At 37.6% G+C, this 556,295-nt stretch overlaps 7 protein-coding genes across 14 annotated transcripts; 2 read left to right on the top strand and 5 right to left on the bottom strand.

The window, feature by feature from the left end:
• Positions 1 to 80,566: 80,566 nt before the first annotated feature.
• Positions 80,567 to 133,026, bottom strand: ATP6AP2 (ATPase H(+)-transporting accessory protein 2). Its single transcript, XM_089254380.1, has 8 exons — positions 132,921 to 133,026; positions 129,117 to 129,259; positions 122,727 to 122,858; positions 116,409 to 116,510; positions 112,312 to 112,503; positions 109,159 to 109,308; positions 108,040 to 108,156; positions 80,567 to 83,012 (listed from the first exon to the last, which is right to left on the bottom strand). The coding sequence occupies exons 1-8, from the start codon at positions 132,958 to 132,960 to the stop codon at positions 82,818 to 82,820; spliced, it is 1,071 nt and encodes a 356-aa protein (XP_089110506.1). The 5' UTR covers positions 132,961 to 133,026; the 3' UTR covers positions 80,567 to 82,817.
• A 21,101-nt stretch (positions 133,027 to 154,127) lies between these two features.
• faf (ubiquitin carboxyl-terminal hydrolase-like faf) lies at positions 154,128 to 343,695 on the bottom strand. Of its 2 annotated transcripts, XM_089254411.1 has the most exons (55): positions 343,572 to 343,695; positions 332,175 to 332,388; positions 326,358 to 326,553; positions 325,459 to 325,571; positions 322,765 to 322,877; positions 321,974 to 322,079; positions 321,572 to 321,687; positions 320,020 to 320,271; positions 310,496 to 310,634; positions 308,082 to 308,144; positions 303,806 to 304,000; positions 300,954 to 301,052; positions 300,176 to 300,283; positions 299,727 to 299,994; positions 297,507 to 297,594; positions 287,909 to 287,960; positions 287,744 to 287,815; positions 285,861 to 285,887; positions 281,649 to 281,752; positions 277,352 to 277,466; positions 272,400 to 272,707; positions 265,773 to 265,901; positions 259,793 to 259,904; positions 257,541 to 257,678; positions 256,537 to 256,657; positions 256,273 to 256,403; positions 252,691 to 252,845; positions 247,565 to 247,820; positions 244,838 to 244,963; positions 241,349 to 241,509; positions 239,958 to 240,066; positions 239,678 to 239,824; positions 230,835 to 230,987; positions 227,504 to 227,714; positions 226,801 to 226,922; positions 226,596 to 226,697; positions 221,708 to 221,880; positions 221,430 to 221,603; positions 217,102 to 217,243; positions 212,953 to 213,130; positions 212,696 to 212,822; positions 210,778 to 210,853; positions 206,907 to 207,078; positions 202,484 to 202,662; positions 191,737 to 191,828; positions 184,520 to 184,661; positions 184,065 to 184,155; positions 177,244 to 177,392; positions 168,805 to 168,978; positions 164,976 to 165,079; positions 163,422 to 163,482; positions 158,561 to 158,729; positions 158,261 to 158,463; positions 156,028 to 156,174; positions 154,128 to 155,936 (listed from the first exon to the last, which is right to left on the bottom strand). In XM_089254411.1, exons 2-55 carry the CDS (start codon positions 332,298 to 332,300, stop codon positions 155,304 to 155,306), a joined length of 8,019 nt encoding a protein of 2,672 aa, XP_089110537.1. In that variant the 5' UTR covers positions 332,301 to 332,388; positions 343,572 to 343,695; the 3' UTR covers positions 154,128 to 155,303. The 2 variants fall into 2 exon arrangements, with proteins under 2 accessions (XP_089110537.1, XP_089110538.1); XM_089254412.1 differs by lacking the exon at positions 285,861 to 285,887.
• A 249-nt stretch (positions 343,696 to 343,944) lies between these two features.
• On the top strand, positions 343,945 to 412,415 carry LOC149065034 (propionyl-CoA carboxylase alpha chain, mitochondrial-like). Its single transcript, XM_089254470.1, has 23 exons — positions 343,945 to 344,133; positions 348,274 to 348,357; positions 348,488 to 348,604; positions 352,936 to 353,049; positions 361,401 to 361,454; positions 364,596 to 364,727; positions 364,884 to 364,920; positions 368,323 to 368,401; positions 369,446 to 369,548; positions 372,969 to 373,063; positions 376,343 to 376,425; positions 381,893 to 381,960; positions 388,089 to 388,158; positions 390,444 to 390,592; positions 390,701 to 390,769; positions 391,744 to 391,819; positions 391,924 to 392,034; positions 392,609 to 392,711; positions 401,973 to 402,075; positions 403,151 to 403,303; positions 404,731 to 404,796; positions 408,178 to 408,252; positions 408,361 to 412,415. The coding sequence occupies exons 1-23, from the start codon at positions 344,023 to 344,025 to the stop codon at positions 408,505 to 408,507; spliced, it is 2,199 nt and encodes a 732-aa protein (XP_089110596.1). The 5' UTR covers positions 343,945 to 344,022; the 3' UTR covers positions 408,508 to 412,415.
• A 7,997-nt stretch (positions 412,416 to 420,412) lies between these two features.
• Det (baculoviral IAP repeat containing deterin) lies at positions 420,413 to 435,772 on the bottom strand. Its single transcript, XM_089254429.1, has 5 exons — positions 435,535 to 435,772; positions 431,448 to 431,557; positions 426,785 to 426,902; positions 422,681 to 422,778; positions 420,413 to 420,745 (listed from the first exon to the last, which is right to left on the bottom strand). The coding sequence occupies exons 1-4, from the start codon at positions 435,655 to 435,657 to the stop codon at positions 422,698 to 422,700; spliced, it is 432 nt and encodes a 143-aa protein (XP_089110555.1). The 5' UTR covers positions 435,658 to 435,772; the 3' UTR covers positions 420,413 to 420,745; positions 422,681 to 422,697.
• Positions 435,773 to 435,949: 177 nt separating this feature from the next.
• LOC149065032 (JNK1/MAPK8-associated membrane protein) lies at positions 435,950 to 439,475 on the top strand. The gene has a single exon (XM_089254428.1). It carries the CDS (start codon positions 436,128 to 436,130, stop codon positions 437,037 to 437,039), a length of 912 nt encoding a protein of 303 aa, XP_089110554.1. The 5' UTR covers positions 435,950 to 436,127; the 3' UTR covers positions 437,040 to 439,475.
• Positions 439,476 to 446,145: 6,670 nt separating this feature from the next.
• On the bottom strand, positions 446,146 to 448,627 carry LOC149065031 (NADH dehydrogenase [ubiquinone] iron-sulfur protein 3, mitochondrial-like). The gene has a single exon (XM_089254382.1). It carries the CDS (start codon positions 448,492 to 448,494, stop codon positions 447,676 to 447,678), a length of 819 nt encoding a protein of 272 aa, XP_089110508.1. The 5' UTR covers positions 448,495 to 448,627; the 3' UTR covers positions 446,146 to 447,675.
• Positions 448,628 to 468,003: 19,376 nt separating this feature from the next.
• Positions 468,004 to 543,032, bottom strand: LOC149065030 (CCR4-NOT transcription complex subunit 3-like). 7 transcript variants are annotated; one of them, XM_089254546.1, is made up of 17 exons: positions 542,662 to 543,028; positions 531,199 to 531,266; positions 527,969 to 528,031; positions 527,431 to 527,505; positions 521,363 to 521,452; positions 518,938 to 519,066; positions 517,899 to 517,994; positions 512,652 to 512,901; positions 507,989 to 508,152; positions 503,595 to 503,695; positions 495,126 to 495,259; positions 493,135 to 493,556; positions 490,882 to 491,011; positions 485,222 to 485,498; positions 478,289 to 478,418; positions 473,022 to 473,147; positions 468,004 to 469,779 (listed from the first exon to the last, which is right to left on the bottom strand). In XM_089254546.1, exons 1-17 carry the CDS (start codon positions 542,684 to 542,686, stop codon positions 469,681 to 469,683), a joined length of 2,379 nt encoding a protein of 792 aa, XP_089110672.1. In that variant the 5' UTR covers positions 542,687 to 543,028; the 3' UTR covers positions 468,004 to 469,680. The 7 variants fall into 7 exon arrangements, with proteins under 7 accessions (XP_089110672.1, XP_089110674.1, XP_089110677.1 ...); XM_089254548.1 differs by having other exon boundaries at positions 490,897 to 491,011; positions 542,662 to 543,027; XM_089254547.1 differs by having other exon boundaries at positions 469,472 to 469,779; positions 478,280 to 478,418; positions 490,897 to 491,011; positions 542,662 to 542,994.
• Between the last annotated feature and the right edge of the window lie 13,263 nt (positions 543,033 to 556,295).

The raw sequence follows: 556,295 nt of genomic DNA, 5'->3' as shown, positions 1-556,295 counted from the left end.
AGGCAGATGAAAATTTTCTGAAACCTGAGATCTGGTGCCGTGGAGCTCATACATAAGCACCAAGCCTTCGACAATCTCGAGGATGGCTCAAATGGTCAAGTCGGTGTAATAATGTATTTAAAAGGAGAAAGATAATGATTATTATCCATTTATGAAGTTCAAAAACAGCTTGACGGCTTTACGATGGTCCCTTGAACTATCGAGGTTCCCAGCTATTATCCAGATAGATAGATGGCGCTGGCGAAGAGACGAATGAAACTTCCACCCTGTACGATAACCAGCTGAAAGATGGGGAGAGATTTGATTCCATATCGATTAAGTTAGTTCGGGAACAGCTATGCGGCTTTATGATGGTCTGCGGAACGATCGAGGTTCCTAAATTGACTACGTTCGGAAACAGCTGGACGGCTTTCTGATGGGCTTCGGAACGATTGGGGTTCCCAACTCCCCTCGAGGTGGATAGATGGCGCTGGAAGAGACGAATGAAAACCTCAAGCCTGTATGATAACCAGCTGAAAGATGCGATAGATTGATTTTGTATCGGTTAAAGTTAGTTTGAAAACAGCTATAAGGCTTTATGATGGTCTCTGGAGCGATTGAGGTACCTAACTCCCATTGAAAAAGATAGATGGCGCCAGAAGACTTGAAAAATACCCATCTGGTTGGTTTTATAACCAGCTGAAAGATGAGAAAGATTTGTTATCCTTCGGTTAAGTAAGTCAGGAAACAGCTACACAGCTTTATGACGGTCCAATAACGATCGAGAGATTTCTAATTCTCACCAATGAAGATAGGTGGCGCTAAAAAGAAGGGACAATCGTAGAGTCATCAAATTACTAATCAGAAACACTTGGCTACCTCATTCAATTTCGTTGTGATGAAAGTTTCAGTAATTCATCTGGTCACCAGGGGAAGCTGAAGCAGTCGCACTTCCATTTCGCTTTTGAGCGCTGACCTTATGCGTACATGTGAATGGTCGTCTCCATACTTAACGGACACCCTGTATAAACGCATAGTGACTATACAATGTGAGAAGAAAACCCGCATTTCTCCGTTCTAAGCATGACGAAACGGGGGTCGGCGCATGTTGAACGTGATTCTTTGTTTTATGTACTTGCTGGTGGTGCTAACGAACTCCTTTTAACGATTTCGATTGACCAGTGAATGTTTCGTGTTTAGTTTAAATAATTGAGCAATTGTATATATGAGTACGGAAGCTGCGTATCGATGTAAAAAATGTAGTTCGATTAAAACAAGAAATCGATGTTTATGTTATAAAACGTGTCTTGATTCATTTACATTCACCATCAACATGTTCTGATACTCGAGTTATCATACGATGTACCTCTTCGATGCAGTGGTCACGAGAAAACATGTTCATCCGCCCTGATTTTAGGCACACCCAGTACAAAAGGCGCCTTATTTAATCCCAGTGACCATAAAGAATTCGTTGCCTGAAATCAATTTTCCTGTTGTTCCGAATTCGAGTCAGCTTCACTGTTAAATAAAATTCACCTAAATTCAGAGCAGACACGCGCATGCCATTCCAAAAATACGCTCTTACATGCTTATTTGAAAGATAGATGGCAGCATATACTGATACGCGTCTTTAAGCTTAGCGTGCACATTATTTCTTGCCAAATAGAAAGCTTATAACGTGACTTCAGGATTAAAATGTATTCATATATCGGCGAATCCTCTCTTCAACTCCCTTTTTCACTCTTACCTGCTCTGATCACGCTCTCGCCATTCTGATCGCTGTTATCTCTGGATCTGTGGTCTTCCTTGCATAAAACATTCTGTGATTGCTCTTCACCCCACTTGGATCACTCAACATACTCCATTCTCTCTCTCAGATCTCTTTTAAAAATTCTATTCGCTCTTTCACCGGTCTCATCACTCTCTCGCACCACTCTGGTCCCACCCCGCTCTGACCGCTCACCACATACCACTCTGATGTCTTTAAAGAACATTTTTGTTTTCTCATACCGCTCTGAACTCTCTTGAACCACTTTGGTTACACTGATCACTCTTATACTGTTCCGATCGTTCTTTGCCCAGCTCTGATCACTCTCATCCTGCTCTGACAACATATCTATAGCAGAAGCCATCCGCGCAAAGCTCGTGACTTCACCGAAGAAACTCATCTCAACTTTAGCCATTGGATATAGCAGGCAGACGCATGCGCCATCTTTACTTTTTTTTATTGTAGTATACTCAGACTGTTAGGTGCACACACATACTTACACTTCTGGCACAACTCACCAGGCAGTAAATTGCCCATGGTGCAATAGACCTGAGCTGTGCTCGGCTCGAAGAAAGAAAAGAAGTGACGTCACGAGCTTCACGTGGAGGCCTTCTGTTATAGATTGTGTAGGCTCTGATCACTCGCATCCTGCTCCGATTGCTCTCATTCTGCTCCGATCGCTCGCATCCTGCTTTGATTGCTATGATACTGCTCCGATTGCTATGATACTGCTCCGATTGCTCTCATCCTGCTCTGATTGCTCTCATTCGGCTCCGATCGCTCTCGTCCCGCTTCGATGCCGATCACTCGCATCCTGCTCTGATTGCTCTCATACTGCTCCGATTGCTCTCATACTGCTCCGATTGCTCTCGTCACGCTCCGATTCCAATCACTCGCATCCCGCTCTGATTGCTCTCATTCTGCTCCGATCACTCGCATCCTGCTCCGATCGCTCTCGTCCCGCTTCGATTCCGATCACTCGCATCCTGCTCCGATCGCTCTCGCCCCGCTTCGATTCCGATCACTCGCATCCTGCTCCGATCGCTCTCGTCCCGCTTCGATTCCGATCACTCACATCCTGCTCCGATCGCTCTCGTCCCGCTTCGATTCCGATCACTCGCATCCTGCTCCGATCGCTCTTGTCCCGCTTCTATTCCGATCACTCGCATCCCGCTCCGATTGCTCTCGTCCCGCTTCGATTCCGATCACTCGCATCCCGCTCCGATTGCTCTCATACTGCTCCGATCGCTCTCGTCCCGCTTCGATTCCGATCACTCGCATCCCGCTCCGATTGCTCTCATACTGCTCCGATCGCTCTCGTCCCGCTCCGATGCCGATAACTCGCATCCTGCACTGATTGCTCTCATACTGCTCCGATCGGTCTCGTCCCGCTTCGATTCCGATCACTCGCATCCTGCTCCGATTGCTCTCGTTCCGCTTCGATTCTGATCACTCGCATCCTGCTCCGATTGCTCTCATACTGCTCCGATTGCTCTCGTCCCGCTCCGATTCCAATCACTCGCATCCCGCTCTGATTGCTCTCATTCTGCTCCGATCACTCGCATCCTGCTCCGATCGCTCTCGTCCCGCTTCGATTCCGATCACTCGCATCCTGCTCCGATCGCTCTCGTCCCGCTTCGATTCCGATCACTCGCATCCCGCTCCGATTGCTCTCATACTGCTCCGATCGCTCTCGTCCCGCTCCGATGCCGATCACTCGCATCCTGCTCTGATTGCTCTCATACTGCTCCGATCGGTCTCGTCCCGCTTCGATGCCGATCACTCGCGTCCTGCTCCGATCGGTCTCGTCCCGCTTCGATTCCGATCACTCGCATCCTGCTCCGATCGGTCTCGTCCCGCTTCGATTCCGATCACTCGCATCCTGCTCCGATTGCTCTCGTTCCGCTTCGATTCTGATCACTCGCATCCTGCTCCGATTGCTCTCATACTGCTCCGATTGCTCTCATACTGCTCCGATTGCTCTCATACTGCTCCGATTGCTCTCGTCCCGCTCCGATTCCAATCACTCGCATCCCGCTCTGATTGCTCTCATTCTGCTCCGATCACTCGCATCCTGCTCCGATCGCTCTCGTCCCGCTTCGATTCCGATCACTCGCATCCTGCTCCGATCGCTCTCGTCCCGCTTCGATGCCGATCACTAGCATCCTGCTCTGATTGCTCTCATACTGCTCCGATTGCTCTCATACTGCTCCGATTGCTCTCGTCCCGCTCCGATTCCAATCACTCGCATCCCGCTCTGATTGCTCTCATTCTGCTCCGATCACTCGCATCCTGCTCCGATCGCTCTCGTCCCGCTTCGATTCCGATCACTCGCATCCTGCTCCGATCGCTCTCGTCCCGCTTCGATTCCGATCACTCGCATCCTGCTCCGATCGCTCTCGTCCCGCTTCGATTCCGATCACTCGCATCCTGCTCCGATCGCTCTTGTCCCGCTTCTATTCCGATCACTCGCATCCCGCTCCGATTGCTCTCGTCCCGCTTCGATTCCGATCACTCGCATCCCGCTCCGATTGCTCTCATACTGCTCCGATCGCTCTCGTCCCGCTCCGATGCCGATAACTCGCATCCTGCACTGATTGCTCTCATACTGCTCCGATCGGTCTCGTCCCGCTTCGATTCCGATCACTCGCATCCTGCTCCGATTGCTCTCGTTCCGCTTCGATTCTGATCACTCGCATCCTGCTCCGATTGCTCTCATACTGCTCCGATTGCTCTCATACTGCTCCGATTGCTCTCGTCCCGCTCCGATTCCAATCACTCGCATCCCGCCCTGATTGCTCTCATTCTGCTCCGATCACTCGCATCCTGCTCCGATCGCTCTCGTCCCGCTTCGATTCCGATCACTCGCATCCTGCTCCGATCGCTCTCGTCCCGCTTCGATTCCGATCACTCGCATCCCGCTCCGATTGCTCTCATACTGCTCCGATCGCTCTCGTCCCGCTCCGATGCCGATCACTCGCATCCTGCTCTGATTGCTCTCATACTGCTCCGATCGCTCTCGTCCCGCTCCGATGCCGATCACTCGCATCCTGCTCTGATTGCTCTCATACTTCTCCGATCGGTCTCGTCCCGCTTCGATGCCGATCACTCGCGTCCTGCTCCGATCGGTCTCGTCCCACTTCGATTCCGATCACTCGCATCCCGCCCCGATTGCTCTCGTCCCGCTTCGATTCCGATCACTCGCATCCCGCTCCGATTGCTCTCATACTGCTCCGATCGCTCTCGTCCCGCTCCGATGCCGATAACTCGCATCCTGCACTGATTGCTCTCATACTGCTCCGATCGGTCTCGTCCCGCTTCGATTCCGATCACTCGCATCCTGCTCCGATTGCTCTCGTTCCGCTTCGATTCTGATCACTCGCATCCTGCTCCGATTGCTCTCATACTGCTCCGATTGCTCTCGTCCCGCTCCGATTCCAATCACTCGCATCCCGCTCTGATTGCTCTCATTCTGCTCCGATCACTCGCATCCTGCTCCGATCGCTCTCGTCCCGCTTCGATTCCGATCACTCGCATCCTGCTCCGATCGCTCTCGTCCCGCTTCGATTCCGATCACTCGCATCCCGCTCCGATTGCTCTCATACTGCTCCGATCGCTCTCGTCCCGCTCCGATGCCGATCACTCGCATCCTGCTCTGATTGCTCTCATACTGCTCCGATCGGTCTCGTCCCGCTTCGATGCCGATCACTCGCGTCCTGCTCCGATCGGTCTCGTCCCGCTTCGATTCCGATCACTCGCATCCTGCTCCGATCGGTCTCGTCCCGCTTCGATTCCGATCACTCGCATCCTGCTCCGATTGCTCTCGTTCCGCTTCGATTCTGATCACTCGCATCCTGCTCCGATTGCTCTCATACTGCTCCGATTGCTCTCATACTGCTCCGATTGCTCTCATACTGCTCCGATTGCTCTCATACTGCTCCGATTGCTCTCATACTGCTCCAATTGCTCTCGTCCCGCTCCGATTCCAATCACTCGCATCCCGCTCTAATTGCTCTCATTCTGCTCCGATCACTCGCATCCTGCTCCGATCGCTCTCGTCCCGCTTCGATTCCGATCACTCGCATCCCGCTCCGATTGCTCTCGTCCCGCTTCGATTCCGATCACTCGCATCCTGCTCTGATTGCTCTCATACTGCTCCGATCGGTCTCGTCCCGCTTCGATGCCGATCACTCGCATCCTGCTCCGATCGCTCTCGCCCCGCTTCGATTCCGATCACTCGCATCCCGCTCCGATTGCTCTCGTCCCGCTTCGATTCCGATCACTCGCATCCCGCTCCGATTGCTCTCATACTGCTCCGATCGGTCTCGTCCCACTTCGATGCCGATCACTCGCATCCTGCTCCGATCGGTCTCGTCCCGCTTCGATTCCGATCACTCGCATCCTGCTCCGATTGCTCTCGTTCCGCTTCGATTCTGATCACTCGCATCCTGCTCCGATTGCTCTCATACTGCTCCGATCGCTCTCGTCCCGCTTCGATTCCGATCACTCCACTCTCATCCTTCTCTGATAACTCTAATCACTCCCAAAACATTCGTATCGTTCTTTGCCTAGCTCTGATGGCACTGTCTACCGTCCCACCTGGGATGGGGCATGTGCTAAAATAAACCACTTCAAGCTTGCGGCAACAAATTTGGATTATCTCTATTTCGCGAATCGGCGATAAATCTTGTCCTAACCTAACCACACGTTAGAAAATGGAGAAATTAGGGGAGAAAAATAGAAAAAAATAAACAGAAAAGGAAAAACAGTATATATATATATATAATAGATATATAAGAAGATAAGCGATTAGGTCCAAAGTAGATTTCTCTTTTCACCCTCACCTACCTGCTCTGTTTTACTCTTACACGAAAAAAAAAGTAGAAAGATGCATTGTGTATGTGATGAGGAAAAAATCACTAACAGGGATATAGAAGAAAACGGGGAATAAAAAAAACAGCCTCGGTTCATAGGGTTACAATAAAGCTTCGCGATGGTGAAGGCATAGGAAAGATAACACAGAGAACTGGGTTGAATTTATTTCACTTTAAAGCCAGACATGACCCAGGCTCTGTCCCGTGCGGGGATATAAGCACATTATTCCGAGGAGTTGGGCCATACTGGGGAGAACTGAGTGCGTCGGGTCGCGCCAGAAGGCTCGAATGCCTAGTCTTCCGTTCCGGTGCCAAATTTATTCCATTGGCGGTTGGACGAAATATTTCGTCCATGATCGCAAAGGAAGACTACTAATGCCTCTACTTCACCACCTCGCGCCTCAGTGTGGGAAATAAGAAAATCGAGATGGGGGTCGTGTCCCTAATTAGGTTACATCAGGGGTGCGCCAACAGCTGGCCCGCAAAATGATTCTGTGCGGAGACCCCCCTCCCCCCGACCAGATAAAAATACTGTGTATTAAAATAAAATTTGCGATCATAATTCGAGCAGTTCCGACAGCAGATTTCTTGATGTTGCCTTTTATAGAACTCTCACAAATTGTTCATAACCCTTCACGATCACGGACGTAATATTGCGTTCATACGTGTTCTCTGTGTTTTCTTTCCTCCCCATTCACCATAGCGAAATTTTATGGTAACCCCATCAACTGCAGTTCCTTTTTTTCCCCTCCTTTCTTTCTATGTCCCTGTTAATGATTTTTTTACCCACATATATACAGTAAAACCCCTCTTTTACGGACACCGGCTGGACAAAAAATTTCACCCGTAAAAGAGGGGTGACCGTTAATGAGGGGTTTGAAATACATACTTTTATTACATAAGGGGAAATTATTATTTGGGCCGTAAAAGAGGGGTTTTACTGTAATATATATTTCTACTGCATGCATGTAAAAGTGAAAGAGAACACGTAGGGTGAGAGTAAAAAGAGACTTAAAAAAAAGCCCATGTTTCTTTTATATTTTTTCCCTTTCCTCTTCCTTTTCTAACGTGTGGTTATATTACGATGGGGTTACCATATTTATCGCCGATTAGTCAAATAGAGATAATCCCAATTTGTTGCCAAAAGTTTGAAGGATTTAAAAGTTTTCTATAGGCATTTTTTCCCTATATTTCGCATTTTTTACAAATTGCCTGTTGTAGCTACTGTACTTCTGTGTGTATACCTATTCCGTGTTGTAACTACCTGCTCACCGTGACGAAACTTTCTCAAAGTGGATGACGACTCACATTAAAGCATCTCAAAAAACTTCAACCGAAACAGGCTACGCAGACCCTAATACCGAGGTCTTCAACCTTTCTCCACTCGCGAGCACTGCCCTGCCTGTACCCATCATTAAAATATGAGCACCCTTACGGCAAGTGTAACGTACGAATGCGTGAAATAACGATGATTCCAATCTTTGAATGCAATGCCACAGGGTGTTTAATTGCTACGTTGATCAAGTGCTCTCGAGCACCTATTCGGACACGAGCATCGAGCATTCTGGGTACTTCGGGGAGCACCGGGTTGAGGATACCTGCAGTAACAATTCCAAAGAGCAAAAAATTTGTCAAATTTGATAAATATTTAATTGAATAATAATTAAAATAATAATAGTTAATCTCTGATAAACAGATTTTGTGCGCCTTTGCGTGTGCCTATTTTGTTACACACTGCATTTTCACTCTCAAAACTGCTACAAGGTAATTTTTGAACGTCTGTGGAGCATTTTTTACCATACCTCTCCGACGGACGGTTGATGAAATATAGAGGCCGTGCTATAGCACTTACAGGACACACTGTGTATATCCTCCATAGAGCTGAAGAAGAGAACCACCTGACGCCCCAGCCCTATTGAAGACAGCACAAAACAAAGATTCTTGTGAATTACAAATACAAATCCAACGCCACAACAAGGTGGCTGATAAAAAGATGCCCATAAAAATATGGATGTCATATATTTCAAAAATACAGCAACCCAATTAAAAATGCAATTAACACAAGTTATAAACACTATATACACGTGATAAAATATAACACAATGTCCATAAAGAATACTTATCGTTGTCTTATTTTAAGTATAGATAGAGCTTCTCGATTTACCCCAACATGTTTATCGTATTTCTTTTTAAACGTGTCAATTGGTAACAATTTACTACCTCCGGGGGTAAGCTATTCCATTTATTAACAACCCCATTAGAGAAAAATTCCCTGCGACACCATAACCTTGCATTGTCCCTTACCAATCGATACCGGTGTCCCCTTGTAAAAGCAGTCGATTGGCGGTGTACTAAAAGTTCATGGTGGATCCTATCGATCCCATTGAAAATTTTGAACACTTCGATCACATCTCCTCGACACCTGTGTTCATCCAATGTAAGCATATTCAAAAAATGAAGTCTCTCTTCATAACTCAAGCCCTGTGTGCCAATAAGGACAAGCGTAACTCTTCTCTGCACCCCTTCAACCAAGTCTATGTCCCTCTGTAGGTATGGTCTCCAAAACCTTACAGCATACTCCAGTCCAGGACGAAGTCGCTCGTCAATGAGAATTCCCAAATCGGTGACCCTAGTTGCATCCGGGATAGTGACACCATTCAACTCGTAAGAGAACCGTGGGTTGTTCGAACCAAAATGAGCGGCCATGCACTTATCAACGCTAAACGTCATGCTCCATCCATTTGCCCATGCTGCAATCCTGTTTAAGTTGGTCTGGAGCAACTCCCTATCGCTTTCATTCCCGATTACCCCCATTAGCTTCACATCATCTGCGAATTTGCTAGTAATCCCATCGATACCCTGATCGAGTATATCGATAAAAAGTGAAAAAAGTATGGGGCCAAGGACCCTTCCCTGAGGAACTCCGCTTGTGACGTCTGTCCAACCAGAGAATTCCCCGTTCACCATAACTCGTTGAGACCTATCTCTTAACCACGATTCTATCCAATTCAGCAAGTTGCCCCCTATCCGGTAAGGTAAACGACATCTACATTTTTGCTCTTACCCAAAGCCTTAGTCACGTGATCATAGAAGCAAAGGAGGTTAGTTACACATGACTTCCCCTTCCTGAACCCATGCTGATTATCCGACAATACATTATTCTCATCTATCCACTTCACAAACTGCCTTTTGATGATAATTTCCAAAATTTTCGACAGGGAGCTCGTCAAACACACTGGACGATAATTGGACACCGCTTCTCTACTACCCTTCTTAAATATCGGAACAACATTAGCAAGTTTCCAATCTCTTGAGACGATACCCTCAGCAACACTACTCCTGTATATCTGTGCGACTGGCTCAAACAATTCATTAGCACATTCCCTGAGGACCCTGGGATAGATATCATCTGGTCCTGGTGCTTTGCGTGCACATACATTTCTTAGAAGATTTAGGACCTCCACGTCTTCTACTCGAATATCGTTGAGGGTTTTATTACCCCATGCAACACCTGTATATCGAATATCATTATCTCCATTAAAAACCGACGCGAAAAAGTCATTGAAAGCACTACACATGTCTACATTGCTCTCTACCCTAGAGCCTCCTATCGAGAGGGGGCCAACTGTCCCCTTACATCCATTATTGACGTATCGAAAAAATGATTTTGGGTCAGAGCCAATGTTATCTGCCAACCTAGATTCAACTTCCTTTTTACTATCCCTTATCGCTTTCTTCAACAGTCTTCTTTTATCAGTAAACAATGATAGGTCACCTCGTCCACTTTTATACTCTCTGAATGCTCTTTTTCTTTTCAAGATAAAGGTTTCGCACGGTGAACCATGGGGGTGCGATGTACAAACACGCTTTTTTCGAACAAAGGGTACGACGTCGTGCAAAACAGTAGACAGCTTCCTACTAAATTCTTCCCATTGATTTACCACCCCTACTGATTCCAACCAGTCTTTAAAAACTTCCCCTAACCTTACTCTCAAAACATCAAAGTTAGTTCGCCGAAAACAAGGAACCAGTCTTTCGTTATCAACCTTACCCGAGGAAAAGTTAGTGAAATCTGACGATACGATGATCACTGGAAGAAAACTCTTCTCCCACCGAAACATGTTCAACTAGATCCTCAGAACTAGTAAGAACTAAATCCAAAATAGCAGTACCCCTAGTGGCTTCTGATACATGCTGATACAAAAAATTTTCGAGCACCAACTTAAGAAAATCTTTTTCATACTGATTTCCAGATGAAAGGTTCTCCCAATCAATACCTGGGTAATTGAAATCCCCCAGTATGAGAACCCTCTTTCGCTTACACATGTAGGAAATTTCATCATGCAATTTGGCGATGTAGTTTTGATCCCTATTCGGTGGATTGTAACAAACCTCAACAATAAGTTTATGACGTCTTTTGTTCTCAAGTTCAACCCATCTGGTTTCAATATCACTTCTCTGCACGTTACAATCTATAGCCTTCAAACAGGATTTCACGTATATATCAACACTCCACCTCCTTTCCTACCAGATCTACTTCTCAAAAAAGTATCGTATCCTGAGGTGTGTAAGAAAGATTCATCCCCATTCGTTTGTCCAAGATTCTGTAATGGCTATACGATCCAAGCCCTCCACAACTATCATAGTTTCTAGAAAATCTTTCTTATTACCCAAGCTCCTGGCATTTATTAACACACATTTTAATTTGCCCGGTGATTTAGTGTCAATCGAGAAGCCATCCAAGTCAGATGGGGGTAATTAACCGTCAGTACTGTTGTGATTATCTCTAACTAACTCGCATTCCCGACTACGTGGTCTGGGATTAAAAAACCTAACCTAAGACTATCGTAAACCTCCCAGACCCCCCTCTTATTTAGATGGATCCCATCCGAACGAAGCCACCCATCGGTAAATGCGGGAAGCTCCAAGAACGTGACCCCAAGTGAAGAGCAAATGTCCTTCAGGCCTATATTGAATTGGTGGATCCTACTCCTATATCCCCTACTACCCCTTGGCAGCACTGGAATCACTGCCACATCTGAACCCCCCTCCCTAGCGGATAATAGTAAATCCCGGTACTCTGACAGAGACTCACTAATATTCGCTCCGACCTGATTTGTTCCCACCCACAGAATCACCCGCAAGGGCAACTTTCGGCGATGAAAAACGTCTCGAACGTTGCCAATCTTCCCCCCAGGAAGACAACAGCGCTCGAAACCCCGAAAATCCCTACACACTCGGTTCCCAAGTTCCCTAACCATAGAATCGCCGATGATTAAACCCCTATCACTATCCCCCTCTACCTCATCCACGACCACCCATTCGCCCTCTAAACTGTCGTTGTTCGTGGAGATTGCTTCTTCATCAACAGGTGGCTCGACGACCAGAGGCTCCGTTATAACCGGGCCCTCTAGCACGCTAACTTTTTCCCGTAAAGCTTCGACCTCGAGTTCCAGCCTTTTCCTATCCAAGCACCCCTTACAGTTGAAACTATCAGCTACCATACCCCTAGACCAGGGAAACCTCCCGTCGCAAGCTCTACACAACACTAGTCGAGGTCGAGGCATACTAACACTATTGCTAAAGCTAGATAATAATAATACTTAAAAATAGGAAAATGAAAAACGTTAACAGGAAATTAAAATAATGTGAAATACATTACTATGCGAAAGATTGTACGAAAAAATTACGTAAAATAGAATATACGAAAAAATTACGTAAAATAGAATATACGAAAAAATTACGTAAAATAGAATATACGAAAAATTACGTAAAATAGAATATACGAAAAAATTACGTAAAATAGAATATACGAAAAAATTACGTAAAATAGAATATACGAAAAATTACGTAAAATAGAATATACGAAAAAATTACGTAAAATGAAATATACGAAAAATTACGTAAAATAGAATATACGAAAAAATTACGTAAAATAGAATATACGAAAAAATTACGTAAAATAGAATATACGAAAAATTACGTAAAATAGAATATACGAAAAAATTACGTAAAATGAAATATACGAAAAATTACGTAAAATAGAATATACGAAAAAATTACGTAAAATAGAATATACGAAAAAATTACGTAAAATAGAATATACGAAAAAATTACGTAAAATAGAATATACGAAAAAATTACGTAAAATAGAATATACGAAAAATTACGTAAAATAGAATATACGAAAAAATTACGTAAAATAGAATATACGAAAAAATTACGTAAAATAGAATATACGAAAAATTACGTAAAATAGAATATACGAAAAAATTACGTAAAATGAAATATACGAAAAATTACGTAAAATAGAATATACGAAAAAATTACGTAAAATAGAATATACGAAAAAATTACGTAAAATAGAATATACGAAAAATTACGTAAAATAGAATATACGAAAAAATTACGTAAAATGAAATATACGAAAAATTACGTAAAATAGAATATACGAAAAAATTACGTAAAATAGAATATACGAAAAAATTACGTAAAATAAAATATACGAAAAATTACGTAAAATAGAATATACGAAAAAATTACGCAAAATAAAATATACGAAAAATTACGTAAAATAGAATGCTGAACACTAAATCACGAAGAATAAAATAAATATGTATATAAAGAATAGAACACACTCTAAAAAAAGTATTAAGCTAGGAAGTACGATTTTTACTTATTAGAATTAGCTAACTATCTCAAATCACACTAACACTGCAACTATAGGCCCAAGTGGAAGGAAAAACAAAGTTATTGAGAGAACCTGGGAAAAAGTATACACTGTTTGCTAACCCTAACGTCCAAAACACCTACGAATTTATATCAGAGAAGCGAGAAAACACAAACCTGGCGAAAATTCAATGAAAATGAAATGCGAACGAGGAAAAATAAATTTAAGTCGATCGAAAATACACAACGAAAATTGAAAAAAAATTGAGAGCAATGTAATAACAAAAAACCACTTATCTCGCAAACCAGCGTGTGCTGGGGGAAAAAAGAGAACACCGCAGAATATGTCCCAAAAATAAACAACACGCTAAGAAAAACACAAAGAAAGACACAAAATGGCGCACTGACGTGGCGGATAAATATTGGTGGGGGGGGATGTTTATTCAAATTTAGGGGCCGTTCAAGTATTACGTCATCATCGATGTGGTGTGGTGTGGTGTGGTGGGGGGGGGGGCTCCGATTTCCTGACTTTTGATGACAAGGGGGAGAGGTGGGGTTTGGATAATGCTTACGTCATCAACCACCCTTTATGAAAATATGAAATATTTTTAATGGCATCTTACTCGGTGCACCAAAAACGAGAAAAACCTTTCGATGGTTTGTGGGCACTTGAAGCAACATTCCCCTCCCCACTATTCAGAAGTGCCCTACAGAGCCACTTTAGTGATCTCTAAATGTTTCGCGGATCCAAGTGATCTGGAAATGTGTCCGGGCCGTTTAAGTGCTCTGGAACTGTGCCACGCATCACTCAAGTGATTCGTAATTATATGCCGCGGATCACTTAAATAATCTGAGAATGTGCCGCGGGTAACTTGAGTGATGTAGAACCGCACTGGGGCCCACTTAAGTGCTCTAAAACTACGTCACATGTCACTCAAGGGATCCCCAAATGTGTCACGGATCGCTTAAGTGTTCTGGAACTGTGTCCCGGATCATTTAAGTGATCTGAAATGTGCCACGGGCCGCTAAATATAAATTTTGAGTTCATAGCCTTCAAATAACATTGAAATTAACAGAAATTGGTTATAATAACATATGAAGGTATTTTCTACCGAAATTTCAATTAAAAAATAAATTTTTGATCTTGGGAGGGGGGCACGAGCCCCCTATGCCCCCCCCCCCCCGTGTACGTCTCTGATCCCACCAATATGCGTTAGGATTCAGAGGGGCAGAGCTGATGACGAAAGTTTGATACCAGTATAAAATTATACTCTTCAAAGACACAACGAGGAAGATTGTGTCGAAACAACCGCCACAGTCGACCACTGTTGAGCCAGCAATTTGGTCCCGATATGAGCGCACCGTACATGACGAGGCCAGCACAAATAGTTATGTAGAAGCAGCTCATGGGCGCTTGCTGCAAGCCGAATTCGGTGCTGACCACACAACCTTGTGGAAATTCATAGACATTTTTCTTTTAATGTTATTAAATAGTAAATGATTGATTGTAATGATCCCCACCCATTGTCCGTCGTTCAAACGGCACAAGTCCAATGAGCTGCGTCAAAACATCCTGCTCTGATTTCAGCTCGGTAAGTACTAGTATTTGGTAGTCTGGCCGGAAAGAAATACAGAAGATTCCCCAACATTCATTTGCTACAAATTGGTCCTGAAAGGTGTGCCCGAACACTCGCAGCTGAAATTCACGGTTTCCTTACGCAAATGTAAATGGTGATCTCTTGTTTCACTGCAGAAAATCTACTCGTAGCTTCTACGAGTGGGATCCGGATGGGATTACATATCAATGCATGAAGCAAGAAGGTTTGATGTCTTGGCTTGTCAATGGTGTCAATGGTGATGACCGTTGAAAAGCGACACGTTCCACCTTTTGTTACAATAGCGTAGAGCTGGCCCCCAGCGCTATTGGGGAAATCACCTCATCAGTGAAGATGGCCGACTGTTTCAGAAACCTGTGGACCAGTGAAGAGAACGCAGCCTGTGTCATTTCCGTGGGTGCAGTGCATATCCCTGTTTATTCCCTCATCCTTGGTGCGCGTTTGAAAGTTATTTGCTGCTTCGATGTTCACACACGATACGCTGGGGAGAAAGAAAGCACTCAACGCGTGGAAGTGACCGACTTCACACGAAAGACACCACGGACTGCTTCTTGGAATTCGTCTCTACGCCGGGAGCGTAGGCTATGTGGATACTGACCTCGCGCTTGAACTTCTACGAACCAGTGACAAATATGAGATTAGCGACCTGAAATCGTACTGCTGCGATCATCTGATGTCCACTCTGAATGACGACACGTTTGTGAAGTCCTCGCGGGTGCGGACTTTAATAACGCCCAGAGACTTCGCACTCACGAACACTGTATCACACGTAGAAAGAAAACTGAGTCCAGTTCATTGGTTGAAGATCCAATGGATTAGAATTTCGAAAAAGATCGCCTTTACACTCTTCTGCATAAAGAAACATTGAATGATGACGTGGTATTTTCTGTGCTTAACCTATGACCAACAAAGGCTGGTAGACCATCATCCCTTGCGAACGTTCAAGTTTTAATACGCGTTATATCAGCACCTCCTAGAGATAGAAGGCCTCCGCAGCGTTTGCCATAAACGTCATTCAGACTGCCTAGCAAGTTTGCCACATCTTGAAACACAAGATCCTATTTCGTTTCTTCTTATTTTGGCGTAGAATCTTCCTGGTGTTGGTTCACAAATACCGCATAGTGATTGGATGTGAGGCATAGAAATCGCCAATTCTGAGCCTGATCATTTCTTTGCCTCACAACGATGATACTTGCACGAGCAGGGGATTTTTTCCCCGAGTATTCTGCGGGAAAATGGACTACTTACTGACGTCACAAGAAGACTGCGAAAGCCGTCTATCTATAGGAGGTGCTGGTTGTATCCACGAAGGAGACCGGTTACAGAAGCGAAGGAGAAGTGCATGATGGACCTTTTGGAACACATTCCAATAGTGAAACATGATCCCCGCCCCCCCCACACGACTTGAACGTGGAGCGACACCACCTGACGATCCTGTCCATTCGAAATTGTGGAAACTGCGGATTTAGAGTCAAGAAGATAACAATAAATGAATATGTGTTCAGTCTTTGATTTTTTGCCCATTTGTGATCACAACCACTCATTTTTGATACGAATAATATCTTTCTTTGAGGTTCTCGTGTTTGTTTTATGACTGCTTTGTTGACAAATACACTGGTGTAAGTCATTGGCTTTGTTAATACAGTAGAACCTCGTTTATCCGAACAACTCGGTCAACCCGAACTCATTTTCAGTTTTCTACAGTCAATGATACCCAACAGTTGGTATTTTCTTGAAACTTGAACCCTCTTATCTCCCAACTATAGTTTTTCCTTCTGTTGTACAATAGCCCACTTTTTCAAAAAAATTGTATATACTGTACCTGTGAGTTATAGATGTAAGTAGGGGCGGATCCGGGCAGGGCTGGAACTAGAGTGGGTGGAGGGCAACTGCCCAGCACCTCCTAGAGATAGAAGGCCCTCGCACTCAGCTTGTGACGCGAGTAAGTAGTCCATTTTCCCTCAGAATATTCAGAGAAAAAAAATTCCCTGCTCGTGCCAGTATCATCGTTGTGAGGAAAATAAATGATCTCTCGGGCTCAGAATTGGCGATTTCTATGCCCCACATCCAATCACTATGCGGTATTTATGAGCCAATCAGGAAGATTCCACGCCAAAATAAGAAGAAACGAAATAGGATGCTGCGTTTCAAAATGCGGCAAACTTGCTAGGTAGTCTGAATGACGTTCACGGCAAACAGTGCAGAGGCCTTCTATCTCTAGGAGGTGCTGAACTGCCCCGAGCAGCAGCAGAATTTAAGGGACGACCATTTTAGGTGGAAACAAAGAAAACCCATCATAAAAATTGTAGAATTTTAAGGTTGTGGAACGGCAAAATCATGTTTGCTCCGGGCGACAAAAATCCTAGTTACGGCCCTGGATCCGGGGAAGAGTGCGTTTTCTTGACAACAAAACAGTTCTTATCACGGTTTTGCCTGGGGAGGGGGGGGGCGGGAGGAGGAGGTTATCATTCATTGGTGAATTTCAGTTTTTTTCCTTTTCGTTATCGAATTGGTTTCGAAATCGTTTTTCCGAACTTTCCACTTTTCCGAACACCCTTCGGTCCCGATGTGTTCGGATAATCGAGGGTTCTACTGTATATAGTGGTGTAAGTCATTTCCGTCATCAATAAAATTGCAACCATCGTACAAATTCAGTTCAATTCAAACCTCTGCGTTAAAGCAGAGTGACATCCCTTGATATGATAACACTGCAACACTTTAGTTCTTGAGGTTTATTACAGGCCCTTCCACGTTATGTCAATTTCTGGGAAACTAAGAAAATGTGACTTACGTCGCTGTAACTTCAACCAAATGTCGATACGACGGGAATGTGTCCCATAAAACACGGGTCATATGAACACACTATAAGGAGAGGCCCGCCTCAGACATCTATCCTATCGATCCCCGGATCTAACGTATCCCATCGTTCCACCCTTGGAAAAATTTACGACTGAGCGACGTGCTCTTTTATTGGCCTATTAAAGCGAATTAGAGCAAAGTTCTGCCAAAGAACGGCGGTTTGCCGTCAAGTTTTGAAATTTTAATGTGACGATTTGATTGCGGATACACATTGGAGAGAGAGAGAGAGAGCTCTTCTCCTCTCCCTTTTCCCAGTTAAGAAAAATTATTCGCGAGAGTTTTATTGGAAAATCAGGGTTCCAGGACTCTTTTCCCCCCAGAAGTAAATCGAATTTATTCGCTGAGAAGTTTCTCGAAACGAGCAAAATCACCAATTTGTCATCTTGAAGTCATCTTACGATTTGTTTTCTGTTATCTTATCTCTCATGTGAAGCCAATAGATCGGAAATTATAAGGGCATCTAGTGCAGGGGTTCTTAACCTGTTTCAGTCCACGACCCAAACTCAACAACAATATCAGCTTTTGCGACCCATGTTATTGTATTATACAATAGCCACCACTTATATAAGAATCACTGGTGATAAGAATCAACCTCTTACAAGAATCAAATCGGCAAAACGAAAACCAAACGTTATTTGAACGTAGGAAAATCATCGGTTATAAGAATCAGACTTCCCTTATAAGAATCAAAGAAAGTTTTTTTCTCCAAAACTCCCACCGCTTATCTCAGTTGTGGGACCTTGTAAAACATTTTTATTAGCCACAAAATTATTTTTGAGGACCGCTTATTGCCACTCTTACCTTTGTAATAGTCATTCTATATTGACTGCCCACCCAAAGGGCCGTCTTTAGAACGTCATGTGTCCCCCCCACGGGCCAAGCAAGTTTTCTGAGGACCTATCTGGCTAAAAATGGCTGCCTAAAAATTTGCATGCTTACTTTCGAAAGTTTTAATCGGATCTCATTTTTGTTGGACCTATTCATCTCTTCGTGCTCCTCGGGCCGTGCCCGAGTAGGTCCAGTGTTAAGACGGCACTGCGCCCCCCCCCCCTCCCCCCAAACAGTGAGGATTACAGCTTTGAAGTAAAGTGAGCTTCCATGAATGACAGACAGGGTCTGAAATTGGGGGCAGCAGACGGGTCTGGTGCAACACCTCCTAGAGATAGAAGGCCTCATCACGCTGCTTGTGACGTCAAGTAAGTAGTCCATTTTCCCTCAGAATATTCAGGGAAAAAAATTCCCTGCTCGTGCCAGTGCCCATCGTTGTGAGGGGAAAAAAATGATCCGGCTCAGAATTGGCGATTTCTATGCCCCACATCCAATCACTATGCGGTATTTGTGAGCCAACCAGGAAGATTCAACGCCAAAATAAAAAGGAACGAAATAGGATGCCGTGTTTCAAAATGTGCCAAACGTGCTAGGTAGTCTGAATGACGTTTATGGCAAACATTGCAGAGGCCTTCTATCTCTGGGAGGTGTTGTCTGGTGCCCCAGGTCCTGGACTAGAGGGGGGGGAGGCCAGAATTCAGTATTTTACTGCTCCTTGTACATTGAACATTTGCTCCTTGAACATTATACAAATACAACGCCACAACAAGCAAAATGCCCAACGAGGTGGCTGAGAAAAAGATGTCCATTACAAATATGGATGTCATATGTAGTCGAATCCCGTTATAACGAACGCCAAGAGACCGGAGGAATCACTTCGTTAAAACGAAATTTCGTTACAAAGGAATTCCATGTTACCTAGCATTGTTCCTATGTAAACTTATTTGGGGAATTGTAAGCCGGTCTCTTGGGGAGAAAAGTGTTCGTTAAAACGAGATTTTCGCTATAACGGTATTCGTTAAAACGGGATTCAACTGTATTTCAAAAATACAGCAACCCAATTGAAAGCTCTAATTAAATAAGGGCAAAAGCTGTTCCTTATAGGCAACAGTCGCGAGGCAGCTCCCTTAAAACCATGCCAGTTGGGCAACTGCTTTAAAGGCGGCTGGACTTTGAGGGCTGGGCGGCAACTGGTCAAATGTCAGACAGTTGAATGTATTTTATGTAATGTACACTTAGTGTACAATCGCTTTCGCGACCCGGGGGGATTTGAGGGGGGGACACACTCATACTTCTGACACAACTCAATCGGTAGTAAATTGCCTATAGCGATAGACCGGAGTTGTGCTCGGTTTGAACGAATGAAAGAATGAATAAATCCAATTAAAAAAATTCAATTACAAACAATATATATATACATGATAAAATGCCATAACTCATGCCGCGAGGACACGCGTAGCTCTTCTCTGCACCCTGTTCAACCAAGTCTATGTCTCTCCGTGGGTATGTATGTACAGTCATACCAGGTGACGATTGCACAGACATTTGTAAATGGTGACATATTCAACGCATGTGACGTTAACGCCTTCAAACGCAAGAGTGAAAAAAAAAAGACATTGAATTAAGAACTGGAAGTCACTGGAAAATGGAAACAGAAACAGTGTTTGAATTCAAGACCCAGTTTTAAAAGATATTTGTTTCACCGCAATGTGAAAAATATTGCAGAAAAGCCGGAATTAAGATGTGATGTCCGAGGTATCTGTGGGTAAAAAAAAAATTCCCGTCATTCTTTGGTTTCAACTCCGAGAGAGAGATTATGTAAACGAGGTTTACAGTAACTTTCGTTTTCAATGTGACTTTCCAAGCAAGTCCCAGAAGAATGACTAAATCAACAATATCTGAAGCAAGGCTGAATTGTATCGGTAATAAAATTGGTTGTCGAACTGGTCTGGTCTGTCTGTAGCAGTTGCGGCGGGTAGTTATGGTCAGCTAAATGATCTTGAGAGGCTTTGGACCAGGAATATCAAATATTCAAGTCAGCGGACCACGCGTGGCTTCAATCAAATATTAATGTGGCTCAACAAGGACTTCTTTCAAACTTACAAATATACAAATACAAATACAACGCCACAACAGGGAAAATGTCCAACGCGGTGACTGAGAAAAAGATGCCCATAACAAATATGGATGTCATATATTTCAAAAATACAGCAACCCAATTAAAAACTACAGGTTACGAAACGACAGAGGAACTCGAAACAGTTGCCCACTTTAAAATTCGTCATTGGCAACCGAGACACTTGCAAATAGCTTCCCTCTTTATAATTCACTGTTAGCGACAGAGCGCGATAAAAACCGATAAGTTGCCGATTCCGCACGGCTTAGAAGCGATGAGTAGTTAATTCAATACAGCTTAGAAGCGATGAGTTGCCAATTCAGTACAGCTTAGAAGAGATGAATTGCCAATTCAGTACAGCTTAGAAGCGATGAGTTGCAAATTCAGTACAGCTTGGAAGAGATGAGTTGCCAATTCAGTACAGCTTAGAAGCGATGAGTTGCCAATTCAGTACAGCTTAGAAGAGATGAGTTGCCAATTCAGTACAGCTTAGAAGCGATGAGTTGCAAATTCAGTACAGCTTGGAAGAGATGAGTTGCCAATTCAGTACAGCTTAGAAGCGATGAGTTGCGAATTCAGTACAGCTTGGAAGAGATGAGTTGCCAATTCAGTACAGCTTAGAAGCGATGAGTTGCCAATTCCGTACAGCTTAGAAGAGATGAGTTGCCAATTCAGTACAGCTTAGAAGCGATGAGTTGCCAATTCAGTACAGCTTAGAAGTGATGAGCTCCCGAATAATGGCTGTATTTGGTAACTCGCTAGGTTGAAGGATTAGAGATCGACACAATTGATTAAAATCTCGAATTTAACCAATCCGTTTCGATCTCTAATCCTATAGCATGCGATTGCGGTTAAACTCTGCGGGTAAGTACATCTCATAAACAATTAGTTGCAGAATCAGCACAGATAAGAAGCGATAAGTTGCCGAATCTGTAGTTAAAAAGCTATAAGTTGCGCGAATTCTCACAGCTTAATACTTAAGTCACAGACGTGAATCAAAGATGGTAGACATGGGCCCTATTCATGTATAAGTATGTTAGAAGTTTGTGGAAACCGTCCACCTGAACCCATGCAAATGTTGACCATGCTCAACAGGTTTCGGTTTCGAATCTCGGTGAATAAGACTGCACAGCCACTGTGGCTAGAAACCCGGTCTAATTAGCCCGTACAAAAATGATCTAATGACTGCAGAAAGCTTAATGATTCAAACGGGACTTGGATGAACGAGACAAGACGAGAAAACCGAGGGATTCCCACCAGCACATTTCTTGATGCTTCCCGGAAAATGTTAAGTGCTTAAGTGGGAAGGTTCAAATCCGTGCATAATACATGTAAGTAAAGGAATGGACGAATGTGAAGGAAAGAGATTGTGGCATTATACCCATATACCCAGTATGTACTTCGCGCGGGGCCATAAAATATGGCCACCCAACATGTACCGAGACTCACGTTTCCTCGCCTGATACGTGTCTCTCGTTGCTGCGGCTATAAATGATCATTTTCCAACAAATTAGGGGGGAGAAGACACCCCCCCCCCCCCACTCCTCCTTGCAAACACACACACACACACAAGTTCGAATCGAGCCTTTTCGGTCCTCATCTCTTATGACACGTCCATACGCCGAGAGCTAAATTCTCATTCATAACAATTACGGGTAACACACACAAAACCGAAAAGTAGGGAAAACTTTTCCCACGAAATTTTCCCTACTTGTCTCTTTATCGGTAGGGATTTGCGGGGGGGGGGGGGAAACGGAGAGGAGGGCGAGACGGGTAACCGCAACCGCCGCCATTTTTCCCGCCACAAAATGAGGCGGATGAATATCTCATGATGCCAAAAGCGTCCGGCTAAATTGGTGTATCGTTTCTTTATTAATAATTCACCTATCTCCTTCTCCCACACACACACACACACACCCTCATAACCCTCCCGTCTCTATCTAACGTGCGTCGCTATTGGTTGATTCGTTACGCCGCAGAGGGTAGAAAGAAAGAAAGAAGGGGAAAAAAAGCAGACGAGAGAGAGATGATTTAGTTCAATTTAAGCGCGAGATTCCCGCGAATTGGCGGGACAATTTCGTTGATAGGGGAAAGTTTTTCCGTTCTTTCACTTCTTTTTTTTTCATCTCCTTTTACCTCCTTATTATATTTTTATTTATAAACGTATGTGATTTTTTTTCCCTCCCTTCGTCGTAGGTAGAGCTAAATTGTGAAAACTACATACATCCGAAGAGTAATTTCGTTGTCGGATGATATCGTAATTCGATTAAAGCCCATAGAGGGAAAAAAGAATATTCGGAAAAGTATGGTTGGGGGGGGGAGGAGTGTTGGCAGGTGATTTAACGGAAGCCGAACCTTCTGAGAGCATTTTTCCATATCATTTTTTTTTTCACTTCCCTGCTTCATCAGAAATTGGTGTGTGTACGTTATAAGGTAATCTTTGTTAAAGTGTAAATAAGTAAAGTGTTTGGATGGATGAGTGAAGATAAAAACTGTTATGCGTGGGTTTCTTTTTCTGTTCTTACTTTTCTCATTCTTTTCATTACAATTTGATTACGGTTATCTTTTTCCATCGCATAGATGATTTCTATTTAGTCTGTCGTCTGCTTTTGTATGAAAATTCGTAGTATGTTTTAGTAGTTAATGTTTAGGTTAGCGCGTGGATTCTCTTTGGCATTTGTGCCACTTGTGTCCGTAGGTTCGAGTGCATGGGCGTTAGTGTTGTATATTTCATGGCGCATATTATTAGTTTAGTTCAGTCACTGCTAAAGAAGTTGAGGGAAACTTATACAGACTCTATTTGTGACGCGTCACGGAATCAGCGATTCTTTATATGAGACAACCGCAATTTACAGCCACATAACATGAACTTCGTGCAACTTTCCTCTCCGGAATTTCTAACGAATTGGTGGATGCCCGAACGTGTGTTCTGAGTGTACGTACGGCTCTAATGGCATAATATATCTTAATGAATAGATATTTAATGGTTTTCTACGTTTTTATAACTTCAAGGCGCGAATGCGAGCCGGTCTCCAATTCGTAAAAGTCTCTCCCCAGAGTCTCCCTGCAGAGAGCAAGCAGACATTCAATGTGATAGTTCTATAACATGAAAATTCAAGCATTTACCATCTCAACTTCAAAATATAGAAGAAAGATGGCCGAACGTGGTGACCTATCATTGTTTACTGATAAAAGAAGACTGTTGAAGAAAGCGATAAGGGATAGTAAAAAGGAAGTTGAATCTAGGTTGGCAGATAACATTGGCTCTGACCCAAAATCATTTTTTCGATACGTCAATAATGGATGTAAGGGGACAGTTGGCCCCCTCTCGATAGGAGGCTCTAAGGTAGAGAGCAATGTAGGCATGTGTAGTGCTTTCAATGACTTTTTCGCGTCGGTTTTTAATGGAGATAATGATATTCGATATACGGGTGTTGCATGGGGTAATAAAACCCTCAACGTTATTCAAGTAGAAGACGTGGAGGTCCTAAATCTTCTAAGAAATGTATGTGCAAGCAAAGCTCCAGGACCAGATGATATCTATCCCAGGGTTCTCAGGGAAGGTGCTAATGAATTGTTGGGGCCAGTCCCACAGATATACAAGAGTAGTGTTGCTGAGGGTATCGTCCCGAGAGATTGGAAACTGGCTAACGTTGTTCCGATATTTAAGAAGGGTAGTAGAGAGGTGGTGTCTAATTATCGTCCAGTGAGTTTGACGAGCTCCCTCTCGAAAATTTTGGAAATTATCATCAAAAGGCAGTTTGTGAAGTGGATAGACGAGAATAATGTATTGTCGGATAATCAGCATGGGTTCAGGAAGGGGAAGTCATGTGTAACTAACCTCCTTTGCTTCTATGATTACGTGACTAAGGCTTTGGGTAAGAGCAAAAATGTCGACGTTGTTTACCTTGATTTCCAGAAGGCATTCGATCGGGTCCAACATGGCAAACTCTTGAAGCGTTTACACGAGATTGGAATAGGGGGCAACTTGCTGAATTGGATAGAATCGTGGTTAAGAGATAGGTCGCAACGAGTTATGGTGAACGGGGAATTCTCTGGTTGGACAGACGTCACAAGTGGAGTTCCTCAAGGAAGTGTCCTTGGCCCCATACTTTTTTCACTTTTTATCGACAAACTCGATCAGGGTATCGATGGAATTACTAGCAAATTCGCAGTTGATGTGAAGCTAATGGGGGTAATCGGAAATGAAAGCGATAGGGAGTTGCTCCAGACCAACTTAAACAAGATTGCAGCATGGGCAAATGAATGGGGCATGACGTTTAGCGTAGATAAGTGCATGGTCGCTCATTTTGGTTCGAACAACCCATGGTTATCTTGCGAGTTGAATGGTGTCACTATCCCGGATGCAACTAGAGTCACCGATTTGGGAATTCTCATTGACGAGCGACTTAAGTTTTCTGAACATTGTTCAGCGGTTGTCAAAAAAGCGAATAGAATGCTTGGTCTCATTTTCAAAAAGGTCTCTTCGCGTTCTCCTAAAGTCATTCTTCCGCTTTTTCGAGGTTTAGTTCGTCCTGGACTGGAGTATGCTGTAAGGTTTTGGAGACCATACCTACAGAGGGACATAGACTTGATTGAAGGGGTGCAGAGAAGAGCTACGCGTGTCCTTATTGGCACACAGGGCTTGAGTTATGAAGAGAGACTTCATTTTTTGAATATGTTTACATTGGATGAACGCAGGTGTCGAGGAGATATGATCGAAGTGTTCAAAATTTTCAATGGGATGGATAGGATGGACCATGAACTTTTAGTACACCGCCAATCGACTGCTTTTACAAGGGGACACCAGTTTCGATTGGTGAGGGACAATGCAAGGTTATGGTGTCGCAGGGAATTTTTCTCTAATAGGGTTGTTAATAAATGGAATAGCTTACCCCCGGAGGTAGTAAATTGTAACACAATTGACACGTTTAAAAAGAAATACGATAAACATGTTGGGGTAAATCGAGAAGCTATCCATTCTTAGAATAAGACAACCATAAGTATTCTTTATGGGCATTGTATAATATTTTATCATGTGTATATATTGTTTATAATTTGTGTTAATTGCATTTTTAATGGGGTTGCTGTATTTTTGAAACATATGACATCCATATTTTTATGGGCATCTTTTTATCAGCCACCTCGTTGGGCATTTTGCCTGTTGTGGCGTTGTATTTGTATTTGTATTTGTATTTGTATTGGTAATTACTGTGCTGTAAACAGATTTTCCGAATTTTATATAATGCGCTTCCTCAACATCTGAATATTTTTCATTCGTCTGTTACCGACTTTAGAAGATTTTTGCTGTGATTGCGTTGTATATATCTTTGTATAGAATTTTTGTATTTGGCGTAATTCTTTGTTACTTTTTATTTGTCTTTTGTGTACTTTATCATGTCGTTTTTTCTATTCTGTGGAAATTTTTATTTTTACTGCAAGCTGTAATTGGGTTTAAAACCTGTAGCTTTGTATTATAAAATAAATAAATTTCCTGGACGTGATCAAATCTAACCGTAGGTATTTCTTGGGGAAACGCCACTGAAACGGAAACAAAAGTGACGAAAAGTTTATCAGCCATTATATCCGAAGAAGTTGCTTTTCATTGACGTTCTAAGCAAGGTTAATTGACGTTTTTCTCTACATGGGGATCAGTCCAGATTGCCAATTATTGATGTTACAGCCGAAGCTTCATTAAAACCGAAGTTGGTATAACCTCCTCCTCCTAACCAGATCATGGTCCGCCGCTCTATCTCAATGAAGAGATTTTAGCAGGTGGTCGAAGAAAACCTTGGCCATGCCGGAAGCTGTCCATGCATGTGTTGTGAACCTGACGTGAAATTTGTTTCTGTTTAATGCTTGTTATGTGTAGTGTGCTGCTGCTGCTATCTGCCGTCAATTTTTCTAACTATGAGTGAAGTGTAATGATTGAATAATTGTATCGTTGTAGGATTTTAGAGCATGTTGCTCTCGGTGGCGAGACTTTACTACGGAGACATCGGCTAGCACCGCCTAGAGATAGGCCTCCGCACGGGTTGCCAAGTTCATCTGTAACGTCATTAAGACTACCTGGCAAGTTTGCCACATTTTGAACTATAGCATCCTATTTCTTTTCTTCTGATTTTGGCGTAGAATCTTACTGGTTGGCTCACAAATACCGCATGGTGATTGGATATGAGGCATAAAAATCGCCAATTCTGGGCCAGATAATTTCTTTTCCGCACAACGATCATACTGGCGCGAGAAGAGAATTTGTTTTCCCTGAATATTCTGAGGGAAAATGGACTACTTTCTGACGCCACGTGCAGCGTGCGAAGGCCTTCTGTCGGCTCGCATTCGCTCCTCCAAGTTGGGAATAACAGAAAACCAACTTCAGCCGACCACCACTGCTGCAACGGTTGGGTTTGAACCCGGGTCCTCGACCACCGCAGCGGCAAGTCGTTATAACCGAGTTTAACGGTATACTTTTGTCAGGACTCGAAAATTATGATATTTTTACCTAGGTTCAAGTAACTATTACAGAATTTTACCTCGGGCATGAGAAGGCAAGTCTTGGAAAATTGGACTAAAGGAGCCAAAGATCGAACGATTTGGTACCAAAATCAGTTTTTCGAAACACGGATTTCGATCTAAGAATAAACCTTTAACCAAATAGGTATGCAATTGATAACATAAAAGAGAGAGAGAGAGCAACACCCACCTCATGTTCCTAAAATCGCTCTCATTCACAGCAAAATGGCTGCCAAATCTGTCGCCAGATATCGCCCCCAAGGGAACCAAACAATAAAAAAAGACGGTTGGAGTAAAAACTGGATAAGTAAAAAAAAAAAAAAAAACGGGAAAGAGACGGTCGTAGTATTCTCCCCTTTCCCCCAATAACATTACCGTTTTCCCGGATATTTCTCGTGGAAATTTCTAACAAATTAGGTCGCCATCCCATGGGAGCCATGGATTCGCCAAAGCAAGGATTCCGCTCGTTGTTGTGGCAGCGTTTGCCCTTTGTGATTCGCCGCTTGTAAAATACTTTAAGCGAGCAATGAATTCACGCTTCTCTTCTACAAAAGTTCCGCATCATGAAATTTTTCCCGAAAATTCTCCTTTTATAAATTTTTTTTTTTTTTTGTTCCGGAACATTCTAGAACTTGGAATGAAGGGGGGAAAAAACGGGATTTTTTGTGGTTTTTTTTTTTCCTGTTTTTGTTTTTTTTAAATAAATGGAATTCTCGGGAGACGAGTTGTGAACGCAATGACTCGAAATGTGAGTCTCGAGACTCGGAAATATTTGTTCATAATGAAAATTGTTCCGATAAAGTCTTGCCGTTGTTTTTCAATGTTATCAAATTTTCTGTAAAATCACTTTTTGGTGCGTTTTTATGTGATTTTATTTTTGTTTTTCTTTCTCCTCTTCTTCTTTGTCACTTTTTGTTTTTAAGCAAATAATTTGTGCAGTTGAGTTTCCAGAAAGTTTCTGGGAAAAAAGCTGGATTTGGGTGGGAATTTGCCGCTAGGATTCGGCCGAGAGACGAGGAATTGGTCATCTTGGGGGCCCAATGGATACCTGATCTCGTACAATCGTAAATATTTCCCACATCTCGCCGATGCAAGGCTTACATTGATAGCGGTAACGTCCCGATGGAGCATTGATTTCAAGAGATGTCTCATATTTGACCTCGGACACGTTCGATAGTAGTTCGTGATTTGCACGTTATGGTTCTGAAACAGTGTTTCTCAACCACCGGGCCGCGGCTCGGTAGCGGTCCCTGACATCATTCACATCGGGCCGCGAGTGATTAGCCGTTTCAATTTTCCTCATTCATTTTCCGCTGGTCGTGTGCTTGATCAGGCCTTTGCCCACAAAAATAAATGAAACTGGGCCTTGGGCTCGCAAACGTTGAGAACCGCTGTTCTAAATGATATATTGTTCCCAACTGTAGCAAATATTTGACTTAGTTTTTTTTCAAGTCTGGACCGAATTTGAGTCATCCTTATTGACGCTTGACCGTATGTGAATTACAATTGTCAAATTGAGACCGAATATGACTGATTTTTCTCAAGTCTTGACCGAATTTGAATTTGAGTCGTCGCTCTTGATGCTTATCGTGATATGAATTGTCGTTGTCAGTCTACTCCGTGTATGAGTCATCGCTGCTGATTCTAGACCTAATCTGAATCATTGTTCCCAACTGCATAGATAATATTTTCTTTCTTTTTTCTTAAGTCTAGGTTAAATTTGAGTCATCCTTTTTGACGCTAGGCAGGATATGAATTACTGTTGTCAAGTCGAGACTGAACACAACTGATTTTTCCCAGGTATTGACCGAATGTCGTTCTTGATGTTTGTCGTGATATGAATTGTCGTTGTCAAGTCTAGATCGAATTTGTGTCGCCACTCTTGATGCTTGTCCTGATTTGAATTGTTGTTGTCAAGTCTGGACCGAATTTGAGTCATTGCTCTTGATGCTGCACATAATCTGAACTATCGTTGTCGAGTCTACCTGGAATATGAGTCATCGCTGGTGATTCTTGATCTAATCTGAGTTATTGGTCCCAACTGTAGAAAATATATTACAGTAGTTATTTTTCTCAAGTCTAGACCGAATTTTAGTCATTCTTCTTGATGACGTGATATGAATTACTATTGTCAAGTCTAGACTGAACATGACTGATCTTTTTTTCTCAATGTTAGACACCTCTGATTTGAATTATGAAGTCTGTATACTAAATCTGAATCTTCTTTTTCCCTCAATTCTAGACGGATTTTGAATCATCATTCAAGTCTAGACTCAATATGAATATTTTCTCAGAAATCAAAAAAGAAGATGAATATGACTGATTTTTTCAAGTATATAATATATACCAAATTAGAGTCATCGTTCTTAATGAAGATATGAACTACTGTTGTTAAGTCTCTAGACTGAGGTTTTTTTTTCAAATAAGTTCGAATTTGAGTCATTGTTTTCTGGATGCTAGACCTGATCACAATTTTTGATGTGCACTTTATGCTTAATTTGAATAATTGCGCTTGATGCTTGTCCTCATCTAAATTGTTTTTGTCATTCTAGTTATAATTGGAGTCATCGCTTTCGATATAGGGCCTTATCTGAACATTGTTGTCAAGCATAGATCGAATATGAGTCATAGTTGTTAATGAGATGAATCTGAATTATTTTATTGTTAATTCTATAGACTAAATTCGAATTTTTTTTCCCCCGTCTAGACTTTTTGAGTCATCGTTCTTCATGCTAGACATGGTAGGCATTGCTGTTGTGCAAGTTCAGACTGGATATGAGTTTTTTTTCAAGTTAGATTGGGTTTGAGTCATTGTTCTTGGTGCTAGACCTCCTGATCGGAATGTTTGTTTTCCAGTCTATACCGAATTTCAGTCTCTTGAATACACTCTTCATGCTTGTCCTGATCTGAATTGTTTTCGTCATTTTAGACAGAATTGATGTCATAGCATTTGATGCAAAATTAACTGTGATCACACGGTACTTTATTCCCATTTCTTAAAGAGCGGCTGATTTCCCGTCTAAAAGACATCAGGGGAGCTCCAGGAGTGGATCCAGAGCGATGTAAAAAAGAGGGGTGACTGTGGAAAAATGTCCCGTATTTTATGTGACGCAACCATTATTTTCCCATATTACCTTTATACTCTCAGGTGTTAACGATCCGCATCTGATGGGCTCAAGCCATACAGACAGACATGACTGCTGACCGCCCAGAGAAACCATCTTGGGATGGTTTGCGCTCTTTTCCAAAGGGATGAACGGTCTCGGAGAGCCTCAAGCCATACAGCAAATTTCGGTCTTTGGTGAGCGAAACGACAACGAAGTAGGCTCGCCGGTCAAGTTTGGTTGCCGATTCCAGATCTAGAACAGTGTTTCCCAAAGTGGGCAATATCGCTTCCCAGTGGGTTATGGAATGGTCCGGGGAGGGGGTAATAGAAGCTACGGTTATAACATATGATTCTATGGGTTCTCTTGAGTTGGGGGGGGGGGCGATGAGATGGAAAACTTTCTGAAGAAGGGGGCGAGATGGAACAAAAAGTTTCGGAAACTATGATCTAGACCAGTGATTCCCAACGTGGGCGTTAGCGCCCCCTGGGGGGCGATGGAATGTTCCGGAGAGGCGGTAGAAGCTACGGATATAACATAGGATCCTACGGGTTAGATTGCGTTGGGGGCGATGGGAGAAAAAAATTTCTGAAGAAGGGGGCGATGGGATAAATAAGGTTGGGAAACTATGATCTAGACCAGTTTCCCAACCTTTTTTGTCCCAACGCCCCCTTCTTCAGAATTTTTTTTTCTCCCACCGCAATCTAACCCATACAATCCTATGTTATACCCGTTTCTACCGCCTCCCTGGAACATTCCGTTAACGCCCACGTTGGGAATCACTGATCTAGACCGATGCCAATATTCGAATTATCAATTTTTGTAGCTCTTCTGAAATGCGATGTCTTTCCTGAACCCCTAAAACCGACAACATACCCATAAAAAATCCTCGTACTCCACAAGAACGAATAAGCAAGCGCATCAGGCCTAAAATGCATAACCCAAATATACACGTCACATTGATAAATTTACAGTCGCGGGACATATTACCAGAACGGGGTCCTCCCGCGATTCCAGCCGCAAATCCAATTCCAAACGGCATGAATCTCCGATTCACAACAACACAAAAAACTTCATACGTACAAAAAATATGACAACAGATATTTCTTTCCGCCAGAGGGCGTACCGAATCTAATCCGATTCCCAGATCGAGTCATATTATACCGAAGAGCATGTTTTATACATAAGTTCCAACCCACCCTTAAAAGAAAAATTACCAACAGTGTCCAGTTGCGGGAATCGGCACAGAAAAACCACAACCGGGACATATCCTTTCGTAACGAGATGTGACAGGTCGAATTCGAAAAGAGTTCGGGTTTTATTATCAGTGTTATTGTTATCATTTTTTGTTTTTAGAGAGAGTATACGGACGAGAAACGAGGTTGAAAGTGACAAGGGGAAAGGGGGGGTGTACTAACAATCATGGATGGCATATCTTGTGGCAGGAGTTTAAACATCGAAAGGGACGAGGACAACTTGTCTGCCTCTCCTCCGATGCCATCCGCGGCCACCCACGGATCCCGGAATCATTCTGGATAGAGATGATTTTTTTTTTAACGTTATTACACTCCCGTTTTTGGATGGACGGCCGGGAGTTATGTGGATGGATCGGTCCCTTTATCTTGGTCACATATTACGGGACTCCCGCCAGTTGCGGGAGGGGATTGACGGATAGTTAAAATGAACGACGTGACAGCGAGTCTTTTGTTTCCCGATTCTGGATGGTTCATCAAGAATATTATGAATATAAACTGCATTTTTTTGGGAAAAAAAAAATGGCACGTGGAGCATTGCATTTCGGGAAACGAGAGAGCAGTGTCTTTTTTAACCTTTCTCTCTATCTCACTTATACTTTTATAAGACGCCGCTGAGGGTAAAGTTCGGTCGTAATGGGGGGAGCAATCAAGCACTTTACGATCAAGGACGTAATATTGCGTCCAAACACCAGTGGAATGAATCATCACGCCTTAGAGATAGAAGGCTAGAAGGCCTCCGCACGCTGCTCGTGACGTCAGTAAGTAGTTTTCCCCCCTCAGAATATTCAGGGGAAAAAAATTCCCTGCTCGTGCAAGTACCCATCGTTGTGAGGGAAAAAAATGATCCGGCTCAGAATTGGCGATTTCCATGCCCCACATCCAATCACTATGCGGTATTTGTGAGCCAACCAGGAAGATTCAACGCCAAAATAAAAAAGAAACGAAACAGGATGCCGTGTTTCAAAATGTGCCAAACGTGCTAGGTAGGTAGTCTGAAAATGACGTTTATGGCAAACATTGCAGAGGCCTTCTATCTCTAGGAGGTGCTAGTTAGGCCTTCCTCACGCGGGGGAAACTAAAGTCCGCCAACTGATAACAGAAACCGTTTCCAGAAGGCGAACACGTATATCAGCTATGCAAGCCGTCACACGAGGAAATTGGCGTATTGGCGACGAAATATCTAACCCGACTCGGTCACTTGAGGACTAGCATGCTAGTCACCGCCAACTTTTTGTTGCGGAAACCGCCTCTAGCACTCCTTCACATTTTCGTCATTCGAATTTGGACAATGGGTGATCCAGCGTTGAATTTAAAATTCGTTTCGGAAATTCAAAAGCCAATGTGGCAAACTTGCTAGGTAGTCTGAATGACGTTTATGGCAACCCGTGCGGAGGCTCTTCTATCTCTAGGAGGTTCTGAATGAATTCAAACAAGTTTGCCCTGTTTTCTTTCCTCTCTCTCCCCATCCTCGCGAAGATTTGTTGCAACCCTATAAGTTTTTTTCTTATCGGCTTTGTTTGTATATCCTACTAGTGATTTTTTTTCACGTTTATCTTTCTAATAAGGGAGTGAAACGGAACAGGTTGGATGAGGGTGAAAAGAGAAATCTAACTTTGTGTGTACCTACATTCTTATCAACTTGCCTATTATACTGTTTTATTCTTTCATTCTAACGTGTGGTTAAGTTGGGACAAGGTTGCCATTTTTATTGCCGATTTCGTCAAATAAGGAGCATCCGAATTTCTTGCCAATCGCTTGTAAAACGGGTGAAGAGGATAAAAAGAGGTTAAATCACGATTGCTCAAGCTTTTGGGGAGTGCGGGCTGCTTCATTGGTTTGTAAATGTGCCGCGAGTCACTTGAGGGATCTAAAAATGCTAGCGGGCCACCTGAGTCATCTGTAAAGGGGTCATTCAAGTATTACGTCAGAATCGATTGGGGGGGGGGTTAACGATTTGCTGACTTTTGACGAAAGGGGGTTTGGATAATGCTTACGTCATCAACCTCCCTTTCATGAAAATATGAAATATTCTTAATGGCATCTTATTCGGTTCCGCCAAAAACGGGGAAAAAACCTTTCGATAGTTATTGGGCACCTGAACTGAAATTCTCCCTATTGATAAGTCCCCTACAGAGCCACTTTAGTGATCTCTAAATATTTCTCTAAATGTTCAAATGATCCTTTTAAGTGCTCTGGAAATGTGTCCGGACCGCTCAAGTGCTCTGCAACTGTGCCACGTATCACTCAAGTGATCCGTAGTTATGCCACGGATCACTTAAGTAATCTGGGAATGTACCGCGGGTAACTTGAGTGATGTAGAACCACACAGGGGGGCCGCTTAAGTGCTCAAAATCTGTGTCACATGTCACCCAAATGATCTCTAAATGTGCCACGGATCGTGTAAGTGTTCTGGAACTGTGTCGCGGGTTACTTAAGTGACCTTTAAATGTGAAAGTGATCTTTAAGGCCTACTTCAGTGATCTGAAAATATGCCACGGGCCCGACTTAAATGCTCTGGAATAGTGCCACGGGTCATTTAAGCGATTTGTAAATGCGCCGCTTAGTTCATTTTCACAAAATTACGTTTGAGGGGGCAAGCCACATCAGATAACCTTCAGGGCCACATTTGGTCCGCGGGTCAAGGGTTTACCATATATGGCTTGAAGGGTGAGCCGCAATGAATTTCTCTAAAGAGAGATTTTGAGTCCTTCTCCTTCAAATAGCATTGAAATTGCCGCTGTGGTGGTCGAGTGGTTATAGTGACGGACTCGCGATGCGAAGATCCGGGTTCGAACCCCACGGTGGTGGTCGGCTGAAGTTGGTTTTCTGTGGTTCCCAACTTCGAAGCGCAAATGCGAGCCGATCTCCCCGTTAAAAAGTCTCGCCACAGAGAGCAACAGTCCTACAACGATAAATCATTCAATCATAACACTTCACTCATAGTTAGAAAAACTGGTGGCAGATGGCAGCACTACACATAACAAGCATTACAGAGAAACAAAAAAAACTTCACGTCAGGTTTCACTACACGTACACGCACATTCCCGCATGTTCCGATTCGTTGGGGGGTTCCGCAGGGGGGGTGTGGGCGGGGTGCATGTGTGGTGTACTAGTAGTAGTAGGTAGGGCCTCCAAAAAATGGCTCGGGGATCCATGATGTTCTTAAGTCAGCCACCTCGTTGGGCAATTTGTCTGTTGTGGCGTTGTATTTGTATTGTATAAATTAAGAGAAATTGTGATAACATGTAAAGGGTCATTCAAGTATTGCGTAAGCAGATTTTCAGCCATTTTTGACCCTCCCCCCCCCCCGTCAGCAGCTTAGAATATTTCACATCTTCGAAAAGGGGTGGTTGATGACGTAAGCAACCTTCAAACCCCCCCCCCACGGCATCAAAAGTCAGCAAATCCGGAACCCCCCCCCCCCCCCGATGCTGACGAAATACTTGAATGACCCCTAATTTCGAAATTTCAATGGTTTTTTTTTTTAATTTTTCGCATTAAAATTTTTTTTTCATCTGGGGTGGGGGGGACGCACGGGTCCCCCTCCCGCGTACGTCTCTGACCCCACCAATGTGCGTTAAGGGTTAGAAGGCAGTGCTGACGAAATTTCGCTGACGTAGGGGAAGAGAGCGTCAGAAATGGCCAAATTTTTTCTGACGTAGGGGAAGAGAGCGTCAGAAATGACCAAAATTTTGCTGACGTAGGGGAAGAGATCGTCAAAAATGGCCAAAGTTTTGCTGACGTAATACTTGAACGGCCCCCAATTAAAAAGAAAAATGATTAATCGATCGAATATAATTGACAATCGACGAGCTCGTCAATCGACAAAAATTCACAGATTCGTTCGTTCTGGAAAAAAATCCCAGTCCAATTCTATCCATTCTTCTCCACCAAAACACCCAAGTAACCCAATCAAAACGTTCTCCGCCGAGTTCCTACACAGAGAATCGGTCTCTTTTTCACCAGACTCTACTAAGAACAAACGTGGGGGGAAGGAGGCCTAATAGAATTGCAATAGAGCCTAATGGCCAGCAGCCAAGCCTATCACAGGTTGTATAAACCTTCTCAAATAGTACATTTCGAATCTTCCGGGAAAGAGTTTTTCATTGGGGAAAAACGGGAAAGATACTTTTTTTCTCCCGTTTTTCCTCCTCCTCCCCGAGATATATATAAATAAAACTCAAAAGAAAAGAACTTAAATAAAACACATTCTCTTCTTCGGCGGGAGAAAAAGTAAGGATTCTTTTCTTAAAGCAGCCATCTTGAGATAGAGATAAGAGAGGAAGGGTATTCTTATTTTGTAGTTGTTGTTGTTGCTTCGTGATCTCACTCATCTGGATGGAATCAATCCCATTTATAGAATGAACTCGGAGATCGTTAGAATCCAGTTAGGAATTTATTTCTACTATCAACGGGAAGCTCACGTCTTGATGCGATTTCTGGATTTCCCCCGCCCCCCTCCCTTGCTCTTTTATCCCGTTTTTTTTTCCTGTTTTTTTTCCCCCTTCCCTTCAAAGAAATCGGGGAGAACTCGAGAAATTGCCAAGATTTCTCACCTTCGTTAAATTTTCAAGCAATTTCTTTTTCCCGGTGTTGTTGTTTTTTTGCGCTTGTTTTTCTTATTGTTTTTAGTTTTTTTTTTTTTTGTGATCTGGATATTATTATCATTCTATGTTTCTTTCCTCCTGGATTAGCGTTTCTTCAATGGCCCCCACATCCTGAAGCAGGGCCCCTAGGCTGGGATCTTTTACGGGCCCCCCGACCAGACTTTCACGGCCCCCCCCCCTTTATGATGAATTTATAGCGTGAAAAAACAAAAAAATTATTAAAATCCTCCCGGGCCCCAGGGCTGGAGCCTTGTCAGCCCACCCCTTGTGGGGGCCATGGTCGTGCTCTGTGCGGCCGAGATGGATATCGTCGTGCTCTAAGCCAGTGGTTCCCTACCTAGTGGTACTGGGAAACTTCAAGGGGGCCGAAGAAGAAAATGGAGAAAGGGGGCATGGCAGGTGGTTTGGTGGGCTGCGGAGAGCCGAGAAAGAAAAATTAAGGTGAGAAGAAATAAAGCTTTTATATCAGTGACGATACACTTAAGGAATCCAACAAAACCACCACATAAAGCCAGGGCCGTCTTAGGGCATGGACCCACCCGGGACTCACCGCCTACATTTTACAGCCGGTTACCTACAATGGGATCTTTCGCAGCCCCCCCCCCCCGGTTACATTTTTAACAGATCCCTCCTCTATATTAAATTATAGAGTGAAAGAACAAAAAAAATGATGAAAACCGTATCAGGGCCCCCGGGCTGCATCTCTGTCAGTCCCACTCTTGTGAGGGGTCATGCCCGGGGGCCTCATCTCCATAAGTGACCCCACCTTGTGATATTTTGTATAGTACAATAAATTTTGAAAATAAGTAGGAAATATGCAGGCTGTTTATTTTTAGCTAAGTATCGGACTACCATAGCATCATTTTGCCTAGGGGGTCCATGATGTTGAGACGGCCCTGAATAGAACTCGGACTAGCGGGGAGCTCAATAAATTCTAGGCCAGTGGTCTGGAGGCCAATCTTATTTGCAAAATTTTCGTTCAGTATAAATTCACTGAAAAAAATCAATTCAATACGTATTAAAGGACCTTGCTTCTAGATGAGGGTCGAAAACTCTGGGTAACACAGGGGAGCCACGAGAAAAAAAAATATGGTTCAAAGCGGGCCACGGGCAAAAAAAGGTTAAGAAACACTGCTCTAAGCGACCAAATCCTTCCCAATTTTTTACTTAGGGGATCATTCAAGTATTACGTCAGCATCGGGAGGGGGGGTTCGGATTTGCTGACTTTTGATGACAGGGGGGGCAAGGGTTTGAAGGTTGCTTACATCATCAACCACCCCTTTTTGAAGATATGAAATATTCTAAGCTGCTGACGAAATTTTACTGACAAGGGGGGGGGGGAAGGGGGGTCAGTGTTTTCGAATATCTACTTTATGGGACCTTAACATTTGCACGACGTTTGGCTTCGGTCACAATCAGTGCTCGCAAATACATTTTTTTTCTTTTGATGCGTGATCCAGCACCTCCTAGAGATCGAAGGCCTCCGCACAGGTTCCCATAAACGTCATTCAGACCTACCTAGCAAGTTTGCCCCGTTTTGAAACACAACATACTATTTCGTTTCTTCTTATTTTGGCGTACAATCTTCCTGGTTGGCTCACAAATACCGCATAATGATTGGATGTGGGGCATAGAAATCGCCAATTCTGAGCCCGATCATTTCTTTTTCCTCACAACGATGATACTGGCACGAGCAGGGAATTTTTTTGCCCCTGAATATTCTGAGGGGAAAATGGACTACTCACTGACGACATCACGAGCAGCGTGCGGTGGCCTTCTATCTCTAGGAGGTGCTGGATTCACGCATCAAAATTCAATTTAACTCCTGGAAATTTCGTTGAGGAGTGAAAATACTTCTTCAAATTTTTTTAGGTTATTTTTTTATATATAGAGGTATATTTTTCTCTGTTTTTAATTTACCTTAACGATGCGATGTGTCCCGAGTTTTAAATATTGCGTTCTATACAGAAAACTTTTTGGTGTCAAAAAATCCGAAGTTATTAAAAGAACATCTGACGAAGTTGCCAGCAACACTTTTCATACTACAGATTCACTACAGATCGACGGGCTCATCCGAGTCACCCAGCCAGAATTGGGACTGTGAGTTGCGGCCCAACACCTGGACTGACCACACAGATCGACGGGCTCACCTAAGCATCACATTATCAACGACATGTTGTAGATATTCTAAAGATAAATAAAAGCACCCAGGGGATTTTTGGGATCGGTTCTCGGGGGGGTCTGGGTGGGGGCCTTTTGGCCGTTGCTTGGGTTTGTGGGTACGTGCCCGGGGTGGGCGGCGGCTGCTGCCACTGCCCCTTGAGAAGACCCTAAAAGACCAGACTTCGCGCTTGCAGCTAGGACTTAGATAGAGGGTCGGAGGTGCCGGGAGAGAAAATCCAGAATTGATGAAAGAAATGCAAACTTCCAGAATTGATTAAAGGAAATGCAAACTTCCAGAATTGATGAAAGAAATGCAAACTTCCAGAATTGATTAAAGGAAATGCAAACTTCCAGAATTGATTAAAGGAAATGCAAACTTCCAGAATTGATTAAAGGGAATGCAAACTTCCAGAATTGATTAAAGGAAATGCAAACTTCCAGAATTGATGAAAGAAATGCAAACTTCCAGAATTGATGAAAGAAATGCAAACTTCCAGAATTGATTAAAGGAATGCAAACTTCCAGAATTGATGAAAGGAAATGCAAACTTCCAGAATTGATGAAAGGAAATGCAAACTTCCAGAACTGATTAAAGGAAATGCAAACTTCTAGAATTGATGAAAGGAAATGCAAACTTCCAGAATTGATGAAAGGAAATGCAAACTTCCAGAATTGATGAAAGGAAATGCAAACTTCCAGAATTGATTAAAGGAAATGCAAACTTCCAGAACTGATGAAAGGAAATGCAAACTTCCAGAATTGATTAAAGGAAATGCAAACTTCCAGAACTGATTAAAGGAAATGCAAACTTCCAGAACTGATTAAAGGAAATGCAAACTTCTAGAATTGATGAAAAGAAATGCAAACTTCCAGAATTGATTAAAGGAAATGCAAACTTCCAGAATTGATTAAAGGAAATGCAAACTTCCAGAACTGATTAAAGGAAATGCAAACTTCCAGAGCTGATTAAAGGAAATGCAAACTTCTAGAATTGATGAAAGGAAATGCAAACTTCTAGAATTGATGAAAGGAAATGCAAACTTCCAGAACTGATTAAAGGAAATGCAAACTTCCAGAATTGATTAAAGGAAATGCAAACTTCCAGAACTGATTAAAGGAAATGCAAACTTCCAGAACTGATTAAAGGAAATGCAAACTTCTAGAATTGATGAAAGGAAATGCAAACTTCCAGAATTGATTAAAGGAAATGCAAACTTCCAGAACTGATTAAAGGAAATGCAAACTTCCAGAGCTGATTAAAGGAAATGCAAACTTCTAGAATTGATGAAAGGAAATGCAAACTTCCAGAACTGATTAAAGGAAATGCAAACTTCCAGAATTGATTAAAGGAAATGCAAACTTCCAGAATTGATTAAAGGAAATGCAAACTTCCAGAACTGATTAAAGGAAATGCAAACTTCCAGAATTGATTAAAGGAAATGCAAACTTCCAGAATTGATTAAAGGAAATGCAAACTTCCAGAATTGATTAAAGGAAATGCAAACTTCCAGAACTGATTAAAGGAAATGCAAACTTCCAGAACTGATTAAAGGAAATGCAAACTTCCAGAGCTGATTAAAGGAAATGCAAACTTCTAGAATTGATGAAAGGAAATGCAAACTTCTAGAATTGATGAAAGGAAATGCAAACTTCCAAAAGAACTGATGAAAGAAATGAAAACCCCCAGAACTTATGAAAGAAATTATTAATGCTAGATGATATTGGAAACGTAAAAGTAGAAATGTAGTAAATGTAGACCTGAAATCTTCTCTTGAGTGCCAATTTCAGGGTAATTTTTGCAAAAAAAAAAAAATTGACAAATGAGAATGATGGAATTGATGAAGAGTATATCATTATGCTGACGGTACGGTAGCAGAGGAAAAAATTTAATAAATTAGGGAGGGTAAAAGTTTGATAAAAAATATTTTATAAAATTTGAAAAGGGGGAAATAAACCAATAACCGAATTTGTTACGTTCGAGCGAATGTAAGCGATACAGTTACGGTTGTTAAAATTTTTCAAGTTTTATAAAAGATCTTTATCAAACTTTCATAGCGTGATTCCGGCCTTAGTGTTTATATTTTTTATTTAAACTTAAAATAAAGAAATTTTATCATTTTCAGAAACACGAATTTATTATTAGAAAGCGCAAAGGCGTCGTTTTTCAGTTTTGGAAATTGTTTTTGTCTGTGTGAACAAATGCAAAAACTTTTGATTTCTTTTGCCAATAAATGCGAAATTTCTAATTTTTAAAATAATTTTTTATGAAACTTACGCGTATTCATGGTGCATATAAACAGCTTAGTAGGAGTCCCCGGATGGGGGAAAACGTTAATCAACCAATGAGGGGCCTTCAAATTTCCCGCTCTTGTTCATAAACGAGACAGCAGACGAGCTGATCCTTCTACTCGCTTTCTGGCAACTATAAACAAATTAGGGAGAGTTCCCGCATGCGCGAAAGCCAATTCACCAATGAGAGATCTTCTTCGAAGTCCCCGCCAAGTTTGAGAGAGAGCTGGCAATAGAGCAATTACTATTGAGCAGTTGCACTCGGGATTATCATCAATGAGGTTATTGCACTCCGCGTTACCATTTTTCGAATGCGTAATCAGGGGTCATTCAAGTACAGTAAAACCCCTCTTTTGCGGACAACCGCTGGACGTAAATATTCCTCCGTGAAAGTCGGGGTCTAGGAATAAGGCACGTATTACCGAAAATATAAAAGGAGTTTTATATTTTCGTCATATTTGTCTCATTCTTTGATGATTCCAGAGCATTCTCTGAGTATTTTCAGGGGCAAAGTTCATCCACTCTTCCAATAAACCAATCGCGGACACAAATGCGTCAAGTCGTTCTATACGGAGGTTTTCAACAACTGGCTGTTGCGGAGAATCGAGCCCACGTCCTTTCACTTTCAGGGTGAACGCACTTGACCAGTGTTTCTTAACCTTTTTCAGCTCATGGCCCCCATTGGATCACGTTTTTTTTCTCGTGCCCCTCCCCCCCTATCCTATCCAGGGGCCGCTGTGGTGGTCGAGTGGTTATAGTGACGGACTCGCGATGCGAGGATCCGGGTTCGAACCCCACAGTAGTGGTCGGCTGAAGTTGGTTTTCTGTGGTTAAATCTCCCCGTTAAAAAGTCTGGCCACAGAGAGCAACAGGCCTACAGCGTTACAAATATTCAATCATTACACTTCACTCACAATTTGAAGTATAGATGGCAGCACTGAAATATCATACACAACACTAGCTACACACTCAGACTGTTAGGTGTACACACTCACTTTGTTCCAGACTCTGCCACGAAGATGGACTGGAAGAGATCTCGGCAACGGGATAAGTCCGGTGGCAGAGACCCTGGCGTTCATTCATTCATTGTCCTATCCAGGGCCCCTTTTTCCTTTATCCAAGAGTGAGATACTTTCTATTTCTTTTATTATGAATATAAAATTTTAATAAATCAGATCAATCTCTGGGATCCTGGCTAGGCACGGATTCAAATGATGGATTATCATCTCTCCCAGGAGTAAAATTATATGGTAAAAAACGGTCTGTGTAAAAAAAACGGGACGATCCAACGGACATGCACGATAAATCGACCCTCCCAACACACCAACCGTTGCTCTGGCGGCACTCTATACTTAGCTGGAAGTAACAGATTACATATGAAAATCATATATAGTACCAGATCCCATATAGTGCAGTTCCTCTCCCTCCATTATAGATATGAAGACCCGGGTCATGCCCACATAGACCCAAGGGTTAAGATGCCCCTGGTTCTATGGACGGATCTGATGGATTCTGAAAGTAGTGTAATACAACCATGTTTCTCTTTTAAAGCTTTTGATGACCCTCTTTCAACATGACCCTCTTTCATGTTGGCAGATACGCTGCTATAAATTCCAAACATTTTGTGCTGTTTTCAGCCTGTAATTTATGGTAACTACACAAAGAAAATTTTAGGCGCCAATACCAATTTTTTTAGTAGGCCACGACGACCTGGCACCTGTGATTTGTCAAGCCCCTTGTCTATATTATTAAATAAATAACTTTTTCTGTCAAATTTATCTCTTTTTTTTTCTTGTTACATTGAGCCAATATAAAGATACTAGCTACAATACCCGGCGCTGCCCGGGTTTTCTTCAATGAAGCTTTTTGGATCATACGATATCTCCCTTTTTCTTTGAGGGACATGCAAACCGTGTCTAAGTTAACCAATATGGCGACGTCCTGCGCGACTCATGAAAGAAACAAATCTAAATTTAAAGAAACGTAGAAATGAATAGTCCCCCCCTTTTTTTTTATGGGTGTTAGGTATTTCGATTCCCTCCCCCTGAACTTCAAGTTATCTATTTCTGCCTGTTTGAGCTTTCAAAAATGCTTAATTAAAGCTGTGGAATTTTTTCGATGCACTTTACGGGGCCCATAACTAATTTTAGAAACATCCTAAACTATATGAATTTATGCAAATAAATATCAAAAGACAATACGGAGACATTAATTTTCATGCTTGAGAAGATATAAATAAAAAGTTAAAATCAATGTTATTACATGGATATCCAACTCAAAAGTAGATCCGGCAAATTATTCATATTTTTAATTTTCTGGGCTTCGTATCTCCAAGTGAATTCAATATTTCAAAAATCGAGAATTCAATTTAATTTTTAAAATTATTGATGTGGCAGGGAACCCCCCCCCCCCAACTAAATTTCCGTATTTATGCAGTTAAATCGGCAATTTTAATACTGATTTCTATGAGGATCACCCTTTTCCTGACCCTCAAAGCGATGATGGTGATGATTATGACGTCTATTCAAAAAGCCTCATTACTGAGAGTATTGAAAATGTGGCAAACCATTATAAAGGCATAAACTATTATATATAACTGACAGCATTAAAGAAGTGACAAACCATTGTAAAGACATAAACACGTCTGAAACTCATCGCTAGGGAACCACGGTAACCAAAGTAAACGTTCGGAAAGTGATTGTTGAGACCCAAAAACCATTGTTGCTGGACAGTTTTTTGCCCATTTGGGGCATTCGCCCTGGGCTGACGAAATTTTAAAGTAGCCTATCGTTCAAGTCGGGTCACATTTGGTATATATGCAAAATTTGGCGACGATCGATCTAAAATTGTAGATTTGTATAGAGAACATACACACACACACACACACACACACACACAGAAAATCAATTTTATATATATAGATTATATATAGCCATGCATTTGGCGATGGAAAAAAAATGGATTTGTGGTGCCTATCGAACTGTCCTACATCAGCACATCGAACATCGGCCAGGAATCTCCAGCCAATTCACGAATCGGCCACACAAAGCCCGAATCATTTTTTGCAAATCTGACTTCGGCCCAAATTCTCTTTCCGAATGTTTCGGCTCTGGCAGTAACCATATATATACACACAGCATTAGTTAAAATATCCCTACTTTGATCCTCCGTAGCCTATATATATTTTTTAACCCCTATTCCCAATTCAATTTGTCAAAAAGACGGGAAGAATCTGTTACTCCCAACAAAAAGCTGGCCGTTCATTGGACGGCGGCGAATCCTCCTCCGCATTCCTCCCCCGCGTTTTCATCCCTACGTTTTTTTCCCCCCGCAACCTTACTAACAAAAAACTCAATCAGGTCTATTTTAAAAGTAGGGGAGGGAAGCGAACGATTAGGGATTAAGAAGTCCCTTTAGGGATTTTTTTTTTCCTTTTTCGTCTCTTAAAGTAAAACAGGGGGTGAGTTGAATATACGACTTGTAGTCGATAACGACTTTCTGAACGACTTATATATACCCAAGGATTTAAAATTTTTACTTATTTATTTATTTACTAGACACACTTTATTCCCCGTTTCACAAAATTTTAGGGATTTTTTTTTCCCCCTCCTCGTCGTCTAGTGACGGACGATTTTTTAGCAAAGACAACAATAAAGTTTGGATACAGTTACAAGAAAAAATTGGGCTGGAGGAATAAGAAAACAAAGCAATTTAGTGAATTGGACGGTTTTTGTTTTGCTTCATTTCTATTGGTCGGATATAAATTCGGGGGATTTTTTTTGTCTCCTGCCAGGATAATTCCTTTACGTTCCATAAGAAATTGGTGAGAAGATACTTTAAGGGGGAAAAAAACACTAATAATCGATAATTTTTTTCCCTCTCTTTAAATTTTATAGTTAGGTTTCCATCGATTTAATTGATGAAATCAATCTGTTTGGGGATTTACCCTCTTAATAGGAATTCTAGACATTGGTGTTGAGGGTACTAAATCAAGTCGGAGGTCGAGAGAAGGACTGTAAGTTATTGAGTTTGGTGAAAAGGACCTTCGGAAATTATCGATGATGGCTGTGGAAATTTCAAGTTTAGACCGAAAGCTTTCCTAACTTAAACCTATTGTCCATCAACTTCTCAGAAAAAAATTATGGGGCAGTGGGCCGGACACACTGCCGCAGTTAGTTTCTCGAAAACGTCAATCGGGTATAGCAGGGGTTCTCAACCTTTTCGAGCCGTGACCAACGGCAAGATCAACTTCGCCACCCATGGGACTAGATGTGAAAGCAGTGTCACAATAAGTGCATTTATTTGTCATACCTCAGGGCTGAATGTGGATTTGTACGACTCATCTAGATAGCCCCTGCGAATCAAGTTTGGGTCATTACACATAGTTCAAGAATCCCTGACTGTAAGTGGAGCTGTGCGACTCGTCTAGGAAGTTCCTGACTGTAAGTGGAGCTGTGCGACTCGTCTAGGAAGTTCCTGACTGTAAGTGGAGCTGTGCGACTCGTCTAGGAAGTTCCTGACTGTAAGTGGAGCTGTGCGACTCGTCTAGGAAGTTCCTGACTATAAGTGGAGCTGTGCGACTCGTCTAGGAAGTTCCTGACTATAAGTGGAAGGGAAGACTCGTCTAATAAGTCCCTGACTATGAGTGGAGTTGTACGACTCGTCTAGAAACCACCTGCGATTCAAGTTTGGGTCATGACCCATTGCTCAAGAATCTGTGACTGTAAGTGAAGTTGTACGACTCGTCTAGAAACCACCTGCGATTCAAGTTTGGGTCATGACCCATTGCTCAAGAATCTCTGACTGTAAGTGAAGTTGTACGACTCGTCTAGAAACCACCTGCGATTCAAGTTTGGGTCATGACCCATTGCTCAAGAATCTCTGACTGTAAGTGAAGTTGTACGACTCGTCTAGAAACCACCTGCGATTCAAGTTTGGGTCATGACCCATTGCTCAAGAATCTCTGACTGTAAGTGAAGTTGTACGACTCGTCTAGAAACCACCTGCGATTCAAGTTTGGGTCATGACCCATTGCTCAAGAATCTCTGACTGTAAGTGAAGTTGTACGACTCGTCTAGAAACCACCTGCGATTCAAGTTTGGGTCATGACCCATTGCTCAAGAATCTGTGACTGTAAGTGAAGTTGTACGACTCGTCTAGAAACCACCTGCGATTCAAGTTTGGGTCATGACCCATTGCTCAAGAATCTCTGACTGTAAGTGAAGTTGTACGACTCGTCTAGAAACCACCTGCGATTCAAGTTTGGGTCATGACCCATTGCTCAAGAATCTCTGACTGTAAGTGAAGTTGTACGACTCGTCTAGAAACCACCTGCGATTCAAGTTTGGGTCATGACCCATTGCTCAAGAATCTCTGACTGTAAGTGAAGTTGTACGACTCGTCTAGGAAATACCTGACTATAAGTAAAGTTGTATGACTCGTCTAATAAGTCCCTGCCTGTAAGTGAAGTTGTACGACTCGTCTAGGAAGTACCTGACTATAAGTAGAGCTGTACGAATCGTCTATAGGAAGCCCCATGTAATCAAATCCTTGACTGTAAGTGGATTAGTGCGGCCCAAATCGGAAGCCCCTATGACCTATAGGTTAAGAACCCCTGGTGAATAGTAAATTGAAAATTAAGTGTAATTAAATTCTTCGTAATATAAAATACTGTGATGGCAATCTTAGCTTATGTTTGGATACGTCAGCAATGCAAAAAAAAAAAATTGTAATTCGCATCCATCCTTTACCCAGGCTCGTTAGATGGTGCCTGAGTTGCCCGAACGTGCTTACGTTGCCTACAGTAGATTGACGGAATACTTGATTCCGTAAGTCGCTAGGCCGTAAATCACTGACAAACCGTTGATCCTAGAGGCATACTTCCAGTTAGAAAAATTATCCAAATAACGTGTAGATTTAAAATACTCCATCCATAATGAAAGGGGTTGTATAGCTATTGAAAAAAAAGATTCCCTTTTTATTTGGCCACCCTGTCCTAAAAACACTCAATTACAGAAAATTGTTGACTTGTCACTCCTGAGGTTACAAAAGAAAAAAAGGATTCGTGTTTCTAAGCGCAATATTTCCCGGAATATTAAAAAATATAAAACGGCAAATCTCATTGTGCTGTTCTTTCCCACCTTTTCAGTGATTTTAATTTTTGAATTCTAATATCTCAGCGAATATTGCACTTAGAACTATGAATTTTTTTTATTGGTCTCAGAAGAGACAGAGCAACGACTTTCTAATTAGGGTTTTCAAGGACAGGGAGTCCGTAAAAAAAGTTATTTTTTCCATTTGGTGGTCGAGTGGTTATAGTGACGGACTCGCGATGCGAGGATCCGGATTCGAACCCCACAGTGGTGGTCGGCTGAAGTTGGTTTTCTGTGGTTCCCAACTTCAAGGAGCAAATGCGAGCCGATCTCCCCGTTAAAAAGTCTCGCCACAGAGAGCAACAGTCCTACAACGATAAATCATTCAATCATAACCCTTCACTCATAGTTAGAAAAACTGGTGACAGATGGCAGCACTACACATAACAATCATTACAGAGAAACAAAAAACTTCACGTCAGGTTTCAATACACGTACACGCACATTCCCACATGTACCGATTCGTTGAGGGTTCCGCGGGGGGGGGGGTGCATGTGTGGTGTAGCAGTAGTAGGTAGGGCCTCCAAAAAATTTCTCGGGGATCCATGATGTTCTTAAGAAGTCAGCCACCTCGTTGGGCAGTTTGCCTGTTGTGGCGTTGTATTTGTATTTGTATTTTAATAAATACACAGCCCCTTGCAATATGAACGACGTATCTGAGGTCTACGCGTTATTTGGGTACGTTTTCTGGTATGCCAAGAGACTTGAGGCACCACCCTGCGCATTCGCGACAGTAGGGGAGACAAGGGCTTTTTACCACATGGGTAGGTTGTCACGGTTTTATAGACAGATCCGCACGGTGTACATTTCCGCACATAGGGACTTTGGTGGCATTGAAGAACACCCAAGCTCTTTCTCTTAATTTTTTTCTTTCTTTCTACCCCCTACAATCTTCTTCTTCCCTTCCTTAAGTAGATAGGAGCTGTATAAGGGGCTGTATCCACATTACATTGTTAAGTTCAACTACTTTTTTTTTATCATTAGAATATCGAATGCTTTTGATCGGCATTACACTATAAAAGTTTTGTAAAAGCTCTTTTATAAAACTTGAAAAATTCAACCAATAAGCGTCTCGGTTACGTTTGAGCAAACGTAACCGAGACGCTTTTTGGTTGAATTTTTGAAATTTTATAAAAGAAATTTTATCAAATTTTTATAGTGTAATCCCAGCCTTTGGAATATTTCACTCCAAACAATTTTTCTTTGCTAAATGTTACGGGAAAAAGTGATAAATCAGTGGTTATGAATAATCACCGATCGGCTCGGGAAATTCGATGGCCTCCACACGCTATTCGTGATGTCCGCAAATAGTCCATCCTCACTCAGAATATTCAGAGAAAAAAATTCCACTGCACATGCCAATATCATTGTTGCGCGGAAGAGAAACGATCGGGCTCAGAATTGGTGATTTCTATACCCCCCCCCCCCATATCCAATCACCATATGGTATTTGTGTTATGATCGAAGTCATAACACATGCTTTATGTAAATTATATTATTGTTTTAGATGGCTATATATTGTACATAAAGTATAGGTGCTTTTCATTTTCTTCTCGGCTGGTGAATTTTCTCACGGATCGTGGGAACGGAAGTTTGACCACATGGCCCCCCTCGGACATTCCTTAGATGGACGAGGTCCACTTTCACTTGGAAAGGGGTCGGGTGGACTGAGTTCCTGGAAACTTTCCGTGACGTAGATCTCATCCAGCACGCTGGTTGGCTCAAAGTCCCACTCCAGGAGTACTATCTTGTAAGTTTCGCTTCTCTCGGGGCGATTCTTGATGAGTATGTCGAGGTGTTAAGACGTAGTACATTAATACTTGAGCACGACCTCGATTTCCGTGCTTGTGGTCTGTGTGAATAGTAATGAAGTATTCAAAGGCACGCCGAAAAAATGGGTATCGTTGTAATCTAATTTTGTTTATATCATATATATATATATATATTTGTGATTATGTGGTCGGCTGAAGTTCTTGTGGGCGGCTGAAGTTGGTTTTCTGTGGTTCCCAACTTCAAGGCGCAAATGCGAGCCGATCTCTCCGTTAAAAAGTCTCGCCACAGAGAGCAACAGTCCTACAACGGTAAATCATTCAACCATAACACTTCACTCATAGTTAGAAAAACTGGGGGGCAGATGACAGCACTACACATAACAAGCATTACACAGAAACAAACTTTACGTCAGGTTGCACTACACGTACACGCACATTCCCGCATGTACCGATTCGTTGGGGTTTCGTTGGGGGGTTCCGCGGGGGCGGGGTGCATGTGTGGTGTAGCAGTATTAGGTAGGGCCTCCAAAAAATGGCTCGGGGATCCATGATGTTCTTAAGTCAGCCACCTCGTTGGGCAATTTGCCTGTTGTGGCGTTGTATTTGTATGTAACCAAGGAGGAGTCAAGTAATTCTTTTTTCCCCACAACGCAAATGTCCTATTCATGAAGTAAATGTAAAACTTTAAAAATTCGAATCGACTCGAATCCTTTCTTGAAGTTTTGTTTAAGTCTTTTGATATTTTTAGTAACGAGTGAATATAACATAATAAAATTGGTGCCGTTTGACCAGTGGCACCTGCAAAATATCATGAGTGCTTTGATAACGTTCCTGGTCAAAAAATTTTGGATTTACTTTAATTTAATTTCATGTTTCATTATAATTGATAATCAAATTTAATTTGTTTTTTCCCCCGGAAAAATAATTACAGGGCTCCTTGAGTTGGCAATGTTCGGTCATATGTTTGTTTTTTTAACATCGTAAATGAGATTTGATTTAGGTTTTACGCAATTTTCGTTTGATCATTTTATATTTTCTTATGAGAGTTATTATTTGAAGAGTTCTGGTTCTTTTCTGATATGAAGCATTTTAAATATCAGTAGAGCAGGATGTTGTCTTGAATATACACTGCTCAAAACAATTAGGGGAGCAAGCAAAAAGGTGAAGAAAACCGTGCGAGACAGCCACGTATTGGCATACAATGGATAGTACACGCGTATCAATGCGCAATACAGAAAAAAGACGTAAAAAAATTTGGAATTAAGCTTTAATTCTTTGAAAATATGGAAAAAACATGAAAAGATGATTTAGGGCAACAGTTTGGTTACATGTAAACGATAAAAAAAGTACTGTTTAGACATGATGCATGAGTTTTAATAGGGCGTGTGGTCTCCTCGAACAGCTAAGACTGCTGCACACCTGTTTGCCATGGATGCGATGAGGTTATCGATCAGACTTTGGGGAATACTGTTCAACTCCTCAAGAAGTGCAATCTGCAAGTCTCGGGCAGTAACAGGCGGCCTTGGTCGCGCAGCAATGCGTGGATTCAGGTCAGGAGAGCACGCTAGCCATCCATACGCTGTATTGTTTCAGCTTCAAGCATGTTCTACACCAGACGAGCTCTATGCGGTCGAGCATCATCATCCTGGAAAACAAAGGAATCTCCAATGGCTCCAGCGTAAGGGATGACATGAGGTCGCAGTATCTCGTCTGCATACCTTCGGGCCGTCAAAGTGCCATTCCGAACGATATGCAGCTCCGTACGTCCGCCTATGCTGATTCCACCCCATACCATCCAACCAGCTCGTCTGTATTGTGACCTTTCACGAACGAATGCGGGGTTATTTCGAGTGCCCCTGTCCCTCCATACCAGAACACGTCGGGTGTCACACTCCAGAATGAATCGGGACTCGTCTGTAAACAGCACTTGGCTCCAATCATGTTGCTCCCAATCCAGATGTTCAGCAGCCCATCTTCTTCGGGCCGCACGGTGGCGTGGGGTCAACGGAATGCAGACCATTGGCCTACGTGCATAGAGCCCTCCCTCATGAAGCCGATTACGTACTGTTTAGCTGGACACCCTTCGTCCTGTTGCCAAGAGCAACCGTCTTTGCAGCTGCGTAGCATTCTCTGTTCTGTTTCGACGGGCTGTTAACCGTACATACCGGTCATCAGCTACTGTGCCGACCTTGCCCTGGTCGACGTCTAACATTTCCTATTTCTTGGAATCGATTCCACAGCCTTGCAACAACACTTCTAGCGACTCCAACAGCGTCCGCGACACTACGTTGTGTTTGCCCGGATTCCAGTCTGCCTATAACACGCCATGCCATGGATTCCGGTAAATCACGTTGTTGAGACATCCTCAAGTCACCTTGTCTCAAAAAACAATACTGGGCAATCGAATTTCACAGTTACGGCAGTAAAACAGACGTTTCTGCAACATCCAGATTTCTGCCCTTATCTCCTTTTTGACGTCATGAACTTTGATTTGCATATGAAATTTTCTTCTTCCGTTTCCTGCTAGGCTTTAAATTATGGATGATTCATTTTATGTTACTTATCGGTATACATCTTTGGGTAATTTTGTTAAAACCATGTGCTCCCCTAATTGTTTTGAGCAGTGTAGTTATTGGTCTCAGATGTTCAGAAAGGGAACTCAATGTGGAACATATTTAATTAATATTTTTATTGCTGGTGTATTTTACGTAACTTTGCGGCAGGTAGATAGAAGAGATGATTTTATCGCACTAAGAATTAATTAATATTGATGATCATTGTGTATAAATAGAATGCGTAGGATGTATTTTGGTAAAGTTATACATCATGGTTCATGAGAATTTGTGTCGAGCAATAAGAGAGAGAGAGAATGTTTTTGAATTATATGCTTGTTTTAGAATTATGTTTGTGCGAAATTAAGAGATAGAGTGCTCTAGATTCATATGCCTAAACGGAAAGTGAGACCAGCAACTAAAAACAAAATGAATCCCCAGAATAATAATACGAGTATGTCAAGTTTATGGCCAGTCTTGATTGGATCCTATAACAACATTCCGAGCTTTTCAGGTCCAACCTCGGACATTTCAGCTCCAACATTATTTGAGCAAATAGAGAGAGCTGCTCAATTGGCTCAGTGGCCAGATGAAATTAAAAAGGAAATAGCTCTCCAAAAATGTACCGAGCAAGTGGCAGTACACCTACAAATGAATAGCCACAATATACGTGACATGACGTATGTTCAATTCAAAGCCCACATAATAGAAAGGTTCAGCTCTGAGGAAAAGCCCGAAACATTTTTAGGGTTGTTGACTACCGCCAGTCAACAAGATTCGGAATCTGTCAGAGATTTTGGTGATAAGTTGCAATCGCTAGCAAGACGTGCGATTCCCATAATCCCGAATGAACCCCCACAAATTACTACTTACCGAGAATCACTCGTTTTGTCGAGGTTCAAACAAGGCATATCGCCTTATATGCAACAGGTTATGGCTGCACATAATCCGGAGACCCTCCAACAAGCAGTCGATTTAGCTCATCGTAACGAGCAGTCTTCTAAACATAAGTCTGTGTGGGCCGGATCAGTTACTCCTTCTCCATCCTCAATAGCGAGCGCTTCAGCTTTTGCCACTGGCTCATCAGCTCAGGATCCTATTGTCCCGGTTCTTTTGGAAAAATTACTCAATATTGAGAAGGATTTTCAAGAGTTGCGTATCTCCTACCGCCACTCAACTAATGACCAAAACTCACGGGAACACAATTCTGTCTCAGCTAGACCCACAGTCACGTGTTTTTATTGCAACCGGCGAGAACACATGGCTCGAGAATGTCGATTCAGACAAAATCAAACATCTCAATTCTCCAGACCACGAGGGCGTATGAACGATCGCTCTTTTCAAACTTCAGGTAACCGTTTTAATTCACGGTCAAGAGAACATAATAGGCGTGGAGCTAACGGAAATTCGAGCCCAAGGGCTCAGTCACCAAATCAGGGAGAGTGCGTGAATTTAAGTCAGAGTGAAGACACACAAGTCAAAAGAGTGACATTTGCCGATCATGTAACGTATATTGATAGAGAGCACGATAAATCTTTGCCAGTCATACAAGTTAAAGTGCAGGATTCAGGGTTAGCTTGTCTTATAGATACAGGTGCTTCCGTGTCCCTAATTTCAAAAAGATGGTGTGACCAACATGGTTTTCAAAATAACTTTGAGGTAATAGACCAAATTCAAATCAAAGGTGTCTCGGGAATTCCCATTTTCATTAGTCAAAAAATAAATGTAACATTCGACATGGTAAATCACACTCACACCTTTTATGTCATACCCGAAAGTTCTTCACACATGTATGAGGCTATATTGGCAATAGATTTTTTGGTTGCCAGCAAAGCGCAAATTCAGTTTTCCGATGGGGGTCTCACACTCAAAATGCCCAATGGATCAGCAGAACACACAAATGAAAATAGTAGAAGAGATAACTTCGTTTATGGGAGAACTATGTACAAGTCAGTTTTGCCCCCATGTCAGAAAAATTTATACCAGTTAGGCTGACAAACAAAATGTCATCCGAGTGCATATTATTTGAAGGAAACCGAACCTTGGTTCAAGTGTTCCATGTTGCAAATGTATTGCACTCCCCAATTGACGGAAACATATATTTTATGAAAGTTATTAATCCCTCAGATAAAGAAACTATTTTGGAACCAGGGACCAAATAAGTGAGAGCTGAACCAGTGACAGTTACTAGTTCAGAAAGAACTGAAGTCTTGCATGATGACAGTATAAGGTTTGATGAAACTTCTATGAAGTTTGATACTAGTCATTTGCAAAGGGAACACAAAAGACAACTTTCATCGTTATTGATGCAGTACAAAGATGTATTTGCGAGTTCAGTCAGTGACTTAGGGTCCTGTGATACCTTACTCCATAGGGTCAATTTAAAAGACGATAGACCAGTGAGACAGAGCAGAAATAATTCAGCCGAGTGAATCGCCATATGCAGCACCGGTATTATTGGTTAGAAAAGCAGATGGTACATACCGTTTGGGCTGTGATATGAGAAAATTGAATTTGAAAACAGTTCCTGATTCCTATCCACTACCATGCATGATCGAAATGATAGATAATTTGTCAGGCTCTTATTATTTTTCTTGTCTGGATCTTTGTAGTGGATTTTACCAAATGAAAATACACCCAGATGACACGTGCAAAACTGCATTCATTACTGATAATGGCCTGTACGAGTGGACTCGTGTTCCGTTCGGTATGCGAAATTCCCCTAATAGTTTCCAAAGGCTCGTGGACATTGTATTATCAGGTCTCAAACCATTGCAAATCGCCACTTACATAGATGACATAGTAGTTCCTAGTAAAACAGTAGAAGAGAATTTGGAAAAATTGAAAAGATTGTTTTTGATAGATTAAGACAACACAATCTTAAGTTGAAGCCACAAAAGTGCAAATTTTTACAGACTTCTGTGACATATTTGGGTTTTGTAGTATCCCAGGGCAAGGTTACTCCCGATCCCCGTGAAGTAGAAGTAGTGCGAAATGCCAAAGTGCCCGTAAACAGAAAACTGACTAGGGCTTTTCTCGGCCTGACCGGCTTTTATAGGCGTTTTAGTCCAAATTATGCCAATATAGCTTTGCCATTAATAAACTTGACAAAAGCTACTAATGAATTTGTGTGGTCAGAAGAGGCTCAAAAGTCTTTCGAAGTGCTCATTAAGGCTATTGTTTCCAAACCTTGTTTGAATCTACCGAATCTTGATAAGCCATGGTATTTGTATACTGATGCGTCTAATTATGCACTTGTAGCTGTGTTAGCTCAAGATGATGACCAAAATATTCGTCATCCTATAGCTTTTGCCTCTCGAAAGTTAAAATCCCAAGAGACAAAGTATAGTACTGTAGAGGGAGAACTTCTAGCTCTAGTATATGCCATAAATCATTTTAAGCAGTATTTATATAGTCAAAAGTTTACTTTATATTGTGACCAAGCATCATTGTCAAATGTATTGAAATTGAAAGATCCACATTCTCGTATAGCCAGGTGGGTCATGCACCTACAACAATTTGATTTTGTAGTAATACATAAACCAGGTTCAACAAATATCACTGCAGATTATTTGTCGCGACATGTTTTGCCTGTTACTTATGTGCAAGTTGAGTCTGTGCCTAATTATTCGTCGGCAGAAATTGCTGACGCTCAAAAGAAAGATCCTTTCTGTTGTAAAGTGTTTGAATATTTAAATTCTAAGTGTGAAAATGGTAACATTCCTAAGCGTTATAAAACTCTTAAATTTTTTGTGCACGATTCTATATTATATGTGCGCTCGACTCAGTCGGAGCAAATAAACAAAAAATGGAAATTAGTTGTACGAGAGTCCTTGATTCCAAAGGTGTTAACCCTTGCCCATGATGTACCATCATCCTCACATCAAGGAGTATCTAGAACTTTGTCGAAAGTAAAGATGTCATATTGGTTTCCCCGAGTATCGTTTCTCACCAAACGTTTTGTCAGGTCGTGTATTTCGTGTATGCAAAAGAGAGCACATTGTAAACAGCCGAAGAGTCCCTTTCTCAGAGTCCCTGTGACTGAACGTCCAGGTCAAAGAATCGCTATGGACTGCATAGGTCCATTACCTGAAACCACCGCAGGAAATGCTTATATTGTGGTTATATCGGACTATTTTACGAGATGGCCCGAGGCATACGCAGTTCCTCATATCCGGGCAGAAGTAATCTCCCAAGTGCTCGTAAAATACATCTCTCAACACGGTATCCCAGAGCAAGTGATTACAGATCGTGGGCCGAACTTTGTTTCAAAACTTATGACAGAATTGTACAATACGTTAGGGATAAAGAAAATAACCACTCATTCGTATCACCCTCAATGAGACGGTATGTTGGAGCGCCTGAATGCAACAATAATCCAATCACTCAGCCATTTGGTCTCCGAAACATATGTTGACTGGGATTTACATTTGCCGTGGGCCCTATTAGCTCACCGGTCAGCGATTCACGCAGCAACGGGTTATTCTCCGGCATTCCTCCAGTATGGTCGTGAATTGGTCCTTCCTATAAACATGCTCGGACCAATCCCACGAACAAAGTTTGATTCCCATCATGTTTTTGTGAAAGAACTGGAACGTACTTTGGAAAGGACATTCCGGATTGTGAATTCGAACCTACTGAAATCAGCTGAAATGCAAGAACATGGCGGAGGCAGTCTTGTGACATCCTTGCTGTGTGTGGCCTAGCATTGTCTTGTTGAAAAATGGCTCCTGGGAGCCCTGCCATGAGTGGCAACACATGTGGCTGAAGGATGTTATGGACGTACCGCTGGGCTGTCGTTGTGCCATGGATCAATATTAGGGGTGACCGTGTATCGTAAGCAATGGCACCCCATACCATGACACCAGCTGTGGGAGCGGTGTGTCGCTGTAAAGCGAAGGCAGGATTGAAGCGTTCACCACGGGGCCTCCACACACGAACACGATTGTGATCACTGCTCAAGTTGAATCTCGATCCGTCGCTGAAGACGACCTGGTTCCATTCCGTTGCAGTCCAATCCCGTCGTGCTCGACACCACTCCAAACGGAGGCGTTGGTGGGTGGGTGTCATTGGCAGCACACGTAATGGGCGCCGCGATACCAGATGTCCTTCAGCCAGGCGCCTTGCGATGGTTCGGGAAGACACAGGGGCCCGTAGTGAAGCTGCTGCCTGTGTCTGGATAGCGGCCAATGAGGCAGTTGGCTCTACGCGTGCGTTTCGGATGATGTGACGGTCTTCTCGACGACTGGTCTGTCGAGGGCGTCCTGAACCTGGTCGCCGTGTAAATGACGTCTCTTCTGTCCACTGGTCCCAACACCTCCTCACAGTAAAATCAGAACGGCCTAGTTGACGAGCTACTCGCCGAGCTGACCACCCAGCTTTCATCATCCCGATGATTCTTCCCCCTATCGAACTCTGACAACTGCTGATATGGTCTTCGACGGCGGCGTAACGGCATGTCTACCTCAGCATTTCCTTTGCAAACGATTAAATACACTCCAGCAAGCTCTGCTTACCTGTTTTATACTCCAAGGAGAACGAAGTTCAACGCCCTCTAGTGGCATTACGCAATGCGCAATCACGCTGCATTTCTAATCATTTGCATATCTGCCCGACATGTACCTCCAGGCCAACTTTCGTTTCGATCCCACAATTATTTCTTGGTGCGCAAATTTTTATGGCAATGAGTGTATATCCGGATGGCAGTGCATCACCACAGCTACTACTCAAGTGAACATTTGTTTCGTTTTTGATCAAAATGTTTGTTTCGTGATGTAAAATTATCTAAATTTTGATTGCTAAGGTTGCTACCCAGCTTTAGATTTTTTTTTTAATGTGTCTCTTTGAATACCACATTATGTTAGCACACGCAATTTGTGCACTTTTATACAAATACAAATACAAATACAACGCCACAACAGGCAAAATGCCCAACGAGGTGGCTGATAAAAAGATGCCCATAAAAATATGGTTGTCATATGTTTCAAAAATACAGCAACCCAATTAAAAATGCAATTAACACAAATTACAAACAATATATACACATGATAAAATATTATACAATGCCCATAAAGAATACTTATGGTTGTCTTATTCTAAGAATGGATAGCTTCTCGATTTACCCCAACATGTTTATCGTATTTCTTTTTAAACGTGTCAATTGTGTTACAATTTACTACCTCCGGGGGTAAGCTATTCCATTTATTAACAACCCTATTGGAGAAAAATTCCCTGCGACACCATAACCTTGCATTGTCCCTCACCAATCGATACTGGTGTCCCCTTGTAAAAGCAGTCGATTGGCGGTGTACTAAAAGTTCATGGTCCATCCTATCCATCCCATTGAAAATTTTGAACACTTCGATCATATCTCCTCGACACCTGCGTTCATCCAATGTAAACATATTAAACATACTTTTGCTTGTAGATACTTTAATTTAATGTTTAAAATGTGTGAGAGAATGTGGTTCTTTCGTTAATTAATGACAGAGCATTGGCAAATTACCATTTGTACATAAATTTTATAGTTTTCGTATTTAGCTACTCGTAATATAAAATGTAGATACCCAGTGCCGAAATGTGTCGTAGTTTCGTTTTATGAGTTTAGACGTCTGATTGTCTCAGCTTGTTTCCTCAGTCATCCTGGTTGCTTTGGTACTATTATTTTGTTTATTTCATTTGTCATATTGCATACACAACACATTCTAGTTACGGCAATGATTTTTGGATTTCAGCTTAGTCCGAAAATGTAACGTGTGTGTGTGTGCTTTCCTTTTTTATTCCCTTTCTCCCTGTCGACATATTCTTTCCCTATCAACATGTCTTCATTATTTCCCGCTGTGGTGGTCGAGTGGTTATAGTGACGGACTCGCGATGCGAGGATCCGGGTTCGAACCCCACAGTGGTGGTCGGCTGAAGTTGGTTTTCTGTGGTTCCCAACTTCAAGGCGCAAATGCGAGCCGATCTCCCCGTTAAAAAGTCTCGCCACACAGAGAGCAACAGTCCTACAACGATAAATCATTCAATCATAACACTTCACTCATGGTTAGAAAAACTGGTGGCAGATGGCAGCTCTACACATAACAAGCATTACAGAGAAACAAAAAACTTCACGTCAGGTTTCACTACACGTACACGCACATTCCCGCATGTACCGATTCGTTGGGGGTTCCGCGGTAGTAGGTAGGGCCTCCAAAAAAAATGGCTCGGGGATCCATGATGTTCTTAAGTCAGCCACCTCGTTGGGCAATTTGCCTGTTGTGGCGTGGTATTTGTATTATTGCACGGATACATTCGTAATTTTGCAACAACTTGTATGATTTGCGATTGCAGCTATGATACTTGTGCATAATGTACTATGTGATCATGCATAGGATCAATTTTATAATCTTCTAACAATAGAATGAGTAGTATGATGTGTTGGAGGTGAGACGAAGTTAAAATATGAAAATATGGTTCAGTTCTGCGTTATAAGTATGGGATTTTGTTTGTTTTGATATGCGTATTATGGTTTAATTTTATTATGTTATATTCACTCGTTACTAAAAATGTCAAAAGACTTAAACAAAACTTCAAGAAAGGATTCGAGTCGATTCGAATTTTTAAAGTTTTACATTTACTTCATGAATAGGACATTTGCGTTGTGGGGAAAAAAGAATTACATGACTCCTTAGTTACATAATCACAATATATATAATATAAATAACAAAAGATTACAACGATACCCATCTTTTAGACGTGCCTTTCCATACACCCTTACTATATTCACACACCACAAGCACGGAAATCGAGGTCGTGCTCAAGTTATTACATCTTAACACCTCGACATACTCATCAAGAATCGCCCCGAGAGAAGCGAAGCTTACAAGATAGTACTCCTGGAGTGGGACTTTGAACCAATCAGCGTGCTGGATGAGATCTACGTCACGGAAAGTTTCCAGGAACTCAGACCACCCGACCCCTTTCCAAGTGAAAGTGGACCTCGTCCATCTGAGGAATGTCCGAGGGGGCCATGTGGTCAAACTTCCGTTCCCACGATCCGTGAGAAAATTCCCCTTCACCAGCCGAGAAGAAAAAGAAAAGCACCTACACTTTATGTACAGTATATAGCCATCTAAAACAATAATATAATTTACATAAAGCATGTGTTATGACTTCGATCATAACATTTGTGAGCCAACCAGAAAGATTCTACGCCAAAATAAGAAGAAACGGAATAGGATGCTGTGGTTCAAAATGTAGCAGACTTGCTAGGTAGTCTTAATGGCGTTCCAGGTAAATATTTGCAACCACTGCGGTGGCCTTCTATCTCTAGGAGGTGCTGATACAGCCCCTCTTATCTTCCGGCCATTTTTGGTAGAGAAGAAAAGGAAGGACAAGAAGAAAAACAGAAAAAGAAAGGCAAGAAGAACCCATGTCTTGCTCGAAGTGTCACCAAATTTCTTATGCATGGAAATGTATCGTGCGGATCTGCCACCAAACCGGTTGTCACGCGCATTATTTCTCTGACGCGCATTTCAATGACATGCCTTTATTAATAAATTTTATCGTGTATATAAAGTAATGTATAAGCTATTAATTTGCATAGTTGCAAATTTCCTTGTAACAAAAAAAATTGTTGTTGGATGAAGTTTTTTAGCGATACGGATCTGGGGTTAGTTGTCCCAGTGTGTTAGTTTGCCTTCACTTGGTTGATTTCTTTCAATATGTATGTACAGGGTGGGCAAAAGTCGGCAGAAACTTTAAAAATTCATAAAAACCGAAATAAAAAATGGTTTGCAAGGTTAGCATCGCTAGGTCACGGGAATTTTCTTAAGAGAGGAAAAAAAATTACTAAAAAAACAGCCGATAGGTGGCGCTAACGTACACGAGTCAAAGAAAAGATACGCGAATAACGAACAGATGCCTCCAAATCATTTATTACAGCAGTACGCGTTCCACGTGACCACCACCACAGGGTATAACACATTGCAGGCGAGTCACAAATCCAGCAACGGCAGAGTGCAGCAGGTCCACATAACATACACGGTTTGCAACGGTGAACATGATTGTGGATTAGGAGCGCAGGTTCTTATAACCGCCTCAACCAGTGCCACCTATCGGCTGTTTTTTTTAGGTTTTTTTTTTCACTCCGTGCGGTATAGGACCCGGCCCGAGTGGCGTTGTGGTAAGATGCTAGTCTACCACCGTGAAGGTTGCCGTCACTGTCCTAGGTTCAAACCCGAGGGAGGATATAGATAAGATATTTTTCCCAAACGAACTTGAGGCAACCACCGATCCAACCCATCTCATTGATAGTAGTAAATTGCAATACAGCGGTATGGTTGGTGTTTGGTGAAGTAAGGTCAAGGATCCGTTGTACGTTGTTTTCGGTTCGGGCCCGAAGTTTCCGATGCCATTCTCTACGGAATAAACGACGGTGATCCAGTGGTTCTGCCGGACAATTTCTTTTCGTTCCAATTTACCATCAAGATCCCCACGACTCGGTGGATTTTCTGATTTTCCTTAGACAATTTCTCTTCGTCCCAATATGCCTTCAAGGTCGACAATCCTTTGGACATCTTGCAATTGTCACAATTTTTCTTCAAGGTCTACAAGACGGTGGATTCAATGACTCTCTAGGAGAAAACTCCCCCCCTCGTCCCGATACGCGATCAACGTCCACACGACGATACATTCAATGATTCTCTCTGACAATCTCTCTCCTTTCCAATATGCCATCAATATCCACACGACAGTGGATTCGGCGATTCTCACGGACAGTTTCCTCTTTATCCCAGAGACATAGGACTGAGATCAACCGCAGCTGCATCTCAAGCTTATAGTAGAAGGTAAGACTGTTTTTTGTCCCTCCACGTCTCCGGGAATTCCCCCCCCCCTACCATCCTGGAATATGTCCTCGGGCATCCAGGGCTCACAATACAAGGAAAAGACAAAAAAAAGGGAATATATATTTTTTTTACGTCTTCGTCATTTTCCCGGACCGACTGTCGAAAAACCGGGAGTCTCTCTCTCTCTCTTTGTCGGTCTCCGACTGCATACCTAATCGAGTTACATCGGATTTTTCCCTAAAACACACAGTTACCAGGAAACAAATAAAGTAATAAAATAAAAAACACAATCCCTTACAAGCCAGGACAGTCTCACTTTATCATGTCCTGCGGTGATTAAATTAGAGGGAGGTACGCGGGGGCAGAAAAGGAAGGAAGGACAGGGGTTGGGGGGGGCCTTGTGGCTTAACGTGATTGCGGGCCGCATTCCCTCCATAACGGAAAGGGAAAATAAAAGAAAATGCAAAAAAGGAATGGCCGTTTGTGGCCGGGATCGTGACGGAAAAGCGAAATGTGTTATATGGGAATATTCTCGAACACACACACACACACCGGGTTCTATTTGTATATCCATCAAGATTTCTCGTCCCTATTCGTGCAAAACGTGGCCCGGTGATACTCTTTTCACATTTGGACTTCATATTCAGCACGTGCGTGCATTGTCACGCTGTTGCCACCTGAGGAAATATGTGTGGGGGCCTGTTCTATCAATGTTTTTCGCATACGTATAGCCGGATTTGCATGATGTGTGCTATTGAATGTCGTGGAATCAAAGGCGAATTTATGGTTTTTCTGCCTGTGGGGGCTACATAATTTTGTCGCCCTTCTCCCATTCTGGTACAATTTTCTTGACTATGCTTTCCTCGGATTCGCCGCCCTGTGCATTAAGCCGCTTGCCCCTGTACCCCCCCCCCCGCAAGTACACCTGTGTCTTTAGGTCACACTTTTTGTCACTCCCAAGCCTGCTCACTCTCTAAGCCACTCTTTCAGTCACTCCCATAACTTGCACACTGTTTTAGGCACTCACATGCGTGCACACGGTTATGGTCACTCACATAACTCGCGTTTTGTTTTGGTCACTCACAAACTTGCATTTTGTTTTGGTCGCACACATACTTGCACACGTTTTTGGTCGCACACATGCTCGCGTTCTGTTTTGGTCATTCACATGCTTGCACACTGCTTTGATCATTCAGATGCCTGTACACTCTTTCGGTCATTGCTTGCACACTCTTTCGGTCATTGCTTGCACACTCTTTCGGTCATTGCTTGCACACTGTTTCGGTCATTGCTTGCACACTGTTTCGGTCATTGCTTGCACACTGTTTCGGTCATTGCTTGCACACTGTTTCGGTCATTGCTTGCGCACTGTTTCGGTCATTGCTTGCTCACTCCGTTTCGGTCATTACTTGCACACTTTGTTTCGGTCATAGTTCACTCACATAGTAGAATACTCTCTAGGTGACTCACTCTGACCTGATCCCTCGCTCTGTAGGTCACTCATTTGGTTATTCACACGCTTGCTCATGATCTAAGTCACTCCTTTGCTCACTCATGTACTTGCAAACTCTATAGGTCACTCTTTGACCTAGTCCCTTGCTGTCCGAGGCGGATTTAATGAGGGTACGGTCCCTATAAGAGTGGGGCTGAAAGGGTCCAGGAAAATTACCATCATTTTTTGTGTTTTTGATGCGATAAACTCACTACAAATGTTCCCGTGAAAAGTCTGGCTCCAGGACCCACCAAAGGTACCGGCCTAGGGGCCCCGATCCAGTATGTGGGGGGAGGATGATTAAATGATGATAAAAATTCTCCCAAATTCTCCCATTTAACTAATTTTCTTGGCCGCTAGTTCCTCAAATTCCAGCAGTTGGGCCTGCTAAGCCCCCCCCCCCCTCCCGTAAATACGTTACTGCGTGGGATACCGTAACGTAAATGTTGCTTTACTTCACTGCCGAAAGGTACCTGCTGCAAACAAGCCAACGTGCAGAAAGTAGCTGAATTAACCCCTTGAGGGTTGGAAAATCTTTCTTCCCTCGGTCGGATGGTGGTTTAGGGGTGGTTGATTTAGAAAAATATGTCGTCTAAGATTGTCAGTATAGCTAATAGATGGCAGCACAAAATTATTATTTTTTTTATCGACTTATACAGGGTGGATACTATCGACCGCCCAATAATCGCACGCGTGATTCCTTGTGAAAAACTAATACAGGAAAGTTTTTTTTCATTTTTTTTGTATTTGACCCATGATTAATGGGATATAAATAGCTTTAAGAATTGATGACGTCACTTTCGAATCCTGCCAAATTCAACCAAACGGTGCCAGACGTGTAGCTTGGCGTTTTGGGGTCATTCAAGTATTACGTCAACATCGATTGGGGGTTGACTTTTGATGACAAGGGGGGGGGAGGGAGTTTTTGGATGATGCTTACGTCATCAACCACCCTTTATGAAAATAAAAATTATTCTTAATGGAATCTTATTTGGAGCACCAAAAACTATAAAAATCTTTCACTAGTTTGTGGGCTCCCTAATGATAAATCCCTTACAGAGCCACTTCAGCGATCTCTAAATGCTTTCACGGGTCCTTCGAGTACTCAGAAAATGTGTCCGGGCTGCTTAAGTGCTATGGAAATGTTTCCGGGCCGCTTAAGTGCTCTGGAACTGTGCAACGCATCACTTAAATTATCTGGGAATGTTCCGCGGGTAACTTGAGTGATTTAGAACCGCACTGGGGGGGGGGGGGGGGGGGGGGCGCCGCTTAAGTGCTCTAAAATTGTTCGCCATGTCACTGAAGGGATCTCTATATGTGCCACGGATCATTTAAGTGTTCTGTAACTGTGTCGCGGGTTACTTAAGTGATCTTTGAATGTGCCACGGGCCTACTCCAGTGATCGGAAATGCTCCACGGGCCACTTAAATGCTCTGGAATTGTGCCACAGGTCATTTATGCGATCCGTAAATATGCCGCTTAGTTCATTTTTACAAAATTGGGTTTGGGGGGGAAACCAGATCAGATAACCTTCAGGGCCACATTTGGTCCGCGGGCCAAGGGTTTACCATATATGGCTTAAAGGGTGGGTCGCAATCAATTTCTTAAAGAGAAATTTTGAGTTACCCTTCAAATAGCAATGAAATTAACAGAAATCGATTATAACAACATATAAAGGTATTTTCTTTCGAAATTTCAATTTTTTTTAAATGTTTTGACGTTTGACAGTGATGACGAAATTTTGATGACGGGGGGGGGGGGGGTTAGAGTTTGCTTACTTTTGCTGAGAAGGGTGAAAATGGGTAAAAATGTGCTGACGTAATACTTGAACGGCCCCTTTCAAGCTGATAGCAATGATACTCCCCCTGAGAGTAATCAAGAAATCCTTGCTCTTTCTCTCAGAAAAAATTATCACATTTTGCCAAAAAATTGTTGATTTCAGGTAAACAATTTTTCAAATACATCTCGTTTAGCAAACACTTTACAAATGTGGTGATAAATTTGCTAATATAATGGGACGAAGGCAACACGTAATAACAAGGTTAACATCACTCTACGCAAAGAGGGAAAAAGCGCCAATCGTGAAATAAAATAAGTGAACTTGGCTTCTAACGGGATTGAATATTTCAGTTCGTTGTTGAGAAGTAGCAACTGTTGGCGGAGAAATTTACTTTCGTTGGGTGTTTGGCGCGTAACTGATCGTTACGAAACTGACACGTCACAAAATTTCAAAACGCTATAACTCTCTTAATATTCATCCGATCCTAAAAAGTAAAACACTTTTCCGTATTAGTTTTTCACAAGGAATAACGTATGTAATTATTGGAGGAGCCGATAAAATTTACCAATGACGCTTGGGTATTATGCATAATCGCTGCTAAAAGTGATAATTTTTTCAAAATTGATAAAGTTATTACGAAATTTCGTAATTTTAAAGTTACCAATGATGCTTTGGTATTGTGCACAAACGCTGGTAAAAGTGATGGTTTTTCAGTGCTTATCAAATTTACCAATGACACTTGGGTATTATGCATAATCGCTGTGAAAAGTGTGTAATTTTCTAGTGCTTATCGAATTTATCAATGACACTTGGGTATTGTGTATAATCGCTGGTAAATATGATAATTTTTCCGTTCATCAAATTTACAAATGACGCTTGGGTATTACGCATAATCACAGGTAAAAATGATAGTTTTTTAGTGTTTATAAAATTTACGAATGACGCTTGGGTATTACGCATAATCGCTGGTAAAAGTGATAATTTTTAGTGTTTATCAAATTTACCAATGACGCTTGGGTATTACGCATAATCGCTAGTAAAATAGATAATTTTTAGTGTTTATAAAATTTACGAATGACGCTTGGGTATTACGCATAATCGCTGGTAAAATAGATAATTTTTAGTGTTTATCAAATTTACGAATGACGCTTGGGCATTACGCATCGCTGGTAAAATAGATAATTTTTAGTGTTTATCAAATTTACGAATGACGCTTGGGCATTACGCATAATCGCTGGTAAAAGTGATAATTTTTTAGTGTTTATCAAATTTACGAATGACGCTTGGGTATTACGCATAATCGCTGGTAAAATAGATAATTTTTAGTGTTTATCAAATTTACCAATGACGCTTGGGTATTACGCATAATCGCTGGTAAAAGTGACAATTTTTTAGTGTTTATCAAATTTACGAATGACGCTTGGGTATTACGCATAATAGCCAGTAAAAATGATAAATTTATCAAACTTTCTGACATGGTTGGCCATTATGCATAATAACCAATTCATCACATTCACCTTAACATAATACTATTCATGTGAGAAAAAAAAACGTGCTTAGAGTTTTGTAAATGAGACAAAAGCTCGTCTTTTAACTTAATTTTTGGAAATCGATTGAATTAGAATTAATTAATGTTAATGGTAATTATCTCTTCTATTCAAATGCTCGCCATAATGTAAAAATTATAAATATATAACAAATGCGTGCAAAAAGTTCTATTGAGAATTTGTTACGATGGGAAAACAACATACGTTTCCAGAAAATTCTTTTCCCACAAAAATTCTCCCGGAAATAAAAACAGGAGAAAATAAATCCGGAATAAAATAATTTAAAAGAGTGTTGAAAAGAATTCTTTTGCATTTCTTTTGTTGGAGTAGCTGGCGGGGGCGGAATGCGCCCCGTCGTATCTCGATGGCCGCAAGGGACCATGGGAAAACGGGACGTGGGCGGGGGGGGGGGGGGGAAAGCAGCTTTTTATTAGTCTAATGAGGTATGGTGAAGAGGGCTTTTGCGTCTCTATTCCGTACCCTTTTTTTTTTTGTCCCGTTTTTTTTTGTCGATATTATTATTCACCGCCGCCCCCTCCTAAAAACCTTCTCTCGCCCCCCCCCCCAACAGATGGCAGGAACAGCATTACCCCATTATCTTGATGAAGGCGTCGATCAGGACGCCGTTTTTCAAACTGCAACGACGAATGGAATGCCGATAGATCGAGGGGGCGCCCTCCCTTTCCTCCCGCCCTTCTTTAACAGTGAGCCCGTTCAAATAAAATAACTATGAGGGGGGTCATGAACAAAATTTATAGCTGTTTATTTTTGTTATAAATGCCCGGCTGTGGGGCTGAGGGTTTCTTTCTACAGCAAGGATGCACAACTTTTTCAGACCGCGGGCCAGACAGATATGCGGTGATTCTGTCACTCGCGGGCCGAGAACATGGCCCCCACATGGGGGGGGGGCGGGACGGTTCTCGTCATTTTTGCTTTTTCACGCTATAAATTAACTGCAGAAGGTTGCCCAAGTCTGACCGAGGAGCCCGCAAATGATCCCAGCCTAGGGACCCCGCTACAGGATGTGGGGGCGAGAAAAGGAAATGAGTATTACAGACAAATAAAAATTAAAAATGTTCAATTTAAGCAAAATTCCAACTTTAAAAGTTTTTAGAGCATCTGGTGGAAAAAGGTTTGCAAAAAAAGGGTAATGAACATTTTCATTGTCTCTTCGACGCAGTTTTGAATCCTATGAATGGCATAACATGTGCAAAAACTAACGTATAACGGTTCAAAAACGAATTACAATCTAAGTTCTGATGAAGCAATGGAGAGTTTAATGTGTTAAAAACCAAAAAAAAAAAACCTTCGTATGATAGCGGAGAGTGACGTCATCCTTGTGTAAGTCGCCATCTGGTGGCAGCGTCAGCAGTTGTGAGCTTGGCCTGAGTCTGGTCCGGCCGCCCATGTACGGTCCCTTTCAGTGCACACGAGCTCCAAGGAAAGATTGAGAGATTCGGCCGTGCCTCTGTAGTCTAGTGGTCTAGGGCGTTCACCCGGAAAGTGAAAGGACGTGGGTTCGATTCGCCGCAGGGGCAGTTGAATTTTCTCTCTTTCCAAAATATATCTTCGCAACATCCAGTTGCTAAAAAACCTTCGTAGTTTAATGTGTGTCTATTGTAAAGGAAATGAGAAAATACCTTGTATAAAAAGATGAAAATAAACTTCCTAAAAAGAAGAGCCACTTATAGGGAAGAATGGTTATTCGTGAAAGAACTATGTTACACAAATATAAAGGAATGAAAATGACAGAATTTCGCAAATATATCAGTGGCAAGGTGTGATAACCAGTCTTTTATGTATCCGGAATATAGAAAGTTGAGCGTAATTTTGCCTTTTTCAACAGCATCATGTGGTTTTGCGACATTAAATCGTATAAAATCAAAAAAGAGGGCTCAACTTGATGACCATCCGGACACCCTAATACGGTTATCATGTGTGAAGACCTTCCTTTCACTGTCACTGATGAAGGCGTTCACTGTGATATGAATTTTGAACTGGCTGTTAGGATGCGGAAACAAAAGTCATATATTTTTTTCATGTATTTGTATCAAATCAATATTTAATATAAGTGTTTCGATTAAATATTTTCCAAAGTCTGAATGTTTTGACTTCTGTTTTCATTTATGTATCATGCATCTTATATATAGACTAAAGCTGCTAACTTTCTTTGCTTTTCTCGCATAACAGTGTCTCGAGTCTTCAAAAGAATGGCAGCTGAGCAAAAAAATTCCGAGCGGATAGCGGAATAGTGGGCGGAAATCGCTCGTGAACGAAAGAGGTGCCAGGCTACTGACGCGTATTGTGTGCAGCAACAGAAGAACTAAAACGCAACAAATTGCGTCGCAAAACAACACAAAATCATCGCAAAGCATATCCGTACGCTCTACAAGACAGATCTTAAAACGAATTGGTTTTAATAGCCGGTGACCAACAAGAGTCCCTTTGGTTTTGTTGCAAAACCAAAAAGGCTGCTCGTCTGACGAGCGAAGATTTCTTCTCCATAACGTTGATGGCAGGATGCTTGTTTGGCGCAAACAGCACAAAGCCATGGATCCACCATGCCACATGACAACTGTTCAAGCGGGGGCAGCGGAATCACGGTCAAGGGAGCATTTTTCTGGTATACTCTTGCTCCCTTATTTCCATTGGAAATATTCGTCAATGTTAGCACCTACCTCCATATCGTTGCTGACCACGTGAGCCGGTATATTTATGGCCATAATGTTTCCTGATAATGATAATGGCTATTTTTCAGCAGGACAATGCACCCTCCCAAGGGGGCTGGAATTATCTCATATTGGTTTTAGGAACATGATTCAGAGTTTCAATCGCTTCAACGTCCCCGTCAGTCACCCGATCTCAACCCGATTGAGCATTTGTTGGACGAGGTTGAAAGGTCTGTTAAAAAGCTCCGAAACAACACCTTCTGGTCTGAGCAAATTAAGAGCTGCGATTTCGTTAGCCTGGACTAATATTCCTCCTCAACGGTTTCACAGCAACTTGTAGAATCCATGAATCCATGCCTAGAAAAAAATCAGCTCGCATCAAAGCCAGAGGAGGTTCCACACGATATTAGTGCTAAGTAGCAGGGTTATCCTAATTTTTTTGGCCACCGGGTGTATTATCCTTGTGGTGAGGAATGATCTGGGCATGTTCAGTGGCAGTGAAAGGCCCTGAAAAGGAATTTAAACGGCGCGTTGAGGTGAAAATTTTGCATCCCAGTAAAGCATGTATATTGATCGAGAAATCTTTTTGGTTTATTAACAATGGAAATCGATTGTTTGCACCCACTTCGGAATTTTTAAGGGGGGGGGGATTAAGAATTGAGAAGTTGAAGAATTAAAACTATAGATAAAAAAGTTCTCTATCGATTCCCTTACATATATTGCTTATTTCAACCCTTAATCTTAAATTAATGAAGTTACCAAGAGTTTGATATTCAAGCTCATTTTGCTGGGAGTAGCTCAAGCTTGAAAAGTTATCTCGAGTTATAACCTTTTACATTTCAAGCTTGAGCCATTGAGAATGAAAACAGGAAATGAAGTTGGCTTGAGAATTCCTCAAACTCTTAATAATTCCACAGAATCGGGAAATCCTTAGTGAAAAAAAGAATTTTGGAAACCTATCAAAGTCTTAATTTAATTTTTTTTTTTCTGTATGAGGGGGACTTTTGATCTATTCCTTGAATCTGATCGATGCATCGATTTATAATAAGCCACCGATGTAAGGTCCCAACTCGATTTAAATCGTTAAATCGATGCCTCGATTTTGAACACCGCGATGTATCGATGCATTGTTAATTCCGATGTCTAATGATTCAGCAAACGCGCTTGCGTGATGTATCAGGGAAATCCAAAATTCTTACATCGATTTAAAACTGGCGATGTTGATTTAATTTAACTCCCTCCCCCCCCCCCCTCGCTTACAAGCTATTGGCAAGAAATTCGGATGATTTCTCTTTGACGAATCGGCGATAAATATGGTAACCTTGTCCTAACCTAACAGCGTGTTAGAAAAAGGAAAAGAAGGAGAGGGTGAAAGTAGAATAGAAAAGGAAGAAAAAAAAACCAAATGAAGGGGAACAGTATAACAGCTAAGTAGATAACTGACTAGGTACGAAGTAGATTTCTCTTTTCACTCTCACCCTACCTGTTCCCTTTCGCTCTTATATGTACAGTGGATCCCGCTTATAGCGTTTTCAAAAAACCGTCATAAAAAAACTTTGTAAGCGGGAAAAACTAGGAGATCCTAATGAGCATTCGTTAGAGTTGAGACAGCTAATACGAGTCGTACTATGCGAGAAAACGGTATAAGTGTGATCGACTGTATAGTAGAAAGTTACATCATATGTGGGGGGAAAAAAGATCACTAATAGGCGTATAGACATAAACGAAGGTAAGAAAAAGAACAAATTTGTTTCGTAGGGTCACAACAAAGCTTTGCGATGATCAAAGATTGAAGAAGTCAAAGAGAACTTGTTTCAATTTATTCCACTGATGTTTGGATGCAATATAACGTCCTTGATAGTAAAGGGGTTGAAGCATTCATCCATTCTATAGAATGAATGAAACTACTTATTTTCCCATAAGGCAAGAAAAACTTCTTAAGGGGATTGGTGCGCGCAAATTTTCCAAGAGAAAACACATTTTCGAATGTTTCAATTTTCAAATACTACTATGAAATCCCAGGGTCATATCTATCCCAGGGTTCTCAAGGAATGCGCTAATGAATTGTTGGGGCCAGTCGTACAGATATACAGGAGTAGTGTTGCTAAGGGTACCGTCCCAAGGAATTGTAAACTTGCTAATGTTATTCCGATATTTAAGAAGGGTAGTAGAGAAGCTGTACCCAATTATCGTCCAGTGAGTTTGACGAGCTCCCTGTCGAAAGTTTTGGAAATTATTATCAAAAGGCAGTTTGGGAAGTGGATAGACGAGAATAATGTATTGTCGGATAATCAGCATGGGTTCAGGAAGGGGAAGTCATGTGTAACTAGCCTCCTTTGCTTCTATGATCACGTGACTAAGGCTTTGGGTAAGAACAAAAATGTAGATGTTGTTTACCTTGATTTCCAGAAGGCATTCGATCGTGTCCAACATGGTAAACTCTTGAAGCGTTTACACGAGATTGGAATTGGGGGCAACATGCTGAATTGGATAGAACCGTGGTTAAGAGATAGGTCACAACGAGTTATGGTGAACGGGAAATTCTCTAATTCGACAGGCGTCACAAGTGGAGTTCCTCAAGGAAGTGTCCTTGGCCCCATACTTTTTTAACTTTTTATCGATAAATTCGATCGGGGTATCGATGGGATTATTACCAAATTCGCAGATGACGTGAAGGTAATGGGGGTAATCGGGAATCGAAGCCATAGGGAATTGCTCTAGACTAACTTAAACAGGATTGCAGCATGGGCAAATGAATGGAGCATGACGTTTAGCGTTGACAAGTGCATGGCCGCTCATTTTGGTTCGAACAACCCACGGCTCTCTTACGAGTTGAATGGTGCCACTCTCCCGGATGCAGCTAGCGCCACCGATTTGGGAATTCTCATTGACGAGCGGCTTAGGTTTTCTGAACATTGTTCAGCGGTGGTCAAAAAATCGAATAGAATACTTGGTTTGATTTTCAAAAAAGTCTCTTCGCGTTCTGAAGAGACTTCGTTTTTTAAATATGTTTACATTGGATGAACGCAGGTGTCAGAAAGATATGATCAAAGTGTGTAAAATTTTCAACGGGATGGATAGGATGGACCACGAACTTTTAGTACACCGCCAATCGACTGCTTTTACAAGTAGACACCAGTATCGATTGATAAGAGACAATGCGAGGTTATGGTGTCGCAGGGAATTTTTCTCCAATAGGGTTGTTAATAAATGGAATAGCTTACCCCCGGAGGTAGTAAATTGTAACACAATTGACACGTTTAAAAAGAAATACCATAAACATGTTGGGGTAAATCGAGAAGCTCTATCCATACTTAGAATAAGGCAACCATAAGTATTCTTTATGAGCATTGTATAGAATATTTCATCATGTATATATAGCCTATATATTGTTTGTAATTGCAGTTTTAATTGGTTGCTGTATTTTTGAAATATATGACATCCATATTTGTTATGGGCATCTTTTTCTCAGTCACCTCATTAGGCATTTCGCCTGTTGTGGCCTTGTATTTGTATTTGAAATTTTCTGCGTTTAACTGTGTTCAAGTTTTTCTTCTACCTGTACTAGAGATTTTTCAAAATACTTTAATATAAACTGTTGGCAGGCAGTATATATGCTACTGTTTTCCACTAAAACTCTACTACTACAGTAGAGCATCGATTATCTGAAACGATTGGAGACTGGGGGTGTTCGGATAACTGATCATCCACGGAAAAAAATTGTACCAATGTCATAGGAGCAATATGAAACAAAGAAACAGTGATATTAATCATAAAGCTGTACATATTTTGTATCAAAGGTCTTACAAATAACACAGAGAACTGACTAGCCTAGTTTTACAAGTTCAAAATGACCATTAAAGTAGACCTACAGTTTAGGGAATGAAGTCCAAATCTTGCAAACGCGATTGCACAGAATCACATTCTTCTAGTTGTCCTAACCACTTCATAACCATCTCAAGGCAGTGAATTGACCGACTAGTGGTCAATTTCTAGAACGCTTTCGGTTAAGCGGTGTTTTCGGTTGATCGGTATTCGGATAATCGATGCTCTACTATACTATACTACTAAACAACACGTGTAACTCCTCCATATTCCTCTGAGGAACTTATAACGAATTGGTACATGCTAGAATGTGTGTAGCCGTGTTGGGAACCTGACGCGCATTGCCGTTTTAATGCATGGGCCTACCCAGGCACGGCCCGGGGGCCTCACAACAATGAGTACGAGGTGAAATTTCCTAGAATTTGCTATGCAAGGGCTTCAGAGAAATCACTTGGCCCGGCGGCCCACGTTGCTCATCAGAGACGGCTCTGCTGACACGAAGTTAGTTTTCTGTGTGTAATGCTTGTTGTAGTGCTGCCATCTATTTCTCGAACTGTGAGTGAAGTGTAATGATTGAAGATTTTACCGTTGTAAGCCTGTGTTGGTCTCTGTGTCGAGACTTTTTAACGAGGAGAGTATGGTGTTATATACCTACATACTTTAACACGAGAATTTTGTTATTAAAATTATTTATAGAAAACTTTTATGGCACCAAACATGGGTAAATATTGGCGATTTTTGAAAAAGTTGCAGCATGCCATTTTTGTTCAAAAATCGTTTCTCTTTGTGCACCAACCCCTCCCCACCTTAAGTCAACAGTACAGTTATTTCGTGGAAAAAATATATAATTTACATAAATTACGATCCATTCAAACAATTCAGGTGGAAGAGAACGACTCTTTTTCCTCTCTTTGAATTCTATTTATTACTTAAATATGGGGCGGGGAGGGGGGGGGTTACTTTGATATTTAAAGAGTCATTATACGGGGGGCGGGGAAACGAGCAAGAGAGCAACTGCTGCTCTTTCTACTCAATAATCGCTGATATCCAGTCACGGTTACTTAGCCCCCATTTATTGAATGCAAAGAAGAAAGTGCATTCCACAGAATCTTTCGGAGTAAAAAGAAGGTAGAAAATGAATTCAAAAACTAATAATAATACCGGGACAGGAGAATTTATGATCCAGAGAATTCAAGGGAGAGAGAAAATGGAGAAGAAACCACGGTAATTCAATTTAGCAATTCTTAATTCCCCTTATTTACTGCCTAAAAAAATTAGGTTGCAAATTTTTTTTTTTTTTTTTTTTTTTTTTTTTGTGTGGAAAACGAGGTCGAAATTTTTTTTTTTTTTTTTTTTTTGTAAGGATCAGCGGATTCAATTCATGTCGTTTTTGTATGTGCAATATCTTAGAAATTTTTATTTCAATTTTTCCCTGAAAAATGTAAAAACTCAATTCAAATTCATTATTGAATTTAATTTTTTTTTTTTTTTTTCTGCTCTCATTGATGGCATATGAAGATTAATTGCGGGTCCCGGATTCAATTTCCTCTCTCGAAGAATAGGAAATAATCTTCCGAATTTTAAAAATACATTTCAACGTTGACGTCAAAACGAAACCGCCCTCGATATAACGACACGTTATTGAGATGATGATTTTTTCTCTCTTTCTTTGCATTATAAGTGCTTTCTCAAGGAATTCTTATATGTAATTTGTGCGCCACGAATTCACGTTCGGTACGCTTTCCCCCCCCCCTCCCCCTCCCCCCAACGATGATCATGGCAGGATTTTTTTTTGCATGATCACCGTTTTCAGTTCCTATTCATTCGTCCTGGACTGGAGTATGCTGTAAGGTTTTGGAGACCATACCTACAGAGGGACATAGACTTGGTTGAAGGTGTGCAGAGAAGAGCTACGCGTGTCCTTATTGGCACGCGGGACTTGAGTTATGAAGAGAGACTTCATTTTTTGAATATGTTTACATTGGATGAACGCAGGTGTCGAGGAGATATGATCGAAGTGTTCAAAATTTTAAACGGGATGGATAGAATGGATCACGAACTTTTAGTACACCGTCAATAGACTGCTTTTACAGGGGGACACCAGTATCGATTGGTGAGGGACAATGCAAATCAATGGTGTCGCAGGGAATTTTTCTCTAATAGGGTTGTTAATAAATGGAATAGCTTACCCCCGGAGGTAGTAAATTGTAACACAATTGACACGTTTAAAAAGAAATACGATAAACATGTTGGGGTAAATCGAGAAGCTCCATCCATTCTCAGAATAAGACAAACATAAGTATTCTTTATGGGCATTGTATAATATTCTATCATGTGTATATATTGTTTATAATTTGTGTTAATTGCATTTTTAATTGGGTTGCTGTATTTTTGAAATATACGACAACCATATTTTTATGGGCATCTTTTTCTCAGCCACCTCGTTGGGCATTTTGCCTGTTGTGGCGTTGCATTTGTATTTGTATTACTTGACTCATGTGCCACAGGATGAAAAAACTATCTTGAAAATTACACTGCTCAACACTGATTTTGCTATCAAAATTGATTTTAGGGTGATATTGGGGGCTGTTGGTTCCGAATCTGTGGCATTGATTTTCGTCATTTAGTTCTCTAGTTTTTGAGATAACGTGAAATTTTAATTTCAATGGTAATACCATAAGCAGCATACAAATCACATTGAAACTGCGCATTATAAATAAACACAGTGAATCATTGGTAAAGATATTTCAGTGATTTTAGAGTCATTTTGGGGCGCTGGTTCCAAATCTGGCATTAGTTTTGTCAGATTGGCTCTAGTTTTTCCAGATAACGTGAAAATTTAATTTCAATGGTGATACCGTAAGCAGCATACAGATCACGTTGAAACTGTGCGTTATAAACAAATATAGTTCATAATTTCCAAAGATAAATTCAGTGATCGGGGAGCCAATTCTGAATCTAGCATTGGTTTTGCCGAATTGGCTCTGGTTTTTGGGATAATGCATATTCTCAACAATGTGTTTTATACGCTTGGTGCTTATGGCATTGATATCGAAACTTAATTTGCTATTTTTCGCTCACAGAGTAGAATCAATATGACAAAACTAATGCCAGATTCGGAATCAGCGCCCCGAAATGACTCTTAAATCACTGAAATATCTTTGCCAATGATTTACTGTGTTTATTTATAATGCAGTTTCAATGTGATTTGTATGCTACTTATGAATATGATTTTTAATTGATACTACAATTGAAATATGATTTTTAATTGAATTGAATTGCCAAAAAGTCGGGAAAAAAACCGGGACTATCCCCGGAAATACGGGACGTATGGCCACTCTAGTCATATTGCTCTTACTTCTTTTCTTTTTAAAGATAAATAGCTATTGTTGTATCCTTAAGCGGGAAACTGAAAAAATTATTTGTACGTATTGTGACTGCGATTTGATATGTTGCCATTGTTAACGACATAATTATCACGAAAAAAAAGCACAAACTTTAATCGTATTTTTCATTATCGAACTTTGGCCAGGGATCTCTTGCCACTTCACGAACTAGCTGGCCAGAAAAGCACGCCCCCCCCCCCCCCACCCCCATAGATGAAATGCATTAAAAGCAATTGTAATTGCGAATCATACCATCAAATACATTCATAGTCTAAATTTTAGACATTTTTTGACATTTTTCTGCAGTTACTTTTTCCCTTCACCCCCCCCCCCCTCATTTTCCACCCCTGCTATAGCGGCGCCTCCTACAGCCACATGAGTAGCACAGGCCTAGCTTTCTGCTAAGCCACCGTAATAAATTCATTGTCAGATGTGTATTACACGGAAAGACAGACCTTAAGACTAACACGAAAATTCGGGCATCCGCTACTTCCGGTATGGAAGACAGATAACGGCACTGACTTGCAAACGGTTTCCGGGTTATTAGGCCATGGTCTAGGAGATTTTCTTCCTGACGTTTCGCCACATCTCCTAGACCATGGCCTAATAACCCGGAAACCGTTTGCAAGTCCTTTAACGCCTGCCATGAAAGCCTCACACAATATTTCCGATAACAGCACTTTTCAAGTACGAAGCACGCATGATACGGACATCATTGATGAGTTAAGGACACACATAGCCCGCGCATGCACTTCCCGGCATGCACCAATTCATCAGAAATTCTCCAAATAAAATGTTTTCTAACTACGTGTACTGGGTTTAATAGGTAGCAGTCGTTGAAATAAGTAGATGCTTCTCAAAGTCACCATGGGAACGAATCGTTGAATAACTATTCTTTAATAACTGTTGTAAAATACCTATTGTTAGATGAATATGCTTTACAAAATCATCATAAGAGCCCATTGTTAGATGAGCATGCTTTAATAAGTAATCATAAGAACCCATCGTTGGATGAGTAGGCTAGAGTTAACTGTCGTAAAGTACCCATTGTTAGATGAAAATGCTTCACAGAAACATCATATGAAACCATTGTTAGATGAACATGCTTCAAAGAAACATCATTTGAAAACCATTATTAGATGAACCTGCTTCAAAAATCATCATAAGGACTCATCGTTGGATGAGTAGGCTAGAGTTAACTATCGTAAAGTACCCCTTGTTAGATGAACATGCTTCAAAAAAACATCATATGAGCCCATTGTTAGATGAACATGCTTCAAAGAAACATCATTTGAGAACCATTGTTAGATGAACATGCTTCAAAGAAACATCATTTGAATACCGTTGTTAGATGAACATGCTTCAAAGAAACATCATTTGAGAACCATTGTTAGATGAACATGCTTCAAAGAAACATCATTTGAAAACCATTGTTAGATGAACATGCTTCAAAGAAACATCATTTGAAAACCATTGTTAGATGAACATGCTTCAAAGAAACATCATTTGAAAACCATTGTTAGATGAACATGCTTCAAAGAAACATCATTTAAAAACCATTGTTAGATGAACATGCTTCAAAGAAACATCATTTAAAAACCATTGTTAGATGAACATGCTTTAATAAAGCATCATAAGAGCCCATCGTTGGATGAGTAGGCTAGAGTTAACTGTCGTAAAATCTTATCTTCCCAAAGATGATGCTCTCCAATCTTCGAGATTCATCGCGAATCGAAAAATTAAAACAAAAATCCCCTCTTGAAATTCAATCCGAATCAACAAACAAAAAGAAACAAATTGGGAAGAATCTTTGAAAAGAAAATCCCAAATTACAAAAAAAACACAACAAACCTTATTCAATAAACAAATTAATCCGAGAGAAAATAATCATAATTAGAAAATGATCGATAAAAAAGGGCATTTTCCTTTTAAAAAAACGCAGTTTTTTTCAATCAGCAGCGCGGCCGAGATTTAATTTAAGCTGTAACGTTAATTACAATCTAACAACAAAAGAGAAGAGAAATAGGGAAACTCTAATCAGTCGTCTAATTAATAAAACAGCCTCGAAACCAATCAAAAAAAAAAAAAAAACCCATTAGATAATAATAATAATAATAATCCTGAACAAAGTGTCGGTGAATTTAAAGTTAATTAAAATCTAATGAGTTCCCGTTTCAAATAGATTATCACTTTATTAGTTTTTCATCTCAAGGAAGCAAAAACAACAAAACGAGAAATTACTCGCTTTGATTGGTCAAGATTATATTTCCCAGACTCCCCTGTCCCCCACTCAATTCAAATGACGTAATAACGAATCGATGACGGCGAGGGTGTAAGGAGCGATTCTGATTGGGCCGTGGGCTGTAGACAGTAGAGGGGGGGGGGATTTTTTTTTTTTACATATATATTCTGTTTGAAGGGGCTACTCAGTGATTGGTTCTAATTGAAAAAAGCTCTGTTTGGTGGAATGTGTGGGGGAGGGGGATTGGTGGTTTTTGAAAGCGGGGGGGGGGGAGAGGGGGAAGCTATTTGTGAGTGGCGAATGGCAAAAGTGTTTCCCCGTGTTGAAGGGGGGGAATCGTGAAAAATGATTGAAGTGATTTTTATTTCTCTTTCTCTACTCGGCATTGATACGGGATGGCGGGGAGAGGGGGACCGATGTACAAATGGAGATTTCGTTCTTGCCTGATCTGATTGGCTTATTCCTCGCGAAATAAAGTACGGATGAAGAAATGGATTTTTTTTTTCATACCATGAGGGGCTACTCATGGCAGAGCCGCTCTTAGGGATGTGCGACAGGTGCTCCGAAATTATGGTAAATATAATATTTGGGGCTTTCACCAATTCTTAAATTATTTTTGCATTAATTCTGAAAAACATTTTCATCTATATGTTCTAGAAATATTTCTTCTGAATTTATTATTCCTGAATTTTCACCCATTCTGTAATTATCACTTGCACCAATTCTGAATTTACATCCAATTCTGAAATTTCTCCTACCATTGATTATGAATTCACATCAATTCCCTCCCTCCCTTTTTTTTTAAATAAACTCCCAAGAATAGCCCTCAGAAATCCCATTACCCTTCCATTTGTGCTTTTCAGCCATTACGCAGGATCGGTCAATCATCATTACTGCACATTCTTCATCAATCATGATTTTTTTTAAACAATTGTACTGTATTTTCAACCGTCATTTTTTATCCTCTATCAAATTTTTTTTGATTTTTATCATTCCAAAAACATATGTACTATATATATTATATGTGAACAAAACAAGATATGAATATTTGAAGTAATTAGTTTCTTCCCATTCAAAATAATAATTGTCAAAACTTAGAAATATATACATTCCTTATACTGCATATGATAAAAACGTTTACCTTACAATTCTAAATACATTTTATTTCTTATAAAATCATACATCAAAGCAATATTCCGAAAATTCCTAAATGCTATTTACAAAATGTGATTACATATTCAGATAATCTTCAACTGATATCTATACTACATACAATCTGTCTCTGAATACTTACTTCTATTCTAGAAGCTATCAGAATTCCTTCCTATATTGAGTCATCAATATATTTTTAGGTCAAGGTGACTCAGTATCTCATATTCATTATACATTACTATTTCACTAAGATGTGGCAAATTTGAGTTTTCCAGTCTATCGTAGAAATTTTTTGAAGTCCTCTTTACAAATTTGAAGATTGACTCAATTCCAAGTTTTTTATGAAGATCAGATGATTCAAAAAATTTTTGAGCTCCACTGATTCTAGGTTAAGACAAGGTCAGGGCCGCGTAAATGGGATTTTTGCCGCCGCCATAACTTTAAAATTCGACAATTTTATAACGGTGTTCTTTTTTTGTAACGGCCCTGGACAAGGTTACCATATTTATCGCCGATTCGCAAATACAGATCCTAATTTCTTGCCAATAGCTTGCAAGCGAAGGGGTTAAAATTCTGGACGCTATGTGTATTGTTTAATTTCATAAAAGTGTTTGATTCAGCCAGTCGGGTTTTTCTTTCTAGTTTTAAGCATTCCTCCTGGAGGTTAGAACGCAAAGGGGGCTTCTAACCTCCCCCTCAAGCAGAAATTAGTGTTATTTTACAGGGGAAAAACGTAAACCTCCTTCCCGAGAAAATTCTGCGTACGCCTGTTTTTTCCAAGTATTGCTTCACTAACAGCCGTCGTAGAAACCCTCGCGAGTTTCTAAGAACCTCTTTAAATCGGGGTGTCTTCTCTCATTGGGTCGTTCTATGCCCATCATTGATAGAAGAGAGAATGCAGGGACATACATGTTACAGGATGAAAACTTTGTCCGTTTCAGCTCAAATAACTCTGTTCTACCGAGATAATATAAATACGGTCCCTGTCCTCTCAATTCCAAATAAAAAGTTGTACCCGGTTTCTCTTGACACCCATTCCTCCTCCCCCCCCCCCACCAACCAACAACAAAATAACTGTTTCTAAGTGCAATACTAGCCGAGATACAGTATTTGAGTTCATAACTCGCCGAAAATGGGGGAAAGAACAGCGTAGAGCAAGTTTATCCCTTGCGCTGTTCTTTCTCGTGTTTACAGCGGTTTTTGAATTAAAATATCTGAGATAATCTTGCGGCTTTTTTTTTTTTTTTTTGCTGCCGTAGTAGAGACGGGGGACCGTATACAAAATTACATTTTTCATCGCTGCACATATACGACCCTCGGTAGCGAAAATGGCATTTTTGGAAACTTTCTTTTTTCTAATTGAAAGTATTTTTTCTAGAATCAACGGGTCACGGGTAATTTGAGCTGAAATGGACTTGTGATTTCCACCCCGTATAGCCAAACTAGCGAAATAACGTCATAAAAAGGCAGACGTTTCGGCCGATTCACATAAAAAACGATGAATTGCTTTTAGAAAAAATTTCACACAATTCAAGAATGGAATTTATTGAACCGAAATCAACAAAAAAATTTACATGATTCCAAACAAACTATACACATATATATATAAAAACAAACATAATCCATGTACATTATGTACAAGTAACTAATTATAATAATTACAACAACGATCCTAGGTTAACATGCAAATTATTTTACTTCTCTTGAGTAATTATCCATCTTTCCCGACACAAAATAATACGCTAAAATTCTGAGACTAGGGGGTGCGTGTGTGTATACATGTATTCATGATTTCCTAACGCCATAAATACGAGTTAATGAAATTGACGATGACGTTTCAAGCACAATAGTGGGGGCAAGATTCCTCCAAAGACTGGTTTTTATTTGGAGATGACGATTATAGGGAGAAAATCCAACTCTGTCTTCACGGGGGACTCGAACCCCGGTTTCTCGTTTGCTGGACGAGTGCTCTACCCTTAAGCTATGGAAACAGATAGAATGTTTCTTCCTCGGAGCGTATATATATTGCATAAATTCGCATTGCCTAAATCGCGACAAAAACTTGGCCCCTTGATGGTCGAATCGACTATTTGACGCAAGTTGTTTTGGAATTCGCATTTTATGACTCGTCAATTTGGCTAAGGTTCTCTCTCATTTGGCTACAACTTTTTTGTATCTGATTAGCCAAATTGCTAGAATTGATAAAAAGTCAGTGGACACCCTGCATTCAACATATATATACGCTCCATGGAAGAAAAATTCTGTTTCCATAGCTTAAGGGGTAGAGCACACGTCCGCCAAACCAGAGACCGGGGTTCGAGTTGAATTTTCTTCCCAAAATCTTCACCTCCAAATATAGATAGTCTTTCGAGGAATCTTGTATTAACAAGTGGAGGGGACATATTTCTCTACAATACTGGGAGTTCAAAAAAATCGATAAAACGCTTGAAATTTTTAACGCAGCGCCATCTGTTGCCGAGCCAAATACCTATCATTCCTCAACCAAATTACCAAGAAAGGGCAATACGAACATTTTAGTCCATTCCGAGCGTTACCTACTTAAGAACAATTAAGACAGCGCAGTTTACGGGGTGCCATGGAAATGGGTTGTTCGATGCATTATGTTGATGCACCACTGATGTCGGCGCCTAGGAGAACTTTGTCAGATGGAGCTTCAAAATTAGTTGCAAAATTCTGCAACAGATGTCAATGCAGTCTAGAAGAAAACTACAATGCTGTTTTCAAAGATATATCCACCGTTTGCAAATGTAGTTTCAGAACGAGACGAAAATACCGTATTTTAATTTTCCTTAATAACTATATATTTAAAATTAAATTTATTTTTTAACTTTCTTTAAATGATTTTTTTACACTACCGCGCCATCTGTTAACGAATTTCGAAGCTAATTTTGGAATTATGTCTGGATTCGGTTCAGGTCAGTGTTATCGGAATACATAATGTGTTGGAGAGTAATTTCACTCCTGTCCAAAATTTTAAGGGGTATTTTTTTCATAGGTCTATTAAAAAAATTACCTTAAATTTGGAGTATTTTCAGTCCCCAACGAAATTTGGAGTGAAATTGAATTCAGATGCCTACTGGCGAACACTGGTTCAGGCCATCCCGGCTAAAGCTTTCAGCGAGTTGCTGCGAATTTGGTTCTCAGACTACACCATCTAGCGGGACTCTCGTACGTAATTACTGCTAAGTTGTAGATATTTTGAAAATATATTTTTTTTTAGTTTTTAAGACTGCAGCGCTATCTGTTGCAGAAATTTGCAATTAATTTGGAAAATCTGCCCGACTGAAAATTTACAGTTTTATATCGCTCCTTTTTTTTTTTTTTTTGTGGGGGCGTCAATTCTGGGAGAACCCGTACAATAAGGAGTATAAAAAAAAAACCCACGTCTTTGATCGAAAAATTTGCAATCGCAAGCGGAGCCCGCGCCATCTATGGTCAAGCAATAACCTAAAATACTTACAGTTCCGTAACGCGATTTAACTGCAAGGGAAGAATACACTTTAATCGATTGTGTGCCCCCTACCACTGGAAATATGAAGTTTTACACACGTTTTCAAAACGATGCTACCAGTTTTCCGACATTTTTTTTCCAAGCATGTAAACACAATACAATAAATTATGACAGTTTACGGACAACGTTTGACACAGTGAACTGAAATGAGCACACAAGACATTCACCGACACGAATTAACTCTTGTAATTAAAAAAAAAGAACTTAGTCCTCTATTGGAACCTGGACTATGCGCACGATTCTCTCTCTCAGTCCTTCTTCATCCTTTTACTGGACCGGTATATGATGGAGTCCTTGCCGGGATCCATGAACCACATGGCGATGCTGATGCCGAGTATAGCGAGAAACATGGTTATCACGACGAAAGCCAGGATGGCGAAAGTCACCGGAAAGGCGGGGTCCCACACGACTGCCAAATTGTACTTGAGCTCAGAGGTTATATCCTGCAAAATGTAAAATAAAATGTCTTTACTTTCAGAACAATCGCTTAACGCAGAAACGAAAGATAACGTGAAGTCTACACAAGTGCGGATAAAGAGGGGGCGATCGCCCTACCCAAGAACCGAATAAATACGTAGGAAATTTATCTGTCCCGTAAAATACAGAATGATCCGATGCAGCTACATAATAAGTCGCTTTTCCCACACATCACCCTGGATCAGCACCCCTGTAGATAAGATATATACAGTATACAGCCTATAGATAGATCTTATCTATGGGGGGTGTCTGGATGCGCCTGCCTCCGCTCTATTCGCAGCTGGAGATGTTTGCCCCGGCTTCATTCACAGCTGAAGATGCCTACCTTCGCCCTATTCGCAGCTGAAGATTTCTACTACTACACCAACTCCATATCGCTATAGTACAATTTACTGCCATTAATGAGATAGGTTGCGCGCTGTCTATCGGTGGTCGCCTCAAGCTCGTTAGGGGAAACATCTTATCCATATCCTCCCTCGGATTTGGACCTAGGACCGTGACAGCGACATTCACGGTAGTAGACAAGCATCTTACCACCACGCCGGTACTCTGGCGCAGCGAGTCTGTCTGCTGAAGATGTCTGTCTCCACTCTATTCAAATCTGAAGATGTCTGTCTCCACTCCATTCGCAGCTGGAGATGTCTGCCTCCACTCAGTTCGAGGCTGCAAATCGGCTTTATTCGCAGCTGACGGTATCTGCTTCAGCTTCATTCGCAGCTGAAGATGACTGCCTTTACTCCCTTCGAAGCTGAAAATTGGCTTCTTTCGCTGAAATCGGCTTCCTTCGTAGTTGTCCGGCTCTGCTCCACTGAAGATGTCTGCCTTCGCTCAGGCACGGATCCAGAATAGGGGGGAGATGGGAACGACCGCCTCTCCCAAAAGCTGAATAATATGTGAAAATTTGTCTGCCCAGTGAAACACGGGCCGATTAAACGAACTTACGCAATTCGCCACTCCCGACGCATTGTCCTGGATCCGCGTCGACACTAGACGAGATCCGGAATGAGACGTGGGAAATCAACACCGAAAGTCGCAGAGGAAAGACATTCCACGCCGTAAATCTGGACCAGCACAATGACATTCGTAAGACATTAAGATCCGTTTCGCCCTCGATTTATCTCGTCTCCTGGCATTGCGTGTGTGTCCCGTCAAACCCGACGACCTATTTCTTTCGTAGCTGTTAGGTGATGGCTTCCTCGTTTAAGCGATGAGGTCAGACATAATCGCAACACTGTCTGCAGCCCCCCCACTCCCCACCATCGACATGATCATGACGACAAGTGCCGTTAACAGATTGTGCGACGTGGGCCCGCGAGATTCATTTCTAAGAGCGAATACGATCCGGGACGCGGGGTGACACATGCCATTCCTCACTCTTCCCGCGGAGACTTAAGTCGAAGGAACTACAGAGACGATCACTTATTTTCCGAGATAAAATTTCATCTTCTGAGACATGGGGAAAAAGCAAACTCCCGGAATCTACTCGGAATAGTTCTAGGCGACCCCCCCCCCCCCACTCCGTTTACAAAGGCGTCTGCACTGCCAAAATAAAAGTCGCCCTGCTTCAATCTTTAGTTCGAAAACTGGAGAACGCCTCTCAAAAATATTTGTCCCTTTTTTTCTCCCAAGCATCTCAAAAGGGAAGGGGCATCCAAGTACTTTATTACGACCATCCATATACAGGGTGCTCCGTAAGTCCTAATTCGGCCATCGTGTCATCAACCGTAGGTCGAAGAGGTTAGAAAAAAAATGCTCAAAATGTATTCGGAAATCACACTTACAATTTCGAGAGCGAAAATTCAGTGTGTCGCAAAATCTCAATTTCTATACGGTCCCCTTAGCCTCTAATTTCCAATCACAAAGTTGTTGCCCTGTCTCTTTTGAGGCTAAAAAAAATGCGTTTTCAAGTGCAATATTCGCTAAGATATTTGAATTCAAAAAATCGGTTAAGACTTGGGCGAGAATACGAAAAACTAATGGACAACGCTCCTTTCCCCTCACACATTTACACTGTTTTTCCCCCCAACTTCTCTCCGATTTTTCAATCCCAATATCTCAGAGAATATTGCACTTAAAAACGTTGACTTTTTTGGGGCCTCAGGAGAGACACGGAAACACCTTTTCTAATTGGAAGTTAGAGGACGGGGGCCGTAAAAAAATGATTTTTTTTTAATTTCATGACACCGTATTTCAGCGTCAAAACTAGTACGATGTGATTTCTGAACACTTTTCTTTGAGCATTTTTTGAATTAAAACCATACCTCTATGGAGAACGGTTGAATTAGGACTTACAGGACACGCGGTATATGAAATTCATTTTCTGTCTTGAGTGATCCGTACAATTTTACACCGATCTTCGCCAAATTTTGCATGTACAGGGTGAATACTATCGACCGTCCAATTGTTACACACCTGATTCCTTGTGAAAAATTAAATAATATGGGTGTTTTCAGTTTCTTGATTTGACCATAATTATGGAGTTATAAAACATTAAAAATTGTTGACGTCACTTTCGAATCCTGCCAAATTCACCGAACGTGCAGCAAACGTATAACTTAGCGTTTTTAAGCTGATAGCAATGTCACAACCCTGAGAGTAATCAAGAAAGCTAAAGCTGTCCAAAAAAATTTTTTTTTAATTTCCCCTCGCTCTCGAAAAATTTGACTCAACAATGAAGGGAAAAAAATTACCACAGTTTGGCAAAAAAATTATAGATTTTGGGAAAACAATTTTTCCCAATAGATCTCGCTTGGCTAACACTTTAGAAATGTGGTGATAAATTTGCCAATATAATAGTGGGGCGCAGGTAACACGTAATAACAAGGTTAACATCACTCTACACGAAGAGGAGAAAGCTGCAATCGCGAAAGAAAATAACTGAACTTGGCTTCTAACGTGGTTGAATATTTCAGTTCATTTTCAATTAACGGCAACCCGCGGCATGGGGAAAAATTTTTTACTTCCGTTGGGTGTTTGGCGCGTAACTGACCGTTACAAAACTGACACGTCACAAAATTTCAAACGTTATAACTCCCTTAATATTCATCCGATCCTAAAACGGAAAACACTTTTCAGTATTAGATTTTTTTACAAGGAATCACGTGTATAACTATTGGGCAGTCGCTAGTATCCACCCTGCACACCAAACCTGACCCGTATAGAACGATAGGCTACTTTAAAAGTTAGTCTGGGGCAAACGCCCGAAACGGTCAAAAAAACTGTCGGGCAACAATGGTTCTTGGATCTCAACAATAACTTTCGGAATGCCTGCTTTGGTTACCCCTTCGTTCCTTAACGATGCGTTTGACATGTTTATCCTTTTGAAATGCCACTTCACTAAATGTTTGTCACTTCTTCAATGCTTTCAATATATGGAGGGCAGCGTCGGGTATTTTTGGTCAATATAATCATATGAATATAAACTGTATCGATCTCACGTATGTGTCATGTTAACCCTCGGGTCGTCTGAAGGTTACGGATCTGTATATTCAACAAAAGCTGAACGAGGGAAATCAAGAGAAAGGGAACCACTAAACCCTAGCACTCGATTCGGGGTTATGTCAGCTCTACTAAGGGCCAAATTATATGGGAAGAAGTTGGTCTGTTTCGTAAAATACGGGAACTATACACATACAAATACAACGCCACAACAGGCAAACTGCCCAACGAGGTGGCTGACTTAAGAACATCATGGATCCCCGAGCCATTTTTTTTGGAGGCCCTACCTACTACTGCTACACCACACATGCACCCCGCCCCCCCCCCCCGCAGAACCCCCCAACGAATCGGTACATGCGGGAATGTGCGTGTAGTGCAACCTGACGTAAAGTTTGTTTCGGTGTAATGCTTGTTATGTGTAGTGCTGTCATCTGCCCCCAGTTTTATGAGTGAAGTGTTATGGTTGAATGATTTACCGTTGTAGGACTGTTGCTCTCTGTGGCGAGACTTGTTAACGGGGAGATCGGCTCGCATTTGCGCCTTGAAGTTGCGAACCACACAAAACCAACTTCAGCCGACCACCACTGGGGGTTCGAACCCGGATCCTCGCATCGCGAGTCCGGCACTATAACTACTCGACCACCACAGCGGCTATGGTTCGACCACTACAACGAATCTACAGAATAAATCATCCATCCCTACATATCCTGGATCCGCGCCCACTCTGAGCGAGAGTCCAGTGAGCTTTTTTTGTGTGTGTGTGTGGGGGGGGGGGGTTCCCCATGCTGCGCCGTCTCACCGTCAGGGGACCCGATATTTAACTTGAAGTAGCAGTTAATATAGATGATATTATCAGGTCTCATCATGTAGACCTTCTATGAGCATGAGGCCCCAGGGGTCATCCACGAGTTTGGATAGTCCGAGTTCTATGGGGCAACTCTGCTAGATTCCGAAGGTAATGTTACACACTTTCCCCACTTCATATTTCATTCAAAAAAGCTTAATTTCTTTTAACAGCTCTTTGTGCCCCCTCCCCTTAATTACCTAGCGTAGCTCCCCTTTTATATAGTTTTCACCAGTGTTTTTCTCTCCTCGCAGGACAGCAGTTCAAGAAATCAAGAGTTCGAAACCTGACGAGTGATGTGGAAGTCTCCTGCACAATCAACATAAAACGAGGCTACACTTGTGACCAACCTCACCCCAATACTTTCCAAAATTGGTCACAACATGCGTTCGCATATTGAGAGTATGGCCCTAACTTTAACAATTGTAGAATGAATGGAACTTTCTTTTTGGAAAAGTCGCGATTGGCTATTTGCAAAAATTTAAGGTATCCCATCATTCCTAGTCTTTGTCACCTTCCGTCTTTCGCAATACCGGCGGGGCGATTCGCCACTGCTTCTCTACATAATAATAATCACCACCCCCGGGGGCGATTTTCGCAATTATTTCGTCGACGAGTTTCCGTTCGTCAACTTCATTACCACCTTTTCGGAGGATCGTTTCATTTGTGCGCCTCTTAAAACGGTTTATCGGCAGTTCGTCGCCGCCGCCGCCCCACCCCCCCAGTTCCGAAGTCTCGCGAATTAACGGCACTTTCTACGGAACAGACCCCCGTAGGGCTCTCGTCCACGACCCCAGCAACTACTACTCACGTGAATCCGTTCATTAAGTAGTACTATATAATATACTGCCCCCCCCCCTCCCCTATAGTCTTCTTTCCTCCACCCTCCACATGATAGTCAATAACAGAATAGGATAAACGATCTTTAATTGGGTGAAATTCCGTTTCGATAATGTTTTATTAAATTCCTGCATTTTTTTTCCCCTCCTCCCTCGATCCCAAAATTTCCCGGGGAGGGGGAAAAAAATTTTCCCTTTTCAAATGCATTTTTTTTTTCTCCTCCTCCCAAATAACCATTTGCCTGATCCTTTTATTAAATAACTCCCGTTTTTTTTTACCCCTCCTGTTTAGCATAGGATTTTTTGCCCCTCCATTCTTCTTCGAACGTAGTAGGCTGTGAGTTACCTATCCTCCCCCCAACCCCCTTATATATAGCATAAGAACCTTTTCTTACTCGTAAGGGAGGGGAAGGAAAAAAATGGGAATTAAGTTGTTTTTTCATTCCTTTTGCCGTTTTGATTCGATTAAGCGTTGTTAACTTCTTTGATGTTGTCGTTTCGTGTTGGTTTGCAGCAGCTTCCCGAAGATGAGAACGAATTACTTATTTTATTACGCATTATGTTATTTATTTTTGTTCTTTGCGCACGGAGAACAGAGGGGATTAGGTTTTTCCTCCTCTTTTCTTAAGAGTCCTGGAATATGAGCGAGGCAGATACGCTTTTATTTAATTGCGAAGAAATGGATAAAAGCGTTTAAGAGGCTTATTGTATTAACCCTCTCCCCTTCCTCCCCCACGTCCGTATGTTTCACTAATTTGTCTTTTATTTTCGTCGTGGACCCCCGGCTCTCTCCGCGCATCCCCCTCTCTGGGATCTGTGCGTTGGCAGAATTTGGCAAAGGGGGATCGCTGATTCCAAAAGTTCGAATACGAATTCATTGTGTGGTGCTGTGTTTCTCAATTTTTCTTTTTTTTCGCTCGTGCCCCCACCCCCTTTGTCTTATCCAGGACCACTTCCCTCATCCAGGTGAGAGACCCTTTTTTCAGGGCCCGTCATTAGGGGGAGGTAAGGAGGGGGCCGTTGCTTCCCCCCCCCCGGCTTTTGAAAATACACTAAAAATTGTGTATATATATACATACATTGAGTACATGTTCTTCGCCCCCCCCCCGGAAAAAGTTGAAATGACGGCCCTGCCTTTTTTCTACTTATTGAATTTCGTTAAAACTAAATTTATAATGAAAAAACAAATTATAAGGTCGATCTAGACCAGCGGTTCTCAACCGGGGCTCCCTTCTCCAGGGGCTCCGCGGCCGCTCGAAGAAACTAAAAAGAATCAATAAAATTTAAAAAACATAGTTGTAAATATTTTTAAATAGTAAAAATAAGTCAGTAACTTTGATGAATAATTAAAAAAATTGGTCTACGGGGCTCCGCCATAGAATTTTTTTTACTTGATATTGCGTCGCAGGGAATTTTTCTCTAATAGGGTTGTCAATAAATGGAATAGCTTACCCCCGGAGGTAGTAAATTGTAACACAATTGACACGTTTAAAAAGAAGTACGATAAACATGTTGGGGTAAATCGAGAAGCTCGATCCATACTTAGAATAAGACAACCATAAGTATTCTTTATGGTTATTGTATAATATTTTATCATGTGTATATATTGTTTGTAATTGCATTTTTAATTGGGTTGCTGTATTTTGAAATATAAGACATCCATATTTTTATGGGCATCTTTTTCTCAGCCACCTCGCTGGGCATTTTGCCTATTGTGGTGTTGTATTTGTATTTGAAAGGGCTCCCGAGTCAAAAAAAAGTTGAGAACCGCTGATTTAGAACACTGTTTCTTAGGGAGGGAAATATCGGCCCATGGGGGCAATGAAAATATTCAGGGGACGGTAGAAACTATGGGTTTATAATAGGATCCTATGGGTGGGCTTGAATTGGGGGAGGGGGGCGATGGAACAAAAAGCTAGCATCGCTAGTTCATTTATAATCACGCGACAATTGACAGTACCTTCCGTGTGCCCGAGTGGCACGGTACTAAGATGTTCGTCTACCATCGTGAAGGTTGTTTTCAGGGTCCCGGGTTCGAACCCAAGGGAGGATATAGATAAGATATTTTCCCTACCCAACTCGAGGCGACCACCGATAGACAGCGCCTTCACTTCCAACCCATCACTAATGGCAGTAAATTGCAATATAGCGATATGGCCAGAGTTGGTGTTTGGTGAAGTAGTAGTACCTTCTGAATCTAGGTCGCAAAAGGAGCAATGGAGCAACGCGCCAACATTAAGTTTTGTTTAATATTAGGCAAAAGTGCCACAGAAACTTTTAAAATGATGCAGACTGTTCATGGTGATGAATCAATGAGTCGAAAGAACGTTTTCAAATGGTATGCAAGATTTCGTGATGGGAGAGAGAATACTGGAGGTGACCCTAGGCCAGGACCATCATTGACTGTTTGAATTGAAGAAAATGTTCAAAAAGTGGCAGAAATTCTTCGAAATGGCCGCTGTGCGTCTACCAGGCTGATTGAGGAGCTCTCAGAAATTCCTAAATCCACCGTTCATCTGATTTTAACGGAAAATTTGGACAAACGGAAGGTCTGTTCCCGCTTAGCACCACCACACACACTGACGGACAATCAAAAAAATTGCAAAATGGAACACAGCAGAGATTTGCAAAGAGCTCCTAATACGAATCCAGACTTCATGCCAACCATTGCAACAGGTGATGAGACATGGTGCTTTCAATATGAGGCACTTACAAACCGCCAAAGCTCGGAATGGAAGGGTCCAAGATCTCCGATATCGAAAAAAGCGTGCTTGCAGAAGAGCCGAATCAAGACGCTGCTCACTGATTTCTTTGATTCTATAAAGGAATTATCCATAAGGAATTCTTACCAGAAGGGCGAACTGTGAATGGTGATTATTACGTCTGTGTTTTAAATCGTTTATGGGCAAAAATTGTTCGGGTTTGACTCCAATATCGGGAACAAAGGACACGGTCGTTGTTACCCAAGATATACTAATCCCTGATACCACCCGTTATATAGATTATATTCTGCTAAGGGGTCACCCAAGACCTGCCTGGGAAGGGGGGGGGCACTTTTTCCTCAATTGATTTTTAAAAAAAATTATCGCAACATTTTTTGGATCGGGTCCGCGGTACCCTGCTCGCGAGAATCTCCGGATTTCTGGATACCAAAAGTTGGAACGTCTGTGTGTAGGTCGGAGGACTTCAACCTTTTTCTAATCGCGAGCACTGCCTTTACCCATCATCAAAAGAAGAGCACCCTTACTCCAAGTTTGATCACATGCATGCATGGGAATCAGGATGGTTTCAATCCTTTAATGCAATTTGTGACAGGTGCATAATTGGGAAGTTGATCAAGTGCTCGCGAGCACCAAATCGGACACGAGCATCGAGCACTCTGGGTGCTACAGGGAGCACCGTAGTGCTCGCGAGCAACGGGTTGAAGATGTCTGGTGTAGGTTCTCCTCATGACAATAAAATGACAAATATATAACATGCAAAAGTACGTTTGCCGGATTTCTATGAGCGAATTGCAGGATTTTTACCTTGTGAAGGTTGGCAGGTCTGACAGTAGTTATACCGTTTGGTCTCGTTTCAATGTGCTGGTGGATTAAACAGTGGGGCCCTTCGATTGTAACTTCTACCATGAATTCAAAGAGCCCGAAGTCAAAAATTTTACTACTATTTAACCTGGAGATAGGTACCATTTGAAAACATTAAGTTGGTTTCGGTTTAATTTTTCACTGTGCAATGTAAAATGTAAAAAAACATTCACTCGCGATTCCATTCTCTTTGATTGCGGCCCGCATCCGTTTATCGAAACCCAGCGTGAAAAGATCACCAAATCATTCAAGTGGTCCGCGACAGAGGTTTTCAAATCACTCAAGTGGGCCCCGCACTCTTCGGAAAGGTTGAGCCCATCCCTGGTCTGTGCAATTCGAACCAAAAAAAAAAAAACACTATTTTTCGCCTATTCCGTTCCAATCTGAGGAAACACACAACCCCAGTGATCTTCCATAAGAATCACTTATGTCTTAGTGATATCATAACAGTTTTCCCGTGATTTCTCGAGAGAGAAGGGAGGGAGGGGAAAAGATGGCGCTAAAGGAGAAAAGAAAAAGGACTAGGAGACATTGTGGAAATGCTCGGGAAAAAAGGCTCCCATCATATCTCCTCTAATCGTTTTGCCGTTTAGTGACAAGCGCGCTTACAAGATGCGTTTAAATCCCGATGCGGCCGAGCGATTCGGAGCATTCTATCTCTCTCTCTCTCTATCTCTCTCTGAATTTCCAGCACCGAGGGGGCCCCCACCGTTCTAGGGCTTTTTGCCCAATAGTGTGAGAGAGCGGGGATGGTGCGGACTGTTGCGTTCCATATTGCGCCGGGTGACTTATGTTCCACTCGATGCCGTGACACCTCGTATGACTTCGCAGATTAGATGATTTCCCCCGGGTCGTTGGTAGGTAAAAGGGTATCTCTCGCTCTCTCTCACTTACGATTCGGAGCCGCCCGTGATGGCAAGTCGTCCGCGAAATATCGCGTCGCATTGTCACTAAAAGCATCTGCCTTTCACCACCACCCCCTCGTCCGCTCCTTCCTCCCTTCCCATCCACCGGCGACGACGTTTAGTCACGTCCGCGAGCGGACGCATCTATCTTGTTGGCTCCTGGTAATAACCCCCACCCCTGCTACAAACGCTCCCGTATTGCGCCCTCTCCCGGGAGGGAGAAGAGAAAATCTGCGGGAAAAAAATGTGTAAAAAGCGATGGCCGAAACAAATTTTGCTTTATTTCTGGGAGGGAATGTGAAAAAAAAAAAAATTGTCACTTGGCGTCATTTTGAAAGTTTGCTTCATCCCCGCACCTCCCACCATCGCGAGATTGGCGTGCATGGAAATTGAAGAAACTGCGCCAAATAGCACAAAAACTACCTTATTATAACTATAAGGCGGCGGTTTCCAGCGTTTTTCGTTTTTCACGGAACAGAAACAAAGATGAACGTTTCTCTAAAGCCGGGATTACACTATAAAAGTTTGATAAAATACCGTTTACGAAACGTGAAAAAAACAACCGATAAGAGCATCGGTTACGTTCATTCCAATGTGCCCAACGCACTTATTGGCTGCATTTTTCAAGCTTTATAAAAGTTTTATAAAAGATCTTTTACAAAACTCTGAAAAAACCCACCAATATTAATATTGGTTACACTAGCTCAAATGTAACTGATTACCTTATTGGTTGAATTTTTCAAGTTTTATAAATGACCTTTTATCAAACTTTTATAGTGTAATCGCGGCCTAAAAAAGCCGCATTACACTATAAAAGTTGTACAAAAAAATTTCAAAAATTCAACCAATAAGTGCATTGGTTCCATTGTTTGTTTTTTTTTTCAAATTTCGTGAAAGATCTTTTATCAAACTTTAATAATATAATGAAGGCCTAATATAATCGGTCGAAACCCGTTTTAACGAATACCGTTATAGCGAAAATCTTATTTTAACGAACACCTTCTATTTCCCCAAATAAGTTTACATAGGAACAATGCTAGGTAACCTGGAATTCCTTTATAACGAAGTGATTCTTCCGGTCTCTTGGCGTTCGTTATAACGGGATTCGACTGTATATCTTCCATTACAGAAAAATTATACATCTTTCAGTTCCGCGAAACCTTCCCCCTCCCCCACAAGAAAAAAGCTCTCATGGAATCCTAGGTTTCTGCGGAACATCAGATGAAAACTCAGTTTAGAGAGTGCGGGCCACTTCATGGGCGGAGATACGGTGGGCATTGCCCTTCTCAGCGTCAAAGGTAGAGTCGACTGATCTAATGTATATATGAATTGACATCACCACCATCGTGCCTCCCCCCCCCCCCAAACTTCCGAGTCTATCTCACTTCATTCGCTTGAAAACAAGTCGCGGGCCACTTAAGTGATCTGGAAATGTGCCACTTCGTTCATTGTAGCAATATCAGGTTTGAGGTCACGGGCAACATCAAATGATTCCCAGGGCCACGTTGGAGTAAAGCAAATCTCCAAAAGTCAGCAAATCATACTTTTTAAAGGGGAATGATGGGCTCGCATTTGCGCCTCTAAGTTACGAGCCACATAAAACTAACTTCAGCCGACCACTAGTGGGGTTCGAACCCAGTTCCTGACGTTGCGATTCCGCCACTATGACCACTCGACCACCACAGCGGCGGTTCACAAAGCGTGACACACCACTGGCACAAACGAAACCGCCGTTTCACAGAGTTAGTTCCCTTCATTCAAAGCGGGTTCTTGGGAATGAACAGAACCAGCGTTGTCTATAACTGTGAGATCACCATTCCAGCCATAGACGACGCTGACAGGACACACCCCCATAGCCTTTCCCGGAAGAGTACAGAACGTGAGTACAGAAGTACTTCACGTTCGGACTTTGTTTCTGAGAGAGAATTTCTGATTTCCATAAATCTTAATTCTATGGAAAAAATTACATTTTCTTGCAGAAAACTTCCGTTACATTCGACATTCGTAAACATGTCAATTCGTTAAAAGCGATATTTTGGCGCTGTAGGTTCACTAGGACGGGAAAAAAAAATTCGTTATAGGTCTAACTGATACTTCGTAGTGTCCAATTTCGTTATAAGCGGATATTCGTTATAAGGGGACTGTATAACGCATGGGCCCACGTGTCCGCAAATGTTAGTTCGGTTTCGGAGATAGACGCCATCGCCATACGATTTGATTTCGCCGAATCAAACAGAGAGATGCTAACAACACACTCCTTTCTCTCTCCCTTTCTTTATTCCATCACCAGAGATCACGTGACCACTCGGAATCATCGCGGGAGATCCTCTCGATCGAATCAATCAATTCATTAAGTCCTTTCCATGGCGGGACCATTTACACGCGCGTTCGGAAACACCGCATTAATGGATAGATTCGGGGGGGGGGGGGAGGCGTTTTATATCTATTACGAACCACCGCCCATCAATCATGGCTCGTCATGATGAGTGGGAGTAAAGGGTGGCTCATAGTCCCCAAAGTGATATTCGCTAATGCCGACACTGATAACTCGTGGCGGCCACCTTGCCGCCGGGAACGAGGCACCTGCGTGATGTCCGTTCGAATGGAATTCCGTATTAGATTCATTCAGTTTCGTGTGTGGTGCTGACTCCTCTTCCATTCCAATATGCGGTGGGCGATTGTCAATCAATCAATCAATGACATTCTTTTTTGAGTTGGGTATGGGGATTAAGTGATACGTCTCCTTCATCCACTGCTATCAATTTGTCCCTCCCACGATAATGGTAAAATCGGTTTGAGGTTGATTCAAGGGTTTCGTATGAAAGGTGCGAAAATATGAATAATTTATACGTTGGGAAAATAATCTGTGTCCTTGACTTCAGTAAAGAAAAAATCCAAGCAAAATGCTTTGAAAACAAGGGAACGACTGGCCATTTCCGTGTACAAAAGTCGGGACAGACAAAAATACAAGCAGCCTCATACAATGCAGGTCATATGTTCATCCTTATACATAGGCGTATCGCGTATGCAAAAAATGGAGTTTCGGGTTAAACCTGCTCCCCTTGAACCAAGATTATGGTGTATTTTTGCAATAAAATCGACCACCCCCCCCCCCCAGAAAATCTTGCGTGCGCTATTGCCCCAGTATTTACTACCAGTTTTTGGCCCAAGAGCGGTAGGAACAACGCTAATCTGGCCGCAAACTGAAAAAGTGGTAGAGCAGGGGTGGCCAACTTTTTGTTTCTGGGCCAACCAACAAAATGGTCAGATGCAGCGTATAAGCCACACCCGGAAAAATCTCAGGTTAGTATACCCCCTCCCCCCCCCCCCCCATGAGAAATTTCATTTTTTGAATATGTTTACACTGGATAAACAGTCGGGGGAGAGGATATGATCGAAGTGTTCAAAATTTTTAATGGGATGGATAGACCATGAATTATTAATTCACCGTAAATCGATTGCTTTTACAAGGGAACGCCAGTATCGTTTGGTAAGGGATAATTCCAGGTTATGGTGTCGCAGGGAATTTTTCTTTAATAGGGTTGTTAATAAATGGAATAGCTTACCCCCGGAGGTAGTAAATTGTAACACAATTGGCACGTTTAAAAAGAAATACGATAAACATGTTGGGGTAAATCGAGAAGCTCTATATCCATACTCAGATTAAGACAACCATAAGTATTCTTTATGGGCATTGTATAATATTTTATCACATGTATATATTGTTTATAATTTTTATTAACTGCATTTTTAAATGGGTTCCTGTATTTTAGAAATATGACGTCCATACTTGTTATGGGCAACTTTTTTGTCAGCCAGCTCGTTTGGCATTTTGCCTGTTGTGGTGTTGTATTTGTATAAAAAATATCTGCTGTTGGCCTACAGAGTTAATTTCGGAGCTACCTCCTTTTTCCCCCTACAGAATTAAAATGAACCCTTTCACCACCATTATTTTTTCAGAGAAAAAAATAAAATAGGTTCCGCAATAAATCTATTTTATTTCAGTATGGATATTTTTACTACCTGTCCATGGCCTTATACCACATAACATGATTTGTTGTGTTTATGAATCGATAAAGGAAGGTTAGGGGAAAGAACTATCTTCCAAAAGAGGACAGAGTCAGAGTTGAAATATGGTTTCCGCTCTGCAAGGGTGTGTTTTAAAAGGTGCACATAGTAAAATACAGACGTTTCATATTTGTCTGGTTATCTTGTGAAATAATTGGAGATCCCACCAACATTTAGTGAAGGGGGATTGATTTTTTTCACCATTTTTTCTAAAAAAAATTGTTTAGCTCCAGAGAAATTTTGATTGGTACCTAAATTATTTTTTTTATTTGTCAAGGCCTGGTAGTCCAGTGCACGTCCCTTAATGTGATCACATAAGAACCACAGGTTTCTGATAAAAATAATCGATTGATAACTATATCCAAAAAGTCCTGATTTTAAGAATGATGTCGTTTCGTCAAATGGAACATATAGAAATGGAACAACTCCATTTTTTCCCCCACATAACAAGTTTCAAAATGTTAAATCGAGAATTTTTTCTAATTGTTCTAAAATGGGATTCCCCCCCCCCCTTTTTTAAGTTAGAATCCTTTTTCCATTTTCATTCATAAATTGTGAAGAGTTTGAATGGAACTGTCTAATGTGCATCATGATACTTTTTAAAACGCATGGTTCCATAGATCCCCTTATAAAACTCTTCCAGCTAAGGAACTGTGAATGCGGTCAGTTCAAAGAAACTGACTGTTAAACTGCAGTTTTTTTGTTTTTTTAACTTACACAAGCCTTCACTACAGGAAAGAAATTGCAAGCAAAACGTTACACGTCCATGGATCATAGCAGCTATTGCAATCTGATTAGGACATTGTGAACGTTTCTTTTCTTTCAAACCAAGCACAACTCAGGTCTATCACCATCTATAGGGGATTTACTACCTAGTGAGTTGTGTCGGAAGTGTAACTGTGTGTGTGTGTGCCTAACAGTCTGAGTGTTGTGTTTGATTTTTCAGTGCTGTCATCTATATTTCAGTGAGTGATGTGTTACGATTGAATTACATTTGTACTGTTTGTAGGTCTGTTGCTCTGTGGCGAGACTTTTTAAAGGGGAGATCGGCTCGCATTCGCGCCTGGAAGTTGGGAACTACAGAAAACCAGCCTCAGCCAACCACCACTGTGGCGACAGTGGAGTTCGAACCCAGGACCTCGCGACGCGAGTCCATCATTATGACCACTCGACCACCACAGCGGCTGACATCGTGAACTGAGTATGGGAAAGGAATCTTCTGACCTACTACATAGTCTTGCAAATTAATAATAACTTATGGAGAAAAGGCCTGGTTCAACCTTACGATTACAAATATGCGAAATAAAACTTTCAGTGAAAAAAAATTGATAGCATAAACAAAATTCTTGATAATTATAAACAATTTTTTTTCTCACGTTATGATATTGGTCCATTTTATACTACTTTACAGAAGTGATAACAATACCCAAATGATAATATTACTCCTGCTAGTAATAAATGGCATCTACTGTGTGTTTATAATTTTGAGGAAATAATTTTCTTTTTTTTTTTGCTTTCGATCAGACAAAAATTGCAATGATTTGGACCATTTTCCCTGATTTCCCCTGAGTTTTCCTTTCTTTTTTAGTAAATTTTTTTTCCCCTGACAGTTCCCTGTTTTCCCCGACCCGTGCGAACCTTGACTATAGATGTAGTAAATATGCATATGATACAGAATAAGTAACTTTCCATAACCTCACTGACAAAAAAAATTGCCTATAACGAGGAGTCTGTTACAACGGCAATTTCTCCTACTATCGTCAGTCCTAGTTGTAACAGAGTTTTTATTTACTGTATAGAACAAATAAAACACATGTACACATTTGCACAGACAAAAAATAATGAAGCAGTTTCAGATCTATTTTGAATGAGCGAATTCATTTCATGTCATGAAATATCGAATCTGTCATTTCAAAAAAACAAAAAAAGAACTTTTCCTAGTATAAAAAAAGGAAAAAATGCCATATGAATATTTTGTTTTTAAATTTCACACATAGGTGCCAATTCACAGACTTGAAAAATCTGTAGATGACACATTCCCATCAAAGAAAACATGTCAAACAAATACACTGGTGTACGAAATTAAGAGAATTTGCAGACTTGGTCGATTATCTCTAGAACTACTGTACCGATTTTAATGTAATTTGATATGTACATACATTATACAAATACAAATACAAATACAACGCCACAACAGGCAAAATGCCCAACGAGGTGGCTGATAAAAAGATGCCCATAAAAATATGGTTGTCATATGTTTCAAAAATACAGCAACCCAATTAAAAATGCAATTAACACAAATTACAAACAATATATACACATGATAAAATATTATACAATGCCCATAAAGAATACTTATGGTTGTCTTATTCTAAGAATGGATAGCTTCTCGATTTACCCCAACATGTTTATCGTATTTCTTTTTAAACGTGTCAATTGTGTTACAATTTACTACCTCCGGGGGTAAGCTATTCCATTTATTAACAACCCTATTGGAGAAAAATTCCCTGCGACACCATAACCTTGCATTGTCCCTCACCAATCGATACTGGTGTCCCCTTGTAAAAGCAGTCGATTGGCGGTGTACTAAAAGTTCATGGTCCATCCTATCCATCCCATTGAAAATTTTGAACACTTCGATCATATCTCCTCGACACCTGCGTTCATCCAATGTAAACATATTCAAAAAATGAAGTCTTTCTTCATAACTCAAGCCCTGTGTGCCAATAAGGACACGCGTAGTTCTTCTCTGCACCCCTTCAACCAAGTCTATGTCCCTCTGTAGGTATGGTCTCCAAAACCTTACAGCATACTCCAGTCCAGGACGAACTAAGCCTCGAAAAAGCGGAAGAATGACTTTAGGAGAACGCGAAGAGACCTTTTTGAAAATGAGACCAAGCATTCTATTCGATTTTTTGACAACCGCTGAACAATGTTCAGAAAACTTAAGTCGCTCGTCAATGAGAATTCCCAAATCGGTGACTCTAGTTGCATCCGGGATAGTGACACCATTCAACTCGTAAGAGAACCGTGGGTTGTTCGAACCAAAATGAGCGACCATGCACTTATCTACACTAAACGTCATGCTCCATTCATTTGCCCATGCTGCAATCTTGTTTAAGTTGGTCTGGAGCAACTCCTTATCGCTTTCATTCCCGATTACCCCCATTAGCTTCACATCATCTGCGAATTTGCTAGTAATTCCATCGATACCCTGATCGAGTTTATCGATAAAAAGTGAAAAAAGTATGGGGCCAAGGACACTTCCCTGAGGAACTCCACTTGTGACGTCTGTTCAACCAGAGAATTCCCCGTTCACCATAACTCGTTGCGACCTATCTCTTAACCACGATTCTATCCAATTCAGCAAGTTGCCCCCTATTCCAATCTCGTGTAAACGCTTCAAGAGTTTGCCATGTTGGACCCGATCGAATGCCTTCTGGAAATCAAGGTAAACAACGTCGACATTTTTGCTCTTACCCAAAGCCTTAGTCACGTAATCATAGAAGCAAAGGAGGTTAGTTACACATGACTTCCCCTTCCTGAACCCATGCTGATTATCCGACAATACATTATTCTCGTCTATCCACTTCACAAACTGCCTTTTGATGATAATTTCCAAAATTTTCGAGAGGGAGCTCGTCAAACTCACTGGACGATAATTAGACACCACTTCTCTACTACCCTTCTTAAATATCGGAACAACGTTAGCCAGTTTCCAATCTCTCGGGACGATACCCTCAGCAACACTACTCCTGTATATCTGTGCGACTGGCCCCAACAATTCATTAGCACCTTCCCTGAGAACCCTGGGATAGATATCATCTGGTCCTGGTGCTTTGCTTGCACATACATTTCTTAGAAGATTTAGGACCTCCACGTCTTCCACTTGAATATCGTTGAGCGTTTTATTACCCCATGCAACACCCGTATATCGAATATCATTATCTCCATTAAAAACCGACGCGAAAAAGTCATTGAAAGCACTACACATGCCTACATTGCTCTCTACTTTTGAGCCTCCTATCGAGAGGGGGCCAACTGTCCCCTTACATCCATTATTGACGTATCGAAAAAATGATTTTGGGTCAGAGCCAATGTTATCTGCCAACCTAGATTCAACTTGCTTTTTACTATCCCTTATCGCTTTCTTCAACAGTCTTCTTTTATCAGTAAACAATGATAGGTCACCTCGTCCACTTTTATACTCTCTGAATGCTCTTTTCTTTTCAAGATAAAGGTTCCGCACGCTATCCGTGAACCATAGAGGGTGTGATGTACAAACACGCTTTTTTCGAACAAAGGGTATGACGTCGTGCAAAACAGAGGACAGCTTCGTACTAAATTCTTCCCATTGACTTACCACCCCTACTGATTCCAACCGGTCTTTGAAAACTTCCGCTAACCTTCTTCGCAAAACATCAAAGTTAGTTCTCCGAAAACAAGGAACCAGTCTTTTGTTACCACATTGATACAACACAAAACAAATAACCATTCAATAATTGTAATACACACACATGATCGTGCGTAACACTTGTTGGAGTCAGAAGGTATGAAACAGCAGTTGAAAATAAACAAAAAAATTGGTTAATAGATGGGTTAATAGGGGGTATGGTCCCCTCTTACAGATATACAGGTCTCGCAGCGTGATTTCATACTTGAAATAAGGCAGTTTATCATTTCCTGTGGCAATTGGTCCCACTCGTTCAGCAACGCTGTTTTCATTCCCTGGATGGTTCCCGGAGGGAGGTTGCGAGTTACAATTGCCCTCCCCAGAGCGTCCCAGACATGCTCAATAGGGTTAAGGTCTGGAGATCTGGCTGGCAATCCATCCGGCGAATATCCTCACTCTCTAGAAAATCGTCGAGCAGAAGAGCTCTATGCAGCCTCACGTTACCGTCCATTAAAATGAACTCAGGGCCAACTGCACCCCTGACAAGGCGAACATAGGGCTCCAAGACCTCATCCCTATACCTCACACCAGTCACAGTGCCTCTTTCAAAGACATGGAGAGGTGTGCGGCCAAACAACATGATGCCTGCCCAGTCCATTAAACCTCCTCAGTCATAATGGTCGATTTCGCTGACATTGGAGGGTAGGTAGCGGGTCCCTGGCTCTCTCCATATGAAGGTACAGCAAGAATCGGTGCTTAGGCTGAACCGGGACTCATCAGTGAAGAGAACGGTCGAACATTGATCCATACTCCAATCTCTATGCTCTCTGCACCATGATAAATGGATTCTCCTGTCCATAGAAGTGAGCGGGACGCAAACAGCAGGTCTTCTTGCAAACAACACTCTCTCATTAAGTCTTTTGGAAACAGTCACCCTTGATACACGGGTTCTCTGAGCGTCATGGCTCTTGGACGACCTTGCCCAGGATTTCTCTCGATGGATCCGATATCCTGGAACTGTTTCCATAAGTTACACACGACGCTGGGCCTCAAATTGAACTCTACAAATCTGGACTTGAGATTGGCCTGCTTCTAGCCTCCCAATAATTCGCCACCTCATTCCATCATCTAAACGTTGGTGGTTACTCATTTTTACTGTTACAATTTGAAATTAACCGATTGCAAAAAATAACAAGAAATTCGCCGAGGTGTGCTAGCGAACGAAATGCATCTTAACTTACGCGCGCTTATAAAGCCTGTTTCTCTACTGGCTCCGCCTACACACACGTGTACGCTTACCTATTTGACGTAGGCTACAAGATTTGCATTTTTGTCTAGAAGCAGTGGTTTTACATTCAGTTCAGTTCTTTTCATGAAATTTGACAAAATATGCAAATTCTCTTAATTTATTTCACCAGTGCAAAAGGGAAAATCCGGGACCTTTTTTTTCGGAAAAAATATGGTCCCGGATAATGGGACTATATAATGGATGACTATATATAAGTCCCATTTTTCCGGGAGGTATTTTTCGCTGTCCCGATATTTTTTAGCTGTAATTAGCCACTTCACTTGCTCTTGCTCAACGGCTGAAACAGTATTTTCTTCAGGGATTTTCCATTCAAAGCTGCATTTGAAGACTTTTAGGGATTTTTCTGAATTTGAAAGTCAGATGGCAGCACTTCTTGCACACACAAATAACCAAACATTGCTCAGAAACAAACTTCAAATTAGATGCAGAACACACATGGTGGATTTGTTAGAAATTCCATAGAGGAATGTTATAAGGTGCCTGCACACATACACTACTTCAGTAATAGTAGTAGTTTGTAGAACAAAATACAGTAAAACATGTCTTTAACGGAACCTGTATTAAGTGGAAACCTGTCAATGGAAAAAAATCTTAGTCCCGTGATTTCCATGCCAAAATACACATTAAAAAACCTGGATTGAACAGAACCTGCTTAACGTGGAAACGGAAAGAAAAATTGTATGCTTTTAACGGAAAATTTCACACAAACACTACAAGTGTCCCCAAACCAATAGACCTCCTCCTGCTAACCTGGTCCTGAAACCAATAGACCAAAGGAATTGCACAAAATATTAAATAACCAAATTTTTTTTACGCAATCTCTGCTTGCCAATGTGGGTTCTGCATCATCAACCTCTACATTAGAGAAAACCGCTTCCATATCTAATGCTGTCATTTTAATAAGCCATATGTAGAAATACCACTGCTTCCTGAAATTTTTAATTCCCCCCCCCCCCCAAAAAAAGCAGGCCTTTCTACGGGAGAAATCGGTGCAGGGGATGGAATTTCCAAATGATACGCAAGATGTACAAAATTGCATACAAGCTGTTTTCCATGATCGCAGAGCTGAGGATTACATGAACATAGATGACAATGTACAAACTGAACCTGACATCAACAGACATAGAAAATTTTAGAGAAAGTCCCTTTTCTTTAAAAAAATTTAAAGAAAAAAAGATGAAAAAATGATACGTCATTTTATAAAAAATGAGATAAATGTTACAAGATTTTAAAAAAGCAGTGTAGGGTGGAGTTTTATACAGATGCTGTCAAAACCTTGAAAGAACTGCAGCAATTTTGCTTTGCGACATTAATGACTTTTTTGTGTATGGTTTCTGAAACAAAACTGTTTACTGAAAGTCAGGCAGCAAAAGGACGTGAACTGCATACAGAAAACTTTAATTGAACACTCGAAAAAATAAAAAATTTATTTGCACTGCTGTTTTTAATTTTTTACTTACTATTCGGCGATACGAAGAGTTAATGTATGTAATGGTCTGAATATAGCTTAATGTTAAAGTACAGAGTGTTTCACAAAGGACCCCTAACTTTGAAATTAAATAGCTTGGAAACTGTGATAGATAGATGCATGAAACTAGTGGTATGTTTATTTTAAAAAAATGTAAGAATCTGATACAGGAACCTCATAATTTTAGTAACAAAGTGCGGTGATAGATGGCCGAAGGTGGCATAATTAGGCTGTACATAGTGGGTAATGCAAGCAGCCCTTGTTGCATTCACATCAAAATCGATTCAAGGTGTGCACCTTTCACACAACACACGTCGCAAACAAAGAATGAAACTGTCAGTGACTCTCTGTGGTGTGTCACCGGAAATCGACACACAAGTTTGACAAATAGTCTCCTCCAGCTGGTCGAGTGTTAAAGGATTGTTGCGGTAAACAATGTCCTTCAGTGTGCCCAGCACCAAGTAGTCGCAGGGGGTGAGGTCGGGTGAATACGGAGGCCAGTCCATGCCTTTTCCTTTAATTGTCGAATAGTTCAATGCAATAACTCGACAGTAGGGCTGTGATTTAATCGGTGGTACTCCAACACAATAAGCACATGTTCCTCTATGGAATACATCACTTCCGGAATTTATTTCACTATACACTAATAGCGGTCATGTTTGAACAGTGAAATCTTCTATGACTGATCATCTCAGCGTGTCTGAGCTCTCTTTATACGGAACCTGTAATGCCGCATGCGGCACCATTTAGTGTGTGTGTGTGTGTATGTGTGTGTATGTGTGTGTGTGTGTGTGCGCGCGCGCGCATTTACTGCATTTTTCAATTAATTTATTTTTATATGAGATCTTTTCATTATTTTAGACATTATGAACCTCTATTAACCTGTGTTCAATGGGAAAAAAAAATCTTGGTCTCTTGCGATTCCGTTGAAGACAGGTTTTACTGTATAACCATAAAGAATGTCAGCTTCATAAAAGTTACGTTATTGTAGGATCGAAGTGGCAATAACAGATAATGTTTTTGACAGAATGACCAAGGTGTATAATGCTATGCATGATACTTTGTCAATGTATAGACACTGCTCAAGGAAATAGATATTTTTTAGATTTTTATGCTGAGGTGAATTCGGAAAGAAAAGTCATTTGGTCTTTGCCGGGACCAGATGACTTTTCTTTCTGAGTTGACCTCAGCATAAAATCCAGAAAATATCTGTTTCCTTGATATATTGGACTGAGGAAAAAGTCGTCTATCTCTATCTTTCGACACTGCTCTTTTTTCAGATTGACAGTAAGTGAGTGAATGCAATTTTAAAATAATTTTTTTTATGTCATGGGTCTGGCACTCATTGGGGTTTTTTGCCAGTAAAGCCAAGTAAGTCACATTTGCAGCTCGAAGTGAGCAATTTGATTACTCGCCCCCTCACAACCAAAGTGGAGACAACAATCAGCATAACAGTTTTCTCAATTCGTTAAAGTCTGGTAATTGGCTGCTGTGGTGGTCGAGTAGTCATAGTGACTGACGGACGCACATCACAAGGACCCAGGTATGAATCCCACTAGCACCACAGAGGTTGTCGTCATCATCATCCTTTGGTTTCCGATATGGGAAAAGCTTAGGCAAATTTTGCCCATTACTCAAACACCAAATAATGTAGCATGAGTTGTGGATCATGTAGGTATGAAGAAATATTATTCTGTGGAAAATTCGCAGAGTTTTGCAACCACTCTAGGAACGAAAGTCATAGTATCTGTTACCATTTTACTGAATCCCTGTATGTGGGAAATTATGAAAACTGCAACCGATAAGGCCATATCAAAAATATATGAGGCTGCGATACCCTTTTTAAGAGAAGGAGCAGAGGAGGTCTCCGAAGGATATGGCAGGAACTCAACATGAAGTTATTGAAAAATAACACACGAGAGTTCAAGTTAGAGCAGAGAATTGATACTCACCATGAATTCAGGTGGTTAGTGTAATTAAGAAAATTTACCAGGTTGTAAATGCTGGCTGCATTTACAACTTCAATTAGTGTCACCTGATGACCACCAAAGTAGATCCTTCGTGGGATAAAGGCGGGAAATTGTTCCACATAGTGGAGTAGTTTCATCTTATTCTCCACACACAAGACAAATAACTGAACCTGCATAGCCACAGTTGTGTAGGTGTTTCGCTAGGTTAGCATGGCCAGTGATGATCTGTGTATAACCTGTCAAATTTGTTTCCTGTTCAGTGAGATAAGTTTTTTGGCAATATTCGGGTGGGTTTCCAAGGCCAGTTTGGAATGTCTGCAGTCCTGTGTGTGTCTTGAGTTCCATTGCCGCAAATGTTTATTTTTTATCCATTGTTTGACATCTTTAATGGTTGACATTGAAACAGGATATAAAACAGAGGTGGTCAGTTGAAATTTGTTGTCTGTGGTTCCCCATTTTGAGGCGCGAATGCAAGCTAATCTCCCCTGTTGAAGAGTCTCTCCACAGATAGCAACTGTCCTACAACAGGCATTATGGGCATCTTTTTCTCAGCCACCTCGATGGGCATTTTACCCATTATGGCCTTGTATCGTATAATGGTACAAATATTCAATCATTGCACTTCACTCACAATTCAAAATGTTGACGGCAGCAATGAAGGATCAGACGCAACACCAAATACACACTCGGACTGTTAAATACACTACTCATACTTCTGGCACAACTCACTCAGTAGTACATCACCTATGGCGATAAGACTGGACTTGTGCTCGGTTTGAAAGTAAAAGGGTCTGGTAATTCCTACGTCTCACAAGCCACCCACATCTCTGAGATCTGTGCTCAGATGACTTTTCAAAATTTCGCGATGACAAATTTGTAAGCAATATTTGCCAAAATGTGATGTTGTAGCTTTTTGAATTATTATAATTCGCCTCTGTTGTTTCCTCACGAACTGAAATTTTGCCACCTTCCAAAATTTTGACGAACGAGACTCTGGTATACGAACTCAATACAAATATTTAATCATTATACTTCACTCACAATTTGAAACATAGATGGCAGCAATGAAAAATCAAACACAACACTAGATACGCACGCAGACTGTCAGGTACACACAATTTGTTCCAGACTCTGCCATGAAGCTGGGTTGGAAGAGATCTCAGCAACGGAATAAGTCTGGTGGCCAAGTAATAGCATTCACTCATTCAGCCAGCAGTTTTATAATGAATACATGACCTATGCATGCAAATCAACATTGGTGACACGTCTTTTTGTTCTGCAGCACCAATTAAGATATCTCAGATTTTTCACACAGGTCGACCATCTATCTCATCAATCAATTTTTTATACCACTATATTTTTTTAGCCCAAGGGCTAATTAATTACACCCCATGACCTCTAGTTTGGTACTGATTCTAAAAGGCAGCTGTTACATTTTTCTTTCACACAGGATAGTGTAACACTGTCTGCAGCTCGCAATGTTACATTGGAGGGAGAACGAGGTAAGACCTTGTGGTGAAGTGAACGAACAGAGCTGAGATGGATCCAAAAGATGGATAATTGGTGGAGAATGCCGTATTATCAATTTGGTCGAAATTATCTCTTTCAATTCAAGAATTCCTAATCATTTATCACTTATCGAGATACTTCGAGATTAATATTCGACATGTCAAGACGATATATTCTCAATAGTAATATAATATGTTGAATGTGGATCTCCTCTTTCAATAATCCTTTTTTTTATTTGATAATTTAATAAAATAATTTGTTATTGTTAACCCTTCTGTGTGAATTATATTAATTTTTGTTGGTCGTTTTCTTTGTTGACTGATGCTAATACACAACCCAAAATGATTATTTCATAATCGTAAATTTAATTGGTTTCCCTTTTTATGCCCATTCACCAATCAACTCAGTCACAACAGGTTATTTTTTTACACGTTTTACACATATTGTGCACAGAAACAGAATTTAAAAGAACCAGCTTCATTGTTTTCTTCTTTTTCTAGTGATTAAACGATACACTTCTATAGATAGATTATATAAGAATCAAAAAATAATAAAAAATACTGGGGGAAAAATATAAAACAGAAAAATACATTTACAGTTGCTTGTTCAACTTTGGTGGGAGGATGCAATTTGAAATTAACACAAACACCAAAAAAAAGAACTTACCTCAACAATTTCTAACAGTTTCCGGTTCTTATATCCAAGTAATGGTGGAACTTCATCTACTTTCATGATGGCAACGATGACTTTGTCATCATAAACTTTTCTCATGACAGTTTCTACCTAACAATGAAAAAAAAAAGGAATTTTACATCAAAGAAATGAAAAAAAGTGAAAAAACGTAATGTATAAGTCTAATAGTTTCAATGTCCTCTCCATTGCATTTTAAGTTTAGGGAATGTGTTTTGCCCGTTTCGCTTCAAAAGGGTGTGATGCAGTAGTGTAGGGATGGCTCGCAAAGTTCTCCCTCCAGTTTCTCTATAGCTCAGTGGTATAGTCCCATCTTTCATTCGATAAGACATTTTGCTCATTCATAATAAATTTTTTCTCAGTTGGGATCTGGGGGGGGGGGGGACGCAGATAAAGATTATTGATAAGGTAATCTTTTACTCTTGTATTGAAGAAAGTGAAGATCAACCACCAAAATGTGAATTTATACCCTTTTAATTTCTTTCCCCCTTCAGATTTCCCCTGAATTTTGACTATTTCACGTTTTCCCAGACCATTTTCTGATTCCCTGACTTTGCAGGTAATTGGGGTATCTGTTATTGCATGTATTTCATAAATTATAAATAAATATGCATATCTCTACCAATCATCATCAACCAGTGGGTTAAATTACTACTAGGTTAATTCCAATTCTGAAATCAAATCTCGCCAATTTTGGATGTCAAAAGGCTGAATTCATGCAGGCTGTTTGACAAAGTTTGTCTTTCCCCCCCCCCCCCCTGAAAATGAAATTTTTCATTGATCTGATACACAGAAAATTTGCATTACACTTGTGTCGTCATTTTAGGGATAAAGAACAGAAGCAACTGTTTTTTCCAGAGTAAATTCTCTTTGAGAGGTAATTTTTCCCCTTTAAATGTAGGGATTTTTCCTCAATCAAAAAACAAAATCAAAATTCAGGAGACATAAGAATTTTTCAGAAGCAGCTATGTTGTTGATGCTGTGTGATATGAGACCAGTATCAAATTAAGTAGAAACATACAAATGGGATTAATATTAATAGTCCTTTTCATATCAGTAAAGCAAAAACACAGAAAGTAAAGAAAAAGTACTCACTTCGCTTATAATCTGGTGTAAGAGCCTTACTGCTTCACGGAATTGCAATGATTCTGTGCTATACGTAGCGACTATCGGTTCCAAGCCACTCATTTTCAACCAATACACGTCTGGGATGTTATCATGCACAGCTGATTTGAGGCTGCTCAACTGAAAATCCAGAAGATAAATAAATGAAGAGGTTCATAATGTACAATGAAACCTATCCAAGATGGACAATGTATGAGATGGGAACCTATCTTGAACGGAATCAAAAGATAGTCCCTTCAATGAGATTACACCCTTCAACAACAAAATTGTAAATAGAACAAATGTAGCTAATCCATATGAATTTTGATATTACTTAAAATACAAATGACAGACAAAATCGATACAATTATAGCTCTAGTTTTTTATTTTACAAGTGTAGATTGTGGACAATTGTAATGCAGTAAATGTAATGGAAAGGAAAATTCACTTTACCAGTAATAGCTGACAGAAGAAAGGATATAGAAGAGGTTACGAGTGTTGTATGTTCGCTACTATGAGTGAATATTATGACTTTATTTAAATTATCATTGCTTGTAAATGTTTGATGGTGATCTCATTTTCTCTTTTTAGAATGCCTCAAGTTCATATGAACTGTCTAGAGCCAAGATCAGTGTATTTCTGCATTAAAAAACAAATGAACCACCCCCCCCCCCCCCCATGGGAAGGAGAAAAAATTGAAATGACTCTGCATCGAGAAAATCTTGCGTACGTTACTGGATATGCATGTTTGGCGAGGTAACTCTTTCTAGTCACAAACAAGTGATCACACGACTGATTGAAACAGCATATCACTGTTATTTTGGACGATGAATCAAAGATCAAGATAAATCATTTGAACTGCATACTGTTTGCACCACTTGTGTGTCAGCAACTTTTGAGGTTGGATTAATGATAAAGGTCATTCAATGCTTTTCGCAGTACCCATGATTTCGAACGAATTCACAAATTATTTAACAGACTGCTATTTCTGTGTGATACAACTTATTCAGCAAGGAATATCTAAAGAGAAGAATATAACCTATGCAAACATTCCCCTCTGCCATTCGACCTTTTCCACAGATGGAAAAGGTCTACCTATTCCAGAAACACTAAAAGAGTATCAATTGACTGTAATGTAAGAACAAGTGAGATACCAACGATTGTCCTTCAAATGGTTCCAATTTTTCCTGTGATGACAGAGGCGTGTGCAGGGGATGCTCAGGGGACCCCGTACCCCCTCCCCTCCACAAGCCGACCAAAAATTAGAAAGGAATGTAATATTTTGATGAAAAAATTGAAATATCGAAAATATACCCCATATATAGTTGATAAGGTTTTCGCAGCCATCATTTGATAAAAATTGTTTTTTCGGGTTCGAAGACCGTCGTCTGTTTGAGTTAGTTCTGAACGTTTCCCCAACACTAGTGGTTGGCATCATCAGGAGAATTGATAAACTGGATCAAAGTCAAGTTTTCCAGAGTCTCAAGTTGTATTCATGCACATAAGTGGCTTGAACTACACTATTGTTTTGCGATTGGTCAGTTGATTCTATGGCTGGCAGCGTATTGTAAATAGTTGTTATGCTGGTAGAACCTGATTGGCCGAGAGATGTGGAGTTATCTGATTGGCTGTTGTCGTCATTCTGTTGCTGGATCTTGAAGGGGAAGGTTCTTGTTATTCTGAGAGCTAACACTTCGTGGATAAAGGCCACGAGAATAAAAGAGCACGAACGATGCTGCAGAATGGGCCAAACAGAAAAGTCGGCGGTGGCAGAGCATGCGCTTTACGACAACCACAGTGTACAGTTCAGCAAAACACAGGTAATAGCTAATGTTGACCACTTCTTCCCACGAATTTACAGAGAGGCTATTGAAATATACAAGCACAAAAAAACAGCTATAATAGAAGAGAAGAAACTTTGAAATTGAGCAGATCCTGGACACCAGCTCTCAGAATAACAAGAACCTTCCCCTTCAAGATCCAGCAACAGAATGACGACAACAGCCAATCAGATAACTCCACATCTCTCGGCCAATCAGGTTCTACCAGCATAACAACTGTTTACAATACGCTGCTGTTAATTTAAATGCTTTTTGAAAGGAATTGAAAATCTCTCAGGAAGAAAATTTTTGTGCCCCCTCCCCATGATGATTGTAGTTAGAGATTTCATCAGAGCATTTCTGCCATCAAAAAAAAGATATGACAGGAAATAGAGCCTGGCAATGTTAGGAGATAACTGCTGAATGATCAAGAGAGACGCTCCAGAGATACAATACAAACAGCAGGCAGAAATAAAATGATCAACTTGAAATATATCGCAATAAACAGTTATTTACTATGTACTTTGGCCTATGTAATGAGAGTTCACCATAAAAATTTCCAATAAATGTGTGGAAGGTTTTTGCAAATTATACCTTATAACCAGGAGCTGTGTATGTTATTGTTGTCATTGTCCCACATCTCCTATTTCAAATAGCACTTACTTTGTATACCACACACTCCGGTGATACGAATGTACCGATAGAGTTAGGTAGGAGATGAAGGAGCTATCTATAGGCAGTCACCTTATGTTCATTAGGAAAAAGACCTTGTTATCTATGTTCTTCCCCAAGATTGAACCTACAGACCTGACGGCAATTTCCATGATGGAAGACGAGCATCTTAACACTGCACCACTCGGGCACTTATTTTTTTTTAGAGCTAATGATTTAGTGATATGGTAATATTCTGTTCCCTTATGATTATAGAAATACACATGATCTCATTTGAACGCACTTACAAAGACTTCATGGAAATTTGTCGAATAGTATTATTCATTATTGCTTTGATGTGTTCCTTTATATAACAGGAAACTGTCTAAAATGGAATGCTATTTCAGTCTCTGGACGATTCCTTTTGTACAGGTTCTACTGTAATTTATACAGTGATAGGTATATGAAACGGAACATCAAAAGACTAAACATTACTCCATTTCAAACATGTTTCTGTTTCATACAGGTGAATATCAAAGCACTAATCACAATGATTGGGGACTATTTTTCAAGACAGGTTGCCATCTCATACAGTGTCCATTTTAGACAGATTTTACTGTAATATAATCAATCACACCTGTCATACATTTTTTCTTTTAGTAGGTGTACTCACAGCTTTCAGAAATTCTTTCACGGTCGCAATCTCTATCAGCAGCCGGATATCACTTGTTCGAGAGACATTGAAAGTAGAATCCCTGATCAAGGATCCCAGATCCGCATCATCCAAGGCCATCGACAAGCGCTCATCTGGATTCGCTGGTAAAGACTTCAAGAGCAGAGGTTGCACTATTTTGGAATCTTGCAGCTGTTATATATACAGTATACAAAGCAAAACAAAAATTTCCCACTTAAATACAAATTTGTAGGTAATACTCAAATAGTAAAACACTTATTGTTGCAAGGCTTTTGCACCCTTACAGCCCAAAAAACGCAATAAAATAACTTTGTAGTTTTTTGTAAGCAGCATTGAATATAATGTTTGAATTAATATACTTTTGTGCGATGACAGAGTATTCATACTTTTGTACGAGCAACAGATGTACATTTGAGAAAAAAAAAATTTTTATAATAACTCAACACAATGTAAACATTGTTTTTAATTGTTGAGACCACTGCATTGCATGTTCGAACTAGGGATAGAAGGAATAGTGATTTGGCCGAATAACCGAATACTCATTGAATGTTTTGGTCGAATATCAGTTTTCTTAGAATTCATCATGGTTATAAATAAAATTTGTGTTTTTGATTGAAAATAAAATTAATGGTAATTTCAAATGATAGATATTGAATTACGCGTTTTATTATTCAAACAAATATTTAAAAACTGTTAAGTGGAAAAAATTTTATTGCCATGATACTGACAATCAAATTTAACGATGATATATTGTGTTTTAATATTGTTCCGGATAATTTTCCACAAGACTTCGGGATTGCAAAAACAAGAAGCGGTTTGACGGACAAACACAGATTTATTTACACAACAGCAATTTACACGTATTTACAGGCTAATCAGAGAGCTAACAACTTTCTTACAAAGTTTAAACACGACTGACTGAATCTCCTTGTGCCTCTCTGAGCCCGCCTCGCCTGCCATCTTGTAAGCGCTACGGTATTTATAACCCGGATAGAAACTTCGAGAAAAAAAACATTCCACAATATTCTGTTTCACATTTTCCTAGTCGGCGGCACTACCGTATGGAGGGGCGGGAATTTCTCAATTTTTCTCTACACGCCCTGCCAGTTCTCCACCAATCATGTCTTCGCGCGCTTAACCGAAACCGGTATCATCGATATTTTTGAATGCCATCGAACAAATCGCGCCATCTATCGTCGAAAGTTCGTAACAATATTATTACAGTCAATTTGTTTATCAACACTTGTTAGAATTTTACATCTGATTAACAAAATGTCAACCATTATTTACTAGTCATGCATCATGAAATTTACAACTTATTTTCTTATTTTTCCTCTTTAGATGTGTGTGTGTGTTCTTCGTCTCTTTCTGTTCTTTTAGTGGCTCAATCAGGGATGTAAGAAGTGTTTCCAACCTGTGGGTGCTCTTCTTGAGCTTTATATTAGAAATTTTGATTTCTCAATTCTGGGGGATGCTTAGACCCATGCCACAAATTACTGTGGATTGATGAGCACCCACAACAATCCGGCTCCAACACCACCGAGCTCAAGACTCTTGATAATCTGGCCGTGAATTAATCTGGCCTGTCCAGTGATCTGACGTTTTCTGTCCCGGATTTTCTTCGAGCATAGAAGAGGAAAACATGTCACTGCATGTCTTTGCGCAGAAGTTTATATTATTTAAATGGACTTTCTCAGTTGGCTTCCAGTAATCCGGCACACCTGGTCTGATATGTGCCGAATTAACGAGAGTCTACTGTACTTATATTGTCCAGGTACATTCTTCAGTTAGTGAAATTGTGTATAATTCATACTACTTCACCAAACACCAACTCTGGCCATATCGCTATACTGCAATATACTGCCATTAGTGAGATGGGCTGGAAGCGAAGGCGCTGTCTATCTGTGGTCGCCTCGGGTTCGTTAGGGAAAATATCTTATCGATATCCTCCCTTGGGTTCGAACCCGGGGCCCTGACAACAACCTTCACGATGGTAAACAAGCATCTTACCACCATGCCACTCGGCACTGTATAATTCATACTCACTTCCACATTATTGCAGTAGGATTATATTTTAAAATATGCTAGAAATGCTCCCTGACATAACCTCTTTCACAGAAAGGAATACACACCACACAATAAAATATAATCAGTAAATTTTTAATTCAGGGAGAAAATTCAAATTACTATAATTTTTTTTTAATTGGTTTGTTGTGCTTGGATTTAACTCAGGCTGAATACTTAAGCACTATTCAGCAAAAGAGCCAAATAGCCATCTCATCTCTAGTTCGAACACTTTTTTTTATGTGGAGTACACACGTAATGTAGAGATCATTTTACAATAACACAATTAATACTAGCAATTATTATTTCCATAGATTAGAGGTTCCCAACCTTTCTTGATTCGTGGAAACCTTTTGAGCTCCACCCTATTTTTTTTAACTTATTTATCAAATTTGACGATAACTTTATTTTCCTCAACTGGCCGCAGAGATCCTAGGATGTGCTAGCGGAGCACCGGTTGAGAATCGCTGCCACAGATTAAAAAGACAAAATTATTTTAATATCCACTGCCCCCGATTTACAATCACAAGCCACCACAGGACACAAGATGAAGCTGGAAAATTTCACACGAAAACTAAATGTCGAGGTACGAAACCTTACAATGACATCTAAATTCGTGCAGTTGACACTTGTTTTTAACAAACTTCAACAATTACTTCATAAAGTCCAAAGTTTGTACAAAGGAAAGACATCCAAAGAAACGGCACACTGCATAGCTGCGAACTTTCTAAAATGAGAAATAGAGATATTTTTGTGCAGATCGGAATTCTATACCTAACACGGTATATAACCCGGGCTGAATAAACTCGCAAAAAAACCTAGGCACCAGAAAAAAATTTTAGGGGCAAAAAAAATTTACCCAAAGAAAAAGATAAATGCTTCTTTTGACTTTTTCAGGGCATAATGACCATTTGTGATAACAGATATGCTGCCATTTAAATTCCAAACATTTTGTGCTGCTCTCAGCCTGCAATTCAGTAACTACATAAAGAAAATTTCACAGGTGCCAGTACCAATCTTTTAGTCGTCATGTCAACCTGGGATTTGTCCAGCCCTGTATAAAACTTTACATGGAAAAATAAAATATATTTGGAAAAAAAATTGTAAAGAGATTTTGGTGAAAACATAATTTAATCACCCTCATTAGGTGCCAAGACCTCAGGTTGTAATCTGACGCATTACGTAGAGAAATAAAAAGGTTTTATTTTATTTTTTTTTCTTCCATCCTTCACTAATAATCAAGTTTTATGCCGAGAAAAATAATACAACAGGCATCCACACATACTGAAAAACCACAGAACTGAACAAACAGTACCAACCAATTTTAAAAAATCACGAATATGTGAAATAAGACTTTCTGGAAAAGTAGGGTTTGCAAGTCATTGCGAAACCTCGGCACAACAGAAAGAGTTAAACACCATAAAAAGAATGGGGGGAAAAATCAGTGCTGAAATGCAACTGTGAGCAGAATATTTGCTGCAGTAGCAATGTGCGATGAACGCGAAGTGACACAAAGAATTGGCAGCTATGATGTTTTGGACACCAGAGGATTAGTTTGTAAAAACATGATTTGTAAATTGGAGGTTTGTAAAACCAAGCATCGACTGCAAAAATGTTACAAGATTGATGAAACAAGAATAACGTTGCACGTAATGTAAGTTTTTCTGGAAGATTTGAATGAAAGATAGACTGGGTTTAGCAGCAGCCAACACATGGTCCTACACATTCACTAACCCAATCAACTCATATGATGTGATGCTCATGTCCTTTCATGTTTGCGATCTCGGAAGATATAAAACTTCGCACACGGCACGTGGCATTTGTGTCAATGGAATTAAAGGCCCCCTTACGAAAGAATGTGCACGTTACGTCATACGAGTTGAATGGGTAAAATCTGAGCGCAGTGTTTACACATAGGTTATTTATATCAGAGTTGATTGGGTTAACAAACTTAATTTTTAGAGACTATCGAGGAGGAAATAATCTGAATGTGAGCAACACAGAAATCTCACCTCCTCAGATAAGTCCATGTGCAACAAGACTGGTCTTTTCTCCAAGAATCGTTCACTGGTTCGTCCTGAGAGTAAGTCGAATTGTTTGTTGATATTTCCAGCCTGCAAAACAAATAGTATAAAATATATGAAGGGTCAAGAGGAAATGGTTTCAGTTCATAAAACCAAAATGTTCAGGAGACAAAAAACAAAGTTTTTCTTTAAAAGTATGGCTTAATTGCAATGTTAGAAACTATTTTATTTTTATATCATGGTACATGTTATGCAAAGCTCAAAACAAACTATTTTTGAAAAAGCAAATAAAAAAATGGTTACATAATATTTATTTTTTTCGGCTTAACCCCCCCCCCCCCAAGAACATGTAGTTTGAGCAGAATTCTGAAACCGAACACACACACACATTGTATAAAATTTGCATAGTTATGATATTTGAGATCATGGTATAATGAATTAAGTTAAAAGTAGATAAAAGATTATTGGTGATTAGTGCAGAAAAATATTCAGTGGCAAAAAGTTTATTATCCTTAGTCATCATCGTCATGTGTATATTCTATGCACCATGCAGCTCATTGCTCTCACGTCCATCCCACGTGAAGAGCTGTAAAAGCTCTGAAAGATTGCGGGTCATTGTACTTCGCAAGAGATTGGGATTCGGGCCTTGTACAAAACTTCCAATTGTTTGATAGGCCTCCTCTTGTTGATGGTCCTTTCTCCTTTTTTGCTTGTTTTTAACATAACTTCATAGCTGGTGTGACTACCAAAGAAAATGGGGGAACTGTGGTACACTAAATGTGGTGTAGACCTATGTACATGAAGGCATCTGATTGGCCTTGTCTGCAGTGAGCATTTTTTCTGGTACAATAGGCTTTAAAAAATCTGTCCAAACTTTAAAAATTTCTTGTTTACAGTCAATCACTATGAAAGAAAATGTTTTTGTTTGACCGCTTCTTGTAACTTCAAAGGATGACCAGCAGTCGTGGACAAATTGGGTGGATTTATTTTGGATTCGAGTTTGTCTACATTTCTAGAGGTGCAGGGGTCAATGATTTCAGCGCCGTAGGAAAGAATGGGAGAGATATAATATTGGTAGCAGAGTAGTCTGATATCCCCAGTAGAACATTTAAGGTTACGGTCGAGAAAGAAAAGTTTGTTGAAACATTTCTGATAAACATGGTTAACATATTTATTCCAACATAAGTCAGCTGAAATTATGACACCGAGGTATTTAATTTGAAAAACTGGGGATAATATTAAAATTATTGATGGAGTAAGAGTATTCAAGAGGAAGTAATTTACAGGTAACTCTCATATGAGAGTTATTGCTTAGTTATTTGTTACTGTTTTTGAGATATTGATTGGTATCCGCTGTAATGAATGGAAGTCAGGTTATGTTGAAGTTATTGATAGGACTCTTGGTGAAGGATACAGTAAATTACAGTCATTTGCAAAGAATCCAGTGGTGAAGTGAAGAGATTTTGGGAGGTCACTAATATAAATTAAGAATAACAACAGGAGAGGACCGATCTTTGAGGGGTACCAGATTTTACAGAGGCAAATGAGGAATTATAATCTCTAAAATGGACAAACTGCTTATGGTAGTTCATCTAAATGAGGTGCAACTTAAATGAATATTTTGTGCCAGGTGCCCATTAATACAGTGAAACCTCACAACAACGATACTCGATATAACTATAAATTCCTATACAATGTCATTTATTACAAGATTTTGAAACTGCTACAATGATATTTTTATATTTTGCTCAAAATCACCTTTAATATATTTTTAAATTCCTCACCAGTGTTTGTTCTTTTGAGGGTGTCTAATAACAATCAGTATTTTCAACTATCTACCTGTTAATAGTGTTAGTGAAGTTGCCATAAAGCTACTTTCTGTCTAGTACACGAAAGTATTGAGCGGTAAGCCAGTTTACAGGGTTGAGCAACCAACTGAATTTTATTCATCAAGAAATCTATTACAATTTTTTGCTGTGAATAAACACTCATAAAATGCTTTTTACGGTGTCACCATAAAACAGGGTGAACAGAAACGAAACTTTGTAAAAGCATGAATATGTTTGTGCTTTTACAAAGTTTCGTTTCTGTTCACCCTGTATGTTCACACATACTGTTCTGTATTATATTCACAAAAGAGTTTTCCATTATCATGTTAGCCAACTGAAAAATAAATTGTGGAATGGAATTTTTTTGTGTGAATATAATAAAAGAATATGTTTGTGCTTTTACAAAGTTTCGTTTCTATTCACTCCATTTTACAGTACTAACAATGTCAATTCAGAAGAGATGCCAACAACAGCATGAATTGGCATGAACACCTCTCAATATAATGATAACTTTTTTACAACGATATGTATATAGTGCAGAGAGACAGTGGCGTAGCCAGGGAAGCAATAGCTCCCTCAATTAAAGTTTTGCCTACATTGGTGCCTATTCTCCTAAATCCCTGAAAAAGTAAAATCAGAAAAACATTAAATTCATTTTTGGCCTCCGTTGACTGAGAGGATGAATACCCGTATGTGAGGAAGATAAATTTCATTTGCATGCTTCCTCTTGCGGTTTCACTGTGACTTGTGCTGTTCATTTGAGAGTGAGAAGTATAGAGATTACCCTATCCCGCTTCTAAAAGACAATATTTTTACAGACTTCTTTGTGAGCTTTTTTTGTCCGCTGTTGATACATTCGTTGTTGGCTAGAGCTCCTAGAAATACCTTTTTTTGGCACTTTAGTTCTGAGGACCAAACGCTCATTCTGTTAGGAGGTGGTCTCATAGAGCTTTGTCTAAGGTGCCTACTGAAAAATCAGGCATGATACAGAAACCTATTTGGAAAGAACACTGAGCCTAGGAGATAATGGCTAGAGTTTGAGCTCCTAAAATATACCAACTTATCTACAGATGAATTGGATAGAGTCGGATCTCCTAGAAATACCACCTTATCTCTATACAGACCTTAGTTAGAATTACTAGCTTGAGTATGGGTCAGTGTCAGAAATAAGAAAAAGATGAAAACAATTCTGAGCCCTGAAGCAACCAAGATCAGACACAATAGGGTAACAGAAACTGGAATAGTTTCTTTAAGATGGATAAAGTGAAAAAACTATAATAGGTCCAATAGCGTCTCCTTAAAAGCAGAGAATGAGGTGATGAGAACAACCTAGTTGATAGATTGATGAATTTGGTGTTTTAAAAAAAAGTCTTTCTCAGAATCACCTTCTTTGTATGTTTTGTTTGATCTCAATCAACTGTTTGTCTCATACAGCAGAGCAATGAGTTAGAGAAATCATCCCTGAAATAAGTTGTTGCTGATGCGATTGTCATCTCGTAGCACCTACATCCCTCTCCTTTATTAGTTGAAAAATTATAAAATAATATAATTTCGCTACTCATCACTTTCTTGAAGCAGACTCTCCATTCAAAATAAATACCATGGCTTACCGTCTGGCAAAATTCTGTTTCAAGCTAAATTTGGAGCCACCACACCATGGCCTCTACATCCTGCGGCCAGACCTCTAGGCTGGATTTTTTTGTTGGGCCTCCATTTAACGAATTTATAGTGTGTGAAAACAAAAGCATTAGGAATTGTCCTATGCCCCATGTGAATTTATAACATACAAAAATGATAGTAATTGTCCCATGGCCCCCGAAGCTGGAGCCCTGTCAGCCCCATGCTGCTGCTCTAATAGAATATTTTGTCCTCGATTTGGTCATTTATGTCGCACCACCGTCATTTTCTGCACACGAGGGCTAATTAGACCGGGACCTACAGTTTATTGCTGATTCCGAACGGCAGGCTTGTTTTTTATACTCATCGAGAGGTTGGTACGCTAACCCTTTGATGGGGGACTCTCTGCGGTAGCAATTTTTTGCTTCGGTCAATTCGCTGTTTTTTGTTGTACCCCTGTGTCATGAAAGTTTTCTGACAAGAACAAACCAGGTATCGAACTCGCGACACCTCTAAACATCCTTTGGTACTTTAGGCGAGTATCTTATCGACCGGGCTACCACGCCCTTATTTTGTCCTCAAAGAATTTGATCAAACATCTTCTCAAATACATCCCAGACGTATAACCAAGAGCATGTGAGATTACTCTGCTTTTTTTTTGCTTTTGAAAAAGTCCCTCTCCAGCAAGCATTCCCAAATGGATGAAGAATTGAAAAAAAAATAACGCCAAAAAATGGCCATCCTACCTATATCTCTCAGGTCACAAAACACTACTTTGACACAGTCATGGGTCTTTTAAAACTCAGTTTCACGCTTTGTCGGATCTTTCAGAAACAATGGAAATTATATGAAAAGTAGCTGAAGAAATACAGGGAACCTCTCGATAACGGACACCCTTGGGACAAAAAAGTTTGTCGCATAATGGGAATTGTCCATTAACAGATAGTAAAATACATTGAATCCTGTTGATGTAATTCAAACAAGTGTCCATTAATGGGAGGTATCCGCTTGTAAGGAGAATCTGTTACGGCAGGTACCGCTGTATAAATGGCCCCCCACATCTTTGATCCAGACCCCTTCATAGTGAATTTATGGTATAAAAATAACAAAAGTAATGAGATTTGTCTACAGCCCCCAAGCTGGAGCCCTGCTAGCCCTACCCTTGTGGGGGGCCATGACTATACTGTATCAGTGAAGAATAATACCCTGAATTTTCAGTTGACTCTTATAACTTTATCCGAATCAGTGGTTTCCAATCAGCACTCATCTGAGGGCTCTTTGGTCAAGCAACGATGGAAACAAAGGCCTTGCCCATTGCACTCGATTAAAAAATAAAAATTGATTAAAAAGAATTGATGTAGTTAATTTGAATAAAAACTGAAAATATAGAATAAATTTAGTTTGATTTTTTTATAAAATTTAAGGTACTTTAAATGAATGTATAATTTTAAATTTGTACCTAAACAGAAACAGAAAAGAAGCGTCTTTCGTGATTTCACTCCCCCATTGACAAAAACCTGGTTATGCCACCGTAGAGAGGTATATTATAATTGAATGTTAATATTACGGCGGATGCAAATAGGATCACAGATTTCAGAATTCTCATCGACGAGCAGCTCAAGTCTTTGGAAAATTGTTCTATGGTGTTCAAAAAACTTTAATGGACGGCTCAGTTTCATTAGTTTGTCCTTGCCTGGACCATAGTTTTGAAGACCACGCCTACAAAGTGCAGAAAAGAGCTGCACATGCTCTTGTTGGCACACAAGGCTTGAGCTATGAAGAAAGACTTCATTTCTTGAATATGTTTACATTGAAAGGATGCAGGTTTTGGGGGGGGGGGGGGGGGAGAATACGATCAAAGTGTTTGAAATTTTCAATGGGATGGACCATGACTTATTAATGCATCATCAATCAACTATTTTGACAAGGGGTATGAACAGTATTATTTTGCAAGGGATAATTCCAGGTTGTGATGTCGCAGGGGTTTTTTCTCTAATAGGGTTGTTAATAAATGGAATAAAATTCATGACCCTCCGCCAGGTAAGATAATACAACTTATTCAGGCTTACAATGACTCGCTCAAAAAATACAAGTTAAAAAGTTGAGTTCCAAGTTTACCTCAGCACAAAATTCAGAAAATATGTTTCCTTGTTATCCCGCTATATTTATTGTACTTTTTGAATGAGTCAGTTGTATTAGCTTACCTTTGGGGATCGTAAATTCTATTCTATTTGTTATAACAACCCTATTAGAGAAGAACTCCCTGAGACATCACAACCTGGAATTTTCCATTGCAAAACAATACTGTTCATACCCTTATCAAAATAATTGATTGATGTGAATTGATAAATCATGGTCCATCCTGTTAAAAATTTCAAACACTTCGATCATATCCTTCCCCAACACCTGCACTTTTCCAACATAAATATATATTCAAAAAATCAAGTCTCTTCATAGTTCAAGCCTTGTGTGTGTGTGTCAACAAAAGCACACGCCAAACCATAAACCTTAAACCTTAATCCAAAACCATAAGGCGTAGTCAAGGCCAGAATCAACTACGCTTCGGAAAAAGCAGAAGAATGACTTTAAGAGAAACCATCCTACCAGTGTAGATGGTAGCATGCTCACCTGGAATGCAAGAAGGGCTGGGTTTGAGTTCCAGATTACTTTTCTTTCACTTTCGGTGAAATCCAAAGAAATAGTGCAAACGATTTGTGAAGGTTTTGCAGAGACCTATGCAGTCAGTTCATTTTAGTGTCTAGATTTTTCAGCAGTAATTTCAGTCAAATTTTTTTTTGTCAGAAATCAATCACCAATGGGAATAAAAACATGAGATAGAATACTAGTAAACAACACTTACATTTTCGAGCAAGAAATGTGATCCTTCTACGGACATATCAACACCACTGCCAAAGCCGAGCATTTCCAAGACGACAATTGCTTCTGGTCTCTTCCAGGGTGATACAACAGCTAAGCTGCTCCATTTTGTACTCTATAATTAAAAAAATTAAATGGCATCAGCGGCAAAGCTTAGCATAAGTAATTCATGTTTCTAATGTGACACAATGTAACCTTATTTGCCCTTTTTTTAGTACCAAGTGTGACAATAGTTTTTGCAAATGCCACCAATCACCACCCAGTTATCAGACCAGATTACAGTCAAAATGCAAGTTAAATTTATGAAGCCCCATAGAAGAGCACCATAGCATTAGTCACAGTAAGAAAGAAAAATACAGGTGTTCTTCCTATAATTTGTTCCCGATTAACTAATATCTATATGTATTTCTTATGGAAAACTATATCTTGACTTGTGCAGTGTTCCCACCCTATTGCATAACTTTGGAGTATTACTGTGCTTTTTGTTTATTTTAGAAGGAATTGGTTTAATTCAAACAAAATTTGCTACTTTCATTGCAAATGCAATTGCGTGAATGGTAGGGATATTAGATTTATCAAACGCTTTTGTAAAACAATTTATGCTCATTCTTTTGATTGATAAAATTAATACCCATATACAGTCAAACCTTGTTAGTGCGTCACCCGGTTAACACGTCGCTCCGCTTACCGGGTCACTTTTTGGAACTCCCAATTATAATTGCCACAGCTATGGCTTACTCCGCTTAACGAGTCACTCCGCTTATCATATTTTTGCTCTCCCAAGGGGTGACTCATTAACGAGGTTAGACTGTATATCCTTGTTAATATAATTCTTAAACCAGAGTTTGTGTGTTTCAATGTTTTTGTAGTAATTTTTTTCTGAAATATGACACCAGACATAAATAAATGTGGCAAGTATAAACTTTTCATGCTTGACAAAAACCCATTATTGCCAGAACATTTTTTTACTGTAGCTTTATCCAGCAATTGGCAAAAACTCACCAATTCAAAAATTTATTATTTCTTATATTAAAGTTTGTGTTCAAAACTACCTTATTCGCATTTGGAAGAACAAATCAAATGCACAATGATGCCTCACATGCATGAATGAGAGGAAAATAAATTTCTGCCAGGATGGTTTTTACTGGGGTTTTTCCCACCTACGGCAAAAACTTGCCAACCCTGTGTGCTACTGTTGGTGCTGAAAATATTCTCGCAGAAGTCCTGGAAAAACTTCCGTAACTATTTACTCTGAAGGCTCAACTACAGACTGCCAGAATTTAAAAAAAGTGGGGAGACAAAGGATGGCAACAACAAAACTTGAGAAAGCGGCAGTTCAGGAGAAAAAATTTGACAAAAAATTTTTAAATATATATACACACTTCAAAACAGAATGCAAAAAAAAAAACATTGTTACAGATCTTTGGTGGAGTTTTGCAGTGACAGGGAGCGGTGGCAAAACCAAGTCTGCCCCTCCTGATTCAAAATCCGTGTTTAGTTTTGAGTGTCCAAATGAACATGATCTTGCCATTGCTCAAGACCATCCATCCAAGACCATCATCCATTGCTCAAGACCAAGATCTTGCCATTGACATGATCAAGTGCTTGGCTTGCCATTCAGAAAGGTAGCAAAAAAGTCCTCAGAGAACCAAAAAGTGGCTACTGGGAATGCCAAAGGGTTTTTTTTTCCAATAAAAACAGCAAGCATTTATTGTAAGTGTATACTATCTCTCTGAAGAAAATGCCTACAGATTATAATTTTCTACAATGAAATGACCAAAAAAAAAATCTATTGCTTGAAAATTCGTCAAATATGGCAGATCACTTAAACATGCTTAAAATATGACATCATAAAAATTCTGAGCCTTATTGATGAGTATTAGTAAGAGATAGGAAAACACAAATAACAAATTTTACTGAGCGGGAAAGTTTAACTCGAAATCAAAGTTATGGAAAAATCTGATTTTTTTTTTATTAAAATCAACTGACCACTTATTAATTAAAACAAATCTTGTTAATCATTAAGAATGCATATTTTCGTATTGCCTAACTGCTTTTTTCTCCTAATCGTTCAAATTTAATTAAAAATAATGAATAAACTACAAACTACAAGCAAAAAATATGAACACCAAAAATACAAATACCACGCCACAACAGGCAAATTGCCCAACGAGGTGGCTGACTTTTTTGGAGGTGAGCTCCAAAAAAGAGGATTTTGTGGTGCCATTTTTTGGAGGCCCTACCTACTACTGCTACACCACACATGCACCCCGCGGAACCCCCAACGAATCGTTACATGCGGGAATGTGCGTGTACGTGTAGTGAAACCTGACATGAAGTTTTTTGTTTCTCTGTAATGCTTGTTATGTGTAGTGCTGCCATCTGCCACCAGTTTTTCTAACTATGAGTCAAGTGTTATGATTGAATGGTTTATCGTTGTAGGACTGTTGCTCTCTGTGGCGAGACTTTTTAACGGGGAGATCGGCTCGCATTTGTGCCTTGAAGTTGGGAACCACAGAAAACCAACTTCAGCCGACCACCACTGTGGGGATCGAACCCGGATCCTCGCATCGCGAGTCTGTCACTATAACCACTCGACCACCACAGCGGCGACGCTGCGTAATGTAATCTGCGTTTACATTACATGAAAGGTCATTGAGCTCAAATTAACTTCATGGATTAACATTTTCTTTGTAGAGAGAAGTGCTTTTATTCATGAGACACCCCCCCCCCCCATGAAAGTGAATGAGCGGATGCAACTCAGTATCACACACATATGGTGCAAATACTTCAATTCACTCGATGTACAGCCACGGGGCCATTCAGCATCAACTGAATAAAACAAATTCTTTTGAGACAAGATTGTTTTTTGCATAATTGGTAAATGTGTTTCCGAATTGCATGATGTTGTTTAATAGTTTACACATTTTTATTCTCTCACAGATTCAATGAGTTTTGGTAAGAAAACTAGCAAACTCAAAATTTTAATAAGAAAAGTAAAGTCGAAAGCCCAATGATATGGGTTGTTACAACATCTACTATTATTTTAAATCAGCAATTAGGGCAAGGCTTTATACAAAAAAAATTATTTCTGTTTCTTAATCGTGGGAATCCTAGTGCCAAACTGCAATGCATTAAAAATAGCGCAGTTCATCTCCCTATAGTTTTCTTCAATGTTTTCCCATGCACAAAATCTAGAAATAGAGCAGCTTTCTTTCAGCACTGTATCGCAGGATTGAGTTCAAGTCTATATTTACCCCAAAAAGATCTATATGCCTTTTAATCACAAACTTTACTGCATACCAGTAACACGCATACCATATAGACCAGGTTACTTTTACTTCAATGTCATTGAATTTATGTACAATTTACAACAAAATTTAAATTTTGTGATTTAAATCAATGATTTTGTTTAAAAAAATAAAGAGATTTAAACTGCGTACCCTGCCAGGATCCACTTTTTCTCCAACTCCCAACCCCATCTCGTCTGTAATCACCACAAAATTTGTTAATCGTGACAGTACCCAATTGTCTAGAGAAAATATGTAAAAATTTTTGTTATTTTTTTTGACACTAAATAAAGTGTTCCGAACTCTGCCATGAAGCTGGGCTGGAAGAGATCTCGGCAACGGGATAAGTCCAGTGGCAAAGTTCTGTTGTCCATTCATTCATTCCGGGATCCACTGTAAATTGTTTAACTTTTTTTTTTACGAAATCACTCATTTTTCACGAAATTAATAGTCACTTTTACAAAAAAACAGAACCCTACAAGAAAAAAAAAAGTGTTGACAGACTCCCTGACAACAAAAATAGTACATACAGGCTTAACGGGACGTATGGTCATCCCAGATACAAGTCATCTTACCACAGTAGTGTCTCGATAATTCAAGTCTCAAAACTTCAAGGTTCCAGATAATCTGAGATGCTCGGATTATTTGAAATTCCTTTATCAAAGCCCCCCCCCCCCCACACAATAACGAGTTCTTTCATTTTGTCTCATTTTTCTTGTGAAATATGAGTAATTTCAGTCTCAAGGTCTTGACTCCTACACCGAGTTCTTCTGCAGCATTTCAGATCAAAACTTTTTTACAAGTCCCCTTTATAGCTAATTTATACTACAGGGCTCTCCCTCAAAAAATTAGAAAAAGTAGAATTGGGAAAGGTACCCCCCTCCCCCCACAACAACATAATCATAGCATAATTTAAAAAAAAAAAATTCACCTTTAACTCTATTTCAGTATCCTGTAAGATTGACTAGAGCCAAAGCAAAATGACAAATTACTTAGTAAGTAACAAAAGAAATTTTTGGCCAAAACAGTGTACTTAGCAACCACGGATGATTCTTTTCTGCCTCTCCTCACAACATATATATCACATTCTTTTTTTTTGGAGTCTTCCACAGTCCAGTCTGTCAACTCTCTGTGGACAATGCACATAGCAAATTATGAAGACATGTAAGTTTTTTTTAAGAATGACACTCTTTCGGGACCACTTCCAAGAACACAATACTAAGAATATAAATTACAAGATCCGATGTAAATAAGTCAAGGTGGACCAGATGGTTTTACTGTGTTGCCCATACTTTTTTACAGGGATTTGTTTACAATTCACTGTTCAATGTGCCATTCATTTCCAGCTCTTTGATGAGCATTGTACATATTGAGAAATTGAATTTTCTGGATGTTAATGCCGAAACTGATATTTGGAAAGAAAAGTAATTTGCCTCCTCAGGAAATCGAACCTGGGTCCCCTTGCATATTGTTTTTGCCTCTGCATACCTGAAAAATACAGAACACGTTTGAATGTTATTGGATGTCATCCGAGTCCCAAAACCTAGAATAGGCCTATGTACCCAACTGCTTTGTTATGCTAACCTGTTGTTTCACCTATACAGAAAAAATGCACCATAATGATGAATGTTAGTTACGGTCCAAGACCATGAGAAGTATCTACAAAATTATATTTCCATCCAGACAGATGTGTTTATCATGTGCATATATTGTTTATAATTTGTGTTAATTGCATTTTTAATTGGGTTGCTGTTTTTTTTTTTAAATATATGACATCCATATTTTTATGGGCATCTTTTTATCAGCCACCTCGTTGGACATTTTGCCTGTTGTGGCGTTGTATTTGTATAATGACAACTCCCCTTGTTCCCCAAAGCAGAATGTGCCGAAATGTGTGACGTACGTCGCAGAACAACCAGTGCTGTTGCAGAACAATCTGGAAGAATTTTAAGAATAGTGTAGAAAAACGCTATTATGTATATGCGAATTTTTATCACAGAACATTTTCAGTCAGCTGAGGGCTTGTTGCAGAACATCGCAAAACATTCTGCTTTTGGGCCCTTGTTAAACTCTCAAATTAAGAAAAAAAAATTAATAAACCAAATGGTCCACATACGCCCCCCCCCCCCCCCAATGACCTGAAAAACGATACAACTACTGCTTTGCCAGAATCATTAATTGCAATCAATGTTTGTATTATTCGGCATTACATCAATGATTCCATCCTCAATTAAAATTAAAATGAATAATACAAATTTTGTTTATAGGATTTGGTAAAAAAGTAGGAAAAGTAGGACAAAATCTAGAAATAGGACAAAAGTAGGACATTTTACAAAAAAGTAGAAAAAGTAAGATAAAATCTAGAAATAGGACAAAAGTAGGGCATTTTACAAAAAAGTAGGATAAAATCTAGAAGTAGGACAAAACAGAGAAAGTAGGACAAAAGTAGGGCATTTTACAAAAAAGTAGAAAAAGTAGGATGAGTGAGAGCCCTGCTTATAGTTTACAAAAAAAACCATTTGTAGTGGGCCTTCAGGCTCCCGAGCTCCTGTCCGCCTCACTTATAGAGAGGCCATGGGTCTGCTGTCCAATTGTGTAATGAATTAAGGTCATAACAGGTAAGAGTAGGTCCCCGCCCCCAACCACTCAAAAGATCGTTTTCCATTATTTTCTGGATAATCCGAGTTTTCATCAAACCAAGCTAGTCTCGGCCTCCCATTCACCTTTGATTATTGAAACGCTACTGTATTGAGATGCTGAACTGATACTGGCTTTTTCGCGAATTGCCTATTTCGAACAAAAAATTAAAAACTCCTTCATGATTTGATGCAATGGCAACAATTTGGAAGCCATCATATTGGTTAATAGAAATCTGGATGCGAAATTGGTCAATGGCATGTTGAGAGTACATCATTAAAAGAAGTATAGGCTAACGTTTGTAGCTAAATTTAACAAACTTCCTAGATGCAACCAAAATCTAGCCCCGAGAGTACAGTAATACTTTGCCCCCTCATTGATTCTTTGAATGAAATTGAAGATAATGCACGACATTTCATCAATATTGTACATATTGAAAAACTTACTGACGGGACTGTATAAGCTAGCATAGCCGAAAGTATATCTCCAAGGTTGCTGGAATGAACCGGCTCCTCTGAGAGGAATCTGACAGACTCTGGTGCATGAACGACGACAAACTCTTCAACAGCATAGACATCCACAAACGCATCTAGAAAACACACACACAAGGGAAAAAAAAACACTTATGAATACAATGTAACAATATTCAGAAGGAAAGCATTATACATCAAATAGCTAATACCCGGCGCTGCCTGGGTTTTCTCAATATACTGGGAGAATTGAAGAACTAACAAACCACTGTAAAAGGCTAAAGATGTCTGAAATGCATTGTTAGAACCAAAAAACCATGGTAACAGAAACAAATATTCCAAAAGTCTTTGTTGAGGCCCATAAACCATTGCTGCAAGCCAGTTTTTTACCTATTTCGGCCATTTGCACAGCTCTGACAAACTTTCAAAGCAGCCTATCATTCAAGTCTGGTCTCATTTAGTATGCATTAAAATTTTGGCAACAATCTGTCACAAATTAGAGATATAAATACAAATACAACGCCACAACAGGCAAAATGCCCAACAAGGTGGCTGAGAAAAAGATGCCCATAACAAATATGGATGCCATATATTTTTAAAACACAGCAACCCGATTAAAAATGCAATTACAAATAACTTACAATTACACATTTTTATTAATTTTTTGTATGGAGAACAAGACACTGTGTTGTATAGGTAGCATTTCAGCCAAGTGGCCGTTATGCCTTGCTGGCTGCCGCCAATCCAATGCCAAGCTCACTAGGGAGAAAAACCAGTTTGGAGAAGCAAAACGTGGATCTACAGGGCACTGATCGTCCCTCCCCCAATCGAAATCTACAATTTTGTAGTTGCCCTCGATGCAATAATTCATGAAATGTATGTTACTTCTATATGATAAAATTGCATTCAATCAATCTGTTGAAAATTACCTGTATCAATTTTTTGATTAAGTAACAAAAACGAACCATGTTTTTTTTAAATATATATATATATATAAAACCAACGCTATTAATTATTAAGATCTAAAAATTCTGTCCAGGAATGATGCAGCAACCTCTAACAATTTGAGTTACTGGTATCTTGAAACTTCTCGTCATCAATATGACAGTGGATTTGATGACTTTGCACTTCCCGCATTGATATCTTGGGGACTACGGTAATTCATAATCTCCAAGTAACAGGACATGGCACTTGGCTTCATCTCTTCACAACCTGGTATTTCCCATCATGCACATCACTATCAGGACGACAGGACACGAGTGTTCTGTCGAAGCAAAACAGTGTCTCAAAATTATTCACTTCTTTCAGGAAGAATGAAGAAAAGGTTGATAAATTTTTAAAATAATGATGGACACAGTGACTTTTTTCCCTCTGGAGGTGGTAAAAACCATCAACGGCATAAAAAACCATGAATAGTGCCAACCCTGGAGCCACGCCGACAAATTTGTCCGCTTCGTATGATCATGCTCCATGTATAAACAGAGTCATATTCGCAGAAGCAAGACAAAAGAGCTATAGTCCAGGGCACGAAAACTGAGAGATAGGTGGTCATAAAAATTAGAGTGCAACTTGATAAAACTGAAGAAATCATAAATATATATATCTGCATCTGCTTTGACAGGATTAGATCAGGTCAGTGAGCGACCAAAGCAGTGACCTAGAGAGTGTGCAAAAATGTGAGTTATCAAAAGAAGGACCAAGTCCGTGAACAATCACAGAGGTAAGCAACCGAACGAGTGACCTAGAGCGCAATGTATTAAGTTGGGGGGGGGGGTGATTTAATCCCTTGCATCCCTAGTGACCAAAGGAGCATGAAAGCATGCGAGTGATCTAAAGATTATGCAAGTAAATGAGTGACCAAAACAGTGAATGACTTAAAAATGACGTAGAGGGTTGTGTGAGCATGGGAGTCACAAAAAAAAAAAAAAGACTAGGTTCAGTGAGCAACCACAAATGACCTAAGGAGTGTGCAAGCATTGAGATTGTCAGGGCACACAAATGACCAAGAGTTTATAAGCATTAGGGTACGTCCATAGTGCACCGCTTCTCGCTTTATTGTTTAAACCGCGGCAGTTGTAGAAGGCGAGATTATCCCGCGCGATTCTAGCCGGTGGTGGTTAAAGTGCACCGCTCGCGGGAGCGTCTGCCTGCATGAGCAGTTGGCATCATGGAGCTATCACGTGGGGATCTATTATGTGTTTTTGTTTACAAAAAATATTTATAAAATTAAACATGAAAGAATGATGAATGTACATGAAATGAATAGGACTCGCCTTGAAGTTGCAATGGGTTTAGTGTAATCGCTAATTATAGTTAATTAATTAATTGATGATAGATCAGCAATTTCGCTTTCAGTGCCACAACAAATTTTCGATTAGAAAAACGAGAATTAATCGTTACAAAATTCTGTTTAATTTAGTTTTATCGTTAATTAGTTTATTAACGATAAAACTAAATCATCATCGATAATTAGTTAATTAACGATAAAATGAAATCCAAAGGTATTTTGATTAATTAACGATATCGATTAGTATTAACAATAATTAGGCGTCATAAAAACTCCGTTGGATTTAGTGTGATCATTAATGATTAATTACCAATTTCGCTTATTATTGTCATAACTAATTGACGATTAGTATTAGCAACAATTATCCATCACAAAAACTCCGTTGGATTCAGTATAATCAGTAATTAACCTTAATTAATGATTAATCAACGATATTGCTTTTATTATGTCATATCTAGTTAACGATTAGTATTAACAATATTAACAATCACAAACTCCAATTGCATTCACTATAATTGTTAATTTTCCTTAATTACTTAATGATTAGCGATTTCGCTTTTATTATGTAATAATTAATCAACTATTAGTAATAACGATAATTGATCGTTACAAAAACTCCGTCGATTTACTATTACACTATAAAACGAACACTTAGAGGAAAGTATCCGTTTTAAACTACAAGCGGTGAGCGGTCAAGCAAGAAAAAGAAATAATAATTCATTCCGGTTAAAGCGAGTAAAAGCAGTTTGAGCCGATCAAAGCAGGTAGGCGGGTGCACTATGGCTGCTCCAATGAGTTTTCACGATCTTTTTTCAGCCGCGATAAAACGAGTAACGAGAAGCGGTTCACTATGGACGTACCCTTAGAGTGATCAAAAGAGGGACTGAGTCAGTAATCACCCAAAAAAGTGACCTAGATCACAAGGGGATTTAGTCCGTAACCAAAATGGTGTAAAATCATATGGCAGACCAAAACAGCAAGTGACTTCGGAGTGGCCTAGAGGATGTGTAAACATGGAAGTGACTAAACAGAGGACTAGGTCAGTAAGCCACCACAAGTGACTTGAAGAAGCATGCGAGTGACCTAGAGATTGTTTAAGCATGTGAGTGACTAAGACAGTGACCTAGAAAGATAGAGGCCAGGTCAGAGTGTGTGTAAACATCGCAGTGACGAAAAGAGTGACCACGAGGGCGTGAAAGTACCTGCAGCGACCAAAAGAGCGACTCAAGAGATAGAGGCATGTTTATGGGGGATGGAAGTTACCCAAGCTATAGTGAAGGGCGGTAAATTTGAGGAATGAGTGGTCAAGAAAGAATTTGCCGGGGCGGGGCGAGCCTGGTAAGGGCCGCCCTGGGTCATTCCGGGGCAAGCGATCGACTCCGTTTCACCGATAACCGCCAATTTATTTCTCCCCAGCAGAAGACACGATTCAAAACAGGATCGCATCATGAATGAAGTCTCACCGATTACAAATGAAATTGAAACATACTTACTTAAAATAAATAAAAACAAGGCTCTCGTCCACAGACCCATGTTTATCACTCGTGACTGCGAGATCAGAGGTGTTGCCACCAAAATCCTTAAAATATATCCATCCTCAAAAGGAGCCCGAAGCAGTTGAACTGTATATGGTCAGCAACAAACTAATGAAGGTGTGTATTGATTTTTTTCTGTCATCTATCCACCACTGAGCTATAAGTACTACAAGTTTACTTATAGCTAAGCTGACCATATTTCTTTGAGAGAAATACGGGGCATCGGGATTCCAAATACGGGAAAATACGGGACATTGCCAATTATCGCCAAAAACGACGCCAAAACCAAACACAGTTGCCAAATATTGTTGAAATTACGGAAAAATCATTATGATTGCAATATTAATGATGCATTACTACAAATAGCAGTGGATTAAAATGTATTCCGCGAAAAAAAAACGTTCACCATGGCAGATGTGGGAGATTAATATTATCATATATAGATGTAATTATCATAAAATAATTTCTGAGATGAAAAATAATGTCAGTCTTTGACTTGAATAAAGAATAGGGTGACCATACGTCCCGTATTTCCCGGGACAGTCCCGGTATTTTTTGTTTTTTTGGCTGTCCCGACTTTTTAGCAAAAGTGTCCCGGTTTTTCCCGTATTTTGCATGAAGCCTACTTGAATTTTTATTCTTTATTGAAGTCAAAGATTGAAATTATTTTCAACTTATAAATTATATTATGATAACTACAACTATAAATGAGTATATGAATCTCCCATATTTGTCTTAGTGAAAATTTTTTTTCGGGGAATTCATCCACTGCAATTAGCAGTAATGCTGCATTTCCCGCCATTGTGATTTCTCCGTTATTTTAACAATATTTGGCGACTTTGTTCGGTTTTGGCGTCATTTTTGGCGATAATTGGCGATGTCCTGTATTTTCCTGTATTTGGAATCCCAATGTCCCGTATTTCTGTCAAGGAAATATGGTCAGACTAATAAAGAATAAAAATTCAAGTAGGCTTCGTGTAAAATACGGGAAAAACCGGGACACTTTTGCCAAAAAGTCGGAATGGCCAAAAAAACAGAAAATACCGGGACTGTCCTGGAAATACGGGGCGTATGGTCACCCTACTTATAGCTCAGTGCACCTATCCAGTAATTCAAGAACCTCACTGATGCACACTGAGCTATAAAGTTTATATAAGTTTACTTATAGCTCAGTCCTGATGCATGGAGCAGAAAAAAAAAATAGAACTTATGCTTTGGCTGACCATATTTCCTCGAGAGAAATACGGGACATCCGGATTCCAAATACGGGAAAATACGGGACTTTGCCAATTGTCGCCAAAAACATTGCCAAAACCAAACAAAGTTGCCAAATATTCTTGAAATTACGGAAAAATCATTATGGCGGGAAATGATGCATTACTGCAAATTGCAGTGGATTAAAATGTATTCCACAGAAAAAAAACCGTTTACCAAAGCAAATGTGGGAGATTAATATCCCATATATAGTTGTAACTATCATAAAATAATTTGAGTTGAAAAATAATTTCAATCTTTGACTTCAGTAAAGAATAAAAATTCAAGTAGGCTTCGTGTGAAATACGGGAAAAACCGGGACACTTTTGCCAAAAAGTCGGGACGGAAAATAAAGAGAAAATACCGGGACTGTCCCGGGAAATACGGGACGTATGGTCACTTTACTTTTTACGATCTTACCTGTCGTCTGCTTGTGTGTAGGTCCTTTGTTTTGGATGTCTCTTTGGGTCTTGAAAAAATTACTGAACTGGAAATTTGATCTTTCTGGTCAGTTTATAAACTTTGTTCATGAGGAGCAAATCTGAATGAAGAATTTAGTTTTTTATACCTGAGCATCGTCAAACTACATAAGTAGGCTGACCATATTTCCTCGAGAGAAATACGGCATATTGAGATTCCAAATACGGGAAAATACGGGACATCGCCAATTATCGCCAAAAATGACGCCAATACCGAGCGAAGTTGCCCAATATTGTTAAAATTACGGAAAAATCACAATGGCGGGAAATGAAGCGTTACTGCAAATTGCAGTGGATTAAAATGAATTTCACGAAAAAAGCGTTCACCAAGGCAAATGTGGGAGATTAATATTCTCATTTATAGTAGTAATTATCATAATATAGTTTATTAGTTGAAAAATAATTTCAATCTTTGACTTCAATAAAGAATAAAAATTCAAGTAGGCTTCGTGTAAAATACGGGAAAAACCGGGACACTTTTGCTAAAAAGTCGGGACGGCCAAAATACAGAAAATACCGGGACTGTCCCGGGAAATACGGGACGTATGGTCACCTTACTTATGCTGTTATCTATTATTCAAAAAGCAAACGACAGAACTACCAACTAGTACTAATTTCAAATCATAGGTGACAGCAGTTTCTTTTTTCCTCAATTAGTCAAAACCAAAGCTGTATTAAAGATAAAATTAATTATGTATTTGACATGAATGTCGCTCTCCACTTGTTAATACAAGATATACAGAAGACTGGATGTTGTGAAGATATTTAGTATTTGAGATGTTAATTTTTTAAGGAAGGAAAAAACTCATCTCTGCCTCTACCGGGAGTCGAACCCGGGTCCCTCGATTGCCGGACGAGTGCTCTGATCACTAAGCTACAGAGGAGATAGAGATTTTCCTTCGCTAGAGCGTATATGTGCCGAACGGAACCGTGCAATGGACGGTGAACCGATCGAGGGACCCGGGTTCGACTCCCGGTAGAGGCAGAGATGAGTTTTTTCCTTCCTTAAAAAATTAACATCTCAAATACTAAATATCTTCACAACATCCAGTCTTCTGTATATCTTGTATTAACAAGTGGAGAGCGACATTCATGTCAAATATATAGCCCTCTGGTGGCTCGTCGTCCATGAGCTATTAGCTGATCGGTTTCACCGTCCATTGCACGGTTCCGTTCGGCATATATACGCTCTAGCGAAGGAAAAATTCTATCTCCTCTGTAGCTTAGTGGTCAGAGCACTCGTCCGGCAATCGAGGGACCCGGGTTCGACTCCCGGTAGAGGCAGAGATGAGTTTTTTCCTTCCTTAAAAAATTAACATCTCAAATACTAAATATCTTCACAACATCCAGTCTTCTGTATATCTTGTAATTATGTATTAATCTTAAGTCGCTTTGGTCAAAACCGTTCCAATTTCTATGCCCATAAGCATGGCGGCCAATTTTTGAGTTCCCAGCCAAGCCAACGCCATCTATAGCAGAAAGTCTCCGCGTGAAGCTATGACATCACTGAAGAAATCCATTTCACCTGTGGACATTAGATATAGCAGGCTGACGCATGCGATAATCTTTTTTTTTCAGTATATCCAATAACTAGAGGTGAAATGGACTTCTTCAGTGACGTCACGAGCTTAGCGCGTAGGCTTTCTGCTATAGATGGTGTTGGCCAAGCCCAAATACAATGTTCCAATGTTCCTGATGATATTGCGGATGGGGGGGGGGGGGGGTTGTAAACTCTCCCAAATTGGAGCTAATTAAAGAAAACAGTACGTCAATGGCTGTCCAGATTTCCGCCGACCCTGACAAATAAAAAATAATCTACAAACATGCATTCATCCTGATGTAAAAGAATATGGTCAGTCTTGACCCTTCGCTGAATCTTCGTTCGAAAGTTGTACGGCTCTGACGAGCCCCTCTAAAGTGAATTTACGGTTGTAAAAAAGAAAAATATGATAATAGAACCATCCCTATTCACAGGCCCGTAGCCCGAAATTTTGTTTGGAGGCCGGGACCACTTTCATTTTTTTTTTGGGGGGGGGGGGGAGCATTGATAGAACTATAGATTTGGTCATCTTTTCTCATTTTCCGGTATTTTCTCACATTTTTGAGGGACCCAGATCCCCAAGTCCACCCCCCTCCCACTACGACTACGACACTGCCAGGGCCCAAGGCCAGTGCCGTCTTAACGCATGGGCCCACCCGGGCAGGAGCTGTGAAATGAGATCTGGTTGAAATTTGAAGAACCAAGAGTGAAACCGATACGTTTATTGGTTGCATTTTTCAAGTTCTATAAAAGAACTTTTGTCAATCTTTTATAGTGTAATACCGGACTTACGATAAGAATTTTATGGGCGACTCCCTATTCAAAAGTATGGGGCCATTCAAGTATTACGTAAGATTTTTAGCCATTTTTGCCCCCCCCCCCCCCCCCCGTCAACAAAATTTCGTCAACAGCTTACAGCTTAGAATATTTCATATCTTCAAAAAGGTTGGTTGATGACGTAAGCAACCTTCAACCCCTTTCCCCCTTGTCATCCAAAAGTCAGCAAATCCGAAACCCCCCTCCCCTACCCCTCGATGCTGACGTAATACTTGAATGACCCCTATTTTATCGGCTGATTATGCCCCCCCCTCCCTCCTCTAGCATGTGTCGTCTTAATGCGGGGGGGGGGGCACCCGAGCACGGCCGAGAAGAGACGGGGCTCAACTGTAGAAATTGGCCTCATGAATATACGATCGATCGGGTAGAAAAATTTGAGAATAAACACGCAAATTGGTAGGCAAGTAGATTTTTCTAGTCAGATAAGGGGGGGGGGGGGGGGGGCTCAGAAAAATCACTTCGCCACAGGGCCGCAACTAGGTTGGAGACGGCTGATTTGGTGAATCGGGTGCCGGACCAGAGGAGGGAACAAATTTCACCGTTTAATCTCTGCTTCAACATTACAAGAGGGTGCCAAAATGCTTGCTTGACACAGCTGACCAAACCTCTACTTGTAAGCCCGGGTCTACGATGGTCTTACGGTGGACTTGATATACCAATGTGTAGAGGCAGAAAAGAGTAAGGAATCTCTGCCCGTGCGGGATCTATTTTTGGTGTCCCCCGATGACGTTTCTCAGCTCAACAATTTTTTTTTCACCTTCCATTTCGGATTTGGCACCCTTATCTAGAGAGGTGCCCCATGTGGCTGCACAGGTCACACGGCCTCTGTGGGGGCTGAAAGGTTTCAGCCTAGTTTCTTATAATTTTTGTTTTTTCATGCTATGAATTCTTTATCAAGGAACCAATGAACCATCTGGCCTCTAAGGCCCCAACAAAGATCCCAGCCTAGTGACCCCTGCTGCAGGACGGAGGTGCGATAAATGCATCCAGTCTTCAAGACTAGGCCATTACGTCCTATAGATATTGTATCTAGGAAGTAATGTGTCTCCCGTATATACCAGGTGACTCAAAACGTTACGCCGTCCGCCAATAGCAGTTTTTTTTGCCTTGTAGCATTTGCCGCGAATTGATGGATTCTGTGTAAAATATTCTTCGAAAGAAATTTATAAAACTATTTTCAACAATTTTCGAAAAAATCATCATTTGGACGTAGGGGGCCATTCAAGTATTACGTCATCATCGGTGTGGGGAGGGGGGCAGAGCTGATGACGAAATCTTGCTGACAAGGGGGAGGGAGGTCAGAGTTTTGCTGACTTTTGCCGACAAGGGGGGGGGGGAGCTGAGAACGATGTCCCCCCAACATCCTTCGTCGGAAGATCACGTGACTCGGTGAAAGCAAACACATTCGCCCGTTATTTTCTTATGGCATCCACAGGAATTTAAAACAATAAATGGAAGAAATAATTTCAGCATCGATCAGATAATTCCAAAATTAATGAAAGAGATCATTTCAGCATTAATGAAAGTGAAAGAGATAACAATAATTTCAGCATTAATGAAGGTAAAAAAGATAACAATAATTCCAATAATAATGATGAAAGGGGTAATTCCAAAATTAATGAAATCGAGAAATCCAGAATTAAGGAAAGAGATAATTCCGAAATTAAGGGAAGAAAAAAAATTGTAGAATTGAATAAAGAGATAATTCCAAAATTAATGAAAGAAATAATTTCAGCATTAATGAAAGAAATAATTTCAGCATTAATGAAAGAAATAATTTCAGCATTAATGAAAGAAATATATCCAGAATTAATGAAAGAAATAAATCCAGAATTAATGAAAGAAATAAATCCAGAATTAATGAAAGAAATAAATCCAGAATTAATGAAAGAAATAAATCCAGAATTAATGAAAGAAATAAATCCAGAATTGATGAAAGCAATTATTCCAGAAGTAATGAAAGAAATAATAATTAATAAAGGAAATAATTCCAGAATTAATGAAAGAAAATTAATGAAGGAAAATTCAAAAATAAATGAAAAAAAAAATTCAAGAATTGATGAAATTTTTCAGCATTGACGAAAGAAATTATTCCAGTATTAATGAAATAAATAATTTAATCTTTCTTCATCATTAGATGAGTTTTCTCTATCCTTTTTTTAATCTTTAAAACCAGTGGCGTCGGAGCCGGGGGTGCTGTGGGTGCTTGAGCACCCACGGAAGTTTGTAGAACGGGTTCGAGCACCCACAGAATTGATTCAAAAATCGAAATTTCCTACATGAATCTCAAGACGGGCACCCACAGGTTCGAAACACTTCCGACGCCCCTGTTTAAAACCGAATATTTAGAGACCGAACTGTACATTTCTATGGGCAAACGAACTTTGTTTTCACCGAGTCACGTGGTTTCCTTGCATTTGATGTCCAATCCAGCCGTCGCGGCCATGGAGGATAGAATACAAGGAGGTGACATCAGGAACGAAAATTGAAGCCGTTGTGGCAACCCTATGGGCTGACGAGTAAGCCCAAACAAACCGCTCTTTTCCCTATACTTAACATGTGTTTTGCCGGATCGAATTCTCTTAAAATATTAATAACCAGGGCCGGTCTTAGGCCCTCCTCACACGGGGAAACTAAAGTTCGGCAACTGATAAGAGAAACCGTTTCCCGAAAACCAGCACGCATATATAGCGTGGTTACGACGCGACTCAATCACTTGGCGACTGGCATGCTAGTCGCCGCCAACTTTTGTTGAAGAAACTAGAAACTGCCTTTATAGCATTCCTTCATATTTTCGTCATGCGAGTTTGGACCCGAATTGAAAAGCAATCCAGAGTATAGATATATATAATAAATTATCAGTTGAAATTATATAATGAAATTTCTACAGAATTTCAGTTTACAGGTAAATACACGATTTCTATATTTAAATTGATATTATTTTGAAATTATAATGAAATCAGGGGCGTGGGAATTGTTTCGAAACTGTGGGTGCTCGTCTTTCATCATCATCATCATCATCATTTGGCGTCCCATAGGGGAAAAGCCTAGGCAAATTTTGCCCATTGCTCTAACACCAAGTGGTTCAACATGAGTTGTGGGTCATGTGAGAATGAAGAAAAATATTATTCTGTGGAAATACCCAGAGTATGGTGGTTGCTCCGGGGACGAGAGTTATGGTATCTATTACCACATTATATTGAATCTCTGTATATGGGAGATTGTGGAGAACTGCCACCGGTAAAGCCATGTCAGAAAATTTGAGGCGGCTCCTGTCTGCGGTGCCCTTTTAGAAAAGGAGCAGAGAAGGTCTCAGGGATATGGCTGAGAACTCAACATGAGGTTATTAAATAGTAATGCATGAAAGTTCTAGTTAAAGCAGAATTGTAACTCACCATGAATTTAGGTGTTTAGTGTAATTGAGAAAATTTACCAGGTTGTAAATGCTGGGAGCATTGACAACTTCACTTAGTGTCACCTGATGATCACCGAAGTAGTTCCTTCTCGGGATAGAGAAGGCGGGACATCGTCCCACATAGTGGAGTGGAGTTTCGTCTTCTTCTCCACACGCAGGACAAATAGGTGAATCTGTATAGCCACAGTTGTGTAGGTGTTTCGCTAGGTTAGCATGACCAGTGATGATCTGTATAACCTGTCGAATTTGTTTCCTGTTCAATGAGATAAGTTTTTTGGCAATATTCGGATGGGTTCCCAAGGCCAGCTTGGCCTGTCAATATTTTGGCCTTCATATTTTCGTCATGCGAGTTTGGACCCTAATTGAAAGCAATCCAGAGTATAGATATATATAATAAATTATCAGTTGAAATTATAAAATGAAATTTCTACAGAATTTCAGTTTACAGGTAAATACACGATTTCTATATTTAAATTGATATTATTTTGAAATTATAATGAAATCAGGGGCGTGGGAATTGTTTCGAAACTGTGGGTGCTCGTCTCTAGTTTTATATCGGAAAGTTTAATTTCTTAATCAGTTCTGGGGTGCTCGGATCCATGCCACAAATTACCGTGGGTGCTTGAGTTTGCACCCCTGGCTCTGACGCCACTGAATGAAATGGTAAACCAGGACTGTCATTTAAACTTTTTTCGGGGGGGGGGGGGGGGCAAAGAACATATACTCACTGTATGTACATATATATATACTATTTCTAGTGTACTGTCTGATGACGGGTCTGTGGTAAACACATGGGCCCACCTGGGCACTCCCCGGGGCGATTTCAAAAGAAGATGGAGCGTCACGAAAATTATATCTGGTAAAAAATTTCAGTAATAACCAAATGAATTTGCCAATTAGGGTCTCAGAAAAAAAAATACATGGCTGGGTGCCCCATGATGCTCTTAAGACGGCCCTGGATAAGAACCTCCAGAAAATTTCAAAACACTGTCTACTTTTACATGTACCTAAACAAGCACGTGTTCCATAGGGATGGTCCCTGATTTTCCCCCTTGCTTGGAATGTCTAATCTATATAGGTCACGTACACGCACATCTGTGTGTGGGAGTATTTGGGGAAAATCATTCCCTGAAACATAAACAACAATTCATGTGTTGTTTGTCTCTAGTTTTGTGCCTATAGTTTATTTCTTGTCTCTCGGAACCAGCTTTCGTCGTTCCATTTCATGAAACTACTTAAAATTCTGCGAGACAATATTTTAACTAATAAACAATGAAAATATGTATTAATAAAATATGTAATCCAACATATATAGGTACTGAAAGGCATATTTATGGAGAAAAAACACGATTTTTTTTCCAAATGAAACGAAATTATACTAAAAAATTATCTAATTTTTACCATTTTATTGTCATTTCAAAATGATATCAATTTAAATAATGAAATTTTGTATTTACCTGTGAACTGAAATTCTGTGTAGCAAGTTCACGTATAATAGAAATTATTTTTCTTAACCCGGCTAACAAGATAGTACCGGAAGATAAGAAGGAAAACTATAGACTGTGCTGTTTTTACTCAGTTTCCCGGGCTTTGAATATTTTTTCAGCAGCGCCGTGTGAGGGGGAACGAGCAACTCGACTCGTTCTAGTCTACTCAACTCTCAAGTTGAAGCAACTCGAGCTCGATTTTAGTTTCCCCGTGTGAGGAGGGCCTAGGTGTGATGATCGTCCCCATCGCCCCCCCCCCCCCCACCTCTTGGTGGGATATTAAAAGACGAAGAAGTCGGAAAAGCTTCTTCTAGAATAGGAATACTGCTATTTAACCAATAAACATGCATAAAACCCCAACTTGTTTAATTTAATTATGAGATTTAAAAACATTAAAAAAGCAAAACGCCACACATTCATGCAGGATACCCATCACAAAGAAATCTATCTTCTTCATACTTATTTTAATTGAATTTTATGGTAAAATTCATGTATAGTGCACGCATCACGTACGGGCTAAACTGATATTAAAAGTGGTTAAATTATAAAGTGATATTTTTTCGTGTGATTTCTTTCATATTTATGACTCATGAACTTCATTTGAAATTATCCCTATCAGACCCGGTACTAAGAAACAGAAGGAGCAGGCAAACACCAGATAAAGCACCGAGCCCTGCAACTTGGGCGGTGCCCCGAACCGATTGGGAGGGGGGTGGGCTTGTAACTCCTCCTTTTTCTGAGCATAACTATTTCAAGGAGACTCCAAGAAAAGACTGCTCCCGAGAAAGCTCGCTACGGCCCTGGGAAGAGACAGGGCCGTCTTAAGAGCATCATGCCCCCCCCCCCCGGACCAAGTGGTTTTTCTGAGGCCATTCTAGAAAATTTTAACTAGATCTCATTTTCGTGAATCCCCTTGATGTTTACTACTACCCGGCTACTCTTGATGTTTCCGGGCCGCTCCCGGGTGGGCCCATGCGTTAAGATGGCAGTGGGAAGGGGTTGTTTTTTTCTCTCTGTAGATTTTTTTCAACTTCAGGGACTTCGACTTTAATTTCAATGATAACGCACAATTCTTGAAGTTTGGGCTGAACATCCCCTGATGTTAAAAAAGGAATATCTAAAGTGAAAAGAAACAACCCGGCCGTTTGTGCATACAGGGTCTAAAAGGATTATGCATAATCACCGGTAAAAGTGATAAAATGTTGCGAAATTTATCAAACTTACCGAGATGATTGATGTTTGTGAGACTTGTACAGATCGAACTGTTCTGAAAAAGGAGTTGGATCTATGGTGCTATTATTTCGAATCTTTCCATTTCCTAAGAACTTAGTTCCAGAACTTTTTATTGTTTCGCGGCGCAAATCCAAATGTTTTCCAATATGTTTTGTATGCAATATGTTTCCCAAATGTTTTCCACTGTGCCTCAAATCGTAATTAATATATAAGCTTACCTTACAGTTACAGGCAACTAGATTAAATTCACACTATGATTCGTATTCCAAAATAATGTATAACGTAGTGGTAAAATTGCATGTTTTCATAAACTGGCAAATTATTTAATTAATAAGTCTATTTGGTGAGACATATCGCTCTTACACCTAGTACGTTACCAAGGTGCAAAACAATGCTGTGAAGCATATGTTAGGGACAACGAAAACCGAAAACCGTAATTGGTGGAACGGGGTTCCAATGGATAGTTATAATCCACCAAACCCCCTTCATCATGACTCTGCCAATTCCTGTGCAGTAGTGCGCTTTGCAATGATAGTTAGATTCTAATAAGGTGGGTAAAGACGTAGGTTCACCTGAGACCAAAGGGTTTTTGTTTTTTTTTCCGTTTCGCTATTGTTTTGTAGTTTTCAAATGTTCATAGACCTGGCAACACAGGTCGAGGCATGTGTAGAAAATTTTTTGGTCTTTTTAATCGTGCTTTATGTCTACTGTCGTATGATGAAATCTCCACAAGGTGTGGAAATTCAGAATCGTTCAATTTATCAAATAAGTTCTTTGCCAGTTTCTTTGCATATGACGTTACATCAGCTACTCCGGAATCACGTCTGATATTAACGTTTTTAACGTACCAAGGTAGTCCGGTGTATCTCCTCAGAGTCTTGTTCTGAAATCTCTCCAGAGCGATGATATTCATTTTCTTCGAGAACAACCAGACAGGCGCAGCATACAGAAGAATCGGCCTAATTGCCATCTTATACAGAATAATTTTATTTCGAATTGAAAGACTTGAGTGCCTGTGGCTTAGTCTGTTGAGCATGACCGAGGCCACGGTCGCCCTACGGATGGCATCAACACACTGCCGGGAGAAACTGAATCTCTTGTCCATTATCACCCCCAAATATTTATTGTGAATGACTGGGTTGATTATAACTCCTTGTACCTCTATGTGTGCTTGTTGTGGTAATGAGGACTTGTTAGTGAACCACATGAATTTGGTTTTATCTGCATTCAGTTCAACACGGGTTCGCACACACCAGCGCTCGACCAATCTTACCATTTCTTGCAAGTTTGAAAGGGCCTTGCCAGGGTCCTTCTCTGTGCAACAAAGGGCACTATCGTCGGCATAAAGAGCGATGAAACCCTTAGGGGCAACTGAGAAGTCATTCATATGAAAATTGTGTAAGATGGGACCTAACACACTTCCCTGAGCTATTGATGAACGAATCTGTCTAGAATTAGATATTGAGTCATTTATCTGTACTCGGAAGGAGCGCGAGTCGAGATAATTGCTCACAAATTTGATGATGTTATACGGCATTCCCATGCGAATCATCTTAAACAGCAGCCCATTGTGCCAAACTTTATCAAAAGATTTCTTTAAATCGAAAAAGGCTACTGCCACAGAGTCTTTATAAATTTTGGCTTCTTGAATTCGTTCTATGAACCGCAATAATTGAGTGGTGGTCGAGTGCTTGCTGCTGAAACCATGCTGCTCTGGACCGATAATGTTATTGTCCTCTACAAATTTGTGTAGTCTGATGGCTACCACTCTCTCAAAAAGTTTCCCTAATGAACTGAGAAGTGAGATTGGGCGCCAATTCTGTGGTGGATAGTGTAGGTCATATCCAGCTTTGGGGATGATCTTAACTTTAGCGAGTTTCCATTCTGCCGGAAAGTGGTTTGTACGGAGTAATTCATTGAATATGTTGACCAGCTGGCGAACCATATTTTCGGGGAGATTCTTGATAGTGTTGTTGGTGATGGTGTCCTGACCAGGTGCTTTTTTCTTTTTGAGGTTTTTGATAATGTTTGTTACTTCTTCAGTGTTCGTAGGAAATAAAGCAGAGGGTTGTTCTGGGGGAATATCCCTAAAGAATACTTGAACTTCTCTGTCAACACTGGCAATAAGCTGAGGAGGAGTGTTATCACATGGAGAGAACTGTCTCTCATATGTGTCAGCAAATATTTCTGCTTTATCACTGTCACTATATACTGTTCCGCATGTGCCGACAATCAGAGGAATCCTCGAATAAGTGGGCTTAATGTTTTATACACTTTGTATAACGTGCCATCAGCACAATTTGCCTCACGTAAAAAGCTGAAGTAACGCTCACTCATAAATTCTTTGTTTTCTCTAGATACTTCTCTTTTTATAGATCTGTATCTATCTTGGTAGTACGGATTTAACGTTCTTTGCCATTTCCTCCTAAATTTGTTTTTTAATTTGATGCGTTCCTTAATCCAGCGGGGAATACCCAGTGGATTATTAGTGGGAGCATCTCGGGTGGATTCCTTAGCAGTGTTAGTGATGGTTTCTGTGAGAAACAATAAGTCAGATTCAATTTCATCAATATTGCCACCCGTGAAGGAAGGCAAGGTGATTCTGGCCAGCTTTCGCTTAAATAATGGCCATATCACTATTTCCTTTGGTTTACATTTAAAAGGAATATTGAAATCCGCTACCAGAAATATAGGGTTGTGATCAGAATCCGTGACAGGTTGAACGTGAACCGACATAGCAAATGCAAGGTTCTTAGCAAGCGCTATGTCAAGAATATCTAGTGACTGGCCAGCCTGGTCAGGAAAATGAATTGGAGTGTATGGCGCATAAGGTTGAATGCTCTTTCTGATACAAAAATTTTCGAGCACCCTGCCTTGGGTGTTTGTAGAGTACGAGTTCCACAGAAAGGATTTAACATTCATGTCGCCACACATTATCACTGGGTACTGACAATTGAAAAATTCGTTAAAAAGTGGAATGTCTATAGTGTTTCTCGGAGGTTTATAGCACACTCCTATCCTAATTTTTTGATTATTTACGTAGATCTCTATTGCTATTACCTCACATTGTGTCGAGGGAGGTAGCTGAATAATATCATAACTAATGTGTCGCTTTACATATATAGCTACTCCTCCCCCCTGGACCAAAGCTTCTGTCCTGTCTGATACAGTCATAATTTGCTACTTTGGCAGTGTGATAAGGACGAAGCCAAGTTTCCCCCACCAGTGCCAAGTGAACACCCTCAGTGTCAAGGATGTCCCTGAACTCAGTCATGCTAGAGACCAAGCTTTGGGCATTCCAAGCCATGATCTTCATGTTATGCAACACGACATTTGGTGTACTAGACATTTGTGAGTGTTGAAGCAAATAAGTGTTCAGCTGCAGTTAGAAAACAGTTGAAGAAGATTTCTATTTTCTCCTCGTTTGAAGTAGCTCTGAGGATTTTCAGAAAGCAGTCCTTCGTAATAGATATTAGTTGTTGAATCGGGAAAATTATGCTATTAGAGTTCATATTGATATCGTTATTTGCTATTTTCGTGGGTTCTTTTTCCACACGGTTGCCACCACACATGTCAGATCGTTGATTCGAAGCTGTTGGTTTCACCACATTGCAGTTTGTTACTTTACTGCTATTGGAAGCTGCTTTGGAGACCCGCGCGTCTCTAACAGCTGTTGCCGGTGATTCACTTCATCGAGGAGGGGACCTCAGTATTTTGGCAAAAGGCACCATCTCGTCGGTAGCCCGCTGAACCACGACACTCTCGTCATCATGAGTTGGCACTGCCTCGGCCGTTGTTACAGTAGAAGTTCTTTCAGGTTCGTTGAACCTTCCCTTCCTTCCTTTGGGCCAGCCTCTGGCTGAACTGACGCTTGAGCAGTCATCATCATTGTCATCTTGAGATTTATATTGAGATTTGTGACTTGGTCTCAACTTGTCGGATTGTCTATCATTTTCACGATTATGCATACCAATATTTGGTCTGTTTCTTGGTATATCTGGACGTCTTGTCGTGTTTTCATTTCTGGCCATTCTGCCCTTGCTAGTGGGACACGATAAACAGCCTCTGTAATTTGCACTGTGTTTTCCTCCACAGTTGGTGCATATCGGGTCTTGCTCACCCCGCTTCAGACTGCATTCAGAGGAGTGATGTTCCCCTGGACACTTGACACAGCGTGGATCATTATGACATGACTTCGATGTATGCCGCCAGGCCTGACAATTGAAACACTGGACCACACCCTGGCGTTTTCTATACATCTCAACTCGAACTCTGATGTAGTTCAAAGAAGTCAACTTATAAATTTCCTTACTCCGATTTTTTGGGGGCATTTCCACTAGCCAAATCGGAATTGGTACTACTATTCTGTCAGGGCCCTGTCCTCTATGGCTTTTTAACTGAGCAACATTTATAATTTCGAAGCCCTCAGCTTCCAGCGACTCTTTGATCACTTCACAGGGGGTATTTCTTTCTAAGTCCTTGATAACCACTTTTATTGTCTTATCCGAATGGAGCATGTATGTGCTATATTTTATGTTATTCGCATCGAACATTTTTGTAATCGCACGGTGGTCATTTTCACAGTTCAAAAACAATATCATATTTTTACCGTTTGCCATTATCTCTCTTCTTTTTCTTCTGACCTCCCTTTCCATTGTCGCTATTTGCATCGTCATCAGATGATTGACGGGGAGAAAGGCTGTTTTTGCGAAATATACCACAAGATGATGCCTCGGCATCGAGCACTTCACCCAGTTTCCATATCATAGCATCCTCAATTTCGTACTTGTCATAATCAACTTCACAGTTTACGAGCCTAAAGCCCAGTTCAATAAGTTCACAGAAAGAATTGTTACCACTGCACGCGCGTCTTGAAGACGATTTAATCTCTGCATGTCTCGTACGGGACGAATGCATGTCGTGAGTTTTTAGTATGGCGACTATTAGGTCGTGTCTAACACTAGTTTCGTTAGGGGCCTCGTCGTCGTCACTACGTGCATTCATATCATATTCAATAAATGAAATATAAGCATTAGATACCTTGTCCCATGCCGCACGATGGCTGGCAAAAGAAATCCCATGCATAAAACACAGTTTCGACATACTCTTACGTCCCATTTTCAAGCGCACTGACTGCCCAACAAAAATGAAATCGGCATAATCAGAAGACTCACCCCTCACAGCAACCCACGGCGACGAACATTTTCCGACGACGAGGCTGAAGTGAAGTAAAGGTCAACCACACCAGTCGTTGAGCCGCGAAAACGTGAGATAAAAGCACGCAAGTTGTCAAGCTCGACTATGAACCATCCGGTGCCTTAGAAACTAACGACCTTCAATCACGCTTCACATGTCAACTGTAGGGACAACGATACCAATGGAATAAAGCAATATATATTTTGCACCTCAAAACTTTTTCTTAGTTTCAAAAACAGAATTGGGGGGGGGGGGGTCATGATTGCGGAATATGGTTTGCAAAGCTGTTTAAAAAAAATCAAATTGAATTTCCAACATTCATTCCTCATTAGTTTCTTGAAAGGGAAAATATGTCTTTTTAGAGTCCCGTTGTGACCACACCTTACCAAGGTGTGACAAGCCTTTAGCCTCATAGGAAGCTTTACCGTTACTCACCGGATATCTGGAACAAGATCCATGAAACTCCGAAAAGATGTTCAGTTGTGTATATACAGTTTCTTACAATTTTCGACACACACAAAGGTCTACCCGAGCGGGACCTATTTTTGGGTCCCCTGACCTCCCCAATTAGAAAAAAACACCTTTTGTTTCAATTTCTTCGTTTTGATGCGTTCAAAGGAACAACGATATTTTATGTCATGACACATCGTGTCGATTTTTTTTTGCCCTTTTGCCTTGGTGCTCCTTCTAGAGCGGGCAGAAATCATTTTCCCATTTTTTCGCCCTTTTACTTCGGACTTAATGCCCCTCCTAGAGAGGGCACAAATAAGTTTTCCTAATTTTTTTTTTTTGCGTTTCCACTTCGGATATGACGCCCTTCTAGAGCACACCCAGTCCACTGAGCTGCCCCTGGTTGAACTAATAGGAAAGTCTGGCGAGTCGGGAGACTGGCCAGTGATCGGGGCGCCAAAGTGCATGGATTTTCTCGTGTGAGCACATTTTTCTTTCTCCTCGTGTGACAGGTAGGAACGAGGCCCAAGTGCAGGATCCCTATTTAAAATGGTCAGCAAATCATAGGTTTTAATTCATTCATTGTTTTTTTTTTTTAATATTTATTCAATATTTTTTTCGAAATACTGTAATGTATTAGCGATTGGATTCTGCGTTTTTAATTCAAGTAATACAAGTCGGGAAAAAAGAGGCCTCTGGCTTAAACTATTTCCCACATCAGAAGACACCTTCCAATTCTTGTAATACTCCTCACAACACAGGAAAACACTTTGGCTCTTGTTAGTAGAAAAATTGGGTGACCAAGGGTGATTCCTCCATTATTTTTATTTTTTACAGCACAACAAAAAAGAAAGAAATTTCGTCTTCTCCCCAAAATCTCCTGCAGGGATAAACGGAAAGAGCTCAAGAGAGAGTGGGTATTTTTTATCTGACCAAAATCGCTATCTACTGTACGTATAGGTGCAATGCCCATCGATTCTTTTCGTTTCGAAATATAACCGTAATATTATATACACACAAACCTCCCATTTTTTTTTCTCATCTCGATCATTTTTCATGTATATTTTATAGTTATTTTTTTTGAATAAGTATCTTAAAGATATTTTTCTAGTAATGTATATTTAACGCGTTTCGACGCCCCTTCTCATTTCGCGGCCGGTGCACCGGTCGCATTGCCCTAAGACCGCCCCTGGGTAGAGGCATGGCGTGAGATCACTGAGCTATAAGCTTTACTTATGAGATACATCGGCACAATCATCGAACGGTCTGGGTTCAAATCCGAGCTACGCCACAGCTACATGCATTTTCCTCTTCGACAGAATTTTTTGACGTTTCCAAAATGGACATGACTATTTTATCGCGTCATGTTCGAGACATTTTGTGACTTCCAAAAAACGTTTTTATCGACGTCAGGCGACAACTTGGGATGTGGGCGTATGATAATGTTAAGACAGCCCTGGGCGTACTTAATGAAAATTGTTAAAAGTGAATCGAAAAACTCAGCAATAATGTGTGAAGTCTAGTTTGCAATATCATTAGTTTTCTATCTTTTGTGTCATCCTTGTGATAATGATCTTCAGCTATTTTGGTAATTGGTCGGGTAGAGTGGCCAACTTCGGGCTTTGGCAGTAACATATATGTATGACATGATTGTGCCCCGCCCCCAGAATTTCAAGACGATCTCCACCAATGAAGCACAAGCAGATTACTGACTTTTTTGTGGGCTATAAAATTTTGCCACCTTTCTCTCCCATTCTACTGGTTTCCTTGGCCACTTATGCCTCATATCTGCCGCCTCCTCCCTCTATGCCTTGGCAATCGTCAGGTAGAGTTGAAGCTCGACTATACACACAACCAAGTGTTCTTAAAATTTTAGGATCTTCTATCGGATGACCGATGTTGAACAAAAATTGTACATTAAAAAAAAAGGTATCAAATGGTTGATGCCCTAAGCACGTGCATATTTTGCTTAATGGTTAATCCGGCCCTGATAGTGTGAAAGATGAAGAGTTCGCCACCACTAAACTCTTTCAGGTCGCTCACAGACCTAGTCACTCTTCCACTTTTGACGGTTTCAATGCTTGCTCACCAACCTTTTTTGATCGCCATGCTTACACACTCCTTCACCTAGTCACTCTTTTGATCTCCCCCCCCCCCAGCGTCAAAGGTGAAGTTGACTGATCTAATTTATATATGAATTGACATCATCGTGGCCCCCCCCCCCAGACTTCCGAGTCTATCCCGCCCATGTTTTGATCACTCATGCTCACACACATTCCTTCGGGTCACTGACAGACCTAGTCACTCACCCATTCTCAGACACTTGCTAGGCAGCTACGGATCCCAAGAGCCGCGAATAACGGGAAAAATTGGTCCGTCCCGTAAAGTACGGTATGATTCAACGAACCTACACAATAAATCGCCATCTTAGATCCGAGCCTGTCACTTTTTTAGCTCACAAGTCAATTTGTCATTTTAAAAAAAGGATTGAAATAAAATTTTGAGATGATTTTTTTACTAAACCTTTTCGGGGCAATGTTTTTAATCATAAAAATTGTTTTTCCGAGCCAAATATGAGAAACGTACCCACGCGAATTTTTTTTTGGGGAGGGGGGCTGAGCCGGTCATTCAAAATTATTGGAGGGGCTGTTGCCCCTGGACCGGATACAAGTTTACGACTATGTATGATTTGTAAAAATGCTACGAGTCACTCGAGTGATTTGGGAATGTTCCTCGGGCCCCTAAGTGATGAGGATTCGTTCGCTCTATACATGTTACTGCCAAAGCCGAAAGTTCGCCACTTCGCAAAGCAGCCAGCAGAGTTGACCAGGCCAGTGTCAAAAATTCGGGCTTCCACCGGATGTCTATACATCCCAACATCGATCCCTGAGATTCTAGGTCATCACTGCATTGGCTTATTTTTTTGTGTGATAATTAGCCAAAGGTAACTATTATGGTTAGTTATGGCAACCCTAATGATCAAAGGTATCTGAATATTGACATCTTAGGGATACTTATAGAGATCGACATTTGGGTACCGGCAAAAGCCTGAATTTTGGTAATTGGTCGGGTAGAGTGGCCAACTTCGGGCTTTGGCAATAACATATATTTATGACATGATTGTGCCCCGCCCCCAGAATTTCAAGACGATCTCCACCAATGAGGCACAAGCAGATTACTGACTTTTTTGTGGGCTATAAAATTTTGCCACCTTTCTCTCCCATTCTACTAGTTTCCTTGGCCACTTATGCCTCATATCTGTCGGAAAAATAACCGAAATAAAAAACGGTTTGCAGTGTTAGCATCGCTAGGTCACAGGAATTTTTTAATACAGGAAAAAAAACCACTCAAAACACCGATAGGTGGCGCTGGTCGATGGGACTTCGATGGAAATATACAAATGAGATAGTTATAAGAACTTGCGCTCCTAATCCACAATAAGTTCACTGTTGTAAACCGTGCATGTGAACAAGGATGCTGAGTGCGAAGGATAAAGCTTTGTTGATGAAGTTGTTTTATATGAACCAGGAATCAACGACCATTGCCTTGCGCAAATTCCGAGTTCAGAAGAATGTGAGAACTGGAAAATGGCCTTTACCAGTGACAGGCTTCATAAAGCTTGTTCAGCGGTTTGAGGAAACTGTAATGCTGGAAGATCGTGTAGGAGACAGACGACCATGTTTAAGGAAGGGACGTTCGTCGCGTGTTGCAGCCAAAATGGAAGCGTTAGTGTCTGAATCAGCTACTACTACTACTACTTAATCGTACATGCACCTCGTACACATTACTCTGCAGAATTTCTAATGAATCGCCACATGCCGGAATGTGAGTTCTGAGTGTATGTGTGTGTGCCCCCCCCCCCAACGTATTTATGTTGAGTTGTGCTTGTTTAGTGTCGATGCTGCCATCTGTCTTCAATTTTCTGAAGTAAAGATGGAAATGATTGTATTCGCATGTTATGTCAGTATCGTGTTGTAAGTTTGCCTGTTCTCTGCAGAGAGACTTTTCCAAATCGAAGGCCGGCTTGAGTTGACACCTCGAAGCTGGAAAACCACAGAAAACCAACTTCAGTCAAACACAACTGTGCATCCTAATCAGCTGCAGGAACAAGCAGTGCTTGTGAAGCTGCCAGATGCTTAGGCTCACCACTATCCTCGATATGCAATATTCTTCATAGAATCCTTGATCTGTACCCATACAGATTGCAGTCGTGCCATGAATTTTTACCAGCGTATACTGTACAGAGGGAAGCATTTACGAAGTGGGCGTTCTCCGAAATTGAACAGAATCCCACCTGGGTTTTCAACATCTTGTGGACAGATGCTCATTTTTTGCTTCGTGGCGATGTTAATTCCCATAACTGTCGCATCTGGGTGACATCTAATCCACGTGAGCACATGCAGAAACCATTGCATTCCTCAAAAGTGACAGTGTGGTGTGGGTTCACAGGTTTGTTCATCATAGGACCCTTCTTCTTTGAAATGCAGTGCCCAGTAAATGGGTAGAAAACTGCCACTTTAATGCACAACATTATTTAACGCTTCTGCACAAGAAGGTCGTGCCATGTTTGCGTGAAAGAGATGCGTCTTCTACCATCACGTTTATGCAAAATAGAGCAACTAGTCACCTTGCTACTCCGGTCAAGGCATTCCTGATACAGATGTTTGGGGGAAGACAAAATCATAAGCAGGCATTGCAGGTTCCCAGATTTGACACCGGCAGACTTCTCTGCAGAGACACTTTTCCAAATCGAAGGCCGGCTTGAGTTGACAAGTAGTATTCTAGTATTATTCTAGTTATAGGGATATTTGAAATCGTGGGTCTATCAATCTGGTCCATCCAATCTGTCTGAACAGAAAGATGCGATCCACAGAGAGGTGTCGTGTACATCTGGACCTGCTGCACTACGCCGTTGCTGGATTTGTGACTCGCCTGCAATGTGAGTTATCCCGTGGTGGTTGGGTCATGTGGAACACATACTGCTGTAATAAACGATTTGGAGGCATTCTGTTCGTTATTCGCGTATCTTTTCTTTGACTTGTGTACATCAGCGCTATCTATTGGCTGTTTTTTCAGTTTGTTTTTTCCTGTCTTAAAAAAATTCCTGTGACCTAGTGATGCTAACTGTGCAAGCCGTTTTTATTTAACGCCCATCCTGTAGAAATGAAATCGCATTTTGGACAGTTCCAAAATTTTTATCATATTCAAGAGAGAACCTCCAAAACACAAAGGTATTCACATTGAAAAAAAAACTGCCAATGATACTCGAAGGAATAAATACTCAGCTTTTATTTATTCATTTTTTAGAAAATTACATGTTACGGCATATCGTCAAAGCTAAAACATGCTGCAAAAGAAAGAAGAAAAAAAAGTCAGTGACTGTACGTGAAACAACGAGCTTTTAATTGAAAGGCTTTTCTTTCGCTTCTGTTCATTTGAAAAGAATGGGGGGGGGGGGGAACAAATCATTTGAAAACGCAATTGAAATGGAGAGGAAGATAATCATAGTCTCTTCCCTCTCTATTGAAATGTAGAGCAAAAATTACTTTTTGTTTTTACAGAAAATTGTTTTTTTTCCCATCATAATTTCGGTCAAAAATGTTTGCCCGGAACTTGATTATGTCTTCTTAGTAACAACTTAAGGATAACATATCACTGAGAAAAAAATCGAAAATAATAAACTTTTTCGATAACACTGAGAACTGAATTCTCAGAATTACCGACAAAAAAAAAAGGCAATGGCCGATCGATTTTTCTCTGTCACTCACACGACAAGTGCCTCCCTCCTTCGTATTTCGATTCTCGACCTCTCTCTGCATTCATCATCATCTCTAAAAAATGGCGGTTCCTATCACAGCTGAGATAGTGTTAATATATATAATAACTGTACAAAAGAATTTATATTTCGTAATAAAGTGATCCAGCACACTCGTATATTTCTGAAAGGAAAAACATCAAAAAAGGATCGGGAATTGGATGGCTCCGATTTGATGGAAACCTCAAATCAGTGTTCAATATAAAAAAAACACGCATTGCACTCTCAAACAAAATTTTATACACGAGACTACATTTAAACCAAAAAAATTAACAAATAAGTTGGTTTGCAAGTTAAGCCGAAAAATTGTTATTTTTTTTTGAATGGCATATTCAAAATATATATACGAGGTACTGATATCAATTAAGATAATAATCTACTATCAGCGCATATACAGATGCTTGAAAAATCTGATGCGGAACAAAGTTTAACAGAGAGGAAGATGCGTTTTTGGAGTAAGGCGATACATAAATTAGAAAATATATAACACTCGGTATTACCAAAAATAATAATAATAAACGAACGAAGAGGTGGTCACTGAGAACGAAGCGCAACGAGAGCCACACGTGAGAGCAGCACACAGTAGCAAAAAAAAATTTTCTTTTTTGTTTTCTTCAAACTATGAGTTCTCTGCTTCATTGCAATCTGTCGTTATTTTTGTTCTGGTTTTTTGTTATTTTTGGAGACATTTTCGGAGAAGGAATCTTAACATCAGCCGAATTCTTCACTCCTTCCGTAGATGAAGGGGGTAACGAGCCTACTTCAGAGGCAAAATACAACAAGTCCTGCTCTTCCTGTTTCTGTTCGACAGTCAGAGTGAAATAGCCATTATCTGCCGGTTTCAGCTGCAGTTTTTCAAAACTTAACGCGACACTGTCTTCTTCGCCGCCACTATGTACTTCAGTTGACACAACTTCTTCAGACGTGGGCTTTTTACACTGGGGTGTTGTTGTCTGCTGCTGCTCTTTTGGCAGATCGTTGTCTGCGTTTGTCGTTGATACGGCTGCTGTCATATTGCATTGTTGCGCATACATATCCAGCCTTAATTCCCTCTTGGAATAACTGCTAGGAGTGTCCATACATTGATGCCGACGTCTCACTTTTGAGCACGAAAAAGGTACGGACATGGCACTCCCTGTACCCGGGGCAGGAGGAGGCGGACTAGGATGCTGAGGAACACTCGCCGTGGTGTCTCTCTGCCAGTCTTGCACTTTCTCTTCGGGTGGAGGGCTTTCTCCATCTTCAGACATGTCTTGGTCTTCTATTTCCTGTTTAAACAGAACGAGTAGATGTCATTGTCTATTCGGAGAAAAAACAAAACACTTAAAATTTTTTTAAGGAAATGACAATTATCGCTACCTCATCTGGACAGAGTTCAAATGCCTTGGCAAGTGTCATCTTTGCACTGTGAGACCTCTCCAAGAAATAGCCGTTAGACGTTTCATTTGACTGAGCAGGAGGTGACCAGTTATTATAGCCATACTGAGCATTTGTAGGGTAAGGCCTCTGTGTTAATAGTAGATGATAAAAAAAATTACAATGCATGGATAGAGAAATACAAATGCCACAACAAACTACCAATATAATGGTTATCTTCATTTAAGTATGGTTAGCTTCTCACTATGATTATCAGATTTATTTTCAGACATGTCAAATGTCGTAGAATTCATCACACCTAGGAATAAGCTATTCTATTCATTCCCAACCCTATCAGAGAAAAATTCTGTGGCAATACAGCCTGGAGTTTTGCATACACAGGTGGTCTCCCTTATCGATCAATACTGGTGAGCCCCTTGTTGACTAATGACCCCCCAAACCCTGGAGAAGGGTCACTAATTTGAGACCTTTGGCATGTCCCCCCCCCCCCAAGCCAGACTTTTTCACAGGCTCCCCTCCACAGCTAATTTATAGCATGAAAAAAAAATGATGAGAATTGTCTGGGGCCCTGTCAGCTTCGCCCTTGAGGGAGGCCATGGTTTGATTGATAATGTAGTAATAACACACAGTCCGTCCTATTGAAAAATCATATCCCTTCCCCCACATCTGTGTTCTGCCAATATAAACATATTAAAAATGGTATTTTTTCATAGCTCAAGCCCTGTGTCAACAAGAATGCACGTAGCTCTTGTCTGCAGTCCCACCCCCACTCCACGCGACCAAATCTATGTGTTTTGAAAGGTATAGTCTCTGAAACCACCATACAGCATACTTCAGTCCAGGACAAACTAAGCCCAAAGCCTTAGTCACATGATCATAGAAGTAAGAGAGGTTGATTACACTACACATGCCTTTTTCTTCCTGGACCCATGCTGATTATTATCTGACATTATACTATTCTCGTCTATCCACTTCCAGTCCTTCCGTATCCATTATTCTTGTCTATTGCCTTTCGATAATTTTCAAATTCTTCAAGAGGGAGTTCGTTAAACTCACTGGATGTCGTGGTTCTACAACTTTTTTTTTTAAAATATCAAAACCACACTAGCAAGCTTCTAGTCCCATGGGACGATACCCTCAGTAACACTGCTTCTATAAATCTATGCAACTAGTACCAAAACAATTCATTAGCATCTTCTCCTAAGGAACCTGGGACAATTATCGTCTGGTTCTTTATTATTTCATCTGGTTAGCACATACATTTTTTAGAAGTTTCCACATCTCTCAATTGAATATTGTGGAGGACTTTATCACCCCCAGCTTTGTGCGTATCACTTTCCTCTAATAAAAAAAAATGATGCAAAAAGGTCACTAAATGCCCTACTCATGCTTCCATTGCTCTCTAACCTAGAAGAGCAGCCAACTATCGCCCATTATTGACATACTTGAAAAAAGACTTTGGGTCAGTGCCAACATTATTTGCCAATCATTAAACTTCATTTTTATTATTTCGAATCACTTTCTTCAACATCCTTTTTCACAATAAAAATTGCAGATTTCCCTCTTCCATCCTCTAAATGCTTTTTTCTTATTAAGATAATGGTCACACACATTATCTGTGAACCTGAGAGGACAAGAGGAGAGCAAATGCATTTCTTTCGAATAAAGGGCATACAACATCATGCAAAACAAAAGGATAGGTTTGACTTCCATTTAAACCGATATTTTAAAATTATCAAAGACACTCTCTTCTCAAAATCTCGAAAATGGTTCTTTGAAAACAAGGAACCATTCTTTACTTCAGCTTCCTAAACACATGGACAACAGTATATCAAAATGATTCCGACTACACATAAATTCTCATTTTAATCTTTCGATACCTTAAACATCATTTATGTGAACCAACCAGCTGCATATTTCCCTATCTTCAAGGTTTATTCTCCAACCTCAAAATTAGACTGTAGCACAAATAAATATTCAATGTTATAATTAAAAAAAAACTTCAACTGCATTACAAGCTCAAAAACTATGGCACAGCATGAGAGATGAGTTTACCACACGAAACTGCACAAAAGACAAAAGAATATGATCATGAGTGTAAAGCAACAAACTCTTAAGCTAACATACCTGTGTCATAAATTCAGTGGCAAAATCTCATAAACTATTAATGTCTTTAGCAAAAATATGACTGGTGAAGCACAAGTTGCAAACTTACCCGTTCCAATTCATCGTTCAGCCACTCTATGGCACTGGTCCACTTGCGTTTCATCTCGCCGTTTACATGCAACATATGCAAAGCATTTGGACAGTTCGTAAATAGAGATACCATGCACTTGATGCACTGGTACGCCCGTTTCTGATGATGGTTCTTGCTTCTCTGGATGCAATCAAACAGACCATCCCTATCATCTGGAATACCTGAAACGACAGTTTAAAAAATGTCTATGTAAGAAGAACCTTATATACAATGGCTTTCTGGGATCACTCTCATTGAATAATCGAAATATGGATTTACCTTTAAGGGCATTGTGTATCCTATGGTTTTGCCAAGAATCTTCTAGAAGTAGCATGTGTAACAGCATGTCCATGTAAGGTCTGAGCTCATAAGTATACGAATATGAAACCTGCCACAACAGCTCGTTCAAAACAATCGAAGAGAAGTGGGGGTTCTCCCAGGAACAGAACTATGAGGGAGGGAAAAAGAAAAATTAGAAATGTGAAAACAATCACAAAAAAAAAAATTAAGGGCCATCATCTCTATCATCTGCTTGAACTGTTCTCTCATCTCGTCCTTCTCTATCCTTCTTGTCTACACCATTCAAGTCCTTGCAGCGTCGTGATGCAGGTCACTTGCCGAACCTCTTGTCACCAAATTTGTCCTGTCGCACGGATCTATCCGGGGTTCTTTGCTGAGGACTTGAATATGGGTAGACTCGGACAGTAAAACTAGAATGGAGAAGATGTTTAAAAGGCTGATGTAGTTTTAGCATTACTTTTATTTCATGTGTAAATGAAGGCGATTATTTGTTCTCGAATCCTCGTTCCTGTGAGTGTCTAATCATATTCAAGTCCTCGGCAAAGAACCCAGGAGAGATCCACACAACGAGACAAATTTGGTGACAAGAGGTTCAGCAAGCGGCACGATACGACGTAATAAACTAAGGACATTTTCACGAATGTCCCCGTAGAAGGCGCCTTCGAGATCTGGAGACTAGACTGACCGAATTCCATTTTTCCCAATTTGAAATCTCTGAACTGTTAGACCTTATACTCAGGTCTGTCTCAACCAAAATATGTTCTCTTTCAACGAACAATTCTATCGCATAACTGAAGGCTTTGCCATGGGAAATCCTCTCAGCCCTGTACTTAGTGACATTTACATGCATTATTTTGAAACCAAACTCTTCAGTGAAATTTGTTTTCCTTTTTACGTCAGATATGTTGATGATTGCTTTGTCTTTCTCGACCGTAACGTTAAAATTGACCATATTCTTAATACCCTCAATTCCATTGACCCCTGCATTCAATTCACTATAGAGGAAGAAAACAATAACCAAATTGCATTCCTGGACGTATTGGTCACTCGCCACGAACAAACTTTCTCTACTCCCCCCTCACAACCTCTCTGTGCATCCTCCAGCACAAAAGTATGCCTCATTCTACACATATGTGAAGCAAGCCATTAACATCTGCTTTTCACCAACACTGCTTGATGCTGAACTGAATATCATAAGAGCAATAGCAGTAGATCGTGGCCACCGCAGCTCCCTCATTGATAATCTGCACAGCAAACTTATTAAAAATACTTCCGCAACCAACCAAGCCTAAACCTGAACACAAAAACTTGATCATTTTACCTTTCTTCCCAAAAACCAACCAACACATCGCTAAAATCCTTCGAAAATACAATTTTTCTGTGGTTTTCACCCCCATCAATAAACTTTGCTTCTCTAAACTAAAAGATCCCATTGACCCACTCAACAACTGGGGCATCTACAGCATTTCATGCTAATGTCGATTAACATATACAGACCAAACTAAATGTGCCTCAAATACCGTTTAAATGAGCATAGAAGATACGTAACCAACCAAGACTTTAACCGCTCATCCATAGCCCAACACTGCTAGTCCTTTGACCATAAATTTGACTTCTTTTCTGCCAAAATCATTCAAAAATACCCCTCAGCGTCTGACTTGGATTTCTTTGAGTCATTCCACATCAACAAAAACACAAATTAGTTGGTCAACAACATAACTAGCACACTACCCTTCTCAAAAATATGGCAACAGTTTCTACAATAATTATTCTTCTCCATCAGCATCATTATCACGTTCTCGTTTGTGATTGGCTGCCATTTTTTTTTTCTGTCCTCCTCTGCTCTTGTTGTTGGTTCATTTTGAATTCGACTCTTGTCTACAACAGCGAGTAATCCCGCACTATAAGGAGTACCTTTTTGATATTTTTATTTTCTCATGTTTTTGTTTCTGCTACTGATGAAGGAACTTCCTATAGTTCCGAAACGCGTGTAGCCATGGTTCTTTTGCAATTTTGGGTTCAAATAATGTCGGTTGTTCAATTGTCTTATCTAACCCAAAAGGTAATTCTAAGGTGCATTTGCATAAAAGGAGTTAAGCACCCCCACCTTATATTAAATCATTGAAATAACTTAAAAAAGAACCTTTTTATCCTAAAAGCTGTATAATCACAGATGCATAAGCAATCTTTGTTTGGTAATGACAAAAAAGTTGCACAACTATATTACTAAAAAAAAGAACAGCACAACAAAGCCCATAACATTGTAATAATGCAACGAGATCGAAGTATATGATTTTCAAATTTTTTCATAGCAACATCATAACTACTCTCGTTATAACAATACAATATTGTTTATTTTTTATGGTTGTTAACTACGACTGGAAGTTAACTATAGGTTTTTCAAGATGAAGAGGGGTACACATTCTATGTCATCCTTTTATGCTTATAAAAAGAAAGTGGCAATTATAATTCCAAAATCAAAACTATCAGTTACTGAAAAATGCATTCTAAGTTTTAAATAGTTTTAATGATGCAGCCAAACCTGGATACACCAAAGTCTCACTGGAACCTAAAAAAACATTCACAGCATCCATTATTTATTATAACTAATACACAATGAATGCTTGAGTTTAATAAGAGTAATGCGCTTAACCCCAATGCACCTTCCCTACATACCCAGTATGCACAATTAAATCACAGCATGGTGGCATATACTTACTCAGTACGTCGCTGCAGCCAACTGCATATCTTAATTTTTTATATAATCCATTATATTATTTCACACTCTCTGTAGGTTTGGTGCCATTCCAAAGAGGAATAATGTGACTTTGTACAATCATAACTATTACATTATTTTTATTTATTATATTTTATTGCTTTTATTGCAAGTGTTGAATGTTTGTGGCTTAACAAGTGGGAATCTTGAGATATTAGCGTAAAGAGCATGTTTAACCCATTGAGTTAAAACATCCTGTATAATAATTATTATTAAGAGCATGTTTTAGCCCTGTTGAGCTAAAAAGCCCTGTATAATTGAGTTATACAGGAAGCCAAATCAGACCTTCAACTACTCCTTCTACATCTAGCAGGGGGGGGGGGGGGGATGCTTGCCAGGGCTCGGGCCACGTGACCTCACTTTTCCACACAACACTCTGCAAGGTCTCAGAATCCCTCAGTAATTTATTAACATTCAATGCAATGCCTCCCTTCACACGCTCTGCGGGTTGTATATATGGATGCCTGGCAACCCTATGAATATCTCAATGCTTTTCTCATGTCAGACTACGCCTATCCTATGGTACCTCCTACTGTAAAATGTTCTCCACAAAACACAGTTTCGCACAATGAAAAGGTGTCCAAAATTACAAACTGCATTATTGCTATGTATTGCTTGCCCTACCATGCACAGAAGCAGACAAATGCAGGTAGAATATGGAAAAAAAAAAAAAAAAATTCAAGGGAACATTGCTTACGAATGCCAGAACCACAGTAAAGTTCACATTGCATTCCTTTTCCATCATTTCCCTTCAATGGAGCAATAACTTTCCGTGTTTTGGTGGCACACAAGATAAGGCAGATAAATGCGGCGAAAACACAGAACTCAAAATTTGCCTTCACTAATTTAAATTCTCTATTGATTGGTCCTGAAAATGCTGGTTTTGTGTGTGATTTCAGAAATTTAGAACACTTTTGTCAGACGTGGGGACCAGTGCTGAAATTACCATGACCCCTTCGGAGGGTAGATTCCCCACATATTACTTAAATACTTTTCAAAGTCCTAATATTAGATGCTTGTTATTCACTTTATCGACATGCTCTGCTATCAGCATGAACCATGAGCTTGTCACTGTATTCCTTTCAATTTAATCTAACAGTAGCGCCGCAAAAATCTTAATGGCAAGAGATACATAAATTTGATCACTGACCCAATATGTTTGTCTTCTCTCAAACTCTTCCGCTCTGCCACATGTGTACACAAATGTTTGCTATACTATAGCTAAGGCACCTACACTATCTTATTAAGGTTCTCTGGGGCTATAGCTATTTGGTACAGATCGATGAAATTAAAAAAAACTCCCATAGTCCATAGTTGAGTGCAGCCATCTGTAAAAACTATGGACAATCAATATCAGTTAGCAACTCTGTTTATTAGATGTTTATTTATCTCATTATTCTGATGAACTGCTAGAAAAAGTTGATTGAAGCAAGGAAGCTGCAGGTGGCAAAAGTTTAGGAATCACTGCTATAAGTGGTCCATCAAACTATTACTGATATTTTTGTAGTCCTAGGATTCAACAAGACTGAGAGACTGACATAAAAGAAACTTCAGTCCTGCCCATTTCTTGAGGTTCCAGAAACAAACAGAACCAGCACTATCTACACCTAGAGATCATCATCTAGCTATAGATGGCACAGACTTGACACACCCATATCCTTTCTCGGAATTGCACAGTAGTACTCTTTCAGAAGCAGTCTGTATATGAAGAATTTATTTCGTAGAACTTGATCCTATGAAAAAAATTCCATTCCATTCTTGTCGAAAACTTCATAATATGCAATATTTATAAACATAGCAATTTGTAGTAAACAATAATTTCAACATTAATGTTAAAGGTATGAATATTGCAGGTTTACTGAGACAAAAAAAATTAATTAATAATTTTAACTGATACTTTGTAACACCCGGTTTCGTCTCAAGTGAGCCACTGTATAATAAATAATATATGCCATCTTATACATTGTATGTAACAACAGAGTATCACTGGCAAGTAAAACTCCTGACAAATCTCATACAGAGAATGACACTTAGCGAACAACTGCACCCAGACACGAGTCTTACCTTGAGAAGCTTAATGGTGTCTTCAGAGGAATTGGAATCTTCTATTATCTTTTTTACATAACTAGAGAGAGAAACGTTGAAAAATGTGGTCATGGCAACAAATTTACATAAATTTTCAATAGAAAAAAATATATATATATCGCAACTATTCAATAAAGTTTAACAAATTTTGGTTTGCTACTGTGTGTGGGCACCATGATAGAATCATATCACTAGGTCCCACATTAAACCCCCCTCCACCCACAAACAGCATATTTGCAGTTGAAAAATTGGGATTCTGTAGTTTCCCAAATTTTGAGGCACAAATGCTCACAGCTTTTTGTTTCAAAAAAATATTGCCACATAAAATGGCAGACGTTTAACCTGATAATTCAGGCATCTGCCATTATCACTTCTAATACAGAGGCAGATGACAACACTTCTCGAACAAGAAGCATGCATAACTCAAGCAGCATGAAAACATTAAAACCATGTATATACCCACATAACAGACCTAGGCCTGAACCAAATCATTTGAAATTTCCTATAAGAATATTAAAAAGGTACATTATAACAGTGTAGTGGTATAAGTAGTTCACAAGCTGGAATTGTTACTCCTACTTCAATTGTCAAAGACATGATCATCTCTGATTTAATGCCTATTGAAAAAAAAACCAAATAACTCACACTGCAGTTGACTGATAGCTATCAACCCTGATCAGCATGACAGAAATAATAAAAAACCCCCCTTCAAAATGCCATATCTTTTTTTCGACGAAATAGGTTTCGTCGATTTTCAGCGGGTACAAAATAAGGGGGGAGGAAAATGGGCTGTATTGAGGAATCATATTTACAAAATATATGGGCTTGCCACTCATAAAATAGAAAGGTTTCTTGACCGGATACATATTGCCTCCCCCATTGATTGGTTAACCCTCTCAGTGGCATTTTGCCAAGATATCTCACCTAACTTGATGCTTTGTATTTCAGCAGTTAATGTTTTGGCAATGACGAACCCAGATACTATGATGTTTTTTCTTCCTTTCAAGCATGTTTACCACTTCCCCCCCCCCCCCCAAACCTGTAGATCAACTGCTAGTGGCCGGAGCCAGCTTTTATTCCCATTTTGATAATATTTTTTTTAAAAAAGACAATATTTGACATATATACTGTTTCTTCCCTTCCCCATTTGGAGTAGTATAGGAGCATGTGTAAAATAACAGTATAATAATAAACAGTATAAATAATATGATAAAAAGCTTTAGCATTTCATTTTTATTTGAGTTGGGGAAGGGGAATCACTATTGCCTGCAAAAAATAGGGGAAATTTTTTTTCTTGTACAAAGGCATGGCATTTTACAGACGGTTTAGTGATTTTCACTGTGGCAGTTATAATGCGGATCAGCGAAATTTAAAAACCACAGAAAGGGTTAAAATATTTACAACTAATTTATTTATGACATTAGCAATCCCATGTACCAAGAGTAAAGTAACCTTTAAAAAAATTGTTATACAAACTATAAACACCATGTTTATAATACATTAGTTTAAAAAAAAAAGTAAAACTAGTCATACCTAGTATTATTATACAAAATATCGGCTACTTCTGACTGAATAGGCATTAGATATTCCTGACAGACTTGATCACCAGCATGTGGATTGGGCAATGGTGCAGCACCCTTCATATCATTAAGAAAAATACATGTAAATTAAACATATCATTCAAAAAAATCTATGCTATACAAAAACCTATATTATAATCCAAGTGTCTGAAGTATCCAGAGTATGTGAGCAGTCTGGTGTATCCTTGCAACACTAGACTTCAAATCTTGACACATATATGCAGAAAAAAAAGAAAAATAAAACTGCACACATGATGAACAAAAGATACAGAATAAATTGAGGAAACATGCAACAATGGTATAGAATAAGACACCCATAAATACATTTTATGGGCACTGTTATCATGCATGTACACTGCTGGACACCGTAAATGCAACACCCTGAAGGAAGCATGCAAATAATATGAAATTTACAACATGCATTAGCGGAGGTGAGATATGCAAATGATTAGAATTTCAGCGCAGACGCACATCACGCGCGCCTGTGGCGCCACTTCAAAACGCTATTTAAGGCTTGGAGATTTCGACGATTTGAAGTACGGCAATTGTGTTTTTCTTGTGGTTTTTTCAAAAAAACGATCAATTATGCCTCGTAGAAAACAGCGATCTTCTTTTGATCAAGTATCCGAGTTTGACAGAGGAAGGATAGTGGCCTACCGAGATTGTGGATTATCTTTCAGGGAAATCGGTAGTCGTGTTGGACGAAACCAAACAACTGTAATGCGGATATGTGATCATTGGATGCAGGAGGGTACGACGGACCGACGTGTTTGATCGCATCCACCTCAGTGCACCACTTCACGTGATGACAGGCGTATTGTGCGTATGGCAGTGACGGATCGCTCAGCCACATCACGAACCATAGCACAGCACATTCAGTCTGTACCGCATCATCCAGTGTCTGCACGTACCATTCGACGCCATTTACAGCAGAGTGGTCTGTCCGCAAGACGTCTATTGCTTCGTCTACCCTGACGCAGAACCACAGACATCTCCGCCGCCAATGGTGCGATGAAAGAAGGATGTGGACGGCACAATGGAATGAAATTGTCTTTACTGACGAGTCACGCTTCTGTCTGCAACACCACGATGGTCGGATTCGAGTCTGGAGACACCGTGGAGAGAGGATGCTGAACAGCTGCGTTATGCACCGCCACACTGGTCCTGCACCGGGTATTATGGTATGGGGCGGTATTGGATATCACTCTCGCACTCCTCTAGTACGCATTGCTGGTACTTTAAAAAGCCAGCGCTACATCTCCGAGGTGTTGGAGCCAGTTGTCCTTCCTTACCTTCAGGGCTTGCCCACAGCCATATTTCAACAGGATAATGCGCGACCACACGTGGCACGCATTGTCCAAAGGTTCTTCGTCAATTGCCAGATTGAATTGCTTCCCTGGCCAGCTCGCTCTCCGGATCTTTCGCCGATAGAAAACATGTGGTCCATGGTTGCTCAACGATTGACCCAGATTACATCCCCAGCTGCCACACCAGATCAACTTTGGCAATGCGTGGAAGCTGCTTGGTCTGCTGTACCCAAAGAACACATCCAAAGTCTCTTTGAATCAATCAATGCCGAGGCGTGTGGCAGCGGTGATCTCCAACAATGGCGGCTACTCTGGCTACTGATTTTGGCAGGAACCACACTTCACAGAAGTCTATAAATTTAATCATTTGATGCTTGGTCAACATGTTATCTACAAAATAAATATTGTTGCGATATCTCTTGTCTTTCTTGGTGTTGCAATTTGGGTGGCCAGCAGTGTATATACTGTTTATCGTTTATGTGATAGTATTTTTGATTGGGTTTCTGTATTTTAGAAATATATGACATCCATATTTGTTATGGGCATCTTTTTCTCCGCCACCTCGTTGGGCATTTTGCCAGTTGTGGCCTTGTATTTGTATTAGTGTCCCACAAAGGACTGCCTTACTTTAAAATTAAATAACTTGTTAACAGATATGGATAGAGCAATAAAATAAGTGGTATGCTAATGTTGAGAGCCATAAAATTCTGATACAGAAGTTTCAAAATTAGTTACAAGTGTTGCTGACAGGTGGCTCATCTAGTGTTGTGATAAACAGATCTGGTAAGCAGTGTCCTTCAATGTTCCCTGCAAAAAGTAGTTGCAAAAGGTGAGATCAGATGAGTATGGAGGCCAATCCATGATTGTGGGGCCATTCAAGTATTATACGTCTCGTATCAGTAGATTTTTAACCCTTTTTGGCCTCCTACCCTTGCCAGCAAAATTTCATCAGCTCTGCCTCTGCTACCTCATATTTGAGATGTGCACGGGAAGGGAAGCACAAATACCCCATGCTCCCCAGACAATCAGAAATGTATTTTTGATGCAAAAAAATATTTCAAAAAATAAAATACCTTCATGTTATTATGATAATCTTTTTTTTTAATTTCAATGCTGTTTGAAGGCTAAGAACTCAAAATTTCTCTTTAAGAAATTCATTGCAACCCCCCAAGCCTTTTGTGCCCCCTCAATTCTGTATATACCACTGATTGGGATTGCCATTTGAGAATGTACATAGGGCGACAGGGAAAATGTAGACATTTTCTTCCAGACCACCATGCACAACCTGTGTGAACCTCCACCCCCAACCTTCAAAGAACATGTATCTGCTTAAGTAAGAAGGTCCAGCAAGGTCCAAAGACCTGGGTACAGGGTGGTCGGGCCCCCATTTTACATGAACCACGAAGTGCCTGGTCAATCCTCCAATGCTTGTATTGTAGTCACAAATTGTTCCAAAACTGCAACATACTGTTCCGTAGTGATTTTTTTTCTTGAGAGAAACAAACACAAACAATGCATTAGCTGGATACTGAAGCCCACACAGTATCTTTTGGGGAATGTAGTGGCCGTGCTTGACCCAAATACAGGTTTTCATAATTCCCAAATCACCAGTTCCATCTGTTCAAGTAACCATCCAAGTGAAAATGGGTCTTAGTTGTGAACCATATGCACAACCAACATCGTGCGAATCCATCATGGTCAATCATTGTGAGCATATCATTCGCAAACTCTTCTTTTTTTCATACAGCTCAATTTGGTATTGCTTGGTGGCACTGGAACAGAACCAAGTGTAGGGTGTTCCTCAGTATTGTGTGTGTGCTGGATCGCATTAATTCAGAATACGCTGCAACTTTTCGAATGAATTTCCTCAGATTATACTGAATAACCACAGAAACTATTGTAGCATTTACACGAGAAACTGCAGATCACACATGGGGCCAACATTTCCCATTCACTCATAAACCCTGCTGCCTGTCCATTGAAATTTATCAAAAAGCTGGCAAAATGTGTTCGCTGCAGGACCTTTGCAACTTTGAATCAGGATTGAAAACCATGTATTGTTGCTGTGCAATTTAACCGGTTATACTTGAGTACCAGAAAAAAATGTTCCATGGAATACATGACAATTCACTTCCTTCAATATGCTAACACATTTCACAAGCAAAACTATCAGAAGACTATCAGAGACTCTGTGCTCACAATAATTTCTATATATTGTACTGCGACTACGACCTGTCAGCAAAATTTGTAACTAATTTTAAAACTTTATGGTATCTGTATCAGAATTTTATGGCTTTCAAAATAAACACACCACTTGTTTAATTGTTTCTCCATTTTCGGAGTTATTTAATTTTAAAGTAAGGCAGCTTTTTTTTCGGGAAGGGGGCACTAGGTATAAAAGACACAATATGTGTTTCAGAGCTGAAACTGGGAAAAATAACAACAAACTGAAAAAAAGGGGGAAAAAACAGTTACCGCTTGGGATGACTGGCACTTGCTGGTAACATCGCAGCATCTTATTAACAGGCTCACAACCTGATACAGTTTGCCCAACTCTGCATACTGGTATTTGATTGGTGGACCTGGGCCTTCATCCAATGCAACTTTCATGAATGTCGCAGGAACATTCAGCTCCAATAACTGCATCCTCTGCAAAAATTGATACACATACACAATGAAACATCTCTAGGAAATGGTTGAGGTGATTGTTAACAATAGATCTCTCTACGAGCATTTTATATATATATATTTCAAATCTTGTCTGCAGTTGCTTTTTATATAACATTCATATAACATCAGTCATATAATCATTACTTACCAAGCGAATACTTCGCTCATTGTTCAGTTATGATTCACTTGAAACTCACTGTCTCCAGGCCCTTACTAGATTTTTTGTAAAAATTCTTCACTTTGATATTGATGCACCTGATATGCTAAACCTTAATACTTTTTATTGGCCACAGATCAAGCTTAGATGCCGTAATCTTTTTTTTATGTTCCTCCATATTATTTAAAATGTTTTAAAAAATTCAGTGATACTGATGATGTATATTTTTTAATTTTTATTTTGTATATACGTATGTTTTTATCTTTATCTTGTATTCATATATGCAAACTGTAACTGGGCTTTTGCCTACAGTTTGTATTTTAAATAAATGAATAAATATAATTATATCTTTTACACTACAATGAATCCCTCTATAACATTGCTTTTGAAAATACAGTGCTTTAATGTGATCACATCATAGAAAGGGAAATGTTTTTTTAACCTTTTTTTGCTTTCACTATAGGAAAGTCTTTACCTTACACATGTCTTCTCTATGGGAAAGAAATTGCAAAAGAAGCACTATAGGTACATGGATCATAGCAGTTATTATGGCCCAATAAGAACATTCTGAACAGAGTACAGAAATTTTTTGCCAATAAGGGAACTTTCTGACCTCTTGCATAGTCTTGTATAACGATAACTTATAAGGGAAAAAATGAGTCTGGATCAACTTTAGCTTCAAAAATATACAAAAACAAACTACTTTTGACGGGAAAAACAATTAACATAAACCAAAGTTTTGATAACGATAAACAAATTTGTTCTCACGTTATGATATTGGCCCATTTCATACCCAGCAAAAGTGATAACATCCGAATGATAGCATTATCTGTAATTCTACTACACGGTGTGCACTGTATTTTGAAACTGATATAATACTTTGTTTGTTGTGTGTCTCATTCAAAATAACTGTGGCATCATCTCTCGCCTCTTACATGCACCCCCTTGCTGCAGTAAAGAAACACTACATATGGAAGTCTTTGGAGAAGGACTGTTCACAGAGGTGCAAAGAATGAATGGAGTGCCAATGTTCTAAAATCAGCCGTCACACTAAATCACCAACATGATCTTTTCCCTTACCTTGTGTTGTGATAGATTCAGTCATGTACATCTCAATATCATTGCACCTCTACCTCCATCACAAGGATATTCATACCTTCTCACCAGGGACGTCATTTCAACTTTTTCTTGGGGGGGGGGGGCAAAGAACATGTACTCAATGCATGTATATATATACACCATTTTTAGTGCTATATTTATAGGCTATTCCAATGAAAGATCAATCAGTGCAAACAGTGGCTGAAAATTTTTTTTCAGGCTGGGTAGCCAGATTTGATATACCAAATGTTATCATGAAAGATCAAGGTCCCAATTTCAAAAGTGATCCATCCTTTATCCAATGGGAGGATCGATCACTTCCATACACAGCTGAAAGAAGCTCTCAAATGAAGTTTGAACTCTACCAAGAGATGGACTGAAAAATTACCAGCGGTCATGCTCGGCATTTGAACTGCACTCAAGAAAGACAAATACTTCCCCAGCTGAACTAGTATATGGTACTAATCTTCACTTGCCTAGAGAGTTTTTCTTTCTTTTTTTCAGGCCCGAAGTCACAGAACAGACCCTACATAACCTGAGGGAGCACTTCCAACAGATTCAACCAAAACCTGCTTTGGATCACAGCTCAAAGTTTTCATCCCTAATGACCTATCCAAAGCTTCACACGTTTTTGTCTGCCATATTCTGTGTCCCCTGCAACAGCCATATGCTGGTCCCTTCGCAGTTCTTGGGAGGAAGCCAAAATTTTTCCACCTTCAGATGAGGTCAAGCAAAAAGTAGATCTCCATTGATCAATTGAAACCAGCCCATATGCTTCAAGAATCACCAGCGCCTTTAGCGAAATCTGCGGCAGTGAAGTCACTCCGATCTGCATCATTCACAACGATCGATTACATCATTCACAACTACAAGATCCGGTAGAAGCATATGTTTTCACTTTCCACTATCATGAAGTTGTGAATTGGTGGGAGAGTCCTGTGGTGTCATCTCTCGCCCCTTAACGCACCTCTTGACACGTGGGTGTCAGAGGGAAAAATGGGGACAAGCCAAACTGTTTCACATGACCTACTTCTTTCTCAGTGTGTTGCTCTCACACAAGTGATATAGTTTGTCTTTCTCATTATGTGAAATTAACCAGAGTAAAATAGTTTTTTCTCAATATTAAATATTTTTAATTTTAACCGTTTGTTAATATTGGAATCAGATCATGAATATATCATCCACAGTGTGATGTCTCTAAATTTATTTATGCAATATTGTTTGGCTGAGGTCTATACAAGAGGATGCTGAAGTGATACAGTCAAACCTCGTTAGTGCGTCATCCGGTTAATACGTCACCCCACTTAACGGGTCACTCTTTAAAAGTCCCAGTTGTCCTCAGGCAGGATTTGGCACAGCTATGGCTTACTCCGTATAACGAGTCACTCCGCTTACTAAGTCATATTTTTGCTCTCCCAAGAGTGACTCATTAACGAGGTTTGACTGTATATGACGAAAATGACCACTGATGATACAGGAGAATTCGGAAATCATAGTAGAATCTACAATGTTTGGTCGTAGGTTATAACCTACAATATATTTTAAACACCTTGCTAGTAGTTGTCTGTTTTTTGAAGAGCACCCAGTGACATTTATTTTGCACTATCTCCTCCCCCCCCCCCCCCCAACAAGAGTTAATGAAGTTGATATTTCTTGTTTGGAACAAAAGTGTGGTGCTGTATAAACTGCTTTACTGGGTGAAATACTTAACTGAATTTTATTGATAATCGAATCAATTAGTTTTTTTAGGCCAATGATTTCTTGTAAGTACATTTGCTATTGGTACTACGTAGTACTGTGATTCAGGAAATGTCAACAACTGCATAAATTTGGTGGTGCATGGATGGTGCTTCTCGATATAGCAATTTCCCCCCCCCCCTGGTTTGTAGAGTGTTATGTTGAAAGATTTATTGTATCTAATTCTATAAGCATCATTAACATGCATACAGGTTACAAAACTTATGATATTCAAAAACCAAAACTATCATCAATCATTTAACCCTTAAATGTGGTTTTTTTTTTTTTGAGTCTGATTTTTTTCACATATAGAAAGCTGGAAGAATCATTAAAAAATATATATTTGGAATCGTACTGCTTATATGGGGCCCTAAAGAGGGTGTACAAAGCCTCAAAAATTACATATAAAATAAATGTGTTGAAGTAATATTACTTTAAAAACATTGTTATGAACTATATACAATAGATGGCACAATTCTTTATCGCAATCTTCTGTTGGCAACGAGGGTTGATATCGGTTTAGGTTTATCCGAGAAAGGTGCGATTGGTTAGAACATTCTGGAAGGTCCGCCCCTCCTGACAGTGGTTCTCACACCTCCGTACGGTGGTGCCGCCAACTTGGAAACTGTAAAATAGAATTTTGTAGAACATTCTGTGTCTCAAAGTTTCTACCAGGGTTATAAATAGTGTGGCGCTCACAAGGCTCGAAGAAGAAGAGAGAAATACGATGAAAAGTTAGTTGTGATTGAACTTTGCGAGAAAGTTGTTACCTCTCTGATTAGGTTGTAAATACATGTAAATTGCTGTTCTGTAAATAAATCTGTGTTTGTCCGTCAAACCGCTTCTTGATTTGCAATCTCAAAGTCTTGTGAAAAATTATTCAAAACAATTTGGTGTCAGAAGTGGGATAATTCAAGACTTGCATGAAGACAAGAAGAATGGACATGAATGAAATACGAAAACAACTGAATCAACCGATGTCTGTGATGGCCCAGATGAAATCAGGCATCGAAAAGAAGATTGTCAGCGACCTCAACTATGAAAGACGATGTCACCACCTCCATTGCTGCTGTGAATGGCAGGATAGAGGCTATGAGCGCAGCCATCAACATGTCCATTGCTACTGTGAAGGGGGATGTCACCACCTCCATTGCTGCCATGAAAGACGATGTCCAGCTGTAAATATGTCCATCGCTGCCGTCAAAGAAGACACCACCACATCAATTGCTGGAGTGAAGGGAGATATCGCTGTTGTTGAAAGCAGGGTGGACAGAATAACCGTGAAAGAACTTTCCCAGGAAATGAGTGCTGTCGACGATAAGCTCTCAAAAAGGATACTGGAACACGAAAATAGAAATCAAGAGCCTTCGTTTACGGCGGACACTCACCAGGTCCTGCCAGCCGTAGCTGACGTCATGCGGCCGAACATCAAGTCCTTGAGGTATGACGGAAAGACATCCTGATCGATCTTCAAGATGCAACTCGAGATTGCCTCTGCAAACAGATGGGACTGCATTCTCCAGACCTTTCACCTAGCTGCCGCTCTTCGAGGGGAAGCTGCCGAAGTGCTTCAGACGCTCGCTGCTGAGGACCGCTCCAGCTATGAAGCTCTGACGCATGCACTGGAGCTAAGGTTTAGAGAAAACTATCTCAAGGACTTCCATCGGCTGCAACTCAAGACCAGGCAGCAGAAGACCGGTAAAACATTGCAAGAACTGGCCATGAACATCGAGAGGATCTCGCAATTGGCGTACCCAGATTGCCTGACGGACAGGGATTGACCCTACAATGATTCGTCGATGCCGTCAAGGATCCAGATATCCAACAAGCGTTGCGTCTGGGGGAATACAAGGACATCAAGAGCGCCGTCGTCTACGCCATGAAGTTCGAAGCAGCCCATCAAGTTTCGAGACGAGAGCAACGAGTAGTCCGCGGCACTGTTGCGGAGGATGCTACGGCAGATATCAAAAAGTTGAAAGAACGACCGAGAGAATCGAAAAAAAACAAGACCCTGGTCTGCTGGAGGTGCCACGAGGAAGGTCCTGCACAATGACAGTTCCCAAGAGAGGGGACACCTTCCAGAGCTCTGAGCCGTCAAACTGAAACGCTGCCATCTCCCGAGGAGGAGATGCCACATCAAGTGTCTACCATATCTCGCAGCTGAGCAGTGCAGACCATGGAATGTGACATTGACGGATTTCCTTGCCAGATGGTCATCGACACTGGAGCCAACATGAGCATCGTTCAAACCAATTTGGCTCAAAAATTACGATAATGACTCCGATACGTGGCACCTTCACTAACGCTACAGACTGTTACCGGGGACAAGATGACCATGCATGGGAAGCCTCTGTGAAATTCGCTGCGGTCCCCTATCACCACACCATCTTCGTAGCTGACATACAAGACCCATGCATTATAGGATTGGACTTTCTCAGGAAATATGGGATCTCCCTTGACTTGAAGAATAACTAGCTGCACACGACAAAAGAGCATGCTGCCCTCTTCGGGTATGACAGCGAAGAGACCCATCCCTGGAAAATATTGGCTGTTCAGGACATCACGATTCCACCCAGAATGGAAAGCATCATACATGGCACAGCCGGGACGGCCAGGGACTTTCAGCTCGGACTGGTGGACTTTCCTAGCGAAACCAAGAATGGCTTGCTGATTGCCGCTGCTCTGGTGGATTCATCAAAGGATGTTGTCCCTGTCAGACTAGTCAATATTAGCGACAAGCCGAAGGAGATTCGGAAGGGCGAAGAGATCACTAAGTGTGTCTCCGCCACGTGTGTAGTCCGTGACTTGTCGGGAAATCAACCAGAGGACTCCGGAAGTTTGGTCAAGGACCTGATAGAAGACGCCCAACTGGATCTGGAAAAGAGAAGACGTGCAAGCTGAACCAGCTTAACGCAGCATCACATCGACACAGGGGACCATTCACCAATTAAACAACATCCTAGAAGACTTCCGTTTGCCAAGCAAGAAGAAGTTGGTAAACTACTACAGGAAATGCAAGTCAGCAACATCATAGAGCTATCAACGAGTCCATGGGCGTTGCCAATCGTGCTGGTGAGAAAGACAGACGATTCCACGAGATTCTGCGTCGACTAAGAAGATTGAATGACGTCACCAAGAAAGACAGTTATCCGCTGCCAAGGATCGACGATACTCTTGACACACTTTCTGGACATCAGTGGTTCTTTACCCTGGACCTTTTCATAGTTCATAGTCTGAAAAAATGTGCGATCCTGATCGCGTCGCCATTTTGAATTATTGTTGTTGCCAATTTTATTTTGAGAGACTTGCTATAAAAATCTGTTTCACTATGCAAATTGGGTAATATATTTTTGAGATGGTCGGTTCCAGGAGTTGGATACTTCCTTTTCAGGTATAAATAACCGGAGTCACAATAGTCATTTCGCACATGGAAATGCTGATGCCCTATCGAGAAGACCGCGTCCACAGAATTGTCATCATTGCATCAAGGCTGAAGAGAAGTACAGGCCGTGAACCCTATAGTAAGACAGGTAACATTGCAAGTCTCAAGTGACGATCCTTGGAGCAACGAGAACACCCAGAAGACCCAGCTAGAAGATCCCGACATACGACCGATAATGGACCAGGACAGATGTAGATAAATGGTGCAAGAACTGCAACGACTGCGCCACTCGCAAAGGAACTCTGAAGCACACCCGAGCCTGCCACCAATGTTACAACATCAGTGCGCCATTGGAGAGAATCGCCCTGGACATCCTCGGACTGTTACCCAGAACCCATAGTCCCCATGGACTGTTTTACCAAGTGGCCGGAAGCGTATCCCGTTCCTGATCAAGAAGCAGTGATGCTGGCTGAAGTTTTGGAGTGAAATTGGGTGCCTCGATTCGGAGTCCCTATGCTGATTCATTCCGACCAGGGAAGGAACTTCACTTCAGCGATTTTCGATGGCATGTGCAAGCTTCTAGGAATGGAAAAGATGCAAACAACCCCGCTCCACCCGGAATCCGATGGGAATGTAGAGAGTTTCAACAGAACCATCCTGAATCATCTCTCGCTCTTCGTGTTGAAGAACCAACAGGATTGGGACGCAAAGTTACCGCTTTTCCTGCTGGCCTACCAAACTGCCGTCCACGAGAGCAGCGGATTTTCCCCAGCACAAATGCTGATGGGACAAGATCTTCGGCTGCCTGCTGTTTGGGCAACCGCCGGATGCTTCTCTTCCACCGAAAGAATATGTCCAGGGACTCCAGGAGCACCTCGAGGACATGCATCGAATCGCCAGAGACAGGATCAACATCGGCTCCGAAAAGATGAAAAACCGCTACGATGCAAAGGCCATGTCTAATGACTTCAAGGAAGGAGACCTCACCTGTCTCTGGAACCCGTAGCGCTGGAAAGGACTGTGCCCGAAACTTCAGACGTCATGAGAAGGACCCTACAGAGTAGTGGAGACTGAGCGACGTCGTAGCTTGTATCCAGAAGACGTCATCCCCGAAATGCAAGGTGGTTCACTCCAACAGACTGGCCTCTTACCACAATGAATGCAACCTGTCGATATAAGGACTGAATTGTCGGGACGAACAATTCTAAGAGGGGCAATGTTACGAACTATAAACGATAGATGCTGTAATTCTTTATCACAATGTTCTGTTGGCAACAAGAGTTGATACCAGTTTCAGTTTATCGGAGAAAGGTGCGATTGGTTAGAACATTCTGGAAGGTCCCGTCCCTCCCGACAGTGGTTCTCACACCTCCATACGGTGGCACCGCCAACTTGGAAACTGTAAAATAGAATTTTGTAGAATATGATTGATTGCAATGAACTTGATTTACAATCTCGAAGTCTTGTGAAAAATTATTCGGAACAATATATCCATCTTTATGTGATCCTACAATAACTACAGTAAGGAAAAAAATCGTGGTTGCTAACTTCAAGGTAAAAAATAAATAAATGCAAACAAAACATTTTAACAAATTAGTGAAATCACAGCCATACGTGCTCAGCAACAAACAAAAAGTTGTTAATTGAGACATTTACAGGCAAATTCAAGATATAAAATGGAAAGAATATGACCTCTTATGTGCAAAGGCAATTCTGAATTTTTATCTTCAAACTGGCTGCAGTAACGAACATTTAAAGGACCCTTTGCACATACACAAAATTATGCATTTTTTAATACAAGTGGCAGGTATTGAATGTAACCCCCTACACACACACATAAAATCAAATAATTACTGATACAAATACTGACCTCTTCAACTCCCAAAGAGGCATACATGAGAAACAGGTTAAAATATTGCGTGAGATGACGCCCATGTTCTGACACTTCTTTCTTCAACAAGTTCAGGACTGCCAACAGCAAGTGATCAGACAATGTCGAGTTTAAATGGAATGGAATGGCTGAAGAAAAATTAGTTTTGATTACTTAGAGCAATTCATACATATGAATTGACAAACTTTCTGACTAGCACTAGACACAATTTAAACTAAAAAAATAGATAAGTGAATAAAATTTGACGTTCCAAGATGTGACACGAGTATTGAGCTTTTATTTGAATAGATGAGACATTTCTACTGTCTGACTTTGTTATTTTCATTTCATTTCAAATTTCACACCATTCTTATCTGCGTGTACATTTTTCTTTGTGCATATATAAAAACACAGTTTTATTGCTCAATCAGGTAAAAACGTAGATGCCAGGGCTGGGAAAATATAAAAAAAAATTACATTCCCATTAAATTAATTAATTAAAAAAAATACATGCCTGAATCAATATTTTACATGCCCGAAAAAAAATTGCTTAGCTCTTCCTTTTGAGCAAAATTTTTTCCACTCATTCAAAATGAGTATGCTGTAATCTGTTGGTGAAAATATGCACACAATATAGAAAATTAAGCATTGTGTACTAAATAATAAAAAAAAATTAAATTATTCTTTTACTAAAACCTCAAAATTTTCTCTAACACTAAGGAATTTCTCATACAGACCGACTTTGGAAAATTTTTCCTCAGAGTTTTGATCTGTGAAGGCCACCTAGTTTAAAGCTGGTATTATATTAACCCTGACAAATGCATCTCAAGAGTATATCAGTTATACTCCAGTGAATACAACAGATAAGTTCATTATTGTCCAGATCAATCACGACAGTGGAAGATGTCAGGGACCGTACTGGAACCTACCCATCGATTAGAACTGTCACTTTCAGAAGAAAGGTGAGGCCCCAGTGAGGAGCACCTGACAAAAATTAGGCGCCCAAGACACCCTAAAGTTAGTACAAAGATATGGAAACGGATGGCAGCACAACGGTGCCTACAGCAGATAGGTGTCAGGAAACCTCACGTCCAGTTGACATCCAGACACCAGTAGCCCAGCGTCAAGGACTCAAGTTTCTGCAATTTAATGCAGATAGGGCCAGACGAACCACATACCTACCAGAGAAACAAGTAGCGGCTAATCAAGTAGATGTCCTCCTCATCCAGGAGCCGTGGACAGCGAGGGGTGCACTGCAAGGCATGCCGCAGGCGTGGAGAAAGTGGAAATCCCAGAACAACAAAGCAGCTGTAATTCTCTGCAATAAGAATATAGAAGCGGCCACACTGAAGCTGGGTCAGCACACAGCAGCGATCAAAGCAAGGGTCAATGGCAAGGAGGTAGTCATCATGAGCAGCTACCCCTCACCGAAAGCTGAAATCCAGGAAACCCTTGCCGAGATCAAAGAGGTAGTTCTCAGCCAGTGGGGAGAACCAACGATAATCGGTACTGATTTGAACGGCCACCACTCAGACTGGAATTACAGGGAGGATGACAAGAGAGGTAGGTCGATCCGTAACCTGACGATGGAACTCCAACTCCAAGTGGCCAGCAGGGGCAATGTAGTACCGACCTACGAGCACAATGAGAAGAGGGGGTGGCCGGACCAGACGTTCTGGAAGGACACCAGAGAACTGGAAAGATGGCATGTCGGAGATGAAGTCACCCATGGTTCTCACAAATACATCCACTTCCAGTGGCGTACGGAAGGTCTTGTACCCCCAAAACCCAGGTATAGCTCGTCCATCAGGAGACTGGAAAAATTTGTCAAGAGGGTGGAGGCCAAGATCCCTAAGCTCCTGCGAAGGATCATGAGAGCGGACAACGGAGAAACTCTCGACGAAGCCGCTGAAAAGGTCCTAGACTGCCTCAGAGAAATGGCGGACAAGACTCTGGCAAGGAAAGAACCACCAACCAAGAAAGTGGCACCTTGGTGGACGCAGCAACTCGAAACATAGAGGAAGCACCTGCAAGCCAGACACAGGCAATGGAAGAGGGCGAAAGAAGAACTCAAGACAACCAGGTGCATCGAATTCAAGAAACACCAGGCACAGTACACAAAGATGCTCAGGAAAGCGAAGACTGAAGGATGGCGTCAGTACAGTGAAAAGGCCACGGATGCTTTCGGCAACGTCTACAGAGTGACGGCCAAGAGAAGAGAAAACACGGCCCAGATCATCATGAGAGAAGAAGACCAGACGATGGAAGAGGCCATAGCCAGGCAACTCAGAACCCTGTACCCGACTGACGAGGCGGAGCTGGGGAGAGAAGCAGACGAGGAGGAAGAAAAGGGCCAGAACCAGCAAGAGCCCCCCATTGGCCCGATGGAACCGAACATCACCCAGAAGGAAGTACAGCGGTCGCTGAGCAGGACAGGTAACAAGAAGGCTCCGGGCCCGGACGGGCTTACCGTGCCCATATTGAAGGCGATTAATGGCAAGCACCCGGAGCTCCTGGCCACGCTTTACAACAAGTGTCTAGAGCTGCGGAGATTTCCCAAGGTCTTCAAGAGGGAAAAGGTTATTCTGATCCTAAAGCAAGGAAAGCCAGTGGACGAGATAAAGTCGTATCATCCAATCACCCTGCTCTCACACGCCGGAAAGATTCTGGAAAGGATCCTAGTCCAGAGGGTGATGTACCATTTGGAGAGACACCAATACTTGCACCAGAACCAATATGGTTTTAGAATGGGAAGATCGGCGGACGAAGCACTCTGTGACGTTGTCGACAACATCAAGGAAGCCAGGACACAAGGAAAGCACGTGGCGCTGGTGTCCATCGACATAAAGGGCGCATTCGATGCACTTCGGTACACCAACCTGAGAAAGATCTTTGCCCAGATTCCCGCACCACAAGATCTAACACAGACTTTGATGCATCTCCTGAAAGACAGGAAAGTGGGCATGGAGCTGGGAGGTGAGCTCGTGGAACATGACCAAACGAGAGGTAGTCCGCAGGGCTCGTGCTCGGGCCCCCTTATGTGGAACGTCACGGTGGACGGCCTGCTTAAACAGTCCTGGGAAGAGGGAGTACGAGTCCAGGCCTTTGCGGATGACATACTCATAGTCATGGCCACAGAGAAATGGAAAGAGATGGAAGGAAAGGCCACCAGGACTCTGGATCAAATGACCAATTGGCTACACAACAACGATCTGGAGCCGGCAATCGAAAAGAGTTCTTACCTGTGGTACAGTTCAAGAATCAAGAGACCCAAGATAAGGATGAAGGGAACCAGGATCCCATGGAAGAAGACGATGAAATATCTTGGGGTCACTCTGGACAAAGACCTGGACTGGATATCACACGTAAAAACAAAGGGAGCCAAGGCGAACGCTAACCTTCAAACATTGGCGAGCATGGCAGGCCCAAGATGGGGACTAACGCAGAAGCTCTGAAGGATATTGTACGACCAGGTGGCTATCAAGATAATAACATACGGAGCTGCTACGTGGTACCAGGACCCATCAGAGAAGCTCAAGAGGCAGCTGGACAGCCTGCAGGGAGGTTTCCTGCACCTTCTCATAAGAGCCTACCACAAGACGTCAAAAGCAGCCATGCAGGCCATCACAGGAGTTCCCCCACTGAGTCTTCAGACGGAGTATGTGGCCAAAGCAGCCATGGTGACAAGACTCAAGAGGAACATTAGTCTGGGGGAGACCCAATACCAGTGGAGTGAGCTAGAGCAGAGAAGGATAGGCTGGGATGTGCACCCCGCCACCGACATCCAGGAGAGCCAGATCATCACCCTGGAAGAAACGGGCCCTATCTCATACGAAGGAACCACCATATTCACAGACGGTTCTAAAACCCAGGATGGAACGGGTGCTGCCTTCGTGAGATACGAGGATGACATAGTAACCCAGAAGTGGAAGCAGAGGATATTGACAGGGTGCACGATTTTCCAGGCGGAGCTCTTCACTCTAAGAGAAGCGGTAAGCAGCTTGGAAAACACAACGACCCAGTCCAAAGTATACACAGACAGCCGATCCAGCCTGGAAGCCATAAGAGAACCCCTCACGAGACACGAGGACGCCAGGACCGTCCGCAGGGCTCTACTAAAAAATCCAAACATCCAATTGAACTGGGTTCGTGGCCATGTCGGAGAAAAAGGGAATGAGGAGGCGGACCGATTGGCCAAGGCAGCAACATTGAGCCGTACGATCCTCCTGGAAAAGAAGATTCCAGCAGCGACTGCAAAAGGGATAATAAAGATTCACATCCTTGGAGAGTGGCAGAAATTCTGGGACCACCCCGCCACACATGGGAAGTTAATCCACAGGGTCCTGCCCAAAATACAGTGGAGAGAGAGATCTTGGAGCAGAGAGAAGACAATATTCTTCTCGGGCCACGGGCCGTTCCCCACCCACTTCCTCCGCTTCGGGATCTCAAACAATGACAAGTGCCTGTGTGGAGGAGTCTGAAGCCCATTGCATTACGCAACAGAGTGCGAAAAGATCTCAGAGTTCCACCTGGTTAAGCCGCTCCCTCAGTTGGAGCATGAATGGTTCAAAAGGATGGAGAGAGATGGAAAAGCCCTGGAAACCATCAAGGACCTGGTTAAATTCCTAGAGGCCAACCAGGAACAACTCCACACCAAGAGGGATGAGACCATCCAGACTCCACATGAAACGCAACAACTGAGGAGGAGCGAAAGACTGAGAGCAAGGGCGGAAGCCGAAGGCAGCGTTGATAGGGTACTCTCCCAGGAAATAGAAGAATTAGAAGACGAAGAATACGACACAGAGGGAGAGCAATCGGAGAGAGAAGAAGCGGTCGAAATATGGGAAGACTCTGACTTCAAATAGGATGATCCAGTGAAAGAGTAATAAAGAAACAAAGTCCCAATGATCAGTGTTTAAACTGTGAAGCACCCAACTAAAAGCTGAGGAGCTTTTGAATAATCGAACAACCCCCTCCCCTCATGCTGAAGGACCTGGCACCTGGTCGGACCAATGTGACACGAAGGGCTCACACTAGCCAACAAGCCAACGAGGGAAGACATGGTCCAGGACCTGGCCTGGACACAGCGGAGGGCTCACCCGAGCCAACAAGCCAATGAGGGAAAACATGGTTCAGGACCTGGCGCTTGGCCACAGAGAGGAACAGGGGGCTCGGGCTCAATAAAGCTGGAAAGGACATCAGAAGAGCTCATCGGAATAAATTGTATATTGTATAATAGAAATATTTAAATGTGTATATACTTTTTTTTTTTTAAATAATGTGTTTTTATATTCAATGTTCATGTATTTTATATTTTATATGCATAATAAAGCACCCGACATCGCCCAGCCCCTCATCCGGACAATGGCTAAAATTGACAATGGTTGATAGAGCCTGGGCGGTGCACGGAATGAAATGAAATGAATGAAAAGTTCATTATTGGTTTCATTCGTCAAATTTTGTAAAAGAACTTAAATAAAACTTTTACAGTGTGGCCTAACGAAATTTCCCATTTCATAATATTTCCCCCACACATTCAGAACAAATGTGCTGCCATCTATTGATGAAAATACTTACTGAAGAATTTAAATAATAATATATACCTTATATACTCGTGTATAAGCCAAGTTTTTTGTGGAAAAATTCTTTCCTCAAGTGGGGGGCGGGGGGTCGGCTTATACTCGGGTAAATTTTTGAGGAGAAAATATCGAACCCCCCCCCCCAATCAGTAGTGATGTTTGTAACAGTGCTCGAGAAACCAGCATTATTGGTATAAGATATGTTCAAACGCCACAGAACCGATAATGCCAAAGATGAGGGAAAGAAATCGAAAATATGATTGGCTTTGATACCAGTTGGACTAACATAGATTGTACAGCCATTAGATGTGAGCATCAACAAGCCTTTCAAAGCTGTTTTAGGGATTTGTGGATCGAATGGATGAGTTCTGATGATAAAGAAAAAGTGGTGCCTTGAAGAAATCTGACATTGGCCTAGTGTGCTAATGGGTACGTGAGACGTGGAATTCTGTTTCCACAGAAATCATCATCGGATCATTCAAAAAGTGTTGCATCAGCAATGCGATGGACGGAACTGAAGACGATATCCTCTTTGAAAGTGACAATGTTGATGAGACAGCCCGGATGAAGATAAAAACGAAGATGCCACATCCCTGATGATGATCTGATGGATTACCATGAGCTTGGAGACTTAGAACAGATGAAAAAGTTTGAATAATTTTCTATTGCAAATTTCCGTTAAGATATTCATTTTGCATGAAAATATAAGAATTTTTTTCTCTGAAATGCACAGATTTTTTTGGGGTCAGCTTATGCACAGGTTTTCAGAGGTCCTGAAGTGGGGGGGGGGGGGTTCCCACATTTATGATTTTTTTTAACTCAAAATTTTCCATAAAACCTTAAACCCCCCCTTTTTGAATTTTTGGATTTTTACATGCTTGCATCGGGCATGTTAAAAAATAAATGCCCAAATGGAATTTTAACATGCCTGGGCAATAGATTTGTCCAGCTCTGGTCATGCATTATGAAAACCTGCAGGTTCTTTGTATTTAATACAAAATAATATTTTCCATTATGTAAATGAAGTGTTGTTTCATCAGTTAGTATTTCAATAGTTATCTGCAGACTCTTTACGAGTACATTCCCATCACATTCTTTCAACATGTGAAAACTGTCATTACTAATGGAGAGAGAAGAGTAATAGTTTACTAATCTAGTTGATCAACTTTGTCTAGAATTGTTTGTATACAGAATAAATATGTTATTCATTATATTATTGTAAAAACTATAAATATTATTTACCTGAAGGTGGAAACATGGGAGGAGTGTAGGCACCATCAGCCAATGAAAAGTGAGCGAGAAAGACTATTATCCTCATGAAGGCACTACGGACCTATTGAAATAAGAAACACTCATTTGCATGACAAGTCTCACATACTGATCTATGAATCTACGATTTCCAGAATAGAAATACTTCATGTTTGGGAAGGGGAAAACACAGGTGTTTTACATAAGTTTCCAATTATTTCATTTAAGATAATACGTCTGAAGCATCATATATTGGGGGGGGGGGGGAAAGAGAAATGCACAAAACAGTAAAACTGTCTCTTCAATGATCTTACACTCACAAAAAACGTTTCGTCAACAATCTCGTTCACTGAACACAATTTTCTACTTCAGAAGTATTTTATATTATGCTTTTTTTAATCTGACTATTTTTTCAAAATGGTCATGTAATCCGCAGCAAAAAAATCTACCTCTGATGTTGGACACTCCAGAAGGTATTCGCAAAACCTTTGAGGATGACTGAATAACGCGTTATTAGCAAACCACCTCCGAACACTGCAGCTGTGACGCAGATGTATGCACAGAGCATCATACCACTCACTTGCAGGGCCCCTAATGTTGAGAGGGAAAACAAAAATGTTCATGATTGGCTTCAATTACAAAATGAACAATAAAGGTTAAAAACAAAGCACCTATAAAAAAGTTTTTTTTTTTACAACAAATATGCTATAGTCAAACTCAGTTACAGTAACTTCAGTTAGCACACCTCAATCATTCCTTGAATGCCACCATAACAAAGTTTGACTATTTCAAAAAAAAATAAAAACTCTTTAAAAAACATGACTTAATATAAATTTACACTCTCAAATCAAATCAATTTATTAATTAATGTAAGGTTAATAAAAATATTACATTTGATTAATGAAAACCACCAAGGAGACACCCAGGTCCCATACTGGTTGTTACAATGAAAATTTAATTTATAAACACTAACAATTGACAATACAAAATGACTTACAGTGTTTAGTCATTTTGGAGAGAAAAAAAATCATGATAAAATGAAAAAAAATCAAAATATACACACACATATATAATAAATAAGTTATATATAAAATAGAATATAATGATACAACAGGCAGGAGTGCTTTATTACTTATATAAAAAAAATCCATAAAATATGATTTGAAATAGTACAGCAGAGTTGACAGCAAGGGAATTTCAAATGAGAAATTAACCAGTTGGAATGGCAAGTCAATCTGTAGCAAAGAAGGGAGTGTGAATCTGAGGACGAAATCAAAAGTATAATTTTCAATATTGACTATTTGAAATAATTTGAGCAATAAGTATTGTTTAAGAAGTTTTTTGAAAATCGAAAATGTGGATGGCTGTATAAGATCATTTGGAAGGCTATTATAAAATTTAGGAATGAAGAAGCTAAAATGTTTTTTGAGAATATTTTTATGAACTAAAAGGCAGAGAGTATACAAAATTATGTCTATTGGATGTTCGTGACGAATTCAAGGGTAAAGCAAACTGTTTTTTATTGATTATAAGTATGGATCTAAAAAAATATAAATGCATTAAGGGTGGGATATTTAGGTGTAGAAAAAGTTCATTTGAAAAAATGATGTAATTTCCCATCAAAATTCTAATAGCTTTTTTTGTAAGGAAATTAAAGGAGTGGTAAGATAATCACTACCCAAGAGTGGCAGACCATAAAGTGTGATTGGAACATTAAATGATAATACGTTAACAAAAAAGATTGGTTTACATATAGTTTCAGATTATAAATTTGTAAATAATGAAACAGAGTTAAAATTTTAAATAATTACAATGCGAGAGCCATTTTAAATTTTGATCCATATAAATACCAAGGTATTTTATGGTGGATATTTGCTCTAGACGTTGACAGTTACATGAATTATTGATACTGCAAATTGGTTCATGCAAAATTATGTCATAGGCAATAGGTGGAATATTTTGTAAGGAAAAGTTGATAAATTTACTTTTGGAGACATTGATTAGATCATTAGCAATGAACCAATTACGAACTATTATTAGGTCAGTATTTATACTGTTGATAAGTGTTGGGAGGTCATCTTCTGAGTAAAGTATTACAGTATCATCAGCAAATGTGATGATTTTACCTTTAATATTCAAATTACAGAGATCATTGATAAAAATGATAAGAAATAATGGTCCTATATTACAGATCCTTGTGGGACTCCTCTGATTATTTCCATGGCATTACTTAAATAATTATTGCATTTGACTTTGAGTTCTGTTGGTGAGATAAGATCTGAGAAAATCGAAAGCATTGCCCCTTATTCCATAGGAATACGGTTTTGATAACAATATTTTATGATTTACACTGTCAAATGCTTTTCTTATGTCAAGAAAAATGCCTATTGTATTTCTGGATTGATCAATATTCCTGTAGACGTATTCAGAAAAGTTTAAAAGAGCAGATTCCGTGTTTCTATTACGGAGAAAACCATGCTGATTATTAGAAAATAATTTATTGTTATTTAAAAAAGAATAAATCCTGTCTTTAATTAGCGTTTCAATTAATTTCCAGATAGGTGATAATATTGAGATAGGCCTGTAGTTGCTAATGTTATTTGGGTCACCGCTTTTAAAAACAGGAATAACAATAGCTGATTTAAGTGATTCAGGAAATTCTCCTCTTTCAATGCAATTATTAATTAAATCTGCCAGTAGTTGAAACATACATTCAGGAAGACTTTTGAGAATTTTTGTGTAGTTAAAGTATTGTAACAAGAGGCATTGTCTTTGAGTGATTTTGTTATTCTATGGATTTCATTACTGTCAGTGGGAGCTAGAAAAAGGGATTTATCACTGTGAGTAATGAATTGCTCAAAACTATCACCATGTTCATGATTTTGCTGTGAAATATTTATAAAGTGGTAATTAAAATTATTTGTTAGCAATTGTAAATTAGTCTCAGAAAGCAGTGTATGATTTTTTTTTATTATCAGATTCAAGTATTGTGTTTATCAATTTCCAACGTTCGGATGAGGTAGCGCAGTTTGAAAATTGAGTTGAATAATATTTCTTTTCATTGCTTTAATTTGATTCTTGAGATAATTTGTAAAGTTTTTGTAAGCATTTTGCATTAAGATGTCAAATGGGTATTTTTTAGATTTTAAAAAAAGTTTTTGTTTTATCTTAGTCAGATCAACTAATTCTGGGGTAATCCATGGTTTATGTTGCTTTTTAGTTACTGTGTGATTGTTAACTATGTGGTTTCAAGTTTAAAGATCATTTCAACAAAAACAAATCCTGAACCTTCACTTGTAAAAACAAAATTATAATGTTGTAGATAATCTGAAATACCAGTCAAATCAGTTTTTTTGAAGTGTTTGTTAGTATTATCAGTATTGGGACTAGTCGATAAAAATTTCAGATTACATGAAATTGGATAATGAACTGTTAGGTCTGTAGTTAAAATAGTTGAAGAAATTTCCTTTATTTTAATTGAGTTACGAATGAAGATGTGATCGTTCCGTAAATGGAACATTTGCACTTGGAGAGAGGTGAAAGTGGTATCACTTTTATTCTTACGATTATTTATTTCTGGAGTACAGTTATCACACGAAATTTTCTATTTCCTACTACAAATTCAAATTCGTAACACATACCGGTTTTTTAACATAAAAATGTGTGTGTGTGTGTCCCATTGGTAGCATTTATACACATTTTTGGCAAACTGCACACCGTCCTTGCGTTGCAGACACAATATAATGGCCATCAGATGACCTGACATCAGTTGACAACGTGGACCTGGATAAATAATTAACCCCTCCTTCGATCGTAGAAGGTCCACTGCCACTTGTCTTCAAAATTCCAAATGCAAAATATGATCCCCTTCTCGCAACTCTGAATGAATTATCCAATGTGCTATAATGGTCATATGGCAAATCTTTTCCAATGGAATCCAGAGCTGAGGTTTTGTTCAGATTCTAAAAAGAATTTTTTAATCCCATGCAAATAATTTTTTTTTTCGGATTGCTCAAAACTGTTTTGCCTTCTCTTGAAACTTCAGTGTTACACTTATGTTTTGGTCTTTTTTCTGCCTAAATCTTTTGAAAAACAAAATTTCAGGAGTTTTCCAACACCTATACAATACAAAGATACAAATACAAAGCCACAACAGGCAAAATGCCCAACGAGGTGGCTGAGAAAAAGATGCCCATAAAAATATGGATGTCATATATTTCAAAAATACAGCAACCCAATTAAAAATGCAATTAATAAAAATTATAAACAATAAGCAAAATTACCTAGCATTTCATATACATCATTTTCAACAATATCATCTTCATTCGTGATGTCATTTTCATTAGCCCGTAATTGGCAAATATTTACATCCTCTAATGCGGAATTTGAAAGAGTTTCTAAATATCCTACAGCTTCTTCTCTAATGTGAAATCTTTTTAATATGGTTACACTCAGCTGAATACAACAAGGCTATCTAGGATTGTTGAACTTGGTTTGATTAGTCTGCAGTTCGCAAAAGCATACATTTCTAAGAATGCAAGAACAAAAAAGTACTCACCCAATATAAACAATCCACCCCAGAGAGAACATTCCTCTGTGTCATATTACCCAAAATTAGCCCCTATACACATGTCGAACGATGACAACCAACCTGAAGTTCGAACGGGAAAATCGAAGCAGCGCACTGCACATTAGACATCCCTAGAATCCAGCTCTCTTGTAAGGCCAATGTTCCATAAATGGAACATGCATATTTGAACCAGCGTAGCTCTTCAATGTTTAACAGTATAAAGAAACTAATAGATTTACTTTGATTGATATATTAAGGGGTAGAAACACAAAATAATTTTCAATTTACTCCAAAATTGAAATTTTGGCAAATTTTAATCGAAATGGGGGAAAAATGCCCAGAAAATGTCAAATTTTAAAATTCTGTCAAAAATGTTTATATCAACCTGAAGTTTCTGAATTTATTTCAAAAAATACTTTGAACTCTCCTCTATATATGATAAAAAATTGGAAATGTTTGAATCAATTTTTATCCGATATTTTTTTAAATAAAAACTATGTTCCATTTATGGAACATTGGCCTTTATACGATTAAAGGGGTGAATCTATGACCAGATAACATATCCTGATAATCGGATTGAATACCAGTACTTGTGTTAAGAATGTCTATATTTATATCACCAATTAATAACACATCTCTGTATTTAATATTTTTTTTAAAATTGCATCAAGTTCATCAACACATTGTATTGCTGGGAATGAATGTGATCTGTATAAGTTCAGGATGATAAATTTTAGTGTGGGTTCTTGAATAACTATTAATTCACCTGTTTGCATCAAGATGGAAGAATTCGGCAAATTGAAGAGATTTTTTTGTATGGACAAAGATACCACCCAAATTGTTATATTCTCTGTATCTTGTAAATAAATTATAATTTGGTAATCTATAGTAATCACCCTCATCCTCAAAAACCCAAACCTCAGAAAGAACAAGTACGTCAATATAATTGATAGATTCATTCAAGAACACCATAAGTCGATCAAAATTAGCTCTTAAGCTACGTATGTTGAAGTGAACAATATTAATGACACAAAATTTACCATGATCGTACCCATTATAAGTAAGCAAAAAGTTTTTGAAATCCTCCAGGGTGCCGAGATTAGTAAATTTTAGATTTGAGCACATTTTCAAAGAAAAACAGATTCATAAAAAGTAATGTATAGCAGCACCCTGGAGGAAACATGGGTTTTGACACCCAATTTTAGAATAGTAAGATTAACATGCAGAAACATGTAGTGTAAGCTTACGTTTTTGATTGTAAATTTAACGACCATGAAACTGGATACTATAATATTTAGATGAAATTTAAGCAGAAGATTATATGCTTTTGTGTACAATTTTTGAGATGGTAAATCAAAATTGAATGTATTGAAAAAACATGTATGAAATCGGAAAGACTCCAGAGAAAACATTTTATCTAATGAGAGTTTGTACATATTAAATGATATCATTTAAATCATCGATATGATTGATTTTGTACACCCTGGTGTCCTCCGATTACCTCAAATACACTTTATCATTACGTGTTCAAAAAATTTGAAATTATTATCAGATTTTTTAACGTAGTACAGTACCTATTTCGTATAAGGCGCAAGGTGTTCGTTGAAATATACTGAGTTCAGACAGGGGCAATCATTTTGTGATGCACACATTTTCATTTTTCGGGTCGTATAAAAAAATATATATAGTTTTTCTTTGAACCTGAACTGCATGATAATGGGCTTAATTTTATCCTTCTTTGTTATTGGCACACATGATGAATAGCACTGACATCAGTTTCCAAATCGAGTAGATCAAGTTTCTGTAATATTGTAGATTTGATGTTCTGGATGTCTTCATTTTCTGATTAAGGAAGGCCAAGAATCTCAATATTAGTACGCCTGGAGTACTGTTATAGATAGACGATGCCATCCTGTAGACTGCGGATTTGTGATCTCATCGAAGCATTCTCAGTCTCAAGGAATGATTTTCTATTTTGGTATTCAGTTATTTCAGATTGATGTTGCTCCAGTATTACCTTCAATGAGTTCAGTTCTTGTGTGTGGGCTGAGATTGTCTGGGATAATAGGCAAGTAAGTGATTGTATATGATTTTCGAAGATTGTGGATATGCATGAAACTATTTTTGCAGATTCAGGTGATAGAGAGCCAATAATTTCACTCACGGAGTCAGAAATGTTGATATTTCAGTACTGAAGCTCCAGGCTGTTATCAGCGACCACATTGGAAGTTGTCATTTCTTTCTCTCTCTCTCTCTCCCTCACACACACACAAAATATCATTTAATAATATAGTTTGTGATAACTACCAAAGAATTGCCATTACTCTCATACCACATGTGCAATCATTTTAATTTAAACAACTATACCAAGGATTCAGAAACTCCAGCTCATTAAACATGTTCTTAAAGTACCAATCATAGGCCCTGGAACCTGCGGACTAATGCTATTTCAGCCCTCCACCCATAATTAATGAAAATATGCAGTGCAACAAACTTTCTCTCTTCTGTGTACAGGCTTCATTTCCATATATACAGGACAACTGGAAACTTTCAGTCCCCCTACAATGTTTTTTTATGTCAGCATCTCTGGTATCAATGCCAGCAATACAGAAGTTTGTGACTCACCAGCAGTACTCATCTTGTGTATCTCATCGTCTGCAGAATGAAAAGGTTGTGCATTGTGCAATAATATAATTTTCTGGAACTTCTGTAAGGATGACTGATTAGCTGATTCAATCATGAACTGCCTGACATAGTCAAGTATATTAAGAAAAATAATAAAAATGGGATGACCATATGGTGAGAATACCAGACTGAAATACAAATAATATTATCTGCTAAACGTTCATGAAAGTGACTCTAAGAAGACCTACATTGTGATGTAATCATCAATTACATCGATAAGGATTTCAACATCCTTATTGGAAATAGGAAAACTATAGCCAGGTATAGATTAGAACAAAAAATATCCACCAAGAAGGTTTGGCCCTATACCAAGATATTGAGCCACTGAAAAAGAAAGTAAGCTCTTGGTTATGCCTCAGAAAACCAAACACTAAAGAGAGGAAAATTTTATCGAAATAACAAAATATATACCTTAACGTCTTCTTTGCGTGGAATCCGGTAGTAAAGAGAAACTTGGCTGCTAGCTGCGTACTTATCATAGCCAATTCTTCAGCATCATTTGACTAATAAACACAAAACACATACATTATCATGTAATTTTGGAGTTTGATAAAAGCTTGAAGACAAGAGAACAAAAACTTCAATTCTAATCAAATGATAAGATTAACGTGTGTATGGTAAATTGGGAGAGGTTCTCCTGGCAAAAGGCCAGTATAAGTGATATTCTTCCCAGGCCCGTCATTTGGGGAGGTCAGGGGGGGGCCATTGCCACCCCCTGGCTTTTGAAAATACATTAAAAATGATTTATATATATATATATAATTCATTTTCTGTCTGTGTGCGTGTGTGTGTTCTCTATACAAATCTACAATTTTAGATCGATCGTTGCCAAATTTTACATATATACCAAATTAGACCCGACTTGAACGATAGGCTACTTTAAAATTTCGTCAAAGCAGGGCAAATGCTCCAAATGGGCACAAAAAACTGTCTAGTAACAATGGTTTTTGGGCCTCAACAATCACTTACCGAACGTTTACTTTGGTTACCGTGGTTCCCTAGCAATGCGTTTAAGACGTGTATATGCCTTTACAATGGTTTGTCATTTCTTAAAGCTGTCAGTATATGTATAATATTTATGCCTTTTTATAATGGTTTCAGGGCCATCTTAACAGCATCATGGGAGCCCAGGCCAAGTGATCTTTCTGAGGCCCTACCAGGCAAATTCTCGGAAATTTCAACCAGATTTCATTTTTGTGAGGCACCTTTTCTCTTGAGGCGCCCGGGGGACCAGACGGCACTGAATGGTTTGCCACATTTTCAATACTCCCAGTAATGAGGTTTTTTGAATGACGTCGTAATCATCATCAACATTGCTTTGAGGGTGAGGAAAAGGGTGATCCTCATAGAGATCAGTGCTAAAATTGCAGATTTTACTGTAGAAATGCGGAAATTTGGTGGGGTTTTCTGTCACATCAATAATTTTAAAAATTGTATTCAATACCCGATTTTTGAAATATTGAGTTCGCTTAGAGACATACGAAGCCCAAAAAAGTAGATATGAAATAATTAGCCTGACTTACTTTCGAGTTGGATATCCATGCAATAACATTGATTTCAACTTTTTATTTATATCTTCTCAAGCATGAAAATTAATGTCTCCGTATTGTTTTTTGATATTCAACTGCATGAATTCATGTTGTTTAGGATGTTTTAAAATTAATTATGGGCCCGTAAAAAGTACATAGAAAAAATTCCACAGCTTTAATTAAGCATTTTTTGAAGCAGAAACAGGCAGAGATGGATAACTTGAAGTTCAACGGGGGCAATCGAAATACCTAGCACCCTGTAAAAAAAGGAAAAATATATATCTATTTTTATGTTTCTTTAAATCTAGATTTGTTTCTTTCATGAGTCGCACAGGAAGTTGCCATATTGGTGAACTTAGACACGGCATGCATGTCCCTCAAAGAAAGAGAGATATCACGTGATCCAAAAAAGCCTCATTGAAGAAAACCTGAGCAACGCCGGGTATTATAGCTAGTATATATGTATATATATATACACACAGGGAAGAATCAGGGCTGTCATTTAAACTTTTTCCAGGGGGGGGGGGGGGAGGGCAAAAAACATGTGCTCAATATATGTATATATATACCATTTTTAATGTATTTTCAAAAGCCAGGGGGTGGCAAAAAAATAATTTATATACATATACACATACATAGTATGTGTGTATATATATACACACATACACTGAGTACATGTTTTTTGCCACCCCCTGGCTTTTGAAAATACATTAAAAATGGTATATATATATACATATATTGAGTACATGTTTTTTCCCCCCTCCCCCTGGAAAAAGTTGAAATGACAGCCCTGATTCTTCCCCAATGTTATTCACTGGTGGTGGTGAAACATTGAGAAGATAATGAACTTGTATCAATCACGATACTTTGCTAAAAGAACATATCTTATGAAGTTTGTCTCACACATCAATAAACGAGCTATTTGTGTTGTAAGTTGCGCTTCCATGTATTTGTGTTTTTATAAATTATATTTGTGTTTTTTTAACATTTATCTTGTTTTGAACGTACTTATGTTGTGCTTCAACAATGTATTATATTTTGATATTATATGAGTATTAAATATGTAATTTCAGAGGAAATCGCATCCAATCCAGCTTTTTATGTTCAAATTCGTGTTCAGCACACAGAATTACATAAGAATAACAAATACAAATGTCAAATACTAATACAAAGGCCACAACAGGCAAAAAGTGGCGAGGTAGCTGAAAAGAGTTGTCCATAACAAAAATATGCGTGTCAAATATAACTAAAATACTGCAACCCAAAATATGAGCAATTATCACGAGAAAACAAATACACACTAAAATAAAACTAATACAAAAAATGATTGACAACATAAAATACTGTTACAAAAATTACGTAATATAGTCAATATTTATCATGTACTGTCATTTTTCACCTGTAAATAATCATTAATGCATTGGTCTGTAAATCTCGTCAAATTTACGACAAACTTTTCAAGTCTGGCGGCAGCGATAATTTGGCAATGTCATAGTGCCAAGAGAAGTGTAACGATGTCATGATAATAGGGTAGAATTCGTTCATACGCACCACCAATGAAAAACTAAAAACAGAATTTTGCCTAGATATCTTATTTGTAGGTTGCTCTGAGTTTAGAGTGTTTTGTTGAAATCAATGCTTGTGAATTACTGAAGTTACTGAACAGCTGTTCAGTAAAATAAATCTGTGTGTCATCTGTGGAACTGCTTACTGATTTGCCATCTTGGGTGCTTTTGAGAGACATTATCCGGAACAATGCACTATCCATAAAAAATTATGGTTGTCTTATTGTAGATATGGGTAGCCTCTTGATTTATTCCAATATATTTATTGTATATCTTTTTTGAATGTGTCAATTGTGAAAAAAAAAAATCCCTGCAACATAACTTAAAATTCTTAATTCAATAAGTTCAACGGCCACTTTGGTGGTCTTCCTACTATTTGTCATAGCGTGGTTTTATTATGAATAAGATTGGAAGAAAACTTAGAAGTAAATTGGGTCAATAAATTACATATATCTGGAGAAACTGAAAACCCACCCTAGTCCTCCATTCCACATTAGTAAACCATGAGGGAACTTGATCTTCATTACAGAGGAAAAAGAAATTTGTCTTTCTCAAAAGCCAGATGTGAATCACTTAACAACTATCAAACCTACTTTCCCAAGTTTTCATGGGAAAACAAGAAGTCATTGACCTACCACTGGGAAAATGGCTATCTCACCTTTTCCATTGTTGCTTACCAAACGTAGAATCCCTTAAACCTAGAACATCCAATAATTTATGTTTTTATTGTATATCAGATCATCTAATTCCAGTTTTAATTTACTTGGGGGTACTACACTGTTAAAACAACTCTTCCATTATTAGGACTCAACTCCTTTCTGAATCACTATAAAGATAACAGAAGAACCTCATGTAGAAAAACACTCAGTCACTCTCCTGGCACAGAACTGAGGAAAAACACATTTTGGATAGTCTTGTCACTTCTGCTCCATCGAGAATTCCCAATTTTTGAGCTGTCATCCCAATCATTTTCATGAGATTTTGTTCCATCCACACACAGGGTTTTTACAGGAGTATCTAGACCCGCCTTATCTATCTCATTTTAATACCCTATTGATATTAACTCCCTCTCTATTCGAGAACTAACTTTTTCCAACTTTTGGTTTTTGAAGCCTTGAAAGCAAATGTACAATACAACCAAATTTCTATTTTTATTTTTCGAAAAGTTGACAAGAATCATCCAACTGCTTGAAAAATGCGTTCATATTCCATTGTTGTTGATGCATTTCAGTGGTTTGCATTCACAACAGACCACGATACAAATGATTGCCTCCTACAGTTGTGTTTCATTCGCACGTTTGGGATATTAAATCTGGAGTCATTTTTGATCCCCCTTCAACTACGCGTTTCCTCCTTTATGCAAATATTGTTTCTCAATAAAGAAACAATATTTGACCATTTTTGTTGAACCACGGCCACTTTCTGCACACAAGGGCTAATTAGACAGGGACCTACAATTTATTGTTTATCCTGAGCGGCAGCCTTTTTTTATACTCGCTGAGGGGTTGGTGCGCTAACCCTTTGATGTGCATTTCAGTCTCACCTTGTAACAAGATCATTGCTTATTTTGTTGAATGGATCTCTACTTAATGGGTTATATTTATGCTCTTTAAACAAGAAGTAGATGAACTGCAGTTAGCCGAAGTACAGTTCGATCAACTCTTGACTCAGAAATGGCCTCATGCTATCAATATAAGTTGATGTATCATACCATTTCTTAAACCACCAGTTTATTCAATCATGCTGCACAGTGAGTGGATTATGTTGTCAATGCATTTCACTTCGTGGTGACCCCATTAACAATCTAACCAATGGGTGGCTCAAGCTTACCTGCAGCTTCGGTGTAAAGCCTTGTGTGCCACCCCCTAAAGACGTGGGAACTGATAAGGAACGAACCCGTTCCTTTTTATTGTAAAGCCACACACTATTGTTTACCATATAAAATATGCATGACCATATGTCCTGCTTTTACAGAGCCTGTCCCATTTTATTATTCAAAAGTATTTTACAAATTCTTAATAAAGTCAAATAACTTAATCCATATTACAACTCTAATTGAGAGATGAGCCATCATTACCTTACGCTTATCTGGTAAAAAGGAAGCATAACAAGATTACTTTTATTAAGAAATTCATTTTAATGACTTTTCTAAGTGATCCAGGGACCACATGAATGAACGCCAGGGGCTCTGCCACCGGACTTATCCCGTTGCCGAGATCTTTTCCAGTCCAGCTTCGTGGCAGAGTGTAGGACAAAGTGAGTGCACCTAACAGTCTGAGTGTGTATACTCTGTTCGCTCTAACTTGGGTCCTGATGTAAATAAACCGCTGTACCAATTTTTGATATCACTCCGCATCCTTTATCGCTATTGGTCGTAATTTTACCCACCCCTTCATTACGTGTTCCGAACACGTGCGTTTTTTCCCCAAACATGAGATTGTAAATTCGTTTTCCACTAATCTCCAAATTTTGTTAAAATAAAAACTGTTGATAACACTAATTAAAATAGAGAGATACATATCTCCCAAAAAAAAAAAAAAAATTGATAAGGTATTCTGTCGTTATTATGGCACACTCCTCAAGAGTTGGGATGACAGGGCTCCAGCCCGGATATTGCCTGCGACAATTCTTGTCATTTTTTTTTATTTTTTTACACTAAAAGTATACCATATAGAAGGGCTGTTGAAAAGTTGGTCTGAAGTCCTGAAAAAGATCACAGCCTGGGGGGTCTTGCGGCAGGATGTGGGGGCCATTATTGTTAAAAAAGCTTGTGTGAAAAAATCCTCATTTTTTTTTCTTATTACTTTTTTTTCTTCAGAATTTTACAATTTTATTTCTGAGCTAATTTACGCCGCATGATTTTCCTGGGCCGGATATGCTACCAATTATAACGTGAAACAAATTATGAACAACTTACCGTTGTGTTGCTGCTTTTAATTTTTCTTGCGGGTCTGTATAATTAAATATTTCATAATAATCCACGGGATGTAGCAGTTCCAATTTGATGACAGAGTCATCCACATTATTTCGTTTCTTTACTTCAACCTGTTGTTGATATCCTGTTTTTTGTCAAGACAATTTTGGTTTTTTTATCCGTGCGTAGATTAAGAGCCATGATCCCCAACATCCAGCAACAGGAGCCACTGGACTGGGATCTTTAATGGGCCCCCAGGCCAGGCTTTCTCAGGGATCTATAGTGTCTGTCATAATGAGGTTAACTGAATCAAAAATGACTAGTACTCTTTCGAACCGGATTTTCAAAACTTTACGTTCATGTCAATCCTCAGACTTTTTAGGCTCGCCGCCTTAGATGAAAAAAATATTACTTCCTCCCAACAAGCTGCTCAAGCAGAAATGCGTGAATTCTTTGGGAAATGCGTATATTCACCACGAACGTTAAGTAACCCCCCCCCCCCCACCCGTATCCAGTGTGTGGGTGAGAAAAAAAAAATCTTGTTGACAGCAACTTCGTTTACAGGAGTCCAGAGCAGCTGCAAAGAAATGAATTTTCAAATGGCTCTGCCAAACAAGATAGGCACACATATTTCATTTATGTCATCAAACGATAAAGAAAGCAGCTATTTTTCTTGCAAGAAACTCTTGAAGAAGCGTATACAAGTGTATATCAAATCTGTTTGTGAATAGGAGTAATAATAATGAAATGAAACTTCCCTTTAAAAAGGGGACGGTAATGTTTGAGCGAGAAAGGCGTATCCTGTCAACACCCACCCTGAAGACATAGCAGCAAAAATGATTTGACTGGTCTTTGAAAAATATTGTTCTCGTCTTCCAGATAACTTTGAAATAATATGGAATAAATATTAAAAAAATAATATAAATTATGAGGTATTTTATGATATGAGGGGCAAACGACAACAGACTATATTTTTGGCAGTGTTGCACAGTAAGAAAAGGTGAAATGTTCTTTAACCAATCATTTTGGGCATCGCACACATGCTTTTATTTACATCAGGACCCAAGTTAGAACGAACAGAGATGAGCTAGTGTTGTGTTTGATATTTCAGTGCTGCCATCTATACTTCAAATTGTGAATGAAGTGTGATGATTGAATATTTGTAATGTTGTAGGCCTGTTACTCTCTGTGGTGAGACTTTTTAATGGGGAAATCGGGGCGCATTCACACCTTGAAGTAGGAAACCACAGAAAACCAACTTCAGCCAACCACCACTGTGACATCGATGGGGTTCAAACCCGTATCCTTGCGATGCGAGTCTGTCACTATGACCACTCGACCACCACAGTGGCGAACCAGGGACCACAAAAGTGAGAAGCTTAATTCTTCCTTTGTCTTTCAGATATGACTTCAGGTGCCTCAAAGCTCTCTGCTGTGCATGCAGTAATTGGAAGTGTCAGAAATAATCTAATCAACTTAATCAGTTCTGGTAGCATACCATAATATAATTTTTTTTCTTAAAAACATGAATGATGGAGTGAAAATGTTTTATAAGATGGGAAGTTATATTCTGCTCTGTATACATTGAGCAACATATCTCAATGTAGTTTTAGCTGTTCTGCATCCATGTCCCCTCTTTATATAGGTCAGCTATAACAGTGATGTACTCACCAATGATGAATTCTTCAGAATGTTTAACCCTAGAATACCAACTAAAATAGAAAGTGATAGAAGCTACATATTAACTGCCTACATTTCTACATTTTTGAGATTAAGAGTTAGTATTCAAGGGTTGTGCCCGAGTGGCGCCATGGTAAGATGCTCGTCTGCCACTATGAAGGTTACCATCAAGGTCCATGAGTTCGAATCCGGGCATAGAACGTCAGAAGCAAGTTCTTTACCTACCGAACCTGGGACGGCCACCGATGGATGGAGCCTTCATTTCCCACCTAACTCCTATGGTTGAAAATTGTCGTATGGCTATATATGACCGGAGTTGGTGTGCGGTAAAGTAGTTTTCAAGGGTTAAGGAAGCTTTCCACTTCCATGTCAAACCTTGATTTCAAAAACTGGACAACTGTATTGATAGTTTCAAAATATTTTTAGCAATAAGATGTAAGAGGGTTTCCATGTGTGCAGAACACCGCCTTCATCCTTTCACTTTGCCGCTCTTTTTGGATGAGAAGTTAGCCTGGAAGAGATCTCAGTAACGGGATAAGTCCAGTGGCAAAAAGTTCTGGCATTCATTCATTTATGGATGGGAAAAAAAGCTGATATTTCAAATTTAGAAGCTTTCTTTTTATTTCTCCAGAATTCTTCAAAAGTGGTTGCACTTTTAAAAATTTCGAAAGGTGGTTAGCAGGGTAGTTTGGTATAAACTTTGGTTTTAACCAAGGATGTTGGTTTTTTTCAAAAAATAAAATAAAAGTGGCCTAAATATCTTTTTTTTTCCTTGAAAAATATCATATTGGTTCATTATTAGCCAAAATGTTTCATTTTTACCACATTTTATATCCTTTGGCTACATTCTGATGCTCTATCTTTAGCAAATTCATAAATAAGGATTGAATCACACATCTAAATGTAGTGGTGCATTATCTCACAGGTTTCTTTTTCCCTTCACAAAGAAGCAGAAACAGTAGTGACACCATCATGCTAGGGGCAGATGGTCCTATAATCTGATAAAGACACCAGCTGTCCTTAAAGGACAAAGACTAGTGTACTAGTAATTACATTACCTCACATACATTTTCTTTCCAATAAGAAGTAGCACATCTCCTACTGTATATCTCCCAGTCTTAATATTCAATAGTTGTTTTTTTTTATACTTTCTCACTGATAAGCCCAGATAATCAAGGTTCTACTGTATAGTAGTAACAGATTTATGAAAAATAATCAGCTATATACAGAGTGTTTATAATTAAAGTTTTGATTCCAAAACTATTCAATAAGAACTACTCGTCAGAATGACTTGAAAATTTGCATGGATACTCCTGAAGCAATGGAAGTTTCTTTCGCAAAAGAAAAAAGTGCAAAATTTGCAAGTAGATGATGCTGTACTTGGCCAGCAGTATAATCTATTTTGTGCAACCACATCATTTCGACACTTCCACAGCATCAGTCTGTGGATAGAACTTCTATCATGATGCACATTGCAATACCAGCAAAGCAGCTGCTGAAGACACATTTTGACAGGAGGCACCTTAACCCTCGCAACTTCTGGCTGTGGGGGTACATCAAAATGTTATAAACATTGGTCAGATTGCAAACTTTGGTGAATTGCAATCTCCAGCACATCCCCTACTTGTCAGAAGTTCCTCACGAATATTAACGTGAGGGCGCGTTTGGTTTAATGAAGCTGAATTTCAGGCACATCCACATCATGACTATGGCATACTCTGATCGGTTGTTGAACAAGAATTTTTGTGCTCCTCATAGCCAGAACATGGTGGACAACATATTCAACATTTCTTAAGTAAGTTGTAGTTATTTGTGCAATTACTTTGTTTTTTGTGATGTTTCCATGAATTATGAAATCGTGCTTTAACTGAGTTATCATTTTGCCATGAATGGCTATTGTTTCTATTCTGCGAGCGAATTTCCCACATGTTGGATGATGTCATTAATTTTACATTTTTAAGTATTTTTTCTCCTTTACCAAATACAATTACATTTACATTTTTTCAAGAATATTCATGTCAATTTTCAATTCATTCTGACAATCGTTCTTTTTTTTACAGTGTTTTGAAAACAGAACCTTAGTTATAATCACCCTGTATATAATAAATCCTCACTAATTAATCTGCATTATTTATGCTTCATTAAACACATTATATTCACTTAATTTTTATTAGTTTTTGCAAAATAGCTTCCTAATTAAGTATACTGAAAGTAACTGGAGAAAAACCTTTATATGTTATATGATTAATAACATTAAAAAAAATTTCAAACACACAGTAATCCATTGAGTTCAGCAAAAAATAATTAAATTACAAAAGTTGGTTTTTGTTAAAATGTAAGAAATATTTATTTATTAATTAATATGGGAATAGTGTTAATTACATTAATAAATATTTTCTTTTAATTAATTACTAGAAGTTTGAATGATTTTTCAAAAATGTTATTGTTTTCAATGTTAATACTATTCAAAACAAAAAACCGGTTTAAACCAAAAAACCTGGTTTAAACCAAAAAAAACCCCGGTTTTTTGGGGTTTTTTTTACCAACCCTGGTGGTTAGTCATAAAATTGTAACCATACCTACAGCTTCTTGGAAGTCAAAATTTTTCTCTTGAAGTGCTTTATTCACAAAATCAGTAGGAAAAATCAATTAGGTTAAAAAACCAAGATAAAATAGGAAATTAAAAATTTGCATTTGCAAAAAAGAAAGTGTGCTATACTCCAGGATTGAAAAAATTGCAAATAAAAAAACATCTAGTCACCAAAAAAATTTTTACCCAAAGGAAAAGGTCCAAAATAACGTTTCATTTGACTTTTCAGAGGATAGTGACCCTCTTTCACATTGGAAGATACACTGCTATATATTTAAAAATTTTTTTACTACTCTCAGCCAGCAATTAAGCAACTGCAGGAAGAAAATTTTAGGCACCAATACCAATTTTTTTAGTCCATAGCAATCTGGCACTTGGGATTTGTCCGGCCCTGCTTTACTCCCAGAATCAGCTTTTCAGTTCGAGATTGCTTGGAAATAAATTGAAAAAGCTCGTTAATTAAAGAAACATAAATGAAGGGAAACATAAGGAACTGTCTATATTGTTGGGCAAAATGGACGCAAATTCACTGGTGCATCATTGTCATACCGCAATGTAGTTGATTAAAAAATGCCAATCTTCTAGGGAAATGTGTCATGTGTACAATCATGCCTCTGATGAGATTGAAAACATTGCGACATTCTATCAAAATTTTGAAAGTATCATGAGAAATGACTATTTTTGTTTCGGGCACAAAAGCTTTTTCAAAATTTATTGTTCAGTGTTATTGAAACACGCGATAAGAATAGAGAGATTCGAGAAAATTCCTCTTCAATTCTTCAAAAATTCTTCCATTGAAGGAAGAAAAAAATTTTAAAGGAAAATTTTAATATTTTCATCCTTCATGAAACACAAAACAAATAGATTTTATAATTCTCACCAATTTTTCTTGCGCAGACATAAGGGTGACGAACGAGGCATTGCAGTTTATCAGCTTCTTCATGAACTGGAAATACTCTATGCTGAACTGATTCCTGTTATGCATGAACTTGATGTTCTGCCGACGCACGCTCCTCTCAATTGCAACTGGCATTTTTATCACACACTGCTTATTATCAGCTATAGAAATTACGTGAACAAAGATCTAAATTTCTCATTATGATGCAAAAAAAAACAAAAAAAAACCACTATTTTGTAAATAAAATAATGTTGCATGAATATACAGGGTGAAAGAGCAATAGGGCATATAGGATATTTTACAGGTGAACCATTAATCCTAGAGACATACTTCCAATTAGAAAAGGTATCCAAATAATGTGTGTGTGTGTAATACTGAGGGGTTCACAACCATAACAGACAAAGTCCATTTGTTTACAAAAAATGTGATAGCTCAAGAGATGCAGCAACATCTGTTCTGTTCACTGCCATAGTAAGCTAAGTTTGTAGTTCACCTGCTTTCTCAGGGGTGATTTATTTATTATTATCAGGGGTTATTTTCACAGCTGGTGAAGTAATACATAAAACTTTCACAGCCATACTGAATTAAGTCCATTTTTGATTAGAATTTTGATTTCCTTGTTGCTATTTTTTATTAATCATTTTCAAGTCAAAATGAGTTGTGATTTTGAGTCTTCTGGAAAGGAATATGTTCCTGATTCATCATATGAATCATCAAATGATAATATTGTCAACAGTAGGTACTAATATTGCAACTTAGCTGGGAACATGTTTATAGATGTTTGAATAAGGATTGCATTACATTAGCTACTTCAGACTCGAGAGGAAGTACAATACTCCTGGAAACAAAATTGACATTACAGACATTATTGATAACATAAAATGATAACATTCCAGCCTACCAAAAGTCACTATTCCAGAAAAGATAATCCTAATAAAAAGTACCTTCACCCTGATCTTTCGATTCAAAAGATGTATGGCATTTATGTAGAGAAATGTGCTGCAAAGAATAAGATCTCTGTGAAAGAGAAATTCTATTACAAAATCTTCAGCACAAAATTTAATTGACCAACAAGTACAGATACATATAAATTATGCGATGACATATGCATGAAGCTTTTAACAGATGATGAGAAATCACTAAAAAAAGTCTTAAAACTAAACGAGAGCTTCAGTTGCAGAAAGCACAGCATGCTAGAGAGAAAACAGATAAAGCCTCGAATGACACTTACTGCTGTACATTTGACTTGCAAAAGCACTTCCTCTTCCTGAGCTTTCAACATCCGTAGCTTATTAAAAACACAATCTATGCATTTATGGTAATGAAAGTGGTTAGGGAGCTAGCCTCTCACTATGCAGGTCTGGGTTTGAATCCTGGTTCGGGCATGAATGTTTACTAATACTAACAAATTCCCTGGATGGAATTTGTTAATATTAGTAAACATCCTTGGAATACGTGATAAAATATCAGGTATTCCAAGATACTTGGGAATACGTGAGGATTACATTATTATTATAATTTTGGGGTACATTCTTTCAATGATAATGTTGGATGCATGTACGTTTGGGATGAAATGGAAGAGGTTCTGAAGACATTTCTAGCGTTGTTGTGAGACACCTGAGAGAGAAAGCCTCTAAATATAAGGAAGTAATTCTGTATTCTGATGCATGTGGTGGCCAAAACTGGAACATCAAATGTCTCTTACACTGTTGAAACTAGTCAATAATACAGACATAGAGTAGCTGTCCATTGACCCCAAATTCCTGGTGATTGGAAGGGAATAATTAAGAAAGCAAAGAGAAGGTGCCTAAAATTTTGATTTACAGAAGTAAAAAATTATGATTTTGCTTTGACCACAGCTTTGAAAGAAGCTGTCACTAACAGAAAGAAGGACACTAAGGGAGTTTGTTTCAGTTGGTTGAATATCAGATAGTTGTGAGAGGTTGTCCCTTTATGTTAGACTTCAAAGAAATAGAAGAGTTGATCCACTTTGCCCAAGAATATTGAGAAGACACCAACGAATAAGGCAAATACACAAAAAAAAAATTTAAAAAAAAAAAATTAATAATAATAAAAGTCCTAATGCATTTCAACACCAATGGGTGCTGTCTTCAGAGGAAAAATTTAACCACTAGTCTCCCTGACTGAGTTTCCCACTTGGGTTGAATACCAAATCTTCATGCTCGGTTGCTCAGCGGAAGAAGTACGTCTGTTCACTTCAAACATCGTGGTCAGAATGAAGCTGTGAGCCTGCATGAGATACTAATGCAGCGTCCTGATTGGACACTTGCGGAACAGTGCTATCCGATTAGTCCATTCGAATTTTCTTGTAATTCCCGCACGAAATGAATTTAAGCCATGGTGTTGCGATCGGGGGTGTAGATTTATTATCGTTCACTAGTATATTTTTGAAGGCCCGAATATATGTGCCTTCATAGAAATCTAGGTCAACTGTGGACTTGACTTTGTGAAAAACTCTCGCTTCTTGAAATTTGAATTTATGGCCTTCTTGCCAACAGTGAGCGGTGATGGTCAATTTTTCACATTCCTGATTCTTAACACAGCGAGCGTGTTCATTTAATCATGCTTTTATGGGTTCTCCTTGTCTGTCCTATATAACCAAGAGAGCAATCACCACATGGAATGTAATAAATGCCCCATTGTTTATTCTGCGGTATAGCATCTTTAGGGGGCATGAAACCAAAGTTTTTAATGGGCACATCTATGGTTGTTAGATTAAACTTTTTAAGAATCGGTTTGATCTTCAGTGAGAGTATTGGATCGTAGGGTATGACTACACTTTCTCTGAGTGATCTCTCTGTAATATTTTCTAGAGTGGTTCCTCGTGCAGGTTTAAAGAATTTTCTACTTAATTCGTCAACGATCTTGGTGTCGAACACCCTGTCTATCACAATTGCTTTGATGGTTTCAAGTTCATGGTCTAATGTGTTCCGATCTGAACAGATGTTAAATGCTCTCGCTACATAGGTGCGAAAAGCCGAAAGTTTCTGTTGCATGGGATGGCAAGATCTGAAATGAGGTGGTAATGAGACCGCGAAAGGCTTACGATAGACCGAGGTTTGGAACTGTGATTTCTGTTTCATTACTAATACGTCCAAGAAAGAGAGTTCATTGTTAGTTTCAAATTCGGCTGTGAACTGAACATGAGGGTCTATGTCATTCATAACGAGTAACAAACTTTGAGAGTAAGCTATTGAACGTTGTGCCCTTCTCATTTTATCGAAGATACGTGGACGAAACAATTGTTACTCGTTATGAATGACATAGACCCTCATGTTCAGTTCACAGCCGAATTTGAAACTAACAATGAACTCTCTTTCTTTGACGTATTAGTAATGAAACAGAAATCACAGTTCCAAACCTCGGTCTATCGTAAGCTCGGTCGTGGACGAAAGTTGCTTTCTTTGTCTCATGTGAGTGAAAATGCATTGTACGCGGACCATAGAAAGATGATCACTTTGGCCAAAAAGAAAGATGATGGATTTTCTCCTATACATCGTGTATGTTTCAGAATCTTCCAGTGGAGACAAATACTAGACTTCAAGCTACTTCGTCTAGAATTGATGAAGGTAATATTTTGTACAGTGATTGATTTACGACAAATGGTAACATTTTTTTATTCATTGTAATTGATTTGTAGTTTAAGTATACCTAATGAAACTATTGCAAAATCTAGAATTTTTCATAATATAAATCATAATAAAATGTTCTTCACTTATACATTGTAGCATCATATTTTTTCACATAGAAGCTTCAATTCACAACCACAGTAGACCAAGTCCTCATTATTAAAGAAAGACTAAAAATTTACAACAAAAATACTGATTTATTATTTGTAAAAGCAGGGCACTAAAAAAATGATATTTTTAACTAAACTTTGACATATTTAATTCCTTTACATCACTTGAACTGAATTAATTATCTATCAAAAAGTTTAAGCCATTATAATTCATAATGAAGATAAATGGACTTGGTCTACTATGGTTGTTAATCCCTCATGTCATTCATGTTGCAAGGGGTTGTGAAGTTATTAAAATAGAAAAATTAACTTTTTATACCGTCCCTGTCTGCCCAAAAACCCAATTAGAAAGTTGTTGCCCTGTCTCTCCTCGTGCCAACTAAAAAAATTCAATGTTTCTAAGTGCAATATTCGCAAAAATAATAAAATTAAAAAAACTGAGGAAATTTGGCATACAATAGAATTAAATGTGGGAAAACTATTTTACCCACATTTAATGCTGGAAATATTGATCTAGAATCAATGATTAACAGTAAAATGTCATACACCTGGTTACCTATGCACCCTGTATGTACATGCTCTGCATTAATGTTAAATTTACTTCAAAAGGAAATAATTCTGAATAGTAGACCCAAAAATACCTACATAGAGTCAGTTCATTCAGACTTCTCGTTATATTCTCCTCCATGTCCAATCTTCTATAAAACAATATGTATGCATTCCACCATCGCTTCTGGCGCCTGTATGACATTCTCTTTAACATGTGATCAAAAACTTCACCCATGTATTCACCTCCGAAACACTGGTTTTTCATTTCCTAGTAAAATGGGAAAAAAAAGTTTATTTAGATCTTATCCAATTTTTTCTTCCCACTGGGGTGGAAATGTAAAAAATATTTGGTAGGGGACCGTTCAAGTATTACGTCATCATCGATATGGGGGGGGGGGTTTAATTAATTCTCATTTTCCCGCTTGAGAAGATATAAATAAAAATTTGAAATCAATGTTTATTGCATGGATATCCACCTCAAAAGTGGGTCTGGATCATTATTTTATATTTAATTTTCTAAGAGTTGGTATCTCTAAGCGAGCTCAATATTTCGAAAACCAAAGATTCAATTCAATTTTTAAAATTACTGATGTGGCAGAAAACCCCACTAAATTTCCGCATTTCTACGCTAAAATCTGCAATTTTAACATTGATCTCTATGGTGATCATCGAGTGTATGTCCCTCAGGAGTGATGCTGATGATTATTATGGTCTATTCGAAAAGCCTCATAGATGCCTAAACCTGAGGGCCTTTGCGCCCCCCCAATAAATTTTGTAAGGGAACTGGTCCCCTCCAATAATTTCTGAAAAAACAATGCAATGCACCTTCTCTCACCTGCTCATGTGCCTCAGTCCCGTATATACTGGATGACAACTAGCAACTTTCAGCCCCTCCCCCCCAATATTTTGATCATGTCGGCACCACATAAACATTCCTCTGAGAAACTTTTTAATGAATTGGTTAATGACGAATGTGCCATGTGTGTTACGTGCCTAAAATGAAGTTTGTTCATGAGAAATGCTTATTTTGTTTTTCGAAAAGTACTGCCATCCATCTTCAGAATAAAAAAAACTCAGCAGGCTATCTAGTGTGTTCAAGTGCTGCCGTCTAGCTTCCAAATTGGAAAAATTGGTATCGATCCCGTGTTTTGAAGGAACAATCAGGACTGACCATATGAAGGTGCCTTTATAAAAGGGGCAGCAAATCAGGAGAGAGAAAAAAATGATAAAGCAAAAATTCGGCAAAAAAATATTTTCCTTAATTTTCACACTATGAATGCATTGAATAAACTATTTGAAGACAAAAGTGTAATTTTTGATGCATTGCATCTTAGCTGAGGTAATATAAAAAGAATATGTGTATAAGTTTATGACACTGGTGAAAATAAAGCCAAGGATAAGAGCTTTAATGTGTGACGATCTCCGATCAGAGATCGCACAATGATCCTAGATTGTACGTCTCAGGGGAGTGTGACGTCATCTTCCTTACGTAGAAGTACGTTTTTCGGCTACATCACTGCACTAGTGCTGAGAGAATTTCTTCCTGGTATGCAAATAAGCCTAGGTGGTGCTTGGAGCACTTTAACTTGTATAAGAAGGCGTAGTTCCTTCTTACTTGCTGCTTTTTGTGAGTTGTTAGTGCGTGAGCACTGCTGGTGTGCTAGGAGTTCTCCATCTTTGGAAGCGATCTGCCAAATCGTTGCTGAGGTCTCTGAAAAATAATGGATTGAACTTCCCCCTTCACTGAGGGTCACCTCAACCAGAAGTTGCCTATGCCAAGTTGTCAGATTCCTCTCAACCTACTACGCTGGACTGTCTAACCGTTCCTGAACGCTCTTGCTTCGTCATCATCAGATGGACTAAATCCGACACCGGGAGACTACGCATCCATCCCCACCGACCGGTACCCACGGACTCGTCGTCGGTCACTCATCTACGTCGACCAGGATTCTACGGACTCGTTGCCGATCATTCCTCATCTTTGCTGACTGGATTCTACGACTGTTCATCACCGCCTATCGGACTCTATGATCTCCTCATCGCCGTTGAATGCTCGTTGCCGCTAATCAGACTCTATGGTTTCTTCGTTATTAACCGGACCCTACAGACTCATTACTACTTGTCAAGAGGACCGAGTGCTTGTGGACTTATCTCGACCCCTTCGAATTCCCTGACTCGTGAAGGTGATTAACTTTTCAGTTCAGTATTTCTTTGTTAGAAAACCTAATAAATTATTTGTTCATTGTCAATGTGACTTTTCCTGGTCACTTGCAGCGATGCATACAAAAACCCTTAATGCAAGAAAATGTTGCAAATGACAAAATTACCTGTGTTGTCTTTCGTCGTATTACTCATGGCGTGTATAAATCTGCAAAATCTTTTTATGACGTGGCTTATACGCTGGAAGGGTGGCAAAAAAACCATGCCATACGTGTTGGAATTTTGTCTTGTGATCAGCCCGCCATTAATGAATATGACCACATTAATGGATGTTTCCCCCTTCATTTTTTTAGGAAGGAGTGAAAAAATCATGGCCTGGGAGCTCTATTCCAGATTCAAAGCCATCAATTGATGTGATAGGACAATGACTGATAGGGACCTGTAAAAATTTGCTGCATGGATGTCTATCAAACAAAGATAACCTGGATAACCTCCCAGATGTGGAGGTCTCTCGCTGCCAGTATAGCTTCTCTATCGCTGCACGTTGTAGCTTGCATGGGATGGCCATTCAAAAAAGGCAGGGATCCAGAGTAATGTGTCAGGAGGGGCAATAAACTGCTGTAGGTCCCGATCCATTTAGCCCTTGTAAGTAATGGAAAAAAATTAATTAGCCCTAGCTCTCAAATGATATCACTAAAATGATGACAACTCTTGGAGTCTCAATCCACTTCCACTTATGATTCCATGAAATTACATTGCGAGGAGTGAAGCTACCTCAAAAATCAGGAATATACATGCGTCACTCGTGATATAGTCATACAACTATGCTAGAAATTACAGTATAGCATTACTATACGAAACACAATCTGTAGAGACAATAAACCCCTTGCACTTGATTTCCTTTCAATTTCTCAAATAAATTCTAAAGACCACCTTAAGAAACTGCTGCTCCAGAGGAAAATAAAATAGTTTTTTTTCATACGAGTCTTATTGTTTTTCCTCACACAGACAATAAACATGGGAGAGGATAAGTGACATTGTCGAAAATTCTGCTTCCATTATTACAGATTTCCTTAAAAAAAATTGTTGACGGTGCAGAATTGGAGAATTTTGTTGTTTTTGTAGCAGAGTATAGCGGACATCGGAAATTATAGCAGTTTGGCACAGATTTTCCCAACTATGCTGCAAGAACAAACTTTTAATTCTCAAACTAACATCTTCAAATTGAACCTCATCTCTCCTACAAAATTTTCCCTTACAGTCAATTATTTAAGCTGAAATTATGTGTTAAAAATTTTTATGAATTCTATTATACATCTCTCTCAAAAAAGTTGCTGACTATATAAAGTGATTGAACCATTCTGCATTCATGCTGCATTTCATTTTATTCCACTGGTAGCTAATAAAGGCCATCCACCACAAAGTGTTACATACCAATTATAAATGAACAACAATTTGGGTATAGTCCCTGGGGCTGGATATATATAACTTAGGAGTTAAACAAAATAGATCTATCAGAGTGGAAACAAAAACTAACACACAATTTAGTTCATAAAAGTACAATGGGAGGTTTTAAGCACAATGAACATAATACAGTAGAACCTGTGTACCAAACGGAATATAATATACATAACTGAAATAACATTGTTTCAGACAGGTTTCCTTTCTACACAGGTGTACATCAAAACACTAATGATCATCAGGGTCATCTTTTAATTCTTTTCAAGACCATCTTAGGCCTTACTGTACAGTCATTTTCACAACAAAATAATTATTGGATCAAGAGTATATAAAAATATTGAATTACTTCATCATCTTCCATTTTGCATTCCATGACCTCACCATCATCAAATTTATACCACTTGTACGTACCATCACTGTGTCTAAAATTACAGTAAATTTTTCAATTATTAGTAAACTAATGATAAATATTGGCATCTTTTCAATTCTTTTTTCCTGTGCAAATTATCAACAACATTTACAAAGTGTCGACCATATACCTGAAAGAAGATTCTGTGACTATTCTTTAATGACATTGGCGATTTAACACGTTATTTGGTGACATTATTGGCAATTTAACACTCGTTATTTGACGGAATAGCCCTTTTGCTTTTGAATGAAACATTTACTGTGTTTATTTACACAAACATTTTTGGATTTGGATCCCTGAGTATGGGCCAATGGGGGCGGGGGGGGGGGGGGGAGCTTATACACAAGTTATACACCCATACTTTAGAACAGGGGTGTCAGACACAAAACTATCTCTCAAGTGGTTCACCAATTATTAAGAATTAATAATCAAAAATCAGTTTACTATTAACAAAAATTTGGTACTTTGTAATTAGCAAAATAAAAAATTAATTATAAACATTGAAAAATGTTCAATATGGGTTGAAAGGAAGTGAAAGAAAAGTTATAAATAAACCATAAAATTGAAAGTATTCTCTTCTATAAATGGTTTTTGAGCACATTCAATTTACACATAAATGTGCCAGTGGTTGGAAAGAAAGTGCCCGAGTGGCATGGTGGTAAGATGCTCGTCTACCACCGTGAAGGTTGTTGTCAGGGTCCTGGGTTCGAACCCAAGGGAGGATATAGATAAGATATTTTCCCTAACGAACTCGAGGCGACCACCGATAGACAGCACCTTCACTTCCAACCCATCTCACTAATGGCAGTAAATTGCAATATAGCGATATGGCCAGAGTTGGTGTTTGGTGAAGTAGTGGTTGGAAAGATATGACAACAAAACCAACAAATTTCTCTGTAATAAGGCAGACTCCCGAAATAGTTCTCAAAGTTTGAAAGAAATTGTGAGAATAAAAACTACTTGGGGCCTCTGGACTGGATGAAGTTTGAAGTGATTGTCACACACTTTAGAATGCAACTTATTTCTAATTCCTTCTATTAAAGGACCTACTGATAAATGTCATAATGGAAAGTTACAGTTTAATAATGACTAAATACATTTTCTTCAATTTTGCTGAAGTTTTGAAGCAAAATTTACATTTTTATCAGCCATTGCTGACATCACTCTTTCTCAATGTTACATGTTTATTGTTCATAAGAGCTCGATATTTTTCCTAAGTGCATAATTTGATACAGTTTGCCAATATCTTCCCTTGCTGAAGCTTATAGTATAGAAAAAATTTCTAAAAATTCTTCAGTAATGTTCATATCAGCCTGAAGGAAAGTCAATTGAGCCATGTCCATGAACACTCAAAATGTCAGAGCAATATTGAAAAGCAATGAATATTTGAGGATATTACTTCCAGCTAGGCATGCAAATTACCAGCTATTGCTGTTATTCTGTTGACCCCAATATGTCTAGATTCAAAAATATAACAACAAATATTTGCACACATTTAAGACAAATTTTCTGCAGCATTTGTTGTCCATTCCTTAAGCAAGGAACGGTCGCTGAAAGACTTAGAATGATCCTGAAATATTTGGCTGATGTAGAGGCTCTCATTAAAATTTTTTAAAGATAAATTCTTCACAATTTTTAATAAAATCATTTATTAGTTTGTTTTTTAATTAAAAACAGCAATATTTTTTGGATCTTGTAAGGATGTGATGGGCCACCACTAGTTCCTTCAGGGCAGTGAGAACTATATATATTTCACAAAACCAATTATCACATACAATTAAGCCAGCAATACCTGCGTACAGTTGCATCATCAATAAAGATATTAAAACACACATAAATAATATAATTCACACACCTGTGAAGGATGTAAGAATAATAATGTCCTCCACTGGCTTGCCCACTATGTACAACTATGCCAGTCAACTTATACTTTGTACAAGGAGATTGGTTTTCATCCATTAAATTATCTTCTATGATTTCACCTGAAAATAATTCAAAGTGAAGTAATTAAGCATAAAAATCTGAAAATTTTGATAACCAGAAAAAAAATCAATAGGACCTAGTAACAGAGACATGACACTATATATTTGATGTCCCAGACATCCTGGTTACCTTCGATTTTAGCAAGACCCCTAACTGTGTAAGGCTCCATGTCAAGCTCTCTGGGAAACTCGAAGTAGTCGTTGAACTTGATGGCACACTCCCGTTCCCAGTCATAATCGAACCTTTTCAGCTGTATGGCCAATATAGGTGGAAGCTTCTTTATACAAAGGCGCTTGACAGTATCAACCTTGAAGCAAAGGAGAAATATGTCAACTTTAGTTATCAACATTGTGCATCAGAGTTTTATTTATATATTTATTCACTCACAACAGGCAACAACAGGTTCCCCCTCAAAACATTGAAAAAGAAGGAATGACAAGTATGATGGGGAAGGGCAACTTACTTAGACAACATAATCATATAGACTAATATTAAAAAAGTCTCCCTCCTAATTTTTTTTTTTAAATTTAAAATAAAACTAATCAAGAACTATTTCAGTATCTTATAAGATTGACTCTGTAGTTCGTTTCAGGTTAACTTTGCAGTGAAGAGGAAGCTACGAGGGAACACATCACTCGTTGCTATGACAACGAAAGCCTCTTAACCTATGTATCGATGTGCGGCCTCGGTAAGGTATGGCTGATTCTCTCCAATCTCGCAGAAAAAAATATTTTTTACGTATAACGTAATGCTTGTAGAAAAAATTGCAGTCAGTTAGTAACAAAAAATTAGCTAATGAAAAAAAAATCAGTGTCGATACTTTCAGAAATTAAAATGCGGTTTTTGAAAAAAAAAACTTTTTTTTTTTTTTTTATTGAAAAGTATCTTAGTAACTTCTATTAACCCGGTTTTCACGTTTGAATTTGGGAATAGTCCCAAATAATAATAATAAAAATGATACGGAAAAATTCAGAATTCTTTTATTCACTTTTCTTGCCGTAATTTCCGTCGCTTACCCACCCAAACGCATATACGTCGATGCCACTACAGTTTTAGTCATTTTTTACGGATTCCCATTCTATGGAATCCTCACTTGAAGTTGTAGAACTATCGGATTCTCTATTACTTATTAATTGTTGTTGCTCCAACATGTGTTCCATCAGGCCATCTGCAATCCAAAATTCCTCTTCCTTTCAATAACGTGCTTTATGCATTATTGCCACAAAGAACGGAGAACGTTTTAGCGTGTTTCTATCTCTGGTGAAAAGAAAGATACAACTGTCACAGAAGGAAAAAATACACTGCAAGTCTAAACCATTGTGGGTCTCTCTCTCTCTCTCTTGCTTATTTATATTTATCTGGAGAGACACCGAAAGGACATCTGGGGAAGAAGATGGCGTGTTGGTGTGGGTGCAAAAGAGACATTACTTATGTCAACACCCTCCGCTATCGGCTATTGGAATTCAGAAACCACCCCTATCCTACGAACACGGCAAGAAATAGATCATTTAAAAAAAAGGGGGGGGTGCCTGGAACCGTAACCTACACCCATAAAGAGAGCCTCTCACAACGGTATCGCCGCTGTCGTGAAAGAGGGACACTTCCTGTAATCTATGAGTGAATATCTGAATTCGTTGGAGGCTATTTTCGGGAGAAAAAAAAAACTGATTGAATATTCGTCTGGGTGTGTAGGCCTATAACTACTACATGCAAAACTGAATGAAAAATTTTATCTATTGGAAAATTCAACAAAATGACGATATAATATATATATATAATTGTGCAACCAAAACCAAAAAAAAAGCATGATAGTGATATTGGCGGGGAAAATTTCTTGGAAATCGCGCCAAAGTGTTCTTGAGCTCGCCATGGATTTTTGATAATGGTAACCAATATTTTTTCTAATTTAAAAATTTTAAACGAATATACATTGGTTCAAAACGGTATTTTTTCAGTATCTTTTTCAAAATCATAAAAAAATTGAAATATTCTATATAAATGATCGTCAGAAACCTCCGATGTATGTGAACTATATTTTGTGGCGAAGGAATACACTCTCTACCTTTCTCTTCACTGCAAAGTTAACCTGAAACAAACTATAGCTAAAGCAAATTGACAAATGACTTGGTTACAAAAACGATTTTTTTGCAAAGCAGTGTACTAGCAACCACAAATTTTTCTTTTGGAATCTTCCACAGCCCAGTCTGTTAACTCTGACAATGGACAGCAAAGTATAAAGCCATGTAGGCTAAGTTTTTTAAGAATGACACTCTTTCAAGACCACTTTCAAAAACACAGTGCAAAATGTGTAAATTACAAGGTCCAATGTAAATAAGTCAAGGTGAACCAGATAGTTTTACTGCATTGTCCATCCCTTTTTAAAGGGATTTGTTTACATTTTACTGTTTAATGCCGGTATAATCATTTTTGACAAATGAAGCACTTTCATATCCAGCTCTTTGATGAGCATTGTACATATTGTTTAGTCCTCTTCATGCCTTAAAAATCCAGAAGAAAATTGAATGCTATTGGGTAGCATCAGAATCACCAAACCTAGAATAGCCCTAGTATCTAACTGCTTTGTTATGCTAACTGTTGTTTTACCTATACACAAAATGTGCACCATAATTTTGAATGATGAATGTTAGTTACTGTCCAAGACCATGAAGTGGTAAATAAAAGATTTTTTTCCATCCAGACAGAAGTTTTTAATGATTACTCTACTTGTTGAATCTTCAAACTAAGCAAAAGAAAAATTAATAAATCACCAAATGGTCCACACAGATACATCCCCCCCCCCCCAAATAACCTTAAAAATATAAAATTTTTGCTTTGGCAGAATCCTTAATTACAATCTACTACAAGATGATTTCCTTCTCAATTAAAATCATATACACTAATTTTGTTGATAGGATTCGGTAAGGAAAAGTAGGACAAAAACTAGACAGTAGGACAAAAGTAGGACATTTTACCGAAAATTAGGATGAGTGAGAGCCCTGCAACAGCCTAATTATAGTGATGAAGAAGAAAACAAACACATGCAAGAACACCGAAGATAATTTAAAAGACAAAAAAGGAAAACTAAATGTATGCACACACTCATGCATACAAATATATGCATGCTATAAATCTACATTAGTATACATTAAAAAATCGAACAGCAGGGAATCTTAATATGTTTGTGTAATATGCAGGAACATAGAATAAGCAACCATTTCTAAGGCTAAAGCATTTCAGCATGGACAATAAAAAGTAATTATTGACAGGATGTATTGTAATCGAAATCATTCTCAAGTATTTTGATAAAAAAAACTGGCTTTTTGACAGTGAGTCTCTAGTGTATCAGATTGAAATGTTGATCTAATTATACTATGTGGGAAAATAATCAATATTTAAAAACTTTGAGGATAAGACCAAATGGAAATCTGGTAACTTGACACGTGCTTTTTATCGATACCATTGGGACATCAAGTTAGAAAACCGCTCTTCCCCTAGAACCTCTATCAAGTATATGATAGGAGAGGCCATCTCTAGACATCACCATTTGGGAGTGGTGCATTGCCAGCGAGCTGTTATGGCTCAGTTATGTAAGGCCATTCCTGTCCTGTAGTCCTGTTTAACATATGCACACTTAGGCATAAGACTTTAGAGTTTAGATATTTCTTGAAATTTCTAAAAATATTTAATGAATTGTTTTGAAATATTGGTCATGCTGATACTAACACTTAACAGTGAAGATTTAGTCACAAGTGAATTAAGGGGCCCAAACGAAAATATAGCTAAGAAAAAGATGTTTTTGATCAACCTTGTATGACAAAATGTGGCAAATAATTTGTAACTTTTACAAAACATTCTACTAGCTTTGTACAATATTCATATCCATTTTTGGTAAAATATCATGTACATTCGCCATAATATAGATGACTTTGCTACAAATTATAATTTTCATCACATATCTTTTCCTAACATGCAGTTTTCAATCAAATTTTACAAAACTTAAAAAAAATGTTATAACATATACGAGATAGACTATAATGAACTGAAATAATTCAATATTTGACGAGTTATCAGCATTTTAAGTATACATGTAGAGAAAAAAATACCAATTTCATTTATTTTTCATATTTCGGTTGTGAAATTGAAGCCAGAGAAGAAAGAAATTCACTAATTGCAACATAACGATGGAACACATCTTTGTTTTTCACGCACATTTCAACCAGCTTGTTTAAAACATGATCACTTATAAATAATCAAAAAGTTTTTATAAAAATCACTCACTTTTTTATTACACTTTTCACAATGATAAGCATTTGCTCCTTCTAGCAAATCTCCTTTCACATACTGTTCTAAGGAATCCAATAAATTACTATGGTTTCTTATGTCGATATTCAATGTAGTGAAAGACTCTTCCCTAGAGTACCTGGAGTGAGAAATCAGAAGAAAATTAAGCTCAAAGAGCTCTCTCTGAATCTACTTTCTCAATTAAATAATAAAACCGTAAATTAACTGCCATGTGTTACAGTAAATCAAACATCAGTTTAAACAAGAAAATGAATAAAATTAAATCTTGATATACACATGTATTAAAACTTCATCACATATAATGATGTGATGAAGGAATGAATGTACTTTTAATGAATTCTTGTCATTTTTGGGAGGGAGGCACTACTTTATTTCCTAAGCCTGATCCCTCGCTTTGCTTCTGGAGGAGGAACTATGGATAGCACGTCAAATATGAGCAAAAAAAGCATACAGCTTATTCATTTGGGCACACAAAATCTTCGAGTTCAACGCTTTCTAAAATCAGAGTCATAACTAGGTATTTTCAGAAGGGATTAACTTGGTTTTGCAGTTCCCCCCATTACGTGGTTGTGAACATTGTGATAAACTTCCATCACAAGGATTTAAGTTCAAACCCCACAAACAGCATAATGGTGATGGTTGGCTGAAGTTGGTTACCCAACTCCAAGGCATATATGCGAGCCAATCTTTAATTTAAAATGTTTCTCCATAAAGGGTAATCAAGTCTACAACATTTAAAATTCATGCACAATAAAACAGGCAGAATTAATAAAAACAAAATAAACCTGCCAAATTTGCTTCCAAAATCGGAAGCCAGATGGCAGTGCTCCATAAAATACATAACAAGCATTCCACACAAACTTCTCATAATGTGCACAACACATACACTATACAAGGTATATAGAAGACTGGATGTTGTGAAGATATTTATTATTATAAAGATGAGTTAAGATGAGTGAGATTATAGAGATGAGTTTTTTCCTTCCTTAAAAAAGTAACATCTCAAATAATAAATATCTTCACAACATCCAGTCTTCTATATACCTTGTATTAACAAGTGGAGAGCGACATTCATGTCATACATACACTATACTTTCCAACATACACTATTTCATTAGAAGTCCCTCGGTGGGACATTAAGTGGTACCACCCCCCTCCTGTCACTGTAAAATTTCAAAGAGAGGGAGAGGCAGCATTAAGTGACAAAAAAAATACAGTATGCAGTTATGCAAAAAAATTACTTAAAAAAAATCTTTTTTATTTTAAGGTCATATCTCCAAGTTTTTTAGATCATAAATGCTTATGCAAGATATATAGAAGGATGTGAAGATATTTATTATTTGAGATGTTGATTTTTCAAGGTAGGAAAAAACTCATCTCTACCTTTACCAAGAGTTGAATCTGGGTCCCTTGTTTGATGGACCACTCACTACAGAGGAGAGCTCTCAGAGGAGAGCTACAGAGGTAGCTCTCACCACTAAACTACAGAGGAGATAGAGATTTTTCTTCATTTGGAGCGTATATATGCTGAAAGGGCCATGCAATGGACAGTCCTACATGGCCAGCTAATAGCTCATGGACAACAAGTTATCACATCAGATAGATATATGACATAATGTTGTTCTTCCTTTGTTAATGCAAAATATACAGAAAAACTGGATGTTGTGAAAATATTTATTATTTGAGATGAATTTTTTAAGGCTAGTGGGGCTTGTCATCCATGAGCTATTAGTTGATCGTGTCAGACTGTCCATTGCATGGTACATATGCATTCGGCATATATACGCTCCAATAAAGGAAAATCTCTATCTTCTCCTGTAGTTTAGTGGTGAGAGCACTCGTCCGGCAAACGAGTGACCTTGGTTCGACTCCTGGTAGAGGCAGAGGTGAGTTTTTTTCTTCCTTAAAAAAAATCAATATCTCAAATAATAAATATCTTCACAACATCCAGTTTTCCGTATATCTTGCATTAACAAGTGGAGAGTGACATACATAAATGCGTACATAATTTTAAGATTTTTAGTTAATAAACTAATAATAAATTCACTATCCCGAATTGGTGAGGGACAATGCAAGGCTATGGTGTTGCAGGGAGTTTTTCTCTACTAGGGTTGTTAATAAATGGAATAGCTTACCCCCAGAGGTAGTAAATTGTAACACAATTGACATGTTTAAAAAGAAATACGTTATGTTGGGGTAAATCAAGAAGTTATCCATACTTAGAATAAGACAACCATAAGTATTCTTTATAGGCATTGTATAATATTTTATCGTGTATATATTGTTTACAATTTTTGTTAATTGCATTTTTAATTGGGTTGCTATATTTTTGAAATATATGACATCCATATTTTTATGGGCATCTTTTTCTCAGCCACCTTGTTGGGCATTTTGCCTGTTGTGGCGTTGTATTTGTATTAAAATCTGAGCCCTAGTGATCACATACAAATTTATTTAATTACTGTATTCATTGGCCAGACTCATTAAAAAAAAGCTAGTGTACTTTAAACTTTTCTGGAATGCTGGCCAATGTGGGGAATATGGGAATAAACTGAATTAATATTCTGGAATTGGAAGCCTATTTATCAGACATTAAAGCTATATTCACAATTAAAAAAACACACAACACAATCAAAAGTTCAGTTGAAAATAGATTGGGAGGAAGCTACTTGCATTAATATTATATACAGTTGGTCTTGCTTAAACCAATATCAATGGTTCAAGCACACAATATCCGATTAAGCAAAGTGCTAAGTCAGTATAGTTTATATATATTGGAAACTGATGAGAGAGAAGAATAACAATATTAATAATCTTTTTCTCAGCCACCTCGTTGGGCATTTTCCCTGTTGTGGCGTTGTATTTGTATTTGTATAAAGCTTTTGAAATAAATCAAACACCAAAATGAAATGAAAATTATGCTGAATTACAATGATCCCAATACCAAAGGTTTTTACTTTTAATTGAGAAAGTAAGCACCCTCTATGGGCTCAACAGAGAACAAAATTAAAATAATCAAATGTATGTACGGAAGATAACTTAGATAGTTTAAGGCCAGTACCGACTCTCACGTATAGGTTTTTTTATAATGCCTAACTTGTTGACATATTTTCCATTAATTTCAAATGTTTTATCTAATAAAAATATTATATACATAGTGGTTAATGTGTATTAACAGTTTTCATATGAATTGTAATACTTGATTAAGCATGGGAAAAGTTGGAGATATTATTCTATTAAGTATGAAACTTCAATATTGTCTTTATGGGACAAATTTTAGTTTCAGAGAATTTTATCCATTTAAGCAAGGTATATGTTTATCAGTTAGCTGATCAAGTAGGAACAACTAGAATTATATGTACAAGAAATCTTTTTTCCTCATGGTTTACAAATATCCCGCTCATTTATTCTTTAATTTACTAATCCAAATGTTAATCTGCAGCTAAAGAGAGATAAAAAAAAATATTTTCTGATACTTAATAATTTAAAAACTCCTTTGCATCATTACAGAAAAAAATCCATAATCTGGGAAATTATGGAATATTCAAGAGAAAAATTTTGATTATTCTTAAGGTATCTCCCACTACCTTTCTGGTCACTTTTCTTTAAAATGATACTGGAGTGAACTTTAGTAACATTTCTTGATGAATGTCCCAAAATGGTGAAAACAATAAATTTTGGACTACCAATGTCATTTTTATGTCAAATTTTAAGCAAAATTCATGTAGTATTTGAAACACAATAGCAAAAAATTCTATGAATGGAACATTCTATCATTTACACAGTACACTTATCTAGTAATGGTGCAGGTTATGAACTAAAAGTTAAAGGATCGTTTAGTATGCTCAAAAGTTACTCAAATCTGTAAAATGTATGTGTGAATTTTTTTAAACTTAATTCCACATAACTTGTATAAAACACTAATTAGACAAATTTATGCAGTAGACCTTAGATTTTAGTTTATAACTTCAACAAAAAATAGCAGTAGAATATCATACTCAAATTTTGTAATGATACAATGAAAGGATTTTTAGAAAACATATTTCAAACTCAAGTATAATGTCAAAAATACTATTCTCCTTAAAACACATTTAGTTTTTATTCACATATTACTTGTATGTAAAAATTCAATACTAAAGTGGATATAACTTTGATTCTAAGCGTCATACTAAATAAAACAAGGCCTGTTTTGAAGTTGCAACAAACAAGGTTTTCATAAAAAATAAAAAAAATAAAATTTTCTTCCAAAATGACATTTTTAACATAGTCTGATATCTTAATAGAAAAGACTATTTATAACTTACCTATGTGGACAGTTTTTACAAATTTTCTGGTCAGCAAATGAGCCACCTAGTATTTGGGAGAGGATTGAGGGCTGATTCAGGTACTTCAGAGCTTCATCTAAGCTGTCAACAAGACTGTTGAAGAATTCTAAGGCATCGTGTTGTTCTCGTAAATTTACAGGCTCACCCCAAAGCCTACAGAGAGATGTATTTGCATAAACAATGGCAGCTTGTCTTTTTTTTACAATTACTACCAAATATAAAAATGCATCACGTGCCTAACATGAACAAGAGCTCACTTGAAATGTTTCCAAAACCCCCGAGGAACATAATATTGCAACTTGCTGCATGCCAGATGTCCAAAAACAGCCTGGACTTGTTTCAAGACACCTAAATTGTACTCTTTCCTGGTTTCCTCACGAGCACAGTTCTTCTCATCCACGCAGTCTGCTTCACAAACAGTTGGAACACCCTTGAAATAAACATTAAAATGTCATGATTTAACAATCGTAATTTTGTTTGGTGCATATTGTAAAAGGAAATTTTTGTACGAACTTGAAGGAAATTTTCACTTTCACATTTAAAAACATCTATAGATTTAAACAGATATTTACTTTAAATTAAAGAAAGCTCACAATCATTTAGGATTAAGATAGTTTACAGAATAGACAAGTTGATTCACGTTGAATTTAACTCATGTTACTAGAGCTATTTTCCAACTGTATAACTAACAGATTGCAATCACAGCTAAAAAGTTGAATACACAAAAAAATAGATATTTAAAGTAACATATTAATAGCAATGCATAAGCACATGTGGAATAATTCAAATATTTCCATCAGCACATGAATTGCTACTATAATAATAATAATAAAAAACTAAAGCTGAAAACAAACTTAAAAACGAATCAAAACTTATTTCTGGTAAAAAAGCTGCACTAAAAATAACTGAATTTTTTTTTGTAGAATGTGTCAGCTTCATACAAGTCACAGAATTAAAAAAAATGTTAACATCGAAATGAAATCAAATGTGCATTCAACTTATCATTTAAGCTTCTTTTTGGAATATTAAAATATGTGCACGCCACTTAATGTGATCACTAGGGCAAGGAGTTCTATGACTTCGCATATTTTTTTATACATATTTTACTATTTTTACATGATAGAGCATATTTTAATGATTTTAAGGCACTGTTTTGCATATTTCTGCATATTCAATGAGAAATAATTTTATTTTTCTTTGCCATCCCATCTTCTACTAAAAGACTTATACAAAGTCGAGATAAAAAAGGATCTTGGAGTTCAGAACATCTGTACATTCATCCTTGTTGACAATACCCCAATTCCTTCTCCCAGTTCAAGCTAGAAGAGACAATTTTACAAAGTAGCAGGGGTGGAAAATGGAAATTTTATTTTCGTAGCAGCAAAAATGTTTTTTTTATAGCAGCATTTATCAGTTTTGTAGCACTTTAAAATTTTGGCAGTAAATAAAATACAAAGTTTATATATACATATATGCAGTAGCGTATACAGGATTACTTTTTACTTTAAAAAACAGTGTTAGCTCAGAAGGGGATCCCCCCAAAGGCACAAGATATAGATTTCCTTTAAAAAATTTCTTCCTATCATAAAAATGTTTTGAGAGACTTCTTGATATTTATATTTTTACATTCTCTACAACATCAACAAATGTGAGGCTTAACATAGAGACATTTTAACACATGGTATTTCAGATTTCAAAACTAATTTGAAAATGAGTGTTTAGATTTAGCTTGATTGCAAATATTAGTCTATTGCAAATATTCTCAATATCTACAATATTAAACAAATCAGTTTCACAAAGTGACCCACTTTGCTACGAATTGCAAAAATTACCAATGCTTTACAACATAAGTTTACATCATATTTAGCAATATATTTCCATTTAGACAAAAAATGATATGTGTATATACATGAAAACTCCAACGATGTCACCAAAACCATTCAACGTGATTTCGAAACAAATACAAATACAACGCCACAACAGACAAAATGCCCAACGAGGTGGCTGATAAAAAGATGCCCATAAAAATATGGATGTCATATATTTCAAAACCAATTAAATATGCAATTAATAAAAATTATAAACAATATATACACGTGATAAAATATTATACAACGCCCATAAAGAATACTTATGGTTGTCTTATTCTAAGAATGGATAGCTTCTCGATTTAAATTAAACGACTCGATTTAATGACACTAATTTAAAAAAAAATCACTACAGGAGAGACTTGAAACACTCATTAAAAATGCTATTATTTTTCATGTTTTTGCCACTGATGCAAGTCTAAGTTGTGCTTTTGTTGTCTTCAGTTTCAAGCATTTTTGAACATTTGATCTTGCTTCTTTAACCAGAATCAGCCAATTTAAATTTAAAATCATGTGTTTTTTTTTTAGCTCGCTCTTGATCATTACCCCAGTTTGATTCAATATACTTCGAGATAACTTCATTTTGCTGGGTCATTCTTAGAATATTTATTAGAAATTATAAGAAATTTAATAGAGTGATTAAAAACTATAGACTTAAATTATTTTTAACTTACACTTGACAGTAATTTAAACCATACAATCAAATTATTTTTAATTTAAACTATAGAAATAAAAACTATAGAATAATGATTAACTATTAGAAATTTAATAGAATGATTCTATTTTCACAAAATGCATAGCAACTCCTGATGGTAAAGACAGATTTGTCATTGCTGTTTTTCCAGTCGATAATAAGTTCTTTCACAAACTTTTCCATTCTGTTAAAGGATACACAAATGTTTCATCAAATACCGCCTGTCAGGGAAAATCAACGCAATTTAAAAATAATTAATGTGAGGACTGCATAAATCAAAGGAGTCAACTTTTTTTCTGTAAAAAAAAATAGCTGGAAACAGCGATTGAAGGTTTTTTCATTGTTCTGCGGATGAGCGGCAATTTGTATAGTTTGACCCTATTTTATATGTTGTCAGAAGCCTGGATGCCGAATCCTGGGGAGGGAGCCTCAAGCCAATTCTATTTGTGGCCCCACGAAATTAAATTGCATGGAGGACAAATGAGGTTATCGAAAAGTCAGCTTCTAATATGATGAAATTTTAGAGTTTCTTAAGGGATAATTTTGTTTTTGGCGCAAGGTGACACAATTGATTTATAATTTTTTTGGATTAAACTAATTTATCATTTTGTCAACAAGTGCTGCCACCTGTCTTCAAATCCATGAGCACCAAATCTAATAATTTAAAATAATTTTAATTGCATTAATATTTACACATCGTTACATAATATTTGCATAGTTACATCATTTCACCAAAATTAGCTTTACCAGAAGCGGAAAATTTTAGGTTTTTTTTGTTTTACACAGAGCATATATTTAGTTTTTTAAAGCATAAATGCATTTTTTATGGAGCATTTTCAAGAAGTTTTTGGGTCATAAAATCTAAGCCTGAGTGATCACATTAGAAAAAATATTTTAGAAAAAAAATCATAGTTTTAAGTACAGGGTGGGCAAAAAGTCCATAGAAACTTTAAAAATGAATAAAAAACTGGAAAAAAAACCAAAATAAAAAATGGTTTGCAGGGTTACCATCGCTAGGTCACGGGAATTTTTCTTAGACAGGAAAAACCATCTGAAAACAGCTGATAGGTGGCACTGGTAAGAGCGACTTTGGTGGAAATATGCAAATGAGATGGTTATAAGAACTTGCGCTCCTAATCCACAATCAGTTCACTATTGTAAACTGTGTATGTGGACCTGCTGCACTCTGCCATTGCTAGATTTGTGACTCGCCTGCAATGTGTTATCCCCTGTGGTGATGGTCATGAGGAACAAAAAACATTCCAGTGAACTTAAAAAAATTCCCATGACCTAGCGATGCTAACCCTGCAAACCATTTTTTATTTCGGTTATTTTTTCGGTTTTTATGAATTTTTAAAGTTTCTACTGACTTTTTGCTCATCCTGAATGATGACCATGTCCTGTTTGGTCAAACTTATGAAAAAGTGTACAACTCAGTTTTTTGTCCCAACATAACAGGTTTCGAAAAGCTAAATAATTATTTTCTTTCAATTGCTCAACTGGTTCCCTCCCGTCCTTGAGCAATTTTTTTTAACTTCAGAAATTGTTAGGAATTGAAATGACTGTCTAATGTGTATTACACATTACAATACTTTTTATACTGTATGGTACATTCCATAGATTCTCTTTTGAAAGTTTTCTAGCAAAGTAACTTTTTATGTGGTCAGTTGAAAGAAACTGATCATGAACTGCAAAACTACCTTTTTTTTCAACTTTTTTTTTTTTTTTTTGCTTTCACTCTAAGGAAGCAATTTAAAAAGAAGTACAAAATTTTTTGTCAATAAGGGAACCTTCTGGCCTCCTACATAGACTTGCAGATTCATAACTATAACTTATAAGGAAAAAATGAGCGTGGTTTAACCTTAGCTTCAAAATATGTAAAAAGGAAAAGCTTTTGATGAAAAAAAGTTAATAACATAAACCAGAGTCCTGCCTGATAACTATAAACATTTCTTCCCACATTGGTCCATTCCATACTAAGAGAAAGTGAAAACAATACCCAAATGATAACATTATCAGTGATTCTAATAAGCTGCATCTACTGTATCATAGAGCATTAAACATGATTTTTGAATTTATTTTTATAAACTATTTAAAAAAAAAAAGAAATCCAAACAAAATTCTTCCTTATAAAGAAGGGGTTCTCAACCATTTTCCACCTGTGGCACCCCTTTCCCCAATTAACTCTTACCTGAGGCTCCCCAGAGTAGTTTAACAAAGAGTCTTTTTGAAAAACCTCTGACAGGGGCAAACCAGGGCGTCGTGGCATACAGTTTGAGGACCCCTGAATTTAAATCAAAATGTCAGGTGGAAGAAAAATTACTGGATTGATCCCTGCTTTGAATTATCCACAGCAGCTAAAAATTAATTTTCAAAGCTGTGTAAGATGTTGCTTTATTACAGGAAGTTACAATGATTTATATTCATATAACATGAAACACTCAACTTCCACAATTTCAAAAATATATCAGTCATGTTCAAATACTAATTTACAAACTCAAATTTATACTTGAATGGGATAATTAACATCATTATAGTTTATATGATTTGCCAATAAAATGCATTTATATAACATATATTTACCTCATTCTCCATTCTTTCTTCACACGAGAAATCTTCATTTGGATCTGTTGCAGCACCTTCCACAGCAAGAATCCCGTTTCTTATATCTTCTATCATATACAACTACAAAAGAAAAAAATTATTAATGAAGTTGATTTCTTTTTTTTAGGGCAAAGAACAAGACACGGATGAACAAAAATTATATCAAGTTCGGGGGAAAAAATACCTGCTGTAGAACAGAATTCATGTAGCATGTAGCACCAGCATTTTTGAGGCCAACAAACCCTCTGGGAGGCCTAGGGCCAACTGGTGGCAAGTACTCCCATTCTGTGAGAGCCTGATCATTTGCTAAGGAAGTAATTCAAAGAAAATATGTATCATTTTCAAATCTTTTCATAAACATACCACAAATATAATTATAAATCTAAAAAGACCTGTAAAGTAAGAGGTATATTTAAAAGCAATATACAGTAGATTCTGCTTATGTTTTTTCAAAAACCGTCATAAAAAAATTTGTAAGTGGGAAAACTCTTTAAACGAGAAATCTTAATCAGAATTACTTAGATTCGGGACCATAAAAATAAGTCACACTAAGTGGGGGAAAGGTTCTAAATAGGAACATTATAAGCAGGATCGACTGTATACCATATTTTAACATATATAAGGCCACCCCCCCCTCCCCCGATGTTGGGGATAAACATCTGAAAAAGAGCTGAAAAGATATCTATACTATCATGTATAAGAAACCCCTGCTATTTTTGGGACCCACTTTTTGATAAAAAAGGGTTCCTCACATACACTAAACTATGGTACATATATATTTTTAAATATCAAAACATGCCAGTGCATCACATGTAGGACACTATTACATATTGCATACTACCAATGACTAATCTAAAATACAGTAAAATCAAATGTTTGTAAATTACCAGAGTAGAACATTTCTGTCAACATCTCAGCCAGGAGACGAATGTTAGGGACACAGTTTGTACACAAGGAGACAAGCAGTTCGAAAGCTGCCACAAGAGATGTAGGGAAAGAGCAAACTGGAATGGCTTGTTCTGAAGGAAGTTCTCCGCCACATTTCTGAACTTGAAGAACAACTCTTGATGCTGGGAAAATGAAATCTTCAACTAGTTCCTGTAAATGAAAAAAAAGAAAACCGCTCAGAAGCAGCAACAAAATACATTTATGCAACTTTATAACTCCATGGGCAGGGTGAAAAAAATTTGTATTTTGCATGAAACAATACCATGTAAAATGCACCTCATTTGAAATAAATTATGTTTGGGAATAAATAATGTTGGGAAACACTAAAATTAATCCGGGTATGCAAACGGAATGTTACAGTTGGCACCTCTCCCCCCCCCCCACCACTGAAATTATGGTATTATGGGGATATATTAGTAGATTGACGATGGCACCTTCCAGCAATTGGCAAAAATAGTTATAATTTGCATGTTTTAATTACCCTATTGTTTTATTAAACCAACATTATGTTATTAATTAACTAAAAGTAGCAAAAAGTTGTTTTAAAACCAAAATTGTTAGACTATTCGGATGTAATAAAAACCACTGAAAGATCCAGTCATGACTACATTTTATAGCAGTGATTCCCAGCTGGTGCACTGCAGCACCGTGGAGTGTCTCGAGATCCTTCAGGTGTGCAAAGAGAAATGTTAAGGACAAAAATGCTGCAATGCACTTGAAGCGTGCTCAAGATCAGAGACAAATTAAAAAATTCTGCTCCCTCTCATTTCAAAGGACACAGCAAAGAATGATAAAGTTCAAAAAATTTCTGTATATACTATACAATTTATAAAATAAAAATATCTCTAGTAATAAATTTGTTTTCTTAATCTGATCCAACCAATTTATCATAAGAGTATCGTGTATACATCTACAATAAATAATAAAGCTTTCTACTGATTCACATACAGCACATAGAAACAAAAGTAAACAAATAAAAAAAATTATGACAGCAGATCAATGTAGTCATTATTTTATTTTGAATTAACAACTGGATAATATTTATCAAGTATTATTTATAATATTTATCGATAGGGGAAATCATGCCCAAAAAAAGGTTTGAAATCACTATTATAGACTAGTATTTCTCAACATATGGTCTTCAATGATGGTAAAAGTGGTCCGCAGGCGCAGACCAGATAATTTTAATTCTAATTAAATAAAAAATATATAATCCAATTTTTATACAATTCATATTGGTAATGCTGTTATGGACTAAAATATAAATTATACCTTAATACTTAACATAACAGTAGCTCAAAGAAAATATGGTATATTACAATACTAAGCATGCAGTACAGCTAATTGTATCCAAAAACTGCAATTTATGACAGATTAGCAAATTATTACTAAAATAGCTGAAGAGTATGGAAATAAAGTACTGTGGAAAATTACAGTAAACAAAAATGTATTTCAGTAAAAAAAATTACAATAAATGTTACACACGACTACCACAATATATGTCGGGTATAGTAAAATTTAATATTTGCCTGTTTTATGTTATTTGACAATGACGCAGAATTCAAAAAATTACTAAGAAATTTAGATATACATTAGATATAGAGATGGTACTTCATACATTTTTTAAGTAGTTACAAATACAACGCCACAACAGGCAAAATGCCCAACGAGGTGGCTGAGGAAAAGATGCCCATAAAAATATGGATGTCATATATTTCAAAAATACAGCAACCCAATTAAAAATGCAATTAGTAAAAATTATAAACAATATATACGCAAGATAAAATATTATACAATGCCCATAAAGAATACTTATGGTTGTCTTATTCTAAGTATGGATAGCTTCTCAATTTACCCCAACATGTTTATCGTATTTCTTTTTAAACGTGTCAATTGTGTTACAATTTACTACCTCCGGGGGTAAGCTAATCCATTTATTAACAACCCTATTAGAGAAAAATTCCCTGCGACACCATAACCTTGCATTGTCCCTCACCAATCGATACTGGTGTCTCCTTGTAAAAGCAGTCGATTGGCGGCGTACTAAAAAAGTTCATGGTCCATCCTATCCATCCCATTGAAAATTTTGAACACTTCGATCATATCTCCTCGACATCTGCGTTCATCCAATGTAAACATATTCAAAAAATGAAGTCTCTCTTCATAACTCAAGCCCCGTGTGCCAATAAGGACACGTGTAGCTCTTCTCTGCACCCCTTCAACCAAGTCTATGTCCCTCTGTAGGTATGGTCTCCAAAACCTTACAGCATACTCCAGTCCAGGACGAACTAAGCCTCGAAAAAGCGGAAGAATGACTTTAGGAGAACGCGGAGAGACTTTTTCGGAAATGATACCAAGCATTCTATTCGCTTTTTTGACCACCGCTGAAAAATGTTCAGAAAACCTAAGCTGCTCATGAATGAGAATTCACAAATCGGTGACCCTAGTTAATCCAGGATAGTGACACCATTCAACTCGTAAGAGAACCGTGGGTTGATCAAACCAAAATGAGCGACCCTGCACTTATCAACGCTAAACGTCATGCTACATTCATTTGCCCATGCCGCAATCCTGTTTAGACTGGTCTGGAGCGACTCCCTATCGCTATGATTCCCGATTACCCATAGTTAAGATCTAGTGTGAAACTGGTTTCTGCGCGAAAACCCCCCATTCGTGTGACAGCTGTTCAAAACTGCTTGCGTGTTGCATGAATTTTCTCCATCTGGGGAAAATCCCACACGTGACATCAGCTTTAAAAAAAGAGCAGGCAGACCATCAACATGATACTTACATAACATGAAAAGTCACAAAGTCATTCCCTATTATTACCACAAAAATATAGAAGCCGGATGGCAACACCAGTAGAACACAAAACACACATAACTCTGACAACATAAGTATGTCAAGGCCATGTATATACACACACCATGTTCTCGCATGCGCTCATTCATTAGAAATTCCCCATGGGAATGCTTAGGAGGTGCATGTACAGTATAGCAATGGAAAATCCACACGCCCATTTCTTGCTTTCTTTTTTTTTGCTTGTTGTCTCAAACCTGAAATGTTCTAAAGAAGGCTCACCATTGTAGGGCAGAAACACATAAACCAGTGAGAGAAAAGTTATATTTGTCTTCAAAAGTATATAAAAAATTTCTTTGAATCCAATGTTAGTAGTAATCGTAAGTTTACTTTACAACATTGAGTGTATATTAGAAAAATTTTAAAAACATATGATACATAGATATAGCGAAACAAAAAAAAAGTATTTACTTTGATTAAATTTCCCTTTTTCGCATTTGGGTCTGCACCAATTTCATACTTCTTGTCTGGACCAAGAAATGCTACCAGCTCTCGTGTAACACCAAGATGTCCTTCCAGAAGAGCTTCATCAACTTGACTGTCACCAGTCGTCAAAACCTTTTCCTAGACAGATAGAGGTGTTTAAAATATGAATAACTTATAAATAATACATTAACCAAATAGATTTGATTGAAAACTTAGAATGAATAAAATTTTTGGTTAAAAAAAAAGACAGGTGTGAAGAAAATCTTATGAAAGTTTCTTTTAAAATAAAATTAATTGTATAACTTAATATTCTTTGTCTTTTTTTCATCAAACATGTTTTTGAGAAGGCAGGAGTCGGGGAACAAGGGTTGGAATTTTTAATGCAATTAGGCATAGCCACCCTCCAGAAACAACTACACTTTTCGAACCATGCATGGTGTTTTCCCTGATGAAGACCCACTGCATAGGTTCTATATTTCACTCTCCATAAAATTCAATTTTATTTTTCTCCTTTCTCTTAAGGCAATTCTTTTTTGTGTATATACATACATATATACAAGAGTCGATACATTAAAACCAGTGGTTTTCAATCTTTTGCCACCCACATTTCTCTTGGCATGACAATGTTTATCCCAGTGCTGGCAGGTTTTTGATGCCAAAACCTTTGTCAAAAACCTCAAATAGTGAATTTCATTAAATAAATTCCTATTGAAAACCAATACACGGATTGCATGTAATGTTTAAAATGGCAATATTAAACCACAGTAATTACTCAATATACTCATTAAATAATTTTCTACTCTTCAGAATAATTTTAAGCAATATTATTCATTCATTTTATTTTCATTTATTATTTATTCATTTTAATTTACAACTCCATTTTTCAAACATATATATACATATATGTATAGAATGCTTTTATTTTATACATACAATGTTGATTTTTGTTATTAAGCTATGAAAATTTCAGGTACTTAAAACAATGTCCTTATTGGAAATAACATTGCCACCAAACATAAATTAAAGGTCTCAGCAACATGCAAAATGATGTGGCTCTGAATTCGGCAGCATAACAAAATCAGCAAATGCTCATCGTCAGTGCTGATTGGATATGAAAGCTAATGAAATTACTTTTCTCTATCTCTTCTTAGTGCATAAATGTCTAATACTATGATTTAGTAGATTTGGGGGGGGGGGGGAAGAATTCTTAATGCAATATTATATTTTTGCAATTACTGTCAACTTGCAAAACTGGCAATGCTTTAGCCAGCAAGTCTTCCCCTTTCACCTTCAATCAAGAGAGTATTTTTGAACTTTGGATTTGCACTAAGATATATTGTGAGAGCGAATGAGTAAAATTACTTATTTATTGCTCTTGTGCGATGCTAAGCATAAATTTTGCTACGGAATACAATTTTGTGCAGACCAAAAAATTCAAAATGTGAAAAATATATATATTTCAAACTTAATAATTATATATAATAAATTAATATTTCAAACTGTAGTCTGCATAAAAAATGATTATGGTTGTTCAACATACCTACTAGACAAAAAAAAAGTATTTTAACACATTGATTATGGGTTTTTGACAGTTCAAACCTGTTTCTGACACTTGCCACATCAAAAACCCAACTATGGTTTACCCCTGCAACTTCTCAAAATAGTCTAAAAAGAACCATTTCATAGCACTGAATAGGCACACATCAATATTGGTAGCTCGTGGCAAACCTAGACAAAGGTTTGTGACACCCTAGGAGCCATAGCAAAAACTTTGACAAACTCTGTATTAAATTAATTAGGATGGCATGTAGTTAGTTTCAAAGATGGTCAACAGATATGGAAAGGATCTGAAAAGTGGAAAATATAACCTTTATGCTATTTTTAGATTTTTAGTTAAGACCTAGAAAAAAACCATTAGGAACAACATTGTTGTTTAAGGACACAATATTATAACACTACACAATACTATCTTCAAAAAGTTTTTTTCTCCAAGTTGGGGGGGGGGGGGGAAATAACACTTTTCTTTAATTTTAACCAAGATTTTCTATTTCTATATCTAAAGAAAACCTTCAAACACTCAGTGATCAATCAATTCAGATGCTAAATATCTGATTTAACTGATAAGCCATTAAAGATAGATGGCTTCAAAATAAGATTTTTTTGGTTCACTGTATATGCTCGTGTATCAGCCAAGTTTTTGTCGTTCCATTCGAAAATCTGTCCCGAAATTGTGACGGGGAAGAAAGAGAAATTAGCTTATATACAGGTTGATTTTCGTGGAGAAAAAAATTGAGCTGCATTGTGATCACCTTCAAGTGAAAAAGAAGTCGGCTTATTCATAAGTTGACTTATGAATGTGTCTATAATAATTCATAAGTCTGTCCAGACTTTTTTTAAGGTCTTATTTTTGTGAAAATTTTCCTTATTTTTGTGAAAAATAAGTGATTTTGTAGGAAGCAAAATAATATAGTTAATTTATCACTAAAGAGATGAAATGCCAAATTCATGCTCATTAATTTATATTTTGTGACAGGTTCATTTTTCCTATCCGGAATTTTGTCAAGAGTCCACTTTTAGATCCAGAATTTTGTCGAGTCGACTTTTAGATCCAGAATTTTGTTGAGTTCACTTTTAGATCCAGAATTTTGTCAAGGGTCTGTTTTTCAAATTCAGAAATTTGTGAAGAGTCTGTTTTTCAGATTCAGAAATTTTTGAGTGGTTTGAAAAACAGACCCAAATTTCAACTGGACAGACCTCTGACAAGTATATATGGTGATTGATGAAGATTATTGATTGATTTTTTGGGACGCACATTTTTGGCAAAAAGGGGGGATCCTTGTACACATTAAAATGTTATGTCTCATACCACTTCACATAAAACTGAGCTTAGTGAAGAAATTTGTTAGAGCAATCAATGAAGGTGGGAATGATTCAAATACATTTATAAAAAGTTTCCGTTTCCTGTACTGGATAATGGAAGAGCAGGGATTTTTGATGGTCCTTGAATTCATGAGATTAAAGATTCAAAATTTTCAGCAGCCTTGACTGAAATTGAATCTTTTGTTTGGTAACGTTTCATCTCAGTTATTAAAAATTTTTGGGTAACTGCAAAGCAGAGAACTATTAAGAATTGGTAGAAAATACACTTCATTAATAATAAAATTTAAAATTTTTCAAAGCAATTTTAAAAGTTTCGAAAAATTTGTAGCAGATACGAGCACAAATGTGTATTTTCTTCATAGTCACTTGAACAAACTTTCGGACAATCTGGGTCATTTTAATGAGTAAGAAGAGAAAGCTTTCATCAGAATAGGAAAGTAATGGAACATAAATATCAAAGCAGGCAAGATTTGCATATGGTGACAGATTACAGCTTTAGCTTCCCATGCAAGACCTCCAATGGCCATAACAGAAAATAATATAAGTGCTCTTCTTTGAATTAATTGAAGCATCCCATTTTGTTTTCATTTTAGTAGACTGAATGCTACACACATCTTGCATATTTTTTAACAAACCATTACTATTGATCTATTCCAATATCCTAAATACATTTCATTATTTTCATTCATTATACTGTTTTAACTTTATTCACAACTTACATTTCAGACAGATTTTGTGTGACCTGCTATTTAAATCTGCTGATTTTAAGGTATAATTTTAAAGATGTGAATTTTTTTGGTTCAAAATAGGTATTACTTAATATCATCGGTATCAATTTATGTTCGGATTGATCACTTTTATGATTACGATAATGGTGAAAAACAGGGTTGCATTTAAAATCCTGTACTATTTAATTTATTGATCTAATAAATGATCTAATCACCGATATTTGTAATTCAGATGTAGTACACATTTCAATCTTACATGTAGAGTTCAAAATACTCGCTTAATATTGTAATGATCTCGGATTCAATGGTTGGTCTGCAAAAAATAACGAGATGTTCAGAAAATTTTGGAATACTCAATTTGATGCCAGTTAATTTGTCTAAATCCAAAAGATAATTGTCTTCCGTAAAGGCCACAAGCTTTCCAAAAATTGTAAGTGGTTTTATAGACAGAACGAAATTGAGATTGTTAATGAATATACTTATTTTGGTGTACTTTTTTATTACAGTGGCTCATTTAAGAAGCATGTTGATAAGTCTGAATTGATCACTATCAACCGTGTTGACTGACTTCGTCATACACAGTCTATGAAATATCTTACTTGATTTCTTGATAAATTCAGACTATTTGAAGCTGTTCAGTTGGCTGTTTTATGTCTATGAAATATGGGGTCTAGACAATCATGATTTGGAGGCTGTGTATCTGAGATTTTTAAAAGCATGTTCCTCTCGTCAGCACTACACCCCATCATATTTAATTTACACCAAATTTGGTCGATTAACCTTGAACTTTCACTATGCTCAGAAGATCACTGTCTTGAATAGAGTATTCAGCATCTCAAAAAGTCATGATTTGAAGACTTGCATCAAATACAGCGTGGAACAAAATTGTGTGGGGGTGAGAGAATTCATTCACTCTATGAGGAATATAACATTGAATTTCCACGCTGACATCTAATCTTGAGTGGATTTCACCCAGATCTTGCAACTGTAGTTTGTCATTTTGGAAATTCACTCTTTATTTTTTACCTTAAAATAAAAAAAAGTATAAATTCAACCCATACTTTAAATATCTTTTTTTGCAAAGTTTTACTTGAATTCTGGATACAGTTTTCGCTATATTAAAAATTTACTACACACAAGACTGTATTTGATCTGCAACTTTGATTAAAGATTCTTGTATTTTTTTGTTGTAAAGACATAGTATCCAATTTTTTACATGTTTTATGCTCTTGTGAATCATTGCAGGGAATAAGATTGTCATCTCTAAATGTTCAATATTTTTTGATTTCAGAGGCGGTGAATTTGATAGAAAATGAACCACATATCATCATTAGATTTTTAGATCTTCTTGATGCGATGACAACTTTGAAACCTTGATTTTTCTCTCATAAGCTGAGAATATTGAAGACAGCAAGTCATCTATATAATTTTTTTTAAACAATTTGAATACTTCTGACTTTTCTAGATGTTGATATATATGTGTGTTTTTTTTCTTCTATACATTCTGTGTGTGTTTTTCAAAATACATTTTGTCATATTATTGCATGTAACTTTTTTTTTTTTGGCTTACAGTCAGTCTTTAGTGTACAAAATATTTTTTTCCCTCTCTCCATGCCCTCTACAACGCTTGGTTTAATTATTAATTTTTCTCCTTGTATTCAACTTTGTTATTTTCTCTCTCTCTCTCTCTCTCTCTCTCTCTCTCTCTCTCTCTCTCTTTCAATGTTGCTCTACTATGTACTTTAGTAATGTAATTTTCTGTACAAATTCTGGGCTCCAGTCCAAATGAATAAATTATTATTATTATTTCACTTTTATGATTAGATAGATTTCCTGCACTGATTTAAATGTATTATAACAAGTGTTCTCCCTTATGCGTCGGTGCAAGGGAACAAAGAAAAAAGATGCATAAGTGATAGAGGTTGTATGGTTGTATAAGTGAATAGCATTATTTATCTACATTTTTGACCGGGAGTGCAGAAAATCCTCTCATAACTGAGAGAAATGTATAAGTGAAAGATCATTGTATTTATGTGTGTATTGATTTAAATTTTGTGAAAATTCAATCTGATGTCTGTACTTATGTATTACTTAGCTTATATGCATTACTTTTTAAATTTATCTCAAAAAGTAGAACCAATCAGGAAAAAAAAAACCAGATTTGGAATCAGTGACTCAACATTACTTTGAAATCATTGAAATACATTTGGCAAAAAATCAGTGTTGAGCAGCATAATCTATAATTCAAACTTGTGAGTACACAATTTCAGCTCTCCAGCTGATGTAAATAATACACCCTTTCTCCCACAGAGTAACTGATAGCTAAATGTATGCCATCACTTTGGAATCATGTCATTTCACCAAAAAAAGAAAATTGAATAATATGTTCTTATAACTTATAGAAAAGGTGAGTCTTGGCTTCATACTGATTCTAACATATATGTGTAAGCAAACACACATATGCGCATGTATGCATTTGAATTCAGCACTAAACAGTAAAACTTTGGTAAGTTGTCACCAGAATAATTTTACACTCTATAGTTAATTCATAATTTTTCTCTGTTATGTATGAAAGAACTGAACTTTTAATGATTTGCACAATCGTGCCTATCAATACACCAGTGGATGGCAAGTACAAATATTAATTAGATTATTGGAGATACATATACAAAACAAACAAATGCATCAAGTTTAAACACAAAAAAAATATAGATGCATAATATAGTCTCGGATCCAGATAGATTGAAAAATAAATAAATAAAATGTTTTTTACCTGGGCGCATGGGCAGAGAGGGGGAAGCAAACGAAAACAAAAAGAAGAGAGCGTCAAAACTACTGCCCCAAGAGAAATATAATTTTTGATATATCCTTGACGAATCGAAAAAAATGTAGACACATAGAAGGAAGGGGGTTGCTAAAAATTAGATCGGGTGTAGATATGGCAAAGGTATTTAGAGATATGAGTATATCTTTGAAGGGCAAAGAATGTGCATTCCTTAAGAAGGTGAAAAAGATTATTGTAGCTATTAAGTTGATTGCAATACTGACAAGGTTCGTCAGGGTTAAATTTGTGCAATATACCTTTGTTAGTATAAAGTATGAAAGGGTAAAGGCGAAGCCTGGTCATATTCTTACGGACTGCCAAGGGGAGATTGAAGAGCAGGTAAGACTGTAGACAGAGAAAATTCAAAATTATCAGCGAAATGAAATAATGTTGAAGCAGACACTCGAGATCTGTCTTCTTGGAGAGAGATATCAGAATAATTATTAGTAAGGGATGTTAAAGCTACTGAAGTGAGGTAAAGAGTGGGTGTGCACCAGATATAGGTCGACCACAGTTATTCAGAAGGGTCTTGACTGAATTTGCCCAGTTTTCCGAATCTGTGTGACGACAGAGTTCAAGAAAGCAAATTTTTGGTAAACGATTTTCGTCCATTTTTCGAAGCCTAAGCCAATATGTGATAAGTTGGTTAAACATTTGTTTGGCAATGGGGAGGCGACCAAGCTCAAGTCTAATAAAATAACCAGGACAGTATTTGCTTATATTTAATAACTTTTTCAGAAAGCTCGTATGAACCCTTTCCAGCATATCAGCATAAAAGAAACCCCAAACCGGTGCAGCATAACATAGAGTAGATCACAGGCTATCAAATAATTTGAATGCCACACACAGTGAGGGGTTTCTGGAGCTACGCAGTAAGTCAAGCAGTTGATTCATGGCCGCAAAAGCCTTTTTAATCATGAAATTAGCTGCTAATGAAAATTTTCCTGAAGATGAAAAAGGGAGGGCAAGGTAGACATAGCTACTGGTTATTTGTTATGTAGAAAGCTAGACAAGAACAATGTTATCGCACTATGGTTTATTCATAGTTAATTTTTGTCAACATATCACTGTGGAAAAAAGAAAAGTTTAAGAGAAAGATAGCAATGATTTCTATGACTCCCTTTACTGAAAAAACTTTTGTCTTTCAATGGAAAGGGATTTGTGTGGCTTCTGACACCTCCCCATTTTTGACATTTGAAATTGTTTAGATGGCTTGAATACTCAAAACAATATCAATGAAAAAATGCACTGACATCGATAACATCACCATAGGTTCAAAAATAGCCCTAAAAACCTTATGCATGAAAACTTTCAGAAAAGACACAGAAAATTTATTCGTTGCCTAAAAGAAACCAAAGTTCTTGAGCAGTCAAACAATTTTCAAGATTATTGTACATTTGTACTGAACTATCAATTAATTTCTGAACATGTAAAAGAAACAAAGTTAATTTTTCTAAGAGTTGCTCTGTTAAGTCTAAATTAGAAAACTATTATAATGAATCATAGGTGTTGCTGCATTATAAGTATCATTTGTAAATTCTTTTTCTCTGAATCGTATAATGTTTACTACTTACATTTGTAAGCCTCGTGACATACCCTGTAGTATACCAGTTGCTGTGGATCGAATTTTAAAAAAAGTTTCTTGTAGCAATGCAATGTTTTGTGCAATATGATTTTACGAAATTTTCGTTCTTTGGATAATTTCACTTGGTCTTGGTCCCATTGTTCTTGGATTTTTGTGCATAAATTTTGCGAGAAAAATATTGTAGTGTAAATACAAGAACATGGAGTAGCTAACGTATAGAGAGTTGTATGGTTAACATAAAACTTATTTTCTCTAATAGGGTTGTTAATAAATGAAATGGCTTACCCCAGGGTAGTAAATTTTAATACAATTGACACGTTTAAAAAGAAATACGATAAACATGTTGGGGTAAATTGAGAAGCTATCCATACTTAGAATAAGACAACCATAAGCATTCTTTATGGGCACTGTATAATATTTTATCATGTACATATTGTTTGTAATTGCATTTTTAATTGGTATATGATATCCTTATTTGTTATGGCCATATTTCTCAGCCACTCATTTCTCATTGGGCATTTTGCCTGTTGTGGCATTGTATTTTTATTGTATTGTATTTAGCGGTAACAAGTTAAGTAAAAGTGAATTTTTTAAATATATAAATTTAATTATAATTTTAATGAATGTCATATTATTTAAAATTAATGTGATTTTACTTGAATGCATATTGAAACTGACAACATTTTTCTCACTGAAGTACACACTCTGATGAAGTCGTAACAATTTCTCAGTCATCAAGTGATGACTCAACAAGGTTTTACTTCATCATGCTTATATCTCACTCGCTTAATATAAATGCAATTTTTCTTACCCTTACTGCTTTCAGCCAGTCAATTTCATTGTTTAATAAGTTTTGCGCAGTCGGTAGTTGACAGTTACTGCCACAAGCATAGTTTAATAGTCGGCAGAGTAGCTGGAAAAACTCGTGGGACGACCTGGCATATTCTTTGACAGTCGTCTAAAAGACACAGAAGTAAATAACAAAGTAAAGGATTATATGTATATATATTTTCCTCACAGATATCCAAGTACGAAATACAAATTAAAGTCAAAGTTGTTACATATATGAACAATATGAAGTCTGAACTTACCATTAACTGAGTGAATAATAGTGTAATGAAGAATATTAAGGACTGATGGCCAATATAACATTTAGTAGCTATCAGTAAAAACTGTTCAGCAGCACTCACTCTAATAGAACTGTGGAATGAAGGGAAAGCATTAATAAGCATCGGAGAAAATATAAATTTAGTCTCACAAACCAAATTTGTGAAAATTTCATGCATTGTTATCACCAATATAGTGAAACTGCTATTACATGATGTAGTTGGGACAAGCCTATGTCAGTAAATCAAAATTGCTCTCAGGAAAGAAAATATGTCCTCTGTAGCTCAATGGTAGAGCACTTACCTGGACAGTGAGAGGTTGGTGGTTCGTTTCCCAAAAGAGGAATGTGAATTTTCTTTCCAAACATTCATCTCGGCTTGGTTACCCAGGCTTTCATACTTCATAACATATTTACTGTTTACAGCATTGAGGATTAAACAAACTGCTTTGAAAATTAGTTTTTTTAATGGCAAATCTGTTGTCAAGAACTCTCAAATAATTCAAGGAGCATGATAAGGATGGCAAGCAATAGTCTTAAAATGTTTGTCTGGTCAAGAGTACAATAAATTTTTCTTATTGCAGTCAGAAAAAATAGATTGTTGTATCTGTGGAGTTTTTTTTTAACATACCCCCCCCCCCTCCATTCAAACAAATTTTCTAAAGAGCAATATCACCCATTTTAAGAAACATTAATCCAACCTTCACTTCACAACTATTGGTGCTCTTTTATATGCAGCAACATTCTGTGAATGATTTTGCAGCAATGCTAGGCATTTAGAACATTTTACTGAGTCCAATTCTTAAAATTAATTTATAAAAAGAAACTTGGTTAATCAAAGCTCAGATAATTGGAGTCCTATTGTAATTTCAATTTCATATAATGACATAAAACCATATATTTATATAATGCAAAATACAGAATGTACAATGCACTGAGAAGAAAATCTGACCCGAGTTCTTGATCAATTTGTGTTTTTATGAAACCCAAACAGCCTTTAAGGTAATGTAAATATTTCACTGAATGGAATTTTGTTTTTTAAAATTATAAACATAAAATATAAGTGCAGTTTGTATGCACAAAATTGACTCGCTGCTTTGCACTGGCAAAGTGTGAAAAAAATAACAGTGAATCATATTCACTATATTCCACACTTGAAAATCAAAAATGCTGATTCATGTCTCTTGTCAGCAATGTATTGACAAGAATCAACAATCACTTTTGGAATGCTTACTTTAGTGACCGTGATTCCCTAGCGATGCGTTTCAGACATGCTATATGCCTTTATAATAGTTTATCACTTTTTCAATCCTTCCAATGCTAACTATTCGGATAAGATATGATTAAAAGAACAAGTAAAATGTGAACACAACTCACCGATTTTTACATATTAACAAGAGATCAATGATGAATTGATGCCAATTTTTCTCCTTCATCAAAGAATCTAAAGCTTCTGGACACAAAGCTAGTGTAATTGTAAGGACTTCTAATGCCTCTCTACATAAATACATTTCTTCATTGTCAATCTGTTTACTGGCCTGAATAAAAAGAAGAACGTGTGACTCTTTGCGCACAACATATTCTCATAGAGTTATGTCATATTATCAATAAGAAATTGTGTCTCATTATCAATAGTTATATTACTACACAGATGCATAAAAAAAAAAAAAAAAAACCAGAAACTCATGAGCTTAAGAGTTGCACACAATCACAAGTGCACTGGCATTTAAAATACCCACATAACATCATGTGTCTCTTCATTAATTTATTATTATTTGATTGTGCACTTGATCCTCTGTAAATGGATACCAGAGAAGATAAACTGGTTGTTTTTTTCCCAATTCAATACCCTAGATTAATAAAAAAATAATAATATAAGTGGCTATGTATTAGAATACATAACAGTCAGTATTCCCAAGAATTAGCTGGTATGCTTCAAACTTGAGGGGGAAAGCCGCCTTTTTTTTAATGTTGGAGTCTGGTCCATTCCCAGCATGCAGGAAAAAACTGAGGTTTATCAAGAATCACAATACATTCAGAAGACCAATACATATCAATTTTAGTATATTTACTGAATGAATAAGCCAGTAACGAATGAAGTAATAGTTTTTACACCATAGCAAATGTGTTTTACTTAGGAATATGATAATGGAAACAGAGCGTTTGTGTATTGTTCTAATTTAACTATCGCCAACCTAAGACAAAATACAGATATTTATAATTTCAGAGTTTGAAAAAATAAGCTGTCACTTTTATATTGCATCATGGGTTTTGATTCTTTGCTCTGCTAATTTTAATTTCATACACGATCAAGGATTACAAAAATACTTTGCAGTCTACATATTTTTCGGAATAAATTTCTCACAAACACTTGAGATGGTAAAGCACGAAACAATTTGTAGGGTGACACCAATTTATTTTACAGAGCAACTATTAAAAATTTTTTGCAGCAATTTGAAAAAAGCAGTGTAAAATGGCTTCTCTGGAATACAAGAGTTTCTTTCTATTTTCCCCAATAACAATACATTCAGCTGGGCGCGCTTATACAGGGTGATTCAGAAAAGATGGGAAAAACTTTAAGAGGTGATAGTACACACCAATACAAACAATTGTCATCAAAGAATGCATGGTCTAACATGAAAATGAAACGCAAACACAGTTAACATGAAATGCGCTAGCGCATTTGCGTTTCATGTTAGACCATGCATTCTTTGATGACAATTGTTTGTATTGGTGTGTACTATCACCTCTTAAAGTTCTTCCCATCTTTTCTGAATCACCTTGTATATATCAGGCAGAAAAATTTGTGAAATATCGAGAAATTTCCGATCTTTCTCAGTACATTTATACTGGTTTCTTTCTCTTGCATGACCTCAATGCTGTCATCAAACTTGCCAAGTTCATGGATAACTTGACGTGATTTACAGTAAATTGCGATTCTTTTTTGTTTTTGCGTAACTATTTACAGGCAAAAAATACAATAAATGATAAATAAGGGCTATTTACATAATTTTCAAAACAGTACATTTATATCTAAGTCATTTAAATTCATGCAAACGAATATGCTTAGTGTCTGATAGTTTGAATAAAAAATCACGATTTGTAGTAGCAAAAGCAAACATCAGGCTAGAACTATGTTCATAACACTAGAATATCCTAAAATGCAGAGAACAGACAAGGTTCAAACTAGCCAATGAAATAGATTTGCACAGTGCAGATATTTAAAAATCACCCAGAATCTGTGACTAAATTTCCTGGCATCGGGGGGGGGGGGTACTATAGGTACATGTACATACATGAATGATATCTGAGAATTGTTGAAGATGAAACCTCGCCAACTAGACATTAGAGCTTGGTTAGAAGACTTCACAGCAATACAGTCTGCCCTCGATATTCGCATATTTCGAATTTGCAATCTCTTTCCCAGTTTTTTTGAAAACACTGTTAGGGTGATATTTCTCGTAGCGGAACAAAATATGAGTAGTACACAGGGCCGTAACGAGGATTTTTGCTGCCACCCAAAGCAAACATTATTTTGCCGCCGCCCCCACAACTTTAAGATTTGATAATTTTATAAGTGTTCTTTGTTCCCACGCAGTTACGGCCCTAGTAGTAAGTGTTAAATTAACATTAAAAAAAATCCCTCTTAAAGGTTTTTCTGGTGCTTCTGAAAATATCTATACAAGATTGTTGTTTACATGTTTCTAAAAGTGAAAAACTTGTAATGAAAATTTAAAATATGAACAAAGGCTTCACTGTTGAGATTTTCTGTTGTTGCGCATCACTACAGCCAAAGATATCAAGAAATAAGAATGTAAAATTTAATCACCATTATCTGTAGCTCCACCTGCTACTATATAACCCTGGATCCGCATATCTCTCATGTAGAAAGTGGTTTTTTTTTCTCAGTGAATGTGATAAAAAACAAGTTATATATTCCAAAACGTGCACACTATAGCCATCATTATTTAATCTACAAATCCTGAGAATGAGAAGTTCATTATGAGCAACATAGCCAAAGGCTTCCTAAGTTTAAATCGGCTATATATTGTTTCCATGAAATAGTTTTCAAAGAAATTCCAATTTTTTCATTTGTTGAATAAATAGAAGATGCTCTCCGACACGACCTAGCCTCCTTGGAGGTGAAGAGAGGAAGTTGTCTTGCACAACAGCTCTGGGAGTGAGCAGTCATCCATCAATCAATTCATGAAATAGACTCTTGGTATGTTTTTCACATGTAGAAACATTGCTAAATGAAGCCTTGTTACTATACTCAAACAAATCAACTGGAATTTAGAAGAAACAACTAACAGATATTATGTTGTTCTTTCCAGAAAGCATCACCTTGGAAAGCAGATAATGTAAAAATTAGAACTCCTACAGAAACTTGTAGGGTTTGGATTAGTCGTGGTCACCGTTGAAACGTCCCCCCCCCCCCAACTGCGAATATGGAGAGACTACTGTTGTTGATTATACAAGACTACTTTCTTTTACAGAATTTATTTTACTAACTGTATTTTTTGTACAAAAAAACTTTAGAATTTATAACTTAAGCATTTAAGCACTGTACTTTTTTTTTACAATAAGTACTTATAAATTTATTTTATTATTACTGTGTTGCAAGTGGGTAGAACTACTTGAACATTTGTAGACAATGAAGATCGGATTGTCTTATTTCCAAATCAGTTCTTCACTTTGAAACATGTTGTTTTTTTTCAATGATTACTCTAAAAATATCAATTCAGATCACTATTGTGTAATAGTAAATAATCCCACACACATAATTCCAAATTTGATGCACATCAAATTTGGGAAATTTTGATATAAAAGCTTGAATAAAAGATCATATCATAAACAATAACATACTTTTTCAACAGCGCGATGAAGCTCTTCATTAGAAGACTGCATCAAGTGGGTTGACCCCGATGATGCAGCCCATGCGATTTTGATGATTGCTCTGATAGTGGACAGATCAGGGAGGTGACCAATGGCCTGGATTGTCAGAGAAAATTTAATTTTTTTCTTAATGTAAAAAAGATATTAAAGACATTTTCACTTCAAAAATTGAATAAAAAAACTTGAAATTTATAGATACTACGGAATGACTACATCACATCTAGAACACAAAATGTAAAGTACGTGTTTTGTGATTGTGTACGTTATTCTTGATTTTAGTACACCAATCAATTGTTTTTGGTAGTTGCTCAAATACTCTACGTAGCATTGCTGAAGGTACTGTTCCCAAGGCCCCAACTAGAAACAAAAATTTACTCTTTTGCCAGGGGGGAAATGTCCATTTTTGCACCCTTCTCTCTGTAATTTTGAACAGAGAAACAGTAAACTCAATAGCCAGTGCACAGGGTGCCAGAACCTGTGTTTCCCTAGTTGTGGCCCTAACTGTCCCATAAAAACAAGAACTTGCTGATGTGGTTCAGATCCTCAAAAATTAAACTAAATAAGCCATAAGAAAATTTTAAATATTATTTTGTCAGTTCAGAAAGTGTTTACTTTTGAAAGTTTTATACATAAATAATCATTAAACTGGCTGTTTAATGGCTGCTCACTGAAAAGTTGTATCTCACTAACCCTTTGGAGATGAGCTTGGGGGGGGGGGGGGAGAGAGGCGAGATCTATACAGCATTGCATTTTTACTGTTGTTTTGTTGGCATTTCTGACGTACCTCTATACCAGGAAAAATTCTGAATATAACTAAATATATTTCCATTGGAAAACTGTATGGGAGAGATATGATCAAAATAATATACATTGCAATGTAGATAGAACAGATAAAAATTTTTAAAAATTCCCATAGCAATTGAATGTTTCCACCATAAATATTTTGAATATTTACCTTTCAAGGTTATAAAAAAATTTTAGACAACATTTACATTTTTGTTGGAATATTTGGATGATTGAAAAACGAATTTGGGATGCAGAATGACAAAAAAAAAAAAAAAAAAAATCACACAGTATGGGAATGCACTTTTTTTTATTACACCAGCCACCCCATGCTGAGCTTTTTTCCCCCCAACGGGGCTTTACAACTTGTGTGCTGCGCGCTGATTACGTTAGGATTTTTATAACAATGATTCATTGATAGAGATATCCAAAAAAATTGTGTATATCCATGAGCTAAAATTTGGGAACCAGTTTAGAATAAATTGACCAGCTTCAACCCTCTTATGGTCTTCACCTTTGGTCAGGCGCAACACAAATCCTAAAACGTTTGGACACAACTCATCTGTGATATTAAAAATCAAATTTTAGCTTAGGCTTGAGGGGGAATGCTTTTAAAAACTGAACTCTTTACTCAAACAAGGTTATATACAAGTAAATTTTTTATATTTCCCCTTACTATTTCCTACAACAAAATTTGAATGAAACTTTAAGTTCTCTCTCAAAACCCTGCCCTTTTGCAGAAAAAAAATTGGGTGCTTTATCTCACGGATGTGCCTCACAGAAGGTTAAATCAATGCCTATCAATAACAGTTATAAACTATTGGCTACAACCCACTGAAGTCATCCTGATGTTTTGTTCCTCATATTGGACAGATTTATTATCAACTTGATCAAATATGAGGAATGCAAGAAGCCCCTAGATCTCGGCCTAGCCACTCTGTACATTTTCACTTTAATTTCTGCTTTGCTTTGTAAACACATTGCACTTAGCAATCTTTTGTTGATTCTGGGGACTGAGAGGGAAATGGAGGAGGGTTCCACAGACATGCATATTTACGTGTACATGCAAGTCTTTCATTGGTTAAACCAGGGCTTATCAAACTGTGCGCCGCCAACCTTCAACAGGGGTGTCACAGGACGAGGGCCTGACAAAGGTTCTACGAAGCAATTCTTTGTTAGACTTCTATGGGGAGCCGCAGATAAGCGTTGATTAGGGAAAGAGGCGCTATAGGTGAAAAAATTTTGGGAATCTCTGGATTAAAACTGTTAGACTTTCTGCCCTTCCAGAACATGCACCTGTATCATAACACCTGCTATGCTTCATGTGATATAAAAGGAAGTAAGGATTAGTTCTAAGAAAGTGGAGGAGGGTGTACACTGGTAGTCTGTAGGCTCATTAAGAAAAAAATTATCCCATTTGGAAAAGTCTCTCTGCAGAGAACAAACAGGCCTTCAACATACTTACATAACATGAAAATTCAAGCATTTACCATCTTTACTTCAAGATATGGAAGTGAAGATGTCATACAGAGATGGCAGCACTAGAAATGACGGGAAGAAGCACAACTCTAACAACATAAATATGTTAGGGCCATGTATATACATAGACTCACGCAATACGTTCGGACATGTATTGATTCATTAGAAATTTCCCCGAGGAATGTGTACGAGGTGCATGTTCGGTTAGGTAGTAGTAGTAGGCTCATTAAGATAACTTAAGTTATGTATATTTCTTTCTCTCTTAAGTTTTGATAAATAAAGTTAGGAATGTAAAGTACTACTTTAGATGGGAAAAATTGATAATATAAATCAAAACAGCATCTCCAAAAACCACTGAATATAAATAACACGCTAAACATATATTTTTCATTAATTCAGTTTCTACGAATTTATTATATAATATTACTATAGTACCTGGTCATGTAGGAGCTGAGCTAGTCTAACAGAAACATTTTTAAGGGTGTATTCACAGCTAGGGTTTGGCATATGAAGCAAAGCCTGTTGAAGGACTGATGCTCGTCCTTTTAGAACAGTAGTGCTAGGTAATATTGGAGACAAAGAACTCGGTGATACGTGACCATGAGCTGCCTCTGCCTCCACCTGTACTATGCATCGGCCCACAGTTGACAATAACAGCTTACATATTTTTAGAACCATGAAGTATGCAGATCTACGGAGAAAGAGTAAAATTATAAGTTGCAAAAAATATCCGAGCATCACTTAGATATACTGGGACAAAGAACGTTCAGCAATGTACTTCGTCCGATGAGAACATGCAAAACTCACATGATAACACCATCTATCAATTTTTTTTAAAAGTATAGTGATTAAAATAGAAAAAGATTTTTCAAAGAATACGAGCAAAATTAGCAAGAAGTTAACAAAAACACATATTGGATAATAGGAAAAAAAATTGAAAAGTGAAACGAAAAGTAGTTTTACATGGTTTATACTCTTTGAAAGTAAAAAAATTCAAGGATTATTCAAGCACTTTTTCAGGCAAAATTTTAAAACTCAAATGGTATTTTAATTGGATTTTTAAAATTTATATTCATATTTTAAAGGTAAAAAACGGCCAATCTGGAAAAACTGGCAAAGCAAAACGCTGCACATGTGTAGCGGCAGGTGTTGACCATCTGCCGCCACCGTTGTTCAGTTGAACGTCGTTTGTGTTCCGTGAAAGACTTGTTTTACAAAGTGCTTGTTTAGTGTGTTGGTTCTTAACTGAGAACAGGAAAATCCACAAGGAATTTCTACCCGAGGGAACGACGATGAATGTTTTGAATGAACATTTTGGCCCGTTTCATGAAATGTCTACGCAGGGTACGGCCTCAGTACGCACAACAAGGTTCATGGTTTCTTGTTCACGACAATGCTCGCCCTCACACAGCCAATATCGTCAAACAGTTCCTGGCAAAAAAAGGGGTGGTGCAAATTGAACATCCACCATACTCGCCAGATCTCAATCCTCCAGACTTCTTCCTATTCCCACGACTCAAACTCGCTTTGAAAGGAAAGAGATTTGACAATATTCCTGACATCCAACAAAACGTGATGAGGTTTTTGAACTTCATCCCAAAAGAAGACTTCTTGCAAAGTTTCCAGGACATGTATAGGAGATCTCAGCGGTGCATAGTAATGGGAGATGACTATTTCGAAGGACAGTAAGGTAACTGTCGTTAACATTTCATCTAGGTTAATGTTACAGGACTATTCACTGAACTTTATTGTCAGAGGTTGTATATTAGAGAGAGAGAGCATATAGTCACATATGTAGAGTGCCCGTGTGACCTGTGTTTCTCTGGGACATTTCTGTATTTTTACTTAATTTTAGCCATCCCGACTTTTTCACAAAAAATGTCTCATTACTTCCCATACATTTTCAACAAAGCCTATTTGAATTTTTATTCTTTACTTACATATTAAAATTATTCTTTCTACCCTATAAATTATGCTATGATATTCTATGAGTGAATATACATCTAGCAGATTTGTCATGTCAATGTTTTTTTAGTTTTTTTTGTCATAAATTCATTTAAATCTACTGCTTCAATACAATGGTACTTCATTTTCTGCTTTGGTGGTTTCTCAGTAATTTTAGCAATAATTTGCAACTTTGCTTACCTTTGGCATCATTTTTGGTGACAATTAGCAACTTTCCCATAATTTCATTGAAGAAATATGGTCAGCCTACATATATGCAACTGACATTCATTAATGTAACAGTTTGCAATATTTTGCAGCAATAAGCGCAATGTTTTCTGCCAGATTTTAGGCAACATCTTTCAAAGTGCAGAAATAACCTCAGGTATGTGTGACCATATCTCCCATTTTTAACATTGTCTTGTAATAACTAAATTTTTTTCAAGCACTTGAAATTTTTTTTTTTCAAGGACTTGTAGAAATATAGTGTAAATCAAGGAGTGGAAATATAGTGCGTCACAAAATGAAAAAAACCTAAAGTTTATACAGTCCCGCGTCCTCTAACTTCCAATTAGAAAGTTGTTGCCCTGTCTATTCTGAACCCAACAACAAAAATCCTATGTTTTTTTAAGTGCAATATTCACTGGGATATTCAAATTCAAAAATAGGAAAAACGTTTGTGAAGAACATAAAGGGAGGAAGGATGCGTCTGTTAGTCTCTTCTGTTCTTTCCCAACTTTACTCCGATTTTTAAGAATTCACATATCTCACTTAATATTGCACTTAAAAACATAGGATTTTTGTTTGGGTTCAGAAGAGAAAGGGCAACAACTTTCTGATCAAAAGTAGACTGTATAAAAATTTAGATTTTTTATTTTGTGACACTATTCCCACTCTCAAAACTGGTACAGTGTAATTTTTAAATACATTTTGAGAATTTTTAAAACTGAGATCATACCTCTACGATGCACGGTTCATAAGATAAAGGCTGCATTAGCATTTACAGAACACCCTGTATACAGTTCCCATTGCTTAATGTAATCACAATGCACATCAGGACTCAGTGTCTCTGGTAACAATAACTAAATGATAACTACAGTCGGCCCGTGTTCGCGGATCCATGTTTCTCTTAAAGAAAATGCTGTTTTTTTTGTGGGTACAAGACTGCTGCAAAAAAGTATTCCAATTGATTGTAATATTATAACGCAAAAGGCAAAAAACTGTTACCCTTCTATAGTCTCAGCCACCTCGTTGGGCATTTTGCCTGTTGTGGCGTTGTATTTGTATTTGTATAAAGGGAAGGGCTGGTGAAAGGTCTATTTCATCAGAATTTTATGCAAGTAAAGATTGGTTTAAGAAATTATTCAGATTATGCAATGTAAAAGTCACTGGCAAACAAGCCTTTGCTGACCAGGAGGCAGCAAGAAAATTTCTAGAAACTTCGCAGAAAATTATTGTAGAGAAGGATTACACACCTCAGCAACTGCTTAACGCTGACGAAACTGCACTATTTTTGAAAAAAATGCCACAAAGAACATATATCACCCAAGAAGAAAAGCAAGCACCTGGTTTTAAGGAAAGTCAAGATAGACCTACTATGTTGTTTTGTGCAAATGCGTATGGGTACACGATTACTGTCATAACTAGAGCTGAGGTGGCTCTTAAGAGAAAAACAGTCAACTCGGTTTGGATTAACCTTTGGCCACAATGGTCCTCCAGGACACAACCATTTCTACAGAACTAAATGAAGAGATTATAAAAGACACTGTCACGGTAGCAAAACAGGTAGGTGGAGAGGGGTTCAATGATATGGATATAGGAGAAAATCAACCAGATAATTAATAGCAATGATTGAGGTGGATTTAACTGACTGATCCTGAAATTAAAGCGGTACCAGATGAAGATCAAGATAAAAAAGTGGAGAAAAGTTCACCATTAGTAACATAGCGGAGAGCTTTGTAAGTTCAAATCAGCAATAGATTGTTTTCATGGCATAGTTTATGGTACGTTCTTCACATGTAGAAAAATTAGTAGAGGAAGTCTTGTCAACATATTCCAACATACTTGATAATATGACGAAGAAGAAACGGCAAACAGAAATCACAATGTTCTTCCAAAAAACATTGTTAACAATCACTGCACCCTCTTTTACATTCCCTCCAACCTCTGCATCACCCTGCTCTTCTCATGATGTTCAATAAACGAGATGAACAAAAGAAACCCATGGTTTCGCGGCCAACCCCGGAACGTAACCCCCACGAATATGGGGGCTGACGATGTACCCAAAAAGTCAGGTTAGCAGGTACAGGGACCATATATCCTATTTGGCCGAATAGGACAGACGGTTAACAGATATTAGTAAAACATGATAACTAGGTTTTTCTTTCCCACACAATTAGTTGCGAAATGCTCGATCACTCCATTATTATTATTTTCGATATAAACAGGACTATTCGATTCTAAAACAGGACTTCATTTTCCTTTGATCTAAAATAATAATAGGTTTTTTTTTCCATTGGAGGTGATAGAATGAAACTTTCAGAAGAATATAGATTTGGTTGAAGGGGTGCAAAGAAGAACCACTAGAGCACTGAAGGGTATGCAAGGCTTGAGCTATGAAGGGAGACTTCATTCATTGAGAATGTTTTCTTTGGTAAAATGTAGGTATTGTAGAGATATGGTTAAAGTATACAAGATTTTCAAGGGGGATTGATAATCGATATGCAAGATTATGAAATATTGTTATGCCGTCTTTCAAATGCGTCAACTCAGGGACATCGATTTAGATTAGTTAGAAATAATTCTAGGTCATTGTGTTGCAGAGAGTTTTTCCTCCAACAGGGTAGTACATGCATGGAATAGCTTATGCATTGCCCCTGGGAAGAATATAATTTAACGCCAGTTTTTCCATGCAGAATAGAGAAATCACTTCTGCAAACTGTACATAAAACATGTTTCCTTTTGTGGATGCTATCAGTGATTGATAAAATCTTGGGTATACAGACTCTTAAAAGCAGTTTTATATTTTATTTTTGTCGACATATTTAATCAGAGGAAACAATTTAAAAACTCCAAAATATAAAGCTGCTGACGAAAAAACTTGATGTGTTTGCCACATAGCTGTCAATGGAATACAATGATGATTATACAGGGATTTTTCGGCAACCAAGGTCATCCCCCTGATAAATGATTGTCGATAAACACTAATTAAACAAAGTCATGTGTTTGCCAGTTGCTTAAATGAGGTCACAGAGACCTCATTTATGCATGCTCTCTGGGTGTTTTCCCAAACGGCGACGGTAGTCATTGATGTCACGTCACCATCAAAACTCACGAAAAATCAGATTTTCTACCGAAATCTGGAGAAATTTTAACAAATCCAGAGATCGGGAGGAAGAGTGAAAAATCCAGAGTTTTCTCCCGCCAAAATCCAGAAAGTTGGCAGGTTTGCCTTTACAATGGTTTGTCACTTCCTCACTACTCCCAGTACTCAGTATTTTTGCTACCATATATATATATATATATATATATATATATATGCATGAATTTCTATAATAGACTAATCATTTCAATGAAAATTATATAGCTACCACATAGAATTGATGAAATACTATTACCTCTTCGTGTTAACATCAGCCCCAGATAGAAAATTATTTTTTGTGATCATTCCTAACGTTACAGGTACACCCCCACTTCTCACAAAATTGTACTGGAAACTCTGTGCATCTTCAGAGAGTGGATTTTGAGCTGGCATCAGTAATGAATAGACCACCTATTTGAATCCAAAATCATATCAGAATTGCAATAGACATAAAAAATGTTGGCATTTAAATTGGATGATATATTTTCATTACATTCATCATAAGAATCTTTGAAGATTTTTAAAAAATTTTCATTTTAGAATCACACTTTTTAATTAGGTATATTTTTCACAATTTTGCATATAGTGGTAGAAGAAATGTTGAAAAGAAAAAATTAGCATATGTTTATCATAGAAATCATAAGTTAACTGTTGAGAGAAAGTTACTCGTGGCAAAACAGTCATTATTGCAAGTCTTTTTTCTCAACACTTCCTCCCCATCACCAGCACTTGGCATCATCATCATGAGATATCTAAGTTGCATTAATGAATACTGAATTAAAAAATTTGTTTTTAGCTACCAGCCAAAAAATTGCAACAGCTGAACCCCCTATGATTGTGGCTTGCACTTGTGCTTTTTTAGTTTGTCAGATGCATAAAAAATCATATATATAATACCAGCTATTTTCTACCAGTAGGACCATGAACAACACAAGGCGGCTGACAAGGCTCTAGCCTAAATGTCCGCTAATCTATTTGGATTTTTTTTACAATACAGATTTACTTAAAAATCAATCTGAGTAGAAAGGAAATCATTCCAGGGAGGAGGGGGAAGACCCCGGCTGAAATAAGGGGCGCTTCCAGAAACAATATTCTGCACCTTCCATGGAAGGACATTAAACTTTCCCAGTCCCTGCATTGCCTTTGGGAGCCCCTAGACAGCTTCGAGAAATACCCACCTAGCTAAATGGAATGCTCACAGAGACCTTCAAACTAACCTCTGTTCGCTCTAACTTGGGTCCTGATGTCAATAAACTGCTGTACCAATTTTTGATATCACTCCGCATCCTTTATCTCTATTGGTTGTAATTTTACCCACCCCTTCATTACGTGTTCCGAACACGTGCGTTTTTTCCTCAAACGCGAGATTGTAAATTCGTTATGAAGAATTTTCCTGGAATTTTTTTTTTTCACTGTTCTCCAAATTTTGTTGAAATAAAAACTGTTGATAACACTAATTAAAATAGAAAGAGGTATATATCTCCCAAAAAAAAAAATTCAATAAGGTATTCTGTCCGTTATCATGGCACACTCCTCATGAGTTGGGATGACAGGGCTCCAGCCCGGACATTGCCTGCGACAATTCTTGTCATTTTTTTATTTTTTTAAGCTAAAAGTTTACTATATAGCATAGGCGGAGATAGACTTGAAAGTCTGTGGGGGCAAGGTCATTATTGCTGGGGGAGACACGATGATGATGATGTCAATACATATATACTTTAGATCTGCCCACTCCACTTTTGACGCTGGGGGGGGGGGGGGGCAGTATCTCCGCCCATGCTATATAGAAGGGCTGTTGAGAGGTTGGTCTGAGGGCCCGCCAAAGATCACAGGCTGGGGGATCTTGCGGCAGGATGTGAGGCCATGGTCGTTACAAAAGTTTGTGCGAGTTGTTTATTATTTTACGGCAGATAGTGAGATAAAAAATCCTCATTTTTTTCTTATTACTTTTTTTTTCTTCAGAATTTTACAATTTTATTTCTGAGCTAATTTACGCTGTATGATTTTCCTGGGACGGATATGCTACCAATTATAACGTGAAACAAATTATGAGCAACTTACCGTTGTGTTGTCACTTTTTATTTTCCTTGCGGGTCTGTATAATTAAATATTTCATAATAATCCATGGGCTGTAGAAGTTCCAATTTGATGAGAGAGAGTCATCCACATTATTTCGTTTCTTTACTTCAACCTGTTGTTGATATCCTGTTTTTTGTCAAGACAATTTCGGTTTTTTATCCGTGCGTAGGTAGCGAGCCATAACCCCAACATCCAGCAGCAGGAGCCCCTGGACTGGGATCTTTAATGGGCCCCCAGGCCAGGCTTTCTCGCGGATCTATAGTATCTGTCATAATGAGGCTAACTGAATCAAAAATTAGCGTTACTCTTTCGAACCAGATTTTCAAAACGTTACCTTCACGTCTACGTGATAATCCTCAGACTTCTTCGGCTCGCCGCCTTCGACGAAACCAATATTACTTCCTTCCAACAAGCTGCTCTAGCGGAAGTGAGAATTCTTTTGAAACGCATATATTCACCAGAAACGATAAGTGACCCCCCCCCCTTCAGTGTACGTCAAAGCGTGTGGGTGAGAAAAAAATCTTGTTGACAGAAACTTTGTTTATAGGAGTCTCTGCCAAACAAGATAGATACGCATATTTCATTTATGTCATCAAACGATAAAAAAGAAAACTCTTTTTCTTGCAAGAACTCTTGAAGAAACGTATACAAGTGTATATCAAATCTGTTTGTGTGAATAGGAATAATAATAAAATGAAGCTTCCTTTTAAAAAGAGGATGGTAATGTTAGAGTGAGAAAGCCGTATCCTGTCAACACCCACCCTGAAGACATGGCAGCAAAAACGTTTTGACCGATCATTAAAAAATATTTTTTCCCGTCTTCCAGATAACTTTGAAATAATATGGAATAAATATTTAAAAAAAATAAAAATTATGAGGTATTTTATGGTATGAGGGGCAAACGACAAAGGACTATATCTTTGGCGGTGTTGCACAGTAAGAAAAGGTGAAATGTTCTTCAACCAATCATTTTGGGCATCGCACACATGCTTTTATTTACATCAGGACCCAAGTTAAAACGAACAGAGTATAGTTCTAGAGGCTATGAATTAACATTTGGTAGAAAATTATTCATACTCCTCTGCAGAAACTAATTTCAGACAGTACCGCAGTTAAAACACATAATCACCCCTTAAAATTTAGTTTTTTAAGACTGAGGAGGTTAATGACCTTCAGTTTAAGGAGAAAAATTTGCTGTGTCACTCAGTTTAGCTTCACACATGTCCCCCATTCAATTACAAAATAATCTAAGTACCTATAGAAGGAGTTCTCAAACTCTTCCACCTGCGGCACCCCTTTCTCTAATCAACACTTATCCCCAGCTCCTCAGGGCAGTTTAACAGAGTCTCTTAGAAAATCCTTTATCGGGGCTGCCACTCCATGGCACAACAGACGAAGATTGACAGAGCACAGTTTGAGAACCCCTGATCTATAGGTAATTGAAAAAGAGGTTTTTCAGGGCAAAAACTTAATTTTCTCGATGTTGGCAGCAAAAACCTCATCAATCATTTATCTCGAGAGGTAAAATCACAACATATTTAAAAGAGCATATTAAAATGAATACACAGTCAGACCTTGGCATAACATCAACCTTGGGGACCTAATAACAACTTCATAAGTGGGGTGACTTATTAAAAAGTCAATTTTACTAATTATGCTAGCATGGTCATTTAAAAACTGAAAAAATAGGTGTGACAATGATATATACAGGTCTTACTGCACAAACCAATTAGTGAGTATGACATAAAAACCAACTTGCCTCCAGATTATACAACACTTGTGATGGCGAAGCACAAAAGAAGACACTTTCCAATGACTGGGAGAGAGACTGATTTCCAAGTTTAGAATGCTCTAGACATATTGTCTTTAATTTTTGAACAGTATGGACATCTAAAAACACACAAAATTTATAACACATTTATACACATGATAATATGCACATAAAAAAATATAAAATAATCAAGTAAAACTTGGTGAAACAAATAAAACATACATATTAATGGTGTTTTAACTTATAGTTTACCTGCTGGCATGAGCTTCAGCACTGCATACGCTTCATCTCTGAGTGCTGGGACATTCAGAGAACTTCCCAAATCAGCAAGTTGAAAAAGAAAAAGGGCATACCGTTGTTGTTGAGCCATATGCTGGGGGTAGAGATGGGGAGAAATGCTTAATACTTTTCACATAAATTTAATATTGAATTGAAAAATCAAAAACAAGATATAAATTAACACTTTTGAAAAAAAAAAAAAAACAATGTTACTTGGTTCATTTAGAAAGCTTGTTTTATTGCAAAAAGTACAGTAGAGTCTTGATAATAATCTGAGTTGAATAGAACCAAGGTTGCATCCAATTACCGAGAACTCGATTACCCGAAGAACAGTATACAAGTACAATGATTTTTAGGTGGAGGAAGGCTACAAGTGACTTTTGCTTATACGGAGACATTAGAATACTAATTAAAGTTAACATTAAGCTTATCCTTTTTTGAGGAAGTATACAACATATTTGTTTCAAAATTTTTTCTTTGGACCTATATATTTTTAGTTATTCTTGCTTGTTTTGTCCTAAATTCAAAAGCTTAAATCATCATGGATTAATGCTGCCAAAACCCTTGGCATATTTGTAAGAGGGGGTGGTAAGGGTCTCAGCTCTGGGGGATCCGATTAAATTTTATTTATTCATTTTTGCACTATAAGTTTAATATAAAGGTAGCTTCTGGAATATTCTGGAAAATGGGTCTATCAAAAATCCTAGCCCAGGGATAAAGACTAAGTTGCTCTCATGATCCCTTCAAACTGAAGTTACTTTAATTCATAGGAAAAATGAAGCATGTTTGTATCAAAAAACAGGTTTAGAGGGGAAACATTTTTTATTACCTCAGATTTGAAACCACAAGCTTTCAAGACCTGATTTACCAAGACTCTACTGTACAGTGTTATATACTCTCCTCCTCACATCAAAAAAAAAAAATTCATGGGAAAACAAAAAAAAATCAAACAATGGTAGCTGAAAGAAAATACCCACCACACCAGGGAGGCAGTTTTCTGCTTCTGCATTCGGGCCATCAAAAGTGTGTTGTGGTGATCCTGCTGAGCTTTCTGAACTGGTGTCTGGTGATGATGGCATGTTTGTACTGACTTGACATAGTTTTGCAGATATCAACTGGATTTAAAAATGAAAAAGCAAAAACTATTAGCTAGATGAACAAGAGTAGTTTATCAATTCATTACAAGTCAATCCGCATCTCATTATTTCACAAGGCATGTTTGGAAAATAAAGATACAATGGCTAATACTTGTTCAAAACATCTTTGTTTAACAAAACATCAACTACAAATTATTCACCAGTTGATGTATTACTTTTCCACATAACTGTCCCACCATTTGCTAAATCTGGATTCTAGTTTCTGTGCCCAGTGTCATAGAAATTTTCACACTGCATTATACTACTGGAGCCACACTGTAACTTCATTTTTTATAGTCACAGAAGTGTTGTCCTGCAAAATGTTTCCTTGTGTAAAGAAAAAAAATGGAAGCCACTGAGCGCAAGGTTTAGGCTGTATAGGGTGGATTGTTAAGAACTTCCCATTTGAATTCTTTGAGAAGCACATCTGTGCATCCACTCCGAATGAACAAGAGTATTGTCATGAAGCAGACAAACAACACTTGTGAACATTTTCCTTGGTTTGGCATGAATAGCCAGTCATTGTAACTTTTGGCAATATGCAGTAGAATTAATTGTGATGCTGGGAGATATGTCAATCAGAAGAATGCCTTTTCTGCTTAAGAAAACCGAAATTACATTAAGAACTACACATTAGAAACCCTATTGAAAATTTAATTAACATTAAGACTAAAATAGTCTTCTGTTATATCATGCTTCAAGTAAATTGAGCTTTTCATTGTCTCCCCATAGAATGATATATATAATGAGAGGGTTATTGTATTAATATTTGTCCAAGACATAGGATTTCACTTTGCTTTTTGAGCAGTATTAGTGGAAGATATTTTTTATCACTCTTTTTCATTTATTTTATCACTTCTCTCATTATTTTTTATTGTGCTATAGGACCTATAATATTGAACAAACATAAAATAAAATTTAAGATGTACCAAAGTTTTTAGTGTCCCTTGATTTTGAAATTTTTAATGATGTTTATTTTGTTTGCTGACAAACAAATTTTACGAAGTTTGCATATAAAAACTAATTTTTTTAAGCTAAATAAACATTCTCTTATCAACAAGTTTTCCTCCTATTACCAGTGAATGCATACACAAACTATGAGTATTGTGATTTATTATGAAAATGCTCAATCCATGAATTAAAGCATAATTTAATTGGGGAGGGGCATTGAGGAATGAAAATGGCTATTAAGCTGTGTTACTGCTCGTATACGCTGAGCCGATTTTTTATCATTTACATAGAAGTTTTTCATTTTTGTCGCTAGATTAGTGTTATTATTAATGTGAATCGATACTTCAGCAGCTGCAACGGCTTAGTTACACTTTTGCACTACTTTGAGTTTTTTTCTGTATATAGTCACTTATACTGCTGGCAGTGCAGCATTAACATATAAAATTAGTTTTTAATTAAGTAATTCATTATACTTTTTAAATCACTGATAAATGTTAAGTTTCAAATTATTCCGAGTATGTTTCGAATTTCCCCAAAACAAAAAATTAAATTTGATATTTTGCACATTTGATCAATTTAGTACGTTCAAGATAACATCCTTCTAATCAAAAAATAGTTTGGGAATAGTTTGGAATGAAAACTAGTTAGAGTCTTACAGTCTTACAATATATGATAATCAAGTGATATGTGTCATCAAGACATTTAAAGTATACTCACATTTGTTTGCACAAATTTTGACAAGAGCATTATACTGTCAGACAAGACTGTTAAAGATTTTAGGAAGCCAATGACATTGAGTAATATTTTTTATCCTTTGTGTTTCAGATCAAGTAGGATAATTCACAATTTTGATTACATTATAGAAGCTTCAAGGAAGGTGTTTTGCTAACCTTTTGTTCAAATTAATTAATATGCATAGATACGTGCAAACTTGCACTTTTACTACAGTGAACTCCACTTACATACTCGTAAATCCCGCCCATCACATAACTCAACAGCTATTGCTGTAATTATCTCCCACCATCCTGCAACATTTTGTACATACAAGAAAACTTTAGTTTCCCTACTGAAAGCCTCTTTTCTGACAAGAAACTGGAAGATGTAAAAAAATTATGATAACTGTCATGAATTATGTCACTCACCATCTTATCCCTGAGAGGTAGTTGGTAAACCAGCTTCTTATCATCTGCAGGATCTAGAAGCTCGCCATTCACAAACAGGTCAACTTTCATGTTTGCATTATTTGCTTTAACCCTACATAAAAAAAAATGTTCTTAAGATTTGAATTTTTCTGTTAATTAAATTAAGCAAGCAAGTAAAATGAACTTATGTGTCACCAAACTGCTACTCGTTGATAGATTTTTTGATACAGTGGAACCTCTTTAGCACGAAGATCTCTGGCTCTTTTCAGTTTGTCATTACAATTTTTCAAAATTGACGGATTGAGAGATACAATATTCACAGCACTTGACACTTATAAATGATGTTTTGAATGCTAAGTTCACTCCAACACAGGCATGCAAGTATGGATATTTAGAAAAACTACTTAAGCAATAGTGACAAACTGGAAGCCTTTAGCTTTTCTAAGGATTTAGGTTAGAAATACACTACTGGCCATCCAAAATGCAACACTTTGAAAGGCAAGAGATATCAAAGTAATATTCGTTGGGCAAATAGCATAATCAGGGCTTCCATCCACAAAATTAGAAAAAGTAGGATGGGGAGGGTACCACCCTTAGACAACATAATGATAGAAGAACAAAAATTCCTAAAAAAAATTCTTATTTTTTTAATTTTAAGCCAAAGCAAAACAACAGAAAGGACTTGGTTACAAAAACAATTTTTGGCCAAAACAGGGTACTAGCAACCAGAGAGAATTATTTTTTGTCTCTCCTAAAATACAGTAAAACCTTGTTAAGTCGTCACCCTGATAAGTCGTCACTCCGGTTAAGTCGTCATTTTTCTTCAGACCCTTCCAGCTCTCATAGACAACAATGTTATTAAACCTTTGTTTACTCGTCGCTAATTTCGGTTAAGTCGTCACTATGAAAAAGTTTGAGAAAGAGGAAACAGACTATTTTTATGGCTCCTATTAAAAAAAGAGCTTGTTAACAGGCCGCTGTGGTGGTCGAGTGGTTATAGTGACGGACTCGCGATGCGAGGATCCGGGTTCGAACCCCACAGTGGTGGTCGGCTGAAGTTGGTTTTCTGTGGTTCCCAACTTCAAGGCGCAAATGCGAGCCGATCTCCCCGTTAAAAAGTCTCGCCACAGAGAGCAACAGTCCTACAACGATAAATCATTCAATCATAACACTTCACTCATAGTTAGAAAAACTAGTGGCAGATGGCAGCACTACACATACCAAGCATTACAGAGAAACAACAAAAATTTCACGTCAGGTTTCACTACACGTACACGCACATTCCCGCATGTACCGATTCTTTGGGGGGTTCCGCGGGAGGGGGGTGTGGTGTAGCAGTAGTAGGTAGGGCCTCCAAAAAATGGCTCGGGGATCCATGATGTTCTTAAGTCAGCCACCTCGTTGGGCAATTTGCCTGTTGTGGCGTTGTTTTTGTATTGCCATATGCTTAAAAATCACCGTAAAATCCTCTATACCCAAACGGAACAGTTTAAGTAACAAAAGTTATGCTGGGGAAGTTCATTTGCCGACTAAGGTTTTCGGAGCGTTAGGGACTGTTCAAGCTAGATCTCATTTCTGCCTGGGTTCTATTGGAGAAACTGGACAAACTGTGAGACACCGAAGCTCTGTCGCAAGAAGCAGTGTAAGCACTTCGCCCCCCCCCCCAAGGGGGCGGGACCAGGGCATCTCCGGAAAAACAAAAATTTATTGATATGTCAAAGATTACAGATTACATATAGTGCAAAGAAATCAAAAATTATGCAAATAGAAGAATCAAATTAATCAAGTTAAAGTCAAAGTGCAACGGAGTCAAGTGGCACGGATAATAAATAATCATAGAAAGCATGGACTCTACTAATTTAGGGCTTGAAATCTAAACAAAATATCTTTGTTGAAAAAAATTAAGACATTCTTTCTCAAGTTGAGGTCTTCTGTTTACTTTTCCCTGCCCAGGGCCCCTCCACCAAGTCAAGTGTTCGAGATTACTTTGTAGTTGTATCATGAACTACTTATGGAAGGAATTAAAATACTAAAATTAAATTTGATGTCTAAAATTAATGTGCAATAGAGAGTTCTATTATGAAGAAAAGCTACTTATTCAAACAGTTGCTGTTAGTCTAAATTAAAAATTACTAGTATAAATCAAAGAGTACCAGTATATTAACACAATAAGTTAAGTAATAAGTGATCAAAAAAGGTAAAAAATTTCTATTTTTTTTATTATTTTTTTGCTATACATAAATTTTATTAATATTGTTATTTTGATTCATACTTTAATAAATGTCATATTACTTTAAATTTATACGATTTTCATAACATCGCACATTAAAACTGACGGAACATCGCTCAAGTCGTCACTCCGCTTAAGCCGTCATAATTTTTCGATAACTTGAGGTGACGACTTATTGAGGTTTTACTGTATGTTACATTCTTTCTTCCACAGTCCAGGTTAACTCTCTTCGACAATGCACAGCATATTAAGAAGAGATGTAAGTTTTTAAGAATGATGCTCTTTCGAGACCACTTTCAAAAGCACAGTGGAAAATTTGTAAATTACAAGGTCTGATGTAAATAAGTCAAAGTGAATCGAATGGTTTTACTGTGTTGTCCATCCTTTTTTTGAAGGGATTTGTTTACATTTTGCTATTCAATGCCAGCGTAATTGTTTTTCAAAATGAAGCACTTTCATTTTTAACTCTTGAGTATTGTAGATATTATTTGTACTTCTTCATGCCCTAAAAATACAGAAGACAAATGAATGATATAAACCTAGAATAGGCCTATGTATCCAACTGCTTTGTAATAGTCAGATTTCACTGTAACTTTTCCTCGGGTAAAGTTGATAACAAAAGACTGGTTCCTTGTTTTCGAAAAGCTAACTTTGATGTTTTGAGAGGAAGGTTAGCGGAAGTTTTCAAAGACCAGTTGGAATCAGTAGGGGTAGTAAATCAATGGGGAGAATTTAGTACGAAGTCGTCCTCTGTTTTGCATGACGTCATACCGTTTGTTCGAAAAAAGCGTGTTCGTACATCGTACCCTCTATGGTTCACGGATAGCGTGCATAACCTTTATCTTGAAAAGAAAAGAGCATTCAGAGAGTATAAAAGTGGACAAGGTGACCTATCATTGGTTACTGATAAAAGAAGACTATTGAAGAAAGCGATAAGGGATAGTAAAAAGGAAGTTGAATCTAGGTTGGCAGATAACATTGGCTCTGACCCAAAATCATTTTTTCGATACGTCAATAATGGATGTAAGGGGACAGTTGGCCCCCTCTCGATAGGAGGCTCTAGGGTAGAGAGCAATGTAGGCATGTGTGTGTGTATGTGTAGTGCTTTCAATAAAATCATAGTTGAAGGGGTGCAGAGAAGAACTGCGCGTGTCCTTATTGGCACACTGGGCTTGAGTTATGAAGAGAGACTTCATTTTATGAATATGTTTACATTAGATGAACGCAGGTGTCAAGGAGATATGATCGAAGTGTTCAAAATTTTCAATGGGATGGACCATGAACTTTTAGTACACCGCCAATCGACTGCTTTTACAAGGGGACACCAGTATCGATTGGTGAGGGACAATGCAAGGCTATGGTGTCCCAGGGAATTTTTCTCTAATAGGGTTGTTAATAAATGGATTAGCTTACCCCCGGAGGTAGTAAATTGTAACACAATTGACACGTTTAAAAAGAAATACGATAAACATGTTGGGGTAAATTGAGAAGCTATCCATACTTAGAATAAGACAACCATAAGTATTCTTTATGGGCATTGTATAATATTTTATCTTGCGTATATATTGTTTATAATTTTTACTAATTGCATTTTTAATTGGGTTGCTGTATTTTTGAAATATATGACATCCATATTTTTATGGGCATCTTTTCCTCAGCCACCTCGTTGGGCATTTTGCCTGTTGTGGCGTTGTATTTGTAATGCAAACTGTTGTTTCACCTATACACAAAATAGGGGCCATAATTTTAAATGATAAATGTTACTGTCCAAGACCATGGACTAGTAACTACAAAATTATTTTTTCCAATCAGACAGAAGTTTTTAATGACTACTCTATTTGTTGAACCCTCAAACAAAGCAAATGAAATGTTAATAATCCAAATGGCCCACATACACCCCCTTCCTTAATAACCTTAAATACAATGCAATTTTTGCTTTGGTAGAATTAATAATTTCAAGCTACAACATTTGTAACATTTGGCAATATATCGATGATTTCCTCCTCAATTAACATCGATTATACAAATTTAGTTCATAGGGTTTGATAAAAAAAAGTAGGACAAGTAGAAGCCCTGCATATTTTAAAAGGGTGAAATGATTGCAATTATACCCCTATTTGACTTGTGAAACACAAGAGAAATTAACTTTTTTGCAACCATTATGTCTGGCAATAACCATGCACGCCTCGGCAATAACTATACAAGCCTCTTCAATAAAAGAAACAGGCTTTGGATGTGTGTGTTTGGGGTACGTCAGACCATGCATACTCACTGATCAGACGTGTTTAATAGGCAGCATATTGGGAGGGGGGGGGGAGGCCAAAGGCAGCAGTGGTGGGCAAATAAGAGTTGCTGTAAGCTGCATACCACATCCAATAGCTCAGGGTCACATTAAAACTTGCTCACTGTCACGTTGAAACTTGCTTGCTGGCAAGCCAAGCCTTGAAGGTATGGGAGAACAACAGGATCCACAGCATATTAGATGTAATAATAGCAGTACTAAAATCCAATGGAAAACTATATCTCTTGAAACCAAGACAAGAGAAAAACTAGCATTGTGGTGTAGTCTGTTGCTGCGGTGCTGGCAGATTAGAATACGACCACCATAGGTGTTAAAGGCAGAATCAAGATTTGATTGAAAACAATGTCATACTTTTTGTTTCTCCATGTCTGACGTTCAATGCACCATAGCAGCTCTGACACCCCTGGTATGGAGTTAAAGGTATTCACAGCAATATAAGCCTTGCAAAAATTTCGTGCTGCAGCGGATGATGTCAGATAGTACATACTAATGCAGATTGTTGCACAAAAGACCAGGCCCCCGTCATTTGGGGAGGGGGGCAACAGCCCCCTGGCTTTTGAAAATACACTAGAAATGATATATATATATATATACATACACTGAGTATGTTCTTTGCCCCCCCCCCCCCAGAAAAAGTTGAAATGAGGGTCCTGCGAAAGACCCTAATTCTTGAGCAGGAGTCCTTGATGTTGTAATGTGATCAGTTACTGCCACGTGCATGACATGCCTGTCCTCTCCTGGTGTGACATGGCTGGTGCAACCATTTCCAGTCGGTCTGACCATCTTGCATCCATAGACCCCATATTCACGTCACTATGGCTTGATTTAATCCAACGCAAGCACAAATTTCTATCGGTCTCTCGGAAGGGTAATCTGCAATCTCTATAAGCCATGATTCTTTCTCTGTCAAAGAAACATGCTTGAATGACGGAGGTATGTCTTGACAAGACATACTGAAGCTTCAGGTGCAAAGGAGCAATAAGAAAACCCAATTCCGGTACTCAGGAAACCAGCCTTCTCTCTTTTTTATATATCTTCGAAATGGTTGCCTTATTGGCGTCTCTGATTAGCATATAATCGACAATGCTAGTCATTTGCATGTCCCATTGAGGTTAAACATGGTGCAAATTTCAAGCCAAATGGATACCTCTTTCAGGGTGTTGCATTTCAGATATTAACAGTGTAGTAATTGATCAAAAAAAATTTTTAATCAAATGAGAAACGAGCAAAGCACATGATTAGAATTATTAAGTTTTTCAAATTCATAAAAACCATAAATTTCTATCCCACTTGAATTAAGTTTAAGAAATGTCATGAAAATGGCTAAAACTCATGACTTGAAATTGATTATTTGAACTTATTAATTGAAATCTAAATTGGTTTTCAATATTTCTATTTCCCAGAATTGGCATGTCCAAAGAACGAAAAATTTGATAAGTATTTCTCACCTTGTTAGAATTTGTCGACGCACAGCGCCTAGCGTTTCATTAGTATGTGTCCATATATCTAAGTCATCAACATGACGACTTTGGTTTGGAAATCTGATTGTTAGAACAAGATGTTTTCCTCTGTGAGCCCTGCAATCCAAAAGTTATCATGAAAGTTGTGCAGCATTGAGAAAAACATTTTTCTGCTGTAACAATTTATATCACAAACATGATTTCAACCTATGAACTTATATAATTATCATGCATTCGTACTCTTTCAAGCCAGAAAAAAAAATTCAAGGACCTTCCTAAGAACTGAATCAAAGCATATTTACACCGCTATACATTTTTTCCTCAAGTTCATTAACAATCTAAAACACTTAAGCATATCAATCAGTGCATTACATGTTTATTCTTAGATAAAATACATTTGATTACACATCTTTAATGAACAACAGCATATTTTGAGATACTATCAATAATTTTTAAAAACTATTACTGTAGACTCCAGACTATCCGGCCTAATGTGGTGGAAGGGAGGGCAGGATAACAGAAAAGCTGAATATGCCAGAATTCTATAGATACAGTATACACACACTTCTTACCCCCAAAAAAATTTGTTTAATTCCAAAATTTGCCCTTATTTATATTCTCTGACCTCAAACTATACGGGCAAGTACTTAAAAATACTTGTGGGTGATTGTGTGAATTGCTGTTTTAAAAATTTACCACAGGAAAAAAGTCCATGAATAAAAATATTGCACACAGAAATGCAAACTTTTCGAATCAAGAAATTTCTCCAGAGTAAACTTGTATTTTTCACGTATAAATGAAATAGATGGTTGTACAAAATCAATTCCAGGGCAAAAAATATGCCATGCCTGTAGGGACAAAGTGACCATAAACATCAATAAATTAGGTGAAGAAACTGAATACTGTAAAAAGATGAACGGTGATAGTGATGTAGAGATAAGTAACTTGAAAATGTCAATTACTAAATAAGAAGCACTTGAAGAAATAAATTCATCTCTACAGAACATAGAAGAGTCACAAATTAAACTTAGGGTAGCTCCACAGTGCAAGTCAAGCAATGCCAACAGAAAAGTTGAATCTGCCTGTAACTTTAAAATCAAAGGTTTGTAAAGTTTTTGAAGAACAATTACCAGAAAATGAATCTCAAAGCACACTTAATGAAGATATTAAACAGAAAGCAAATGATATGATTATTTTGATAGTTAATTAGAAATAGGACTCAACTGATCCATCACAACAAGGGGAAAACTGCAAATTTTAACTCTGGCCCCCTGCTTCATGGAACAAGGAAAAAAATCTGTGAAGAGTTCAATGTCACTGAATATGCTGAGTGAAAAGCAGGAGAGCTTTTGTAAATGAAAAAGGAAAGGTGATGATATATTTTCACGAATAATATTGCTTGAATGGGGTTAGCCTAAGAGACGTCATTTGCGAGGTTAGAAAACATTTTTTTTCTCAAAAAGTTTGAGATATGTACATGAAATTTTGCATGGTCAACAACGATGGTAGAAGTAATAAACAAAAAATAATAATTGGAATCTGGGATGATGGGTTGTATTTCAGTATCTAGTTGAATGATTTGAAATCGGAGCAATCCAATCTTATTTCCATGAATTTTGTGTTGCAAGCCAGAATAAATATATTAACGGTCAAAAAAAAATTTTTTTTTTTCTCCAGTATTTTACTTCATATATTTAGAAGAAATTAAAAATAAAAGTCGTTTTGGTAACTGCTGTGCCTCTGGTCTAAAAATACGTTAGAAAAATTGTATTTTTTCCTAACGAAAAATTCCACAAAAACAAAGTTTACATAATTTTTTTGTATGTAAATTTCAAATGTAAGTGTATGAATTATTTTTATTCATATTCTGCATGTTTTTGTGAACACTTTAGTGAAAATTTCACTTAAATATATTGAAAATTGAAAAAGTTATGATTTATTTTCTCAAACAATGCCGCTTAAAAATTGAGCCTCGAAAAAGTCATCTGCATCATTTTTTGATAAATCAAATAAAAAAATCATTGAAATCTGAGACTATGGGTGTCATTTTGGCATTTAGCCGGGTGATTTGAAATGGCATAACCCATCAGTGATTGATAATCTCGGGTATATGAATGCTTAAAAGCAGTTTAAATTTTCTTTTTCACAACATATTTAATCAGAAGAAACAATTTAAGAAACTTCGAAATATAAAGCTGCTGATGAAAAAACTTAAGTTTGCACATAGACGCATCTTTATGGGCATCTTTTTATCAGCCACCTCGTTGGGCATTTTGCCTGTTGTGGCGTTGTTTTTGTATTTGTATAATGGAATACATAATGATTATACAGGGATTTTTCGGCAACCAAAGTCATCCCGATAAATGCTAAATAAACAAAATCACGTTTTTACCAGTTGCTTAAATGCGGTCACCAAGATTTTTTTAAGGCTTCTCTCTATGAGTGTTTTTTCTAACTACGATGTTAGTCATTTACATCACGACATGAAGAATCGTGGAAAATCTCATTTTCTGCTAAAATCTCGAGAAATTTTAACAAAGCCGGAGTGTCCTGCTAAATCCAGCGAGTTAGCAGGTCTGTGCAGGTATTCCAAGATAAACTTTATAATGTCTAACTTAATTGCAGACAATTACAACAAAATCATGTACACTGTACAGCAGTGTTTTTCAATGGACCCCCTGTGGGTCCATGGGATCATTTTAATTTACTATTATTGCATAAAATATCTTCAGCACATTTAGTGTTTAAATTGTAATTTACAACTTCTATTTTCTATAATATATAAATTATTTAAAAAACTTTTTTTATTCCATGGGGAGACAGCATGGAAATTGACCACTACATCCAAAAGGTTGGGAAACACTGCTGTAAAATACAAATACGCACACTTTTAAAACAAACGAAACAATCGTAAAAGGTGGGTAAAGTTCGTACAAAAATGATTTAAACTCATTTTACTGTTCATAGAAAAAATATCACACAAATATGAAAAGGCAATATTGCAATTCATTAATATGTTATTGTTTTGAAACTATGCCGGATAGTCGAGAGTCCACATACAGTTACATAAATTCCTTAAGCTCCTTGGAACTTCTTTCTAACACATCATCTCTGAGCCAGATGACGATCTACCACACATCACCCCTTTCCAATAAATACAATAAACATTAACCTACTGACCTATATACAGTAGGTATATATCCACTATGAAAAACAGAAAATCCCCCAGAATCTTCTGGGCATACAATGATTGGAGAATAATGAATGACTAACATCCAAAGTTATTTTATATAAATATCATCCAATTAATTAATCACAAAAATATACATCATTTGATCAAAAATTAACAAAAATGTATATCTAACAGTTACGTTCCACCCAGTTTAAAATGTACGTCCACCCAGCCACGATCTAATTATCAAATGTATAAAACGTAATAACCATGCATTTTCACTATTTTTACAGATGAATGCACAAGAACCCATCTTGATTGATTTTCTGACAATATGTATAACAAAAAATGGAGTTTCCAACATTGTTTCCACCTTTTGTTCAGCCCAAAACTGGATATGATAAAAAAAAACCTGCACACACACACAAACTAGTAATAGTGAAATTTTCCAATGAGTGCATTACTTAGAATTTCTTTTTTGCATCAGGTTGGTCTGTTGCCCAAGATAACTGAGTTTCCCTGTATGTAGAGGCATAATCCTTATTAATAAAAAAAATTTCATGAGAACTAATTCTAGTACCGTTTTTCCACTCACCAGTGCAAAAAATGATTAAATTTAATTCATAAAAACTCATTTTTAGTTAATACTCATTTTAGTTAATTTAAACTCATCATAAATTAACTCATTCACTCATAATATTGAAGTGAAATACAACTAAACCCGGTTGACCACACCCCAGATGAAAAGCCAATAATTGGTGGTCCAGGCTGCACAATGCTAATGAATCTTGCTTTATAACGCCAATAAAAATGCAACGACATCAAATATAAAGGCATATTTTTCTTTAGTGTTTTCACTTTAGTGTTCATAGTGTTTTTCTTCCCACAAAATTTCCAGAATCAGAGCTCATCACATTCAGATAATGCTCGTCTGTTACTCTAATGATACCTGACGATTGAAAAGGAAGATTTATTATGCGTCTGATGTTCTGACTTACTCATTGATATGACATATTATATAAAAAAAATTATATTAAATATTTAAATGGGAAATTCCTAAAAAAAGCTCTTCCAGACTTTTATAAAAATGTCTTGTTTTCTTTGTTTTTTTTTTTATGAAGCTTATTTCAATCATAATAAGAGAAATCAGTATGTTTCAATTTTTAAAAAAGTGGCAAAGTCATATGAAACTTTTATCTATTTTTATTAAATTTATTAAAATCAGGGACAATGATAGTTTTCATAATTTAGAAGTAATAATACCTATGACTACAGTCAAATCTAGTGAACGGGTCACCCAGATAATATTTCACTATGCTTACGGTTCACATTTTTGAAATACTGATAGCCCTCTATGGTGTCATTATGTTATTGAACTCCTGGTAATGTGTCTCCAAACTCTGCTTATGGGGGTCACTTTTGGAAGACCAAAGTAAGATTTCCCAAATTTTCATCGAAATCATAAACTTTACATGCAATGTATATGATAACCCCAATGCTTAATTGTTGGTGGTTTTCTTGCTGTAGACCAAGCATAGGCCCCACATGGCTGATGGGCCTTCAGCCCGGCTCTAAGATAAGAAGAAACCCTGGGACAGACTCTAACAATTTTTATTTTCATGCATCCCCACTTACGGTCGGACACTTTTCGGTCACTAACAATTCAGAATCTTTATGCAGTGGTTACAAAAAATATATTAATGTTTAATTTTATTTTGGCCTCATTAATATGAGGCTCCTATATACACCCATGGCTTTCAGGCCTTACCTAAGTGGGCGTATGCATTGAGACGGCCAGTAAGTATGGCCAATTTGGTCCCAAAGTGAGATTCACTATTTTTTACCATGTAATTTTTTTTGTACATCAAAAGAAATTTCTTGGTATTTTTCCCCTTTCAATTTTATGGTTTCTTATAATTTTGAAGATTTTACAGAACCCCTTTTTCTTTTCCAAAGTGAAGAATCCGACAAACATATGAAAAAGATATGCTTTAAATTATTATATTATCAGTATTTTGGTAGCTATAGCAATCTATATTGCTTTTATCAGGAAAAAATGATAAAGACATTTCACTAAAATGTATCTTTGAAAAATGAGTGAAAATTAGTTTTTGTGCTTTTTTAGCGAACCTGAATAGTTGTTTCGTTGTAATCCTAATTAATAATTACTCTGGTCAAATATAATAATTTTCATTTCTTGCAATAAATTTTTATGGTTCCTTGAACTATTTTTCTATTATTAATTTTGAGAGCAGTTTTTAGCATAGAAACTATAAAGTCTATTGAAGTCAAAATGACCCTATCTTGGGGTTCTGAGAAATTCCAAGATCTTTAGGATGGAAGAAAAAATTACGGAAAATATAAATTAATATAATTAAATTTATACATTTACACAACTGGACTCATTTGAATAATGAAGAGTTGGTTTTATGTGCAAAAATAAGTCAATGGGGGGGGGGGGGGAAATAGCAGGGTCATGGCATACTCTGTTTATCAGGTCACTCTGCTTGTCATAGTTTTGCTCTCCTAAGAGTAAACCCCTTAATGAGGTTTGACTGTATATATAAATACTCATCTCACACATATTTCTTAATTGATACAAGTAAAAAAATATTAAAGTTTTGGGAAATTACAAAAACTACGCAGTGGGTTTATAAAAAAAAAAAATGACAACTAATAGTTTTCCCTAAATTCACAGGACAGTCTTTGAAGCTAATTTGTTACACTTTTGACGTTTGATAGAGGACTGTTAATCAAATTCTTCAATTGCAATAATTCAAAAATACAGGTTTTGGACTTGCATCACTAGAAATATGTATGTGATATGTGTAATGTTCAACTTTTCCTTGTGAAAAATTTTAATATTCTAACAGACTTGCTTCATCAATCACTTTATCTCCTGCCAAGGGCTGTTTCTACGCAATATTTAACACTTTAGCTGCATTAGTAACATTTATGGCAATAAATAGCAATGTCTAGAGTTTATGATCTCAATTCCCAGAATAAAATATTGTCACCATAATCATAAATGCGATTTCAACTTAGTGTATTGAATTTGAGATTGCATCTGACCATATTTTATATCAAAAGGTCTTGAAAAAGTCAACTCAATTATAACATCTCTTTATAACGAAGAAATTTCACAGAATCTTCCATGTCCTTATCACTGTGTTTGACTGTAAATAATTTTTTTCAAAAATTAATCTATATAATTACTGAAAACTAACAAACAAATAATATAATCTGTATTATTTTTTTTGTAACAGAAAAAAAATCAAAGAGAGTTTTACACATTTATTCTTTTAATTTCAAAGTTGAATCAAAGAAAATTGCTTCTTCTCAAGATGTTTTTCTACAATTGTTTGAGGCAACCGTAATGCATGTGAATTAAATACAAAAGGGTAGAAGAATGAAAAAGAGAAATTTTGACTGAAGAAAATTACCTGGCCATAGGCAGGATAGATCTCTCTTCCCCATAATCACCATCACACTGTCCTACGTATTCACGCAGAACTCTTAAAACACGAATCATTTTCGTTGTTTCTTGTCTTAACCTATTTACACTGTCTTTGTCCCTTTCTAGAACAGATATAGTATCATAAGCTGCTTTTAGCCTGTCCATACAAGACTGAACAAAGTCCTCATGAATATCGACCTGATTTGCCTGTAATCGAGGTCCCAAATTTGTGTAAGTTTCTTTGAGCAACTCTATCGCCCTATTCGCGACATCCTCACCACTACATAGGACGACCTACAAAAAAAAAAACATATTATTCCTTAATTTCTATGAAACGCAAGATCAACATAAATTCACAAATACAAAGATGTTTATGTTTTTGAAGTTTGTAATAACAATTTGAAATCAATAAAAACTTCAACAAATAAAAAGCTGTGATTTGGTACAAGATCTGTCTTCCAAAGAGATACAGCCTAACTTCTCTAACTGGATGCCACAAGAATTAGAAAACACCCACATATTCAGAAAAGCAAAATACAGTTAAATTGCTTTAGTCTATTTACTATGCTTTCAATTACAAAATTAGACACATACAACTATTTATGTACAAATTTCTGCTATGAATGCTTTGTGCAAATAGGTAGACAAGAAAATGAACAGAAAATTCAGTATACACATAGGGGAAGAGTATAATTTTACATTGTTTTATGGACCAAAAATGATCATTCAGTACAGCCGTTTCATTCACTAAAACATCATTCACTCTTTTTTTTTTTAAGATTAGAATCTTGATGAGAGAAGAAAATTTTATGTATTTCAAAATAGGGTATCTTCTTATATGGTATCCACTTACAGAAAAATCAAACCATAAGAAAACTCTTTTGTAGGTCAATGACAATAAATAAAATTAAAATAGTCATATAACATGAAATACATGTTTATAAAGAAATTGCACGTACAAATTGCTGTTTTTCATTCAACTTCTGCAAAAGTGTGATTCCAAATGAATGTTAAAAAGATTTCTTTTAATCAGTTGTCAAATATAGGAATATGGGATATAACTAGGACTGGGAATCTATTGAAATGTTTAACTGGTTAATCAAAAAAAATTTAATCGATTAATCAAATTTTAACTGAACACAGTGAAATCTTGATATTACAATACTCTGAGGATCAAGAAAAAATATCATTGTATAGGGGTTATCATTATATTCAGAGGTAGCATAATCATCAGGAACTACCATATTTATGCTGTTGTTGGCATCTTTTCTGAATTGCCATTGTTAGTAACACCATAAAATGTATTTATCAGTATTTATTCACAGCAAAAAATTCTAATTGATTGGTTGATTAATAAAATTCATTCACAAGCACCTTCATTAACACTTTCGAATTATAAATAGTACAAAATACTGATGTCATCATAGATACCCTCGAAAGAACAAAAGCTGTTGAAAAATTCAAAAATACATTGAAGGTGGATTTTAAGGAAAATGTAGAAAACATTGTTGTAGAAGTTTCGAAATCTCCTCAAAAAAACATCATTGTACAGGGATTTATCATCGTAGAAGATATCATTGTATCGAAAGGAGTTTAACATTAGACTGTAAGCAATTCCAGAGTCTTCCGTATATCTTGTATTAACAAGTGGAGAGCGACATTCATGTCATATATTTTATTTATTTAACGCAACTATTTGCTAGATACAAATACGTAAAGTAATGTATTAAGAAATTAAGCCCACCCACTGGAAGCAATTTAACCCATTTATTCCGAAGGTTTCAATTTTAGAGTTGTGATTTTTTTTTTTTTTTTTTTTTTTTTGCAATTTCAACTTTCTAGAACTTGAGTGAAAAAGAAATATTCTCTAGAAAACAAATTAAAAGACAAAGGGAAAATGCCTGAAAATGTTTTTGTGTTCATGTTTTCTACTACTGAAGCATAAAAATAGAAAGAGCAAGTATTGAAAGAATTATATCAATGTTAAAAAATACTTATGCTGAAATTAAAAGGGCGGGAATTAAAATTGAATGCAATGGAAAATTTGTGTTAGGGGCCATTAGATTATTACGTCAGCGAATGTTTAGCTATTTTTATAACCCCCACCCCTCCTTGTTAGAAAAATTTCGTCAGCTCTGCCCTCCTAACGCATATTGGTGGGATCAGAGACATATGGGCCATAGGGGACTCATACCCCCCCCCCCCCAACAATTGGAAACACATTTTTTTAAATTAAAATTTGGAAAGAAAATACCTTTAAATGTTATTATAACCATTTTCTTTTAATTTCAACACTATTTAAAGGCTAAATGGGTCATTCAAGTATTACGTCAGCATCGGGGGGGGGGGGGGAGAGGGTTTCAGATTTGCTGACTTTTGATGACACGGGAAGGAGGGGGGTTTGAAGGTTACTTACGTCATCAACCATCCCTTTGTGAAGATATGAAATATTCTAAGCTGCTGACGGGGGAGGGGGGGGGGGGGGTCAGTGTTTTGCTGACTTCTGCTGACAAGGGGGGGGGGGGTCAAAAATGGCTGAAAATCTGCTTACGTAATACTTGAATGGCCCCAAACAAAAATTTCTTTTTAAGAAATTCATCACAACCCACTCTATAAGCCATATACTGTAAACCCTTGTCCTGTAGACAGGCCAGTCATTTGGGGGGGGGGGGGCGTTTCCCCCCCCGGCTTTTGAAAATACACTAAAAAATGGTGTATATATATATATATATATATATATACATACATAAATTGAGTACATGGGCGCCCCCCCCCTGAAAAAGTTGAAATGACGGCCCTGCCTGTTGACCAAATGTTACAATACGATAATCCCCCAGGGCCACAATACCTTGGGCCCCCGCGGAATAGTCCTAGATCTAGTCATTTTGAAATCTTTATTTACCTTTAATTCACCTCCGAGAACCGGTCCGGTGTAGATTTTCGCCGATAGGTCGCTATTGTTTACATGTCAGTATTGCCAGATTTCATGTCATTGTATTTTTATTCTGAATATTTATGCAAATAGCACTTGCCTTTCCACAGCAGAAGATCGCGCATCCTGATTCGATGGTGAAGCAGGGGATGCTGGGAATGGCCCTTTAAATAGCGGCAGTGTGCTGGAAACGGTGGAAATATACGGAGTCATAAATGCACCGAACTGCTCTTACTAAGGCGTTTCGCCCGGTCAGGCACGAGCCTGACATTGCATTTTGCATCGTCATGAACCGCTGATTGAGTAGCAGACTTAGGCATGGCTCCGCCTGGTTGCCGATATCACATGTGCTAATGGTGGTTGTCAGATTTCTTCATATTGCTGCTACATTATTGATCACATTGGAATACATCGATTCTACTCGTACAGAAGTTAATCTGAGATGCCGCTGGCCGCCCGCTCCTCCAATACTGCGGTGACATCATCAAGTGATGGTTGGGACGTACCTCTCAACTGAATCGTATGACTCTTGTGACGGTGGTCTGATGCAATGTAATTGGCGAAACCGAAACTTTTTCTAGAAACTCGGTTGATAAAAGAACTTTAACGAAAAATCTAATATTTAAAACCAAGTTTGAATGAAACATTATTTGTGAGTGATCTGATCTCGGAGTGTTAAAATAAATTTTTTAAAACAAAAAATGTGTTAATTCATTCTTGTCATCTGTGGTGCAATATTGAAATACATAAAATAATTAATTGAACCGGGAATGCAACTTTCTTGCATTGCAGTATGTGGCCAGCTCTCCCCCCCCCCCCCCAAACTTAATTTTGTAAAAATGAACTAAGTGGCACATTCACAGATCACTTAAGTGACCTGGGGCACAGTTCCAGCACATTTAAGCAATAGTGACACATTTAGGGATCCCTTGAGTGAAATGTAGCACAGTTTAGAGCACTTAAACAACCCCCTCCCCCAGTGTGGTTCTACACCACTCAAGTTACTCGAGGCACATTCCAGATCCACAGCATAATTACAGATCACTTGAGTAATGCTCGCAACAGTTCCAAAGCACTGAAGTGGGACTGACACATATCCACATCACGGATCCACGAAACATTTAGAGATCACTAAAGTGGCTCTGTAGGGGACTTGTTATGAAGGGTTCATTTGAAATTTCTTTCAACTGTGCATCTCTACCTGAGAAGCAAACACAGTTGTCTTTTGACACGAAGGATGAAATGGATTAAAATATTATTTAATACACGATACATACTATACAAATTCTCTAGCACATTCAAAAAACACTGCTTCCATCCGAGCTGAAAGCATCATTTCAACTATATCTTGTACAGACAGAGAGAAAAAGCAAAAACAAAACACAGAAGGAGAGGGGTTTCGTTAATGACGTCACAATCGTCTGGGTCAAATCTGACACCACAAAATATATGAGAAAAACATCTTCCCACGCACATACACTCATACACTGATTCGCGACAGGACTTATCAATAGGGAGAATGTTAGTTCAGGGTGCCAAAAACTATAGAAAGGTTTTTCTTTTTTGGTGCACCAAGTAAGATGCCTTTAAGAATATTTAACATTTTTATAAAAGGTGGTTAATGACGTAAGCATCATCCAAACCCTCCTCCCCCTTGTCATCAAAAGTCAGCAAATCGAAACCCCCCTCCCCCCATCGATGCTGATGTAATATTAATATTTGAATGACCCCCTTACAAAAATGTGGCACGCATGTCTTAAACCTCCTAAATGCAAGCTGCCTTGGTAAGTTAAATGACGCAACAGGAATTTGTAAATTCACCATAAATTTAATCATTTGGATGAGAGTTGGATTTCTTTCCTATTGCACATTAAAATATCATTTAATTAAAAACATCAGGGATATGTGTATTTATTCGGTTAACTTAGATTTTTATTACATATCAACTGTAACAAACAAATAATAAACATAGCAAGCAGTATAAAAACTTGAGAACCAACACTCACCCGCCATAAATAATCTAAACCTATTAGTTCCACATCATTCATCAAATAAGCTCTTCTCTTCGCTATGAGCTTATTCTCTTTTGAATTGACTGCCTTGAAGAAACGATCAAAGCACCTGCAAAATCACCAAAAAAATAATCATATATATATATATATATATAATATATAGTGGCAACAAGATATTCATCAATCTTTCAAAGAAGACACTTTCCTAAAAATTCACCATCAAATGGGGAGTATGTGCTGGAGTTGATACAGCAGCTACTGCATTTTAACTTTGGCAACTAACTGAAGTTCGAATTTTTTTTTCGCAATATATACAGCACAAACTTTTTTGTCTAGTGAGAAATATTTTGTCTAGTTTCGCAGGTGGTGTAAGAACTGAATTAAATTCTTTTAGGCCCAAATAACTGAAAAAACTGATAAAATAAATTCAAACATGCTCAATTGCTGCTGAGGTACTTGATGCATTGTTATCATCACACCGAAATCAATGAATTACGTAATTCTATTTAGTATACCATTTGACCTTAAGTCCTAAAACATATTTTTTGGAATGGCTTTGCAGGCAGGATAAAGTCCTCAAAAGGGCTATATTAGCTGTGCACCCATGATACAGGGTGATCCAAAAGTCACGCAACCCATTACAAAATAGTTTCTCAAATTCTATACACTGATTGTAAATGCAAAGTTTTTTCATAGACAGCAGCACTATACTGTTCAAAATGGAAAAAGTCTTTTTTTTTTTTCCTTCATTTTCCATGTGCATTGATACTTCCGGTGGTCCTTTGTTTGGAATGGGACAAAATTAAAGACAAAGACACATATAAAATCTAACGTTGAGTACAATGGTGCATGCGTGTACAGCCTCATTTGAAAACAATACTAGTAACAGAACGTGGGCCATTCCCAAGTTATATTCTATGCTTCAATAAATCAATGATATTTGTGTGTGTGTGTGGAGCCGTGTGCTCTCTATGGCACTACGTGAAAATGCCCACAGACAGTAACACTTCACTTTGGAAATGTGCCTATTGCAGACCTGTGGTTGTAGAAGAGAAGGATTTTACAAAGTCCAATGAACTACATGTAGCTTGGTCACATTATCCAATTCGTGGAAAGAAACTTGCATCGTCTTGACTATGAGCTTACAGCGATCTACGTTACAAGACCCAAACTATTTACCGGCGAGAGATCCGGGACCACTGAATAAGTATCATTACAACCTCAGATCGGGTCACCGTTTCAATTAGTGCCAGGCGCCCTGGATGCGGGGATTGTCACTGGGAGGGGCAGATTCAAGATTATATCATCAAATGTAAATTTACGAAATTTATCAACAAGACTATCGTTTATATTACTTGTCATTTTTAAATTTTCAATTTTGATGCAATTATGATCATCGTCGCATACAAGTTTGATTTATAAATAAATGCCAGATGCGTCCATCTCTTGGGAGCACTGTGAAATCTGCAAAAGATGTAAGGCCAGATGTATTTGGTCTTATTGGCCCTTTGTTTGCTATATGATCGAGATGGGTTTTATACCAGAAGCAAATTATTCTTATGATTGAACAATATTTTTCAACTCACTCGTTTCAAGCTGTTTTTGAGGCTTTCATTAATGAATTCCCAAATGTTTGTCCAATAAGACAATCTTCCAATTGGTGTCCTGTTTTTGAGAAACTGGAAATGTTGAAGACCACAGGCAATGTTGGTGTCCATCTCTACTGAGCCAGCATGGAATGTGTGAACTAAAGGACAAAATGGTGAACTCACCTTTTTTTTTTTAAGGCAACAATGTATGGCAAATTGCGCAGGGAGATATTATCTTCCAATTCATCACGCTGTTGAAAGAAAATTAACACTTCCATTTTTTGCAACAGGAAGGAACAACCTACCATACGTCTAATGAGACATTGACATTTGTTGACAAATTTTTGAAAATCACTTAATTTCAAAAGGATCGTGGCTACCACAATCACCAGATCTATCACCCCGTGTGGACACCCGAAGGCAAATGTATGCAAGAAAAATCCTGATTTGATTGATGAACTAAAAAAAAACCCATTTAATCAGAGATCAAAAAGATGTGCTTACTCTGAGAAAAGTGGCCAGAAACCTGGCAAAAAGAACATATGCTTCCATTCACTCAAAAAACTCATATTTTGAACACTAGTTGTGGCATTTTGAAATAAACTTTGTTTTTGCATCCATAAATGTTGTTTCATTCAAACTAATATAGTTTGTTGATTTTTTTCTTGGGGTTATTTCAGAACGGCTTGTGTGACTTTTGGATCACCCTGTATATTTACAGCAGTAGACCAGAAGTTACATGATAGGTAAGATAAACCAAAATAGTAAGGAACTATGTTGCATACAAAACAAAATAAAATCTTGATTATACAGAATGATAGTGAAAGAGACCAAGAATAAGAAAAAAACAGTTACTTTGCTGGGAATATATACGTTACTGCCAAAGCCTGAAGTTGTCCAGCAAACTGGCTGGCCGAGTTGACTTGGCCAATGTCCAAAATTTGAGGATTTTGGTGGATTATGCTTTGGGTCACCGGCACTATCGTATATTTTTTGTGATAATTACAACATTTATAATTAGCCATAGTTAGCCATAATTGAAGTGCTTATTTCAGAAACTAAACCGACAAAAAATTCAAAATTGAGTTATTTCTGGTTTCTTGTAGTTGATTGACACTTCATTTGGTGCAGAAACACACTGAAAAAACTATTTGCGTACCCCCATTTTGCATCTCAGAACATTTGTTTAGTGCAGAAACCTTAAAAGCGACATCACTTAGGGAATTTCTGTGCTAAAAACATGTGTAACAGTTGCCAGCAGTGACATCATTGGTGGGTTTTATGAGATCTAGAAGGAATTAAACAAGTTGCTTCTGATCATTCTGAATTTTGAACGTTTGTTTGGAAGGTTCTAGTGATTATTTTCCATTCTTTGTTTTCAAAGTTTGAAAAAGGTGTCTAGTGAATCACGATCAGACGTAAAAACTCTGAAGAAAAGGAGAAAGGATGTCATTAATCCAGGCACATGCAAAGGTAATATAGTATACAAATAACGAGTTTAGGACAATATGTCCCTTACAAAGGTAAGACAATTACACGGAAAACTCTTGACAAAATCAATTGCAGCTGTTCTGCCGAGTGTTTCGAAATTGACAATTTTTTTTACCCCCTCCCCTGAACCTTAATAAATATATCACTTTTCTATTTTATGCATAGAACTGTCCACATTCAGGAATTTTTTCATAAAAAAAGTATCTACTTTTAGTTAAGCTACAAGGTTTCCTTTCAATGTCTCTAAATTAAAAATTCTGCACTTATGGGGTGTCTGAAATAAGATCTTCAATTATTATGGTTAGCTATGGCAACCATATATAGGGATCATCATATATAGGGGCCAGCAAAAGCCTGAAATTCAGACATTAGTCGGATCAACTGGGCCAGCCAGTTCACAAAGTGGCCAATTTCTGGCTTTGGCGGTAATATATACAGCCAAACCTCGTTAATGAGTCACTCTTGGGAGAGCAAAAATATGACTTGAGTGGAGTGACTCGTTAAACCGAGTAAGCCATAGCTGTGCCAATTCCTGCCTCAGGACAATTGGGACTTCCAAACAGTGACCTGGTAAGCGGAGTGACGTGTTAACCGGGTGACGCACTAACGAGGTTTGACTGTATATGTTTTTCAAAATAAAATTGTAATATTGTTTTGAATGTTTATTTTTTTGATATTTTAATATTTTCATCACCATTTCAAATTAGATATCCCACATACAGGTCAAGGCATCATTTTGAAAAGAAAACTAAAATGAAAAAACAAACTAAGCACAATTCACAAGGAAACAGCGAAGCACAACACGTGCAGATGACCACAGCACACTGATTAAACTATGCCAACTTTTCTTTTCCTCATTCTCAAACCACACATCTCGCTCCCTCCCACAGTGCCATCAAAGGTTACAGAAACATTCAAATGACCAAAATAATCTTCAGTTTTAGACAGGTTTCTATTTCATAGAATTAACAATTTTTATCTCCTTCCCCAGCTTGTACTTTTAGCTTCTAAAAAGCCTGCTTAGCTTTGTTACACATGATAACCTGATTTACAAAACATTCCTTACAGGATCATCACTAAATTATCTCAGCAATAATCTAGCATTTCTGAAAAAATTTTCAAACTCAAGGAGTGGGCATTTTCCGCAGAAAATCATAATTTACAGGGTAAAGTACAGGATATTACCCTATAATTTTCTCTATTATACTCACTTGATTCCACTTTCAGTTAAGAGACAAGGATCCAACTGAAGAACAATTGTTTCAAAAAACTCCCTGTTAATCTCAGGATCCAAATCTGGCTCTTCACCCATCAACTACAAAAAAATAAAGTAAAATAAATTTTACTGAGCCTTCCATAACTAGGTGCAACACTTCATTCTATATATATTTCCAGGTAGAGCATAAAAAGTAGTATGTGTTCAAAAATTAACATGTTAAAAATATGGTAGTGTTCATATTTATAAGGTTTTTGTTGGGCTGTCATCAACTAAAATGGAATTTCATAAAATAAAGGACCACTGTCTGTACAAGTTTATTTTTCTTCTCTGTACATATTTTTCCATTGATAATAGTTGGGGATGTTCACATTGCATATTACTGAACATTGAATCAGAAGATTAGTTTATGTAGATCTTCCCTCAGAAGAACTTGAGACCCCTCCTCATTCCTTGAGTCGCCAATAAAATTATTGAAATGATCAAATGAATGAAAACAAATCTCTTATCCCAGTATTTGAAAAACTTTTTTGAAGTGTGGTCCCCTTCTGACGAGAATTTTATTAGTGTCTCCCTTTCTCTGCTATTTTGAACTTCATTCAAAGTAAAACAGCAACTTCACTGTTATTTGTTATCAAATAGTTTTAACAATTTTTTATTATGTTTCTCGATTTTGACACCTTAGGTGACAGAGGGGGCTATTAGTGAACCTTCCAGAAATTTCAGCGAAGCTTGAGAAATTGTTTCTAATCATCAGTTCTTCTAATTCATGATTTTCCAAACTTTTTGTTCCATCACCCCCTTCAGAATTTTTTTTTCTCTCATTGCCCCCCCCCCCCCGACTCAAGGGTACTACTCATAGGAGAGAGCTCATAGTTTCTATTGCCCCCTCTTGGGCCATTCCATCACCCACCAGGGATTTATATTACCGACTTTGGGAACACTGTTCTAATTAAATAATTCAGTAATGCAACTGGAGAAACCTCAGAATCCAACGATTAATGATGACAAAAATTAAGAAAATCAATCAATAGAAAATTAATTTTACCAATGCAGCCCTTTCCCACCACACACAAGAAACCTTTCTTACCAAGAAAACCACATGGGGAGTGTCTTTCAGAGCCTATAAATGTATTTACTTAAGGAATTTTTCTAGATGAATTTACTATGAATTAATTTGAAGAAAACATTCTCTGCATGTTAACTTGACAAGATATTTTAAAGGATTAAATTCTTCAAGGTTCATTATTTTAATCAAATAGGGATATAACATCAGAGACTGTATTATGGTATCTGACAAAGAATTCAACTCTTTAGGAAAGGCAATAATATGGTTTATAATCTTTCCCTGCTGCAAATAAACACTAAAACGTTGTGATAATTGTTACCACAAACACACGCAAAATAGAACTATCTAAGCAACTTAGGTGCAATTAAGATAACAAAATGCCCAAATACACTTTTGCCTTCATAAATGTGATTTGAAGCAAGAAAACTAAATTTGAACCATTTTGAGAGTACTATCATCTTATAAGAAAGAATTGACTTAAAACAGCTACAGTAGGACCTCCATTATCAAAGCCTTAGTTAGCAGACGGTGAGGCTATCGAAGATACATTTCATAAAAAATCTTTAAAAAGTAGGCGCAGAGTAAAACAGGGTAAATTTTTCTTTTGTCCACATAAACTGGTTCAACTGCAACATTAGTACGAGCTTTACATGCTAATTTAAGATAGAAGGTAGTTTAGAAGACATTGGAAGATTTTTTTACTCTAGTATGTATGGGTAATATTGAAAATTCAACTACACAATACATTACTTTACTTAATGTAATTTTTACAGCAGCATTTCTCAACCTATGGTCCGCAACAACAGTATAGGTCTGCACAGGCAGACTATAAATTTAATTCAAACTGAATGAAAAATTTTTCAATTGTAGTAATTGTGAAATTAGTAATATCCTTATAGGTAAACTAAAAATTTGTAAAATTAATAAAAATTAGACCTTCATACTTAGGGTAACCATAAAAATTGCTATACTAATAGGAAGTATAGCTAATTCTAGCCAAAAAATGAGCTAATTATTGCTAGGGCGACCATATTTCAAAATTACAGGAGACTGATTTGAAATACAGCAAAATATGAGACACCCTCAATTGCCACCAAAAGTGTTGCTATAAGTCAACAAAATCACCAAAGAAATATGCGAAATAAATATTTTTAGCCATAATTATCATAGCAAAAATACAGCAATGTCTGTAAAATACAGGTTCCGTGGTCACATTACTCGTGCTATAATTTAGTGTCCGTCGAATCGTTTCAGATATTTTATTGATCCTTGGGTACTAAAAGGTTGAGAAATGCTGATTTACAGTATTCATTTGATCATTTTATTTTATTGTGTACATCTATTAATATAAACTGAAGAGCCAAAAAAACTGGTAAGGCATGCGTATGCAAATAAAGTGATATGGAACCAATCAGAGTACAACGCTGCGGTTGGCAACGCCTATATAACACAACAAGAGTCTGGCATAGTTGTTAAATCAGTTACTGCTGCTACAATGGCAGGTTATCAAGATTTAAATGAGTTTGAACGTGGTGTTATAGTCGGCGCACGAGAGATGGGACAAAGCATCTCCGAGGTAGCGATGAAATTTGGATTTTCACGTACGACCATTTCACGAGTGTACCGTGAATATCGGGAATCCGGTAAAATATTAAATCTACAACATCGCTGCGGCCAGAAAAAGATCATGCAAGAACGGGACTGACGAGAATCATTAAACGTGACAGACGTGCAACCCTTCCGCAAATTGCTGCAGATTTCAATGCTGGGCCATCAACAAGTGTCAGCGTGCGAAACATCATCGATATGGGCTTTCGGAGCCAAAGGCCCACTCATGTACCCTTGATGACTACTACTACTAAACCACACATGCACCTCGTCCATATTAATCTGCAGAACCTCTAACTAATTGGTACATGCGTGAATGTGTCTGTACGTTTAGTGAAACCTGACATGAAGTTTGTTTCTGTGTAATGCCTCTTATGTGTCGTGCTGCCATCTGCCACCAGTTTTTCTAACTGTGAGTGAAGTGTAATGATTGAATAATTTATCGTTGTAGGCGTGTTGCTCTCTGTGGCGAGACTTTTTAATGGGGAGATCGGCTCGCATTTGCGCCTCGAAGTTGGGAACCACAGGAAACCAACTTCAGCCAACCACCACTGCGGTGATGGTGGGGTTCGAACCAGGATCCCCGCGATAGCTTTACGCCTCGCCTGGGCCGACAACACCAACATTGGACTGTTGAGGACTGGAAACACGTTGCCTGGTCTGACGAGTCTCGGTTTCAATTGCTTCGAGCTGATGGATGTGTATGGGTATGGAGACAACCTCATGAATCCATGGACCCTACATGTCAACAGGGGACTGTTCAAGCTGGTGGAGGCTCTGTGATGGTATGGGGCGTGTGCAGTTGGTGTGATATGGGACCCCTGATACGTCTAGATACGACTCTGACAGGTGACAGGTATGTAAGCATCCTGTCTGATCACCTGCACCCATTCATGTCCATTGTGCATTCCGACAGACTTGGACAATTTCAGCAGGACAATGCGACACCCCATAGGTCCAGAATTGCTACAAAGTGGCTCCAGGAACACTCTTCTGACTAGACACTTCCGCTGGCCACCTAAATCCCCAGACATGAACATTATTGAACATATCTGGGATGCCGTGCAACGTGCTGTTCAGAAGAGATCTCCACCCCCCTCTTACTCCTACGGATTTATGGACAGCCCTGTAGGATTCATGGTGTCAATTACCTCCAGCACTACTTCAGACATTAGTCGAGTCCATGCCACGTCGTGTTGCGGCACTTCTGCGTGCTCGTGGGGGGGGGCCCCTACACGATATTAGGCAGGTGTACCAGCTTTTTTGGCTCTTCAGTGTATGACTGGTGTGTAAGTAAGTAATTTCCAACATTTACACATTCATTTATTTCTTAAATGTTAAAATCTGATATGGTTCTCACTATCAGGAGGTTTCATTTAATCAAGTTGTACGTCCAATATACATTAGCTTAGATAATCGGGACCCTACTGTAATTCAACATGAAAATTCTCATTACTTTCAAACAAATATTATCAAGAGTTATTATCAGTAAGATTTCTGAAAAGTTTTTAGTGATGAAGCATTTCTTACCTCAAAGGCGGAATATCGTAAGTTTACCTAAAATATTGTTTTACTGGTTTTAGTGGAATTAACATTTTCATAATTTACATCATTTACACATTATTGCACTTTGATGTATAAAATCAATAAGAAAAGCAAATGGGCTGGGGGGGGGGGAAGTCAACTTAATTATCAAAAGTTTATGGTGTCTGTTTCAATTATTTGTCATTCATAACCTTAGTAAGACTTTTCTTTTCTTTTTGTATTTTTCATGAATAGTTCATTCTCTCATCTTATATTTTCACTTTAATCAATTTCTTTTTAAAATTAAGCAAACAGCTTTGCACCTGCTGATTTTTTTTTTTGGGGGGGGGAGGGGGTTGGTGATGTCTGTTGTGCCGGTCAAAGGGTACTTTTTCTAAGTACACCTTCACATTTGGTTTAACTGAATTTGATTGAACATGAAAAACCTATACACTTGATGAACATTAACACAAACTCATTAATTATAAAATTGTTAGGAAGTACAAAAGCCTGGTTAAACAAGCGATGATAAAGAATGAACGAATGAATCAAGGGGAGCATGCTCCAGGGACTTTTGTATTCATTGGGCTTCTTTATTTCCGAATGTGTGTGCAAGTTCAAGGAAGCATTAACCTGCATTGACAACATCAGCTCATTTTTGTCTTGTTCTAGAAAGTAAAGAATATTCAGTGCTTATGATTAAAGTTCCAAGGAAGAAAATCATATTTCCAGATAATTTGTGACAATATTCAAAATTATCTTTTAGTTTCCTAAGATTATTATTATAATGAGAACAAAGCAGTGCCCCCTCCCAGAGGCCAGGATTTTGTTTTAAGCAAACAAAAACATATTTTATAAAAAAAAATGTGTCATAGAATTCAAAAGTAATGTTAAAAGCAAGTTCTATCCCCAGGCCAGAGCTCTGCAGCTTGCTTTTTCTCCGTGAAGGCTATGAACATGAATTAACTGCTAATTAAAAGTGAAGTTACTGAAGCAATCTATCCACAGTTCACTTGCTTCAAGTGATGATTTACCCATGATTCCCTTGCCCAGCAATTGTTCCCTTTGGCTCCTTTGCTCTAAAGGCTCAGTGGCAACCTCAATGCAGTGGCATTTGTAAATATAGCTAGTATAAAATATATTTACCACTTATTTACTCTGTAGGTTGCACATAAATATAAAAGGCTTGAGAGATAATGCTGTTCATAATGATTGGTAGCACACCTGAGCACCATGATGCACACTTTAAGAACCACTGCTGTATTATATTTACAGTATTAATTATGTGTCAGTGTCAAAACAGAAGATTAACTTCTCAACACCTGCAAGCATTTAATTAGTTTCACATTGTGGGTATTATTCGAAGGAAAGAGCAATTTTCTCGATTCCAACACGAAAACTTTGGGAATGGGAAACTATCAGAAATAGCTGAGAATGGGCAAAGGAGGAATTCCTGCTCAAAAAACTGACTGACGAATAATTTTTAAATTGAGAGAGTCAAAATTTCCTGGAATATTGGGTGAATTGGGAGAGATCATGCAACAAAATATTTGGCTGTTCACCATGAGTCCGGCAACCAGTTTCTTTTCAGATTTATTGAAAAATTCTAAACTAAACTAATTGTGAGTTTCTATTAAAATAATTTAAATTATTGCCGAGACACTGATTTTTTTTTTAAATTTTAAAAGTTTCATTGCTGTCAATCAGTTAAAACTAATAAGGTCACTTCAGGTCCCAATTAATGAGATTTGACTGTATAAAGAACTTAGATTTCTAATTGAATTTCTTTTTGTTTTCAAATAAAATGCATTATATACAACTGATAATATTTTGGATTAAAAAATACTTTACTATGTAAATAATATTAACATTCTATACAATGAATGTACCTTGGAAAACCATTTGAAGCATGCTTCCCTATCTGTCACATAGACAGCATTCTCAGCCAAACAAGCCCAGATCTGATAAAATAAAATAAAAAATAATAATGCATTAGTTCTAATTTTCAAACATAAATTTAAATAAAAATTTAGCAAACAGCTACAGATATTAACCTGTTTAGCTTGAGGGGCGCATAGCCATAACTGACCATCTTTTAGTAGAAACCTAGAAAAGGAAGCAAGTACATCAAAATGAAAGCTCAAATTTGAAAGGAAACAATTTTCAAGGAATATTCAGGTCACAGACATATAAAAATTGTCAATTTATAGTAAAAATACACTTCTCTGACTCTTTATAAACTGACTTAACCAATTTATTTCAATTCAAAATATTACAGCACTAGACAAAACATATTTGCACAGATTAAAAGATAAAAAAATAAAAATTAGCAAAACAAAAAAAGGATCCCAATATTTCTAATCCATGAAAACAAAAAAAAAATCTTCATTTTCCCCAGAAGTTACATTTTTTAGTTATCTCAATATAGCCCATTAATGACATACAGGAGCACCAAAAACTAATAAAAGTACCCACAAGTTTCTATATGATGTGGTTATAGATTGTGCTACTAGGTCTGCCTAGTAGCATAAGTCTGTATGAAGTGGTTTGTAGTAGAGGTGGGACATATATTCATCTGCTATTCGGTCCTTTTGCCGAATATCCGTGTTAATCTAAGCACAGCAAACAAACTTTAAAAAATTACATTAAATTTGTCCCATAAATTAAAAATTTATTAATTATATTTTATTGCACCAGGACCAGATGATCTTTGTCCTCAGGGAATGTGCTAATAAACTATCAGGAGCCAGTTGCACAGATTTACAGTAGCATTGGTGAGGGTATTGTCCCAGGGGATTAGAAGCTTGCTAATATGGTTCTGATATTTAAAAAGGGTAGTAGAGAAACCATGTCAAATTATCATCCACTGAGTTTAACAGGCTCCCTCTAGAAAAATTTTGGAAATTATTATCAAAAGGCAATTGGTGAAGTGGATTGACGAGAATGATGCATTGTCAGATAATCAGCATGGGTTAAGGAAGGGGAAGTCATGTGTAACTAACTTCCTTTGCTTCTATGACCACGTGACTAAAGCTTTGGGTAGGTGCGAAAATATAGATGTTGTTTACCTTGATTTCCAGAAGGCATTCGGCCGGACCCAACATGGTAAACTCTTGAAGCGTTTACATGAGATTGGGAGCAACTTGCTGATTTGGATAGAATCGTGGGTAAGAGATAGGTCACAACGAGTTATGGTGAACGGGGAATTCTCTGCTTGGACAGGCGTCACAAGTAGAGTTCCTCAAGGAACTTGGTCCATACTTTTTCACTTTTATCAATAAGAACAACCAGGGTATGGATGGGATTGTGAGAAAATTCACAGATAACATGAAGCTTATGGAGGTAGTCAGGAATCAAAGCAAAAGACAGAGGCCCCAGACAAACTTGAATATGACTGCAGCATGAGCTAATGGACTTTTTTTTAACGTTGCCAAGTGCATGGTCATTCATTTTGGTTGAAAAAAACCAACTTCTCATTATTTGAATGGTGTTATTATTCTGAATGTAACTAGCATCACAGATCTGGGTATTCTTATTGATGAGCGGCTTAGGTTTTGTGAACATTGTTCAGCAGTGATAAAAAAATTGGATATGATGCTCAGTTTCGTTCTCAAAAGATCTCCTCTCATTCTCCTGAGAAGTGATCCTTCCACTTTTTTGGGGCTTAGTTCATCCTGGATCGGAGTATGCCGCCAGGTTTGGGAGACCATACTTACAGAGGGACACTGACTTGGTTGAGGAGGTGCAAAGTAGAGCCACGAGTGCTCTTGATGGCACATAGGGCTCAAGCTATAAAGAAAGACTTGATTTTTTGAAAATGTTTACATTGGAAGAGCATAGATGATGGGGATGTATGATTGAAGTGTTTAAAATTTTCAACAGGATGGATAAAATGGACAAAGTTATTAATACACCATCAATCAACTGCTTTGACAAGATGATACCAAAATTGATGGGTAAAGGACAATTCTAGGTTGTATTGTTGCAGGGAGTTTTCCCTCTACTAGGGTTGTGAATAAATGGAATAGCTTACCTCCAGGTGTCACAAATTCTAATATAACTGACACATTTAAAAAGAAATACGATAAACATTAGAATAAGTCAAAAAGCTTTCCATACTTGGATGACAACCGTAACTTTTTATGGGCAGTAGATTTGTATTTTATCATAACTATTTGTCTATTTATTGGGTTGCTTTTTTTTTTATATAGTTTAGATATATATTCGGCATCTATATTTTTATGTTCATCTTTTTTCAGCCACCTTCTTGTTGGGCATTTTGTCTGTTGTGGCATTTGTATCTGTATTGTGTGGTGTACATCCCTTTCAGTAAAAGAGGTTATGTCAGTGTGAATTTCTAGGATAAAGAAAACCTGCAACTGAAAATATAATGAACGTGAGCATGAATTATTATACACAAGTTCACTAATTGAAGCAGACCTGCTAACCTTCAAAAGGTAACAATCCTGCAATTTTCTCACAAAAATCCGCTAATTTACATGAAAATCCAGCAAGTGCACTTTTGCATGTCATATAGTTGTCATTTTATTGCAATTATCACACACATGCGGAACAAAGACGTGACAACTTTTAGAACCTTATAACCCAGAAATCCGGAGATTCTGCCAAGAAAGCCCCCCCCCCCCCCAGTGCCGTCTTAATACATGGGACCCCCTGGGCACAGTCTGGGGGTCTCAAGGAAAGAGGGGGCCTCAGAGAAATTAGAACCAGTTGAAATTTTTGAAAATTTGTCAGGTAGGGCCTCAGAAAAATCACTTGGCCCAGGGGCCCATCATGCTCTTAAGACAGCCCTGTCCCCCCTCCCCCAAATCTGATCAAAAATTAATTTTTTTAGTTCTTTTAACCAACTGAGAAAAGGCGCCCTCTTTCCTGGGCAGGTCCTGAGAAGCCCCTGAGCAGAAGGAACATAATCATCAAGGACGATATCAGTGATGTATAATTTTGGGTATATGAACTCTTAAAAGCAGTTGTATATTTTCTTTTTGAAGACATATGATCAGAGAAAATTAAAAAAAAACCCTTCAAAATATAAGGCTGCTGACAAAAGAAGCTCAGCTGGTATCACATATCACGTGGTGTACAATCAATCTCTCTTTTATTGTGTTTGCAGCATGGTTGTTGATAGAATACAATAATAATTCTATAGGGAAGTCGGCAGCCAAGACCCTGATAAATGCTAAGTAAACAAATTCCCATGGTTTCCAGTTTGCTTAAATGTGGTCACCAAGACATTTTTTATGGCTGCTCAACGGAAGTGACATTTTCAACTGAGTAGGTAGGTTCTGCGAACTACGACTGCCCTCTATAGATGTTCTTCCTAACTGCGGCTGTAGTCATTGATGTCATGAAAGATCGAGAAAAATTTTAAAAATTTAGATCTACAAGAAATTGAAAACAGTTTCTTCCAAATCTAATTTTTTGCTGAAATCCAGAGAAATTTTTAACAAATCTGGAGATGCAAAGAGTTGGCAGGTCTGCTTAAGGATGTACTTAGACCGGATACGTATTGAGTTACTGAAAGAGGCAAGAGGAAAAATAAAATAAGGAGAAAATAAATTTTATGATGCATTATCAGTTGAGAGTAAATAATTGCTACTTTTTAATTAGATGTAAAAATTGGCAACACGTGTTGAAAAAAAAATTGATTCTATAGATATTAAACAGGCCTGTCATTTCAACTTTTTATCTGGGACAGTGGGCAAAGAACATATACTCAATATATGTGTATATATATATTTCACCTTGTTTGGCCATTTCTATTGTTTTTTTCACCGGTTTACCTTGACTTTTTGTAAAGCCGGAGTAATCCCCCAAATGACGGGTTTGATATTGAAATACAAGGTATCATTGTTAAATTTGATTGTCAGTATCATGGCAATACTAATTTTTCAATAACCAGTTTTTTAATATTTGAATAATAAATTGCATAATCAAAATTCAATATCAATCATTTGAAATTACCAAACATTTTACTTTCAATTAAAAACACCAATTTTATTCATAATTCTGATTAATTTTCAAAAAATAGACATGTCCAGCCCAAAATTAGCAGAATATACTGTATTCGGCCAAATCACTATTCGTCCCCTCCCTAGTTTGTACTTGGTTTTTTTTCCATGTACTCCTTCATAGCTTCCTGCAATTTTTGAAATGCATAATCATAAAAAAAAAAGCAGAGAGGTAGTGTATTTTAGCTTACGTAGGGAAAAGACAGCGGCTGAGACCATTGATATTCTACAATTCTTTAAAGGTTTTATTTTAGTGAATAAACAAATTTACGAGTCATTTTCTTATTTCAAAATGTCAATGAGAGCCAAATAGTTATCAAGTAGAGCTCGGATTTTTATGACTTAAAAGATTAAATGTCATTACTAATTGGTTAAAAACTTGAAATTCAGGATATTTTTAACCTATCAGCAATGATATTTCATCTTTAGGTCATAAAAATCCTAGCCCTAGTAATCATGGTTAACTCTCAATATGAGCAGAAATTTGAAAAATATTTTAAAAATTAAACAGGTTGTTTTAATAAGTCAAAAATTAGTTTTTGAAAGTGTGAGAAAAAAAAAACAACTTTTTTTTGGGAACACTTTCTCTATTCCTGAACATAAATTATGCTCATGACATGAAAAAGATGCTGGTCCTTGTTATATATAATTAATCTCAGCAATATTTTCTTTGTACAAAATGTGACGTGGGAGTATGCTCTTGAACATAAAATTTAAGGAATTAAGAATATTTTTTCTTTTAAATAATGAAAGAATGTACAATTTTTTATATCATGTTCATCTTCCATTGCCTGAAACATTTAAAATGAATCAATTTTTGCCATAATCAGTGAATATTCTTGCTTCTGCAAGGTTTTGGTTGGTTCATTAAGGGTTTTGTAATCTAGATTTTTAAAACCCTTGCGGTAATAAAAAATTATTTCAAATATGGTAAATAAGTTCAAAGCAGGAAATAAAACCAAAACTGATTGATGAAGGGAGCCATTCTTAAATACTTTCCTTTAAAAACAAAAAGTTGAACTGTTATTTTCTTTAATGGGCATACTCAAATTCTACATTATTCATATGTTAAGAAGATACCAACGAATAAGGCAAATACACGAAAATAAAAAAATAAAAAGTCCTTAATGCATTTCAACACCAATGGGTGCTGTCTTCAGAGGAAAATATAACCACTAGTCACGCTGACCGAGTTTCCTACTTGGGTTGAATACCAAATCTTTACACTCAGTTGCTCAGCAGAAGAAGTACGTCTGTTCACTTCAAACGTCATGGTCAGAATAAAGCTGTGAGCCTGCGTGAGATACTAATGCAGCGTCCTGATTGGGCACTTGCAGAATAGTGCTATCTGATTGGTCTATTCGAATTTTCTTATAATTCCCGCTCGAAATGAATTTAAGCCATGGTGTTGCGATCGGGGGGTGTAGATTTATTGTCGCTAACTAGTGTATTTTTGAAGGCCCGAATATATAGAATCAAGAATGTGAAAAATAGACCATTGCCGTTACTGTTGGCAAGAAAGCCATAGATTCAAATTTCAAGAAGCAAGAGTTTTTCACAAAGTCAAGTCCACAGTTGATTTAGATTTCTACGAAGGCACATATATTCAGGCCTTCAAAAATACACTAGTTAATGATAATAAATCTATACCCCCAATCGCAACACCATGGCTTAAATTCATTTCGAGCGGGAATTATAAGAAAATTTGAATAGACCAATCAGATAGCACTATTCTGCAAGTGTCCAATCAGGACGCTGCATTAGTATCTCACGCAGGCTCACAGCTTCATTCTGACCATGACGTTTGAAGTGAACAGACGTACTTCTTCTGCTGAGCAACTGAGCGTAAAGATTTGGTATTCAACCCAAGTGGGAAACTCTGTCAGCGTGATTAGTGGTTATATTTTCCTCTGAAGGCGGCACCCATTGGTGTTGAAATGCATTAGGACTTTTTATTTTCGTGTATTTGCCTTATTCGTTGGTGTCTTCTTAATATTCTTGGGTAAAGTTGATTAACTCTTCTATCATTCATATGTATTTGCAAGTTGTTCAATTCAGTCATGTTTGTTTCTTTCTATCAGCAACCAATTCCTTCCTGCTTTATGTATAAGACACTGAAACTTCTTGTTGTTGCAGCAATTTTGGAAGGAATTTTTTGTAAACACATTCCATAGCATGCTGCTTTCCACCACGTGACAGCACTAATATTTTTTGCAGACTTTATAACATATAGCTAACCAACAAAATCCTATTTTTCTTGATATTCAGGCAGTTCTGAAAGAATTTCCTTTAATGGTGTAACCTTTTATAGTTGCTAAATGAGGAATGAATTCTGGTCTATGCTTATCTTTGCTGAAATTTGCACATCGCCGCTTTTCTTCTTTTATACAACTTCAAGTATGTTCTTGTCTACATTTTTCAGGAGAAGCTGATAGATTTTTCGCAAGCCTTTTCTTAATTTCAGAAAAAAATGATTTGGCAAACATACTGATCATCAGTTCGGCAGATACAATAAATAGTCTAACCCATTTTGCAATATAACTCTGAAAATCACAATTTTTTACACACTGCCAAAACACAGTGTAGCCTACTGTATATCTCAATCTAGAATGTACAAATTAATTACTATTCATATTATTATGCATATGATAGTAAGAGTACCTACTGAAAAACAGTTTGGCGTCCCCTGAGAATGACGTTGTTCAACCTCAATTTTTCACACATTTAAAAAACATTGCAGAAAATGCAAACAAAATATAGCTTGTTATTACTAATGTAATAAACTTACTGTTGATTGTTGGTTTTTTCAAACTTATCCAAAAAAAAAGAACATTTTATAAAGTTTTAGATATTTATGTACAAATAAAATCTCTTCAAAGTGAAGAGATATTTGTTTATATCCCTTCCAAAGAATATTCTCAATATTCTCCAAAACATTATTACTGAGAATTTTACACATGATTATAGTCGTGTTAAAAGTTTTCGGAAATACTAGGACAAAATGCTATTGAAAGCAAAAAATTAGTTTGTATGTTACGGTAAGGAGCTTTCCCCATCTGATGTGTGCTTTATATATACACTGCTGGCCACCGTAAATGCAACACCCTGAAGGAAGCATGCAAATAATATGAAATTTACAACATGCATTAGCGGAGGTGAGATATGCAAATGATTAGAATTTCAGCGCAGACGCACATCACGCGCGCCTGTGGCGCCACTTCAAAGCGCTATTTAAGGCTTGGAGATTTGGACGATTTGAAGTACGGCAATTGTGTTTTTCTTGTGGTTTTTTCAAAAAAACGATCAATTATGCCTCGTAGAAAACAGCGATCATCTTTTGATCAAGTATCCGAGTTCGACAGAGGAAGGATAGTGGCCTACCGAGATTGTGGATTATCTTTCAGGGAAATCGGTAGTCGTGTTGGACGAAACCAAACAACTGTAATGCGGATATGTGATCGTTGGATGCAGGAGGGTACGACGGACCGACGTGTTCGATCGCATCCACCTCAGTGCACCACTTCACGTGATGACAGGCGTATTGTGCGTATGGCAGTGACGGATCGCTCAGCCACATCACGAACCATAGCACAGCACATTCAGTCTGTACCGCATCATCCAGTGTCTGCGCGTACCATTCAACGCCGTTTACAGCAGAGTGGTCTGTCCGCAAGACGTCCATTGCTTCGTCTACCCTTGACGCAGGACCACGGACGTCTCCGCCGCCAATGGTGCGATGAAAGAAGGATGTGGACGGCACAATGGAATGAAATTGTCTTTACTGACGAGTCACACTTCCGTCTGCAACACCACGATGGTCGGATTCGAGTCTGGAGACACTGGAGAGAGGATGCCGAACAGCTGCGTTATGCACCGCCACACTGGTCCTGCACCGGGTATTATGGTATGGGGCGGTATTGGATATCACTCTCGCACTCCTCTAGTACGCATTGCCGGTACTTTAAAAAGCCAGCGCTACATCTCCGAGGTGTTGGAGCCAGTTGTCCTTCCTTACCTTCAGGGCTTGCCCACAGCCATATTTCGACAGGATAATGCGCGACCACACGTGGCACGCATTGTCCAAAGGTTCTTCGTCAATCGCCAGATTGAATTGCTTCCCTGGCCAGCTTGCTCTCCGGATCTTTCGCCGATAGAAAACATGTGGTCCATGGTTGCTCAACGATTGACCCAGATTACATCCCCAGCTGCCACACCAGATCAACTTTGGCAACGCGTGGAAGCTGCTTGGTCTGCTGTACCCCAAGAACACATCCAAAGTCTCTTTGAATCAATGCCGAGGCGTGTGGCAGCGGTGATCTTCAACAATGGCGGCTACTTTGGCTACTGATTTTGGCAGGTACCACACTTCACAGAAGTCTATAAATTTAATCATTTGATGCTTGGTCAACATGTTATCTACAAAATAAATATTGTTGCGATATCTCTTGTCTTTCTTGGTGTTGCAATTTGGGTGGAGTGTATATACATACCAGGTGTACAAGTATGAAATGCGGATTTCAGAAAACAGATGGTGCACCAATGCAGTTTGTGCTATAAAGATTTGACACTGCGCCATTTTGTTGTGTCATCAACAAGTGTCATATGCGCACGAGTGATAAATTGGAAAAGTGTGTGCATAGTATTGTATTGTTGTGTTCAATATGTCGAAAGTTATACTGAACAAAAAGCATTTGTGGACATCATTAATTTTTTTGTTTTCATTTGAAGAAAACTGCTGCTGAATCATACCGATTACTTCGAGAAGCTTATGGTGAACATGCTCCATCGCAAGATACGTGTGAATGATGGTTTCGATTTTTCAAAAGTGGCGACTTCGATGTTGCAGACAAGGAACATGGAAAACCGCCAAAAAAAAAAAGATGTAGAATTGGAAGCATTGTTGGACGAAGATGATACTAAACAGACACAAAAACAACTAGCAGAGCAATTGGGCGTTAGTCAACAAGCTGTTTCCAATCGCAATGCCCCATGACAACGTGAAATGTTCCTTGAAAATGTTCATGGTCAATGTGCAATGCTCCATCACATAAAGCTAAAGCGGTTCGCGGCACGTTGGAAGCACTCAGCTCAAAGTTCTACCCTATGCGGCTTACTCACCAGACTTGGCTCCTTCCGATTACCACTTGTTTGCATTGATGGGTCACGCACTTTCTGAGCAACGCTTTGGTTCGTACGAAGATGTGAAAAAATAGCTCGATGAATGGTTCACAGCAAAAGGGGGAAGATTTTTACTGGTGTGGTATTCACAAATTTCAGGAAAGATGGGGGAAATGTGTAACAAGCAATAGAGCATACTCTGACTAAAGCACTTTTTATCATTCTTCCGAATTTAACGTGTTTTTTTTGAAAAAAAATCTGCATTTCATACTTGTACACCTGGTACATTATAACCAAATTGACACAAGTTAAATTACATATTTTCATCGGTTCTTCTGAGAGAACAATGAACTTTAAATAAAAAGCCCCCAAAATTAAGTAATGATATTAACCATTAAAATCATCCACGTGAGCAAAAACAAACAATTTTAACTCAAACTTTTATAAAAATTGCAGAAATGATAATGTATCTTTAATGAAGACTGCAATAATTCCAAGAGCTTACCTAAGGAAATTCAGTCTTTCTTGAACTTGTTGTACATGACTATACCGGCTGTCGGGAGAAACTGAATTTGGATCAAGATCTTGATGTTCTGGAATGGCAAAAACTTATGAAAATCAAATATTTGAAGTAGAAAGAAATTTTAACTGTACAATCACTGAAACATCTGAAAAAATTCAGGTAGATGGTTTATTACCAAAATCAGAGTAGTAAATTATTTGTACAAAAGCAGTCAGCAATCATATAAATACAAATACAACGCCACAACAGCAGGGCTCCCACTCAAAAAATGAGAAAAAGTAGGTAAAGGCAGGACTAAAAAGTAGGATAGGGGAGGGTAACCCCCTCAGACAACATAATCATAGCATAATGAGAAAAAATCCTTAAAAAAATTTTTTTGCAAAAAATAATAATTACAAATAATTAAAAAAAAAAATTATTTTTAAATTAACTTTTTTTTTTCATAGCACTATTTCAGTTTCCTATAAGATTGACTCAAGCCAAAGCAAAATGATAAATGACTTGGTTACAAAACCAATTTTTGGCCAAAACAGTGTGCACTAGCAACCACAGATAATTCTTTGCTGTCACTCCTCATACATATTACATTCTTTTTTTGGAGTCTTCTAAAGTGCAGAGCTTGTCAACTCTTTTTGACAATGCACAGCGAATTTTGAAGACGTACGTTTTTTAAGAATGATGCTCCTTCGAGACCACTTTCAAAAGCACAGTGCAAAATGGGTAGATTACAAGATCCGATATAAATAAGACCAGGTGAACCAGATAGTTTTACTGTGTTGTCCATCATTTTTTAAAGAGATTTGTCCACATTTTACTGTTCAATGCCAGTGTAATCATTTTTCACAAATGAAGCACTTCTATTTCTAGCTCTTTGCTGAGCATATTGTAAATATTGTTTATGCTTCTTCATGCCTTAAAAATACAGAAGACAACTGAATGCTTTTGGGTAACATCAAAATCACCAAACCTAGAATAGGCCTATGTATCCAACTGCTTTGAAATGCAAACTATTGTTTCAACTATTTGCACCGTAATTTTGAATGATGAATGTTAGTTACTGTCCAAGACCATGAAGTAATAAATACAAAATTATTTTTCCATCCAGACAGAAGTTTTTAATGACTACTATACTTGTTGAACCCTTAAACTAATCAAATGAAAAATTAATCAACCAAATGGTCCACATACACCCCCCCCCCTTCCCTAAATAACCTTAAAAAGGATGCAATTTCTGCTTCGGCAGAATCATTAATTGCATTCTCCAGCATTTGTAATATTTGGCAATATATCAATGATTTCCTGCTCAATTAAAATCAATTACACAAATTTTGTCGATAGGATTTGGTAAAAAAATAGGAAAAGTAGGATAAAACCGAGAAAGTAGGACATTTTACCAAAAAGTAGAAAAAGTAGGACGAGTGGGAGCCCTGCATACAAATAAAAGAGAAAACTGAGGAGATTTTTTTCGGATTGCTATGGCTGACCATATGATCTATTATTTTAGCACATTCACACATTTTTCAGCAACTGTTTTGGCAATTGTTGGGCACTTGCTTACTTTTTTGCATCATTTTTGGCAACAACTACTGATTTTCCATATTTTTTCTGAGAAAATGTTGTCAGCCTGGAATTGCAAGAACGGAAAGAGTATTGTCTTTGGGAATTTTCATTCAAGTGAAGCACAATGAGGATTTTTAGGAATTTCTTTTTATAAAGAAATAAAAAATCTGGAGAATCTAATTTCACACCAGAAGATTTCAATAAGGTTGAAAAATCAGAAGCATTGGCACCTACGATGTTTTGATCTGAAGGTGAGTACAGTTTTCCCTTTTTTCTTAGAAAACTCACAGGTGAATTTAAATTTGCTTCCGAAAACTATTTTAAGGAAAACAACAAAATTTCTGACCCGCAGGGCTTACTATTTGGAATTAAAAATTCATCTCCTAAATAAAAAATGCAAATAATGGGAAGAACTACTTAGTACCTTAACAAATAATTCTTCAGATAAAACTGCAATTTCACATGAAATTATGCCATGACTAAAGTCATTTGGCATGGATTTTTACACAAAATGAAAAACTTTAGAACAAAAAATTATATATTTTTTATATTTTCTTCCTAACTCAATAATCTGAAATATATTTCATCACATTCAAAGATGACATCTCAGCAAACAGAAAGAAATATGAACATACACTTTACCTTTGGCCATAACATGAGCTCTGTTCATATACGACGAGAGATTATTTGCAACAAGAATGACTAGAGAATGATTATTTTGTAAACGGTTGATTATCTCATGCCGGTAGGACATATGAGGTGACCGTTGGGCATGATTGAAATTCGGAGGTGCTTCGGAATAAAGGACACAAATTTCTCGTATGTGTTTTAAAGCTGGTAGCACCCATTTGTCATTTTTCAATTCTTCTACACAACGGTCTAACCACTGCGGTTTTTGTGAATCCCGATCCTGAAAAATGAATATTTTGATGGATCAGTAAAGATGAACAGGTACAAAATATCATTCCATAAGTAATTACTGACATGTTTGAAGTTATAAGTACAATTACAATACATGTTAGAAGAACTTTGCTCAATTCCAGTGCCACAAGATTGCCATGTTTGGTACAAATACAGAAGCAATATTTTACCTGTGAACAGCTGTAATCAAGAATCTTGACATGAGCCGTCAAGGCCTGGTCCATTATATCTGTAGGAACATCACTACTATGGGCTAAATTCCATAACAAATGCAACACCTAGAATAATTACATGAAATAATGTAGTATAGCATATATAGCATTATTAATATATATAGCATTTGATTGAAAAAAACATTCAACTGCAGACTGATGCTAATTTCAGTTTCAAATTCATCCAATATTTATCTTGCACCTATGTTTTGTTGATGATACTTCTTCAGAAAGCCCAGTTTCAAGAAGATAAGGTACAGTGGAATGTACAATAAAATATTAAAACTGTTTCCATTTTGACCCCACCCCTGTCAGCAGCTTAGAATATTTCATATCTTCAAAAAGAGGTGATTGATGACGTAAGCAACCTCCAAACCCCCCCCCCCCATCATCCAAAAGTCAGCAAATCCAAACCCCCCCCCCCCCCCGATGCTGACATAATACTTGAATGACCCCTAAGAGAAAGAAGCTATCAAAATATTTTATAGGCAATGAAGAACAGGTCTACTTCACACCTTCCTTCCGTTTACTTTTTTGAATATAATGTACATACATTATAATTCCCAAAATATCCAGCAGGAAAAAAATTTTTCATCCGATTTTTAAAAAATTCTATGACAGAAAACTGAAAAGTGCAATATTTTCAATAAATGAAATCAATACTAAATAGCACAATATAAATTGTTAAAAAAAAAACAACATGCCTTTCAAAAAAGTAAAAAAAAAAATTCTTTACCTTATGAGCCATGACACCATCTTTGTCATCCTCTGCTAATCTGCGTATCAGTTCTAATAACTTCTCTCTTTGCTTTTTGCTAGCATTCGTCCAACTTGACTAAAGAGGCCAAAGACGTGTGTGAATATTCTAATTTAAGCATGTGTCATGTATTTAACACTCATGTGACAAAACTGTGTAAGTATATTTGACAAAAAATGAAAGATATCAACATTTATGAAACACAAAGAGGCATGAAATTATTTGCTTCTTACTGGAATTAGAATCCCACAAGGTTTTTTTTTTTGTATTTTTTATGTTTTTTTAATTTGATCTGCATAAATTTGAAAATTTTTACTTTTTATATGTCTATTCATGATTTTCCTTTTTATTTTACTTACAAAAACCAACTCTTAATATTTTGCACTTGAAAAAATACTTGAACTGCACCAAGTATGCTGCACCAAAATGCACAGAACATGTCATACTTGACCAGCCTCTCCCTCTTTTGGTAATTAAGAATTCACTAATGCATGCTGGGACACCTCTTGATGATGACAACCACTAGCATTAGGAGAAACATTAAGAAAATTAACTATACCGATAATAACTATTTGTCTTGAGAAGCTCTTCAAATGACCTATGAGAACATGTGACTTGACCTTCAAATGAGAATGTCAGCTACAGTGATATAAATTTATTGCCACGGGCATAGAATTATCAGAAAAATTTCCATACCACATGTCGAAGAGACGTGTTTTAATCAAATGTATATCAAATGCATATGCGATATAAATATCATGCTTTTTATTTGTATAAATATCAATTATGTTCTTAACAGCCCCTTAGGGCACCTACAAAAGATTTTTACCTTAATAAGCACTTACGTACATTTCACCTTTTGAAATTTTAATATACCAACCAAAAACCTAAATTTCAATCTCCTAAGAGATTTGATACCACAAGATAAACAGAATTTTATATTCCATGTAGTGATTGCCCCTTGACATGAGGAATAATAAAATAAACTGAACCTGCTTGCTGCATTCAGCATCAAGATTATAACGAATTAATTTAGCAATGCACAGTGTGATAACAGTGTGTCATAAATTCAAGGTTGATGAACAGAAAATTTTGCACAAAGTAAGGCTTTTATAGACTTTTTAAAGGTATATGTATTTGCCGTTAACACATCTATAGACCTATCGTTAATTGCATTGTCAAAGCTAATGTTCATTTTGAGTGGGAATTTTAAGAAAATTGGAATAGAAAATCAAACCCGATATTATAAGAAACCAATTGAAAAATTGCTTCAGATTTACATGCATATGTTCAGTTTCATTCTGACCACAGTATCTAACTTATGCAGATAAAACTTTTCTGCTGAGCAACCAGAATTTCAGATATAGTAACCAATAGAGGCATGATCCACAGTAAACAAGGAGAAATTGTTAGATTTTTCCTCTGAAGATGGTACTCATTATGTGTCTGAAATGTATTTTTTTTATGTCATTGCCTTGCTGATTTTCTTTTTTACTAAAGGAATTGATTACCTAAGAGACCATATGCAACTGATAACACCATATGGTGTGGTTTGCCAAATAAGCTATTGCCAGTATATTTGTAAAGCAGACGCACAGAGGAAAAGCATGAAAATACTGTGGTGTTCAAGAAATACTGAAAATGTTTCCTTGATCAGGGGTGGGAAGTGATAAGTTCATTTCGGAGCAGCTTTGGAGCAGCAAAATATGGGATTCGGAGCAGATATTTATAAATTGGAGCAGTGAAATTAACAATATTTTCGTTAACCCTCAACCCTTTTCAAAATAAAACTGCACTGCCTTTTGTTATCAAACATCTTTTCGTCAGCTTGATTTTTTTTTTTTGGTGTTTTAGGCTTTTGACACCTTGTTTGAAAGAGCGGCTGTCATAAAATTTTTTGTACCCATCTATTTAAGATGATTTTCGCTTAATGAGGGCACTATTTGCTGCCTTGAACAGCAGCACTTCAAATGAGCTAAAAAAATTTTATAAGTTTCTAATTTTTTTATACTTGGAAAGAAATTGTTGTAAAACGGGAGAGAATTTCGGAAGAATCAACTTGATGTTTGGCGATTCAGCACTCATTATCTGGCAAGATTGGCGATCTGACGCGCGTTGTTTGGCGAGATTGGCGATTTAACGCTCGTTGTTTGGCGATATTGATGATTTAACTCTCGTTATTCGGCAACATTGGCGATTTAACACTCGTTATTCAGCAACATTGGCGATTTAACGCTCGTTATTCGGCAAAGTTTCTAAACTAACATTCGTAATTCGGCGGACATGCGCTTTTTACTCCCGGAATGAAAATTTTTTTCACGAAACATCGGGATTTAACACAATCGACTACAGTAATTTCTGCTGCTTCCAGTGACGATTTTTTTTTTAAACGGAAACACTCGAATTTGCACTTTAAAGCTGAAAGGCATTGCAAACCATCTTCAGATCCACAATCACGGACAATATCGGGGTTTCGCGATGGAAAGCCCGATCAGGGGCCGATAGTTTAAGTATAGTGGAATAAAACACGCTCTTCTCGTAAAGAAACGTTTCGTGGCTAGCAGGAACAAAAATTTTTTGGCGTCCTTTCCGAAATTCAGGGCATACTGAAGCAAAATACGCTATTGGAGCAGGATGGCGCAAGATATTAGTTTTGGCACAGTGCGCCGCGATTGGCGCAGAGTTCCCACCCCTGCTTGATTGATTGCAACCAAAAAACTTGATTAAACAGATTATTAAATTTCAATACCCTTGCTAAGATGTATAATGCTGTAGTTAGAATTAGTTATAGTTACATACAATATAAAATTTAAAATGACCTAAAAAAATACCTGGAAACATTCAAAAAGATGATCCAACTGTTCTGGCGTGAAATCCCATGCAAGCTTGGCAAGCAGGTCATGAACATTTTTCACAATAGCTTCATGTTTTCCAGCTTGTGCAGCCCAAATATCATCAAGGTCTTCCAGTGTAAGAGCCTTTTCTTTGATTATGAAGCGGATAATTTTCTCTAATTTTTCCACATACTGCAAGGGAAAAAATATTTCAGAAGTGATAATACTTGGATTTCCTCCCCCCCCCCCCCCCAATATAAATTAAAATAGAAAAACTGGAAAAAAAACCAGAAGTATTACTGGATGTCATTCACGGAATACAATACTTACAATAAAGCTTTAAAGCAAATGCATTCAATGAGACCGATTTTAATCATTACAAAGTAACCTCTACATTACATTTAATTTCTTTATGATCATGGGAGTAGTATTACTTCCGCACATCAGTGGAATAAATTCAAACAAATTCTGTTTTCTTTCCTTTCTCTTCACATAATCCTATTTATGAAAGTAGCTCCCTTTTTCCCTCCTTCCTTTCTATACTCCTGTTAATGTCGTCGTCCCCCCCAAAAAAAAAAACTCATATAATGTATCTTTCCACTATATATATATATATAAGATAGCTATAAAAAAAACCTTATCTATTACAGTTTTCCCTTTTATATTTTTTCTTCCCCTTTCCTCCTTTTCCTGATGTGGACTTAGGTTAGTACAAGGTTACCAGATTTATCACAGATTCGTCAAATAGAGATAATCCAAATTTCTTGCCAAAAGCTTGTATTGTGAAGTGTTGTTAAGCAAGCAATGCATAAGATTCATCAAAAATGTATTTCAAATCTAGAAAAGATTGTCCTTCAAAGTATGAAATCTAGTAAACTAATGAAATTTTCTTCCTTATCACGCATCTCGGACAGAAACTGAGTATTTTTCAAATAAAATATGAATGAAGCTTTAACACACAATCAAACAACTAAAAAAACAGAAAGTAATATTTTTGCAGTACATAAAATGCATAACAACACTAAAAGTGTTAAATATGGTGTCACTAGCCTTTGAGCAAGGGGACTTAGAAAGATTTCACTCATGAAGAGGGGGGGGGGGGGGTTCAGATGTAACAATGCTTCGAGTATCAGCTTCAGAGGAAATACTAAAATTCCATAAATTGAAGAAAGTTGGGAGAAAAAAAGAGCTTTAAATACGGGTAACCTGTTTTACCTGCATTTAATGGTTTTTTTCCTCTGTTTTTCAAATTTGAATATCTCAGTGAATATTGCACATCATCTTGAGAAACTACATAGGAGTATATAGAAGAGTTGATCCACTTTGCCCAAGAATATTTAGAAGACACCAACGAATAAGGCAAATACACAAAAAATAATAAAAGTCCTAATGCATTTCAACACCAATGGGTGCCGTCTTCAGAGGAAAAATTTAACCACTAGTTTCGCTGACCGAGTTTCCCATTTGGGTTGAATACCAAATCTTCACGCTCGGTTGCTCAGCGGAAGAAGTACGCCTGTTCACTTCAAACGTCGTGGTCAGAATGAAGCTGTGAGCCTGCGTGAGATACTAATGCAGCGTCCTGATTGGACCTTTGCGGAATAGTGCTATCCGATTGTTCCATTCGAATTTTCTTGTAATTCCCGCTCAAAATGAATTTAAGCCATGGTGTTGCGATCGGGGGTGTAGATTTATTATTGTTCACTAGTATATTTTTGAAGGCCCGAATATATGTGCCTTCGTAGAAATCTAGATCAACTGTGGACTTGACTTTGTGAAAAACTCTCGCTTCTTGAAATTTGAATTTGTGGCCTTCTTGCCAACAGTGAGCGGCGATGGTCGATTTTTCACATTCCTGATTCTTAACACAGCGAGCGTGTTCATTTAATCTTGCTTTTATGGGTCTCCTTGTCTGTCCTATATAACCAAGAGACAACTGCAAAATGACAATAATATCGTAATATCTAGAGCAGATAAAGGTGGGCAAATTGTGATAATGCCTAAAGAACAATATTCGGATTTGATGACATCACATATTTTGAGCGGTCCTTATAAAGAATTAAAGAAAGATCCATCTGATTCTCACTTGAGAAAATTGAAAGAAGTGGTAAAAACCAGTGTCTCTCTTCCCGAGCATGCAAAAAAGAGCGTAATTCCATCAAATGCCATTTCGTCACGGATCTATGGCCTACCCAAAGTGCACAAACCAACACTATCTCTCCGTCCCGTAGTCTCTAACATTGGTACAGCGTCATACAAGCTCGCTAAATTCCTTGTCCCAATTCTCTCTCCACTCACTAAGTCAAATAATAATACAGTTAGAAATTCATCTTGCTTCGCTCAAATAATACGTACAATTGAACCCAAACAGCTCAACATGGTGTCTTTCGACGTAGTGTCAATGTTTACGAACATTCCCATAGGTGGTAGTATCAGTTGTCTAGAAAGACGACTTAAAACCCACAATTTTTCACAACCTGAAGTAGAAGAAATTTGCAATCTCACCTTCACATGTATCTCACAAACAGCCTTCAGTTTCGATGACAAGTTTTACACCCAGACAGATGGTCTAGCAATGGGCAATCCCATCTCGCCGATTTTGTGTAATATATATATGGACGACTTTGAGAGTAAGCTATTGAACGTTGTGCCCTTCTCATTTTATCGAAGATACGTGGACGATACTTTTGTGCTTTGGGACGGCTCTAAAGATGACTTGGAACAATTGTTACTCATTATGAATGACATAGACCCTCATGTTCAGTTCACAGCCGAATTTGAAACTAACAATGAACTCTCTTTCTTGGACGTATTAGTAACGAAACAGAAATCACAGTTCCAAACCTCGGTCTATCGTAAGCCTTTCGCTGTCTCATTACCACCTCATTTCAGATCTTGCCATCCTATGCAACAGAAACTTTCGTCTTTTCGCACCTTCGTAGAGAGAGCATTTAACATCTGTTCCGATCGGAACACTTTAAACCATGAACTTGAAACCATCAGAGCAATTGCGATAGACAGGGGGTTCAACACCAAGGTCGTTGATGAATTAAGTAGAAAATTCTTGAAACCGGCACGAGGAACCACTCTAGAAAATATTACAGAGAGACCACTCAGAGAAAGTGTAGTCATACCCTACGATCCAATACTCTCACCTAAGATCAAACCGATTCTTAAAAAGTTTAATCTAACAACCATAGATGTGCCCACTAAAAACTTTGGTTTCATGCCCCCTAAGGATGCTATACCGCAGGATAAACAATGGGGCATTTATTACATTCCATGTGGTGATTGCTCTCTTGGTTATATAGGACAGACAAGGAGACCCATAAAAGCAAGATTAAATGAACACGCTCGCTGTGTTAAGAATCAGGAATGTGAAAAATCGACCATCGCCGCTCACTGTTGGCAAGAAGGCCACAAATTCAAATTTCAAGAAGCGAGAGTTTTTCACAAAGTCAAGTCCACAGTTGATCTAGATTTCTACGAAGGCACATATATTCGGGCCTTCAAAAATATACTAGTGAACGATAATAAATCTACACCCCCGATCGCAACACCATGGCTAAATTCATTTTGAGCGGGAATTACAAGAAAATTCGAATGGACCAATCGGATAGCACTATTCCGCAAAGGTCCAATCAGGACGCTGCATTAGTATCTCACGCAGGCTCACAGCTTCATTCTGACCACGACGTTTGAAGTGAACAGACGTACTTCTTCCGCTGAGCAACCGAGTGTGAAGATTTGGTATTCAACCGAAATCGGAAACTCGGTCAGCGAAACTAGTGGTTAAATTTTTCCTCTGAAGACGGCACCCATTGGTGTTGAAATGCATTAGGACTTTTATTATTTTTTGTGTATTTGCCTTATTCGTTGGTGTCTTCTAAATAGGAGTATATAGATAGAATTTATGTTGTTCCTCAAAATACAGAGCTTCAGTCCAGGTGAAAACAGTACAGTCAATAAAGGCCCCATTGCAGCAACCATTCCATTAAAACAACTGGTAGGATAAGTCCTGGATGTTTTCATATAACGACTATATGCTTCCTATACCAGTATGGTTTCATTCATTGTAATTTTCATTTTCAATGAAGATTCGTTATAACGAGGGTCGACTGTATATATAATTACAGTCGTGGGTCATATAAATGGAATATCTTATCATTGAAATATATGCAAATAAATTGAGGCTGAACCCACATGTTACAAACGTAAAAGTCATATAAACATGGGGTTCCACAGTACATCATTGCTAATGTCATGAACTCACCTGTGGCTGATGTAAACTGTCCCTGAGCACAATTTGGAGAACCTTGTTCTCTTTTATCCATTCCTAAAAATTAAAAAAAAATAATAAAGCTAAAACAAATCAATGAGGGGGGGGGGGGAAGTCAAAATTTAATATTTCTACCCTGTAATTCATTTTTCTTGGGATATCTTAAATGGGTTAGGCTCACAGTAACTCTAATTATTAACTAGCTGAAATCAAACTTTTGTAGCAATACAGACTTCAGGTACATCATTTACCTGATGCCCTAATATACATCATTATCGTCAACAAAAAAAAATTTCATGAAAATTTGAAGGCAAGAATCTATGTTTTAGATCTGTATGAAATACTTTGTTTTTTAACTTCATGCATCTATGGAAGGGGCATAATATACTGCATCATGTATTCACCAGGACTCGCTAAATTACAAAAATATATCCAGACACCAGAACAATTTTTTTTGCACAAATAAAACAGTCAAAAGTAGTATTTCTTTCGATTTTTCAAGGACATAGTTACTATTACCGTTATTGATAGATATGGCAATATAAATTCCAAAAATTTTGTTTTGTCCTCAGGTTCCAATTTAGTAACCACATATCAGGGTTGGTAAAAAACCCGGTTTTTTTGAAAAAAACCAAAAAACCAGGTTTTTTTGGTTTAAACCGGTTTTTTTATTTTAAATAGTATTAACATTAAAAACAATGAAATTTCTGAAAAATCATTCAAACTTCCAATAATTAACAAAAATAAAATGTTTATTAATGTAATTAACACTATTCCAATGCTAAATAATCAATAAATATTTATTAAATTTTAACAAAAACCAACTTTTGCCATTTAATTATTTTTTGCTTAACTCTATGGATTACTGTGTGTTTGAAAATTCTTTTAATGCTATTATTAATCATATAATATATAAAGGTTTTTCTCCAGTTACTTTCAGTATACTTAATTACGAAGCTATTTTGCAAAAAGTAATAAAAATTTAGTGAATATAATGCATTTAATGAAGCATAAATAATGCAGATTAATTAACAATGATTTACGATATACAGGGTGATTATAACTAAGGTTCTGATTTCAAAACACTGTAAAAAAAGAGCGATTGTCAGAATGACTTGAAAATTGACATGAATATTCCTGAAAAAATTCAATTTTATTTGATAAAGGGGAAAAAATACTTAAAAATGTAAAATTAATGACATCATCCAACATGTGGGAAATTTGCTCGCAGAATGGAAACGATAGCCAGTCATGGCAAAATTATAACTTAATTATAGCATTGCACGAGTCCATAATTCACGGAAACATCACAAAAAATGAAGCAATTGAACAAATAACTACAACTTACTCAAAAAATGTTAAATACACTCATTGCCATAAAAATTTGCGCACCCAGAAGAAGTCGTCAAAATGAAACGAAATTTTACACATGTAGGTAAGTACTACGTTGATATAAGTAAGTGATTAGAAAATCCAAGAAAAAGGATCATTTATTGCAGAAAAAAGTACAGATGAACAGAAGTTTTAGTACTCTGTTGGACCCCCTCTAGCGCAAATGCACGATGCGATACGAGCGGGCATTGAGGCATACAAGTTCCGTATGATGTCCTGAGACATCTCGTTCCACAGTTGCTGTAAATGCGCCTCTAGTTCGACCAACCTCGTAGGGTGTCCAACTTGCCGTCCCAAATGATCCCAGATGTGCTCGATTGGTGACAAATCTAGGGATAGAACAGGCCAGGGAAGGGTGGTAATGTGGCGGAGGCAGTCTTGTGACATCCTTGCTGTGTGTGGCCTAGCATTGTCTTGTTGAAAAATGGCTCCTGGGAGCCCTGCCATGAGTGGCAACACATGTGGCTGAAGGATGTTATGGACAACATTAAAAGACCAGTTGTCCTGGGTGGGTGACATGACCGCTGGGCTGTTATTGTGCCATGGATCAATATTAGGGGTGACCGTGTATCGTAAGCAATGGCACCCCATACCATGACACCAGCTGTGGGAGCGGTGTGTCGCTGTAAAGCAAAGGCAAGATTGAAGCGTTCACCACGGGGCCTCCACACACGAACACAGCCACTTTTATCTGATTTTTTGAAAAAAACCAGTTGGTTAAAACCAAGGTTTAAACCATGGTTTAAACCAACGTGGTTTAAACCAAACAACCCTGCCACATATCAAAAATTTTATGCACCAGTACTAATTCCTTAGCTGCCAGGTTGCACTGGTGACAGATTTGTTCAGCACTGACAGTCACCAAGAAATTTAAAACATACAAAGCATCACTTAAGCTGAAATTTATAACATGTAAGGCAATAGTACCTAATCAATTAATGGCGAAAGCAGAACAATCTATGTTTTCAGAAAACTGTGAGATTACAAGGTTTATAAAAATGAGAAAAGCATCTTACAGCCATTCGATCTGCTGTTAACCAGTCTTCTTCTTCTATCCCCGTATGACGATGTGAGAAATATGAAACACCAGCAATAACTTTATTCACTTCATTAAGAGCATTCATTTTACCATTAAAAGATGATATTTGCAATAGCCTACAAGGAAACAGTTGACCACTAAAATTCAATGGTATTTGTAACAAGTATAAATTTATGAACATGCATTATGAAACTATACCACACATACCAGAAAGTTTACACACCAAAATGTGATTTTGTAAACAATATATTAATATTGTGTGTGCATCATTAAAAATCGTTATCTTTAACATTTTTCTTTTTAATCCCACTCGAAAACTAAAATAATCACATTTTTAATCACTTGCCCTTAACTTCCTCTACTAGAGCAAACTAAAGACTCAAATGATTTTTACAACGATTTGAAAACATTTCTTACAGATCACTTCAAATGTTGCAGGAATTATTTTTAGACGGCTCGAAAACCCAATAGAATTGTATGAAGTACTGTTACTCAGCGGTTAGTTGTATGAGCCTTGATGGCAGACTCAAGGTCTTGATGGAAGCGCTCTACTTGACCATTTGCCTCTGGATGATATAATGTGATCCTCTGGCGATTGGTTCCCACAAACTTGGTTAGAGCCTTGAACAAAAAGGACTCGAACTGGACACCTTGATCTGAGGTGATTCTATTAGGTGAACCAAACCGAGCAACTCATCCAGTATATAAAACCTTGGCCCCAGTGTCAGCAGAGCTATCCAGCATAGGGAAGGCTTCAGATCATTTAGAGAAGCGATCAACACAGGTGAGGCAATATTTGCAGGGGTCAGCACGGATCATGGCCTCAAAATTAGTGAAAATAGTGACCAAAATGTTTGAAAAAGTGACCAAATAGTGACCGAAATGTTTAAAAGTGACCAAATAGTGACCAAAATTTTTTAGAGAGAGACCAAATGGACAATGAATTTTTATTACCAAATTGAATGAATTGAAATTGAATTTAGTTTTAACTTTGCATTTCAATAGAACTCATTGAAATTGCTTTTTTTACATAATAGATAGAAATAATTAAATCAAACTCAAACGCATTCTGCTAACCAGAAAAGTTTTGAATAACTTATCAAATTTATCAACAACTATGAGTGAGAGAATAACTACATTACATCCCTTTTAAGTAACAGCAGCAATGCCTTCCCCCATGTTGCTTTGCACAACCCATCTTAAAATCAATTTAAGCAGGAAAAACTTCAAAGTGGGAAAAATTTTTCACATTCAAAGAAGGGAAAAAAATGAAATAACACAAAATTTGATGAGAGAATTTGTCCCATCTACATTCCAGTGGATTTTTCATTCATGTCATGCTATGAATGACAGTATACAAAATGTACTCAAACTTTTTTTAACTAGTACAAATTTGATTTACATACCTAGGTTTGTATAATATGTTCCAACAAATTTTAAGAAATTTACTTAATGATTAAAAACCATAAAATTAAATTTTTAACATTTTAAATTATTAAATTAAAAAATTACTTAAATTACTGAATTATAAATCATTTAAATTATTAAATTGAATAAAATATTTAAATTATTAAATTGAATAAAATATTTAAATTATTAAATTGAATAAAATATTTAAATTATTAAATTGAATAAAATATTTAAATTATTAAATTGAATAAAGTATTCAAATTATTAAATTAACTAAATTATTTTAATTATTATATGTTGAGGGAGGGGCAATCCACCCTCCCCCCCCCCAGCGTCAATGGCAGAGCCTACTGATGTATACATGTATATGATGTATATCAATTGTCATCGTGCCACACCCCTAAGACCTTCAAGTCTATCTCCACCTATGGCTGGACTAGGAAAAGTGGGCGAGTACTATTTTACAGGCGGGGGCACCAAAATAATACTGTCCTTGGGTGAGGGAAAAAATAAACCAGTTTTGAAATTTGTAAAAATATATATTTTCCCTTTTTTTACACACAACATACACCCATGGCCCCCACAAAGGGTGGGCTGACAAGGCTCCAGCCCTGGGGCCCGGGAGGATTTTAATAATTTTTTTGTTTTTTCACGCTATAAATTCATCATAAAGGGGGGCCCCGTGAAAGTCTGGTCAGGGGGCCCGTAAAAGATCCCAGCCTAGGGGCCCTGCTTCAGGATGTGGGGGCCATGCATACACCCCTGCAAAAAAAAAACACATTTACTCCTTTACCCAGAAACACAGGGGTGGGAAGTGACAAAGTCCATTTCGGAGCAGCAAAATTCAGGATTCTGAGCAGTTTTGGAGCAGCAAATTCAGCAGATATTTATTGGAGCAGGGAAATTAACAAGAATATTTTCGTTAACCCTCCTCCCTTTTCAAAATAAAACTGCACTGTCTTTTGTTATCAAAAATCTTTTCATCAGCTTGTTTTTGGTGTTTCAGGCTTTTGACACATCGTTTGAAAGAGAGGCTGTCATAAAATTTTTCACACCAGTCTATTTAAGATGATTTTTGCTTACTGAGGGCACTATTTGCTGTCTTGAACAGCAGCACTTCAAATGAGCAAAAAATTTTCTATAACTTTTTTATACTCGGAAAGAAATTGTTGCAAAAGGGGGGAGAATTTCGGAAGAATCAACACGACCTTTGGCGATTAAGTACTTATTATTTGGCGAGATTGGTGATCTGACACTCGTTATTCGGCAGTTTCTAAATTAACATTCGTAATTTCTGCTGCTTCCAGTGGCGACTTTTTTTTAAACGGCAACTGACTCGCATTTGCACTTTAAAGCTTTTTTTTTTTTTTTTGAAGCCGAGCACAACTTAGGTCTATCGCCATGGGCAATTTACTACCTAGTGAGTTGTGCCGGAAGTGTAAGTATGTGTACCTAACAGTCTGAGTGCGTATTTAGTGTTGTGTATGATTTTTTAGTGCTGCCATCTATATCTCAGAAGTGAAGTGAGTGTAGTGTAATGACTGAATATTTATACTGTTTGTAGGACTGTCGCTCTCTGTGGCGAGACTTTTTAACGGAGAGATCGGCTTGCATTTGCGCCTTGAAGTTGGGAACCACAGAAAACCCACTTCAGCCGACCACCACTGTGGTGACGATGGGGCTCGAACCCGGGTCCCCGCGACACGAGTCCGTCATTATGACCACTCGACCACCACAGCGGCGCACTTTAAAGCTGAAAGACTATTGCAAACTATCTTCAGTTGCACAATCACGGATATTATCGCGGTTTCACGATGGAAAGGCCGATAGTTTAAATAAGGCGTACAGTGGAATATATATAAAACACGCTCTTAGAAAGAATCGTTTCACGGTAAGCAGGAACAAAAAATTTTTGGCGACCTTTAAGAAATTCTGGGCATACGAAGCAAAATTAGCTATTTGGCGCAGAAAAATACGAAACCACTATTGGAGCAGGATGGCGCAAGATGTTAATTTTGGCGCAGTGTTCCTACCCCTGGAAAAAGTATAATTTTGGCCTTCCCCCCGTAATTTTTAACAGAAAAAGAGACTCAGCGGCCTTGCCCGGTAAATTTCCCATGAACCTTGTAAGCACCAACGTGGCGACTTTTTTTCGAGCCAAGGAATCGCCGTTTTGCGGTAGTCAATTCAAGATGGCTGACGAAGGGCACATAAAAAATTACAAAAAAATATATAATTTATAATATGAATTAACCTAATATGCGAAAATCGATAGAAATATATCGGGAAATACGGAAAATTAGGATGAAATGAACACAAAAATTGAATCAACAACATACGGGGTTTATAAATGCGGTTGATACAGAGTTTATGGATGCTGCTGTCAGGGCTACCTATTTTAGCGCGAAAACAAGTCGCCACGTTAGCGCTGACTCCTCCCGTAACTTTCAACGAACAAAAATAGTGAATTCGTCCCCATCCGGGACACCCGATTTACCATGGCCGTAATACAATTGTTTTTTATGGAGGGGAAACGTAATTTTACTGCCCCTTGACTGTGAAATTCGATAATTTTGCAAAGGAATTTTTATTGCCTTTTCTTAAATATACCATTCCATCAAAAACGCCGTCCAAGGCATTGTTTTCTCCCCCCCCCCCCCGCTTTTGGATCTGATCACGGTATGTAGCAATCCGGGTCGCAAGTACGAACGAAAATTTACTATCGCTCGGGGCCGGTATCCACTCTTTTTAACAGAAAATGAGTAAACTCGGCACCTTTCCTCGTTCAACACCCGTGGAACCAGACCCCCGCCCTCTCCTATTGCGGTCATAACAGACTCGAGACAAACGTTTTAATAACTTCCGAGGTCTAAAAATAAGATTTTTTTACACATCAAGAATGGCGCGCAAGATGTCGATATTTGTTGGGGGGCAGAGCGCACCGACTGAGCTGAAGAAAAACAATGATCAGAAGTTCATTTTGAACTCTTTTTCCGTAAAAGTTGCAAAAACAAAAAACAAGATCATTTTCGTTCATCAAAAATACGGCCGGCAATCAAAAGGGAGAAACAAATCGAATCCCGACATACATCCATGCGGAAAAAACAGACATCTCACCTATAAAGAAAAAACCAGTCTATATATCCGTGCTCCCGTGAGAGTACGCCGCCGCCGATTTGCATACAGCGTCGGAACAACCGGTTCCCGCACGTGCATGGAGAGAAAAAAAAAGGAAAACAATCCAACAATATTAAGTAACAATCAGTATCGTGAAGATGCTCTAAATTAAGTTACGGCCCGGGAATAAAAAAAATTAATATTAGGCCCTTTAAATTAGGAAAAAAATGTGAAGTAGGGGCCAAAGGCGCGCTCGGTGTGTGCCCATCGTTAAATCCGCCTCTAGTTACGGCTCCCATGCACGTTAACTGAGTTTTTATCAGCCTGATGACAAATTTTCATCTGATTTGGAAACCCTTGTGTTAAACTAAATGTTGAATTGCAGGATTCTGTGATCTTTTCATAAATAGTTCTCCTTTCGATCAAATTTGGGGGTACGGTTTCTTGCTCAGATTTAAATCCAGTTAGAAAAATAGTACGAATTTTATTTGTCGATAGATCGCGATTTTCAATCGGATGATTTTTTTTTTATTGTAAGTAAATTCAAAATACATGCGAGCTTCTTTAACCTTGGCCAGCTACAAGAGTATTCTCCAAAGCGTATTAATACGCTTAATACGTATTAATAATACGCGTCTTTAATACGCGCTTTGGTATTCTCCCGCTGCGCGTAAGTTAGCTTCTGCACGGGCTCTCTAATCGTCATTTCAAATAACATTTAAAAAAAGTAACAATAGAACAAACAACAAATGTAACTTGCTCGATGCTCCAAGAAAGGAATTCGGCCCTTAGGACTAAAATTTTTTAAAACAAATAAAATAAAGGATCAATTTTAAAATAAGATGTAAATAAAAGAACGAGTGAGCACGTGGGGAAATAAGAAAGAATGGTAGTATGGGGGGGGGGGAAATTTTTTGTTGTAAGTACGCCTTTTATGCTAGTTTTTTTTTTCCGACCGGCTTTTCCATAAAATGACGATTCTTTAACCAAGGAGCTTTCTTTTTCCAAGCGCCTTGAAATCAAGTTATGCTGACGTCACACGGTATGCTCCCGGGTAGAACTCCTTAATACACGATAGGTATATGAAGGCGTCTTACTCCCGGGAAGATAAGATGCCTTCGATAGTAGTTCAATGAAGGGAGGGAGAAAATTAGCGATATTGAACAGGTAAAGTTCCTCCTTGAAGAAAAGAAAAACACTGACAGCAGAAAAGCGCGCGAGACCGAGGTTTTTTTGCTAAAAAAGTGGAAAAAGTGACCTGGGCCTGAAAATACGTAATAAAAGTGACCAGTTTCTAAAAAAGTGACTTTTAGTGAAAAAAGTGACCCGTGCCGAGCCCTGTATTTGTAGCTTTCTGATGGAGGCAAAGGGCCTACAATATCAATGTGGACATGTTCAAACCTGGCATCAGGTGGTGAAAAATCCCCTCTTTGTATGCCAATTTGTATTGCCTTTGTATGCTCACTTTAGACTTCTGACAGTTTGCATGTACATGCTCAAGTGGTCACATCAGCCTTCAGTGCGGGCCACACGAAACTCTCTTGAACTAGTTTCACAGAGGCCTTTACTCCAGGATGTGACAGTCCATGCAAGGCAGCAAAGATGTCCCTACGCATCGAGGATTGAACCCATGGTCGAATGCAATCTGTAGAGACGTCACAGTACAGCCGAAGCTTTGATTCATCAACAGGAAGAGAGTGGATATACAAGGAAGTAGATGAAGGATTGGTGAGTAGTTGCTGAATATCCTTAATCTTTGAGTTGTTCCTCTGCCATTCGTTTGAAGTCAGTAGGAGATGGTGTTTCTATGGAAGATATGGTTATCCGATACAATGCATCCACCGCAACATTTTCTGCACCCTTGATGTATCGGATATCAGTGGTAAACTGGCTAATGAAATCGAGGTGTCAAAGCTGACGAGGTGAGCATTTGTCTGTAGTCTGGCTGAAGGCATATATGAGAGGCTTCTGATCGATGTACAGGACGAAAATATTGGATAGCAGAGTAAGCTGCCAACAGCTCTCGATCATAGGCACTGTAATTCTTTTGTGCAGAAGATAACTTCTTGGAGTAGAACCCAAGTGGCTGCCAAGATCCTGACACATGTTGTTGCAAAGTTGTGTCCATGGCGACATTAGAACAATCTACCACAATAGCCAAAGATGCTCCTACTACTGGAAACGCTGAATCTGTTGCATCTGCCAGATCCTGCTTAGACTTCCGGAATGCTTCATCAGCTTCTTCGGACCATGTGATCTTCCTCTTATCGTTTCTCTTGGCACCCTCTAGAAATTTATGCAGGAGTGCCTGTGTCTCTGCTGCTTTTGGAATGAAGTGAAGATTAAAATTGAGGAGGGCCAAAAATCATCCGGGCTCTTTGTGTCTGGCTTTGAGTATTCTGCGATGACCAACACATTCTCTGGAAGAGGTGCACCGCCGGTTGTAAAGATCATATGACCTGAAAATCGAACTGATGGTTACCCCAGAACACATCTAGCAATGTTGAGGCGAACTCCAAATTCTGAAAGATGTTTGAATACTTGGCGCAAATGTTCCTTGTGCTCTTCAGCGTTTGTAGATGCCATGAGAACATCGTTGGAATATGGTACACAAAAGATGAAACCCTGCAACTCCATAGGTATGAATAGCTGGAATGTTGCAGCTGCATTTGACAGTCTGAAAGGCATGAAGATAAATTCGAACAGCCCGAATGGTGTTGTTATGGCTGTTTTCGGAATATCCTCTTGTCTCACAGGGATTCGATGAAAAGCTTTCATGAGATCTAGGGTGGAAAATATTTGTTTCCCTCTAACACTTGGAGACAGTCCTGGATGTGCGGAATGGGATATCTGTCAGGGATAGTTGTAGCATTCAGTCTCCTGTAGTCGGCACATGGTCTCCAATCTCTGTTGCACTTGGGTACCATGTGCAGTGGGCTTGCCCAGCAACTTTAAGATGGTCGGCAAACTCCTTGGGCAACTGGATCAAATTCCCTCTTGGCTGCAAACAGCTTGTCCGGTGGTAGCCTGCGAGATTTTGATGCAACTGGCGGGCCTTTGGTCTTAATGCAGTGTTGGACGTCATGCTTAACAGCATCAAACATTGCTACAGTCTCTGTCAGTTCAGGGCACTTGGTGAGAATTCAATGAAATTCACTATTGTCCCGGATGCATGCCATTGCTGGGGATGGTACATCTGCACCAGCAATCTTGCAATGTGAACAAAGCTGAATGAGTGAATATATTAATTGATCGTGCCAAACATCTATAAGCAGTCCAAAATGTCGCAGAAAGTCAGATCTGGTAACTGACGCGAAATGGCAGCAACGATGAACGACCAATGAAATGCACGACGAAGTCCTAGGTCTAGCTTTAACAGTCACTGACCGAAGGTATTGATGGCAATTCCGTTTGCAGCAAACAACTGAAGCTTGTCTGGCTGACATTGGGAATCTTCTTTGTGTAATGGCACTATAGACATATCGGCACCAGTATCTATGAAGAACTTCACGGAAGATGATTGGTCAGACAGATATAGATGGAAGCAATCAAGGTTGTCGTCACTCTGAGCATCGAGTGATAGCTCAGCTAGTTTCCCTGCTGGTTGAAACTGCCAAGACCGGACACATTTCGTTTTTTCTCTTTGAAATGCCAGTGGCACTAACAGTGCTGGTAGTTTCTGTCATGACTTTTCGAACGCTGACGACATCCACTGCAATTTCTTGATTGGGATTGAGCACGCGATTCGAGACACTCCAAACGGGAAGAAATGCCTATTAGAATGGTCTGCATTTGTGAAGTTTCAGTTGACACCGCATGAACTGCAGTAGAGCTTTCCGTGGCAGCAAGCATGGCACTGGCCATTGCGAATATTAGCTGAACATTTTTAGGCAGCCGTTGGAGGAAAAAAGACTTCAAAATATCATCACTCACCCATTGCCCAGCTTTACTTCGCATTTCCAGGAGAAGGTGTGATGGATTTCAATCACCCATTTGCAATCCAGAAATTAGGTTGCACAACCGCTGTTCCTCTGCATACTGTGTGCACAAACAGTGTTTTAGCATAGCATGAGATGTTGTGGTGGGTAGGCTGGTGATAATGTCCCAGACAACAGAGAGCTCTTCGGGTTGCAAGGTAGATACAATATGATGATACTTTGTCACCTCGGCTGTCACTCCTGCCACAAAAAACTGACTTTCCATCTGCCTAAACCAGATCTCTGGATTGGCTTGCCAAAACATGGGAGATTTCTGCCGAGCCAGTTGCGTTCTTATCTGCCATTTTGTTTTCCTTAATCCTTTCGTTGCTTGTCCTCTTCACAACATAGGTCACCAGTTGTAGTGATAGACGATGATAGAATCTATTCAATTTATTTAATTAACAAAAACAAACCACCAAAATCACTACAAACGCATGGCATAGACATAATACACACACGCGCAACAACATGTACCAAAACAACCAAAAAGAAACAGTGTCATATCTCAACGGCTTTGACTTCTCTACCAACCATAAGGGAATATATATCATATCTGGACGGCTTTGACTGATTCCTCACAGTTGTATTTTGATTTTTCTTTAAGTAGTTTTCATTTAATTGTGAAAATTTGATAACTATGTCTTAAAGTTTTTTTCTCAGCTGTTTTTCAAAATCATTAAGAAAAAACCAATTCATACAGCAAAAACCATTTGGGCCAAAAAAGGGTGCATGGCATAACTTATATCAATAAAATAATATTTCTGTCAAAAGAAAAAAAAGAAGTAATGATTGAACATAAAAATTACTGAACTGGCTTCGATCAATTCTTCATAATAAACTTTGCACATAAATGTTATAAAGCAATGTAGAAAGTAAATAAGATTAACAAAATGACAAACATACAAGTACTAAAAGAAAAAAAATATCACATTAATCAGAAACAGAAACTACAGATTTAAAAAATTTATAGTAAAAAAGATCAATATTCACTCACCTTAAAATCATTTTTAACCTAAAAATTTCTAAATTTTTGACAGTTGTTTCTTGGTTCGGCACTTTTGAAGATAAGGATTTCAATGCCTTGATTATACCCGATAGAGCGTCATTTTTTGTCTCATTTTTCGCTTCTTTTTTTAACTCTTCATCGGTCAAGTTCTCTAGAAATGATGGCACAAGCTCCACGATAGGCATGAAATATTTTTCTACAGTAATGACAGTTAGTAATTCATAGCACAACCCAAATGGCCTGCAAGTAAATCAAAATAATTAAATACATGAGAAATATGATTTTATACAAAGGAAACTCTCCAAGTGATGTATATCAAAAACATTTCTCACACACAAAATTTTTGAATATACCATTTTGGCACATATTCTTGAGTTCATTTTCTTAATGCAACTCATTTCAGAGCAGCATCAATAGATAACATGATGTTCGTTCTTGGATAAAATGCATTCGGTTACATATTTTCTGTTTTGAAACCCAATAAAAACTATCCAAAATACTTTAAAGACATATTTCATAAGCTTCTCACAGCTAAGCACATCAATCTCTCTAAGCCAGATGACAATCTGCTACACATCACCCCTTTTCAATACACAACGACCTACACTCTGGTTAAAAAGGTAAAATGTCCCACAATCCATCCCCTGGGCTTACAATGATTAGAGGATAATGAATGACGCGCGCCACATCATTGCTAATTCACATATAAGACAACTTGTAACACTTACTGAAAATGCATATGCACCGAGAATCCATGTAAACAAACTTATACTATCAAAATGTCATCACATGTGTAATCATGTGATCAATAAATGAGGTACTTCCATGGGAAAATACTTATGTCCAAAAATCATTTTTTTATGGACCTGCAAGTAAAACCTAATGCCGATGGCATGGGAAAGTGCTAATTTCTGTATTCTCTTTAAATTATATTCTCTAAACATAACTACATAGAAGCAACTAGCTTAGAAACAGTTTTATCTCTTCTTCTTTAGAATTGTTATTTTGGACTTGAGTACTTCCCCCACGAAAGCTCCTCAAATAGTAAATCAATCATAAATATATACATACGTTATTTGACCAATATTCAGTTTTCTCAATCTTTTTGGTCAAATAATTTGAACCTCCTTGTTTCCAACAATCAAGAATTAAAACATGAAATTTTCTAAACTGAATCTTTGCCAATGGCTTAGTGGATGTATCTGCAATTGTAGCTTCACTCTCAATTTTAAATATCTTAATGTCACCATTAACATAACAGTATTTTACATTAATACATTTGTTTGCATCATTTCGCTGATTCTTTGAACAGAACCTATAGCACTTTTTGAGTCACAGTGCTTAATAGGAGTGGGTAAATTTTCTATACCCCATTCTTTGATTATTCAATTTAAATAAATAATTTTGCTACACGAAGATGCCATTGCTATATATCCTGATTGGAAGATATTTCTGAAATTACTGTGCCTCTTCATACTGAAAAATATTTGGCACAATAGGAAAAAAAAATGAAACACTGAAATTTAAAAAAAGTACTTGCCTTATTAGAGAAGCTATCACAGGTATACTGAGCGACGGTCCATTTTGAAATCTCTCTTGTAAAGCGCCAAAGCCACCAAGGGTACCAAACCGATTTATTAAATCTACCAGCCAACCCTGAGAATGAAATATAACAAACATCATAAATACCAACCAGGGCCAAGGCAACGCACAAGCATTTGTTGATGCTACAAATTGAAGCCGGCATTACACTATTGAAGTTTAAAAAAAAATTCTTTCATAGAACTTCAAACATGTAACCAATAAGCGTTTCGGTTACATTCGAGAGACATAAGCAACCAATAGGCTTATTGGTTATTTTCTCATGTTTTGTAAAAGATCTTTTATCAAATTTTTATAGTGTAATCCTGGCCCTAACTTCATTGAATAAGAGAGAACTTGCCTTCTGTGTTCGAACATCTGATGGCCTGGCATACACCTCTTCATCTGGAATAACAGAACCAGGAGGAACAGTTTCTGATGGTCTAGTTGAATTAAATGTATGAAATCTGTGAAATAAAGGTTACAGAAAAAAGCTAAATGCCAGATTTAATTCGCCATAATGATTTCAGAGAATAAACCAGTAAGCTCTTCCATCACAAGAGAATAAAAATAAACTCCCAACTAGTATGTATCAATTTTCTTTTTGTTATAGAGAATTATAATAGAAATTCATTTAAATATACAGAACTATTGCCAGCCTTTACATGTTCTATTCAGGGCATTTCATGTTACGTTTCTTCAACTTCATTGATAGAGTATGTTTGCTACATACATTGTCATTAAATTTACATATCTTTACATACCACACACAATATTATCTTCTCAATTTCAGTAAGTAGGGAAGACTGTCTTTCATTTTTGTTTCTTTTCTTGCATTAGCACAGGTTGATGATATAGTGTTGAAAATTCCCAAATTTTGTTTCCATACAACACTTTGGATGATATTGAAGTTTCAAATCTTGTGTCACTTATAAGTGCCATGACATACTAATCAGAAATAAAATTGTGTACCTGTTTCCATATTCAATATGATTTTATCATGATACCCAGGGCTATATAGTGAGGGATCTTCATCTCTTTAAAGATGCTCTTGGCGGCTTGAGAATTTTTCATTAAAAAATGTATCAAAAAATAAATTTAAAAAACAATTTTTTTTTTATCAAATGATAGCATAGTTTGATGGATACATACTTGTTATTTGGATTGAACACCATTGCCAATAAATCTAACAGCGGAAGGCAATCATCCTTTAACTTGATAACACATAACTCTACTAGATGCTCACAGTTTTTCATAATACACCTCTGAAAATGTAAATATTCAAAAATGCACATGATTATAATTTCTAAAACACACATATAAGTACTCAGTTTTTAAATAAAATTACATTATAGTCTCTATTTAACAAGCTTCTATGCCAAAGATTTCAAACTCATGACTGCTTTACAAATTCAGAAGGTCTTGCACACTCTCCCTCAGAAAATGTTTTCAGCTTTCTATGTAGGTACTATAGGTTGAATATCCTTGTTCTGTACAATGAATTTTTCATTATAACTAAATTTTGAAAACAAAAATGAACTTTTAGATGAAATAATGCAACTTTGCTACATATAGACTCATCTGTATTTTAATGTCATATACAAGTTAAATCTTTTTCTATCTTCAATAAAATAGCTGAATAACATATTTCGTCACAACAGACATAAGTAGATGAATATACATAAGCAGAGATAAACTAGTAGTGCTGGGGCACAATGATGATGTCAGTAATTCAATCATTTGACATCACTAATGATGCGGTTGGGGGGCATTGCTTGCCTATGACTCAGAGATGCCGCTGTATTCTAATTCACCTTGGTCCCAGGATATTAAAAACATTTGGGTCCTTTTGAATGTAAGTGGGTCCCTCTCGAAAAAAATTATCTTGAAAAAAGAAAAAAAAAAAGTATGGTTTCCCCCCCCCCCCATAATTCACTGGTATCGCTATGAATTGTTTTTCCAGCATGCACCAGGTCTTTGATCACCTGTTTATATCTCTTCCTTGAGAGACAGAGCGGTGAACCATGTTCTGGGTAGGAGAAGGAGGTATCTCTGTGAATCAAATAAATAATTCATTTCTAAAAACATGTTCTATCCAAAGGTTCATTTACTTTCACTGTCTACTACTAGGAAAAGCCTCTGAGAATGTGTGGAATTTAGCACATGTAATAAATCTGAAACAAATATACAACCCATCCCGCTTATTATGTTCCCATTTCACTAAACACCCCCCCCCCCCACCCTAGTTGCGGCCTTGCATCTATCCTCCAAATTTGTAATGCATGGATTTGAAATTTAATGAATACATATTTGTGTTGTAGGTGTGTATGATTTTCGTGGCAAGACCAAAGCTTTTTTTCAAAGGAATATCCACCAACTCAAAATTGGAAAATCATATTTTAGCCGATTACCTCTGCATAATCGTGGGTTCCAAACCCAGATTTTCACCAAGGGCAAAATCATGGGGGGGGGGGGGGGGGGCGCAGGCAAGAAAATGAAAAATTATTTTCTAGAAAATTAAAACATTTGGAAAAAATACATTATAATACTATCTGTTGATTTAAAAATTTTTTGGAGTGTTGACCCACAATTTCTGCTGAAGAAATCCTTGTGGGGCCCCCCCCCCCAAAAACCAAATCTGTGTACACACCCATGATTTTCGCGATGCCAAACGGTGACTACCACATAGCAGCTAGATGACAAAACTGCGGATATTCAAGGTAGAGTTTTTATAGGGTTTTTTTCTGAACGATCTCTCTGAAAATGTTTTACAAGTTCAACAAGTGTTCCAAATCCTTTACGAGTTTTAAAAAAATGCACATTCGCAATCTTGGGGGAACAAGGTGAATTCATGCAGTCTAGACGCTGTCTTTGAATGCTGGCAGATAGCTGCGAAACTATCGTAATTTTCTATATGTAACCAGAGGGGAGAAAATCTGCAGGGAAACGGCCACTCATTAAGGGAAGCAACTCAATATCTCCAACAACCAGTGTGTATGTCAATACAGTACAGTATACACAGTAGTAAAACCCCTTTTTCAACATCACAGAATCGTGGACTGTGAAAGAGGGGAAAAAAAGCCGGGCAGTAATGCTATAAATCTTTTTAGAGTTATAATCAAGTTTTTCTCTTGACTTTTTCTTCTTGGATAGTGCATCACTGGGATCTCTGTAACCCGTTATCTCCACCCATGTGACTGTGAATTAGAATGCCAGACCAAACTAAGGCCTACACCTTCCTCTTGGGTCTACACCCAACACACTAATGGGGTTATCTCTGATGAATGTGAATATAAAACTAAAAAGAAAGGAGGAAAAATTATCTTCAAATGATGAAAAATCGGATAAACTTGAAGTGAAAGTTGAAAAATTTGATTTCCCTCATGCTTACGTGGAATAAACAAAAAAAAAATTTAAATAAAAATAAATTGCAAGACAAACAATAATTTTACTGACATTTTTGTGATTCACTAATACTCTGAAAATAAAAAAAAATTATAAATACAGTAGGACCCTGCTAATCCAAGATAACTTGGACCCATTCGAAAAAGTAAAATATTCAGAACAAAACTTCTAGTTTCATTAGAGACCTAAACAGGAGTTCATTCTTAAGCTCAAAGGCAAAAGCAACAGACTGATAAAAACAGTGAGAAAATGCTACAAAAGTTAAACGTAAACAAAAAACATAGCAGTCTAACCCCAATTCTTATACTCAAGTTAATACTCCACGTTTTCTTTCTTTTTTTTGAGGAGCTGTTAAAACTATTCGGATTCAAGTGTGAATCAATTTGCTTTCCAGTGAGAGAAGAAACAAATCTGTCAAGTGATAAATTTCAAATTTCTTACATGTATTTCAAACTTCCAACCACTGACAGCTTCATCTGTGAGTATTTTGGTCAAAGAAGTTGTTAAGCCATCTCTATAAAAACGCTGGCAGGCTTCACTACGGGTATCCAAACCTGGTAAAAAAAATTTAAATACATGTATAATCATATCTATATAATCATGTATGTGCATTTAAAGTAAATAACACACAGGAATTCTGTGGCCTGGTCAAAATATGAGAAAAAATTATAAAGAGTTATAAAAATGTTTGTGTTTTAAGTTTTTTTTAATGACTACATAACAAAATGTTATAACTAAATATTAATAGACCAGTATATAATAGAACGTATGAAACAATGATAAAATATCTAAATGGAAGTAGGTAGTTTGGTAATCACAAAGAAGCATCAATAGCATAATCTGAAAATTTCCTCTTGGATTTTTTTCGCCCAATATATTTATTATGGCCAACAATTCAAAAATAAGAGATAAAAGATCATATCTTTTCTCATTTAATACAAAATTAGTTATGCAAAAATATAAAGTAGAAACCCAAATTAAACTGAATTAAAACTTTAAATTCTCAGGATTATATTTTTATCATTCTTCTATGTTGATTGTAGTATTTAATACTTTGAAACTGAGAATAAGAATAATTGGAATTGAGAATAAGGAAAGATCTTTAAGTACTTTGGTGAGCACTATTATGCTCCCGAACGATGGGCTGAAGTTGCTGACTGTGTATATACCACAAAATAGTTCATTTAAAATTCATATAAATACAGTATGTACGTTATAAAAATGGTGTAAAATTTATTTACTTTTTCTTACAAAGAGAGTATGCAGTAATTTAATAAACAATAAAGAAATTAATACTAAGCACTAAAGATTATTATATCTCTGTATCATTATGAACGTACCTTGTTTACTGAGACTAATGGCAGCATCCAAAAGAATTTCCAATTCACCATTTGGCAACACAGGCACGACCCATCGTGGTCGATTGATCATTTCATCCAATCGAGCCAACTCAGTGAGTGGAAAATCTGGTTCCTGACCTTCAGGCAAATCGATGGTGTCTCCTTCAGGTTCACAGCTGCCATCACTATCAGGAAGCTATTTTCAACAATAAAAGATCCACAGGACAATTAATTTGGCTGATGACCCAGTGAATCATGACCAACATCATAGGTGCATAGCTATGATAAATTATAGTTAATTTCACACAGAACAAAAACAGCTTTTCAATTTTACTGTAATTTTCCTGTGTAATATACCCCACACAAGCAAAAGTACCATATAAAAAAATTTCCATATATCATCCCCTCCTCTAATTATTTTGCACGAAAGTGAACCGTTTATGGGGGGGGGGGGAGATGATAAAGTACGGATAATTCAATTTAATTTCCCATCCTGCAAAAAAAACTATTACCTACATCATCACATTACTACAAACAGGATAATTTTTTTTAAATCAATAGTCTGTATGCTATAAATAGAAAACTTTCTAAAAACTCGTTTGCTCAGTGCACCTATATGAATGAAAATTCAATGGGTACATGTCATTTAATATAATCAACACACCCACTCATACCATCAAGTCTTGAATAATTAAGCCGGTTTGTTCCATTAAAAAAATTATGTCATACGTAATCCAAAAGCAAATGGAAAGGGAACTAACAAAAATGAGTTTCAGTAGAAAAAAAACATTTCATAGAAAACTTTGTTGCATGAATTAAAAAAAAAAACTGTATATATATAAAAAACAAACATTTCAAATAAATAATTAATTATACATAGGCTATATAAATTTTCCTAAAAAAAAACCTCATTTCTAAAGTAAGCAAGTTACATTAAGCACAAAAAGAACTGTATCTCAGAGTTAATTTTTGTTTTAACAGAATACATAAATAACTTTAAAAATACTGAATATACAATGAGACATCTATTGAATCTACCATCTTTCAGTCAAAACAGGAAGACGATGAAAGGGCTTTCAGTAATTAATAAGATAACGGACATCAGTGTAACTTGAAAATAATGTCATTTAAATTCCTTCTTCTTGATTAGATACAGTGCTAATTGGAAGGCTTCTGAATTTTATCCCAACATATCCTATGGAATAGTGCTCATTCCAGCTGATGCCAGGCAGTTTTCAATTTGTAAATAGTCAACAAACTACGCAAAGACTCCCAGTTAATCCTAGAGGGCATAATACACTGCTGGCCACCCAAATTGCAACACCAAGAAAGACAAGAGATATCGCAACAATATTTATTTTGTAGATAACATGTTGACCAAGCATCAAATGATTAAATTTATAGACTTCTGTGAAGTGTGGTTCCTGCCAAAATCAGTAGCCAGAGTAGCCGCCATTGTTGGAGATCACCGCTGCCACACGCCTCGGCATTGATTCAAAGAGACTTTGGATGTGTTCTTGGGGTACAGCAGACCAAGCAGCTTCCACGCGTTGCCAAAGTTGATCTGGTGTGGCAGCTGGGGATGTAATCTGGGTCAATCGTTGAACAACCATGGGCCACATGTTTTCTATCGGCGAAAGATCCGGAGAGCGAGCTGGCCAGGGAAGCAATTCAATCTGGCGATTGACGAAGAACCTTTGGACAATGCGTGCCACGTGTGGTCGCGCATTATCCTGTTGAAATATGGCTGTGGGCAAGCCCTGAAGGTAAGGAAGGACAACTGGCTCCAATACCTCGGAGATGTAGCGCTGGCTTTTTAAAGTACCGGCAATGCGTACTAGAGGAGTGCAAGAGTGATATCCAATACCGCCCCATACCATAATACCCAGTGCAGGACCAGTGGGGCGGTGCATAACGCAGCTGTTCAGCATCCTCTCTCCACGGTGTCTCCAGACTCGAATCCGACCATCGTGGTGTTGCAGACAGAAGCGTGACTCGTCAGTAAAGACAATTTCATTCCATTGTGCCGTCCACATCCTTCTTTCATCGCACCATTGGCGGCGGAGACGTCTGTGGTTCTGCGTCAAGGGTAGACGAAGCAATGGACGTCTTGCGGACAGACCACTCTGCTGTAAACGGCGTCGAATGGTACGCGCAGACACTGGATGATGCGGTACAGACTGAATGTGCTGTGCTATGGCTCGTGATGTGGTTGAGCGATCCGTCACTGCCATACGCACAATACGCCTGTCATCACGTGAAGTGGTGCACTGAGTTGGATGCGATCCAACACGTCGGTCCGTCGTACCCTCCTGCATCCAACGATCACATATTCGCATTACAGCTGTTTGGTTTCGTCCAACACGACTACCGATTTCCCTGAAAGATAATCCACAATCTCGGTAGGCCACTATCCTTCCTCTGTCGAACTCGGATACTTGATCAAAAGATGATCGCTGTTTTCTACGAGGCATAATTGATCGTTTTTTTGAAAAAACCACAAGAAAAACACAATTGCCGTACTTCAAATCGTCCAAATCTCCAAGCCTTAAATAGCGCTTTGAAGTGGCGCCACAGGCGCGCGTGATGTGCGTCTGCGCTGAAATTCTAATCATTTGCATATCTCACCTCCGCTAATGCATGTTGTAAATTTCATATTATTTGCATGCTTCCTTCAGGGTGTTGCATTTACGGTGGCCAGCAGTGTAAATTGGACATATTTTAAATCTGAGAAATAGAATGGCAAGTCAAGTCACCAGAGGAAAATCCGATTTAGAAAAATCTGTTAGAATCCTCCTTTTAAAACTAAACATTCTCCACTAATTACTGTCTTTAAAATTCTGGAACATTTCACATTAGCAGTCTGAAGTCACCATTACTGTGCACATCATTTTCAAAAAAATTGAGAGCAATAAACGAATTCAAACAATATAGCAATCCATAACTTTTTAATAGCTTGTTCTTGTTCTTTAATAACAATCAAAACTCACAAATACTAGCAATGTTTATTTTTTTTCTGGCAACGGTCTATGACATCATAGCCTAGAAACATGTGACACGTTACCATATTTGGAGGTTTCCTACTTACTAATATTGAACTGGTGAAACTGAAGCCCGTTTAACAGAAAAGTACCTCTCGAACATATAAAATTAACATCATACTATAACTTTCTCCTCTAAGAATTTTTGTTAAAATTCTATACTATACTAATCACCCTTAGTACTCTACGGCAAATGTAGGTAAACTAAGCATGTTTATTCTGACAGTGTTATCAATTCAAATTGGTAGATACTTCCCCTGCCCAGGGAGAATGTTAATAAAAATTACTGCTCAAGTCCAAACTTCTCCAACTGATAAGAATGAAGATGAGTGTAAAGACATTTTTCAAGTGCAAGAAACTAACAATGATTCTTTTTAGTAAAGTTTTCAAGGTACTGCTTGGTTAAAGTAACAATATTGCAGCTCATTGGAAATAATTCCCTAGAAAAATTTCATGCATTCAATCAATTATTCTGCTGCAAAGCACGAGACAACCTAATTTTCAAATGTCTATTGTGCTTATCTATTCATTATTTTTGGTTGTAATTAGTTTTAATGAGGGAAACTTGATTATTGATGCAAGTTCTATCATCCAGAAATCTTGGTTTGGATTGGATTTTGATTTTATTTGTGCAAGGACCATCTATGTCAAGCTGTACCAAAACAAATGACAATATAAATTTAAGATTTGTTCTTGTCATGTCAAAAGGTAAAAGTACACGTGTGAAACGTAAAACCATGACATGAATTGTAAAAACTATAATTTGTAGTATAAACTAATGGATTTGATGAATTTAAAAATGTGCGATGCATCGCAATGGTCACGTAAAATGTCACGAAGTGAAAGATGATTCTGGCCAAAAGCAGTCGTAAAATGATGAAGATGATCCGAACAATTAAAATCATGAGCAATGGTCAATGCACTTTGACAATGTGGGCACTCTGGTTGACTCTCTCATAATAATAAATATGATTGTGTGAGGTGACTGTGTCCTATGCGTAACCGGGCAAGCAGAACTTCCCCCTTTCGGTTATTCCTGCAGCTCGAACGCCAATGCCCAAGTGTTGGCTTGATCGCATGTAATTTGTTTTACCTGGTTAGCCCAATGATTTTACCAGCGCTGATGGTAGAATCACCATCAGCGCTGATGGTGATGATCACTAGCAGGTACCAAAAGGCTATTTTAAATGTTGGTTATTGTTCGAGCTGCAATGTCTGCTTTTTTGTTGCCCGATATTCTAACATGACCTGGTACCCAGTAAAATTTTACTGTGGTATCAAATCTTGGTTTGCCAACATAGGCTTGTCCCAATAACATCAAATAATCCAGGTTTTAATACTACATCTGTAATTTTATAGATAATATAATAACAGAAATAACACATTTTACATAAAAAAGCTTTTAAAATACATATTTGTTAGAAAAAGAGTAGCAGAGATGAATGTATATTTACTTATTGAATAAAATAATTCTGTCAAAGTTGGAAATAATAAATTTTATTACACAGTGGGAACCCCTATATAATGATAGTGAAGGGGCTGAAGAAGCATATTGTAATAAAGCATGTAAGTTATAGATGGAATATACTAGCATTATTACTTAACATTACACTAACATCAAGACCCGAGAGTAATATTGCTACACATACGATTATTGTTATAGGGGGTTATTATATAGGATTTTTACTGTATGTTTTGTATGATGCTGTCATTTTGAATGTTATATGCAATCAACGTATGTATAGTAGAACCTCAATTATCCATGTGTGGATTAACTACACTACAAAAATTTCAATTTCAGTTTTTCTCTATCCACATTGTTGGGTTTTTTCCCATCAGTTATGTAAGATTTTGTGAAGGTTGTAATAAGAACCTTTTATCACAACCTTCTTTTTCTTCATTCTTTTACAGAAGTGTCCCCCACCACTCTCAAAGCTTAACTACTTTGTCAACGCATTAAAGCAACAGCTCCCTTCCGCAACATTAGCCTGGATATGGATAATCAACATTCTCCAGCAGCACTTCTCAAACTTTTGGGACCCACGACTCCCATGCCCAAGTCAAAGTTTGTACATGGCTGCCTAGAATAGTCTAGCAGATATTCTGCATTCATAAAAGAACCACTTTGAAGCACTTAGAACAGGAGCACATCAATATCAGCAGCATGCCACAATGCCCGTAGGAGCAGAGACACACACACCTTGAGAGCCATTATTCTACTGTATATTTACAATCTATGAATACTGTGAAAGTAATTAATAAATATAATTTTTTACTAGATTTTTTTTGCATGGATAATATGAACATGTACAGTGAATAGTCATTTCAAAAACAGTTAAAATACATAAATTACAATTTTTTTCCAATTTTATTTTAAATAATCTTTTTTTACTCCCAGCGGTTTTACTATGTTTTTCGAATATCTGTGTTCACCTTCCCTATCATTAGCCTAGATAATCAAGGTTCTACTGTAAGTTTAATGTGAAGTTTTGTATTGAAATATAGTATTCAAAGTTTCTTGACATTTAAAACTTTCAAATCAGTCACATGCAAAAAAAAGCACCTGCCACTACTCTGATTTCGCATCTAAAAATAACTCATTTCATTAAAATATTTAAAACAGATCTGCAAAATAAATTTTCTGTGGGGGAAAAAAGAATGTTCACATAAAGTGTATATTCACAGAAAGACACTGCAGTCATCAATTGTTCCTAAGATAATTTCATGCATCAAATCGATCTACCAACAGAAAAAAAAGTTAATTTTGATCACTCACGGTATTTGGACTAGGCGCTGGATTATTCCTTGGTGGCTGAGAAGTAGAAGTAGTGGTGGTAGCAGGATTATTGTCTTGGGGAGAATCTCCGCCTCCAACAAGACCACCTCGCATCACAATTGTCATAGTCAAGGTTATAACTTATCAGCAGATATGCAGCTGTTCTCAAGAGGTACGTCTTCTCATAGTCATTCGATTGCCTCATGAATACACACTGCAATCAAGAGCAAAAAGTCATTTTTCCCGAAAATAATTTTATAAAAACACAAGATACTTTCAAGATACTTACCCTATTTTTACAAATCAGTTATTTAGAATACACAAGGACTAAATATAGACTATGATCCACAATTTAAAGTTGATTCAATATATTATTCTTCCATGCCAAAAACTAAATCAAGGCTTGTCAAATTAAAGATTTATGCACTGAAATAATAGTTTCTGTGGGCAAAAGGCTATGGTAAGTGAAAGTTCATTTTCTTTTTAGTGTTCCGCTAGAGGTAGACATCATCGAGTGGTGTGTAAGTTGATCGTTACTGGACACTGGATTAGAATTATTCATTCAGAGCTACTAGTGCATGACTTCCCAACAGCAGACTCACCAATAACCACAGAGTGCAATTATGCTTTGTTATGACATTTGTCAAATCCCGTTTGTCATGTGGACATCAACCGATGATAGCCTTTTGCCCAGAGAAAATCTGTCAATTGACGATGGCCACAAAACCTTTATGAATTACTCGAAGATGAATATGTTATCTATCAGCAAGGTTAGGCAGTAATAAATTACACTGCAAATACAAAATAATTTTGAAAAAATTTTAAAAATAAATAGACAAACATATATATATATGTGTGTGTGTCAAGTCCTGCTGTATATACACTGGTGTAAGAAATTAAGAGAATTTGCAGACTTGGTCGATTATCTCTAGAACTACTGTACCGATTTTAATGAAATTTGATATGTACATACATTGATACAATACAAAACAAATAACCATTTAATAATTGTAATACACACACATGATCGTGCGTAACACTCGCTGGAGTCGGAAGGTATGAAACAGCGGTTGCAGAATAAACAAAAAGATGGGTTAATAGGGGTTATGGTCCCCTCTTACAGATATACAGGTCTCGCAGCGTGATTTCATACTTGAAATAAGGCAGTTTATCATTTCCTGTGGCAATTGGTCCCACTCATTCAGCAACGCTGTTTTCATTCCCTGGATGGTTCCCGGAGGGGGGTTGCGAGTTGCAATTGCCCTCCCCAGAGGGTCCCAGACATGCTCTATAGGGTTAAGGTCTGGAGATCTGGCTGGCCAATCCATCCGGCGAATATCCTCACTCTCTAGAAAATCGTTGAGCAGAAGAGCTCTATGTGGCCTCGCGTTATCGTCCATTAAAATGAACTCAGGCCCAATTGCACCCCTGACAAGGCGAACATAGGGCTCCAAGACCTCATCCCTATACCTCACACCAGTCACAGTGCCTCTTTCAAAGACATGGAGAGGTGTGCGGCCATCCAACATTATGCCTGCCCAGTCCATTAAACCTCCTCCGTCATAATGGTCGATTTTGCGGACATTGGAGGGTAGGTAGCGGGTCCCTGGTTCTCTCCATATGAAGGTACGGCGAGAATCTGTGCTTAGGCTGAACCGGGACTCATCAGTGAAGAGAATGGTCACCCATTGATCCATACTCCAATCTCTATGCTCTCTGCACCATGATAAACGGATTCTCCTGTCCGTAGAAGTGAGCGGGACGCAGACAGCAGGTCTTCTTGCAAACAACCCTCTCTCATGAAGTCTTTTGGAAACAGTCACCCTTGATACACGGGTTCCTGTGGCTGCATACACGTCACAAAAGAGCTGAGAAGCTGTAGCACTCCTGTTATGCCTCGCTATAATCGACAAATGGCGATCTTCTCTGGGTGACGTGGCTCTTGGACGACCTTGCCCAGGCTTTCTCTCAATGGATCCGGTATCCTGGAACTGTTTCCATAAGTTACACACAACGCTGAGCGTTATATTGAACTCTCTACAAATCTGGACTTGAGATTTGGCCTGCTTCTAGCCTCCCCATAATTCACCACCTCATTCCATCATCTAAACGTTGGTGGTTACTCATTTTCACTGTTACAATTTGAAATTAACCGATTGCTGCAAAATAACACCAAGTAATTCACCGAGGTGTGCTAGCGAACGAAATGAGTCTTAACTTACGCGCGCTTATAAAGCCTGTTTCTCTACTGGCTCCGCCTACACACACGTGTATGCTTACCTATTTGACGTACAAGATTTGCATTTTTGTCTAGAAGCAGTGGTTTTACATTCAGTTCTTTTCATGAAATTTGATAAAATATGCAAATTCTCTTCATTTATTTCACCAGTGTATAAATATACAGCACGGCATGACAAAATCTCAGGTCACCATGGCAACTACAGGATCAGTATTGTGCCTAAAATTAAGTGATTGTTCAATTAGAGTCTATGGATGACAACACTTTTGCTGATCTGATTTCATGACAGTGTATCTTTTAACATAGGAAGAGGATATCAAATCCCAGAAAAGTAAAAAAAAACAGTACTCAGGAACGCTTTTCCTTGAGCAAAAACCATGCTTGGCTGCTAAGAAATGTCGCTGGCACTTAAATTTTTCTTTGATTAGTCAAGCCTTGATATACAGCAATGCCACTTCTAATTCTCTGAGTAGAGATGCTGACATAAATATGGGAAAATTTTGTTTTGAAAACTCCCCAAAGCAGGATATGCAACAATCTTGAATTTCACTAAAGCAACTAGTCTGTGTAGAAAGCACTATAGTGAGAATTTTTACAGCAGAATATTTCTCCGTCAGCCGAAGACTCATTGCAGAACAATGCAAAACATTCTGCTTTGGGGTTCAGACCCCCAGAGCAGAATGTTTTGCAATGCGCCCTATGTTGACTGGAAATGTTCTGCAGTAAAAGTTCCCATAATAGTGGTGTGTTTTTCTACATAAGTGTTTTCTTAAAATTCTTCCAGATTGTTCAGCAGTAGAACTGATTGCTCTGGGACGTATGCAGATTCCGGCATATTCTGCTTTGGGGGTTCAGACTCCAAATTTAACAACTATACACTGAAAAGTTTAGTTCCCAAATTAAAATTTTTAGTCACCATAGTGGTGCAGGTTTTGTCAAACCCTAATATACAGAATACGTATATCACGCCAACTACTGACTAATTATAAGCTATACAGTTGAACTTCAACACCTCAAAGTTCTTCGAAATTTATGTTACTTTGATTTAGAAAAAAAGGAAGTTATAGAAGTTAAACTTTGTTTATCTATGTTCATAAATTGTAATGCATAACATACTGCTGCATAGCCATGTGTAGAGTTATCGGTGCATTCTATTTTGAGAGCAAAAATTTTCAGAACATGTCAAATTCATTTTTTGAGCAATTGCAGTGAAACCTGTATTGGACAGGATCAAAAGACTGTCCCTTCAATGATTAGTGCTCTCATGCGCACTTTTATGAAACAGAAAATTATTTGTCTTTCGGCATTCTGCTTCATACAGGTTCCAAGTGCTTTGATGTACCCTATAATTCTTTGGCTGTGCACATTGTACGAGATTTGCCTGTCTCTCTTTCTGCACCAGAAAAAAAAATCCCTTTTCCTCAGTTTTATTTTGTAAAAAATAATTGGTAATCAGACTCAAACTCGAAAGATAAAATTGAATTTAAAAAAAAAGGAGGAGGCAGGGATAGGTGGCACTACAAGCAAACCTATCGGAGAATATAGAAAAAAAAAGAAACTAGAACACATATTCGTACGTTATCCAGAACAAAAAAGCAACCAAAATCATCAGAACGAAATTGAGCAGTCTACTATGCCCACCATCTACAGGGTGTCTTGTAAACAGAGGTACAAACTTTAAGGGAGGTTTAGGAACATTGAAATGATTGAGAATTGCATAGGAACATATAACTGGAAACATCGTACGTTGCCAGGAGACACTGTTCATGACAAAGCTGAAGATGATTGTCCCTCAATTTTTCCCCCACTGTTCGTATATCGTTACATGTTCCTTTAATGGCGACTACTGCTAGAAAGAAAAGAAATCATGTATTTCCTCATTCACCGCTGTCATGAACAGCACAGCCTAGCGCCGTACAGTGACATTTCTGTGCTGATGGGCAGAGTCATCTTAAGAGCATCATGGACCCCCGGGCCAAGTGATTTTTGTGGGTCCCTACCAGGCAAATTCTTGAAAAACTCAACTTCTTGTTTTTCTGAGGCCCCTCTTCTCTTGAGATCCCCGGGCCGTGTGTTACGACAACAGCACAGGTGATGGGTTCCTAAGAAATTCTTAATCTTTTTAATGTTGTCTACCTCCGCTTAAAAAGTTTGTACCTCTATTTACGAGACAACCTGTGTAGACAATGGAAGCAGTTTAAGGCAGGGCTTGACAAATCGCAAAAAAATCTAGGCGCTAGAACAATTCTTTAGGAGCAAATAAAAAAATTTTTCCCAGAGAGAAGACCCAAGTCCAAAATGAGGTTTCTTTCGACTTTTCCAGGATATAACGAATAGTGAGCCTTTCCCATGTTGGTAGATATACTGATATAAATTCCAAAAATTTTGTGTTGTTTTCAGACTCCAATTCAGTTATCGCACATAAAAAAATTTTAGGCAACAATACCAATTATTTGCAGTCGCCGCAACCCATAGGATTTTTCAAGCCCTTGTTCAATGGTGAATAAAACAAAATAATATTTCAGTCTTTTGAAGTACCGTGTCATACAGATTTTTACTCTCTATATTTTTTCCAAAATTATCGCTTTCTTTCCTCTTTCTCATATAAAGACCATGTAATAAATGGTAGATCATTTCCAGACCATATACAAAAACAAATTAACAATGTACAAAGTGATTCATAAATAAATATACAATTTATAGACGCCACAAACTGGTAATGGTTGAAGACATTGACAACAACTGTGATTCATTAGGTGGAACATAGTTAATCATGAGGTTTCTGCTCTGCTACTCAGGAAAGGGATGTAGGCGATGGCACGCATGCCAAGCAACCAGTCAAAATGGCAGCCACGGTGTAGAAGGTATCTTTTTGTTTTTAAATTGAACAATAATAATAATTTGCAACTGTTGTGCAACAAAATTTTACAACCAAACTAGGGAATAAAATTATTACTGTCATCTTACAACCGTGATTTCAACCAGACTAACCATATCCAGAAAGAGTTTGATTCCGTTTCACATAATTTGAGAAATCAAAATGCCTTCTCCCCTGCAGACTCTGCGCTGACTGGTACCTGCTATTGCCTACGCCCCCTTCTCTCAGTGGCAGGACACAAAACTCCTCTCTGAAAGATGAAATAAACAAAGGAGAGAAGGCGTCAAATTGTTCAAGGACTGCATATACTTCTTTCTAGAAATATGGTCCAAAATAATGGTTTTTTATACGCCAACCTTCGGAATCCTATGACTTTCTTACGAAAAACATGTATTCAATTATTACAATGTAAACGGGCTGCCACAGGCAACAATTTCAAAAATTTTGTGCTGTCCTCTAACTCCAACCTTGTACAACATCATACACACGAAAATTTTAGATGCCTCTGCCATTTTCATCAGACATCGTGAGTAATCCTTTTACAAATCCCAGGTGCCAGATCGCCACGGCAACTAAAAAACTTACATCAGCATCTTAAAACTTTTCTGTGTACAGATACTAAATCGGGAGTTTGAGGATACCACAAAACTTTTTTTTGGAATTTATATCAGTGTATCTACACACATCAAGCATGTCATTTCAGCATTTTTCGGGGGGGGGGGGGGGGGAACATATATATATTATATATATAAAATATACATATAGTGAGTATATTTCACCCTGTTTGTCAATTTTAATTGTATTTTTTAACGCCGCAGCCGCCCCAAATAACAAGTACAATTGGGATTCCAGATGGAATTAGGATCACAATGCCTTCGAAAAGTAGTGTTTTTTTCTCAAAAATAAAATATCAGCAACCTCGCACCAGGGATTTGACAAACCTGTGAAGGATTATATGGTATAACATCATCCCTGGAGACCATAAAATGATTTCATAAGCAGTATGGCCGGGGATGACTCAAGAAAAAATCTCTACCCTTACGTGACCTAATTTTGACCCACATTTTTTTCAGTCAAAAAAGGTTTTTTCCCCTTTCTACTGGGATTGAGCCACCCATGCAGCCACACATGTCACATGACCCAAAAGCAGCCCCAAAGATGAATTAAGAAGAAATTTAAACTCAATTTACTGATTATGCACTTTTAAAAACACATTGAGAGAAAATATGTCGAAATAGACATTATGCTAGGGTTAGCAGATATCCACATTCATCAGGATGTGCTCTTATTTTCTGTGTAAAAACGACCTTTGTATATTTTTGGTAGAACACAACAACATGGTCTCAAAAATGTCACTACTTGCTAAGCAACAGCTGATGTTGAACACAGAAACAAAATGTCTGGATATTAGGTCTGGAGGGACAATGCAAGGTTATGGTGTCGCAGGGAATTTTTCTTTAATAGGGTTGTTAATAAATGGGATAGCTCACCCCCGGAGGTAGTAAATTGTAACACAATTGACACGTTTAAAAAGATATGATAAACATGTTGCGGTAAATCGAGAAGCTATCCATACTTAGAATAAGACAACCATAAGTATTCTTTATGGGGCATTGTATAATATTTTATCATGTGTATATATTGATTATAATTTTTGTTAATTGCATTTTTAATTGGGTTGCTATATTTTTTTGAAAATATATGACATCCATATTTCCATGGGCATCTTTTTCTCAGCCACCTCGTTGGGCACTTTGCCTGTTGTGGTGTTGTATTTGTATATTAAGAATATTACAACACTCTGACAATTCAAACGTTTGGTCCATATTGTTATGACTAATAATATCTGCTTGAACTTGGGAATAATTCGGGTGGAAAGATGAAAGTTGATGAAGGTGACCAATCATTGCGAGACACAACAGATATGAACGTGACAATAATCCCATTAAGATGAGGTAGATCCAGTTGGTCAGACACTCAATGAAAAAAATACACAGCAGTTCGAGTTTTTCAAACATTTCGCTTGGTGATGCCTACAACAACAATGAATGAACACCAGGGTGTCTGCCACCGGACTTATCCCATTGCCGAGATCTCTTCCAGCCCAGCTTCGTGGCAGAGTCTGGAACAAAGTGAGTGTGTGTGTACAACTAACAGTCTGAGTGTGTAGCTAGTGTTGTGTATGATATTTCAGTGCTGCCATCTATACTTCGAATTGTGAGTGAAGTGTAATGATTGAATATTTGTAACGTTGTAGGCCTGTTGCTCTCGGTGGCGAGACTTTTTAACGGGGAGATCGGCGCTACAACAACGTGCTAAGGACTAAACGTAACAAATGACTACCTTCACAAGCCTGATAACCCACCTTTCATAACAGCAGTTATATTTCTGTTGAGAAACTACCATCAGCCTCAGTCTTATCTATAACACAGCCTCCCATCTGTAGTGAACCATTATAACTAATGGATGCCTGCATGCAGGGCTTGACAAATGTAAAAAATATTTAGGCGTCAACCCAATTTCTTAGGAACCCAAGAATGATAGTTTTGAAAAAAACTGTCTTAAATAATGTTTTCTTTTGCTTTGAACATGTTAAAATACTTTCATAGACACAGTGAAACAAACTACAACAATCCCTGATGAATTCCTTCTACAACGTTATCTTCCCGAATTTTGTTCATAAATGCCTTTGGTCTAATTGTAAACACTGTTGCATCTTGATATAATGATAATCCCTCTACAATGATATTTTAGCTTTGTCCAGAGTATTGTTGTATCGAGATTTCACTTCATATCAAGCGGAGGTAGACATGCGTTTGCATCATGCATTAACATCAATGAAAACATTTGACAATTCAATGTCATCTGATTGGCAGAAACATCATTGATAGTGAAATTTTAAAGTTCTAGGACTAGAATACAGTGCAGCGAAAAACGGGAGGGGGGGGGGCTTTTTGAGGGCCAGATAGGAAGTGGGAGAATTTTAGATCCTCTCCCTCTCACACTTTTTTAGTATTGTTCTATTTCTATCTCATCCTTTTAATTTGCGTGATTTAAAAGTTTATCAAATTCATGAGCAGCTGCATCATGGTTGGTTCACCTACGTAAAAGGTAGCTGGCTGTAAATCATTACAGGATGATTCCGCCACGGCTGTGATCAACCAATGGTTGAGGTACATATTTACAATATTACTGTTTCTCTTGGCTAGAATATCATTATATGCACAGTGAAACCTTGATATAACAATACTCTACAGACCAAGGAAAAACATGTTGAGAGGTTATCATAGTATCCAGAGGTAGCATTATCACCAGGCGCCGTCAAATTTATGCTGTTGTTGGCATCTCTTCTGAATTGGGAGTGTTAGTACCACCATGAAATATATTTTCAAGTATTTATTATTCGGAGCAAAAAAAATTCCAGTTGTTTCACCCTGTAAAGTGTTTACACACAGCACACCTCTTTCATGCACTACATCGAAACTAACAATACTGACAACTTAACACTTTCTGTGATCAGGTTTGGCGCAAAGTGTCCTGTTATTACAGTATGCATCTTTATGAAAAATATGTTGGGGGTTTTCAGCGACATATAAAAATATCACTGCAGCAGTTTTGAAAATCACATCATAGAGGGGTTTCTTATAGTCAAGGATATCATTATATTGAGTAGAGTTTAACATTACACTATGGGCAATTCTAAACAAGAGTTGAACATTCATCATGAGTAGATTTTTATCTTGATTTCTAGAAGGGAATCTGATCCAATATGGGGAACTTTTGAAGTGTTTTTACACGAGATTTTGGGAGCAACTTGTTGAATTGGATAGAATTGTTATTGCGAGATAAGTCACAGCAGGTTATGGTGAATGGGAAATTTCCTGACTGCGCAGATGTGAAGAGTGGAGTCCCTCAATGAAGTGTCTAGTGGCCACTTTTTAATTTTTATCGATAAAGGGCATCAATAGGATTGTTAGAAAATTTACAGATGACGTGAAGCTTATGAGGCTAATCTGGAATCAAAGCGATAGGGAGTTGTTCCAGAGAGAGAGACTAACTTAAACAGGATTGCAACATGGGCAAATGAATGGAGCATGACCTTTAGTGTTGATAAAGACATGATCGTTCATTTTGGTTCGAACAATCCATGTTTCTCTTACGATATGAATGGTATCACTATCCTGGATGCAACTGGAGCCACCGATTTGGGAATTCTCATTCACAAGCGGCTTTTGTTTTCCGGACATTGTTTATTGGTGGTCACAAAAGTGAATGGAATACTCTGTTTCACTCTTAAAAAGGTCTCTGCATCCTCCTAAAGTTATTCTTCCGTTTTTTGAGGCTTAGTTTGTCCGATTGGGGTATGCCATAAGGATTTGGAGACCACACCTACAGAGTACATTCACTTTCACTTAGTTGAGTGGGTGCAGAAAAGAGAGAGCTACGTGTGCTCTTGTTGGTACACAAGGCTTGAGCTATGAAGACTTGATCTCTTGAATGTGTTTACATTGGAAGAATGCAGGTGTCAGGGGAGGGTATATGATCAAAGTATTTAAAACTTTCAATGGTATGGATTTATCACGAGTAATTAATACACAGTCAATCAACTACATCGACTAGGGGACACCAGTATAGTTTAGTTAGGTGTCGCAGGGAGTTTTTATCTAATAGGGTTGTAAATAAATGGAATAGCTCGCCTCTGGGGGTTGTTAATTCTAACACAATTGATACGTTTAAAAAGAAGTACAATAAACATATTAGGATATATCCATAATAAGAATAAGACAATTATCTTTTTTTATGGACAGTGTATTAATTATACTAGTTTTTTCTTTTTGTGATACGTGTACGCTTTTATATTGGGTTGCTTTATTTCAGTTATATTTGACATCCATATTTTTTTTTATTTTATCTTCTCTCAGCCACCTCATTGGGCATTTTGCATGTTGTGGGATTAGTATTAAATAGATTTATTACTATATATCGAGTATCATTGTAGTGAGGTTTCACTGTATGGCACAAAATGTTTGCTTATCATACTGAAAGTAACAATACCAACAACTTCTATGTGCAAACTGTCTATGTTATTATATGTCCACGGAAGAGCAAAATACTGGTGAGGAATTGTGAAAATATATTGAATGTGATTTTGAACGAAACATACAAAATATCGCCTTAGCAGTTTCAAAATACCTTCAAAAAACATCGTCACGCAGTGATTTTTTATAATAAAGGAGTTTATATCTGAAAGTTCCAGCATCAGCCTTTGGGCAATTCTGAACAAGAGTCGAAAAAGTATCACTGTATAGAGTATTTATCGTTATATCGAGTACCGCTGTAACGAGGTTTCACTGTATTCAGATGCGTTCGCTACCTGGAATTTTCCGAACGCTACGCTTCATACGCAAGCTCTGAACTAGCTGCGGAAAGGTTCCACATTTTAAAAATAAGAACGGGCTGCTATCCAAGTAATAGATGTTTTTTCAGCGAAACATGACACTTTAAGAAACATAATGGGAACAAGATGTGGACAGGAATTCGAGAAAACAAACTCTAGGCTGAGGAGGAGGAATCATGCCGCTGATCAATCAAAAAAAAAACCACATGAAATTTTAAATTTTAATTTTTGTGACTTAGAGCTTATTCAAGAGTAGTATCTGTAAACAAAACACGTGATATCATCCATTTGAGGGATATGCAAGCGCATGAATGGCTCATCCCCGTCCATCAAAAAAGGGTTCCGTGCTCCGACCAATCGGCCATAAGGTCGGCGCATCTACTAAGACGGACACTGGGACATACAAGTATCCAATCCGGCTTCTCGAATCCAACACCCTCCCTCACCTAAAAAAAAAACGAACACAATTTTATTACCCGGGGACGTTAATATCAATCCCTGGGTCGAGTTAACCTTTAAGCCTAAAAAAAAAATTTTTAGACTTTTACCCCCGTCCGCTGAAACGACAACACATCAAAGCAGCTCTCGATTATTAGCCGGATTATTATAGCGGAATATATTCCGCGTAATGGAAACAAAAACCTGGTTGATTAAATGTCGAGACTATCTTTTTTCTCTTCTTTTACCGCGGGGGCCCGTCACCATCATCGCGAGAGAAAAACACACTGGGGTTGAGAAAATGAAACGTCAAATAGATAATCGATGTCCCGGATAATAAAAAAAAAAAGGTAAACAAAAACATTCCCAATCATTTTTCATTTAATCGATAATTAATTACCTTCCTATCGGTAGAGAAGGAAACAAAACCAAAAAAACGCTCACCAACTATGTTTACAAAATCCTAAGGAAAGTTGTTTAAAACGATATATATTAGAAACACCCTCATGCAACTGCGGTTTTACTTCGGCCTCGGTGTGTTGCTGCTGCTGCTGTTCGTTATTTCACTACAACCGGCCGCATGAGTCAGAAGGAAAGAATAGTCAAAACCGCCAATTTCGACGCCAAGTATCTCTACCGACTTCATAACGGGTTGCCCGATGATTCGCTCTCGTCTGCTTCCCGTGAAGTGAGATGAAGTGGTGGAAAGTGTTGGAGCCAGTGATTTGAACCAATGAGACATCCGTTTACATGTTCAATACACAATCTTTCAGATAAGAAATGTGTTCTGGTTAGCCATTAATACATCGAAAAGCGTAAGAGCGTAGAAGGATTTTTGTGTGTCTCTCTCTCTCTCTCCTCCCCTGCCTCACTTAACACCTGAGGAAACAAAAAGATGGCGGTGTTGTTGAAAAAGAGGTTTGGTGCTCAGTGTTTGTTTACGCCGACCGCGGTGTTTTCTTCGAGAGAAACACTGCATCGTCAATGCATTTTACGGATCCTAACGGTACTTATGATTGAATAAGAGTCTAACTTCCGTTACTTTTTCGTATCCACTTTATAAATTAATTTTTCCCTTATAGAGCTGCTTGATTTTTTTTTTCCTATGTACACTTACCTTACTATGTTAATCTCATAATCCCCTCCCTACCCGATTTTTCCTTTTATATCTTACCTTATTAGCCTTAGCAGCTGACTCATCACTGCGCTGTGGCTATGGCCGTGTTGAATACTATGTAGTTGTGCACTGCAACTTGCATACTTAAATGCTTTCCAGTTTTATATTATTTTCTCTATTTAAAAGTATACAATGAGAAGAATTATGCTTTAGACACACAATTGTGAGAAAACCTAGCCATTGAAATGTATAAAATGTTATGGTATCCACAGGATTCTTCCTGAGGTGTGGGCGGTTTTTTTTTCCTCGATTATAGTAATTTTGTCTTTTTTTAGTCCGTGGCCAGAGGCTTTTTACTCGGTGGTAGGGGCTAAGCAGGCTATAGCCCAGGGGAGTTAAAAAAGTTTCAAGAAAATTAGAAGGGGGAGAAGCGTGGCAAAATCATAAATTCGTCTTTTATTGGAGATTGAGGCAGTAGGTCAGTGAATGACTAAAACAGCCCCTACAGAAAGAGTAAGCATGCAGGAGACCTAGAGAGTTAACAAGCATGTGAGTGATTTAGTGGACAAGGACAAAATGTGTGTTCATAGTGACCTAAAGAGTGGAAGTATCTGAGTGACCTAGAGAGAGTGTAAGCATGTGCATGACTTAGAGTGTGTTTAAGCATGTACGTGACCTAAAGAGTGTTTAAGCATGTGAGTAACCTGGAGAATGTGTAAGCGTGTGAGTGACCCTGAGGGTGAGGGATTAGGACAGAGTGTGTGACCAAAATAGTGACCTAGACTGTGTGCAAGCAACCTAAAGAGTGATCTGGAGCAGGGGTGATCAACCCATAGCATGCCGTGGTATCAGGAGTGAACGCATGAACACTTTTCAGAAATTAATTTTTTTTTTCAATTTTTCAATCACAAAATAAATTTTATATGATTTTTAATAACTATGTAATGACTTTCTATTCGGAACAGCTTTGGTATAAAGTAATCCCTCTTTCAATGTTTATTTGGGAGGGAAGCCCAAGTACCCTAGGCCCTCAAGTTCTGGTGTCTGTCCCCAATGTGGTATAGGTAAGGTGAAGTTATATACCTATATATATGCATACACACATGCACAAATTGCATTTGTGATAATAAAATTTATGATTAAAAAAATAAAAGCAATTCAGAATCCAAAAGCGTGATAAACTGGACATTTTTACAGGAATTGGACATTTACAGGAATGGAGGGAATGCACTTGTATTCTGTGAGAATGAGACGTGCGGTCTGCGTATTACTATTCGTAGAGTGACTCGCACAGCTTAGAAAAAGGGTTGGCTACCCCTGGTTTAATCCCTATTGAAATGCATGTTACAAAACATTTCAGGAAAATTTCACTTATAGAGTGTAATTCACCCGTACACGTGTACTCATTCACCATTACATGGGTATACAGAGATGCAGCTCCACACTCTCTAATTACCTGGGACCTAGGTTATTTTCAAAATCTGTGGCCTTTTTTGAGTAAAAGTGGGTCCCTATGGGAAAAAAAAGTTGGGCTAATTAATAATTTTTAAATGCTCTTCTGATTGGCTTTTCATTTCAGAAAAAACCCTACCTCAGAAGTCCTTGATCTTATTCTTGTCGTAAGCACTTCCTGTCTGAGACGCCAACATGAAGAAAACATTGGAGGGGCAGAAAGCAGGGGCGGATGTAGAGCTCGCTGTTGGTGGGGGTGATTTTTCTACAATGCTGCGGATGTGCTGCCATGTCCCGCATTGTCCCTTTTTTCCGGGACAGTCATGGTTTTTTCTCTGCCTCGACTTTGAGCAAAGGACGCTCAAGATGAAGATTATCAAGTCATCTATTCTTGATTTCTATTGACGATTAGGATTTTATATACATCCGTCCGTTGACGGTGATCCAGTGTCAACAGTGTCCAAAGGCTTCCATGTCACTGGGAACACTATCTACACAACACTGGTGGTTATATTGAAGGGCCTGTAAAACTTAGAATCTTGTATGTATACTATATATCTAGAAAATAAATAGTTACCACTACTAAAAAATCAACCTATGTATATGTTCTGGTAAGTGTGATAAATGTGATTGTTATGTATATTTACCAAGCATTTTGGTAAGTTTGATAAATTTCCTTAAATTAATCACTTTTACCATCTAGTATAAATAGTACCCAAGCGACGCATCGTGTCCAAACATTATAAATCATCCTATATGATGTACTATACATGATAATTCATACATGTGTTGTATCACTATATTGCGGTACAATAGTAAAATGTTATTATATTAGGTATGAATGTAACAATTTGTTATTATATCGAAGTACAATCATAAAATTAGTTATTATATTGGGGTCAGACTACACTCATTATACACAATGGACTCATTTGTAATTTTTTTCATATTTATCAATTTTTCACCAGGGTATTATACATAATCGCAGATAAAGATTATAAATTTCAAGTATTTATCAAATTTACCAACAACACTTGGCTATTTTGCATAGTTGCTAGTAAAAGTGGTAAATTTATCAAACCAAGACTATTCATAAGTATGTATAATGATTTATACTATTTACCGTGACATTTACATATATCACTGTATGGAGTACACTGCATGAGTAGTTGCCTAACGAGAGATAGCATAAGTGGTTAATGGGTAAGTAATCAGAAATGGTATATTGTAAAAAACAGAGTCCTTGTTCATATTTGCATTATTCATTGTGTTTTGAATGATTATGGATTAGTATGGATCCTGATCAGGAACTTCCATTTGAATGATGTGTGCCCCGATAGGTCCCTGGTGAAAAATTCCATCAAAGTCCAATCCCTTTCATCGTGATCTCACAGACCCAAATGATAAATTCATGAAATGACCCAACTGTTCAGCCCCAAAGCAGAATGTGCCAAAATCAGCGACGTTCATTGCGGAGCAATTACCGCTACTGCAGAACAATTTGGAAGAATTTTAAGAAAAAGTGCAAAAAACACTATTACATATATGGGGATTTTTACTGCAGAACATTTCCAGTCAGCCAAGAGCTCGTCGCAGAACAGTACTAAACATTCTGCTTTGGGGCTGTTCAGTTTGTTCTGTGCACACAAGAAAGACAGAGTGTGCACTGGACCGATACGATCCACAATACAAAATTGACACTGGTTGGTTAAAAACATAATAACGGTATTCAGTGCTTGACAAATCCCAGGTGCTAGGTTGCCATGACAGCCGCTGTGGTGGTCGAGTGGTCATTGTGACAGACTCACGCCGCTCAAACGGTTCAAACCCCACCGTCGCCACAGTGGTGGTTGGCTGAAGTTGGTTCTCTGTGGTTCCCAACTTCAAGGCACGAATGCGAGCCGATCTCCCCTTTAAAAAGTCTCAAAGGGCCAAATTTTAAGAATTTCGCAACTGTATTTTTTATCCACCGGTTATGTTATAAGTGTACTCGACTGTATATGCAACTTTTTTGAATTTCGGAAAATGATGCTATAAAAAGCATTTGAAAAATAAGGTTAAATTAATAGAAAATAGCGTACTTTTTTTCAAATGCGAAATTTTTGATTTAAACCGTTTCATTTATTCAAGTTGTTTTTCGTGTGTGTGAGTGAAAGTCAAATTTTTTCCATTTGGAATTCATTATTGTGAATAAATGCGAAATTTCTGATGGTAATTTTTTTTGTGAATAAATACGAAATTTCTGATTTCAAAATTTTTTTTGGAATAAATGCAAAATTTCGGATTCAAAAAAATTTTTTTTGCAAAATTTACGTATCCCTAATTATAGTACATCTTTTAGCATTGGAAGTCCCAGAAAAGTCTATAACAAAATTATTCAGGACCATTTTTCTTAAGCAAAAACCATGCTCAGCTCCTTAGAAATTTCACTGGCATGTAAATATATATACAGTAAATATATTTAGGATTTGTCAACCACTGATATATAATAGGTTATTATGTAGTTAATGATGCAATGTGAAATTAACATTGCCGAATGATTCTATTATTCTGAATGAGTTTTTTTTTTCTTTGTAGGCAGCAAAAGATACCAAAAGCATAAGAACTTCGGCCTGGTGTGGCAAGATATACACTACAGATCCAATTGATCCTCATGAAGAAGTAAGACTTCAATTTTATATTGATATCCACATATGTTGAGAGGTATTGATATAATTTTCCACACATACCCCCTTCCCCACCCCACCCCCCATGATCATTACATTAATAGGTATTAACATCTTAATTTCAGAAATTCGAGAAAATTCTCATCGCCAATAGAGGGGAAATCGCGTGCCGTGTGATAAAGACATGCAGACAGATGGGCATCAAGACAGTTGCCATCCACAGCGATGTAGACTCCACAGCTGTAAGATTATTACTTATTTTTTCATACTATATTATTAGTAGGATTAGGATTTCTAGGACCTAAAAACTGACGGAATATGCTCCATGAACAAACCCATTTATGCCCTAAAGCAGTGGTTCTCAACTGGTGCTCCATGAACCCCTTGGGGCCTTCCCATGGGCTCTGTGTCTAATCGAAGAAAATAGAATAAATTTGTAAATTTTATAGATAAACAAAAAAAAAGGGCCCACGAGTCCCCCACCCCCCCTCCTGGAAATTATGTATTAAAAAGGGCGCCATGAGTCAAAAAAGGTTGAGAACCACTGCCCTAAAGAAACTGAAAATTTGCTATGAAAAACCTAAAAAGAAAACCTTCAAATAAACTGACTATATTTCCTCAAAAGAAAATACTGGAAATCAGGATCCTAATTACAGGAAATCACAATGATTGCCAAAAAAAAATAAAGCCAAAGGTAAATGAAACCGTCAATTAATGCTAATATTGTTAGATTGAAAAAATTATGTGTTTATGTATTTTTGCTCAAATGCGATGTATATATTATATTTATGTCTATAATTTGTGTAATTATCGAGTTAGAGATTATTTTTGTTTAATTTGAGTTTGTTTGAAGAGATAATTGGTACATAACATATACATTTTTAGAACGTGTCATCAGTATATGTAAATTAGCAATTGTGTGACATCACTCATTATTCTCCAATCAGAGTAAGCCCAGGGGATTCTGGGAAAATTTCCCTTTTTTATATAGTAGATCCATAGATCAGTAGTTGATTGTGTATTGGAGAGGTAGGAGGTTCAGTGGAATAAATAGTCCGGCAATTTTTATTAGCATTTATTATCTTAATCCATTATCCGGCTTATCTCGTGCACTTTATCCAAGAAATAAGTATGTTATCCACTGATATTACTCTGCTGTAAGTCATTGGACTGGAAATTGAACTCAAGAAATATTGCCAATCGTGGGAAATGAAGTGCTACTTTAAATTGCAGTGGATAAAAATATTTTCCACAAAACAAAGTTCAACACATGCAAGATTAATATTTATATTTTGGTCATAATTATAATTTTTGAGAAAGTGTTGAAAAATTACTGATTAGTAGGTTGAGAAGAATAAAGTTTTAATCCTTGATTCCAGTGAAGAATTAATTTCACGTATGTTTTGTTGAATGTACAGGGAAAAAAATTGGACATTTTTTTAACCCGTCCTGTATGTTTTTTATTTAATATTATCTCGGAAGATCTACGGAAGAAATGCAAACACCATTCTTTCGCTTGCCAAGTGTGTGCCCCGATTTGAGATAGAAATTCAACCTTGAGCATTTTTTGTATGAGTAGATAAAAAGTTTTTCAACTCGAAGTATTTTTCCCCCCCTCTGCTGGAGGGATTGATTCCCTTTTGTAACGAAAACCATTATAGCAAAAATCTAATTTTAACAAAAACTTTTTTAATCCTCCAAAAAAGTTTACATAGGAACAATGTAAAAATCTGGAATTCCTTTATAATGAAATTTTTTTATTACAATGTGAATTCTCATGTCTCTTGGAGTTTGTTATAACGGGATTCGACTGTAGTGCAATAATTTCATAGATTACTACTACGAAAAACCAACATTAATCTCGTCCACATTCCTCTGCGGAATTTCTAATAAATTGGTGCATGTTTGAATATGTGTGTAGTGAACCTGACGTGATGTTTGTTTCTGTGTAATGCTTGTTATGTGTAGTGCCGTTTTCTTTTTTCTAACTATGAGTGAAATGTAATGATTGAATGAATGTATCGTCATAGGCCTGTGTTGCTCTCTGTGGCGAGACTTTTTGTTGGGGACATCGGCTTGCATTCGTTTTTCAAAGTTCAGAACCACAAGAAATATGAATTGTAGCCGACCACAATTTCATAGACTGAGGGAATTTGAAACTGACTAGTGTGTTATCAAATTATAAATATCTTTTGCAATATGCAAATAATACGAAGCAATTGTACTCATGGGTTTAATTTTATTTTTTCCCAAGTTAGATCATTGGTGGACGTTAATAAAGAATGATATAACACAAAATTTTCCACTTGATCATTTATTACAGTTAATTTAAGTTGCATACATAATTATATGACGTTAATAAAATATCGCAAGTTTATCGCAGTAAATTAGACTGATTTTACCTGATCAACGTTAGTCCAATTAGAACATTTCAGAAAGTTTGTTCCCACACTGGAACTACTTTTCCGCTGTACCACAACCCCCTTCAAAGGGCTAGGAAGTTTATTCTGATCCGCATCACATTTCCACTGACACCACAGGAAGATCAAGAACCTACAGAAGGAGAGAGAGCCTTGTCAAATCAATCTATAATTAGTTCTAGAAACCAGCAAATGGAAAACCATTAGAAGTCATGCCGTTATGATCATCGGCTTCAGCAAGTCTCAATCACAATGGAGACATTGGTAGGATTATTAATTAGTAAGGAAATTATATCCATGTGATCATAACAGCAAGAGTAGCAGGGCAATCACCAAATCAAGATTTACCACCATCCATATATTTCAACGTCCAGGATCGGGAAGTGCTTAAAACACTTTACTCGGACCATAACTGGAAGATAAAGGAAGTGATGACCATAACTGGAAGATAAAGGAAGTGAATGTTCACAACAAACAACTGGTATTTAAAGGGAAATTCCCGGTCATATGTGATCACAGGACCCAATCTCAGACAGTCAATCTACTTTACAGGAATATACACAATATGATAATATTGAAAGATCATGACATTCGGAATCTGGCAACAATTCAAATATTAACTATATGAGGATCTGGCGAGGGTCAACAACATTAGGATTGAATTAATTCATGAAGTTATTAACCACATGGCAGTCTGCTGCCCACCATCACCGTGGGGATAAACATTTGAAGTTAAATATTTAATGTATAACATATTTCTAGACATTTTAATGTATAAATACATTTTTCCAACATTTATTATAACATTTTCCTCTAAGATGAGTCACGACTTATCGGATTTTCACCTGTGATTTGAGAACCTCCCCCCAAATGGGAATGAATTGATAACACAATGGACACTAGGTCCCCCATACAAGTGCAATCAAGATTTAGATAGGACAGAAACTCACAACTGCATAATGGCTGGATGACAACACTGAATATTTATGATTAAGTTTTTACATATTCAATTTTTTTTAGCAAATGATCTCAAATTTTTTTTACAATTCTAATGGATGACCCAATCCTATATGATTGTTCGAAAAGGTGCATGCGCAATTGTGTGGGAGCAAAGCAAATTTACGTGGCAAATAAGCTGTCTCTGAATATGGGTTGGTAGCCGTGAAAGTACCGTAATTTCCGATATATATAATCTGCAGGAAACTCCCCTCTGAAATTGGAAAATTCAATATAGTAGCTGCTCATTCAGGGACACAACAAGATACATATTTTGCAGCCTATTCGTGATAGCCCGTGATGATATATATTTTGTACCAATACCAGAAATGCTGCTGACCAAAATACCCAGAATTTCGGGAAAGGGCGCATAATACCCAGAATTTCGGGAAAGGGCACATAATACCCAGCATTTCGGGAAAGGATTCGTAAAACTTTTGTTCATATATCCCATGGAAACTCAGAAAATATGCATTTTGAGGGGAAAAAATGCAGAGGGAAAACCTCTGTATCAACTTTTTTCTTTTTCCTCTTTGCTGTAGCGATATGTACGTATATTTTTTTCCGACTCTGTGTCCAAATTGGTCGTTGCTCAGTTAAGTCTGTGGGATGCATTCGATTCCAATAAAATGCGGCTGTTGTTCAAAGACAACTGCTGTTTGGAGGTGGCCATTAGAGGAGGTTCTACTGTATTTTGCGAATAAGATATCTGAATCAAAGTTCAAATTATCCAAAACATGAGGGAAAAAAGATCAAATTAAACAGATAATTTGAACATTAAATTTAATAGGAAACTAAAGAAGAATTCCTAAAATTCAATTAACCAAAAATTTCAATCAGCCAAGTTCATCTCTATAATGAATGAATGTGCAGATACGAGATCCACCCTTATTTCAGTCTTGTATAAGGCCTCCACTAGGAAAATAATCGAGATTGTTCTGCTGAACTATGCAAAATTAATGCTAAAAAATAGGAAAATATGCCTTGACTTGTTAAAAATCATGAAAAAATACTCTATCCCTTAGAAATAGCAAAATATGCAGAATCGTAAGAAAAGTATGCAAAGTCAAATCCTAGCCTTGATCATTTATTCTTCAGATAACTGCAACATAAATTTTGGTCTTAATTTAATTCTGAGTTTTTTTTACTCTTCATAGATGCACGTGAAAATGGCTGATGAAGCTTTTTGCATTGGTCCGGCTCCAACTAACAAGAGTTACCTGAATGTTGATGCTATAATGGATGCTATTAACAAAAGCTCAGCACAAGCAGTAAGTTCTGAACTAAATGCACCTTTTTGATACTTTTTTATCCCACATTTATTATACAGTAAAACCTGTCTTTAATGTAACCTGTATTAAGCAGAAACCCGTCTTCAACAGAAAAAAAAATCTTTTTCCTGTGATTTCAGAATACACATTAAAAAACCTGGATTGAACGGAACCTGTCTAATGTAGAAACGGAAAAGAAAATTGTTTGCTCTTAACAGAAAATTTCATACCAACACTACAAGTGTTTCCCAAACCAATAAACCAAGAGAATCACACAAAATTTTGAACTGCTCTGCTGGCTGAAACTTTTTTGAGCAATCTCTGCTTGCCAATTTGAGTTCTGCATCATCCGTTTCTAAATTAGCAAAAACCATTTCCGTACTTGATTCAGTGATTTTAATAAGCCATATGTAGTATGGTAGTATATGTAGGCAGTTGCTTTCTGTGTGTGTGTGTAAGAGACAAAATTTTTTGGAAAAGCAATCTTTTCTACTAGAAAAATCGGTGCAAAGATTGAATTTTCAAGTGATATGCAAGACATACAAAATTGCATGCAAGCTGCTTTCCATGATCTCATTACTAAGGATTACATAAACATAGATGACAATGTACAAACTAAAAACCTGACACAACAAATAATATAATTACTCTCATTGAAAATTCTAGAGAAGGTCTAGAAAAGAAGATGAAGATGAGGTAAATGAAGTCATTTTGGGAAAAAAGTAGTGTAGAGTGAAGTTTTATACAGATGCTGTTAAAACCTCTGTTTTAACAAGGAACGAACTGCAGTAATTCTGCTTTAGAGCATAATGACTAGGACATTTTTTTATAATTTCTGAAACAAAACTGGTTACTGAAAGTCAGACACAGCAAAAGATGTGAACTGCATACAAAACACCTTTATTGACCACTGAAGAAAATAAAAATTTATTTATTCACAGTGCTGTTTTTAATATTTTATTCACTATTCGGCGACGTGAATAGTTAATGTAAGTAATAGACTCTATACTATAGTGTAATGATAAATTAAATACAGTGTGTATTTTTAATAAATAATGTATTTTATATCAAAAGTGATGAATATTTGTACAATTATAAAGTAAATTGTGTGCATTACTTTATTTAATATTTATATATTAATTACTTTTTAAATTATTTACTTTATTTTCAATTAACTTGTTTTTATTTTATTTCAATTTTACACAAGATCCTTACATAATTTTACACATTTTGTCAATTAAACCTCTATTAAGCAGAAACCTGTGTTCAACTGAAAAAAAATCTTGGTCCCATGCAATTCCATTGAAGACAGGTTTCACTGAACTTATCTCTACTTGAGTTTACTATTTGTAGCAATTTACGACTTAGGTTGATTGATGCAGACCTGATTGCTTGTGATATAATGAATTATTATATTTGAGTTTCATGATACCCACGTTCTAATTATAATGAATTATTATATTTGAGTTTCACATGGTACAAATACAACGCCACAACAGACAAAATGCCCAACGAGGTGGCTGATAAAAAGATGCCCATAAAAATATGATTGTCATATATTTCAAAAATACAGCAACCCAATTAAAAATGCAATTAACACAAATTATAAACAATATATACACATGATAAAATATTATACAATGCCCATAAAGAATACTTATGGTTGTCTTATTCTAAGAATGGATAGCTTCTCGATTTACCCAACATGTTTATCATGGGTTCCGTTCACAATCCCGACAGACGAAATCCCGACAAGTCACAATCCCGACAGACGAAATCCCGACAGGTCGAAATCCCGACAGGGTCGAAATCCCGACAAGTCAAAATCCCGACACGGTCAGAATCCCGACACTCGTCGAATTTAAAAATTCAATTTCACCGTATAAGCCGCACTTCGCGAATTCTGTCAGGATTTGAATTTCTCGCGGCGAGGGGCGTTGGGGCGCCGATGATAATGATAAATTGCGATCAAATAAATTTTCAAATTTTAATTTCACCGTATAAGCCGCACTTCGCGATTTCTGTCGGGATTTGAATTTCTCGCGGCGAGGGGCGTTGGGGCGCCGATGATAATGATAAATTGCGATCAAATAAATTTTCAAATTTTAATTTCGCCGTGTAGGCCGCACTTCGCGATTTCTGTCGGGATTTGAATTTCTCGCGGCGAGGGGCGTTGGGGCACCGATGAGAATGATAAATTGCGATCAAATAAATTTTTAAAATTTTAATTTCACCGTATAAGCCGCACTTCGCGATTTCTGTCGGAATTTGAATTTCTCGCGATGAAGGGCGTTGGGGTGACGATGAGAATGATAAATTGCGATCAAATAAATTTTCAAATTTTAATTTCAAATGTATTATGCAGTGCAGTGTGCGAGAGGTGCTGTTATGTCCTGTATACAAAGCAGAGAAACAAAGTTAATTTCGAACAAGAACTTGCCTTAATGCTGTTTTTGGATTGAAAGATTTTGTGCTCTATTTCCATAAAGTAAGCCCATAGCTATCTCAACAGCATCATCCCCCCAGGTGAAACAAATTTTTCTGAGGCCCCTATCTATCTATACAGGGTGTCCTGTACGTGCTAGTGCTGCCTTTTCTTATCAACCGTCCGTCAGAGAGGTATAGTTTCAATTTAAAAAATGCTGAAAATACTTTCAAAGATTATCCTTTACAAGAGAGTGGAAATATTTTTTTTTTAACGGTTAGCCGATGCGGAGATGAATTTAGGAAAGGAAGAACAATTCAAAACTGTCTTTGCGGTGAATCAAATCCACTTTCTCTGACTTGCTGGGTGAGCGCCTTAGACTGCATTGGCAACGAATATCTCAATCTTACGTTAGAGCTTGTGTGCGCTGAACGAGACCGTACATGGACTGGTGGCAGTGTAACTGGCATCAGAGGCCTGAGTTAGGTTCAACAGTTCATCGCATACAAGTTCCAAGAAAAGTTGATATTCTTTGCCTTTGTAGTCTAGTGTGCACCCAGAAAGCTCGAGAACGTGGGATCGATTCCTAGCAAGAGCACAGCTGAATTTTTCTTTCCTAACTTCATCTCGCATCAGCCAACCGTTGAAACCTTCGTATGGATAGCGGAAAGTGATATCATCCTCGGAAAATACAGCGTGTGGCTCAAAACAAAAAAAATCTAAATTTTTCTTTGATTTCCTGTCCTTTAACTTCCAATTAGAAAGTTGTTGCATTGTCTCTCCTGATGCCAACAGAAAAATTGCATGCTTCTAAGTGCAATATTCGCTAAGATATTTGAATTCAAAAACTGGAGAAAAGTTATGAAAAGACAGCAAAAACTAATCGACAAAGCTCCTTCCCCACATTTATGTTGTCCTTTCCATCTTTCCTTCGAATTTTGAATTCAAATATCTCACGAACATTGTACTTGTCAACTTAGATTTTTTTTTTTTTGGTCTCAGGAGATACGGTGCAGTCACTTTATAATTAGAAGTTTTAAAAATTTATATTTTTTTTATTTTGTTACACACTGTGTTTTCACTTTCAAAACTGGTACAGGGTAATTTTTGAACGCCTTTTGAGCATTTTTTCAAACTGAAATCATCTCTACCATGGATGGGTGAAGAGACAATGGCCGTACTAACTCTTAAAGGACACCCTGTATGCAACTACACTACCACACAATTTGCATACTCTCTTCAAAATTTTAACCAGATCAAATTGTCACGAAGTCTTCCTGACACTCGAGGCTCCTCAGCAGCAGTGGCATCATAGATTGCTCGTGTTAAAATGATTATTTTCAGACCCAATTGTTTTCACAGAACGACAATCATATACATTTTTTACAACGTACTTTATTACGTATTACACATACTTTCGATACAACGACCCTCTCACTATAATGTTCATTTTGAAGAGACGAGGGGGATCGTTATATCGAGCGATGACTGCATATACGTATATATATTTATATATGTTACTGTCAAACCTTGAAGTTGGCCACTTCGCAAACTGGCCAGCCCAGTGGACCCGGCCAATGTCCGAATTACGGGCTTTCCCCAGGCCCTACATGTCGATCCCTATATATGAATCACAAAGATATCTATATTCAGATTCTTTCGACTGTTAGAGTTGCCACAGCTAACCATAATAATTACGATTAGCTATAGCTAATTATAAATGGCAATAATTGTCACAAAAAATACTTCAATTCGGCGATAACCTCGAACCATAGGCGTCGATATAGGGATACACACACACAAAAGGCTGGCCAAAGCCTGTATTTCGGACATTGGAAGGGTGAACTGGGCTAGTCAGTTTGCGAAGTGGGCAATTTCGGGTTTTGGCAGTAACATATAAACCGTTATTCTCCTCTCTGGGCTGAATTCCCCCCACTGTGGGGCCATGGAAGCTGGGCCCCAAGAATAACACTGCCATGTGCACGGGTTCTGTCTATAGTGAAGTACAAAATGAATCGGGGGGGGGGGGTGATGGAAAGGGGGGAATATCCGTGAATAAGGAACTAACTATGTATTACACGCGTCTTCACTAGCGGGGATTTGGTAATCTGCAAATTCTTCCTTAAGACCAACTTAGAGGTAGAATTTTAAGAAAATTTTTTGGGAGTCTCAACAGTATAAAATAAAACTACTGACAGAATTTTATGTTTATAGCTTCGTAGTGAGAATGGGGAATTGGGGATCCGGTCCCTTCGAAATGAGAGAAAATGATTGAAATAAGGTAAAACATGGCCAAATATATTATTTGACCACTTTGTCTCCCCCCCCCCCCCGAATGAAATTTCTGGATACGGGCCTGAACTTCAGTGGTTGCGGCTCGGCGATGAATCAGTGAATTAAGCTGTCAAGACATGTAATTTTATACATATGAATAAAAAGATTTCTCTACTATTACATTGCTTTCGAAAAACCTTGAAAATTTTAAATTAAGATCTTCATGATACGGTCTAACTTTGTGAAATATCATTTGACATTTTAAGTCTATTTGAAACTTGAGCGAGAAAGAATTTCGAAAAATTCTCAAAGAAAATAATAAGGAATAGCAGTATTTGTGGCGGATAGAAAAAGCGATAAATGCCAGAAAAAGGCAACCCCAATCCTTTGCTTTTCGCCAAGTTGGAAAAGTAAATGAATTTCCAAATTATTGATCTCCATTGATCATGGTATGCGCCACAAACCACTTGCAGCGACAAACGGAAATCCCGACAGAAATCGCGAAGTGCGGCTTATACGGCGAAATTAAAATTTGAAAATTTATTTGATAACAATTTATCATTCTCATCGTCGCCCCACCGCCCTTCATCGCGAGAAATTCAAATCCCGACAGAAATCGCGAAGTGTGGCTTATACGGCGAAATTAAAATTTGAAAAATTTATTTGATCGCAATTTATCATTCTCATCGGCGCCCCAACGCCCCTCGCCGCGAGAAATTCAAATCCCGACAGAAATCGCGAAGTGCGGCTTATACGGCGAAATTGAATTTTTAAATTCGACAGTGTCTGGATTTTGACCGTGTCGGGATTTTGACCCTGTCGGGATTTCGACTTGTCGGGATTTTGACCTGTCGGGATTCGAACCGTGTCGGGATTTTGACTTGTCGGGATTTCGTCTGTCAGGATTATGACCCACACCCGTTTATCATACTTCTTTTTAAACGTGTCAATTGTGTTACAATTTACTACCTCCGGGGGAAAGCTATTCCATTTATTAACAACCCTATTAGAGAAAAATTCCCTGCGACACCATAACCTTGCATTGTCCTTCACCAATCGATACTGGTGTCCCCTTGTAAAAGCAGTCGATTGGCGGTGTACTAAAAGTTCATGGTCCATCCTATCCATCCCATTCAAAATTTTAAACACTTCGATCATATCTCCTCGACACCTGCGTTCATCCAATGTAAACATATTCAAAAAATGAAGTCTCTCTTCATAACTCAAGCCCTGTGTGCCAATAAGGACACGCGTAGCTCTTCTCTGCACTCCTTCAACCAAGTCTATGTCCCTCTGTAGGTATGGTCTCCAAAACCTTACAGCATACTCCAGTCCAGGACGAACTAAGCCTCGAAAAAGCGGAAGAATGATTTTAGGAGAACGCGAAGAGACCTTTTTGAAAATGAGACCAAGCATTCTATTCATTTTTTTGACCACCGCTGAACAATGTTCGGAAAACCTAAGTCGCTCGTCAATGAGAATTCCCAAATCGGTGACCCTAGTTGAATCCGGGATAGTGACACCATTCAACTCGTAAGAGAACCGTGGGTTGTTCAAACCAAAATGAGCGACCATGCACTTATCTACACTAAACGTCATGCTCCATTCATTTGCCCATGCTGCAATCCTGTTTAAGTTGGTCTGGAGCAACTCCCTATCGCTTTCATTCCCGATTACCCCCATTAGCTTCACATCATCTGCGAATTTGCTAGTAATCCCATCGATACCCTGATCGAGTTTGTCGATAAAAAGTGAAAAAAGTATGGGGCCAAGGACACTTCCCTGAGGAACTCCACTTGTGACGTCTGTCCAACCAGAGAATTCCCCGTTCACCATAACTTGTTGTGACCTATCTCTTAACCACGATTCTATCCAATTCAGCAAGTTGCCCCCAATTCCAATCTCGTGTAAACGCTTCAATAGTTTGCCATGTTGGACCCGATCGAATGCCTTCTGGAAATCAAGGTAAACAACATCTACATTTTTGCTCTTACCCAAAGCCTTAGTCACGTGATCATAGAAGCAAAGGATGTCAGTTACACATGACTTCCCCCTTCCTGAACCCATGCTGATTATCTGACAATACATTATTCTCGTCTATCCACTTCACAAACTGCCTTTTGATGATAATTTCCAAAATTTTCGAGAGGGAGCTCGTCAAACTCACTGGACGATAATTTGACACAGCTTCGCTACTACCCTTCTTAAATATCGGAACATTGTTAGCAAGTTTCCAATCTCTTGGGACGATACCCTCAGCAACACTACTCCTGTATATCTGTGCCACTGGCCCCAACAATTCATTAGCACATTCCCTGAGTACCCTGGGATAGATATCATCTGGTCCTGGTGCTTTGCTTGCACATACATTTCTTAGAAGATTTAGGACCTCCACATCTTCTACTTGAATATCGTTGAGGGTTTTATTACCCCATGCAACATCCATATATCGAATATCATTATCTCCATTAAAAACCGACGCGAAAAAGTCATTGAAAGCACTACACATGCCTACATTGCTCTCTACCCTAGAGCCTCCTATCGAGAGGGGGCCAACTGTCCCCTTACATCCATTATTGACGTATCGAAAAAATGATTTTGGGTCAGAGCCAATGTTATCTGCCAACCTAGATTCAACTTCCTTTTTACTATCCCTTATCGCTTTCTTCAAGGCAATGTATAATTATAGTCTTCAAAATGTTGTAAACTGTGAGTATAATATATAGTATAATGGTACTCAGAAATGGCTAAAAAAAAAATCTCTACCTGTGAGAGACCTATTTTTAGCACCCCCTGGCAACGTTTTTATTTAGTCAACAAATTTTTTTTACCCTTTGAACTCAGACTTGGTGCCCCTACTAGAGCTGTGCCCTGTATTGACACCAGTATCGATTGGTGAGGGACAATGCAAGGTTATGGTGTCGCAGGGAATTTTTCTCCAATAGGGTTGTTAATAAATGGAATAGCTTACCCCCGGAGGTAGTAAATTGTAACACAATTGACACGTTTAAAAAGAAATACGATAAACATGTTGGGGTAAATCGAGAAGCTATCCATTCTTAGAATAAGACAACCATAAGTATTCTTTATGGGCATTGTATAATATTTTATCATGTGTATATATTGTTTATGATTTGTGTTAATTGCATTTTTAATTGGGTTGCTGTATTTTTGAAACATATGACAACCATATTTTTATGGGCATCTTCTTATCAGCCACCTCGTTGGGCATTTTGCCTGTTGTGGCGTTGTATTTGTATTTGTATTTGTATAATTGGTCATACTACTCAAGAGCTGCCCCTGACAGCTTTTTTTTTAAACTGGTACACCTGACAGGTGCACTAGATCATGTATAGCAGAATTTCATCTAACTTCATACCATATTCATTTAATCTTTTCTAATCCATCAAAAAAATTTGAAAACATACATTTTTTGCTATTTACAACAATTATGACTTTTTCAATTAACCTCAAAATTTTCTGTAAGGTCGGTATTATCTGAGGTTTCAGTTATTCGAGGTAAGTCTGATCCACATCAGCTTGAATAATCAGGGTCCTACTGAATATAATATTCGTCATATCATAAGCTTTTAATGTGCATAAAAGCACAATTTACATCACTTGTGTAGTAATCCGTACTTCTCCTTCATAGGTTCATCCAGGTTATGGATTCCTTTCAGAAAATACAGATTTCGCTCATAAATTGGTGAGTTTGTCTATAACTTTATGGATTAATATTCTTTGCTGTTTGTGACTTTTTGAAATTGGTATTCTCTAGAGCAGTTTTCTTCAACCACCCAGTCTGTAAAACATTTCACCCAATCCATGTAGCTGCTACATAATTTTAGATTTAATAATTCAGACATTGTCTCTATATTGAAATGTATTTCTCCGGTCAGCTGGTCTGCACAAATCATTTATCCCATTTCAGCAGGTGCATGAAATTGTTAAGCTATAACCATATTTGCAAAAAAAGATTGAAAAACACTTCTCTAGAGATGACTTTTATGCCAATTTGAAGACTTGGCATTCAAAATTAATTAATTTCGATCAGTGGTGGGATTCAAATAATTGTATCTGCATACATATTCAGTGTCTTCTCTGCCCCCCCCCCCCACCTTCCCCCATTAGACAGGACAGAACCCCTGCTGATTGCAGGTGCTGCTTTATCAACTGATCCACCTATCATGGCAAAAATTATGTATTTGTTCTAGCAAATCAGTGTAAACACAGGCTGGATTCCACCATTGGCAGCTTTTGTTAAGTACTGTGATGAAAGGTTTAACCTCATGGAATTGGAAAAAAGAAAGAAGAATCTTATTAGTGTTTCAGCATAAAGATGTACATTTTCCTTTACCTATCAATCCTAATCATCTAAATTATTACAATAATCACCTATTTTTTTAAGAAATTTATTTTTCTTTATCAAGCAGGATTATGAGATAAGTTTAATTTTTTTTTAAATATTATGTGATGTTAACATAAGAACACATCATTGGTAGATACTAAATGTATGTAAACTATGTACCCTGTTTCTTGTTCCATCCCTTCCCCTGAGTGGAGCCTTGTGCAGTTAATTTTTGGTTGCACTGCCCCCCAAGAACTTGAAATATGAACTTTATCATACAACATTCAAGTTTTAATAACCATAGTTTCCTGTAATAAAGCCACTGCTTATATAGCTTTAAAACTTTAATTTTTAGCTCTTTTTTGGTAATTCAAAGTCGCATCCAATCCGATTACACTTTTTTTCCCTGATGTTGTAACTTCAGAGATACTAATTCTTATGAGGATTTTTTTGTCTTGTACAACATTTCCATGTTAGTGTAAGTTTTTCTTTTTAGTTCTTTAATTAAAATTAAACAGTTTATTACAAAGCTGCAATGATAAAAAGCCTTGTCGTTTGTATGAAAAAAAAAATTTCTTTGTTTGGCTTATACTCTTTTTTATACTCTATTTGTTTGGCAACTCTTTTACTAGAAATTATGGTAATTAAATCTTTTCAACTACAGTAGAACCTTGATTATCTGGGCTAATAGTGGGGAAGGTGAACGTGGATAATCAAAAACACAGTTAAATTGCCTGGAGTAAAAAAATGATTTAAAATAAAATTTGGAAAAAAAGGCACGTATCACGTATTTTACCTGTTTAAAATCCCCTGCACATATTTATATTATCCATGTGAAAAAATCTAATAAAAAAATTACACTTATTGAAGGATAGTGACACTACTAATATCCTGGGTTTCATTGATGGCAGAAATACAGTAGAACCTCAGTTATATCCAGGCTAATATTGGGGAAGGTGATTGCTGATAACCGAAAAACACATCTTTTTCCTGTCAGCCATTCTGCACAGTTGTAAAATGTACTAGGAGAATGACACAAACAAGGAATAGTTGTGCCTTATCTTGCAGTTTAAAAAAATACATTTTGACTAACTTGCCCACATTTCTTGTAATTGCCTGTAAATCTTCAGGTACCTATCGCCTCAGGACAATGTCCGGTTCTTATGTCTTCATATGGGGCTGCTGTTTCAATGCATTGATATGAAAGTTCAGCTCTGAGAATAGGTGGGGACGCTGGGTTCTGTAAAGAAATGAAGAAATTCAGTTCTATGAAATGCCAGAGTAGCGCAGTGGTGAGATTTTCATTTTCCACTATAAAGGTTACCGTCAAGGTCCATGGGTTTGAATCCAGCCAAAGAACATCAGAATCAAGTTCTTTACCTACCGAGCCTGGGCTACCACCAATAGAAGGTGCCTTCATTTCCCCCTCAACTCCATTGGTTGGAAATTGCCATATGGCGATATATGAGTGGAGTTAGTGTGTGGTAAAATAGTTGTTCCAAATGGAAATGTTTGTTTTCATCTCAAAATCTTACATAACCAATGGAAAAAAAAACCAAGGACAACAATATGGATAGAGAGGAGCTGAACATGAAATTTAAATTTTCAAGCCTGGTTAATCTGCTCACGGATAATCAAGGTTCTACTATATTCAGAATTGGTTCCGAGTATTTTTAAGGCAGTTTCAAACGAATTTGTTTAAGGAATGTGAGTGAATAATATTTAATTAGAAATTAAATTTTATTCCTACAAAATGTGGTGCTTACGTTAAACTTTCAAATAAATTTCAATACGTTTCGCTTACTGTAGCGTATATTTTCATGTGATGCCTATTCCGAGAAATATATTACTTATTTCAATGATAGAAGATTGAGAAACACATAGTACTCATCTCAAATATGATAAGCATGGTGAATATCCTTGAAATACTTGTACCAGCTGCTGTTCTGCTAAGGTTTTCAGCTATATTTCAGAAGTATATGTTCAAAGAAACATTTCGAAATATAAATTTGTCGAGTCAGCGAGACTAGAGAAAATTTCATTTATTTTTTCATCACATGTTTATTTGAACGTTAGCAATGTTATACAAATTGATAGATTAGCAGCTCTTGACAAATTGGAAAAATATTTAGGCATCAGCCCAATTTCTTAGGAGCCACGTATGGTGTTTTTCGCGAGAGAAACAGTCCTAAATAATGTTTTCTCCTACTTTTCCCATGTCAAAAGACAGCGTAATGAAATCAAAATTTTATGTCACTCTTTAGACTCCAATTTATCGACCGCATTTAGAAAATTTTAGGCACCAATACCGATTTTCTAGTCACCATGGCAACCTGGCACTTGTCCAGCTCTGTAGACTAGTATCCCTTATTCAAAAAACTTAATACGAATAGTTAAAATGAAACATTTTAATTCAAATTTTAAACATTCTGATAAGTCTCTTGAAACTTTTTTTTGAACATGTGATATGATTATCATCTTTTTTTCCTTTATTTGAAGGCAACAAATGGTATCACTTTTATTGGTCCAAATTCGAATGCCATAGCCGCAATGGGTGATAAAATCGAGAGTAAGAAGATAGCTCATAAAGCAAATGTCAACACTATTCCTGGTTTTGATGGAGTTGTCAGCGTAAGTGATCTCGATCAGATATTGATTAGTTTAACAAGATTAATATTTTTTTAAAGAAATATATTGAATTGTAAATAATATAACCAAGATGTGTGGATTTGTGTGTGTGTGTGGCTCGATTTGTGACATCTGTAATTTTTCCCTCTGAAATTCTAGACTGCGGAAGAATGTGTGAAAATAGCTCAAGAAATAGGTTCGTGGTTTTTTTTTGCTAATATGTTATGTTTCACATTCACGTATTCTAATCATGCAACTGTTTAATGCATCTATGCTATCCAATACACAGAGTAACAATATCAGAAATCACACACTTCGTTTGTTATTATTACTGTAATTTTTGAAATCAAATAAAAAATTGATTCAAAATTTTCAGATGAATCATATCAAAACTCGCATACAAACATTTAATGAATTTATATTTCTTTCTCTGGTATTTTATATATATAAGAATATATTATAGAAACCCACACACACACATTATCAGTCGTTTTATCTGCAGTATTTGATGCACTGATATATAGTAAAGGGAAAAACAAGAAACTATGCAATTACAGTAAAACTTCCTTTATTTTGACAATCAAAATTATTTTTTACTGTGCATATAGATATGCACATCTGAGATCATGTAAGCAATGTCAGTTATCGCAAATTTTCCAAATAGTCATCTAATTTTGTTGGATTTATATAAAACTTCAGTTATAAAAAAAGAGTGAATTGCTTAATGATTTATCAACTTCAAGCATCTGCATTTTAGTCCTTTTATAGCTTTAATGGAGATATTCACACTCCTCTGAAATTTTCTTGTTTAAAATGAGTCCCTGCATTTTAATTTTGAATATGGGAGGTTTTATGGTAATACCGTGGAGGTGGTTCGGGAACCTATACGTAAGAAATGTCAATTGACTGAAATAGTATTCAGTTTTAAACAGGTTCCCATTTTATAAAAGTGCACATTAAAGCACTAATCATTGATGAGACTATCTTTTAATTCTGTTTAAGACAGGTTTCAGTCTCGTACAATGTCAGTCTCTGTCTTCAACAGATTTCACTGTAGTTAGTTTACATAGTTAAATTTGTGTAAGTCTGTGTATTATATGCAGTAAGTGCAGTCTGACCTTTGGGAATGCTCTGATGTCTGTATCGGTTGAGGAGCAGAGCAGGTCTGGTAATAAAAGTAAAAAAAGTAAGTGCACTAGAACCTTTCTTTTGAGGACACTGGCGAGACAAAAAAAGTCCTCTGTAAAAGAGGGGGACCATTAATCGGGTTTGAAATGCATACTTTCATTACCCACAAGGAAAATTATTTAGCCATGGAAGAGGGGTGACTGTTAAGAGAGGTTTTACTGTACTCGAATACATTTATCTAATAACATGGTGAAACACGCTATAACACCAATGGTGTAAATCAGTGTTCTTTAACCTTAAAAAAATTGAATAATTTCATTAACCGGTTAAGATGGGATAAATAGTTTGCAGACTTGCTAATGGCCAAGATAAATAAAAGCTAATATAGAGAGACCGTACTTTCTTATCTAGCAGCTACATACATGAATGGGACAAAATGGTTCATGGACCAGCAGTTGAAGACCACTTATGTAAATGATAATTTTTTTATGTGAGATGAGCTTAGGAGCAGAGAACGTGTGAATGACCTTTTTGCTCGTCCATTCATGTGCAAAGGTTAGACAGGACATGTTGTCGACAAATACAGTGATGTCTTGGCTAACAAAGAAAATTCATTCCATAAATTTTTCCATAAATTCTTTAGCCACAGGTTCTCATGAAAAATTGTTTATTATGATATTGGTACTGCCTCAAATTTACAGGGTGATGAAAAACTGAAGATCTTAGTGTTTTTTTTTTTTTTGTTTTTTTTTTGTACTATGTGTATAACACAGTCGGGTTCATAGGTGCCCCCTATGTGATGTGGTTATCATTTCTCTCATGCAATGCAGATGGAAAAGTTAATCTCCTAGAATGTCCAAACTTTTTAGTTTGATGCTAAGAGTTGCACTGCATGCAGATATAAATTAATATGGCTTAAATCGGCTCTCAACCTTTCTGAAGACAAGGATCAGTAAAATGTCTGAAATAATTTCACAGACCATTTGTGACCTATAATACAGGACATTCCTGTAATTTTTGTTCAGATTTTATTAATATTTTTTTCATGATACTTGAATTTTTAATATTTACTAGTCATGAAGTACTCACACACACACACACTGCATTTTCATAATATAAATTATATTATGATAATTATGGCATAAGTTATAAATATTCATCTCACATATTTGTCAGGTTTAACATTTTGCCCGCATTTTTTTTTTTGGAATTTTAATTAAATTAAGTGATTTTGCCTACTTTTGAGAATGTTTTTGATGGTTATTAGCATTTTAACCATATTTTTCTTAATGAAATATGGTCATCGGACCATTTGAATATTTTTTCTGTGAAACAAATTTTTATTTATGGCAATTTGTAACAGCCCTTTATTTGCACACCCTTCAACAATTTGAAGGGTGGCAAATAATGGGCGAATACAAAGAATAAATTGAAATTTTTCACAAAATTTAGTGTTATCCCACATTCAGGATCTCAATTTTCTGTATTCTCCTTGATAATGTATAGTGACCCTAGGTTTGAAGATGTAATTTTATTTGAAACCATATGATATTACTAATATCAATTACAACGAGTGAATAATTTTATCAAGTCTGCTTGTGAACCATCTATGCCATCGTCGTGGTAGGTTGAGAAACGCTGGCTTAAGTGATAATAATTCTGATGTTTTGCATGAATATTCAGCTCATAACACAGCTCTGTTATGTTAGTATATGCATTCATACCAGCTAAAGTGTTTGCTAGCAGAATCTGTACTTGTTAGATGAGGTTGAGGAACCATACAAAAAAAAAACTTTGTTTAGCCGAGATATCACTCGCTGTATGAATATGCTACCAGCCATCGAACATCAGAACCAAAGTTTTAATCATTTCACTCTTGTTCTTTATGTTATTTGTGTAATAAATATGGCTCTGATGTGTCTTGCTCTTCATGATGCTGCATGTTACACAACGTTATTGGGAAAATAGATTAGGTATACACAATAACCTTGCAAAAGCTCTACTAGCTTAGCCTATGCGTGGTTTTATTTGATCACAGTTTGATAAAATAACTTAAGGTTAATATCAAAATGTAAAATAAACTAAATTTCCAAGTAAAGTGTGATAGAACAGATGTTGGAGACAGGCTTTAGGGTGATTGGTGTGGTGGGGCTTTTATATATATGTGTGTGTGAGACTATCAGTCTTGACAATTATTTATTTATTACTGGCTTTTGCCAAACGGAAAATTTTTTGTGACTTACCTATAGCAGCAGGAGGGTTGATATTCATATTGGATTGCTGTCAGATTAACTCGTCATAAAAGCAAGTGCCAGTTTAAATTTCTCCTGTTTTAAAACATACATAGTATATCTTTTTTTGTAGGTATTTCTCTGTGGTTTTAATAAAATGATTTCAAATAAATATTTGTTAGAAACAGAGCTTTCTTCTACTCAATCTGGTGTCTTCATGATTATTTTGTATTTCACAGGCTATCCTGTCATGATTAAGGCTTCTGCTGGCGGAGGCGGGAAAGGAATGCGGATAGCGTGGAATGACAAAGAAGCCATGTAAGCAAGTTTTTTTTCCTAGTTTTAAAGTTGTATATGCAGTTGCCACCAAGACGTTTTCATTAATTGATGCTCTAATTCTAAAAATGTGTAATTTCTTTAAACAGTTAGTTATTATTCCAAAGATACATATCAGGTGTCCCAGCAGTCTATTGCTAAAATAAGAATAGCGATAGTACATAATCTATTAGCTTTCATATGTAGTGAAATGGGTATGATTATATTTGGAAGACAAACTCTACATGCACCTCATAAACATTCCTCTGAGGAATTTCTAATTTTCAATTAGTGCATGCAAAATCGTGTTGTGTGTATTATGCATATTGAAATTTAATTAAAACATAAATACAAATACAAAACACAGATACACAAAAACATTACATTCTGATATAAACAATCTGTTCAGGGCTCATTAAATGGTATAATGAAATATAAAATGGTTGCAGTATTTATATATATGATGTCAGAGTTATGCATATTTAGTGTTCTAGCAGTGCTGCCATCTGTCCTCAATACTAAAAATAAAAGATTCCTGAATTTTTTTTTATGTAAGTATTGCATTGATGGTCCACCTGCCCTCTGCTGAGAGACTTTTTCAAATAGAGGACTGCAGAGTAATTTTTGCTCCCAAATTAGACAGTAAATTTTATAATTACTAGTGTTTGATCCCGAAGCAACACACTTTTCGGAAATATAAAACAAAGTCTAATCTTAAGAGGTCTATCGAAAAAAGGAACCAAACTTAAAGTTGCCAAATTCACAAACTTACAAAAAGTTTGGGTTTTAATTTCAGTCAGAATTGTGTAATTACAGCTTTTTGAAATTGGCTTCATACTAGAGGTCCTAGTTTTGTTAGCGCCTTGTGTGAATAGAAAACTCGCATCATTCTATAAAAATTGTTATGGAAAAGTAGCGTTTGGAAATCAAATATTTTCTACAGAAAAATTTTATTAAGTATTGATTACATAAGCATCACCAACTGTAGCCATGTATTTTCTGTTATGACAATGAGCATCAATCTTTGCTTTTTAAAATCTGTTGCAGGGAAGGATTCCGTTTTTCATCTGAAGAGGCCAAGTCAAGTTTCGGGGACGATAGGTTACTGGTAGAAAAATATGTAGATAATCCTAGGCATATCGAAATTCAGGTAAGTGCCATCTGACCTACTATTTTTATTACAAAAATGCTGTGAAAATTTTCACTTTTTTTAGTTTGTGTTTATGTATTGTTTATATTTTGTTTTTACATAATCATGAATGCATTTTATATTTTTTCATGCGTGCAATTTTCTTTTTGCACCTCATCTTGATTAGCTTGCTCAATGAATGGAGCATAGGTGTCAATACTGCCAATTTTTTAGCATTATCTAAATATTTTGGTTGGAAACCAGATTCTTTGACTTTTTTGTACCTTTACAGAAAAATCCTCAAATTGTGCTTTGCAGAAGTTAAAAATCTGTAAAGAAAATCCTCAGTCATTACAATCTCAAAATGACCATGTTTTCTTGAGAAATATACAAGGAATTCCAAATGTGATACCAAAACTCAGCAAAGTTTTCTATTATTGTTAAAATCTCCAAAAGATTTACCAATGGCGGGAAATGAAGCGCTACTGCAAATCAAAGGTTAAAAAAATTAATTCCACAAAAAAAACTTTTATATGACAAATACAATCAGTATGTGAGATGACTTCATAGTCATAATAGTTAGCTTTCTTCTACTTTCAGTAAAAAATAAAAATTCAAGTAGGCTTTGTTGAAAGATGGGAAGAAAAGGGACAATTTTTTTATAAAAAAATTCTGGAAGACTAAAATTACAGTAAAATATGGGGATGTCCTGAAGAAAAGACAGGTCATATGGTTACCTTGAAAAATCCCCAATTTTCTGTTTAATTTGCATGACACGTTTTCTTCAGCAGCAAGATGTTTTGTAAAAAGTCATATTGCAGATTTTTCAAGTCTGGGAATTTGTGCCTATGATGGTATAGCTGATAGGCTGCAGTCAATGGATAATCATTTTTTTTAGTTAACACTAGAAAGATGGGTCGGAGGTCTATACCTACAAAGACAGCAGGAGTCAGTGTGACCCCCATACCTGGCAATTTTTGAAAATTTTCATATTTTAAAGTATGTATAATACTTTTTAACATAGAATAGAGTTATAATGCAAATAACTAAGTGAAACCATTGATCTGTTTTATTATTTGGTTTTTGAAGCATTTTGAGTGAATGTTCTTTCTTTAACTCTGGACTGGAAAATTTTTATTTCCTCCGTAAAAGGATTCCGGTATTACATTGCTTCTGAGAAATCTTGCTTTTTTTCCCCCACAGTGGAAAGCACCAGAGGATCTTTCTGCAGAGTTCCAACCGAAATTTGTTAAATTTGATTTGAAAAAAGTCACATGATTCCAGAGGAGGAAAATCTGTATCTATAGGCAATGAGTTTCTCGTAAAATATTTTAGAATCTTTGATGTCGAAGGTCTCGTAATATTCCATGCACTTAAATCTGCAGTAGTTTCTTCGCAACTGATAGACAGGATATCAATGAGATAGCATATATTTATAGAAATAAATTGATTTGTATAGTTCTAGCTTGTTTTTGTAGTTTTTGTCCAGTGTGGTTTACATTTATTGTTTCTAGCAGGATTTTAAATCGCATCAGCTGAAGGACTGTCAGAGTATAATTTCATTCAAATTCATACTTCCATCATCATTACTGTTGCTTGCTTCACAAATGTTTTGCCTGGGGTAATTTTCACTCTCCTCTGAATTCTTATCTAAATTTTTATCGTCTGGGTTTTTCTCGCACAATCTTTTCAAACTTCTGAAAAATTCCCTTTTTGGTGAATCTGTGCCTTCTTTCCATTCCTACAGCAATCTTAAGTATGTGGATATCTCTTCTTTGCAGAACAAACAATTTATCAGACAAAATGACGAAAATACTTTACAACAAATCTGAGACAACTGCTAACAGACATCTACAAATGCGAATGAATGTAAAGTGACTTGCAAATGGAAATTACACTGTATTGGATGAACAAAGAGATTGTTTGAAGAATTTTGATTGTATTAAAATCACTTGTGACAATGTGTGTTTGTAGTATTATACAGTGAATGTGTTCCAAAGTATATGGGACATCAGTGTGACACTCCCCCCCCCCCCCCCCCCCCGTCTTTCTAGGGGTATATTGGTTTATATCTCAGTTGCTAAGAAAGATTATGAAAAAAAGTTTCTGTGTACATGATAATTCAGGGAAAGTAGAGAAATTATTAAGCCTGTGGAAACAGAATGAGCACGCAGAGTCACACAGATCCATCTGTTTTTCTAATGTGTAACATAGCCTTGTTGACGCTCGCCTGACCTTTGCCCCTGATTTTATGGTAGTGCATGTGTTATGTTTTATTATTGAGTTTGTGTTATGTCTATTATATACTTTATGTTTATAATTATTTCCTGTCGACTAAACAAACTTGTTACTTACGGACGTTTTCGGTGCCGATGTGTCACGAACTGTTTTAGGAAGAGAGGGAAACTAGTTTCCGAACTTGCCACTTGGAATGCCAATGTCGATGGGGGCGTATGTGCGTTACTCCTCATTTGCATGCTTAGTGATTTGGGAGCTATATATAATCACGTCCGTGCTTCAAATCGGCCTTCAGTCTCATAGCGCTAGAATCGCTAATCATCTGAACAACTCGGCTGGTCCGATGTTCCCGTCACGCAAGTTCCCGTCAATTGCTCTCCAAGAATGCCGTTCAGGGATGTCTGCTGGTGTCCGTTCTCGATCTTAATGCCTTTGTAGATCTTGCCGACTGCGATCTGGCGTTGGCTGGCATGGTCAATAGCAGTGATCTGATAGTTTCTTCGTATGACGCTGCAATCTGATGCTACTCTTTCGTCACGACGTCCACCATCGGACTCCACCGCTTGAACGCCGAAATCCACGTGTAGCACACCGATTTCCGTGATATAATAGCACCTCATCTACTACGCCCTGGGTTCGTCGCCGAAGTCTGTGTGATTCTACTGACATCTGTGGTCGAGCATCGTTTCTTGAAGACCATAGCTGAGTGTCACTTCTGCCCTAGTCGTTTCACTATAAGTATACTTTGCGATTTTCCTACCAATGAAGGGTTTGCCCTTGAATTGATGTCTTAACTAATGTTTTAATTTGTAATAATAGAAATAAATAGTTGTTCAAAACTGTTTTGTTCATTGGCAGATAAAGACATACGTTGCAAATGTTAAAGTATTTTGCAAAAAGTACAATAACCCCAGACAAATACACCAGAGACGACCACCAGTGTCTCTAGTGTATTAGTTAGCGCACTTGCTCGGTATGCAAGGGGATCCGGGGAGGAGGCAAATCACTTTTCTTTCCAAATATCAGTTTCCACATTCACATCCAGAAAATTCAATTTCTCAGTATATTTCAGGCCGAAAAAATACCATCTCTTCAGTTTCAATTGTGCTTTTTTTTAATTATTTAATCCATAGAAAGTTTGTTTAATTCTGAATTAAAAATTCGACAAAAAAAAACCCATATTTAACACATATTTTCCTTTAGGTATTATGTGATAAGCATGGAAATGCTATACACCTTAACGAAAGAGAATGCTCCATTCAGCGAAGGAACCAGAAAGTTATTGAAGAAGCACCAAGGTGAAGCTTACAAAACTTTGCTTTTTCTAATGTTTCCTGAATTTTTTCTCATAATAATTGCATCTTCCAGCATGTTGTGGTTGAAACTGAATGAATATGACCATATCTGTGTGTATATCTGTGTTTCTTGCAAATTTATTTTACATGTGTTGTGTACTCTTGGTGACATTTAAATATGGTGATTCGGCATGATAGTTATGGTACAAGAAAAAATTAAAAAAAAAAGAAAGTGTTGTAGTTTCGATGTGTGAAAAAAAATGTAGTTTTTTGAATCATTGCATGTCCAATCTGTGGCATGCAAGACAAATGTGGCCTGAGAACTGGGATCCAACACGATAATAATGATACCAGAACAGGGTTCCCAGGGAAAATTTGAAGGGGAAAAAAAATCAAAGAGGATAAATCTATATCAAATCCTTCACTTTTTTCCATGGAAGATTATTTTTCAGATCCCCAGGGAGAGAAAAAAAAATCCTCCAGATACCCTACTGAGAAAAATGTCTTATCAGTTGAAGGGAATGGGATTTTACATACTGGAAAACAATGTTTTGCTAGAAAACAATCTGCCCTCTGAGTAAATAGATGAAGGGATCTAATGTGGAGAGACCCTCCTTTCCATTGTTGAAAACAAAGCCAATACCAGCTCTTAAATTCTTTTCTATCTCTTCTGAAAAATTTTTTTTATCCTTTCCCCCCCCCCCCCCTTGCCTGTGGGTAGAGAACCTTTATATGTTGAAGAATGATTTGAATTCAATTGTCTCTGTGAGGTTTCCAAGGAAACTAGTATTGTGTTCAAGATCATTTGATTTTGTAACAGTTGGTGGTGGCAAAATATTAGCATTCTGTCTGTAATGTGCTTTTCAGTGGTATATTACAGTGAAATGATATACAGTTGCCCCCCCCCCCCCATATTCGCGGTTCCCATATTTATGGTTTTTTTCCCTTCATTGGATTTTTTTTCAGCAATCGTCATTCACGTGTTTTGTTTACGAAATTTAAGTTATGCATGTTTAGGATGGCTCATTTTTGTCTAGTGCTACTGATAATGCTCCGAAAAGAGAGAAAAAAGTGAAAACTTTACAAGGAAAATTGGATATATTGGCTATGCTTAGCGAAAGTAAGTCAATTGCTGCCATGGCTCACTATTATGGAATCAACAAATCTACTGAAATATATCAAGAAAAAGGAATCTGAAATTTGATCAGCAGTGGTAGCTGCACCTGTGGCAGTAAAAACTTTTCATCACTTATGGAATCCATGTGTTTCTCATACTGAAAATACAGGGTTTTTTGTGGATACAAGACTGCTACAAAGAAGGTAGTCCAATTGATTAATATTACAATGGGAAAAAGCGAAAAGATTAATTTACTCTTCTATAAAGGGAAGGGCTTGTGAAACGTCTATTTCATAACAATTAAAGAAACGATTTGGAATACGCAATGTAAAAATCACTGGCAATCAAGCCGCTGCTGACCAGGAGGCAGCTAGAAAATTTCCAAAGACTCTGCCAAAAATTATTGAAGAGAAGGAATATTCACCTCAGCAGGTGTTTAACGCTAACGAAACTGTGCTATTTTGGAAGAAAATGCCACAGAAAACATTTATCGCCCAAGAAGAAATCAATCCTTTGGTTTTAAGGCAAGTTAAGGCAGACTTACTATGTTTGTGCAAATGGATATGGGTACATGGTAAAGTCCACTGCCAGTTTCAAATCTACGAATCCATGAGCATTGCAGGAAAATGGTTAGTGAAAGCTCCCACACAGTATTTTGGATGAACAATAGAAAAGCTTGGACTACGGAAACACTTTTTCTGGATTGGTTTAAACAGTGTTTCATTCCAAAAGTCAGGAAGTAGCTTGATGCCATTCAAAGTTCTTTTGATACTGAATAAAACTCTTGGACACATGGTGTGGAAGTCTGTTGTATGTATCCTAATACAACATCTATCATTCAGCCCCTTGATCGGGGGCAATGAAAGAATTCAAGGCTAACTGTACATGTCACTCAATGAAGATGATTGTGCATGCAATAGAAGAAGATGCAAATGCAGAAAATATCTTGAAGGTATGGAAGAATTACACTATCGCTAATGCCATTACTGCCATCACTAGAACCATGGCAGCTCTTAAGAGAGAAACAGTCAACTCAGGTTGGATTGACCTTCGGCCACAATGTACGCTCCAGGACACAACCATTTTTACAGAACCAACTGAGAAGATTATAAAAGGCATTGTCACGTTAGCTAAACAGGTGGGTGGAGAAGGGTTCAATGATATGGATATAGAAGAGAAGTCGAACAGCTAATTAATAGCAATTCAGAGGCATTGACCAAGGAGGAATTAATGCAGCTGATTGCTCATGAAACAAGCGGTACCAGACGAAGAAGATAAAAATAAAGAAGTAAAAGACAAGTTCACCATGAGTAACACGGGGGGGAGGGCTTTGCAAGTTCCAATCAGCAATAGATTATTTTCTTGATATATATCCCTCTATGGTACGTTCTTCACATGTAGAAAAATTGGTAGAGGAAGTCTTGTCAACATATTCCAACATACTTGATAATATGAAGAAGAAACGGCAAACAGAAATCACAATGTTCTTTCAGGAAACATCACCAACAACCAATCGCTGCACCCTTTTTTTACATTCCCTTATGCTTTTGCATCACCCTGCTTTTCTCGTGATGTTCAATAAACGAGATAAACAAAAAATTTAACTCCCACGAATACAGGGGGAAGGGGGCAACTATAATTTAGAGTGATATTGGATGGTTTAGAATTATATATGTGCGTGACAGTATGCACACTTTTGGTCAGGGAAATTTTTGAATTTGGTCGGAGAGTCAGGAAAATGATCAAGCAGATTTTGCTGGGAACCCTGCAGAAGGTAAGAGTGCAGAACTGCCAACTTTTCTGATTCCAACTTTTCTGGATTTTAATGCTAAATCATTTTAATCTAATAAAAAGTCTGGATTAAAATGAACTTGTCTAATGGAAAAACTAAGAATTCTGCTCTCTTAACAAAAAATTTCACGCAAAAACTATAAGTGTTTTGTGACCAAGAGATCAGTCCTGCATTACAGATACAGAAGATATGTTATTTATTATTACTGTAAGGTGTTCATGTTCCATTAATTATTTAAAAATTCTGATTTTTTTTTCTTTTTTCACATCAATTTAACGAAAAATTTATTATTTCTAAAGCTTTAAGTGCTATTATAATTTTTCCCTTTTGCATGTTTAGAAGTAGTGTAGTTTTATTGATCTGTTCTTAACAGCACCTTTGTTGATCCAGAATTGAGGAAATCCATGGGTGAACAAGCAGTATCATTGGCTCTCGCTGTTGGCTATGACTCTGCAGGTAAATAACATTTTTTATTCTAGACAATACTAGTTATATGCAGCAAGTGAAAGTCTTGCCTAACTTCAAATCTTTGACTCAAAATATCAGTGATAAGTTTTCAAAGAAAAACCTGCTGCTTATCATAGTGCTGAGAGTTTTGCCATAGGTAGGAAAAACTGCCCTGACAAAAACTAATTCCCTGTTTATAATTATTGTGCATTTGATTATATTTTACTAAATGCACAAATAAAGTCGTTTTTAACACAAACATTACTTTAAGAATTAATAATTTGTTGAGTTTTTGTCATTGCCGGAAAAAACTGCTGTAAAAAATGTTCTGACTGTAATGGGTTTTTGTGCCATGCAGCAAAAACGGGTGCTTCCCACATTTATTTATATCTAGCATCATTTCAGAAAAAAATTAATTCAAAAAAATTGTTTGTAACACACAAACGCTAGTTTGAGAATAATTTTAACATGACATATATGCTTATTAATTTTATCAATCATTGAATGCACATAAATAATGTTTTACACAAAAGCATTTAAAAGTATATTACCCTACCGTTCGTGCAATTGTGTTTGCAGTGAAAGTAGTAGTTCTCTTTCTAAAATAGGCGAATAAGTGCAGTGAAACCTCACTGCAACAATACTAGATGTAACAGTAAATCTCTATAAAACAATATTTTTTCTTGATCCATAGAGTATCATTATATCATGATTTTACTGTATCATGGTTTTTGTCATAGGTAGAAAAAAGCCATGGTAAAAACTGTTTCAACAAGAAATGGATCCTTTCCCCCATCTATGCATGCAAGGCCATTGTTATGCATAAAATTTTCTGTATTATGCAACTGATATCATTTTGAACTCAAATTTTGGTTTAATGATCAATAGTTTTCAGAGTTGGTAAATTTTTTCTATAGCTGAAAAAAGCTTATGAATTTATGTCTAGTATCATTTAAAAGAATGTATATTGTTATAACGACCCCGATTGTAACTTTTCCTACAGGTAGGTACTTGTAATGGAATGATCGCTGTAATGTGGGGTCATTATAACAAGCATAAGCTGTATCTCTATTTATTTATAAATGTATTTTCCACCAAATTACTTCACAATACAACATTATAAATTTGGTTTTTGTAATTTTTTCAATTATTAATTGCATATTATATGCATTGAGTGAAACTTTTTTTTTTTCATAAAATCATTTTTGCCAGTTTTTGCAGTAAAGTTTTTACCAGTGAAATTACCTACTTTGGTTTAGCCTTATTTTCATTGATGAGGGGCTTAGGTTTTCTTAACAGTGTTTGATGGTGGTCAAAAAGATAAATGAAATGCTTAGCTTCATACTTAAAAGGTCTTTTTGCATTCTCCTGAAGTCATTCACCGGCTCTTCTACGGCTTAGTTCCTCTAAGCCTAGAATATGCCATATGGTTTGGGAGGCCAGACCTGCAGAAAGATGTCAACTTTGTTGAGAGTAGAGCTATAGGGACTCATGCTGGTGGCATGGTTTGAGATATAAATAGAGGCTCGATTTTAAAAAATATATTTTTTGAATATGTGTTCATTGGAACAGTCTAGTTGTTGGGGGGGGGGGGGGTTATGATCAGTGTTTCAAATTTTTATTGGGATGGATCATGAGTTGCTAACACTCTTAGTCAACTTGCCTAGTATGCCTAATATGACAAACTGTATGACTAATACATTGACAGCATACTTAATCTAGTAGCCGCCGGTACTTCTCAGATGTTATGGAGTCTCTCTGTTGTCTTCTCTTACCTCCGAGGCTTGCCTGCAGGCAAGTTTTAACAGGACAATGCTTGACCAACACACCAGTTTTCACAAAATTTCAATATTTTTGATTAGACAATTACTTTTGTGAATGACAAGAACTTAGTGTTTCTTCTGAATGACCATGAAAGTCATTTATCTTTTTTATCAATATACAGTCAGACTGTTATGATAGCCTGGCTATAAAATCAATAATTAGCATTTCCATATGATTCTCATAAAAAAAGAATTATTATAGGCCTTGCTTATGACTTTTATAAAACACAAATAATTCAGATATGATTTTTCAATGTCTTTGCTATAAAAACCTTAAGCACATTTTCCCAAGATAGAACACATTCTCACAGAAATAGAGCTTGTCACATTGAGGCAATGTTCGCTCACTGCTCTATTGATGCCAAATGGTGAAAAGCACCAAACAATGGCACTGAAATGAAGAAAACATTGAGGAGGCTTAAAGTTACTAGTTGTTCCATGTATATGAGACTCAAGCCCTTATTTTGGATGGAAAGTGATGCATTTTATATTAATTAATAATTGGGGAAAGCTCATTCACACCCATAAAGTTTATTGGAGTTGGCGGCCTCAAACAGTCTCAGACTCCAGGTTCCAGCTCTTATGACAGCAAATACTTTGCTACTAGATTAATAAAAACTGTTTGTATGAATGTTTTTTTGACAAATTAAAGTACAAATCTACAATTTTAGATCGATCGTCACTAAATTTTGCATATATACCAACTGGGACCCGACTTGAACGATAGGCTACTTTAAAATTTCGTCAGCCCAGGGCAAATGCCCCAAATGGGCAAAAAACTGTCCGGCAACAATGGTTTTTGGGCCTCAACAATCACTTTCCGAACGTTTACTTTGGTTACCGTGGTTCCCTAGCAATGTGTTTCAGACGTGTATATGCCTTTACAACGGTTTGTCACTTCTTTAATCCTGTTAGTATATATATAATAGTTTATGCCTTTATAATGGTTTGCCACATTTTCAATATACTCTCAGTAATGAGGCTTTTTGAATAGACGTCATAATCATCATCGGCATCGCTTTGAGAGTCAGGAAAAGGGTGATCCTCATAGAAATCAGTGCTAAAATTGTCGATTTAACTGCATAAATACGGAAATTTAGTGGGAGGGGGGGGGGGGGTTTCCTGCCACATCAATAATTTTAAAAATTAAATTGAATTCTCGATTTCTGAAATATTGAATTCACTTGGAGATACGAAGCCCAGAAAATTAAAAATATGAATAATTTGCCAGATTTCCTTTTGAGTTGGATATCCATGTAATAACATTAATTTCAACTTCTTATTTATATCTTCTCAAGCATGAAAATTAATGTCTCCGTATTGTCTTTTGATATTTATTTGCATAAATTAATATAGTTTAGGATGTTTTTAAAATTAGTTATGGGCCCCGTAAAGTGCATCGAAAAAATTCCACAGCTTGAATTAAGCATTTTTGGAAGCTGAAACTGGCAGTTGGATAACTTGAAGTTCAGGGGGAGGGAATCGAAATACCTAACACCCATAAAAAAAGGGGGGGGGGCTATTCATTTCTACGTTTCTTTAAATTTAGATTTGTTTATTTCATGAGTCGCGCAGGACATCACCATATTGGTTAACTTAGACACGGTTTGCATGTCCCTCATAGAAAGAGGGAGATATCGCATGATCCAAAAAGCCTCATTGAAGAAAACCCGAGCAGCGCCGGGTATTGTAGCTAGTGATAAGATAAAACCTGATCCTTATGATCATTTGAGATGATGTTCTCGAAGGATAAACAATTAAATTGGTCTCAGAAATCTGGTTAATACAATGAACACTTAGTTGATGATGATGTTTCTTTCATCTGTGTAAATTCTCTGATTGGTTTATGAATTAGTGATGTATTGTAACATATATTTTGGAACAAAAAATCGATTCCATGGAGAAGGAATCAATGATGTTGATTTCCCATCATTATCTAAATATTTCACATGTTTTAATAAAACTTCCTTCTCTCGTAGAAGTCTAAATACATTAGCGATTTCATTTTTTGAATTATCCTAGCTTCAGAGAAATTAAATGTATGACTTTCACTCCAGCAAGCAGACGCAATTTTAAAAGTCCTGATTCTCAACATATTTGATGTGTTCTTTTATTTGTATTTCCAATGATCCTTTTATTCGCCTAACATATTTGTGGGTGCATTCAGCACACACAATGAAACAAGTGTCCCATTCTTTTCCCCACCAGTACAAGATCTTTAGGGGATCTCAATGAGGAATTAGTTCTAAGGTATGAAAGAAACTTTGAAACCAAAATGATTAAATGTAGATTTAATTTTAGATGAAAAACATTGATAAAATGGTATAGCCGAAAATTCTTTGTCACACACTGATGTAAACTAAATGAACAACAGTCTTTTATTTTTTTAACTTTTTACAAATATTGTCCATAAATGTTTAAAATCAAAATCCCTATCCAACACTGTCATTCTAATGACATAGCGCTCAGCATCCAGTGTCTCGGTGTTTGAACAAATGTCTTTGGCACTTCTGACATGAAAAAAAAAAACAGAAATTTTTATATTGCATGGGATGACATGATTTAGTATGAAGGGGGGGGGGCGGGGTAAAGACATTGTAAAAGGTTTCCTAAAAACTGTGATGGATAATTTAGTGTCAAAATGGTTATGAGAGCTTTGTTATCATTTTCAAATTCTGCTGTAAACTGAATATGGGGGTTAATATCATATTCATAACTTCTAAAAGTTTGTCCAAATCAAAAATCATACATTCCTTCTCTAAGTGTATCATGAACATACTGCTTATAAACTGAGAAACTATTTCAAAGAGTTTTGTTATTACATGTTTGACTCTCCAACCTTGCTCAATGAAAATTACTTTAGTTCATAACTTTTAACTAGAATCAGAGATGTGAAGATGATTTGCATAACTTTTTATAAATTGTTTTTAATGATGTTTTTCATTTTAAATCACTGCAGATTTGTTGTAGCACTGTATCTCTCGCTAAGTGTATTCATGATTGATAATTTACAACAATTTCAGCGAGAATCACAGTTGTCTCATATTTTATGATGAATTTTTCTTTGTTAAACATGAGAATGAAATAACTTCATTCACTATATCTAATTGAACCTGGTTATATTTATCATCAGAAAGTGCCTTGAAAACTTCAACCTTGATTATAATTAAAAAAAAATTCTATATAGGAATCTTTGATGATGTTATAACCGAGTTTGACTGCAATGAACAAAAGTTGAACGGGGGAAAAGGATTTTAATTTTTGACCTATTTCTCTGAAATATAAGTCAAAAGTACGGATTAATGTAGTCTATTATTGCAGTATCATATGTATAGTTCCTATCTTTCTTTTTCCTTCTGAGTTATATAAAGTAAACCTTCACTGCAAACTAAAATGTAATGAAAATTGAAAGGAAAATGTTTTTGTTAATTCATGGCAAATTCTTCAGTGGATGCAGTGTATCCCGTTGGGCTTTTTTTATTATTTCATCAGTTAGATTTTATATTAATTATATTGATTTCATAATGAAAATGACAGTGATATTTCTTTTATTGTTTATCATTTGGTTAGGTGTTTGTTGCCAGTCATTGCGGTCTTTGTATTTTCATTTTTGTTTACAATTTGCAATTGAACAAATTGTCCTTTTTTTGCAGGTACTGTTGAATTTCTCGTTGATTCTGGGAAAAACTTCTATTTTCTGGAGATGAATACAAGGCTACAGGTATTGCCAATATTTCATTTCTAATCATATAACACGTATCATGATTGACATTGATGAAGTGTGTTATAGATTGTGTCATGAATGAGAGAACTTAAATTTATGTTAAATGAAACTTGGAAAATAATAGTTTTTAATCTTCAAAGAAAACAAAAAAATTCTTGAAGTTTTCAACAAAATGGATATATATTCTAATCCATTTGATCAGCTTAAATATAGTCATCATACAGTTTGTTGTTAGGAACCATCTAGTACAGCGGTTCTCAATCGGTGCTCCGCGGAGCTCTTGTGGCTCCTTGTGCACTCTCTAGGGGTTCCGCGGCTGCTTGAGAAAAATAAAAAAAATAATTATAAATACTTTTAAATAGTAAAAATAAATCAGTGACTTTGATGAATAATTAAAAAGTTGGCCTACGGGGCTCCGCTATAGAATTTTTTAACTTAAAAGGGCTCTGCGAGTCAAAAAAGTTGAGAACCGCTGATCTAGTAGATTTCGAGTCCTGGTGATTCTATAGATCATGGCTCTCCAAGCTGGTCTGTCATTCACAGCATGTCAAATTTGTGCTAGCTTCATTCTAGTGCTTTGCAACACCTTTTCTATCCATCTGGTGCTTGGTCTCCTTCTCGTTCCCTCCATTCTTCCAATCATTACCATTTTTTCTAGTGAGCCTTCTGTGAGCATTACATGGCCAATGTAAAAGAGTTTCTGTTTAATGACTGTTGCTTCTAGAGAATAGTCAACCCTGACTTCTTCGATAACTGATTTGTTAGTCCTTTTAGCTGTCCATAGAATTCGCAGCATCCTCCACCACCAAAGTCCGAAGGAATCAATTATTTTCTTATCTGCTTTCCGTAGTGTCCAGCTCTCACATCCATACATAAAGACAGGAAAGACCAATGCATTTATAATTCTAATTTTTGTTTTCATTGCTACATCTTTGTCTTTCATCATTATATTAAGCTTTCTCATGGCTGTTTTACCCAGAACTACTCATCTTTTTATTTCTTTTGCGCAAGTTCCCTCTTTTACAATTCTTGATCCTAGGAAATCAAATTATACAGTAGAACTTTAATCGAACTCCTATAATATTGGTGGGTCAATAACCTGTTCACTTCTGCAGAGAATTTTTTTTTCTCAGAGACTTTGATGTTTTTTTCATTACCCAAATTCTCTTTTGGCTTTTTCTATTAGATCCAGAGCCGTAGCTAGCCATTCCTGTGCAAGAATTTGAATTTAGGCTCATTCTGGGCCCCCTTCCAAGTGGGCCCTGTGAGGGTGCATCTGTTGCACGGCCCTGCACCTATTTTCTTACTTTTTTTGTACCATTTATTGTTTTCAAGCTTCTGGGAGAATGATGGCACCTGTTAGTCTCAATGAATGTGATTGAAATGTCAGAAATGTCAGCTTTGATTAAAAGAACTTTTTTTTCATTATTTCATTTCTCTGTGCTGTACAGTTAATCTTGATGCTTTAGAAGTGCTCCATTTTCTTATTACCTGTGGTGGCTCACGTATAAATACTGTAAAACTGTAGCACCCCTATCTCCACTTGATATTATCGATAACATTTAATATAATGAGTCCTTTTTTTCTTTAATTCTTTCTTTATACTTGTACAATATGTAATCCTTAAGCTTAATGTCAGTAGCCATCCCCCAGTTTACGAAAAAGATACAAAAATCTTTGTATGGAACTGTGCGCTTCAGACTTATGTTTGACTGTTGTGTGCATGTGCACATAGGAAGCTGCACGTGAGGCTGCGACGGAGAGAGAGAGCACTGTGTCTCTCCCACAGTGCCGACCCTGGCGTGCTGGTGGAAAGTATTTTTTTTTTACTCCACGTGTGTTGTGCTCAAAAACCATGTACCATATTCTTGAATGTGATAAAGTGTAGAATTAAATTATTATCCTGCTTCCAGCTATTCTATTATTAATCGTTTTATTAGCTTTTTATGCATGTTTGTTTCCTTTTACAAAATTTTAAAACAAAGGCTAAAAATTTTCTGGAGCAGCACCCCACTAATTTTAGCTAGGATCCGCCACTGATTATTACCCAAGTGAATTTCCAAACATTGAGAAGACGTCAAATGATATAGCAGGTACAGAATGCTTTGGATATATATGAAAGGTGCGAATGCGAGCCTGTCTCCCATTTGAAAAGTCTCTCTGCAGAGAGCAGGCAGACCTTCAACATGATAGTTAAATAACACAAAAATTCAAGCATTTACTATCTTTACTTCAAAATATGGAACACAGACGACAGCACCAGCAAGAACACGATGCATATACAATTCTAACATCATAAATACATCAGAGCCATACATGTATACTGTGATCATGGAAAGATGGCCTGTGACAATCGGGGAGGGATCATTCTTCAGTAGGTAGAAATGGGATTGAAAAAGAAAATAAACATCTCTCCTCCAGGGTTGCTGCTGGAGTTCTTTCCCTCCCCCACTTTTCCCAACTGAGGAATGGACCCTCTATCTTCGTAATGAAGGTCATACAAGGTCAGAAATCATCTTTTCATTGTTACACTATACATGCACTCACATAACATTTCGACATGTACCGATTTGTTATAAATTCCGTAGAGGAATCTGTATGAGGTGCATGTACAGTTAAGTAATAGTAGTACAAATATTGTGTGAAAAATATAGAATCACAAAATCGACCATTTACGATCTTCAGGGGAAAAAAATATTTTTCAGTTTTTTTTGGATCAGGGCAATGCCTACAAAATATGTTTTTAGAATAAGTAAAGGGATCTTTCTACTAGTAATGATATGTAAATTAGAAAATATGATTCAAATTTTAATTGTGTGTTATTATATGCATGCATATTATGTTATTAATTTTCTTTCAAAGAAAAATTTTGCATGAAAGTTCTCGAAGAGGCATATTACTGCTTTGAATATGTAAATTTGAATATGAAAGTAACAAAACTTGATCCATAATCTTAAAAACTCCCTGATCTAGAATCACCTAGATCTCAATGAGTCTGGATTAGAGAGGTTGAGAGGTTCTACTGTATTTAAATTTTTATCATTTATAGAGTAAATTAATTGGTTATTTGTTTCCTGCAATTTTTTATGTTTTCCCCTTTGTTAGAAAACTTTTTCCTCTGTATTCTCAGTATTTTTTTTTTCCATTTTGGGTCCTATTATTTTAGTGTTAGTGAATAGATAGTTAGATATAGTCCATTTCAGGTTAACTTTGCAGTGAAGAGAAAGGTAGAGAGTGTATTCCTTTCCCATGAAATATAGTTCCCATATTTTGGAGATTTGCAATGAATGATCCTTTATACAAAATATTTTAATTTTTCTATGATTTTGAAAAAAATACTGAAGAAATATTGGTTACCATTATCAAAAATCCATAGCAACTGCAACAACATTCTGGCGCAATATCCTAGAAATTTTCCCTGCCAATATATCACTGCCGTGTTTTTTTGGTTTTTTTTGTTACGCATTTATATACTGTATATATATTTTTTAAATCGTTATTTTGTTGAAATTTCCATAACAATAAAATTTTTCATGCAGTTATAGGCTTACATCAATACAAATATCTGTGGTGTTTGGTCAGTGAATATCTGGGTGTTGTGTAGGGATTTTAATGGTTTCGAGCGCTGTTGTCTTCCTTTCTGACTTTTTTAAGTTGGTGCTTGATAATTTTTTATATCAGCATGTATCAGAAGCCATTAGGGGCACTGCTATTTTGGATTTATTTCTCACTAGTTTCAAAGATCTTGTTGAACATGTTTCATTGGGGGATGAGTTTTCTTTCAGTGATCACATCGTGTCGTCAGTTTTCTCTAAGTTTTATTCGGATAAGGTTGATAACAAAAGAGTGGTTCCTTGTTTTCGGAGAACTAACTTTGATGTTTTAAGAGAAACGTTATCGGAAGTTTTCAAAGACCGGTTGGAATCAGTTGGGGTGGTAAGTCAATAGGAAGAATTTAATACGAAGCTATCTTCTGTTTTGCACAACATCATTCCCTTTATTGGAAAAAGCGTTTGTACATTGCGCCCTCTATGGTTCACGGATAGCGTGCGTAACCTTTAGCTTGAAAAGAAAAGAGCATTCAGAGCGTATAAAAGTGGACAAGGTGACCTGTCATTGTTTACTGATAAAAGAAAGGCATTGAAAAAAATGATAAGGGATATGAAAAAAAGAAGTTCAGTCTAGGTTGGCAGATAACATTGGCTCCGATCCTAAATCATTTTTTATTTATGCCAATAATGGATGTAAGGGAACAGTTGGCCCCCTCTCGGTAGGGTCTAGGGTAGAGAGCAATGTAGGCATGTGTAGTGCTCTCAATGACTTGTTCGCACTGGTATTTAATGGAGATAATGATATTCGATGTACGGGTGTTACATAGCGTAATAAAATCCTCAACGATATTCAAGTGGAAGACGTGGATGTCCTAAATCTTCTAAAAAATTTATGTGCGAGCAAAGCACCAGGACCAAATGATATCTATCCCAGGGTCCTCAGGGAATGTGCTAATGAATTGTTGGGGCCAGTCGCACAGATATACAGGAGTAGTGTTGCTGAGGGTATCGTCCCGAGAGATTGGAAACTGGCTAACGTTGTTCCGATATTTAAGAAGGGTAGTAGAGAAGTGGTGTCTAATTATCGTCCAGTGAGTTTGACGAGCTCCCTCTCGAAAATTTTGGAAATTATCATCAAAAGGCAGTTTGTGAAGTGGATAGACGAGAATAATGTATTGTCGGATAATCAGCATGGGTTCAGGAAGGGGAAGTCATGTGTAACTAACCTCCTTTGCTTCTATGACCACGTGACTAAGGCTTTGGGTAAGAGCAAAAATGTAGATGTTGTTTACCTTGATTTCCAGAAGGCATTCGATCGGGTCCAGAATGGTAAACTCTTGAAGCATTTTTACACGAGATTGAGGGCAATTTGCTGAATTCGATAGAGTTGTGGTTGAGAGATAGATCACAATGGCTTATAGTGAAGAGGAAATTCTCTGATTGGACAGGCATCACTAGTGGAGTTCCTGAAGGAAGTGTCCTGGGCCCATACTTTTTTGATCATGGTATTGTGAGCAAATTCGCAGATGTAAAGCTAATGGAGGTAGTTGGAAATAAAAGCAATAGGGAGTTGTTCCAAACACACTTGAATAGGATTGGAATATGGGCAAATGAATGGAGCATGAAGTTTAGCATTGACAAGTGCATGGTTGATCATTTTGGTTCGAACAACCCGCTTTTCTCTTACGAGTTGAATGGTGCCACTATCCCCAATGTAACTGGGATGACCTATTTGGGAATTCTCTCATTGATGAGCGGCTTAGGTTTTCTGAACATTGCTCAGCAGTGGTCAAAAAAGCAAATAAAATGCTCGGTTTCATTTTCAAAAAAGGTCTTTTTGCATTCTGCTCTCCTCCTCATTCTTCCGCTTTTCCGAGGCTTAGTTTGTTTGGACTGGAGTATGCTGTAAGGTTTGGGAAACCATGCCTATGGAGGGACATAGACTTGGTTGAAGAAGAGCAATGCTTGTCTTCGTTGGCACATTCAGCTTGAGTTATGAAGAGACTTAATTTTTTGAATATTTTTACATTGGATGAATGCAGGTGTCGAGGAGATATGATCAAAGTGTTCAAAATTTTCAACGGTATGGATAGGATGGACCATGATTTATTAATTCACCATCAATCAACAACTTTTACAAGGTGACACCAGTATCATTTGGTAAGGGACAGTTCTTAGTTATGGTGTCACAGAGAATTTTTCTCTAATAGGGTTGTTAATAAATGGAATAGCTTACCTCCGGAGGTAGTGAATTGTAACACAATTGACACGTTTAAAAAGAAATATTATGAACATATTGGGGTAAATCGGGAAGCTATCCATACTTAGAATAAGACAACCATAAATACATTTTATGGGCATTGTATAATGTTTTATCATGTATGTATATATTGTTTATAATTTTTGTGATTGCATTTTTAATTGGGTTGCTGTATTTCAGTAATATATGACATCCATATTTGTCATGGGCATCTTTTTCTCAGTCACTTCGTTTAGCATTTTGCCTATTATGGTCTTGTATTTATATAAATTAGCTAAATATTTACGTACTATAAGTATATTATTTTCTTGCAGGTCGAGCATCCAATAACGGAGTGTATAACTGGCGTTGACTTAGTCCATCAAATGATCAGAGTTGCTAAAGGTACGTGGCCAATCATTTTTTTGGTTGGTGAATTGAAGTTCTTTAAAATAATTTCTTTTTTTATTTGTAATACTAATCAGAGACCTTGAGTATGGATATTTTATCCTATCAACAATGCATTATGAATCATTTAAACAATCTCTTTCTGGGAATGGATTGATCTCTCTCTATACAGTGAGCCAATTAGTGACCTACATTCAACATTCATTGGTCATTTATTTGTTTATTTTTACCCAAAACGTGTTGATGTTTTCTCTGGTATTTTTAAATGTGATGTCACAGATCATTATGCAGTTGTATGCAAAGTAAGAAACCATTATATGCTAAATATAATGGTGGTGTATATGCTATAGACTCCATCAAGCAAACTTTCAGCTTCAATAAAAACCAATGATCTAACTGCTATTACAAGAAGCCTTCAATAATTCTATCATGCTTTTATCTTCTAATAGCTTTTTGTGTTCATTAAAAAGTGTGCTCCTTTGATTTTTACATTTTTAAATCAAGAGATAAAAATATGAGTGACTATTGTCTTATTTTGATTTTACCTATATTTTCAAAATTGATAGAATCCATGACATATATACATGACATAACATCCATGACATATATCCTTGAACCCCCTTATAACAAAGTCTGAAAAAATAGCAAAAGTATTCATTATATCCATACCAATTTTGAAAGCTATGATTGAAGCTTAATTTACATATACGATAAACATTTTTCAATATCCTAAGCACTTTTAAAATAAATAAAGATTAAACTAATATATTTTTAAGAAAAAAAGGTTAAAATTTAATTCAAATCTTAGTAGTTCAAAACAAAAATATTTGCCAATCACTTTTCTTTTTATCTTTCAATTGATATCATTGTGTAAGGTAAATGTTTTGCACTAAGATAATTATTGCCTAACTGTCTTTAAGGATCAGGTCACTGTTGCATATTTTGGCCTGACTTTTTTGAACCATTCAGAAAGAAGTGCTTCCAAATCATTCATCATCAATGGTACATCAGTACAAAGACTGGTTCTTCCCATATTGAGCAGCCACTACTCATCCCTGTCTTGGACTTTGTTTTTTTAGTTGGTTATAAGGGGTACATTCTGCATCATTTAGTAGTGTCAAGATCCAGGTGACTACTTTGGGCCTTCCCCCTTCTATCCCACCTTCCATCACATCTCGTTGCAATCCATCATGTCGGAGAACATGCCCCAACTAGTCTAGGCATCTTCTGTATTTAATCTTTTTCAGGATTTGGCAATTTTCTGCAACCTGTGTTTTAACATGTGATTTTGACTTTCTCAATGTGCAGCTTATGTGCTCCCAGTACCACTTCTCCAGTGCTTTCAATCGTTTTGCATCTCTCTAGTTTATAGTCCAGGTCTCTGAGTTAGCCTTACTGGCACCCTATCATTATGTGATCCACATCATTATGGGCTCTTTTTCTGAATATCTTCTTGAATCATCCAAGAACTTTCTCATGAATGCCTCTTTGTTTCAAATCACTGATAACAAACTATGTTGAATCTCGAATTTTTTTTCGATGCTTCACTGTTTTTTCAATTTTTGGCTATGAACCAGCTAGAGAAACGAAACTGCGAGACACTCAGGCTATCAACCAGCTATATAGATTCAATTTTCGAAGCAGTTGATAGTGTTTGCACTTGGACAGTCTCAAAATGAATTTGTACACGATAACTCCTCCACCACAACCAGTGTTCGAATCTGGCCAAAGATGAGCAAATGAGCACAAAAGGTGTTTTGAAGGTTGGATTTTTGGGAACAAATATCCATAATATTTCCTTTCCTTCCTAAAAGTTTTTCTGCAAGCAAAACAGGATTTAATTTTAGAGAAATATAGGAGGCTCTGTCTAAGGATTTGACACGGAAAATTATAAAAAGTGAAGCGAAGAGGATTTTACCATTTCAACAATACTCAAAAACATTCAAATAGACTTTCTTCTAAGGCAAAAAAGCTCATTGCGTGTAGATAGGGTGAAATTGGTATTTCAAAACCAGCTGAGAAAAATTCATTATAAAATTATAAGTGTACTTTGCAGAAATCAGTGTTTGCTATTAGTAATCAAAATGATATAGAGATGCAATATGAGAGAGAAATTCACAGGATATGGAAAAAACTTTGTTATATATGAAAATTTGTAATACCCGAGTTAGTTGCGAGTCCGACTATATTATGGCAAAATAAAGATGATTAGCACGGCAAAAAAAATATAAGTACACAATGTATGGCAGAAAATTCATATATATGACTGATTTGATTCATAGGCCATCCTCTGCGACTGAGACAAGACGATATAAAAATCAATGGCTGGGCTGTTGAATCTAGGGTGTATGCCGAAGATCCTTACAAACATTTTGGCCTTCCATCTATTGGTCGTCTTTACAAGTACATAGAACCTCTTCACATTCCTAATGTGAGTGTTATTGTGAAAAAAATCATACGTCTTAAGATTGTAATTTTGCATGTTTATTTTGATAACTATCGTGAATAAAAAAATTTTAACAATTTTTTTTCATACTAGGTACGCTGTGATAGTGGAATAAAAGAAGGCAGTGAAATCAGCATATATTACGATCCAATGATCTGCAAAGTGAGTTTAATTTTCTATCCAACCATTCATTCAAAAGTGATGATTTGTAAGTGACATTAGCTGCTATAATATAAGAGCCACTTTTTTCTTTCGAGAGTGTAAATTTTTTATTGGGAATGTGAAAATGTCTGAATTTTCAAGGTGATGTAGCCCAGGTTGATAAAATAATTATCTACTATACCAAAGGATGTCCTCTTGATGTGTCATGAGTTTGATTGAAGCGATTATTCCTTGTCAGACTCTTTCCTGATGAGGAAGTGCAACAGTGATGGTAACAGCATGACTGCAGAATGCACCGCTATTTCAGAAAGTCCTTCACTGAGGCATTAACACATAAATCCCTCGTTGGGACATAAAAAATTTAGATTAAATACTGCCATTCAGAATAGCCAATGAGTAGTAGATCTGGTCTAATTAGCCATCGTATGTAAAAAAAAATGACAGTGGTGTGATGAAAATTATCAGATGATCAGATGAACTTACATATTTTTTTGTTTCTTGGCAGCCTAATCATTAAGGCACCAGCTCCTGGTTCAATACACTGAGTTTGAATCTCATTTTTTGGTGGGGAAAGTAGCAGTTTTAATCGGTTTTGAAACACATGGATCTTATCCTAATTATTTCTCATGTGGAAAAAATGAGAGACAGTCACACAAGTTTTCAAGAAAAATATGCAATCATTTTTCTGCTCTTCTGTCCTTTCCTGGCTATGCAGAGTTGAACATGAATTGTCCATTGCCAACAGTGAAACACATGGACTGGCAGGGAAAAAATTAGTATGGTTGTCTCAAAAGCGTTTCTTACTGTTCATTTCAGTTACATCAAATAAACAGTATCTAAACAGTCTGTTTTATTTATTGAATTTGTATATTTATCAGTGTTTCATATAGAATAATACTTGTGTTTTGATTCTAATGTTAGAACCGACGTTTTGGGAAAAACAAATTGCTTAGTTTGATTTCTTTTTATGCCAGTTGGTGACATATGGTGCATCTAGGACAGAAACACTGGACACAATGACCAAAGCACTGGATGCCTATGTTATAAGAGGTTTTATATAATTTTTTTTATTTTTCAATAATTTCCCATAATTTTGTGTATAAATTATTGCTTGGATTACATCATTTACAAAACTATGTTGATTATCTCCCTAGGCGTAAGTCATAACATTGCTCTTCTTCGTGACATTATGACGGAACCAAATTTTATGAATGGTGATATCAGTACAAAGTATTTATATCAAGCTTATCCTGATGGCTTTAAGGGTGAGTACTATGATTAGGGACACGCTGGGAACTGAATTCAACAATATAATATTTCAGGAACAGTACCTGTATATGTTGTCTTTTAACATATTGAAGCACAAGCATTCTCAATATAACATGTGTTAGGATACTTGTACAGCAGGGTTGGACAAATCGCAAAAAAATCTGGGTGCCAGAAAAAATTTTTAGGAACCAAAAACATTTTTACCATAAGGAAAATGTCTAAAATAATGTTTCTTTTGAGTTTTTCAGGGCATAGTGACCATCTTTCATGTTGACAGATGTGCTGCTATAAATTCCAAACATTTTGTACTGTTCTGAGGGTGCAATTTAGAAACTACACAAAGAAAATTTTAGGCTCCAATGCCAATTTTTCTGTCACCTGAGATTTGTCCAGCCCTGTTGTACATCATTAAAAAATTAACGCAGCAAATGCTTAAAATTTTCTTGGGTAACAATTTGATTCTGTTTTAAGATTGTATAATGATTTGATTTAGGTTTAATTTTTTTTAATGATTGAGATTCTTCACTTGGTGTAGTTCAAGATCGAGATTCTTGTGTTTATTTCGAACAGGGAAAGAGCTCTCAGAGCCAGAACTGGAACACCTGGCTGCATTAGCAGGCTGTATTTTTGTTCGGCACGAAGCCATGTCAAGACATTTTATCAACCAACCAGAGTAAGTGTAATATGTATATATTTGTAGTACATAGTTGAACCTCGTTAATAGGAATTTGTTTAATATCTATTAAAAGTTTATCCCATTGGATGCAAAAATAATACTAATAGTGATATGCTGTTTTTATTTAATACAAACATGTAAACCATAAATTTCCAACTGGTGTTCTCAAACCTAGGGTTGCATGGAATTGAACGTCACAGAACTGTTAAAAATCCAAAAAAACCCAGGAAAGCTTAAAAAACCCCACTTTTTGTTACTGATATTTGCGATATTTGATTCTGTTTCACATTTTGACGCTATTGTGTCTTTTAAAAAATTTGGAAGATCATTAAGGATTTGCTTGGGTTCTTCGGAACATCCTTTCAATTATCAAGATTTCCGTGGTAGTTTCTACAGTAGAGACCTCTGTTGTAAACAATGAACTATTTTTTAAAATGAGAGGAAACAATTTCAGCTTAAATTATTGAAAATAATACCTCTGCGAGAGTGATATATTGATCTCTGCACTTGCCAATATTATCAAGAATCCCTCACATGCAGGCTGTCAGACATGAAGCTGGGAACGTGAGGATATTTGTCCAAAGCACTGCAAGATTTCAATATTGTTATTTTATCACTATAGCTATGCTTTCTTTTTTTTTCTTCGAAATTGAGTACACCTCCAGTCTATCGCCATAGGTAATTTACTACCAAATAAGTTTTGCAGGAGATGTGCATACGTATGTAACAGTTTGAGTGCTTAGTGTTGCGCATGAATTTTTTAGCATTGCCATTTTTTTGAACTAACAATAACTACACTGTTAGCTTCTAGGTCAAAGATAAACTCTGTTCCCCTCCTTGGAATTTCTTCCTTAAAACTAGTTCAAGGGTACATGATTTCTAAATGGCTGGCTGCATTGACTTTTTCTATCTTTAAATACCTTACAATTGAGCAGTGCTCTGCAACTTCGTAATTTGATTTTTTTTCTATCTTGCTTTACCTTTTTTTAATTCAATCATTTCCTTAGTTAACTGTGCCAGGGTTGCTGCAGTTTGAAATAGATTGAGTATCATCCCTCTTTACAAAAGACCAACATTTTTAGTCGGGGACCTTTCCTGTGGTGGAAAAAAAAAGGTGATACTTGTATTTTGGACCTTGCATAAATACCATACGCTTACTCTACAAATTCCAAATTTTAGATACATGTGCTTTTATTCAAGTATAGTAAAAGTCTGTTATAATGGCAGTTCATAATCACTGGAAAAAAGTTGTCGTTATAATAGATTTCTCATTATAGTAGACTCTTGACTATCCGGCCTAGTTAAGTAACAATAATAATAATTCTCTGTGATAAAAATGGCGAATAATTTACTTTGTCAAGGTGTTCAAAGTAATGAATTTAAAAATCGTTTATCAATGAACAGTGGAAAATGTAAGTTTAAATAATTTTTTTCAAGAATTAAGTTTTTATTGATAGTGAAACCTTGATATAACGATATTCTGGGGACTGAAAAAAAATATCGTTGAGGATATTGAGGGATTATCTTATCGTTATGCAGAGAGGCAACATTATAATCACTTTCCCTCAAATTTATGCTTCTGTTGGCATCTTTTCTAATCTGCGTAGTTAGTACCACCAAGAAATTCACTTTTGAGTACAGTATTTATTTCCCACAAAAAATTTTAAATGATTAGTTGATAAGCAAAATTTGGTTGGGTGTGTATCGCCCCTGTAAAGAGGTTTGTTGCAATAGACCAGTGATTCTCAACGTAGGCGTTAATGCACCCTGGGGGGCGATGGAATGTTCCAGGGGGGCGGTAGAAGCTACGGGTATAGTAAAGGATTCTATTGGCTAGATTTCGTTGGGGGCGCTGGGAGAAAAAAATTTCTGAAGAGAGGGGGGCGATGGGACGAAAAAGGTTGGGAAACTATGCAATATAGACTTTGGTTTGTATTACACAAAAAGTAGTGATACCCAAAATGTCATCGACACTTTCTGTGATCAGGTGGTGCTAAATACTGATATTGTTAGACATGTCCTCAGAAGAACTAAAATGTTTGTGACGAGTTTAAAAATAAGTTGAAGGATATATACCAGGGGTGCAAGTGTCCCTCGTCCATTTCGGAGCAGCAAATTTCATTTTTGGAGCAGAAATTTTGAAAATGGAGCAGAACTAAACACGAACTATATCTGCAATATAAGGAGTAATTTTTCTGTGAAATGTGAAAAGTTTTGCCAAAAATGGTTGAAACAAATAATTCTAAATAAATTCCATTCACAAATTAAAATCCATTTAAATTTTTTCTGAATTATCTTACCTGTCATTAATAAAACGTGTATTACTGAAATGACGAATACAAATTATTACTCTTTTCAAATTAAGCAACATGCATACTGAAAACCTAGGCAGCAAGAATTTCTGCTGCTTGAACACCAAAATCTTATTCCTCCTGATATAGCAAAAAAAGTGCGTGCAGAATATAATAAGAGTTTCCGTGAAAAAAAAAATTGGCTTCTCACAGAATTTAAAGGAATTATTAAATTTAAAAGCAAAATGCAAAAAATGAGAAAAATATAAATACCTTATTTACTTAAAGAATTTCTCAACCTAATAGCATGTTAATAGATTACAAATCATGATTCGCTTTCAGAAGTACAGCATCTCAATGACTATTTTTTTCCAATTTTTTATGCCCTTGAACATAAGATTTTGTATGTCTTATTACATTGAACATTAAAGCATTGCATGGACAGATTTTTCAATGTTCGAACAGACTTGTATTTATTTGTTAACAATGAACTCTTTTTCACTGTCTGTGTTACCATGTGCTGAAGATAAAAAAGTCTTCACCAAAACTGGCAAAATTTTGAACTTTGGGCAGCTTTCAAAGTTACAAAGTTTGAATATGTCTGCCCAATATCTATCTCTCTATTCTCTGAACTGATTTCACTTCTTGTAATTGTTTGGATTGTAGTGCAACCCATTCATCACACATAATCAATAGTTCTGTTGGTGATACAATGTTAAACAACATCCCAGCAATACGTGAGGGAGTAATGTACCATCCCAGCAATGCACGAGAGGGAGTGCGAAAAACAAGAAAGGGTGAAAATATTTCATTCTCTCCAACAACATGTTTTGGAAAAGTAGGACATTAATATATATTAGGTATCTCACAGAAGTTATGTAAAATGAGCATGCCCTAGTACAAACTCCTTCCTCTGACTATTGTTAAGAGCATGCCTCTCCCCCACCAATGCAGTGGCGGACCGTGTGGCCTTATTGGGCGCCGCTCAAGGAGGGGTGCCAAATGAGTTGAAAGGGTGAAAAAGGTTTGTCGACCAAAAAAAACGTGGTCAGTAGCGCCAAAAAAAAAAGGTTCTGCATGGGTAGAGATTTTTTTCTCTCGAGCCGGCCCCGTTCGCCAAATCCGGATTTTCGCGATGTGAAATTGTTACGATCGGCAACCGCTGACGATAACCACACGACCGCATAGTGGCTAGATGACAAAACTATGAATATTTTAGCTGGAGTTTTTACAGATTCTATTTTTTCCCAACGATCTCCGAAAAATTTCGGTAATTTAAACGAGTAAACCAATCCTCTTTTCGATGCATGCCGTCTTAGAACGCAAGTAGGCAGCCGCGAAATTACCGTTATTTTCAGTATATAACCTATAACCAGCAGGAGAAAAAACGGTCTCCGAAATCGGAAAATTCGGCATATTTATTCAGGGACTTTGATAGCCCGCCGGTTATACCAATAACAGTACAGGACTTTATACTTCAAGGTAGTATAACTACTTTCCAAGGTCACGAGATAACGCGATTGTGGTAGATGGTGGGAAGTGAAAAAAAAAATTGAAGTTTCTCCCCCCCCCCCCCCCCCCCCGTATCTTTTTCCGTGTCTCGGAAAGAACGCGTCCCGTGAACAACATTTTCATGCGAATTTTTGCTTAATTAAGGGTATTTGACGTACTACAGTGCATTAGCGGTACCTCCGCGAACCACAAACAAGAATTGGCGCAAATGCGCAGGGATTCGGCGCCTTGGCTCACCATGTAGCAAGAGAACAGTTTCGGCGCAGTTTGGCGCAATTGGCGCAGCTCTTGCACCCCTGTATATACTTCCAGCGATATATTAAATATTGTTGCGGTATAAAAATCTCCTCAAAAAATGTAGTTATAGAGGTGTTTAGTGTAGTAATGGGTATGGTTGCATTGGAGGTTATAGGCGATTCCAAACAATATTTAAAGAAATACCATTGTGGAAGGATTTATTGTTATATTGAGCATCTTTGTAGCGAGGTTTCACTGTATTTTGATTATTTTAAAAGTGTGTGTATATTATTAATACTGTACAGTGTACATGATTTTATGTTTCTTGCATTTAAATTAGACATAAAATTAATATTGCAATGTGTACAATATTTTTATACGTGTACTTCCTTTTCCTGAATTGAATTTTTTAAATATATGGTACATAACAAACATTTATAAAATATTGGCCAGTATATATGAATGAGTGGGTTTTGTGGAATAAAAAAGGGTGTTTTTAATGGTATGAGAGGGGTACGAAGTGAGCATCTGTAGAACTATGGCCCTTCCCAGGGCCGTCTTAAGAGTATCATGGGCCCCAGACCAATTTATTCTTCTGGGGCCCTACCAAACAAATTCTCGAAAATTTCAACCAGATCTCATTCTTGTGAGACCCCCTATTCGCTTGAGGCCCGGGTGGGCCCATGCCTTAAGGCGGTGCTGGCCCTTCCACCACATTAGATCAGATAGTCCAGAGTCTACTCAGTGAGCAAATTTCAATTTTCTACTTTTTTGGTTAAAAATTCTTCATTTGTATTATAATTGTATTTTGAATCATTTCGTTCTTATATTGGCGAATCAACGGGATTTCAATGAAACATTTTATTTTCTGGATAATATGCTGAGATGAACTCGGAAAGAAAAGTCATCTTTTCTCCGCCGGGACTCTCCAACCCAGGCTCTCTTGCATACCGGGCAAGCATGCTACCATCTACACCACTGGAGACACGACTCTGCCTTCCTTATTTCATGCACTGTGGCATGAGGCACTGAAGTAGAGACATTAGTAGCCTCTAAGTTAACTTTTTTTTCCGAGTTCACCTCAGCATAATATCCAGAAAATAAAATGTTTCCTTGATATCTTGGGCTAAAAAAAGGCCATCTATCTCCCAACAGGATTTCATTCGTAAAATTGATTTTTGGCTCACATTTTTGCACAGAATTTCATATTCTCAAAACAATTTAGCAGACAAGCTGAGCAATTGAAATCCCATGGCTAAACTCAATTACTTTATCGACTCTTATTATCTTTGTGCTGGTAGAAAGGTTTTTTGTACAGCCATTATACCACAATAAAGTTTGTCCAGCCATTTGCAAATAGAAATACAAGGTCACGACAGGCAAAATGTCTAATGAGGTGGCAGAGACGAGTTCCTGTCAAGGAGTCATATTCAAGTATTATGTCAGCATCAATGGGGGTGGGGCTTTGCTGACTTTTGGTGTTTGGGGGGGGGGGGGTTTGGATGATGCTTGCGTCATCAACCACTCTTTATAAAAATATGAATTATTTTTAATGGCATCTTACTCAGTGCGCCAAAAACGAGAAAAACCTTTTGATAGTTTGTGGGCACCTGAACTAACACTCTTTCTATTCAGAAGTTCCCTACAGAGCCATCTCTAAATGTTTTGTGGATCCAAGCAATCTGCAAATGTGTCTGGGCAGCTTATGTGCTCTGGAGCTGTGCCACACATCACTTAAGTAATCTGGGAATGTGTGCTTCGGGTAACTTGAGTGATGTAGAACTGCACTGAGGACCGCTTAAATGTTCTAAAACTGTCACATGTCACTCAAGGGATCTCTAAATGTTCCACAGATCGCTTAAGTTCTAACGATGTAACGTTACTTCCCGGATTCTATTTTTATATTCCGAAATAATTTCGCTAGACAGATGATTGACAACAATGATTCAACAACTATTTCGTTTTCTTAAGACTTTTAATTCGGCGTTAATCTTTATATTTTACAACATTTTAAGCCAACAGTAAATTTGCTTTAAAGTTTTAGCGTTAACATATCACAGATTTCAAACGTTCTCACCCGATCGGTCCATCGATTACAGCCTTTTGGATGTCACTGTCACAAGAACGCGAACAGTTCACTTCTTGATTTATCTGTGCGGTCTCCTGGAAATGGGGAGTCTCCAATGCAACAACATCAGGCATCCGAAGAGGTGAACCCGACGAATAACCCTTAACGGATGAGAGCTGACATCTCGTAGACACTTCAACGCAGGATGAGCGACTTTTGACTAGATGAAGAGGACGATCAACGGATCGATCAGTGCCGAGGCACCCTGCTAGATTATCAACTCATGGCTGTAACGAAGCAGGATGAAATGAAATGTAACGTCCAAGGATCAATGATCAACATGACTGTTCGTTGTACACTACCGGCATATAAGGGAAAATTTCCCCATCTCGCCTTACCGGAACCAATCCGTATCAAGACTCGGCGTCGCTAGACTCAACTAACATTTGAGAAATTTACATATTCACATGAACTAAAAATATTGCATGACATTTGGCATGTGGCAGCGCAAAAGATCGTAACATGGCGGCCGATCGGCGGCACACGATCTCGCCGATCGATCCCAGAATCAATGTTAAAGGTAGTAAAATATAAAAATGACTAGAAAGGGACCATTTTCGGCGGGGCCTAAATGGTAACGTTACAATAACGTGTTCTGGAACTGTGTCACGGGTCACTCAAGCGATCATTTTTACAAAATTAGGTTTGAGGGGACATGCCACATTTAGTCCGCAGGTCAAGGGTTGAGCATATATGGCTTAGAGGGTGGGTCGCAATGAGTTTCTTAAAAAAAAAAAATTTGAGTTTTTAGCCTTCAAATAGCATTGAAATTCACAGAAATTGATTATACTAACATATAAAGGTATTTTCTTTCAAAATTTAAATTAAAAAAAAAATTTGCATTGAAAAAATGATTGTCTGGCGGTTGGCATGATTCCCCTATCCCCCCGCGTATATCTTTGACCCCACCAATATGCGTTAGAAGGTAGGGAGCAGAGCTGACGAAATTTTGCTGACAAGTGCCTGAGGGGGGTCAAAATTTTTCTGATGACTGTGGGGGGGGGGGGTCAAAAATGGCTAAAAATCTGCATAATATTTGAACAGCCCCCAAATACATAGCTGCCAAGTCTCCCGAATTTTCCGGGAATCTCCCGAATTTTAGCTTCATCCCTCGACCTTCCGAAAAATCCCATCATCGGGTTTTCCATCGCAAAACCCCAATAATATCCGTGATCGTGCAACTGAGGATGGTTTGCAATGGTCTTTAACTTTAAAGTGCAAATGCGAGTCAGTTTCCATTAAAAAAAAAAAAAGAAAAGAAAGTCACCACTGGAAGCAGCAGAAATTACTGTGGTCGATCGTCATTGCATCAAATCCCGATGTCTCGTGAAAAAAAATATTCCGGGAGTTGAAAGAGCATGTCCACCGAATTATGATTGCTAATTTAGAAACTTTGTCGAATAACGAGTATTAAATCGCCAATGTTGCCGAATAATGACTGTTAAATCGCCAAATAACGAGTGTCAGATCGCCAACCATCGTGCTGATTCTTCCGAAATTCTCTCCCATTTTGCAATAATTTCTTTCTGAGTATAAACAAATTGAAAACTTGATATAGAAAATTTATATCTATAAAGACTAGAAAATGTTTAGCCCATTTGAAGGGCTGCTGTTCCAGACAGCAAATAGTGCCCTCAGTAAGCAAAAATCATCTTAAATAGACTGGTGCGAAAAATTTTATGACAGCCGCTCTTTCAAACAACATGTCAAAAGCGTGAAACACCAAAAACAAAAAACAAGCTGATGAAAAGATGTTTGATAACAAAAAACGTGCAGTTGTTTTATTTTGAAAAGGGGTGAGGGTTAACGAAAATATTGTCAATTTCGCTGCTCCAATTTATAAATATCTGTTCTGAATCCTATATTTTGCTGCTCCGAAATGGACTTTGTCACTTCCCACCCCTGAAACCATCCATTAAGGAATTTCTTGTGGGGCATGAAGTCTTTTGCCTCTGTTTTTTTCCCTTTCGAAATGACATCACACGTTGTAAATGGGGAAATTCCCTTTTTAAGGAAGTTTTACAAACCCTCTGATGGTAACAAGAAAAGTTGTTTTTCTTATCATGCAGAGAAATAGCTTAGCAGCCAATAGTCCTGGATAATAATTGAAGATTATAGTGACGCGCATGTGGTCAAAATTTCTTTTGTTGAACTTACATACGTGCGATATAACAAAACATGAATACTGCTAAACAAAAACATATTTAATCAATTTTAAAGAATACTTATTCCCCGATGAATTTCTTTTCATCAAACGTTCCAGAAAAAGGGTGACTTTTCCTTTTTTTACAAGTTGTGTTATGGATATAAACATAGGTCATGGTGGAAAGACTGACATCATCACTCATGTGAAATGAAAAAAAAAACCATCAAGCAAGTGTCGCAAAAAGTCAGTGTTCTTCAAAAAAAATTGGTTTTTTTCCTTCATCTTCCGATGACTTTGGGGTCATTCACGAGAATGTTTGTTCACAACATTTCTGATTGAACACTGTATTTATTTTTTTAGATCACCATTTTTTTTTTTAGTTTTGGTCTCCAATTTCACTTGCTTTTTGCGTAGGGATTTTATTCGCAAGGGTTTAACTTCCATGTGTGTAAAATCCCTATTTTATTTGACTTCAATTTTTTAGTAGGGATTTTATTCCCTATTCTTTAACTTTTATGTGTGGAAACTCCCTATTTTATTTGAAAAAATCCCTTTTGTATTTATTAGGGAATGGTTTTAGCATAAAATACGGGTTAGCGCGAAAATCTCCGGAAAGTTCGTTTTCAAAAGTTGGCAGCTATGCAAATAAACCCTGGCAGTGAAAGATGATCATGATTTGTTTGTCACTGAAAATAACTTGTCAAAGCCACGTCACATGTGTATTAGTATATATTCTAAGGATAGGAAAAAGAGGTAAAAATATATGTATAATACTCAATTTCAGACCTTTTTTCATGATCAGTGCGAATTACTTTGCTGGTTACTTCATCTTAATGAGGCTTGACTGTATTTTATATATGCCATCACGTATTGAAACTTTTATTACAGGTACAAAAAAATTTAATTTTGATATGGTATAAATTTATTTTTCTCATATTTCTCAGGCCGCCATTGGAAAGTACCTTGCCAGCTGATTGGAATATCATCGCTGAGATCAATGGCAAGAAAGTCGAAATACTAGTTTCTGATAGAGAAAAGAATTTCAAGGTATGAGAATTTTCAGAGTGTGCATGTGTTGGTTTTATACGTACCTAAACAGTATATCAATATATACAGATGCATATTTGCATGCATATGTTAGGTTTTTTTTGCTGAACCGCTTTGAAACCATTGAGTTCTGTCTTATTTGTAACAGCAAAAGTCCTTATTGCAATACAAAAACATTTGGTGCTTTTTCTCTCTCGAAAATAATGCTAAAATCCATGGCTGAATGAATGAATGAACGCCAGGGGCTCTGCCACTGGACTTATCCCGTTGCCGAGATCTCTTCCAGCCCAGCATCGTGGCAGAGTCTGGAACAAAGTGTGTGCACATAACAGTCTGAGCGTGTAGCTAATGTTGTGTTTGATATTTCAGTGCTGCCATGGCTGTGCATTTACTAAAAATTTCTTTTCTCACTCTCTATTTATCCATTACAATTACTACTGTTCAAATCATTGTAATGTTCTCAAAACGTGTTGTTTCTTGAGATTCTGCATCTAGAATATCTTTATCCTTTTTAATTCCATGTTGCTCAATGAATTCCCTGCACATATGTATACACTTGAGTAGAATTCAGCCACAGTGATACTCTCGACTTACATCAATAATTCATTCTAAAACTAACAAAGTAAACGTCTTCTACTGATTGCGCCCCTCCCTCCTCAGGAGTCACACAAAAGAAGTAAATGTGCTGATTTTCGTTGTCTTTTCTTACCTATTCAACTTTTTTGATGTGGCTCTTGTGGAGGGAAAACATTTCTAAAAACATAGCATCGAAAGCCAAGTGCATCTAATTGGAAAGAAAAGGTTTTTCGATCTAGGTGTGTGGGTGTAAATGCAGGTTGATGTAAGACGGGGTATTACTGTAAATTGTTCTGTTGAAAATTCATTCCAGATAGTAGTATTTGATTACGATTCCTAAGTGTGGCCAAAGGGATTTTACCGGAAAAAAACTTTCCTTAAAATATGCTACTAAAACTAATCATTAAAAAATTTTAATCATTTGCTGAAGAGATGCTTGTAATTTTATTAGTGTTATGATGAATTTATTTTGGCATATTTTTATTGCTATATTATGCAGGTTATTGTAAATGGTCGCACTCTGAGGGTGATGGGCGATATATTGATCGCTGCGCCCGTGCTTGAGAACGTCATCGAGGATCGAACATACAGCACGCAATTGGTCAAACACGATGGAGCTGGAAACATGAGGATCCGTTTTCAAGGCACTGTGGTAAGATTTTTTTCCCTCGCTGCACTTATGAAGTTTTATCTCAAATTTTTGAATGATTATTTGGAGCAAATGGACTTTTGACATCATTCTACTCAGAAAGTGATTTTTATTTGGTTCCTGGAAGTGATCTTGTACTGGAACTAGTTCTTAGGTGCTATCTATTATGAATGGAAATTGCAAATGAAAAGATTTTTTTTTAAAATTCCTTATGTACAGGGTGTCCATAATTAAAAGACCCTATTTTAAAGTAGCCTACAGGCAAAACCAGTCATCAGAAAATTCTGAAATTTTGTGGAGGACTTCATGAAGTGATGGGAATTTGTTTCAGGGGTAAAAAAAATTATTTGCACAATGTTGCCACCAGAGGGCGTTTTATAAATAAATGACACATTCAGGCAAATGTTCACAATTTTAACAATTGTTAAATACTTTTACAATTGTTATTGCAACAAAACATGTTCCACGTGATGGCCCCATCATTTTCCAGATACCATATGAAATTGCAAGATGGCATGTTCCATAACTGACTGGGGAACTGTGGGAAAATGTTCAGCACTTGGCGTGAAATGCTGCCTTTAAGGTCAGGTAAAGTTCTTGGATTGTCACGACTTACCAGATGTTTCAAATGTCCCTAAAGCCAAAAATCGCATGGATTAAGGTGTGGAGGAGCTGCGTCTTGCATAAAGATTGTGTCTGCAAGTCAGTGAAGTGCTTGTAGAGCTGGAAAAATTTCATTCTGTAACAGCTATGCATATCGCTTCCCGTTGATCGAAAGTGTCACTGGACCTGTAGAACGTAACTCCTCGTAGAAGTAGGGATCGAGAATAAATGATGCAGTAAATCCACGCCATACCATCACTTTTGGTGAATGCAACGGAAACTCTAAGATAGCGTGCAGATTTTCTGGTTCCCAAATTCAGCAGTTGTGAGTATTGACTGCACCATCCAAGTGAAAATGTGCTTCGTCTGTCCATAGGATATTTGAAGGCCAATCTGAATCTACCTCAATGCTAGGTAGAAAATGCAGTGAGAACTGGATTCAAGCGTCAATCATGTCGGAGCAACCGCTGCACATGTGAAAGTTTCTGTGGATAATATCGAGGATATTCCGCATGATCTTATGGACAGTTGAACATGGCCTATCCAACGCCTGTGCTTCATGCCTGACACTAGTGCTACCATGAGAATTTGAAGCTCTGTCTTCTTCCACCTGAAGCGAAACCTCCTGTACTGCATCTATAGAAATGGGTTTTCTTCCATGCTAAGGCCCCAGCTATAGGATGTGGGCTTTTGTGCCTTGAGCACTATATTCTCTGGGCATACAAGTAAAATATTTTTGAAAATTCTTCATCATGTGATATTGCGTGCATAATTGCAAGCGATGAAGCATATTGTTTATGAAATTGCTTATTTTAATTTAATTCTAGTTCAATGTTAGAGTATTGACGGAAGTCGCTGCCGAATTCGAACGACTTATGCCAGAAAAACCTCAGGTAATTTATGCTTATTTTCTACTGTATTTTCCTGCCGTGAATATGAATTGTTTCTATAACTTTTAATTATGTCTTTTTTTTATTTAAGAGGCAAATAATGAACGACACATAAATAGCACACACACACACATTGCCATAACAAACATTAAAAAAGGCACAGCTAGTGTCGAAATGAGTAAGGTATGAATAACTCAAACACTTATGAATGGGTGTCGTGGAATGAATTTTTTCTGCATGAAAAAAGCCTCTAGAGAAGGTTTGTTGTCTAAATCATGTCCGGTATAGTTTTTGTACTTATCCAGATTGTTCTTTAGTTGTGTGTAGTATTTGCTGGAAGCTTTACATAAATGCAGGGTGTTAGTAATTAAACTACTCAGAGTCTTCTCGAGAGACTTGATCTAACTATCAAAAAAACAACAAAACTTGGTAGGAGTACTATGATAGCATAGGAAGAAGGATTCCGTTAAAAAGACTTATTTCTCCAAATGCTACCATTAATAGGGAATGTGGTGCTTGAATCTCGGGCAGATATGGCCATACTGAATTGAATTTGCAAAAAATATAGCAGCAAGGCACTATCCGAGAATGTAGTCAAAGAATGAAGTGTGTGACAAACATTCACAGTAACCTTTGCAATAATAGTATCTTGTCCCGTGAAATGATTGTGATGTCAAAGTTTGGCAATATTAAGTTGTCACTTAGGTTTAGCAGGATGTCAAAAATTTGTCAAGCTGCTGGTAGTTTTATGGTGCAAATGTGAGCCAATCTTTCATTTAAAAAGTCTTCACAGACAGCAATCAGGGCTACCACATTGAAAAAACAAATCCATGCTTGATACAACATCCAAAGTAACCATTCTTCAGAAACTAAACTTAACATTTGGTACACAACACATATACACATTCCGAAATGCACTGATTCATTAGAAGTTTTTACAGAGGAATGTTTACATTAATGTGCAAGCGTGGTTTAGTGGTTTAGAGTTTAATTGCACCATAACAGCAAATGCATCTATGTCAGTTGCGACTACGTAAAACAAATAACAGAGAGTTATGACATTGTATGTCTCTTGTTTGTGATTAAGCGTTGAATTTACTTTTGGGATGTCCCACTGTAAAGTTAGTTTTTTTACAAATTATATTAATTGGATACACAGTGGAATCTTAATAACTTGACACCATGAAAGTATCGATGGCATGGCGACTTAAGTGGGTGTCAAGTTTGTGAGGTTTAATTTGATATCTTCCTCTCAATTTTTAAACACTATTTCTGCCGTAAACATGTACTTATATCATCATAATCAACAACAACCATTACATTACTAATAAGCACATAGTTTTAAGGCAACATAGAAAGAGAAAGAAAAAAAATTACAAAGGTGAATCATCACCATCAGCAACCATTTTCAATCCACTGCTGGATGAAATTCTCCTCTAAATTTTTCCATTCTGTGACTTTTGCTACTTGTTTTAGGGTGGTGTTTAAAGTTTTGTTCATTGTGGTGACATCTTGTCCATCCTCAGTGGTGTTATATATTAAATCAAATAGATTCTTCAGCTCTAACTGGAATTTATGTCGATGCTCTTGAAGCTTTACCATATTTCGATGACAGTATTTCTATTTTTGATAAGTTTTGCTCTTTCCATTCTAGTGTTAAGCCTTATTCTACATCTAACCAATCAATGATCACTTCCTGTATTCAATTTGTTGAGAACACCGCAGTGTTGGATGCTTCTTAGATAGGATGTAGTCGATCTCACTAGTTGCTCCAGTTGGGCTTCTCCAGGTCCACTTTCTTTGGGGTTTCTTCTTAAAAAATTAATTCATGATGCATAACTGTTCGCTCTCTGCAAATTCAACGAGTCGGTTTCCTCTGTCGTTTCGTACACCGTAACCATGACTTCCAACTAAGCTTTCACCATTTCTTCTCTCTCCAATTCTGGCATTGAAGTCACCCATTACTATTTTGATATGATGGTTTCCTTTACTATGCAGCTCGTCTAGTTCTCCATAAAAGTCTTCTACTTGTTCTTCAGAATAGCTTGTTGTTGGTGCATAGACTTGTTTAATCTGTATCCGGTATCTGCTTGATATTTGCATAACCAGCTTTGCAACTCTATCAGATGTACTATCTAATTCAACTATGTGATCTTTCCACTTTTTATGAATGAGAAATCCTACTCCACTGGTTCTTCCATTGTCTGTTCCTCTGTAGTGAAATACATGTCCACTGGCAAGTTTGATTTTCTCCTCTACTTTTCTTCTTATTTCACAGATGCCTAAGATGGCCCAATTTATTCTTTTTCCAGTTCTTCTTCGAACTCCTGCAAACGATTTTCTGAAGAAAGAGATCGTTCGTTATACTTGGCCAAGGTTATAATCTTATGGCAGCCTGGTCCAATCCAGAGATTCTTAGCACCCTCTGTCTTCATGTCTTGCTGATGTAACCAGGGACACTCAGTCTGCTGGGGACTGAGGGCCTTAGTTTATTGACAGAGTTCATATTTCTTTTTAGAGGGTTTTTGGCTGTAATCCTCCACGCTTTCCAGTGCGGGTTAGAGGAAGCCCATCCGTGTCCGTTCACCACGTGTTAAACATGGCTACTTACAGGCTGCACCACAAGAAGGTGCGGATTGGACTTTAAGCCTCGATTCCTTTAAGTCCTCATAATGAAGCAATTAAAGGATCTTCTCCTAGTTAACAAGTAAAGACTATTCAACAGCTCTGTACTTATATATGTAATTGAAAAATTCCATTTCATCATCTGCAAATTAATATAAAACATTATCTGCAATTTTCTACGAAAAGTTTTTGAATAATCCCGATTTCTGGTGAAAAAACCATAAGTGTATCGAAATATCTGTTATTTGCAACTGAGCAGTGTAATTGCAGAAAATTAGGAAAACTTTCATTTCTTTAACTTGGAAATTTTGATTCCAAAAATACTTTTTTAATGTTATTCAACCATCTCTCGCTCGAAAATTTCAGATATCATCTACGCTTATCAGTGACTTTCGTAGTCCACAGGTTGAGTTTCTAGAATCCAAAAAATGGGAAATGATCCTACCTAGAAGTAGGACAAAGCATTTTCTACCAACAAGCGACAATTGACGAGAAATATCGTAAAAATTTATACACTGACCAATTCGCAGGTAATTTCGAAAAATTAGTTGCAATAACAGAATGTTAATCATAGTCAACTTGATTGGGGCTTGGCTATCTTTGTGTTGAGTTAAAGGGGTTTCTTCCCACATTGAATTTAGTACCATGATCACCATATGAGAGCAATAATTGTCAAGTTATTTGCATGTTGAATTATTGAGGTTCTACTGTATAAACTTGCTTTTCTATTATCAAATATTGTGCCATTCCTATTTGTAGGTTGATGTGTCAAGAGTGGTTTCCGCTCCAATGCCGGGTTTGGTGAAGTCTGTGGCCTGTAAAGTCGGTGATACAGTATGTTTTCCCCGCACAAAATAATTTTTTGTACAAAAAATTGTGCAGTACCATCAGTACTTAAGTCACAAAATTAACATGGTCATATGTTTTATGTTTCATCTGTAGGTTGCTGAAGGGCAAGAAGTTTGTGTCATCGAAGCCATGAAAATGCAAAATAGCCTGACGATAGGTATCACAGGAAAAGTGAAGTCTGTGCATTGTAAGGAAGGTGACGCTGTTGAAGAAGACCAGCTCCTCATAGAGATAGAATAGCAAGCCCACAAAGGCCGGACAATCTTCTGTTAAACACATGACACATAAAACAAACAGGACAAATTTAAAAACCTTACTGGATTAGATCTTAATCAAATTGACACCGTTTCTCGTCATAACCTTGAATCCCTTACAATATAAGATGACTCTTTCTAGGTGTAAATCATTCTTTTCTCATTCCAGCATTTGTAAAATGGTTAGTTCGTATACAGGGTGTTGCCTTGAAGTGGTGACACACAGAGGGGTGATATTAAGCATCAGGAGGAACAAAAATCGCCATTGGAACATGGTATTGTAAACTACATTTACCAATGAAAATCACAAACATGCTTATGAAGGGCGTGATGTTGAGCGGGTCAAAAAGGCCAATAATAAGTAGGAAAAACATTTATTTGGTTGCATGCTTACAGCACACCCTGTGATGTACAAAATAAAGTACAATAATAAGTACAAAAAGCATTTACTTGGAATCATGATTACAATACAGCTATTGTAGCAAGCACAGTTCAATGTCAAAGTAGATTAAGAGAAATGATTACAGAGGAGTTCAAAGTTGCGGCCGCAAAGGTCACTGCACAGCGATGGAGTAACGATTGCTGGACGTGCTCAAAGATACAGGTGTGCAGGCGGTGTCTTCATAAGTATTTTTGTGATTTTCACAGATTAAATATGGTTTGTGATTTGTGATATCATGTTGCATGACAATTTTTGTTCCCCTTGAGGTCTAATATCACCCTCTCTGAGTTTGCCCCCCACTTCAAGGCAACACCCTTTATATGTGTATCATAGCTGTCCCTTGAAAATTCTTATATCTTCCCGAAGAAGATATCTACTGCAGAAAGGAAAAAAACCCTGCTTTCAGAGTAGAATTCTCCCCCCCCCCCACAGAATTAAACCAATGAAAGTCTGTTAACTCTGTTCCCCCCCCCCCCAACCAACGGGAAAAGAACAAACTGTGCATGAGTAACATTGGTTGTCACCGTTGCACTCTGTTTTATTTTGGCAAGGAGATCATGAAATTTGCCAAACAATAAATTGCTGCACCGATCCGGCCTTTATAATTGGGACAAATTTCTTATAGAATGACCATATTTCCCATTTTGAGTAGGTCTGTGTCTCATTTCCAGACCTGATGGTGATTTTGATTTGAACCTAGTAATGATACAGCGACTTATCCTACTGTGTTAGGTGATCGCTGGCACAATGCCCTGTTTTTTTTTTGTTTTATGATTGTTCAACCAATGAATCATAATCTCGAAATCTGTTTCCGACAGTTTCATTCAGCTTACTCCCCCTTGCATTTGGTGTCAGGTTTTTTGCATCTGATTTTTTCTTCAATATTTTTTTTGATACAGTTATACATCACAGTCAGAATTTTTGGTCGTTCTTCCAATTCAGATAGTTGGGAGGGAGAATCCCTACTATTTTACTGCCATGAATGGGAAAAATCCATACCTCGTTAATGAAATTACTTTATATATTTGTATCTGTAAAGTTTCTGTAAACAAATCACATCCTTGCGAAAATCCATTCTAATGTTCATTCCCAGGGTTGGCAGCTGTGGTATTATTATACACGGTGATTACAGTTAAACTGACCCTCACTGAGACCTACTATGTAGAGTCTTTTCTGGTTGACGTATCAAGTTGAACCTTACTATGTAGGTTATATGGGCCACACGAAAAAGCATGTAATACAAATACAAAGACTGTAATAGAAAAATGCCCAACGAGGTGGCGGAAAAAAGATGCCCATAATAAGAAAATAATAGTTAAAATTTTGACCAATAGGTGAGAAAGTGGTGTGTGGAGAACATAAATCAGGATATTGGAAACATAAGACTTCATTAAATTACGGCATTCATTCAATGTGCATTTCATTTGCATCAATTACATGCTCGAAGCATGTTAAACAAGTTGAGCCTTCTATAGCATGTTCAACAGTAGCACGATGGGTTTTTTGAGAAATCGCAGCAACATGGCATGTTGTGGTTTTTTTGTTGTTTTTTTTATTCACACACAATCTGTATGCTTTTTTCATAGATATAGGGCCTTGAAGAGATTACTCCCCAAAATCCTTGAAAAGAACTGTTTCATACTCACTTTTAGATACATTCTGTGATTAAATGAAGTTGACATTGCAAAAAGGAAAGTAGACTAACAACTATTTGGTGAAGTGGAGTTCAAATAAAAACATTGGTTTATTGATAACACTCAGCAATGGTGTTATCAATGAACTAATGTATCATACCACTGGCCCAGTTGGCGAAATTTGAGGCATAGAAGTTTCGGTGGCCAACAAAAAACACTGTAAAATTAATCATTTCAAAGTGGTGAGGGTGGCAAAGTAACACAAAATTATAGTTGCAGGCCCTGTAACACCATTTATCAAACCACCAGTTTGTCCAATCATACTGCAGAAAGAGTGAATTATTTATATAAATCCGCTGTTAAAGTATGCTGCTTCATGGTCACTCCTCTAACAATCGAACCCTCCTTCTTTGCACATATTCGCAAAAAGACCTGCATGTTGGTGATGAAAAATTGGTGAATTCTCTAACTCCCCTCTCTTCCTCCTTCCCATATCTTCTCTTAAGGCACGTAGAAAGTTTAAATTTGAGTTTGGACGCAGCTGGAACAATAAAATAACAGAAATACTTAGTCTAGCAGAAGAAAGACAAGTTTTTAAAATAGCGAGTTAATAGAAATTAGCGTAAAATAGATTGAATTCTGGCATTTTGTTTGGAACAGAGGAGCATGTTCGTAAAATCAAGCATAGACTGTACCACTTTTCAACTTTGTACATCAACCAGAACGAGCTCCCTATGGGTCTAAGTAAGGGTTGGTTTGATAATAACCATCCTGTATATGGATTAAATTCCATCATTTATAAGCAATTTCTTTTTTCAATTGTTATGGAACATTTGAATTGAAACTTGAGTTACCATTGGTATGGTATATTTTGTACATTTAAATACATGCACTTTTTTGTATTATATATTTCTCAATGCTGCGTTACAGCTTCTTCGTGGAATGTCTGTAACTGCTGAAACAAAATCCAAACACATCTAGTCTGTGAAGTATGATTATGTAAAGATTTAGTGCCATATTTCTATCAGATGCATATTCCATGCTCATTAACGAGATTGTTTTGAATACAGCGGATCCTGCTTAAGATGCTGTCACACAATAAAGACATATCAAGCGCAGTGTTCTGTCCAGCTGGACTTTGGGTCAGTTTTCCAGACTCTTCACAAAATACAAATTGGCAAAACTACATAAATTTAATATTCCATTTCTTTTGTGTAAAATTAACTGTTAACTAGATTGTTTCGCTTTTCACAAAAATAAATAACATTTTCACGTGATAAGATGCTTGTCTTCCACTATGAAGGTTGCCATCAAGGTCAATGGGTTCGAATCCGGGCATAAAACGTTATAAGCAAGTTCTTTACCTACCGAGCCTGGGGCAAACACAGATGGATGGGGCCTTCATTTCCCACCCAACTCCTCTGGTTAGAAATTGTTGTATGGTGATATATGATCTGAGTTGGTGTGCGGTAAAGTAGTAGTAATGGGGTTTTGATTAAAAATTTGGAATATCTTGAAAATATTACAAGTAAATGGACATCAGGCAGACTCTATATTTCTAATTCATTTTCCTTATGAAAAGTCTTATTTACGACATTAAATGCAGCTACGGAAGGAGTGCTTATGTGCATAGGTCCATTTTTAATAAGAACTGGAATCTGTTAGACTTCATGCACACTGCTGGGTTAAAGAGGAAGTCTTTCGGTATTGGAAACAACATTTCGAACAAGTACTTCTTAAACAGGATCCATTGTGAATATTTTTCTCATAGTATTTATTGATAAGATTTTAAAATAAATCTGGGCTTCCATGTTTTAATTCACCAATTGCCTTTATATGTGTTGATACATTCATGGCTTGTTCTAGAAAAAGTTGAACGGGAAAAAAATGTAAAATTTGTATTGCGTGATTTCTATTTCAAGTATTGAAAGTTATTCATATTCACATTTACTATAATGAAGTTAAAATTCTGTACAGATCTGAATTTGTCATTTCTAGATAAAGGTGACGCTTGATTTCTCTTTTTATTGAAATTGAGCTTTGATCATATCAGCGTTCTGTCGAAATGATTAATCTAGTGAAGTTTATTTCATGGTAAGAAGAAACTAATGGTAAAGATAAATAATGAATATCCAAATGCGTTTTTGAGCAGTGTTTTTTTAACTTTTTTACAAATTTAGACTGGCAAGAAACAAACAGAAATAATTTGCTGACCGGTTAAAATAGTTAGGTCATTTCATGGACATGCTGAAATAATTTGTAGACAACAAAAAATTAATAAATATGAGAATTAGTTTGCAAAAATAAAATGGGATGAATAATTTTCAGGCTGACTGTCAAAAAACGACCAGACTGTTGACTGTCAAAAAGTGAATGGGATGAATAGTTTGCTAAATGACAAAAAATGAATAAATAAACAAAATTATTTTACGGACCGACAGGAAATTCCCATGGACAGGCACTGTTCTGCAGATCAGCTATTGAAGAACACTACTTTAGACCCACAGAAAAATCTTTATAATATAGCCTATACGTAGCCACTACCATGGCTGGCTGGGTCAACTTCGCTTGTGTCGGTTAAACAACTCGGTTGCAAGAAACATTGTGTCCATATGAGTGAAATTCTTTGTTATTTGTCTTTATCATATACCTCTTCTTATCATGTCTGTATCAGGAAACATTGTTCCTCCATGTAAAGTTTCTTACTATTGGCATTGTCACAAATGTTTGTCGAATCTCAAGAAGCTGTCTTGCAGAATACGTGGTTATACAAGTTATTGTATTTTTCGATATATCATAGTTGGTGTTACATATCGCTTTAAGAGGATTCAAATTCAAGAAGAGTGCAACAGAAGAAGAAGAAAAAAGTCTGTTCGCAGATGAGTTGTGCATTTCTAAAGGAATTGTGTAAATTTTCAAGCATAAGTAATGAACGATTTTCTTGCAAAGACATTCATTTATAGTGGTACCTTGACTTGAATCCTTGAAAGTTACTTACACATTTCTCGAATTTCAAATGAAAATTATTAAAATCAATCAGGATCCTGAGCCAAATGAAGTACAGTAGAACCTCGATCCTTCAACCCTCATTTATCCCGAACTGCTAATTAATCCATTTGAATCCACAAATTGAATACTTTGCAACTTTTTATTGTCCTTTATCACTGAAAGGAAAAATTGTCCTCTCCTGCCAATGTGCCATTCTTCATTAAATATGGAGGTAAAAGGGAAACATACTTGGAGGCTGTAAGTAGACTTTTTAGGGCTCTACTATAAATCAAAATAAGTTCACATACCGTATTTCAACCTCTCTTTTCACCAAATTCAAACAAAAGTCATAACCGTACTGGTACATAAAACCTGGTTTCCGTGTCAATGATTCTTGATACGTTCTTATTGGGTTGAGCTCATCAGATGTTTTTAAATATGAATTAGATGTCTATTAAACAGTGGTGGAAAATGCATTGGTGTAGGCTTCCATGCCATGGCTGGCATGTAATTGAGAAGGACTTATAACCTAAGTCAGAAAGAAATATGTAAATGTCAAAGAAATAGCAGACCATGGCCTAACAGCCCAGTAACTCCTTATTCTGAAGTGGTGAAAAAAATTATCGATGAAATCAGAAATTCTTTTGATGGTGCAAAATTGTAAGCAGCGATTATGCTTTTGAGTAATTGCTTGTTTGAAAATGCAAGAATGTTGTAACTCATCAAAAAATATATATTGTATGTGTATGTTTTATTATAATTAGTATATATTACTTTAGGGCTAGACAAATCTTGGGTGTTAGATAGTTAGTTGCACATAGGGTTGCGAGATGTCTTCCTTTCAATGTCATTCAAAGTGCCTTCCTACATTTCAGAAAATTCACCACACACTTCGTCTTCCTTTTCAGGTTTCCACAATTTTCTTTTTCGCTTTGGAACATATATGAGTGCTTGTGTGTTTTTTCCCACACTTTGGCCAATCACCGTCGTAATTCCCAGAATACTAGAAGCGACGAATTGCCTCCAAGCAGGGCAGATGCTATTCTACCATAGTCTAGCTTGCTCCAGGATATTACGAGCAAGACAGTCGGAAAAACAGCTCTGAAAGAAGAGAGCCACAATAGCCATTTTGAGAATACCATTGTTTGCTCACCAACAGCTGAAGCCATATACTGCAGGGGGAGAGAGGTTTGGTGGGACTCTTTTCTCAGTGTCTAAATCAAGCAATCCTCTAGTTACACATATTTTACTTTGTTCCAGACTCTGACATGAAGCTGAGCTGGAAGAGATCTCTGCAACAGCATATGTCTGGTGGCTGAGTTCATTCATTCACTGGACCTTTAAATTGATGCAAATTAGATTTCACAGCAATTTTAGTTTTTAACGACTAGGATCATCTCAATCACTTCAGTTAATCGAGGTTTTTACTGTAGTTTTCACTTGCAGGACGAATATTTTGCAGAGAACTTTCTACTTCAACTTCTCAAAGCTGAAATGTGTTTTTTCAATAGATTTATTTTAAGAATATTTGTTCCAATAGAAAACAAGTATTTACCGGGCTGTTTAGCATCGTCTTCTATTTATTACTAACATTTCATCCGAAGCTATGGCGGACATCTTCAGAGGTGCCCTCCTTATAATTCTTTTCCCAGCTCCACTTGCTGTAGTTTGTTTTGGATTTAGCCGGATCCCTCATGCTCACATTTTGGATTGGCTGAGAACGGTTACTATTTTGTGATTGATGGGTGGGATTCAATCAATCGCAACAAACCGCAGCCAGAAAAACTGATAAAGTGAGCACAAACCTCGCTAGTACTCAGTAGTACTATAACCAGGGTTGGCAGGTTTTTCACATATGGCAGTTTTTGATGTTTTAAACCGCGGTTTAAACTGTCACGTCAAAAACCTTTGTCAAAAACTGTTAAAAACCTCAAATATTGCTTTTCAATATAAAAATTCCCATTGGGAATGCACACGTTAATTGCATGTAATGTTTAAAGTGACTATATTATAAAAAGAATAAATATTTTATGATTCTAAAATCATTTTATATTCCCTACAGAATTATTTTGCACAAAAATATATATGGTTTTTTTTCCTTATAAAATATACAATTTGAATGAAGCATAGCATAAACACTGAAGGGAAAACTATGGAATGATTTGACATTCTCTGATTCAAGATGATTTTTGACCTTCCAAAATTTCTTCAACTGCTTATATATGTGCGTTGATATAAACCATCTGCTGTACTCTTTTTACAACAGATAAGTGTTTACAAAAGTTTATTACATCATGTATGTAATGTTGATTTCTGTTATTATTAAATTAAAACGATACTCTTATTGTGCAAATAACATTAAAATATATCTAGAGATCAAAATACTGAATTGTAGAACTAAAATGTCATTTAATTTGGCAATGCTAGCTTGTATATGATGCTTAAGAAATTCCTGTAACTTATCCTTAGCCAAACTTAATTATTCTTACTTTTGCACTATGATATGGTATATTTACTAGCATTTATAATGCAATGGTTTTCCAATGGAAGCTGTATTTAATTTTAAATGTGCAAAACAATTGCTTTGGGTATCAAGTCCTGTCGGCTCTGCTTTGGTTGAAAATACCCTTTAAAACTCTGAGAATTTATAGAACACACCTGAGCTCTAAGAAATTTTTAGATGAAGATAAATGAGTTTAATTATAGCGTATTAACACAGATTCTATGTGAGAATTTTTACATGGAATAAAATTTTGGGCAGATATATAATTTGGGCAAAATATCAAAATTGGTTCTCAGTAATTATAATTCTGAATATAAAACCCTTTAATGTACATAAAAATTAAGTGTTTTTCATTTAGCTTATCTATCAGGTTAAAAAAACTATTTGACAACAAGTTTTTTACTGCTTTAATACTGATTAATAGTTTCTGAAGCCTAAAACCTAACTCTGTAATGCCCCTATCATACATATTTTGAATAAGCAGCTCTATTCCACTTAGCAAATTGAACACAGGTAATCAGTAGCTTGGATGAAATGAACCACAAAACTATATTTTATATGTTCTAGACTCTTATGTTAAAAAATTCAAAATTGCAATTAATATTTTGTTTTAATTATTGTAATAAATTAATCTTTAAAAATAAAACATTGTAATATACAAAAAAAGTAAGTTTTTCATTATGTTATATACTTATTGCGTTCAAAACATTATCAAAAAGCATTAGTTTAGGTTTTCAACAGTTTAAACCTGTTTTTGACGCTCTTGTCATGTCAAAAACCCAACCCTGAAAATAGTCACCACAGCTGCAGGTGAAACGTTAGAAACAAATAGAAAAACACTGCCAAACAGCCTGGTAAATCCTTGTTTTCCCTTATAACGCCAGCCACGAAAGCCTAGGCCAATGTGGTTGCAATTGCGGAGTAATTTCAAGTGATCTTTCTCAATTGCGTAACTATTGAGTTGAGAGGCTAAGCGTTCGAGGTGCCACTGTTCTCATAACTGAACTCAACGTAAATGTCTTGGTAGAACTATCGGGGGAAAAACAACCCCCAAGACAAAACAAGGATGTAGACATCGTAGAAGATACACACACTGGGTAAAATGTATGGACAGTATATTCTTGCAAGATTCTTTATGTCAATACAAATCGTTTATGCGTTAGTTTTTATAATTTTTAGAGTCGTATTTTATACACTTCTTATATTTGTTATTCTTGGATATATTATTCTCGGAAAAACACTTTGGAGTCGAGATGTTCTATCTTTTCCTCGTGGATGCGTTTATTTTGATATTTTGTGTTTTTATCGTCCATACATATCTCGTATGAATAGAAATAAATATGAAATGGTTCTTCATTCGTTTGTTTATTATTTGAAAAAGAAACTCTCAATCACACATAGATTCAAATAAAGCATACAGGACATTTACCATATCGTAGAAAAAGTCATGAAATGAAGGAAAGGGGTTCATGAAAGTCGAGAAAAAGCCACAAAATAACAAGGTCTTAGGGATTTTTACGAATCAATTTTTGGATTTCCTTGGCACAAGTTCTAGCCCTCAATTTCATTCTCAAAAATCATGGCCTCTTATTGGTTTTCCCATCATAAAAGAGAGAGAGAGAGCCTCAGATATCTTTGAGCGTGCAGTAGTGATTGGACCCAATCACAACCCGTATGCAGGGCCGTCTTAAGTGCACCATGAACCCCCGGGCCAAGTCATTTTTGCGAGGCCCTACCAGGCAAATTCTTCAGAATTTCAACGAGATCTAATTTTTGTGAGGCCCTTCTTCGCTTGAGGCCCCCGGACCGTGCCCGGTGGGCCCGTATGCTGTGACGTTCACATGCCCTCTGTTAGTTATCTTGGAAGTTACATGAAGAATATAACTTCATACACGCGTGACGTTCACGTCAAAGGAATTAAAGGCTCAGTAATGAAAAGATGTGAACATCACTGCATACGATCTGATTTTTGGGTCAAAGTGCAAATGAGAGTTGGTTTTCGTTGAAAAAAAGTCACCACACAGCGAGTAGAAGGAATAAAAGCGAGTTTCTATTGTCAATTGTGCCAAATCTAGGTGAAATGTCTCATTTTGTACAACAAAAGAGCTATTTCGGCAAATAATGAGCATTAAATTGCCAAACTCCTCGGGGATGAGGGGGGGGGGGAATGATCACAGAATTTTCATTCAGGTATTTGCCCAAAAGAAAATCCAGTGACTTTATGGTAGATGATACCCATGGCCCCCACAAAGGGTGGGCTGGCAAGGCTCCAGCCCTGGGGCCCGGGACGATTTTCATTATTTTTTGTTTTTTAACGCTATAAATCCATCATTGATGGAACATGTTCTGAAAGTCACCCTTTTGTTTTTTTTATAATTCATGAGCGATTGTTTGCCACTGAACATGCAATTGTGCTGTCGCTATGTACCAGCACTTATCCAGTTTAATGGCGTTTCAGACCTTAAAATAGCCACATCCACTTCTCTATAGTCATGTAGTGTTTCCACCTTATAATTTATTGTCAACTCAATTGTCTGTGTACATATTCATAACGAACTGGCTTTGGGAGCGATATTTGTAGAACATTTAACGTATATTTATTGATGAGAATCGACACGATTTTGTTTATTGCACCCTGTGATAACTCCTAATATTTTTTTTATGTAATTATGCACGAATAAACTTTATAGGAGTGGTATAATGGTTAATCAGATTTTTAGACCAAAGACATTCGGAGAATGACTTTCTTTTTTTTTTGGATCAGAGCGTGTTTGAAGAGTTGAGCTGGACTTGCTTTAAACTAAATTGATCGCTTTTACATGGGCATCGCTTTTATCAGCAATTTTGCATGGCACCCCAAGCGTCGTTGATAGATTTCCCTAGATTTATCACTTTTATCTGCGACTATGCGTAATACCCAAACCTCGCATCATAAGTAAACATGATAAACCATACTATGATATACTGATGATAATTGATGTGTGTATTGTACTATCATTATATCGGAGTATGATCACAAAATTATATCGGGGTCTGGCTTTATTCATCACACATTATATTAGGGTACTATGCCTGTGTATAATAACATATAAACATGACAAATTTCAAGTATTTATCAAATTTACCTACGACACTTGGTTATTATTCATAATCTCTGGTAAAGTGATGAAACTTAGCAACGATGCTTGGGTATTATGTATGGTGAAAGTGATAATTTATCAAACTTTACATGATGACTGGTAAGTTTGAATAATAACCAATTTATCTTCCCCCTTTTCCTCAAAAATACTTCAAACACTTTTTACAGCCACGTTTCTGAGAATTTTCACCAGTCTAAACCTCCCAACTGACTTTATGGTGAAATGACGACATCACCACTGCTGCTGCAATACGATTCCACGGTGACGAAAGAAATATATGAAAATTTGGTGATGCGATCAGTGCTGACGTAACAAGTGTCAGTGGGGGTTTCAAAGTTATTTACTTCATTTTGATGTTGTTGGCATCTGTTGTTAGTGACCTCATGCCGTTAGGTGACGTCTAATCATATGATTTCAAATGGTGGAGTTCTTTGCAGGTGTCCAGTCGGATGTCTCTCTCACTAGGTAAACGTAAAAGGAAGATGTTTAGCCTATTTCTCGTTCGTGGTAATGCCAGATTTACATAAACAGTGTGGGGCTGTGAAATTTTGCTTACTACTCTGGAAAAAAAAAAGCAGCAAAAACTGTTAGGATGTTAGAAACAGCTTACGGGATGCTGCCATGGGTAAAACTCACTGTACGGATGCAAGCCAACTGCTTCACCAACATTGTACGAAGACCAAATCTGTGTGAGAAACAGGCAACTGGTTTTTGCATTATGGCAATGCTCTTCACACATCCTTCACAATGTGCCAATTGTTAACAAGAAATAGTATGACTCGTTTGCTCCACCTGAACTATTCACCTGATCAGCTCCGTGTGACTTTTCTTTATTCCTATGGATGAAGAGAGACCTGAAATGAAAGCGTTTTGCCAACGTTGATGAGGTCCAAACGAAAATGATGAAGACGCTGTCTGGCAATGCAACAGATGAATTTTAAAAAAATTTTCAACAATGGAAGAAAAGACTTTACAAGCGTATTAGCTCTAATAGAGAGTACTTTCAAGGGATTTGAAGAATTCTTGTAAAAAACATTGAATAAACAAATTGTAAAAAAGAAATTCTGGTTACTTTTGGGCACCCCCTCGTATGACTATTTGATAAATTAAGCAAATCTGGATAAGCCAATGAAAGGTAGTCGGCATTGGCGTGATAAATTGCACGATAAAAATAGACTGGAGGATGAAGTAATGTCTCTCTTCTATATTTATTACTTATGCATGACCAATATATATACATCTACGCTACACAAATATGAAAAAAATCACTTGAATTTGTAAACACTGATTTCAATAAAATTGTGATCTTTGTGACATGACAGCACGGATGCTTCCACACCTTGAAAGTAAAAGTGCATACAATGTTTTCGGGGGAATTAACATGAAGACATGTTGAATGATAAGACAAGAATGATACATGTACAATGTTCAGATGGATCGATTCCGCATGCATTCTTCGATTTCTCAAACTGTTCGAGAATGATCATCGGCTAAGTCTCATCGTGTCAGGATCCGATCTATTAGGGGAAAATAATATTTTTAGCAATATATTAATTTTTAGCGTTATTTTTTTCATTTCTTTGAAAAATGAATCTAAGCATTATTTTCAAGAAAGACCGTGGGAACTTCAATGGGTGGGAAATAAATCCCTCCACACAAACAAGCAAAGAACTTTCTATTGTAGCATGCATGGTCATTTGTTGAGGTACAAATAATGTCACACGACACTAAACATACAGGGCAATTTTAACGAAACACACAAAAAACGTTTTTTGAAGCACTTATAAGCATTTGAAAATGGTACTTAGTTTTTTCAAGGCATGCAATGATTTTTAAAGGCCTTAAAACAATTTTTTTTCAAGGACTGTACGAATTCTGCCGAAATAGGGACAGGAAAGCATCATTGACACTTTATTTTGGGATTGCATGTATTGTGTACCAGGGATTGTTTGTGTTGTGCTTAATCTTTTGAGACAGATTCAAATGTCCAATGTTATATCAAAAACCATGACTGAATTATCACTTGTGACCTTTCATGTGATTTATAAACATGGTATTAGGCACCTAATTAGCAGAAATATATTTGCCATCAATTTCTCTTCACATTCCTTTTGTGCTTAAACGTTTGAGACAGATTATATATATATATACAGGGTGTATAGCTAATGCCTTTTGCTGCAAATTACTGGTGAGCCATTGATCCTAGAAGAGTACTTCCAATTAGAGGAAGTATTCAAGTAACGTGTAGAACTCGGATACATCACTCATATTGCAGCAAGCAGTTGTATAGCTATTAAAATATATAAAAACAACTTTTTATACAGACACCCTGTCCTCAAAAGCCCAATTAGAAGTTTCCTATGAGGCCAACCAAAAAAAAAAAAATATATATATATATATCCACATTTCTAAGTGCAATATTCATCGAGATATTCAAATTTTAAAAATCTGAGGAAATATGAAAAAATAGCATAAACGAGGAAAAGAAGCATTGTCTGTTTGGCTTATGCTATTCTCTCCAAACGTTTCCCCATTTTTTAAATTCAAATATCTCAGTGAATATTGCACTTAGACACACAATTTTTTTGGCCCATGAGAGACCAACATGGCAACAATTTTCTAATTGGGTTTATGAGCACAGGGTGTGCATATAAAAAGCGTTTTTATTTTTTTATTCTGATAACTACACAAACCCTTGCAACATGGGTGACACATCTGAGGTTTACACGTTATTTTGATACTTTTTCTAACTGGAAGTATGCCTCTAGGATCAACGGTTCACCAGTAATATGTAGCGGGGGGGGGGGCGGCTAGCTTTGCACTTTGTATAAAATGTGTGTTCTTAACAATACGAGGGAACATGATAAGGTGGGATCCACTATATATAGGGTGTATGAGAAAGTCTTTTTATCCTGGGATAACTCACGGACCATTGATCCTAAAAGCATATTCGGAAAAAACATCCAAAAAAAAAACTTATGGACCACAGATATGATATGATAGGCTCTTTACAAAGAGTATAAATGTGATTTAGGAATATTCTTTTGATTTTCAAATATTTTATAACCAGGAAAAAAAGTTAGAATCCTACCCAAAGGGAGAAAAATTGATTCAAAAACAAAGAAAATGGTTGTAAGAATATTTGCAGTTTCTTGCCTCGCATGGGATAAGAAAAAATAGATAAATAAAGGAAGAACACAAACCCATGCAAGAGTGGAGTCCATGTAAAACAAATGCACGGGGAGGGGCATGGAAAATTTGATTTCAAATACACTTATGCATTATCTTCATAATAATTTATCTAAATTACTTTTTGAAAGTGGAGGCAACTAAAAATGCATAGAAACTATGAGCTGCCGATAAAATTACAGATCGTAATTCAAACTTAATAACAATAAAAAACAAACAATAATAATCAAATGCAAAATGTTACAGAGGAAAAAAAAAAGTACCTTTGTGTCCCCAAAAACTACCTAAGCTTGGATAACTTTTTCCTCACTTCAGCCGCAACCAATTGGAAGGCTTCAATTTTCTTCTGCGTTTGCAGCTGCTGTAAAGATATTAACATAACATAAAAAATTATTTAGCAACTCAAAAACTTGTTTGCCTTTTATATCACCACCTTCAAACTTGCAGAAAGATGTACATAAACGTTCATGAGAAGCATCAAGAATGATGATATCATGCTAATTTGTAAAACACATCAGATAATTCCATTCAAACTATTCATAATGGCCGAATAATAATAAACACAAGATTTCAGCTTAAAGTAAAAATATCCTGTTTTAGAACAATGGGAAAAAAGGAAACGGCACAATTGAACATTTTGAAACCAGTTGAGTGGAAAAGGAAAAACTGGGTGGTTTTATCTTCATGCATCCTGTTCAATTAGACTGGAGGAATGGAAATCAAATTTCCTTTTAGATTTCTGTCAGATATCATTATCAACTGGTCGTTATCAGAAATCCCTAGTCCTGATGTGATCACATTAAGCGGAGTGCACTGTATAAACTTCTGCGTGCAGACATGAAGTGAAATGTACAGACATGAAAAACCGCCGGATTATTGGATGGGTCAGACTGTCTAGAGTCTAAACATAGTTATAACTCACAAATAATTCCAGCAAGTATTTTTCAAACATCACTCTTTATTAACTTCAAAATTTACATGCACATATTGCACAGAATTTATGACATATGCTCGGCAAATTAGATTATGCTCGTTTGAAATGTTATACTAATTTCTGTGACGTTGAATCTTGAAGCTGATTGGCTCCTGTGGTCGTGTATGACTGGGAATTTCTCCTTAAATACTAGTTGTGGGCTGTGACCATTCACTTTCTCTTCTGCTCTCTTCTAGTTATGATCTGAGTAAAAGCAGGGAGCATAGAGCACTTCCAGATCAAATAGACGGTGTAATGGATTGTAGGCTATAACCTCGCCTCACCACTCTTGCCGTAATGATCGAATGAATATTATAGTTCCTCACTAATAATCCCTTTGATGCCTCCTTTGTCATCATGTCCTAAGGATCGTCATGAGGTGTTCATGTTGATGATCGTAACAATGGCATAACTTCCTATGATCCTCCATACGCTGGTTTCCTAAGTCAATTGTAGATTGATCCAATGACATTCTCTCTCTGAAGATTCTGTTGTGTGTTGATGCTGTGGTGTCCGTGGAAAGTTAATGAGAATAAGCATAGACTTCCTGGCTGTTTTTGATGTGATGCCACGGAAAGGTGGTTGCGGAGTACGAACGAACTGCCAGAAAAATATTCTACTCAGATTGATGTTGACCCTCAATCTGGTGAGATCTATCCAATTTACTGTGATATTTTATTAACATAAGAAGTTAAATTTGTGTTCGTTATTGCTGTCCACCAACTACCTTATTTAGGAAAACTTGAATTAAACCAGAAGGGTATGAAAAAATCATGATTTCTTTTATTAAAAAAAATTGGTTTTTTTTTTAAATTTTAATCAGAATTTTTTGATTTAAATCAGATTTTTTTTAATCGTAATTACTCCACTGCTTATTAATTAAAACAAATCTTGTTAATCATTACGATTTTCATATCACCTAATTGCTTTTCTCACATAATTTCTCAAATAAAATGAACAAAAGAACTACAAGCAAAGAATATGAACACCAAAATTCTGTATTTATGTAACATGAAAGGTCGTTGAGCCTAAATTAACTTCATGGATTAACATTTCTCCCGTGGAGGGGGGGGGGGATTAAAGCACCCCCCTCCCACTAAAGTGAATGCCCGGTGGCAATTCATAATCAGTTACAAATATGATGCAAGATTCACTTGATGTACAACCAAATTGAGCAGGAACTACGTAGCATGTTCTTTTAAGTAAGTACCGTTTTGAAATAAAAAGAAAACAAGTTGACTTTCCTTAACAATTTTTTTTTACATGAAAGTCTGTACCTTAATCTACTTTTCGACATAATTTCCACCAATATTAAGGCATTTATCATGTCGTACAACCAGCTTTTGAATCCCATCTTCATAGAAGTCTGCCCCCTGATTTTATAACCACTGCAACACGGCTGTTTCAACCTCATCATCGTCATCATGGCGCTGGCCATCCAGATGCTTCTTCAAATGCAGGAACATGTGGTGGTCACTGGGTGCTAGATCGGGACTGTACAGAGGATGATCAAGTTGTTTCCAGTGAAATGAGGCAATGAGATCTTTGGTTCGATTAGCCACATGTGAGCGGGCACTGTCATGAAGCAAAACGATCCCCTTACTCAACATGCCACACCTTTTGTTTTTGATTGCACAACTTTCGATAATTTAAGTGTTCTGTCACAATTTCATAGAGAAAACTTCTGGAAATTTGAGGAAACTCATTAGATAATGACGAAATCGTAAAGCGTCTGTTCTCCCTCAATTTTTCGTCAACTTTCTGCACCAAATCTTCAGTAATGACAGATGGTTGTCCACTTCGTTCCTCATCATGAACATTTGTGCGGCTATCTTTAAAAGTTCTAACCCATTTCCGTAACATTCCATCGCTCATAATGTTTCCCCCAAACACTTTACTGATCTCACGATGAATTTTGGCCACTTTCATGCCTTTAGCACTAAGGAAACGAATCACAGCGTACATTTCACAGTCGGAGGCATTCTTAATCTGTGGAGGTATTTTAAATACTTACAAACAAACTTTAACATGGTTGAATGTTTCTGTAATGGTGTCTGTGGTTTGCCAACAGATGTAGGTACACAGAGCGCATGTGCGGAATGCCGACTGCAGTGGCAGAATTTCAAAACGGTACTTACTTAAAAAACATGCCTCGTAAATGAAAAACATACTCTAATGACAAAACTATTTCTTGCGCAATTTATGAATGCATTTATTACTATGTGTTTCCCACTTCCATGATGTTGCTTAATAATTTACACATTTCCATTCTTTCTCAGATTTGGTTAAAAAAAAAAGAGGAAACTCTAGACTTTTTCACTTTTCGTATTAAAATTTCAAGTCTAACGGTATTTATGTTGGTATAACACCTATTATTATTTTAAATCTGCAATTAGGGACATAGAATTCAAGGCTTGACACAAAAAATAACTTCTCCGCTTTTTTTAATCAAGGGAACTCTATTGTCATACATTGCAAATACTTGGTTCAGTTACATATAAATTTAGCTTTCCCATATTTTTGTGCAATTTTTCCCCAAGCACAAAATCTAGAAATAGAACAGCTTTCTTTTCGCACTGCATCTGGGTTCAGGTTTATATTCACAATATTTCTTGTTAATCGACAAATTTACAGAAGTTCAATAACATGCATACCATACTACGTTACTTTTACTTCAATATCCTTGAAGTAAAATAAAGGAATAATGAAATTTCAATTTTGTAATTTAAATCATGATTTAAATCAGCGTACCCTACAGGAGTGCACTAGTTTGTTGCATAACCAAGATCGAGAAACTGAAGACCAGAATCAGAAGAAGTAATCAAGACTCTTTAGCAATTGATGTTAATAGATACATGGGTAGAAATTAAGTATCGTATGGATGTAGCCCGAGTTACAGAAGGAGCACACATTGAAATTTGATAGTTTCATGCAACACAAATGGCAACAAGCATCAATTTGCTAGTGTCACATTATATACGTGTTACGTCTAGTTTCTGGTGATATAGCACTATCTGTGAGTGATATTTTAAACTTGTCAAAAAACAACCCTAAGCCATAATAAGTATTTTATTGCAAACAACACATTTTTTGCATCAATTCGTTGATATTTTAGATGTGTCTGTGACTTTTCACCCACCATCATATCCCTTATTTTTCTATTGGAATAAAAAAAAGCATCTATATACATCACACTATCTTGCAGCGAGGTTAGATTTCAGAAAATCCAAACCATGTTTACCATCTCCAGCGCTTGAGAAATGAGAAACCTCCTTCCCCTTTTCACATTGACAATGTTTCACAGACACAAAACTACATTCTCAACATTTCATGTCATCATCATCACCATCACACAGAACATACAAGCTTGTTTTTTCCAAAATAAAGGACTTACCACATAGTTGACGTGCCTCTCTTTCTGAACCAAATTTAGCTCCTTAATCGTCATATTCTTCTGAGTTTTACCAATTTCAGCAAAGACGCAATTTTTCGAATGCTTTTTATGCTCCTCCCTAAATTGAAAAAGCAAGACATACATACCATTAACACTATAACAATTCAAAGACAGCGAAACAATCTTCAAGTTTCACTCATAGTAGGGAATAAGTAAATAGAATACAGTAGAAACCTCCCTCAAACACTACACGCACCTAGTCCATATTCCTCTGCGGAACTGGTACATGCTGGAATGTAGACGTAAAGTTCTTTCTGTGTAATGCTTGTTATGTGTAGTGCTACCATCTGACATCAAGTTTTCTAACTATGATTGAAGTGTAATGATTGAAGATTTTACAGTTGTATGTCAGTTGATCTCTGTGGCAAGATTTTTAAATGGGAAGATCAGCTCACATTCGCACCTCAAAGTTGGGAACTACAGAAAGCAAACTTCTGGCGACCACTGTTGTGGCGATGGTGGGGTTCAAACCCAGGTCCTCGCGATGCGAGTCTGTCACTATGACCACTCGACCACCACAGTGGCTGGTGAAATATCTGAAACAATTTGACGGACCACCAACTTACAGCAGGAGTATTGTGACAGTGAGTCCAGTATTCTATGGATCATGCCTGTATTTTCTGCCATTCCGAATTTTTTATACAGTTGTCCCATTTTGTCAACGAAGTTTATTCGACACTAGAATCTTGAATGAAGATAATTTTCGTATTTTATAAATTATATTACGATAATTATGGCTATAAATATTCATCTGACATATTTTTCATCTTCCATGCATTTTTCTACGAATTACATTTCAATTGATTGCAATTTCTAGTTGTTCCTCATAACTAATCTATAGTAATTTTCCAGCAGTTCCTGCCAAAATTTAGTGATCTTGCTGACTTATGGCAACACTCTTGGTGACAACCGATGATGCCACATATTTTCAGTGGCGGATTACCGCACAGGCGCATGAGGCGCGCGCCTGGGGCCTCGGCAGAGCGGGGGGCCTCCAAATAGTTGTGTGCTTCATCCTACATATGAATTTACATGCGCATCAACAAATCTCTTGAACTAAGTACAGTATCTGCTCTCCCTTTTTTTTTTTTAACCGCAATTTTTTTTTTTTTTTATGTACACTACGTATAAGATTATGGAAGAAAAACGGGAACTGAAAGAAAATAACAATTTACAAGACGCAGCTCTCAAGGGCCAGTTCTTCCCCTACAAAGAAAGAAGAGACATTGTAAAGCGATCATTCAGGGAGGGTCATTTTCAAACAGTATTTCCCTAAGGGCACAAGCAGGAGGAGGGGTGAGAACAGCAGGTCCTAATGTCTGTCCGAAATGAAAATTGGAGTGAAGGCATAAACAGATGTCTCATTCATAGCCCCCACAAGGGGTGGGCTGGCAAGGCTCCAGCCCTGGGGCCCGGGACGATTTTCATTATTTTTGTTTTTTTAACGCTATAAATCCATCATAAAAGGGCCCGCGAAAGTCTGGTCGGGAGGCCCCCGCAAATGATTCTAGCCTACCGGCCCTAGTCCAGGATGTGGGGGCCATGGTCTCATTCCACAGTATTAAATGCTTTTATGGGCGCCGATAATACGACAGCTTTGGTGTAAGCTTTTGTATACAGTATAATGGATGGCAAGATGGCTATCGGCAAGCGGCGACGTCGACAGGAAGAGACACTCGTACTAATTAAAATGAATGTAGTAGAGCTCTTATTTTGTCTGATTTTGTCTCCCACTTGTTTGAATGAAATACTATAAGCTGGTTCAAATCTATGACTGGAACCATACGACCATATGACAAAAAAAAAGTGGGGTTTGAAATGAATGCTGAATGACATGCATTCTGAATCACGTGATTTTTCTGTTTCTCTTTTAACACTCCCTCCCCGGCTGAAAAAAATCAAGGGGGTTTCTTTTCCTTCTTTCTAAAAAAAGAGCTACATTTTTGGATTGGTCAAGGAGGCTTGGGTAGACAACATCTTTGTGTCAGACCGAAAAGTGTTTATTGTTAATGTAATTGTAATGTGTGTTATTGTAATGAAAAAAATTTTCATGCCGATCCTCAAGATTTCCTTTAGGATTTAGATTGCAGAATCTCCAAAAATAACGGTAAGCAAAACTAAAAATATATAAATTATCTGATAAATTTTTATTTGAGCATTTCAATTCAACTACAGTAGTCTCTCGAGAATTCGGTCGTGCTCTAATCCAGCACGACCAGTAGTCCAGGATATTTAGGTGGTGTGGTGTCACTTTTCTCCAGATGCCCTAACCCCTTAACACGTTCTAATATTCCTTAATTGCTGATCAAGTCCTGACTATGTCTTTGCACGAAATTTCATATATTATTTCAATGGGTTTCTTCAAAGTTAATCCAGCAATTTCGGTAAAATCTGGCACACCGTGGTCTAATACGTACCGGATTAGCGAGAATCTACTGCAGGGGTCTTCAACCTTTGAGGCATAGCAGGCCATATTGAAACATTTTATAAAGTACGCTGGCCACAATGTTATACTGTGGCATTTTTCGTTATTAAACGAAACGGGGGGGGGGTATAATATAGAAGATTTTTATTCACTCTGAATACAAATAATACAAAGGCAAAGGCCACAACAGGCAGAGTGCCCAACGAGGTGGCTGAAAGAGAAAATAATAATAATTAATATAATAATAGTAAAAATAAAATAGAATAAACAAATAAAAAATAATAATTTCTAAAACAAATCTTTAAAATAATTTCTTTCATTGACAATAATTTTAATTCATTCTGAACTAATTTCTTCCATTAAAAATATAATTCTTATATTTACTCCGATATAATTTCTTCCCTCTATTGAAGAAATGTTTTTCTATTAAATATTATCAGTATCTTTATATCAAATCAAATATATTATATTTGAGATATTATCAAATCTTCATTAATCAGTAATATTAAATTACTAAAACTATGACTGATCTCCATTTTTGCCGTGTGGCTGAAGGCACCAGGACGGACATCTTAGATCACTAAAAATATGATGCAGAATTTTACTGTGATTTTTTTTTTTAATGGGAGTGTGATTATTTTTCATAATCTTATTATCTTATTTTTGTGTTTATGGTTTTGGTGATGCAAAAATAAAAAAAAAGTTATGATTTTCATAATATTGTTCATTTTAGTGAATCATCTCGTTCTTATTAGGGCCAAAAGGGTGCAGTGGTGGATAAACGCAAATTTGTGGGTGGGGGCGGTGGTTGTGACCATGTGTTCAATTTTTCAGGACGGTTCTGATTTTTTTTGGAAAAAATTCTGAATTTTCCCCCTTTTTTAAGCAAATTTATTTTCTTGGTTTGTTGTTCAGTCAAAAACGTAGAAAACATTTTTTTTTCCATTTAATTTTTCTGCTCTCGGGGGGGGGGGGGGTGACAGCCCCTACCTTTAATCCGCCCCTGATAGGGGGGCCTCCAGATCAGGTTGCGCCTGGGGCCTCCCAAAATCATGATCCGCCACTGCATATTTTACTGTATTTTTTCCCATAAAGTTAATCACCAACTCAAGACAAATGCTTTTCACTCGTGGAAACACAATTTTGTTTACCGTAATTTACAGCAGCAAACACCAGCTGTTTACTTTCCCAATCTTCGGAAATTTTAGCAATATACTGTATTAGCAAATTTGTCGTAAATTGGGTTTTTTATCTGCAATTAGTGAAATCTTGTATTTGTGATCACAATTTATTCAAGATGAGATATGATGATCCTAAGTCTGAGGACATGGTTCTTATTTGAACCCACGGGATATTGGTATATCAATAACAACACTCGAATAATTTCTCATTCACAAATGAATTAAATGATCAAGTCTGCCCACAGACCACCTCTTGTGTATGGATCATAGTTTGAGCATAACGCTGGAAAATTCTCGTGTTTTACGAGCACAGTATCAGCCATTCTCACTAGTGGTACTTACTCTGCATCGTTCTGAAATAGTAAATTTAATTACAACCAGGGTTGGGTTTTTGACGTAAAAGGCATCAAAAACTAAAAACCTAAATAAATGTTTTTTGGATAACGTTTTGACCACAATAGGGATATAACATGATGAAGACTTACCTTTTTGCATATTGGAATGCTTTATTATTAAAAAATATATTATCGAAAATAATTCTGTAGGAAGTAGAAAATTATTTTACAATCATATTAAATATTTATTCGTTGCATAACATAGTCACTTTATTACGCATTACATGCAATTATATAGGCCTAACGTGTGTATTTCCAATGGGAATTTTTATATCGAAAAACAATATTTCAGGTTTTTGACGTGACAGTTTAAACCATCAAAAACCCGCCAACCCCGATTCAGTGCCAACTTAACACATGGGCTCAACCAGGCACGGCCCAGGGGGCCTTGAAAGAAGACGGCCTCCCAAAAATGAGATCCAGTTGAAATTTTCTGGAAGTTACCAGGTAGGGCCTCAGAAAAACCACTTGGCCCGGGGGCCCACAATGCTCTTAAGACGGCCCTGCCCTGATTACAACCACCCTATGTATATCATTTTGAAAAAGAAAAGAAAGAAACTCGCTGAAACACGAAAGTGTAGAAAACATAACAGGATTCTTACCAAGGTTCGTCTGTGGGTTCCCATCCATCTAGCTCCATCAGGCATACAAAACATCGAACGGTGTCAGGTTCGTTCTCTGTTGGACAATGGAAAAAGCCGGCTTCTGCCATCTTAAATCATGAAAGACGAAAAAATCGTGATTTAAAGATAACAAACGCAAATTACTGCATTTCACTAATATTATTATAACTTTCAAAACTTCTCACAAATTATTTTTAAAGACCCATAAGGTAGACAAAGGTTTCGTACTTGGCAACTATCTGCAGGGCGTGACGAACCGCGTCACACCTACAGTATCACAAGTGAGCAACATGAGTCAATTCAGCATAACAAGAGGCAGAATAAGAACTCAGAATTTAAGTTGAGGTTTTAGGATTTTTGGCAAACTACTGAATTTTCACCACAATGTTCTAACAGAGATACCACTAACACTCTATAGAGCATTTTAACAGAATTTCGAGAAAAGAAGCATAAAACCCCATCCCATGGGGGACACATTTTTTATGAGTTCTAGGGAAAAAAAAAGGACGGAGAGAAAATCCTCTGTCCAACTTTCCCCTCCTCCTCACCATTTGTCATGCAGTGTCATCTTAATACGTGGGCTCACTGGGCACCCATAAAAATGTGATCTGGTTGAATTTTCTGAGAATTTGCCAGGTAGGACCTCAGAAAAATCACTTGGCCCATGGGCCTATGATGCTCTAGAGGCGATCATGCTGTCATGATTGTGCTATGCGGTGACCTGGAACTTTTCAGCAAGTGAAGAGGAAGTACCGTACTGTCTATTGGTCTGAAATAATAATATACAAACCCGCGGAAAGGGGGTGACCTACCACAAAGAGGCTCACGAAATATCTAGTTAAGTCCCTAAATGAACAGCTATAATACAGAATTTTAAATTTCTGAGTTTTTTATCGGAAATTGTTGTACTTTTGCTGCTACCAGCCCACTTTCCGAGACAGCGTATTTCAGGCGGAAATTCGCTTCGTTCACCAAATATGCACCTTTTCAAAAAAATAACAAAAGATTGGATCACCCATTCAAATTGTGAATTTTTTGTTCCCTAAATCAGAGGGAAATTTTTTTTTCCAAACCGAACACAATCCAGGTCTATCACCATCTAGGGGCAATTTACTACTTAGTGAGTTGTGCCAGAAGTGCAACTGTGTGTGTACCTAGCAGTTGTAAGGAAATGCACTACGTAGTTGTAATTGTGTTAAGGTGTGGGTAGCTGCAGACATCCATACTTTTGCAGTGTTTTGTTTTTTGTTCTTGTTTTCAGTTAACAACTCTATCGATAATGGAGTTGGTTGGTCCTAACGGCAGGATCATTTACTATTCTTGTGTGACGTCATGACTTGCTCCTGACAACCTTGACCATGATGCCAGGGGTCGTTCCCTCCGTTTTTCTATGACATCACCTGAAACCAAAAACTGGGATTGGTTGGCTCTTTTGGCTGCCGGACCTGTTGTGCCGTGGTTTTTCTGCTGCGTCGATGGTTCTCTGTTCATGCGCTGTTGCTGGTTACCTCCACGTTACGAACTGAGACCTTTTTTTAAGGTGGGTGAAGCCTATTTCTAAACCTAGAAGTTTTGTAAGATGACCGACGAAACAGGGACGTGGTCCAGTGTGACACAAATGGGGGCTCGACCGGGACTTGAACCCGGGACCTCTCGCATGCCAATCGAGAATCATACCCCTAGACCACTCGATGGTCCATTCCCATGGATAGAAATGAGTCACCATTCTCTGATAAAGAGGCAACAAAAAGCACCACTAAAGCCTTTCAAGTCTCAAATCCTCCGATAAGTGAATACGACTCATAGCTAAACGGCATCGTATCGCTATGGCGGTACAAAGCCGATCAAACACAACCAACTACAAAAAACAAAACACTGCAAAAGTATGGGTGTCTGAAGCCACCCACACCTTAACACAATTACAACTACATAGTACATTTCCTTACATTTCCCTCTCCCACAAAAAGAAAAATTCGCAGAATTTTCTCATTATACTACAAAACAAATTATTAAAAAATATTATACATTTACATACATGCAACCATAATAAATTATCCCACCGATTCTCAACTTGAAAAAAAGTCAGCAAAAGGGAAAAAAAAATCAACATGCAATTTCCAACAAACATGATACAAATTAAATATTAACGTTATTAAGGCGCCTTAATATAAATATAAAAAAATTTAAACATCAACAATTTGAACAATCTATACGTACATTTGTACACAGTCTTTTTTTTTTTCAAACCGATCACAACTCAGGTCTATTGCCACAGGCAATTTACTACCTAGTGAGTTGTGCCCGAATTATAAGTGTGTGTACCAAACAGTCTGAGTGCGTATCTAGTGTTGTGTATGATTTTTCAGTGATGCCATCTATATCTCAGAAGTGAAGTGACTGAATATTTGCACTGTTTGTAGGCCTCTCTGTGGCGAGACTTTTTAACGGGGAGGTTGTGTATGATTTTTCAGTGCTACCATCTATGTTTCAGAAGTGGAGCGAGTGATGTGTAACAGCTGAATATTTGTACTGTTTGTAGGCCTGTTGCTCTGTGGCAAGACTTTTCAACGGGGAGATCAGCTCCCATTTGCAACTCGAAAAAAGTTGGGAACTCTTTCTTCTTTCAAACCAAGCACAACTCAGGCCCATCACCATGTATGGGAGATTTACTAACTAACGAGTTGTGCCGGAAGTGTAACTGTGTGTGTATCTAACAGTCTGAGTGCGTATGTAGTGTCGTGTTTGATTTTTCAGTGCTCCCTGCCATCTATATTTCAGAAGTGAAGTGAGTGATGTGTTATGATTGAATTACATTTGTACTGTTTGAAGGTTTGTTGCTCTCTGTGGTTAGCTGAAAACCAACCTCTGCTGACCACCACCACTGTGGAGACAGTGGGCTCGATCCCAGGTCCCGTGATGCAAGTCCATCACTATGACCACTCAACCACCACAGCGGCGGCAAGGGGAAAAAACTGCGTCAGTAAAAACTATCATAAATATCCAGTTTTATCATCTAGCCCCCTTTGCTGTCTAGTTTCACATTGCGAAACTCCGGGTTCAGGACCCGCTAATGCACAGTGGTGGTCGGCTAAATACGATTCTCTAAGGTTTTACAACTTTCAGTTCGCTATTCCTTTGAAAAAGCTCTGTCACTACAACGGAGAGGCGACACTTGGGGCAATGCTGCCTCAGGAGAGACTGCAAATTTGAGATGAAAGGGAGAAAATTTTTTTTATTGTAAAAAATAAGGGTCTTACCACTTTTCATATTGGGGAGTGAACAGCAGCGTTTTGTGCTGGGCGATCCATGTTGGACACAGAGCAGATAACCCGCTCCTTGGAAAACCCAGCTGACTGCCAAGCATAAGCATAACAGCAAACTTCTTTTGGCATCACAGACACAAGTTTTGCTCCCACCCCAAATATTCACCACTATCCCACTTAGGAAAATAACGGATTCGAGGAGATCCGTCCTAATATTTTTAGACTTTCGCAATATTTTAAAATAACTTTACACCTATGAGGTGAGCATGCAAATACTTCTAGCTGGGTAGGACCCTAGAGCATTACTTGGCCCGGGGGCAGTTAAGACAGCCTCAGTAATAGTAATAAAAGAGGTGTGTTATATTTTAGGATGAATGGACCATTGCTTAACCTAAAGCCAGGTTTTCTGTGCCACGTGTAAAGTGAATTGCCCACCCACCATAGGAAAAATAATACAACTTTCTTCCCACAGAAAGCGATACGCCAGCGTTTTACGTCGGGCGTGATTGGCCAACTGCTTCTGGAGGAGTCAAATGCGTCGTGGACAGCGCATTTCACGTTTGTTGTTTTCTTTCCCTTCCTTTCTATCTCTCTTTTATCGTGCTAATACATGGATGTGCAGACGACACAAACGCGTAGCGTGATGAAGTTACACGTTTCTGCCGACGCGAAATGGTCCAGCTCAGTTCACGTGGAGCAAAAAAAAAAAAACTTAGGAAAATTTTAATGAAAGTTGAATTTCATCATGAAACTCGATTCAGGTCATCAGATAGAAAACAAACCCAATCATGAAAACAACAAACCTTGGACACGGAGCATTTGGTTGAATCATCAAACATCCATTTGGCGAACGATTCGATCCTCGATCTCTCATCAAACATGTCCAGGAACTTTTCATCGATTCCATCATTCTGCGATTCGATCATTTTTGTACGAATAACAAATATTTCGCCTACACGCACTCGTGAACCGTTGTTTTCGTTTTTCAAATCTCCGAGCACTGTCGTCTGTTTGGGACCATCGAGACAAATAAGCGACTTTCTCCCCACCGAATCACTTTTCACAAAAACAACATTAACGAAATCTCTACTCACAGATATTAAAACTTACATTTATTTTGAAAACGTCTGTCTTCATTATTTTAATCAATAACTCGACTTGACTAATCATTGTCTTCAATTAGATTAACATTTACATCAGTGGTCAAAGCCGTCTCAGTTGTAATGTTTACAAACGAAAAAAAGGTGAATCGCGCTAGGACATGGTTTACTATTGCGTTTTATCAAACTCGCGCTGTTTAACCGTAGATGTTTAAAATATTTTAACTTTTTATTCAGTTTAAATACTTGAATATTTATTTAAAGAGGTGAATAGCTACATTTCTTTTTGGGTAAACATGGTGATGGACCACTCTACCCACTGCCCCGGCCTATACTGCGGCCGAGTGCAAGTGAATGATACTTGGGGCGATTGCGGGGCTTGTCCGAGAGGATACAGGGCTACGGCCAACTCCCTGTGCCTACCCTGCAAAGAAAACCCTACTTTCTACGACTGGATGTACCTAGGATTCATGGCGCTACTGTTACTGGTACTGGAATGGTACGTCATCGACAAGACCATGAAAAGGAGGAAATTCACCAAAGATGTGCTGGTGCTTCACCTCAGCGCTTTCTTCGAGAACGTCTCATCTGCGTTTTTGACACTGACGTTGATGGAGCCCGAAGGGACCTTGAATATCCACGCTTGTAGAGTGAAGCGCATATCGGACTGGTACACATTGCTGTACAATCCGACCCCTGGATACATAAAGACCCTGCGATGTACTCAAGAAGCTGTGTATCCCTTGTATTCGATGCCCTTCATATACTACGCTTTCTCGCTCTTATTCATGCTCCTGTTGAGAGTCATGCTGGTTGCGAAAGTTCTCCACGGCCAAGGTAAACAGTCTGTGTACTTGACGATGTACCTGATACCCTGTCTCGTGGTACTACAAGCAACGTGTGGAGGACTCTTGTATTATTCTTTCCCGTTCATCACTATCATCCTAACTTTTATATCAGTGGCAGCGCATTTGGCATTCAGATTGGATCAGTCTGTGAAATCTCTGTTCGTTTCCTCAGTCAAAGATGTCAGAAACTTGGTGATACTACTCGGTCACTGGGTCCTGCATGCCTATGGAATTATTTCGATGACTCAGCTCAAGAATCCTGTATTGCATGGATCGCTAGTTGCATTGGTTCCGTTCCCAACATTGTTTTACATACTGACTTCTAGATTCACTGATCCAAGTAAACTCCATGCTGACTGATACAATTTGAAAAAATTATATATACTCAACATACTATCTACACGGCAGTCTTGTTACGTTAAAGCTCTAAGTTGGCCGGATCAACTGAGCCAGCCAATGTCCGAAATTCTACCTTTCTCCGGGTTTTGCCTGCTTTTATATGTCTATCACTAAGGTATCGATATTCAGATTCCTATGATCACTAGGGGTTGCCATAGCTAACCATAATTAATAATGGTTAGCTGTGGCTAATTATGATTGGGTATAGTTATCACAAAAAAATATGCCAATGTGGCCATATTCCAGAATCACAAAGATTGATATAGGGATCAATATATATATATATATATAGAGAGAGAGAGACTGGCCAAAGCCTGAATTTTGGACATTGACCGGGTCAACCGGGCCACCAGTTTGCTAAGTAGCCAACTTTGGGCTTCAGCAATAACAGTCCGAAATGGTTGTATGATTCTTATAAAATAGAATATCAAGCAAACGTTTATAGTTATTCTTGCAAGAATAACTTTGTATCACTATGTGCTTGATGTTCCATTTTAAAAACCATTAGTCTACTTTTGGATGTCCCGTTTATCATTACGGATAGATTTCCCCCTCCCCCCATTATAGGGCAGTCTTTACTATGCATAAGAAGGAGGGGGAGTCATTCGAGAGACAAATAGTTCGATGTGAATTTGTTGCGTTGTTTAAAATATCCATAGTTGAAAGTCACTTGTGGCTGCATATGTTGAACACCCTCTAAGGAGATTTCTCTTTTTGTGAATTGATAAATGAAAGTTAGTATAATGTATTTGTTTTTACTAAGACTACTAAGAGCACATGTTAGCAGTGCCATCTTAATCAGTGTACAAACAGCTTCCCCCCATCAAATTATAGAAAACTTTCATTAAATCTGAAATCATTTTCTTTATTAATTCTTGATTATCAGTAATTTGGAACATATTTCTGTCATTAATTTTCTGAATCCTCATGAGTTTTTATTCATTGTACTTCTGTATGTTTATGGTATTTTCAGCATTTCTGAAAAATTCCCCCTATTTTAGATACTGATTCCTACATGATCATAAAAGTGCATTCTGATCATGAAATATGTTTCTCAAGGAAGTCTCCTCCCAGACTCATTACGAGTTTATTTTCAAAAGGAAACATTTCCATTCGCAACAGGGTTTATTCAAGCAAGAATATTTTTTAAACCTCCTGAAATCAACGGGTGGCGTAAAAATCTTCAATTTTTTGGACTTAACCAGCTCCAATTTTGATGAAAAGGTAACATTTCCACTAACTTTCTTTCAGAACTGAACATTTGCAAAATTTGAACGTAGATAACTCCCTTGGATGTCGATCAAGAAACATATTTAAATATTCTTATGCTACCTGTTCGGCTATTTTCTACTTTTATTGAGCAATCTGTTCCAGAGAAAAAAATGGTTTTTAACTTCCACTGTAACTTTAGTAATTTTGGGAAAAAAGTTCCCTTTTTAAAAATAAGCTCCTGAATTGCAGTGTTTCATAATAGAGCCTCAATTGTCCGGAAAACTCTGTTAACGATATCGATTTCCTCAGTGACATTCTTTTTTTCTTTAGTGATCAGGAAAATTACATACGAATTCTGACATTCTTTTAATGAAGATGTAGTTGAAGGTGAACAGACTTTACGATTGCGAAGGGAAAATCTAAAGCGACAAATAGTAATTCACCCATGGTTTTACACGTTTCTTCAAAAGGCATTATGTAGCGCACCAAGAACATTTTGATTGTCATCACAAGATGTGAAAAACTTTCGTGGATAGTTATGAGGAACACAACGTGGATCCAGGAGGGGGGTGACGCGATCGCCTGTCCAAAGTGATGATAGTGAAGTCTCAAAAATCTGAGTTCAAGTTTCCGGATAATACGAGGCACTGAAAATTTTTGAATTTCCTTCTTGAAACCCCCTCCCCTCTTTTTTTCTTCCAAGAACCAAATTTCATTTTTCCACCCCTTCTAAGGAATACTATGAAGTACCTATGTAATCTAATGCACATATGGGACAGAAAAGAAGCCCTTTAATTCTTGGTCAGTTTGTTTTTCAGCAGAAAGAATTTTCAGCTGATCCATGGTTGGTACATAATACGTTTAAAAAAAGTATCGCAATCTGGATTAAACAGTTCTATTTCTCCAACTCCTTGCAATGGAGTATCTATCTTAGCTTAAAGGGGAAAAAAAAGTTGGTTGTAACTAGGATTTCTTCAGATGAGGGCGAGAGAAAATGTAATTTTTGCCTCCGCCGCCTTCACCGTAGAAGATGATTTTGTAAGTTTTCTTTGTTTCCCACCGAAAATTTACTACTTCCCCTTAAGATTGCCATCAGAGGCAACTGCCCGTTGCCACCCCTCCGTCTAATTCCAGCTGTGTAAAATGTTTACTGTAATTAATTAAAAGAAGTGGTTTCACACCACATGCAATATTTATTTTGTCATCACTTTGGAATGACTAGTATTTAATCATACATGCACCTTGTACACATTCCTCGGAGGAATTTCAAAGGAATCGGTACATGTCGGAATGTGGTGTTATGAGAGTGTGTGCGTGACCCCCTAACGTATTTATGTTGTCTGAGTTGTGCTTGATTCATATTCCAACTGGTGTCGCCATCTGCCTTTCCATATTTTGAAATGAAGATGGTAAATGCTTAAATATTTCATGTCATATAAGTCGTGTTGAAGGTCTGTCTGCTCTCTACAGAGTTCGAATTCATGCCCAAGTATTCCTAGGCATTTTTAAAAACTTATCTTTAAATTTTCAGCAGAAACTGAAATGTATCAAAAGATTTTCCATGGAAACCTATGGGAAATCAAATGGCTAATGGATTAGCCATTTACGGAATCACATTTTTTAGCCGAGTAATCACTGTATACAGTAGAGTAGCGGTTCTCAACCGGTGCTCCACAGAGCGCTTGGGGCTCTGGCCACTCGAGGATAATAAAATAAATCGGTAAATTTGATAAACAAAAACAGGGGCCTAAAGTGTAACGTCATATAAATAATATACTAAAAAAGGCTCCTCGAGTTAAACAGGGCTTCGCCAGTCAGAAAAGGTTGAGAACCGCTGCAGTAGAGCATTGATTATCCGAATGCCAATTAACAGAAACATCAGTTAACCAAAAGCGTTAGAGTCGGTAAATTCAAATTTGTGTGTCATGTAGAAGTTCCGATAGTGAAAATCTCTCAGCAGATCTGTCCGGCATCATATCGGAACAACACTCCTGGGGTACAATCATTGGGGGTTCCAGAGAAATTTGATCAGCAGCACCATATAAGAAACACATGTCCACCTTTTCCTGATTCATGGAACCAGCCATACCTTCTGCAAGACATTATAGAAATGATAAGCGCCAAAAATAGTGTTTTATGAGTTAAAGACACTTTATGCCATGTGTGTTTTATGTTTCATTGCCATCAAGTGATTCACCTAAAGCGGACATCTTCAACTTTTTTCCAGTCGCCAGCACAGCACTGCCTATCATCAAAAGAAGAGCACCCTTACGGACGGCAAGTATGACATGCAAATGTATACAATTAGGATGATTTCAATCCTTGAGTGAAATTTGTACAAAGCGTTCAATTGGAGCTTTGATCAAGTGCTCACGAGCACTGAGTAGTCTAGGTATTTCAGAGAGCACTGTGTTGCTTGTGAGCAACAGTTTTGACCACCCTATACAGGGTGTTGGTCAACTGCAAAAAAAAAAAAAAAAATTGGCATGGTGATAATACCTAGTGTCTCCACATTTGGAAACAGAAAGGAAGATGGTTGCCTGCACACCCTTAAAAATATCATTTTCCTAATTTCGACAACAGATGGCACCACTATACCAACAAAAATATTGCTCCCAAAATAATTTTTTGAAACTAACAGAGCCACCACAAAAAGGAAAAGAACAAATAATGAATCGTCCGTGTCCTCCACTTATAATGAATTGTTCACACAGTCTGGTCAAGTTTATTACTTTCCCTAAAGCAGCGGTGCTCAACCTTTTTTTGACTCATGGAGCCCTTTCTGGTGTATAATCTCGGAGTCCAGTAGGCATATTTTTTATTTATTTATCAAAGTAACTGATTTACTTTTATTATTCAAAAATATATATTTTTTTTCCAAATCTACAGTTTTTTATATTTTCCTCGAGCGGCCGGAGAGCTCACGCAGAGCCCCAAGGGCTCCGCGGAGCATCGGTTGAGAACCGCTGCCCTAGAGTAACGCAAGAGCTTTTCATTCTCTACACCCAGAATTTTGTTTTTCTTTTCAGAGTGTTGATTCTTTGCCAGAGGCAATTTCGCCATAAGAATCAACATTGAGTGTTGTTTGTGCATCCAATTTTATTCTATTAGTCTAGTATAACCCTAATAATACCCATCAAAACGAACAATATTTATAATGTAACTTATAAACTGCCATGCAATCCACTCAGAGTGTCAGAAAAGGGTAAAGTAAATTGTCCACATTGAAAGAAAAATATTTTGTGGATTTTATGCCGAGGTGAACTTAGAAAAGTCACCTGGTCTCTGCGGGACTCGAACCCAAGCTCTCTTGCATATCGGGCAAGTATGCTACCATCTACACGGCAGGCAAGGTCGTGTCTCCAGTGGTGCAAATGATAGCATGCTTGCCGGTGTGAAAGAGGGCCTGCTTTTGAAACCTGGCGAAGACCAGATGAGTTTTATTTCCAAGCTCAATAAAATTCGGAAAATATCTGTTTCCTATATATATTGCGCTGAGAAAAAAGCCCCCTATCTCTACATTGAAGTTTCGACAGTGAAAAAAAAAAAGAGACATAACAAATTCATAGGTTGAACAATCCTGTGAAGATAAGCGAAAGACTCAGAGGAGATGCTTAAAGTAATGTCCAAAGGTATCGTTGCACAGTTCACATCGGTGAATGAAAGACTGGAATGCTCTCTCATAGACTCCTGGTGTTGTAATGGTCTGCTGCAAAAAGGGCTTCGCAAGTTCTTCCGCAGGCCTGTCTTGCACACCAATGCTTTCACATCCGCAGTGCTATCTTAATGCATGGACCAACCCTGGCATGATCTGGGGAGAACAGAGGGTGCGATGAAAATGAGATTTGGTTAAAATTGTTTAATGCAAGTATCTAAATTGGAAGGGGAAAAAGTCTATAGACTCGTAAGGGGGCCCTCAGCGAAATACTTTGCCCAAGGTTCCAAGATTTTCTTAAGATGGCCCTGTATGTGCCTCACGAGAGAATAAGTCCAGCAGATTTAGATCCGGTGAGTGTGGGTACCATACCACAGGTTCACCACGACTAATCATTTTCCGACACTCTGAGTAGATTGGGACCATTTGCAAATATTGGTCTTTCATCAAATAATGAAAAGCCTTAAAATTTGCTTGCGCCTGATCGCTAAAGTCATTAATGTAACCTAAAGTAAAGGGAATTGTAGTTTGCATGTTCCTCCTTGGTTGCGATCACGAGACGCTCAGAGGACAACCGCGAACATGCAAAGCAGCATATAGACTTGTTCTCAATCTAGGAAACTTCCATATATGTTCTTTCTCTCACAAGATATTGTTAGATCAAGTCAAAACAAATACAAAGCCATAACAGGCAAAATGCCCAATGGGTGGTGAGAAAAAGATGCCCATAAAAACTTGACATAATGCAAGACATCACTCATTTATTAAATTGAAAAATGTTTTTACTTGTCTCACAAATTTATCGTTATCCAAAGGTTTGTTGTACTTCATGATTCATAATACCATTTATTTCAAGTATAAATGCAAATAAATGTTTTTATCACAACCAACCAGGATTGTATTGGTTTTGGCCAGTTTCCCACCCTTACCAATCCTGATTTTGGATGTGTTTGACCACTTGAAGTGGTTGAAACTCGAACTTTTCCCCCCATTAATTATTAAAAAGTAGTTGCATGATATTGCCTCAATAACTCTATTAAATTGATGGCTGACGAAATGAATATTTAAATGCATATTAGTTAATTGTAACTGAGTAAAAATTAATTCGAGCAAAAAAAAGAACAAAACACATCTAAAATCAGGGTTGGCAAAGTTTTGGTCATTATAGTAAAAACCAGGGTATGTTTTTTACTATAGATATGTACATACACACGTTTTTACCATATTGTCCAAACCTCCCTCATTACCATACATGAAAATATGACATGAAGTTGAAATACTATTTATAAGCAGATAAAAAAACATTGTGAAATTTTTCAGAATAAAATTGATGATTACTATTCATAAAAGAGGAAGAGTTGACATTTTGACCAGGAAAACCACTTTTAGGCGTGCCCTGGTTGTGATCAAATATGGTCTTGAAACTGATTTAGCAATAAAAAATTTGCTCGAGAATCTTGTGGAGCTTCTAGGTTTGACATGACTAGATTCATGAATTTTTGAAAATTTCTAATGATGTTAATATAAATTATGTCAAATAACGTTTCAAAATGCATCAAAAACAGCTTGCATGCATGATAAAATAATCCTACATCAATGTAATTGAATAAAAATTAATTCAAAATAAAAGAAATTGTTATAACTGCGCAGCCAATGTGACATTACAAAACTTGCATTTGCATGCAAAATATACTCTCGTGTGGTATCACGTGGCGTAGGAAAATGTAATAAACCATTTTCATCAGACACAAACCACCTCTCACCCAACTTTATTTTCTTACACCAAAGAACGTCTGTTGACATCCTTCCCCACTACCAACACAACCCATCTGCTCCTCTGACCTTCATCACACAATCAGTTAGAGGAAAAACAAAGCGTTTCAGTTTTTGTCACTATATATAGAAGTCTCACCTCAAAAATTTTTAATGTTCCTCTTATATTATTTTATTGAAATAAATAATATCAAGATAGTTAAGTGAATTTCAATAGGCTAGTAGTAGTATAGAACCTACTGTCAGAGCAGTCTTTCCTGCTGTGAGAAGAGGGTGGCATGATATTATGGGAGATATACGAGAAACTACTGGTTAAAAAATTAATGGCAAAATTGCTTGCTGTTTCTTTTGGAAATAGGCCTATTTGCAGTAATCATTGGTGAATGCAAGGACAATGAATGAATGAATGCCAGGGTCTCTGCCACCGGACTTATCCCGTTGCCGAGATCTCTTCCAGCCCAGCTTTGTGGCAGTCTGGAACAAAGTGAGTGCACCTAACAGTCTGAGTGTGTGGCTAGTGTTGCGCCTGATATTTCAGTGCTGCCATCTATACTTCAAATTGTGAGTGAAGTGTAATGATTGAATATTTGTAACGTTGTAGGCCTATTGCTCTCTGTGGCGAGACTTTTTAACAGGGAGATCGGCTCGCATTCGTGCCTTGAAGTTGGGAACAACTGAATGCAAGGACAAAGATGTCGGCAAAGAAGATTCTACTGCATGCTAGAAGAATCAGAGTTGTTCTCCAACAGAGTTACAGAGCTGGAGCTCCTGGTGTTAAGATGCAAAGAGAATCAATGTAAGGAAAAGACACCAGGACTCTCATCCATTTCAACGAGGCAGAATCAAAATCAAGAAGTCAAATTCATTTGAAGTCCTCTATAGCAGTAAATCACTCAAAATGATCAAAACTGGTAATCAACCAGGATGGTTGAAGCATACTTTCTTCATGATTAGAACCCCACCTGGTCAAAAAAAACTTTTCTTTCCCCTTTTCAGAATATTTAATTTCGGGTTATGTATATAAAGCAACCTTTTATGAAAAAAATATATATATATTCTGGCCACTTTTATGAGACTTTTTGAAAAAAACCACTTATGAAATCTTATGCAATTTAAAGATATACCATCAGAATATCCCCCAAGGATATAAAATGTGGTAAAAATGAAACATTTTGGCTAATAATGAACCAATATGATATTTTTCAAGGAAAAAAATGATATTTAGGCCACTTTTATTTGATTTTTTTAAAAAAAAACCAAACAACCCTGCTTCATAATAACGAAATTTTGTTATAAAGGAATTCCAGATTATATCACATCGTTTCTATGTAAACTTATTTAGGGGATTAGGAAAGTTTTTGTTAAAACGAGATTTTTTTTCCGCTGTAATGGTACTCATTAAAACAAGAATTGACTGTATTTGGAGTTGATAGTACACTGTCTTGGTCCATATCAGATTTTCTCGCTTGTCCTGCTCGACCTGACCACTGCAAGCCTGAATTTTAGAATGTCATAATAGTGCTGTAGATCGATTAGTCAATTATTGTAATATAATCACATTTTAATATCAATTACATAACTCTCATAATAAGTTACAGGATAGACTGTCATTCATGCTATATACATAGATTGCAAATTTTAGGTTTTTTCTCCCAAAATAAAACTATACTCCCCATAACGGCCACCTCCTAATAGCGACTACATTTTCATGGTCTCGTTAGTGGCTGTTGTTGGGAGGTTTTACTGTACATACAACGGTGAATTTTGTTATTAAATTATATTGACAATTTCAGGTGCTCAAAATAATATTCTTACTGGAAATAACATTGCAACCAAATATAAATAAAAGGCCTCAGCAACATGCAAAATGACATGGCTCTGAATTGGACAGCATAACAAAATCAGCCAATGCTCATCTTCAGTGCTGTGCATCCGCTATCACTTCTTATTCTTAGTGCAAAAATATCTAATGCAATGATTTAGTAGAGGGGAAATTTCTAAATGTATCTGTTTGCGCAATTAATGCTGCATCTCAGCTTGTGAAACTGGCAATGCTTTAGCTGGCGAGTCTTGCCACCTCACCTTCAATCAAGAGTTAGTAATTTAATTTTGTTACGGAATGCAATTTTGAGCAGAACAAAAAAATTTTGAATACAAAAATTAATATTTTGTACTCAATAGTTTTATATATATTAAATTAATATTTCAAACTGTAGTCTGCATAAATATGTTTGTGGTTGTTCAACATATCTACGTTTTTGACGGTTTGAACCTGTTTCACATTTGTCACATCAAAACCCCAATCCTGGGGTTAGCGTTAATTGAATTTTGTTGTATTTTTTTTCATTTTGGGTTGTGTTGTGTACCATTTTGAGGACGTTTGAATGTTGTGAATTTTTTTTTGGCAACAGCATTAGTTCCCACAACTTTTAAGGTGTTTGGCAAACGAAGCAAAAATGAAAATTTGAATCGCCAAAAAGCCAGAATCTTGGTGCAAATGGAAATCTCCAATTTGACAGCAACCTCGATTGTGGAATCTTAGCCAAAACAGAAAAATTTCATTGGGTGCAAATTAATTAGATTTTTATTAGATAGAATAATGACCTATAAGATGAAGATAAGATCATGCTGATGTGGTCTTGGTCCTGTTAAATTCAGGTCAAAATTCCGAAACACTACTGTAAGTGTTATTCATGCCCAGACTGCTGGAGTGAAGACCAAAAATTTAATTTTCCAGAGGCTAAGGTGATCCAAAAATTTTGATCATAATTTCTTTTAGACTTTTTTGAGGGTAGGTACTCACATAAAGGCTTTTCATGAATAATTAGTAAATGACACAAAATCAACGTCCTCCATTCCATCCACATTTTCATTTTGTAAAAAACATTTGAATAAGATACGAATGGGCCAAGCTAGACATATGACGTCACTAACAATAGAGGGCAACAACTATGACATCAAAACTGAGAATACAAACACTATGATGAAGGAACAACTGACAACCACCACTCTCTCTCTCTGACACACACTCATTCTGACAAAGTTTTTCGTTGACACAGAACATGTTTGTTTTCCCACCTTTATAACGACAACCATGAGTGTCGAAACATGTCAGTGTTTTGTAAATTGTCGCTTTTCCTTATCGCATTGTTGATGCTTTTCTATAGTTTCAGGCAAAGTTATTATTTTGGATTAATCCCGAAATAATCATAAGAACCAAATTTATATTTATAATATTGGGAAACTTTATCAAAAGGGGGATTATACTTTTGCCAAATGAATATGAAAAAAAAGCAGCCAAAAAGATTTAGACGATAGTTGCTGTTCCTAGCGAGTCTTTTTGAAGGGGTCTAAACTGCATCCCACCCGAAGGACCGTTGTTTATTTATAAGAACCTGGACTCCCAGAAAGAGAGTCTGGGTTTTAATTTACAATTATTTTTTTAAATTATAATCATGCTTGTTGGTTTTAGCATTTTTATGCTCGCTCAATCCAGCTCTTATTTATGTTTCCATTTCTCTTGTGTTGCTGGAGATTTTTTGTTTCGACGGCCGTAATTTGCCTAACGGCCCTGGCGACTTTTGATGGGGTCGTCGGACATGTTTGGCGCCGGAAATCGCCAACCTGTTCCTTATACCGAAGCTGTTCCGTGTCGAAACACATGTCAGTGTTTTGTAAATTGTCGCTTGTTCTTATCACATTTTTAATGCTCTTCTATATTTTCAGGTAGTTATTATTTCGGATTAAACACAAAAGAAGAATCATAAGAACCAAATTTATATTTATAATATGGAAAAACTTTACCAAAAGGGGGGGGGGGATTATTTTTCGCCAAATGAATATGAAAAAAAGCAGCCAAAATGATTTAGACTATAGTTGCTGTTCTAAGGAAAACATTGTATTGGGGTACCTATAACAAACTCTTAAACAATCTAACATCATTCTCAGCACATAATTTCAAGCACTCGGTTTGCTTCCAGCCGCTGGAATGGGCAGCGGCAATGGTATTTCTTCCACTGATGCGTCCTCGGCCCTGAAATGTGGGAACTGTTCCCAGGGACCGACAAGATCAAACTTCCTGAACTCTTGAGCAAGTTCCAACGGTTCGAGGACGACTCTCCTTACCTCGTCATCATACCTGACTTCAACATAACCACTGAGTGGGAAATCCTTACGGAAAGGATGTCCTTCGAAGCCGTAGTCGGTCAGGATACGCCTCAGGTCGGGATGGTTGTTGAAATAGACCCCGAACATGTCCCAGATCTCCCTCTCGTACCAGTCAGCCGCCTTGTAGACGCTGTAGGCCGACTCTACGGGCGTCAGCTCGTCGGTGTAGGTCTTCACGCGTATCCTGGAGTTGTACCGCAGGCTCAGCAGGTTGTAGACTATCTCGAAACGGTACTTGCGGGTCGGGACGTCGACGCACGCGATGTCCGCCAGCGACTCGAACTGGGCGTTGTGGTGATCCTTCAGGAAGCTGAGGACGGGGATGATGCCTTCGGGACAGATCATGACCTCCAACTCGTCCCCGTGGTATATCTGAACCTTTTGGACATACTTCGGCAGGCAATCGGCGACGTAAATGCCGTACTCGCTGAGCTGGTCGCGTTTCACGGCGTCCACGGGCCGGGCCATCAGGCTTTTGGGCTCTTGTTGCTCGCCGCCCGAGCAGAGCCTTCTGCTGGCGCCAGCGACGACCAACGGTGAACTGCGGGGAACACTTTGGACGCTCCTCCTGCAGACGTTCATGCCCATTCGCAGCAGACGACACGCCATTCTTCTGTAATTCCAAAACGAGCGACTATAACAGTATACTTTTTTTGCAGAGAATATCTAAACTGTATGTAAACTATCCAGCTCAATATCGATGAGCAAATGTAAACAACCCACTGTTTGCAGGTCAACGTAGTGTTGCCAGATCGCAAATGGATTTCTGGCTAAAATAATTTCCTCAAAAATACTATGAAACGTTGCCACAAATAATCTGATTAGGCCTGCCATCTGGTGATCATAGTTTTAACTCCTAGAGCTATGACAAGTTATGAGATACAATAGCGTTACTATAATACACTATCTACCAATAAGTATTTGGACACCTATGCAAATGACGATATCTGCGGTCCTGCGATACGTCATGCCCTCCGCCGGTATATATCGTGTAGGAAACAACATCGGCATTAGTCGCATGCAAGATGCCGCGCAGTTCGGAGCTCTCTGATTTCGAGAAAGGTATAATTATCGGGTATCACAAAAATGACCGATCCTTAAAGGACATATCTAGCGAGCTGAAGTAACCCAAAATCGACAGTGGCCTATGTGATTAAGAAGTGGAAGGTCAGCTGTGATTGTCGGAATCTGCCCCGAGTCGGCAGACCAACGAAACTGGGAGATAGAGACCGACGGGTGCTGTCCAGAGTAATTCGGAAGAACCGCAACCAACCGATGGCCCTCATCCGCAAGGAGTTTCTACAGGCATCCGGGAGTATTGTTTCAATGAATACCATCCGTAAGGAAGCACATCTGATTGGTTTTCATGGTCGTGTTGCTGCCCATAAGCCTTTGATCACAAAGTCCAACCACGTTGCTCGGTTAATGTGGTGCAAAGCACATCGAAATTGGACCGTAGATCAGTGGAAACGGGTTCTTTGGAGCGACGAATCAAGGTTCACCCTCTACCGTTCGGATGGCAGGGTCTGGCGTCTGAATGGAGAACGTCTCTTGCCAGAATGCATTGTGCCAACAGTCAAGTTCGGCGGAGGTGGAATTAGGGACTGGGACCCTTGGTCCCTATTCATGGTAAGCTCAACGCCGATGCCTACTGCACTATTTTGGATGACAATGTGCTTCCTACGTTGTGGCAGTTTTACGGGGTGGACCCCTGTTACTTCCAGGACGACAATGCCAGCTGTCATACTGCGAGGTTAACCAAGGCTTGGTATGGTGCCAATGGGGTTCATCGAATGGACTGGCCTGCCCAGACCTGAACCCTACCGAGAACCTCTGGGACGAGTTGGATCGCCGAATTAAGGGGTGCCCTACCCGTCCAAAATCGGTGAAGGAACTGACATGTCTTCTCCAAGCCGAGTGGAAGAAAATACCACTAGCCGTCACACAAGGACTTGTGGAAAGTATGCCCCGGAGGGTTCACGCTGTAATTGCCTCTCGTGGAGGCTCTACCAACTATTGATTTTGAATAAAGTTAGTTTTTCTTTTCCATCACAGGTGTCCAAATACTTATTGGTAGGTAGTGTAAATAGTATTATATAGTTACTATGTTACTATTATAGATTCAAAAATGTAGGAGGATGCCTGCGAGCACACCCTTGATGATGTCATTTTCCCAAATTTCTGCAACAGAGATGGCGTCTTTTTTCTTTCAAAAAAGGAAACCACCACTAGATTGGATCATAGGCGGAGATTGACTTGGAAGTCTGGGGGAACAAGGTCATTATTGCTGGGGGGGGGGCGCACGATGATGATGATGATGATGTCAACTCATATATACATATATATATTAGATCAGTCGACTCCACCTGTGACGCTGGGGGGCAATGCCGCCCCACGCCCCCCCCCGTATCTCCGCCCATGGATTGGATAAAATTAAGGCGACCTTGATAAGGAGCTTATTCTAGTGGCAAAAGGTAAAATCACACACACACATCATCGAGCTTATATCCAGTGCCATCTTAACGCATGGGCCCACCCGGGCACGGCCCGGGGGCCTCAGGAGAAGAGGGGCCTCACAAAAAGGAGATTCAGTTGAAATTTTCTAGAATTTACGAGGTAGGGCCTCAGGAAAACCAATGGGCCCGGGGGCCCATGATGCGGCCCTGCTTATATCACTGGAGAGCGGGGTTAACGAGAAAGAGAGCTCTCTTTCAGGTCAGCGGTCTCCGCCTTGGGGGCCGTTAAAGTATTACGTCAGCAAATTTTTAGCCATTTTTGACTCCCCTTTGTCAGCAAAATTTCATCAGTACTGCCCCCTACCTCTTAACACATATTGGTGGGATCAGAAACGTGCGCGAGAGGGAGGGGGGGCACAGGGTGCTCCCCTAGAAGAAAAAAAATTATTTTTTAATGCAAAAGTTCTTTTTAATTAGAATTTCGAAAGAAAATACCTTAACATTGTTATTATAATCAATTTCTGTTAATTTCAATGCTATTTGAAGGCTAAGAACTCAAAATTTCTCTTTAAGAAATTTATTACAACCCACTCTTTAACCCATATGTGGTAAATCCTTGACCCGCAGACCAAATGTGGCCCTGAAGGTTATCTGATGCGGCTTGCCCCCCTCAAACCAAGTTTTGTAAAAGTGAACTAAGCGGCACATTTACAAATCGCTTAAATGATCCGTGGCACAATTCCAGAGCATTTAAGTGGCCCGTGTCACATTTTCAGATCACTGAAGTAGGCCTGAAAGATCACTTTCACATTCAAGATCACTTAAGTAATCCGCGACACAGTTTCAGAACCTTTAAACGATCCGTGGCATCCCTTGAGTGACACGTGGCACAGTTTTAGAGCACTTAAGCGGCCCGCACACATTTCCAGAGCACTTGAAGGATCCGTGAAACATTTAGAGATCACTAAAGTGGCTCTGTAGGGGACTTATCAATAGGTAGAATGTTCGTTTAGGTACCCAATAACTATCGAAAGGTTTTTTTCCGTTTTTGGCGCACCGAATAAGATGCCATTAAATATATTTCATATCTTCATAAAGGGTGGTTGATGACTTAAGCATCATCCAAACTCCCCTCCCCCCATGTCATCAAAAGTCAGCAGCCAACACCTTCTAGAGCAGACCAGCCAACACGAAGCTGTTGACAGTGCTGAGAACTGTGTCCCCCAAAATCATTGGTCGGAAGATCACGTGACTCGGTGAAAACACACACAATCCCCCGTTATTTTCTTATGGCATCCACAGGGATTTAAAACAATACATGAAAGAAATCATTTCAGCATCGATGAGATAATTCCAAAAATAATAATAATTCCAGAATTAATGAAAGAAAATATTCTAGAATTAATGTAAGAGATGATTTCAGCATCGATAAAAGTGATAATTCCAAAATAAATAAAAGAGATATAAAATTGATGAAAGATAATTCCAAAATTAAAGAAAGAGATAGTTTCAGCATTGGTGAAAGATAATAATCTAGAATAAATGAAAGACAATAATCTAGAATAAATGAAAGACATAATTTCAGAATGAAGGAAAGATATAATTCCAAAATTAATGAAAAAGATAATTTCAGCATTAATGAAAGAAATTATTTCAGAAGTAATGAAAGAACTAATTTCAGCATTAATGAAAGAAATTATTTCAGAAGTAATGAAAGAACTAATTTCAGCATTAATGAAAGAAATTATTTCAGAAGTAATGAAAGAACTAATTTCAGCATTAATGAAAGAAATTATTTCAGAAGTAATGAAAGAACTAATTTCAGCATTAATGAAAGAAATTATTTCAGAAGTAATGAAAGAAATAATAATTAATGAAGGAAATAATTCCCGAATTAATGAAAGAAAATTCCCGAATTAATGAAGGAAAATTCCAGAATTGATGAAAGAAATTTTTCAGTGTTAACGAAAGAAATTATTCCATCATTAATGAAAGAAATTATTCCATCATTAATGAAAGAAATTATTCCATCATTAATGAAAAAAATTATTCCATCATTAATGAAATAAATTATTCCATCATTAATGAAATAAATTATTCCATCATTAATGAAAGAAATTATTCCATCATTAATGAAAGAAATGATTCCAGTATTTGGATGGTTTCATGACGGCATTTAGTGCGACATTGAATTTATAAACATTGTCCTCTTAATTAAATCAACAAGGTTTTTATGCTTGTTCACAAGTTAAATAGTAGTAATGCCATTCTAGGAAGAAAGCTTTTTCGACTTCTTCGTCCTTTTATATCCAACCGGGGGGGGGGGAGGTGCGGGGACGATGGGGACATGACATGACACTTTATTTTACGTCCTTTATACCTACAAGGGCTTTACGACCGCTTTAAAAGACAAATTTACACTATGTAATATACATGTAAATATGTGAGTACATGAATGCAAAATTTACATTAAAGGTGGGAGAATTTGCACAAACCTTACATGATCGGGATGGGGGAAAGTCACACTTGGAAATTCTAACTAAAAAATACACTCAGAGAAAACAAAATATAAAATTTCAGAGAGATTTAAAAAAAAAACCCACACATAAACATCAATTACGAATTTTCTTTTGCATTCAAATGCTTCTCACATTCTAAAAAATAAATAACTGCGGTATACATAACATAAAAAATATCTCATTTCACATCTGATGTGAACACAGAAACAGAAAAAAATCAAAATTAAACTCAAATTAAAATCTGTTACATGCATAAAGATATTTTTCAAAAGCACGAACAAATTGTTCAGGATTCTCCTTTAATAAATTCATCCAAGACAAACGATTGGCATTGGGAATCGAGAGGCTAATAGCAAATTCACGGCGTTGTTCAATGCAATGTTTACAAATGAACATGAAATGCAGTGAAGTCTCAGGATCTGAACAATGATCACAGATAGGAGATGAAATCTGATTCATTCTATGTAAATAATCTTTGGTGGGTGCTCTGTTCGTAAGTAAACGATAAAAAAAGTGTTTAATATTTTCGACTGTGAAAAAATCGTGAGTATAATTTAACACAGTTCAAAAAAGTCGATTGCGTAGATATATTCGTTTTCACAAGTAAAATGCTGATCAACGTTGTTTTTAAAACAATTTTCAAAACGATTAAGAATATCTTCCATAAAAGTGAAAGAAGGAAAGTTATTATTTCTTGTCGCAAGTCGTGCTACTTTATCGGCAATCTCGTTATATAAAATATTCTTTTGGCCTGGAGTCCACACCAAAGTGATTGAATTTGCAATGTTTTTTGCATGTGCAAGAAAGGAATGTGTCAATAATGTTACAGAATGGGAACGGGAATTTACATTTTTCAAAGCAAAAAGTGATGCTTTGCTATCGGTAAAAATAACATAATTACGTCTCTCACAGATGAGTTTGGAAGCTGCATATGCAATAGCAAGACACTCTGCAGTAAAAATGGAGGAGTAATCATGAACTAAAGCTTGTATACAGGAATTATTATTAGGGCAATAGATTCCCATCGACGTATGTTGAGCCTGGGATGCATCTGTAGCTATGATAATATTATACGACCAGTTTGCTGTCATATAAGCCGCTGTGGTGGTCGAGTGGTTATAGTGACGGACTCGCGATGCGACGATCCGGGTTCGAACCCCACAGTGGTGGTCGGCTGAAGTTGGTTTTCTGTGGTTCCCAACTTCAAGGCGCAAATGCGAGCCGATCTCCCCGTTAAGAAAAGTCTCGCCACAGAGAGCAACAGTCGTACAACGATAAATCATTCAATCATAACACTTCACTCATAGTTAGAAAAACTGGTGGCAGATGGCAGCACTACACATAACAAGCATTACAGAGAAACAAAAAAAACTTCACGTCAGGTTTCACTACACGTACACGCGCATTCCCGCATGAACGACACGCATCAGGTGACTGAATTGGAGTCAACAACGAAAGGTCATCTGTACACGACAACAGCGCACGTGAGTCAACTCAAAGCTGTGAGTCAGAAACTGATGATGAAGACGATGAGCGCTCGAACATTTCAGTTGAAGATAAATATGAGCTACTGTTACCAAGACGTAATCCGAAGAGATCTACACGTAAGGACCAATACTGTGGGGCAATCGGGATGATTGCAGGTCAGGATGACCGAGTTGAGGAACTGAAACGGACTAGGCGAACTACCCATACTGGAAACAGTTGGAAACGACTTTAACAATGTTAGGATCTCACATTGGTCACAACAATGAACCGCCCTTCTGTTTTCCTCTTGACTGTTGATTGGTCCAATTGTTACAAATGAGAAAATTAGTATATATATAGAAAGTTTTATCCGGTTTCTCCAGGACTTTTTGGAGGTACACCTCTCATACAGAAAGATGCGGTGGGTGTGGTAAGTCAATTCGGGTTTATGGCGGCCCGATAATTCCAAATAGATGAAAAGTAAATAAATTGATTATCTGTCAATTTAGGAAACAGTAAGTCCATCGGCTCGCAAAAATACGAGTTCGATTCGGGGGTTACGGCAGCCCGATAACGTTATATCATAAATAAATGAGATAATTTCTGCCAGTTCTATTAAATTATCTATCGATCCATATGGCAGCAAGTGTGGTGACAAGACTGCCATTTCGATATAGTTCTTGCATAAGATGCTTGACGAAGTGACCAGGCTTTGGCCGTTACCTGCATAATATGTTTTATTACGTAAACAGCGACTCGTGAAAGAACGAGTCGATCAGGATACAGTGGGTCCCGTGACGTTTAACTATAAATAAATGAAACATGGATCGGTTAATTGTCAAATATCCATATGAATCTGTGGGCACATATATATAACGTTTAAAAGTACGTTGCAGCCATGCCCGGTATATGGTCACTTCGGGAAGTGGCTGAACGACATCTGGCCGGAGTTAGAAAGAGGGCCGGCGACCTGGCTGCAGCCGGATCTAGTCGACTGCTTTCTGATTTGACCGTTCCGCGGATTTTGGTCATGTTTCGTACGCGTTATACATATTAAAAAGAAAATTCCCTGTGGTCCATTGGCTCGTCATCGCATGGCCCGTTCGGGTCCTTTGAGAGGAAAGCTCCGAGTAAGTACGTTTTGCTCATCCAACGGGCTGAGTTTAAGTCATCTTTCTTCGAAACATTGTGTTGCGGGAGGGAGGGATGACTGGAAACCATTAAGCTGTACACCAATTAATGGCAAGACCTCGCTAGATGGTGGTGCTGGCGCCCTGCCCTGATCCGGTCCCCAATTGTCATTTCGGGTGAGTCTAAGTTTGGAGCTCGTAGTGGAGGTGATTCCGGTTCCGTCTCCCGGAATCGGTCGTGGAATCATTGCTCCTGCCCATTAAGTCCATTATGAAGTGTCATTAGATACTTTTTGGCTGTTTATAATTATCTTAAAGTTGAAAACGAATCGAATTTCATAATATGTCGTATCAGTAACGAATTCACAAAGTGAAAATTTACATACTACTACTTCGCCGTATACATGCACCTTGAAAATATTCTCCCGAAGAACTTCTAACGATACGGTGTATGCTGGAGAAAGTGTCGTGAATGTGTAAAACGTAGCGTGGCCTTAACGCATTTATGATGTCAGAGTTATTCGTGTTTGAGAAGTACTGACACACATCCGTGTCTTCCCATATTAGAAGTGAAAGTTGCAGATGCTTGTATTTTCGTGTTTATATAGTTCCCACTTAGTTCCGCTGTAAATACGCCTCTGTTATACATACAATATAACCTCTTAATAATGGACATCCATAAAACCGAAAGTTTTGTCCGCTAACAAGGAGTGTCCGACATGGGAGGTTCTACTGCTTTACATTTGTACGTATTAAGGCAGGCCCAAGTTATTACCTGACGTCAATTAAAAGCGTTTTTGGAAGTCATAAAATGTCTCAAACATGACGTGATAAAAATGGTTATTATGTCCATTTTGAAAACGCCAAAAATGACGTAACAAAAATGGCCATTTGCAAACAGTTCGACTTTCGGAAGATAGATGGCGCTATTTGAAGAGACGGAAGGGAAATATGTCCAATGGCTCCAGAATGCAAAAAATGTGACTTGCCATAAAAATCTGAGCCTGACGTAGGTATACATATATGATATCCTTAATGTTGAAGCAACTTGCCCCTTATTTCATAACCTGAATATCGATTTGTAACTAAAAAAACACACATTTCGATTTTAAAAAAAATTTCTCCATCTTTACCTGAGATAAGTCCTAGAGAGATTTACCGCTGGAACACTTGTTCCACGGGTAAGGGCAACTACAGGGGCTGGACAAAATAATATGACCACCTGTGAAATGAGACAAAATCTTTTATTAATAGGCTGTTGGCCCTCCTTTTGCATTAATTACAGCTTGTATCCGTCGTGGGATGGGCAAATACAAGTCATGCACCACAGTCACGGGGATACGTGGATAGCCACTCTTACAAAAAGGCCACTAATTCAGAACGTGTCTTTGGAGGTGAAAACCTACTGCACATTTTGGCCGCTGTGGTGGTCGAGTGGTTATAATGCCGGACTCGTGATGCGAGGATCCGGGTTCGAACCCCACAGTGGTGGTCGGCTGAAGTTGGTTTTCTGTGGTTCCCAACTTCAAGGCGCAAATGCGAGCCGATCTCCCCGTTAAAAAGTCTCGCCACAGAGAGCAACAGTCCTACAACAGTAAAATCATTCAACCATAACACTTCGCTCATAGTTAGTAAAACTGGGGGCAGATGACAGCACTACACATAACAAGCATTACACAGAAACAAAATTTACGTCAGGTTGCACTACACGTACACGCACATTCCCGCATGTATCAATTCGTTGGGGGGGTTCCGCGGGGGGGTGGGTGCATGTGTGGTGTAGCAGTAGTAGGTAGGGGCTCGGGGATCCATGATGTTCTTAAGTCAGCCACCTCGTTGGGCAATTTGCCTGTTGTGGCGTTGTATTTGTATTTGTATTTGTAAAATACCCCGCAAAGGTGCAATTATATTAAGATCAGGGAACTGAGCGGGCCACACGAGGTGGTGCAGTTCATCATGGTGTTCATCAAGCCAGTCTCCGACAATTCCAGCTGTGTCGACGGGCGAATTATCTTCTTGAAACATAAGTCGAGAATCAGGGAACAAATATTGCACCATTGGATGAAGATGGTCAGCCAGAATACTGACATGAACCGATGCTTTAACCCGCCCATCCAGAACAACAAGTGGGCCGAGACCACGGTGAGACATCGCGCCCCACAGCATCATTGATCCCACTCCATGCTTAACAGTAGGAGGGAGATAGTCAACATATCAGAGGATTGTGCTGGCGTTCTCCAAACGTAAACACGTCTGGAATAATGTGAACGACGATTCGTTTGACCAGATGACATTCCCAGCCATCTTCGACTTTCGGCCACTGTTATGCTTGGCAGATGAGTACTTCTCCCGACACCAACAAGGGTGGCCGTTTTCGTTACTGTGGCCCCGGCAAGACGGGCTCCAGCAATCATGCCTGTTTCGAAATCTGTGAGGTCAGCCATAACGAAGTTTTAGCGTCCCAATATACATCGCATACGAACGCTATCACTGCTACGACTAGACTCATGTGTGCACATTCTCGCCCGCTAGGTGGTATTCTTCCACACTAGAGGGCGGGAGTATGCGACAGGTTTCCCCGAGTGTTGTTTTTTCACAGGTGGTCATATTATTTTGTCCAACCCCTGTCCATGTATACAGTAGTGTATTTACAGGAGGGCTAAGCGGGCTATAGCCCAGGGCGGCAAATTTTGTATAGAAATGTTTGTATTTCAGTACGACGTTAATGTAATTTGCTTATTGATACTGCCGCGGCTCACCAAAGACTGTGGACAACAGTCACCAAGTGCGAACACTGTGCGAGACGATGATTTGACTCTCATGACCGGTGCCGAGTGCTCAATCAGCGTGTTGTGTGTGATTTGAAGCTAATATGCTTTATGTTATAAAAGAAAATTATATTGTAAGGAAAAAGTAAAACATTAAATAGTACGTAAATAAACCCGGACGTGATACATTAGGTGTCCATAAATGTTTTATTTTCAGTACATATCTCTAGCAGGAGAAGAAAATACAGTTGACGCTCGTTATAACGGCCCCGCGTTATAGTAACTCTTCCATTACAACGGCCAGTATGATAAGTCCCAAATGTTTTCATATATGTTTTATTGCCGATATAACGACTTTCCCAATAATATAACGCCCGTTTTGACGGGACGAAGGGGGGTCGTTATATTGAGCGTCGGCTGAATGTTTCTTTTTCAGTAGTTTCGGACTAAGCTGGGCAGGAGCAATGATTTTGCGACGAATTCCTCGAAAAAAGGAATCTCGAAACCCTCTCCGTAATAACGAGCCTCGAGTTTCGATTCACCCGAGATGACAATTCGGGACCAGACCGGGGCTGGGCGTAAAAAAAACACCATTTAGCGAGATCTTGCCGTCAATTACCGTCTAACTGATGGTTTTCAGCCGTTCCTCCTCCTCGAAGTTTGGCGTAAACTCAGCCTATGAATGAATAAAACGCACTCACTCGAGGCTTCTCCTCTCAAAGGGCCCAAATCGATGGGTCATGCGATGCCAAACCAATGGACCACGATTCGGAAAATATTTAATATGAATAACACGTGTGAGGCATGACCAGAGCCGCGAAGTCTTTCAAAAAATCGCGAAGCGGTCTCTATACGTCTAGTCTCACGCGGATAGATTGGCCGGTCCTCTTCCAGCTGCGGCCAGATTACGTTCAAAACTTTTCCGCGAAATCATCCAGGCCCGTGCTTGGCTGCAGCACACGCGTTACACATTGCGCCCACAAAAAATATTAACCCATCCCCTCATTTAATTTATTTGTTATTTTCAACGTGCTCGTGGGAATCGCTTAATCGGAATCCGGCCATCTTCCCAGTCGCGTCCGAAGGTACGTGAAGTCATCACGTTGACGCTAGTGTATCTGTGCAACCGGATTCTATATAAAATACATATATTTAATACGAATATTAACATTTTTTTTTTTTGGCCAAAGCTCTTCGCCAAGCGTCTTGGCAAAACGACCAGGCCTTGGCCAATCTTGAGTTATGAGGATGGGCGATAGATTACGTCATTACATCTCCAATGATATTAATTACTTCATTGGTAAGGCTTATTGGTAATAGCTTAACGTTATGAGGTCGCTTTCACTCGAATTACTTCAAGCCAATTTTTAGTTCTCGCTTAACACGTATAAGACAGATACAATGATAATATATTAATTAATTTCTCCATCTATTTGCTATTACGGGCCGCCTCCCCCGTATTGGCTGCCTCGCATGGAGGTATGTTACCAGAAGTCCTGAAGAAACGGATAGGGTAATGTCTATTTATAACCCGATTCGTAACAAAGAAGCATTCACCAGTCGGGAGTCAATAATGGCCAATTATTGTGCCCATTGTTGAACTGGTATTTTCAACTGTTTCATTCAACAAAGAAACAAGAGTCATTATTCTACATCTAAACCAGTAACGAACTCGGTCTATTGCCATTATAGGTGATTTTCTACGCTTTTTTACCTCGGGTGGAATTGTGCCGGAAGAGGGAGAGAAAGAGATCTGCGCGTATTTTTGCCAGTTGCCTATTTAGCCATTGCCCGTTAAAGAGCGGGACGGATTCTTTCGAACAAAGCGCAACTCCTGTCTATCGACACGGGCAATTTAGACATTCAGGACACTCATATCCGCACCGTTCCCGAGTGTGGGTCATCACTCAGTGAATGATTTGCATAATACCATAGCCGCCCTTAAGGGTGTGCGACAGGTGCGATCACAGCCGTTGCGGTGGTCGAGTGGTTATAATCGACTCGAGTCTCGGGTTCGAACCCCACCTCCGCCACAGTGGTGGTTGACTGAAGTTGGTACTCTGTGGTTCCCAACTTCAAGGTGCGAATGCGAGCCGCCGATCTCTCCTTTAAAAAGTCTCGCCACAGAGAGCAACGGACCTACAAATATGTAATTCAATCATAACACATCACTCACTTCACTTCTAAAACATAGACGGCGACACTGAAAAATCAAACACAACGCTACATACGCATTCAAAGACTGTTAGGTACACTCACTAGGTAGTACATCGCCCATAGATGGTGATAGACCTGAGTTGTAATCGGTTTGAAAGAAAGAAAGGTGCGATCACACCGGGCCCCGTGTTTTTTTGGGGGCCCCCTCATTTATGGTAATAGAAATAAAAAAATGTAGGTAAATATATCAAATATTTTTTTTCACATTTTTTTGTAGTACCCTAAAGGCTGCTATGACGTGACGTGTAACCACTTCAGGTCAGATGGCATGGAATGATATCAGACATTATATGATGTGCTCACTGGTCTGATGTTTGAAGAAGTGCATTAAGGCCGAAACACACTACGATGACGAATTTGTGAAATCTTATTCGTGGAAATTCCGTGACGCGGAATTTCCACTTCACATAATTTCCACGGAAAAACGTTTAGAACGTCTCTAGCATGGCGTGGAATCACGTCACGTCAGTGTAGCGCGTTTCGACCAAAGCTGCATTAAAGCCGGGTTTTCCTAGAAGCATGTTTTCCGTGCCGTGTGCAACGTGAATCACCCAGCGTGACACGCCGTCCACTCACCAATAAGAAAATCAGTATGTCTGTTTTCCTACAGAGCGCAACGCGGCTCACGACAGCGCTTTACGTAGGGCGTGATTGGCGGACTTCTGCTGGAGGAGTCAAATGCGTCGTGCGCAGCGCGTTTCGCCGATGTTCTCTTCACTCTTGCGTGTTTTCTTTCTCTTCAAGCCGGAGAATGCAGACGACAGAGTAGCTGATGCCAACGCCATATACTGTAATATAGCCGTCCTGATCTGATGCGCCACGTTAGGAAAACACAAACGCGTAGCGTGATTATGTAACACGTTTCTGTCGGCGCAAAATGCTCTAATTCGGTTCACGCGGCGCAAAAAACCTATTTCTAGGGAAAACCCGACTTAAAAGAGTACCTTTGCGTTAACTGCACCTTTACGCCAACAGTCGAAGTGAAGCCGATGTGTGGGTTGGCCGTGATATCTAATACTGTACCATCGTTTTGAGAAATTCGTAACTGTTTTGACTTTTTGAAAAATAGTTGTTTTGTTTCAACATCCACATGGATTTGAGACGCGTTTTGGATGACCCTGATGAGGAAGAAATGACTGCATTAATCGTTAACAGCAAATTGTTCGAGAAGAATGTGGATGCATCCCATAAAGGACTGTTTTTACCCTACAAGGGGCCCGGTACGAAAATAATAGCTGGGGCCCCTTAGGCCCCCCATCTTTTTTCTTCTTCTGTGTGAGAGAGAGAGGAATCGAAAATTCATTAAATGAAAATCATGGAAATTCGAAAAAAATGCAAGGAGAAAACATTTTTCAGAATTGGTGAAAATATAGAATAACAGAAATATGGTGAAACCTCGCTACAACGTTACTCGATATAACGATAAATCCCTCGACAACGATATTTTTTTTGGGTTTGCTCAGAAATGTCTATAAGGATACTCAATTTGTAAACCTTTCTACAACAATATTTTTGAATTTTTTTTTTGTGTGGAAATGTCTATACTCGAATGTTAAACTGCTGCCTCTCGATATAACGATAATCCCTTTAAGGCGATATTTTTCCTAGGTCCGCAGAATATCGTTATATCGAGGTTTCACTGTAATTCCGGAATTAATGAAAATTCCGAAATATTATTTTTAAAAACTATTCCAGATTTGGTGGAAATGCAAAACTATTTCTTTCTAAATGAAAATGCAGATTTCCAGAATTAATGAAAGAAATTATTCCTACTGTAAAATGTGGGCCCGCAAAACGCAGGGCCCGGTGCGACCGCACTCGTCCCACACCCTTAAAGGCGGCTCTGATTCCCATAAATGCAGATCGGCAGCTGTCTGGCGAGCCAACGCCTTCTATAGCAGAAAGTCTCCGCGCGAGGCTTTGACTTCAATGAAGTCGTACATTGCATCTGTAACCATTGAATATAGCAAGCTGACGTATGCGAAATCTTCACCTGTTTTTTGCAATATATCCAATGGCTATAGGTGAAATGGACGACTTCAGTGACGTCAGTACTTGTTGTGAACCTAGCGTGAAGTTTTGTTTCTGTGTAATGCTTGCTATATGTAATGCTGTCATCCATCACCAATTTTTCTGACTATGAGTGAAGTTTAATGATTGGATAATTGCACCACTGCTGGCCTGTTGCTCTGTGGTGAGACTTTTTAACGGGGAGATTGGCGCTCGTGTTTACGCCTTGAAGTCAGAAACCATAGAAAACCAACTTCAGCCAACCACCACTGTGGCGATGAAGACCATACTTCATGGGGGACATGGTAGACCGCCAGATTCGAGCACTTGCAGATCTTGAGTAACACTTGAAGCAATGCTAAGCAGAATGTATCGCAGGATGAGATTAAGAACCTTCATCACTCCTTACGTAGATGCACACCAACCACCAGGAGAGCACTCAGGTGACAAAATCATAAATGCGTCTCTGACTGTAATGATCAATTTAAAAAAATAACTTAGACAATAAAAAAACATATTTGTGCAGAAAGTAACAACGTCTAGGAAAAAAAATGTAGATTTATTCCTTCAATAATGTCTTTTAAATTATAATTACAAAGTCATTTGTTTTTTCCACACTGTCTCGCTTTCTTTTGCCACAACCTCCATGAAACGAAACGAAAAAAAATTACAACAACTGGTATCTAACAACAATCACACAAACATGAGAAGAAAAATAAAACGGTAAATTTTTTTCATATTTTCAAGTCAATAAGCACCATGTCTCGAGAGACTTCGAAGTTTACTTTTTAAAAACAAAAAAGTTATATCACCGAAAAAAAAAGAAACAAATTCAACAGTGACGCAGATTCTCTTCTTGTTTACGATGCCCTCTTCGCTTTCTTTTTAGTTGTTCTGGCATCAATATGATTTTGTTCGGTTAATAACGTCAAGAAGAAGAAGAAAAAGACAAAAATTATCGAAAACAATTGTTTATATAATGAGTGGACTATATAAAGAGGGAAATCCTAGAGTGCGAGAATGATGCTTTGCTATACAAGTCTAATACTATGTTCAAAAAGTTCCGAAACTTATTTTATTATGGAAGAATGAATGCAGATAGAACCTGTTTATTTGGTGTTTTCTTCGAAGTAACTATCCTGTGCAATTATGCATTTTTCCCATTGTTCATACAAAGATGTAAATGCAGATTGTGCTTTGTTCGGAACATCCTCCAGAGCCTTCGCCGCTGCGCATCTTCGAAAACTAGAGAATCATTTCCTTTTAAGCAAATTCTTTATCCAAGGAAAAAGTCACATGGGTTAGATCAGGAAATAAGCTGGTTTTGGAATTATCAGAACGAGATGTTTTGACAGGTAATCTGACATCAGGAGGAGAACCTTTGAGCAGGCTGATGGATCACCCACAGATCTAGTCGCTTGCATCTCACCAAATCACGCACACTTAGGGACTCATAGGACCCTCGTGGTATCAAATTATCCGTCAAAAGATCACATTCCAATACTTCCAAAACCAGCTTATTATCCTGCTCCATGTCACCTTTTCTTCGGATAAAGAATTTTGCTTAAGGGGTAATAATTCTCAGGCTGCGAAGTGTAGCGATGAAAGCACTGGAGGGGGTGTAGCAAAAAAAAAGAAAACTTACAATCTGCATTTAAATCTTCATACAAACAATGGCAAAATGCATAATTTTGCACAGGGTAGTTACTTTGAAGGAAACTCCAAATGAACAGGTTCCTATCTGTATTGATTCTTCCATAATAAAATAAGTCTTGGAACTTTTTGAACACGGTAGTATAACGAAAGTTTACTTAATGCCCAGGAAAGTTCTTGAATTTCAAGCGGTCGTGTTACTACAGCATTCAAATTTTAAACAAAATGGGGAAAAATACATAAGAAAAGCATTATTGAGTGTTTGGCAACTCACGAAAGTATAAATTTTCAGCACTGTATGTCTCTAGATGATAAAATTGCACAGAACTGAAGACACATAAAGTGAGAGCAGGGATTAAGACAATGTTCCCTCTAAGCTCCACACATGCAATACGGCATTGGTGGAAATGAGATTTTGCACTTATTGAAAAAAAAAACAAATTCGTCCATATGAAAATCAGAGGGAACGTCTGTCAAGGATTGCCATACTGCACCGAGTCAGTAAAACTGTCAAATGAGAAATATGCAATCGATCATCCAGGACAGGCGTCTTCAACTTTTATCAATTGTAAATAGATTTGATAACTGACCAGATGTATAACCAACACATTTTTGCTAAAAATTAGCTTCACGTTATAAGTCGGATCGACTTTGCTCTTCAAGCCTTTCACGTTTGGCTTTGCTCTGACTGGTAATTGTGGATGCATCCTGATGTCATGCAAGCATGATCTAAAAGGAACCATTGAACACAGAGTTATCAGATTCGTTGTCTTGTGCATTTTGTTGGTGCATGTATAAAACGAAGATCTGATGTTTTTAGAGGAGCAATCCACATTCTGCTGAGAACATTTCCTCTCTGAATGTTAGGAATTTAGATTTAGAGAAATTTCAATTAGAAAGAGGTGGTGGCAATGAAGTTCAGCGGGACTTGGATCCCCGCTCTGAAGAAACTGATGTTCTCTCCATTTCGTGGCCACTAATGAAATGCGATAAACAACAAATCTGAATAAGTCTGTGCCTTTTCGTACAACAGCATCCTTCTAGGAGTATGAAAAACACTCACAAGGTTATCAATCAGAATCTACAATGGCCCAATCGGAACAAAGTAGCGCCTGTGAATAACCATAAGCACATGCTGCATTTGTTGGTCAGTTGACTGTTGAAAGTCTCGAACTTGCAGCTATCAATGCAACCTCTGATTCAGTGTCTAGCAAAGCAACTTACAAGGAAAAGGGTCCCAAGGTGACGTCTTCAAAGAAAAGTTCCAAAAAACTGATTCTACTCATTTAAATAGGCACAGCAGAAATATTAAGAAATCCAGAAGAATTATTATCGGTCAATCAAAAAAAAAGCAAATATTTATATTTTGAAAGCCAATAGAGGCCAAGAATGAATTAAAAAATTTCGAAACCCTAGAGTCTTTGGCAAGGTGCACACTGAAACGATGCAGCCCTAGCTGGTTAAAAACCTGAATGTCAGGTTTTTTTAACCAATTTGTGTTGCGTTGCTTTCAGTATCGAGCCAGAGTTCACCCTACCTTCGAGTGATGTTATTCAAATAACACATGAACAGGTTATAGCCACTGGAAACCCAGGCTGATTCATCACCTGCCATTAATGTGCAGCATGATGTCAGTATTATTGCTACAGCCGATAACTGTTCTGTAACTGAGAGAGAGAGTTTATTTATTTTAGTGCAACACCTCGGGACCCTTTCCTTGTAAGACAATCGTTAGGGGTTGGGGGGGACATCGAGAAGAAAACAAAACTCCCTACTCCCCAAGAGACTCTCAATTAGAAATAGTGTTTTTGTTATTTTTACATAGCAAGTACAGACCTTCATAAAGTACTATGATAAAAAGCGACAAATCTGACTATAAATCACAGTATTTTTTCCCCATTCGAAAAGAAAAATGACATAATCGAATAAATTTTGCAGGGGGGGGGGGAGGGGAGCAAACAAACATACATAAATTTCGTTCACTTTCTGAGATTTATTGAAAGAGGATCCCCTCCCCCCTTTACATGATAGCAATGACACAAGAATGAATGGATCGGGCAAAAACAAAAAAAAACTTAATATAAACAAAGGTCATTTAATACAAAACATGAACATGTGATGCATGACATTATTTACATGCAATAAATTATGATATCGTCATAATATATTTTTTCCCTTGCGAGTGTGTGTGTGTGTGTGTTTGACTGATTGACCAAGGAGCATAGGTATTCGAACGGAGGAAAAACAAAAAAATGCAAATATCACATGCTTCTTCTATAAATCCTTTGATTACTTATATAATAGGCACACGTCAATGTACAAAAAAGTAAGGACTGGATGCACAAATCTTGCCATTTTATTTCTCGTTTGTGCGTTGCCAACGTATCTGAATTTACATATAAAAATCCTCCCGACATTATTATTTTTTCTCTCCCAGATGCCATTTTACAATAAAGAAAATAAAGCTCGAGAAGAATATAGATGAGAAAGTGATTGTTTCAATGGCGGCCATTGATGAGTATTACAGCAAATATCAATCACTTTGTTATTACACAAATTCAAACGTTAGAAGTCATTGGAAATGAGAAAGAAATAATAAAATATAACAGCTATTCCAGTCTTTTTTTTGTATAAGTGTTACGATACCTTAAATTTCATTAAAAATCAATGAGATGTCATAATTCTGCAAACGGGTCTCCTTAAAACTCTTCTGTATATAACCATAACTGAATATGAGGTCATATAAATACACAGAAAACCTTACAACATATTCAAAAAGAGCGAATTCTTATCGCTCACAATATAAATCGCACAATGAACGAGTAAGACATTCTCCGGCTAAGAGGCAGTTAGCATTATCGAGAGATGTGAGATGACAACAGCATAAAGAACAGAATAAAAACTGTTATTGTCGGCTTTGATCGAATGGTAACAGTCATTTAATTGGTTCTGTTGTTCATTCTGATGTTGACCCCAGAACTGAGAGGGTCTCTTGTTCCTCAAGGCAGGAAGTCTAAGTCCTACTTGACATTGACTGTTCTCTCTTGTTGGAGTGGTTGAAAATTTCTATTGCCTTTCCCGATATAATCAGGTGGGGAGGGGAAAGAATAGTGCTCCCAGATAAAACCCCAGTTTCGTTGAATTTCATTAGATGGTCATTAGCTTTGGCAAAAGATGCTCAACCGTAAAATGTAAATAAGGTCAAACGTTTTCTTTCCTGAAAAACTCTGTATCTTTAAGAAGAAGAAAATCCCTGCATTTACTGTACTAAATCAATGCATTCTCACTTTTCTGTCTTGAAGTAATTTTCGAAAAACTATCTTAAAATTTTTTTCTGAACTGTATATAAGTTGTTACTTCCAGCTAAGTATGCCCCCTCAAAATTAATGCTTGTCCAGGGATTTATATGATGTCCCTGCACGGAGCCAGAAGAGATTCGCTATTCTCTATCCGAGGAATTCCGAGAGACCATGTACAGAATTTTTTCTTTTCATCAAGAAAAAATTGGTCATGGGCCAACAAAACAATTAAGAAACACTGTCTCGTGGGTTTCTGCTGTCATCAGAAGGTTGCTGTGGTCTTCAGCTGACTGAACGAAGGGCTTGGCAAATGTTTCTTGTTGGCTTGAATATTGCCACATTGTTTCATGTCTTTAACAGTGTCCCGCATTCTTTCAGTGATGCAGGGAACAAATACATTTCCCTGCATTACTGACAAAGAGACAACAATACGGCAGTGTTCAAGCAGACAAGAAAAAATTGCCTAGTCCTTCAATCAGCTGAAAACCATTGCGACCTTTTGATGACTGCAAGAGCCTACAGTGTGATCCAAAGAGGGCAATAAAATGGTCTTGTGGGGGGGGGGGGGGAATAGAAGTTAGATTTAACATAGGATCTTATGGGTTAACTTGAATTGAGGGGGGGGGGAATGGAATAAAAAAAGTTTGGGAAACTATGGCCTATAGGATACTTCACATATGCGGTGAAGCCCACATAGATACAACTAAACAACCAAAATTAAAAAAAAAAACATTAGGCAAGTCTGCAGTTGCAGAGCAAGCCCTCACTAACTGACCATTCCATTCAATCAAATTCAACATAACTGAGGTTTCACCCGATAAAAAAAATATTTTTTCTCCCAGATTACACAGAAAAGCAACAGAAATCTTCATCCACCCGCAACTACTATAGCAAGAGAATAGAGACGATAAAGTTAAGTCAAACCCGTAACCCCTGCCTTGAAGAACGAGAGACCTTCTGTGTTCCGAGACAAATATTAAAATGAAGAAAAAAACCCCTACTGCCAACCAGAGAGGGATAGTTGTGGATGCATGTTAAACAACCAAATCTCTCAAGTTCAACTCTGCTGGGTCGATCTAGTAGTTTCTTCTTTTTCTTTTTGATAATGCAGTCCGTCAAGGCCTGCAATGACAGTTTTGATCTTCTGATGATGCCACTATCTCTGGTGTAGGAGGAATGTTGTGCCCATATCCAAAGTCACGACAGCCCCCCACCCTAGCCTGAAAATGTCTTATTCGTTGAAACAATGAACACAACAAATACATATATATAACCAGCTAAATCATATAATATTAAAATTTCCTTATTTCTGTTTGCCTGGTGTATTATCATATGCGCTATTGCATATTTGAATATACATTGCAGGTTAAAAGGTCTTTGATTATGTCTTTTAAAATTAGTTTTCTCGATTACGACAAGACTAGTTATGAGATTTCAAGTTTATTTTGAACGAATTAAATTTTTTATCAGAACCGAACGTTTTTCGAATTCAGTTTTTATTAATTTCTCTTGGCTTTCTTCTATACCCAATGGATCCGATATCAGAAAAAAAACAGGAACAAACTCTTAATTTGAAAAATTTAGAGAAAAACTTCGCAATGTAAATATATTTGTTCGCTTCACATTGAACTTTTCAAGGAGAACTGACACTCATTGGTCTGAAGATGAAATTTAAGAAACGGGGGGGAAAAACTGTGAAGACAGCAACTGCGGCTCAAGGAAAAAGACGATGCAAGTAATGTTATTTCCCCTATTAGAAAAAATTCACAAAGAAAGAAATTCTTGCTTCATCTTTTTCTGAAAGACAAACTGCCGCAAATAAGCTCATCTCACTTGTTAAGAAATTTTCTTTTTTTTGCACGACTGTTTTATTTACTGGTGGACGGCTTCATGCCTATAATATACAACCATCGGGAGAAATGACTTCCTTTTTAAGGGGGGGAAAAACAAAAAAATTCTCTCTGTACAAAAATTTCTAGTAACAATATTGATTAAAATCATTTGGGGAGAAAAAGAAAAGTTTTTTTTAATCTGAACACAAATCGCCTCATGGATGAACGAAGGCAGAAACGTGAAGGCAGTTTTATTTAGCAAGAGAAAAGACAGTACCATCACTTGGCAATCCCGTATATCATCTGATGATATCATATACACGATTCTCGCAATGTTTTAAGCAAGAGCAATCTCGTATTTTCTTTTTGTTTTCCTAATGATCACTCGATGATTGTTCCTATTTACGCCCCCTTTTTCGTCTCTCAGTGACTGGAAGTACTACCTCAGTTCAGGTCTCTGTCCTCTAAGTACCTGTACTCGAACGTGAATCCTTCCTTCTTCCTTTGGCCCCATTTTTCGTAGTCAAAATAGATATATGTGCCCTGGAAGAGAAAAATTTAAACATTGAAACTAATCAAGCAAAATTTTGATTTACAACATTTATTAAACCATTCCATTCAACACTAGAAGTACAGAACAGGTCATTTTGACTGTTCTTAATTTTCTCGTCCCATTTTTTATAATCAACCACTTTCTTCAGGATGTTGAAATTTCCCGATTCTGTTTTTTTTTAAACACATTATTTAGCCCAATTTTTCGATATTCAAAAATACAATAAATTTATGAAATTAGAGATAAAAAATTATTTTTCATACTTTGTTCCTAGCCTACATTAATACTGTATTCCCGCACATGGTGAGTCATGCTGGTTAAAAATTGAGACAACCAGTTTGTTGATTTTTGGATAGTTGATGATTTCCAGCATGCAAGAATAAAAAAAAAAGTTTTGATATTATTCACCATTACCTACAATTCTGGGTATTTCGATTTTTATCTTGAGATTATCAACTAAAAACTTGATGCATAGTCTGGTTCTGGCTATTATGTCTCTATCTTTGTATGTCATTCAATGGACCATGGTGAAGTGAATAGGTAAGAATAATGTATTGTCAGAAAACCAGCATGGGTTCAGGAAGGGGACGTTTTGTGTAGCCAACCTCCTTTGCTGTTATGACATAACTAAGACTTTAGGAAAAATGCTAAAAAAAACCATCACTGTTGTTTATCTTGATTTGCAGAAGGCATTCTATTGGTTCCAACATGGTAAACTCTTCAAATGTTTACACGGGATTGGGGGAAATTTGCTGAATTGGATAGAATCGATAGGTCATTATGGGTTATGGTGAATGGAGAAGTCTCTGATTGGACAGGCGTCAAAAGTGGAATCCCTCAAGGAAGTGTCCTTGGCCCCATACTTTTTATTGATAAAACTCGATCAGGGTATTGATGGGCAAATTTGCAGATTATGAGAAGCTAATGGGGATAGTCGGGAATCAAAGCAATAGGGAGCTGCTCCAGACCAACTTAAACAGGATTGGAGCATGGCCAAATGAATGGAGTGGCCAAAACATCCATACCTATGATGTTTAGTGTTGACAAGTGCATGGTTGATCAATTCAGTTTGAACAACCCACATTTCTCTTATGGGCTGAATGGTATCACTATACCTTATGCAACTAGGGTCAACAATTTGGGAATTCTAATTGATAAGTGGCTTAGGTTTTCTGAACATTGTTCAGCAGTGATCAAAAAAGCTAATGAAATGTTCAGTTTCATTTTCAAAAAGGTCTCTTTGCGTTTTCCTAAAGTCGTTCTTTTGCTTTTCTGAGGCTTGGCTCATCTTGGACTGGAGTATTCTGCAAGGTTTTGGAGACCATACCTATGGAGGGACACAGACTAGTTTGAAGGGGTGCAGAGAAGAGTGACGTGTGTCTGTGTTGGCACACAGGGGCTTGAGTTATGAAGACTGAATTTTTTAATGATTAGATTGGAAGAGCGCAGATGTCGGAAGGATATCATTGAAGTGTTTAAAAGTTTTGACAGGATGGACAAAATGAACCATGAATTATTAACACTTCATCAATAAACTGCTTCGACAAGGGGACACCAGTATTGATTGGTAAGGGACAATTCTAGGTTATGGTGTCGCAGGGAATTTTTCTCTAATAGGGTTGTTAATAAATGGAATAGCTTACCCCCGGGGAGTAGTAAATTCGAACACAATTGACACATTAAAAAAAATATGATAAACATGTTGGGGTAAATCGAGAAGCTATCAATACTTAGAATTAGACAACCATAGGTATTCTTTATGGGCATTGTATAATATTTCATCATGTATTCAGTTTTTATAATTGTTTTTTTAATTTGGTTGCTGCATTTTAGAAATTACATCCATATTTGCTATGGACATCTTTTTTTTCAGCCACCTCATGGGGCATTTTGACTGTTGTGCCTTGTATGGGCTCTGAAGTCACAGGGTGAATCTGTTCCTCAAATTTCTATTGAATTACATCAATCTAAATTAGACATCAATTGAGTGCTAGCACGTGACGAGAAATATAAACCCAAAATGATACCTAGAGGACCCTGATTGACCAGTGTATGTGGCAAAAGAAAAATACAAAGACTGGCTTTGCAACAAAATCCCTCTGCTGATGAAGTAAAACAGGACAGAATATTTTGAGAGGAACTGTTTGTAGATGAATTTACTTAGTCTGCATTTTGAAAAAGAGCAAAATGATTTGCGTAATCTTTTTGAAACCCCACCATAAGCAAACGCAATCGGACTGGACTCGAGACCATACATTATATTCAGTTGAATGGCTGCATACTCTTCAGTGATGAAAAGTAGAATTTATAGATGGCTCACACACACACACACATGCAGTTATTCATATATATTCGTATTGATCCAAGAACTTTATTCAGTAGGTAGAAAGGTGGAAGATCGATAATGGTATGGAGAGCATTTGGTTACGATGGTCAGATCTTACTTTATGTCCTAAGACCTGAAGGATGACTTTAAATGGTGGCCAAAATTAAGAAATTTACCAAGAAACACTTGAAAGCTATTTATAATCATTTGGAGAAATACCAGGTGGTTCAAGCTGGACTTTTTTAGCTTCCACCCACATCACAAAGTCAACAAAAAAGTGGTTCAGAGCCAAAAATGTCTCTGTTCTAGATTGTCCAGACTTCAACCCCAGAGAAAACTTATGTGGCACCTTTACACATGTTGTGTATGACAATGGTGTCAATTTTTTTGGTTTCACTACTAAAAAAAGCAATTGAGAAAACATGGTTTGATTTGTCCAGAATTGCTACACAGCTTTGTAACTTCAATAAAAAATTGTGTGTTTGATGTTATAAAAAGCTATCGCAACCATATAAGTTGCTGGAATTATTTACCCGATTTCTAAAACAGATTATTTAAAATTTGTGATTAAACTTTTACGGCATGAATTTTCATTGTTTTTGCCATAATATAGCAAATTTTCAAGATTTCTGTTTTGTTTCTGTTACGTGTCGTTCATTTGCACAGCAGGATTTCTACACTAAATATGTGAAGCCTCGCAGTTTAAATTAAATAACTTAAAACTAGCATTGTGCCTAAACTTTTATGATGCACTGCATTATAGATAAGTGGGTGAAAAACCATTTTAAATATTTTGGCACAGTAAAACTTCAGAAAAATAAATACATGATGAAACTTAATTCCAGAGAAAGAAATTATGCAGCTCAATCAGTGAAAAAAGTGAACTTGTTATTCGAGTTTCTTTACCTGTTCGTACTCATCTGTTATTGTTTTTGGTTCTTCGTGCCGCTGGAACCACATCATGTACTTAGTGTGAAACCTCCATGACTGCTTTTTCAATGCCTTTGCCGCTAAGTATTGTGCTTTAGACCCCTGGTAGAGGAAAGAATTGGGGAGAAAAATTAGGACATGATGGTAATTGAAAATACAATTGTTACTCAACACCGAAAAACCCGCGAAAAATTTTTGTTAGCCAAAAAAATTGGTAAGCCAAGGTATCACTGTATTACATAAAATAGTTATACAGTAAAACCTGTCTTCAATGGAATTGGAAGAGACCAAGATTTTTTTCCATTGAACGCAGGTTTCCACTTGATACAGGTTCAATTGACGTAATGTGTAAAATTATGTAACAATCTCAAAAAAATTGAAATGAAATAAAAATAAATTAATTGAAAATAAAGTGAATAATTTAAAAATAAAGTAATTATTAATTAATAAGTAATTAAAAAGCAATTATTTATTATTAAAAATGTATCACTTGATACGATACATTTATTAAAATATATATACACACACACATACATACATATTGCATTTACTTTTACATTACACTATATACACTCAATTACATACACTAACTATTTGCATCCCCGAATAGTGCGTAAAAAATTAAAAATAGTTTTTTAAATAAATTTTCATTTTTCCCAGTGATTTCTGGTATGTAGTTTGCTGTATGCAGTTCACATCCTTTGCTGCCTGACTTTCAGTAAGGGGTCATTCAAGTATTACATCAGCAACGGGGGGGGGGGGGGGGGTCAGCTATAGAAATTTTATACTAAAAAGGACTCCAGAGTAGATAGAGGTTGAGAACCGCTGAATTAGAGCATCTGTATTTGTCGTGTCAGCTTAAGTTCATACGTTGTCGTCTGTATTTACGCAATCCTCAATACTGCGATTACAGAAAGCAGCTTGCATGCAATTTTGTAAGTCTTGCTTATATCATTTGGAAATTCAACCTTTGCACTGATTTCTCCTGTAGAAAAACCTGCTTTTCTAAAAGATTTTGTAACAATTTCAGGAAGAAACTGCCTTACTACATGTCGGGGCCAAAATAGCTTTTCATTGGGAGAGCAAATGTCGTAGGAAAAGATTTTATTTACGTAATATACAAGCGAGACATGCGTCAGCGTCGAACAAACAGAACGCACTCATACATATAAGGGAAAAGACACAAACGAAAAGTCATGGAACGGACAAGTTACGCCATCTGGAGGTGACCAGAAGGATTACATACCTAAACTCGTACTATTCCCAACACTACATATGGCTTATTAAAATCACAGCATCAAGTACAGAAACAGATTTTGCTAATGTAGGAGTGGATGATTCAGAACTCCCATTGGAAAGCAGAGATTTCAGAAAAAATTTTGGTAGGGCACTTCAACATTTTGTGCAACTCCCTTGGCCGATATATATATTAGTTTCCCAAACTAATTCGTAGTGTTTGCATGAAGTTTTCCATTACGAGAATACAATTTTCCTTTCGGTTTCCAAGTTAAACAGGTTCTGTTCAATCCAGGTTTTTTAATGTGTATTTTAGCATTAAAATTACGGGACTACGATTTTTCTCCATTGAAGACAGGTTTCCGCTTAATACAGGTTTCGTTAAAGACAGGTTTTACTGATTTTTTTTTCCAGTTTTTTGATACATTTATTGTTACAATGTTTCAACAACAATCTATATACAGCAAAACTTTGATTAACCATCACCGTCCGGACCAGGGCTGTGATGTGGATAACAGAAATCTCTTAATACATATGTAGAGTAACGTGATTTCACTGCAAGTTTGGGAAGAAAATCAAATTAAAATTCTTTAAAAAATTGAATAATACATACGCATTGTATTTAATTTTGCACAAAAAATGATCAATATAAATTTCAATATAAGGTCAGCCCAAGCAATGACAATATTGAAAATAGCATCCTTTATGTTGTACCTCTTTCAAAATTCTTTGACAATCATGACACCATGAGATGAAAGCAAGTCTTAGATAAAAGCTTTTCTGTAACATCGCTTCGTATTTTCAGTTATGCCCTGGTCCATAGGCTGGATAAGTGGAGTAGTATTCGCTGGGAGAAAGAGGCATGTTATTTTGCCATCATGACTTTTGTGTTCACAAGAGGAGTGTGTCAAGGTATTGTCCATTAACAGCAGTGCTTACTGCAAAAACTACTTTTCGGCCATATGAACTCTAATTTGAGTATGAAAAAGATGCGGTAAAATTCCGAAAAAATTGTTTAGTTCGTCCAAGCACTTTTTTTGGGCATAATAGTTTACAGGCAATGCATTCGTATTTAAATTTTTGCAATCACATGGTTTCTGGATTTACAAATTACAAGCAGTGGTAATGTATGATTGCCGATGGCATTTGCTCACACCATAGCAGTGATCCGATCTTTTTGGACCTTAAAACATGGGGTTTTTTTTCCGTATTCTTTTAGATGATGACAATTAACAGAAACTAATGGTTAAACAAGTGATAGTCAATCAAAGTTTTACTGTATATAAAATTGATTTTCTGTGCGTGTGCGCTCTATACAAATTTACAATTTTAGATCCATCGTCACCAAATTTGCATATATACCAAATGGAAACCAGACTTGAACGATATATAGGCTACTTTAAAAGTTTGTCAGAGCTGGGCAAATGCCCGAAATGGGTGAAAACTGTTGTGTAATAATGGTTTCTCTGCCTCAACAATCACTTTGGGAATGTTTACTAAGGTTACCCTGGTTCTCTACCAATGTGTTTTAGACATGTATATGCTTTTACAATGGTTTGTCACTTCTATAATACTGTATACATATAATAGTATGTGTGTGTATTAATTTATATGCCTTTATAATGGTTTGTAACTTCACATTATGTGAATCGTGATTCATGCTTAGAGCACAGATACTTGAAATTAGGCATTACACTTGACTACGAAACACATAAATTGTCATCAAGGTCTTGCAGTCTATTTCCTGCCCGCTGTACGGTCATGTGGACATCGTACTGGACTCTTGTCCTGAGGATCCAGGTTCGAACCCCGTTGAAAGCACAGTGGTGGTCAGCTGAAGTTGGTTTTCTGCGGTTTTCCTTCCAGCTTTGAGGTGTGAATGCAAGCCAGGCTCTCATTTGAAAAAGTCTCTCAATTCAAATTCAAGCATTTCCATCTTTACTTCAGCAAATGAAAGACAGATGGCAGCATGAACACAAAACAAGCGCAACTCAACAACATAAATACGTTAGGACCACACATACACTCAGAATACTCATTCCGACATGTACTGATTCATTAGAAATTCCGTAGAGTAATGTGTACGAGGTGCATGTACAATTAAATATTAGTAGTCTATTTCCTGACAGATGGCACCACTACACAGAAACAAACTTCACGCTAGTTTCACGACACATACACCCGCATTCCAGTATGTACCGATTCGTTAGAGGAATTTATATGAGATACATGTACGGTTTTATAGTACCAGTCTATTTATTGCTTTGTATTTTATTGTCACTATAGCGGAGAAGGCTTGCTCGCATATATATATGATGTTGAAAAGAGCATTAGTGCATTAATTGCTTTCTTCATTGGATTAGGATACTCCTCTCTCAGTCCAAGCTAAAAAAGCAGCCACCGATGCCCCACTCTTAGTGAACTCACCTTTGAGTGTGGAATCGGCGCAGACCAATTAATTCATATCGTTTGCAAGCAGTGAAATCTATTTCCTTCGTACTGTGCGAAATAAAATGGTGAGACAACCCAGACGAAATTCTCAGTGGAAAGAGATGGAAACTGCATATCTATTGCATCTTGCAATTTTGATAAGTGTTGACAAATGAGGTCTTTTAGCTTATCCGAAGATGTGTGTGTGATGTTACTCTCCGCTATTACTACGAAGGTTTTGACAGCAGGCTGATGCGAAGATAAATCCAAGAAAGTAAACTGGTCTTAAGAGGGATCGAACCCACGTCATCTCACTTGCCAGGTGAGCGCCCTAGACCATTAAACTAGAAAACCAACGAATCCTCTTTCCTTAGGGCTTGTGTGCACTGAGTGGGGCCATACATGGATAGCAAAACCTAACTCAGGCCTAGTCTCACATTGCTGAAACCCCCTCCCCGAAAATGAAATACGTTCTTTGTTATTTGATGAAATGGTGACAATTCACATTATGCTTGTAACATCATTTTGGAGGATTAAAAACAAAAGCATGTCTTTCGTCCAAGTAAATTCTTTAGGAATAATTTTTCCCTAAAATTAGGGATTTTTTACAATCAAGGCCGAAATTCAGGAGAAATGAGAATTATTCAGAAGACTGGGAGATGGAGTAGAAATCGGGAGACTTGGCAGCTATGACATAAGTTCTGATGAATAGTTTTTTCAACTCCAGAAGTTAGGAACTTCTATGAATACTTTGGAAATAATATATTTGCAGCCCATAAATACTTGTGAAGTGTATCATAGCCGCCAATTTTTGAGAATGAGAATTAGGGAGGTTTCGTGTGGATCCAAATTCTGTGCCAAAATAAATATAAAAGGGATTTTTCAAAACATTGTAGGGATTTTTCCCCTTTGCAAAAAAAAAAAACATAACATCATGCAAACCATCGCCTATTAAAGCCAAGTTTCCAATCATTGCCAACCAGTAGGTTATTACCTATCATTACTACTGTACTCTCAAATTAAATCTCGCCAACAAAAAAATTGTCATCGGGCCCGAAACAAGTTATATGGATACAATGGAACATATGGTCAGGGCTGCAAATAGGGAGGAGCAGTTGGTTCAGGTGCCCCATATGCTGGACCAGAGGATGGGTACAGAATTCACCCTTTAACTGGTCTTTAACATTACACGGTGGCTGACATAGTTGTGGCTCTGCATATGGTCAAAGCAGATGCAAGTCATCTAGCCAATTTTGGATGTCAACAAGAATTCATGGTGGCTGTTTGGTGAATTCTCTCTTCCCCCCTCCCCTCCTCAATCACAAAAATATTTTTAAATTATTTTGGAACAATTCTCCCCCCTCCTCCAAGAGTAATGATTTTTTCCCAATCACTGAAAAATTCGTGAAATATAAGAATTTTTTGGGGGCCGAGAGATGGAATAGAAATTCGGGAGCCTCCAGGGAAATCCGGGAGATTTGGCAGCTATAAGTATATCAATTTATTTTTTACACATACAAAAATGTTTTAAATGTAGAGAAAATAAAAAAAAGGAAATACAAACTGACCAGACTGACCTCCATGTAATAGAAGATAAAAAACAATGTTTCAGTTGACAAGCGCTGAAAGAACTCTATTGAATCACAATGTGGTAAATATTGGGGATAGTATTCAGGTACAGGAAACGGGCTCCTGGGTAAAAAGTTCCTGAAACAGCAAAACAAAAAAACAGATTAACAAAAGCGAAAAACTTAATTTCTACTGAATCTAAATGTGGACACAAAATTGTAGATAAAATATTTATCAGATTTTTATGGTTATCATCGATTGAAGGAGAGTTTGAATAACCAAAGGGTTGTCGGTACGAGTTTAACCCTCATTTTGTCCCCTACCACATTAGTATTGAAGTAAAACTTATACTGATGTCTGCCTTTTAGCCTTTAAGACCTCTCCTTCAAAAACTGGGTCTAACGTGCTCCAAGTACCATATTACCCCCCCCCCCCCCCACAACCTTTCCATTCATTTCAACATTGATAAAATGAACAAATTAACTTTTTTTCCATTTTACAGTTTTAAATTGGTTACAAAATTTAGAACATGGTTATTACAGCATAGGTGCCGATTCCCAGACAAAAATCTGCAGTATTTTAATCTGCATCTTAAATTTTTTCAATAATTGACAGCTATCCACTTTTGGCACCATTTTTATTTAGCAACAATTACAGATTTCTCATACTCGAAACCCTAATTTCACATGTATTTCTGAGAAAACATTCTCAGCCTGGGATTGCAAGGACTGAACCTGAATAACCAGATGCAAGCAAGTTTCCATCACTTATGCGATTTCGTACCTTCCCAAATTATGAATGCAACTGGAGGTCGCAGTCTCAGAAACCCTCACTGAAAACATCAACGCCACCTCCCAGCAGACGAGATCATCATAAAATATACTACAAATCATTGTTTATTCTGTTGGTCTTGATAATGAGCAGAGGAAGTGGATTGGAGGGACTGAAAGAGTCTTTTCTTTAGAAAAATTTTCATCAAAACGAAGCAAAATTGATGATTTTTCTATAAAGATATCAAAAATTGATTTATGGAAAATTCCCTCATCAACAATTCGCCACTATGAAATTCATCACAAGAAAAATTCATTGATAGAAAATTCACTGATAGCAGTTCGGCATGATTCAGTGAGCAAGGAATGGCCAAGTGAGTTACAAAGAAAGCTCACTCACAAACTCATTAGTTCTCTCGCTCACTCATTTGCTCATTCTCCCCCTCACTCACTGATTTTTTCACTCAATGACTCATTTGCTCACTCACTCGATTGTTCATTCACTCATGTTGAACTGCTTTGGAAGAATTTTCCCAGCAATGAATTTTCCATTCGGTGAATTGTAACTGAATTTTCTAGAGGTGAACTTTCTGGACATGGAAAAATCTGAACTATCTGGTTTCAGACTGGAAGATTGTAATAACCCTAAAGAAATCGGAAGGCTTCAGGGTAAATTGGCAGCATTGGTATCGATGCTGTAGAATACTGTTGAGCATTTTAAAGTGTAACCTGTTTAGTTACTGTACAGTACAACCAGTCTGGTATTTAAATTCGAAAACATTTTCCAACAAATAAGGTAACGTTGGGTTCATCAAATAATAGCTGTACTAATGTTTCTTTCAATACATGATAAAATTTTACAGCATGATAAACCCAACAATTCTTTTTTTTCAAAGTCTCCCAATTATTCATAATTTTTATAATTGTGCCTCACTTAACAACAAGACATGCTCATGTACTGTCCATGTAATAATAGCCAATTTTGTCGACACAATGAACAACATTTTGTCTTTACACAGAACCTTCTTTTGTATTCCCTGAATAAGACACTGCTAGCTGCAGCCAACTTAAATGTATCTACACTGCTCAAAACAATTAGGGGAGCAAGCAAAAAAGTGAAGAAAACCGTGCGAGACAGCCACGTATTGGCATACAATGGATAGTACACGCGTATCAATGCGCAATACAGAAAAAAGACGTAAAAAAATTTGGAATTAAGCTTTAATTCTTTGAAAATATAGAAAAAACATGAAAAGATGATTTAGGGCAACAATTTGGTTACATGTAAACAATAAAAAAAAGTACTGTTTAGACATGATGCATGAGTTTTAATAGGGCGTGTGGTCTCCTCGAACAGCTAAGACTGCTGCACACCTGTTTGCCATGGATGCGATGAGGTTATCGATCAGACTTTGGGGAATACCGTTCCACTCCTCAAGAATTGCAATCTGCAAGTCTCGGACAGTAACAGGCGACCTTGGTCGCGCAGCAATGCGTCGTCCGAGACATGCTCGATTGGATTCAGGTCAGGAGAGCACGATGGCCATTCCATACACTGTATTGTTTCAGCTTCAAGCATGCTCTCCACCAGACGAGCTCTATGCGGTCGGGCATTATCATCCTGGAAAACAAAGGAATCTCCGATGGCTCCAGCGTAAGGGATGACATGAGGTCGCAGTATCTCATCTGCATACCTTCGGGCCGTCAAAGTGCCATTCCGAACGATATGCAGCTCCGTACGTCTGCCTATGCTGATTCCACCCCATACCATCCAACCAGCTCGTCTGTATTGTGACCTTTCACGAACGAATGCGGGGTTATTTTGAGTGCCCCTGTCCCTTCATACCAGAACACGTCGGGTGTCACACTCCAGACTGAATCGGGACTCGTCTGTAAACAGCACTTGGCTCCAATCATATTGCTCCCAATCTCGATGTTCAGCAGCCCATCTTCTTCGGGCCGCACGATGGCGTGGGGTCAACGGAATGTAGACCATTGGCCTACGTGCATAGAGCCCTCCCTCATGAAGCCGATTACGTACTGTTTGGCTGGACACCCTTCGTCCTGTTGCCAAGAGCAACCGTCTTTGCAGCTGCGTAGCATTCTCTGTTGTGTTTCGACGGGCTGTTAACCGTACATACCGGTCATCAGTTGCTGTAGTGGCGCGTGGCCGACCTTGCCCTGGTCGACGTCTAACATTTCCTGTTTCTTGGAATCGATTCCACAGCCTTGCAACAACACTTCTGGCGACTCCAACAGCGTCCGCGACACTATGTTGTGTTTGCCTGGATTCCAGTCTGCTTATAACACGCCATGCCATGGATTCCGGTAAATCACGTTGTTGAGACATCCTCAAGTCACCTTGTCTAAAAAAAAAATACTGCGCAATCGAATCTCACAGTTACGGCAGTAAAACAGACGTTTCTGCAACATCCTGATTTCTGCCCTTATCTCCTTTTTCTGGTTTTTGACGTCATGAACTTTGATTTGCATATGAAGTTTTCTTCTTCCGTTTCCTGCTAGGCTTTAAATTATGGATGATTCATTTTATGTTACTTATCGATATACATCTTTGCGTAATTTTGTTAAAACCATGTGCTCCCCTAATTGTTTTGAGCAATTTACATAGTTTGTCTAAATTTACGCTCACTCATAATATGTTTGTTTCTTTTGCATCTTTTCTTCTTGTACAAATGAACAAAATAGAGATTTTTTAATTTTGATTGTGCAACTTTCCTATTCACATGTGCAGTGGAAACTTCAGTCATTCAAATCTTTCAAGATTTATAATCAATGTGCAGAATATAACCTCAGTCATGGCGTTTTCTGTAGAAGACACTAGACAGCACTTTAAAAAAATTCCCAGCTAAATGGAATGCTCATAGAGACCTCAAAATTAGTTCTAGATGTTGTGAACATTTGGTAGTAACTCACAATAATCTGTCAACATAAATCAATTTTAGGCAGTTCCACAGTTAAAAATATATACTATAAAAAAACAACGTTCAAAGTTTCTTTCAGGACCGAGAAAGTTATAGTGAATCCTAAAATAAGAGATGTTATTTTCTAGCTCATAACACATTTAGAAAGAAATTTTTTTAGACTCCACCAAGAATCAAACCCCAGTCATCTTGCAGTCTGGGAAATCTGTCTCTGCAATAGATGTAGTTAATGTGCTTGCCTGGATCGCAACAGGATTCAATTCCTGGCAGAGATTGCCAAATTCTCTGTTCAAAGTTCATCTCAGAATTTTCATACAGAAAGTCTCATTTCTTTAATCCTATATGCATTTTCTCTGAACAGCAGCCTATATTCATACGCGATCAGTTGAGAGTTTACGAGCAATTATAAAATAAAGATAAGAATGCGAATGACAGATAAAAATTATGATTTTCTATTAATATGCGGTGGATATCTTATCTGAGAGAAACTAAGGATAAATTTGATACCGTCCATATATCTATATATATAAAATTGATTTTCTGTGCGTGTGTGTGTGTGTCTCTGTCTGTGTGTGTGTGTGTCTCTGTCTGTGTGTGTGTATGTTCTCTATACAAATCTAAATGATAACAAAGATAATTTGATTTTTGACTGTGGTACTACTACTTCACCAAACACCAACTCTGGCCATATCACTATATTGCAATTTTACTGCCATTAGTGAGATGGGTTGGAAGTGAAGGCGCTGTCTATCGGTGGCCGCCTCGAGTTCGTTAGGGAAAATATCTTATCCATATCCTCCCTTGGGTTCGAACCCGGGACCCTGACAACAACCTTCACGATGGTAGACGAGCATCTTACCACCATGCCACTCGGGCACTGAATATGGTAATGTCAACAATTAGTTTTTTTGCAGATGAATAATTTATAAATATCTACAATATATATATAAAACTAATTTTGAGATCTCAGCGAGCATTTTACTTAGCAGGGTGAAACTTTTTCCCAAGCGCTACCTTGTGTTACCTATGCTGCAGTTGGTTCCCTGTGGTTGTCCAACTTCAAGATGACACAAATAAGAGCCGGTCTTCCATTTGAAAAAAGTCTCTCCATAGAGAGGGGGCAGACCTTGAACACAACACATTACATGAAAATTCAACCATTCACCATCTTCACTTCAAAATATAGAAGAGAGATGGCAACAAGAATAAAAAACGAGCCTACCCCTGACAACATAAATACATTAGGGCCACACATATACTCAGAACATACATTCTGGCACGTCAGACTCATTAGAAATTCTATCAAGAAATGTGTATGAGGTGCATGTGCAGTGAAGTACTAGTATCTCCTACAGGTAATGCCAGGATTGAGGAGGATGTATTAGAACCTCTCTTATATCTAACAGGCCAAACTGGGAATAAAAATCACCAGGATTAGAAGAAAATCCAGATTATCAAGGGAGACCAAAACCGATATTAAATTTATTACATTCTTTTTATACATCAAATCGATTGGAGATACTTGGTAGCAAAATATTTAGTTAAATGAATATTATTTAAAGATTATGAAAATAAATTACAATTGACAATTAGTAGATTGCATCATACAGGCCAATAGGGGATATGAAGGTGTAATATATGGCTTGACAAATCCCACATGACAGATTGCCTGGTGACTGAATGAATGAATGAACGCCAGGGGCTCTGCCACCGGACTTATCCCATTGCCGAGATCTCTTCCAGCCCAGCTTCGTGGCAGAGTCTGGGACAAAGTGGGTGCACCTAACAGTCTGAGTGTGTAGCTAGTGTTGTGTTTGATATTTCAGTGCTGCCATCTATACTTCAAATTGTGAGTGAACTGTAATGATTGAATATTTGTTATGTTGTAGGCCTGTTGCTCTCTGTGGTGAGACTTTTTAACGGGGAGATCGGCTCGCATTTGCGCCTTGAAGTTGGAAACCACAGAAAACCAACATCAGCCGACCACCACTGTGGCGCCGGTGGGATTCGAACCCGGATCCTCGTGATGCGAGTCTGTCACTATGACCACTCGACCACCACAGCGGCATTTCCTGGTGACTGGAAATCAGTATTGGTACAAAAAATTTTCTACATGTGATTGCTAAATTAGAATCTGAGGAAGATACAAAACTTTCTGATTTCATTGAATCATTTCTCAACATGGTTCATTTACTCATTTAGTCCCAAAAAAATGGGGGGGGGGGGAATTTAGAAATATTTTTCACGAGGAAAAATTGTGCTTGCCTCCTAAGAAATTTTATTGATGCCTAAATATTTTTCATTTGTCAAGCTCTCTCAGGGCATGACAAATATCAGGCACTAAGTCCCCATGAAGACTAAAAGAAATTGGCATTGGTGCCTGAAATTTTCTATGTGCGAGAAGCTAGAATGCAGAATTTTCAGGACCTGTGTAACCATTGGCATATGCAAAAAGGAGGATTTGGGGTCCTTCCCCACTTGAGAAAATTCTGTGTGAATTACCATGCGTAAACATTTCCACTAATATGGGAAAGTTTATCAAATCTGGAAACATCTTTTAAAAAAACATTTTTGGTCATCCTTTTTAAGAAAAAAGTTTGGATTTTAGAAAAATGCTCTGGTGCCTAGTTTCTTTTGCAATTTGTTGAGTCCCGATCTAACTAATAATACAAAACCACTTACAATATCAAGCATTCTTTTAAAAAATCTGTTGGTAGTATTTGTGTCAAACGTGTAACAAGTAAATTACAAACTTTCAAACACCTACCAACATATTTTGCCACCTGGTTAGGATCATGTGCTAGAATCATGAGAATAGAATGAACTATCCAATCATCATGAACACTTCCCTCTCTGCCTAAGGCAAACACAACGTAGATTGGAACCTCACATTTTGCACAGTTGCTAAGACAGACATACAAGGGAAATTCCAAGAACATAATCGGAACTTTTTTGTTTTGGACGGCCAAACAAAATATCATAATTGATAACATTTAAGGGTGACAAGATATTAAGGACGGATTAGAAAGAGATCAGGGCAATAGAGGGTTGGATTAGAGAGGTTCAACTTTGTATTTCTTTTCAATTTTACAAGGAACGACAAATGTTTTAGTAGATCATTTGTGAACCCCCTCCCTCAACAAATTTTATTATTGTACCAATGTCTTTACATCTTTTTTGGGGGAAGAGTGCATAAATATTAGAATGAAGAGAAGGAAAGAATTTTTACATTGGTATCTGATTTCTCAGGTAAATATCTCCTTTCAGTCTTTCAGAATCCTGCGGTTGAGGTAAATGCCTGCTTGCAGAATCAAGGAGCCGCAAGTGTACCAGAGACTCTGCCGATGGCCTGATGGGCCCTAGAGGATCCACACCAAGAATCGGAGGAATGCAGACCTCTGTCGCTTCTGGAGGTACAGACTGTAAGGATGGCACAGAATCTGAAGGTGTCTGCTTTGCTTGTAAAAGTGATACAGCGGCACTATTGTTCATCGTTCCAAATGAGCCTATATGTGTGATGACAATACCCAGCATTAAAACAATGAATCGCTTCTTTGCAAAAACAATCAAATTAATAACATCAAAAAACAGCTTTACATTATAATAAGAGGGCCAACTGATTCATTTAAAATTTGCTGATTGTGATGACACAAGGCGCCACTAAAATAATGCACAACCAATTGCAACTATATTTTGGTGATAAACTTTAAAAATAAACTGTCCTATTCTCCCGGCACAAGCCTGCATGCAGGAAATGAGCGAGGTAGACCAGTGTGCAATAAAAACCCTGTATTTTCTAGTCTATTTGATAATATTGCCAGTTAAGGATATTTCTGAAGCTTAAACCAAAATAAAAACAGAATTTCCCATGTGCTTTGATGTTCGACTTTCACATGCAAGTCACAGGGTGAAGGAGTTTGAAGCTGACCAACTGGTTTAAGATTTTTTACTCCATGCAGCTACTACAGAATATGAGCTCTTAAAAATTGATTGGAATGGCTTTTCTCTGCATGTCACATAACTTTCAGTTGCCACCAGCTACAGTCAAATCTTGATAAGTCGAATTTGCAACGGGCAATGAAAAACTTTGAGTTATCAAACTTATTTTCAACTTATCGGAAATTCCGCTTTCAGACAAGTAAGAAAAATATTTTTTACAATAACAGAACCATTTACGAATATCCTTATTGGTAAAAGAATTTCAAACTATTGGACAGGAAGAAAGTGACAAGGATGAATTTATTCTAGGGCCTGATTATTGGATGAGAATATTGAAAAAACAAAGCACATGCACAATATTATGAGTATAGACATACGTACAATATTCGCATTTGAAGAGAACCTTGCACAAATGAGGGACGGGGTCAGAAACAAAGGGATGGAAGTGAAAAAATGTGAAAAATTAAGTCAATTGCTCAAAGAGCTTCCTTTACACAGCATCTGACTACTGGCCAGATATACTGGGGCTGCTTACTAGCGACTACTACAGAGATGCTGCTGTACTCTAATTTTAAAATTTGGGTCCTTTTTTGAGTGAAAGTGGGTCTGTTTTCGAAAAAAAATTATCTTGAAAAAAAAGTATGCCCCCCCCCCATTCACTGGTATCTCTGAATTTTTTCCAGCATGCCCCAGGTCTTTGATCACCTGCTTATATCTCTTCGTTGAGACAGAGCGGCGGGCCATCTTCTAGGTAGGAGGAGGAGGTATCTGTGTGTGTGAATCAAATAATTCATTCCTAAAAACATGTTCTATCCAAAGGTTCATTTACTTTCATTGTCTACTAGTAGGAAAAGCTTGCAAGGTAGCAAATTAACACTGAGAATTTAACAGGTGGAATTTAGCACATGTAATAAATCTAAGACAAATATATAATTGATCAAACTTATAATTTTCTCATTCAGAATGTTTTCCACTTATTACAACTTATTTTTGTGGTCCGCAACTCTAAGTAATTCTCATTAAGATTTTCCCGTTTAAAGTGTTTTCCCGCTTACGTTTTTTATGAGGGTTTTTTGAAAAAGTTATAGGCAGGATCCACTGTAATTAAAAGTTAGAGGCACACATTTATACACTGAAGAGCCGAAAAAACTGGTACACCTGCCTAATATCGTGTAGGGCCCCCACGAGCCCGCAGAAGTGCAGCAACACGACGTGGCATGGACTCGACTAATGTCTGAAGTAGTGTTGGAGGTAATTGACACCATGAATCTTGCCGAGCTGTCCATAAATCCGTAGGAGTAAGAGGGGGTGGAGATCTCTTCTGAACAGTACGTTGCAAGGCATCCCAGATATGTTCAATAATATTCATGTCTGGGGATTTAGGTGGCCAGCGGAAGTGTCTAAAGTCAGAAGAGTGTTCCTGGAGCCACTTTGTAGCAATTCTGGACGTGTGGGGTGTCGCATTGTCCTGCTGAAATTGTCCAAGTCCGTCGGAATACACAATGGACATGAATGGGTGCAGGTGATCAGACAGGATGCTTACGTACCTGTCACCTGTCAGAGTCGTATGTAGACGTATCAGGGGTTCCATATCACGCCAACTGCACACGCCCATCACAGAGCCTCCATAGGTTGTCTCCATACCCATCCATCAGCTCGAAGCAATTGAAACCGAGACTCGTCAGACCAGGCAACGTGTTTCCAGTCCTCAACAGTCCAATGTCGCGTTGTCGGGCCCAGGCGACGCGTAAAGCTTTGTGTCGTGCAGTCATCAAGGAACTCGAGTGGGCCTTCGGCTCTGAAAGCCCATATCGATGATGTTTCGTTGAATGGTTTGCACGCTGACACTTGTTGATGGCCCAGCATTGAAATCTGCAGCAATTTGCAGAAGGGTTGCACGTCTGTCACGTTTAATGATTCTCGTCAGTCCCGTTCTTGCATGATATTTTTCCGGCCGCAGCGATGTCGTAGATTACATTTTTTACCGGATTCCCGATATTCACGGTACACTCGTGAAATGGTCACATGTGAAAATCCAAATTTCATTGCTACCTCTGAGATGCTATGTCCCATCTCTCGTGCGCCGACTATAACAACATGTTCAAACTCACTTAAATCTCGATAACCTGCCATTGTAGCAGCAGTAACCGATCTAACAACTATGCCAGACACTTGTTGTGCTATATAGGCGTTGCCGACCGCAGCGCCGTACTCTGATTGGTTCCATATCTCTTTATTTGCATACGCATGCCTGTACCAGTTTTTTTGGCTCTTCAGTTTATATGCCTCATAATAAATCAATGTATAAATTCCCTTCTGATTGATTTTCCATTTCGTTAAAAAATCTTAGCTCTTTCTATAATATCTTCTGATTAAATTTAAAGCAAATGAGATTCTGACTCTTCTGGTTCCCTATTGATATAAATCATTGCAAAGCAATTTCCTGGTATATCGAATATGACTTTATTTTCTCCCCCTGAAGGTCCACCAATCTGATCTGTCCCCATTTAACTGCTACATATTTTCACACCTGAATATTGAAGCTATGTCAGATTTGGGTTGGTGAACCTTAACAGTGTGCTTGTGTGTATTCCCAGCATTTGGCAAGTTTTGTGTTCAGTAGCAGTGGTGCCATTTATATATCCAGAGCCACAACTAGATACTTTCTTAATCGGGGCAAGCATGCATCTTGACAACCTTGTGTAATGTAGTAGTAGTTATAAAGGGTGAATTTGGCGCCCCATCTAGTCTAGAGAACAGGGCACTAGACCCACCTGATTCCCCCCCCAGTTGCAGCCATGCAACTATACTTCAAATTGGTAATGCGCTGATTTTAAATTTAATATATACATATTTTTGTAGGTCTGCAGGATTGTTGTGGCAACCACAGTTTTTTTTTCCAATTGGAATAGCCAATTCAATATTTCAAAACCTTAGAAAATCATAATTTCAGCTGATTACCACTGTGGAATCGTGGGTTCCACGAAAGGTAATTTTAAGATTTAACCAAAGGTAAAATCCGCCCCCACCCAAGATCATCAAAAATTAAAAATATTTTTGTAGAAAATTAAAATAATTGAAAAAAAATTACATTCTTATATTATATGTTAATTTAAAATTCTTTTTGAATGTTAGTGACCCAAACTTTGTGAAAAATTAGATCCTTGTGCCCTTCCAAAAGCCGATTCTCCATACACACGCATAATTTTCATCATGCGAAATGGTGACTACAGCATAGATGTTCAAAATAGAGTTTTTATAAAATTTTTTTCTTTTTTTCCCGAATGGTCTCTGAAAATGTTTTACAATTTGAATGGGCATTGCAAAACTCCTTTATGATCTGTCAAAAAATGTGCATTCACGCCTTATAGATGCTGTCTTTGAATGCCAGCAGATAGCTGCGAAAGTACCGCAATTTCCAGTATGTAAATGGAGGAAAGAAAATCTGCAGGGGGAAATGGAAACTCTGAAATTTGAAAATTCTGTATTTGGCCCCTCATTCAGGGAAGCAACCAGATATTCGTCATTTTATTCTCCAACAACCCACGTAGTATATATATCAATACAGTACAGTACAGTAAAATGCTTCATTTGTACTGTAAAGCAGTAAAACTACTTTTTCAAGGTTGCCAGATTGATAGACAGAAAAAGTTGGGGAGGTTTTTGTCCCTACTTTCCCCCTTCCCTTGAAACTAGGACAGGATGCATGAACTAAATTTTTATATACGCGTCCTTTTATGAAATTCCGGATATTTTATGCACTATAGCGAATTATTGGCATCTCTGCACAAGTTTCATTACTACATACAACTTTAATGTAGTAGATAAACTTTGAAGTTGATTTTCTCAAAACTAGATTTTTATCACTTGCATCACATTGCTTCTGACCCCTCCCCTGAAATAATGTCCTTGTTAAGATTAAGATACAGTATTTGGAAGGACGCCTTACTTTTCACCTTCAAACTTTTTCATGTGATTTGGACTTCACGCCATTCCATTGACAATTTGTTCTTTCAAATCTAAAACTAACAGTAAAACCGTAATTTTGCCAACACGACAGGATAAAAAAAAATCCATAAAAGAGTTGATGACGGTAAATCAGTGGTTTGAAATGCACACTTTTATACTGAGAAATTTATTATTTTTCTCCATAAAAGAGGGATGACAATATCTGAGGAGTTTTATTGAACTTAAAAAAAGCACAATCTTAAAATTTCATTTTCAGATTTTTTGAAAATAGACAGTTTACTGCAAACTTGCAACACCTTGACTGATACAGAAATCATTGTTGAATGCATGGCCAACTCACGAAAATACAGCAGAGGAAGATCCGGAGAAATTAGAAAAAAAAACCAGAAAAGCATGCCAAACATGCCGTAAAAATGCTGTCATTTTCTACAGCAAATTGAGAAGATTATGGGTTTCAAATTATTTGCAGCGCTTGCTAGCCTCGATGACCCTGTGAAGGCTCAAACAGCAAAAAATATGCACCAAGCCAAGCCTACAGCTGATTTTAATTAAGGTATGTAAATAAAAATTGAAAGCATTTTAACATATTTACATATAAGTGAAATTTAACATAAATTGTGTAAGGTTAGAAAAAAAATTAATTAGCATGAATAAAAATTTGGTATTTCAGTTTTTGTCAATTAAAATTTTCACCATTTTTAGAGAAATTTATCTTTTCTTAAAAGCAAAAACTTTATTTCTCGAAAACTATTTTTAAGTTTTTCTCTGTCCCATAAGTTTCGAGATGTAGTGAGGTTTTACTCGCTATAGAATTGATTAGTAAAATATGAATGCGCATCATAACAATTCACACAATAATGTTAGGATGAAACAATCACATATTGCAATGATGAAACAAAAACATATTGCAATGATGAAACAAAAACATACAGGAAACCAATTTTTCAAATGAAATGAAAACAATTTTAAAAATAGACGTACTGATTATAATATTACTTTTTCCTATGGGTGAAAGTAAAAGAGATGAATCTCCAGACTTGCTTTCAAGACCTGCATTTAAAACCGCTTGCTGAGCTATGGTTTTCAACGAAAGAGATGTATCTTCTGGTAGCTAAAATTTTCGGTTAGGTAATAAAATTTTTTAGTGGCAAAAAGCACACAACTCATAGAAAATAAACACGAAAGAAAAAAAACACACTGTCTTCATATATTCATATAATTGTGGGGAATAGCAATAACTTATTCGAAATGTAGATACATTGAAATTCTTTACATCAAACATACATGCACTAAATCAGAGGTTCTCAAACTGTGTGCTGCAGCGTCCTGGTGTGCCTCCAGCCTTTGTTAGTGGTGCTGCAGAGTGTTGGCCTGACAAAGGTTTTCCAAAGAAATTCTTCGTTAAACTGCACTGGGGGAGCTGCGAGTGGGAAAAGTTTGAGAACCCCTGCACTAAATTACACAAGTGCCTCCTAAACATTTCTCTAAAAAATTTCTGATAAATCGGTGTGTTCTAAGAATAAAAAATTCTACGCAAAATTGTACTGAAGAATCCACCACTGTGAGCCAAAAATCAATAATTTCACAATCAGAATCCTGTGTTTATCAATATCAGAGCAAAATGGTCCAAAAGACAATTATAATGCAAGTAAATCAGAAATTGAAAATGGGCTTCAAACCCACCAGGAACTTTGCACAATCACTACGCTCGGCAAAAGATCTGAGAGACCCGCTTTGCATGACAGGTGTCTATAGGGTTTCATGCTCGTGTGGAAAAGTGTATGTAGGAACAATAAAAAGAAGTACTGCTACAAGAATAAAGGAACACCAGAGAAGCTGCTGTCTGGGAAAAACAAAGTTCAGCCACTGCAGAACATATGTGGGAAAACGGCCACAAAATTAAATTTAAAAAGACAGGTAATATCGTCCTAGGTGCACTACCATGCACATCTTCATAGAGAAGCCATTGAAATATTCAAGCACCACAACATAATCGAAAGGAGAAGAAAATGAAGGTGCATCCCACTTGGGTCCATGAGTGTCAGAGAGGAAATGACCTCAACAGCCAATCGCCGCTAGACACCACATGCAGAAAATCAGAGCACATCACATCCACACAAGCCAACCAATGCGGTTCTTCTGCGGCCAATCAAGTCTCAGAAGTGCATATGAAGAAAAAGTCGATGACAGTAGATGTACGAAGCCTTTCTCACTTGCAGCAGAAACGTATGTCCAATTACCCTCAGATGAGGCCTGCCACAAATATGGGCAAAACGTCAAGAAGAAAATCTCTTAGACTACAGTCTAATAGCCCAGAAACCGCTTGCAAATCAGTTCTCAACATGTCCGTGGAAAGGCGATGAGAATGTGCATGGACTTCCTGGAAAATCGGCTCCAGTGATGGAACAGACTTTGTTACTTTCTAGTCAGACTGAAGCTGATCGGGTGATTTCTATCTGATTTACTAAACTGTGATATTTTATTAGCATTAAAACTTATAAAATTACTACATTGTGTTAACTTGGAATCTAAATTGTTCACGTAACTAAAATTTAATTTTAATGTTTCGAGTGGAAAAATTTGTTGTCATTCTCTATTGCCGTCTGCCAACGATTCAATTATTGGGAAAACAAAAAAATTAAGTGGGAATGCAACTAGCTTAAATGTTGCAGTATAAACAAACAAAATGCCACATTTGTGGTTTCGTCAATTTTCGTTTTCCAGAGGTGGAATTTTGTGAAGGGTCCAAAAAACTGGTTTAAATTTCGGGTAGACAGACCTCTGTGAACCTGTAGAAAAAAATATACTTTCTCAAATAAAAGCCAAATTTTTAAATAGTTTTCCCATATTAACAACTAGATATCAAACTTCAATTTATGTTTTTCTCATAAGTAAACGTAGCGCAACATTACATTAACTTTGTGCATTAACGTTATATATTTAATAAGTAACATTTACATAAGTAAAAGTCACGCTCCCCCAAATATGTACAAGCAGACTTGTTTGAAATAAGAAAACTGAAACTGTAGATATGTGTGTGTGCGCAGGACTATTGGTCGGTTAAAAACCTTCGACGGATAAGAGATCACTGCAAAAGGATTACAGAAACATTTAAATGAAAATAACAAACATGTGAGAAAAAACTGGAATTCCCAAAATGAATAACAGAGAGCTTTAGGAAATAACTCATTCAATAATCATCACACAGTAGCCACAAACATTTATAACACTTACTTTACTAGACCTCACTGGACCATTCACAACAGCTGCACCAGGAGATAAATCAGGCACCTCATTCTGGATGATGGATGATGAAGAAATAGACAATTCTTGTTCTTCTAATCGTAGGTGTTGAGAACTGGCCGCTGTGCTGTACAAGACTGCATTCTCGTGGCTTTTGAGCTGTGATGCAGATGACCTCGGACACTCACCATTGTCCTGCCCGTACTGAGAACCCTCATCCATGAGAGACACATTGTGTTTACTGGGAGCTGAGGAACATTTTGGCAGTTGGCTGATATGTACAGGCTTGATGCTGCTGTTCAGTAAAGAACCAGATAATGCACTAGAATTTGAGAGCGAGCTTAATTTTGTGCTATCACAACTATGTTCGATATCCATGGCTGACGACCACGAATTCTCTACTGCATTAGGCACTAAGGGGAGGGAAAAAATATGTATTAGGCACATTAACGGACACATCTCTAGAAAATATTCATCCTGCACAAAGTGCTAACATAAGAGATGCCAGTTAAAAAAAATTCAGAACTATTAGATAATGAAAAACCTCAATATAACAATACTCTGCAAACCAAGAAAAAAAATGTTTTAAAGAAATTGACATTAAATCGAGAGGCAGCATAATCATAATGTGCCACCAAATTTATGCTTTTGCTAACATCTTTCCAAAATCTCTGTCATTAATGCCACATAAAAATGTACTTTTAAATACTTCAATCTCGGAAAAAAAATATTAATTAGTTGCTAATGAAATTCTATTAATTGTCTTACCCCATCCTGCAAAAAAGTTTACTGCATCACACTTTTGCATACTATACAGAAGGTTACAACACTCGCAACTTCATCGACACTTAGTGATCATGTGGTGCAAAATACCAATGTTAATAAGAGCCCTCACAACAATGAAATCAATTGACAAAATTAAAATTACATTTTAAACAATTTTGAGCAAAAAATAAAGAATATCATTAGAGCAGTTTCAAAATCTCTTTGAAAAATATCGTCAGAGTGATTTATCATAATAAAGGATATCATTGTACAGAGAGGAGTTCAATATTAGACTTTGCAGAACACCCACCCCGCACAATATCAACCCACTCAAATATGATTAATTTTTTCCCTTTGGAATTATAAAAGTCTGCAGTATGCATAGCTTACTCAGTTGAAATTTCAAGGTGCCATGGTGAGTTAGCATCCACTTTGAAAATGTTTCATCACAATGAGCAGATAATACACATTTTGACACAAATATAGAGGCCACAACGGGAAATTTGCTCCACAAATAGCAGAAAAAAAAGGCAATAAACTTAAAGATTAATTTGTGAGCTTGTGGAAAAAACAATTTGGTGAAAACATATTAAGTAATTTTCACCACAAGAAATAATGAATGTAAGTATTTTGTTAATCAGAGAAGTCTGCTGTTGAAACCCATACCTCAAATAATGATAAATAATTTGTGATGTAATACACACACTATTTTTACCTTGTCTGGTGGAGGAGGGGAGACTACACAAAACCACCTCAAGGGCCAGCCATTGGCCACCCCGTCATAAAGTCTACCATACTTTAATTCTCTGAAATCTTTTTGCCTTTTCTGTCCTCAATATTTTACACTGAATGTATACAAAACATTGAATGTATACAATTTTAGTAGAGTTAATGATATCTTTATTCATGGGTACACACGAACACTTCATTTTTGCATGGCTAAAATCTAGATTTAGCTCTCAATTTAGAACAATAAATAAGGGGAGAGAGCTTCAATTTATTTATAACCTAATTTACTGCTAAATATAGTACATAGTAGTAACAAGTAATCGTCGGGAATTAAAAGATGTTTTCAATAAAACTTCAATAATATTTCACATCAAATATATATTTCCATTCATTTTAGTTTTACACATCTATGCTCAGTTCTATGAACTCATAACGAATTGATCAATTATAAACCCTTACAAAGAGATAAATGTTGTAATTTCGCTCACTTTTGTAAGCATTGTTAGGTGTTCCAGCAACTGCAACGGCATACGGCGCAGAGGGTGGAGGAGGCGTTATGACTGGATGGCTACTATGAGAGTTGACAGGCGAACAGCTAAGAACACTACTTTGTGATGATGTACTGTGAAAGAGAAAATAAACACTTATCAAGCATCTGAAATAATTAAATACAATGAAATATTTGTTTAAAAAAATCATTACCACTCTCAGAATAACTGTTACATGTTGCTGGCTCTGGGTTGTCTTCAACCCAGAGCCAGCCAACGATACTTTAGTAGCCCGCCAGGTCATTTGATCAGTTAATAGCAAAAGATGGAGAAATGAAATCACTGGCTAAACATCAATTTATTAAAGACTATTTAGTGCACAGAGTCATAAAAATAACTTTATTTATATACTGGACCCTAACGGCTGCAAAAATCAACAAATACTGATAAAGTTAGAAATTGATATAAGTATTAAGAGAAGGTATTTTTTCGGCCCAAAATATACTGAGAAATTGAATTTTTTGGATGTTATGCAAAAACTAATATTTGGAAAGAAAAGTGATTTGTCTCCTCTGGGAATCGAACCAGAGTCCCCTTGCATACCGGGCAAGAGTGCTAAATAATACACCCGAGACACACTTTCCAATTCCTTATAACAAGTATTAGTAGCACGCGTAGTCTCCACGCGCTGAGTGGAGACATAGCAACCTCCCTTAACTACAGCAGTACATTTCGGGCCAAAAAAATGCCAACTAGAGCACACTTGTCCAGTATGCAAGGGGACCCGGGAGATTCCCAGAGGAGACAAATCACTTTTCTTTCCAAATATTAGTTTTGGCACAACATCCAGAAGATCCAATTTTTCAAATATGTGTTTCAGAATATGCACTCAAAAATGAAAAGAGAAACAAAAACCTGGTTCTAATGATTGTGATCACAGTAACAGAGTTGTAAAAAAAGTTCAAATGCCAATACACAATTTTATGCATTGTTAAGGGATTGGTACAGTGAAATATCATGAATAGCATTGGAAAGGTACCTGTAGCAACACAAATGCCATTGCAAGACGCAGACAAAGAAATCTCACCAAGGTGTGTTCATGCGCTAACCCCTTAGTACGGGACTTACTGCGGCAGTAATGTGACCTGCATTATTTTCACATGTGTCTTTGTCTGCATTTAGTGCAGACATTATTATTACAGTTATCATGCTACAGGTACCATTCCAACATTATTTATGGTTATTTTACTACGCTGATCACTTTTTGCAATACATAAAAGTGAGAGTTGCCATTTGAATTTTTGGGCAATTTTTCTGCTGTAATCATAACCGCAAGAGACAGGTTTTCTTTCATTCTCAAGCGCATACTCTGAAACACTTCTCGATTTCTCAAATTTCATTTGTATTTGGTGATTTTCGGAGCGACTCGTATATCGCGTAAGTTATTTCATGAACCACCCAGCATAGCGCATCTTTTAAGGCTGAAAATAAACTATGCCAGAAGAGTTTTTTTTTATAAAATATGTTCCCCCGCCCCATCTTGTTTTCTGGTGCTTCACAGTACATAAACTAACCAGAAAATTTATGCAATAAGTTATTTCTAACCATTCAATAAGTGATGGGTGAGGCTGACTTCCTTCAGTTGAAAGGACTTACGCGCAGATGGCAGATGATTTCTTGAGCAACAGGGTATGAAAAAAATCATGATTTTTAAAAATAAAAAATTTAAAAAAAAATCGTATTTTTATTATAATTAACTGACTGCTTATTAATTAAAAGAAATCTTATTAATCATTAAGAATGTATATTTCCATATCGCCTAACTGCTTTTTTTCCTAATTGCTCAAATTTAATTAAGCATTAATGAACACCAAAAATCTGTGTTTATGTAACTTGAAAGGTCACTATGCCCAAATTATATATATATAAAACTTCATGGATAAAAATTTTTTTTAATAGAGAAGAGTGTTTTTATACACGGAGTTCCTCCTCCCCATTAAAAATAATGAGTGGTGTCAATTCAGTATCACACATGATGCAGATATCCCAATTCACTCGATGCACAACCATAGGGCCATTCAGCATCAACTACACTCATGTGCAAAATTAAGAGAATTTGCACATTGTCTATTTTTACAATAGTACTGTGTGAACCGAAGTTACTAATAATGGCACCAAAGTATGCAAATATACAGTGTCAAATACGTAAGTGTGCACGTGTGTGGGCGGAACTGTGACCATGGAGAGGATGATAAGGGCACGAGGCATTTTCCACGTATCTGCGACATCCGCTGTGTTTCTCGCAAGAGTTTGGTAAATTTTATAAGCTATCAGGTAAAATGAGTAGCCACAAATGTATGGATAATCTAATGAGATGGAGAATCATTGGTAGATTGGAGGCAGGGCACTTCAAAGTGCAGGTGGCTACAGAGCTTGATGTTACGCCAAATGTTGTCGGCAATTTGTGGAAACAGTTTCAGGACACTGGATCCATATCGAGAAGTCTTATATAAGGTTGTCGAAGAGCCGCGACAACCAATGAAGATTGTTATTTGGCACTTTCAGTGTGATGCCACAGTACTGCTACAGCATCACAGTTCTCACGTGAGCTACATGCTGTCACTGGAACTCGAGTTTCCCAGCCCGAAGGCCTCATGAGAGAGGGCTTTATGCCAGAAGACCCGCTGTTTGCATCCTGCTAACTGCAGCACACAAGAGAGCATGTTTAGCATGGTGCAGACAACATCCGCCTTGGACCAGACTTCAGTGGAGCACCATGCTCTTCACAGATCAGTCGAGATTCAGCCTGGACACTAATTCTCGATGTACACTCATCTGGAGAGAGCCTGGTACCCGATACTATCCCTACCACATCAGGGAAATGGACCACTATCGAAGGTGTCATGGTCTGGGCAGGCAGCATGTTGGAATGTTTGACGGCCACAACCTGCCTCCCTCCCCCCAATGTGTTTGGCAGAGGGTCTGTGACTGCTAGAAGGTAGAGAGGAGATCTTGGAACCCTATGTTTGACTTTTCAGGGACGCAGTTGGCTCTTGGTTCCTGTTCATGGATGACAACACTCATCCACATCGGCTCACCTGGTCAACGATTATCTGGAAAATGAGGATGTTCGGCGTATGGATTGGCCAGTCAGATCTCCTGACCTAAACCCTATAGAACAGGTCTGGGGCGATCTCTCTTGCTAAATTGCATTTCATCATCCCCCTCCGAGAACCATCCCGGAACTGAAAACTGTATTGCTGCAGGAGTGGGACCGATTGCCACAGGGACTCCTCAATTGCCTCGTGTCTAGTAGCCGTCACGCTGTGCGACCTGTTTGACTGTGAGAGGGGACCATACCCCATATTTGACTCATTTTTCGTTTGATCTTGCAACGTGGATTTTGGACATTCCTGTAATGATCAGCTTTACTGCCAATCATGTGTGCATACTATGACTTTTGTGTATGGTACATCTCTTTTTCTAATATAACTGTGCATTCATACCAAATTTCATTAAAATATGTCCACTAGTTTTTCAGAAATTGGACATAATGTGCTAATTCTCTTAATTTTGCACACGATAGTAAATAAAACAAATTCTATTGACAAGATTGTTTCTTGCACAATTAATGGATGCGCTTCCAATTCACTTTAGTAGAATTCATTTTAATCCACGGTGGTGAGCAGTAATGCCTCATTACCCGTCATTGATGATTTCCCGATGATTTTAACCTCGCTTACTTTTGGCAGCATATTTTGCTGATTTTGACAATTGCTGGTTTCCCACACTTAAAAAAATCCCAATTTCCCATATTTTTTTATAGACTCACTCAACCACTGGGGCATCTACCGCATTTCATGTCAATGCAGATTATCGTATATAGGTCAAACTAAACATGCCCTAACATAGTTTAAATGAGCATAGAAGATACGTAACCAACTGAGACTTTAATCGCTCATCCATAGCCCAACACTGCTGGTCCTTTGACCATAAATTTGACTTCTCTTCTGCCAAAATCTTTCAAAAATGTCCCTCACCATCTGACTTGAACTTTTTCGAATCATTCTACATTAACAAAAACTCAAACCAGTTGGTCAATGGCCAAACTAGCACACCACCCATCTCAAAAATCTGGCAACAGTTTCTACAATAATTATTCTTCTCTATCAGCATCACTATCACGTTCTCGTTTACGATTAGCTCCGTCATTTTTCTTTTTTCTGTCCTCCTCCTCCTCTGCTCTTGTTGCCCAATTCATTTTGAATTTGACTCTTTTGCCTACAACAGCGAGTAACTCCAGCTATAAGGAGTATTTTACAATATTTTTCACTATTTCTCTGCTACTGATAAAGGAACTTCATATAGTTCCAAAATGCGTATAGCTGTGGTTCCTTTTTGCAATTTTGGGTCAACTAATGTCGGTCGTTCAATTGTATTATCACAATTTGAGGATTTTAAGGGATTTTTCTATAGATAAGAAAAATCAGAAGAATTTAGTTTTCAATTCCAATATGGCTGATTTTAATTTTAGACTGATCAGATTTTAATAAAGCTGAAAAATCTGAAGGCTTTGAGTAAATCAGAAGCATTAGCACCTACCCCGAATAAGAATGCGCCGAAATCGGCGACATACATACCAGAACAATCAGTGCTGCTGCAGAGCAATCTGGGAAAATTTTAAGAAAAATGTAAAAAACTCTAATATGATAACTTTTATTACGAAACATTTCCAGGCAGCCAAGGGTTCATTGAAGAACAATGCAAAACATTCTGCTTTGCAGGGACACTTATGCAATGGGAGATTTATTTAATTCTGTTGTTCGATTGTTCCCGCAAATACATAGGACAGACAAAAAGATCATTAGAAATATGATTAACACTATAACTATTGCACGGTCATTCCGACTGCTTTCTGAACTTTGATCACCCACTACTTCTTTATTTTTCAAAATTTGGCAATTTCGCTCTGTTTCCTGATTCAACAAGAGGAATCTTTCGGTAAAATTTCTTTTTTCCAAGTCATTTCACTGATCTTTTACAAAAACTTCTACCTAGAACTACAGAGCGGTCATTTTGACCACTGTTTGAGATTTTGAACTTTACTCTCGGCATTTGCATAGTTATTAGTTTTTTACATACAATGTACTGTTTTTTTTTTATAACTTTAACAAGTTTACTAAAAATATATAATAGAGTCCTGTTCAATCTCACCTACTTTTTAAAAGCTTAGGGAAACTTTCAGGCTACGGAAAGTTTTCAGATGGTTCGGAGCAATGCTATGGGATATTTTGTATGTATTCTCACCCAATGTTTGAAGGTAAACACACCCATCTCAAAAGGGGAGTATAAATGGGGGAAGTGGGCTCACTGATAAAATCTATTTTTAGTTTATACTTCAGGGGACCTCCTTCAATATTGTCATCCACAGGCCGGGAAATGTTTATGCTACTGTCATAGCTTATGATTATATACATTTATTTACGCATTATACATTTATATTCAGATCATATGCATATAGTACATATTATATCAGTGTTTCCAAACTTTTTGATGTCGCAGATCCCTAGTAGTAAAGGTCAATGTACAGCGGACCCTCCTGTAGCATCAGGTCAACTTAGATGCCCTTCCCCCATAAAATCTAATATCTATTTGTTTTTTCAATTTGCATATAAATTTATTTTTAATTTTCATATAAAAAAAAAAAAATTAATAAGTTGCAATTTTACACCACAAAATGTGTGATTATGATGGTAAATGAAAATGATCGCACCACCCCTTTCAAAGTACTCATGTACCCCCGGGAATCTACGAACCACAGGTAGAGAAACACCATATTATATTGTCATTATTTTTACATTTTATTTTTTATTTTGATATTTATTCTTCTGTTTGCTAATTAGCATTGTAAAAAAGCATTAAGCGTTTGCTTCAAAATCAGTCTTTAATTTATTCAGCTTGGGGACGGGAAGAAATTTACCCACTGAATGTGAGCTTCCTGAAAACTTACGACTTGAAATATTGAAATTAATGAATAACATGTTTATGTTTTTTGAGAGTTTATATTACGTAAGATTTTTTTCATGGTGTTGGAATCCCATGCTCCCCAAAACCTCCATAAGACAATATTTCAAGACAGGCAACCCTAGTTCTTATGACATTTCTTTTGATCCTAAATAAATCCATATCTACCAGCTATCATGTATTTTTGCAATAGCGGTCAAAAGACCACTCCGGTAGTTCTGGGGGGGGGGGGGGGGTGTCTGGAAAAATTCCGGTAGTTCTAGTGTTAAAGGAACACACTAATTATGTTAAGAATTAGGACTCAGAACCATTTGCTATCATGTTCCACTGCTAAAATGCAAATCATGGGTTGAATTTCTCTGAAGCTAGGATCATCTAAAAAGTAAAAAAGAAAAATGTGTAAAAATCTTGAGCGAATGCCATTTAAGTCTGATTTGACATGACTAGATTCACCTCGCCTCACATCTATCTTTTACTGGTCACAAGATATCGAAGAATGGGAATACACTCTTTCCCACTCCACCCCTAACCTAATTTTATTTTCTTCCAAATGGTGTACATCACCCATCTACCATCTCTAAAGGAGACGTTCTACGATTCCACCAGCATCACAGGGGGCAGGGAAAGGTAATAAACTATCTTTATCCGCCACAAACCAAAAAATGGCTCGGGCAACCATTTTTTAAGTTTTAGGAAAGAAAAGATCATGTCATTTCCATTCCACCATTTCATTTTTTCTGACGTAGATCTAAAATTTTACTACCCTGCCCATAAAAGTTTCACTTCAAAAAGTCTTCAGCATATGTAGACTTCTATGAGAAGAAAGTTTCATTAAAACATACAGGAAACATTTAATTAACAATGAGAAATCAGTGCAATCAATTCCTTCCATGTGGAATCAATTTCTTGTATTTCAACGTGCTACATTACCAATATAGAAACCAATCAGAATTTTGCAAATGAAGGGAACATCATTACTAATTAAATGCTCAGTGCACCTGCCTCCCTATCTTCTTTTTGCCAACAATCATGATGGCCAGCATTTTTGGCCTCTTTCATCTAAGACCATTTTAGGTTAAAAGAAAAGAAAACACTTGTTTAAGAACACAACCATAATATTTTGAAACGACCATGATGACCCAGTTTTTCGTAGTCTATTTACTGTAGTCTCCTGCATTAGCCGGCATGTTGGGAAATTCGAGTCATAGATTCCAGATAATTCTTAAATATCTGGACTCAAAGAATCAACTGAATTGATTGATTGGGACCTCGTCTGTTCTATGGATTTCAGGATCTTTTCTGCTTTACAAAGAATGCTCAGATGTCTGCAGCTTTACTTTTTTTTTTGCTTTTGCTTACACAAATCTTGATTTATTGAAAAATGTCAGATACTGAGCATATTTTTTTACATGAATTACATGAGTTTAATGGATATATATGTAGACTGCGAAGTGTTTTTGCACTCATGTATGCAAAATTGAAATAAGCATACTGAAAAATTACAGAATTGCAAGGTAAAACACGATGAAGCGTCACCACATTTCTTTAATCTCTGAAAATCCAGAAAAACATGAGAAGTATCTGTATTTTGTATTAGAATTGACAACAATTAAATTTGGAACTACAAGTACGTAGATGTTAAATTATTGTCATCATCATAGAATTTCTTGGCACACAAAATACATTTACTACAGTGAAGACTATTATTTTATACTAATTTACTTATTCATTCAGTAGTTATTTAAAACTGACATCAGTCTTCGGAATGCATTCTGTGATTGATATTGAATCTCGTTTTTCCCAGCATGCTAGGAATGGACCACACTCCATCATTAAAAAAGTTGGCATTCCCCTAAATTTTAAAGGATGCCGGCTAATGCAGAGAGATATGGCATTCTAAACTTTTTTACTCTATCATTGGACTTTATTTTTACATTTTTGCCAAGAGGTTTTCTGATTTTATTTTGTGACAAAAGGTAGCTGTGAGGAGTTTTTAGACATTTCTTGGCGTGTTAATGTAATTCTTTGCAAATATATTCTGACTCATTACAAGATCAGCACCATGGGCTTAATCGGGTTTAGATTTAAGAACGAGTCTCATTCAGCTCTGTCGTGAAAGTCTCAGAATCCAAAATGAAATTGAAAGGTAGAATATAAAAAAATTGAAAATTATATTAGTATATTGATTTGAGGGACTCGCATTATAAAAATTGGTAACCCTCTTGCTTACACGAATATTTTACTTATTTGACAGAAGCGTGGCCTATGGAATGTAGCAAATTTATTGATGTCGTCTGCAGGCTAAAACAGTTGAAACCTCCCCCCCCCCCACCTGAACGTCTAATTTAGACTAACATATTTGCTTTACAGTTTTAAGCATTAAAAATTTGAAATTTTCTTTTGAAACATTTTTCTTTCCTGTTAAAAAAAAAGAAAAATACTTGCCTGTTGTTACGGGAAGGTGAAAAGGACTTATTTGGTGCAGAACACGTAGAGCTAATAGAATTATGTGCTTTAATAGGGACAGGTTTACTTGGCTGAACACTCTGAAAGGAAAGTAAAATTGTAATAGAGGACACCATATAACATTATGTATTTTAAGTATTAACACATTTTTTACACATCACAGAATGCTGAAAAGGTAATATAGTAGATCCTCAACATACTCCAATTATGTCCCCAGTTATTTTATTGCAATTAGGATAATCCATTTCTTTTAATGTCCCCCTTATAATGTACGTAATGTAACTTAAAATATCAATAAGTCCTCCTTATAATGTCCCTCTTCATAAATGCTGCTGAGAGTTTACCCTCTCAGCAGCATTTACGAGATACCTCATCTAACTTGATGTTTGTATTTTAGCAATTACAAGAGATATCTTGCCTATTTTTCTCTATCTCGCCTATCCCTCTGACAGTGAGTCAGTGGTCCTCTTTGAGGTCCTGCTTGCGACACCGAAAAGAACTTACAAAGGAACCATAAAAATGGAAGACATTGATGTATTTGTATTCCGATCTGGAATGAAAGACCTCACATAGGAATTGAAAACTAAGGATACAAAAATTAGTAATATAGAATTAGTAATAAACGAGATACAAGAACAAGTCCATATGCTAGCAAAAATTGCCAGAAGGCGACTCAAGAAAAAAAAAGAGACATGCATTTTGGTGGAATCTGTACCTGAAGACAAAAAGAAAACTAGTCAGGGTAATTCGTAAAAGATTTCAGAAAGAAAGTAAATCAAGACCAAGATTGCGATTGAAAGTTTTATATTAAAAATAATAATAATAAACATAATAGGATGATCCTTGAGACAAAAAGGAATAAGCTCAAGGAATTCTTGGGTAAAATAATGGTTAAAGACGTATATGGAGTCCCATACAAAATTTTAACAGAAAAATTTACAAGATCTACAGTGGCAGTTGGCATTTTAAAGCAAGATGGATCACACATACAGATAGAAATGCCAGGTGAGAATATTCTCAGAGAACAAGAATATTCTGAGAAATATTCTCCTGGATGCAAAAAATGGAGAATAATCGAGAACATTTATTTTTCTTTTAAATAATTTACATTGTTTTACTAATTTTGTTCATATGCAATATAAATCAGTTTTCATTGCCTGAAACATTTCAAACAAAATAATTTTTGGCATAATCACCCCCCCCCCAATGACAACTTTTAGTTCGAGAATATTCTCCAGGTCATGATGAGAGGTTTTAAAAGCTTGGTTATAAGAGATTTTAGAAACCATTAAATTAAAACCTTAAAAAATTATTTTAAAATTAGATAAATTTTCAGAAATAAGTTCACAACAAAAGAAATGAAATCAAAGTTGATTGATAAAGGAAGCTATTCTTACACAATCACCTTCATTCTGAGATACAGAACTGTTTTCTTCAATGCACATACACTTAAATTCTGTATTACTCATATTTCTCTAAAAGTTAGCAATTAAGCCATGTTGGTTTTAATTTTGTTGCTTTTAGATTTTAATATTGTGGGCTGCAAACTTCAATATTTTGATCTTTTTGATGGGAATAGAGAATATATTAAGAATATTCTTAAGAATATTATCTCAAAGGACTACTATTATAAATTACTAGAGAATATTCTTATCGAAAATAATAAGAATTGTTCTCAAATTATTTATAGAGATTATATTTATTATAATAAATGTTATTATACAAATATTTTTTAGAATACTTTCTGGAAGTACTTCTATAGCCAAAGAATATTATCATAATTCTCATCAATCATCGATGAGAATATTCTCTGAAAGATTATTCTCGAGAATTTTACATCTCTAAACACAGACATACGAAGAGAACTAATGACTTCAAGTCAATTGCCTACAATTATGATGATATATTTTCATTTGAATTAACAAATGAAGATATGCCGACACCACTACCACTTAACCGAACAGTATATGTTTGGCCCTAACTTATGTTGTTAAGTTGTGCTTTTTTCGTGTTCATGCAGCCATCTGGCTTCCGTTTTCTAAAGTAAAGATGGAAACACTTGAATTTTCATGTTTTGTCAGTATCGTGTTGTAAGCCTGCCTGCTCTCTGCAGAGACTTTTTCTAATGGGAGACTGGCTCATATTCGTGCCTCAAAGCTGGAAAACCACACAAAACAAACTTCAACTGATCACCATTGTGCTGTCAACAGGGTTCAAACCTGGATCCTCAGGACGAGAGTCCAGCATGATGCCCACACAGCGGCATATACCAATAGATAAGACCAAATTAGCTAGTGTGTTGGATAGGATGAAAACTAAAAGAGCTCCAGGTGCTGATGGTTTGACAATGGAGATTCTCAGAGAGCTTTACACAGCGAATAAGGAACTGTTCTTAAAGCTATTAAATGATGTATGTTTTTGTGAAAATTATTTCCCAAAAGTTTGTAGGAAGGGAAAAATTATATATATATGCCGAAAGAAGGAAAAGACCCTAAAATACTCTCATCTTACAGACCTATCAGCCCCTTGCCAGTAAGGGGCAAAGTACTCAACAGGATTGTGATGCAGAAATTAATGCACTAGTTAGAGAAGGATGGTAAAATAAATAACAGACAGTATGGTTTTAGAAAAAGGTATGAGTACATCTGATGCTCTCACTGATATTATGACCATTATCTATAGCAATAATAAGGAAAGATACTATACATGTCTTGTGAGTCTAGACACAAAAAGCACCTTCAATTCCATAAGGCTCTCAGGAGCAAAATATCTTCCAGTAATATGTTAGCTTTTTGCAGGACAGGACTATAATAACTGGATATTCAGGTGAGCTGATGGATTATAACCTCTGTGCCACTTTGGGCTCATCATCAGGGTCAATTATTTGGCAAATGATCATTAATGATCTTCTAGAGAGTGATACAAATCAAAACAGAAAGACTCCATGTTTTTGCTGATACTCTGATGGGGATAAAATCAAAAAATTATAGTGCCCTACCAATATTTGACCACACCATTAGTAAATAGAATCCATCAGTGATGTGAGAAATATGGACTTGTATTGAGCTACCAAAATGAAATATCACTATGAAATATCTGGACCTAACACTGGCCTACAATAAGAATTTTACACTTCATTCAAGCCTTGTCCAGGACAAGATATTTAACTTCATACAAGAGCAACAAAGAATTGTTAAAGCAATGTGAGGACTCACACAGCAATTAGTGAGAAATATACTTGACCTGTGTTGAAAAGATATTGTATAGCTCTGGAGTGTGGTTTATAGATCCAGGGTACATACAAGATGAATTGGAGCAAATCCATAGAATTGCCCTTCTACTCATAACAAAGTGTTATGATAGTATGTCAAACCATGTACTACAGATATTATCTGGATGTGTCCATGAAGAAAGACTTGATTTCTTGAATATATTTACATTGCATGTGTCAGGGGGATATGATCGAAGTGTTTAAAAATTTTAATGGAATGAATAAGATGGACCAGTTATTAATACACCTTCAATCAACTGCTTCAACAAAAGAACACCAGTATCGTTTCGTACGGTTGTGGTGTCGCAGGGAGTTTTTCTCTCATAGGGTTGTCAATAAATGGAATAACTTACCTCTGGGGGGGGGGGGGATCTTGAATTCTACTACTATTGATACGTTTAAAAAGAAGTATAATAGACTAGTGGGATAAATCGAGAAACTAGCTATACATAGATGAGACAACCATAATCTATTTTTTATGGGCAGTGTATTATATATTTTAATTTATTTTTTTGGTAATATGTACTTTTAGCCACCTCATCGAGCATTTTGCCTGTTGTGGCCTTTTATTTGTATTATATTGGGTTGCTGTATTTTATCTATTTGACATCCCGATTTTTGATGGGAATAATTTATTCAGTGATCTCATTGGGCAATTTGCCTGTTGTGGTCTTTGTATTTGCATTTATTTGTATCTTAGCTAGTCTTTCTTAACAAAAATCTTCTGCACTTTGCTCCTTGCGGTCACACATCTCCAAAATTACAAGCAATTGTATGTTGATTATAAATTCAATACCAAAGGCACACCTTTTCACATTTCGTACATCAATGGGAACATGAAATGATGTACAAGAGTCACATTAACTAATGTTACCCTTCAGAAAACCCAAAAGCTAAAAATACTAAAAGGACTATAACACATTCATATGATGTTGCTATTCTTTATTTTTGGGTACCACTACATATGTAATCAGTATTCATCTGTCAAAATTAAAATATTAGTAACTAATATACACAGCAAAAATGTGTGAATGGGTTTTTTTTAAAATCACAAACGATGTCTAAATATCTTGAAAATAAAAAAAGATAACATAACCATCACCTCATACGTCTTGGAATGATTTGTCAATCCAGGGCTGTGAATTGGAGAGTTGGAGTTTGTCGAGGTCGGAGTATTTGACAAAGCTACAGAGCTCTCTTCATCTGCTGATGTATTTTTGCATTCGAATGGCTGGCCGGTAAGATCAGCATTCTGATGTGAATCAACTAAAACAGGGAAAAATAAAATTATAACTCCAGCAAAAGTTATAAAATACAGTGGTACCTCAGTCTGATTCATTAACTCTATCCTGTAAACCTGTAAACTACTTTCAAATCCGAAGTTGGTTTTTTGAGTTCAAAAAATTATTTAAAACTGTCAAAAACCAACGTATTCAAATAATTTTCTTGACATTATGGACATTTCACTCATTTGTACATTTAACTTTAAAAATTTGTGAAATTTAATTGTTAACTTTACCTTGTATAGTTTTATCATAATTGGCTGGAAATAAATAAATTATGTAATGTTTATGTTATGTTGTTCATGCTTAAAATATTTCTAAGAGTAGACTGTACAAATCCAAAGTCTCTGTCCAGTTGAAGCTGAGCTCCATGTGTGAGTGAAGTCATTTTGGCAATCATTCAATCAATTTTTTTTTGAAAGAGGGGGAGGGGGGGGGGGGGGTTGAAAAATTTTATTTAAAATATATTACATAATAATGTGAAAAAACAAATTAAGAGATCACATGGATCTGTACTGATGAATGCAAAATATTAATGAATGACTAATAAAATTTCAAGGGCAGCAAACAAAAAAATAAAAAAATTAGATAAAATTTCCATTCAATTTTATATTTTAGTAAGATTTTGGCATAAACATAAAACAGCATCAACTTGGAACTGATTCGCCATTGCAGCATCATCGTACATATTACGCCCAGCAATAGAATTGTTTTAAATGTTTGGAATTTTCAAAGTAATTCAATAATGGCTAGTGGATATTGGATACATAGCACAAAAAAAAAACTTTTTAAAAACACGTTCGTTAGAAAAAAAAGTACAGCAGATGTTCTATTTCTGTATCACCTAAAAACTAGTCTGTAAAAGTGGAAAATTATTTACTCGTATAGTAAATTATATACTAGTAACTAGCTATAATACCCGGCGAGGCCCAGATTTTTTCAATGACGCTTTTTGGATCACGTGATATCTCCCTCTTTCTTTGAGGAACATACAAACTGTGTCCAAGTTAACCAATATGGCGACTACCTGCGCGACTCATGAAAGAAACAAATCTAGATTTTGGAAAACGTAGAAATGAATATATTTTTTTCCTTTTTTAAGGGGCGCCAAATATTTCGATCCCCCCCCCCAAACTTCGAGTTATCTGTCTGCCTGTTTCAGCTTCAAAGCATGCTTAGTTAAAGCTGTGGAATTTTTTTTTATGTACTTTATGGGCCCATAATTAATTTTAAAACAACCTAAACTATATGAATTTATGCAGTTGAATATTATAAAACAATATGGAGAACTTAATTTTCATGCTTGAGAAGATACAAATAAAAAGCTGAAATCAATGTTATTGCATGAATATCCAACTCAGAAGTAGTTCCGGCTAGTTACTTCCTATTTAATTTTCTGGGATTCGTATCTCTAAGTGAACTCAATATTTAAAAAATTGAGAATTCAATACAATTTTTAAAATTATCGATGTAGCAGGAGACCCCCCCACTAAATTTCCGCATTTCTGCAGTAAAATCGGCAATTGTAATACTGATTTATATGGGGATCATCCTTTGCCTGAACCTCAAAGTGATGCTGATGATGATTCTGACGTCTATTGAAAAAGTGGCAAACCATTATAAAGGCATATACATATCTGAAATGCATTGCTAGGAAACCACGGTAACCAAAGTAAGTATTCCAAAAGTGATTGTTGAGGCCCAAAAAATATTGTTACCCGACAGTTTTTCTGCCCATTTCGGGTATTTGACCAGACCAGGTCTGACAAACTTTTGAAGTAGCCTATTGTTCAAGTCAGGTCCCATTCGGTATATATGCAAAATTTTGCGACAATCGATCCAAAATTGTAGATTTGTATAGAGAGCATACACACACACACACACACACACAGACAAATACAAAATATAAAATCAATTTTATATATATATAGATCATATTACAGTGAAGTCTGTTTAAGATGGAAACCGTCTTCAACAGAATCAAAATATAGTTCCATCAATGATTATTACTTCTTTGATGAACAACTTTTATAAAACAGAGACCTGTTCAAAAGGAATATTATTTCAGTCCCTTGTACAGGTTCCCTTGTAATTATATATATATTTTACTCACATAATATTGTCATTTTGAGCGCTACATGCAATCAAAATCATGTATGTATTTCTAAACAAATGCTATATCTGAGGTTTCTGACAGGAGGTTTTGATGTGGTGGTTGAAACTATCAAAAACATGCCAATCCTGATTGCATCGTAGGTTATGGTCAATTTGTAATAAATAAAATTCTTATAAATCATTGATTAATCAAATATGTGAGATGAATATTTAGTTATATGCATTATATAATACAATTTATGAATTATGCAAATTATATTAATCCCTGATTCTAAAAAATTATAAATTAATGTAAACTTTGCTGAAAAAAGTCAGAAAGGGCAAAATTACAGGAAAGTATGGAAATGTGCCACGTACAGGCAACGCTAATCAACAAGCCAGAGACATAATTGTTTTTTTAATTTTAGGTATCAGTAGATTAACACTAATATATTTCCTATGATGATAGACCAGAGTTAAGCTGGGTCTGAAAGAAAGTAAACGGATAAACATTGCCTCAATGTGACAAGCTCTAATTCTACGAACTCTTGAAAAAACGTCATGAAAACATAAGCAACAAAATACAAGTCGTTATATCCAAAGTTGCTGCATTTTTATTGGCACTATAAGCGATATTCATTCTTTCTCATGGGAATCAGTGTAGAAAGCCAATTATTGACATTATAGTTCAGGTGTTGTTACAACTGAGGTCATTATAACCGAGTTTGTTATTGATTTCATTATATACAAGGTGCATAACAAATAGAATGTATGACATTTTATTGGTGAACTATAGATCCTAGAGGCATACTTCCAATTAGAAAAAGTTTCCAAATAACATGAAGTACTCCAATACATCATTCATGTTGCAAGAGATTGTATAGTTAAAATATAAAAATAAACTTTTTATTCAGTTCCAGTGTGCCCTAAAACCCAAACAGAAAGTTGTTGCCGTCTCCTGATGTCAACTAAAATTTAAAAATTCCACGTATCTAAGTGCAATATTCACCGAGATATTCAAATTCCAAAAACTGAGGAGAGTTTGGAAAAAAACAGCATTAAATGCAGGTAAAACTTTTTCCGCAACTTTCCTCCATTTTTCAAATTTAAATATCTCTGTGAATATTGCACTTAGAAGCGTGGAATTTTTTTAGTTGACGTCAGAAGACAGGGCAACAACTTTCTATTTGGGTTTTGGGCCACACAGGGACTGAATAAAAAGTTAATTTTCATATTTTAACTATACAATCTCTTGCAACATGAATGACATATTGGAGTACTTCATTTTATTTGGAAACTTTTTCTAATTGGAAGTATGCCTCTGGGATCAATGTTTTGCCAGTAAAAATGTCATACACCCTATTTGTTATGCATCCTTTATAGGATACATAGCTAACACCTGATACCACAAGTTACTGGCAAGCCATTGATCCTAAAGACATACTTAATTAGAAAAGTATCCAAATAACATGTGACCTCAGTAATTCTTATTTGGAAGGGGTTGTTAGTCATTAAAATATAGAAAATTAGCTTTTTGTATGAACAACCTGTGCTCAAAAACTCAATTAGAAAGATGTTGCCCTGTCTCTTCCAATGCAAAAAAAATTCACATTTCTAAGTGCAATTAAAATATTCCTCCAAATATTTGAATTCAAAAAACCTGGGATAAGTTGGGAAAAAACAGAATAAATGAGGAGAAAAAAAGCTTTTTCCATTAGTTCTTGTTGTTTTTTCCCTTCAAACTTTTCTCCGATTTTTGAATTAAACTTATTAAGCACTTAGAAACATTGATTTTTTTTTTTTTGGCAAGAGACACGGCAAAAAGTTTTTGATTGGGTTTTTGAACACAGAGTGTCTTTGTAAACAGTTAATTTTTTTATTTCAATAATTATACAACCCCTTGCAATATGAATGATGCATATGAAAGACACAAATTATTTCAATATTTTTCTAATTGGAAATATGCCTCTAGGATCCGCAGTTTGCTAGCACTTTGTGGTGTGAGGCGTTAGCTATTCACCCTATTTCATCTTTCTACTAATAAAAACATGGTATTCGTAAATAACACTATTTCAACAAATCTAACCCTTCCCTTGAGTTGAATCAACAACTCAAAATTTTCCTCAGTAGAAACATATTTGGCTAATTAATATTTCACTGGATTACTTTTTATGCCAGTCTTAACTAAAAAATGACAGTAAATGTATTTACTTTGAGTTTGTAATTTTTAGACCTTGTCTAATAGAAAGAAATTAACTCATCAGATACAATCTCACATAAGTTAGAGGTTTGAAAAAAAATCAAAATTATTCATTTTCCATCAATATAGAAATTGTGAACAAAGGGAGAAAAAGCAGCGAAATCAAACTTAAAAGATAAGAAACTCACTCGCTGCTCTCTGCTTGGCAAGGTATTCGTCCATATCTTCTAGATTTAGATCATCATATATGAACTCATTCTCTTCAAAGTCAGGTTCCTGAGACGACTCAATGTAGTACTCAACATCATCTTTGATTTTCTTGATCTGCTCTACTTCAACCGTACTGTTGTCGAGCATCCTAAGCAATGCTTCTAACTGATTTATGTGATACCTATGTTTCCTAAGCCTGGCTTTCAACTCATCCAAACGATCTAATTTCTGCAAACCATACATGATTGAATCAATTATGTGCAACCACGGTACAAACTAGTACAATGTGTAAATATTTTGGTCATAAATAGATAAATAAATAAAAGTTGTAAGATTTTGGGAAGAAGCTTAACTCGGACCTGATAATTATTAACTGGGCTATCACTATTCATCCTTTCATACCTAAGTTTCAGTTAAAAAAATATAATTGCATACAAGTCCTCACTCAAAATAGTTTTAAAATACTGTATATACAGTCTGTCTCAAATTGTTTGCACAGAGAACGTCTCTGCAACCGCTGACTTTAGAAACATATTTACCATCACAAAAAGTTTTCAAATGACATGAAGTTACTCAAAATTTCCTAAATTTCCCAAGGGGCTGTATACATAAAAAAATAGAAAAATCAACTCTTTATGTAGACCCTATGTGCCAAAACTTCCAAATACAAATACAAATACAAATACAAATACAACGCCACAACAGGCAAAATGCCCAACGAGGTGGTTGATAAAAAGATGCCCATAAAAATATGGTTGTCATATGTTTCAAAAATACAGCAACCCAATTAAAAATGCAATTAACACAAATTACAAACAATATATACACATGATAAAATATTATACAATGCCCATAAAGAATACTTATGGTTGTCTTATTCTAAGAATGGATAGCTTCTCGATTTACCCCAACATGTTTATCGTATTTCTTTTTAAACGTGTCAATTGTGTTACAATTTACTACCTCCGGGGGTAAGCTATTCCATTTATTAACAACCCTATTGGAGAAAAATTCCCTGCGACACCATAACCTTGCATTGTCCCTCACCAATCGATACTGGTGTCCCCTTGTAAAAGCAGTCGATTGGCGGTGTACTAAAAGTTCATGGTCCATCCTATCCATCCCATTGAAAATTTTGAACACTTCGATCATATCTCCTCGACACCTGCGTTCATCCAATGTAAACATATTCAAAAAATGAAGTCTTTCTTCATAACTCAAGCCCCGTGTGCCAATAAGGACACGCGTAGCTCTTCTCTGCACCCCTTCAACCAAGTCTATGTCCCTCTGTAGGTATGGTCTCCAAAACCTTACAGCATACTCCAGTCCAGGACGAACTAAGCCTCGAAAAAGCGGAAGAATGACTTTAGGAGAACGCGAAGAGACCTTTTTGAAAATGAGACCAAGCATTCTATTCGATTTTTTGACAACCGCTGAACAATGTTCAGAAAACTTAAGTCGCTCGTCAATGAGAATTCCCAAATCGGTGACTCTAGTTGCATCCGGGATAGTGACACCATTCAACTCGTAAGAGAACCGTGGGTTGTTCGAACCAAAATGAGCGACCATGCACTTATCTACGCTAAACGTCATGCTCCATTCATTTGCCCATGTAAAACGAGCCCAACGAGAGAAATGCTAATGTGGCTCAGAGAAGTCATTCGCAAAAAATTTCGCATTTTTAAATGCAACCTTTTGAAGTTTTCAGCATTTGTAGTCAATGATTAATGGCGTGGTTCAAAAATTACAAAATATAAATTAAATTCAAAGTTGTAAAAATTCTGTAATTGTCAAAATATTTTTCATTTATTGTTAATGTAACTGTCATGTATTGTGAATAGTAAATCACAATGGTGGAGTTCATTCTATTAGAGCACATTCCCCTAAAAATGACAACTGATACAATGAAAACTTGTCAATACAGGGATAAATTTCCAAAACATAGTGATTTTAAACGATTGACATTGTAATAGTAAATATTGCATTTAAAAATGTTCTGTGAATAAAATGTGAATTTCTTTTTTTTTTTATAAGGATGTAAACAATCCCACAAATGAATTTTGAGATTTTAAGTAACTGCATGTCATTTGAAAACTTTCTGCCACTGAAAATAAGTTTAGAAAATCAACAGTCGCAGAGATATCTGCTGTGCAAACAATATGGGACAGCCAGAACAGTCATGTATAAGCCAAGTAATTTCGATTTTTACTTTAAAAAAATCTGTTCCTATCTATGTGGTGTCCTCTTATATGAAAACAAAACTTTGAAGACAAAAATTTGACCGAAGTTTTACCAACACAACCAATAATAGCAGAGGTGCACAACCTCCAGCATGTAATCCAAATGCAGCATCTTTAGTGGTTTCCCATCTAGACCACGAAAGCAGGGTTATCGTAGGGACACCTATAAGTTGGACACAATTGATGGTAATTTCCATGACCACAAGTCATCTTAGGGATCCTTGTGCACAAAGAGGACTCATGTTTACAAGTTAGGACAGCCCTGCATGGAACGTGTTCCTAAAAAAAGTATAGATCCTCACAAAATGATAAATTCACCAGTTTGTAGCAAACAGATGGCAGCCATCTGGTCGGCAGACTGAAAAGGTTCTGTACCACACTCTCTTCTTGGTTCTAATGGTTATCCACCAGAAAAATATGATTGTAGTGCCTTATAGAATTGTCAGCCAAAAAAATGGGAAAAGAGAAAAGATTCTGAAGGAATTGCCTATTTTTTATTACAATTTTTATGTTTTTGAAATATGCATTTTTCTCTAAAATGTGTTTATTTTGGGGGGTTCACTTATACACATGTTTTAAATTTATTGTCATTTTGGTGGTCCTTGAATGGGGTGGGGCATCAGCTTTTGCACAAACACGAATACAGTGGTTCGCAGCCCTGTTTTTAGAATCAAATCCTATATTAGAGTTCATTAAGCATATCCTACGTCTTACAAGAGCAAATTTTATGCAGAATCTACTACAGCACTTGTACAGTCTAAAATCACAAATAGTATCTGTACAGTCTTAAACAGCCGCCCAGCTACACCAAGATGCAATCATTTCAATTTTAGAAAGTGAATACAGGCAATGCTTATTGTGTGTTCAGAAGGCCATTTCTTCAGAAATGTCATGAAGAGAAAATCGATAGCATGAAATAGAAACCCTCAACATTAATTTGTGTTTCTTTTGTATGTATATTTGAAAAGTAAATAAACTTGAATTAAAAAAAAATTATGCATACTATTTGGTTATTACACGTACTAGTGCTTGGATTTTTGGCAAGTAATAATTTTCTATTTACAAGTCATATTTTCACATTTTTGAGCTATTGATCATATTTTAAGCATTTTCAAGCTGCTGGTCATGTTTAAAGAATTTTCAAGCAATAGATAATTTTTTTGGTCATTTGATCACGAAAATTTTTAATCTGTTCACATTTTTTTCAGAGATATTGTGTTAGAGCGTACGTGAGAAGTTATCAGAGAGAAAAGAAGTTCTAACAGAGAAAATAAACTATCTCGTCTGTTGAGAGTGTGTGTAGTTGTGTGTGTCTGTTGAGAGTATTGCAGACAATACTGTTGTGATGCTGTTGTCTGCTTTTTGTTATGTACATGATTGTCACCTGTTTTTTTTCTCAGTAGGAGTGTGAGAGCACGACAAGATAGACGTGTCTCAAAGAGCGCAAGTCAGTTGGTTTTTTTTTAATGGTTTGTTTATTAAAGTTTTTTATTATTATTTTAATTGAGTTCAACTCGCTGTGCTTTATATCATACATATAGCATGCACTCATAATGAATACTCATCTTTTCTTGTTTTTGGAAAAAGATTTTCATTTCTAGTAGCAGTAGCTACTTCTTTGTTCTCTTGCTATGTTTCTGACAAGAAACTCTGATAGCATTGCGAGGGATTTGCATTACAAGCATCTGGAACCAAAAATCACACGAGTGATGCAATGGTAGTTGTATGAGGTTTGTTTTCTATCGTTATCCAGCTTAAAATTGACACTGTCACCAGAAGCAAATACCCATTTTACCCCCCCCCCCTCTCCATAATTTTAAAAGAACAAACAACAAACTTGTTGTCCTTCCTCTTTCAGCACCCATCAAACAACCTCAACGCCCCAAAATGAGTAACTATGCACTTGTCAACCATGTACTAGTTGCAGCCTTGCATGCAACTTTACAAACATTCAAGCAATACGCTTCATTCACAATTCAAAATGCAGATGACAGTACCAACTTAGATTGATGCACAACACTAGATATGCATACAAACGGTTAGATATATTAGGTACATAACTCAGGTATGTTATACACACACTTATTTATGGCACAACTCACTCACTTCTAAAAGGGGGTAAAAAGGTAGTAAATTGCCCAAATGATGTTAGACCGAAGTTGTATTTGGTTTAAAAGAAGGATTGGTGGTACCACTTGCAGGGCCGTAACTTGCACAGGGACCACTGGGGGGGGGGGGGGTCCTAAATGGCCCAAAAACAGGCCAGAAGGGACCTAAATGCAAATTCTTGCCCAGGGCACAGGAAGGGCTAGCTACGGCCAACCCCTTGAATCGTATTTTTTTAAACATGTAAAATTTCCAGCACTAAACCCATTTAACATGCAGCAACATTGCAATTCAACTTCAGAAACACTCAATGAGGTTGTGCAGAAACTAGACATTTTCTTTGACTAGCTTTCTTAAAATATTGCTCCATCGATTAAATTTTCCCAGTTTTTTTTTTTTGGAAAAAAAAAAACCTTTACAAACTAGTTTACTCAAATATTTCTTAGAAGGAACTTAACAATAGCAGTTTTTTTTAAACATTTGAAACTGCATGCCATAAAATTCAGTACAATTCTAGAACTTACTAAGGAGCAGTTAATGTGCATGAGGTGGGAGTGGTTTTTCATTTGAATTTGGTAAGAAAATGTTAATTTAAAAGGTGAATTGATGAATTTTTTGTTAATTTTTTAACTTGATCAGATAAGAAGCAATAACTGTAAAAGAAGAGATGAAATAAAGGAAGAAAATTATAATTTTCATCATATTTTCATGTTTTTAGGTCATAAATGCTTGAATATTTCCAAGAATTTTATAATAAAAATCTGAACCATGGTTATTACAATAGTTCTTTGGGAGAACAAAACAAAACTATATTGATCAATTAAAAAAAAACTGAGAAATTCGATATGGTTTTTTTTATACATTTTAAAGAAAATTCACCTCTTTATCATTCTTTTTCTTCTTGAGGCCAAAATTTAATGTCTCCGTTTCAGACTCGAACTGATCAACTTGGATTGAGAGGGCATTGATGGAAGACTACAATTAACAAAAAAAAAAACAAGGATTATACAGTGATGATCCAGCAAGAAAAAAAAATGCTTGTTCAAGAAATATCATTAAATGAGAAGGGGGGGGGGGGGAATGATTTTCTTGCACTGATAATCACTCCCCCCCTACAAAACAGAACAAAACTCCACTTATTAAGCTTTAATGTGCTGGATTATACTTTGCTATAAACTTAAATGTTTTTTCTTCAAGGTAGCGAAATTGTAACCAGCATATTTTATGTTACCACAGATTATATGCAGGAAATAAAAAAATTAACTTGTTGCTGGACATTACAGCAACCTATGTATATAATGAAACTTTGATATAACGATACTCTGCAATATTGTAGATGGATTGTCATTATTTTCCTCAGGAAACGAGACCAAATTTAAACTTTTGTTGATATGTTTTCTAAATTGGTATTGTTATTAGTATTACCAGAAAATGTGCTTTAAGTATTTGTCTGCCTCAAAAAATTGTAATTGATAATACAGATTAATAAAATTCAGTTAGATGTGTCATGCTGGAAGGATTTACTGCATTACACTTATGCGTACAATATAGAAATTAGCAATAGAAATAACATTATGATCACTTGGTGATCAGGTGATTTAAAATACAGATGTTATTAGATGAATTCAGAAGAATGAAAACAAGAGACAGTGTCAAAATTCAAGACGATTTTGAGGGAAATATAAAAAAATATTGTTGTAACAGTTAGAAAATCTCGTTAAAAAATATTGTTAAAGAGAAATATCATAGTAAAGGATATCATTGTAGCAAGAGGAATTTAACATTAGACTATGGGTGACTCCAAACAAGATTTGAAAAATATTTTCGTAGAAAGATTATTCATTATATTGAGTATCATTGTGCAGAAAGTTTTCACTGTATGTACGAAGCATATAATTAAATCATAAAGAGAACTTACAGTGAGCCAGCAGGTGATATCCTCTTTCTCCTTCTGAGCAGGATCTAGTTTTTGTGCAGCGCCTAAACCTTCTTTAGAGTAAGCTTTAGTCTTTGTTTCCCTCTCAACCACTTTGAACCTTTCCATTTGCTAAAAAAAGAAAAATTCACAGATGCCATTTAAAAACAATATAACATAAAACAGCCATACTATATCATAATTTATAAAAATATATATATATTTCATACTTCAAAAATGTATACATAAACCTAAGAATGAAATCAGTTTTGATGAAAAAAAAATTTGCTCGATAAAGGTTTGTTTGGTACGTCCAACATTTTGAGTAAATTTTGCCAAAATTGCCATTTTTTTCACTATATAAAAAATGCTTTCTCTTCAGATGATCCACCGTTCTTTGCTTGTCAGGACAGAGCAGAAACTAGAAGTAACTTTAATTTCTTTACTGAAATTGAAAAAGCAGACAGCACGTTTCTCTCTCTCATGGTATTGGTGTACACCCATTAGCCACTGAAACCTTCTTAGCCACATTCCAAATGACTTCATTCACTGTCTTCTATACTAAAAAACCAGATTCCTGCTTTCCCATTCCCCCTCTTATTTTTTCTGTTTACAGAAGAGCGGAAAGTCAAATCTTCGGATTGTGGTTTTTGGTGATGAGAAATAAGAAAAAGAAATTCAGGACAGTTCAAAAAAGTTACATGGAGGGATTTTATCCATTAAATAGGGAAGTATGACCCCTATTTTTGTCAAAATTTCAGAAGAAAAAAAAGTGTTAAATCAAGGAATTTCTTGAATCAGAGCTTGTTATATTAGGATTTGGCTGAACAACACAAGGTAGACAATTTTTTTCTGTATTGGAAAAAGTGCAGTAAAGACCCCAAAAAAAAACTTCCTGTGAAAATTGAAAGAAATTTTAACATTCACGAAACCAATTTGGAAAATCTTAACTTGCTTTACAAAGGTGAAATATTTAAAACTAGATTTTTTTACCACTGGAATCAACACTGTTTACCTTTCAATTAGACGAAAGGGGGGGGGGGGGAATAAATAGGAATGAAAAACATTTCTGCTTAGCAGGTTGTTTGTAAACAATTTCTTAATAACAAATCTTTTCATTATGAAAGCCATCAACATGAATCAGAACAACAATGCAGGAATGCAAAGAATATAGAGCAGTGCTTTCTGTCTAAGCATATACCCAAGTATAGGCTACATATTTCGAGAGGCAGAATTCGGTATCCAAAAGGTATACATAATTACAGAATTTACAGAAATGCTAAAAACACCTTACTGAAATAAATAATTTCTGAGAATTATTGGAAAAATAATTTTATAATTGATAAAAATTTACAATTAATAAAAAACTAATTACTGAAAGAAATAACTGCAGAATTTTGAAGAGTAGAAATTCATGAAAAAATTAATTTTTAGAAAAAGAAGAAAGTTTTATAATTAATTAAAATTTATAATTAACTTTAAAAAATTTGAGAATTATCGGAAAAAATTCCAAATTTAATATAAAAAATAACTGATTAAAAGAATTAATGAAAGTGAAGTATTTGAAAATAAATAAAAATTCAAATTTAATGAAAGAAATGAATTAAGAGTGAATAAAAGCGTAAATAACATTTGGAGAACCCTGTTTAACAACCAAGAATACCATGGTATGACAGTGGCCCGCAGACTTCATGGAAAGTTTAATTTGGCCCGCAATGCCTCAAAGGTCGAAGATCCCTGACTTACACATAAAAAGCTGCTACAAGTGAGATATCTCTTCAATAATATCAATAGAAACATGAAAACAAAAATAATGGAAAAAAAAACCAAAAAATATGTTTCAACAGTAACCCCTGAGTTAGTATCTTAAAATTTGTCGTTTTGAGTTTGTTTATGCTCTTGATCAATTTGACCACGATTTAAAGATTTCCTCGATTAATGAATAAATTTGCAGATTTCTTCCTATTTATTAAATAAGGGTTTAACTGATTCTTCAATTTTTGCCATTTTTACCACTTTTCGCAACGGCAAAAATCCCAACTTTGATACAATGTCCAAACACAGCCCCGTCCTGCATTTTTTTGCAAAGAAATGGAAAAATTCAGTCAAATTGTTGACTAGGACCCTTTTATATTAGAGAATTTTTTTACGTAAGTATGTGCATTCAATTGATAATACAAATTTTATCATCATTTTCTAACCTGATGCATTTTTTTATTGCAACTGCTTACATTATAAGAAAATGGATATAACTTTTTATTAATTATGGAATTGATTCTCTTAAGATTATTTTTTTTCTGAACTTTCAATTTAACAAATTTTCAATATATCGTCCATTTTTCATGGAATGATGAGGGGTCATCATAACGAGCAACACCTTTGGTAAGTATTATAATGAATAGAATGAACCAAATGCAGTTACACTCACAGTTTCGATGAGCTTCCTATTTTCTTGTAATGTTCGCTTGTCTTTGATGTCAGTAGACGCTTGCCATGTCTTGATTTGGTCTCGTAACCTCTGCAGAAATATAAAAAATGCTTTACAAAAACTGAACAATAAAAAAACTTTTAATATCAACATGGAGAAATTCATTTTAATAGGATTTTAAGGCATTAAAATTTTCTATTGTATGCAAGTAATTTATCTAAAAATTTGATTCCTAAACAATAAATGATACCAATGCCCATCATTCTCGTCTTTGCCGCAGTAAGGATCGGAAGCGCTTTTATCACGCTCAGCTCGCCGACCATTGTTGCCGAGGGATTACCGAAGGATTATCTGTCCTGTCAGTGAGCCATTTTGTTTTTCTTCATTCTTGTGAGTTTCATCTAGCATGTTTTTTTATCTTTAGGTCATACTCTGCAGTGTTTCTTTATTTTTCTAGATTGTGTGTTTAATTTACTCTTTAGTTTGATTTTGTCACTGGATTTTTAGGACTGCACATTGTTGGATTTGCAAGATAAATGTTTTTTTTTTATTGCTCTCAACTTTTTAAAATTTTAGTTGTGTATTTTCGATTGACTTACATTTTTTTTTCTCACTCTCATTTCATTTTAATTGTACTTTTGCCAGGTTTGTGACCGTTGTTTCTTTGTCGATAATTAATTGCTTTGCCCATGTGCTTGTATAGGAGGGAATACCTGTACCTTTGTTTTCCGATATTTTATTGTTTCCCTGCCTCTCTGATATCTGCCATAAAGCTAGGCTGGAAGAGATCTCGGCAACGGGATAAGTCTGGTGGCAGAGACCCTGGCGTTCACTGCCTCTCTGATATAATTCTATGGTTTTTTTTTTGGGGGCGTCAGTGTATACCTTTTCCCCTGGTATTCTCAGTAATTTTTTTTTTTTTTCATTTGTTTTAGTCTTAGTGAATATAGTTGGTTAATACTAGAAAGTTTAAATTGTATTTGGTATCTTAATACTTTTCAGGGGTGTATTGTATTCTTTATATATATATATATATATTTCTTCTTTGTGATATAGTGTTGAGCATTTTATTTCACTTAAATTTTTTGTACATCTTTTACGTATATTTTACATTGTAATGTAATTTATGTTATTTTAATTTCCTGCTAACGTTTCACATTCCACACATTAAGTGTTAGTATCTAGTTTTCTGCAAATGTGTTAGTATGCCTTGACCTTGACTTGTGTTGTGTAGAGCTTGCGACGGGAGGTTTCCCTGATCTAGAGGGATAGTAGCTGATAGTTTCAACTGTAAGGGGTGTTTGGATAGGGTAAGGTTGGAACAACTTGAGTTTGAAGCGTTACGAGAGAGCGTTAGGGTTTTAGAGGGTCCGGTTATTACGAAGCCACCTGTTGGTGAAGAAGCAATCTCCACTAAAAACGACAGTTCAGAGGGTGAATTGGTGGTCATGGATGAGGTAGAGGGGAATAATGATAGGGGTGTTAATCATCAGCGATTTTATGGTTAGGGAACTGTAGTAACAGAGTGTGCAGGGATTTTCGGGGTTTCGAGTGCTGTTGTTTTCCTGGGGGGTAAGATTAGCAAAGTTTGAGACATTTTTAATCGTCGAAAGTTGCCCTTGAGGGTAATCCTGTGGGTGGGAACCAATCATGTAGGAGCAGATATTAGTGAGTCTCTGTCAGAGTACCGGGATTTACTATTATCTGCTAGGGAGGGAGGTTCAGATGTGGCAAATGATTCCAGTACTGCTACGGCGTACTAGGGGGTATAGGAGTAGGATCCGCCAATTCAATTTAGGCCTGAAGGACATTTACTCCTTACTTGGGGTCACGTACTTGGAGCTTACTGCATTTACCAATAGATGGCTTCTTTGGGATGGGATTCATCTGAATAGAGGGGGGGGGTCTGAGAGGTTTACAATAGGCTTAGGTCAGGTTTTTTACTCCCAGACCACATAGTTACGAATGCAAGTTAGTTAATGATAATTACAACAATGCTGATGGGGAATTACCCACCTCTGACTTGGATGGCTTCTTGATTGACACTAAATCACTGGGCAAATTAAAATGTGTGCTAATAAATGTCAGGAGCTTGGGTAATAAGATTTTTTTAGAAACTATGATAGTTGTGGAGGGCCTGGATCTTATAGCCATTACTGAATCTTGGGCTTTCGATGGAGATTAATCTTTCTTACACATCCCAGGATACGATACCTTTTTAAGAAATAGATCGGAAAGGAAAGGGGTAGAGTGTTGATATATGTGAAATCATGTTTGGAGGCTAGAGATGTGTAACTTGCAGAGAAGTAATATTGAAACTATATGGGTTGAGTTTGAAAACAAAAGACGACAAACTTATTGTTGGGGTTTGTTACAATCCACCAAATAGGGATCCAAACTACATCGCCAAATTTCATGCTGAAATTTCCTACATGTGAAAGCGTAAGAGGGTTCTCATACTAGGGGATTTCAATTACTCAGATATTGAGTGGGAGGACCTTTCATCTGGAAATCAGTATGAAAGAGACTTTTTTAAGTTGGTGCTCGAAAATTTTTTGTATCAGCATGTATCAGAAGCCACTAGGGGTACGGCTATTTTGGATTTAGTTCTTACTAGTTCTGAGGATCTAGTTGAACATGTTTCGGTGGGGGAAGAGTTTTCTTCCAGTGATCATCGTATCGTCAGATTTCACTGTAACTTTTCCTTGGGTAAGGTTGATAACAAAAGACTGGTTCCTTTTTTGAGAAGAAGGTTAGCGGAAGTTTTCAAAGACCGGTTGGAATCAGTAGGGGTGGTAAGTCAATGGGAAGAATTTAGTACAAAGATGTTCTCTGTTTTGCACGACGTCATACCCTTTGTTCGAAAAAAGCGTGTTTGTACATCGCACCTCCTATGGTTCACGGATAGCGTGCGGAACCTTTATCTTGAAAAGAAAAGGGCATTCAAAGAGTATAAAAGTGGTCGAGGTGACCTATCATTGTTTATTGATAAAAGAAGAGTGTCGAAGAAAGCGATAAGGGATAGTAAAAAAAGAAGTTGAATCTAGGTTGGCAGATAACATTAGCTCTGACCCAAAATAATTTTTTCGATACGTCAATAATGGATGTAAGGGGACAGTTGGCCCCCTCTCGATAAGAGGCTCTAGGTTAGAGAGCAATGTATGCATGTGTAGTTCTTTCAATGACTTTTTCACATCGGTTTTTACGTTTTTCACCCTCTGGCTGCTCATCCTGCGATTTCCGCGGGCATGTGCTTTTCTTCCTTTATTGAGAAGCGCATCCCGTTTTTCCCCCAGTTTAACCACTGAAAAAAATTATATACAGTATTAGACGTTTCATTTACGTTTTGGCCAACAGATGTCGTTAGTTGTCCACTAAATTGCAGCATTTGAAGGCACATGGTATTACCGCTCAAACTTCACTTTTTGAGTGAAAAAAATTACGCAATTTTTGAAGCCATTTCGGTCCACAAATTGAGCAGTCAGAGGGTTAGTGGAGATAGTGAAAGAAACACACTCCACTAGTGATGTCTGTCCAATCAGAGTTCTCAAGGAAGTGTCCTAGACCCCATACTTTTTATCGATAAACTTGATCAGGGTATCAATGGGACAGTTAGCAAATTCGCAGATGACGTGAAGCTAATGGGGGTAGTCGGGAATCAAAGCAATAGGGAGTTGCTCCAGACCCACTTGAACAAGATTGGAACATGGGCAAATGAATGGAGCATGATGTTTAGCATTAACAAGTGCATGGTCGCTCATTTTGGTTCGAATAACCCACATTTCTAAAGTTAAATGGTGTGACTATCCCGGAAGCAACTAGGGTGACCGATTTGGGAATTCTTATTGACAAGTGGCTTAGGTTTTCTGAACATTGTTCAGCGGTGGTCAGAAAAGCAAACAGAATGCTTAGTTTCATTTTCAAAAAGGTCTCTTCACGTCCTCCTAAAGTCATTCTTCCACTTTTCAGAGGCTTGGTTCGTCTGGACTGGAGTATGCTGTAAGGTTTTGGAGACCATACCTACAGAGGGACATAGACTTGGTCGAAGGGGTGCAAAGAAGAGCTATGCATGTTCTTATTAGCACACAGGGCTTGAAAGACTTTTGTTTAATGTTCACATTGCATGAACGCAGGTGTCGGGGAGACATGATCAAAGTGTTCGAAATTTTTAATGGGATGGACCATGAACTTTTAGTATACCGTCAATCGACTGCTTTTACAAGGGGACACCAGTATCGATTTTGGTAAGGGAAAATTCTAGGTTATGGTGTCGCAGGAAGTTTTTCTCTGATAAGGTTGTTAATAAATGGAATAGTTTATCCCCGGAGGTAGTAAATTCTATTACAATTGTATCGTTTAAAAAGAAATATGATAAACATGTTGGGGTAAATCGGGAAACTATCCATACTTAAAATAAGACACCATAAGTATTCTTCATGGGCATTGTATAATATTTTATCATGTATATATACTGTTTCTAGAAGTTTTTGTAATTGCATTTTTATTAGGGTTGCTGTAATTTTGAAGTATATGACATCCATATTTGTTATGGGCAACTTTTTCTCAGCCACCTCGTTGGATATTTCACCTGTTGTGATGTAAAATTTAATTATTAATTTGATTCGAGACTTAATGCGCAATTTCTAAATGTATAAATGTGCAATTCATAATGCATTAAATGTAGATGTGTAGGACCTATGATAAAAGATACTGTCGTGTAATCAGAAAATTTTGTCTTTCACAGACCCAAACTTAGTAATCACATACAGAAAATTTTAGCCGCCAATGATTTTATAGTCGCCATGACAACCTGGCACCTTGGATTTGTCATGCCCTCGTGATGTCACTTCCTGATATGACGATAAACCCTCTACAATGATATTTTTTGCCTTTGTCTGCAGAGTAACCTTTATATCAAGGTTTTAAACATTGAGTTATCATTCCCTGAAGATGTTAACTGTAATGATTATTGCATTATCATCTATTCCAGGCCTCGTTGGTGAATATACTCATTGTAATTATGTTTCGATAGAAAATGATAGCAAGGTCCCACTATATATTTTGTACACATTTTATGCCAAAAGTACCAATACAAAATTTTATGCCAGACTTTCGAGTCTATCTCTGCCTATGCTATAAACATTTTTGAAAGAATATAATTCTTTTCAAATTTGATGTTTCAGTACTGCAGTAATTGGAAACCATAGTCCCATATATTGTCTGATATTCAGAGGCCAGATATGAACAGGTATAGGCAAGTTTTGAGACCAGGCATCAATGAACCATTTCAACACAAATTCACTGGCATAACAACTCAGACCAACAAATTGCAGGCAGCTCATTCGCCATGTTAAATTGGTGGCTCAATTGAGATATGTTTCAGTTTCTTAAAAGATTCATCTCGCAGAGGTTCCCTGTATAAGTTTCATTATGTTTATAATAAAGTTAGAAACCAGTATGCTATACTTTACAGGTAATATACCATATTTACTCCCATCTAGGACGATGTGTTTTCATTCAATTTTCAGTTTCAAAAACTTAGGTTGTCCTATATGCATGAGCGAAGGATTTGTTGCATCTTTTTTTAGTTATTTTTTTCCTTCAAAGATATCATGTGAGAAAACTGTACACTAGTAGTTTTCCTTACACACTCTAGGCCTAGTTTTCCTTATTTTGATCTATAAAACTATACCTTGTCCTACATGTGAGATTGTCCTACACACAAGCAAAATACGGTATGTATAAAAAAGACTAGCAATGAGCAATGCTCATAGGAAAGGGAAGTTTTTAATTAACTGTTCATGTTTTAATAATACATTATTTTTGAGAATCCTTATATTACTTGACAGCAAACTTAATTACAAGCTTTGCATGTACTTCCTTCCGTGTACACAGAGCTTTTGCTGCACAGATACACAATATGCATAAAAGATAGCATGTAATTTTTTTCATTCCTCGCAGATATCGAAATTCTGTTAGCAGCGAAACAACGTCTGTGCCGATAATATATTCAAGAAAGAAATTGTGTGTGTGTGAGTGAGAGAAAGATACAAACAAAGCTAGCATACTTGGAGCTTTTTGATTTCCTTTTTGAGATCAGCTTCATACTTCTCTTTTTGATTCGAGTTCGTTGCACTATGAACCTACGTACAGGAAAAAAAAGAGACCAAGCATTATTATTTTTCATACGTACGTAATGTAATGAATGTAAAACACAAAGATGGATAGTGAAAATTACTGATGATGTGAAATGTAGGTAACTGATAGAAATAAAAATTTCAGTGACAATTATAAAAAGCTATTTCCATTCATTTCATATTTCTGAATACATAGATGTCAGTACCAGTCGGTTATCAGGACGACCACCACTATGTTTTCTATGGTAACCTGGGGTTCCTATTGGTACTTGAGATTTGAGCGTCAAAACACTCCCAGAAGACTTGAAACTTGGCTGGGTTTTTTTCATCACCAATTGGTGCTAGTTCCCATAACCGACTGATTCTGACATTTAAGCATAAACCAATGAATTGGACAGATCTGAAGTCATTCTTTCACGCCACATGCATTTCATCATACATCATACAGTCTACGCTCAATTTTACGAACCTGCAATTTACAAACACCCTTTTTTTGCGAACTGGTCCTCTGTCCCGAACCGCAGCCATAGAGCTAAGTAAAAAGTAACATCAAAAGTAAACTTCAATTCGGACGTTCTACATGTCTTAAAGAGACAATCACTGGTTGTTTTAAAAATGGCATATTAGGTTATTGATAGGTCAGTTTTAAGTCAAGAGCCGATCAAACTCTATTTCGGTCATGTGCTGCTGTTCTACTTTTTTCTTTGCAATGTCAACAAAATGGAAAAGATTATGGTTGACAGTGGATGAAAAAAAATATTTTGAAAGAAATTAATACGTGCACGAACTCTTACAAAAACAGAATTTGACAAAAAAAGTACAGGGTTCAAAAAACTACATCAAGTCCTCTAGTCAACAATCAGCAAAATATTGTTTCTACAGCAAGTGGCACCAGCGGCACATCCCACATCTTAAAAATATTTCAAAGAAGCAAGATTAGCGTGAAATATTATCCTACATCAATTCTGTGGAATGTTATACTTACCAAAATGTTGCAATGAAGCAAACGAAAACAAGTGGTATTTATGGCAATCATCAATAAAAGGTGAATGACTAACTCATTTTTTATTTCCCACATTTTTTTTCATAGTCTCTCCCATTTACAAATTATCAAGTCTGTAAGGGTTCATAAAAATGAGCGTCAACTGTATTTGTATGATGGGGAACACAAACATGGAAAACCAGGCTGATTCAGCAACTAAAGAATTTTCTGATGTAATCCCTTTTCAATGCAATATATACACACACATTTTCCTCCCATCTTGATATAAGCTTCCGTATTCTGATGTAGAATTCCGTCGACTGATTCTATAATTGTTCGTTCAGACCGTGAAACTCTTTGCCACACTTGCAAAGACCAGCTTTGACCTACAAAGATGCTCACTCATGTAGCAAAAAGATGTAAATCACTTGAAGCCGAACCAAACCGATAGCAACTGGTGCTATAATTCTGGTGGCTATATGAAGTCTAACATCATCCAGTTGCAAATTGCCACATTACTTAACAACCCCTATGTTTCTGGAAACTTTATAACAATGTTCACATTGTTTTAAAGTTCATTCAAACACAAACAAATGTGTTAAAGTCTGGTTTCCAAAAAAAAAATTACAAATTCAGGTTCGATTTTTTAGGGTGCTGTCACTATCAACATAATTATCAACAAGAAACATTTTTTAACAAAAAATTTTTTTCTTGTAAATTTGTCTACTAGGAGCTCTTTCTTCTACAATTTCAAGCTTTAGCAATGACACTGCAAAGTCACACAAATTAGAGATACCACATTTATACAGGACAAATCCATAATTCCCCTTGCCGCATTTTACTGGTGAACCGTTGATTCTAAAGGGATACTTTCACGAAAACCTGCCTAGAAATTCCGGATTACTGGATGGGCCAAACTATCACACAGTCGGATTAGAGAAAGTGCACTGTAATTATAATAATGTTCATGGAGGCACATACAAAATCGGAGTCTGGAGAGCCACTATGACAAAAAGTTCGAAAATCCCTGGTATTACAGAGGTTTGAAAGAAAGTATGGGAATTATATCTTCCCCCCATGCCAGAAGCACGAATGCGGAATGCCCCCAGGAAATGTTTGAAATGTTTACTCAACCCATGTTACTCTATGAAAGTAAAGTTTTTTTCCTAAAATGTTTTGTAACATGTGCTTGAATGGGGTTACACACATTCGCTTTCAATTTTCCTAATTTTGTGAAAAACGAAACAATCTAGTTAATTATCACGAAAAAAATTATGTTGCTTTCCACAAAATTACTTATTTCTCACAAAAACGGGTCCCTACAAAACAAACTCTATGCTGAATCCTTGTATGGTAATAGTTAAAAATTTTTGCAGATACCTATTATTCAGGCAATTTCAAGAATAATCCAAACATGACCACAACACAAGAGTATTTTTTAAAAAATATTTCATAACTTTTTGATGACATTTCTACAAAATAATATTTATTGGTTTTCGATCAAAAAATTGACAACACATTTGCCATTTACTAAATCTTGAACTTTTTTTTTTTCAAACTCGATCATTTTTAGTACGTAAAAAACCAGCAAAAAAAAATTAAGGATTTCTAATCACAATATCGCCAGTCAATACTCATTCAGATGTTAAGTGGGAAATTTATGCTTCCAAAGTAAAGTATGAGTTTTAGTCAGTGACGTCTTAATGCATGGGCCTACCTGGGCATGGCCCGTGGCCTCAAGAGAAGAGGAGGCCTTAAAAAAAAACAAATAGTTGCATTTTTCGAGAATTGGTCAGGTACGGCCTCAGAAAAATCACTTGGCTCAAAGGCTCCTCGATGCTCTTAAGACGACCCTGACTTTAGTAAAAAGATAATTTGTCAATTTTTGTTTAAAACTGTGCCAATGTTTTTAGCATTAAAGATTTCACTTCAAGTATTCCACGTTGTTTCGACAATTCAGAATGCTTTTTGACGGCACTTTCCCTATTCATGCTAGTGATTTAAGTGATGAATTTTTTTTACAGCGAAAACACTCACACGTAAGACTTGGCTAGTTCTTTTTACATCTAATTGCCAGTTGTCAAGAGTTTTTCAAGACTTAGGCCGAGATTAAACTATAAAAGTTTGATAGAAGTTGTGTTCATGATCTTGTGGCGTGATTTTCAGGATGGGTCCAAGGTAACTAAAACTGCATATTCCGCTGAGTGAAACATCAATAAATAATGGAATAATTCAAGATAAAATTAACAAACTATGAATTTATTGAAATATGAGTGAGAAACGACTCATGAGCCGAGTTGTCAGTTTGGATACTGTGATAATACTGAGCTGCATGCAGCCACCCAAGGCGACAGCCGATTGCCAACAGTATGCTGCTGCCATCTAGTGGCCTCATAAAGTTCATCTATAAAACTTGAAAAATGCAGCCAATAAACATATCTGTTACATTCGAGCGAACATAACCTATAGGCACATTGGTCGATTTTTCAAGTTTTGTGAAAGATTTTTTAATCAAACTTCTATAGTGTAATCCCAGCCGTGAAGCCTGTTTAGATTGTATGATATCAACCATGAGAAAACATTTTTCACACGCAATATAAATTAATTCGGAAAAGAAACTAACTTCAATCAAGTTGTGGTAAAATTCAAGGACGTTACTCTTTTGAAATAAACATGCACACAAATTTACATTGTGTACTCAGAAGTGTAAAACTCACTTTTTGCCAGATGTCTTCGAACGTCTCTACTCCCTCAGATACTTTTTTAAGGCATCGCTCTATTTCCCCTGAAAGTATTACGAAGAGGGGGAAAAACATATCACAACACGAAGCGAATCAATATGCTCACAGAAGAAAAAGATTTTTCCAGCAGAAATCAGGTCTATATCACTCATTATCAGGGCTTGACAAATCAAAAAAAAAAAAAAAAACTTTGGAGACAGCCAAACATGGTTTTTGCTAGAGAATAAACAGTTAAAAATATTTTCAAAACTTTTCTGGGTCTTAAAAGATGCATTGCCATGAAATTAGAAAGTTTTGTGCAAACCTTAGACTTTAAATTTGGCAATCACATATAGAATCTTAGGCATTAATACTGATTTTTTGGGGGCCATGGTTTATTAATTTATTATCATTCTTATTATTATAATGAGTCGCGAAATTCAGACCTATCGTAGAGTTGCATGCCATTGTCTTCTAGTCCTGAGAGAAAAAGAGCTACTCTATATGGTTCCGGCTGGCCGTTCAGTTGACAGAGGGTGAGGTAGTTGCTCTACCTTCAGCGAAATAACTTCCAATCCGTTGCAGGTTCTTCTACAAATGCGAGGCTTGGTATCTGCAAACCATGCACAGACGACAGCTGTCTGCTAATCGGTTCAAGCTGTACTACTTCGTTAATGCTGAAGCAATTCGGTTTCTTCCCTGCTTGAAGATGGAGTTACAACACTGCTGTCGCCATGTTCAGTGATATGATACTACATCAATTACAAAAGAGAACCTAACAAAAACTTTAATGACATACATGACAATAACAAACGAGCCAACATTGGAATGCTACACTGTAGCCATTCCATGACTCATAATAATAGTAATAATAACAAATTAATAAAACCTTAAACAATGGCGATCTGGTGCCTGGGATTTGTCAAGCCCTGCTCATTATGTATAGCATTAACTTACATTAAGCGAATATTTCAAAAAGGAATATAAACCAATAGTTCTTTACAAGAAACAAACACTCGTCATTGTTTTCTACAGTAAATACGAAGCCTTGATTATCAGGTTGTATTGAGAAATCAGTTTTCAATTGAGATCATTGAGATAAACGTGGATAAACCGACACAAAAATTTCACTGAGAGTTTTTGGGAAGACAAAACAAGCCAATATATGATACACAGGATTCAGGTTGACAAAATAGCCAGCTGAACCAATTTTGAATACCGAAAAGCACCTCAGCTACTGTTGTGATCAACCAGTGATCCGAATGATTTAATAATCGCAGTCACAGACGAGAACTAACGTATTTTGCGGCCTGTGCAAAAAACTGCTTTGCAGCCTTCTTAGATAAGGGTTTTCCGTCCCCCAGTTTCTAACACTCTGATGCACGTCAAGTTTACACTGGCACCTGAGAATGAATAGAGAACTACTTTTCATGGTCATGAAAAAAAAAAAAAACATTCTGCAATAAATTTAGACTATAATGTACGCTGCCTGGCAAAAAAATTGCAAGTGTGCTCCCAGACACTTGAATGTTTTGGGGGGGAGGGGGGGACTGTCAGGTCTAGAGACCTGATTATCTATTATCCAGAACTGCAACTAGATACTCATTCAGCTAAGCGAGCATGCATTATGGCTTGTGTAATTTTGAATCATTTTAAAATACAAAGTTAGATCCACCTGTATCCTTCTCGTAGTTTGATGATAGCGTGGGGGGGTGGGGGGTGGGAGAGATAGAGAGAAACAGAAAGGGGGTTCCGTGAAAACTTTAGGATAGTGTCCACTGTCTGGATTTTCGAGGTCTGAGACGAAATTTTAAGCTAACGTCAAGTCAAAATGTTATGTCAAGCATAAAGACCGCTAGAAAAAGTCTTATTGTCAGAGAAAACATCAAAGTATTTTACGACCCCCCTAGAATTTAGCCGCACCCTTTATACCTGCCTAAGTCCAGCATTGATAATAGCCAAGGGATTGTGATGTCTAAAAAAACATCATGCCCATATGACTGGTCACAAAAATTTATACTGATGTGTGTTTTTCTACTCTAATTGATGTTCTTGTCATTAACTTATTATTTAATGGTCCACCTCAGCTTTGGATTATGGTGACTTCACAGCTTTCGATCATCAAGTCTCACTATCATGTATGTTTTGAAGAGCTCAAAATTGTACTAATCCTTACAATTTGAAACGTTCTACAACAGGCATCTTCTATTGAAATTAATATTAAAAAATAAAATTAATTAAAAATCAGTATATGTCCTTCAAATTACAAATTTTATTTTCAATTAGAAATGGCAACTTTATTTATAATTTTGATGAATTTTAAGAAAATTGGTATTCAGCTATTTGGCCAAGGCATTAGCCGAATATTCAGTATTCAGCAATTCGGCCAAATCACTATTCGTCCCATCCCTAATAAATGGCTAAGTTCATTACAGTAGTGCCAGACAATGGTGGTCAGATGCACTGGTCCATTCATTGCGGCATGGGATAATGAATGGAGCATAACCTTTAGCACTGATAAGTGCATGGTAGCTCATTTTGGTTCAAACCCCCATTTCACTTACAAGTTGAATGGTATCACTATCCTGGATGCAACTAGGGTCACCGATTCGGGAATTCTCATTGACGGGCAGACAACTATTTTTCCGAATATTGTTCAGTGGTGGTTAAAAATTGAGTAGAATACTTGGTCTCATTCTTTAAAAGATCTCTGTGCTCTCCTAAAGTCATTCTTCTACTTTTTTTGAGGCTTAGTTCCTCCTGGACTGGAGTAAGGTTTTGGAGACCATACCTACACAGGGACATAGACCTGGTTTAACGGGTGCAGAGAAGAGCTACATGTGCTCTTGTTGGCACACAAGGCTTGAGTTATGAAGAAAGACTCGATCTCTTGAATATGTTTACATCGGATGAATGCAGGTGTCGGGCATATGATCGAAGTGTTCCAAATTTTCAATGAGATGGACATGAGTTAATAATGCACCATCAATCAACTGCTTCAACAAGGGGACACCAGTATCATTTAGTAAGGGACAATTTTAGGTGTGGTGTCTCAGGGGTTTTTCTCCTAACAGGGCTGTTATCTCCCCCAACGTCAAGCAACGTAATAGTTGGCCGCCATGGAGGCCAACTACATTTTTTAATCATTAAATTATTTCACGATCTCTACATGTTTGGTGCCGTTCTAAAGAGGAATAATGTGGCTTTGTACAATCATAACTGTTAAATTATTATCATTTATCACATTTTATTGCGAGTGATTAACGTTATGCTGTGTGGATCAGAGATATTATTGTGAGGAGCATGCTTCAGCTCGTCGACCTAAAACAGACTGTATAATTTAGTTAGTAGTTCTTTGTTACAGCCACCAGGCAGAGTTATAAATCTGATTTTCGGCAGCTGTAGAAGAGAAAAAAACAATTTTACTAAAGAAAATATCATACATTTATAGGTAATACAAGTGTGATACTATATAATATTATAGAAGAGACATTTTATAAGCATAAAAAATTTTCGAATTAATTCAATGATTAGTTTAAAAAAGTTATAATTTTTTTCACTGAACATCTGCAAAAATCACCGATTCCATTTGAATCTCCTCTAGGCTTATGGGGTTAATAAATAGAACAGCTTATCTCCAGGGGTCGTGAATTTTAACACAATCAACGTATAACGGTACGGATCCGCAACGGGTGGAAAGGGACCACCCCATCGAAAATAAGTGCTTATTGATTAATTATAACAGGGGCTTAGCCAGAAATTTTGTTCGGGGGGGGGGACCACTTTCATTTCGGGGGGGGGGGGGGGAGACCAAAGTGACAGAACAATGGATTTGGCCATCTTTTTCCCTTTTTTCGGTCATTTTCTCACATTTCGGGGGACCAGACCCCCAAGTCCCCCCCCCCCCCTGGCTACGCCCTTGAATTATAATCTTAATAATTAGTGATTTTTTTCACCATAATGCTGTAATTATATAACCCATAGCTGCCAACTTTAAAAAAATTAAATTAGAGAGATTTTCGCGCCGACCTGTATTTTATGCTAAAACCACTCCCTAATAAATATGAAAGGGATTTTCCACACATAAAAGTTGAAATATAGGGAATAAAATCCGTTCTCAAAAACTGAAGTGAAATAAAATAGGGATTCTACACACATGGAAGTTACACCCTTGGGAATAAAATCCCTCAGCAAAAAACAATTGAAATTGGAGGCCAAAACTTTAACGGTGATCCAAAAAGAATATTGTGTTCAATCAAAAAAGATGTAAACAAACATTCTGCACAAATGACCCCAAAATCATCGGAAGATGACGGGAAAAAGCATTAATTTTTGAAGAACACGTGACATTTTATGACACTTGCTTGATGTTTTTTGATTTCACATGGGTGATGATGTCAGTCTTTCCACCATGAAGTGCCCGAGTGGCATGGTGGTAAGATGCTCGTCTACCATCGTGAAGGTTGTTGTCAGGGTCCCAGGTTCGAACCCAAGGGAGGATATTGATAAGATATTTTCCTTAACGAACTCGAGGCGACCACCGATAGACAGCGCCTTCACTTCCAACCCATCTCACTAATGGCAGTAAATTGCACTATAGCGATATGGCCAGAGTTGGTGTTTGGTGAAGTAGTCTTTCCACCATGACCGATGTTTATGTCCTTAACACAACTTGTACAAAAAGAGAAAGTCAGCCTTTTCCCAGAACGTTTTATGAAAGGAAATTCATCAGAATAAGTATCTTTGAAATTGATTGAATATTTTTTTGCTCATCAGTGTATTCACATCTTGTTATTGCATCTACGTAACTTCAACAAAAGAGGAAGTTTTGACCACATCTGCATCACTATAATCTTCAATTATTATCCAGGATTATTGGCTGCTAAGCTATTTGCCTGCACGATAAGACAAATAACTTTTCTCGTTACCATCAGAGGGTTCGTAAAACTTCCTTAAACAAGGAATTTCCCACTATTTCCCCCATTTATGAAGTGTGACGTCATTTCGAAATGGGGGAAAAACAGAGGCAAAAGACTTTTTGCCCAACAAGAAATTCCTTAGGGATTGTTTTCAGAAGCAGGGGTTCTTTTTAAATAAAATGGAGACTTTTTAGAGACAATTAGGGATTTTTTGTGATTTTCGTAAAAATTCGGGAGATTTAAGAACTTTTTAGGAGGTTGAGAGATGAAGCAAAAATTCTGAAGACTCTCAGAAAATTCGGGAGACTTGGCAGCTATGTTTTTCCCACTATAAACTCATCACAAAGAGCTTGTGAAAGTGGTCTGGGAGGGGCCCAAAAAAGATCCCAACATAGGGGTCCTGCACCAGTATGTGGGAGCCCTGATTATAACACAGAATGGCAAGTTTAAAAGAGAGTCAAATTTGAGGAATCAAGTAAATTTGACTAGAATGCGAGAAGGACAGCAAAATCATAAATCCCACTCTGTCTAGAGAGCAAGGGACCAGGTAAGTGAAAGAAACAGCGACCCAGAGAGTGTACAAGCATATGAACAACCAAGAAAGTGAGAGACTAGGTGAAAGTGTGGCCAGAAGAGTGCAAGCACGTGGGTGACATAGAAAGCAAGGGACAAAACAGTGTGCAAGTATGTGATGACCAAAAGAGTGACCTTGAGAGCAAGGGGCCAGGTCAGTGAGTGACCAAGAGAGCGATGCTGCATACATTTCTAACTGTCGTACTGCAAAACCCAGAGGTTCCACACGAGAATTTCGGGGGAAACAGCATCAAAAACAGTTAAATTTGTCATTAGTTTTATAATAAAAAATAGTTATATTGGAAAAATATCCATGTTTGTTCGTGTTTTTGTAAAACAGTAACCATCGAGGGTTTCACATGAACTAAAACATTGATAACCTCTGACCAATAGTGTAAGAAAGGTCCATTCAAAAAAGTCTCTCCGCAGAGAGCAGGCAGACCTACAACACAAATACAAATACAACGCCACAACAGGCAAAATGCCCAACGAGGTGGCTGATAAAAAGATGCCCATAAAAATATGGTTGTCATATGTTTCAAAAATACAGCAACCCAATTAAAAATGCAATTAACACAAATTACAAACAATATATACACATGATAAAATATGATACAATGCCCATAAAGAATACTTATGGTTGTCTTATTCTAAGAATGGATAGAGCTTCTCGATTTACCCCAACATGTTTATCGTATTTCTTTTTAAACGTGTCAATTGTGTTACAATTTACTACCTCCGGGGGTAAGCTATTCCATTTATTAACAACCCTATTGGAGAAAAATTCCCTGCGACACCATAACCTTGCATTGTCCCTCACCAATCGATACTGGTGTCCCCTTGTAAAAGCAGTCGATTGGCGGTGTACTAAAAGTTCATGGTCCATCCTATCCATCCCATTGAAAATTTTGAACACTTCGATCATATCTCCTCGACACCTGCGTTCATCCAATGTAAACATATTCAAAAAATGAAGTCTTTCTTCATAACTCAAGCCCTGTGTGCCAATAAGGACACGCGTAGCTCTTCTCTGCACCCCTTCAACCAAGTCTATGTCCCTCTGTAGGTATGGTCTCCAAAACCTTACAGCATACTCCAGTCCAGGACGAACTAAGCCTCGAAAAAGCGGAAGAATGACTTTAGGAGAACGCGAAGAGACCTTTTTGAAAATGAGACCAAGCATTCTATTCGATTTTTTGACAACCGCTGAACAATGTTCAGAAAACTTAAGTCGCTCGTCAATGAGAATTCCCAAATCGGTGACTCTAGTTGCATCCGGGATAGTGACACCATTCAACTCGTAAGAGAACCGTGGGTTGTTCGAACCAAAATGAGCGACCATGCACTTATCTACGCTAAACGTCATGCTCCATTCATTTGCCCATGCCGCAATCTTGTTTAAGTTGGTCTGGAGCAACTCCCTATCGCTTTGATTCCCGATTACCCCCATTAGCTTCACATCATCTGCGAATTTGCTAGTAATTCCATCGATACCCTGATCGAGTTTGTCGATAAAAAGTGAAAAAAGTATGGGGCCAAGGACACTTCCCTGAGGAACTCCACTTGTGACGTCTGTCCAACCAGAGAATTCCCCGTTCACCATAACTCGTTGCGACCTATCTCTTAACCACGATTCTATCCAATTCAGCAAGTTGCCCCCTATTCCAATCTCGTGTAAACGCTTCAAGAGTTTGCCATGTTGGACCCGATCGAATGCCTTCTGGAAATCAAGGTAAACAACGTCGACATTTTTGCTCTTACCCAAAGCCTTAGTCACGTAATCATAGAAGCAAAGGAGGTTAGTTACACATGACTTCCCTTTCCTGAACCCATGCTGATTATCCGACAATACATTATTCTCGTCTATCCACTTCACAAACTGCCTTTTGATGATAATTTCCAAAATTTTCGAGAGGGAGCTCGTCAAACTCACTGGACGATAATTAGACACCACTTCTCTACTACCCTTCTTAAATATCGGAACAACGTTAGCCAGTTTCCAATCTCTCGGGACGATACCCTCAGCAACACTACTCCTGTATATCTGTGCGACTGGCCCCAACAATTCATTAGCACCTTCCCTGAGAACCCTGGGATAGATATCATCTGGTCCTGGTGCTTTGCTTGCACATACATTTCTTAGAAGATTTAGGACCTCCACGTCTTCCACTTGAATATCGTCGATATTCAAGTGGAAGAATAACACGATACGGACATAACATGAAGATTCAAGCATTTCCATCTTTACTTCAGAAAATGGAAGGCAGGTGACAGCATGAACACGAAACAAACACAAACGACAACATAGATACATTTATAGTTAAGATCACACATTCACTCAGAACACATATCCCAGAATGTGCCGATTCGTTAGAAATTCCGAAGAGGAATGTGTGCAAAGTGCATGTACAGTTTAGTACTAGTAGTGTAAGAAAGGGCTTGATAAACTGAGAAAAAAATCTAGGGGCAAAGGGTTTTTTCCCCATAGCTAGTAATCATACATAGAAAACACATTACACATCAATAAAATTTTTTAGTCGACATTGCAACCTAGCGCCTGGGATTTCTCAAGCCCTGGTGTAAGCATTGGAGTGTGCAAGCATGGGAGGGTGTTGTAAGTATAGAAGTAACCTTAGAGAGTGAGGAACCCCACAAGATTTTAGGCACCAATACCAATGTTTTAGTTGCCATGGTGATCTGAAGCCTGGGATTTGTCCAGCCCTGCTAGTGAGCCTCTGTGGTGGTCGATTGGTCATAGTGACAGACTTGAATTGTGAGGACCCGGGTTCGAACCCCACCGTCACCACAGTGGTGGTCGGTTGACTGTTTTCTGTGATTCCCAACTAGAGATGTAAAATTCTCGAGAATAATCTTTCGGAGAATATTCTCTGCTAGGACTACTATTATAAATAACTTTAAAATATTCTTATAAGTTCTTGATGAGAATATTCTCCTCTTATTTACAATATAGTTAGGCCTACATATACAGTCAAACCTTGTTAGTGCGTCACCCAGTTAACACGTCACTCCGCATACTGAGTCACTTTTTGGAAGTCCCAATTCTCCTCAGGCAGGAATTGGCACAGCTATGGCTTACTCCACTTAACGAGTCACTCTGCTTACTAAGTCACATTTTTGCTCTCCCAAGAGTGACTCATTAACAAGGTTTGACTGTAATATCCTTGAGAATATTCTCTGGAAGGACTACTTTCATAAATTACTGGGGAATATTCTTATAGCAAATAATAAGAATTATTCTGAAGTTATTAATAATAGTCCGTAAAGGGAATATTTCCGAATATTCTCCTCAGTTACCGAAATCTTTCCAGAGAGTATTATCAAGAATATATGTAATAGCACGTATTATAATAAATAATCTTGATAAATAACTTGAGAATAATAATTATTTTTGATAAGAATATTCTCTAGTAATTTATAATAGTAGTCCTTTGAGAGAATATTCTCTGTCCCCGTCTCTCTTTCCGTCAAGAAGATGGGAATATTGAAGTATGTAGACCACAATATTAAAGTTTGAAAACAAGAAAATTAAACCAACAGGGCTGAATTGCACAATGTTTAAAGAAATGTGAGTGATACAGAGTTTAAGTGTATGTGCATTGAAGAAAACAACAGTTTTGTATCTTAGAATGAAGGTGATTATATAAGAATAGCTTCCTTGATCAATCAACTTTGGTTTAATTTCTTTTGTTGTGAACTTATTTCTGAAAATTTATCTAATTTTAAAACTTTTTTTTTAAGGTTTTAATTTAATGGTTTCTCAAATCTTTTATAACCAAACTTTTAAAAACCTCTCATCACGACCTGGAGAATATTCTGGAACTACATTTGGAGGTGATTATACCAAAAATAGTTTGGTATAATCACCCAGGCCTCTTGCCCGGTATGCAAGAGGCCTGGGTTCGAGTCCCGGCGGAGACGTGATGACTTTTCTTTCCGAGCTCACCTCAGCATAATATCCGGAAAATAACTGTTTCCTTGAAAAATAGTTTTGTTGTAAAGAAATGTAATAGTTTGTTGTAAATATTTCAGGCAATGAAAACTGATTTATATTTCACAATATAAACAAAATTAGTAAAAAAATTTAAATTATTTAAAAGAAAAATGAATATTCTCAATTATTCTCCAGTTTTTACATCCAGGAGAATATTCTTGTTTTCCGAGAATATTCTCACCTAACATCTCTATTCCCAACTATATTATTCAATCATTACACTTCCTGCATAGTTGGAAAAATTGATGGCAGGTGGCAGGACTACACATAACAAACATCACACAAAAACGAACTTCACGGAAGGTTCATTACATGCACGCACACACATTCCAACATGTACCAATTTATTAGTAGTTCCGCAGAGCAGGGGAATATGGATGAGGTGCATGTCTGGTTTAGTAGTAGTGATAGGAGTGAGGGACAAAAAGTGACCTAGAGAGCAAGGTGTGAAAGCATATGAACAATGAAAAAGTGACCAATTTGATGCTATTTGTTACTATTACTGATGAAAGATAGGAACACCCAATGTTTAAAAACGCTCTAGAAAGGATGGTGTTGGGAACATAATGCTGTTTTAACATAAGGTAAACCGCATATTGGGAATTCAACCAAGAGTGACAGAGATAAAGACATATTTACATGGGGTAGGTCATTGTTAAGGGGGCGATAGCCAAGAACAGCGAATTCTAGAAATCAGTGGTCATGAAAATTAGACTGGAATAGATAAAAAGGAGAAAAGACTTATAGACTTAGACAGCCCACAGGGAACAAAACTTTATAAATCCATCTATAAGAGTGATGAAGACATTAGTGTTTACATCAGGGGGTTCTCAAACATAAAGCCGCCAACCTTTGCCAGGGATAGCATAGAATGATGACGTCGACAAAGGCTTTTTTGAAGAGATTATTTGTTAAACTTCTCTGAAGCACGATGGATAAGCGTTGATTAGGGAAAGGGGGCGTCAAAGGTGAAAAAAGTTTGAGAACCCTCTGATCTACTTTGTGAAAAAGAAATAGCTCATTCTTTTCCTAATCTGATGGTAAAATACCAAGGGGAAAGAGAAAGGGGGACCCCCACAAGGGTGGGACTGACAGGGCTCCAGCATGGGGTCCCAAGACAATTACCATCCTTTTATGTTTGTTTTTTCATATTATAAATTAACTGTAGAAGGTCCTGTGTAAAGTTTAGCTTTGGAGGCCCCACAAACAATCCCAGCCAACAAGGACCTTTGCTCCAAGATGCAGGTGGGAATCCAGGACGATGTATCGGGAGGGACGAATTGTGTAAAATTAATTTGATTGTCACGAATTTTAAGGGCTGACAAATTTTGCCACATTATTCAGCTTTTGCCACTCTTGGTATGTGCAATTGTTCTCACTGCCCCTTCCCCTTTGAATCCATGCCTTGAGCAGAGGAAGATACCCTCAGCTGCGAATAAAGCAGAGGGAGACATTTCCAGCCGAGACAGACATCTTCAGCTGCGAATGGAGTGAAGACAAGACATTTTCAGCTGGAAATGGAACGGAAGCAGACATTTCTAGCTGCAAATAAAGTTGAGGCAGACATATTCAGCTGCGAATGAAGTGGAGGCTGACATCTTCAGCCGCAAATGGAACAAAGGCAGACATTTCCAGCTATAAATGAAGCAGAGACAGACATTTTCAGCTACAAATGAAACTGAGAGAGATAGGCACCATATGTGACTCCACTTGATACTTAAGTTACTGTGTAAAAGGTATGGGTTAATAATACCCAGTATAAATTGACAATTACAAAAAATAATAATAATTGGTTGCATACTGTGCATTGCAGTGATTACAATCCAATAGAGAGCTTTTCCCTCTCCAGGCAATGGGGATAATAATAACAAACGTTTATGATTACGCAGGGGAGGGAGGGATTTTTCTCAAGACAATCAATATAATTAATAATAATAATCACATGATATTGAATACCTTGAAGCTTCCTCCTATCTGCCATGACTACAATAACGCAGTATCGTACCGTTGGATCATAATAAAACAATGCTCTAATACTATCCAACGCGGCCAACGTAACTAATTTATGATCCGAATGAACAAAAACAAATCGAATCGCGATAATTCAAAATCCTTCTCTGGGACAAAACAAGATGTCTCTTTTTCTCTTCCCTTGTGAATATTTTAATAATTTGTTTACGAGCAACAAACTCAGCGACGAATGTTTACGAGTTGGTCCAAATTATCGCGGATGATCTCTTTTTGTTTCCTATTTACGAATTCGTCTGCCGTCTCATAGGCCTAAACAAACAGGTTACGATTTTTCAAACATAACACTTTTTGCAGTTTTTTTTTTATTTTTTTTTTTATTTCACTAATGTTGCGCATGGAATTGTGGGAAACAACACGATGCTGCTGTTGCCATGTTTCGGGAATCATAAAACTGCGCATTCAAACGCCACCTCTGACTATATTTGTTGAGGAAAAATACGGGTAAAGCAGGGTTTTCCTAGGAGCAGGTTTCCTGTGCCGCGCGCAACGTGATTCTCCCAGCGCCACACGCCCGTCCACTCACCAGTTTAAAGAAAAGCAGCATGACTGTTTTCCTAAAGAGCGCAATACGCCTGACGACAGCGCTTTACGTCGGGTGTGATTGGCCGACTCCTTCTGGAGGAGTCAAATGCGTCGTGCGCAGCGCGTTTTGCCAATGTTCTCTTCACTCTTGCGTGTTTTCTTTCCCTTCTCTTCAAACCGGAGCATGCAGACGACAGAGTAGCTGATGCCAAAGCCATATACACTAGCACGTGGATCGTGCAATGCAAGCATTCCCAAGCGTTCGCAAAATCAGTGGGTACGATTTCCGAAACGAATCATCATCATCAACGATGGCTCCATCCGAGAGCTGTTTCAACGCCGTCTGTAGGTTTTGAGCGGCAGTAACAACTATTGAGGAACATGATATGATAAACGAATTTGAATGGCTGTTAATGACGAATTTCAATTATTATGACTATTAAATTAAATGACTTTCGCGAAATAAGACGAGGGAAAAAATTGAAGGCTCTAGATAGGCTCAGAAGCACGTACAAACACGCAAACCGATAACGACGCCGTCTAAACTAGAAGGAAGAATTCCTTTGTGTTCGTCGAAAAAACCGACTCCTATTGAATCGGTTCAAACAGATCAAGAATGATTCGTTAATCGTTCGTAACACCGTACAAATTACTGAACAACCGATTGCGAACGCTTGCATTGCACGATCCGCGCGCTAGTGTATACGCGCCTTTATATAGCCGCCCTGATCTGATGCGCCTTGCTAGGAAAACACAAACGCGTAGCGTGATTATGCTGACGCGAAATTATACTATTCGGTTCACGCTGCGCAACAAACCTATTCCTAGGAAAACCCGGCTTAACGGAGATCGGGAAGTTAGAAGGGTTTTTTGCTGCCATCTATTTTTCAAGGATGATACTAGATGCAACTTTTATTTTTTATAAATATCTGAGGTGGTAGCTTAGGAGCTCTATATCCAATTACATTTTTCCGTTGGTTTTGTAATACGTTAGGTGACCATACGTCCCGTATTTCCCGGGACAGTCCCGGTTTTCTTTCTTTTTCTAGCCGTCCCGACGTTTTGGGCAGAAGTGTCCCGGTTTTTTACATGACGTCTACTTGGATTTTTATTCTTCGTTGAAGTCAAAGATTGAAATTATTTTTGAACTCATAAATTATATTATGATAATTACAACTACAAATAACAACATTAATCTCCCACATTTGCCTTGGTGAACGTTTTATTTCGTGGAATCCACTGCAATTCACAGTAATGCTTCGTTTCCCGCCATTGCGATTTTTTCGTAATTTCTTATTTTTTGTTGAAAGAATTTTCTCTAAAAGTGTAAATAACTAATAGTATACATGTTTGCTATCAGCAGGGCCGGAACTAGAGGGGGGGGGGGCAGAGGAAGCAACTGCCCCGGGCGTAAAAATTTAGGGGGCGGCAGTTTTAGGTGGGAACAAAGAACACCGTCACAAAATTATCGAATGTGAAGGCGGCAAAATCATGCTTGCGCGGGTCGGCGAAAATCCTAGTTACGTCCCTGGCTATCAGCATACCATAGTCCGTTCAATAACTATTTCAGTACCTGTGAAAAGCCGTTGTACCAGTCAGTCATCTTAAATTTCATGGCTTTTTCAGTAAAAAATATGCACGAGAAATTACAGTCGATCCCGCTTCCGCTTATAACGTTTCTTCATGATGTGTTTTTGAAAACCGGGAAACACTGTATTTCAGTGATACGTTTTTACCAATTGAAAAATTATTTGATTCGATTGAGAGAAATGGTGTTTTCCAAAGACTTGGGAGTTCGAATCGAAGTGAAAACGTCCATTAATTGAAGTGTATACAGGCGGGGCCCTGGGTAAAGCAGGAATTAGGAGGCTCTTGCGACAAGAGTCCCCCAAAAGTTATACTGTACATACACAACCGAATGTGGTCCACGCAAACCATAAAATACTGTGGAACTGCCTATCTCAACATTTGTAGGGTTTTTCTTAGGGAAAAACAAGGCGTTTACTTCAAGGGGCTCCAACAAAAATCTATTCTCATTCTGCAGAACCACAAACCCCGTCTATAGCCGATTTTTTCACCACCGTAATTTATTTATATTTATACAAATACAACGCTACAACAGGCGAATTGCCCAACGAGGTGGCTGACTTAAGAACATCATGGATCCCCGAGTCATTTTTTGGAGGCCCTACCTACTACTGCTACACCACACATGCACCCCCCCCCCCGCGGAACCCCCAACGAATCGGTACATGCGGGAATGTGCGTGTACGTGTAGTGAAACCTGACGTGAAGTTTTTTGTTTCTCTGTAATGCTTGTTATGTGTAGTGCTGCCATCTGACTGACTGGAAATGTTCTGAAGTAAAAATTCCCAGCAAGACGATCTCTCCATTTAAAAGTCTTGCAGCACAGAGCAACGGTAAAATCTTCAAACATTACACTTCACTCATAGTTCGAAAAATATGTGGTGGATGGCAGCATTATAACAAGCTTCACGTTAGGTTCACAACACAGACACGCACATTCCAACATGTACCAATTCGTTAGAAGTTCTGAAGAGGAATATGAATGAGGCACATGTGGTTTAGTAGTAGTAAAAATTCCCACAATAGTGTTTCTTCACAAAACTTTTTTTAAAATTCTTCCAGATTGTTCTGTGATGTACGTCGCAGATTTTGGCATATTCTGTTTTGGAGTTCATAGTGTTTTGCTATTTTCAACAAAGATGATTCTGAATTAAGACTGAGGTTATAGCAAAGCAAAGAGATAAGATGTATGAGAATCGAGACTAGGAAGGACAAAATGCATAGGGGTGGAGGAAGAGATATCCGCACATAGTAAAAGAGGATAGAGAAAATGGCTGGAGGGATTTTGAAATGTAAGGGTGTGATGATGATGATGATCCCTCCACAGAAGAGGAAGAAGAAAAGGAACAAATGGGCCAATCAGCGGCTAGCGAAAATGAGCACCTCAAGGTGAAAACAAGCACCATTGTTCGAATCCTGTATCTCGTTGAGTGTCTCTTCCTCTCAAGTCTGTGCGAACAAAATAATGTTTTCTTTGCTAGCACTCCCATACCATGTGGTCACCTCACTATGTGTTGTGTCTAGAATAGGGGTCTCCAAACCACAGCCCAGGAGTACCACTAATTCGTCTTCCCATAGTTTATTTTGATTATGATTAAGCCATGAAAAAAATCTCGATATTTTGGATTTTAAAAGTTCAATTAAGCCTCGTTGAAAATAAGAGAGAAAGGGAAATTTTATTAAAAGGTCCAAAATTAAGGAAATGGCCCATAAAATACGGGTCATATGGTCACCTGAGCATACAAGTTTCTGGCCCATGAGCAACTGAAATACCACATATCTGGTCCACGTACCAAAAAGTTTGCACACAGGTATAGAACATTGTTATAGTCCTTTTTTTCTTAACATTCTTATTTTGACTCTGGCGATTCCTCGCGGGCCAACATTTTCTTTCCACAAAGGAATTATACTTTTTTTTTCATACCGGTGCACAACTCAGGTCTATCTATATCTCAGCTGCCATCTATATCTCAGAAGTGAAGTGTAATGACTGAATATTTGTACTGTTTGTAGTACTGTTGCTCTCTGTGGCGAGACTTTTTAACGGGAGATCGGCTCGCATTTGCGCCTTGAAGTTGGGAGAGAACCACAGAAAACCAACTTCAGCCGACCACCACTGTGGTGACGGTAGGGCTCGAACCCGGGTCCCCGCAATGCGAGTCCGTCACTATGACCACTCCAGCGGCAAAGGAATTATACTATAGTTGTTCCCGCTTTTACAAGATAAAAACCTAGAATTTTACCTACTGCGAGTTCCAGGAACCAATGAATCAAAATAGGCTTGGCTTTTTTTTTTATTGGAGTAATAATCCCCTAAGATGATGCTGCATCTTTCTTGAGGGGGTTATAGAATATGAATTACATTTCACTGCAGGTACAGCCCATCGAAAAGGTTAAGACCCACTGCTGCGACCCATTATTTTTTTAAGGCATAAGATATGTATACGGAGCCAAATGTTTATTCAGTGTACGGAAGAAGGACTAGCAGTGACCATGGTCCCCATATCCTGGAGCAGGGCCCCTAGGCCGGGATCTTTTGCAGACTCCAGGTCAGACTTTTCACAGGCCCTTCTATAGTTACTTAATAGCATGAAAAAGCAAAAAATAATGAGAATTCTCCCAGACCCTGCCCTTGTGGGGCCCTAGCAGTGACCTTTGGCGGACCCCTCTGCAGTGATTTATAGTGTGAGGGGAAAAAATGATGTGAATCGTTCCAGGCCCTCAGGCTGGAACCCGTCAGCTCCCGGCCCTGTGGAATCTAATTTATTTTACCAATTCTTGAACATCTGCTCGTCTGTAATTCACATGTGCTCTCACATTATATAGACACACAAAAGTGACATCACTTTTTATACTGCTGTACACCGATGCCCGGCTCAGTGTACCATATATACTTGCGTATAAGCCAAGTTTTTTTGTACAAAAATTTGTTCCTCAAGTTGGGGAAGGGGGGGGGGGGTAGACTTATACTCGGGTCAGTTTTTGACAAGGAAAATATTGACCCCCCGCAATCAGTAGTCGTTTTTGTACCAGTGTTTGAGAAACCGACATTATTGGTATGGGATATGTTCAAACCCCACAGAACCGATGTCAAAGCCGAGGCAAAGAAATCGAAAACATAATTGGCTTTGATACCAGGTGGGCTAATGTTGATTGTAAAACCTTTAGATGTAAGCATCAACAAGTTTCTCAAGGATTATTTGAGGAATTTGTGGATCAAATGGATGAGTTCTGATGATAAAGAAACTACAAAAAGTGGTGCCTCGTAGAAACCTGACATTGGCCTAGTGTGCCAATGGGCATAATGAGGCGCAGAATTCTGTTTCCACTGATGCTTCAAAAAGTGTTGCATCAGCAATGCTATGGACGGAACTGAAGATAATATCCTCTTTTAAAGTGACAATCACAGCCCAGATGAGGATAAAAACGAAGATGCCGCACCCCACTATGATGATCTGATGAATTACGATGAGCTTGGGGACTCAGAATAAACGGATTAAAAAGTTTGAATCATTTTCTATCGTAAATTTTTGCAAGCTATTCATTTTGCATTAAAATATAAAAAAATTTTTCTCTAAAATTCACAGATTTTTTGGGGTCGGGTTATACACACTTTACATTTAGGGCTGTTGAATAGTCTTGACTTGTTAACTATGAGAAGACAATTTAATTGCCTCATTATGAAAACTTGAAGGAATCGACTAGGAGTAGAGGCTTTAAGTGCAATCCTTTCTCATGGTGCAGCCTGTAAGTAACCATATTTAACATGTGGTGAGCCAACCCGCACTGGTCAGCGTGGAGGATTACGGCCAAAAACCCTCTAAAAAAAGAAATATGAACTCTGTAAATAAACTAAGGTCCTCAGTCACCAGCAGTCTGAGTGTCCCCGGTTATGGCAGCAACCAGCAAGACATGAATACAGAGGGTGCTAAGAATCTCTGGGTTGAATCAGGCTGCCATAAGATGATGACCTTGGCCACGTATAATGGACGGTCTCTTTCTTCAGAAAATCGTTTGCAGGAGTTGGAAGAACTGGGAAAAGAATAAATTGGGACATCTTAGGCATCTGTGAAATAAGAAGGAGGAGGAGAAAATTGAACTTGCCAGTGGACATGTATTTTACTACAGAGGAACAGACAATGGAAGAACCAGTGGAGTAGGATTTCTCATTCATAAAAAGTGGAAAGATCACATAGTTGAATTAGATAGTACATCTGATAGAGTTGCAAAGCTGGTTATGCAAATATCAAGCAGATACCAGATACAGATTATACAAGTCTATGCACCAACAACAAGCTATTCTGAGGAAGAAGTAGAAGACTTTTATGAAGGACTAGACGAGCTGCATAGTAAAGGAAACCACCATATCAAAATAGTAATGGGTGACTTCAATGCCAGAATTGGAGAGAGAAGAAATGGTGAAAGCTCAGTTGGAAGTCATGGTTACGGTGTACGAAATGACAGTGGAAACTGACTCGTTGAATTTGCAGAGAGCAAACAGTTATGCATCATGAATTCATTTTTTAAGAAGGAACCCCAAAGAAAGTGGACGTGGAGAAGCCCAACTGAAACAACAAGCGAAACCGACTACATCCTATCTAATAAGAAGCATATGATGCATGACTGAAGTGTTCTCAACAAATTCAATACAGGAAGCGATCATTGACTGGTTAGATGCAGAATAAGGCTTAACGCTAGAATATAAAGAGTGAAACTTATCAAATATAGAAAAACTGTCATCGATATGGTAAAGCTTCAAGAACATCGATATAAATTCCAGTTAGAGCTGAAGAACCGATTTGATTTGCTGTATAACACCATTGAGGGTAAAAAAGTCGCTGGAGAAAAGAAATCAAACCGGTGAAGAAAATAACAGTTGAAAGACTAGAGAAAATTTCAGATTAAGAAGAATGACCCTAAATCAAAAGTGGAACATGCAGAACTCTGCAAGACAGTACAAAAGCGGATTACAGAAGATATCAGGAAGTTTAATTGCGATATTGTAAAGAAAACATTGGAAGATAATAGGAGCTTAAAATCAGCAAAACAAAAACTGTGTGTTGGGAGAAAGGAAATTTTTGCACTAAAAAGGAAAGATGGAACCATTACAAAAGATGAAAATGAAATCATTAGTATTGTTGAGGAATTTTATAATACCCTATACAAACATGAAGAACAGGATCGGAACAAAGGAAAGGGAGCAGGAAGAAAAGAAAATGGAGCCAAATTTGTACAAGTAGCATCTGTGCTGAAAGAGGAAGTCTATAAGGCTATAAGATGTATGAAAAAAAGAGAAATGTCGAGATAAAAATGAGATTTCAATAGACATTATTAAAGAAGCAGGAGAAGAATTTGCCAGTATGCTAGCCGCCTTGTTCACAAATTGTCTCACAAAATCGGATGCGCCTGAAGATTGGAATAATGCAATGATGGTTCTTCTTTACAAAAGAGGTGAAAAAGAGGATATCAAGAACTATAGACCAATTTTGTAATTAAGTCTCCTATCAGTAATTTATAAAATCTTCACCAAAGTGCTAACATATAGGCTTGAATCTAAATTGGACGAAGCTCAACCAAAAGAACAGGCAGGATTTCGAAGTGGATTTAGTACAATGGATCACATCCAAACAATCAGGGAACTTAGAGACACAAGGAATATGAATTACCATTGTGTTTGAACAAAATACATTGATTTTGAGAAAGTGTTTGACTCTGTTTTCACATCTGCTGTTAAAGCTCTAGATGTAATTGGGGGTAGAGAAGACTTACATCAATATCAGGCCCAAGCGCCATAGTGTTTCAGATATTAGTGTTTTGACAAAGGGAATATAAAGTGACTAAGAAAGTTGAAGACAATTATTAGTGAAATTTCTGTACTGTTGACAAAAATACAAACTTGGATCTGAAACACTGTAGGGACACCTTTCCCCACCTCCTCATGGTTTGGGCCGGACAACCTTTGGGTCGACCAACGGGGTAGGTGGCGCAAATAGTCGGTTTCAGTAAACTGACTACACTCGTGATAATATGGGTACTGGAGAAGGAAGTAGTTCAAAGACGCCCTTAGCGGCACTAAAGAAAGCACAAAAGTTTGAGAAGGAGGTACAATGGATGGGTCATATCTCGAAAACTGCGAAAAATGATTTGAAAAATAAGTTGACGGATGTGCTGATAGAATTCAAAAGGATAGCTGAAATAGCGGATAAGCAAGAAAAGAGTATAGTCGAATTACAAAAAGTAAGAGGTCATCTTGCGATGCAAGTCAAAGAATTGAAAGAAAACAGCACATCAATTCAAGAAGAGGAAGAAAGAAATATGAAGCAGAAAATAGAGGATTTTGAACAAAAGGTGGTTAAGATAACTAATGAAAAGATTGAATTGAACGCTCATTTGAATTCAATTAAGAAAAAAGTAGAAAAGGACAAAGAGAATTGGGAAAACAAAATCAAGGACTTGAAAGAACAAGTATTCGAATTAAGTAACCAGAAAGGTTTACTGGAAAATAATGTACGGGAATTAATGAGTGAGTTAGAAGACTTCAAATTGGAGAACTTCGAAACAGAGGAAGAACGGATAAAAAGAATCGAAGCCGAAAAGATGAAACTATTTAGCGAACAAGAATTAGATAGAGTGAAGAAAGAACTGTGTGTGTGACGTTAGAGATAGAAAGATTAAGACAAATGGCTATGGATAGTTTGACAAAACAGGGAAAGAATAAGCAGTTGGATAAAGAAATACAAGAAAATTCGAGACTGCGGAAAGAGATAGATAAACTAGAATCAAAAATAGTTGTATTAATGAAAAATTTGGAAAAGGCTAAAAGTGATGGACAATATTTACATTTGTATTCTGAGGAACTGGATGTAAGAAGAGAAAGAGACGCTAGGATGGAAGAGAGCTTAAATAAATCTAACATAGAGGAAATAAGAGAATTGATAGAAGAAGGAGCAGATGAAGAAGAGGGGGATTTAGTGAGATTGGTCCAATTAAAAGAAAGCCAAGAATGAGCGATCAGCAGATTGCGACTTATTGACATAGGAGAAGAAGGAATGGAGCAACTAGAAATAATAGAAGAAACAGCAACAAAGGGACTAGAAGCCATTATGAAGGAACTGCAAAGATTCACTGGGGCACAAAAAGGTGAAGTTAAAGAGAAACAAACTGTTAGTAGTCCAAAATCGTTTTCTGAAATCATCAAAGAACAATTTGAGAGTGCTGAAAAGAAGACCTTAAGAGATAAAGTAAAGCAGAAAGGTAGAAATGTAGTAACTATTAATTCAATAAAAAGGAGATATTAAAGGAACTTAAAGAGGATTTCAATCCAGCAATAAATAAGATAAAAGTATGAGATCATTGGATGACAAGAAGAGGAGCAGTTATAATTGAAACTGAAGAATTAGAAGAAGTAGATAACTTAATTGATAAATTTAAGACAGAGGAACTGGCACAGAAATATAAAGTAGAGAAAGTTGTAGGAAGAAACCCAAAAATAATAGTCTATCAAGTAGACCAAGAAGTTACAGAAGGTGAAATTATAGGAGCCATAAAGGAAATCCAAGAATTATGGGAGAGACAGGAACTAAGAATTAGAGTCATATCGAAATATAATGTACAGGGAAAATTGAATTAGACATTTCAGGTTGAACCACTAGTGTATCAGACATTAATGTCAAGAAGAGGACTTCATCCCGGCTGGCGACTATATAACATTAAAGAATATATTCGTTCACTACAGTGCTTTAAGTGCTGGAGGATAGGACATTTAGCGAGGAACTGCAAGGGTCAAAGTAGATGTAAACGATGTGGGGTAAGAGGGACATGTTTTAGTTGATTGCTCAGTTGATATCAAGTGTGTCAACTGTGAGGAGCAGAACAAGAATAGCAAGAGAAATTGGGACATTGAACACATGTGTACAACGTCTACGTGCAGAATGCTGCAAAAAGAGATTGCTAGAATAAAAACTAGTACTAACTACAAAAGTAGTTAAAGTGTCGGAATAATGAATTGTATAAGTCCCACTAAAGTGGATGAACTGTTTATTGTCAATATGTAAATAATAATTATATTGTATATTGCAGGATATACAGAGTTTGTAAACTTGTTATTTTATACAAATAAAAGAACTCCTAGCCACAAGGTCGAGTGGGAACCCGGAAAGGGGGGGGGCTTTATTTTTTGAAATTTAAGTTCTTAGGGACATTGCTCTACGTTTGAGTTGGGTCCCAGGTTTGAGACCTACTCGACTGAGCAGGACGGCTTTCTGACGTCCGGTTATCAGATTAAAGCGCATATCCTTAGGGATGGGGCACGCTCAGCTTACATCAATATCACCAAGAAAATATATGACAAAGCAACTGCAACAATTCGTTTGAATAAAGGAAAAGCAAAGATTAAACTTGGAAAAGGAGTCAGACAGGGTGATACTATCTCACCAAAACTCTTTACCGCTGTTTTAGAAGAAGTATTCAGAAATTGAATTGGAATAAAAGAAGAATTAAAATAAATGGAGAATTTCTCAATCATCTGCGTTTTGCAGATGACATTGTTGTTATCAGCAGTAATCCAGACGAACTAGAAGAAATGATACAAGAATTGGCGAAGGCAAGTATTCAGGTGGGCTTGAAAATGAATCTGCAAAAGACTAAAGTTATGTTCAACCCCTTTGCTTTAAAGAGGACAATCTTGCTCAACAACACAGAGATAGAAGAAGTAGAAAGCTATGTATACCTGGGACAAGAAATTACCATAGACAACGGAATCATCAATGAAATAAACAGAAGGATCAGGATTGAATGGAGCACTTTTGGCAAAAACTGAGTAATTCTGAAGAGTCACATGCCATTATGCCTGAAAAGAAAAGTGTTTAACCAGTGTGTGCTACCAGCACTGACTTATGGAGCTGAAACATGGACACTCACTAGCATGACGATACAAAGGCTACAGACAACACAAAGGAACATGGAAAGATATATGTCAGGCATCACAAGGAAAGACAGAAAACGAATCACTTGGATAAAGAACCAAACAAAGGTATATGATATCATGGAAAGAATCAAATGTTTTAAATGGAAATGGGCTGGACATATTGCAAGAAGACAGGAAAACAGGTGGACCACAAGTACTCTAGATTGGTAACCCCCGCGGTGTGAAAAGTCCGAGACGGCTCAGGATGATGGATTGATGAGATCAGGAAAGTGGCAGGAGTCAACTGCATGGCTAAAGCATCAGACAGAGCAGAATGGAAAAATTTAGAGGAGACCTTCATCCAGCATTTAAAATGGCTGTTGTTGATGATGATTCATTTTACATGAAAATATAAGAATTTCTTTTTCTCTAAAATTCACAGATTTTTTGGGGTCGGCTTATACATGGGTTTTCAATTTATTGCGGTTTTGGTGGTCCTGAAGTGGGGGGGGGGGGGGTGGTCGGCTTATACACGAGTATATACGGTATGTATCCAAAGAGTTTTTCTTTTTATTCCCTCCCTTACTTTCATCTTCGATTTTTTGGATGATTAAAGAATGATCTTTCTTTCTATTCAAAGTTGATATTTAGTATCCAGGCATCCCAGAATGGTCCCCTTGGCTCGAATGGTGGGGCTGACAGGTTTCTAGCTCTGGGGCTCGGGAACAACCGAACATTATTCTTTGTTCTTTCACACTTTTAATTAAATATAGGCCTAGGGGCCCTTCTGCTGCAGGTTGTGGGGACCATGGCCAGGGCTGTCTTAAGAGTATCATGGGTTCCCGGGCCAAGTGGTTTTTTGGAGGCCCTACGTGGTAAATCCTAAAAAATTTCAACTGAATCTAATTTTTGTGAGGCCACTCTTCTCTTGAGGCCCGGGTGGGCCCATGCGTTAAGCACTGGCCATGGCACGTGTCATCATGATAATCAATTAATTTTTAATGATATATTCGGGTTGCAGTGCTTGCTGTATAGGGGGGGGGGGGTCAGTGAGTAAAAGCCGTCATGACAAAATAAAAGGAAAATTGCACGCATGAATTATAATACAGATGTGATAATTATTATTTTTTGTTTCATTCATTTTTAAAAGGTACTGCAAGCCTATGTGCATAAACTAAGCTTTAGACTTAATCAAATATGCTGTATATGGAATAAACGTCCGGTGTTACTTGTCTCTACAGGATTCGCCAAGGAGCATGACGTCACTGCAAAGCTTCTGCCATATAGCGAATTAACATCCGGCTCTGCATCCTCTGCCTTCTTTTTTCAATCGCAAGACCAAATTTGCTGCCATGTGTTTGGGTTATCAGCAGGATGACACCCAATAATTTTCAAAAATTCACCAGGGAGGATGGCATTAGAATGCAACTACTAGTGGGAGCATGGCCGCATTTGGGGGAGCAGGCAAGTTTGGTGCCCTGGGAGATGGACTGAGGGGGAATTAAATTCACCCTTTAACTGTTCCTTCTATATTACACAAAGGCATCAAAATACATGCTTGCCCTAGGTGACGAAGTATCTAGTTGCAGATTTGTGTGGGAGGTCTGAATTGCTCATTTAACATTATGGGGCAGTGCTAGCACGAATGTTTGCTCGAGATGCTGTGCCGTCTTAACACATGGGTCAACCCGGGCACCCTCAAGAGAAGATAAAGACTTCACAAAAAATGAGATTTGGTTGAAATTTTCTAAAATTTGCTTGGAAGAGCCTCAGAAAAACCACTTGGCCCACGATGCTCCTAAGATGGCCCTGCCGAGATGATAGCACTTTGTTAGGGCTGTGATATCGAATGATCATAATCACATAACGAAGCATACAGTCTTATCTACAGCCCCAAAGCAGAATGTTTTGCGATGTTCTGCAATGAGTCCTCAGCTGACTGAAAATGTTCTGCGGTAAAAATTCGCATATACATGATAGCGTTTTTCTACACTATTCTTAAAATTCTTCCAGATTGTTCTGCAACAGCACTGGTTGTTCTGCGACGTACATTGCACATTTTGACACATTCTGCTTGGGGATCTACAGTACATACCTAGGTAAATTCACAATATACGGTATATCACGATTTCACGACTTTTTTAGCACCAAATCAGTTTTGGTGCTAGGGTTACTGCCCCAATACCAAAAAACGATTAAAAACACATGGAAATAGAAAAAAAAAAAAAAATATATTATATAATTGTTATTTAATCAATAAACACCTATGGGACGGTGCATGCCTGGGGGACACAAACAGCCTCGCCTGCGTTCATGCTCGGACATCGCTTCGCTCCTCTCGTAAATGGGTGGGGCGCTGCCCCCAGACTCAAAAATATTGACTTCGGATCACCACAAACACTATGACAACGTGCTATGCGGTAGGGTTACTGCCCGAACACAGGCCCCATATTCATACAGAAGTTGATAAAGCTTCTCTGCATTTTGAATTTTAGCAGATGCAGATACATTAAATCTGCACGATGAACCATAACGCCGAAAAAAA

This window comes from Pholcus phalangioides, unplaced genomic scaffold (genome assembly GCF_987345545.1).
Source record: "Pholcus phalangioides strain wild (caught in Gottingen) unplaced genomic scaffold, Ppha-v1.0 ptg000041l_1, whole genome shotgun sequence".
In the NCBI taxonomy this organism is placed as follows: Eukaryota; Metazoa; Arthropoda; class Arachnida; order Araneae; family Pholcidae; genus Pholcus; species Pholcus phalangioides.
Note: the sequence above shows the minus strand (reverse complement) of the source record. Positions and strands in the feature narration are given on the sequence as shown.

Bases quoted from the DNA above. Each gene is read 5' to 3' on its own strand.
- ATP6AP2 (XM_089254380.1), bottom strand. From the start codon at position 132,960: ATGGGTCTGTGGACGAGAGCCTTGTTTTTATTTATTTTAA. The intron at 122,859-129,116 runs GTAAGTTTTTCA...TTTTAATTATAG, and splicing joins TAGCTTATACAGTCCCGTCA to AGTACAAAATGGAGCAGCTT. The intron at 83,013-108,039 runs GTAAGTTCTTTT...TACATTTTGCAG, and splicing joins AACTGTTAGAAATTGTTGAG to GATATAACCTCTGAGCTCAA.
- faf (XM_089254411.1), bottom strand. From the start codon at position 332,300: ATGACAATTGTGATGCGAGGTGGTCTTGTTGGAGGCGGAGATTCTCCC. The intron at 256,404-256,536 runs GTAAACTATAAG...GTGTGTTTTTAG, and splicing joins GCTGAAGCTCATGCCAGCAG to ATGTCCATACTGTTCAAAAA. The intron at 240,067-241,348 runs GTGAGTTGTGTT...TTCATTCCACAG, and splicing joins TTGTTAATATGTAAAAATCG to TTCTATTAGAGTGAGTGCTG.
- LOC149065034 (XM_089254470.1), top strand. From the start codon at position 344,023: ATGGCGGTGTTGTTGAAAAAGAGGTTTGGTGCTCAGTGTTTGTTTACG. The intron at 369,549-372,968 runs GTAAGTGCCATC...ATTTTCCTTTAG, and splicing joins CTAGGCATATCGAAATTCAG to GTATTATGTGATAAGCATGG. The intron at 390,593-390,700 runs GTGAGTGTTATT...TTTTCATACTAG, and splicing joins AACCTCTTCACATTCCTAAT to GTACGCTGTGATAGTGGAAT.
- Det (XM_089254429.1), bottom strand. From the start codon at position 435,657: ATGATCGAATCGCAGAATGATGGAATCGATGAAAAGTTCCTGGACATG. The intron at 431,558-435,534 runs GTTTGTTGTTTT...TCATGATTTAAG, and splicing joins CCAAATGCTCCGTGTCCAAG to ATGGCAGAAGCCGGCTTTTT. The intron at 422,779-426,784 runs GTAAGTCCTTTA...ATATCTTTACAG, and splicing joins AGAGGCACGTCAACTATGTG to CAGCTGCAAACGCAGAAGAA.
- LOC149065032 (XM_089254428.1), top strand. From the start codon at position 436,128: ATGGTGATGGACCACTCTACCCACTGCCCCGGCCTATACTGCGGCCGA.
- LOC149065031 (XM_089254382.1), bottom strand. From the start codon at position 448,494: ATGGCGTGTCGTCTGCTGCGAATGGGCATGAACGTCTGCAGGAGGAGC.
- LOC149065030 (XM_089254545.1), bottom strand. From the start codon at position 542,686: ATGGCAGATAGGAGGAAGCTTCAAG. The intron at 531,267-542,661 runs GTATTCAATATC...TAATACTTTCAG, and splicing joins AGATAGGAGGAAGCTTCAAG to GGGAAATAGAGCGATGCCTT. The intron at 478,419-485,221 runs GTAAAAATTCTT...TTGCTGTTTCAG, and splicing joins CTGAGAAATCAGATACCAAT to GAACTTTTTACCCAGGAGCC.